At 48.1% G+C, this 567,960-nt stretch overlaps 15 protein-coding genes, 4 long non-coding RNA genes, 2 other non-coding genes and 2 pseudogenes across 50 annotated transcripts in view; 12 read left to right on the top strand and 11 right to left on the bottom strand.

Annotated features, from left to right (window-relative positions):
• Positions 1–11,263: 11,263 nt before the first annotated feature.
• CEBPA (CCAAT enhancer binding protein alpha) lies at positions 11,264–13,896 on the top strand. Its single transcript, XM_058707639.1, has one exon. The coding sequence runs from the start codon at positions 11,404–11,406 to the stop codon at positions 12,481–12,483; it is 1,080 nt and encodes a 359-aa protein (XP_058563622.1). The 5' UTR covers positions 11,264–11,403; the 3' UTR covers positions 12,484–13,896.
• Positions 13,897–38,497: 24,601 nt separating this feature from the next.
• LOC131499561 (uncharacterized) lies at positions 38,498–43,914 on the top strand. Its single transcript, XR_009255951.1, has 3 exons — positions 38,498–38,784; positions 39,767–39,872; positions 43,318–43,914. It is a non-coding gene; the product is annotated as an uncharacterized LOC131499561 (long non-coding RNA).
• A 28,239-nt stretch (positions 43,915–72,153) lies between these two features.
• On the top strand, positions 72,154–88,516 carry SLC7A10 (solute carrier family 7 member 10). Its single transcript, XM_058707637.1, has 11 exons — positions 72,154–72,436; positions 82,257–82,461; positions 84,426–84,577; positions 84,790–84,915; positions 84,986–85,139; positions 85,882–86,005; positions 86,086–86,189; positions 86,532–86,628; positions 86,845–86,994; positions 87,702–87,879; positions 88,120–88,516. The coding sequence occupies exons 1-11, from the start codon at positions 72,154–72,156 to the stop codon at positions 88,248–88,250; spliced, it is 1,704 nt and encodes a 567-aa protein (XP_058563620.1). The 3' UTR covers positions 88,251–88,516.
• Positions 88,517–89,506: 990 nt separating this feature from the next.
• LRP3 (LDL receptor related protein 3) lies at positions 89,507–101,696 on the bottom strand. Of its 2 annotated transcripts, none has more exons than XM_058707634.1 (7): positions 101,043–101,601; positions 99,094–99,141; positions 93,760–93,898; positions 92,209–92,423; positions 90,750–91,866; positions 90,404–90,536; positions 89,507–90,157 (listed from the first exon to the last, which is right to left on the bottom strand). In XM_058707634.1, exons 1-7 carry the CDS (start codon positions 101,113–101,115, stop codon positions 89,573–89,575), a joined length of 2,310 nt encoding a protein of 769 aa, XP_058563617.1. In that variant the 5' UTR covers positions 101,116–101,601; the 3' UTR covers positions 89,507–89,572. The 2 variants fall into 2 exon arrangements, with proteins under 2 accessions (XP_058563617.1, XP_058563618.1); XM_058707635.1 differs by having other exon boundaries at positions 89,620–90,176; positions 101,043–101,696.
• Positions 101,697–129,590: 27,894 nt separating this feature from the next.
• On the bottom strand, positions 129,591–129,664 carry TRNAT-AGU (transfer RNA threonine (anticodon AGU)). The gene has a single exon. It is a non-coding gene; the product is annotated as a tRNA-Thr (tRNA).
• Positions 129,665–130,464: 800 nt separating this feature from the next.
• WDR88 (WD repeat domain 88) lies at positions 130,465–178,296 on the bottom strand. Of its 2 annotated transcripts, XM_058706151.1 has the most exons (11): positions 177,048–177,606; positions 161,614–161,724; positions 156,115–156,203; positions 154,838–154,901; positions 152,163–152,301; positions 150,614–150,743; positions 144,063–144,250; positions 141,995–142,077; positions 140,388–140,456; positions 133,707–133,799; positions 130,465–131,779 (listed from the first exon to the last, which is right to left on the bottom strand). In XM_058706151.1, exons 1-11 carry the CDS (start codon positions 177,357–177,359, stop codon positions 131,642–131,644), a joined length of 1,416 nt encoding a protein of 471 aa, XP_058562134.1. In that variant the 5' UTR covers positions 177,360–177,606; the 3' UTR covers positions 130,465–131,641. The 2 variants fall into 2 exon arrangements, 1 of the variants encoding a protein (XP_058562134.1); XR_009255596.1 differs by lacking the exons at positions 130,465–131,779; positions 144,063–144,250 and having other exon boundaries at positions 133,756–133,799; positions 154,838–154,940; positions 177,048–178,296.
• Positions 131,779–132,585, top strand: LOC131498797 (uncharacterized). Its single transcript, XR_009255597.1, has 2 exons — positions 131,779–132,076; positions 132,120–132,585. It is a non-coding gene; the product is annotated as an uncharacterized LOC131498797 (long non-coding RNA).
• LOC131500531 (U2 spliceosomal RNA) lies at positions 149,218–149,357 on the bottom strand (annotated as a pseudogene).
• Positions 167,192–167,298, top strand: LOC131500545 (U6 spliceosomal RNA). The gene has a single exon (XR_009256350.1). It is a non-coding gene; the product is annotated as a U6 spliceosomal RNA (small nuclear RNA).
• A 106-nt stretch (positions 178,297–178,402) lies between the features above and the next one.
• On the bottom strand, positions 178,403–218,602 carry GPATCH1 (G-patch domain containing 1). Of its 2 annotated transcripts, none has more exons than XM_058706150.1 (20): positions 218,481–218,602; positions 212,830–212,964; positions 210,330–210,415; positions 208,198–208,358; positions 207,450–207,547; positions 205,530–205,588; positions 204,925–205,167; positions 203,863–204,010; positions 200,062–200,141; positions 196,543–196,747; positions 194,510–194,806; positions 193,120–193,298; positions 192,747–192,874; positions 191,721–191,848; positions 191,218–191,384; positions 186,537–186,753; positions 185,159–185,266; positions 182,922–183,019; positions 181,245–181,393; positions 178,403–178,679 (listed from the first exon to the last, which is right to left on the bottom strand). In XM_058706150.1, exons 1-20 carry the CDS (start codon positions 218,551–218,553, stop codon positions 178,649–178,651), a joined length of 2,790 nt encoding a protein of 929 aa, XP_058562133.1. In that variant the 5' UTR covers positions 218,554–218,602; the 3' UTR covers positions 178,403–178,648. The 2 variants fall into 2 exon arrangements, with proteins under 2 accessions (XP_058562133.1, XP_058562132.1); XM_058706149.1 differs by having other exon boundaries at positions 191,712–191,848.
• An 8,067-nt stretch (positions 218,603–226,669) lies between these two features.
• RHPN2 (rhophilin Rho GTPase binding protein 2) lies at positions 226,670–287,381 on the top strand. The gene is made up of 15 exons (XM_058708234.1): positions 226,670–226,805; positions 240,646–240,761; positions 255,214–255,342; positions 257,834–257,909; positions 266,221–266,298; positions 266,682–266,806; positions 268,528–268,694; positions 270,993–271,180; positions 271,586–271,742; positions 274,938–275,057; positions 276,717–276,911; positions 279,301–279,377; positions 280,617–280,763; positions 281,075–281,236; positions 286,016–287,381. The coding sequence occupies exons 1-15, from the start codon at positions 226,737–226,739 to the stop codon at positions 286,274–286,276; spliced, it is 2,067 nt and encodes a 688-aa protein (XP_058564217.1). The 5' UTR covers positions 226,670–226,736; the 3' UTR covers positions 286,277–287,381.
• On the bottom strand, positions 272,728–274,289 carry LOC131500067 (sorting nexin-3-like; annotated as a pseudogene).
• Positions 287,382–287,857: 476 nt separating the features above from the next.
• Positions 287,858–295,403, bottom strand: FAAP24 (FA core complex associated protein 24). 5 transcript variants are annotated; one of them, XM_058708238.1, is made up of 5 exons: positions 295,315–295,403; positions 294,882–295,000; positions 294,628–294,767; positions 294,290–294,442; positions 287,858–288,745 (listed from the first exon to the last, which is right to left on the bottom strand). In XM_058708238.1, the coding sequence occupies exons 2-5, from the start codon at positions 294,985–294,987 to the stop codon at positions 288,497–288,499; spliced, it is 648 nt and encodes a 215-aa protein (XP_058564221.1). In that variant the 5' UTR covers positions 294,988–295,000; positions 295,315–295,403; the 3' UTR covers positions 287,858–288,496. The 5 variants fall into 5 exon arrangements, with proteins under 5 accessions (XP_058564221.1, XP_058564220.1, XP_058564222.1 ...); XM_058708237.1 differs by having other exon boundaries at positions 295,202–295,372; XM_058708239.1 differs by lacking the exon at positions 295,315–295,403 and adding an exon at positions 295,219–295,312.
• A 189-nt stretch (positions 295,404–295,592) lies between these two features.
• Positions 295,593–366,161, top strand: CEP89 (centrosomal protein 89). Of its 6 annotated transcripts, XR_009256081.1 has the most exons (22): positions 295,593–295,754; positions 298,001–298,107; positions 304,798–304,956; positions 308,441–308,621; positions 311,379–311,486; positions 318,511–318,613; positions 323,959–323,987; positions 325,048–325,090; positions 326,522–326,746; positions 327,930–328,072; positions 333,918–333,968; positions 334,133–334,216; positions 336,635–336,738; positions 340,242–340,357; positions 342,399–342,579; positions 354,869–355,036; positions 355,635–355,776; positions 359,220–359,309; positions 359,756–359,925; positions 362,358–362,433; positions 363,999–364,080; positions 365,778–365,891. XR_009256081.1 is itself a non-coding variant. In XM_058708233.1 (21 exons), the coding sequence occupies exons 1-20, from the start codon at positions 295,716–295,718 to the stop codon at positions 362,395–362,397; spliced, it is 2,283 nt and encodes a 760-aa protein (XP_058564216.1). In that variant the 5' UTR covers positions 295,593–295,715; the 3' UTR covers positions 362,398–362,433; positions 365,778–365,891. The 6 variants fall into 6 exon arrangements, 5 of the variants coding, with proteins under 5 accessions (XP_058564216.1, XP_058564212.1, XP_058564213.1 ...); XM_058708233.1 differs by lacking the exon at positions 363,999–364,080; XM_058708229.1 differs by lacking the exons at positions 362,358–362,433; positions 363,999–364,080 and having other exon boundaries at positions 295,595–295,754; positions 365,778–366,161.
• On the top strand, positions 299,563–300,616 carry LOC131499830 (transcription factor BTF3 homolog 4-like). The gene has a single exon (XM_058708241.1). The coding sequence runs from the start codon at positions 299,630–299,632 to the stop codon at positions 300,209–300,211; it is 582 nt and encodes a 193-aa protein (XP_058564224.1). The 5' UTR covers positions 299,563–299,629; the 3' UTR covers positions 300,212–300,616.
• Positions 311,635–313,225, top strand: LOC131499831 (uncharacterized). Its single transcript, XR_009256082.1, has 2 exons — positions 311,635–312,843; positions 313,072–313,225. It is a non-coding gene; the product is annotated as an uncharacterized LOC131499831 (long non-coding RNA).
• Positions 366,162–376,518: 10,357 nt separating the features above from the next.
• On the top strand, positions 376,519–404,536 carry SLC7A9 (solute carrier family 7 member 9). Of its 7 annotated transcripts, none has more exons than XM_058706386.1 (14): positions 376,519–376,637; positions 377,227–377,349; positions 379,128–379,275; positions 379,557–379,799; positions 380,171–380,296; positions 380,528–380,627; positions 381,355–381,399; positions 381,873–381,996; positions 383,546–383,649; positions 389,860–389,956; positions 391,034–391,183; positions 400,863–401,037; positions 402,801–402,914; positions 403,013–404,536. In XM_058706386.1, the coding sequence occupies exons 2-13, from the start codon at positions 377,254–377,256 to the stop codon at positions 402,863–402,865; spliced, it is 1,473 nt and encodes a 490-aa protein (XP_058562369.1). In that variant the 5' UTR covers positions 376,519–376,637; positions 377,227–377,253; the 3' UTR covers positions 402,866–402,914; positions 403,013–404,536. The 7 variants fall into 7 exon arrangements, with proteins under 7 accessions (XP_058562369.1, XP_058562365.1, XP_058562367.1 ...); XM_058706382.1 differs by having other exon boundaries at positions 376,523–376,637; positions 377,192–377,349; XM_058706384.1 differs by having other exon boundaries at positions 376,523–376,637; positions 377,192–377,349; positions 403,256–404,536.
• Positions 403,532–477,073, bottom strand: TDRD12 (tudor domain containing 12). Of its 4 annotated transcripts, XM_058706378.1 has the most exons (32): positions 476,746–477,064; positions 468,374–468,532; positions 466,066–466,202; positions 464,277–464,396; positions 461,536–461,591; positions 460,192–460,277; positions 454,770–454,959; positions 453,883–453,975; positions 445,346–445,440; positions 444,441–444,517; positions 441,692–441,772; positions 439,847–439,907; positions 439,406–439,513; positions 437,337–437,522; positions 435,616–435,772; positions 435,027–435,154; positions 433,449–433,640; positions 433,073–433,201; positions 432,070–432,187; positions 431,310–431,449; positions 430,956–431,176; positions 428,410–428,509; positions 420,676–420,863; positions 419,721–419,931; positions 418,628–418,720; positions 416,579–416,751; positions 409,180–409,289; positions 407,401–407,461; positions 407,199–407,312; positions 406,962–407,115; positions 406,808–406,877; positions 403,532–405,533 (listed from the first exon to the last, which is right to left on the bottom strand). In XM_058706378.1, exons 1-32 carry the CDS (start codon positions 476,767–476,769, stop codon positions 405,442–405,444), a joined length of 3,924 nt encoding a protein of 1,307 aa, XP_058562361.1. In that variant the 5' UTR covers positions 476,770–477,064; the 3' UTR covers positions 403,532–405,441. The 4 variants fall into 4 exon arrangements, 3 of the variants coding, with proteins under 3 accessions (XP_058562361.1, XP_058562363.1, XP_058562364.1); XR_009255627.1 differs by lacking the exons at positions 403,532–405,533; positions 406,808–406,877; positions 409,180–409,289; positions 416,579–416,751 and having other exon boundaries at positions 406,987–407,115; positions 476,746–477,070; XM_058706380.1 differs by lacking the exons at positions 403,532–405,533; positions 406,808–406,877; positions 406,962–407,115; positions 409,180–409,289 and having other exon boundaries at positions 407,200–407,312; positions 476,746–477,070.
• An 11,554-nt stretch (positions 477,074–488,627) lies between these two features.
• Positions 488,628–498,162, bottom strand: NUDT19 (nudix hydrolase 19). Of its 3 annotated transcripts, none has more exons than XM_058706734.1 (3): positions 497,268–498,162; positions 496,833–496,887; positions 488,628–489,918 (listed from the first exon to the last, which is right to left on the bottom strand). In XM_058706734.1, the coding sequence occupies exons 1-3, from the start codon at positions 497,958–497,960 to the stop codon at positions 489,713–489,715; spliced, it is 954 nt and encodes a 317-aa protein (XP_058562717.1). In that variant the 5' UTR covers positions 497,961–498,162; the 3' UTR covers positions 488,628–489,712. The 3 variants fall into 3 exon arrangements, with proteins under 3 accessions (XP_058562717.1, XP_058562716.1, XP_058562718.1); XM_058706733.1 differs by lacking the exon at positions 496,833–496,887 and adding an exon at positions 491,343–491,550 and having other exon boundaries at positions 497,268–498,155; XM_058706735.1 differs by lacking the exon at positions 488,628–489,918 and adding an exon at positions 491,385–491,550.
• Positions 498,163–500,233: 2,071 nt separating this feature from the next.
• On the top strand, positions 500,234–504,705 carry LOC131499045 (uncharacterized). The gene is made up of 2 exons (XR_009255708.1): positions 500,234–501,198; positions 504,495–504,705. It is a non-coding gene; the product is annotated as an uncharacterized LOC131499045 (long non-coding RNA).
• A 3,550-nt stretch (positions 504,706–508,255) lies between these two features.
• Positions 508,256–511,182, bottom strand: RGS9BP (regulator of G protein signaling 9 binding protein). Its single transcript, XM_058708563.1, has one exon. The coding sequence runs from the start codon at positions 510,271–510,273 to the stop codon at positions 509,566–509,568; it is 708 nt and encodes a 235-aa protein (XP_058564546.1). The 5' UTR covers positions 510,274–511,182; the 3' UTR covers positions 508,256–509,565.
• A 130-nt stretch (positions 511,183–511,312) lies between these two features.
• Positions 511,313–563,711, top strand: ANKRD27 (ankyrin repeat domain 27). 7 transcript variants are annotated; one of them, XM_058708556.1, is made up of 29 exons: positions 511,313–511,465; positions 522,247–522,378; positions 528,801–528,911; positions 530,781–530,937; positions 531,907–532,061; positions 532,491–532,550; positions 532,642–532,695; positions 532,799–532,864; positions 532,953–533,029; positions 533,701–533,822; positions 535,436–535,514; positions 536,013–536,145; positions 540,698–540,790; positions 541,893–542,020; positions 542,579–542,661; positions 543,025–543,140; positions 543,541–543,633; positions 545,215–545,412; positions 547,071–547,130; positions 547,229–547,345; positions 548,660–548,704; positions 551,055–551,177; positions 555,870–556,067; positions 557,578–557,697; positions 558,033–558,194; positions 559,442–559,553; positions 560,751–560,829; positions 561,017–561,089; positions 562,355–563,711. In XM_058708556.1, the coding sequence occupies exons 2-29, from the start codon at positions 522,277–522,279 to the stop codon at positions 562,589–562,591; spliced, it is 3,153 nt and encodes a 1,050-aa protein (XP_058564539.1). In that variant the 5' UTR covers positions 511,313–511,465; positions 522,247–522,276; the 3' UTR covers positions 562,592–563,711. The 7 variants fall into 7 exon arrangements, with proteins under 7 accessions (XP_058564539.1, XP_058564540.1, XP_058564541.1 ...); XM_058708557.1 differs by having other exon boundaries at positions 555,873–556,067; XM_058708558.1 differs by having other exon boundaries at positions 561,724–562,497.
• Positions 563,712–565,854: 2,143 nt separating this feature from the next.
• PDCD5 (programmed cell death 5) overlaps positions 565,855–567,960 on the bottom strand; it is a 6,171-nt gene continuing 4,065 nt past the window's right edge. The window contains exons 4-6 of the mRNA XM_058708564.1: positions 567,368–567,459; positions 566,366–566,437; positions 565,855–566,044 (exon numbers count right to left, since the gene is read on the bottom strand). Of these exons, the coding sequence (XP_058564547.1) occupies positions 565,997–566,044; positions 566,366–566,437; positions 567,368–567,459 (212 nt within the window). The 3' untranslated portion in view covers positions 565,855–565,996. The remainder of the gene's footprint in view (positions 566,045–566,365; positions 566,438–567,367; positions 567,460–567,960) is intronic.

Raw genomic sequence — 567,960 nt, forward strand, 5'->3', positions numbered from 1 at the left:
GGGCTCGAACCCACAAACCAGGAGATCACAACCTGATCCGAAGTTGGATACTTAACCAACTGAACCACCCAGGCGCCCTGAGGCTCAATAAATGCTTTTTAAAGAAATTCACACTGTGATGGTTTTTTCTTCTAAGTGTCGACTTTCCCCCAGCATCTGCCTGCTTTTTTCATTCTCCAGTATCTTCAGGTAGTTGAGTTTTAGATTTTGTCCAGAGCTTCTAGTTGGATATATCATTTTATTTTTGTTGATTCATTCTAAAGAAGTCTTTGGCCAGAAAAAAAAAAAAAAAAAAAAAAAGCTAGGAATCCTGATCGCATTGTTAAGGGATTTTGATTTTTAAGATTTATAATAGGGAATTTTCTAACACCCTATGTTAGTCTTATTTTGTACCCTTATTGGTAAAGTTGATCCTCAACATTTAAGAGCTATTAATGGGGTATTGCATTTAATCCTCACAACTCCTCTGTGGGGCAAAGATGGCTTTATTACCCCCATTTTAGAGACAATAAAACTGAGCAAGAAAGGTGAAGCTGCTTGTCAAAGTCACTGTGCATGAGTGGCATTCAAACCAGCCCCTTACTCCACAGCATGTTTTCGTTCATCTGGCTATGAGACACCGCTTGCAAAGAGGGCAAGTTACCAGGGCCAAGCCATAGCTGGAGAGAGAAGGTGGAAGGAGTCATCTGTGACTTTGATCTTGGCCCAGGTCTCGTTAGTCATCCAAGTCAGAGACTTATCCCAGCTGGGCAAAACCAACAGAATCCACGCTAACTAGTTAAAGAGAATAAAGTTAAAGAAGAGTTCGAGAAAATGGTAGGAAGTTGGCAACGTCTCTAGGAAGACCAGAGGATCCAGAGTAGAGGCTGTGTGGCCAGCCTGCATACGTGTAGCACCCCAAACACTCTTGGTCATTCTCCCAAAGTGAAGTCCAGCAGCACCTGTTCCTACACTCCTCTCAGTCGTGCCAACGGCTCTTGTCAGTGTGTACGTTGTCAGTTCTTCCTCACATGCCTCATCCCAGCTGGAAGAGGGCGTTTCTGGCTTCTGCGTGGGGAGGTGGGACATCCCCGGATGTTGGAAGGATGTTCAAATGGTGCTGGGCAACCAAAGAATTCAATCAATGTGCACATTCCATGTTAGTGAGCCATTGGGCAGATCCTGTGTGACCTGCTTTTCTTATAATAATTTCTCCCAGTAAGAGGCCAGAACAACCCCTTTCTATGCTGCCTGACTTTGAGTTTCCCTCGTTTAGAGAAAAGCCAAACTCTGCTAGCAGACAGTTTTATAGGAGCATGACTCACGCTGGCTTTTGTTTAACTGTTATTGCACCTTGACTATGATAAAGTGACTGCATTTGGAATGTAAGCTGGATTTTTCTAATCAATTATAATAAAAATCAGATTCTAAAGATACACTCGCTGAAACTCTCAATTTGTTCAGGGTCACCTCCAAGTTATTGACCAAACAGCAAGGCTTTGTAATAGCGCTCCCCTGGTTCCCAAGACTGAGCTGGGATCTGGGCCGTGGGGGGTTATCTAGCCAAAAGGGAGTGTCTGGACAGCTTAGTGGGTTATGTGCTTTCCAAGTGACCTTTGGAATTTTGACTGAAAATGGCAGAGACGGAACCAATTGGAGGGATGGGAAGGGATAACCCTGCCCCACCCGCAGTCCCTGAACTGCTTAAATCAATATGCTCAGGAAGCTCAATCCCATATTTGGGGTAAATGAGTTCATGTCGCAGGAAAGAATTTTACTGTAACTGATCGGTTTATAGATTTTCTTGGGGACAGCAATGAAAAGTTTGGGCTTTTATGGTCATTTGGTCCTGTTCTGTTATAGAAAAACTAAATTACACTCCCTTCATATTATCCCAAGACTAGTGTTCTCAGGGAATATTCAGCAATCGTGTTTTGCAATTTTTGGAGTAACCCCAATTCCTTACGAGGTAATTATTGTTTAGTTCATTTATATATCTTAATGTACAATAAAAATGTCTAACCTGCTTGCAAGTCCTTCTCCAGTTTTCCTGCCTAGGTGCCCTTCCTGAGATGTTCTAGACAGAGATGAGCATACGTATAGGCCCTTCCCCTTCTTTTTACACAAATGGAGATATATTATACACGTTTTCTGCACTGTATATATACATATGCACACACTTATATACGTGTGTATGTGTATTTTATATTGACATATTATGTGTGTATATATGTATTTTTATATATGCATATATTATATATATGTGTGTGTGTAAATGAACATATCAGAGCTTTTTCCATATGTGTTCATACAGATTTTCATCCTGTTTCACAAAGACACAGGATAATTAATCAGCTATCCACGATTATTTATCCGGTCTTCTATTAACAGGCAGACATTCAGCCAGCCTTTTGCAATTATAAATAGTCCTTTGGTCAATACCCATGTATGTAACTCTTTTGTACACGTGAGAGTTTATGGGATTACATTTCCGTAAGGGGGAATTGTTAAGAGAAGGGCTAACGACACTTTCAACTTAGATAGGTATTTTTAAATTGTTCTCCAGAGAGACTGGATCAATATATAATCCTGCCTGTTTGCTCTATCCATTTATCTGTATAGCAAATTATCAGACGTTTTTATCTTTACCCACCTGACCGGTGTAGTTTTAATTTGTATATCTTTTATTCAGAGAATCAGCATTTTTAAACATGTTTAAAATTCATTTGCATTTGCTGGGTTTTTTTATTTATAAACTCTCTGTAAATGCCCGTTTTCTTTTGAATTGGTTTTTTTTTTTTTCACACTGACTTGTAGAAGTTCTTTATATATACAAATACTTGAGCTTTTCTCATTTAAAATAAAGCTGACTTGTTAAACATAGAACTAAATGTGATTCAGTGGCTATGACTCGGTAAGATCCTCCCTATGAGCAAATTCACAAGTCAGACAACAATTTATTCTCAGGGCACATTTTCGGATGTTTTAACATGGAAAATAAGGTCATTCAAAAGCATTTTGAAGTTATTTGCGAAACTATGCAATCCATTGTGGCATTATATATTTGTAGAGTAAATGTAGACTTTAAAACATTTTATAGTTTATAAAACTATAAAAATTATAAAACTGTAAAATTAAGGTGACTTAAAATATTTTTATAGTTTATAAAACTATAAACGTAATAGATACATACTCATCTGCTTAAAAAGTCCAATATACACAAGTGTATAAATTTAAAAGAACAAGTTCTCTCTCGTCCTACAAAGGCAACACCACTGTTAACAGTTTGGTGTGTATTTCTCCCAACTTCTCTCTGTACACTGACTATATGTATATTTTAATAATTTTTTTTTTTTTTTTTCCCAGAGGAGGGAAGCTACATGCTGTTCTCCAACCTGCTTCTTTTCAGGTAGGGGTGAATCCTGGGTGTCAAGAATGGTAACGTTTGCAAACTCTTTTTTTAACTATTTGTCTGTTTCTGTTTGAAGATACACCCGAAGACATAAATCCTTGGAATCAGCCAGAAGGAATGGGGTCAATATGGTGGGTGCACGGAAGTGCGAGGGAAACGTACCCCATCTCCTGAGTAGTGGGGTTCCGTCAGGTCCACATGCTGAAGTACCCCCTCCCTTCCATGGGAGCCTGCCGGGAGGAAGGCCCGTTTTCTCCGGTGGATCTGATGTCCAGCCATGCCCAAGGACGAAGTCTTGCTCTCCTGGGGCACCTTCCCAACAGTGCCCCACAGGCAGAGGGGCTCTCTGCAGCCAAGGCAGAGGGGCGCTTCAAGGCTGTCTGGACTGAGGGTTTGCACTCCCCGAACGAGCCCAGTTCTGGAGGCCTCCCCGCACCAAGCCTTGTGTCCTAGCTGGGCTACATCTCTCCAGAGAAAGGGGCCATTTTTCCTCCCTGCAGAGGCACTCTCTGCTCAGCCAAGCCCCTGGGGGCCACATCTGCCTGAAGGGGCTTCTTATGAGTTAGCCCAGAAGTACTATGAGGACTCTCCAGGCCCTGGCAGTCCTGCCTGGCATGGCTTCAGGAGGCTCTGGACGGGTCTGCCCTTGGGGAGCCCTAACTTAGGGGGTCGGGTCTTCCCGAGCATCTTTCGGGGCCACCCTTGAGCTGCTCTGCTAGGCTCGGGGACGAACTGAGTTCTGGGAGGGTGGCCGGGTAGCAGTTTTCTTGAATAGAATCCATTCTTTTTTTTTTTTTTTTAATTTTTTTTCAACGTTTTTAATTTATTTTTGGGACAGAGAGAGACAGAGCATGAACGGGGGGAGGGGCAGAGAGAGAGGGAGACACAGAATCGGAAACAGGCTCCAGGCTCCGAGCCGGCGGCCCAGAGCCTGACGCGGGGCTCGAACTCACGGACCGCGAGATCGTGACCTGGCTGAAGTCGGACGCTTAACCGACTGCGCCACCCAGGCGCCCCGAATAGAATCCATTCTGTGTTCATTCGACAAATATTTGAGGCTCTACCATATGCCAAGGCCTGTTGTAGCTCTGGAAATAGGCAGAACAGGACAGACAAGGTCCTGTCTTTGTGGAGCTGGCATTCTAGTTGGGGGAAGCCAGACAGGGAACAAGTAAAATAAGTAAACAAGACCATTTTCCAGAGAGTGCTAGGAGGAAAATAGAACGCACAATGGCCTCAGGAGTGATGGGGGAGGGGTGGCTACTGTGCAACTCGGGCCTCCAAGGAAGCTCTTGGAGAATGGGAGAGAATGGGAGAGACTCTGAGAGACTGTGAGACTGAGATGACAGGGAAGGAATTGCTCCAACATCAGGAAGGAGCTTCCAAGGAGCCGGCAGAGCAAAGCGCAATGCCTGGAGGCTGGGAGATGCTAAGCTTGGCACACAGCAGACTGGGGAGCGGGGAGGAGTGAGGAGTCCGAGGACCTAAGAGAGGTGAGGGCCGAATCATGCGGGGCCTCACGGCCACATTGGGACATTCACTGCACATCTTCTCCTGGAAGGCGGGGGGGGGGGGGGGGGGGGGGGGGGGGGCGGGGGGCGGGGGGGGCGGGGGGGGCGTGTCACAGGGGTTGACAGAGGTGAGGGACATGGACTGAATGCACGTCTAATGGGAAACTCGGCTGTTTTGTGAGGAGAGTTGGGGGTCAAGGAGGTAGGGAGGGTGGCAGGGAGACCGGTTAGAGGCTGCTGCGGTGGGGGAGGGTGGCCACTGGAACCAGGATGTCTGTGGTGAGAGGGAGAAAAGGGCTGAACTGGGGACACGAGGTTGGAATTATTGCTGACAGACGTGTCTTCCAACAGAAGTAGAGCCAGGGGCCTCCAGACAAGGCCGGGAGCACTGGCGTCACTGCCCTCCTGCTCATGTGGAATGAGTGTGGCCTCCTCCACGGTGCCGAGACCCTGCCGGGCAGACCCCCAGGACCATTCTTAGACTCATGAACGAGGATCCCACTCATGCCCTCCTCTTGCTGCTCCCTTCCCTCAGGGTGAGGAGCCTACTGGACAAGAAACGCCATGCCCAGACAGCCCCGAGCCAGCTGCCTTGGCCTACGTGGGCCCTTTCACCAGGCATTCAGCAGTGGGCACACTCATCAAGGGGAGACAGGAAGGCGGCAATTTTCGGGGGGGGGGGGGGGGACGGCAGTGTTGGAGCCCTGTGCTGGGAACCTACTCCCACCTGACTAAGGACCCCTCCAGTGGAGGATGGCACCAGGAAGGAAGAGAAGGAGGCGGTGGCCCTCCCGGCACCATGTTCCAGAGTCAACTTCTAAATTCAAACCTGGCCTTCCAGGACATGACAAAGATTTATTTGTCAAGGCAGAAAGGTAGAACATATTTTATCTACCAGTCTGTCCGTTTGACTGATAACTTTTGGTATTTAAACAGATGGTATGTGGACTGCCATTTGTATTCTTGTCCCAGATCCCACAAGAATGTGCAATGGGCCTGCCCACATCCACTGCTTGCTTCCTGCAGTGTTCTCCAAATACCGGATGGGGAGTTCCGGGGTCCATCAGCTACCAACGGAGTTTTCTAACAAAACAGAATATAAGACTTTCCTTGGTTTGCTGAACAAAATTAAGATAATGGATAGAATTCTCTGAATTTTCATTTTTGACTCAGTTTTCTTTTTCTAAATTTTTTTACTGCCTGCTACTGCTTATCTGTTAGTAAGTTGCAAGCAAATGAGATAAACAAACAAGGCGGAAAAATCCATACATACATGATGGTAAATGAAACTTCAGAGAAAACTGGAAACAGTTGATTCTGATGAATCTGACAGTAGGGGCCTTTTATGGATCTGAGTCCTCATGGTTATGGTTTTATATGGTACACATATAATATAGTGACATTTCCTAACAGTTAAAGAATTTCTAGTTCATGGTATTGCGATTAATTATGCCCAGTAATGTTCTGTATGACTCCTAAGTGCCTTTGCCCTAGAACCAGCTGAGAATGCACTACAGTGAATTATTGCCCCCAGTTTACAGAAAAGAAGACAGAGGCTCAGAGAAATTCAACTTGCCCGAGATCACCCAGCTAGTAAATGGTGAATTTAACTGGCCTCCTAGTGATCTAGGATGTACACTCTACTGAGGAATAAAAATGGTTTCCCCAAGTGTCCAGAGGCTGTTGGTAAGAAACACGAGACTCTTGATCGACTGTTCATTGGGTTCATCTGCTGTACCTACCAATATCTAAAACATAAAAATGAATTAGTATAAATCTCATTAGCCAGTGCATTTATCATAAAAAGTAACTTGCATTCTGTTTTGTGTGTCTAAGTTTTAGGAAGGTCTTTAAGAGCATTTTATTAAAACACTGTATTAGACATATTGTATGAGATTCTCATGCCCCCTAGTCAGAGCACAAACCGCACCTGGAAAGTGTAGCGTTCTTGTCTTTTGTCTTTTCTTAGTCCTTATTTATTATCTTAATGAGTCCTGCTTTGGAGTGACCAATCTCCTATCCATTAAGCTTTCGATAAAGCTAGAAAACTTAAAGTTGGTTCCCGTCTTGCTCTTCAGAATTTGATGAACTCTCAAACTTATATACGAATTCTTTTGTATGCATTGCATTAGGAAGGTTGAATCAAAGTAAAACAAAAAAATTTCCCAGGCCTCCGTTTGTCTCCTCAGAATGGTTAACCCTGGGAATGACCCTGGAATCAGGCTCCATCCCAGGGCACCCAACACTCAGCACCACAATGCATGGAGGTGGGCCTCCCCTCTCCCCACCGGGCCAGCCCTCCCCCAGCTCAGAAGAGCCTCCTCTTGTGAGCTGGCTGGAGCAAAATTCACACCTATGAAATGCATTTTCACTTCTGTTGCTGATTTTCTCCTTTGTAAAAAGTAGAGCCAGAGCTGCCTCTCCTCTCCCCTGGCCCCTGCAGTGGCAGAAGCCAGGCCCTGGTGAGCCTGTGGGACTTGGGGTGGGTCCCGGTCCCGAGGCCCCACCTGCTGAGCACATTGAGGCCAAGGCACTTGGAGAGTTCTCCCTCAGGGCTCTCCTCGGGAGCTGCCAAGTGTCATAAATTAAGACAAAAAAGAAGGATAGTAAAGGTGGTCAGAGAGAGGATTTATGCGCTTCTCTTATTACTGGCGCCATGTCAGTTGAGCGGGAGCCACACAGCCATCTCCCTCCCAAGTGAGTCCAGCCAAATGCTGACTGCCCACGCATCCTATCAGGCCACAACCCCCTGCCAGCCGTGGGCACCTCCCATGGAAAGTGGTTCCACAACCCTGGGGTCTCACCCAGGATCTAGAGCCAATTCTTACATCAGGGCTTGGACAGCTCCGGGACACTCCTGCACCGCAGACCCACAGACCACTACCTGCCCCCGAATCGCTTCCTTCCATCCCCTAGATGTTCTCTTAGACCTCAAAGGGAAAACTAAAATATGGCAGGTAGGTCCTGGCGGCTGTTCCTGGCCGACTGTCCTCTTCTCCAGAGCCACAAAGCAGGCAGGCGGGTGTCCTGCAGCTGACCCCAAGGGGCTTGGAGGAGATCCTCTATTTTCTCTGCGCTACGTATGTCGGCGGATGGTACCCCCAGACAAAAGCCAGGCATTCAGCCCCCACCCAGACCCCAAGTCCTGACATTCAAATCCATCCCTGTCCTCCACCCCCACCTGGGGCCTCAGGTCTCCATCGTTTTTCATCTGGTCCACCCTCCCCTGCCCAGCCTCTACCACAGTGCCCTTTCAGGAACTCAAACTGGATCACAGTGCTTGCCTGCTAAAAGCTGGACAGCCAAAGCCTTTGAGATGGCTCTCTCCTTCACTGGGAGTGGCCTTGGCCATGAACCCAGCCCTGTCTGTGGATCCAGCCTTATCTAGGCCCCTCCCCAGCAATCCCTGCACTCCAGCCCGCCACACATCTTGTCCTTTGTTATCAGAACATGCCAGGCACTCACTCGCAGCCTCTCCACCTTTGCACCTGCCGTTCCGTCTGCCCATCCTTCCAGCAAATTCCTGCTCATCCTTTGAGGTGCAGCTCAAAGGTCTACTCCTGCATGAAACCCTCTCTCACCACCTGTCTTGGCTCGTAAGACAAGTGCCATAACAAAATACCACAGACTGTGTGGCTTAAATAACAGCCATTCATTTTCTCACAGTTCTGGAGACTGGAAGCTACAGACAAGGATGCATGGTTGGACTCTGGTGAGAGCTCTCTTCCGGGCTTGCACACTCTGCCTTCTCCCTGTGTCCTCACATGGCAGAGGGAGGAAGGGAGGCAGGAAGGGAGAGAGAGAGAGAGAGAGAGAGAGAGAGAGAGAGAGAGAGATTTCCTTCTTCTTTTCTTATAAGGCCTATCAAATTAGAACCCCAACCTTACTTCATTTAATCTTATTACCTCCTAAAAACTGCATCTCAGAATACAGTCATACTGGGGATAGGGCTTTGACATATGAATTGGGGGGAGGGTCACAATTTAGCCCAGAATACCTCCCCAGACAAAGGTGGCTGCTGCTTCTCTTTGAGCCCCATATTCACCAGGGGAGGGTGTCCCTTTCCCATCCCCTGCCTTTTTGGAGTCACCTGTTCTGTGGGAAGGCCACTGTCTCCGAGCAGACCTTGTGAGCCGACCTATCTCCTGCCCGGAGCTCTGAGAGGGCAGGAGCCGCCTCTCACTCATCCGGGGGCCCTGAGCACCTTGCACAGAGCAGGCCTCCTGGGGAGAATTCTGGTTCTGCTGTGAGGACCTGTGGCACTGGATGTGGGCCCCACTTGGTGCCCCTGTTACCCCTACACGCCCTTATTGATCAGTCCTTATTCCTCTGCTGTCCAGAAAGCCTCTGTGGTCTCCTCCCATCCTAAGAGGTCACATTCTTGCTGCCTGTGCTGGAAACAGCAACCCTGCTCAGTAGACCAGGTGTCCATGCTAGGAACAGGACACTCTCAGTAGCTTGTGCTTTGCTGCTACCCTGCCACGGGCTGTTATTTTTAGCACTCACTGCAGAAAAAAACTGAAAATCTCACTGCATGTGTTCAGGTTTCTTCCAGGTCTCCTCAGGGGCCTGGTGCAGAAATGGGTCCTGCCTCTGGCCCAGAGAGCTGCTCCGGGCTCACAGAGGTTATTTATTTAATATATTTACTTTTACTCCCAGGCCAAAAGCTTAAAATATCTTGTGTATGAGCCCTGGACCAAAAAATGAAGCAGTTGGGCCATTAATCATTGGGAATATGTTGAATAGGAACTTGATTAAAGCACAGTATGTGTTCCCCAGACGAAGCTGCTTCTTTACAGTGACCACAGTGGAAGCTTGGCCTCCCGGGGCCGGCTGTGCTTTTGCGGGGCGCCTCCTTGAGGGCTCGGGGGAGGGCTCTGGCGCCTTGCCAGGCTCTGGAAGGCCGCCGTCTGCGAGGGGGTCTTGACCTGCGCAGCCCCGCTTTTCTCAAACAGGGACACCTCCGACCAACACCCAGACGGTGTCGGGCTCCAGCGCACAATCTTAAGGGGCGGTGGGGGGTAGAGGCAGGAGCGAACTGCCGGCCCAGGAGGCTCCCAGTGCAGGCCGGCTGCGCCCCTGGCCCGCCGGCGATCCCGGTATAGAACCAGCGAGGCGCCACGTGGCTGGAAGACGCGCTGCCTTAAACCCCTTCCTTCGGCTGCAGTGAATGCGGAGGAGGCGCCCAAGGGGCACCGGGGCCTGGCCGCCTTGTTCCCCAAGATCCCCGGAACACAGCGCCCTGCGTACCACTCGGCAGGGTTTTCCCGGTAGGTGATGGGACTCTGGGACGCCAAGATTCCCGAGGCCCCGGCTCCTTTGACACCCCCCGCTCCCGCCCTGGAGCCCACCCGAATGGGGAGGGGTACGCTGCAGTGGATTCTGATCCCGATTTGGGATCCCGGTCCCTGAGTCAAATTCTCCGCCTCCCTCTATGCGCCCCACCTCGCCCCGGTACCCCAGCCCAGGAATCCAGCTCGGCCCGTCCCGCAGGAAAAAAAAAAAAAAAAAAAAAATTGGCGGCCGAGAGCCGGGTAGCAGCGCCAGCCCCGCGCCTAGCAACCCTAGCGCTCCGGCTAGGAGAAGTAATTAAAAAGAAAAAGTTTTCCAAGCCCAAGCGGATGGACCGGCCGGGTCCTCCAGGCTCCGCGGCCGCAGCCGCCTCCCAGTCCCTCCGCTCCCCGCGGGGTCCTAGTGCCCGGCGTTACATAGCCCTTGGGACCCCAGAGGGCTTCGAGAGGCGGAGCGGGGAAGAGGTATTTCGGCGTGGAATCGGTGGGGTCATCAGGAGATCAGAGATAGAGACACAAAATCACCACGCTCCAGGACGCTGCCCTCCGCCTCTCCATGCCGCTGTATGCGCTGGGCCAGTACGTCCCAAACTGTTCCCTACCCCCCACCCCCGGCCCCTTCTCCACGCCGCAGCCTAGCAGAGAGACTCCGGCCCCGAAAAGGACGATTTCTAGCTTTTAAAGCGAGTCCGCGCCACAGTAACTCAGAGACCAAGAGTGGCCCTCCACCAGCCCACCCCCCTCCTCCGCGCAGCGTCTCGGTGCTCCCGGGCTCCCCGACCGTTGGCTGGAAGTGGGTGCCTCGGGGAAGCTAGAGGAGGGGGCCCCGTCACCGACCACGTGCGTGCGGGGGCGACAACTCGGCCCAGGGTGGGGCATCATGCGCGCGTCCGGGTTCGGCTGGCGGGGCAGGGGGTTAGTGGGCGTTGAGCCGCGGCCTCTCCTGGCCGGCGCTGCGCTCTGGCCCCACTCACCGCCCCCTCCGGAAGGCAGGCGCTAAGACCCAGGAGGCGCCGCTCCGCCGTCGGACACTAGAGGGCGAAGACCGCCCTGGTATAAATGCGGGTCCCGAGCGCGCCTGGCCATTAGCGACCGGGAGCTGCGCGGACGCGAGGGAGTCGGGGCTCCGGGTGGTCGGCAGCAGCATAGGCGCCCCGCGCAGGCTGGAGGCCGCCGAGGCTCGCCATGCCGGGAGGACTGTAGCTCCCCCATGGAGTCGGCCGACTTCTACGAGGCGGAGCCGCGGCCCCCGATGAGCAGCCACCTCCAGAGTCCCCCGCACGCGCCCAGCAGCGCCGCCTTCGGCTTTCCCCGGGGCGCGGGCTCCGTGCAGCCCCCCGCCCCACCTGCCGCCCCAGAGCCGCTGGGCGGCATCTGCGAACACGAGACGTCCATCGACATCAGCGCCTACATCGACCCGGCCGCCTTCAACGACGAGTTCCTGGCCGACCTGTTCCAGCACAGCCGGCAGCAGGAGAAGGCCAAGGCGGCTGCGGCCCCCGCAGGAGCCGGCGGCGGTGACTTTGACTACACGGGCGCCCCCGGGGGGCCCGGCGGCGCCGCGATGCCGGGAGGGACGCACGGCCCCCCTCCTGGCTACGGCTGCGCCGCGGCCGGCTACCTGGACGGCAGGCTGGAGCCCCTGTACGAGCGCGTCGGGGCGCCGGCGTTGCGGCCGCTGGTGATCAAGCAGGAGCCGCGCGAGGAGGACGAGGCGAAGCAGCTGGCGCTGGCCGGCCTCTTCCCCTACCAGCCGCCGCCGCCGCCGCCGCCGCCGCACCCGCACCCACCGCCCGCGCACCTGGCCGCCCCTCACCTGCAGTTCCAGATCGCGCACTGCGGCCAGACCACCATGCACCTGCAGCCCGGCCACCCCACGCCGCCGCCCACGCCCGTGCCCAGCCCTCACCCAGCACCGGCTCTCGGTGCCGCTGGCTTGCCAGGCCCCGGCGGCGCGCTCAAGGGGCTGGCCGCCGCGCACCCCGACCTCCGCGCGGGCGGCGGCGGCGGCGGCGGCGGCGGCGCGGGCAAAGTCAAGAAGTCGGTGGACAAGAACAGCAACGAGTACCGGGTGCGGCGCGAGCGCAACAACATCGCGGTGCGCAAGAGCCGGGACAAGGCCAAGCAGCGCAACGTGGAGACACAGCAGAAGGTGCTGGAGCTGACCAGTGACAATGACCGCCTGCGCAAGCGGGTGGAACAACTGAGCCGCGAACTGGACACGCTGCGGGGCATCTTCCGCCAGCTGCCCGAGAGCTCCCTGGTCAAGGCCATGGGCAACTGCGCGTGAGACTTGGGGCGGCGGGACCGCCCTGGGCCGGCCGCTGGCTGGGACCCAGGGAGTGGTTTCGGGTCTCCGGATCTCAAGACTGCCCCAGCGGCGCAGGCCGGGACTAGGAGATTCCGGTGCCGCCAGAAAGCCTGGCCTGCCGCGCGCGCCCCTTGCCTTCCTCTGCGCCAGATTCGGTGCGTCTAAGATGAGGGGTCAGGCAGTGGTTTCTCCCTGCCGGAGAGGAGAAGTGCCATGGGGCTCAGCCGGAAGCCCGGCAGCTCCAGTATTAAGGAATAACCTTGTGCCTTGGAAACGCAAACTCACCGCTCCGATTCCTACCGAGTAGGTGGAGCAAATACGTGCCTTGTCATTTTATTTGGAGGGTTCCTGCCTCATTCCTGAGGCTGCAGGCCTCCATGGGAGAAGGCAATGTGCGGCCTATGGCAGGAGAAAGGTTCAGGGAGCAGGGATCCCAACAAGCCAGCCCTAGCCGCTCCTCAATGCCTGTCCTCGGAGGGGAGGAGATACAGGGACTTGGAACGTTGTTCCACTAGTCCTACATGAAGGTGGAGGGTCCCTAGTTCCTTGCCTCTAATCTCCCAGCCTGTGACAGGCTGGGCTTCCCTGGGCAGAACCCACTGAGATGGGGGGTCACCAGGTGACCAGTGGGAGCCCCCTGCCCCCAGTCAGATCAGAAAGTTAGGTCATGGGTGAGCTGTAAGGACATGTGTTCATGGGAGTGGTGGCCTGGTGGAAGAGGGAAACCCAGAGATCTGGTCGGGGGTGGGGGTGGGGTGAAGGGACACTGGGACCATCAGCCTTGTACTGTATGTTGCCAGCATTGCATACAAACATGAAGCACAATCTGTCCATCCCAGAGGGACCGAAGTTATGAGAAGCTTTCCAAATATTTTGCTTTATCAGCCGATATCAACACTTGTATCTGGCCTCTCTGTGTCCCAGCGGTGCCTTGAGCAATGTGAATGTGCACGTCTATGCTAAACCACCATTTTATTTGGTTTTTGTTTTGTTTTGGTTTTGCTCAGATACTTGCCAAAATGAGACTCTTTGTCAGCAGCTGCAGGGAGGGTCTGCGGCTCTCTTTCCTTTTGGTTTTTGGGATTGCTTTTGCTCCCAAGGGAACCAAAGAGGTGAGGTGGGCTTCCTCTTTCCCCGGGTGGGGGGGGGGGGTGATGAAGGGGGTGTGGGGCTATGGGCCTCGCTCCCCTCTGGCCTGGGCTGCCCACAGGCTTGCCCCCACCAGAGGCCCTGGCTCCTGGTCTGGAGGGAGGCGGCCTCCAGCCAGCACGCACAGATCGGCGGGGCTGGGAGCAGGGAAGGACAGCTTGGTTCTCTTCTTTGGGGAGAACGCAGAGTTTCATGCTAGATGTTTTATGTATTATATCTATAATATAAACATATCAAAGTAAATGTTGGTGTCTTTTTAAAACCAGAAAAGCTACTTCCAAGGTTTTCTGTGGGCCAGGTCACATTTGTAAATAATCACGGCATATTCTCTGGCTGAGATCCTGACTTTCATTAGCTCTCCCATCCTGAGCCCTTCTTTACATTAAGGGGGTGACTTCTCCCAACCGAGGCAAATAAAGGGCAGAAGGAGGATAGACTCCAAGCCGAGAAAGCCCAAAGCCTGAAGAGAGAGTCCCCTGGGGGCTGGCGGGGAGAGGTTGAGGGGAAGGTCATAGGGCCTTGGTGTGGCCTCTGACCAGCCCCTGGGAGGAGCAGAGGGGCTCAGAGAAGGGTCCTTCTGCCTGAAGTTGCCACAGGCTCTATGGGACTTGAATAGGCCTGGCCCAGTAGCTCCAGGCTCCAGGGGTCCTTTGGCCACATTTGCTTCTCGATCACCTACTGCCCTAGCTCTATAGCAGCCTTGTTCATGCCTGGCCTGCCCTAGCCCACCAGCAGGACCCTGGGAAGGCAGGGAGAGGCCTTGAGGGGTAGGCCCCTCTACCCCTCCCCACTTGCTCTGGGTCACGCGGCTGCAGTCTACCCCGGCAGGGCCCTGAAGGGCAGCCTGAAGGCCGAGCACCCCTCCATCCCTTCTTCCATACCTGCCCTGCCCCAACCCACCCCAGGGAGGGGGCCCACGCCATCCCTGCAGTGGCTGTGTGGTCCTTCACCCACACCACCTGGCAAAGAGCCAGCCCCAATGTCCACCCTCCCCCCACCGTGCCCATCCTGGACCCAGTTCCCTACTCAGACGGCTGCCCTGTGAGGACAGGCACCCTGGCACCCCCTTAGCAGCAGTAACAGCCAACAGAAGGAGGGCCCACCCTCACGCCTGGTAGAACAGGGCCTGGCAGGAAGTAGCACAGGAGGCAGCCACAGCTTTCAGACTTTACTCTCGCTGAGGGTAAAAGGCAAACCCTCTTTACCTTCTGTTTTCACCCCAAGAGGGTTCACTTGAGCAGCTCACCATATGTGCCGATGCGGGCTGGGACAGTTTCAAGAAATTACACACTCTCTTTGAATTCTGAAAGCTCCAGCTTTACCTGCCTGCGTGGTTAACAGGGGTGATTTGCCCCCTTCCGGCCCCAGCCCCCGCCCTCTCTGTCCTGCATCTCGCCGCCTCCTCGCCCATGGCCGCCCTTGGCAGAGAAAAGGCCACGAGCCCGGTGTGGAGGCGGCTGCCTGCCCCACCGCCCTGGGAACCAAGGAGGCAGAGCCCGGCCGCCCGCCTAGAGGCCTAGGGCAGGCCACAGCTTGCTAGGCCCCAGCAAACCCTCTCCGAGTTCAGTGCTAATTCCAGTTTTTCTTGTTTGAGGGGGCCAAACCTCAGCCTCCCCCTTTGCCCCCAGAACAGATCCCAGGATGAGCAGGGGAGGGACACCCCTCCTGCCCTCTCTCCTCCCTCTCCCCTCTCCCTGCCCCATATCCCAGGGTTTCCTCTTTCAAAGCTGTCAGTCTGCTAAAGGGCACCCCTCCCACTGTAGATCCTGAGGTCCAGGGCAGACTTTGCTGGGACAGGACGGATCCAACCAAAGCTAACCCGAGGAAAGGAATGGGGCCAGTGGGGCCCCCAGTGGGGCCCCCCGGGAGACAGAGCAGCCAGCCAAGGGGAGGGGGTGGTGTGGGGTAAACTTGCCCAGCATGCACTCTGGGCCTGGCCAGAGAGGCGCCTGGGGAAGAGCTGCTCTTTGCCACCCACTGCTTCCTGCAGGGCCCCCACGGTTCCCCTCCTGACTGCAGCCTTCCTGAAGAGCCACTCCAAGAGCCTGGCACTGAACACACCCCAAGTATTACTGGATGCCCGCTGTGTGCCAGAGCCTGGGCCGAGGATGGGTCACCCAGCTGGGAACAGGAGGACTTGGCTCCTGCTCTCCAGAGCTCACAGTCTTGTGGCGCCAAGATGGGTTTTCAGGGTGACAGGTTCAATAAAGAGAAGCTCAGAGTGTGAACAGAGGCCACCAGGGAAGGCTTCCTGGAGGCAGCAGTTTGATCTAAGACCTGGTCATGGACCCGATCCAACACACCTAGATGCCCCTGCCTTGTACTTTTTCACGAGAGGTAGCAGGGGCTTCACCCCTCGGTGGGCCGTCTGAGCCTGGTGGCCCCTTGAGAGCACTGTTCAGGGGAACCGGCCTCCAGGGAGGAAGCAAAGGTAGAAGGGAGAGAGGGAGGCACACCTTCTTTGCTGCCAGATGCCTCCCAATGGTTTAGCTCTGGCTGTCGTGGATGTCACCCTTATCTCCTGGATCTCCTGGGAATTTGTGAACGTGGGGTTTGGCCCTGACACCTGTGATGAGCCACTGGGACTGGTGAGGAGTGTCTGCCCCTCCCAGGTCTTCCGCCCCCTCCTTCCCAGGCACAAACCTGCCAGGCCTCCTCTAGACGCTGCTGATTTCATGGGAGGAGAGGGGGGCCGGGGGGAGAGAAAGAGGGAGGCCGGTCAAGGGAGAGGAGAAACCCCGACGTTGCTCCTCAGCAGACTTTCTGCACACACGGGGTAGGGTCCCTTGCCTGGACAGTGGCGCTGGCGGTGGAGGTGGCGCTATTGCGTCCGTTTAGTTCCTATGCTGGTGGGTGGGGGAAGGGCTTTCTCTTCTTTTCCTTAAATAGAACTAAACCGCTAGCACCTTTGAAAGATCTTTCTGGTCTCTGTGAGAGATTATGCTATCTCCCTTCTCTTGACGCGCCCCCCCTTCTCCCCTCCCCCAACCCCTCTCTGTGGATGGAGCATTTGACGTAAGCAGAGACATAGGAAAGATACCAATTCACTATCAAAGCATCCTAGCCCCATCCCAGAGCAATTAAAAAGCCAGATGGAATCTCTGGGAAAACGGCATTAATAACGCGAACAATCTGTGCAGGCCGGCAGGGACCCAGGAGCTGCAGGCGGGGGTAGGAAGGAGGCCGGGGTTCAAGAGCGTGAGCTCGCAGCAATGCTTCAGCCACGTCGTGGCCAGCCCGGGATGGGGCCATCACAAGGGCATGCCTAGATCTGGCCACAGCTGGGCTATCCCCTCCAGCCCCCTGCAAGGCCCACTGTGCATCCTCAATCTTGGTCGCTGCAGACAGAGCCAGACAAATGTGGAACCCATTACTCAGGCAGCCACAGCCTCAGCCAGCCCCATTCTGGCACCCAAGAGCTTTGCTTCCCTTCACTTTTGTTGTTATTTATTATTTTTCTAGCCTTCTGGCCCCACCCACTAGGAGCAGGACTCCCTGCGTGACAGCTTCCAAAGATGCCCTTTCTCTTTATTCACCGCGCCCAAGCCTGACAACAGCAGAAGGTGGTGTCGGGAACCCCGTGGGGCCTAGGCCCCGGGAGCCCCCCTTTGATTTCAGAGCGGGTGGGCACTTGGGGCAAGAAGAGTAGCTAAACTCTCAGAAGCAGGCATGACTGATAGGGGAGCAGGGCACAGGGGTTCACACTGCCCGGCTGCCATGAGAAGCCCAGAGGGGCTGGGCAAAGACCACAGGAAAAGAATCTTCTGCCGTTCTGAAGAATTTTCTAGGCAGAACCAAGAAGTAGGACCTTTCCTTATCCCCATTTTCCAGACCATAGTTGGAGGCCCACCTGAGGTGGGTTTAAAGAGGTAGTTTTCTTATACCCATCAAGTTGGGATGGAAATTGGTTTGTTAAAAAAAAAAAAAAAAAAAGTCCTTTGTGGTTTTTATATACCCAGAGAGCCATTCTCTGACCTTCATCTTCCCTGTCCCCACCCTCTACCTTCACCATCACCCTCAGCCTCTGGGGAAACTGTTCTCTCCAAGGTCACCATGAACTCCTGAAACCAAATTACATGAACTTGCCTGGGATCCTGGCTCTCTTAGCTTCCTGCTGAATTTGGCCCGTGTTTGGCCTACAGCCCGTCTTTAACACATGCGTCTGAATGCACGGATCTCTCTGCAACTCACCCCTCTCCTTCTTTAACAAACATCCTCACCCCCTCCTTTCCATTCAAGAGTCCACCGGGTGGCTTGAGGAACCAGGATTCACCATTATGGGAGGCAACGAGAGGCCTAAAAAAGGTAAACTATCCGGTTCTAGGTAATCCTCAGCACTTCTGTGTGGTTAGTTTAGCCCCAGAAGCAGGGACTAGCCAGCCCCCAAGAGATGGTCAGCTTTCTGGAAGAGAGGAGAGGGTTAGGGAGAGGCAGGGCAATATGTCCCAGGGCTGCCAGAGCTGCTCAGATGCACGGGGAGCAAAGAGGGTTTCTCTGCATCTCCCCTTATGTCCCCACTCCAGGATGACTGGCAAAGTCAATATTGAGGGACTTTGGTCTGAGGATGGGAACACCAGTGGCCGAACATGGTGGTCTAGGGCCAGAGCATGTCACCCAGTGACCCAGACGGCCCGAAGGGAGCCATCACAGCCTGTCCCAAGCCTTCTAGATCTGAAGATATTTCTCCTCCTTGGCAAATAGCCGCCAACCTCTCACCAGAAAGAAAGGCTCTCCTCGAGCGGCCTTTGTCCCTTCCCGGCCCAGCCGTGGAGGCCCCAGGGAGCCCCCCCACCTCCCTCTGGAGCCAGCCCAAGCGCTCTCTGGGTGCCCCCCAGGAACCCATGCTGGTGAGGACATACAGCTGATTTATGGCGGCCCTTCTCTCCAGCACATTGGGCGATGGTCTCGGCTGGACCCAAGGCGCAGCCCCTGCCCAGAGAATAGGGACAAGGTGGTGTCAGAGAGATGTCTGCCTGCCCCAGAGGGAGGTGCTGTGACCTTCCACATCAGGTTAGGACCCGTCTGAAGTAGCCTCCCGGAGTGATTTACAATTTGCAAACACGTTTTATTTGATCCCTCAGTTTTGCTGCAGCAATTACAGTGACTAAGCATGACAAATCACTCCCATCACGGTGTCGACTCGCTGTTAGGAAATGTGTTTGCTTCACTCTTTTGCCTGGTGCGGCAACATTTTAAAAATAGACTCATTCACTGTACTTGAAGGCAATTTGTTCCAAATTTTCCCACTAATTTGATTTTAATCTGATATTTAAAATTCGTGTGACCACATTCCCACTGATTTATAGGGAATGAGCCCTACCTGGCAGCAGTTTAATTTGGCCTTACCCCAGAAGTCCACGGGACAAAGGATTTATCGCGGAACAATTTGAAGACACTGGTGTCTGTGATGCTTAAATATACGTCTGATTCAGTATTGCAAGTGCCACCCGCCTGGGACCAAGGACGGCGAGCGCGGGCTGAAAGCCTCTGACGCTCTCCTGCAGAGCTCGGCACGTAGTAGGCTAGCAGTTTTCGCTAAAGCAGATGTATCAGACCCAGATGTCCTGGCCTGCTACATGCCTGAGGGATGCAGAGAGCTGGATTCTGGAAGAAAGCCATTTGTTCATGGGTGATAAATGTTTCCTCTTTCTCCCATCCCCTGATCAGGCTGGGCCCTGGCAGGTGGGCCGTGCGGGGCCGGCCCCCACTGAGCCCTGGCTGTGCCTGGTACTGACTGTGTGGCGTCTGTTGCTCCGAGCTTCGGTTTCCTTTTATGCAAAATGTATGCAAAACTAGTACCACGTCAGTCATCCAGTTGTTGTGAAAGGTAAACAGGCAAAGCTTGTGAGACATTTGGCTCAAGGTAACGAGATTACTGTGTGTTAGGGCAGGAGGCAGAGGGGGTGGGGGAAGGCACACCCCGGTCCCTGAAAAGTCCCGCGGAAGGAGATAGTCGTCAGAATAATTAGGCCAGAAGCCTTGCACCCAGAGTAACCAAATTATTGAAACCATTTTAATGTTGCTTCGGTTCCCCTCCCCCACCCCCTTCCCCCCATGCCTTTTCTTTGCTTAGAAAACGCTTAATGAACTTCTCCACTGCGCACAGCCCTCCTGCCAGTGACCTTGAAGGCTGAGTCCAGTGGTCAAATTCTCCTTCACTGGGAGCTCTGGAGCCAACAAAGGTGCCCATGTGCTTGTCCTAGGAAAAGCTTCTTGATACAAGTGCAGAATCCTCAGTGAGGACTTCTGGCCAGTGAAAACATTCTCACTGGGGCATCAGCCTCCCCCACATCCTGAGAGAACCCTCCCCACAACCTCACAGGCCTCCCATTAACTCCCTTCTTTTTTTTTTTTTTTAATGTTTATTTGTTTATTTCGAGAGAGAGAGAGAGAAAGAGAGAGAGAGCACGAGCAGGGAGGGAGGGGCAGAGGGAAGGAGAAAGAGAATCCCTAACAGGCTCCGACCTCGAACTCACGAACCATGAGATCGTGACCTGAGCCAAAATCAAGAGTCGACACTCAACCAACTGAGCCACCCAGGCGCCCCCCCCCCCCCCCACCATTAACTCCCTTGTATTTGTAAATCTGGGACCTCGGCGAGTAAGGTGGCCCTGCCTCCCCCTTGCTGGTGGCAGGAGAGCAGGAGGATATGTGGTGTGAGCTGGGGAGACACCTCCTGCCCCTCTTCCGCCCTCCCTTCCCCACTCGGTCATCTCAGCACTTGGGCCAAATAGCTCCCATTTGCCCTGACTAGCTCGAGCCCAGGAAGTGAGGAGAGGGGATGCCCTCAGCCCTGTGGGGAGACCCGACTGGGATCCTGGAGGGGTGAGGAGGGGCCACAGAGGCAGGTGGGAGGGGGCCTTGGCCAAGCTTCCTCAGAGCTGGGGCCACCAACAGGAAAGCTCTCTGGAAACCGGCCTTGCGTTTCCCTTCGCTGCCAGGAACGCCAACATGAGAGTAACTCAAGTTAATGAGCAAACTCCTCAGGCAAGGAAAGCAGGCAGCTCTCGGACACCCCACCTCCCTGCTCAAGCACAGGAAACAGTTGGATGCCACTTGCAGAACCAAGGGAGGGCAGTGGGTATTGAGGGAGGCCAGGAGGCCGTAAGTCGTCAGTCCGCTGGGCTTGGTGCGGCACAGCAGAAAGGAGAGAGGGCAGTCACGGCCCGCGGGCGTCCCCTGGGGAGAGTGGTGCCGTGTGGGCGCGGGCATGGCTGCAGGGGTGTGCTGTCTGCGTCTGAACTTGGGGCTGATTCTGAGCCTTGGGCCGGAGGAGCATTCGTTGTGCCCAGAAGGGTCCTTCCAAGAGCAATTCCCAAGTTCAACCAAAGCTGGACCTCTATTTGAGGAGCGGTCTCACCTGGGAGGGGTGGAGGCTTGTGAGTCATGGGCCAGGCCCCTGAGCAGAGGGGAGGTGGGGATGATGGCTCCCAGCCCGAAATGTGTCAGAGGCACGATGAGCATCTTGAGTGATGCGCAGTTTATGTAATTATGTGGGGCAGTGCTGCCTGGGGGGGTGTGAGCCAAACTAGAAAGGGGAGCAGCACGCTCGGGTCTCCTGCCTCACCGGCTGCACCCCGGGCTTGCCGAGGAGCCCTGACTCTCAGGACCAGCGACAAGACCAGGGCAGGGCCGACATCAGCACCTGGGTTCCTACACATCCCGACCCGTGGCATAGTTTGACCCTCTCCACCCACAAATCCACCCAGGGGAGTGAAAGCCTCGTGTTTTCCTAAGACTCTCATCTTTGGCTTTATTCCACGACACCCTCCCCCCTCCCCCGCCTCCACCCAACATTCCTCAACTTAGTTTCCTTTAGTTTTTTAATTTTTAAAATCAAATCAGCTGCATATTGTTTGGAACATTTTGGAGATTTCCAGAAATTGGATTGGCGTGTCAGAGATGTCGCAGAGCCGGGTTTGGGGGCCCACATGACTCCCCTCATCTTCACTCGTCATGGGCTGAGAGATGCAGTTGATGGTCTCTTTCTACTTTCCCCATGAGACAAGGCTTTGAGGCCCGTACCCCCCCTCCCCCTCCCTGCCCAGCACAGAGGTTTGGAGGCACCTGCTGCTGGGGGTGGGGGAGTCTGGCAGATGCCGGAGGGCCAGGGCAGGACGAGGGCGGGACCAGGGCGGGACCAGGGCCTCAGTGAGCCTTCACTGTGGAGCTGCTCACAGAACTCAGGTCCCGATGCTAGTTACACAAGGGCTTGGCCTGCATTCCCACCCACCGGGGGCGTGAGACCGTGTGTGTCCCAGCCTCGCCACACACCTGCTGTGTGACCCGGCGCAGGTTTGGCAGCCTCTCTGTTTGAGCATGTCTGAGAGGTGTGCCGGGATTCCCAGAGGCAAGATGATGAATGGCTGTCCGTCCAGAACAGAGCAACCACAAGAACCTGATCCCAGGACGAGTCACACTGAGGAGGACCTGGACCAGGCCTCCTGGAAGCCAAGAGGGGAGTGTGAGTCAGAAACAAACTACCCGCCTGCCAGCCAGGTCACTCTCCTGCCCAAGAGAGCTCAGGGGTAGAAGCCAGAGGGCTGTAGGACCCAAGCGTGGGTGATTCCTTTCCTGTCTCTGGAGCCCAGCTTCTAGAAGCTTGCCATCCAGGTCATAGGTGGTGCTGGTGGGCTGGATAATCAGGAACATTAGTGTTCCTCGGCCCATGTTGGAGGACTAAGGTGGTGCTGGCATCATTGAACCTTCTTCAGCTGCTGCAAAGGGACATTCTAGCATCCCCTCCTCTTTCAGATCCTGGCACCCCAGCCAGGGCCAGACTATATCAGCCAGCTGGTCGATAAGTCTCTCCCAAGTCTCCCCGAGACCTCAGACTGGAGCCCATCCACAGAACAAGGAGACGAGGGACAGAGGAGAGAAGAATCACAGTATCTGGGAGGAGGATGACACCATCAGTACTGAATCAGCGTGGGACAGAGGCCTCCATCACCCCACCTAGCCATGCCACTGCACCCCCAATTGACCGTGAAGGGACCCTGGGGAATGGCATTCTGCTCTCTCCCAGTAACTGGGCAGTAAGGCCTGCAGGAGGAAGAAAGAACAGGAGGATGCCGCTGGGGGTGAGCTGCAGAGGCAGGGACAGGCAAGGGTTGAGTTTTCACCCTATTCTTGTGTCCTTTGCTACATTGATCTTGGTATTGTATGACATCATGGCCCTTGGCCAAGAACAGACTGGGTCTAGAATCTCCTATCAGTATCTTTTGAGCTCTGGGTTGTCTGAAACATGGAGTTCTATCACCAAACCATAGCTGATCGTTAGGTGGTTCAATGTGTCCCATTCATTGGTTCCAAAACATTCTTACCTGTTAACACTTAAACCACTGCCTCCGTTCCAATTCTTTTCTCTACTCTCTTGGGGATAACATTAAACGTATGTTAGACCTTCTCTTCCTCTTTATCTTGTGCCATCTCTTCGATATTCTCTTTTTGTCTCTATGCACTGTATTTGTGATCATTTCTTCTGACATTTCTCATTCCCCAATTCCCTTCTTAGCTGTGTTAACTCTGCTGTTAAATCCATTCATTGGGTTTTTGATGGTGGTTATTGTAGTTTTCATTTCTAGAGATTCATCTGGATTCTTTTTTCAGACCTGCAATGTCACTTTTTATAAATTCCCATTCTCTGAAGTTATTTTTGTAATGTTTATTTTATTTTTGAGAGGGAGAGGGTGAGCATGAACAGGGAAGGGGCAGAGAGAAGGAGACAGGATCTGAAGCAAGCTCTGCACCACCAGCAGAGAGCCCCAGTGCGGGGCTCGAACCCACAAACTGCAAGATCATGACCTGAGCTGAAATCAAGAGTCAGATGTTTAACCAACTGAGCCACCCAGGTGGACCCCCAGCAGTTATTTTTAAGCATGTCTTATTTCTTTAAACATTAGATGCACAGTTCTTTTATAGTCAATAATTTGAGGTCATAAGGGTCTATTTCAGTGCTCTGTTGATTCTTCTAATGTTTACCCTTAGTGTCTTATGTTTCTTGTGTGTCTGATCATCTTTAACTGTGTGCTGGTCATTGTTTTAGAAAAAAAATTATCTGAAAGAAAAATTTGAAATTTAAGACAAAAGCACCTTCGTGGAGAGCATTTTTACTTGCTCCTGCCAAATGTTAAAGAATACTGGTTTTTTGATTGAGGACCACCTCAATCAACCTTACGGCTTGAGTTTCCCTAACCCATCCAGATGAGAATTTAGATTGCAAGATCCTGTGAGAGCTGGTCTACTTCTGGTTCACCCTTACCCCGAGGGTGTAACCCTTTAGAGTCCCACATCAATGTGGGATGGTATCTTATTATATGCCCCACCTGTATGTGCCCTGGGGTTTGATTTCTATCTCTCTCGTTCCATGAGGCTGTCAAAATAGAACTCAGTTTCACTGGGATCAGAAAATACCTCCAGAAAAAAAGTGGCTTTTCCTCTTGCTTACCTGTGTGGATTCCTTTTCCCTTCAGTTTTGGCCTGGAAATTCCTTTTATACTGCAACACTTTTGTGCTTTGACCGTATTTTTAAAAAATTTATGCAGCATTTTTAGTTGATTTCAGTGCAAGATAGGTGCAAGTAATCTAGCCTGCCATCACTGGGAGCTGGAAGTTCTCCCTTCAGTCACTCAGCGAGTATTTGTGGAGCACCTACTATGTGCCAGGCATGGTGCTGAAGCAGACAAGGAAACCAGACAGACAAAGTGGACTCTTGGGGCACTCTTGGGCTCTCTGAGGAGACAGACAACAAACAGACAATTACTCAATTGATTAGTTAATTACAGCTGGGACGCATATTGTGAAGCAAGGATGTTCAGGGGTGATGAGAAAGAGCCTTCGCCCATTTTGTGGACTCACGGAAGTTGTCCTTAGGAATATGACTTCTAAGCTGAGCTCTGAAGGACCTGAAGGGATTTGTAAGTAGGGAAGCCAGGCAGAGGGAGCAGCATACACAGACCTCAGAAGTGGGAAGGATCATGACATTCTAGGTGTTGCTAAGTGTCCAGTGTGGCCACAGTGCATGAAGCAAGGTCGGGGATGGAGGACAAGAGGTGACGCTGGAAGTCAGCTGGGCCAGACTGTCAGGCTCTCTCGAGCAGGGTTTCCGACTTTGGTCAACATCCCAAGGGCAACAGTAGTCACAGAGAGCATGGCGGTTGGGTTTGCTCATTAGGATCACTATGCTGAAGTGTGGCAGGTGGGTTACAGTGGGCAGCGGGGCACTTGTCAGGCCAGTGAGGGGGCTTAGTGGCACAGAGGTGGATGGACTCAAGAGATGTTTACAGGGTAAGATTTTGCACCATAGAAGTGTTCCAGAATGCATTACCCAACCATACTGATTATTTTTTGTTTGCCCCTGGATCCACACCATACCTCTTCTCTGCCCTGGGAGTCTGGCTCGTGTGGGCCACACCAAGGGCCTCCCAGGCCTCTGGCTCCCTGTTGGTTTTGGCCAATGGTAGACACCAGCAGATCAGAGGGAAGAGAAGAGAGAGGTTGGGCGTTTCTTCCCTGCTCTCTGCTTGCTTCAGCGCCCCATCTACATGCCCCCAAGGCTCCGGGCTCTGCTGGGTCGCCTACCCTCTGCCCTCCATGGGCCCAGTTCTCACGGGGTTCTGGTGGCACTAGTTGTCACTTTGCCCTTGAGCCCCTCAGTGGTGACAGCTGCTGCTGTGGCTAGTCTCTAGGGACCCCAACATCTCTTCTCGATTCCCTCAACCCTGCTCATACCCCCGCAAACAGTTCCTTTGTTAACATCCCTTCACTGGAGCCATCAGGGGTAAGTTTGGTTTTCTGCCAGGACCCTGATCATCAAACTCAGGGCTTTTTTTTTTTTTTTTTTTTTTTTTTTTTTTTTGGCTTTAAAGAATCCGGAGAAGCAAATCTGTCTGGGAACTCTGGAGGGGGGCCAGTCCCTCGTGGCAGCCAAAGGGGTGGTGTCAGAGCCCACATGAAGGCCCGGCTGCCGTCTGTGTTCCGTAAACAAACACCCGCGTGTGTGCACAGCGAGCCAGAGCCAAATGACAAACACGGCTGTGACAATTTTATAGAACCCCAGTATCAGGGAGGACAGAGGTAATTAGGAACATTATAAACAGAGCTGGTGTCTTCTGTCTGGCCACGCAATCCGGGTGTGTGTCTGCTGGGGTCCTGCCCCAGCATCCGCATTCAAACTCCGGTTCCAAACACATCTTAAAAGAAGTGTCTGAGTGACTAAGGTCAGAGAGCATCTGATTTCTGGGATGCCCCGTGCTGTGGGTGGTTCTGGGAAGGACCCCGGCCCGGCTGGTCTGCCAAGCTCCATTCCCTCCCTCTCTTCTGCCTTTCGCTTCCCCACCTCTTGAGAGGAAGTTTGCTTCCCTTCACTTTCGCTTTGGAGACGGGAGCTGCGAGGGAGGAAAATGAACCCAGATCCCCTGGCGAGGTTGCCTGGGTGGGTGGGTGGTCAGGCAAAGCCCCTAAGGAGAGAGCGTCCAGTGGAGACCAAGGTGACGAGAAAGATCCAGGCACTCGAAGGGCTTCTCCAGGCAGAGAAACAGAGCAAAGTCCCAGGGGAAGGTCAGAGTGGCTGGATGAGGGGGAGGGGCAGAGACCAGCTCCTGGGGGCCTCGGAGTGGGGTAGCTTTGCTTCTCGTTTGCTTGAGACTGTCCTGGTTTACTGCCCCTGTTCCAGAATAATCATTTATAGCATTCCTTTGACTCACAAAAAAGCATCCCTAATGGCTTAATAAATGACACAGCTACCCTACTCATAGGACACAGGAAGAAATCTAGATTTCATACACTCCAACTACAGTGGGAAAGCATTGGAGGATTTCAAGCAGGGGAGTGTGAGAATACCAGACTTTTCCTTCGTTCACCAAATATTTCCGGAGCAGGGGTCTCCTCAGCTCTAGGGCACAGCGCTGAGCCACACTCGGCAAAACTTCTGCCCGCCTGGAGCTTCCATTCCAGCATTAGAAATGCTGACAAACATCTCACAAAATTAACCAATCGATTCTCTATGGCTCAGGGTGCCCATCATACAGATGGAAAGATGAAGGCAAAAGAATGTGCTGCTGGTTCTTTCTCCTAATGTAGTCACTGGAAAATCATCAGCTCCTTCCCGTGAAGTCTGCTCCCAAGTTCACCCTTGAGGGTGGTCTCCTCAGGGGGTTGCAGTCAGTGTGGGTCACCCCCAGACTCCCTTCTCACCCACAAATCCAGGCTTCCGTGGTCAGTGAGCCCAGCTGTGTGTTAGGCCTCAGCCCTAGGTAACTGGCTTACCCACACTTGCAGAATCCCAGCCTGAGTGGCCTAAGTAGAAAGAAGCAAATGATACTGGCACATCTCACCAAAGCTCCCGCCTCGGTGCCTGGGACTCAGGCATAGATCCGAGTGCCGTCAGCAAAACAAACCACGAGGGGATGTGGCTTCAGGCATGGCTGGATCCATCCGCCAGACACCGTCGTGGAGAATTCTCTGTCACTCCAACTCCTTGTTTAGCCATCCTTTGTGCCGGCTCAGTCTCTGAGTCTCCAGTGCCTGGAGGTTCCCAGTAACTCAAGGCCTCCAAACTGACACTCAGCAACCCAGAACAGAGCTTCTGTTTCTGAACGGTTCCGTCTAAAGTCCTGGAATTGGATTCTGTTGGACGATAGGCTAACCCCTGAACCAGCCAGTGTGCCTGGGAGAGTGGAAGATGCCAACAGGCCGATCCTGAGTCCCGGTCTCACCGCCCTCCTTCCCCAGCAGGCAATTTAGAAGAGGGTCAGCTGTGTGCACACCACATGGAATGAGAGTGGAGGGGAGGTTCTCCAAGGAAAATCTGGGTGTCGTGGCTGGAATTGGGGAAAACGAGACAGGCAAAACAACTGGTGTCTGATGTACTGACCATTGGCCTGGGAAGAAATGGAATCTATACAGAGTGAACCTTCTTTCCCATTGCTTCTGGAGGAAAAGCAAGCTCACACCATCCTGGTGGAGGAAGGTAGTAGGTTTCTGGAATCAGTCAATGTGATTCAGATCCCACATTGTTCTCCCTGACTTTTGCCCTGCCCCAGGCTGCCAGCAATCTCTCCCCACGGACAACATCTGTCTCCTGGGCCCCAGGCTGTCCATGGGATCTGTGGCTCCAGCGGTGGAGGCAGGGCTGCGAGGGACAGGTGAGAGACTTCAGAGGGGCTCCAGGGAGAGCCTCTCCTGACTAGTCCCAACCATCACCTGCCTAGGAGAAGATAAGGGGTTGAAAGCTATAACCTGAAGCCAGGGTCCTGTCCCCAGTGGGTCCCCAGAACTCTATGGTCCTAACCTTTCTGAATCCTCCAGCCCCTGGGACGGAGATTCTGCCTCCTGATCCCTGCCTGGGACCAGAGCCGGGATGGGAGGAGTGACTCTGGGTGGGGGGTGGGGCACGCTGGTGACAGGGAAGGACTCCTGTCCTTCTGGCCTTGGGAAAGTCCCCCAAAGGAACAGGTTGTCTCTGGTGCCCCTCATCACCTGTGCTCAAGGATGCTGCTTGACGGTGGGGAAGGAAAGCCTTTTACTGAGCACCTATGGTATGCAGGTGCTCTCTTAAGTCTCTCTTTGTATCCTATCAGTTGCTCCGAGGGTTGTCCCACACCATCCAGCCACCAAAGGAGGGGTGGGAGGCTCTCCGAGGACCTTTGGACTTAGCCAGACTCTCAGACTGTAAATGGTGAAGACAGGACCTACCGTGAGGCCACCACCCTTCACGGCCTCGCTCCTGCCTAAAAGAATGGGGGGCAGTTTAGGGAGGGAGAAGGGAGAGGCCTAGGAGGTGAGAAGCCAGGCCTTCGGAAGCAGCTACAGCATTCACCTCTTCTGGGAGGGTGACAGCCCCCAGCTCACGAGAGGAGGGAGCTGCGGAGGCCCAGGCTGGCAAGCAGGGAAGCCTGCCAGGGACCAGGACGAGGGCTTCCTTTCAGTGTGTTCATGCCACAAGATGTAAAATAATCCCCTTGGCTCAGAAAAACACAATTTTATGGCTGTCTGACTCATTTCCCACAAAGCTAGGTTCACCCCCCTCCCACCCCACGTGTACAGCTTTTGTTTTGAAAAATAAAAAATATGTTGAAAATTTCAAGATGACTTTTAGCCATAAATAGTTCCCTTCCTCACCCTAGTCCCAGGCCCCCCTCACCTAATTTCCCAAACACTGGCTCCCAGAGCCCTGGGGGAGGACCCAGTCCAAGTGGGTGTGAGGTGACTTTGGGCAACACAGCCCCCAGGGCCGGGCCAGCAGATGTCTGCTGGGCACTGAGATGGACCGAGGGGCCCTCTGGGGAGGGGGGCCTCCCTGGTATCTGCTGCAGTGCTCCTGGTCCTTCAGTTTTGGGGTCCCATGTGGACCCCAATAGCACCACCATCCACTTCAGGCCTTCTAGTCTTTCCAGGCCTGGGTCCCTTCCCACAGCTTCCAGAATGCAGGTAATGTCAGCTGGTTGCCCTCCATCCACCCTGACACTCGAGCCTAAGGGAACCTCCACCGGGTGACCTCGGACACCCAGCTGGGATGTACCCCCAGTCCTTGCTGCTACACTGCTCCTCCCCAGGTTGGTAAGAAGTGGCACCTAGTCTCACTACGCCTGGGACCCTCTGATCCCCCAAATACATCAGGATTGTCAACTGCCTGCCATCTACACCGGGGCTTGGCCTCCTGGCTACTGCCTACTACCATTCCTTTAATTTCCCAGAAACCCTGGGCCAGGGATATCTGTCCCCGCTTCTCAGGCAGGACACAGAGCACCAGACGGCCACCAGACGGCACATGACACATGTCAGCTGAGGGAAGGCTGAGTGCAGACAAGTGGGCAGCCTCAAGTTTCCTGCTGACTCCCTGTCGGTCCAGGAAGAGCACCCAGATGGGAAGCCCAGGGCTCAGCTAGAGGGCCATCCCAGGAGGTTTCTGGCACGAGGAGGACACATCATCCGCAGAACCAGCCTCCCCTCCCTGCTGCACAACTACCGCAGTTTGGTGCATTCAAGTCCTTTCACGCTGCGCCAAGGTGCCCCCCCCCGCCCCAACATCAACCCTCCATCTTCCCAGAGAACAGCCTCTGGAAGCTTCCTAGGAGTCTCCAAGGGAGGGGCAACAGCCTGCAGCCAGGCAGGGGCACCAACCAACACCAGCTTCCACTGAACTGGAAACCCTGACTGGGTACCTGTCAGCCCCTGGACTCAGGCTCCTCAGATCCGGGATGAGACCCCATCCCTGGCTGTAGGGAGCCCCACTGAAGCCCAAGACAGTGGGTCCGGGGGCACCCAGAGCACGGTCCCCTGGGAGCCGCCCAGGCCATGGGTCTGCCCCCTTCTCCCCCACTGTGGCCCACAGTCCTCTCTGGGGTGCCCCCCTGGTTCCTGGTTCTCCAGGGCTCCGGACGCCCACCCAGAAGCAGGAAGTAGCTGCAGGAAGCAGCAGGAGGGCTGGGGTATCTTCCTGCCAGGGGCTCTGCTGGGAGGGCCCTGGGGTTAGCTAGGCACAGACATGGTGGGGGTGTGGATTGGGGTCCTTTAGGCTGGTTGGGCCATGGGCATCAGGGGAAGGGCCAGAGGTGATCTGGACTTCCTTAACCACGAGAAAATGACTCAGCTAAATTGAGGAAGATTTCCGTTTCGGCAGACTACTTTTTCCACTATGGTAAGAGCTTTTTACCCACAGGCTCCAGAGGAGCTGGGTACCCCAGAGAAGGGTTTGGGGAGTTTCAGTTTGAATAGTCAATGCCGATTCTTAATCATTATTTTGAAAAGGCAGCTCTTGGTTTTCCAGCAGGTGGTTGGGTCCTGGGGAGGGAAGCCAGTTGTGTGTGTGCGCGCATGTGTGTGTGTATGCATGTGTGTGTGCATATTTGTGCCTTGAGGATGCTGGGGCCCAGGAAGGCAGATTTAGTCAGGAGTGTTTCCCTTTGCCTGTTGGCAGGCCTTGTCCAAAACGACCTGGATTCCGCCGTCCTCCAGAGCTGTCGGCCTGAACCGCCGATGGGCTACGTTGATCGAGGGCTAAGCGTGTGCCACGCTGGGTATTATCCACATTACCCCACAATCTGGGGAGGAGAGTCCCACTCCAGATTTTCCGCTGAGACTCAAGAGGGAAAAATACCCATCAGACACCCAGCCAGATGTGAACCCAGGCAGCCTGACCCCACCCACCCTTCCTCCAGCTCCTGGCATCTCCTGACACTGCCCAGGGCCGTCTGCTATAGCCACTGGCAGCCCTAGACCCAAGGACTTCTTTCTAGGGGACTTGCTCAAACGCCAGCCCATCAGTGATCACAAGCTGGGCCTTGCCCCAGGTTTTGACATGTGCGGTCAGGGCATCTCCACCGCAGCCCTGGCTCCCACTGGGCAGCCCAGCCCGGGGACCCAGGTAGGCTGGGTGACAGAATGGATGGCCCAGTCCTGTCCCTGCAACTTTCAACCTAAGGAGGATGAAGACCGGCTGCTTTGGGCTCTTCTCACTCCTAGTCCAGACCAGGAGAGCTTCCTGGAGGCAGGCCCCAGCAAGCTCTGGCCAGGATGGCAGCAATGAGCACAGTGACTCCCAGGGTGCAAGGTGCTTTTCCCACTGCACCTGACGGAGGCCCCTGTGTCTGCTTTCACTCTGGCAAGGCCCACAGCCATGAAACAGTCCCTTGCTCCCCCTTACAGGGCCGTCTCTTCCTTGAGGCCTCACTGAAGGGATGACAGGGTGTGGGGCACATTTTCCCACTTCACGGCTGGCTGGACCTTGCTTCTCCTGGGGGTTCCTCCACATCCTGCTTCCTCCCGACTCCTGCTCCGAGCCAGACTCAGTTTCCTAACCTGGAGGTAGGGGGAGTCCATAGCTCCAGGGATTTCAGGGGACAGAGCTGGGCCTGACCAGTGTGACTCTGTGGCCAGGGCAAGGGTTCCGCGTGGGGCCAGGACACGTGTCCTGGCTCTGCAGCCTCCCCACGGCCCAGCCCCCATGGCCAGCCTCCAGGGGGGCAGAGGGGCTGCAGCAGCTGGGGGAGGAGCCAGGCCTGCAGCCACTGCCCCCCCACCAGAGTGCTGGCAGTTCTAGGGCAAAGGACGAGAGGGCTGTGGCCAGAGTGGGGAAGCAGGGCAGGGAGCAGCTGAAGAGGAGGGCTGGGCAGATGACCGCGGGGCTCGAGCTCTGAGCCTGGCCGCTCTCTCTTGGGGGCCCCTTCCAGGAGACAAAATGAAAGCACTGGAGAGAGGAGGGGCCGGGAGGCAGAAATGGGGAAGGGGCTGAAACAGTCCACGGCCGAGGCAGGGAAAGGAAGAGGAACAGAGAAAACGCCAGAAGAGCAGCTTGGCGAGAGCCCCGATCCAGCTGGTCCCACCTCTGGTGAAGAAGGCTTTCCCCAGGCCGGAGCCCCAGGGGCCAGGCAAGGCCTTGCAGGTGGGGGTTCCCTGCTTATCGCCCCTACTCCCCATCCACCCAGAGGGTCCCTACCTCCCCACCCCAGGGCTCACAGCCGTAGTGATCCGAGAGTACATCATCTTTATGCTCTATGTGTTCATGTGTGTGTGTGTGTCCTCGGGTAAGCATGGTGTGCACGTGCGTCTGAAGCCCTCTGCCTCTGGGACTCACGACTGGCCGGTTGTAGAGACAGGCTGGTCACCAGGATGAGGTCTCTCCCTGAGGCCAGGCCCAGGAGGCCCAGGAGGCCCAGGAGGCCCAGGAGGCCAGCTCTCCTTGAGGGCCCTGAGGAGCTTCAGTGGGGCTGAGCCTCTGCTCCTCCAGAGGCCCAATGGCCCCCTACCCTATGGTGGAGCAGAGGAGGCACCCCCTTCTCCTTGGCTTCCCGGAAACCACATCGTCCCAGGTAGATGGAGAGCCCGACTGACCAGAGGCCCCTGACCCACACGTGTGCAGAACCAGATCCAGGCCCCTGCAGTAGCAGACCCTCAAAGGGCTCCCACGGTGGACCACAGAATGTTTCTTGCCTGTAAAAGTCAGTGTGTGTGTGTGCATGCATGTGTGTGTGTGTGTGTGTGCACATAAGCACAAACACATCCGTTCCCTTGTTGGTGAGCCACAACCATTTACCCACCATCCCCTCATCCAAAATTCTCAATGGCTCCCCGGGGCCCAAGTCCTCTGCCTGTCACTACCTGGCCTGGCCCGGCCCTTCTCCGTGCTCACTCATTTTCCCCTCAAGCCCCTCACAGCAGCCAGGCTGTCTTCCCCACCGGCCCTGTTCTTAACTCACACTTTCTGTGCAGACGTGAGCAGTGTGTGTACCTGTGGCTATTGTGTGTTTGTGGCATCTTCCCTGTGTGGTCTGAGCAGGGTGTGAGAATATGAGAATGAAGAAGAAAAGCCGTATAGTGCTGGTTTGAGCAGAAAAGGACTTAACAGGTCTTGTAAAGGCAAAGCCCAGGGCGGTACCAGCTTCAAGAACAGCAAGAGTCCATCTGTGGAAATCCATGCTCGTGCATCGGCTCTGCCCCCCTTTCTGTACCTTTGCCTTCCGGCAGGCTCCCAGCGACATAGCCACTGGCTCGCATTCCCCCGTTTTGCCACTTTGGACAAAGGGAACAATTTTTCCCAGTATTTCCGGCAAAAGTCTCAGGGCTTGACACCCATTGGCCATGCGCAGGGCACCTGACCCACTTCTGGAGCCCCGGGCTATGGCGGCCCTGCCTAAACAAACCATGTGACCTGACAAAGGGCGAGGGCTGGTTCCCCCAAGGAACACCAGGGCTTCCCTAGAGGCAGGAAGTGGATGCTGGGCAGCCAGGAATGCAGGAGCCCACCAGATGACTGTCCACGAGTCCCTGGGGTGGGATGGGACATGCACCGTTCCTGTCCTCAGTCACTCTAAGCCCAAATGGGGTCCAGAATCCTGGAGCTGGCAAGCCCTGGGATACCTGTCCATTTTTTTCTTATACAGATGGAGAAACCGAGGCCCAGAGAGTCAGGGCACTGGCCAAGGGTCACACAGCCAGTTCGGGCAAAACTGGAGCTAGAATGTGAGCCTTTGACAGATGATCTTGACTGTCACCAGGGCTGCTCCATGCAGCTGGAACCACTTACCTGGCCTGCCCCCCCTCCCCCCCCGCCCCAGAGTCTGACACATCACATATAGCCCAGACATCAGAGTCCATAAGAGTGACGTCAAGTCCCGCTCCAGCCACAGAGGTTCGGCATTGATGGGCTGTGCCGAGACCTTGGCTGAGACACTCTGTTGGCAAATTTCCATCCAAGAAGAGACGCTGGCCTTCAAGGCTGGGGGTGGGAGGTGGGTACAGACAGAAAAGTTGCTGGGGTGGGCACAGGTGGGAGGTTGACCTGGGGCAGGGTCAGAGAGGCCCACGCGTGCAGACTGCTCCAGTTCGGCAACTGAGGAGGGGGAAGGAGGCCTAGACCACAAGGCCCGAAAAGGTCAAGGGGCAGAGAGGCCATGAGGGGCCCAGCAGGCTCCAGCAGGCTGCGGACGCTTGGCCAGAAAGTCCTGTTTACTCAGAGGCCCACGAGGTCAAGGCCCAGGCCCAGGGTTAATTATTAACGGCCTCCCAACTCGTGGCTGCTCAGTGTGGTGTGGGCCAGAGACCGGCACCACCCCCACCCCCATCCCCACTGCTGCCCAGCGCAGGGAGAGCCCTGGAACCCTCCCCTAGCCTCAGCCTCACAAGGCACTGAGTCTCTGCAGCCCCCAGGGACTCTTGTGCCCTCCTTCCCAGCTCAGGGCAGGCCTGTGCCCGGATCCTGGGGGCACCAAGGCGGGCAAAGGTGGCGGGGGGGCAGGTTCCTGTTCACCTCCCACAGCCTGGCGTCTGGGTTATCACACACAGCTGCGGTGGGAGAGGGCAGAGGAAACCTCTTTCAGAAGGAGAGTGTGAGGGGTCAGGGGGAAGCCTGTTTTTCTGGCAGGGGAGAGATTTGGTGGCAGTGCTGTTGGGGACGGGCACGGCAGGCCTGAGCTCATGGGGGCCCGGACTGCGAGTTCTCTGGGGAGCCCCCATGGGGACCATTGCTTGTGCTGACCCTGCTCAGGGACAGCTGAACTCCAAGCCATCGGCTGGTTCCCACCACCTCCCAGAGGAGCAGGGCAGGCGGCTCCCTGTGCCCTGGGGACAGTTTCTTCCCTCTCCAGAGAGCAGGTGCTGACAGAAGAGCTGTAGCTTATTAGCAGCCTTTGGGCTGCAAATCCCCACTTTGTCCTGAAGATTAGGCCTTCTCCCAGGGCTGGCTCACTGGCAGGCTGGCTGCCCACCTTCTCCAGTTCCCTTCCGGGTCTGGAGCCCCACCCCTAATGCTTCCCGGCCCCAGGGCAGCCTTGCCCTCAACCTGACCCAAGATGGGGGGGAGGGAGACTGGGGGGGGGCGGACACTAGGAGTGTTGGGCTCCACAGCTCCTCAGGGGACCGTGTTGAAGCCCAGGTGCTGGCTCAGCAGGTCCACAGAGCCCAGGACTCTGCATTTCTCACAAGCGCCTGGTTGAGTCCTCCTGGAAGAGCCAGTGTTTCAGACGGCCTCCGCATGACGGAGCCTTCCTTGGACTTTTCGCTCACTCTTAGAGTGACACCAGCAGCCTGGAAAGATTTTCATGTTATCTGCCAAGGCTTTGGAGGATGGGGCCCGTGCAGGGCAAGAGGGTCCGAATAACCTGGCCAAGGCTGGTGGGGGAACCAGGGCAGCCAGTGCCTGGGGAGGTAGGAGGGTCCTCCTTTGCTTACGCTTTTCTGTCCGCAGGGAGCGCTGGCCTCTCCTTCACAGCTGTAACGGGGGCCTCTGGACCCAGACCCCCTCAAGCTACGAGGCCCAGGTCGGGGAGCATTAGCGAAAGGCTTGAAGCATGTCCCGTGGGCTTGCTCATGGGAAAGCCTTTCTGTAGCCGCCTCTGGAAACCCGGCCTAGGTGGGCACACGGCCCAGTGGCCTTGGGCACCGCAGAGCACTGCACGACCCAGACCCTTCAACGTCTACTCAGGACACAATTGTTCCCTTTTCAAGGCACCACTTCTACCCAACCAGGAAATCCTGAAAGAAGGCTGCCTGTCCCTCCCTGAGTCAACACTCACAGAGAAGGAGGGTGAGGGAGCTGGAAAACAGGCCCCGGAACTCTTGGAGCTCTTGGAGCGGAGGGGCCACCCCAGCCCCAGGAGAGCAGGCCACACGCACACACGCTCACAAGCACAGATGTGCACACAGGTGTGCACGCTCATCACACACCCGTTGTCACACGCGCACACACGGACGTATGCACACACGCATACTCATTGGCCCCCCACACGCATGCAGCCACAGAGGTGCAGGCACACACAAGCACCCACATCGTCACATGTACCCACGTGTACACATTCACAGTCACACGTATGCACACAGACACATGCACACACAGGCTTTCCTGCTCCCAGGAACCACTGGGAGGCCCAGAACTGCCTGAGCCGTGCCCTCACGCATGCACGCAGACACGGACCCACCTACGCGCATACTTTGCTCTGCCAGGCTGTGGCCTTCACGTTGCTTGGTGCCCTCTGTTGTAGACACCATCCACACAGCACCCCGGAGCCTACTCCTGGCACCCCCAGAAGTCTGAGACCAAGACTGGGTCCTCAAACCTCAAACCCGGTTCTGTCTTTGGGGCCAGATGCTGCCCAGGTTGTCCTGGTGCCCCTGGAAGATAGGGACTGGGAAGAGGAGAGGCAGTCGCTGACGTCCTTCAGCCTGGCCAGGACTGGGCCGGGGTTGGAGGTCCCTGTGGCCCTGCTGTGGGGGTGAGGGGTGCCCATCTCAGACTGGTCCTGGACTAGATGCGGATACCCACTTCCTGTAGGTCTGTGAGGCTAGATGGGCCCTGTGACGGGGGCGGGGGCTGGTGCATGGTGGGCCCTCGATACGGAGTGGTTGGATGGGAGAGCAAAGGCCTGGTGAGGGTGGAGGGGCTCTCCGTCCTCTGGACTGGCTTCTGGGCCCAGGGAGGCCCCCTCCACCCCGCACCCACCTCACCTCCTCGGCGCTGAGAGCCGGGCCCAGGTGAGCCAGTCTGCCTGTGGCTCCTATCTCTGAGCGGCGGGCAGGCAGCCCCGGGACGTGCCCACACACGGCTCCCCCGCGGCTGCACGCCAAGCCAACGCCAGAGTCAGGCCAAGAGCAGCAGTCTCGGGGCCTGCCCACCGCCCACGGCCTGCCCAGCCTTCTGCGCCTGCTCCAGCAGGAGACCTGGCCCTTGACTCCCCTTCAGGGACCCAGACTCCTGTCCACACACCAGCCTCCTGCTGCGTTTGGGGACAGGAGTCTTGCCCTGGCGTCCCCATCCTCAGCTCCTCATACAACAGTGGCAACATCCAGGAATCTTTGCAAACATCAATCTGATCACATTCCCAGGCTGGCCCAGCCCTTCAAAGGCTCTCCAGGCTTTTAGATCTGCTGCCCTCCCCGCAGCAACCCGGAAGGTCCTATGTTGCCTGACTACCCCTCCACCCCCACCCCCATCCCCCACCACCATGCTTATTGCTCTGCCCCTTTCTTGGGGGTTGTGGCTCAAGCAGCTTGCTCCTGTTCCAGAACTTTGCACTGTGGTTCCCTCTGGATCTTTGTTTGGCTGGCCTTTTGCCTCTTTTGGGTCCAGGCCCTATTGCTACCTCCCCAGGGAGGCTCTCCTGAAGCATCCCCTGTCACTGCCCAGGTACATTGCCCTATGCTACATTACCGGTTCCTTACGCTCTTCAAAACGGCCCTGCTCTTGGCCTTGCTTGCTTGTTCATCACCCATCTTCCCTGTTAGTTCCATGAGGTGAGAACCTTGCCTGTATCATCCCCAACCTGAAGGGGCCTGACTGACAGGTTGGTGGTGGTTTTGACCGGCGTTTGTTGAGTGAGTGAATGGAGGGCAATCCTGAACTCAAGTGCCTGAATCTGAGATAGGAATGGCCACGTGTCAGATGTGGGGGCAGGCCTGTTCCAGGCATGCTGGGGCCTCCTGGAGCCTCCTGGTTCACTCACACCAGACAGGCAGGCTCAGCTGAGTGGGTTAGGGCTAAAGTTAGAATTTGGACCCACACTCTTTGCTCCTGGTGGGATTAGGCTTGGCACTGACTGTCGTCAGCCTGTGCAGAGAGGACCCCTTGTATCTAGTCTCCTGGATTTACTGTGGTCCCATGCTCTGGCAGCTCCTATGTCTGCACTGTTGTCCAGAACATTCTGATGCCTGGAATGTGTCCCGTCTGCCCTGACAATCTTTGCACTCCCCTAAGGTACAAGGCCCACCCTCCCAGCCTCAAAGCCCCCACAGCACACACGACCCCAAGACCACACCCTTAGCCCAGCAGTAACGAGTGCCCATTCCCAGCTTCTAGGCGCTCCCTGGGCTTCTCTTGAGGTTCTCACCACCTTGGACTACTTGAGGGTTGACGAGGGCCTGACCAGAGGTCGGAAAGGTGGGGTTGGGCAAGAGGTCAATGAGATAGGTCAGAGGACAGGGGTCAGTCAGGTCTGCAGAAGCCCAGAGATGGGAAGGAGTAACTCTGAGCCCAAGAGATAAAGCCTTAGTTAACTGGTTAGTTGGTTAGATAGCAGGTTAGTTAGCTCACTCATTTGTTTGCTCGCTCCATTTGTTGTGCACACACCATGTTTGAGCTGGGGGCCCCAAGTAGGACTGACCAGGCCCGTCTCAGACAGGCTGGGAAAAGCACCCTTGGTCCTCACCCGGGAAACGTGGATTATTAGCCGACCACGGGTCCCAGACCAAATCAGGCTTGCCACCGGGTTTTGCACAGCCTGAGATAAGGTTGACTTTGACATTTTTTAATGGTTAGAAAAAGTCAGAAGAAGAATCGTATCTCATGACACGTAAAAATGATATGAAATTCATAAATAAAGTTTTATTGGAACACAGCCACACCTGGCCACTTAGGTAGTGTCTCGCTGAACCCGCCCTGCAGTGGCAGGTGAACAGCCAGAGCAGTGACTGAAAGGCCTGAAGTATTTACCATGTGACCTTTACGGAAAAGGCTCCCTGCTCACTGCCTGGACTCTCACCCACCATCCAACTGGCTGAGGGCAAAGTCGTCTCTGCTCCCAGCGCTCTGTTTCCCACTTTGTGAAGTGGGGTGAACAGCGCTGCCCTCAGAGGATTCCAAGGGTGACAGCCCATCACTGGGTGAGGTGGCTGTCCCTTCTCACCTGTCCTTCCTTTGCTCCAGTAAGTAGGAACTGAGCACTCATTCTGTGCCAGGCGTTGGGCTGCCCCAGGATCTGCCCTCAAAGGACACGAACCCAGGGGCATGAGACTGTTTGGGGGTGAGGAGCAGAGTACAGGGAGCCCAGAGGAAGGACAGGAAACTTGGCCTGGAGTGCATGGAAGCTTCCCTGGGAGGAGTGAAGCCCCAGCTAAGTTTTTTTTTAAAAATTTTTTTAATGTGTATTTATTTTTGAAGGAGAGAGAGACAGAGTGTGAGTGGGGGAGGGGCAGAGAGAGAGGGAGACAGAATCCGAAACAGGTTCCAGGCTCTGAGCTGTCAGCACAGAGCCCGAAGCGGGGCTTGAACCCACAAACCGTGAGATCATGACCTGAGCTGAAGTCAGACGCTTAACCGACTGAGACACCCAGGCACGCCCCGCCGCCCACACCCCCCCCCACCCCCCACCCCCAGCGAAGTCTTAAAATTTCCATAGAAATTTGCTAGGAAGCCAGGAGCAAGAAAAAGGATTATAGGTGGAGGAAACAGCTTTAACAAAGGTGAGAATGACAGGCCTAGACCCAGTGGGGGTAGTGGGGAGCCAGGAACTCAGGGGCTTTGGGCAATCAGAGGTCACCCCTCATCACCAGCCTGGCTGTGGCTCCAGGCTGGCAAGGGTGCCTGCCAAGGGAAGGATGTCAGGATCTGGCAGGGTGAGGTGGGGCACTGAAGGCAGAGGATGGGACAAACCCAGGACCCCACTCCTGGCGCCCTGCCCACAGCCAGCGTGGGGACCACTGCAATTGGAGGAGACCGCCGGTGGGTGAGGTCTGGGGGCTCAGCTCAGCAGGGTGGGGGCTGCTGGGGCTGGGGCCACCTGGTCCTGCCGCCAGCCCAGGGGATTCCAGGGACCAGGCAGGCTGCCACAGGAGGGGAGTTGGCAACAAAGGCCTATTCTTCAGGGTTTAAAAAAGTCTGAAAACCCATCCAACTTTCTTTTGTTAGATGCTCCGGGATGTTTCCCCTTTGGAGGCGCTCGAGATACCTGGCTGATAAAGGGCAGATTCGTGGAGACTTAATTATGGCCCCAAGCCCTCCGTGTAAACAATCGGTGAGTGTTTGTTCTACCGCTGCCCCTCAGTGCTAATGGGGAGCGCAAACCAGGTGCTGAGTAGTGGGACTCGGTGACCCCGGATTCTTGGGTTCCCCTCCCTGTGGGAGGAAGGCAGCCAGGCCCAGAGTTTGGTGTGTGGCTGCCCAGCTCTGGGTCCCCACACCGCAGACTCCTGGCAACATGCTGCTCGCCTGTGAGGGACGATGATGGCCATCCGGCATTAAAGGAGGTGTCCGGCACTTAGAGAATGCTCGGGAAATGCTGGACAGCAGTGCTGGGGAGGCAGCACTGTCCTGACCTTGACCCTGGCCCCAGCCTCTGGGAGGAAGCATACGGATCCTCAAGTTCATCCCGGACCAGCTAGGTGAGCAGGGAGGTTGGTGTGAGTGTAGGTTCTCAGCAGCTTTGTTCACATTTGCCCCCATCCGCAGACCCTGGGTGTTTACAAGTACCCAGGCCTGCCTGGGGCTGCTCCTCTGCCCCCAGGGATCAAAATAGCAGCTTGAGGACTGCCCTGTGGCCCCTCCCTGGCACATCCCTAGCACATCCCACCCATGGCTCACCTCGTGGCTACCTCCCAAGCCCTGGGCCCTGTGCAGAACTGGGCCCCACACCACCTTAGACTCAGACTAAGGAGTCCCCAGGGTCAGGAAAGCTCACTCCCTCATCCTGTCTGTCCCCACCCCCCCCCCCCCAGGGTGGGCTCTGTGACTTGGCAGGACAAAGCTCAGCTTCATTTAGGGGACAAGCTCTGCTCAGGGCACCAGTTGGGAGGAAGGAGACGGTGCCCTCTAGACGTGCACAAAGGCGAACTCACCCAGGGAGATTTGCACACTCACACACACGTGCGTATTCCACAGGACCCCCCACACACTCACCAAGGTAGTCACACACAGGGGCACTCTCAGGCCACGCTCCCACCGCAGCTCGGCTCCTGGTGGGGCCACACGTGCACGTGGGTGTGCAGGTGCACTGTGGACCAGTGTGGTGCTGCCCATGAGTGCCCAGGTCAAGTTCCGGTACGCCCGGGAAGAAGCAGGGAGAAGGGAAGGGCATGAGATCCTCTGGGTCCTCTGTCTGAGGCAAGAAGGGGATACAGCAACTGTTCAAGGTCACTCCAGTGGGATCCAGCCCACCTTGGCCTTGAGCAGCACTCACACCAGAGGCTCCATCCATCCAAGGAGCTGAAGAGGCTTGGTCAGAGACCCAGTTCACACCTCCACGGCCCTGCCTCATACAGGGGTGCAGAGCCCCTCTCTCCCTCCCTCTGCAGCTGTCTCGGGCTGGGGTGACCAGCCCCCCTACTAGGCCTCCAACTGAGACCAGCAAGCCATTTTGAACCATGATGAGAAGAGGAAGTTCCTGTGGCCCCAAAACAGAAACAGGAAGCTGGGAGGGGCTATATGGATAGGGAACGGGAAGGGGACACAGGCACCCAGCAGATGTACCCAGAACACCCCAGCCTTCCTGGGCCCGACATGCGCAGCCGTGGCTACGTATCTCTGCCTGACCCCAGCACTGTGGTCCTTGTCTGTGCATAGCCACACCCCCCGAAGGACAGACTCGCTGAGGGTTTCTCAGATGCTGGCTAATTGTCCTCCTGGGTGTGTTCAATTGTCCCAGCTTATCTGGTTCTGTTGAGAGGGCTCCATGCATCCCCTGGAAACTTCCCATTCATCCAGGCATTTGTGTCTGCCCATGCACCTCTCCCTGGCCCCTGAGGATTTTCATATAGGAAGGACTCCCTACGGGGCTGGCCTGACCCTTCTCCACCCACCATGTCCTCGTGACCACCCGACCACTCCCCTGATGGAGCACGCGACGGCCTGTCTCCCTGGCCGCAAGTCTGGTGACTCCTAGCCCTGGCTCTGTTTTCCCAGCTTCCCTATCACCAGCCCCACCCTGACTTGGTCACTACACACAGGACGGTCCCAGCCCCCTTGACAGAGCCAGGATGTCAGGGCTCTGTCGCCTACACACCACTGCCTCCCACTGTGTCCTGGAACAGAAATGTCCCCACCTGGTGCTTTAGTCTCCCCCTCTGCTGTGTGGCATGGGAAATGGAGTATCTGAGAAACATGCAGGGGCCCCGGCCACTGTGCCCCTGAACAGGGGGATGGTGAGTACAGAATCTCACCCCAACCACCAGCAGTGGGGAGCGTCCTGCCCACACAGGGCCCAGGCTGGGGCGGGGGGTGTGGAAGGCAAGAAAGCCGTGCTCACTCAGGGAGGGCCCGGCATGTTGTTCCTCCCGGGTCCAGAGGCTCCTGCAGGGAGACTCTGGGGTGAGTGGGCGGGGGCTGGAGCCAAGGGGCCAGAGAGGCAGATGTCACAAATTTCAGTTCTGCCCCAGCTGGCCTGAGGGAGCTCGGGACTTCCCAGAGTGGGGAAGGACAATCCGGGGGCCAGGCCGCTTGGAGGCAGGGCCAGGCCTTGAGGACCCCTTCTGGCCCTGGCCCAGCTGGGTGCTCTCTGCAGGGGAGGCATCGGAACCCGTGGCGGGTGGGCCTCTCTCCCTGCACCCCCGTGGTAGGTCCCTCCAGTACCACCGCTCGTCAGCTTCAGCCCAAGAGCATGGCAACAGAAGAATTTCTTGGCCTTTCTGTCCCCGCAAATGAAGGCTTTAAGGGTACAGCTGCCCCCGGGGCACCTGAGAAATATTTCCAGGATGAAAGTGGGGGGTGCCGAGTGGATACCTCATCCGATGCCAAAGCACGAGGCAGAAATCACAAGAACCCCCCCAAAATGGCTCCATCTTCTAGCTCCTTGAGCTCAACCTCCAAAGAAGGAAAGCGGGGAGTGGGTGGGCAGGCGGGCAAAGCCCCTTGCCTCTGCCCCGGCCCTCCCCTCTGGACCCAGCCAGGCGGGCGGTCAGCACCGGAGCCAGCGGGGAAATGGGCCCCCGGGCGGGGAGAGCATCTGACTGGACCATGTTCTTGGGAGATCAGTTGTGAAACTTGCTTCAAACCCCCAAACCACAAAAACGGCCGATTTTCCCAGCCCTGTTCTCACGTTTCTCAGATCAGCCGAGGACTCTTCAGTATTTCCATCCAAGAGACGCCAGGCCAGCCACCAGTCCCCCGAGGGGGACAAGAAAATGGTGCAAGGAGACTTGGGTGCCGTGGAAACCCCTCCCAGGTTCACCCAAAACACGCCGTGCTCACCAATGCGTCTGTAAATGTGGGGTCTGGGAGAAGGGCAAGGCATGGGCCTGATAAAGAAAACTGGAAATCAGGATAGAGGGACCCAGAAGCTGCTAGGGCTGCCTTGGAAGGAACATTTGAGAGCACCCTTTGCAGGGGAAGACGGTATGTGGCTGGCAGGGGGTGAGAGCCAGTAACTGGGGAAATGCCTTTCAGTTTTAAAAAAGGTCAAAGAGGGGTCCCCTTGTGCTTCCCCGACTCAGTGGACAGAGCACCTGTCTCTGGTTCGCCTCTTTCAGGGCCTGGTGACAACAGAAATGCAAGCTCTCATCAAGCGAGGACTGAAAAGGGGACCCTCAGAGATGAGCAGAACCCGGAGGAGGGACTCACCACTTTTCTCAGCTGGGTGGTGATGATGGCCAAAGCCATCTGTGAACAAGAGAAGCTGCTCATAGGTGCTTTGGATGACAAGCTGCCTCGAAGCTTCAAAGCCCCATTCCTGCTGTAGGAAATGCAGACCCCTTGGTCTGGCTTCTCCCGGCCAGAAGCCCATCCACCTCCGCCCCCAGCTGGAGACAGGTGAGGTCCCTCGGTGTGCCGCCTCTGGGCCAGGCTGCCTTCTGTCCTCACCAGCCACTCTGTCTGCGGGCCTTCCCCCTCCATAGCCCGCTGTCCCTCTCCCAGGCCCGGTTCCTCACCCTCACCTGCCACCGTAGCTGCCTGTTTCCAGCTGGAACCTCCCTGAGGCTGGGAGAGACACCCTGACTCACACTAACTTCAGCACTGAATCCAAAAGCAAAACGTTGTGGGAAGAACACCGAGCTTCAACTTCGTGTGCGCTCATCCAATCCTTTCCCTGTGCTGTAACTTTCCTTTAAAATGCCATCCAAGAGGTGCTTAATGCTGTGCTGCTGTATTAACCACAGTGCTAGCTAATGCTGGCCGGGACACCATGCACTGGGCCTGAAAGCCACTTGTCATGAGTAGTTACACTGCTAGACTTCTGCCAAGGCCCAGAGAATCCTGCCCCCAGGGAGCCTGGGACCCCGGGAAGAGTTCCCTGAAGCCAAGGCCAGGGGCAACAGAGTCCAGGAGGTCTGCGCTGACAGGGGGTCCTACCCGAGGGGCAGGGGCAGGGGCACACAGGAGCCGTGTCACAGGGATGCCCACCAGCTGGTGAGACGTGCTGAGCCCCTGGAGGAGAGCAGGTGTGTGTGTGTGCGTCTTTCCGTCTGAGTCTGCCTGAGTGTCTGTGTGGGAGTCTCTGTGCATCGTGTGTGGACGGGCTTGTATGTTTCTGTCTGTAGGCCTGGACGTCCGTGTCTCTGGGTGGGTGTGTTTACACATCCGTCCACACTACTGCCTAGTGGGGCCAAGTCCAAGCCAGATACTGGACAGGTGACAGAGGACTTGGTCTCTGCCTCGTTGTCCACAGTCAGGAGGGAGGCAGACAGGAAACAAGGAATCCCAGCTGGAGGAGCTGGTCTCAGTGAGGACAGGGAGACCCATGCCATGAGGGCAGAGCGTGAGGGGCCAGGGCCCCGGAGATGAGGGACCTGATGGAGACCTGCGATGCTCTGAGGAAGCCACATGAAAGCTGAGTGGGCTTGGCTGTGGGCGCGTCAGCTGGTGGAAGGGGGCAGAAAGTTTTCCAAGCAGAGGGAACAGCATGCACAAAAGCCAGGGCACTGAGGAGTGGTAAGGGGACTGCGGTGGCAGCACAATGGCAGCTGAAGCGCGGAGGGGTGGGGGCAGGGGGAGGACAGAGTGGGGGCAAGAGCTAGACACACACATCTGGAGGCCACAGTGACAACGACCGACTGATCCTGAGAACCACCAGAGGGCTGGCTTAGGAAACTGGCCGGTCCCGTGGCTGTTTAATAATAGGGCCATTCCACCTGCTAGGAGGAGAGTGGGCTGGGGCGCAAGAGACAAGGCCTGAGCAGCCACCCAGTGAGCAGTGACAGCGGCCGGGGCCCAGGGATGGGCTTGCAGAGGCGACGGGAGGGTCAGGTGTAAGGCTTGGTGACGGGTGAGGCATACAAAGGTCCAAGAGGCTCCCCTGTGCGTGCCTGCCTGTGAGTGTGTGTGCACACGTGCACAGGTGTGAGTGTGCACACGCCTGCAGCGAGCTAGAGCCCCAGCCCTTTCCCTCTCCCCTCTCCAACCTCATGTCCCCACAGCCTTGCAGCGGACATGACAGTGACGGTAAGAAGGGCTCGGTGTTGCAACTGCATTTCCTCTCGAACCCGGGGCCGCCAGAGATTAGCTGAGAACCCCGTGTGTACCGGGCGATAACACCCCCACTCCCCCGTTTCCTAATCTCTGATTCATTTCCAACTGATAACAGGATAAGGGCCCATGGGCAGCTAAGAAATGCCCCGGCAGGTCCTGCCAAGCCTGGAGCCGAGCTGCCTGCAGGGGGGGGGTGGGGGGGGGCGTTGGGGGCAGGGGGCCCTGGACAACAGAGACTGAGGAAGATCAGGGACAGGGTGAGTGTGGAGGGAGAGAGGGCAGGGGGAGAGGAGAGACAGGGAGACAGGGAGATAGAGACAGACACAGAAGAGCCAGGGTCAGGGTGGGGTGATGGGAAAGAGAGATAAGGAGGGAGAGAAACACAGAAAGCAACAGGCAGACAGACTGACAGATGTATAAATATATACAGAGTGGGGCTGGGGGTCCCGGGGGCAGGAGGAACTTACTAAAGAGAAAACAGAAGAGACAGTGTGAGAGACAGAGAAAGGGAGAAGAGGTGACCCGAGGTCAAGAGAGATGGGGAGGGTGAAAAGGGGGGGGCAAAGGTGGAGCAGGGACGTGGGGGCAGGGCTGACCTGGTCCTCCCAGAGCACAGCACATGAGGGACACTGAGGCGGAGCACAGCAGGGTGGGGCAGGGTGCTGGTCTTGTGGACTCGACCCTGCCAGGACCTGGGAGGCAGGAGTGGCAGCTCCATCCCCTACACCCCACCACACCCCCACTCTCGCCTCCCAGGGAGCTCCAGCTCTCAGACCCTCAGGAGGAGAGGAGGGGCAGCTGGGTCTGTGGGCTGCACGGTCGTGGGGGGGTGGGGGGGCGCTGAGGGAGCCATGCTCCCTGCCCACAGGGCTCAGTCAGGGCCAAAGGGGCCGGGTAGCTCCCACCCCCTGGGTTTATCTATATCCTGATGGGGTCTGGTGGGGCCAGAGTGAGGCTGGAAAGTCAAGGTGGGGTGGGGTGGGACTCAAGCCAGAGGAAGGTGTCAGGGACCAGTGAGCAAGGGACCGGCAGCCCTCCCTGCTGGGCCTGGAGGGGAGCCAGTCTCCCCTGTTCCCTTCCCAGGCCAGGCGCTGCTCCGGGCTCAGCACCTGGGCTCCTGCTCTGTGATGCTCAGGCGAGGGAAGATGGGCTCCGGGAACTCTGGAGGCCTGGCCACCTCCCTTGCAACTAGGCCCCTGCTCTAGCCCCCTCCCATTTGTACAAGGGACAGAAAGTACAGATAGCTGCCCATTTGCGGGGCACCGGAGGCACAGTGCAGGTTCCTGGGCTCGGGCGTCCCTTCTGGGAAGAAGGGGGTTCCCCGGAGCAGCCAGGCCAGGCGCTGAGAGCTTCCCAGGAGGGAAGGGGGTCAGGGAACCTTCCCTCGAGTGTCTAGAGATGGGCAGAAAGAGTAGGTGCGTGAACAGGACAGGTGGTGTCTAGAGATCAGGAGAGGCAGGGGGCAAATGACCAAGTCCTGGGGGAGCTCCGGGAGGCTCCCAAACAGGGGTCCCGCGGGGCCCATGGTGTTTCAGTAAGTCCCTCCCTCTCCAGGATGCCCAGTCTGGACCAGCGAAGGACAGCAGCAGACTGTGCCCAGCCCGGAGCCTCCTGGCCCAGGCCTGCTGACCAGGCAAGGCTCACCTCGCCTCCTCTTGGGGCAGGGCAGACACCCCTCTGATTTGCCATGCCCGCCCCGATGCCCTGACTGCCGGCGACCACAGGAAGCGCTGCCCCAGCTCAGCACTTCCCTTTTCTGAAATCTGCCCCCAGCAGCCTGGTGGCCAGGGAAGGCAGACTTCCCGCTGCCCCCACCCCTACGTTCTTCCCACCAGTCACAAGTGGCTTGTTCCTGAGCTTCCCTGGGCAGAGGTGACCTTCTTGCCTCAACCACAGATCAGTTATTTATCAGAACAGGAAAGATGGCACCAGAGATATGTCCTCACCCGCCCCAGGAGGGCCTGGCCTGCTCCAACGACCGCATGCCTGCTCCCCACATCACACAGGGAAGTGTGGCCAGCGCGTGCAGGCTGCACTGGGGAGGGAGCCAAGCAGGAGGCCTCGTGGGCAGGTAGGGCAGAGTGTGTGTGATGCACCCTAGCTCCTGGCCCAGAGGGGGCTCTGTGTGCCAGCCAGGAGCGGTCCGCACATCTGCTCCCATAAGACTCACCCTCCCATAGATGCACTCTCAGCCTGCGGCAGGTCCTAAGGCACCTCCGAACCCCGAGGTGGGAATACCCTGGGGCCAGGGTCTCGGGCTGCTCCCCTCCGCCTTCATCCCTTAGTGAACATAGGGCTCCTGCCCTGAGGATTCAGGACCCACTTGTAAGAAAGGGCAGAAGCAGCTTTCAAAGTTCCTCAGCAGCAGCACTGTTGACATTCTAGGCTGAGTCTATGTGTTGGGGCTGTTCTGTGCCTTCTAGCATCTTTAGCGGCAACCCCGGCCTCTCTTCGCTAGATGCCAGTAACATTTCCCTACCAGCCGCAACAATCAAGACTGTCTTCAGATATTGCCAGATATTCCCTGGGAGGACAAAATTGTCTCATGTCAAGAACCACTGAGAAAGGAACAATGGAAGGCCCTGGCTGCCATGGCTAGAAAGTTCAAGGGCTCAACTGGCCTGTTTTACAGTTTTGTGCTAGAAGGTCATGGACTGAAGTGACAGTAGCTGGTCAGAGTCTGGGGTTCTTGGAAGTGAGAGGGTGTGTCTGAGGAATCTGTGCTGTATGGCTCCTTCTGAGGTTCTGGGCATAACTGTGTCACAGAAACCGGGGCCAGAGAGAGGAGCCCCTGGTGAAGCTGGGAGGTTTCAGTGAAGAGAAAGTCAAGATGTACTACCGTGGGGTATGAACTGGTCCTTAGGACCATGGAGGCACTGAGTTAGGGTCATAGGACAGAGAGACTGGGAGAGACCTCAGAATCGGGGCAGGAGACAAGGATAGGATATGTGCCTGGGACTCCCTGCGGTGGTGAGCTGGAACTGAGCCCTTCCATGAAGGCCCAGGCCTGGAAAGACTGTCCCATACAAAGGGGACTTGCAAAGCTGACCCAAGACAGTGCAATGAAGCTTTTCATCTTCTGGAGTGGGAAAAAGTAGCCACCTTGGAGAAAGCAAAACCCTAGCCAGAGCCATGAATAAATGTAGGACTCAAATTATGCAATCCAGGGGTTCTAGAACCCCAAACCTAGAAAATAACACAAAAGCAGATACAGGACCATGAAAGAAACTTACTTCCCACTCACCTGGTATGGGCACTTCCACAGCCCAGGATAATTACCAATAATTACCACAGGGGGAAGAAATGATTGCCAATGAAGATGAGCTCACAATAAAAAGAGGTTATGAATGACCCCCAAAAGCAAGCCACTATGTCAGCAGGAGATCTTAGATTTAGAGGCATTAGAACAACTTGAAAAAGACTACACAATATATATATTTTAAGTTATCAAGGAGATAGAAGAGAGAGTAGAAAACATAATCAAAATATTATCTAAAAGTAAAAAACAGATTTCTAAAGAAATAAAATAGTCATTGCCACGTAAAATACTCAGTGGATGGATTCCTAGCAAATTAGTTGTGGTGGATGAGAGGATTAAAAAACACATCTAAGAAAAGTTCATGGAATGCAGCACAGAGATATAAAAATAAAAAAATAGGAGACTGAAAGTTTCTTGGAGGACAAAGTAAAATGGTCCAAGAAGATTTAACATACATATCATAAGAATTCCGCAGGGTGAAAACAGGAAAAAATCAAGATGTAATGATTGAGAAATTTCCAGAACCAAGGAATGAGTCCTCACATTGGGTCCTAAGAATGATAAGTAAAAATTAATTCACACCATAGTAAAACTACAAAACGCAAAAGACAAAAGGACAATCTTAAAAGTACAGCATATCTCAGAGATATGGCGGTATACTGCAATAAAGCAAATATTGCAATAAGCCAGTCAAATGAATTTTTTGGTTTCCCAGCGTATATAATAGTATGTTTTTACTGCAGCATAGCCTCTTAAGTGTGCAATAGTATTGTGTCTTTTAAAAATGTCCATACCTGGGTGCCTGGTGATTCAGTTGGTTAAATGTCTGACTTCGTGGGAATGCAAGCTGGTGCAGCCACTCTGGAAAACAGTACGGAGGTTCCTCAAAAAACTAAAAATAGAACTACCCTACGATGCAGCAATTGCACTACTAGGCATTTATCCACGGGATACAGGTGTGCTGTTTCGAAGGGACACGTGCACCCCCATGTTTATAGCAGCACTATCGACAATAGCCAAAGTATGGAAAGAGCCCAAATGTCCATCGATGGATGAATGGATAAAGAAGATGTGGTATATCTATACAAGGGAGTATTACCCGGCAATCAAAAAGAAGGAAATCTTGCCATTTGCAACTACGTGGATGGAACTAGAGGGTATTATGCCAGGTGAAATTAGAGAAAGACAAAAATCATATGACTTCACTCATATGAGGACTTTACGAGACAAAACAGAGGAACATAAGGGAAGGGAAACAAAAGTAATATAAAAACAGGGAGGCAGACAAAACAGAAGAGACTCATAAATATGGAGAACAAACTGAGGGTTACAGGAGGGGCTGTGGGAGGGGGAATGGGCTAAATGGGTGAGGGGCACTAAGGAATCTCCTCCTGAAATCATTGTTGCACTATATGCTAACTAATTTGGATGTAAATTTTAAAAAATTAAAAATAAAATTAAAGAAAAGTGTCTGACTTCGGCTCATAGTCTTGCAGTTCTGTGGGTTCGAGCCCCTCATCGGGCTCTGCACTGGCAGTGCGGAGCCTTCTTGGGATTCTCTCTCTCTCCCCTCTCTCTCTGTCCCTCCTCCACTTGCTGTCTCTCAAAATAAATAAAGAAACTTAAAGAAACTTTTAATAAAAAATAATGTACGTACCTTAATTAAGAAAAATACCTTGTTACTAAAAAAAATGTGTCCTATCGTCTGAGCTTTCAGGAAGTCATAATCATTGATCACCATAACAAATATAATAATAATGAAAAAGTTTGAAACGTTGCAAAAATTACCAAAATGGGACACAAAGGTGCAAAGTAAGCAAGGGCTGTTGGAAAAATGGCGGTTAGACCCACTCAATGAAGGGTTGTCACAAACCTTCAGTTTATAAAAACAAAAAACAAAAAACAAAAAACCAGTATCTCCAAAGGGCAATAAAGTGAGGTATAATAAAACGAGGTATGTTTGCGGATGAGGAAGAAATGAGGGATTATGACAAAGGAGTGACATTTCGACTGACAACAGACGTCTCGTCCGCGGCAATGGATACCAGAGAACTAGAGAACTATGTCTTCCAGGTGCTCAGGGAAATAACTTCCCACCAAGAGTCCTGTACTCTACTAAACTAGAGTGGCATAAAGAATTGGGCATGACTCTGGATCTGTGGCGAGAAAGTAGCTTTCATTAGATCAGGAGTCTTCAAACCAAGTCATGGGTGGTGGTGCAGGCCGGGCCAGACTGGTCTTTTGCAGGGTAGCTTCACTTTGGATCCTTTAGACAGGAAAGTGGTGAAAGCCAAGGTCAGAGACTGAGATACAGTCCAGAGAAGAACTAGGTAAAGTGGCCAAGAGAAGCCCGAGAAGCCTCTCTGTGTCGGGGATCTGATAAGATCATGCTAGTAGGGTCAAAAGCTACAAGATGACCCTTTGATCCCTGGAGACATGCTGGCTGCTGGGGACCGCCACCCTTTCCCTCAATTCCACCTGACCCATTCTTTAGGCTCCCCTCTCAGATGCTACCTCTTTGGTGTGTTTTCCCCAGCCCCTCACCAGATACAACTTCTCCCCCTGTGAACTCCCCTATAAACGATCTTAGGTCATTTCTGTCTGGACTTCGACGTTCTCTTCCCCTATGAGACACCCACCCTGGGTTAGTGGAAACTCACCTGTGCTTCCCACACCGGCTCTATGGCTCCCTTTCCCTGGTGGGCAGGCAGGAAGCGTGAACTGCTCAGTATCCGAGGCCGTCCATAGGATCAGCCACCTTCCAGCTGCGCTTGGTCAGAGAAAGGTTCCGATGGTTCCGAACGCCTACCATTGCTCCAACCACTCTGAGAAGCTCTCATCTCAGTGCCTGAGACAGGGGGCCAGAGGGTCCCGTGGGTGGGCCTGGAGCGCAGAGGATGACGGGTCAGCCATCTACTAGACAGGGGTCTAGTCCCCCTGTCGTCACTTCCTGTTGTCTCCAGCCTGTCCTCTGGGAAGACGTGGGGGGAATGTCCTCATCCTAAGACATACCAATCCTTGGATGCAGGAACTGTCCTCTCACTGTGAGGTCCAGCACACCTTTCCTGACTGCACCTGGAAGTGGCAACACAGCCTTGAGGACAGCCACCCACCTCACTTCGATCTAGGGACCCAGGTGACTCAGGTCATCTGGCAGACGTGGCCTACATCTTAGAACCACTGTTACCTGGCTCCTGTCTATGCCTCCAACACTCCAAACCTGTCCCTGCCACAGGGCCTTTGCCCCAGCTATTCCCTCTGCCTGGTACACACTGCCCCCTTCTATTGACTTGGTGGGCTCCTTCCAGTCATTCAAGTCTTGGCTCAAGAATCACCCCTCAGGGATGGGCCTCAACCTCCTTACAATTGGATCCTTGGCTGAGACGGTCTTACATTTGAGTCCTGGAACTGCCAGTTATTGGCTCTGGGACCCTGAGCCGACCTCTGGGCCTTGGCTTCCTTCCCTGTAACGTAGACCTGCCTGGCAAGGATCCTGGGGAGATGAACTAAAACAGGAGCAGGTGCCTTCGGCACAGTCTGGTTCCTAATGGGTGCCCCAAAGAGGGAAGGTTCAACAGGTGGCTGCAGACCAACTGGGACCCAAGACCAGAGCGTGTGGACCTTTGAGTCGGCCTTGGGGGCGTCTGGCTGGAGAACCCGCAATGTTTCTCAGAGGCTGGACACAGGGTTCCCAGCAGCTGTTGGTGGGTGACTCAGGCCCTGTGGGAGCAGGCACCCCCATACCCGGGGAGAATGACAGGTGGCGCCCACCTGGCACTGGAGACCACATCCTATTTTCATCCCATCCTGCCTGCGAACATGACTCCCATGCAGACAAGCTGGCCCGCCACCCTCTAGGAGGGCCAGAGTTTGGGGCAGCTGGCCAGGAGGAGGGCTGGGGGCCGATCTGACCCAGGCTTGGGGGCTTCTTAAGAGAAGGGCCCCCTCACCTTCAGCATCCCTTAGGGCTGGACCCTGGACCCGGCAGGGGTCTCCTCTCAGGAACCCTGAAGGCCTTTGCTATCTTTGTGTGTCCAGCTCCCTGCTCCAAAGACCTAGTGGCTGCCCCCATTGTCATTGCTGACCCTCTGCTGGCAGTGACTGACACGGGCAGTGGTGACCCTCAATGGGCAGTAACTGCCCTACTCTGCTGGGGGGGCAGGGAGGCCACCCCAGAAAATACCGCATTAGCTGGAGCTCAGCTCCTGCTTCACCTTCCGCAAACCTGTCACTGCCATTCTGGGCCCCAGCCAAAGAGAGGACAGCAGGCTTGAGCCTTCAGAATCCCACTGCCCACCAGGCCTGACTTCTGGGAAGACCCCCAGAGGACTGATGAAAACCAGCGCCTCCTGGGAACCAGCCCACACCAGGCCTCACTGGCCTTCAGCGCCCCCACCCTCTTCAATCCCTTCCCGAATGGCCCTTGAGGCGTTCACATTTTAACGGAGTCTTGGGTAACTAACAGCAGAAGAATCTGGCTCCAGGGATGGAATGTCAGACAGAGACAGTGGGTCAGAGGTCTCTGGGGCCCTGACTTCCAAGAGGGACCTCTATCTCCACCAATTTAGGGTCGGGACCCAAGGCTGGCCTGGCCACAGAGTCTGGGAAAGGCTTTCTTCATGCCCAGAAGCAGACGGTGGGTCTTTGCCCAGGCCCCTTGTTCCGGGCACGAGATATGGGCCCCTCCATCTGAGCCGGGTTGGTCAGCCAGGTCACCGCAGATCAGCCATGAAAGGGTACGTGTGGAATCAAAGACCGGCCTTTGTGGTGCGCACCCATCCCCCGCGGGGGAGGGAGAGGTATTTGGCCCTGGAGGGGGTGAGAGGCCCCTCAAGGCAGTCCCCAGGAGGTAGCTGTGCGCCTCCTGAAGGCTGTGGGGGGGATACAGCCCCAGGCCTCCCCCCCCAAAGGGCACTTTAAGCCCCTGACACCCCTCCTCCACACCCTGTGGGACATGGTCCCCCAGAAGCCCCCATTTTCCCTCTGAATTTCTCCCATCAGGCATTCAGCTCAGGACACCCCTCCTTTCTGACCTCCACGTTCTGCCCAGTGGGGGCTGGGAACTTCTGGGACGGGGACCTGTGTGGCCCCAGGGATCCTGCAGGGTGACTTGGCTGCTGTGAACCTGTGTGTGTGTGACAAACGTGGGCAGAGTCAGAGCTTGGTCTGTGTGTGTCTGCGGGTCATGTCAGTGTGACATGTGTATCTATGTGTGGTGTGTGTGTGTGGGGGGGTGTGGATCTGTGTGGATATGTCAGAGTGTGGGTTTGACCATCTGGGCTGGATGTCATGTGCCAACACTGGGACTCCGCAGGGAGCAGCAGGGGCCCCAGGGGTGATCATTAGAATGAGGAAGAGCCTGGGCTCCCCTGTGCGGTCACTGAGTCCCCAGTCCTTATGTCCCCACGGGGGTGCAGGGCAGGCCGGGCATGCCTCAGGGACCAGGGCTCTGGAACTACCTGCACCCCACTCTTCTTCTGTCTACACATTGTCCAAAGCCGCAAAGGCTCAGCAAGCTGGGGCACGTGTCCCCTCTCTGCAGGCCAGGCAGGTCCTGGGCCCCCAGCAGGGAGAAGAGTAGCCTGTGACCCTCGACCCTCATCGCTCAGTCTGGACTTCTGGCAGGATTTCTTATTCACAGGCCTGCAACTCCCGGCCTTGGGGTCAAGTCTAGCTCCATCTCCCAGGGGGGCTGTCACTCCTTTCTCTGAGACTTAGTTCCCTGGGCCTGGGTGGGGTCACCGGGCAGCAGGCTTAGCCCAAGGCGGGCAAAGAGGGACCGCTCGGTACAGGTGACCTCCACTGTTGTTTTTCCTGGCCACTAGTCCTGGACCCCATGGCTGTTCCCACCTGCCTGGCCCAGGTCTCAAGTAAAGAAGAAATGAGGCTCCCAGACAGCTCAGAAAACTGCCTGGATGGGGCAGCAGGGTGGCCAAGGGCCTCAGAATGCCGTGCTGGGGCCTTATGGATGCTCCCGTCCCGCCCGCTGACCTCAGGGCTTACTGACCACACACCCGCCCCTGGCGGCTCCTGAACGTGGCCCAGGGAGGCAGATAGGCAGGGCCTGAGGGGGCCCTGCGGTGGGTCAGGATTCCTCCTCCGGGGCACCTGCTGGGGGTCTCGGGGAAGGCCGGTGGAGTCAGGGGAGAAACGAGGACTCCCTGACCCTGAGCCCGCTTCCTGGCTACTCCCCTTCCGGTCTGTCTGAGCCTCGGTTTCCTCATCGGCAGCATGTCTTCACGCCTCCAAGTACTCCTCAGCTGCCTTCCCGTCTTGGTGGGGAGCCCCTGTCCATCCTGCCTCACCCACCTTCTTCCTCACCTTGGCGTATGTGGGGGGAAGGCACGGGGGAGGCGTCTCATCACTGGAGCTTCTGGGCCGTTCCCCCTCCCCCTGCTGCAGACACAGACGGACCCAGGACAGAGGGCTGCTGGGCCCCGTGGCTCTCGGAACACCTGTGTGGGGGAGAGGTCTCTTCTTAGAAGCAGGAGCCGGCATGGAGGTACCCACGGGTCCAAAGACAGGCACCCAGGTAAGGGTGACATGGTGCGCGACCTGGTGGTCCTGTTGTCCTGGCCAGACCTCCTGAGGCCAGAGTCTCAGGTACTGGTGCCCACGTAGGAGCCCAGGATTCCCCAAATTGCTTTGCAGGGTCGTTCAGGGGATTTCAACGGGGCAACAGGCTGGAGCAGCCTGGACGGGCAGGACAGGGAGGTCAGAGCAGTGACCCTCCTGGCCCAGCTGAAGGGGATGGAGCTAGGGAGCATTTTGGGGGCCTCTGATCAGCTTCTTCCTCATTCTCGGGTCAGGGCTGCTGGGACCCAGATTGGTCTGGGAGACTGACTGCAGGAAGGGGGACCCCTGTATAGGAAGACAGGGGCCCTCCAGTCCCCCAGAGGCTTGTGGCTGGTGCCCCGGCTGTGGGGGTTATGGGGACTACATGCTATCCCCAGCTGCACTCTCCCTATCCTGGGGGTTCTTCTCAGCCAGACCCATGCTATAAGGATGGGGGTTCCGAGGCTCAGGCCCCTGGCCTGATGCATTGCAATTTGGGGGAGGCAGTAGGGAGGGACACCTTTACCGGCCTCAGATAGGAGATAGGATGCCCGGAGTCCCTCCCCTGACCTCCCAGGGGCCCTGAGCCCCAGAAGTTACCCAGAAGGGACTCCAAATCCTTCATTCACAGCCCTTGGCTGTCTGGCATATTCAGCTCCGAGGCCCAGCCTATTAGCCGGCCAGGGAGGTCCTACCAGGGAGGGCCCCAGGGGCGGCCGCTGACTTGGGCCCTGAGTGTGGAGTGAAGAGAAGAGGCTGGACCTTGGAGGCTGACAGCCACACACTCCCTTCCCCTCACAGCCAGGGCCGTAGCCGTAGCCGGGAATCACCTCTCCTCAGCCACCCCAGAGACCAGAGCAAGGATTGGTGGAAAGACCGGTAGGTTCAGGGGTCACACTGTGTGGCCGGGTCAGAGGTCAAAGATTTGCTGACAGCAGGCTCGGAGGTATTGATCTGGTGGGGGAGGTGACAGAACTGCGTCCCCTGCCCAGGGCTGTGGGCATGGGCTGCTGGTCAGCGAGCTGGACTCAAGAGAGCCCACCCCAGAGGGGGCTCCTTGGGATGAGGGGCTGGGGGGCTACAGAGCGCCATCTCATGGCTCTAGGTCCCTCGACGGGCGGGGGAACCAATTGTCATGCCACAGGTGATTTCAGTTATGGCCCTTGGGCTGATGGCCCAGCATGCCTGGGCCTGTGTGGCCGGGAACAGCAAGGACTAGGAGGTCATGTGCTCCAGCCCCCAAAGCCCTCTCAGATTTGAGATGACAGTCAATAAGCCCAACCTCCCCTTGGAGAGGACGGCGGGCTGAGGGCTGGGCTGACTTCCCGAAGGAGGGGGTTGTAACCCAGTGAACCGCAAAGCCTCCCACATCTTACCTGCCCTAGGGAGTGGGTTTGGGTCGCTCCAAAATGACAGCTAGCACAGCTCCTCCAGAGTCAGGCAGCACCGCCCCCCCCCCCCCCCACTCCCGCCTCAGGCCCTATGCCCAGCTCACTTCCCCGGGATGCAGGCACAATTCCTGCTCCCTCCACCCCAGAAAAATGTCCCAGAGGCCGCCAGATACCCCAGCTGCCCCTTACTCCTCCCACACACATCCACCCACGGGTCCAGGCTGGGACAAGGCTGGCCTGGAGAGGAGGCACTGCCATGACTTGGAGGGAGAAAGGCCACCACCTCCCCCAGCTGAACTCACCCCAAACACACTGGACCCAAATGGGTTTCCTCCATCCGTGCCCCGGGGCGGCGGTGGGGGGGGGGGGCGGGAGAGAGTGAGGCGGGCACACCTGTGTCCACGTGCATGTGTATCCGCACGTGCGTACATCCACGTGCTTGTTAGTCCACGCTCGTGTGTATCCATGTTATGGGTGGGTGCATGTTTACGTGCCCAGGTACATGTGTGAACGTGCACTTGCATCCATGTGTGAACCGTGTGACTGTGGGCACATGTGGGCATATTCTGTGTGTGTGTGAGTGTACTCACATGTGTCTGGCCCGAGCCCGAGGCTGGCCTGGCCCCCTTCCAGGTGCTGACTGGAGAGACACTCCAGCTGTCCCTTGGAATGGCTTCGTCCGGCCTTAGCCAGAAACCCTTACCAGTCCCTATGGCCCCGGCCCTGGCAGCTGTCCTACAGCTGAGGGCTCCTGATCAGCCCTGGCCAAGCTGGCTGCAGGGCCAGAGGGCAGCTCTGTCCGCTGGGAAGGCATGCGGTGGCCCCTGGCTCAGAGCATACCTAGGCTAGAGGTCACTGGCACCGAGGCTGAGGCCCGTGACCCACTGGGGTCTGGAGCTGTCCTCGCTGCCACCAGGCCCGGCTGGGACCACCTCTGAGCAGTGACCCTTACTGGGAACATCAGGCACGACAGACTGGCTTTACAAGCCATTGTCGGGAGGAAGGGCCCCCTTCACCGCAGTGAGCAGTAGGTGGGTGTATCTGATTTTCAAACCACGTTCCAGGGAACCCCTGGGGTTCCCGCAGGTCCCTCCAAGGGTTCCCAAAAGTTGGTGCTGCCTCATCTTCCTCCCCAAAAGAGCATTGTTTTTCAGTATTGGGCTTGTAAAGACATTTCTCCAAAAATATATTTCAATCCCTAGGCCAGATGTTGACCCTTCAGCTCTAGGAGTCTGTTTATGAGGGTACCAGAGTCAGATCTTCTTTTAGAACAATTCATTGAGTTTCAACCCATCATCTCCTGCTAGGTGTTCAATATTACTTTGGGGGGGGGGGGCTGGTTCTGGTTTCAACACCTCTTGGAAACCAAAAGAGGCTCTACACAAGGACGGCATCCACCTCAGAGCTGAGCAGCCTTGGGGTGCCCTGAGGCCTGGCCCTTTGGTGGGGGCTGCTGCCCCCTTCTACTCACAGCCTCCAGTAAGAGGGCATGTGTATGAGGGGCTCCCAGGGGCCTTGCCCTGGAGAGACCCTGATACCAGCGCTTCTCCCCCTGAGAGTCCACCGACCCTACCCCCAGAGCACGCAGGACAGCTGCGGCCTGTCCCTCCCCACCGTGAGGTTTCCCGCCTCCTCCCACGTGCCCCCGGTGGCTCCATGCAACCTGTCGGGCACATCACGACGCCCACAGTCCACACCAGGCAGGGGGGCCTGAAGCCCTTGAATGGGGTTTGCGGTTCACAGGAGCATAAAGCAAAAACAGATGTGCCGTGGTCAGTGGCTCTGCCACTGCGGCCCCCAGTCTGGCCCACCACTTCCAGCTTAGATTGGTCCTTGGAAGCCCCTCATGGGGGCCACCTCCCTAAAATTCCCTCCAGGGCTGATGGCAGGACATGCCAGCATGACAAAGCCTGGGGACCTCGGGGCTCTGCTGGAGGTGGATGGGGGCTAAGACCCAAGGATGTCCGGTGGCGGCCAGGAGGGATGGGGGTAGGCTTGTCCCACTCATCTCATCCATTCATTCCTTCCTTCATTCACTCCCTCAATAAGTATTTATTGCCGTGTGCTGCCACTGTGCTAGGTGGGCTGGATCCAGTGAAAAAAACAGATCACCGAGCTTACGGTTTAGTGCAGGTAGTGGGGGAGGCGGCAATAAAAGGAAAGAAGCTAAACATACAGACTTTCCGATGGTGGTCAGGGAGAGAAGCAAGACATTGTGGGGACAAAGTACAGAGGGGGTTGGGGATGTGCTCTGCAAAGGCATGAACAGAGAAAACTTCCCGAGAAGGTGATGTGTGAGCACATCTGAGGGAGGTGAGGAAATGAGCCCTAAGGATATTTAGGAAGAGCATTCCAAGCGGAGAGAACAATAAGGACAGGGGCCCTGAGGCAGGAGTGTGCCTGCTTCAGGAGCAGTGGGTCTGGAGCCAAGCAGGGGACAAGAACAGTTTATGAGGTAAGCCGGATTAGGGGACCGCATATAAGGCTATTGCCATGGGAAGGTCTTTGGATTTATTCCGAAGGGTGCAGAGACGCTACAGGGTGTTGAGCAGTGGAGAGACTCAGGACAGGAACTCTGCGCCCTTCCCTCTGACTGACCTACCCCCTCCTTTTGTTCTCAGCCAAGAAGAGTGTCCAGGAGACTGGGAACTGAGACAGACCAGCCCTGCCCTGCCCTGCTCTGGGGAGCCCTCGACCAATGGGGAAAGGCCCTCTTGGGGTTTTACCTGCTTCCCAGCCCACGGGGATATGAGGGCCAGGTCCTCTCAGGTCCCCCATGAGGGCCCTCCTATTCTTCAGTGGCCATCATGAGCTCTGAATAGAACAGGCCCATCAGCCACATTCCAACAGGAAGGCTCCACCACCCTGCAGAAGGGATAGCCCCTGAGACCTCTCCCCATTGAGTGTCCTTGGGGAGAAGAAGGCAATGTGGTCTGAAGCTCTTTCTGGTCTGTTTCCTCCCACCCTCCAATCTTGATCCTTGCACCCTCCCTACACAAGGCCTCAGTGTTTCGCTGATAACAGGTTTGGCTTTTTCCTGCCTCAGGGCCTTTGCACATGCTGTTCCAGCTGCCTGTCCTGAATGTTCGCATGACTGATTCTCCTCTTTACCTGTTCATAAACCCCCCCAAAGTAGCCCTCCCAGTTACTTCATGGTTTATTTCCTACGTGACAGCATCTCCATCACACATTCTCTGGTTAATTTATTTGGCAACTTTAATATTCTACAGCTCGCAAGCTCCATAGGGCGGAGTCCAGTTGTCCTGTTTGTGGCTGGATCCCCAGTGCCGGGCACACAGTAGGTCCTTGTTGAACGTTGCATGAATGCATGGGCAAGGGCATCGGTGAGTGCATGGCAGGGGGTGGGGGCTGGGTCTGAAGGGGGCTGAATGGGGCCTTGGGAATCCAGTTGCCGAGCTGGGCCTGGGTGGGGACAGAGGTGGGCAGGTGCCAGTGGGACTCTACCCTCCTCCTTCCCCAGGCAGGCAGGCAGGCCCAGGGTGCAGGTCAAAGGGCTCCCCTGGAGGTGCCCGCAGAAAGCAGCAGGGCCAGGCGGGGGCTGGGTGGCCAGGAGCTGTTTCCCACCCCCTCAGCTGTGTCCTCAGCCAGGGTCTGTGTGGGCGGGAGGTAGGACGGGCTGCCTCCGTGGAAAATGTCTCCTTCTGGATGGGGCACCGCCTCCCCACCGGCTCAGTGCTGCTGGTGGATGCTGAGACAGACCAGGCAGTGCCCCTGCCGGTGGGAGTGGGCACACCTGGGAAGACAAGGGGCTCAGGCCACTCACCAGGAGCCTTCTTCTGTCCCATGGGCTCCTGGTGACACCTAGTGGCCAGTATTCCTGATGCACTGTGTCCCCAATCCCAAAACTCCTTCCCTGGACCTGTCCCAAATAGCAAGGGCACCGCTGGCCTTGGTCTCCACCTACTCACATTCTCATGGACCCGTCCCCCCAGCGGGCCCTCTGGGGCTCCCACCCACACAGTCACTCTCACACCCTCTCTCAAGGCTCATCCCTCCCACACATGGTGACAACGCTACGACGGGCCCAAGGGGGTGTCCTTGAGACCCTCTGGGCAGAGGGCCTTCTCCAGTGCCTGCCAAGACCAGCTCCTGCCAGCCAGCCCCACCCCATCCCCAGGTGCGTCATGACCAGCTGGTCCACCCTGGGGAGGGAGGCATGGAGGGCAGGGCTCAATGACACCTTGGATTCTCTGCCCATCTCCTCCCACTGGGCCTCACAAACCTGGACCAGAAGCACAAGACCAAGGTCGAGGACCAGCAAGGACCCAGGAGGTTGGCACCCAGGAGGTTGGCACCCTAGCTAGAAGCCTAGGAAGAGCCAGCTCATAGGCAAGGCCCACATGAATGAGGCGGGGGGGCGGGGGGAGACTCTTGAGGACAGTGGGCAGGGGAAAGGGGTGTGGGAGCCAGGCCAGGCCCAGGAATGGGTACATCCACATCAGCCAAAAGCAACCTCAGCTGAGCCAGGGCCAAGCTGCCTGCGTCACCAAGAGGAGCCTGAGGAACTGGGGGAAAGGCCTGGTAGGCAGCCCAACCAACTGAGGCATGGGGCACTCATGACCCAGAGCACAGGGCATTGCCTGGGGCCTGGGACCCCAGAGCCCCCTGGGCCTGAAAAGACCAACTTCAGGTATGGCCTCCGCCTTCTCCAATAGCAACCAGGACAGGAGGACAAGGGTCACTTTCCCCATTTCGCAGCTGGGGGCACTGAGACCTGGCAAACGCTAACAGAGACAGGAGCTCACTTCCCAGTCTTCTGGGGATCAGGGTCTCTCCCCCCCTCCTCCCAGGACCCAGACGTCCCTCACCACTGTGCACGCAACCCTGACAGCTTGGACGGGGCCTTGTTCACATGTGCACCCCTCCCTGATCCGCCCCCCCCCCCCAACCTGGCCTCCAGTCCCTGCACGGCACTGAGGAAGCGTGCCAACAGCCAGGACACCCACAGGACAGGATGGAGTCCCCACCCAGGGCTGAGGAGTGGTGTGAACCTGGGTCAGGGGCATGCAGAGTTGTGGGGGGGAGGGACAAATGAGGCAAAGTCCAGCCCAGGTCCCTGTGACCACTGCCCATGCCCACGCTCTGTGCCCCAAGAATACCTCCGGAGCTGGGAGTTCAGGCTCCACAAAGGGTAGCTGCCAGAGGCTGGACTGGAGGCCAGCCTCTTAAAGGCTCCTCCCTGGTAGGAATCAGGGTGCCCCTCTGCCTCCCTAGTGCTTTCCCTCAGCCCCAGCTCCACTTGGATTGGAGCAGGTCTTTCCCTGGCACTTTTGGCCGGAGAAATTCCAATGTCCACCTACTGCCCCTCCCCCCATTTCTCCAGGAGAAGGGGCAGAAGCTCTGGGCAGGGGGACGAGATTCCAGGTCGCTCCCGAGCTGCTCCGCTTCAATGGTGTAACCCAGGAGAGGTTACCCCTTAGCGTGACCCCCTGCAGATTTGTGGTGGGGGGGGCGGGTACAGGAGTCCTCCAGTCGTGCCACCTTCTTGGAGCCAGACTCTGATGAAGGTGGTGGAGAGGGGGCGGGGGACAGAGGAGAAACGTGGCCTGGCCGGATACTCCCATGGGCACTGGGACACCCGGAAGGAAATGCTGGCCCAGCCCGTGCAGGGGAGGGGACAGCTCAGGAAGGGCTCCCCGGGAAGGACACCTCCTTCTGGAAGAGAAAGCTCCTCCAGACTTGAATGGAGCTCCAGGGTAACCCAGAGCGAAAGAGTGAGGAAAAGACGAGAAGGGGGAGTCTGGAATTAAGGAGCAGCAGCAGGGGTGAGGCGGGCGAGGCTGGAGCCTGGAGACAATGGGGGCTGTGGTGGGGATGGGCCAGATGGCCCTGCAGGGGCCAGTGAGGGGGCGGTGACAGGGCCCCAGGGAGAATTCAGAACAGTAGGTATTAAGAGTGTGCTAGGAAGGGGCTTCTGGGCATGGCTGCCCGCCCAGCCTTGGATTCGAGAACCAGGTGGGTGAGAAGCTCTCAGCAGTGGCTTGCTGCTCCCATAGGCATTTCGGAAACGGAGGGGAAATCGCTGGGTGCTGCGGTAATGGGGTGCTGTAGGCATCGGCGGTGGGGACCTGGGATGTGAGCAGCGTTCTGCCCCGCGGCAAGATGACCCGCGTCCCACACAGCGTGCAAATATTCCACTGGACACTCAGATGGGTCAGGGGTTCCTAACGGGGGGTGATTTTGCCACTTGGGGGAACTTTGGCAACGTGTGGGGACGTTTCTGATGGTCACAACCTGGGTGGGGGTGCTACCAGCATGTAGCAGGTGGAGGCCAGGGACGCTGCCGAACATCTTACGGTGCAGCAGCCTGTCCCTAGCGTCGTGGCTGAGGAATCCTGCTGTAGGTGAAAACTCTGTTAGTATTGATCGGAGTCTGGAAGTTACTTCCACTTTCCAACACAGAAGTTCTTAGGGATGCAACACGCATGAAAACCTAGCGGAGATGGAATCTTGTTTCATTTGGAAATTTACCAAGCGTTGCTCCCCGGTTTGTAAAATCACGTCCCTGAGATGCAGTGGCCTCCGCGGGCATCCGAGCCTGGGAGGCTGTGCCAATCCCTGTCTGTGTCTGCAGCAGCTCTAGCTGCGAAGCTCCTGCATCACCAGCAGCGTCTGAGTCCTCTGGAGATCATACCCAAGCATTTTTCACAATCGAATACACATTATGAAGTTATTCATTACTTTCCTCTTATTTCTCCCTGGTTTCGAAGTTAGAACACGGTATCGATTTTTTAACGTATGAAGGGAAGTTACATCGGCTGTGAATTTTATTTTCGCAAGAAGACATTATAAGATTGGGGCCATGGGTCTGATTGGGTTGACCAGATTTAGGTGCTCACGGGAGGTGGGGCATAGGGAGGAGTTGAGGTGAGACCCCCAGGTTCTTGCCTCAGCGGAGGAGGGAGGGTGTCCTCTGGATAAGGGAAGGGAAGGAGGCCCAGGTGTGAAGGAAGATCCACTTGGAAGCTGCCCGTGGGACCCTCAGCCCTGCCCCATCTCCCCCAGACAACAGCCCGTTCCTTTCCCACAGCCTGGCCCAGGCTTAGCTACGCTAACTGTGCCCCCACCCAAGGGCAGGCTGGAGCCAACTGAAGCCCTGAGAATCCTCACTTTACACTCCTCTCTTCTGTAAGATGAGCCCCAAGAAAACACACCAGCATCATCTTGGGAAAGAGTTCCAACAGATGTAAGGGCCCTTGGCAATGGTGCTGGGTAGACTGGAGGCTCCCAGCACCCCCCGCCCCCCCCCATGCCCCCCCCCCCCCCGTGACTCACGTCAGCTGTCAGCTCGGGAGCAGCAGGACAGCAGAGACAGATCTCAGTCCAGCCCACCCAGAGTGGCTGGTGCCTTGTGCCCAGAGGCGGTCTCAGGAGGGCGCCCAGGGGCTGAGGGTGGGCGGACCCCTCTGACATTGAGATCGCTTCTCTTCAGACCCTCTGGGGGGCACCCGGGACCCTGCAGGCCCTATCAGACAGGATCCCTGGAGAAGCAGCTCACATCCACAACCCCAGGCAATCAGATCCCCCTGTTCTCCCCACCGGCCCTGGCATCAGTCAGCGCAGGGGGCACCCCCACAGGAGGGGGATCTAGGTGTGTGTGTCCGGTCGGGGGGCAGCCAAAGAGCCATCCTGTCCAGGGCGTCATGTTCAGATCTGTGTGGTCCCCCAGTGATGTTCCACACGTGGTCCTCAAGCCACCCACAGGACTAAAGATAGCCCACACCCATGGAATGACCTCCTGCCGTGTCCCAGGAGCTGATGCATTCTCAAATGCAAGCAGTACCAGGCGATGTGCAGTCACACTTTTACATCAAAAGTGTGAGTTTGTTCGAAGGGCACGCCTAGATTGCCCCAATTTTTTGCAACTGGTATTGACATTTCTTGGTGTTTTGAGACACCGGGGCCTCGAGGGGCCTTCCTGGGCACCCGCTCCACTCCAGTGGCACCCACTCCACCGCCCGCGCCTTTCCCAGGCGCACTGCCTCCCTGCCTACTGGGCAGGTGGGGCGCCTGGGCCCGCGGGGCCTGCAGAGCCCCTGCCCACCGGGCCATGGTCGGCCTGTCAGGGCGGCTCCACTGAGCTGTGAGAAAGGCTGGGGCCCATCAGATAAGGCTCTGGGCCCTCCCCACGACACCGCCACCACAGGCGGCTCTCCTGCCTTCCAGTCCCTCCCCAGGCCCGCCCCGGGCAGGTGTGCTGCGCGGAATGAATTTCACTACAAGATCTCTCTGGTTTCACTATGAGTTTCCTGACCCAGGCCAGCACCCACAGGCCCGGGGGCCTCCCCTGTCTCTCTCAGGCCAGGAGGCAAGCTTCCCCACTCAGGCAGCAGCAGGAGGGAGCCTGGGCAGCCCTTGGGAAGGACTCTCTACCTCCCAGATGACTCCAGTGGTCCCAGGAGGTTGGTCCTGGTCCGAGGAAGCCTGTCCTGCCCTCTCCAACCCCATAGGACACGGTCCAGCTGAGGCCTAGATCGCTTGACATCAGAAAGAGGCAGGCCACCGGGGTTCAAACCAGGGATAGGGAAGCTGCCCTCTGGTGGCATTTTTTGGAATAGCAGGTGTCCTTGAGTGAAGGCCAGGGCCAGAGGGGTGCCCAGCCTCCTGGCTGGCCAGCAAGATAGGTCTGGGACCGTCAGGAGGGAGAGGAGAGCCCAGTTCCAGAGCAGAGGCCCAAACCCCAACTTTTCATGTTTCCAAACATTCCTGGTTCCCACAGCGCCCCCACCACCACCAACAGGAGGTACACAAGGCCATGCTTATAAAGGGGCCAGGGAAGGACACAGGGTGACTCAGGAAGGCACAAAAGTCCCAGACTCTCCCAAAAGTCACCCCTCGCCTCCATTTCTCTCTTCTGACCAGTGGGCCCAGGAACCCCAGGGTCTGGACAAGCTGCCCCCCAAGACAGCTGTGGGCACTGAGGGCTCATGAGCCACTCCCCTCCCTCAACCTCACGGATCTTAAATGACTCATGACTCATTAGTTAAATGGTCTCCCTGCTGAGATATCACTGGGAAGGGTTGGCCCTCACCCACACCCCCCTCCTACCCCCCCACCGTGGCTGCACTGAGCCAGGACAGTTGAGGATGGGGAAGGGGATTAGATTTGCACTCTAGAGCAATCCTGGGGTAGCAAAGAAGCTGTCGTCAGCCCTAAGGAAAGGGTGGGTGGTGGAAAGCATCAGGTGCCTGGGGTGTGTGGTATGGAGTGGTGAAGACATCCCCCCCCCTTTGTGGGGACAGTCTGAGCTCTGGGAGTGGAGACAGGAGGGAGTGGGTAAGGACACTACAAGGCAACACACGCCCCACCAAGCAAATCCTGTCCCACCCAGGGACCTGCCCAGGACATGTTTAATGTCCTATTCTTGTTAAAGTGAATGGAACCTACATACAGAAAAAAAAATCACAGAAATCGTAAGTATTCCGCTTGACAAGTTTTCACTAACTGAACATACTTCTAGGATCAGCATCCAAAACCGGGAGAACATGACCAGCACCCCAGGGTCCCCCTCCTACCCCCCTCCAGTCCTTACCTCCAAGGGTAACCTCTATCTTAACTTTTAGCAGCATACGTTAATTTTGCCTGTTTTAGAACTTCAGGTAAATGGAATCACCCCAGAACATAATACCACATCCAGCTTCTTTTGCTCAGTGTTATGTTGATGAGATTTCTGTACGTTGTGGCATGGTAGCAATTCGTTTATTTATTCATTTGTTCAGTGCCCGCTTCCTTTGTTCATTGCCTCCAGGATCTGAATATACTCTGATGTATTCATTCTGCAGACAATGGTTATACGGGTTTCCAGTTTGGGGCTACCATGGAGACCACAATATTGTAGATGTCTTTTAGTGTATTTATACATCATTTCTGTTGGGTATATACCTGGGAGTGCATCTCAGCCCAGGCCCTCCAGAAACAGAATCTGAGGCCAAAGCTTAGGTGGTACTTCTTTTTTTTAAACATCTTTTTTTTTTTTAATTTTTTAATGTTTATTTATTTTTGAGAGAAAGAGAGAGACAGAGCATGAGCAGGGGTGGGGGTGGGGGGTGGGGAGGGCACAGAGATGGGGGAGACACAGAATCCGAAGCAGGCTCCAGGCTCTGAGCTGTCAGCACCGAGCCCGACGCGGGGCTCGAACTCATGAACTGTGAGATCATGACCTGAGCTGAAGTTGGACGTTCAACCGACCGAGCCACCCAGGCGCCCCAGGTGGTACTCCTTAATTAGGGGGTGCAATCGCAGGGAGTCAAGGGAGGGGGGGAAAGGAGAGAGGAAGGCAAGAGGGCCAACATGAGGATGAGTTTCCGGGTTGGCCACCACTCGGCACCAGAAGCATCTGATTGCTGGGCCCATGGGACCCTCTCACAAGAGGCTTTAGGATATGATTTGTCCATCTGGGATGAGGGATGGGAAGAATTTGTCCACTGGCTCCCATCTGTCATCATCAAAGAGGAAGCCCAACACTTTGGTTACAAGTCTGTGGGTGCCAGGCTGGTCCTTCATTACCTCACACTTCAGGGGTAGCAGAGAAGCCCCGGGGGGTAATGGGAAGAGCCAGAAGGTTGCACTTGAAGTGGGAAAAAAAAGTAAGCAAGGTGAGGCTAGAGGATCTGAGGTGGTTCCCAACAGGCATCTGATACAAAATGAAGATGCTGGGCCATGGGCACTTGGAGATACAACAGGGGTGGGGGGGACGGTCAGATGGAAGGTACCAGTGCACATTCCCTCCAGCCCTGCACAGGAGCCCCCCGACGTTGCTCCCACCCTCGCCAACACTGGCGTTCAATTTCAAACGCTCCGGTGAATGTGCCGTGGTACCTCGTTCCGGTTTTAGGTGGCATTTCCCTGATGACTAATAAGGTTGCACACCTGTTCAGGAGTTTACCAACCAATCGGATATCCTCTTGTGAAGCTCCTATTCAAAGTCTTCCTATTGATTTGTAGTAGCTTTCATATTTCTTTTAGATAAAACCTCTTTATCAGATGTGTGTATTGAAATGACTCCTCTCACATGTGGCTTACTTATCCCTTCTCTTAATCATGCCTTTTTGAGAGAGACAGTGCATTTGCACTTGTGTAAGTGGGGATAGTAGGGGGCAGGGGCAGATAGAGAGAGACAGAATCTTTTTTTTTTTTTAATGTTTATTTTTGAAAGAGAGAGAAAGAGAGAGAGACAGAGTGTGAGCAGGGGAGGGGCAGAGAGAGGGGGAGACACAGAATCCGAAGCAGGCTCCAGGCTCCGAGCTGTCAGCCCAGAGCCTGACATGGGGCTCGAACTCACGGGCCACGAGATCATGACCTGAGCTGAAGTCGGATGCTCAACCCACAGAGCCACCCAGGAGCCCCGAGAGAGATAGAATCTTAAGCAGGCTCTGTGCCCAGCACAGAGCCCGCTGGATCTCACAACCCTGAGATCATGACCTGAGCCGAAATCGAGAGTCAGATGCTTAACTGACCTAGGTACCCCTTAATCATGCCTTTTGATTAACAGAAGTTTCTAATTCTAATGGAGTCCAATTTGTCACTTTTGTTTTTTTGTTTGTTTGTTTGTTTGTTTTGTGTTTTTTTGTTTTTTTTTACCAATAGTGCTTTCTGTGTCCTGTTTAGGAAAGTGAATCTATTCTCTCCCGAGTCTTCTTCTAGGTGCTTTGTTGTTTTATCTCTCACACATACATTTCACATGCACATCCATGGACTTGGTTTTAGGATATGGTATAACGTAGCGATGAAGAGTATTTTTTTCACTATGGATACTCAACTGACCCAGCACCATTTATTGAAAAGTCTGTGCTTTCTCCACTGCTCTGTGATGTCAACTTTGTGGTGATACACCAGGGGCCCATAGATGGATGGGTTTATCTCAGCAGTTCCTGTTTTGTTCCACTGGTTGATTTGTTTATCCTTGTTTCCAGCTGTAGCAAATCCTTCCACATTGTTCTTCTTCATATATATTTTATTTTATCTTATATTTTAGTTTATCTTATTATAAATGTTTATTCAGTTTGGAGAGAGAGAGAATGAGTGGGGAGAGGCAGAAAGAGGGGAACAGAGGATCCTAAGCAGGCTCTGAGCTGACAGCAATGAGCCTGATGCGGGGCTCGAACTCACAAACTGTGAGATCATGACCCAAGCTGAAGTCGGACACTCAATTGACTGAGCCACCCAGGCGCCCCTCCTTAGTATATATTTTAGAATCAGCCTGTCAAATTTTACCTCCACCCACCCCCTCAAAAAATCCAAGCAAACAAAAACAAAACAAAAAAACAAACCATTGGGATTAATGTGTTTTGGATCTATATATCAACTCTATAGATCAACATGAAGAAAACCAACATCTTAAATTCTAATCCATGAACAGAGTATACTCCTCAATTAATTTATCTCTTTTACAATTTCTCTCAGTAATGTTTTATAGTTTTCTGTATAGAAATTGTACACATAACGCACTAGATTTCGGTACTTGGTCTTTACGCTATTATGAGTTTATTTTCTAATTGTTGTTGGTACATAGAAATACAATTAGTTTTTATATATTGGACTAGTATCCAGCAACTTTACTAAATTAACTAACTTTACATTTATATATATATATATATATATATATATATATACACATATATGTATACATATATGTGTATATATATATACACATATATGTATACATATATGTGTATATATATATACACATATATGTATACATATATGTGTATATATATATTACCCAATGTATCATATATTTTATGTATTCCTTTCCTATCTTCATACGTTTTTATTTCTTTCTGGATTAGCTTCTTTCACTTAGTTACATGCATTTATGTTTTTTTCCGTTTTTTCATAGTTTCATAGCTCATTTCTTTTTAGCTCTGAGTATTATTTTACTGGGTGGATGTACCACAATTTATTGATCCATTCACCTACTGAAGGACATCCTGGTTACTTCCAAGTTTTGCCACTTAGGAAAAAAGCTGTTATAAACATCTATGCACAGGTTTTTGTGGGGATATAAGTTTGTAATTCCTTTGGGTAAATACCAAGGCGTATGATTGCTGGATTCTATGCTAAGAATATGTTTTGTAAAAAACTGCCAAGGCACCTGGTGTTTCGGTCAGTTGAGAGTCCAACTTCAGCTCAGGTCATGATCTCGTGGTCTGTGAGTTCGATCCCCACGTTGGGCTCTGTGCTGACAGCTCAGAGCCTGGAGACTGTTTCAGATTCTGTGTCTCCCCCTCTCTCTGCCCCTCCCCTGCTCACACTCTGTCTCTCTCACACTCAAAAATGAATAAATGTTAATTTAAAAAATCTTTTTTTTTTAAAAACTGCCAGACTGTCTTCCAAAGTGGCTATATCATTTTCCATCCTCACAAGCAGTGAATAAGTAAGTGTTCCTGTTGTTCCACATCCTCACAAGCATTTGGCGTTATCATTGTTCTAAATTGTGGTTAACTAAAAGGTGAGCCTTTTTACTTCTTTTTCTTGCCTTATTGCACTGGCTAGGACCTCTAGTGCAGTGTTCTACATAACTGATGAGTGCTAACATTCTTCCACATTTCCAGTCTCAGTGGAAAAGCATTCAACATTTAACCATTTAATGTGATGTTAGCTGTCAGGTTGGGGGTTTTGTTTGTTTGTTTGTTCCTTTGAGGGCTTTGGGTTTGGGGTAGAAACATTTATCAGATGAAGTACATTCTCTTCTCTTCTGTTTATAATCTGCTAAGAGTTTTTTGTTTGTTTAAATCATGGATGATTGTTTTCCGAATCTATTGAGAGGATCTCATGATTTTCTTTCTTTTTCTCTGTTAATGTGGGAAAGTACTCACTGACCAATCTTGCCAACTTTTTATTTGCGCTGGGGCTTGCGATTCTGGTTCGATTCCACTAAAATGTCCTCTTGAACTGTGGGTCTGGACAGTAACATGCAAATTCCATCCTACCAGTACCCTAAAGTCACCCCTTCTCTTCAAACACATGCATTCCACGTTTCAGGAGCCTGCTCCAGGCTCCCGGGTGAGGCTCAGGCCAATCCCTAAGTGCACTAGCCCTGGCTGGACCCTCTCTCAGCAGACCCTAGTGTTGCAGAGGCAACTGGGTGGGGAGGGTCAGACCAGCCGGTCGACACCCTGGCTTCCCGTCCTACTCCACTACATCCAGGAGTCCTCTGAACGCCTGTCCCGCCCCCTGCGCGAGGCTCCTTTAAGAAAGCCGGCTGCTGAACGCGTCTCTGGGGCGGGAGGCAGAGGGCGCCAAGAATGCGGGACTCCGACGACGGGAGCGCGAAGGCTGAAGCTTCGCCGGTGGCCTCCCCCTCCGCGTCCCCCCAGCACTCCACCCAGGGTCCTCCCGCTCCCTACTCCCAGATCCCCGCCCCCCCTCCCCCCCACTTCGAAGGTCCCTCCTCGGCGGCCAAACTCCCTGCACCGCCACGCTCGCACCTAGTTGCTCCGCCCGCAGCCCAGACCCCGGCCCCAGCCCCCGCCCCACCGCCGGGCCGCCGGGCGGCCGTCGGACTCGGGCGGGGCCCCCGCAAGCCGCGGGCGGGGGGAAGGACGGGGCGCCCGGCGCGACCTCATCCACATGCAGGGGACGGCGCGGCGCGGCGGCCGCCAGGAAAGGACAAAAGCTGTTCCGCCGCCGGCCGCGCAGTGCCAGGCTCGCCCCGCCCGCCGCCCCGGTGGCCCCCGACGCGGCCCCCCTTCCGTCTGCCCCGCGGTCCGGGGCTGCACAGCCCTGACGGCTTCCGGGAGGAGGCAGCCTCTTTGGGACCCTGCACGCCCGACCTCCTCCACGTCCTCAGGAGCCACAGCCCCCTTCTCCGTGTCTCCTGGCCAGTTGAGGTGGCCCCATCTCCTTGAGCGGGCCTGGACTGCGGGGGCCCTTCCTTCGCCAAAGCCCTGACTTCTAGTCCCCCTAGTCTCCACTCTCACCTGTGACCAGCAATCTGCAGATGGAACTTGCCAGACACAGCCCAGAGCCCAGCCGGGCGGGGCGGGGGCGGGGAGGTGGGGAGGTTAGGGCAGAACCTCTTCCGGGATTTTCTCAAGGCTCTGGACGAGGGTTGGAGGCCAGACTTTTGATGGTGGGTGCTTAGGGTCTCCTGACCCTCCGAGGGCTTCCTGGACGCAGCCCCATCCCCCCTAGAGCTGTATCTCATACCCCACCATCACCACCCGGAGGCCAAGGAAGCATCAGAAAGGCTTTGCGTCTGGGCCCTGCCACTTGCTCTGTGATGCTTCTTACGCATCTCTGGGCCTCAACTTCCACCTGTAGAATGGACCCAACCTCCACCCTTCTCCCTGGAGGCGGGCACTCGGGGTCTGTGCCAGGATTCAAGGAGTATGGAAGCGCTGGCACACAGAGGGTCCCAGTAAACACACAGCTATTATTTTTGCCAACTTCCTCAGTCTCGTTGAGGGCAGGGACAGTCTTGCCTTTGAGCTCTGCTCCCCCACTCTCACCCCACGACTGGATGTAACTCCGGCAGTGGGAGGGCCTCTTCCTTCGTTCAACTGGAAAGTTCTTCCCAGGTCTGCTCCAAGTCCTCTCCTTCCTTCCCAGGCAGGGGGGTGGGGGCAGTTCCCTTTAAGGAAGGTGGGGGAGGGGGCTGCCGACCGGTCCTCCTTCCGCCCCTCCCTGGCCCTCGCAGCCGGGGGCCCAGGGCCCGGGCCCCGCGCCAGCGCATGCGCCCGCCTGTGGGCGCTGTCCGGGCTGCGAAGGCCGCGAGCGCACGGACAGACGGACGGACCGACGGACTGGCGGCCGGTCGGACACACTGGGCAGCGCGGGGAGCGGGGACGCGGCGGGACAGCGACATGGCCGGCCACACGCAGCAGCCGAGCGGGCGCGGGAACCCCGGCCCTGCACCCTCGCCCTCCCCCGGCCCGGGCCCGGGCCCCGGCGCCTCGGAGCGGGTGGCGCTCAAGAAGGAGATCGGGCTGGTGAGCGCCTGCACCATCATCATCGGTGAGCGGGGCCCGGGCGGGCGGGTGCCTGGCGTGGCAGGGCCAAAGGCTTGGGGCGCACTGCCGCCCGAAACAAGGAGCACCCCGCTCCCGGCGCCCCTATGATCTGCGACCGTGGGACGCGTGAGGAGATGCCCAGAGCACCTGTGGTGTCACCCCTCACACGGTGGCAGTAAGACTTCTTGTTCCCACCTCTCCTGGAGCCCCAAATGTTTGCACCTGAGAGAGGTACAGGTCCCATCCACCCCTGGGAATCCCCCTCCTGCCTTTAATTTACTGTGGTTTCGGCAAGGGGAATTGCCCTCAGTTTTCTCATCTATGAAATGGAGGTGACTGTAATCCTGCCTTGAGTGCAGGAGCCTTGTAAGTACCGGGACTGGATAGGTTGACCCAGGTTAAGGCCCCAAGTTCTGGGCTGTGGCTCAAGCTGAGCCCCTACTGTGTGTGGGACCCAGGTGCCATACAGTGTGGGTGATTTATTCAAAAGCAGGATGCCCTGTGCATAGACTGGACAGGTAGAGCCAGCCCAGTGGGGAAATAGGTTCAGAGTATGTAATTATTGCAGAGTTTGGTGGCAGGACCCTGGGGAGAGTCAGTGACTGGGAAGGCCAGTGATGGGGTGGGCATACCAAGCCTGCAGAAAAGCCACCTGCTTCCTGGGCAGGGATCCCAACAGGCACTCACATCCTCTGGGCTCATCTTTCCCACCTGAGAATGGGTCCGTGTGTCTTGCCCCCATATGGGGACTTCTGGATCAGCAGAGGGCTCAGGGGACAGGGCCCAAGTCATGAACACTGACTCCTCAGGAACTAGGTAACCTAGACCTGTGTCCGTGTCCACACCAAGTGCCTCAGAGACCCTCCTGGGAGTAGTCTGTTCCATCCCCTGTGTTCCAGGAGACAGAGTGGGGGGATGAATGACGGGGGTCTTGACTGCTCTCATCCTGCCTGCCAGATCTCCCCCTCGCCAGCCAGGGAGGCCTTGTGTACCCCCCTGCCCACCACCCATCCTCAGACCCCTGAAGATGAAGAAAGTTGGAGGCTCAGAAGGGCAGACTGGAGTCTTCACCTCCTCTTCTGCTGCCCCCACACTGGGAGCTCCTGAACTGGGGCTGGGATCTGGTTCGTGGCCATCCCCACGCTCACGCAGAAGGTTGCCCCAGAACGCAACCCCTGTCCAGGTAGCTCCCCCATCTCACCCCCTTCCCCCTGGAATGGAATCTTCCAGGAGCCGCTCCTGTGACCTCATTGCCCTAGGACGTCCCTGCCTGACTGTCTGCTGCTGGGAGGAAGTGTTGGTCCCAAGGATTTGGCCGGGATACTGGTTAGAGTCTTGCCTGGCCCACACATGATGGAGTCAAGAGGCTGGCCGTGTCTGGAGCCAGCTACAGTGCCAGGAAGGTGCAGGGCGCGACACGGCTCTTCCTGGGCTACCTCAGCTAAGCAGGCATCCGTGAGCTGTATTCCTACTCTGCCTCCTCCCGCACCCTATCTGCTTCAGGGCAGGTGGAGGCCACTGGCTCCTCTCTCCTCGAAAGAGGACCCTGGCGGTGGCGGTGGGACCAGAGGAGGCCTCCTCCACCGTCACATGTCTTCTGCAGGACGGTCCCCGTAAGAATAGCCCCGTGCATCCCAGCTCTGCCCTTGTGGTGCCCGCCCCGCCCCGCCCCGTTTCAGTCCATTCCCACTGTTCCAGGTCCACTGCCCCCTTGGTCTCCAGGCCTTGAAGACTGAGCTGGGGTAAGAGGTGACTTGGCCAAGGGTGGCCGACTCGGGAGGAGAACCCAGAAGACCTGACCCCCACCTGCGACACTTATTGGTGGTCCAACGACCCTGCTTGGGGAGCTGTGAAGGGTCCCAGAAGGCAGGAGGCGGACGAGGAGAGAATGGGTGTGAACCAGAAGGGGATGGGACATGAGGGAGGAGGCCTCTGTGGCTGAGGCAGGGTCTGCACTGCTCTTCCCACTTGATGCCCTGGGGACCCCACCCTCTCCCCCTCCCCATGCTGTTCTGTGGAGTCTATCTATCTCACACATCTGATCCCACCTTCCTGCCCTGGGCCACCTGGTCAAAGTGAAAAATGTCTCCAGAGTGTCATGTTTTATTATTTTTTTTTTTTTTAATTTTTTTTTAACGTTTATTTATTTTTGAGACAGAGGGAGACAGAGCACGAACGGGGGAGGGGCAGAGAGAGAGGGAGACACAGAATCGGAAGCAGGCTCCAGGCTCTGAGCCATCAGCCCAGAGCCCGACGCGGGCTCGAACTCACGGACCGTGAGATCGTGACCTGAGCCGAAGTCGGACGCTTAACCGACTGAGCCACCCAGGCGCCCCCAGAGTGTCATATTTTAGCTTTAAAAGTCTTGAGGCCTTTATATTCTACTCCACAGTCTTTCTTGTTACCAGATCCTGCACTTGTTATCTCGAAGACTTCAAATAGCCCCTTCCAGAAGATCCTATAATTCTCGTTCCTTGTACCCTCTGCCCTGTCCTAGGCTGAGGAGTGGGAGCTTTCGGGAATGGAATGATATGGAAGGGCTCTGGGCTGGAGTCAGACTCTGCCTGAAGTGTGTTTAGAACAGCACCTCCTGGCCCCAGCAAGCACACCTGGAGGGGAACAGGCCAGCCTGGGGGAAAGTGAGCCAGTGGAGCAGGGGCTATGTAAGACACCACCATGTCTAATGCCTAGCCTGAAAAACACCCCTTACTACATCATGAAATCGTGTTCCCCCTTTATCTCACTTGATTCTCATGCCCACCTTGCAAGATGAAAGTGTTTATACCCATTCTACAGATGTAGAAACTGGGGTTGGAAGTTAAATGACACTTCTGCAGGCAGTAGACTTGGGACTTGAAACCAGATTTGGACCCAATCTTCTAATCCAGTGCCCTTCTTCATACTGTTCTGGTGCTGGGCAAAACTGGAGCCAGATTCAGAGCCCTTGATGGAAGAAGGTTGGGATTTACCGAGGATTTACCCGAGTCCCCCACTTTATGATGGATGGATGGATGGATGGATGGATGGGTGGATGGATGAACAAATGGACAAAGGAATCTCCCGGGACTCCCCACTCCCACCCAGGACTGTATGTACAAAATCTCTTGTCCTGACTCAAGAACCTTGGCCAGCTGCCTCTCCCAATCCACACCCAAGGAATGGGCATGCCCAGGTCCAGCAGAGTGGGAATCACTTTGGGTGTGCTCACCAGGCTTTTTTGTCCTCCACTCTCTCCCTTGGACTCGGGTATCCAGCCCATGCTCGTGTTTGTGTGTCAGGCTCAGGAGTGTTCAGGGACTCAGAGGCCTGCTTCATGAACCCCATCTCCTGCTCATCCAACCATGACCAGGCCCGTTTCTGTTGTCCCCAGGGCTGGTGGTGGCTGGTATGCTCAGAGGATGGCCCTCTGCAAAAGCCCAGCACCTCCTCATAGGGACCCTGAAGAGACATAAAGCCACACAAGAGCTTGTCTGTGTCTCATACCCCTGATTTACAGATGAGGAAACAGACTGAGGCTGCAACCAGCCCAGATCAGATGCCCTTGGTGCTCGGGACACCATTGGGGGTCAAGTCAGCTCAAGCTACATGGGGGGTGGGGGGCTGCCAGCACTGGACACACTCATTCATCTAGGTACAGAACAATGCCAGACACTGTTCTGGGTGCTGGAGATACAACAGGGAATAGGACAGACAAAAGCCCTGTCCTCTTGGAGCTGACATTCGAGCATGGGAGAGAAAGAGCAAATGATAAACAAACTGAATGTTCGGCCAATGGGATAATGATAAGTGCTAAGGTGACAAAATTAAGACAGGGGGTGGGGAAGATTGTAGGTAGGAGCTGAGTCAGGAGTGGGAGGGGCCCAATTTGTGTGGGCCTTCCTGGCTACAGTGAGAACTTTGCCTTTTTCTCTTTGTGAGACAGGAGAGGGCTTTGAGCAGACGAGGGATGGGATAAGACAGGATGGGATGAGATGACATGGGGTGGGATGGGATAGGATGGATGGAGTAGGATATGGGATGGGAAAGGATGGAATGGGATGAGATGGATGGGATGGGATGGATGGGGTAAGATATGGGATGAGATGTGATTGGATATGGGATGGGATTGGATGGATGGGAGGGGATGGGGTGGATGGAATGGGATGGATTAGATGAGGTGGGATGGATGGGATGGGATGGGATGGATGGGGTAGGATATGGGAGAGGATGGGAAGAGATGGGATGGATGGGATAGGATATGGGGTGGGATAGGATGGGTGGGATGGGATGGAATGAGATGGGGCTCACTATGGAGAAGCTGTGGGCAGCAGGGATAGAAGCAGGAAACCTGGTCAGGAGGGTACTGAGTCACCCAAAGAGATAGTGGTGGCTCAGAGCAGGGTGGTGGCAATGAGGTGCTGAGTGGAGGTTCAGTTCTGGATGTGTTTGGAAGGTGGAACCAAAGGATTTGGGATGAACTAGATATGAGGTGTGGGTGAAGGAGAAGAGTCAAGGGTGATATCAGGTTCGGGCCTGAGCCTTTGGGAGCCAGGTTTGCGATGTACTGATCTGGAAAGACTGTGAGGGAAGTAGGTTCTTGAGGGAAAGGGGTTGGAAGTCCAGAATCTCATTTTGACCATGGGAAATTTGAGATGCCTATTTGTAGAGTAATTAGTTGGATATGTGGGTTTCGTTTAGGGAAGAGGTCCATGGTAGGCATATAAATGTGGGAGTTGCCAACAGAAGCTAGGGGACTGGATGAGGTCTCCAAGGGAGGGGGTGTGGAAGGAAAGGGGCCAAGGCCCCGGGGCTGAGCCACAGGCACTCAAAATCTGGAAGTCAGGAAAGAGAAGGACCATCAGAGGAGTCCAGAAGGAGCAGCCAGCAAGGTGGGAGGAGGGCCGGGAGGCTGAGGCTGGAGGAAGGGGTTAACTTGCCAGATGCCACTGATGAGGCAGGTAAGATGCGGTTTGCGGGTGCATGACTGGATCCAGCGTTGTGGAGCTCATCGGTGACCTTGACTCAGCCTGGAGATGGGGCACAGGCGAGGCTTCTTAGGTGGGGTTGGGCTGGGCTGAGCCAGGCAGAGAGAGCTCCACACTTCTGCTCATCCCTCTCTTAAAAGGAAAGTGGGTTAGGCCGGAAGTACACGCCAGTCATTTGGCAATTCCAGACATGTCCTGGAGGCATCCCCACTCACCTCCCTGGAGTTCTGCCAAGAACCTCAATGGGCACTTCTGTCTCTTCAGAGGGATGCCTGACACATGCTCATTAAGGACATTCATGTGTTTGGAGTCACGGGCTTCACCCAGGGGGACAGCAGGGTCCCTAAAGCAGAGCTCTGGCTACGGACTCCAGCATACAGAGGTCCCATGGGGATCAGGTCTCCAAAAGCCAGATTGGGTGGCCCAGGGTATCTTCAAGGTTGATGACAGTAGTGAGATCCATAAGCACTTCCTGGGGCCTCTGATGTGCGAAGCAGCGTGGGGGCATCCCTGCATTGCTGCCTTTTCTTCCCACTTTGTAGCCAAGAAGGGTTGGAGAGGTGATGTATCTTGTCCACAGCCCCCCACCAAGAGGGATCTGGGATTCGAACCCAGATCTGGGGATTCTCAATTAGTGCCTCTGCCTGTGGCCTCAGGGACCTACTGAAGGGAATTTGGAACTCTTTCCCAGAGGCCTCATGGGTCATATCCTAACGGGGAGGTGCTGAGACTCGTTGCCCAGAGCAAGGGAAGGAGGTCTGGCCTATGGCCAGCCCCTGATCAGGCCCAGGAGCCCCAGAGCTGTTCTCTGTCAGGCCAGCAGGCCAGTGTGACAGGAAGAACCCCCCATTGTCAGCCTGCTCGCTAAAAGAGGCACAGAAAGGCAAGGCGTATGTAAGATGACCTAGGCCCTGTGGGTTCTTTGTCCTTTTGAGGGGCTGAGGCTTCTCATCACAGACCCTACCCTCTGGGAACTCAGGACCCATGCAGGGTAGCCAATAATCACTTCCTGGCCATCCTCCATGTACCATGGGAGTAGAGCAGGATCCAGGTTATAGGGGCCAAAGTGGAAGGTCAGGGAGGGCTTCCTGCAGCTTCTGGGAAACTAGCGAGCTGAGGAGACACCTGACACAGTGAGGGACATGGCCCCCGAGCAGACTGTGTTTCCTTAGGCCTTTGCAAATGTGCGGGATGTGTCCACCCTGCCCAGCAACACCTCTGCCAAAGTCTGGGTTGAGCCAGCCCTCTGCTGCCCACTAGCTCAGTGGCCTGACCTGGTGAAAGGGGAAACTGAGGCCCAGAAGGGCAGCACTGGCCTGAGGTCACACAGCTGACTGCTGAAAGTGTTTCTAGGGATGAGGGGTGGTGCCAGCAGCCTGGCCTGATGGGACCTCCCTGTCCCCCTCCCCAAATCAGACTCTGCACCTTCCACCCACACGCACCGAGGGCAGTTGGCTCTTTCCACCAACATGACCTCCACCGTCCACCCTTGCGACCTCCACGGTCGGCCACTGCCTCCCAAAAATAGGTCAGCGCGCACCGCAACAGCCAGAAGAACAATGGCCCTTTCTTCGTTCCTCCACGGAGCCGAGTAAGCCCCATCAGGCCAAACATCTTAATGTGATAAAAGCCACCCGGTGTGGGCTGAGGGAAGAGGGGCGGGAGGAGACTGAAGGGGGGCTTCCTGGTGGGGGACTCACATCCTCACCCACCTGTGCTGGCGCTGTGGCCCTGCGAGGACCCACTGGGTGGGTAGGAATGTGGAGACCCTGGAACCTGCATTTCTCCAGCCCACTGTCAGCAGACATCTGACCAGGCGCATGGTAGTCTCTCCCTGCCCAGCCCATGCTCCCCGCTTCCTGCCCCTCCGCCTCTTTCTCCAGAGCAGGCTTCCCCAAGGTCTGGCCTTGTCCACTACTGTGTCCTGAGTCCAGCAAAGCTGATCCTGCTGGGCCTGAACACGAGGGCTGAGAAGGGAGGCCTGAACCCACCACCACTGGGAGGGCTGGGCAGGCACCCCTGCCATATCCCTCACAGCTCTGTGGTCCCTTCGCCACGCCTCCTGGAATCATTCAGATGCTGGAGGCCCCACCCCTGCCCCCGGCGTCCTCCTCCTTGCCCTCTACCGCCCACCCAAGCCCACAGCCCCTGTGGATCCTTGCAGAGCCCCACCCAGCCCACGTGGTGCCCAGAGCAGCCAGTGGACTTCAGTGGGTTTTCTGCCACCTTCCAGCACAAACCCGGGGGAAGGTGCTAGAGGTTGTCCAGGCCCACAGGGAGAAGCCCGCAAAGACCTCAGAGGCACCAGCTGACACACGTGTTCCGCTGAGCCATGTGGGGAGAAGTCCTGCACTGTAGGCTGAGGCCATGTGTCCAAACAAAATGATCCCCTGGCCCATCCCCCAGGGCCAGCATTGGAGTCTCCCACTCCTGAGCACAGGCTAGTGATGTGTCCCTTTTCAGACCCCAGCTTTAGAGGACAAGATGCCAGGTGTAGCTTCCCAAGGGCTATGCCCATGAGGCCCTACTGTGCTGAACTGTATAGAGCGCTGGGGTCCCCATGGGCTGGGTTGCTCGGGTCCCTGGATGTCCCCAGCCTGAATGCACCCAGCTCCTTCCAAGGCCACCCAGCCCCCGCTGGCTTCCAACCTCACTGGCTTTTGGCAAATCCCACTCCACCAGGTCCTGAGAACAGAGGCCCTGCTGCCGGATAGAGCGAACTCAAAGACCCTTTAGAAAGCTGACACAGGCCCCAGGCCCCCCGGGTAGATAAAGGAGGCGGCTCCTCTCCCCCTGGAAGCTGGCTGAGGGCACAGCTTACCTCTGGGGGCTGGGGGACAGGAATTCTTTCGTCCTTATCTGGATGTATTTAGGGCTCCTGGGATGTGACTGGAAAACCAAGTGGGGCACCGTGGCCGTCCAGACTGGAAATCTGTGTCGGCCGGGGGCGGGGTGGGGGGTAGCACCGTGGACAAGGAATGCATGCAGATTGGTGGCCACAGCTGTGTCCTTGGCCAGACCCGCCTGTGGGCCTGGCAGGTGGAACAGGCAGGCTCTGCCCTGATGGGTGTGCACTGTCCCACAGGACCTGGCAGGTGGGGGTGATCCTGTTGAGGGGCTGAGCCCCAGCTCCTAGCAGGGTTGCTTTTTTATTCTTGTGGCCTGCGCATTCTGGGATTATTTCCTCTTGGGCAGGCCCTTGTGCAAATCACCAGTGATGTGACCTAATTTATTTGCACAGATGGTGAGACCCAGGTCACCCAGATCATTGCCCTTTTTGCCCTAACTGCCAGGGAGCTCACAGCTCAGTGGGTATTCAGAGCCTTGTTCATCCTGAGAACCTGCTCTGCAGACCACAGCTTGGCCCTCTGAGCATTTTGATTGAGCGTTCCCAGACACCATGAATCAACAGAGCACCCCCTGACACCCACCACACTCCGCAAGACTCAGAGTCATCCCCAAGGGCAGGGAGGGCTTCCATGACCAAGGCAGATTCCACTGGCCTCTGAGCCTCAGAAGCTGGCCACTCCCCCCCTCTTCCAGGAGAGTCGAGTAGAGAAAGCTGCCCCACTTCACAGATGAGAAAATCAGTCTTTCGTGCCAAGGTATTGGTGCCACTTTGGACATCAGGCCTTTCACTCATCCATTAGTTTACTCAACAGCTGTGTATTGAACTCTTACTACACACCGGGAGTTGGAGGTGAACCCAAGCAGGTATGGCTGCAGAGAGTACACAGAACCACGCCAAAAATGCTAGGTACATCTGGATACAGCTGTAAGTGAGCAGAGGGCTTCCTAGATTCCTTGCCGAATCCTTACGATAACCTCTTGTATAGATGGATCTGGAAAGGTGACCTGAGCGCCAGCTGGGCTTTCCCCTGGGATTAGAGCAGCAACTCCTCTTTGCAACCAGTAGGCTGTCTCAAGGGAGAGGCGGTCTGTGTCCAGACCCCAGGCTGGCCGGGTCTCTGCCAGCCTGCCCTTGCCCACCCGATTCCTTCAGCAATGGCTGCTGACCAACCCCCGGTCCTGAAAGTGCACCAGTTCTTCCCCGTCACCCCACCGGCCCTTGCCCAGGACCTGACACATTTTAACAGTGCCGGGAAACAAGGTCTCTTCAGAGTCTTTGTCCGCAGTCTGGGTCTTAGGTCAGGGACGAGCCCAGGAAGCAGGTTCCCTTTTAAGGAAAGGGGAGAGAGAAGATAAAGAAAGAAAGTACGGGACAAGGTCTGGGGAAGGACAGGACTGTGACATGGGAGGAGGACCCCAAACTGGCATGGTCAAGGAGGGCTTCGTGGAGGTGGTGCCACTCCCTGAGCTATTCCATGAGTTTGGACTTTGGCCAATGGGAAAGTAGCAGGACAGTGCCATGGTCAAGGTCTTGCTTTAGGAGGCCAGCTCTAGCCAGCAGGTTGGAAGGAGAGCAGGTGGCTGGAGGCTGACAAGTCTGGAGGCTTCGGCCAGGGCCAAGGGGCTGAGCCTGGGCCCTGTGAGGATGCACAGGAAGGCTGCCAGTCTGCCACCACTCGGGTGATGGAACTTCCTCGCCTGTGCTTCCCCGCCTGGTGGGAGTAAATGGGGTGGGGGTGGGGGTGCAGAGGAACTCAGAACAGGACTCATCTCCTGAATTGCAAGGACAAGGCCAGGGCCTGGAGAAGGGGGGATAATGAGCCCAGAGTGGGGATTGCAAGGTCTGAGGTGCCCAGTGGCATCCATTTGCCTCCAGGCTCACCTTCCCCCTCCTCCTTCTCCAGGGAGCAGCCCAGGCTCCCTTCCTCACTGTAGCATCTGGAAGCCTGAGGAGAAGGCTGGGCTAAGGGGACCCCAGACCTGATGCCTCCCCATCTCTCCCGACCCCAGGGAACATCATCGGCTCGGGCATTTTCATCTCCCCCAAGGGGGTCCTGGAGCACTCGGGCTCTGTGGGTCTGGCCCTCTTCGTCTGGGTCCTGGGTGGAGGCGTCACTGCCCTGGGTTCCCTCTGTTACGCGGAGCTGGGAGTCGCCATCCCTAAGTCTGGCGGGGACTATGCCTATGTCACCGAGATCTTCGGGGGCCTGGCTGGGTGAGTCTGGGGCACCCGTGGGGTCAGTGGGGGAGGGCATGACAATCCGGAATGGATGGCCAGTGGGGCCCTGGACTTTGGTTTCCTCTTTTTCTCACATCTCAGGGAGATCATGGGGTGGATGGAGGGAAGGAGGTGGGGGTGTTGGGGAGCCTTCCAAGGCCAGGGTGGGCAGGACACTCCGGCTGGCCCCCTGACCTCTCTGTGCTTCCTTTCAAATATTTCCTTAAGCCTAATCTGCACCTGGGTGAGGCTAGCAATAAGGCAAGGACAGCCTAGATTTTAGTAAACCCATATGTGTGTGGTGGGGGACAGGGGGCATGATAACTCCTATCAATGCCCTCCAAGAGCTCTCCTTTGAGGAGCTCCCCAGCATTCCTTTATGCACCAGTAAGCATTAGCTGAGCACCTACTATGTGCTGAGGACCAGGGAGAAAAAGATCCATTCCTGCCTTCAACTTGTTCACAGTGCAGAAGGGAAAGAGCCCCTCTACACTTGATGAGGACCTAGATCCTTGCTTTGAGGGTGTGCTGGGGGCGCCCGGCAGCTAAGGGAATGGGTGGCACCACCTCAAAAGGTTTCCAGGGAAAACACGTTTGCACCAAGGCTTGGAGGGTGTGCTCGACTATCTGGTGTGGCCAGAGGCAGGTCAGATCCATGGTAGGTGTGGGGGCTTGGAGGCGCTGGGGGAGCCTGGGGGCAGGGTGGGGGGGTCAAAGCTATTGTAGTTGTCCAGCTGAACCATTCCGAGGGCCTGAATAAAGGCATAGGAAGATCCCAGAACCTTGTAGGAGCCTAAATGCAGAAGACGCGGTGGCCAGTGTGGCATGAGGGAGAGGTGGGTACAGCAGAGGTGACACCCGCTTTCCCACTGGTGGGCTCCATTGACAGCAGTTCCTGGGAGGGGGAGGTTGGGGGAAGGCTGCCATGCTGCTGGGGTCTGCGGCATATCCGGGGAGATGATGTAGTCAGGCCTTGCGGGGCAGTTGTCCGGATCCCAGAGGAAAAGTCTAGGCTAAAGTGTGCAAAATTTGGTCCTGAGGGATGTGGTCCAGAGCCTTTAATGGGGTAGTGGCAGACGGGGCCCTGGCAGGGCGTGCACACCCCTGTGGGTGTGCCCATGAGTTCTCTGCTCTGGGGAGAGGGTTCTTGGAGGCAACTGCGACCTGAGAAAGCAGAAGAAGGTGGGCGGGAGAGGAGGACCCAAGACCCTGCCCCAGGGGCACCTAGCTTCTAGGGTTGCAGACGCCACAGAGTAAAGGTGAGGACCAAGACGAATCTACAGAGCATGGTGGTCCAGAGGTCAGTGGTGTCCCTGGATGAGGCAGTCCCCACCCTCAAGGTCCAGGAGCATCCCCAGAGACAGGCCCTCCCCTCAGTGCAGGCAGGACCCCCCCCCCCCCGGAATAGGTTGGGCCTCATAGCCTGAGCAGAATCCCTGCTCCCATGTGGGCACCCTGCGGTGCTGAGATTCGGGCAGAAGGGACATAAATCGTTCCCAACCCCCAGCCACAGCTCCTCGGAAGGTCCGGTCCCTCAGGGATCACAGCTCAGAGCCAGCTACCTGCAGCCATAGGCTCTGCTGAGAGCTCCAGCTGGAGCCGTAACTAAAGGTTCCAGAACAGCTCCGGCTCAGGAAAACAGCCTGTGACCAGAGGCTAGATGGCCATTAGAAAGGTGGTTGGTTCCCAAGTCCTTTTGGACACCTGCCCAAGGGCAGCCCATAGCTGTTTAACTGTGCTGAATGCTGTCTCTGTTGAAGCAGTCCATTGATAGAGTGGAGACCCCAGCGGGGCCAGCCCTGCCTTCCTGGACCGAAGCCGGCATTGAGTGCCCGTGCCAGCCTTGGGTACCACGGCCCAGGGTGCAGCCCTGCTCCCACACCTGCACCTGCTCGGCCAAGGTGGCGGGGAGGGGGGGTGGTGCGGGATGCCTGTGCCAGGCAGGCCCTCACTCATTCCAGCTTCCTGCTGCTCTGGAGTGCGGTCCTCATCATGTACCCAACCAGCCTGGCTGTCATCTCCATGACCTTCTCTAACTACGTGCTGCAGCCCGTGTTCCCCAACTGCATCCCCCCAGCTGCTGCCTCCCGCGCACTCTCTATGGCCTGCCTGAGTGAGCGCCCACCTTGGGGCCGCACCATGCCCCCTGCCCCTGTGTGGGAGGACTGCGGGGGCGTGGGGGGGTGCCTCCAGCCTCCAGCCCCCTGTGAGCTCAGCCTCAAGGGGTGGGCTTCTGGCACCCCAGCTGCCACAGGGGATGCTGCCCTCCTACAGCCTGGGCTGGACTCGGCTGAGGCCCACCCACCCACTCTCCTTTCCTCTCAGTGCTCCTGACATGGGTGAACAGCTCCAGCGTGCGCTGGGCCACACGCATCCAGGACATCTTCACCGGTGGGAAGCTGCTGGCCCTGTCCCTCATCATTGGCGTGGGCTTCGTCCAGATCTTCAAAGGTAGGGCCTGGGTGGGGCCGTGCACCAGGGTGGGGAGAGGACACTGACCCTTGACCTGTGGACCCCCCAGGACACTTTGAGGAGCTGACACCCAGCAATGCCTTTGACTTCTGGATGACACCCTCCGTGGGTCACCTGGCCCTGGCCTTCCTCCAGGGCTCCTTTGCCTTCAGTGGCTGGAACTTCCTCAACTACGTCACTGAGGAGCTGGTTGACCCTCGAAAGTGAGTAGGACACCCAGCCGGGCCCTGGGAAGGGGAGGGGTGCGGCGATGGGAGAGACAGCCTCTCTGCACGGACCTGCTGCCACCTATGGCTCAGTCTGGTCACCTGCTTGACCATGCTGCTGCCCCACGGGGATGGCTCTGGAAAGACAGCTGGGACACTGTTCCAGCCTGGCCCTGCTCTGCATGGCTGTGGGTGAGTCACGCCCCTTGCCGGGCCTCAGAAACACTGAGTATCACTGTCCCACTGAAAATGGATCCAGCTATTTGCATTTGCCCAAAACTTACACATGTGCACATAACATGGTCCCTACTGATAAAGCCCATGGCTCATCCGATACTCACCCAGGGTCACAACAGAGAGGAGTTTGCGCTGGGGCGGGGGCTGGGGCTGATAGGGAGTCCCAGGAGACCCCAGGTCTAGGGACTGGGCCTCAGGGGGATTTGGGGATCTTCAAGGCTGATTTTGGCTGTATTCACTTTTCTCTTTATGTCCTGACATTAGACCTGCCCCTCAAGGTTTGATGTGGCCCTTCCCCCATCTGCCCTTCCTCCCATCAGCCCATGGCCCCTGGGGCTGGGGGGTGGCAGGGAGACAGCAGTGCTGCCCCTTATCTGTCCCAAGTCCACCAGCAGACCCAGGAGATGGAGACTCAAAGCTCCTCCCTCGCTGGGGTCCCTAGGCCCCATCTTCCAGCCCCCACCCCAGGGCCGATGCTGACACACTTCTCCACTGCCCCCAGGAACCTACCTCGTGCCATTGTCATCTCCATCCCGCTGGTGACCTTTGTGTACACCTTCACCAATGTTGCCTACTTCACCGCCATGTCCCCCCAGGAGCTGCTGGCCTCGAACGCAGTGGCCGTGGTGAGTGGGGTCCCACTGGTACCCGGCTCCTGCCCGTCCCGCCATGACTCACGCACCATCTCTTTTCTGTGTCCACTCAGACCTTCGGGGAGAAGCTGCTGGGCTACTTTTCTTGGGTCATGCCCGTCTCCGTGGCACTTTCTACTTTTGGAGGGATCAATGGCTACCTGTTCACCTCCTCCAGGTGACTGGACTGGGTGGGAGGGGTCATGGTGAGGCAAGGCAGGTCCCCCTGGTGTGTGTGATCAGTACTGGGGGCCAGGGGAAGTCAAATCCTGCCAGGTGGGTCCCACCTGAAGCTGGGACAGTGAACCCCCCAGTAACAGATGTGATCCCAACTCAGCTACAGCAAGCGAAAGGGAGGTGGGCTAGACAGGGAAGAACTGGCCAGTGGGGCTGCTGGGACCCAGAGCAGGGGTCAGAGGTGACAGCTCAAGAGGGGCCTCAGGTGTGGAGCTGAGGTCTGGGATCTGGTTGGTAGGGGGCCCAAGGCTGGGCTCATGGCCCCCACCAATCTCTGTCCCAGACTGTGCTTCTCTGGGGCCCGAGAGGGGCACCTGCCCAGCCTGCTGGCCATGATCCATGTCAGACGCTGCACACCCATCCCTGCCCTCCTTGTCTGTGTAAGTTGTGGGACCAAGGCTGGCAGGGAGGGGAGCCGGGGCCACCCAGCAGTGTGGTAATGGCAGGGATTCCCACTGGCCCTGGGGGGCAGCCCACGGAGGGAGTGGGGAGGGCCTGGGCTCACCAACCTCCTGGCCTGAGCCGGCAGGCCCAGGACAGCCCACAGGGCTGACGGAGGCAGGTGGGAGGCCACCCTCAGCCCGGTCCTCTCCCAGTGCGGGGCCACAGCGGTCATCATGCTTGTGGGAGACACGTACACGCTCATCAACTACGTGTCCTTCATCAACTACCTCTGCTACGGTGTCACCATCCTGGGCCTTCTCGTTTTGCGCTGGAGGCGGCCAGCGCTCCACAGGCCCATCAAGGTGAGGCCTGGGGGAGGATGGGCTGGCCGGCACTGTCAGAGCCACCCCTTCACTCATTGGGCATGGGGGTGTGGGGTGGGGGTCAGGGTGGGGATGGGAGTGATGACAGCATTAGGTATTCCGGCTTTGGCCACATGCTGCACCCTGCTCAGGGCTTTAAGTATGCTGATATATTCAGCCTTCATCACAGCCCCACAAGGTGGCTGCTTTGAATACTCCCAGTTTACAGACAGGAAAATGAGGCTAAGACACAGAATTCCATGAGCACACACAAAGACAGAAGAGCCTTAATCAAGCTAAATGCAAATATTCTGTTTGCATATAAATCCTGGAGCTGGAGGAGTGCTCAGTGCCTAAAAAACATGAAACACCGAGAGAGAGAGAGAGAGAGAGAGAGAGAGAGAGAGAGAGAGAGAGAGAGAGAGACCTTCAGCCAAATGCAAGCAGCCAGCAACACATAGTTACTGCATGGAACTCAGAGCCACCGAAACTTTGACAAACCCTCAACCATTTGGCAAAACGGCCATCCCATGAGTTTGTTTCTAGCATGTTTGGCTGCTGCCAGAGCAGGGGACCCTCAAGCCTCAGCTCCCAGAAAAGGGCGGCACCTCGGGATCCCCCTCCCCCCACCCCTGCCGGGGTGGTGGGGCAGGAGGGCCCAGGGAAGGTCCTGCGCCTCCGTTAGCAGTCCCGTCGCTCTCCCCCAGGTGAACCTCCTGGTCCCCATCGCGTACTTGGTTTTCTGGGCATTCCTGCTGGTCTTCAGCTTCATCTCGGAGCCCATGGTGTGTGGAGTCGGCGTCATCATCATCCTCACGGGGGTGCCTGTTTTCTTCCTGGGAGTGTTCTGGAGAAGCAAACCAAAGTGTGTGCACAGACTCACAGGTGAGCCAGGCAGCCTCCCCAAGGTGGCGGGGCCGGATATGTGACCTGTTAGGGACTCGCCCTGGAGCAGGACCTCCCGGCAGTTGCGGTGACAACAGGGGGTCCAACCGCCACCCGACATCTCCCCAAGATGTGGCCCTAGGGTCCAGGATCCACCCAAAGGGAGCGGCTCCCTGAGGACCCCTGCCCCACAGGGTCGGATCCCAAGGTCTATCTGTTTGTTTGTCTCTCTGTCCTCAGAATCCATGACACGCTGGGGCCAGGAGCTGTGCTTTGTGGTCTACCCCCAGGGAGCCCCTGAGGAAGAGGAAAATGGCCCGTGCCAGCCCTCCCCACTGCCCACCAGGGACAAGCCCTTGAAAACGCAATGAGACATTTGCGGAGCCTGAAGCAGCTGTTTCTGTTTACATGTTGTTTATTGAGGAGGTGTTTTTGCAAAATAAGTTGGGTTTTTTTTGTTTTTTGTTTTTTTGTTTTGTCCTGAAAAAAAGAGAGAGAGAGAGAGAGAGAGAGAGATCTGACTCCTTTGAGTCCTGTGCTGAGAGAGCCCTGGAGATATTGGCTGGGCTCCCTGTCAGTGCTGCCCTGCTCACTTTCCTGGAAATGTCTATGAATAAAACAGGGCTGGTGGGCGGTGTGCTTGTCTTAGGTGAGTCCCTGGTGGGCATGACCCGGTGGGGCTTGTGTGGTGCTGGCTGAGGAAGGTGCCCCAGCAGGCTCTGGAGGGGGCCTATGGCTCTGCCACTTGAACCAGGCACTTCCTTTCTCCCTTGTGGGGTCCAGAGCCAGCCCTGACCCAAAGGGACACCGGGGTTGGGAAACACCTTGTGCGCCCCTCCCCGGGACCCGCAACGCCAGCTCTAGGCTCAACCACCGTTTCTGCTGGAACTGCCTTTCCCCCGGCCCCATAAATCTCTGTGGAGTGACTGACAGGACTTCAGAGCCCATGGCCTCACCCTGATTTACAGGGGAAACAGAGCCTGCGGCAGGATGGGATGGATTTAGCCACTGTCAGTTGGTGCTTGGCCACTGTCACCTGAGAAAGCATCCAGCAGCATCTCCCAGGGGCTTCAAGGCCTGCAAGAGACCATGGGCTTCCTCTACCCTGTGCCCACATTCCCAGCCCTGCCCTCATGCCCAGGAGATTAACCCCTCAGCCAGAGGGCAAAGGGCATCTGCCTGGCTGGACCTGTACTGACACCACAGGCACGAGGCTGGGGCCAGCAGCCTCCTAGCCTGCTCCTCTAGGGATGGCTGGGAGGATGGGGAGGGCTGAGCACTGACAGAGGTCCCCGCCATGGACTAGGTCTGTGGCACCCATAACCCTGCTCAGTCCAGCACAGCTCTGGCACCCTAGAGGGTGAATGAATCAAGAAGCCACAGAGATCACTCCAGAGAGCCCTGCCCTAACTCTCCTGCTTCTTCAGAAATGGATTCCCAGAATGGAGAAAGAGATAGAGTGAGACCCCAGGGTGCCTGCAGAGGGGCTCCTCACTCCACCCTGCTCCTCACTCAGACCCCCACAGCCCTGGCCCGCCGTGTCCACCAGGGCTGGGGGTGCCGATGCAGCAGGCTAGCTGGGCCTCTGGGTGGCTTCTCTGCAACAAAGAAGGACGCGGAGGCAGGGTAGAAACGACTGTGTATTCCCTGGTTACAAAGCGGGGCTGTGGCGGTCACCAGCATGTCCAGCAGGTCAGCAGACCAGCAGGGCCTCATCGTCACTGGCCTCCAACGTTGGGGAGCAGGGTGGTGGGGGACTCCTGCAGACACCCAATGGCTCTGGTGGGTGGGGGCCCAGGGTGCTACTGGCAGTGGGAGCCAGGGGGTGAGGGTCCTGGGCCGAGCAGGGCTCCCGAGGCGCTTCAGCAGGGGCCAGGCTGTCCACCAAAGGGTCCCTGCAGGCCTTTCTGTCCTTGTCCCCCAGCCTGCACTCTGGGTCCCGCAGGCCGGAGGGGGGCGGCACAGCAGATCCCGCCTCTGATGCATGGCCTGGGACACTGGGGGGCCCATCCCCAGCCACCACAGGGCTGCCTGTGTCCGTGAGGGGTGCTGGGGGATCTGGGGTGGTCCCCGGTGCAGGCTGGAGGAGCCCGTCCCCCAGCACCGTCTGTGAGGTGCGCGCAGCGGTCAGCAGTGGGATCTGTCCCCTTGGTGCCCGCGGCCGGTGAAAGAGCCGGTTCCAGAGGCGGCCGAGGCGGCGGCGGGAGGGCCCTCGGCGGGAGGCGTGCCTGCGCATCTGTCTCCGCATGGCTGTGCGAAGGTTCTGTAGCACCGAGGCCTGGAGGGTGGGGCCGTGGCTGAGAGGGCAGAGGTCAGCACGACCCCAAGAGACCAACTCGTTCTCCCCAACGTGGCCGTCCGTGGTGGCCCCCCCACATCACCCTGCCCCGGCCTCACCTTCCGCCTCCCTCGACCCCTGGGCCATGCACTGTCCGACCTGGCCCCTAAGTCTCCAGGTCTGGGCGTTCTCTGAGGTCCAAGCAGGAGCCCCGCCCGGGGCGGGATCTCACCCTCTGGCGCTCACCTGGGACGCACTGTAGACGGGAAAGTCCTCCACGGGCGGAATGAGGCCCTGCGCGATGAGCTGCCCATAGGACGGGGGTGCCTCCCGCCGCACAAACTCAGCCTCCAGGCGCGTCATCTGGGTCTCGAAGGCCCTGAAAGTCGCGGGCAGGAGGGCAGCATGGCGGGGCTGGCCAGGACCGCACTCTCCCTCCGACATACACGGGGTCCCCAGCCCTCCACTCTGACCTCCCAGGACGCACAGAAGTCCACCAGCCGCGGCCCGAGCCGGGGGATGCAGCCCTCGCGGCGGAGCGCGGAGCAGGGAGCCCCGCCCCTCCCCACTGCGGCGGCGCGGCCCCGCCCACCTGTACTCCTGCGTGCGCAGCGAGTAGAGTTTGAAGGCGCAGCCCAGCGCGATGACCAGCAGCAGGCCGCACACCAGGCTGCCGATGAGGGCGGCGGTGATGACCTTCCGCGGCACCGCCGCCAGACAGCCGTGCTCGTCGCTGCCGTCCTGGCAGTCCTCCTGGCCGTCACAGCGCCACGTCTCGAAGATGCACAGGTTGGTGCCGCAGTGGAAGGTGCCGGGCTGGCAGGAGAAGCAGTTCTTCTCGTCGGCGCCGTCGGGGCAGCTCTTCTGGTTGTTGCAGCGGTCGGCGGGCGCGTAGCACAGGCCGCTGCCGCCCTCGCAGGGGTACTGGTCGGGCGGGCAGGCGGGGCAGCCCTGCTCGTCGCGGCCGCTGGCACAGTGCCACCAGCCGTCGCAGCGCTGCGGCTCCGAGAAGCAGCCCTGCTCGCCCGCGTCCCCCGCGGCCCCCTCGCTGCTGCTCCCACACGGCTGCTCCCACGGGAGGCAGTAGCCCTTCACCTGATAGGTGGCGTTGAAGCCGTGGCCGGCGCTGCGGGCGCGGGCGTGGTAGGCCACGGTGAGGCGGCCCTGGGCGGCCTCCAGGCTCACAGGCCTGTGGTTGCTGCGGTAGGACAGCGTCTGCAGCAGGCGGTCCCCGCGCTCGCCCAGGCCCTCGTACACCTGCACGTAGTCGTCGTAGCCCAGCCGCAGCTCCAGCTGCAGCAGCACGCGCCGCGGGTCCTGCGTGTCCACCAGCCACGTGCAGTGAAGGTCCGAGGGCCCACGGGCTGCGCCAAACAGGTCCGGGGAGGCGAAGGAGCCGTAGAAGCTGCCCAGCCGCCGGCCACACGCCAGGTCGGGGCAGCCGGCCTCGTCGGAGCCGTCCCCGCAGTCCTGCGTGCCATCGCAGCGCCGCTCGGCAGGCAGGCAGCGCGTGGAGCGCGCCCCGCTGCAGGGGAAGGTGCCCCCCGGGCACAGGCTGCCGGGTGGCTCAGAGGCAGGCGCCGAGCAGTTGCCCTCGTCAGAGCCGTCGCCACACTCGTCCACAGTGTTGCATTGCCACGGCCCGGGCAGGCACTTGCCGTTATCACAGCGGAACTCGTCTGCCTGGCAGGACGCCTGGCCCAGCTTCCCTGTGGGGTGAAGAGCATGGGGGAAGGGGGCAGTCAGGGGAGAGCAGAGCCTCGCTCTGGACCGGGGGCCAGGAGCAGGTAGGGTGGTTCCCCTGTCCTGGGGTGGCAGGGCCTCTCCATGGCCACCCGAGGTGCAGAGACCCCTCAAATGCCAGAGCGGGCTCATCCCTGACTTGACCGAAGGGTGAGGGGTGAGCCACTCACTCTAGCCAAGTCTAGGAAGTGGGGTCAGGGAACTCGAGGGGAAGACCCTGCAGGGAGTGGGCCAAGAGAGGGCACTGCCTGGGCCCTCAGAGCCCTCGGGCTCTGTGGTGCCCTGCCCCACCGTGCCACCAGCATCACCTCGGATGTACGAGAGACGGAAGCCCTGGGCCTGGCCGGAGCTGGAGGCGTCAGAGTGGAAGAAGATCCAGACGTGGTCCCGGGCAGAGATGAAGGCAGGCGGGATGGCAGAGCCACACAGCCGGAAGGCCTCCTGGCGGGGCGGGGCTGCTGGGCCCAGCATGAGCCAGTCCAGGGAGCACTGGTGGGACTCCTCCACGTCAAAGTTGCGGAAGCTGCCGGGCAGAGAGGAAGAAGGACCATGGGTGTGGGCGGGCAGGCAGGGAGCCCACAGACCTGAGCTTACGGCAAGGGTGGCCAGCCACACTGGTCCCTCTACTCCTTCACGCTGGGCCTCTTAGTGGGACCCCAGCCACCATCCAGGGGCCTGAGGGTGGCTGCATGAAGAATCAGAACAACCGTGGACATCCCCATTGAGGCTCTGGGAGGGCCTCACCTTTCTGCCCTCCATCAGCACACACAGTGCCCACCCCAAAGCCAAAGTGGAGGGGGAGTCAGTTCCTTCCCCTGACACTGTCTCTTCAAGGGCAAGACCCAAGAGTCCAGATCCCTCCCACACTGGGTCTGCTGGGACAGACCTAGCACAAACTCACAGGCTTACCCAGTGAGGGGGCACACGCACACAGGGCTGGCCTAGCCTACATCTGGGTGACAGCTTGTCTCCTGGGGAGAAATGCTGGAGCTGGCCTCCCACCCAGGCTGTAGGGCAGGCAGGCCACAGGGCCAGGGAGTACCCTAGAAGTGGCCAGTAAGGGTGGAGTCTTTGAAGAAAGAGTGCCTGAGAGCCACGGCCCTGCGGCCACAGGGAAACTGGCAGGACCACCAGGAGAGACCCCCATCGTGTGCATCACATCCCTGTGCTTTGGAGCTAGGGAGTACCCGGGCCTGCTGGGCTTTGGCATGTAGGAGAGTGACACCTCAGCCAGACACCCCATGGCCACCCCAGGCCAGGGGTTCCAGCCTCAGTTCCACTGTCTAGCCACCTCATCCCAGCACCCTCTGCACATCCCTGCAGCTACAGCACCGGGCTCCTGCCTGGCTCCCTCTCCTGCCGAGACTGCCCCCAGACCCCGGGGGAAAAACCCTGCTCTAGGCTCCATGCCAGCCTGGCCTCAAGCCACCTGCAGGACACTTCTGCCACCTCAGGGACAGCTGGACCACGCCAACCAGTCCCCAGGGCTTCTCTCCCTGGCCGGGCTGAGGTGATTGACAGCCCCCACTCCTCATGAGAGAGGCTCTCGCAGAAGTCCAGCAGGAGAGGCAACCAGCTGCAGGGACCCACAGAGCCCGGGGCACGCTCACATGCTCACACGCACCCACACACATGAACTTACACACATATCTGCTCACAGCTGCCCTCTGTACCTGTTCATACATGTGCTCACTCACATGCACGCATTCACACGTGCTCTCATACATGCCCTCTACACCCGTTCATACACGCACTCACCTGCATGTACCGTCACACACCCACACACTCTTTCACATACACGCTCACTCAGCCTGTGTAAGGCCCACGGAGTCTCCCTCTGATGCCCTAGGTCCCCTTACCTGATGGTGATCATATCCCCACGGTCACCCTGGATGTACCAGCTGCAGTTGGTGCCCGGCGGGTAGTTGAGGGGCCAGGCTGGGCTGTAGATGACACCGCGCCGTTCCGTGTGCTGTTCCAGCTTTCCGCTGCAGGCAGCTGTCGGGAGACGAGGCTGAGAAGTGCTGGCCTCCCATTTGGGTGGGAGGTGAGGTGGGAGGCCCACTTGATCCCCCCCATGGCTTGAGCACAGGCCTGCCCCAGGGTGGGATCAAGTCAGATGAGGGTAGCCATGGCCAGGGCAAGGCCAACCTCAAGACTTCATTGGAATTCCGTATGGAGGGCCAAGGACCCACAAGGACTCGGGGCAGCCTCAGCTCCCAACCCTGCCCCGTGCACCAGAGCGTAGGTCTCATTCCCCACTCCCGGCGGGGCTGTGAATGAACCCACCGGCAGTCCCCTTGGCACCTCCGGGGTGCAGCCTGCGTGGACAGTCCTGCTGTGGTTCCCTGCCTGCCCTCCCTGGTACAGGTATAAATACAGGCCTCAGCCCTGGGAAGGGAGGGGCTTTGCTCACCCAGCACATATTTACTGAGTAGCTACTAAGTGCCCAGCACAAGTACTAGGTGTGCTGAGTAAGACAGTCAAAAGCCCTGCCCCATGGAGGCTGCCGGGAGAACAGACATGCTGATCTCTGGGTGGAGTAAAGATCATAACACAGGCCTGCAGGGAGGCCAGTGTCCAGATGTGGCTGGAAACACAGGCTGAGTCTGCTCCCACCTCGTGTGGCACTGGGGTTTCATCCTGAGCGTAAGTGGGAAGCCACTGGAGGTAGATGTCATAACCGGACAAGGAGACAGGCTCAGAGAGGATAAGTGGCCTTCCTGCGGCCACACAGCAGTAGGTGGCGGAGTCAGACTCGACCCTGGTCCCCTGGTAGGATCGGCCTCTCACTGCCATCCGTGAACCCACGCACCAGGGACAAGTGCGGGTTATCATTCCAGCCAGTATGATGAAGCGGTGTCACCACGCCCAGCCCTGCCAGCCTCACTCCACCCTCTTCATTATCCATGCCTCTGCTTCCAGCTGAGCCTGCCTAGCCTGAAGACTGCAGAGCTGACCCCGGTGTCAGGCAAGGTCCCTGCACTTGGCCACACCCACCCCTCCCAGCCCCTGCAGCCCTCCACCACACCACCTCATCTGATCCTCACAAAAACCTGTGGCAAAGGCAGGGCCCATTATACAGATGGAGAAACTGAGGTCAGTAACACCACCTCCTCACTCTCCCACTGCCTGGCACCTTCCACTGTCGCCCTAGAAACCAGGGTCTCTCTGCTGGCTCTTAACAAGACTCTTTGGGACCCCAAACTGCACGGCTGCAGAAAGGAGAGTGGAAGCCTCCCGCCGCCTCCCGTGCTCATAGGACTGTGGCCTGGAGGTCCAGGTCATCTGATACTCTGACTAACAGGGAAGTGGAAACCCCCACAGACAGCTCACAAAAGCATCAAAGGACTAGAAGAGAAACACCACACTTAACCCTAAAACACGGCTGGGCACCCTTGGGCTGCCATCAGAGCCCCAATAGTCCCTGGTCACCAAGGCACCAGCCAGACCTCTCTGCTTGGCACTCACCTGTGGCCCGGAAGGCCAGCCTTCCTGACCCTCAGATTTCTTACCTATTAAGCAGGAGCATTATTGCACCTGCTTAATAGGTAGATTAATAGGTAGAGCACCCAGGAGGGGAAGGACAAGGGCCCCTTCCCTCTGACAGATGAGCGTCCCCCCCCGAGACCCTGGGTGCTGACCAGGGGGCCTGGGAGGTGTGAGGCTATGAAACCAGAAGAAGCTTCTCCTCCTGGATGGTGCTGGACAAGAGATTCACAGGCAGGGAGAGCCTAGTATGGCTGGCTCAAATCTCTAAAGGACATGATTAACGAGAAGTCAGGAGACTCCGTCAGCCAGGGTGGGAACCACCCTTTGTTGCCTTGACCCTCAGCCCCTGGGACAGGGCCTGGAGCAAAGCAGGGCCTAGTCTGTACCTACCCTGGCCTGGAGGCCTTCCTCAGGGACAAAACACTCAGGCCAGGGTCCTCACCCACAGTGGTTGAGAAAGCCAGGCCCGTGCATCTTCTACAGGTATCACCTGCCTCAGCCAGAATCTTCTTCCTGACCTACCTTCTATCCTCCTTTCCAGAGTCAGGCAGCCTGTCTCTGGAACCACCAGTCAAGTCAGGAGCAGATGACTAGGCAGCAGCCAGCCCAGCCCTACCTCTCAACAAAGCCCCTGACAGCATGTCCCCCACACAGCCTTACCCCTGAGCACTCCCCAAGGCTGCCCAGAAATTCCCACCTAGGCGGCAGCGAAAGCACTCAGTTTGCTCTTCTCCAAAGTGGGGGCACAGAGCTCATGTCCTCTGCAGCCATCAGCCTGGCCCACTCACAGTGAACGTGAAGCAAGAGAGAGGGAGCTGTGAGCTCTGGTCAGGGCCTCCTGACTGGACGCTGCTTGGCCGTGAGCCTGGAGGCTGCCACCAGCTCAGACAACCAACTCCAGGCCTCTGCATGATGGCAGCCTCACTCCCACTCCAACAAGTCACCCCGGGACCCAGGCACAGGTGGGGGAAAGGCCTCACAAATCCAGTTCCAGGGCCCACATTGCCAGGCACTCCATTCAACCCTAGGCCTCACCTTGTCCATCAGTAAAATGGAGCCCATGGGTGCTGCTTGTCTCAGAGGTAGTCGGGAAATTCTAGGAAAGTGGCAGCCTCTAGGCAGATACTCATGTGATGCGGTGAGTGGGGGTACGCCCTGGGGGGGGGTGAGGATCCCACAGAGTGTGTGATGATGGGCAGGTAGTGACAGGTGCTAGGAGGACCGTACATTTGCAGGATAGAGGGTGTGCGGTGTCAGGGGGCAGAGAGGCCTGTCTGAGCTTTAAATGGAGGTGACCCGTGTTCACTCCGGCAGAAGACCGCTCGGCCCTCAGGCCCGGGTGGCCCTGCTCAGGGGGGCAAGGGATGAATGAGCACTTTCAGACCAGCGAGCGTCCTTCTTTCCCGGTCCAAAGAGTCATGAAATGCTCTTGAGGAAGCATGAGCAAGGCCCGATAGAGCACAATTTGCGGATCTGGTTTCCAGAGGCAATCAATACTCCAGACAACCTGCCTGCTCTAACTGCACAGCAGAGAGCTGGGGGCCCCACCCCGGTGCTCGGGGAAGCTGCCAGGGGAGTGGAAGGCAGCCCGGACACGCTGTCCAGGTCAGGAAGCTGGCGCCACGGCAGCCACACGGCCTAGCCCAGAGTCCGGGGTGCGGGAGGTGACGACCTGCGGCAGGACAGGGGCTGAGAGGCCAACACCCGTGAGGTTTCCAGGCAGTCCAGCTGGGCCCTCAGGGGTGTCTGGGTGGTCACCTCAGGCAGCCAGAAGCTGCTCTCCAATGCTCTTAGCAATGCTAGCGGGACAGAGCTAGACTGCAGGAGAGCTAGGGCCCCAGACTGCCACCTGTGGCCACCTAGGCCGCCACGCAGTCAGGCTCCCAGGGCGCCACGCATAGGCGCCCTGATGCGAACCGCAGCCCCTGAAACTGGGGATTGAGGGCCTGCTGAGAACAATGTGGACCCTGGCTAAAAACAACCAAATGTGCAGACCTGGATGGCTGTCTTTGTCTCCCTGGCACTACGAGGGAACCTTGTCCCTATAGCAACACTGTTCTAAACCTGGGGCACGGGCATGTGGCAGATGTGTTTGAGGTCACATGCCCACCCACCATAGCAGCAGAAGGCCTCACCTGGGGCTCACAGTCTGTAAGACCCGGCCCCCCTCCCCCCCTCCCTCCCACTCTCTACCGTGGTCATAGACCCCTGACCCCGGCGGGGCCAGTCAGCCTCCTCTGGAAAATTGGGATGGGGAGACTGGGCAGTTAGCGGTGAGGGCCAGGACACCAGGCAGCACTGGGGCTGGCTCGGTGCTGAGTAAGGCAGGGCCCCAGGCCAGCTGTGTCAGCAGAGGAGGCCAGACAGCAGGGAGCAGGAGATGATGTGCAGGGGGAACCAGGAGGGAGCCTGAGGAGCCACATCTGAGAGATGGGCCTCTGAAAGCAGCCTCTGTGGGCCCTGGGCCTCCCCATCCCAGTGACCCTGGCCAGCAGAGATCCCTCTCCCTGAGCCAGCCTCAGTGGCTTTCTGCTACGAGGCACTGAGCAGAACGAGAAGTCCCAGGTGCCTCCAAACCACTATGCAGCCCTGCAGACAGCAAGTGAGTCACCGACCCCCCACGTTGGAGACCACACATTCTCCCCAGCTCCGTAAGGCCCTCCTCAGATGCCCCCTGGTGGCCCCAGGGCCCTGAGGGCCTGGGCTTCCCCGCAGCAGCCCCTCAGCAAAGAGCAAACACCCTGATGGCCTCAGTCTCCCCTCCTGCTCCTGACAGTCTTTGCTGGCCCTGGCATTGGGCCAGAGCACAAAGATGGCCCGTGGATGGCTGGACCCACTCAGACAGGAGGAGGCAGGGAGGAGCAGTTCTGACCATGTGTCTTGGGTTCGGTAGGTCTACTTGGCAACCACCGATCCCAGGGCCAAAACATCAGCCAAAGTGTTCATCTCTCTCCTGCACACCAGCTGGCCTGAAGCTGGTCTTGCCCAGACAGACCAGCTGAACCCAGGCTGAGCCACCTACTTTTCTAACTCACAACCAAGTCAGTATTTTCCCTGCTCTGGGTGATCCTGGCACCAGGTACCCGGCAACTGGACCCCACCCCTGTAGCCTCAAGCCTGCCAGAGTCATTCAAACTAGCCCATTCTGAGTTGTTTCCCCTTCCCTGCCTTGACTTCCCCCCTCTCAAGACACATAGGTAACAAACTTGTCTGTCAATGGCATTGGCCTCTCTGTGCCATCACCCATTCATACCTTTATAAATTCAATCCCAGGTATAATTTTAAAACAGGCAAGCATCTCATGGTGCCTTGTGGCCTCAGGGAACCCCACAGTCTACAGGAAGCACAATCTGTCGATTCTACTGGACCTGTGACAGTTTGCTAGTGGCATTAAGCCACCATGTGTCATTGCCATGCTGAGCACCTTGCCTCATTTGCCCATTGACCCTAATAAGCAGGCTCTGAGGTAGATAGATCCTGTTATCGCATCCGTTTTAAAAAGAGAAACTGAGACTCAAGGAGGTGTAAGCTTGCCCAGGGCCAAACGGCTCCTTTGTGATGCAGAAAAAAATGCACAAGGACTGAAGCTGAAAGAGGCCAGCTGACCTCAGGGGTGGACAGGCCCTGAAGGCCTGTCCTCAGAGGTCACTAAACCAGAAGGACAGGGAGGAAGGGAAGAAAGAGAGAAGCATCTTACTCACCTAAGGCAGGGACTGCGCTGCTGAGCCGCCCAGTGAGGACGATGTTCACTGTGGGAAATACAGGGAGGAGTCAGTAGGGAGCAGTGACTCTTGGGGACCCAGACACCTGCACTGAGCCAACAGCAGCCCTTGATGGGCACAGGACAACACGGCCAAACCCCTGGCTGGTTCTCTTCATCTCGCAGGGCAAGGCCCAGAGTGCTGCTGCCACAGAGACTTCTACTCCCACCCGGTCCTGCCAGATGGGCAGAGGGGAGGGCCACAGAGGGTCTCAGGACCCACCCCCCACTCCCACAGCCAAAGAGAGTGGGGTGCAAGGTTGGCTGCACTCTGGCTGCTCCCCAGGCCTGGGAATTCTAACTCCTGTAGGATGGGGTGTATTTCTGTCTCCCCTGTCCAGCTTGGGAATTCATGCCTGGACCACCCTGGTTCAGCCTGGATAAGGGCTCTGCCTGCAAGGGGGCCCCTACCACTTGGAAGGGCTTCCTCCCTCTGAGGGGCCTTGCCAGCCACGGGGTCTACCAGCAGTCAGGGCAGGAAGAAGCAGTTCTGATTACCACATTTTATAGGGATGCACAGTTAGCAGGATTCAAGGTCCACTCACTATGCCATGCTGACCTTGAGAAGAGAGGCAAAGAAATCTGCCACCTACCCCCTCAAGTATCCACCTGCATGGCCTTGGTCCTTGCTTTCACCTACTGCTTTCCTGTAAGGGGGTTATAGGACCAAGAGGGGAATATGGGCAAACTCAGCTTCCCGGGGTTCAGGATGCCCCCTTCCCCCAACATCAAGGATGCCAAGGGAGGCAGAGAGCATCTCTGCCCAGGTCAGCCCCCAACTGGTGAGGAAGCAGGGGCAGATAGATGCCCCCTCTGAAAACACCCAGGCTCTGCTAGGCAGAGCCCATGCCACATCTGGGCAGGGAGGGCCCCCTGGGGGAAGCCCAGCACCCAGCAGCTCAGAGTCCAGAGAGCACATGGTACTAACAGACTGGGGAGTGGGCGCTTTGGAGGGGTGGGGTCCCAGCCCTTAGCCATTCACACAGCTGAGGCAAGGGGCCTTCCAGAAGACTCAGAGCTCCCTGATTATTGAAGGGCAGAGGAGGGTGCAGCTGAACGCTGACAGGTTTCTTTTTTACTATGTCATTTCAGTAGCTTCAGCAAACCTACGGGGCTTACAGAATCTTCACTAGTGACACCATAGGGTGTCCCCTGATGACCCCAAGCTCAGATAATGGCCTCCCTCCTCCTCATGGTAAATAAAGGAGCCATGTGGGTTGAGGATTTAACTCCTTTCTTTCCCTCTCCCCCACACAGGGCGGTGGAAAGGTGGACAGAAAAACTCCCGGACAGGGCAGGAGTCCCTCCCCGCCCCCCTCAGGTGCCAGGCCTGGACAGGTCCCCGGGTCCTCCCCAGACACACCACTCGGGCTGAACAGGCCTGCCCCGCTGGGTCTAAGAGACACAAAGGGAAGACAGGAGTGACTCTCCCAGCTGCCTCCCGCCGGCATCCTCAACGCGGCTCCCGCTAGCACCCGCCCCCGCCTCAAGTCCCGGCAGGAAACAGTTCCTTCTTCTGGGGACTACCGGCCGCAGACCCGCCCGCCTCGCCTTTGTCCGCAGCTCCGGAGGCCCCAGCCCCGGCAGGCCGGGCGGAAAGCCGCTGCCTGCCAACCCCGGCCGCCCGCACCACCCGGGCGCCCCGCGCCCCGGGATCCGCGCGCTGTTCCGAGCCGGGCGGGAGCCGGGGTTCGGCTGCCAGAGTCGCCCCCCACCCAGGCCTGACACCCCGGCAGGCCGGGGATCCAGGGGGCCGTCTGCTCGCGCAGGGCGCGTCCGGGAAGCCCCGGCCGGAGCCCGGGGGAGCGGCGCGGGCCGGGGTCGCCCAGGGCGCGGCGCGGAGCTGCGAGGCGGGGGCGCGGACCCACCCGGCCTGCGCGGCCCACTCACCCAGGCAGACGACGGCGAGCTGTGCCCGGGCGCCCGGCGCCCCCTCCGGCCCCGCGGTCGTCCGCTTCTCCATGCCGGGGCCGGCCGCCCGCGGGCGCCGCCTCCTGCCCCCCCGGCTGCGGCTGCGGCTCCGGCTCCGGCTCGGGCTCCCGCGGCGGCTGCCGGCCGGGTGCGGGCGGCGGCTCCGGCTCCGGCAGCGTCTTTGTGAGGCGGCGGTGCAGGCCCGCAGCGCGCGCGGGGCCACATCGGCCGCGGCGTCACGGGCCCCGCGGGGGCTCAGCGGCGGCCGCCAGGGAGGACCCCCGCCCGCCGCTGCCCCCGCGCCCCCGGCGCCGCGCCGCCGCCGGCCTGTGCCCGGGGGCCCCCGGCGCGCCCATGCCCCGCGGCGCGCAGCCCACCCGGCCCCGGCGCCCCCGGCCCACGCGGCCGGGTGCCGTCGCTGGTGCGTCCGTGGGTCTGTGGGTCCTCGCGGCCGGCCCCTCGCCCGCTCCGAGCCCGGAGGCCGCGCCGCGCCAGCCACGTGACGCGCCCGCCGAGCCGCAGTGGCGCTGGCCGGGCGGGGGAGGCGGCGGGGCGGGCCGGGGGCGCGCGCCCCGCCTCGGTGCTGGACAGCTCCGCGCGGCCGCCCCGGCCCGTCGGCGCCCCCCCCCGCCCCCGCCCTCGAGCCAGGGCCCCGTCGGCTCTGGCGTGGCCCGCTCTTGGGGCCCACGAACTGGTCCCTCCCGGAGCCCGCGGGGCCGCTTGCAGGGGAGGGGAGGGCACCTGAGGGCAGGACCGCGCGAGGTGGCGCAGGGCTAAGGCCCGTCTGCCCGGTGAGGTATCCCTGTTCCTGCCCCTCTGACCTGCCACCTCGTTTGCTATAGCCCACCTGGCCCTGGCATGTCCCTACAATGAATCCTTCCGTGCAGAGCAAGGCATGGGAAGAGATACTGCGGAACATCTAGCAAGCAGGCCTCTGGAAAACCACCCCTTCCTTCTGGGGACCCCGAGACCACCTAATCAGCCGGTCAAGGCCCTGGGGAATGGAAAGGAGGCTTGCTTCTCAGGCTTGGAGCTGGGAGTGGTGTCAACCAACGGGCTGGTCCCGAAGAGGCAGAAACCCGGGAGAGACAGGGAGAAGAGTGGAGGAGGCCATTTACGGTCAGGCAGGGTCAGCCACCCTTTCTTGAGACTAATGTGAAATCAGAGGTCCTGACATGGAGGTTTGGTATGGGGCTCCATGCCTGCCCTGAGCTGAGGTTCAGGACCCCTCTTCAATTACCACCACTCCTCCTGATATTCTCCTTTTTTTGGAGAGAAGGTAAAGAGAAACTGATACTGTATTAGTGAAAGTTGTAGACCCACTGTCACTGTGCAGGTCAACTGTGTGTGTGTGTGTGTGTGTGTGTGTGTGTGTGTGTGTGTGTGTTCTCTCTTCTAATTCCTTTGGTGATTTTTCCAAAGCAGACTTCTTGAGAGACAGAGTAAACGATTTAAGAATCAAATAACAAGATAAATGACTCATTTATGGTAAAGAGCACTAGCCTACTGATAATTTGGTTTCACAGTTTCCCCAGACTGCTGACTTCTCATGTAATGGGCATTTATGCATGGCAAAAATATTCAACAGAATTGGAGAACTGACAAGAAGGGTCCAAAGTTTTGTTTCCACTTGAGGATTGCTTTCTAGATGCATGTTTTCCAAGCCGTGAAAAGAATCCAGGGTTGAGACCAAGGCCATGGGGAGTCCTATTGGAGCCCGAGGCAAAAGGAAAAATGTGAGTCCTTGTATACATTTATCAAAATGTATACATGTATCAAAATATGCTCCCATCTTTTAAACTGAGTGGAAAGGTTAATAAAAGCTCTACAATCACAAAACATGACTATATAGAAAGTCCCAAGTTGCCCAATCTGTCCACACCCCATTATCAACCCTCATAAAGCCACATAGCAGGGGACAGCACAGCTACCTGGGAACTTTGGGCTGGTTGGAAACGGCGTCCATTGCACAAGAGTGCAGGATCACAAAAAACCACCACCTCTCTGCATTTAAACTGTTGATGTTTTGTTCATCATAGATTTTTTTGCATTAAAAAAATTTTTTTATTTTAAAGAGAGGGGGCGGGGAGAGAAAGGGGCAGAGGGAGAGAGAGAATCCCAACTAGGCTCCACCCTCAGCACAGAGCCCAACCGGGCGTTTGATCCCATGACCCTGGGGTCATGACCTGAGCCCAAATCAAGAGTCAGTTGTTCAGCCGACTGAGCCACCCAGGCGCCCCTGTGTTTATTTTTTTGAAAAAAAAAACTTTTAAAGACATGGTTTATCTTGATTAACGAAATTTTTGGCACAAAGCTACTCCTTACCCATATTGAGATCTTAGCTACCTGACACGCCATTTCCAGTTTAGTGCCCTCCAGAGGCTGCACCCAGGGCAGAGGCCTCGCTAGGGTTCCCCAATGTAGCCCTGGCCCAGTCCTCTCCGGGAACCCATGTAAGCACTTCTGAAATGGCTCCTGGCAGTCCAGTCTCTGTTGCAGGACTCAACATCCTGGCTCAAAGATCCTGTAACTTGTTGACAGATATCCTGCATCAGCCCCAGCATCAGTTAGTTGTAACCAGGGGCTTTCTGTCTATCACAACCCCAAATCTTCCAACTAATCAAGAATTTAGTGTTGGAAAGATGGTGATGGCAGCAATAGACCCCCCCCCAAGAACTTGCACCCCGGCTGGGGCAGATGAGGGAGGCCCCGGATGGAGGGGCGCAGGCGGGGGCTCCGGGTCCTCCTGGTGGGAAGCTGGCCTTCCTAGTCAGGAGGAAGCAAAGCTGCTGTCACGCACATGTGTTTCATGAGATGTGGACTGTGGGCCACTGAGGCCTTCAGCCATCTATTCCCCGAGTGAGGAGGGGGAAGGGGCATGGAGTTGTCTCACATAAACCCCTGCCCAGAACAAAGGGGTCACTGCCGATGCTCATTCACCAGCCACATGCCCCAGGGCCTCTGCGGGACGAGGAGGCAGCCACCGCTGCCGGAGAGTCCCATGTCGTCCTCCATCACTTACCAGCAGATGCAAATTCAAGCCCGCTCTTTTCTAACTGGTTGCCAGGTCGGATGGTCATTGTCTTTCTTGACTTCAGACAGTTAGAATTTACTTGGGGATCAAAGGCCAAATGTGACTTTGGCGAGTAAAACTAAAACAGTCTTATGACCACCTAGTCCAGTCTTCCTGCAGGTGCCTTCCAGAAGGGAAAACGCTTCTTTGTCCAAACTGCACTCTCAACCAGACACTTCTCACTCTACAGTCAGCACCTTCCCCTTGGGCCCTGCTCAGCTCATGGTCACATCATTTACGGAGTCAATGATCCCTGCCCCAGTCCCTCCACACCAATCCATCAATGAGTCTGGATAGCTAGTCCCTACCTCGTGTCTCACGTCTGCCACTTCTCTCCATCACCACCGCTCCTTCCTGGTCCCAGCCACCATCTCCTCTCTCTAAGATCTCTGCAGAAGCCTCCTACGTGGTCCCCTGACTCCCAATCAACAGCTCACATTTTTATCATGCAAAGTGGATCATGCCCCCTGCAGAAAACGCTCCAGCACAGGCCTCAGACTTTTTAACCTGAGCTTCGTGATCCTGTGAATCAGCCTCTCCAAGCACCCCTACCTCCACCCGACTTGTCCTGGCCTCGGAGCATGTCCACTTTGCCCCAGAGCTAGTTTCTACTCTTCCTTCAACCTGCCAGGAGGACAGCCAAGACGCAGCGCCAGAGAGCATTTGGAGAGAGGTTCTCTCCCTGTGCGCAGCCCCTCCACCATGGACCTGCTGACTGGCCGCCAGGCTTCCGGTCTCCCCTGGAGAAAAGCACTCAAGCTCCCCAGGCCAGCTCCTCACTCAGGTGATAAGACGGTTGTGTCTATATTTGAGTCAGTCTCTTCTTGAACAGAAACTGTCCTTGGGCGATTTCTAAGACCCCTTCTGGGACCCCAGAGGAGCCTCACAGGACAGTGTCTCCTAAATGGGTATTTTGCTCCCATACACATTAAAATCCAAGTTGCTCAAATGACATTTCATTTTTTATTTTTTTAAGTTTATTTTGAGAGAGAGAGAATGGGGGAGGAGCAGAGAGAGAGAGAGAGAGAGAGAGAGTATCCCAAGGAGGCTCCACGCTCAGAGCAGAGCCCAACACGGGACTGGATCCCACGACCGTGAGACCATGACCTGAGCCTAAATCAAGAGTCGGATGCTCAACCAAATGAACCACCCGGGCACCTCTCAGATGACATTTTAAAATAGCCATTTACAATATACAATGTCATGTAGAAAGTAGCATGAAACCTGTGTCTGAGGGACTTCCGAATGGCAGCTAATGTACAACTTTTGGAATAGGGTGACGGGAGGACAAGAAAGGAGGTAAGAGGGAAAAAATAGCTTTAGAGAAAGAGAGTTATAGTTTATTTGATTTTAAAATACTAAAAATATCAAAAATCACAATGAGATACCACTTTGCATCCATTAGGATGGCCATTATGAGGAAGAAAGAAAGAAGGAAAGAAAGAGAGAGAGAAGGAAAGCCAGGAAGGAAGGGAGAGAGAGAGAGCGAAGGAAGGAAGGGAGGAACGAAGGAAGGAAGGAAGGAGGGAGGGAAGAAAGGAAGGAAGGAAAATAACTAGGCATTAGAACCCATGCACGCTGCTCATGGGAATGTAAGGACCCAGCAATTCCGCTCTTGAGTCTGCACCCGGAAGAACTGAAAGCAGGAGTTCCAGGAGATACTCACACGCTCATGTTTACAGCAGCGTTATGCGCAGTGACCCAAGGGTGGAGGCAACGCAAGCGTCCGTTGACAGAGCCCCGGAGATGCACAACCCGGTGTATCCTCACAACGGAATATCAGTCAGCCTTAAAAAGGAAGGACATTCGCATGCGTGCCACAGCAGGGATGAACCGTGAGGACATTGTGTTAAGCGAAGTAACCAGTCGTAAAAGGACAGACACAGCATGATCCCACTTACAGGAGGTGCCTAGAATAGTCAGATTCGTAGAGACAGGAGGTCGAATGGTGGCTGCCAGGGGCTGGGGTGGGGGCAGTGGGGGGGAAGATGGGGGGGTTACTGTTTAACGGGTACGAGAATTTCCTTTTCAGGCGATGGGTAGTCGTGAAGGCTGCACAACAGTGTGTCCTGAATGCCACTGAAACCACACGTTGCAAGTGGTTCCAATGGTGAGTTTCGTGGGGCGCCTGGGTGGCTCGGTTGGTTAAGCATCCAACTGTGGCTCAGGTTATGATCTCACGGTTCGTGATTTCGAGCACCTGATCGGGCTGTCAGCGCAGAGCCCGCTTCAGACCCTCTGTCCCCTTCCTCCCCCACTCATGCTCTTGCAAAAATAAAGAAACATTTAGGGGCGCCTGGGTGGCGCAGTCGGTTAAGCGTCCGACTTCAGCCAGGTCACGATCTCGCGGTCCGTGAGTTCGAGCCCCGCGTCAGGCTCTGGGCTGATGGCTCAGAGCCTGGAGCCTGTTTCCGATTCTGTGTCTCCCTCTCTCTCTGCCCCTCCCCCATTCATGCTCTGTCTCTCTCTGTCCCAAAAATAAATAAAAAACGTTGAAAAAAAAAAATTAAAAAAAAAAATAAAGAAACATTTAAAAAAAAAACTGTGTTTAGGGGCGCCTGGGTGGCTCAGTCGGTTAAGCGTCCGACTTCAGCTCAGGTCACGATCTCGCGGTCCGCGAGTTCAAGCCCCGCGTCGGGCTCTGGGCTGACAGCTCAGAGCCCGGAGCCTGCTTCCGATTCTGTGTCTCCCTCTCTCTCTGCCCCTCCCCCGTTCATGCTCTGTCTCTCTCTGTCTCAAAAATTAAAAAAAAAAAAAAAGTTAAAAAACCTGTGTTTAATGGTAAATTTTGTGTTATGCATATTCTACCAGAGTGAAAAAAAAATACTAAAGATAAACTGGCAAAATTCAGGGTTGTGACATTTCCACCTAAACTCGGGGGAGGGGCAGGGGTGAGGCAGCCAGTCTGGGTTGCTGCTTTGGACCTGGAGTGGCTTCCTGGTGACGCTGCCCCTCCTGGAGCCATGGTCAGCCAGGGGCTACTGGGGCAGGAGCTGAATGCCTGCTCCTGAGATGCCCAGGCACCCCCAGCCCTCGCCCGCTGACCCGGCCCCACCACATCTACAGGCACACCCGTGGTGATGGGCTTGGTGCGGCCATGCACATCCAGCCACGCTCTCCGAGTCCTTGCTGATTCTTACAACTTTAATAGACCAGCGGCAGTAAAATCATTTCGCCTTCAGTACTGAGCAGTAATTTTAAAATTAAAGGTCTGGAACAGTGATGGTAAGTATGTCGTAAAAGCACCACTCCAAAAAAAAAAAAAAAAAAAGACTTTTATTGCAATAAAAATGTTAGCACCAGGTCACCCCTTGGTTTACATGACCCTCTCCACAGTTATTTTGAATGATGAGTGCCGCTCCAATTTTCAATCAAAAAGCTCCCCTCGGCCTTGCTGAAGCACTCAGAATTGCCCTGAAACAATAATCATTTGTGTATTGATTTGGAGGAGAATCAATCCAATTCAGTCCACCTCACTAAATTATTAATGGCGCAAAGCACCGCAGAGCCCCGAGGTGGGTTAACAGATAAGGTTTGTTCTTTAACCTTGTTGCTGCCCCAGGGATAAGAGTGGCAGGCTGGAAGAGTGTGAGACCAGAAGCACACGCGCAGACCCGGGAAAGCCAAGGCTGGACGGATGAGGAAAGCCATCGGGACAAGCCCTCCCACCCGCAGGAGTGGGTCAAAGTGGGTTAGAGGGGAAGGGAGTCCAAGCTCGCTTCCAACTTCAGCTCAGATCACGATCTCGTGGTCTGCGAGTTCAAGCCCCGCGTCGGGCTCTGGGCTGGCAGCTGCGTGGGACAGCACCCCACTGAGGGGCTCCAGGTGGCTCCTAGTGAGGCCACTTGTCTCTGTTAGAGCTCCTAGGACCCCCCCACACACAGGGGACACTAGGACAGGGGACACTAGGACACCCCCCCCCCCAGGGGACACAGGACGACCAGTGCAGTGCTATGAGCAGCAAACCTTTATTATGGACTTAACGGCCACATTTAAATTGGCTCATTTTATTCTATTTCAATATTTCTACTTCAAAAAGAAATTTTGTAAATCCAGTCTCTAGCTGTAAATGGATCATCATAAATACAAGCAACATTGTATATTTTGTTGCCTCTCTCTCTTTTCTTTTTTTTTAAGTTTTATTTACTTATTTTGAGAGAGAGAGAGAGACTCGAGGAGGGGAGGGGCAGAGAGAGAGGGGGAGAATCCCAAGCAGGCTCCTCGCTCACTGAGCCCAACACGAGGCTCGATCCAACGACCGGTGAGATCATGACCTGAACTGGGATCAGGAGACAGATGCTTAACGGACTGCACACCCCAGGCACCCCTCTGTTTTTTCTGTCTGTCTTTCTGTCGGTCCATTTGTCTGTGTGTGTGTGCTAATCTCTACCAGGGAGATTTAGGAAGTAGTCCAGAGGATTCAAGGCACACTAGCATCAGAACTGAGACTTTCAGATGCCTGGGTGGCTCAGGTGGTTAATCATCCGACCTCGGCTCAGGTCACGATCTCATGCTTCGTGGGTTTGAGCCCCGCGTCAGGCTCCGTACTGACAACTCAGAGGCTGGAGCCTGCTTTCGATTCTACTGTCTCCCTCTCTCTCTGTCCCTCCCCGGCTCACGGTCTGTCTCTCTCTGAAAAACAATAAATACATGTTTTAAAAAAAACTTGAGAATTTCTTTTTTGGGGATTCTCTCTCTCTCTCTCTCTCTCTCTCTGCCCCTCCCCCGCTCTCTCTGTCTCTCTCAAAATAAATAAGTAAACTTAAAAAAAAGAAAAAAACCCTGAGGCTTTCTCTTCAATCAAATGAGAAAAACTGGAGGAGAATAATGAGAAAGAGAAAATAATGCCCTTGTATTGTGGTTTAGTGGTGTTTACTGCAAAATGGAATAGTCCTGACCCAGATCATTCTGGTCCCAGCGAAAGTCACCCAAACCATCCCACAAGCAGGAAAAGTGGCATGGTTAGGCACAGAGACTCTGGAACTGACCCGTAGAGGATTCAATCTGGCTTCCCAACTCACTCCCCGTGTAAGAAGCTTCTTCATTTTTATGAGCCTTGGCTTCCTTACCTATAAATAGGGGCACGACAGTCCCTACGTCACGAGGTCACAGTAAGAACTAAAAGTGTTCAAACCTGCAAGTCACTTACAACAGTGCCTGACACAAAGAGAAACACTAGCCATTATCTGAATGCCCCCGCTCTGGGAAAACTCCTATTCAATCCTCAGAACCCAAGCCAGCCTTAACTCTGCCCTCCCAGAGGGAGACAAGACCCCCCCACCACCACCTAACAGCTTCTTCTGTACTTTTCTTTTTAAGTTTATTTATTTATTTTGAGGGAGAGAGAGAGAGAGAGAGTGCCAGCAGGGGAGGAACAGAGAGAGAGGGAGAGAGAGAGACTCCCAAACAGGCTCTGCACTGTCAGGGTGGAGCCTGATGCGGGGCTCGAACTCACGAACCGTGAGACCATGACCTAAGCATGAGTCAGACGCTTAACTGACTGAGCCACTGAGGCGCCTCTCCTTCTGTACTTTGAACAGGCTTCTGGGGCTGCACACGTCATCCTCTTGTAATTTACAGGCTAATTTTCATGGCTGTCCATGTCCTTGAGCTGTCGCTCCTTCCTAGAGGTGCCCTCTACGTGCCCGCCATCCGAGGCAGCTCTGCTCACACCTAGTGGGAAATGGTCAGCAGGTGTTGACCTACTTGAGTTGAAGCAAACAAGAGCGTGACATCCGGAAATCTTGTTCTTTCATCCCGTCTCCCGTGGGAAAGGAGTCTCCCCAACATCCCCTAGGATCAGGTATCACCACCAGGGAACCCCGCCCCATCCCATTCTCCCTCCCTGACCCAGCCTGAGTTCTGCGCACATTCTTCCTCTTCTTCCTTTTTATACTTTTGTGACATACTATGTACCCGTGACCAATGCATCATATCGCTTTGTGTGTTTGAAACTTTTACATAAGTGGCGACATACAGCTTGTATCCTCTGATAGCTGGCTTTTTTTTTTTTTTTTTTCCACCCAGCACTATGTCATCAAGATTTATCCACACTGATATGTGTAGATCTAGTCTATTCATCCAGGGGTCATGAAAATGCATGGCTCGCAGTCTCACTTCCCACACGCTGTTCCCAGCATGCAGCAGAGCACTGCAGGGGTACTAAAGCCAGTCCACTGCTGTGAGTTGTGGGACCCCTCCCCTGGCAGGGGGTCATGTCCACATCAGGCCTGAAGGCTCTCCCACCTTTCCTGGGCTCCCTCCTCTTTATTGTCCAGGAAATCTCTTATAGATCTAACCCCATTTTAGTGTCTGCTTCTCAACGAACCCAAACACCCAATTCCTTTTAACTCTTTCATTATTATTCTACTCTACACAGATTGCCACCACCTTTGTATGCTTTATTACATCCTGAGGACATTCACACTGTTTAGTGTTTTGCTATTGCCAGTAATTCTGGCTCATGGGAGGGCTTCTGAGTCATGGGGACACATAACTGGGCTTTTCCCCTTAGCGTGACATCAGGGGATTTGTGGTCTACAGTGGCCCCCGCTGATCCCAGACTCCTGGAAGTCATGCTCTTGTGGACCCTCCTCGCCTTGAGCATGTGCTGTGCCTAGAGGTTCTCTTCTATGAATAGCAAAAGTGATGGATGTCACTTTCAAGATTAGGTTACAAAAAATCATGGCCACCATCTTGGGTTGCCCTCTCCTGTCATCTCTCACCCAGGCACTTGCTCACTCTGAGGGAGCCATGCTGTGAGCTGTTCTGTGGACAGGTCCACGTGGCAAGGACGAGGGAGGTCTCCGGCCAAAGTCATCAAGAACCGAATCCCACCGACAGCCAGTGCATGAGCTGAGAAGAAAACCCTCCCCCCGTGGAGGCTTCAGATGAAACTGCAGCCCCTTGACTGCAACCTTGTGAGAGATTTTGAGTCAGAGACACCTGGCCCAGCAGATTCTTGACCCACAGAAGCTATGAAACTTAAAAACATATCGGTTTTTAAGCCACTAAGCTTTGCAGTAATTTGTCTTGCAGATACCATATCTGAATGTATCCATAAACATCTGTCCAATCTCCCCACCCCAACTCCAGAGCTAGCGATCGGTCCTGAGCTCTTGCCGATGATGAGGCATGGACACCATCTCTTATGATTACAAGCTCATTTCATCCTCACTCAGCCTCAGAGATTTCTGGGGACAGCACCATCACCAGGCTGGACACACCCGTCAGACCTTGACTCCACAGTGCCCCTCCCTCCCCCACTTCCTCCCTCCCTCCCTCCTTCCCTCCCTCCCTCAATTCCTTCCTTCCTTCCTTCCCTCCTCTTTCCTTCTCTCCTCCCTTCCTTCTTCCCTTCTTTCCTTCCTTCCTTCCCTTTCTTTCTTGCTCTTATTCTCCTAATATATTTGAATCCTCATCATGCACCAGACAATATTTTAGGCAAGTCCTCTCTTCCACAGCAATGGAAGAAGAAGACCAGAACCCTGCTTGAGGACTGCTATGGGGTGAATTGCATCCTCCCAAAATTTGTACATTGAAACCCTAACTCCCAGTACCTCAGGATGTGACTATATTTGGAGATGGGGTCTTTAAAGAGGTAATTAGATTAGACTGAGACCATTGGGATGGGCTCTAATCCAATCTGACTTGTGTCCTTATACAAAGAGGAAATTTGGACAAAGAAGTGTGAGCACACAGAGAAAGTGAAGACACGTGAAGACACAGTGAGAAGATGGCCATCCGCAGGAGAGGCCTCAGGAGAAGCCAAGCCTGCTGACATCTTGACCTTGGACTTGCAGCCTCCAGACCTGTAAGAGAATACATTTCCATGTTTCCAAACGCGCAGGTGAGTAAGTGAGCACAACACCCTCAGGTGAAGGTAAGTGTACTAGAGAAAATAAAATTGAGGCTCAGGATGGGGGGATCTCAAGTGGCCCGGCAGAGAGATGCACCATGGGGACCACAGCCTGCAGAGGTGGCCTTCAAGCTGAGAGGTGAATAACAAGGAGCTAGTCGGGCAAAGGTTTGGAGACAGAGTGCTGCAGGCAGAGGGAAGAGCTTGTGGAGAAGTCCTGGGCTCTGGAACGTAATTGCTGCGTGGACAGGTTCACTGGCTAGGTGGTTCTCCCTTCCTGGTCCTACGCCTCAGTTTCCTTTTGAGGATGCTCTGCCCCTTGCCATTTTGAGAAGTTCAGAGGCCTACTGATCGACACAGTCTCTCCTGCCCCCTGAAAGCATTGACATACATGCGACCAAGGTCAGCTAGTAGCTGTCTGTCTCTCAGGCACTGGTTCTGGAGCAGAGAGAGCAGAGGCGTGAGGTGGGGACAGAAAGTGGGGCGGGGGACGGTGACAAAGAGTTTGGCACTGGTCCTTGGGACCGCCCCTTGGATCTGCCAGTGCCCAGCTGGCACCAGCTGCTGTGACTTATGTGAACTGACCCCCAAATGTCCTCCTCTCCCTCCCCAACAAATTCCCCTGGTGGCTACAACAGGTGCTGGTGCCCATGTGGGTAAAAGCAGGCTGCAGGGGTTGAGACCGGAGTTCCACTGGGCCATGTGTCTGGACCTATGGCCAAGTCTGTCCCCTCAGCCCCTCTTGTGTGGAAGTTTAGGGAGGGGGTGGAGGTGGTAAGGCGGGGGGGCAAGAATGAGATATTTGCTTTTCAGGGACATTGTGGCAAACAGAAAGAGGGAAGGTGTGGGAGCAGGTTCCAAGTCCACATGACCACATTTACAAAAAATATAAACAAAAATAGAGGTATTCAATGAATCCAGAGCTCACTGGTCGTCCAGGATGGGCTCACAGAATATCTGCTTATTGTAAAGAAAACAAAAACTAATCACACAGAAAATAACAATGGTATTCTGGCAGATATCCTTTCAGCTACTTAAAAAATTTGGGGGGGGCGGGCGGCACCTGGGTGGGGCCATCGGTTAAGACTCTTGATTTCGCCTTGGGTCATGATCTCACGGTTCATGAGATCCAGCCCTGCACTGGGCTCAAGCCTGATTAGGCTTCTCTCTCTCCCTCTGTCTCTACCCTTCCCTCCCCACTTGAATGCTCGAGCACACGCACGCTCTCGCACGCTCTCTCTCTCTCTCTCTCTCTCAGATAAATAAATAAACATTTTTTTAAAATGTTTTGGGGCGCCTGGGTGGCTCAGTCGGTTAAGCAGCCGACTTCGGCTCAGGTCACGATCTCACGGTTCGTGAGTTCGAACCCCGCGTCAGGCTCTGGGCTGATGGCTCAGAGCCTGGAGCCTGTTTCAGATTCTGTGTCTCCCTCTCTCCCTGCCCCTCCCCTGTTCATGCTCTGTGTCTCTCTATCTCAAAAATAAATAAACATTAAAAAATTTTAAAAAATGTTTTGTTGTGGGAAAATATATGTAATGTAAAATTTACCCCTTTAACCATTTTCACGTGTACAGTTCAGTGGCAGGAAGTCCATTCACGCTGGGGTACAGCCATCCCCACCATCCCTCTCCGGTGCTTTTTTCATCTTCCCAAACTGAAACCCTGTACCCGTCAAACAAAAACGCTCATTCCCTCCTCCCCCAGCCCCCGACAACCACCATTCTACCTTCTGTCTCTGTGAATTTGACTATAGCGATGCTAAGTGGAATTATGCAGGATTTGTCCTTCTGGGCCTGGCCAGACTACTTTCTGGTTTTGTTTTTTTTTTAATGTTTATTTATTTTTGAGAGAGAGAACACAAATGGGAGAGAGGCAGAGAGAGAGAGACACACACACACACACACACACACACACAGAATCCGAAGCAGGCTCCAGGCTCTGAGCGGTCAGCACAGAGCCCCACGCGGGGCTCGAACCCGCAAACTGTTTGATCGTGACCCGAGCCGAAGTCGGGCGCTCAACCGACTGAGCCACCCAGGCGCCCCTGCTTTTCCACGCAGATTTCATCACCCAAGTGGAATCACAAATGAGCACAGTTTTGTAATGGTTTCTGCTTGGCAATACATCAGTGACGTGTGTCCACATTCGCACACAGAGCTCAGCACCTTCGTTGGTGCCTGCTGTACACTCTGCAGAGAGCTGTGCATGTCATTTGCCTAACGCGTCCCCGCTGGTGGACATTAGGTTGTTTCTAGTCTCTTTCCTAAGCCATCTTCAGTAAATGACTTCAGTCTTCATCCCCACAAAGGGGAGGGGGGTCTTTAAAACGAACGCCCACAGGTACAGTTTCCAAGCCAAAGGGAGCAGTTTACACAATGATTGTCAGATTGTACCTAGAAGGTAGGACATAAAAATGCTCATTTTCTCAGCAACTCTGGGAGTTATCATCAGCCTTTATGTAATATTTTCTAATGTGGCTGGAGGACAAAAAAAATCTCACTGCTTCAATTTGCTTCTATTCGATTGAGCATCTTTTCATATGTTTTCTGGCCGTTTGCCTTTCTTCCTTGGTGAATTGCCTGTTTCTACTTTTTACAACTTTTTCAAGGAAAAAAAAATATTCGGAAATAAAGAGGTATGTGTGCTACCCTCAGGAACAAGACCAAATAGAATTGTGCCTCCTTAAGCCTCTCAGAAGGGCACCTTTGTCAACAGAATGAATGTGTTTGGAAATTCCTCCTTTAGCAGGCTTCCAGGGTATTTTATTTGTTCAATATGTGAATCATTAGCATCACAGCGGCTGAAATAATCGGCGCCAAGAAGCTTAAAGGTTTCCTTCCAGTTCCTAAATCTCAGATAACAAAGAAAAAAAGCAAGTTATCTGGCCCCGGAAATACAAATTTACATTCCCTCAGGTAGCTGAGGCCAAGTGCAACTTAACATCAAGCCTGGCACCTGGTGAGCTGTGTGCAGAGAGGAAGTCACTGAAATCCTTGAGGTGTGCTTTCTTCCACTGGAGTCCCTGTACCGTCAACAAAAGAAGTCGCACAAAAAACAGGGGAGTCCTTTGCTTCCACCACAGAATGAGCATCAGAAATGTCCCTCCCAAAAGTTCATGCCAATATTCATTTAGATAACATTCTGTCACTTAGAAAACCAAGAGGTGATTCTTTACATTTTTCTTTGTGTTTTTTTTTTTAATTTTTATAAAGAGGAGAAAATAAGCCCAGTTTCCCTAGTTTTGTGAGCAAGAGCCAAAGTCTCATGGGATTCAATCGAAAGTGTGGCCACAGGGAGCCAAGTGGGAAGGAGTCAGGTTTTGGAGGCAGGGAGAACACGGGCACACCCAGAACCACGGTGAACTCAGAGTGCTTCCTGCAGTCTGGTTGCGACAACAGTGACAATGACAGCCAGCAATAATGATAACTGCTCAAGAGAACTGTAACACCTTCACGGCAACACATGCATTTCCTGCTCCTAGGTAGACAAAAGTCCCAAATCATTATCCCCATTGTCACTGTCACTCTTTGATATATCTCAGCCCCAATTCAGATGAACTCAAGGCACATCTTCGTGTCCTTCCTGACAGCATCCTTTTCCTGGACATCATTTGAGCACCCTCTCCAAGCAAGACCCCTATGTAGTCGGCCAGAAAGGATTTTCTTCACTTTAGGAAAAAGAAAAGTAAGGAGCGACCTGGTGTTGCTTGGCCACAGTGCTCTACCACTTAGATCAAAGGGGGAAAGTGACAGGTGACATGTGACAGGTGAAAGTGACAGGAGAGAGAAAAACTCTCTCTCCAGAAGAAAACACGAAGGGTCGAAGGAAAGATATTTGAGCATTAGAATACTTTTAATTGCAAGTAACAGAAACCCAACTTAACTTGTCCTACGGGACTCTGGCCTGGGGTGCGCCTCAAAGCTCAACACAGCAAGGCCAGAGCCATGTGGGAGCAAACTGTGTGGTTTCGGTCTCTCATCCCAGCCCCTCTCCCCCAGCATCTTCCCCAGCATCTTCGGTTCCCTGAAACCTCGTGGCAGAAAACATGGTACTCCAGGGCCACCAACACCATCACCCACAGCACCTGGGTCTGCAGCGCATTACAGGACAGCCACTCAAGTTCTTAATTCTATGGGAGGGCTCTGACTGGCCCAGCCTGACCTGGCTAGCTGCTTTCCTATGTAGGCCATCCTGGATCAGGTGTTCATCTGTGGTCAAAGGCTAGGGTTGTCTGACCTTGAAGCCCTGGGAATTCACAACAAGCAGAAGCCATTCCTAGATATTCCAGTAGTGGGTCTGACAACTTGCCATGTACTTTTTTTTTTTTTTTGAGAGGGAAAGAGAGCACATGACAGAGAGAGGGGGCAGAGGGAGAAAGAGAGAGAATCTTAAGCGGGTTCCACACTCCGCACGGACCCCGAGGCGGGGCTCAATCCCACAACCCAGGATCGTGACCTGAGCCCAAATCAAGAATTGGATGCTTAACCAACTGAGCCACCCAGGGAATCCTTGCCATGAACTTCCGAATTGAAACTTTCTTTATTTTCTCTCCCTCTGCCCCTCTCCTCCTCTCATGCTCTCTCTAAATAATAATAATAATAATAATAAAATTAAAAAGCAAAAAAAGGGAGAGGGTGAATGGGTGGCTCAGTCTGTTGAGTGTCTGACTCTTGATTTTGGTTCAGGTCATGATCCTGGTCGTTGGGCCTGGTCATGGTCCAAGGTCGTTGAATTGAACCCTGAGTCAGGCTTCTCACTGAGTGTAGAGCCTGCTTAAGATTCTCCCTCTGTCTCTCTCTCTCTCTCTGTCTCTCTGTCTCTCTCTCTCTCCTTTTGCCTCCTCTCCCCCACTCATGTGTACCCTCTCTCCAAAAAAAAAAAAAAAAAAAAAAAAAAGAAAACTAAAATTAAAAAAAAGAACAAGAAAGTTCCTGGCATGCACACCAGATTTCAATTCACCTAGGTAAATACCAAAGAGTGGGATTGCTGGATTGCATGGTAAATATATGTCTAACCTTATAAGGAGCTACCAAAGCTCACTGAAAGAAATAGATAAAGCTATTTCAGTGCTATATATATTAAAGAAACTGAATTTTTAATGAAAACTTTCCAACAAAGAAAGCTTTACCCCCAGATGGTTTTGTTGGTGAACTCCACTAAACAATTAAAGAAGAAATCATATTAATCCTACATAACCCTTCCAGGAAAATAAAACAGGAGGCAAACTCCCCAGCTCACTATATGAGACCAGATTTACCCTGATACCGAAACCAGAGAAAGACTTTACAAGGCTATAGACCAATACGCCATACACAGATGCAAAATCCTCAACCAAACAGTAGCAAAGGGAATCCAGCAATATATGAAAAGGATAGTATATCACAACTAAATGGAGTTTATCTCAGGAATGCAAGGCAGTTTCAACACAGGAAAATCAGTGTCATTTGTCAAAAAACCATAGATCCAGGGGCGCCTGGGTGGCTCAATTGGTTAAGCATCTGACTCGGGCTCAGTTCGTGATCTCGCAGTTTGTGGGTTGGAGCCCCACATCGGGCTCTGTGCCGACAGCTCAGAGCCTGGAGCCTGCTTCAGATTCTGTGTCTCCCTCTCTCTGCCCCTCCCTGGCTCACGCTGTTTTTCTGTCTCTCAGAAATAAATAAACATTTTTAAAAAATCCATAGATTTGTATACCACAAAGAGTCAATTTTACTGTGTGAAAATTTTTAGAAGTCATGCAGAACATCAGAGGCATCCAAGATGGAATGCACACAGTGACAAATGAATCTGTCTACAGACGGATGGCTTAAGCACACTCAACCTGGTGAGGAAGGAAGGAGCTAAGACACTGTTTTGATAGATTCTGTAAGAATAAAGAAAAAAAGAACTACATAGAAACTGCGCTCTGGTTGGTAAATTTGTTTCTCCATCAGATACCGGTTATGAATTCCAAAGGTATGTTACACGTACAGTAGAGTTGAGCAAATAAGTAGATATTTGGAGACAATATTGGAGATTATGAAAGTCTTTTTATTTACTCAGAAAGAAGTTACAAAAGAAGCAAGGGGGGGTGGGGTGGTGCCAGAAGGGAACACCATGGTGCTGGATTGGAGTCAGAAATATCAGCATGGGGGCGCCTGGGTGGCTCAGTCGATTAAGCGATCAAATCTTGATTTTGGCTCAGGTCGTAATTTCATAGTCCTGAGAATGAGCCCTGCATTGGGCTCCGCACTTGGCATGCAACCTATTTGCGATTATATCTCTCTCCCTCTCCCTCTGCCCCTCCAATGATTGCTCTCATGCTCTCTCTCTCTCTCTCTCTCTCTCTAAAATAAAATTAAAAAAAAATCAGTATGAACTCATTTGTTAAAGTAGAGATATGTGTATATGCATGTTTAGAAAACGTACATAGAAATCCTCACCTCTGTCTGCTGAGACAGCCTAGAAGCAGCAACATTCCAATATCAATAAGGACACCCAGCATCCAGATCTTGATTTCTTTTTTTTTCATTTATTTATTTATTAAAATGTTTTTTAACATGCATCCAAATTAGTTAGCATATAGTGCAACAGTGATTTCAGGAGTAGATTCCTTAGTCCCCCTCACCCATTTAGCCCATCCCCCCTCCCCCAACCCCTCCAGTAACTCTCCGTTTGTTCTCCATGTTTATGAGTCTCTTCTGTTTTGTCCCCCTCCCTGTTTTTATATTATTTTTGTTTCCCTTTCCTTCTGTTCATCTGTTTTGTCTCTTAGAGTCCTCATATGAGTGAAGTCATATGATGTTTGTCTTTCTCTGACTGACTAACTTCACTTAGCATAATATCCTCCAGTTCCATCCATGTAGATGCAAATGGCAAGATTTCCTTCTTTTTGATTGCCGACTAATACTCCATTGTATATATATATACCACATCTTCTTTATCCATTCATCCATCGATGGACATTTGGGCTCTTTCCATACTTGGGCTATTGTCGATAGTGCGGCTATAAACATGGGGGTGCACGTGTTCCTTCGAAACAGCACACCTGTATCCCGTGGATAAATGCCTAGTAGTGCAATTGCTGGGTTGTAGGGTAGTTCTATTTTTAGTTTTTTAAGGAGCCTCCATACTGTTTTCCAGAGTGGCTGCACGAGCTTGCATTCCCACCAACAATGCAAATGAGATCCTCTTTCTCCGCATCCTCGCCAACATCTGGTGTTGCCTGAGTTGTTAATGTTAGCCATTCTGACAGGTGTAAGGTGGTAGCCAGATCTTGATTTCTAAATGCTGTTCTTTCATATAAGGAACCAGGAATTTTGGAAGAAGAGGTTGATTCTAGGGGGACAGAGAATACACAAATGAGCTGGCAAACCCAGAAAATAATAGTGTTTTAAAAAAACCTAAATAAATACAGAGAACAAACTGAGGGTTGATGGGGGGGTGGCTGGGGTGATGGGGACTGAAGAGGGCACTTGTTGGGATGAGCATTAGGTGTTGTATGTAAGCAATGAATCATGGGAATCTACTCCCAAAACCAAGAGCTCACTGTATACACTGTATGTTAGCCAACTTGACAATAAATTATATTGAAAAATAAATAAATAAATAAATAAACCTGTGTGACATGCTTCCCCCAATCATAATATCAGCCTAATTATGAGAAAACATCAGACAAGTATAAACTGAGGGACATTCCACAAAATACCTGACCAGTACTCTTGAAAAGTGTGAAAATCATGAAACACAAAGTCACGACGACTGGGGAACAAGGAGACGCGAAGACTACATGCAATATGGGGTCCTGGATTGGATGCCAGAACCAAAAGTGCACATTAGTGAAAAACTAGGGAAATCCGAATAAAGTCTGTAGGTTAGTTACTAGTATTGCACCAATATTAATGTCATTTTGATAAACATACTGTGAATTAGGTACTATGTTAGTAGCAGGGGCACTGAGTAAAGAGAACACGGGAGCTCTCTGCACTATTTTTGCAACTCTTCTGTAAGTCTAAGATTATTTCAAGATAAAAAGTTTCTTTGAAACCACATATAGAAACTAGTACACAGTTATTAGAATGGCTAAAATAAAAACATTGGCAATACCAAATGCTGGTAAAGTTGCAGGGCCTGTTCGAATTCTCAAAATTGCTGATGTGGGTGTTATGGAAAACAGTGTGCAGTTTCTCATAAAGGTAAACCTACGCTTACCCTGTGATTCAGCCACCCCACTTATAGGTATTTACCCTGGAGACATGAAAACTCATGTACACGCATACCTGTATTGGAATTTTTATAGCATTTCACTCATAATGGCTGACAAATAACCCAAATCTCCTTCAACAAGATAAACCGTGGGGGCTCCTGGGTGGCTCAGTCGGATCCGACTTCGGCTCAGGTCATGATCTCGTGGATTGTGGGTTCGAGCCTCGCATCAGGCTCTGTGCTGACAGCTCAGAGCCGGGAGCCTGCTTCAGATTCTGTGTCTCCCTCTCTCTCTCAGCCCCTCCCCCACTCATGCTCTGTTTCACTCTCTCTCAAAAACAAATAAACATTTAAAATGAAATTTAAAATAAAAAATTTTAAATGAATAAATGTTAAAAAAAAACAAGATTAAAAAAAAAGATAAACTGTGGTATACCCAAAAAATGGAATACTACCCAGCAGAAAACAAGAAACAAACTACTGATACATGAGACAACATGGATGAATCTGAACATGGGTGAAAGAAACCAGACTCAAAAGGGTACATACCACATGAGTCTGTTTATATGACACTCTCTGACAGACAAAACCCCTGGAATGGAGAGTGGGCCAATGGTTTCCAGAGTCTGGGATTCGTGGAGGGGTTAACCACTAAGGGGTTAACTGCAAGGGATTTTGGGGGATGATGAAACTGTTCTTTGTCATGATTGTGGAGGTGGCTGCCTGACTTCATGCATTTGTCAAAACTCATAACTATACACCCCCAAAAGTAAATGTTACTATATGTAAACTATTTCTAATTAAATTTTAAAATGTGTCCACTAAATACAAAGCCAAAGCCCTCTTGACACCTCATCCCAGGCTCCACCCTACCTTTCCAGAAGTAACTACTGAAATGAATTTAGTATCTACGCCTCTGACTCTAAAAAAAAAAAAAGGTTTTTTTACATACTTATACGTGTGCCCATAGAAAATAACACCATTTGTGGGTTTTTAAGCATAATAAACACTCACATATCACATTGCATGTATCTTTCTTCCTCTAGCAGTCAAGGGGATTTCCAAGGGTCCCTTGGGATTTTCAAAGGTCCTTTTCAAAGGTCTCTCAAGTCATTCAGGATAGATGCTGATGTGTCACCAGGACCATGAGAGGACAATGCGGGCTCCGCCTACCCTCTCCCCCTCCTAGAAAGGCATCTCTAGTTATCTTTGGGCGCTCACTGCCCCGGGCTCAGCTCAGTGGGTAAAAATGAGCTGACCAGCTCCGCCCTGCCACATCTCAGCGAACTGCCCGTGACCCAGGCCTGACCCAATTACCACACATCATATATGCTTTCTCCTGGTCTCAGAGATCACATCCAGAGAAGACCTGAGGCCCAGCTCTGCTGACAAGACTCAGTCCAAGACTTGGGAGCAGCAGGAAACTCTCCACTTTGAGCTGGTGGGGAAACAGGATGTCATTCTGGAGCCACCAGCAGCCAAGTGCCCCCTGACACGGAGGCAACCCCAAAGGAAGCAGAGCCAAGGGCTGGAGAAGGAGCTAATAGCATTGTGGGGACCCCAGAGCCACCCCAGCCAGAAGCCAGTGCGCGCCCTTGGACTCCCTCATGTCAGGAGCAAGTGACAGTCTCTTTTCCTTCAGCTGAAGGAATCCCGAGGAGCGCGCATCTCCACGCACAACCGCAGAGCCTGAGACCAGGCGTTTGCCACAGGTCACCGCCCGTCCCACAGGGCTTCGGTCCTGCAAGCTGCCACAGAGGCTGTCCCCATGCCCTCCACGTGCCTGACACTCTCCCCTTCGACTGGACCCGCCTCCAGAAGGCGCTGCTAGAAATGCCAGGCAACACAACTCAGCAACACAACTCAGCCAGTAGCACACGCTTTGTTTACACCTACCTCTTCGCCAAGCACTGGTTCCTGCATTTGCATTTGCGTTTGCATGTTCTGTTCCCTCCTGTTGGATGTTTAGCATTTTGGTGGTGGAAGTCGTTTTTGGTTTTTTAATTTTTTTTTAACATGTATTTATTTTTGAGGGACAGAGAGAGACAGAGCATGAGCAGGGGAGGGGCAGAGGGAGAGAGGGAAACCCAGAATCCGAAGCGGGCTCCAGGCTCCGAGCTGTCAGCACAGAGCCCGACGCCGCCGGGCTCGAACCCATACACCGCAAGATCATGACCTGAGCTGAAGTTGGATGCTTTTTTTTTGTTTTAATTTTTTTTTTTAACGTTTATTTATTTTTGAGACAGAGAGAGAGCATGAACGGGGGAGGGTCAGAGAGAGAGAGAGACACAGAATCTGAAACAGGCTCCAGGCTCTGAGCTGTCAGCACAGAGCCCGACGCGGGGCTCGAACTCAAGGACCGTGAGATCATGATCTGAGCCGAAGTAGGACACCCAACCAACTGAGCCACCCAGGCGCCCCTGAAGTTGGATGCTTAACTGGCTGAGCCACCCAAGCGCCCCATGGTGGTGGAAGGTAGTTTTAAAGAATTATAGTGTTGTTTTAAAATTGTTATAAAAATTATAGATTGAAAGATACAACAATAAAAGTAGATGTGCCATATTGTTGGGGTTGGTTGCAAATACAAAATCCAGCATTATCTCAAAATTACTGGGAGTCCTCGTACATGTTTATGTAGCTAATAGGTTACCACTGGCTAGCTACAAATTTGTTGGTTTTAGAATATAAGGGAAAAGGACTATAATAAGCATAATGGCCGGTCTCTTTGTTAGCTTCCAAGCTCATTTTGAAATGCTGTTGATCTAGAATCAACTCTTAGCTCAGTAATGAGGTTTTATAAACATGGTCTAGAAACATTTGTTTGATGAAATGGGTTCTTACAATTCTATTTCTATATGTTATCCCGATTCAAACAAAATCCTTTCACTATGGTACATTGAAAAGAGCTTTGGGATTCACTGAAAGAGGGAAATCGGGGGTATGTATGTACCCCACCAGCAATCTGGTCAAGCCTGGCCATCTCCAGGCATGATTCTCACGGGGGTGGATTCACAGCCATCCCACGTGCCCACTCCCACCCTCAAGGCCACCCTAGCTGTGTGTCCTTGGGGCTGACCCACGCAAGCTCTGCCGAGACTTTCTCTCCCTGGAGCAGAAACCAGCCTCCAGAAGCCTCCTTAAAGCCAGGTTCACAAGCTCCTTTATGCAACGCCATCCACGATACACGCGGGTACGCTAGGTAATAGGTCACACACAGAGTAAACTGGGCTGGTGGCCAACTTTATTGGCCGCTTTATTTTTTTAATAACTGATTACAACAGCCTTCTAAGGAGCCACCCTGCATTCAAAGGGAAGTGAGACTATCTCAGGAGCACAGACCACTGAGGGACCAAAACATGGAAGGCTGGAAACCAGTCCACGCTAATCCCCACACCTGCCCTTTGCTCCCCATCTTAGAGCCCAGCCAGCCAGAGTTTGCCCCCTCAGACCCTTCTAAGCTCATGTTTACAGCCTCAGAGCATGTGGTACATCGTCCTATCCCTAATAGACACGCTCACTCCATGTTTGCTGAATTTAAATTAAATTTTGATGCGTTTTTTATATTAAAGTATAATCTAATTGATTGTAAGAAATAAAACGTGGTGTGAAATGTATCGTTTGTACAAATACATTCAATGTTAGGGTTTGATCTATAAAAATAACTATATGACTGAGGTTTGATATATAAAAATAACTATAAAAATGATTGGGGTGGGGTAAGGAAAATTAATGACTGATTTTTGTCTCTGTCCGCCCCCCACCAACCCTTCTTCGCCAACACCTCCGCCCCACCCCACCTCCGCCAAGATCCCGCTTCCCACCCCTCCCCCGACCCTGCTCTGGAGACTCTACTGTGGACGCCTCCCTGGCCTCAGGGCGGCGCTCTTCTCCAAGGCTGAGGCCACTCTCCAGACGTTGTACGTGAAGCCCTCCCCAGAAAGCTGCTAACAGGGTGTGCACATCCGTGCCCTCCTTGCACAAATGCACCTGTGCCTGGAACCCCCTCGGCTGGAATGGCACCAAACGTAGAAATAGGAGGTAATGGGGCAGCCCTGTTGTGAAGGCACAGGCAACAGGCAAGAGGAGTTGAATCCGCATGGAGCTGGGCGGTGAGGATGGGGGGCTGGGCAGGAGAGGGGGACAGACCGGGATAAAGATCCTGATTGCTATCAGTGTGACTTTGATTGTTTTAATATTTTCATTGAGATTAATTTTCATACAGTGAACTGCATAAATCTCAAGTGTACAATTAAATGAGTTTCGATAAATACGTACCCACACCCCTACCAAGATGAAGATTGTTTCCATCACCCCAATAAAAAGGGTTAGTTTTATGTGTCAACTTGACTGGGCCACTGGGGTGCCCCAGCCGTTGATCAAATCTTATTCTGGGTGTGTCGGTGGGGGTGTTTCTGGAGGAAATTAACATTTGAATTGGCAGACCAAGGGGAGCATACTGCCCTCCCTAATGGTCAAAGACCTAAACAGAACAGTAAGCCCCCAAGTAGCACTCACTCTATGTGATGTAAGGGTGAAGATAACACACGTAGTCCTTAGGACGACCAAACTGAGACAGGGAAACCGAAACCGAAGGGACCCCATGAAAGAAAAAGCTGGGTTTTTTTCCTGTGCTTCTTTTCCTGCTTCTTTCAAGGACCCACATCCCCACCTTACACGTGCCTTTATGTGTGTCCTCCTTGTAAAAGTCAAGGAGTTAATGATTTCTTTGGAGTCCCCCAGCACAACAGATATCAAAGGAGTGACTGGGCCAGGTCATCATGAATGTTCTCCAAGACCACTGATTTCAAACCCCTTGACGCTAAGATCCCTGGCTGTCACAGATTTTGAGTCCAGAGTTCTCTCTTGTCCAGCAAGAGAGTGGACACAGAATTGAATACGAGAGGGGCTAATGTCCGGAAGGAGACAAGAGCCCTGAGTGAGGGTCCTTTCTCCATATTTATTAGGATCAGAAGGCTTACAGATGTGATGGACGTGCAGAAAGAGACAATAAACCAGTGATTTCCAAGGTATGCAGTGTTAGGGGTTTGGGTCAAGACAAATTAAAGTCCAGGCACCGAGCAGATGGCCGTTTACTGCAGGCACCAGGCACCGTGGTGCCTGGTTAAGATAAAAGTTTATCTTAACTTTTCTAGGGGCTAAGACAGATAGGGCATGCTACCTCAGGGTTAACCAGGTATTTTTCTCGCTGATTAGCTGTGGGCGCTTTCACCCTGTATCGGCTTTTTTGCTCTATGCTTTGTTTTACTTAATGATAAATTCTGGGTGCTTTCACCCTGCTGTGGTGGCTTTCCACCTCTACCTGTTCTCAGATGCTTTCATCCTATGGAAGCGGCTTTCTGCTCTATGCTTTGTTCTATGCTGGGCGCTTTCACCCTGTGGTGGCTTTCCTCCCTAAGCCTTGTTAACCCACTGGTGCGAGCTCCGAGAATTCTTTAACTTATTCCCCACACCTGGCTGTAGGGCATATGTGACTCATGGAGGACACTTGAGCACTCACCCTTGTTCGACCAGTTTCTGGATGCCTGAGAGGACACATACACCAGACCACTGTCCTCGGTAAAAACTCCTGACCCCCAAGCAAAGACGTAGCTCATGTTCCCTTTCCTTTCTGAGTCTCCCAGATGCTCGGTCTGTATCTGCTTTCTCTGTATCTTCAATAAACTCTGCTCTCACTGCTTGCTTGCCTTTGATTTTCATCCTGCACAAAGCCAAGGACCCTCTTGGCTGGTCCTGCGGGACCCCTCCTGGGCCTTAGGACCCAGCCAGCCTGCATCAAAATGAGGTATTTATGATTATTATCCCCATTTTACATGTGCAGAAACTGAGTCACAGAGGGGTTGAGAAACGTGCCCAGTGTTGATCGCTGACAAGAAATAAACACAGCCAGTATGTGGCAAAGCAGCCTTGCTCCAGATTCTGTGTTCTTACCCAGTACACTGCCTTGCTTCTCATATATTTCAGTCTATATATTTCTTATTTGAATTTTCATCCTAGGGATTTACTGGTATGATTAAACTTTTCTTAAATCATAATTATGTGATCGAGTCAAGATGATGCGCTCAACGTTATCAAAAGAGTCACCAATCAATGAAAATGGAGCTGTCACCACATTTCAGAGAAACTGTCCCATTGAGGGGAATCCATGCAATCCCCACACCCCCCAATACTCTCACTTATCCTGCCTCTGTTAAAACCCCTCAAGGCCCCCAAAGCTTTTGCATTAAAACAGTGGTTCTAAATCTTTTTGATCTTGAGATCTCTTTGCACTCTTAAAAATTATTGAGGATCCCCAAGAAGCTTTTGTTTATCTGGAATATATGTGTAAACACTTGAGATATTAGAATTAAAACTGGGACACCTGGGTGGCTTCGTCAGTTAAGCGTCTGACTCTTGATATCATCTCAGTTCATGATCTCATGGTTTGTGAAATTGAGCCCCATGTCAGGCTCTGTGCTGACAGTGTGGAGCCTGCTTGGGATTCTCTCTCTCCCTCTCTCTCTCTGCCTTTCCCCTGTGCTTGGGATTCTCTCTCTCTCTCTCTCTCTCTCTCTCTGCCTCTCCCCTGCTTGTGCTTGTGTTCTCTCTCTCTCTCTCAAAATAAATACATAAACTTAGAAAAAACCCATAAGTTTAAAAAACTAAGATAATACACAAACATTTCATTTATTTAATTGATTTTAAAACAACAATAATAAATCTATTCCGTGTTAACATAAATAACATTTTTATGAAACCATTTACAAAATAAAACTAAATTTAGCCAGAAGGATGGCCCTGTTTTACAGCTTTGCAAATCTCATTTACGTCGAGTTTAATGGAAGGCAGCCGGATTGTCATATCTAGCATTCAGTCTGTTGCGATGTTATTTTGATTGAAGTAGAACAAGGGAATCTGTCCTCAAACAGATAAGTAGTTGGAAAAGGGAAGAGCATTTGAGTGGACTTTTCCAAAACTTGGTGGATATTCTTCTTTCCTAATACACCAAAACTGAATAAATGGTGGTGTGGAATCTGAAACCACACTGATGAACATTTCCTAGTCTGTTACATTAAAATATCCTGGTATACTTTGCTCTTTATAGATCATCCATTGGTCCTTTGGAAAATATCAATTCACCAAATTATGCATATTTTCCAAAACGTTGACATGTTTTGTTACACAATGTCGAAAAAATATATTTGTTAATACAACCACCAATCTCATCAGAAAGTTTTTTTAAATATTGGAAAATTGCCAAGCTCGTGGTGGCAGATACTTTTTCCAGAATTACAGTTTTCACTCAGGAATTCACGTTTCATCCTTGGCAAGAAATACTGCCAAGTTGTTTTCCTTGAGGTGACAAGCTCATTTTGTTCGTTTTCAAGAAAATACCTGTTAGATACTCTGAATGAGCACAGTTTGCCTGTCAGTTATCTCCTCAAACAAAGAGTCTTTTGCAAAAAACACGGCCATGTCCGCTAACCCCTCAATCACAAATACTGTTCTCCGAACGACCTCAAGACTTCCTGTTCCCCCACACAAAAGATTAAAAAGCTGCATACTCAAGGGTCTAGATTTAATAAAATTCATAATGTTTACTGCTTCATAAAGACATTCTTAAGTGAAACTGGCTTTGTCTGTTTCCTGCCAAAGTGGTTGGTAAGGAATAAATACAGTGACAACGAGGGGCCTTGATTCCTGCTCAGGCGCCAGCAATTTTCACTCACCACTGCTTTCGCACATCAGTGCAAATGTCAACACAGTACGAAAACAACGTCACGTCTGAGTATCGACGTGAAAACCCATTTGACCACCCGAAAGAGTGTTAGGGATGCTGAGGGGTCCGTGAACTACATTTTGAGAGTACTGCTGCCTTACATTATTTGAAAAGATGGACTAGTTGTCCAAAAACCTCAGATTTACATAATCCAATCAGCACGATCTGATCCATTTCAAAAAGTCACTGTCCACCAATGCCTGTGTTCCAAGCCCTGTTAGGTGCTGGGGGCACAGAGGTAGGCATATGTGGCTCCCCATGCCTTGGGGCTTAATTTTATTTGAGGAGACAGACAATGGACAAATAAAACAACTTCAGACTATTTCAAGGCCCTGAAGGCTGGCCTGGGGGAGGCAAGGGTTCCTTCCTATACAGAGAATGGCTGAGGAGGGGCCTCCCAAAGAAGTGATACACTTAACGAAGGCCACAAAATAAGGAAGGGCCCAGGAAACAGCATTTCAAGCACAGGACAAAGAAATTGCAAAGATCCTGTGGCAGAAATAGCATGGCATTTTTAAGGAACAGGAGGGGTGGGCTTAACCTGGGCCTGTTTCTCCTTTCTGGCTTTGCTTATTGTCTAAGGGTGCTCACCCAATCTAGTGGCTTCAACGTCATCTGCTGTGTGCATGGCCGATGGCCACAAATGCTTTTCTCCCGTTGACCCTCCCTAAAACCCAGACTTACACCCCCAACCAACATCTCCCCTTGGCCACGAATGCTCAAAACTGACCCGCTATAGAGACGGGCAGTAAAGATGTGCAAGAGAAACAGCAACATCCCAGCAAAGACTCAAGTCCTGTTACCAATAAAGTCGTCGCTGGTTGGATTGGTGACAAGGCGCCTATGAGACCCACAAAGCTTCAACGCACCTGTATAGGTTTTCCCTTGCAGTGCCAACCGAAAGGTTGCAAAGGGCAAAAAGTGATCCCCCAAAACAAGAGAATAAACAAGACAGTAATTACCCAAATGCATGGGAGAGGTAGAGAGAGATGCTGTTTCTGGAGTAGGTGAATTTGACTCTTAGGAACACAGGCTGATGCCCTACCTGCCATCTCTGCAGCTCTTTGGGACTGTCCTGTTGCGTCGGACATCAATTTTGTTGAGTTTGACAAGAGTGTTCCTGGGTGACTGTTCCAAATCCCCATGCTTCGCGGCACCCCCAGGGACTCCAGTGCAATTGCTTTGGGTCAGGCCCTCCAGCGGCGTATTTGTGCAGCAGCCAGAGCCGCGGGCCTCAGGGGTCAGCCTCCCACCTGGCGCCCGGAAGATACAGCCTCTGACTCATCCTTCCCGCAGCCCCGGGGGCACACTGACCGGGTTCAGCGTGGACCTCGCCAGACGCGCCTGTGAGATGTGTGACACCGATCGCAAGACTGGAGGGGGTGACCCGTCAACAGCCGGGGTGGGGCGCTCGGAGGAGGAATGGGCAGAGGGGGCCCAGCTCGCCCTGCCCAGCTCAGCAAGGGGAAAGCTAGCTCGCGGGAGCCGCGGAGGTCCCAGGGAAGGACACCGCCGCAGCACCAAGCCCGCTAAACCGGCTTCTCAGGTTCACCTTCATACATCTAAAGCGAGGGGCGCTGGGTAGGAAAACAGAGCAAAAGTGCACACAGGTAAAAAGAGAGCCGGGACGCTCGGTTGAGGCACCGCTGGGATTCGAACCCAGGATCTCCTGTTTACTAGACAGGCGCTTTAACCAACTAAGCCACGGCGCCGCCCGCACGACTACCGCGAGAATCTATTCCCCATCACCATTTAGTCCCTCTGCGGTGCGCATGCGCACAAGTTTCGTCCGCAAGAGGCGCATGCGTGGTGTATAGTCCTGCCCACACCAGCGGCTGAGGCGAGGGGGTTGGACACGGAAGCCGGAAAAGTGGGAAGCGAGTGTTGCCCCAGGCCCTGGAGCGCTGGTCTTCCCGGTTGCTGTGGTGTCTGCGCCGCGGCGTGGAGCCGGATGGCCCTGGCTATAGGGGGGTGCCCGCGCAAGGTTGGGCTTTCTGCCCTCCAGACCTGGCGCAGGAAGCCCCCCGCCGCTGTCCCGAGAGGCCCAGGCCCCCGGCGTCCGGTCTGGGCGCGCAGCTCGCCGTGGCCCCGCGGTGAGCGCGCCGTGCATCCACCGCGCTGGAGCCCTGGGCCCGGGAGCCTGCGGCGCGCCCCGGACGCACTGGGGGTGGGCGGCCCTGCCCGCTCCGGGGGCGGCATCTGCCCAGATCTTCGGTGGGGCCGCCTCTCCCGCGGGGGGGGAGGGGGGGGGGCACCGCGGGCGCCTGAGCCGCCCGCCCTGAGGGATCCGGAGCTCCGAGGAACCCAGGCCGCTGGCCTCGGAGCATCGACACCGCACGTGCTGCCAGAGCTGGCAGGGTGCTCGCCTGCAGCTTCTTGGGTCTCCTCGCCCGGACAGCGCAGCCACCTCTTCCCAACACTTTTCAGAGGGCCTTCGAGCCAATCCATTCATTCACCCACCCGTGGGAGAGCCTCATCCGCAGAAATGTTAGACTCCGCAAGTGCATATGCGCAAGAAGATTTACTCCAGTATTATCTGTAATAGCAAAAATCGAGAAACAAAGCTATGTGCCCATCGGTGTGACACTGTTGGTACCTGCGGCCGAGCCGTCCTCCAACGCAGAAGGGGAAGCACTCCTCTGTGCGCGCTGTGTGCGGGAGGAGGGAGACCACTTAGCAAAAGGAATTCTCTTTGAAAGAGAGCGTGAAGTGGAGCTTTGACATGTTCATACATCATTCATGTGGATAAGTGGATACATACTGAACAGCCAGCCCCAGGGTGACCAGAGTCACCAGGGTTATGACTGAGGAGGGCAGCGCCCAAGCACGGAACCTGCCCAAATAGTGACTACCAGGTTAAGGTGCTCATGGGCAGAATCATTGGATGCCAGTCAAATACGCTAAATAAATCAGACCTACAATTAAGTTTTTTAAACAAAGCAAGGGCAGTGCTAACGACTGACAGGAATCGTGCGAGCCATAGCAAATGGGAAAGGGAGCCATTCCTGTTTGTCCATGAAACCTTCTGAAGGAATTGATTTATGTAGTGCGGTATGCTGTGGGAGCAGGAGGAGGGCTCTACATCTGCCTGGGCATTCTGGAAAAGTCTGGGGTGGAGAGGATGACCCACCCTGTGATGGAAATGCCCTCCGCCCACCTGCCTAACCAGACCTTCCTCTGCTCTGGGTGGATGGCCGTCTGGGAGTGTTAACCAGGGACGACCCAGAGTGCCTTGCTACACAACAGTCTCCTCCCCAGAGGGGTCCCCACACATCTTCCTGTCGTTTGACAGAGCCGGCCACAGGAGCTGCAGTTGCTAGCCTGACTGCCTCACAGGGCAACACCAGAGTCCAGAATGTGTTCCAAAAATGACACCAGGAACACCAGGTCATAAAGCTTAGAAGGAGCAAAAATGCCTCTAGAATTCACACACATGCTTGTTTTCTAAAGGAATCTAGATTTATTCGTCATGAAAACTAAAAAAGTGTATGATCTCCGCCACCAAGAGTGCTGTGGAGCTGAGGCCATGCCCCTGCCCCTGTCTGATACGCCTACCCGGCCAGGAAGGGGCCATAGAGAAAGGTCCCTGCAGAACCCCAAAACCCATATGACAGGTGACCTGTGCTCAAGTCAGTCAACAGGCCCAATGGCCATCAGTCATCTGTGGCCGGGCTGCACTCCCTTGGCAGTCAGTCTTCCCCTCCGGATGATGATGAGGCCTCTGCTGACAAGTCTTTTGCATCCATCCGGCAGAACACACATTTGGTGACGGTTTCGGAAAAGATGTCACTTTCGTAGATGGAGAAAGGCCTGTCACACACTTCACACTGGCATGGAGCATTTAAAAAGAGCAAAAGGAAGAAGTGCTGGTCAGAGGGGACCAAGGCATCCAGTTAGAATTCTCCCACCAGACCCAGCCACCTGTGGCTGGGCCAAGGCAAGAGCTCCCTCTCCTCTCTGCAGTCTCTGCAGACCCCACAAGGGTGGAAATTGCAGGCCACTGAGAGAGAATGAACACAGGCTTCTCCCTCTCTCCCCCCCCAAGGAAGCTGTGCAGGCACCGACCGCCAGGCTCATCCCCGGCTAGGGAAATCCTGGGGACAGGAGCCACAAGCCACTCGACGGTGGAGAGGACAGGGTTAGGGTTAGGGTTAGGGTTAGGGTTAGGGTTAGAGGACAGGGGGTGCATTTCTAACCCCGTCCTGCGCCGTTGCAGAGCACAACTGTGGGGCGGAGGAGCTATCCTAAGGCCCTGACACCCTGGGGACCTAACTTACGAAACCATGAGAAACAAGTAGGCAAGATTTCCAAACAAAGCAGCCATTTTTCTGGGTGAAGGTACTAAGCATCCTTCTCCATGTCTGAGCCAGTTTCCGGCCAAGGCACAGAGAGCAGTGGCATGGTGGCACAGCTCACCCGCCGTATCTCCTGCCCGCAAACGAGTGAGCACCACCATGGGGCGGGCTCTCGGACCACGGGCTGGGGTCTCTCAGGGGTCCCCACCACAGCACCAGCCTCCTGCAGGATGGCACCCCACCCGGGGCAGGCCCTCTGGGAAATCCGACTCCTGAGGTTTCTTATATTGATTTAGAGCAAGGGAAATGCAGAAGGCTCATCTTTGGAACAGCTTCAAGTATGTCTCTTTCTTTTCTCTGTTTTGCAAGAAAGAAATTTGATCCTTTACCTACCTTAGTCTGCAGCATACTTTCCCATGGCCCCACCCCAAACACGACAGGGCTCAGGGGAGGCAGTTCTTGGAGCCCTGTCCCTGGTGGCAGGTGAAGGACATGGAAAAGTACTGCTCTGCAGTTGGCTTCTAGGGCCTAAGGACCAACATGGCCACACGGGCCATCATGACCAGCTGGCCACAAAGACAAGGTCCATGTCGGTCCCCTCCCCCCACCTCCTTGCCCCGTAGTGCTGTTCCCATATTAGCCATTTCCAGAAGCGGTGGCTCCCAGCTGGGCCTTCTAAGAGGAGACAAGCCTAGGTGGCTCCAGGATTCTGAGGGAAGGAGGACTCCGGGCACGCAGCATAGACTCCCCAAGCCTCTCATAGTGGCAACCAAGTGTCTATACTGCAAGGCCCTCACAGGGACTGGCCTCTAGTCCCCGGGGATAGACTCTGTGGCCGGTCCTGGCTGCACCAGGTGAAGCAGGTGTGTCCCCCCCTACCATCACGATCCTGCCCCAGAGAAAAACAGGCACCTGGGCCTCTATCACAGGAGGGCACTGGGGGGGCCTGGCCAACGGGTCTGCCGCTGACATGTAGGAGGCCGACGCCATGGCCTGCTGTGTGCCCAGCCATTTCTCCTCTGACTCATTCCCCTCCTCAAACACCCGGGGCTCATTCCTGCCTTGCAGTCTCCACACTGGCTCTTCCGCTGCTGGGACGTTCTTCCCCTAAACATCTGCACGGCTCACTCCCTCACCACTTTCGGGTCTTTGAACAAATGTCACCTCCTCAGTGACGTCTCCTGACCACCCCGTGAAGCGGCCAGCACCTCTCATTCCCTTTCCTGACACTACTCCTCTCCAACTTACCGCCATGAGACCTACTGCAGTATTTTTCTTGCTTCTTTATTCATTGTCTCCTCTTTTAGAACATAACTTCCCTCAGGGCAAGAATCTCCATCTGTTTGCTCATGGTTTTATCCCCAGTTGCCCAATTAATGTTTATTCGAAGAACAAATTGATTTGTGGAGGAGACTAACGAACACCTTCATTATTGAGCTTAACATTACCCAATACCAACCTGTTTCACCTTTGAGCCCAGGGCCTTTTTGTACTTTATGACCAAAGGAATTTGGTCAATTTCTTCAATATTCCATAGTCTCATGGTCCTATCCTAAAACAAGTCAAACAGCAAAGCAGCAGTCACAAGATGGGCTCCTTCAGCTGGGAGGCCCCAGGAAGGCGCATCACATCCAGGTGAAGAATCCCACCCTGCAGAGAAGCAGAAGTAGGGTGACCAACTGTCCTGGTTTCTCTGGGACCATCCCACCTCTATGACCACAAGTCCCCAATTCCAGCAAACCCATTCCAGGGGGCAAAAAGTCTCACATTTCAGCAATGGATGTGGAAGTTTGAGGGAAAAGGACAAAACCCATACTGTGGCCCCCAAAATAAGAGCTGAAAGCAAAACTATTTTTAATGCCAAATGGATACACATCCATAGGTAATCCATCTTCCATAGTTGCTGTCAGTTTTCCATGACGTGCAGTTCACGTTAAGTTCCCAGTAATGGGTCATCCATTACCGTGATTCACTCCATGCAACGTGATTTAAGTATCCAACTTAACTACATGCAGCGTAATTGTGTTAACAGTCTGCCTTTGATTTTACCTACGCAACTGTCGTGCTCTGTTTCAAGATATTGCTAGTAAAAATTTTTCACATTGTGAGTATTACGATCAGGTTTTCTGAGAGTTCAGATCACGAGGGTGAGAATAATTACAAGGCCAGTGCCAACGTGACGCAGACCTCGCCAGAAGAGGAGGCTAAACGACTCTGTTTAATGATGGCTGGACAGACACATAAAACTAGATTGGGGGCAGAGGCGAGGTGGTAAATACCCAGAACAAAGCACACTGCAGGATGTGAGGGAAAGACTTTGCTATTGGGTATGGGGAAGCAAATGCAGAAGTACATGTGGACACAAAGTCTCACAAGCCTGGGATGAGGTGGGCAGGTTCTAAATCACCAGTTTTTTCCTATCCCAAAAAAGACACCAATGCAAAAGAAAATGAAATGTCAGGCAACCAGATTGGAAAAGAAGTAAAACTATCTCCATTTGAAGGTTACATAACCTTGTACATAGAAAACCTTCAAGAATCAACCAAAAAACTATTAGAACTAATAAGTAAGTTCAGTAGGGCTGCCGAATACAAAATCAATATGCAAAAACCTATTGTATTTTTATATACTTGCAATGAACACTCTGAAAATGCAACTAAATAAACAATTCCATTTAGAATCGGATCAAAAAGAAGGAAATGTTTACTAATAATTTTAACAAAGCGAGTACAAAACTTATAGACTAGAAACTAAAAAATACTGTTGAAAGAAACTAAAGAAGGTGTAAATAAATAGAAAAATATCTCAGGTTCAATGGGTCAGAAAAAGGTAGTGTGGCACGGGCATAAAGATAGACACACTAAGTATAAAACCTCACATTTATGATCAATGGCCTTTTGGCTAGGGTGCCAAGAGCTAAAACGATGAAACTCTTAGAAGAAAACATAGGGGTAAATATTAGTGACAGAAGATAAGACAATGGTTTCTTAGATCTGATACCAAAAGCAAAGGCAACAAAATAAAAAAAAAAAAAAACTGGACTTGATCAAAATTAAAAATTTGTGCTTTAACAAACACACATCAAAAAAGTGAAGACCGGGGCGCCTGGGTGGCGCAGTCGGTTAAGCGTCCGACTTCAGCCAGGTCACAATCTCGCGGTCCGTGAGTTCGAGCCCCGCGTCAGGCTCTGGGCTGATGGCTCGGAGCCTGGAGCCTGTTTCCGATTCTGTGTCTCCCTCTCTCTCTGCCCCTCCCCCGTTCATGCTCTGTCTCTCTCTGTCCCAAAAATAAATTAAAAAAAAAAAAACAAAAAAAAAAAACAAAAAAGTGAAGACCTATAAATGGCCAATAGGCACATGAAAAGACGCTCAACATCATTAGTTATCAGGGAAATGCAAGTTGAAACTATAAGATACCACTTCACAACCATTAGGATGACCACAATCTAAAAAAGATAACAAGAAAACCCTGCCCACTGGGGAGGCTGTGGACAAATTGGAATCCTCCTGCACTGCTGGTAGGAAAATAAGAGGATTCAGCACTTGGAAAGCGGTCTGGCAGTTCCTGAAGTGAAAGTGATCAAACATACAGAGTTACCATTGTGACCCAGCAGCTCCACTCTGGGGTATAGGCCCAAAAGAATCAAACACGAGTGTTCCAACAAAAACTTGATCACGGACACTCATAGCAGTATTATTTACAATAGCCAAAAGGCAAAAAGAACCATTCCCATCAACTGATGAAATAAAATGTGATATATCCATATAATGGAATATGATTCAATAGTAAAAAGAAATTAAGTACGCACTTCTATATGTTACAACATGGATAAATCTTGAAAACGTTATGCGAAGTGAAACAAACCAGTCACAAAAGGCCATGTATTGTACGATTATATTTAAATGAAAGGTCCATAATAGCAACATTAGAAACAATAATAGAATAAATAAACAGTAAAACAAAAGTAGATTAGTGGTCCGAGCTAACACAATGAGACCATAAAAGGAAATAAAAGGTATACAGATTGGGAAAGAAGAAATAAAACTGTGTTTGTTGGGGCGCCTGGGTGGCTCAGTTGGTTAGGCATCTGACTTCGGCTCAGGTCATGATCTCACGGTCCGTGGGTTTGAGCCCCATGTCGGGCTCTGTGCTGACAGCTCGGAGCCTGGAGCTCGCTTTGGAGTCTGTGTTTCCCTCTCTCTCTGACCCTTCCCAGCTCTGTCTCTCTCAAACAAAAAACAAAAAAACAAAAAAAAAAACACCTGTGTTTGTTCACAGATGGCATAATGGTCTATATAGAAAATCCAAAAGAATCAACAAAAGAATTCTTGGAATTAATAAGTGATCAAAACAGAGTTGCAGGATACAATGTTAATATACAAAAGTCAACCACTTTCCTATATACCAGCAATGAACAGCTGGAACCTTGAATTAAAAGCACACTACCATTATTAGCCACGCCCCCCCCACCAAATGAAATACTTATGTATATTTCTAACAAAATATGTATAAGATCTATGTGAGAAAAACTATGAAACCCTTCATGAATATGAAAATTCAATATTGCCAAGATGTCAGTTCTTCCCAATTTGATGCATATATTCAACGCAATCCCAATAAAAATCCCAGCAAGTTATTTTGTGGATATTGACACACTGATTGCCAAAGTTTTTATGAAGAGGCAAAAGATCCTCTTGGATTGTATTGTAGCCGATACAGTAACAAAGAGAGGGACAAAGTGGGAGGACAGACACTACCCAACTTCAAGTCTTACTGTAAAGCCACAGTTATCAAGACACCGCGGTATTGGTGAGAGAATAGACAGACCATTGGAACCGAATGGAGACTGCAGAAATAGACCCACGTAAATGTAATCAACTGCTTAACAAAAAAGGAGAGGCAATGCAATGGAAAAAATGATAGTCTTTTCAACAAATTTGCTAGAACAACTGAGTATCCACGTGCAAAAAAAAAAAAAAAAATCTAGGCACAGACCTAACATTCTACTCAAAATGGATCACAGGACTAAATGCAAATTGCTAAAACTCCTAGAGAATAACATAGGAAAAAAATCTAGATGACCTTGGGTTTAGCGATGACTTTTAGATATAACACCAAAGACATATCCATGAAAGAAATAATTGATAAGTTAAACTTCATTAAAATTACATTCTTCTGCTCTGCAAAAGACACTGTCAAGAGAATATAAAGAGAAGCTATAGACTGAGAGATAATATTTGCAAAAGATATATCTGATAAAGGACTATCATTAAAAATCTACAAAGAACTCTTAAAACTTAACAATAAGAAAACAAAGAACCCAATTAAAAATGGACCAGAAAGGGGAGCCTGGGGTGGCTGAGTCAGTTAAGCGTCCAACTTCGGCTCAGGTCATGAACTTGCAGTTTGTGAGTTCGATCTGTGCACCAGGCTCTGTGCTGACAGCTCAGAGCCCGGAGCCTGCTTCGGATTCTGTGTCTCCCTCCCTCTCTGCCCCTCCCCTGCTCACACTCTATCTCTCAGAAATAAATAAACATTAAAATAAATAGATAATAAAAAAAATTTTTTAAAGACACCAGTATTCCTTGGAAAATAGTTGGTGAATTAATTTGGGGACACTGTTCAAATGAACATCCATTATCATATCATTCCTTTGATTGTTTTTATGAAACTGAGTGTGGTCAGCAGACCAATGCCCTCCCCACATCCTAAGCCCCAGAACCTATGAATGTGTTAGGTTATATACCAAAGAGGAATTAAGGTTGCAGATGGAATTAAGTGTGCTAATCAGCTGATCTTACAATAAACAGGGAGATTGTTGTGGGTTTCTCCAGGCGGGGTGGACATAGTCACAAAGGTCCTTAAAAGTGTACAAAACAGTGAGAGGGATATGTGACTATGGAAGAAAGGAACAGAGAGATACAACCTTGTTGGCTTTCAAGATGGAAGAAGATGAACAAGCCAAGGAATGCTGGTGGCTTCTAGAAGCTGGAAAGGGTAAGGAAATGGATTGTTCCCTAGAGCCTCCAGAAAGGAAAACAGCCCTGTGAACACCTTGGTTTTCGCCCAGAGAGACCTTGTCATACTTCTGTCTCACAGAACTGTAAGATATTAAATTTTTGTTGGGTAAGGGGTAAAGTGTATAGTGATTTTTTTTTAATATTTTTTTAACGTTTATTTATTTTTGAGACAGAGAGAGGGAGAGCATGAACGGGGAAGGGTCAGAGAGAGAGGGAGACACAGAATCGGAAGCAGGCTCCAGGCTCCGAGCCATCAGCCCAGAGCCCGACGCGGGGCTCGAACTCACGGACCGTGAGATCGTGACCTGAGCTGAAGTCGGACGCTTAACTGACGGAGCCACCCAGGCGCCCCTATAGTGATTTATTAGAGCAGCAATAAAAAACAAACACACTGAGTGATGTTACATGTCCTGATTCAGCGGTCGCAACTAAATGTCCTGTAGGAGATCAAAAGGGGAAAGCGTGGTCACGTCTGTGTTGGCCCCTTCTGTGCAGAACTGTCACATTCCAACAACATCATACTTTCTACAGTATATCAAGCGATTTGTCAAATTCTGGAAACCTAGCTCTTAAGTACTTTGATTCAAAAGTTGGAGTTTCAAATCACCTTCTTGATTTCTGTGAAGATTTTAATGAAAATCAAAAAAACAGGGGCACCTGGGTGGCTCAGTCAGTTAAGTGTCCAACTTCAGCTCAGGTCACGATCTTGCAGTTTGTGAGTTTGAGCCCCACTTCGGGCTCTGTGCTGACAGCTCAGAGCCTGGAGCCTGCTTCAGGTTCTGTGTCTCCCTCTCTCTCTACCCTACCCCACTCACCCTCTGTCTCTCTCTCTCAACAATAAATAAACATTAAAAAAAAATTTTTTTAAGAAATAAACATTGAAAAAAGTTAAGTCTTACATTTATGTATTTTAAGCATACACCATATAGCCTACAAAATTGAGGGACACCCGGGTGGCTCAGTTCATTAAACATCCAACTTCAGCTCAGGTCATGATCTCACCACAGTTCATGAGTTCGAGCCCTGCGTCAGGCTCTGCGCTGACAGCTCAGAGCCTGGAGCCTGCTTCAGGTTCTGTGTCTCCCTCTCGTTCTGTCCCTCCCCCGCTTGTGCTCTGTCTGTCTCCCTCTCTCAAAAATAAACAAACGTTAAACAGAAATTTAAATATGCATCAAAGACTTCTTTTAAAGTCTAAATAAACTGTTGCATGATAAGACAGAAAGAAACAGCATAAAATATTTTTATATTTTTCTTCAACAGATTTGTTTAATTAGTCCCACTATGAATTACTACTAATTGCTGCTGTTAAGTAGTCCAATGATTATTGTTTCAATAATAGCATTTACGTAACAGAGAAGGAAAAACACAGAATGAGACATAATTTCAAATAAGCATTCACTTTTCATACTTTGGTTTGCACTTTTACTTTTCTCCAGCTTTACTGAGATATAGTTGCCATAATCACTTCTCATATTTTCAGGTTAAAATAGTAACACGTAGGCACAGGTCTGGCAGCATCTGGGCTGGCTGGCTCTCTAACAAGGGAGCCTACTCACGGTTCGCAGAGTCTTGCCCACGGTCCCATAGACCTAGAAACCCCCAGACTAGAGAATGACATGGCTCTAATAAAGATCGGTGGGGAGCAAGTTGGGACGCCCACTTCTCCTGTACTCACACCTGAAGGACAGCCCTTGGGACACCCTGGGCTAGCTCTTGTGTGCCATTGGCATGGGAACTCCAGGACATAGTGATGCAGAAAGGGAAGACCCACCCGGGACCTCAGGGTGGTCTCTGGGGCTCACCAACACAAGGAGCTGACGCTTTCCCCTCCTAGGCCCCCTGCTGGCTCTGTCACTCACGGGTCTGGGCAGGCCCTTCCTCCAACAAAGCTCAGAGGTGGGTGGTTGCAGACGCAAAAATACCTGGCGACTCCCCACAGGAGGACAAGAGGACCTGCTTTCCTTGTTCCCAGCAGCTCCCTGGATGAGGGTGGCCTGGCTAGGTGCGGCCCTCACAGAGAGCCGGCCCAGGAATTTTGCTGGGCAATAACACTTCTGTTAACACAAATTCTCACAAGTGTGAGAGAAATTTTAAGTTACTCAAAGGCTGCCCATTTTTACCTTTGAAGAAGACAGGACCCGTTTCTTGTCATTGCTAATGGCAACATCTGTCACCCAGTCACTATGGCCCTGAAGAAAAAAAAAATAGAATTTTAACAAGGAACTGGAGGAAAAACCTTGGGAAACACAACAAAAACAGAAAACACAAAGTTGGGACCCCAGAGATGCATACATTTAAGAGCAACTAACTGTGTTTGCCTGATGTCACCAATGCCATTTAAGGTGGAACAGAAAGTGCAAAGGTTGACGATGCATGCGTACATTACAGCACTGTGTGTGTTGTTCAAATAGTACTCTGGAGTTTAGCAGGATGGAAAGAAAACGACTATATTCCCGGCTGGTCCCAGAGCACCTCTTGCAGGTTTTTGTTGGCATTCTTTGTTCCAGGAAATACCATTCCTACTGGAGGTCCTGTTGGTGAGGGGGCTTTTGCTTCAAGTGAGGTTTGCTTCAAACCTATCCACTGTGGCTCAGGCAATTAGGGGGTTATTTTCCTCAGGTAAAATGGAGCTCAAAGGAGATAAGTTCCATTGCCAGCTCAGACCCTGAATGATGTCAGGGCTCTGCATCAACATCTTTATCATTCTTTGGCCTTCCTCGTACACAAAGAGTGGAAGGGGAGGCAATATGGTATATGATGTATATGGTATATGGTAGGAGGAGAGAAAGCAAGAGAGAAATTAAATTCCTGTGCAGAACAAAAGGACAGGAGCTTAAGGGTGGGAAAAATAGAGAGAAAAGAAGAAGAGAGCAACCGGAAAGGGGACAAAGGGACTTTTGAACACAGGGATGTTCAACATTTGGTTCTAAGGTGTTTATTTGCTGTGATGTAAACTCCCTTTGCCTCCCCCAAAACCCTTGGAGAAGAGGACTGAAGACAGACCAGCTCTGGGAGCCTGAATGTTGTGATGATCCAGGGGACACATTTGAGCCACAGGGAACAGAGGGACCAAAAATCATGGATGCAAGCATTCACAGCCAAACCACGAGACCACAAGACCAGGGAGGATGTAGATATCTTGGGGTAGGAGGCACTGGGCACAGAGGCACTGCTGTAGCCAATCCTGGAACTACCTGACTCCGGATTCTTGCCATGTGGGACAATCCATCCCCTTACTATAGAGCCACTTTGAGTTGAGTCACCTCTAACTTATAGGCAAAAGCACTCAGCCGATGCCACCATTTTGGGGTCCATTATTTTTTGTGTATGCTTCGTTATGGGACTCATCTTTCTGTAATATCTGTGGTCCTTAGACACTTTTCCACCTCTGAGTTTTTGCATTTGCTCTCACATTTGCCTGGAATGCCCTTCCCCAAGATCCTCATCCACCTAGTCTTTCTTTGTCATCAAGTTCTCAGCTCATATGCCACCTTCTCCAAGAAGCCCTCCCACTGTGGATTACTCCTTGGGGTCTATTTCTATCACATCACCCTGTTGTGGTTTCCTTCTTTCACTCATCACTGTCAATGATTTGTTTGTTGGTTTCTGGTCTGTTCTCCACAGAGGTGTCACCTCCAGTTGGGACAGCTTGGTCTGTCTCACCCACGGCTGTATTCCCAGCACCCAGCACCCGGCATGATCCTCTATCCGATGCTGACATTGGTACCTTCAAGGAGAGCTTCCGGTAGCCTTCTCCTACATCCCAGAGAGCCACAGTCCTGTCGAGCCCTCCAGACACGAGAAAAGAGGCTACAACAAAAAATGACAAAGTTTCAGGGGGTGGGTGGGGTCATCTTCCCCTGCCCTCTGCTTCTTCCTTCAGGAGGCCAAAGTGGGAGGAAGCATTTGTGAAGTGCCACCATGGTTCACTCCAAGGACGCTCAAACCCCTTATTGGTGTGGCTCAATGTCTCCCAACCAGTTACAGCCGATTCTCATTATTCATGGCAATTATATTCTGTAGTCATCACAAACACTGAATTAGTTAACAGTGAACAATTTCTCCCGGGGAATATGCAGGGTTAGGTCCCTGTGAGCCCCTGGTCACAACATTTCATTAACTGATCAATATACAACCTTGTTTTATGTCTGTTTCTGTTTAAACACACTTTATTTGATACATATTGTTTATTCATTAAGGTTAAGTTCACGGCCATCAGTGCTACAGCTCATGCCTGAACCAAGCTTCTCTGATACATGTGTTTTCCCTGTAAGGCACATTACCGCCTTCTTGCATTAGGAACACCAGACAGCAAGCACATCAGTATTGTGCTTGGGGGCTTTTTAAACAGCAAAATCACACCAAAAAAAATGCCACAAAATGCAAAATACCTGGGCACTAAATGGACTACTTTACAATAAGACAGCTGAACTAAGAAGGCAGAGGGTCACCTTGTTCAACCTCAGCTGGGAATGTGTGCATAGGCTAACTCACACTTGTCACTGCTCTGTGCATGTCCATAGTCCACGTGGCATCGCAGAAGTGCCACAAGTATTGATTTGAGAGTTACAAAGAAATTTTACCCAATATGCTAATTCACAAACACGGAATGTGTGAATAGCGATGATGTAAGTCTGAACCCCCAAAACAAGGACGGAAGCTGGTAGGACACCTCTTAATGGGGTCTGACTCACACAGACACTGCTTGTGAAGAGGAAGAGTTGTTCAAAGGCACTCTAGCATCTCTCAAGCCAGGCCCTGATTGCTTCTGTACTGGCAGGGTGCCCCTGAAACACAGAATGAGCGCCACTCCCAAGAATGGAGGGGTCAAACATGTGGCTCCTGTGTGTCAAGAGTGGTCATTTCCCTCACTGAGGCTAGTGGCCTAAGGCTGCTTCCTGTCCTCACCCCTGTTTGCATCTATGCCCCTTCGTTTGGCAACAACTCCCCAATTTCCCATGGGGAACACCCCTCACATACTCTTAGTCCCTCTGGTCAGGGGGTACTGACTTGAACCTGTAGCTCAAGGGGGTGGGGGTGGGCAAGTTACTCCCACCTAGCCAATCAGAGCTTCTCAGCCCCTGCTGAAATGATTGGTTCAGAGATGAGTGTGTGTCCCAAGCTGAGCCAATGAGAGACTTTCCTGGGACTTGTGCTGGTACCATCTAAAAGAAGGATCTCTCTCTGGGGCACCTGGATGGCTCAGTCAGGTAAGCCTCCAGCTCTTGGTTTCAGCTTAGGTCTGGATCTCATGGGTTTGTGGGATCATGCCCTGCATCAGGCTCTGTGCTGACAGTGTGGAGCTTGCTTGAGATTTCAGTCTCTTCTCTCTCTCTGCCCCTCCCCAAACTCGTTCTCTCTCTCTCTCTCTCTCTCCCTCTCTCAATAAAGAAATAAACTTTAAAGAAGAAGAGGAGGAGAGGGAGAAGGAGAAGGAGGAAGAAGAAGAGGAGGAAGAATAAGGAGGAGAAGGGTCTCTCTTTCTCCAGGGTTGGCTCCCTGACAGCCTTGTCTGAGTGTCTGGACCCAGCCATGCCTACTCTTGGACTCTTGGGGGTTAATAAATATCTTTGGCAGCTAAGCCACATTAAGCTGAGTCTCTGTTACTTGCAAACTTGTATCTATGAATGTGCCTCTTGGCTTTTTTGTTCCCAGTGAAGATAAAACCACTTTCACCATTGGCATCGTGGGAAATTGCCTCTCTATACTAAGGAAAGTCCATGTGCACGGAACAGGAGGACATCTGCCCTAGCGCTTTGACAGGTGTGAAATCCTTCTATGTGTTAATTACTCACTGTCTCTGGCAAAGTGGCAGGAGCTCACAGAACCTTCATGGCCCTGCATCAGAGTCACACAGGCTCCGCAGTTTCGAAACTCCCCTGTATGGACATTCCATATTTTTAAGGTTTTATCCCAAGAGCTTGTACACAGGAAATGGCCACTGAAGGTGAAACAGCAGTTAGAGATCGCACTGGAATGTGCCCTGAAACACAGATGGAAGCGTGCACACATCAGCACTACACGCCTGGAGGATCTGAGGACGCACCTGAGGGGAGGGGCATTGGGGCTGCTCCCCGGTGACCTAACGGACCTCATTCCTTTGATCACTGCCTACCATGGCCCAGATCTTAATTGCTCTAGGTCACGCTATTCCAGGACTTCTCAATCATGGCGATACTGACATTTTGTGCTGGGTAGTTCTCTGTGACAGGGGGTTGTCCTGCACATTGTAGGATACCTAGCACCATCCCTGGACTCTACCCACTAGATGCCCTACACCCAACCTGTGACAACTAAAAATGTCTCCGGACGTCGGCAAATTGTCCACCGGGGGAGAAAATTGCGCCTGGTTGAGAACCACTGCACCACTTAGAGCTACCTGAGACTTGAGGAGAAGAGCATCTGAAAATCTGTTAGTGGTGGTTAATAGAAGAACAGCCCTTCAGGTTTGGGTCACACTTACCAGGTGGGTTTCTCCAGCCCACCCTCCACTTCCTTTTCTCCAAGACACGGAGGCTTGGCTCCTCTCCCTGGTCCTCCTCCCCCACCCCTCTCCTACCACTTCCTCCTTCCCTTCCCAACTACTCTATCTTTTTTCTCTCCCTCTCTCCTCATTTGTCTTCAGTATCATTAGAGCATATTTTAACGTTGTGCATTTAATTAATAAAGTTTTGAGTTATCCATTCTCAATTTTTATATGTCCTTTTTAAAAGGGGGGGGGAATCTGTCAGACTTTTGTTGTTTTTGTTGTCTTTGTGATCTTTTGTGTTGTATTTTCCCCATGAATCTCACCTTCTGTTATAAACAGAGTTTTCAAGAGAACCTGTAAACATAAACAAGCATCTCTGAGTAGCCTGGATTATAAAATCCAGGAAAGCTTGGACAAAACTGTTTTCTAGAGCTCAGGTCAGAGTTTTGGACTGTATTTCAGTTCTTTGTAATGCACAGACCAAGTAAGATCAAAGGAGAAGAAATATCAACTCCTTAGAGGTGTCCAGGGTAAAACATTCCAAATCCCTGTGGCTGTCAGGCTAAGAATCATCCCAGCATATACTGGAGATGGATAAAAAGCCTTCCCCACAATCCAGACACTGTTGTTGGGATTTAAACCAAGGCTATCTCTATTTTCCAGGATGGGGCTCTCATTTCCAATAAATTCCACTTCTCATAAAAGATCGTTGCACTTTGGGGTCCCTGGATGGCTCAGTCATTGAGCTCACTCATTGAGCGTCCGACTTCAGCTCAGGTCATGAACTTAGGGTTCGTGAGCTCGAGCCCCACATCGGGCTCTGTACTGACAGTTCGGAGCCTGGAGCCTGCTTCGGATTCTGTGTCTCCCTCTCCCTCTGTTCCTCCCCTGCTCTCACTCTGTCTCTCTGTCTCTCAAAAATAAATAAAGATTAAAAAATTAAAAAAAAAGAAAAGATCATTGCACTTAGTACAAAAGTTTGGGGAAAGTGCTTGTATTGCACTTGTTTCTGGACAAGATGGAATCAATGCACTTCTTCCTATTCCTTCTGCTAAGTACACCTAACAATCTGGGCATTTGTAAAGCAAACGGAAGACTAGAAAAGATGGAGACAAGTAGGCAGGCCAGCATGACATCTTGGGACCCAAGAATGACATATATATCCTATATATGAATGACATATTCATATATCCTGGACTGAATACTGGAAAAGCTTGTAACCCAAAAAACAATGGGGACCATTAAAAGGACCTCGAGAAAAGTCTGTTCTCCATAGCCAAAGGGATAGCCTAGCTAGACAGAAAACTTTTAGACACTACCCACCTTCCTCTAGCCAAACATTCAGGATTTTATGATCCAGACTACCCAGAGATGTGCGTTTATGTTTATGCATCTCATCCCCACCCCTGTCAGCAAGGGCCCAAAAGGGACCTTGACTGCAACACTTTCCAGACTGTACTGAGGTGGCCTGCTAGAACAAGATTCTAAGACTGAGAGTTTCCTAATATAATTAATACACAACAAAATGTTGTGTACACAAAATGTACACAACACAACAGAAATCACTCATCATACTAAGAGCCAGAAAAATCTCCCTGTGAATGAGAAGATTAATCAACAGATGCTCAACACTGAGATGACACAGATATTACAATTATCTGACAGGTATTTTTAAGCAGCCACCATAACAATGCTGTGATGGACAATTATGATCATGCTCAAAACAAATGAAAAGATTGAAAGCCTCAGCAAAGAAATAGAAGATGTGACAAAGAACCAAATGAAAATTTTAGAACTGAAAAATACGATAACCAAAATTAAATCAGTGAAAAAGACAGAGAAAAGAATCAGTGAATATGAAAACAGACAATATAAATTAACCAATTCAAAAAATAATTGACAGAAAAAAAAAACAGCCTGAGGGACCTGTGGGACTATAACAAAAGAGCTAAAATTTGTGTCCTTGGAGTCCCAGAGGGAAAGGAGAAAACAGTAGCGCTGAAAAAGTAATCAAAGAGACTATGTCTGGGGGCACTTGGGTGGCTCAGTCAGTTAAGTATCCAACTCTTGATTTTGGCTCAGGTCATGATTTCAAGGTTCGTAGGTTCAAACCCTGTATTGGGCTCTGTGCTGACAGTGTGGAGCCTGCTTAGGACTGACTCTCTCTCTCTCTCTCTCTCTCTCTCTCTCTCTCTCTCTCTTCCCTTCCCTTGTGCTCTTTCTCTCAAACATACATACATACACACATAAAAATAAATTAAAAAGTAAGTAAATAAATAAAAACATTTTAAAAAAGAGATTATGTCTGAAATTTTACCAATTTGGCAAAAGACATAAATCTTCAGATTCAAAAAGCTAAGTGAAACTCAAGTGGGATGAACCCAAAAAAATCTACACCCTGACACATCATAATTAAACTTCTAGTGCAAACCTTGATCTAGGGGTCCTGAGTTTGAGCTCCACACTGGGAGTAGGGATTACTTTAAAAATATTGAATTAAAGGGGCACCTGGGTGTCTCAGTCAGTTAAGTGTCCAACTCTTGATTTCAGTTCAAGTCATGATTTCACCTTGCAGAGCCTTCTTGAGATACTCTCTCTCTCTCTCTTCCCCTTCTCCCTTTCAAAATAATAAACTTTAAAAATTAAACTAAATAAACACATCATTAAACTTTTGAAAACTTAAGACAAAGAAAAAAATCTTGAAATTAGCAAGAGAGAAATGGCATCTTACCTATAGGAGAAAAACAATTTGAATGGCAGTAGATTCTTCATCAGAAACCATGAAGATCAGAAGAAAGTGACATGACAGATTTCAAATAAATGGGGGAAAAAATGTCAACCCTGATTTTTATATCCAGCAAAAATATCCTTTAAGAATGAAAGGGGAATCAAGACATTTTCAGATTAAGGAGAACTAAGATAATTTGTTGCCCTCAGAAGTATTCTAAAAGAATAGCTGAAAGGAATTTTTTTTAAACAGAAAGGAAATGGGGAAAGAAGGAAACTTGGACCATCAGAAAAGAGGACGGAACATGGTAGGCAAAAGTATGGATAAATACAATAGACTGTTCTCTCTGGAGTTTTCTTAATTATGTTTGACATTTGAAGCCAAAAAAATATCACTTATTTATACTTACGCCCTGTAAGTTTCCAAATAGGTTGAGACTGAATTTTTAAAATCCTTTAGCAAGACCAGCTAAGATAATTTGCAGGACCCAGTGCATGATTAAAATGCAAGGTCCCAGTTTCTCCAAAAGCTATAGATAATATTACCATAGATCCAGAAAGTCCACTCCTAGGTATATAGCCAAAAGAACTGAGAGCAGGGACTTGCACAGATATCCATCTGCTAATGTCCATGACAGCACTATTCACAATAGCCAAAAGATAGAAGCAACTCAAGTGTCCCTCATAAACAAAATGTGGTACATACAAATAATGAAATATTGTTCTGTCATGAAAAAGGAATGGAGTTCTAATACATGCTACATGGGTGAATTTTACAAACAGGATGCTACGTGAAAGAAGGCAGACACAAAAGGTCAAGTAATGTATGATTGCATTTGTATGGAACATCCAGTACAGACAGATTCACAGAGCAGAAAGTAGAATACAGGTTGCCAGGGGCTGGGGTTGGAGGGAGTGGGGAATTATGGTTTAATGGACACAGGGTTCCTGTTTGGGTCATGAAAGGTAATGAAAGACAGTGGGGATGATTGCACAATATTGTAAATGTAATGAATGCCAGTGATTAACTTTAAATGGTTAAAATGAAAATTTTACTTTACGTGTAGTTTACCACAACTTAAAAGATAACAATGCGATAGCCTCCAAACCACTGTTCGCTTGAAATGGGTGAATTCTCTCCTGTGTGAATTATAGCTCAGTGAAGCTGTCAAGAGAGAAAGACAGGCAGGAAGGAAGGAAAGGGAAAAGTGATGGCTTCTGGGGAAACTGAATGGTTACAAGACAGGTAGGAGAGATTTTTCACTATATATCCTTTTGTTCCTTTTAAATTTTGTACTGTGTTGCATATTTTACGTCTTCAAAAAGTAAATTACATATTTTTGAAATAAAAACATGCAAGGTCCCTTGTTCAAAAACTAAGAATTTAAGGACGTTGACAGCAGAGCATTAAATTAAGTGTGGGGCCCTGTATAACTTCAGAGGCTGCAGCCCTGTCACTTGTCACCAAGAATCTTTGCCTTTATATTTTCTTGCTAAAAACTATTTCCAAAAAAAAAAAATCACATATTTGGGTTGATCAAAAATACCAATAGGGTGCCTGGGTGGCTCAGTCAGCTAAGCGTCCAACTTCAGCTCAGGTCATGATCTCACAGTCCATGAGTTTGAGCCCCGCGTTGGGCTCTGTGCTGACAGCTCAGAGCCTGGAGCCTGCTTCGGATTCTGTCTCTCTCTCTCTCTCTCTCTCTCTCTCTCTGCCCCTCCCCCGCTCACACTCTCTCACTCTCAAAACGAATAAATATTTTTTTTAATTAAAAAAAATTTTTAATACCAATAGAGGGGTGCCTGGGTGGTTCAGCAGGGTAAGCATCTGACTCTTGGTTTTAATTCACACTTGATACTACACTTGATCTTAGCCAAAAGGCCGAGAAGCGATATCTTGGTTTTAATTCAAATCATGATCTCACAGTTCACAGGTTCGAGCCCCGCATCAGGCTCTGGGGTAACAGCATGGAGCCTGCTTGGGACTCTCTCTCTCCCTCTCTCTCTGCTCCTTCCCTGCTCTCTCTGTCTCTCTGTCTCTCTCTTTCTCGCTCTCTCTCTCTCTCCCTTTCTCTCGAAATAAATAAATAAACCTAAAAAAATACCAATAAACATTTTGCTTGTTTCCCTTTCCACCTCCATGGGGAAAACAGAACGGCGTGGACTATGACACTTGCCCATAGCTGGAACTGCAGCCACCTCTGCTGTCTGCACCCCATCCCCCACTGGGCTAAGGAGGCGTTCCACAGCACCCCCACCCAGGTTTCCATGAGAGTCACTCTCAGTAACAGCACGTGTTGAGCACCCATCGTGTGGCCTGAGCTAAGGATCTCACTCAGATGTCACCTCTGCTCAGTTTGCAGGTGAGGAAACTAAGGTCCAAGGTCACACAGGATATGAACCTGCACACTCTTTTTTTTTTTTAATTTTTTAATGTTTTTATTCATTTTTGGGAGACCGAGAGAGACAGCACTAGCACGGGAGGGGCAGAGAGAGACAAGAATCCGAAGCAGGCTCCAGGCTCTGAGCTGTCAGCACAAAGCCCAACGTGGGGCTTGAACCCATGAACCATGAGATCATGACCTGAGCCAAAGCTGGACGCTTAACCGACTGAGCCATCCAGACATCCCTGAACCTGCACACTCTTGACCCCTGGCCAGACACCCATGGGACACAGTCTGGCCCAGTCCAGCAAGGCTCCTGATTGAGCAGAGCAGACAGGGTGACGGGGCACATACACATTCTGGGATCCTGACTCCAGGGCCTGTTGGAGAGGACTGGCCCCCCGCCTGGTGGTGGCCACCTGACAGGTAACCCTTGCAGCCCTGGATTATCAGATCTTCCCATTTCACAGGAGACACTGGAAATTCACATTTAGGAGGGAGGTGGGGAGGCTCTGCACAATGTTTTCCAGCGTTGGCTCACATGGAAACAAACGCACCTGAGGCCTGTCCCTGCCCAGAGGCCACAGCTAGTGGTGTCCCCCCGCCCACCTCCCTCCTTCACTTTCTCCATCTCCAGCCTCCTCCGAGCACCTGTGACCAAGCTGGGGATGCCAGCTCACAGCTGAAGGTGTGCGGGTCAAATCCAGGAGGGTCTGAACGGGGACTCCAGCCCACCTCTCTGCTGCAGGATGGGGCCCCCCCTCACTTGGTGATGGTGAGCAGCGTGGCTTGGGATGTGATATCCCAGATCTTGATGCTTTTGTCCAATGAGACGGAAGCCACCTTCTGACTGTTGGGGTCAAAGCAGCATGCCGTGAGAGACCGGCTGTGATGATCTGAGGCACAGGGAAAGCGACTCTCATCACTTGACATTCCACATTCCAGGCCATGAGCTCCACGTGGCCCAGAAGCTCACACTACTCCCCCAGACTGAGACAGTACTACAGAAACACGAATCCCAGTTTTACGAGGGACTCCTCACTTGCACAGACATTTCCCAGACGCCTACTGTGTGCCAGGCTGAGAAGAAGAAGCACGAACAGAGCTCCCGGTCTGATGGAGAGACGCCCTGTGCAAGCTACAACCCACAGGTGTCAGGGGCCACGAGTGGTCATGGTTCCTGGCCAACAGATGGCTGGCCCAGCCCTGACAGGTTGAGGAGGGGCGCTAAAAGTTAGCAGGGGAAACAGAATAGGAAGAGGGCTCCCAGCAGAAGGAACATGTGCACAGGCCTGGAGGTTGGACAGAGCGTGGAAAAGTGTGGGGTGCGACTAGAACCTAGAGGGGGAGGATGGGTAGAGTATGAGGGGACACAGGAGAGGGGAGGGGCAAGCCATGGGGCCGTGCACACGCCACAGATCTGTGCTGATAAACATAAACACAAGGTGCACATGGGAAGTAGGATTGGGATGTGCACACACACATGCCCACACACACTCACAGAGGTCGGGAAGGCCACCCAGTAACATGTTGTTCATAATAGACACCCCCACGGAGGAGACAGGACACACACAGCAGCCTTGTGCTTTTTACTTTACATACTTACCAAATGTTTTACAACGATTGCATATTTTTTAATGTTTTATTTTGAGATAGCTGTCAACTTGCATGCCCTTGTGAGGAATAACACTGAGAGAGCCTATGTGCCTGTCACCCAGTTTCCCCCGATAGAAACACCTTGCATAACTATCATACAGTATCACAACCAGAAAATTGACATCTGATGATTATTACCTTTATATATATATTTATTTTAAGTTTATTTTGAGAGAGAGAACACAGGGGAGAGGGGAGAGAGAGAGAGAGAGAGAGAGAGAGAGAGAGAGAACCCCAAGCAGGCTCCGTGCTGTCAGCCCCATGCCAGTCTCAGGGCTTGATCCCACAAAGCGTGAGATCACGACCTGAGCCAAAATCAATCGACTGAGCCTTCCAGGTGCCCCTTTCATCTTTATATTTTAAAAATACATATAAAAATACTATAAAGGCTGAGCCTCCACTCAGTAAAAGATTGGGCTTTAAACGTCTGCATGACATTGGAACAGAACACTTTTTCACTTATACAAACGGGGTTAATCATAAAAGCCTTAACCGATGATGGTTTTAGCTGCTGGTGTTCTATCAATGAGTGTCTATCTGTAATGATGCCGCTCATTACAGCTTCACCAAATAAGGCAATCAAAAGTCACTGTCAGTTAAGTGACAAGCAGCTGTTACCATCGCAGACAGAACAGAGCAGGGAGCCCATGCAAACTCACTTTTGATGTGTGACACAGTGGTGGCATTTTCCGCATCTGTTATACAGATTCCGCGATCCACGTCCAAGGCTGAGACCACGTATTTGCCATCAGGAGAAAGCTTACAGGAGGCTATGAAGGTTTCATGATTGATCTTCCACTGAATAGGGCAACAATCAAAAGGTTGTTCTCTCTCTAGCCCAGCTGTCCAGTAGAACTTTCTGTGATGACAGAAATGTTCCATCTAGGCACTATCCAATATACTAGCCTCTGGCCACATGTGGCCGTTGAGTACTTGTAATGGGCTAGTGCAGGTAAGGAACTGAATTTTTAAGTTCGTTTAGTTTTAACTAATTAAATTAATAAATGCAATTCATTAAGCTGTCTCCAGGACAGATGGACAAGGACAGGTAGAGCGGCTAGTGGAACTGGCAGCAAGGTTCTAGTAATGACCAACTTCACTCCTGTTCAGTTTGGTAAACAAGTGTTTATTAAGTATCTGCCGTGTGCCCAGCACTGTGGACAAGACACTGCAGCCCAGTCCCTTGGGCATCTCACAATCCCTTGGGACAGGCTGGCACCAAACCCCAAGAAGGGGACACTGAGCTGCTCTGCATTCTAGGAAAGGAGGATCTCTCTGTAGGTTATAAATTATGGTATTGCCATTGTGACAGCTTTAAAATATGCCCGCAAATCCTTTGACAGTCCTCCCTCCAAAAGGTGCAGCCTAATTCCCCACCCCTTGTGTATGGGCTGGACTTGGTGACTCACTTCTAATGAATAGAATATGGCAGAAGTGACAGCATGTGACTAGGTCATAAAAGAAACCATAGCTTCCTCCTTGCTCTCTCTTGGATCACTTACTCTGAGGGAGTAAACTCAAGCAGCCCTATGGAGACACCCAAGTGGAGAGCAACTGAGGGCTCCTGCCAAAAGCCATGTGGATGCACCATCTTGGAAGATGAGCCCCAGTTGAGCCTTCAGATGACCTTAACCCCAGATGACATCTTAACTGTGACCTCATAAGAAACTTGAACCAGGGGTCCCTGGGTGGCTCAGTCGGTTAAGCGTCCGACTTTCGGTTTTGGCTCAGGTCATGATCTCATGGTTCATGAGTTGGAGCCCCACATTGGGCTCTGTGCTGACAGCATGGAGCCTGCCTGGGATTCTCTCTCTCCGTCCCTCTCTGCCCTCCTCTGCTCTCTCTGTCTCTCAAAATAAATAAACTTAAAAGAATTTTTTTTTAAATAAGAAACTTGAACCAGAACCACCCAGCTAAGTGGCTCCTAGATTTCTGACTGTCAGAAACCACGAGATAATAAGTGTTTGTTGTTTCAAGCTGTTAAGTTTTGGCCTAATTTGTCAAGCGGTGGTGGATAACTAATTCAGCTCTGTAGTTGGCAAGTGGCATGGATCATTGTGCAACAAAAATAAATAAAAGTACTGTAAAGAAGTTTAAAGAAGAAAAAGAAAAGCATCTCAAATAGAAAAACTGGCTAGAGACAAGAGCAGGAAATTTACAAGAGAAGAAATAAACATTTGGAAAAATGCTCAAAGTCAGGAGTAATCAATGTTCGTCTCATTTTTCATCTACCCAAACTGGCTAAAAAAATTTTTTTTTAAATCATGATATCTGGCATGAAGAGGGTGAGCTCTCTTCCAGTGCCTTGGATATGAGTTGGCACAGATGTCTAGATGACAATTTTTAAAACGTCATGTTTCTATATCAAATTAGCAGTCAAATCCAGCTCTATTTCCTTAAAAATATTGGATCCTAGGTATCAAAAGTTATATGCAAAGTTTCCTCATTGTAGCTTTGTTCATGATAGGGAAACATGAAAACAGCCCCAGTGTCCCATAACGGGATGGTGAAACACAGCCTGACTTATCCATACCACGGAATCCATGCATCCATTACGAAGGATGACATTGGTATATACTTACTTACCCATTTGTTTTTAAGTGGTGAAAAAAAAAAAAGTCAAGATCCAGAAGTATGCACAGGATCATGCCATGTTGTTAACAGAACGTACTTGCCTGTGTTCATATGGAAATGTACGCAGACACAGGAAAAGAGATGCCAAGTTATTAACTATCACCTCTGGGGTTTTTACAGTGAAATAAACTGATCTTTGCACTAAGAAGAAAAAAGGAGCAAAGGGGAGCATTCAGGAGCTCCCTGGGGAGCCTCTTGGGCAGAGCCAGGGCTACCTGGGCACCAGACAGAGAGAGAGGGAGTCTCGGGCTAGTTTGGATGGATGGATGGATGGATGGATGGATGGATGGATGGATGGATGGATAGATGGTGGCCCCTCCAGGATGGGGAGAGGACCCTCCCCTGGACACTCGTGGCCTTTGTCCCATGGCCTCAGCTCTGCTTCCCGCCCCATCAAATCCCAACACCCCGCAGAGGAGGGTCTCTTTCCCCGTGCAGTTCCCTCAACCTTGAATTTGATGGTCCTTTCTCCCTGACCGCGAGTGACCCTTGCTTCTTTTGGGTATCCAAACTCTTCCCATCCCTCCAGCAAAAGCACCAAGAAGCTTTCCTTCCTGGACACCCACCTGCCATCATCTGGTGTCCCTGAGACAACCTCCTTTTCTGAAAGACTGCTTTCCCTTCCCACCCCAAGCCCAGCCCAAGGCCCCCAAAGCCCAGTCAAGACCCCGTGCTGCCGCGCTGGGCGGGGCACACTCACCAGCAGCTTGCCTGTCTCAAGGTCCCAAGCCCTCACTGCTTTGTCATAGGACGCTGCAATAATTCTGCCAAGAAAATGACCCAGACAGTTATGGCTACAGGTTCTATGGAAAAAAAAAAAAAAAACCACCTGGAAATTTCTTCATAGAAAATTTCTATAACTTAGGACCAAGGTTGCAAGTAATACCTGAATCTTTCTCGAGACGCTCCCGGCCCCCTCCATGAGCCTCACTGAAAACAGACAAACCCTAACACCGAGGCATTACCGCATGCCCTTCCTGAATCCCTCAGCCACCCAGATGTGTTCTTTCATATTTAGGGCATTAAAGGGACCGTGTCTTCTCTTCTGGGAATGACTGTCTTCTTCTGAGGGGATACCTACGGCTCACACGGACCCACTGTTTCCTTCTCTGCTCACGTCTTGTTACAGGAAAACACTTTGACAGCTCAGTTTGTTCTGAAATGTTCTCTTTTACACCTAGTAAAAATAACATAGCTGTACCTTTGTACATAATAATATACATGTATCTTTCTTCCGTTGCATGCTTCCATGGTAATCCGTGTCCCCCATATCACGTAATTTTCCAATACTAGATTTTACTAGTTTTGTAACTGCTGGATAAAAGTAAATCTAGGGGCGGCCTGGGCGGCTCAGTTGGCTCAGTGTCTGACTTCGGCTCAGGTCATGATCTCGCAGCTCGTGAGGTCGGGCCCCGCATCGGGCTCTCTGCTACCTGCATGGAGCCTGCTTTGGTTCCTGCCTCCCTCCCACTCCGCCCCTCCCGAGCTGTGATTTCTCTCTGTCTCAAAAATAAATAAAAACATCAAAAAAAATTTTAAGTAAATCTATTTTAAAGCAAACCCCTTGTTTTAAAGGCCCATTTCACCTGCTCATGAGGGGCTTAAGCAAATGTCTCCCAGAGGCTCTTGTGTGCACGCGGCTGCCTCCGAGCTGGGGCATGCCTGCCTCCGTTTCCCCTGTGAGATGCTGCCTGGGCCTCAATGGCCAGTGACCCCTCCCTCACAGCATCCACAGCCCACAGGTGTAACTACGGGAAGAGAATGCAGACTGGCTTTGTCTTAGCCACAATACTTGTTGTCTTTTTAGCGCTTTGAATTTGCAAAGAGTTGTCACATCCCCTTGACTCTTACAGCGAAACGTGGAAACCGTGGGGACATATATGGGAGAACGGGAGTGTATTTGCCCATAAAACGGAAAGTCGTCCCTGGCCTGCCTCCTCACTCCTCCTGACCCGTGCAAGACGAGGGAAAGGTCACCTTTTGCTGTCAGCCGTCACACTGCACTCTAAAACAGGAGCATTGGGCCTGTGCTCAAAATCCCGAATGACTGAGCCATCCACAGCATCCTCAAATCAACAGGAGAGAGGGAAAGAGAGGTCACTGAGCCGTTGGTGCAAGTCGTGAACTGAGTTCAAGGGCAGCCCCGAGCTCGTCTAAATGGCAAAGTATGAGAACCTGTGGTCTTATGTCCCTCACCTTGCTCAAGAGGGCAAAAGGACTTCCCAGCCTCTTCCCCAGAGCAGCAAGGACACCCTGCCACCCACAGTATCCCTGGGAAACTCCCCCTCAACTGCACAGGCACCAGACGGCAACGGGCCACTCTGGGGACAGAGCTGCAGACAATTTTCTCCAAAGCTACTGGCCGAAGAGGCTTTGCAGAATCCGCAAGACCTTTCAAGAACTTTTTAGAAGTTCACACCCTTTGACCCAGCAATTCTTCTAGTCAGAACTGTGGTCACAAGGACTTAAGCGTGAAAGGTTCGCCACGTGGGTGAGAGGGGAGGCTAAACACACGAGGTACCGGTCACCGTCACCTCCAGGGAGCGGTTAAGACCAATCCCAGCATGCCAGCAGTGGGGCGCCAGCAACTGTTAGCATGTCGACGGTTAATAACTAGAGAATAGGGGCGCCTGGGTGGCTCAGTTGGCTGAACGTCCAACTTCAGCTCAGGTCATGATCTCGTGGCTCGTGAGTTCGAGCCCTGCATCGGGGCTCTCTAATGTCAGGGTAGAGCCTGTTTCAGATCCTCTGTCCCCCTCTCTTTGCCCTCCCCCACTGTGCTCTCTCTCTCTCTCCCTCAAAAATAAATAAACATTAAAAAAAAAATAACTACAGGGGCACCTGGGTGGCTCAGTCAGTTAAGCATCCGACTTCAGCTCAGGTCATGATCTTGCTGCTCGTGGGTTTGAGCCTCGCATCCAACTCTGTGCTGACAGCTCAGAGCCTAGAGCCTGCTTTGGATTCTGTGTCTCCCTCTCTCTCTGCCCCTCCCCCGCTCATGCTCTCTCTCTCTCTCTCTCTCTCTCTCTCTCAAAAATAAATAAAAATTTAAAATTTTTTTACAAAATAACTAGATAATATGATGAGAACAAAGCCAGGTAAAAACTAGATAACATGAGGGGAATAAAACAGGGTGCCGAAGTGAAAAGTGCCTATTATGGCAGAGATGAAATATTTTCAGTAAGAAATGTGCCAACATGGGAATGCAAGCTGTTGCAGCCACTCTGGAAAACAGTATGGAGGTTCCTCAAAAAACTAAAAATAGAACTACCCTACGACCCAGCAATTGGACTACTAGGCATTTATCCAAGGGATACAGATGTGCTGTTTCGAAAGGACACATGCACCCCCATGTTTATAGCAGCACTATCGACAACAGCCAAAGTATGGAAAGAGCCCAAATGTCCATCAATGGATGAATGGACAAAGATGTGGTATATATATACGATGGAGTATTACTCGGCGATCAAAATGAATGTAATCTTGCCATTTGCAACTACGTGGATGGAACTAGAGGGTATTATGCTAAGTGCAGTTAGTCAGAGAAAGACAAAAATCATATGACTTCACTCATGTGAGGACTTTAAGAGACAAAACAGATGAACATAAGGGAAAGGAAACAAAAATAATATAAAAACAGAGAGGGGGACAAAACATAGGAGACTCTTAAATATGGAGGACAAACAGAGGGTTACTGGAGGGGTTGTGGGAGGGGGGATGGGCTAAATGGGTAAGGGGCATTAAGGAATCTACTCCTGAAATCATTGTTGCACTATATGCTAATTTGGATGTAAATTTTAAAAACTAAAAAATAAAATTAAAAAAAAAAAGAAAGATGCCAACAGCTTTTCGGGATAAGTAGGGGTGGAAAGTCCCCTTGAAAAGCAGGTTACTGGTAAGATAATGAATTCCGAGAAAGGTCTTGAGTTGCTAGGTGAAAATATGATGCACGGTTCAGGAGCTTCAGGCCAACCAGGGCAGGCCTGTGACATTACTTCCTGATATGCAGAAACCACTTTGCATGAAGAGCCCAAGTCATGCTGGGGCAAGGGAGGGGGGGGGGCAAAGGACCCTGTGTCAGGGGTCCCCAAGACCACCCCCAGGTTCAGTGATCCTCCAGGATTCACAGGGCTCCACAAATAGTCATATCCACGCTAAGATTACAGCAAAGGACACAAAGCAAAATCAGCAAAGGGACAGGGGCATGGGGTGAAGTCCAGAGAGAACCAGACACAAGCAAGAGTCTCTCCCAGTGGATCACACAGGACATGCTTAATTCCTCCAGCAACCAGTTGTAACAGCACGTGTGACATGTTGTCTATCGGGGAGGTGTGCCTGAGTCTTGGGGCCCAGGGTTTTGGGGGGATTCTCTGGCATACACCAAATCCAGACTCCAGAAGCAAAGCAAGTCCTCAGCATAAACCACATGGCTTGCACCAACAGGGGTTTATGGGTACAGTGAGCCCTCTTTGACACTTGGGGGAAGTTTCACAATTATAGGATACCATTTACCAGTCCGGCTCCCAGATGCCGGCCAAGCCAGCCTCACCAGCAGTCTCAGACCTGCTATGAGAACTCTTTTCTGCACAGACCCAGACCCTCAACCCCCATTCCAAACAGTGGGCTTGTGTTTGGGTAACCCAGCAGGCCCTAATCAGAGGCAGGAAGAGACACCAGGAATCCAAAGAGGAACACACCAGGACAGGACACACCCAGGCTGCAGCCCCCCTGGCAGGTGCATTGCTCTGGCACAAACACAGAACTAAGCAAATGATCACAGTGGGGCCTGGGACTGCATGCAGTTTGCGCAGCGCCCCCGGTCAGCTAAGGGCAGCACCGGAACGAACCAGTGTCCATGGGGTCCATGTGCAGCTTCAGCATTCAGTAGTGACACCTTATGGCCAAGAGGAGGAACGACTACAGGCCGATAACCCTCTTGGAAAATGTGCACCTCTTAGAAAATGTGAAGGGAATCCTTTGGCAAGAGATCTATAGCAAACAAGCCAGATTTTGTTAGTGAATTCCAAAGACGGTGGGAAAGTTTCTGTTTTGTACTGAATGTTTCTTGAAATGAACGGGCCATTGGTCAGGGGCATGGGAAGGAAATAATTGAAAGCTCCCTCTTCACCTAGCATTTGGAAGCAGGAAGCCCTCTGTGGACTCAGATAATTCAAGGCAGGGATACTGGTCAGACTTCAAATGAATGGGAAAGAACGGGCACCAAGAAATAGTTGTAAAAATAAGGCAAATGTGATAATATCCGTAGCCCAAGTTTATTGTGGTTATGTAAACAGCATTTCTTTATGGTCTCAATTTCATAAACATGTATATATGTGTGTGAACAAGAAAAAAAAATAGACATATACTCCTCCAACATTTTCACAGCAATTAACTCCAGAGTCGTGAAATGATGGCTCTCGCTTCTTCTTTGTACCGTGAAAAAAACCACCAAAGCTGTTATCTCTTAATGACTAGAAAGAGGTGTGCCCATACACTAGAGGGATGTCACGTGCAGGATAGAGAGTGATTTTGTCCCCACTTCTTCTTACAGGTATGGACTTTCCAAATTATTCACAATGGTCCACAGTGAGGGTGAAGGGAGCTTTCAAAAGATTAAATCGGATGTTTGGGTTCCAGGCGGAGCCGAGAGGAGGGATGGGAGATGGGAGGTGAAAGGAGTGGGAAGAGAAAGGAGAAGCAAGGGGACATTTTGGCCAAGATACTGCGATGGGAGAAGGCAGTGTGTGGGGCAATGGCTGAGTCATCTACCCCAGGGAGGGTTCGAGAATGTCAGCTGTGCAGGGGCAGGGACAGCCACAGGAGGCAGCCAAAGGGCAAAGATGGGGAAAAGAGAACCAGGAGGAGGAAAGAGGGCTTCTTGGAGGAGGTGTCAATGGCGCAGCCAAGACAGACGACTGGCGACTGAGGGGGAAGAAAGGAGGGAGGGCAGCGACCTGGAGAAAGTGGCAGAAACCGGCAAGGCCGTGAGCGAGGCTGGTATCAGGACACTCGGACAGGCCGAAGTGACCACATCCTAGATACAGCAGCATGGACTCGGCAGCCAGGCCACTGTGGGGAACCAGAGACATCTCAGTGGGTGGTCTTTAATCTTGGGGCAAGAGAAACAGGCATATTTCCTCTTTCAGAGACAAGAGATTTTTGGCCCAAATAGACAGAAACTCCTGTGACTCCCTCCACTGGTGCCGAAGGCGAGAAGAAAGTGGAGAAGATGTGCAGCTGGCCAAGCAGGAGGCACATCTGGAAAGCTGCCCTCTTGCTCCCCTGGGTGATGACAACGAGCAGAGCCCCCTCGCCATCTCACCTCAGATGGTTGAGAAGCGGTTTGAGGCTCTCAGAGGAACCAGTTTTCCCAGAAAGAGATTTGGGGCTGGGAGAGTGGATTTTCTAAGGGCCAGAGTAGAGGTGAGGAGTGGATGTCTGCTGGGGCCAGGAATTGGCCGGGCAGGCCCCAGGGTAGCCGCTGCACGCAGCTGGACCTGGAAAGTTTCAAGGAGGCCCTGGAGGTCATGTAACCACCCAGGGTCACAGAGCTGAACCACCTGGACAATCCCCAAACCCTCCTGCCTAATCTGCCTGGCCTTGGTGCCCACTGATGACACAGAAGGTGACCTCTGTGGTCATCTGGAGGGTGAGAGGCTATCTTCCACCTGATTACCCAGGCCAGAACCCAGGAACCAGCCCAGACTTACTTCTGTCCCCTCCCACCCCTGAAGCCAGAGGAGACGGCAAAACTCAGAACGGACTGTCCTCCCCCCTGGGCCAAGCTCCAGCCACAGAGTCATCTGTGGCCTGGCTCCAATGGCATTGTCATCTCCCATTCCTGCTCCCCCATCAACCCCCCGTGATGGGCCAGCAGTGCCCCCAGACAGCCCTCCCAGGGTCACTGGCTATGCGCAGAGGCTTTGGAAGAGTTCTCAGTGCCACGTCTCCGCAACCTCACATGACCGTCATGCCCCTGCTTCCTGAACCTTGGGGCACTGATCCGTGCTCCAGCCTGCCCCTTCCAACCACCGCTCATGGACAGGTCCCAGGCCTGGCCACTTTTCTGTCTTCTGCGACCACCTAAGCCTGGCCATACCATCTCTATGGATGAAAGTGAATTTTCCAAATGAGAAGGAGACCCAAAGAGATGTCACAGCTCAGAGATCTCAGGCGCGCCCTAGGCACTGCTGGGGCCATCCCACAATAGGTGGGGAGTTCCGGCGCAGTGGTCCCTGCCCCCTGCTCCTCCTGCTTCCAAATCAACAGGCTGACTACAATAAACTCATCTCTCTCCACTGGCTTGACACTAGGGCGGAACCCTCACTTTGCTTCTTTTTCTTGCATTTTGCGCAGAAGGTTCTTTCCAAATCTTTGGGATCCTTGAGTGTCTGGGAACTCAGTATTGGCGATCTCTCCACAAGATATGGGAAAGCTTATGGGATATTTTCATCCCACCTAATGCCGGCCACCTACCCACAGCTTCACAGTGCAGTCATAGGAGCCACTGAGGAGCTTTGTGTCATCCACACAGAAGTTACAGGAACTCACAGTGTGACTGTGTCCCTTCATAATTTTAAATGGGATCTGAAAAAAGGATAGATTGAATGAGTTCAGCAAGTTACAAAATACAAGATCAACATCAAAGAGTCAATTGTTTTTCTATACACTCACAGTGAACAATCTGGGAGGGAAAAACCCTAAGAAAAGAAATTCTTTTTAAAAAAATTTATGTTCAAGTTACCCCATGATTCATCTCTTACATATAATACCCAGTGTTCACCTCAAAAAGTGCCCTCCTTAATGCCCATCACCCATTTAACCCACCCCAGTCCAGGAATCCTGTTTGTTCTCTGTATTTACGAGTCTCTTATGGTTTGCCTCCATCTCTGTTTTTCATTCCTTTCCCCTATGTTAATCTGTTGAGTTTCTCAAATTCCACATGAGTGAAACCATAGCATAGTTGCCTTTCTCTGACTGACCTATTTTGCTTAGCATAACACCCTCCAGTTCCATCCGCATTGTTGCAAATGACAAGATTTCATTCTTTCTCATCACCGAGTAGTATTCCATTGTATATATGTACCACATCTTCTTTATCCATTCATCATTCAGTGGACATTTGGGCTCTTTCCATAATTTGGCTATTGTTGATAGCACTGCTATAAACATTGGGGTATATGTGCCCCTTCAAATAAGCATTTTTATATTCTTTGGATAAATTCCTAGTAGTGTAATTGCTAGGTCATAGGGTAGTTCTATTTTTAATTTTTTGAGGAACCTCCATACTGTAGAAAAAAATCCATTTATAAAGGCATCAGAATAGGAATAAATTTAACAAAAAAGTATAAAACTTATACTTTGAAAATCACAAAGCATTATTGAAGAAATCATAGCAGACCCAAATACATGGAAAAGCATCCCATATTCATGGATTAGCTATTAGCTTACTATTGTTATAAAACTTATACTTTGAAAATCACAAAGCATTGTTGAAAGAAATCAGAGCAGACCCAAATATATGAAAAACCATTCTACACTCATGGATTAGCTGTTAGCTGTCTATTGTTAAGATGAAAATACCTTCCAAAATGATCTACAGATTCAGCACTATGCCGTCAAAATTCCAGCTGAATTTTTTTTCCAAAATTCACAAGCTGATCCTCAAACTTATATGGAAACTCAAGCAAAGCAAAACAGCCTAAATAATCTTGTAAAAGAACAAAGCTTGAGTACTCACAATTCCCACTTTAAAAACTCAGTACCTACAAAAAGTGACCGTTATCAAGACACTCTAGAACTGACATAACAACAGACATATAGGTCTATAGACCTGAACTAAGAGCCCAGAAATAATCCCTCATATTTTAGGTCAATTGCTTCCTCAACAAGAGTGCTAAATAATTAAAAATGGAAAGATTAGTCTTTTCAACAGATCATGCAGACACAAATAACATCCACCTGCAAAAGAACAAAGTTGGACCATTGCCTCACGCCATATATAAAAATGAACTCAAAATAGATCAGAGTTCTAAATGTGAGAACTAAAGCCACAGGCTCTTAGAAAAAAACATAGTTGCACATCTTCTGAACTTGCATTAGACAGTGGTTCCTTAGCTACAATACCACAAGCACAGGCAGCAGCAACAATGACAAGGTAAAGTGGGCATTATCAAAATTAAAAATTCTTGCGCGTCAAAGGACACCATCAGGAAGGCGAAAAAACCAATCCACACGATGGAAATCATACAAATCATATATCAGATAAGGGACTTATCTGATACATAATACATAAAGAACCCTTAAAACTCAACAATAAAAACACAAACAACCCAATTTAAAAATAGGCAGAAGATCCGAATAGGCATTTCTCCAAAGAAGATATGTCAATGAGCTCCAGTACATGGGAATGTGCTCAAAAATCAGGTAATAACAAGTGTAGAACTCTGAACTCTCACACATGGCTGGCGGGGATGTATAATGGTGTGCTCCTTTGGAATATAGTTCAGTAACTCCTTAAAAAGTTAAAACATATGCGTTGGGGCACCCAAGAGGCTCAGTCGGCTAGGCGTCTGACTCTTGATTTCGGCTCAGGTCATGATCTCGTGGTCCATGAGTTCGAGCCCTGCCTCGGGTTCTGTGCCGACAGCTCAGAGGCTGGAGCCTGCTTCCGATCCTGTGTCTCACTCTCTCTCTGCCCCCCCCCCCTTGCGCTCAGTCTCTCGCAAAAATAAACATTTAAAAAAAAAGAAAGAAAACGTAGGCCCACACAAATAGTTGAACACAGGTATTCACAGCAGTATCATTCATAATGATAAAAAAATGGACATAATTCGAATATCCATCCACAGATGAACAGATAAAATGAGGCATATTCACATAATGAAATATTACTAGGCAATACAAAAGGAATGAAGACTTCTCATTTCTGGTCTGCCATGTAATAAGCTGGGAAGCCACCACGTCATCCTCACAACAAATTAAAACCCAAGCAAACTGAAAAATCAACAACTCTTCCTACATTCCTCAGACAAGTGAGGTCACAGAGCGGACTGCTGCTCCCAAAACTGGAGAGACAGAGGCCAATACAAAGAATCCCAAGTTACAGAGCAGAAATCCAAGGGCAGCAACCTCCATGGCAACGAGTCCCAGGACAGGGAAACATGACTTATAACTGACAAATTGCTGGAGACTCCATGTGGACAACTTAGAGAGTTGAAAACTCCAGGGGGACCCAGTGGTGAGGGACCTTCACATCTATGTTAATAAATGTCTCCCCTAGCACCTGGTCCTCACAATGACTATATGAGAAAAATCCCCTCGTGCTTCTGGCTGGGGGAGGAGGGGAGGAGGGGAAAGGAATCATATTGAAATATTCCACAGCATTTTGTTCTTCTCAACAAGCTCTGCTTGTCAGGAGAAACTACTTAACCAGAGCCTGACCTGCTGGGATTTTATCAGAGCCGCACAGACCTGGGGGAAGGGAAGTCCCCAACCCCAACCAGCTCTAGTCTTCCACATGAGAGAAGGCAAACCCCACCTCTCTAAGGGTGGAGGGTGGGGAAGGGTGCAGACTGAAAAACACGTGTGAAGTTCACGTATGAAGTTCAAAGTGGGCACAGGCCCACTACAAGACTGAGACCTAGTCATAGGACTGTAGACTTCTCCCCCTCTCCCGACACCTTAGCATCACACCACTATAGACTTCTTTTCATCTGTTCCTTTTACCCAGTACATCATGTCTGGCTATCAAGAAAAAAAAAAAGTATAATCCTACAAGGCAGCAAACAAAGCTTGAAGAGACAGCACAAGCATAACAACACAACCAGACCCAGATATGAGGAGGATGTTGGAATTATCAGACTGGGAATTTTTTTTTTTTTAATTTTTTTTTTCAACGTTTTTTATTTATTTTTGGGACAGAGAGAGACAGAGCATGAACGGGGGAGGGGCAGAGAGAGGGAGACACAGAATCGGAAACAGGCTCCAGGCTCTGAGCCATCAGCCCAGAGCCTGACGCGGGGCTCGAACTCACGGACCGCGAGATCGTGACCTGGCTGAAGTCGGACGCTTAACCGACTGCGCCACCCAGGCGCCCCAGACTGGGAATTTAAAACACCTGTGGCTAATGTGCTGAGGGCTCTAATGAACGTAGTGGATGGTACACAGTGTAAGCAGAGAGATGGAAATTCAAAGAAAGAACCAAAAAGAAATGTTACAGATCAAAAACACTGTAACAGATGAAGAATATCTTTGATGTGTTCATTATCAGACTAGACATGGCTGAGGAAAGAATCTCTGAGCTTGAGGATATATCAATAGAAACCTCCAAATCTGAAAAGCAAACAGAAAACAAACAAACAAAAAAAGACTTAAAGAAACAGAACAGAATATCAAGGAACCATGGGACAACTACAAAGCTGTAATATACGCATAACGAACATACCAGAAAGAGAAGAGAGAAAGGAAGAGAAATGTTTGAAAAAACAATGATTGAGAATTTCCCCAAAATTAATTTCAAATGCCAGACCACAGATCCAGGAAACTCCAAGAACACCAAACAGGATAAATGCAAAATAATAATAATAATAATAATAATAATAATAATAATAATAATAAATCTACACCTAGGTATATCATTTTAAAGCTATAGAAAATCAAAGATAAAAGGAAAATCCCAAAAGAAGCTAGAGGAAAACAATGCCTTGCCTGTAAAGGAGCAAAGATAAGAATTACATCCAACTTCTTAGAAACCATGTGAGCAAGAAGAGACTAAAGTGAAATATTTAAGGTATTAGGAGGGAAAAAAACCACTAACCTAGAAATTTGTATCCTGCAAAATTATCCTTCCAAAGTGAAGGACAAATACTTTCTCAGACAAACAAAAATTGAGGAAGCTTTTTACCAGTAGACCTGCCTTGAAAGATGTGTTAAAAGTTCTTTTTTTTTTTTTAATTTTTTTAATGTTTATTTATATTTGAGAGAGAGAGAAAGACAGTGTGCGAGCAGGGGAGGAGCAAAGAGAAAGACGCAGACAGAATCTGAAGCAGACTCCAGGCTCTGAGCTGTCAGCACAGAGCCCAACACTGGGCTCAGACTCATGAGCTGCGAGATCATGGCCTGAGCCGAAGTCAGACACTCAACCAGCTGAGCCACCCAGGCACCCCGAAATGTTAAAACTTCTTTAGAGAGAAGAAAATGATATAGGTCAGAAACTCTGATCTACATAAAGCAAGGAGAGCACCGAAGAAGGAATAAGTGAAGGTAAAATAAAAACCTTGTTCTTATTCTTAATTGATCTAACAGATAACAGCTTGTTCAAAATAATAATAGTAAGAACATATTATATAGAATACCTTATATATACTATATATTATAATAGCAACAATATATCATATATTACATAATTAACATACAACTATAATTATACAATATTATATATTATATATAATGAATGAAAGCAATGATACAATGGACATGAGGGAGGGATTAGAAATATTTTGTTATTTTAAATTACTGATGCCACCCATGAAGTGGTATAGTGTTATTTGAAAGTGAACTTGGATTAACTGTAAGTGTATATCGCAAATTCTTGGGTAACCACTAAAAAAAAGCAACAACAAAAAGAGATACATCTGATATGCTAAGAAAGGAGAGAAAATGGAATCACATAGAATGCTCAACTAAAACCACAAAAGGTGGGGTACCTGGCTGGCTCAGTCAGTAGAGCATGTGACTCTTGAGCTTGGGGTTGTGAGTTTGAGCTCCACATTGGGTGTAGAGATTAATTAAAAATAAAATCTTTAAACAACACACACACACACACACACACACACACACACACACACACACAAAGGTAGAAGAGTGGAAGACAAAAATAGGAACAAAAACCAGGGGCAATAGAAAACAAGAACAAATATTGTAGGTATTAATCCAAGTATATCAATAATCACTTGGATTATCACTATCAATACACCAATTAAAAGACAGAGATTATCAGCGTGGATGAAAAAACAGGACCCAACAATATGCTGTCTACAAGAAACCTACTTCAGTGCTTGCTTCGGCAACACATATACTAAAATTGGAACGATACAGAGAAGATTAGCATGGTCCCTGTGCAAGTATGACATGCAAATTCGTGAAGTGTTCCATATTTTTTTTTTTAATTTATTTTTGGGACAGAGAGAGACAGAGCATGAACAGGGGAGGGGCAGAGAGAGAGAGGGAGACACAGAATCGGAAACAGGCCCCAGGCTCCGAGCCGTCAGCCCAGAGCCTGACGCGGGGCTCGAACTCACAGACCGCGAGATCGTGACCTGGCTGAAGTCGGACGCTTAACCGACTGCGCCACCCAGGCGCCCCAAGTGTTCCATATTTTTAAACCATTCTCAAAAATAAACTCAAAATGGACAAAGGACCTGAATGTGAGCCAGGAAACCATCAAAACCCTAGAGGAGAAAGCAGGAAAAAAACCTCTCTGACCTCAGCCGCAGCAATTTCTTACTTGACACATCCCCAAAGGCAAGGGAATTAAAAGCAAAAATGAACTATTGGGACCTCATGAAGATAAAAAGCTTCTGCACTGCAAAGGAAACAATCAACAAAACTAAAAGGCAACCAATGGAATGGGAAAAGATATTTGCAAATGGCACATCAGACAAAGGGCTAGTATCCAAAATCTATAAAGAACTCACCAAACTCCACACCCGAAAAACAAATAATCCAGTGAAGAAATGGGCAGAAAACATGAATAGACACTTCTCTAAAGAAGACATCCGGATGGCCAACAGGCACATGAAAAGATGCTCAATGTCGCTCCTCATCAGGGAAATACAAATCAAAACCACACTCAGATATCACCTCACACCAGTCAGAGTGGCTAAAATGAACAAATCAGGAGACTATAGATGCTGGAGAGGATGTGGAGAAACGGGAACCCTCTTGCACTGTTGGTGGGAATGCAAATTGGTGCAGCCACTCTGGAAAACAGTGTGGAGGTTCCTCAAAAAATTAAAAATAGATCTACCCTATGACCCGGCAAGAGCACTGCTAGGAATTGACCCAAGGGATACAGGAGTGCTGATGCATAGGGGCACTTGTACCCCAATGTTTATAGCAGCACTTTCAACAACAGCCAAATAATGGAAAGAGCCTAAATGTCCATCAGCTGATGAATGGATAAAGAAGATGTGGTTTATATATACAATGGAATACTACTTGGCAATGAGAAACAATGAAATCTGGCCTTTTGTAGCAACGTGGATGGAACTGGAGAGTGTGATGCTAAGTGAAATAAGTCAGGCAGAGAAAGACAGATACCATATGTTTTCACTCCTATGTGGATCCTGAGAAACTTAACAGAAGACCATGGGGGAGGGGAAGGAAAAAAAAAATGGTTAGAGAGGGAGGGAGCCAAAACATAAGAGACTCTTAAAAACTGAGAACAAACTGAGGGTGGATGGGGGGTGGGAGGGAGGGGAGGGTGGGTGAGGGGTATTGAGGAGGGCACCTGTTGGGATAAGTACTGGGTGTTGTACGTAAACCAATTTGACAATAAATTTCATATTAAAAAAAAAGAAAGAAACCTACTTCAGATATAAAGACAAATACAGATTAAAAGTAAACGGATGGAGGAAAATAGACCATACTAACACTAATCAAAAGAAAGCAAAAGTAACTACATTACTTTCAGACGGAGCAGACTTCACAGTGAGGAAAAGTTATCAGGGATAAAAAGAGGCATTGCATAATAAAGGGGTCAATTCTCTAAGAAGATACAGTAATCCTTAACATGTATGTGCCTAACACCAGAGCATCAAACTATGTGAGGCAAAAGCTATAAAATTGCAAAGAGAAACAGATGAGTCCACTGTCATACTTGGAGACTTCAACACTGACTCAGAAAGGAACAGATCCAGCAGGCAGAAAACGAACAAGGACATAATGGAACTCAACGCAACCACCAGTCAACTGGATATAATGGAGATCTACAGATGACTTCATCCAACAACAGCAGGATAGACATTCCTCTCAGCTTCATAAGAAACATTTACCAAGGTAGACCACATTCTAGGCCATAAAACACACTTTAACAAATTAAAAAAAAAAGAAATCACACAATGTCTGCTCTCAGAACACAATGGAATTAAATTGGAAATAAATAACAGAAAGATGATTGAAAATACCAAAATAAATGGAGACTAAACAACACATTTCTAAATAACACATGGGCCAAAGAAGAAACCTCAATAGAGGTTTTTAAATATTTTAAGCCAAACAAAATGAAAACATGACTTGTCAAAATTTGTGGGATGCAGTGAAAGAAGAACTTAGAGGGATATTTATAACATTGAATGCACATATTAAAAAAGAAGAAGGATCTAAAAGCAATCATCTAAACCTGCACCTTAGGAAAATAGAAAAAGAAGAGCAAATTAAATCCAAAGTAAGAAGAAGAAAAGAAACAATAAGAATTAGAGCATAAATCAATGAAATCAAAAGCAGCAAACTGATAAAAATCAATGAACCCAAAAACTGTTCTTTAAAAAAGATAAGCCTCTAGCCAGGCTGACCAAGAAAAAAAAAAAAGAGATAACACAATACGAATATCAGAAATGAAAGCTAGATCCTATGCATGTTAAAAAGATAATCAAGGAATACTATGAAAAACTATTTCTACAAATTTAATCACCGGAAATGAAACGGACTAAATTAAAGTTTGAAATGAAATGGACTAATTCCTTAAAAGACACGATTTGCCAAAAGTCACCCAAGAAAAAAATAGACCGTTTGAATAGCTTTTTATCTAATAAAGAAATTGAAATAGTGACTACCTTCCAAAACAGAAAGTTGCAGGCCCAGATGGGTTCACTGGTGAATTCTACCAAACCTTTAAGGAAAAATTATACCAATTCTCTATAATCTCTTTCAGAGGACAGAAGCATAAGGAATACCTCCTAACTCATTCTGTGAGGCTAGTATTACCCTAATACCACAACCACGTAATGACATTATAAGAAAACTAATGACCAATATCTCTCATGGACATAGATGCAAAAATCCTCAACAAATATTAGCAAATGAAATCCAACAGTGTATAGAAAGAATTATGCATCATAACCAAGTGGGATTCATCCCAGGTATGCAAGACTACTTCAATATTCAAAAATCAATTAATGTAACTCATCACATCAGTAAGATAAAAAAGAAAAATCACATGATTATATCAATAGGTGCAGAAAAAGTATTTGCCAAAACCCAATAGCCATTTATGATTTTAAAAACTCTCGGCAAATTAGAAATAGAGGGAACTTCTCAACTTGCCAAACACTATCTACAAAACTTATAGTTGGGGCACCTGAGTGGCTCAGTCAGTTGAGCTTCTGACTTTGACTCGGGTCATGATCTCACAGTTCATGAGTTCAATCCCCACATCAGGCTCGCTGCTGTCAGCACAGAGCCCACTTCAGATCCTCTGTCTCCCCTCTCTCTCTACCCTCCCCTGCTCATGCTTTCTCTCTCAAAAAATAAATGAAACAAAACAAAAAAACATACAGCTAACATCATACTTAATGGTAAGAAACTCAGTGTATCCACTAAGATCAGGTATGAGGCAAAGACTCCTCTCAACACTTCTTTTCAACATTGTACCGGAAGTTCTAGCTCATGTGATAAGTCAAGAAAAGGAAATAAGAGGTATAAGATTGGGAAGGAAGAAACAAAACTGTCTTAATGCACAAATGACATTATCGCTTATGTAGAAAATCCAAAGGAATCAACAAAAACTCCTAGAATTAATAGCAGTTTTAGCAGATCATTCAATCACTTTTTGCTGTAACAGAAATGAACAAGTGGAATTTTAAATTAAATACATGCTATTATTTACATTAGCACCCCCCAAAATTAAATAGTTAGGTATATATCTAACAAAATATGTACAAGAGCTCTACGAGGAAAACTACAAAACTCTGATGAGCAAAATCAAAGAACTAAATAAATGGAGATATATTCCATGTTCATGGATAGGAAGAATCAATAGTGTCAAGAGGTCAGTTCGTCCCAACTTGGTCTATGGATTCAATGCAGTCCCAATCAAAATCTCAGCAAGTTATTTTGTGGATACAGACAAAATGATTATACAGTTTATATGGAGAGGCAGAAGATTTGGGAAAACAAAGGCTAGAGTACTGACACTACCCAACTTCAAGACTTACATCTAAAGATACAATAATCAAGACAGTGTAGTATTGGTGAAAGAACAGAGAAATAGATCGAAGCCTAGAGAGCCCAGAAATAGATCCACATAAATAAAACCAACTGCTCTTTGATAAAGGAGTAAATTTAATACAATGGAGAAATGACAGGATTTCCACAAACGGTGTTGGAAAAACTGGATATCCACATGCAAAAAAATAAAATAAAATAAATCTAAACATCCACCTTACATCCTTCACAAAAACTCAAAATGTATCACAGACCTAAATGTAAAATGCAAATTTATAAACCTCTTAGAGAATAACATAGGAGAAGATCTAAGTGGTCTCGAGTATGGCAATGACTCTTTAGGAACAATGCCAAAGGTACAATCCATGAAAGTAATAATTGACGAGCTGGACTTCATAAAAATTTGAAACTTCTGCTCTATGAAAGACAATGTCAAGAGAATGAGAAGACAAACCGCAGAGTGGGAGAAAACATTTGCAAAAGACACATCCAATAAAGGAATATCATCCAAAATTGTCAAAGCTTAATAAGAAAATAAAGAACCCAATTAAAAAATGAGCCAAAAACCTTAACAAGCACCTCACTAAAAAAGATATACACACAGGTGGCAAATAAGCATGTGAAAAGATCTTCCACATCATATGTGATCAGGGGGTTGCAAATTAAAACAACAATAAGTTACCACTGCACACATAACGGCCAAAATCTGTAACACTGACAATACCAAATGTTGGCAAAGATGTGGAGAAACAGAACTCTCATTCATTGCTGGTGGGAATGCAAAATGGTACAGCCACTTTTGAAGACAGTTTGACAGTGTCTTCTAAAACTAAACATACTCTTAACATACAATCCAGCAATCATACTCCTTGGTATTTATCCAAAGAAGTTTAAAAACTCATGTCCACACAAAAACCTGCACATAGATGTTTCAACAGCTTTATCCATGACTGCCAAAACTTGGAAGTAACCTTGAAAAACCTAAAGATGTCCTTTGGTAGGTGAATGGACAAATAAACTATGGTACATCCAAATAATGGAGTATTATTCAGCGCTAAAAAAGAAACAAGCTACCAAGCCATGAAAAGACATGCAAGCCGTGAAAAAAATAAAAATAAAAAAGAAAAGAAAATCAGGAAACTTAAGTTCACATTACTAAGTGAAAGAAGCCAGTCTGAAAAGACCGTCTGCATCCAAATATATGACATTCTGGAAAAGTGATTGCCAGGGGTGGGGAGGTTTGGAGGGATAACAGGCAGAGCACAGAGGATTTGTAAGGCAGTGCGACTACTCTGTACGTACATAATGTACATAATGACTACATATGTCATTATACATTTGTCCAAACCCATACAAGCGTACAACTCCCAGAGTGAACTGTAATGTAAACTGTGGACTTTGGGTATCATTGAGGATCATTAATGGTTTTAAATATTTCATTTAGTGGGGCATGTTGATAATGAGAAGGGATATACAAGAAATCTTTGTATCTTCTCAGTTTTGCTTTGAACCTAAAACTGCTCTAAAGAATAAAGTGTGTGATATATATATAACATGTATTTATTATATTCATATAGATTTACTTGTATTTATTTTTTATTTTAGAGAGAGAGAGAGTGAGTGGGGGAGAGGGGCAGAGGAAGAGAGAGAGAGAGAGAGAGAGAGAGAGAGAGAGAGAGAGAGAGAGAGAATCCCAAGCAGGCTCCACACTCAGCTCGGAGCTCGGAGTTAGATGCCTGGCTGGATCTCACAACCCTGGGATCATGACCTGAGTCTAAATCAAGAGTCAGACTCTCAATGGACTGAGCCACCCAGACTCCCCTGTGTACGCGCTTTTAAATACATGAGTGCTGACACCTGCTGCACATGGATGAACCTCAAAAACATTATACTAAGGGAAAAAAGCCAGTCACAAAAGACCACATGTTGTTTGCTTCCCTTTCTATGAAAGATCTAGAACAAGCAATTTTATAGTGACAGAGATTAAACTGGTAATTGCCTAGAGTTGAGAGGCTGGCTTCAGGTGAAATGGGGATTGACTGCTAATGAGTATGGGGCTTCAGTCAACGAGATGTTCTACAGTGATTGTGGCTCTGGTTGCAGAACTCTGCGAATACCCTAAAACCCCACACTTTGTATAGGTTACTTGTAAGATATGTGAATTACACCTCAATAAAGCAATGCTTTTAAAAAGGAGGGGGGATAGAAGGAGCAAGCCTGAAAAGGTCCACTGCCACCACCACCACCCGCCTCCATGGCGCCGTATTACCCGGGGGCCGGGGTGCATGTCCGGGATGTGGGGGTGTCGAACTGTGGTAGTGTGAAGGGACGCGAGGGAATGCGGGACACGGAAATCAGGGGTTTGGGGCTCTGCAGCCAGGCAGTGCGGAGATGCAGGGACTCTGGATGGGGAACCTCGCTAGCGAGGCGGGTTCAGCAGGAGGTGCAGGGGTGAGGGGAGGCGTGGCTACAGGGGTTGCGGAGAGCGCGGCGGTGTGAGGATGCACGGAAGGAGGCGTTCTTCGCCTCCAAGAAGCGCAGAGAGGTGGGACAGGGATTCGGCACCCAGGGGTCGAGGCGTGCGGGCGCGGACACCCGCTTGGCCACCAGGGGGCGTAGGCAAGCCGGGCGGGCGGCGGGTCCTGGCGTCCGGCAGCCTTTGGGAACCAGCCGTGTCCCGGGGACGCGACCCCTCCCGTAGTCGTTGCGCGGGTCCCTGGCCCCGGGGCGGCCACCCCCAGCTCCCCACTCTGCAGTTGCCTCCGTCTCCAAACTCCCCGTCTTCGTTCTCTCATGGCAAAAACAGAGCTTTGATTATGGGCAAACAGACCAGCAAGTGAGAGCGGCTGGCATCCCTCTAACCCCGACGTCCTTTCCGGGGACCTTGGTTCCGCGTTTCTTCTGGGCATAGTACTTTCGGGGTTCATTAGGGATAGAGACCCCGAGGCGCTGCGGAGACGTTCCAAACACACAGGTACATATCCGGAGGCACGAACAAAACTGGCACATAGAGGACGGTCCAATTTTTGTAAAAACAACAACAAAAAGTCAGTTCTTTATGTGTGTAGCTTTCCTTCACTTGATCAACAAGTATGTTGTAACCTCGTCGGGCCTTATCTAGGCGCTGTGGGGCCGGCGGGAACGGAGGGCGGAGAGCGAGCATCCGTGGGCACCGCAGGGACTGAACAGGCTCCTTCGCCCGCGCGCCACGGGAAGGGGGGCGGCCGTCCAACAGCCGGTACGCGGGGCAGCTCCCGGCCAGAGCACTGCGCTTGCACCCTGGATGGCGGGGAGAGCCTCCCGGGAAGGAGGGACCCGAGGCCGTCCCTGCCTGGAGGTTCACAGGTCACAGGCGAGCAGGAGAATAGGGTGACGAGCCAGATGCGAAAAGGCCTGGAAGGTCATGGTCACATCTCTGGACTTCATCTTAAATGCGCCAGGAAGCCACGGGTGGGGGTGTTGAGCCGATTCTTTTCTAAAATACCGAGAGCCATTCGTGTGTTGAGTGTGCATTAAATAAAAACCAAGAATGAAGCACTATCTATTGAGAATGTGCTTTAGCAAATCATCTCAAAGATTTCGATGAAATCATTTGGAAATTTATTAACTTAACACTAAGTTTTGCATTGTGCACTTTCCTTTTAAGGGGTCATTTGGTAACATTTTCATTGAGCTACACCACCACGTTAATCTCACTGTATAATCAATCACCTCCAGATTGTATTGTTTTGAGTCATTGCTCTCCACTGTTTATTCTAAGCCGATCTTTCCCTTACCGGAGTTTTTCTTTTTCTTTTTTTCCCCCTGTTTGCTGGAGTGCTCCCCCGAGTAACTTTGTCCTCAAAAAGAAGCATCATTCTGAGTCTTTGCAGGTCTAAAGAAAATATCTTTCTGTTGCCTTTATTGGGAATCAGCAGTTTGGTCAGGTAGAGAGTTCTTAGGTCGGAAACATCCTCTGGGAAAACTTGGAATTTCTCAACTTCTGTCATCTTAATGGGTCATAAAAACCTTAGGCCCGAAAAATCATAAGCCGTCTGAATGTGCATCCACAGGAGACTGGTTAAAGTCCTCAGGAAATGGCTAGCCAGTGGGATACTTCCATAAAAAAGAGCAAGGAAGATGTTTCTTTACTGATATGGAAAGATCTCTAAAATACCTTAGGTAAAAAAATTGAAATTAGGTACATAAGGGGTCTAAGGTATGCTTCCATTTATGTTAAAAAAAAAAAAAAGAAGAAGACGACGATATACGTATATATGCTGGGAAATGCATAAAATAAAATATCTCTGTAAGGTTACAGAAGAAGCTAGAAACATTTCTTGCCTCAGTACAGAGATATGGGTTAATGTGGGCAAGGCTCCTAGGGAGACTTGTTTAAAAACAAATTATATCTGGGGCGCCTGGGTGGCGCAGTCGGTTAAGCGTCCGACTTCAGCCAGGTCACGATCTCGCGGTCCGTGAGTTCGAGCCCCGCGTCAGGCTCTGGGCTGGGCTGATGGCCCAGAGCCTGGAGCTCGTTTCCGATTCTGTGTCTCCCTCTCTCTCTGACCCTTCCCCGTTCATGCTATGTCTCTCTCTGTCCCAAAAATAAATTAAAAAGTTGAAAAAAAAAAATTAAAAAAAAAAAAAAACAAATTATATCTATTGAATTGGAGTCTTGGGGATGTTCTACTGAGGAAAAATATAATGCCTGTGCTCTCCTTTAATTTCACTTAAAAAGCAGAACAAGTATCATGACTAAAAGCGTTGACACTTTTAGTGCCATCAGCAATCCCCGTTGTGGGCTCTGCTCCCAGGTGTTCTGAGGGCGGGCCAGGAAGCCTAGCACCTCAACCTGATCCCAGGCTGTTCCGTCTGTGGTCTGTGGGCGCCACAGCCTCGCTCCTACCCTCCCCAGGCAGGCGATTTTTGCCTCCCATCTCGCATTGAACTGGACCATTTCTTTCCATGGGAACAATTCAGTCTTCCTCAACCCAGGGAGAGTCTCTTCACTGTTTTCCTTCCGTATTTCTCCTCCCCCTGCTCCCTCTCCCTCTCCAACACCTCCTGTATGTATATTGGCTCTTCTGGATCTCTCCGGCATGCATGACCTTTTCTCTCACAGTTCTAGTTCCTTTATATTTGTTCTTTGAGTCTCAGAGTATCCCAGGAGCTTGTTTGCTAATTTTGTTTCAGTTCTCTGTTCCGATTTTAAAGCCTCCGTGGGGGGTTTCGGTTTGGAAATCCTTTTTTCAACCCCAAGAATTCTGTTGACAGGCCACCAGCCTTTGTTTCAATGCGGTGTCTCTCCAGCTATCGCTGAGAAGACAAAGTAGTGTTGGTAGGTTTTTATTTTTTTATTCTTCTAAGTTTTCTGTTGCTGCTGGAGCTAACTCGGTTTCATGGGCGTGGAGGGCTCCTTCACCGACCCTGGGGTATGCACTTGGGGTTGTCACCATGGGGACATTTGGGAGGCTCAGCCAGAAACCACACTCTGGGTTGGGTCAGGATCCCCTGCTTTGGAACACTGTCCTTCTCCCCCAGGGCAGCCTTGTTTTCTCAGGGACAGCAGCCCAAGGGCTTCACTCAGGGGCCCCCCGGCAATGCCAAGTTGGTCCCCACACGTCCCTTAGCCGGCTCACTGCGCCCTCCCCACGTGTGGGGGTCAAGCCTGTGCTCCTCGCCCCCGCCCCCGGGGGTCTGACCTTGGAGAGGGACTCCTGGTCGCCCCAGAACTTCTCCTCAGGCATCGGGTGCTTCTCTAATGGCAGTGAGCGCCTGCCCACCTCCAGGGGGTCCAAGCCGGACAGCAGCTGGCCCTGGCGTGCTTCCACAATCGACAGATGGAAGCGGCCATAGCCCCTGACCAGGGCCGCACGGGGCAGCTTCTGGGGCGGATGCGCAATGTCGCCGGAGGGGACCAAAAGCGGCTGTACTTCACACTGCTGTGACACTGTCTTCTTGCCCTTGTCCGGGGCTTCCGGGGAGCCGGGGGCGCAGGGTGGCTCCGAGGCCATCTCAGAGCCCCACCCGCTGGTTTGCCGACACCCAGCACCCCGGCCAGGCCACGAACGAACGGTGGCGCCACGCGCCTGCGCCCCGCGGCCGCTTCCTGGGAACGCCACGCCCTCCCCCTCGCTCTGCGATCTCGTTGCTTCCCCTCCACGCGGAGCACGCTTACTCCCAGAAAAACGGGGTTCCAGCCCTGGGCACAAAAGGAATGAGGCCAAGCATGTGAAACGAGCAGCCCCACCCCCAGGGCTTTCCTTTGGTTCTCCCTGGCTCCCTGTCCCAGGACGATTTCTGTGTGCCCTCGGCCTGCGCAGGGGTTCATGGCGGACCCACCTCACGTGAACAAGAGAGAAATGATCACTAGATCTAGAATGGGCCATGCATGAATTAAGATGCAGCTGTTGGAGGCGGGGACGCATATGAGAGTACGAAGGAGAGATGTGTCCCAATGTCAATGACAATAGGAGAGAACGAATGTCACCTCCAGTCAGGTAGCAGCCCCACAGATAGAAAAAGACTGGGTGGATATTCCACAACATTAAGGGTTGTCATCTCTGGGCGGCTGAAGTGGTCTTCTTCCTTCTTGCTATTTTTAAACTTGTTCAATTGTTCTGATCTTTCTATGAGGTCACTTTGAATGCCAGCACTTTTCTCAAAAGTCTGGTTAGTGCAGATGAGGCAGCCTGGGAGCGGGGCCCCAGGGCTGCAGAGCAAGGACCTGATGCCTGTGTGACTCGGGCTGTGGGCGCACACTCCCCAGTTCTTGGTATGGGAGACTATGTGGGACACTTGGGGGACATCCACCTGGAGAGGCTGAGGCCACCTGCCAGGACCCTGATGCTGGGCCCCCTGCTGGACTCCCAGCCACCACTCTCCACTAGGAGAGGCAAGAGCCACGTGCGGACCACCTCCCTCTCACACGAGTCCTTATGTAAGGCCAAATGTCTTTATCTGGACTCAGCTTTCCCCATTAACAAAACTAGAGAAAACCCTTCACTTTTCATTTCTTTTTTAAAGTTTCAGGAAAAAAAAAAAATCAAAAAGAAAATAGAAAAATTCCATTTTAATTAAACTGTACAGTCTGAATTATTTCCTCTGACACTAACTGAGGTTAAAAATAGAAATCAATTTCTGCAACCTTCCAAGGCAGCCTTTGAAATGTCAAGGTTTTAAAAATTATTTTACAGCATGAATTTACATATAAATACAATCTGTACAATGTATTAACTTAGCAATCAACGAGCTTCCATCATGGAGGAGATCTGGTACTGGGACAGACCAGGGCAGAATTCAATTACTGCCGCCTTAGTGGAAGACTTTTCAGCCTAGAAAAGGAAATAAAAGAGAGAGGACAATTAGATAAGAACCGAAAGCCAGACAGCTCCTTGGGGGCCGAGCACACCAGACCTCCCCAACTCGCAGTGGTACATCTGGACTCATAGAATACAGAGGACGACCACAGACCATGAAACCATCATTTGTTTATTTTTTTTTAATTAGAGAGAGAGAGAGCACAAGCAGGAGAGAGGGAGGGAGGGAGAAAGAGAGCGAGCGAGCGAGAGAGGGAGAATCTTAAGCAGGTTCCACACTCAGCTCGGAACCTGATGCAGGGCTCGATCCCATGACCTTGGGATCATAACCTGACCTGAAATCAAGAATCGGATGCTTAACCAACTGAACCACCCAGGCGCCCCTAGAAGCATCAGTTTAATCTGCATTCTTAAAAATGCTTCTCTGTCACCCCCAAACACACAGGGAGACTCAGTCTCCACATCTCATATTAGGACCTGTTTATAAAAGCAAGTTCTAATCCTACTCACCTAGCTCCTGTAGGACCTTTGGGAAGAGGCTGAAAAAAAACCATGTTTGCTCTAGGGCCAAGGGCTCCTGAGCTGGCAGTCTTAAATCTCAGCTTCATGCACACAAGGGTGTTCATTGACTACAGCTGGGTCACACTGGTTCTAGATCCTTGCTCAACAGCCCCAAAGTGAAAAACCACATGTCCGCAACAACAGAAGAGATGAACGCTCTGGTGTGGTCACATAAAGGGATACTCCCTGGCAATGAGGACGAACCAGCTGCTGCAGCTGATAACATGGGGGACTCTCACAAACCAATTCAAGAGTCATACATGGTTCCTTTAAGTAAAGTCCAAGCAGTAGAGTAACCAACGGTGACAGAAGAGGGGCTACCTCTGGGAATGCGGGTAGGCATGCCAAGTGGGAGGAGACACGAGCAGCTGTGGGGTGCTGGCGTATCCCTTGATCAGTCGGTGAGAATGCATGGAGCTGGAAGGTGATGGTCTGTGCACATATATGTATGTGTGTGCACTAAGGTGTTTGCTTAGCTGTATGATTCTACGTCTGTGAAATTCTAGAATGGGCAAGACAATCTGATAGAGACAGGAAGGAGAGGGGTGTCTCAGGGGAAAGGGGTGGAGGCGGCAGACCACGGTTCCACCCAGAACCAAGTGGCACTGTCACAGCAGAAAAGCATCAGGGCCCTTACCAAGAGTGACACTCCATGCCAGGTGCTGGGGATGCAAATGAGACCCCTGTGGTCATGAGCCTCCCACTGTCCTTTGCAGAAGACAGGGGTGAGGCACAAAGGGTAGAGGGCCCTCGGGGCTCCAAGGTTAGAACCCAGGAGGCTCGGTGGGGAGGAGCGGGGGGGACTAAACCTTTAACAACCACAAGAGTGAAGATTTAAGTGCACTCCACACCTCTGACCCTCCCTTCCTTGGAGAGAGGTGCTCTCAGGTGTGGGAAGAACCCCTCCAGCCCTCTTCCTGTGCAAGGATGTACATAAATGTACACACAGGGAAATCCAAAGGCCAGAGGACATTTTAACATTAACAGCACTGCCTGGATACACCGTTTTGCAGCTTTTGATCTCTTGATGGTAAGTTTTAGATGCCAATCAGCACACAGCTCTCTGCCCACATTTTCTGATTGCTGCACAGTGTCCCACAGCAAGCCCTGCTCCCGCCCTCCCACCACGCCCTCCAGATGGGCACTGAGGGGTGTCCCCGCTGGAATGACTCATCCGATGGCCCCAAATCCTCAAGAGTGAGGTTCTGTGGCCATGTGACCTAACCTCCCTGGGCCTGGCCGTCCCACCTGGGAGATGAGGGGACCCACGTGTCTGCCTCGCTGGAGTGCATGAGGACGAAATGAGCAATGCCCGTGGTGTGGGCACCTTACCATCACGCCGGCATGCAGGAGGAGAGGGAAATGTAAGTTGGCACAGCCACTTCAGGAGGCTCGGGATTAAACTGAAATGCTTATCTTTGTATTTTTGAATCATGAGAATCTGCTGTCTGTTCTGAAGAAGTAAATGGAAATGAACAAGGGGGTGGCACTTGTATTTCCAGACAGCAAGATATACCTACAAGGCCACAGTAGTTAATGCAGGTGGGTAGAACAACATCAAATGGCTAAGAAACCAGAGTAGAGAATGGAGGAGGAGGCCCTCAAAGGCATGGGGACTAAGAATAGGACCAAGCTACTCTTCCTTTAATGAGCTGGTTCAGCAGGTAGGGCTGACATGGCCAGGCTCACCTGTGCCTCCCCTTTCATCCTGGGCCCGCAGATGGACTTCCCCTTCCTGGCTCCGTGGGGGCCAGGCTGTGCAGCAGTGAAGACTGTGACATCCAGATAGGACGGCAACAACCCCCAGCGCCACCCTCCACCCGTCCCCTCCTAGGAGGGCCATGCACCGAAGTGGAACACACTGGGGTCCTGAGTACCTTTCTTGGTTTTCTTTCTTTCTTTTTTCTTTCTTTTTCGATATACATATCGATCATTTCTGACGTTTGCCTCTCAGCAAATACACGGAGATTCCAACAAGCCTTGGAAGGTTTCTGAAAACCAGTGCCCCCCACTGCCTACCTTCTCAGCAGTTCCTGGGGTGACAGGTCTACAGTCCCTTCTTCACCACTCGGGCTGTCGCTGCTGTCTGTACTCTCAGAACTACTGCTCTTCTCTGGTTTTTTATTCTTTTGCTTGCCTTTGTGTTTGTGCTTCCGGTGTTTCTTTTTCTGAAAAAGAAAAGGGCGGTGGGGGAGGGGGGACAACTGGGTGTTTCCCTCCCTGACTGGGCACAATGACAGGCTAAAGAGGCATTTGGTTGCCGGAGTCATTCAAAAACAAAGACAAAACATCTCATTTGGAGCGAGCTTCAGTCTACGATGGGACAGACCAGACCACACAGCTGCGCGCACACACTCTGAACTGACCCTGTGGCAACAGACACGGCAGAACCGGGCAGACGTGGTCAGGATGCCATCTTGACACTTAGCCCCCATCTATCTCCTCCAAGGTTGACGAGGGAGACAAAGGCAAGAGAAACGTAGGTTCAATGAAATCTCCTTACAGCTTGCAGCCCATTGATACACACCACCGATAGAAACGTGCAGAGTGTGACCTTCCTCGAGGAACTCGTGGCTGCCTTAGTGCCTTCATGTTGACGTTCGATTAAAGACTAAAAGTAACCTTAAGAGCAGCTAGCCCCTCAAGGTCCTGAAAGCCTTGCTTCCAAATTCCTTCGAAACTTACTTAAAAGTATATAATCAGTCACTCTCACAACCCCGGTGCAGCTCTTTGTGCCTTGGGTCCTGTGCCCGTGCTTTAATAAAATCACCTTTTGGCACCAAAAGCGTTTCAAGAATTCTTTCTCAGCCGTTTGCTCATGAACCGTGCTTCACCATGTCATCAAGGTGACCCCTGCCACCTCGCACGAACCTGACTGGGGCCACGTTGTTGGGCACATGTGATAAACTACGTATCAGGATGGCACAATGAGAAGCACAATGAAGAAAACAGTAGAAGGTCAGAGAACAGCAGATACGCTGGTAAGAAACGAATGAATTTGGTTTTCAAACCTGGCAGCACCAGTTTTTCCCTGTCACACAAGAGGATGTTCATCATCTTCCCTGCTCAGGAATCCTTTCTTTCTGGCAGCCAATCACGGAGCTGTTTGTTCTCAATTCCACCACTGTCCTGACCACTCTGGGGCCCAACACTAACGTCAACTGAATTAAAAGCCTGTGCCATCGCTGAAAACACACGGATGGTGGGACAGGGGTGTCAAAGTGAAAGCACGCGCTACTCTTCCAAAGTTCCTTGACCTCCAACAGCAAGCTTTGAACCCAACTCTCTATCCATAATGATGACAGAGCAGTTGAGGAAAAACGTTCAAAAGAATATCTTCATCTGATATTGAATGAGTAACCAATTAACACTACTTTATTAAGATTCAACCATTACTCCCAAGTATTTAAATGTCCTTTCCTCCTACCTTTTCAGGTTCACAAATAAAATGTTTTTAAAGTAGAACTGAATAATTAAAATAGTCTGCCTGAAAGAAAAACAAAATTCCTGCAAACTGAAGGCGTACATGAGTGTCCACATTCCTGCCAAGGTATGGAGAGGCCTGTGTGCCCCCACCTCGGCCCCCAGATATTCTCCCTGCCTGGCTTCCCCTGTCACCCCTGGGGGCTTGTCTGCATGACAGAAGCAGGGACATCAGAGCCTGCACGCTGTCCAAGATGCCCGGAAGTTACTTACCTTCTCTTTCCTCCGTCTGTGCTCTTTCTTGGTCTTATGTTTTTCTTTGTTTTTTTTATGTTTCTCTTTCTGAGGTGCCTCAAGTTTCTGACGAACATCTGAAACACAAACGTAACACATGAACTATTGGGGAAAATAAAGCCCAAATTGTTGAACAAGGAATGTGACGTAGGTGGAATGTTTAACATTAAGGTGGGACTCCTGCCCTGCCTCGCTGACAAACAGGTTACCTGTCACCTGGTAGCTCTATATTTAGAAACTGCCAGAAGCCTCAACGCAAGACTTGTGTGAGCCAACCCGTATCTTGCCACAGCCTTATCTGCCAGATGAGTCAGATGGACATAGAGTCGGGGGAGAAAAAGCACAAGCCTGTTTTAATTTAACATCCTCAGGCAGCTCAGGAGACAGACCAGAGTCTGAACCTCAGCTTGGCCGCCAGCTCCTCCCTGACCTTCCGCACGTTGCTCAACCTCTCCAAGCCTCAGTTTCCCCATCTATGAATAGTGACAGGAAGAATCCTTGCTCTCTCTGGGACACAGAGGATTGGACGGAACCGTGCACATGAATCCCGTAGCCTAGAATCTGGCACATAAACGTCAGCTCCCCTCACATCATCCTCCCTTTACTAAAGCACATTACATATGCGTTTTATCTTCTAAGTTGAAAAGAAACCCTAGAAAATTAGCATGAAAACAACATAATGTACATAATCATTAAAAAGGACCAAGCAAGTAGCATACACTTAAATTCTCCACCTCCAAACTCTGACCAAAATGTTTTCATAGGTCATCAACCTCCAGGTCACCAAACCAACAAAAATCAATTTTTTCCACCTAAAGAAAAGTTTCAAGGGAATTCAGAAGAATGGATATTTTCCAAATCTAGGTAACAGGTGCCTGTAACTCTCTGGTCCTATTGTTTGGTCAGATATTTTAAAATCGGACTTCTCCAAACTTTTGTTTTTTAAGTGCTTGTTTTTGAAAAACCATTCCCCCTCAAAAACCCGCAGACAAAATTAAGTAATTAACTATTACAGGGATATCAAGGACGGTCTGGGAAATGGGAATAAATAACTTTGCTCTTAAATTCCAATACACTTACTTTAAGCTGGAGATCTGAACTAGAGCAAATAAGAAATGCATTCATTTCAATTTTTCAAAACATCACACTTTTTATCACCTCTTTGAAGGCTGGCTTAATTAATCAAACCAATGTTTACACGTGGGTGCTATAGGAAACTATGAAGCAGATAACAGAATTATGTCATTTATATACCTGGGCCAGGTTATCAGATGTTTGTTAACCTGGCCTTCAAGGAGATGATAATCCAGTCTAAACATTTTAACAAAACTGTCCATTTAAGACACTGAATGGAAGTTGTTGACCGATACTGGGGACGGAGGATGGACTGTGTTTACTTCTGAAAGAATTACTTTTGCTTTATTTGCTACATCAGCCAACACACAAAAAAGTCTCAGACTACCATTCTCCCTACAATTCCTCACCCATCTCCGTGTCCTAGATTTTTACTTTTTTATTTCTGTAAGTGACAACATTTGAGATACTCGGGACTCTATTATATATAACGGAAAGTTGAAGGAAAAAAAAGTTTAAAGGTCTCAGGCTGTAAAGCAACAATTCTCATTTAGGCACTAGGTGGAAGTAATGAGATGCAAAATGTAGCTAAGAACAAAAAAACCAGAAACAAACGTATGTACAGTTGATCTCAAACAACACAAGTTTGAGCCGTGCAGCTCCACCATGGTGGGGTTTTGTTTTTTTTTTTAAGTAAATCCAGTACAGTACGGTAAACATGTTTTCTCTTATGATTTTCTTAATAACAGTTGCTTTTCTCTAGCTTACTTTACTGTAAGAACACAAGATATAATACATATATATATGTATTATATAATATAATATATTATATATATAATATAACATATATAACATATATAATATATGTTAATCAACTGTTCATGTCATCAGTAAGGCTTCTGGGCCACAGTTGGGTATTAACAGTTAAGTTTTGGGGGGAGAACAAAGCTATATGCAGATTTTCAACTGTGCATGGTGTTGGCGCCCCTAAACCCCGCCTTGCTCACAGGTCAACTGTAGGTATCTGGTCAGCCTCGTGTTGGCCTAGATGGGCGGAAGTGATAACACGGTTAGAGCTGTCACAGCTCAGGGGAGACGCTGGTGCCGATGCAAACAGGTGAACCAAGGAGCTCTCAACTCACTGGGGCAGAAGACGGGAGGCAGCCGTGGGCCGAACGCTTCTCTTTCGTCTATCTGCATCTTTTGTATCGGAAAGGAAGGTGCGGGCTCCTGGGCTACCGGCTCGCTAGCTGAAAAACACCAGGGTATTAATTTTGTCTATTTATGTTAGTATTAACTGATATTTTACTAATATTAACCTGTTCGAATCTTTAATCAATACCTGTTGCCACCAGATAACGTCAGCTTTTCTTTACCACTTTGCTGAGGACACAGCAGGCAAACCTGACCTCCAACCTCGGGGACATTCGAGCTGGGAATTCAGTCGCACGAGGCACCTGCAAGCAAGTGCGCCAGTGGCGACAACACAGGGGCATATACAGCACACGCTCCAGGTCACCTCACTGAGACCTCAAGGGTTGCAAGATGTCCTCGAGGGAAGATATCCTCAGAGAAGAAGACAAACTTACAAACAGGGATCTAAGACAGTCCCAGCTCAGAAAGCTTAATTTCACTGAAAATAAATGATCAAAGAGGGGGAAAAGCGAATATAAACACACTATCATGTTCACATTGGTAATGCCATTTTTTAAACAGATGACTATGTTTTCATACAGAGGAAAGAAAAATGCACAAAACCTGGCAGAGCATGCATCAAAGTATTGACAGCGTTTATCTCGGGGAAGCGGGATTCCAAGGATCCTGGGCTTTCTACAGTTCTATATTTGTAGACTTTTACAGTTCAAATATATATCGCTTTGTAATAACAAACAAGCTGGTTACTTTTTTCCACAGAAATAGGAAATAGGCAAGTGCAAACTGCCTAAGAATAAGCGATGTTTTAGATCTCTATGCAACTTCTTGGTTCAAGGCCCTCAAAACTTATACCCAAGTCTACCACACACTGTCGGGGCTAGAAACCCCTCTCCCCCCCCCCCCCCCGCCAAAAGGCTGAGATGGAAAATTCTGTCCACCCACCCAAGCATCTGAAAAACCTCCCACCCTTACAAGCGCCCAATGACTTCCTTTCCCGTCCAAACTCCCGGCTGGCAGAAGTGCCCTGTACACTTCAGGACCAAAAGTTGCCAATAATCCTAGCACCTCGTCATCAACCAATTAAAAAAAAAAAAAAAAAACACGCAATTTTTTAAACAAAAATTCTACTATTTTTTAAATTCTTCTCAACTAAGATAAGTGGGAAAAAGGGTATTATCAAACATAACTATCATAAAAATGCACCAGAGATTTACATCCAAATCCACAACTGAAAATATACAAGATTAAAACATCGCTGCCCGCTAATTCTCCTGGTTTGAAACTGCACACTAAACAAAAAAGCAGCTTCTCTAGACACATCCTCATTTTCTCCTTTAGATCCCCAAGTCTAAAGTAGCGACATACCACGTGCCACGGATGATGTTTCTGCCGAGTCAGTTTCTTGGGAGCTTTTGAAGTCAGCTTCCCCGGTACCTGCCTGATCATCCTCACTGTCGCCTTGCTCATCCTCAGAGGATGAGGACTTCTCATCGGAGGAGCTGGCAAAGATGGCCTTAAATAAGTCCATGGATGGGCGGCTCCCTTCTCCTTCAGTCTGTGAATCCACACCTTTGCTTACACTCTGTATTAACAATGAAACGAGTCAGGAATGAAGAAGCAGAGGTGAGGGGAGTCAGACGTTCTGGAAACACACACACACACACACACACACACACACACACACACACTCTTATGTTCATGCTCAGGTACATGGGCCTCCGTACCACACACGGTCTAACTAGACAATGGCCACTCACATGGCATTTATTCTTGTGATGTTTCTGGTTCAGCAACTGCAGAGCGAGCTGACCGGTAGAAGTAGCTGAAGGTTCTCACGGAGACAGGTCACTAATCAGAATTGCAAAGGACTCCCAGAAACGCACTTGGAACCAGCACAGTGCTTGTGTCCCGTTTTCAAGAGTCTATCAGCCTTCAGAGGTCCAAAATTAGAGGTCAATGAAGGCAGGGGCCTGAACCTAATTAGGTCGATTGTCTGCTAAAGCAAACCTTCGCCACTCCCCCTCAAATGTAAACAAGACCTAAGGTGGGAATGCAAACTGGCGCAGCCGCTCTGGAAAACAGCGTGGAGGTTCCTCAGAAAATTAAAAATAGACCTACCCTATGACCCGGCAAGAGCACTGCTAGGAATTGACCCAAGGGATACAGGAGTGCTGATGCACCGGGGCACTTGTACCCCAGTGTTTATAGCAGCACTTTCAACAACAGCCAAATAATGGAAAGAGCCTAAATGTCCATCAGCTGATGAATGGATAAAGAAATTGTGGTTTATATACACGATGGAATACTACGTGGCAATGAGAAAGAATGAAATCGGGCCTTTTGTAGCAACGTGGATGGAACTGGAGAGTGTGATGCTAAGTGAAATAAGTCAGGCACAGAAAGACAGATACCATATGTTTTCACTCCTGTGTGGATCCTGAGAAACTTAACAGAAGACCATGGGGGAGGGGAAGAAAAAAAAATGGTTAGAGAGGGAGGGAGCCAAAACATAAGAGACTCCTAAAAACTGAGAACTGAGGGTGGATGGGGGGTGGGAGGGAGGGGTGGGTGGGTGAGGGGTACTGAGGGATGCTGTGGGTACTGATGGGTGCTGTTGGGATGAGCACTGGGTGTTGTATGGAAACCAATTGGACAACAAATTTCATAAAAAAAATACTGAGAACAAACTGAGGGTTGATGGGGGGTGGGGGGAGAGAGAAAAGGGGGTGATGGGCACTGAGGAGGGCACCTCTTGGGATGAGTACTGGGTGTTGTATGGAAACCAATTTGACAATAAATTATATATATTAAAAAATAAATAAACAAACAAGACCCAAGGTCTTATAACATAATGTCCAAAATGTCAAAATGTCCAGGATGCAATCCAAAATTACTTGGTATACAACCAATCAGGAAAACCTCAACTGGCAAAAGACAATTGATGGACGCTAACCCCAAAATGATAAAAATGTTGGAATTATGTGGCAGACTTTAAAGCAGCTATTATAAGCATGCTCCAAGAACAAGGCCAAACAGACGGAAAGATGAAAAGGTCTCAGCGAATAAAGAAAAGATATAAAGGAGAACCAAATGAGGATTTTAGAAATGAAAAATACAATAACCAAAATAAGAAATTCACTAGATGGGCTCAAAATAACAGCGGAACAGACATGACAGAAGAAAGAGTCAATGAACTTGATGGCAGATCAATAGAAATGATCTGATTTAAACAGAGAGAGAAAAAGAGACCAAAAAGAGGCCTGTGGGCCAATATCAAAAAGTCTAACATTTATGTCATCAGAGTCACAGGAGGGGAGTGAGAGTGTGGAGCAGAGAAAATAATGGCTGAAAACGTCCCAGATCTGGTGAAAAACAAGATTCAGGAAGCTCAGCAAAACCGCAAACAAAAGAATCTTGAGGAAACCCACACTCATACATCATAACCAAACAGCAAAAACCAAGGACAAAGTACAAATCTTGAGCAGCCAGAGGACAAATCACATCATTCTAAGGAGGGGAACATGTTGAATAACTAAATTTCTCATCGTCAAGCAGGAAGGCCAGAGGGAAGCGGTACAACACTCGTAAAGGGTTAAAAGGAAAGTCCTATTGACCCAGAATTCTGTATCTGGCAAAAACACCCTTTAGGAATGCAGATAAAACACACATTCTCAGGGGCGCCTGGGTGGCTCGGTCCATTAAGCGTCCGACTTCAGCTCAGGTCATGATCTCGCGGTCCGTGAGTTCGAGCCCCACGTCGGGCTCTGTGCTGACCGCTCAGAGCCTGGAGCCTGTTTCAGATTCTGTGTTTCCCTCTCTCTCTGCCCCTCCCCTGTTCATGCTCTGTCTCTCTCTGTCTCAAAAATAACTAAATGTTAAAAAAAATTTAAAAAAACACACACACATTCTCAGATGAAGGAAAATTAAGAGAACTGCCCTCTCGAGTTAGAACTTCTCTAAAAGCACTGCTAAGTAAGGGGAGTCCCTCAGAGGGAATGATAGGAGGGAGAGCTGGCACTTCAGGAAGGAGGAAAGAGCAACAGTAATGGTAAATATCCAAGTAAATAAAACGGACTGTCATCTCACCAGTTCTTTAAACATGTCCAACAAGTGGAAGCAAAAATTAAAACACTGTCTCATGAGGTTTTCAGCGCATGTGCACATAATACATAAGGCAACATCATAAAGCTGGAGAGTGAAGGGACCTACAGAGTGGGAGAGATTCTATATTCCCCTTGACGTGATAAAATATCAATTCCAATTAAACTGTGGGAAAATAAGCATGTATATGATAGAGCAATCATTAACAAAATAGAGTTAATGGGGCGCCTGGGTGGCTCAGTCGGTTAAGTGTCCAACTTTGGCCAGGTCATGATCTCACAGCTTGTGAGTTCAAGTCCGGCATCGGGTTCTGGGCTGACGGTGAGGAGCCTACATGGACTTCTCTCTCTCTCTGTTCCACCCCCACTCACACTCCCTAAATAAACAAACAAACAAACAAAAAAATGGGGGGCGCCTGGGTGGCTCAGTCGGTTGAGTCTCTGACTCTTTACTTCGGCTCAGGTCATGATCCCAGGGTCGTGGGGTCCCAGGGTCGTGGGGAGCCCTTGTTGGGCTCTGTGCTGAGTGTGGAACCTGCTTAAGATTCTCTCTCTCTCTCTCTCTCTCTCTCTCTCTCTCTCTCTCTGCCCTTCTTCCTGCTTGCGCTCTCTAAAATAAAAAAATAATAAAACACTAATAATAAAATTATGAAATAAAAAGATAATATGATACTGATGAATCTCAAAGGTATGAGTCTCAAAAGGTTATATACGTATATTGTCTGATTCCATTTACATAATCTTTTGAAAAGAACAAAACTATAGAGACAGAGAAGAGATCAATGGTTGATGGGGGTTTTGCAGGGAGGGGAGGGTATGACTAGAAAGGGACAGCATGAGGGAGTTTTTGGGGGTGACGGTACCATTTTGCATCCTGATTGTGGCGTGGTTCCACAAATCTGTATCTGTATAAAAACTCACCGAACTGCACATTTTAATGCATGTTCCTTTAAAAGATAATTTTAAATGAGGCTATCAGAAATAAAACCAACTTTTTGATAATTCCAGAGAAAGAAAAAAAAAAAGGCAACACAAAACACTCAAACTCTCTAAAGATCTGCAGTGCTATTTCCTAGCTTATAGATTAATGTTCTAAGAAAGTAAGTTCCTTTACAGTCTCTGTAAAGTAAGTTTTTATTAAGCGAGATGTCCATACTTGACTGATTTCTTTTTTAAAAAAAAAGAAGTAAATTGGGGCGCCTGGGTGGCGCAGTCGGTTAAGCGTCCGACTTCAGCCAGGTCACGATCTCACAGTCTGTGAGTTCGAGCCCCGCGTCAGGCTCTGGGCTGATGGCTCGGAGCCTGGAGCCTGTTTCCGATTCTGTGTCTCCCTCTCTCTCTGCTCCTCCCCGTTCATGCTCTGTCTCTCTCTGTCCCAAAAATAAATTAAAAAACGTTGAAAAAAAAAAAAATTAAAAAAAAAAAAGAAGTAAAGCTAACTTTTTATTAAATTCAACTTTCAACTATTAGACCAGCAATTTTTTACAAAGCCAATGGATATTTTGTTTATACTCCCCATAAAAGAAAACAGAGTGAATTTTATTTCAATGGCTGATGCTAAGTGAAAGCCATCCCTGGCAAAGAAGTTCATACCTTTCCTCATATGATCAAAGACATGATTGAAACTACTGCAATGTAGAGCAGGTGCTGGCAACTGCAGCCTCTGGGCCAAATCCAACCCACTGTCTGCCTTGTAAATAAAGTTTTATTGGAACACAGATGAACCCAATTTTTTTCCATATTGCCTGTGATTTCTTTCCCATTTGACAGCAGAGTTGAGTGGCTGCAATAGAGACTATATGGCCCACAAAGACTAAAATATTTACTATCTGGCCCTTCTCAGAAAGCTGGCAGACCCCTCCTATCAAGTGATGACAAAGCACCATCACAGAGAAAGGCAAACGCCCCAGTCAGCCTGGCAAAGAGAACCTGGAAGCCCCAGATACCTTATCTGAGAGTGACTCCGTCACATGTTCTTCCTCTTTGATGACTAAAGGGCTGGACTCTTGTGTAGGTGGGCCAACTTTTGATCTAGCCAAACTTAAAAATTCACTAATGGAATCTTCTTTCTTTTCTTGTTTAGATGTATCCCATCGTGATGGTTTTCGTGATTCTGAAAGGTGGGAGGACATAGACGTGATATCAGAATGTGGCAAGTAAAAGGCAAGCTCTCCATTCCAGCTCTTTCATTCATTCAAGAATACCAGCAGACCTACTGTGGGCCAGGCATGGTGCAACCTGTCGGGAACATGGCAGGTGCTGAGGCAGAGCCCCAACCCCAAACAGTATACGTCTGGACTCTTACAACACGAGCTAATGTGTTCATATGAGCGATTCCCTTAATGGAGGGAGAGCTCACACCGTGTGTACCCAGAAGACTTTCCAACAGGATCGGGGTTGAAACCATGGTCAGCCATGGGCCCGAGGAAGCCCTACTCACTGTCAGGACCTTGGTGTTGCGGCCCTTTTTCACTCGCTGCTTGAGTTGCAGGTGAGGAAGCAGTCTCTGGGAGTGTCAGAAAGTTGAAGACTGAGTATTTGTCACGTTTCACTCTTGGTAAGCCAACCAAAGTTGAACTGCGGGGTAAAAAGAAAACACATATATGGAATTTCAAATAACAACTGTGAGGATAACATCTAGTTCGTGTGAAGTTTTCCATCTTGTGCTTTTCACCACTAGCTCTTCTCTTTGCTAAGAGGTCCCTGAAGGTGACTGTGCTTCTCCAAGCAGTTTAAGAATTTGGAATGGCTGATGTTAGGGCCCACGAGGTTTCCCTTATTATAGCAAGAGCTAGAATTTAACTTTGAAAATGTATTCCCATGAAGGAAAAGCTCCACTGCTAAAAATATACCTAAATTTTCTGACAAAACCTCAGATTCAACGAAAGTGTCGAACTTGTATAAAGAATTAGTGTAGGGGCGCCTGGGTGGCGCAGTCGGTTAAGTGTCCGACTTCAGCCAGGTCACGATCTCACGGTCCGTGAGTTCGAGCCCCACGTCAGGCTCTGGGCTGATGGCTCGGAGCCTGGAGCCTGTTTCCGATTCTGTGTCTCCCTCTCTCTCTGTCCCTCCCCCGTTCATGCTCTGTCTCTCTCTGTCCCAAAAATAAATAAAAACGTGGAAAAATTAAAAAAAAAAAAAAAAGAATTAGTGTAAGTAATATTATAAATGTAAACTATATGTGATTATTAAAAAGGTGGCAAATCAGACCAGCATTAAGTTTTTGTAACTTGACATATCTGAGTTTCACATCTTTGGTAGAGAATAAAGTCTGCTTTCTGGATGTTTGCTTATTATTATTATTTTTTTTTTTAGTAACAAATTAATAGAAGTTAAATCTGCAAAATTTACCACTCCAAGCATTTACAAGTAAATTCATCTAGAAAAAGGGAATTTATATGAGTAGGTTAGGGGGAGAGTTAACTTTAATATGGGGGAAGGAGTACCGATGTGAGGACAGGTTTATCCAACTTACTCTGGATAAGGGTCAGGGACATTAAACCTCTTACACAGCAGCTTGTCAGGATGCCACTCAAATGTGTCTCTGGTAAGCTTCCCGAACATCTTCATCCTCACAGCCGACTGCTTGTCGTTGACATCATTCTGGGAAAAGACATTTATTCTGTTTCATCAAGCGGTCACACCACCGCCCTGAGTGCTCTTTCACTGAAAAGCTTTCAAGCAACCTTCCAAAATTTCCAAACAGTGCTTATGCTGCACCACTGTGCTAAAGGCATAAATCATTCTTATTCTATAATGCCACGTATATTCTGATCATTCCACTGAGGGATCTAAAATATTTGTTTGAATTTTACACTTCATCAGGTAGGGATGTGATGGCGACAGACCTCTTGGTCTCGAGGGACTTCCACTTGATCTGAATCGTCCTCCTCCTTGGCATGTGTGAACCTGGAGGACAAGGTCGAATGGGAAGACACATACAGCAGGGCTGCCCGAGCAAACTCATCCCGCTCGCGGCCTCGCTCCCATTCTGTCATACTGGGGTCCAGACAACGTTCCAGGGCATCTATGGTACAAGGAATGAGAACCTGCTTCACTCTTAGGAAAAACGTAGGGCTTAGAGAAGAACACCCGGTGGGTCCCACTGTGTCTCTGTAGATTTTACCAGAGAGGCCACAAATCTGTACCCTGGTTTGTAAAAGCATGGCGGGGAGTACCTGTCAGGTTATATCGTCTCCCCCTCAACATGATGCTTTTATTGAATTCTGTCTACCACACAGAACAGAGAAAAACATTTGGGGACTCATGCTCAGTTAAATCTTCGAAGCCAGGGGCGCCTTGGTGGCTCAGTCGGTCAAGCATATGACTTTGACTCAGCTCACCATCTCAAGTTTCGTGAGTTTCAGTCCCGCATCAGGTGAGCTCAGGCTCCACTTCGGGTGAACATGAGCCCCGCTTTGGGTGAACCCAGCTATATCCTCTCTCTCTGCCTCCCCGCCCTCTCTGCCCCTCGCTCACTTGCGCCCTCTCTCTTTCTCTCACAAAACAAAACAAAACAAAACAAAACAAGACAAAATAAATCTTTGAAGCCAGGAACTTGCTACCACTCCGGGACAGTGATAAGTTCATCCTAACTATATTCCTAAGTCTTGCCAGAAAAACACTCCTTTTTCTAACTTTTGGGTTTTTTTAATTTCATAAATAAACACTGGGGGTGGGTTCTTAGGTCTGCTTTCGAAAACCGACCCCTCCGATTTGCTGACGACGCTCACGAGAACTGCTATGAATAACTGTAATCCCTCTCCTCAGTCTGGCTGTATTTACTCCGTAGATCACAGAGTGATTTTCCCCCCTTGTAATGGTTCAACAGCCAACTACCTTTTTAAATCAAATTTTAGGCCATGATATAGGGCTGGATGATTAGGATTTTAAGACAAAGTGGGAGATGACCTTGTTCTCTTAGTGTGAAATGCAACACTTACAGAAGGCAGGCATCTGCACACAGTAAATGGTCTGTAGTTTAGCAGTAGCCACTGCCAAGCCATGTTCTCTACGTCAACAGCTATCTTTGGGACCTGAGATATGGAGAAACACAAGCTGCTTGCTCCTACTTTCTGAGGGCAAGAGCCAGGCACTGAAATCTTTGCACTGTTTGCAGCAGGACAAAGCAAAACACCGGCGGAGTGGGGTACTTCAACTTTCAATCTGGGACAAGGGCCAGAACGGCAAGACTGCTTCCGCTGGCTGAGAGGTGGGAGACCCAGGCCCAGCACCCACCTTTCTGACCCCGTTTCATATGTACTAAAAACTCTTCGTATCGTTTTTGCTTTTCTGGATCTTTCGCGAAAGGTTTGAAGTTGCTGGCTCTCGTGGCAGCTGTCCCACCACTCAATGCCATGTGCCACGAGCAGGTCCCCATGTCCGGAGAGGAAGGCTGGGGTCTGCTGCCTGAGGCCTTCTGGGCCAGACTCCTGGCCTTGAGTTGAGCTGCTTTAAGGTCAGTTGCCTGCTTCATTTCTTTGATTCTCTCTTTATCTTTTTGGGACAGAAACTCTAACACTGAAGTAGATGAACCTAAAAAAAAAAACAGTAATATGGAAGAAATGAAAAGTACCGTAAGACAACCATAGTGACATTTCTGTGGTACATACATGTGCAATATCACAAATGTACGTAATTAGAGTGTCTTAGTTTTTCATCTGTACTCGTGTTATCCCTGGGAACTAGACAGTGAAAATAACATGACTCCTATTTTACAGTTGGCAAAAATGGAGGTCAGTACTTGGATGTTTATCAGGTGAGTGAGTGGTCCTAGAACAAGGAAGCTGACATCCCGGGCTCTGGACCTCCAGCCTGAGGCGGCCGCCACCTCCACAGTCCCACTGGGCACAAGCCCCGGTTCAGAGCCAGCTGCCCCTGCGGCATTCACTCCTGTCATAGCACCCACTGAGCACTGTCCTGGGCCGGGAGGACACCGGAGACAAAGTCCCGCTCCCCTACATGGGGGCATGGGAATTAGAGAAACCCAAAGTCAACAACACCAGAGGATGGCTACGAGAGGAAGACCATGAAGGAAACAGGCTGACATGACTGAGGGGGACCTAGAGGTGAGGGCTGGGAGGGGGAGCAGGGAATCACTAGCATATGTGAGGGGGCAGGGGAAGCCTGGAAGGTGCCTCCAAAGAGATAATATTTGTGGTGAGTTAAGTAAAAGAAGCCAAAGTAGAAGGGAAGAGCAGAGGCAGAGGAGATGGTGAACATCAAGGCCCCGATGTGGTACATCGTGGTGGGCAGGGGCAGAGGGAGGGAGGCAGGATCACAAGGCTAGACTCAGGGGGTTAAGGGAGAGTAGATATGGCTTGAAAAGAAGGCACGACTGGATCCCGTAGCCCGGTGGGGAGTCTGCATTTGTCTTCAGTGTGAGAAGTACTGGACTGTTTAAAGAAGGGCAGTGATATCATTCAGTTCGTCCGGCTGCTGTTGAGGGGAAGGACTGCAGAAGGGAAGGTGGGAAAAGGAGGCCGATAATGAGGCTCTGCAGTAGTCCGGGCGAAAGAGGGTGGGCGCTCACTCCAGGCTGGAAGCAGCCGAAAGGCAGAGACATGATGGCGTCCCCAGCGTGTTGGGGACAGTGCTGAAAGGACCTGCTGATGGACGTGGGTGGGCAGGAATCAGGATTCCTACGTTCTGGTCTAAGCAGCGGATCACTGGTGGCATCATTCATTGACAAGGGGAAGACCGGAGGAAGAGCGGGCCTGAAAAAGGAAGTGGGGAACCGAGACTTCCGCTCTGGTCTATTGTATTTGAGGTATCTATTGGGCTCCCAAATGGCAAGTCCCAGTTCACCTCTCACAGTGGGTCTTTCTGTGCCAACCTAGAGGGGATTCTCCACAGTTGTCCACACTTTCAGATGCACTCGTCCCTTTTAGGCTTTCGGGAAAGAGCTACAGTCCCCTTTCCCCTGAGGAAAAAAAATCACACATTCTCAGGCTGTGCAGGGACAGCGAGGGCACCGGCGTCCCTGATCTGCATCACATTCCTGGACAATTATTACAAGTCTGAAAACCACTGAGCTTAAGACAAGAGCTGCGATTTCAATGACACAACCCAAACTTGTGTTAGAAAACAAGTCTTAAGAAATAAAGGATACGCACACTGCTATGTGTGCTGCTCACAAGGAACGATTTTGTTCTCACAGTGTGGGAATACTCAGTCATGTACCAAGTGTCACTGAGAAAACAACTTTCCATTTTGATTGTGATAACCCCAATTACTATCAATGTAATGTTCTTAATCTCTGTGGCGCATACCTTGAATGGGTGTTTCTCCCAGCAACTCCGCCCGCTTGGAGGCATTCAGCTGGTGCCTACTGTGTGTCCCTGGGTCAGGCATTGGCTTCCCAGCTGACTCTGACAATACCTGGACTAAGTGGGTGTTCTCTGAGGTTGCAGCTACCACAGGTCTGAAATAATGTACCGGTCGATAGTCTCTCGGCAATTCAGGTGGTGGGTAAGTCTTAAAAAACAAAAACAAAAACAAAAAAAAAAACCCACAAAACTCAGAAAAGACAGGCTGTAAGATGACCGTGTTTGACTTACCCAAGAGAACCCATAACCCATGAGTGTTGTGAACCCTGCCCTTGCCAGGCCAACATCCAGCAGGAGGGTCGCACTGGGAACAGCCTCTCCAGATGTCTAGCCAACATCCATTCTGGATCTGGAGGGTCACCGGGACTCTACTGTTCCAATGGCCACACATCCTGAATGTTACCCCTGCCCACTTCTGCAGACAGATGCCAATATGCATGCGTTATGTGACAAGAAAGATGACAGTAGGTAACGCAACGTTTTGGCCCACATGCAGAACTGGCCTACTATAAATTAGAAAACTTAGAAAAGTTCGACTCAAGGCTTAGAAAAGACATAAGTACTTTAAATAAGTTAGTTTTCCGGGGCGCCTGGGTGGCGCAGTCGGTTAAGCGTCCGACTTCAGCCAGGTCACGATCTCGCGGTCCGTGAGTTCGAGCCCCGCGTCAGGCTCTGGGCTGATGGCTCGGAGCCTGGAGCCTGTTTCCAATTCTGTGTCTCCCTCTCTCTCTGCCCCTCCCCCGTTCATGCTCTGTCTCTGTCTGTCCCAAAAATAAATAAAAAACATTAAAAAAAAAAAATTTTAAATAAGTTAGTTTTCCATTCAGAATTATTTTTCTGGTTACATTTCAGTTCCAAATTAGAGTTTCAGGACTTGCTTTTTTGATCTGAGGTATTTTTAATTCAAAAGCTGACTGAATTGAAATTGAAATATATCTGAGAAATTCAGGCACTGATGATGATAGAACAGATACATTAAAAGAAAGTATAACGCACTTTTAAATTACTGCACAGAAAGGTCTCCCTTGCTCTGAGTCTAACAAGCATGTATTTATGGACAGTCTCATTTAAGCCATTTTCTAGATTTTTTCCGCTACTTGAAACCCTGAGCTCCGTAACCAGTGAAGCATCGAATGCTCTCCGGCTGTGGCTCCGGGGCTCACAGAGGGTTTGACAACAGTGAGGTCCGCATCCCACCCCACAAAGCTGGTGCCAGGCGGGGTCTCCCAAGCAGCCCAGGTGGCTGAACCACGCAGCCTAGGGAAGCACCCGGCACAGTGACAGTCTGCAGCAGAATGCTAGTGTCACTGCCAGGACATCTCACTGTTTATCGCCTCAGCCCAACCACCTCCTCTGAACATACGGACTCCCAGATCAGTCGGCAAACACTCTTATGAGGCCGCGACACCCGATCCAGAGGAGCATGGCAGAAAGGGGAGGGGGTGCGTGCCCACAACTCTTATTAATATCCTCCACTGGATTCAAAGCATCCCACTCCCTCTGCTAAATCACGTTCTGTTTGGCCTCTGGATAAAGAGGCTGGGTTTTGAGCCCATATGTAGAATACTTGCCTGTGAAAGGCTAGGTGAACATCGCCCTTCTCTGAACTGTTCCCACGCAGAGCGCTATTCTAGCAAGCTGCACCTCAGGAACCCCCGATGTCTGTCTCCCCACATACAGCCCTCTGCCTCACTGCAGTGAATCTGTGCGTCTGGCACCCCCACGGGAATAGGCTGTCCTTGGGGGCCAGGACTTAGTCCTGGAGGAAGTGAGTCCTCAAGCCCTGAGTCAAGCGAGTACTTCTCAGCCTTTTTTATGCTCTCATACATGTAAAAAACTAGCATCGTCCTTTGACGTTACTTGACATTTCTGGTAATAGTATCAGTTTACCATGTGCCCAAAGCTGTTCTGAATATATTCTGCTCGCTGTTATAACATTTTCACGACTAAACAAATCAAAGCTGCTGTAACACCGAATGTGGTGTTTCAGGCGGCACTGCCCCTGGCCTCCCCTCTTCTGAAGAACCACGGGCCAAGCCACAGAGGTACTTAACAGACGTTTGCTGAATACAAAAACAGAGAGCAAATTAAAGGATGGAACAATCCAAAAAAGGGATGCCAACAAGGCGAATGGCCAGGAGCCTCACCTGAGCTGCCAGCACCATCACCCAGTGATGCCCACCCTGTGGGCACGTGGCTCTGATGGGGGTCAGAGACAAATTACCACTTGGCCCAAGCTGCACAATGACCTCACGAAAAAACAGGACTATCTGGAAAGGCATGTGGAGTTCTCCATGGGACCTGACCCGCATGCACACAGCCTCTCTTCCTTCTGCTTGCCCAGACAAGGAGTTCGAGGAACCCTGTCCACACCAGCCAACACTCTTCCCTGCACTCAGGAGGAGGCAGCAATGGGGGCTTTTCTGACTTCTTAAAATTTTCTACTTTTCCTTAAGTTACACTGCCCTTGGAATTATACCAATTCCATTTTCCCACCAGTTTCTAATGTAATTCTTTTTTTAATGGAAATAACCATTTACTTAAAACTTGGATTTAAAAACTTAGCAATTTAGGGGCACCTGGGTGGCTCAGTCGGTTGAGCATCAGACTTCAGCTCAGGTCATGATCTTGTGGTTTATGAGTTCGAGCTCCACGTCGGGCTCTGTGCTGAAAGCTCAGAGTCTGGAGCCTGCTTTGGGTTCTGTGTCTCCCTCCCTCTCTGCCCCTCCCCCACTCACACTCTGTCTCTTTCCCTCAAAAATAAATAAACATTAAAAAATTTTGTTTAAAGATTAGCAATTTTGGGGTACCTGGATGGCTCAGACAGTTAAGCATCCGACCTTGACTCAGGTCATGATTTCACAGTTCATGGGTTCAAGCCCCACATAGGGCTCTGTGCTGACAGCTCAGAACCTGGACCCTGGTTCAGATTCCTGTCTCCCTCTCTCTCTGCCCCTCCCTTGCTTGTGCTCTGTCTCTGTCCCTGTCTCTCTCTCTCAGAAATAAACATTAAAAAAAATTAAAAAGGGGTGTCTGGGTGGCTCCGTTGGTTAAGTATCCAACGACTTCCACTCAGGTACATGATCTCACGATTCGTGGGTTTAAGCCCAGCACTGGGCTCTGTACTGACAGCTCAGAGCCTGGACCCTGCTTCAGATTCTGTGTCTCCCTCTCTTTCTGCCCCTCTCCCACTCAACACTCTGTCTCTCTCTCAAAAAATAAATGTTAAAAAATCTTTAAAAAAAAGATTAGCAGTTACATATTTTGGATACAAAGTGGTTACTGACATTTCTAATGCAAAATGTGTTTTGCTGGACAATCACTGATAATTATGCTGTTGCTTTCTGAAAACAGAATTCACTTACTTTTCAGTTGTTAACATAATAACTCAGGTTACCTAGCAGTGAATATTTTAAGTACTAAAGCATAAAATAAATAAATAAACAAAATTGTTTTCCTTACTTTTTTAGACGACAAGGGTTTAGAAGCCAAGGAAAATCCATCCAAAATTTTGCCAATGTATCGAAGGTCTTTCTCTGATTCTGCAAAATGATGTCATCGATTAATTCCGGAAGCAGAGAAGATTAGAATGGGACAAAAGACGTCAGCTGCTTTTTTTTTTTTATCTCCAAGAACGTAAATACCACAAGTCATACATGGTATCTTGCAGAGATAGCAGTAAAGGGGAGGGAAGAATGGCACGTAAAGCCATCACACCTCTGTTGACTCAGCCACCGGCAGCCGGGCCCCGCGGCACCCTCCGTTGATTAGGCTGCCCCAGATGTGAGGCCACGGCTCTCCAAGACAAGTACCTCAATATTGCTTTTAGATAAAAAGCCTAGCTTAGGAGGACCTAAGGTGAGGTGTACTAAAGAGTATACTCTATGGAGTAAAAGATCTCAAGAAAAAAACATTAAGAGCATAAGTATGGATAAAAGTAAAATCCTGACGATAAGAGAGTCATTTCTAAAACCAGGTGAAGAACCAGGGGAAGACTACTCCCCAGTTTCCTTAGCAACTATCCAAATAAGGCACAGAAGACAATGCAAACAGGCCAGCCTGTAATCTAATCTCAGTCCAAATTAAAAGGTACTTCTGTCTTTTTCTCAAACGAAATTCTAAGAAGAGATAAAGATCACCAAAGATCACTCAGAAAACAGAATGACCGATGCCCTCGGACTGGGAGCCAGGGATTGGCCACTGGTTGTGGAGACAACCTCACAGACAGGGGCTCTGTGATTCTCGGGGATTTCCTGAGCATAGCAGTTATGGCAAAAATCCGTATACACGAAATGCATTTTCTGTAGCCGAAAGCTCCTTGTGCATGACCACCATGAGCACTTACACAAGGGCCGTGTGGTCCTGAAGTAGACATAGCCGCCCTGGGGCAGGTGGGACCTAAGTCTTCAGCCACTTACAATGCAGCACAGCCCTATAACTATCCTCCTCACCAAAATCATTCTTTGCACTTCAACTCACGTTGAACTTTTGTACCAGCTTCTGAAGTTCCTAAAATTCTGTGGGGTAATTTGAGATTAACTTTGACACTCTTGGCACCCCTATGTTTATAGCAGCATCATTCACAATAGCCAAATTATGGAAGCAGCCTAAGTGTCCACGGGGAGATGAGTGGATAAAGACGTGCTACATACGTGCAATGGAATATTACTCAACCATAAAAAAGAATGAGATCTTGCCATTTGCAACAACACAGATGGAGCTAGTGAGTATTACGCTAAGTGAAATATGTCAGAGAAAGACAAATACCAGGATTTCACTCATATGTGGAATTTAAGAAACAAAACAAATGAGCAAAGGAGAAAGAGAGAGAGAAAGAGAGACAAATAAAGAAACAGATTCTTAATTACAGAGAAGAAACTGATTGTTACCAGAGGGGAGGTGGGTGAGGGAGGGGTGAAATAGGTGATGAGGATTAAGGAGAGTGCACCTGTCATGATGAGCACTGGGTGATGAATGGAAGTGTTGAGTCACTGTATTGTACACCTGAAACTAATATTACACTGTCTGTTAACTATACTGGAATTAAAATTAAATTAAAATAAACAAAAAACCTCTTTCAGACTCTTGGCATTTTGTATTCATCTAAAGCCCAGCAATTTTACTTCTGTGAATTTATTCTGAAGAAATAAAACGCAAATGTGCATCAAGACAGAGCCATAGAATATTTATTATAGCTGTATGGATCATGGAAACAAATAAGAATAATTTAAAAATCAACCACGAAGACTGGCTAAATTTAGATTCACTCAGTGAAAAACCTTAAGGCCAAAAGTATAGAAAGTTGTGTCTAGGGGTGGGAGAGATGAGGAGGCCACGGCAGAGAGGGGATAAGGGGAGTCTGGGGGGATCGGGGAAAGTCAGCAGCTCAGGCTTGATGTGGAGAAGGGTAGGATTCAATTAGCACAAAGGTGTTGTATAAAGGAAAAGCCAAAGATCTGACCCAGGAGACAGATCTAAATATGTATGATAAATTAGCTATTATTATATAATTAATATATTCTGATAATGTTAGTCATATAGTATTGTGTCAATATATTGCCATAATCAATATGATCAATAATTAACATGTTAATGTAATCTGTAATATTAATATATTATAACACATTAACATACATCTTTTTAAGTTATAAAAATAATACATAGTCTTAGTAGAAGATTCTGAAAACCTAGGTAACCAAAAGGAAGAAGTGACATCAACGAACATTTGGGCACACCCTCTTCCAGCATTTGTGTGAAACCCTAGATTCTTTTTTTGGCGATCATGACAAAGGCCACGGACACTCAGAGTGCATGCTGTGTGCCAGGCAGGTCTCAAGCCCTTCATGTACATTAAAATCTCCTTGGGTATGCCACAGTCATGCCCACTGTCCAGGCAAGGATGCCCGAGGCCACAGCTACTAAGTGGGGAGGCCCAGGGCTGGAATCCAGGCAGCCTGTCTCAGAATTTGTGTTCACAGTCGCTAAGCTCACCACCTCTAAAAACTGGTTTGCGCCTGCTTCTTTTCCTTCCAGAAATGCAAAATAGGCATCCTTTAGGGAAGTTATGCTTGGATTATTTAGATTTCAACATGTATGTTTCAGCTGTGTTGTACAGGAATTAGATCAAATTTCATCTAAAAATGTCTCTGTAGACTGTTTTATCTCAGCAATCACCTCCTTACTTCATTTAGGTGCTTGTTATCATTATAACCAGAGAAGAGTAGGTACTATTTATTCAGTCTTTGGGCAGGTACCATGCCAAACACCGAGTTATGCCACTTAATCCTCACAAGGACCCTCAGGGCGGATCTGATCCTCACTTTACAAATGATGCCCAGAGAGGTTACTAGTCTTGCCCCAGATCCAAATCCAGTCAGATGACTCCAAATCACATGCTACTAACATCTGCTCCAAACTGTCTCCTCCCTACACTACACCTTTTCTGGAAAGAAAAACTGAAGTATTACTTAGAACCACAGGATCTAAAGGCACCTGGGTGGCTCAGTTGTTAAGCATCTGACTTCAGCTCAGGTCATGATCTCACAGATCTCACAGTTCATGAGTTCGAGTCCCACGTCAGGTGAGCTCAAGCCCCACTTCAGGTAAAACATGAGCCCTGGGTGAGCCCCACTTCTCTCTCTCTCTCTCTTTCTCTCTCTCTCTCTGTGCCTCACTCACTTGCACCCTCTCTCTCTCAAAAAATAAAACAAAAAAGAACCACAGGATCTGAGTCACTACAGACCCTGACTTGAAATTTAAGTTGTGTTAAGACATGTCCATCTCCTAGCCCAACAAGAGCCCCCCAGGAACCAGGGACTCAAGTGAGGAGACAGGCTGGGTGCCAGGACCAAGCTCCCTCTTGCTGAAGGTCCCACACCAAAGGTCCCGCACCTGGCCTTCTGACCTGCTGGGCCTATGTTGGCCAGTTGCCCAGTTTCTTGGGCTTCCCTCTGACCCAGTGCCACCTCTGACCTGCAGCACAAGCACCTGTCCACATACTCGCTCCTTCCCTGATTCCAGACCTCTTCCTCCTCCCCATCTTGGCCTTGTCTTGACAGCTGGCTTTGGCTCCGACCCGGTCTACCTTCTGTCTTACCCCCCCACACGGGGCCTCTCTTCTCTCCACTTTGTTTCTCACCCTCCATCTCTGGCCACCACCCCCAACTCCACCGAGGCTGACACTGCAGTTATCAATTCTGCAATCCCTTCTTCCTGATACCCTGACATTTGGTCCTACCATTGGTTGAGGGTCTATGGAATTACCTTTCTGACTTTTATACTGCCTGGGTGCTGTCCAGCCGTAGAGTCCATCTCCAGGCTCCTCATCCTTCAAAATGGTGTCATATTTGGATAAAGTTTCTGTGGCATAGATGTCATCATCTTCCTCTTCCAGGGCACCAACACCAAAAGCCTTCAAAAACAAGGTTTCAAACAGCAATGACAGGTTTTAGAGCATGTCTCCACCGAAGAATAAAGCTCCTTTAAGGATGTGGTTGAACAGACCACATTAGCATTGCAAGAGCACCAAGAGAGAAGGGAAGCAGGAGACCAGATTAACACACACACTCAAGTCCTCTTGGAAACAGTGACCAGAAGTGAATGCCATCCTCCAGTGCTGGGGCTGTCCTCCAGGCCTAGCAGCAGCTACAGGTCTGGGGCCTAGCGAAGGGAGGCTTGGAGAACACACCCAGCATCAGTGCGGGAGGAGAACAGGGCCTCCAAAAGCAGAAAGGCAGAATATTCATCTTCCGGTCATTGTGGCCTGGGGCCAGTGCTGGTGACCAGGATCTCAAGGCACCACTACTGAAATAGCTATTGTAAGAATCTATAACCTTCGTGAACACGGCCTCCAACAAGGATTACTTTTTGCTTGAAAAAAATTTGGAGGGATGCCTGGGTGGCTATTGGTTGAGCGTCAGACTCTTAATTTCAGTTCAGGTCATGATCTTGGGGTTTGTGGGATCGAGCCCAGCGTTGGGCTCTGTGCTGACAGCTTGGAGCCTGGAGCCTGCTTCAGGTTCTGTGTGTGTGTCTCTCTCTCTGCCCCTCCCCTGCTCACGCTCTGTCTCTCTCTCTCTCTCTCTCAAAAATAAATAAACATGAAAAAAATGTTTTTTTAAAGAACATTAGGTCACAGGATCTCAGCAGTGCCTATTAAAATCAGGAAGGTGTGCTTGAACCGTGTTCAGAAAAGGCTGTAAGGAAAACATAGCCACCTCAAAGTCTTCACATAGTCAATGAATAATGACTGCTATAGATATAGTATAATATGGAAAGCGTTCTCATTTGTCAATGGTTCCATGTTCATGAAACAGAAACCTTTACCTGGCCTGAAATTCCCAATTTCCTTCCTTTATTCACCCCAATCTCTCCAAGGAGATTGCTGGCTCCCTCAGGTCCCCCACTGAAAAGATTAAAATGTTCTCCTGCAGTTCCAAACAATGCTTGGTGGGGATCCAGGCCCTTGTAAGCCAGTCCATGCACGTTATCTTTAGGTGTGAAATCCACAGGTGTGATGTCTTTGGGTGCAAAGGTCACATTTTCAGGCACATAGTCATCATCTTCATCCTATTTAACCACGAGGAAAAAGGAGAATGGAGGTGAGTCACCGACTGGTGCAAAGGAAGCCTATAAAATACTATTTTCAAATGACTACTTCCAAACAGAACAATGACCAAACTTTCGTTTCCACTATTACAAATTGCTAAATTGAGTCCCTGATACTCAAGAATCTGAACAGACCTTGGACATGTATGGTGAGGGCACGTTGCTGAATACGTTCTCTGACATGAAGACAGTTTCAGGGTAGGGGTATTTCACCGTAATGGGATCTGACTGATTTCCAAAATTCTTCTGACCCTAAAATTGCATGTTCATAAACTAACAGGTATCACTATACCAAATTCAAGGTCAGCCTCTGCATATAGTACCTCAGATCCTTCAGAGCCTCCAGGGGGTAACGCACAGCCATAGATTTTTACTCCAGGATCTATAAAAGAGATGTCAAATACGTTAGTCATGAGCAGCTAAAAATATGGAAATCTAACTTGCTGACATTCTTTAGAAGTCCATGACAGCACTTATGAAAGGCACTACGGCTTTAGGGTCAGAGACTGATCACTCAGGAATTGTTTTCCACCAGTCCCTGCCCCACCCACACTCTGTCAATAATGTGCTCTGTGACTAACCACTACTGTCCCAGGGCCACAGAGAACCCAAAGGAAATTATTACTGCCTCCAAGAGTTCGTACTCTGGCTGGGGAGACCAAGGGTAAGACGTAAATAGAAAAGAATCCTATTAAACTGTGACACAGTTTTGATAAGAGGAGGAAACAGTTTCACATGGTGCTAGCAGAAATATAAACTAGTACAATTCTAGTACAATGCTATTACGCATGACACACAAAAAGCCTTAAAATACAGGTGACCTTTTGGGAATGGAAATTGGTAGAGCCACTGTGGAAAACAATACAGAGGTTTCTCAAAAAATTAAAAATAGGGGTGCCTGGATGGCTCAGTCGGTTAAACGTCCAACCTCCGCTCAGGTCATGATCTCTCGATTTCGTGAATTCAAGTCCCGCATTGGACTCCGCGCTGGCGATGCGGAGCCTGCTTGGGATCCTCGCTCTCCCTCTCTCTCTCTGCCCCTCCTTCACCAGCACTTTCTCTCTCTCTCAAAATAAATGAACTTAAAAAAATTTAAAAATAAAAATACCATATGATCTAAAAATTCTACTAGTCGGTATTTATCCAAAGGAAAAAACAAAAACACTAATTTGAAAAGATACACACACCCCTATGTTTATTACAGCATTATTTACAATAGCCAAGATATAGAAGCAACCTCAGCATCCATCAATAGGCGAGTGGATAAGAAAGATGGGGTATAGTTAAATATCCCACGGAATATTACACAGCCATAAGAAGGATGGGATCATGTCATTTGTGACGTGGATGAACCTAGAGGATGTTGTGCTAAGTATTGGCTGAGAAAGACAAATTTCACTCATATGTGGAATCTAGAAAAAAAAAAATAAATGAATAAACAAATAGCAGAATCAGACCTATAAATGCAGAGAACAAACTGATGGCTGCCAGATGGAAGGGGACTTAGAGATGGGCAAAATGGGTGAAGGGAAGTGGGTGATATAGGCTTCCAGTTCTGGAATGCATAAGTCACAGGGATAAAAGGCACAGCACAAGGAATACAGTCAATGGTACTGTAACAGCGCTGTATGGTGACAGATGGCCACTACTCTTGTGGTGAGCACAGCAGAACCTATGGACTTGTCCAATCACTGCGCTGCTCACCTGAAACTAATGTAACATTGTGTGTCAACTGTACTCAAATTAAAAAAAAATACAGTTGACTCTTAAACAGCACAGGTTTGAACTGCAAAGGTCCATTTACACACAGACTTTTTATAGTAGAGCTAATGCGAATATATTTACCTTAGGATTTTCTCAATAATAATTTCTCTTCTCTAGCTTACTTTATTGTAAGAATACAGTATTTAACACCTATAACATATAAAATATGTGTTAATTGACTGTTTATGTTATCAGTGAGGCTCTTGGTCAACAGTAGGCTATTAAGCAGATAAGTTTTTAGGAAGTCAATAGTAACATGTGGAAATATAACACCGTATGTTATATAAGTATATATATATATAATTTGTACTTGAAAATAAACAAGTAAATGTTATACATGGATTTTCAACTGCATGCAGGGTTAGCATTGTTTAAGAGTCAACTGTATCTGCATATTACTTTGCCCGGCAGCTTCATTTCCCTAAACGTGTAGCCACTAAAAAGTGTGCTAAAGAATTGATGACAATCAATATACATACCAGGTTTTTGTCGGCGAGGTCTTCTCTTTACTCGAGGGCCAATTCCTTGTCCTTCCTTCCAGCCCATTTTTCTTAGCAATTCAAAACCAATAGATAATCTAGGATATCAAGGCATTGAACGTGAACTTCCTTTTATAATACTGGAGGATAGTAAGAAATCAGCAGTCTTTGAGTCCCTGTCCAGCTCACACACTTGTGCCTGAGCCCTGAAACACGGCCCACTCCCATGCACATCAGAACCACATGGCCCTGCCGTTCTGGCCACAGCTCACTGGACGTGGGTGCACACCGAACCTGGGGAAGTCCATCCGTGTCCTCTCCTGGGCCTTTGGGATGGACACCTGGGGGCTCTAAATGGTCCTTGTCAAGCCTGGGGCCTAAGAAACCGTGAGTCTGAGGCTGCCACATCAGGCCACACAACCCAGGAACAGAACAAGGAGATATGCAGAAAGAGAGGGAAGAATGAGGCAGACCGGAGAGAGCCCTTGAGGCTTCTGAGGGAGGGTGGGAGGGAAGGCACCCGAGTTCCTAACAGCTCACCAGCCTCCACCAGCCCCAGCAGCAGAGCTGGTCACTGGAGCTCTAGAATACGCCATGCAATAAAAGCACAAGATCCTTTTGGCAAAACCCCCTTTTGCACTCAAGCTAGGCTTCTCCTACTTGCAACCAAACTACCTGTAATTAAGATCATTATGTATATGCAAAGCAGATGCCAAGATCACAAAAGTTAGAACAAAATTCTTCTCACTTTGCTGGTGTTATGAGGTCATCAAGCAGAGTAGCTCCAGGAATGGGGGCAGTAGCAGCTGCTAACTGCCTGGCCTTTTCTCGTATTCTATCTTTGGTTTTGGAAGCAAAATCATCCGTGGTGACAATTGCTTTAGGTGCTATCCCAAATTCACTAAGATCCTTTAAAAGAAAATTCAAACAGAATTACTTACATTGTTTGGTAAGTGATTAACCATAATACATCACGTAGCTTTATTTCTTAAAAAAAAAAGTTAAAACCACACAACTGATGGGATGCCTGCCTTGCTCAGTCAGAAAAGCATGCAACTCTGATTTTGGGGTTGTGAGTTTGAGCCCCATGTTGGGTACAGAGATTACTTAAATAAATGAATACGTAAAAACTTTAAAAAACAAACAAAAAAACTACACAGCCAAATTAGGCATCAGTGGAGCAGCTGACTTGTGTGTGTGTGTGTGTGTGTGTGTGTGTGTGTGTGTGTGTGTGTGTGTGTTTGCATGTGTGTGTGGAGCAGCTGACTTTATATCTGCCTTTAGGATCCTCACAAAAGCTAAGGCCGGTAGCCGAGGACAGGGCATGACGACGGCCACTCAGTGAGGCCACAACGGGCACAGCCAAGCTAGGAAGATAAGAAGTAATTAAAATCCAATAATTACTTCTATGGAAAGTAACTGTTGCCTCAGACAATATTTCAAAGGTCAAAGTGCAGGGGGCAAATCTCAGAGTCACAGTCAGCAAGCATTCCTGAGCATGTACGTGCTACCTTAAGTGTTTCTGCATTTCCTGTAGGCTGCCTTTCCGATAGCCTATGCCCTCCCTCTTTCCTCACAGAGCCCTGAAGCTGTGCAGACACCGGCCCCCTCGGTGCCACCATGCACTCCCGCAGTGATGTCCTGGTGTGTATGCTGGGGCCCAGGGAGAGTTAGGCAATAGGGGTTCGTATCTTATCTAAGCCAGTCCTTTGATCCCACTTCCACTGCCAAGGATGGCTTTAAGAATGAGCACGTAAAACAATCTGCCCCAGCAGACGTGAGGTAAGATCCCCGGTAGGACTTATGGGAATGGTTTCCTTGCTCTCAAGAAAAGATACCAAAGAAAAGCCCTCCTTCCACTAGGTGATGTGATCCTGGATGTGCCATCTGGAGCTACTGTAGCCACCTTGGGACCACAAGGAGGGTTGATGTAAGGACAAACTGACATGCAGAAGATGGCTGAGAAGAGTGGACACGGGGCCTCGCTGACATCTAGGCTTCTTGTTCCATGAGTCATGTTTCCATATAGATTATGCTAGTCAAATAGGAAGGGGACCTCCCCTTGCCTCTTACCTGCAACCTAAAGGATGTTAATATAGTGTTCTATTTTTTCTTTATCACAAATGAATCCATGACTAGGTTTTAAGGAAACAGAGGTTTAATTTTAAAGCAAAATGGAGCATGGGGTTCCTGGGTGACTCAGTTGGTTAAGCTTCCGACTCTTGCTGTTGGCTCAGGTCATGATCTTGCGGCCGGGGAGTTCGAGCCCCGCATCAGGTTCTGCGCTGGCAATGCAGGGCCTGTTTGGGATTCTCTGCCTCCCCCTCTCTCTGTCTGTCCCTCCCTTGCTCATGCTGTATCTCTCTCTCAAAATAAATAAATAAACATTTTTTTAAAAATATGAAGCACACCCTGTAGGCCCTAGGACAACCCCCCCCCCCCCCCGCTCCCATTTACCCCTAAGAAGTGCACAGTCATCGTTGTGTTAATGAGGTACCCAGGTGCCTGCACAGGGCTCCCTTTGACTCCTAACTGGTCTAGTCGCTCACCGTTCCTTAAACGGTGGTGTGCACAAAGTTACTGTCGGAGGCTGTGGACTCAGCTCCGTGGATACTGCACTTTTGGGGCAACTGGGGCTTCTTCAAGGAAATTTGCCTATGAACGACTTTCCTCTCCACCCTTAACTTTAGAAACTGGCCCCAGCATAAGATGCTACTCCAGTGAACAAGAATCCATTGAGGTACAGAGCACTGTAGTCCAAACTCCTAAAAGATAAAGCCTCGCAAACAAAGAAGCCTTCGTACACTGAACCCTCTGGGGAGACTAAGGCGCTACACGCATCCCACTGGCTAACAGGCAATTCCGGTTCTGCACACCCACCTCTTCATCCATGAAGTCTTCGGGACCAAGAACAGATTTGTCTGCTCTGTTCTGTCGTGAAGACACGAAGGAAGAGGGTGTCCATCCTTGAAAGAAAAGCGTTTAGAATATTATGATAATAGATGGTATGTTGGTTTATTACTAAATAATTAAATAATGCAATTATGTACTTGAAACCCCCAGTACCTACAAACCCTTAGCTACTTTCTATCTCACTGCTCATGTAGAGATAATTATACAACATAACTTTATTAATGCTCACAACTCTTGGCAGAAGTCAGTGGATAGGTTTCCTCCTAAGAATCTAGGACCAAGAGAAATCAAATTATACAGTAAAAGTGGAGATGGGGTGCGTAGGTGGCTCAGTTGGCTAAGCATCTGACTCTTGATTTCAGCTCAAATTATGATCTCACGATCGTGAAATCAAGCCCAGAGTTGGGCTCTGCGCTGGGCATGCAGCCTGCTTAAGATTCTCTCTCCCTCTCTCTCTGCCCCTCCCCCACTCCCTCATTCTCTCTCTAAAAAAAAAAAAAAAACAGAGAGAGAGAGGGGCGCCTGGGTGGCTCAGTCGGTTAGGCATCCGACTTCGGCTCCAGTCATGTTCTCACGGTTCGTGGTTCGAGCCCTGCGTCGGGCTCTGTGCTGACAGCTCAGAGCCTGGAGCTCGCTTCTGAGGGAGAGCTCGTCTCCCTCTCTCTCTCTGCTCCTCCCCTGCTCACTCTCTGTCTCACTCTCTCTCTCTCAAAAATAAATAAACATTAAAAATATTTTTTTTGAAATAAAAAAGAGAGAGAGAGAAGAAAGTGACATTCTTTTTCCAAGTAGATGTGAACCAAAAGATGCAAGGTCACCTTAAAAGGCAGGACCACTCTGAGACCAAGAGGACAGCAACAGACACCAACTTGTTAACATATGAAGACATAACATCAAGGGGCACGAGTCAGCTGTGAAAGGGTGGCTGGCACCGAGTCACAGAAGCAGCGCAGGCAAATTCAGGGTGCCCTGGCCCAAGGACTCAACCTGGCCAGTCTAAGGACAGGTAATGCCCATACCACCCCCAATTCCATCAAACCCCTGGGTCCTATAACTACCACGCCGGTTCCCTGCCCATAGTCACCAAGCATGTGCCATGCCTATACGGTGAGAATGGCCTGGAGATCAAATGCATCTGTAACCCTCTACGATACACTTTTGTAGTTTTCTCTGAGAGGGACACACCTCCTTTCTGATTTCCTACAAGAGTCCTGTGGACCTAAGGAGTATGGGGCAGATCTACTCTTGGTCAGTGGGTGGAGCAGGTTTCTGAGCAGGCCTGGGAGATACCCCCAGGTATCCGGGAGTGAGGATCAGCTCTCCTAGGCCACTGCCTTCCTCCACTTTGGATTTCTATAGTCTTTGCCCGATTTCTGTATAGTCCTTCTAATGGTAAAGAGATACTCCAGGGTATGAACGTATCACAGTCTTCCTGACAATCGTTTGAGCTGGCCTTATTACAATATATGGCACAGCTATAATCGCAACAATCAGCAACGTATTAGTGTACTTCTTTCGTCACCAACCCTCCTGCCACTTTTAACATTTTAATAAAGTGTGCTAATTTCATAGTGCCTTGGTTACCTTACTTTGCCTTTCTTAGTAATAAGGCTGAATATTAAATACAGCGTTTCTATCTCCTCTGGAGTAAACTGTTCAGATACTGTGGTCATTTGCTCATTGAACTGCTCTTTACACATTCTGGATATTGAACTTTAAACCATCTTATTTACCCCAACTATTTTTCTCACATGGCTTTTCTCATCTTTATTTTACTATTGTTCTATACAAGTTGTTCTGTATATATAAAAACGTGTCCCATTTTGTTCTCAACAATTGCTACATGAGTTACTCAGTTCCTCTTCCCTTCCTATCTGGCACATAAAAGTCATTCCGGTTTCTGTGTGAAAACATTTAAAAAGCATACGTGACTTTAAACAATGCAGAATCCATTATACTGCATAACATGAAACTTTTAACTGATTTTTCTTCAGGTTGAGAGCATAGACTGACAAGCATGCTGTGGTCCCCAGTGCCAGGAGAGAGCGGCTCTGACCCTCAGTGGCCTCACCTACAAAGCAACTATGACACCTGCCTTCCTCAGTCACTGAGACGCGGGAGACAATGGTTACCTGAGGGAATGTGTATGACAGCATTTTGTGTGTGGCAAGATGCGATGGTATAAAACGGAAGTCATTATCATCACTTAACCATCTGGTGAGAATATATCTTTTTTTTTTTTTCTTTAAGTGAAAGAAAACTTTCACTCTCAGGTTGTAACCAATGACCAACATACCAGTGGACTCTGAAAACATGCCAAATCTTGAAAGAGCACAAAAGTCTACAGTGTGTGTATTAAAGTGTTTAAAGAAGTTTTTTTAAAAAGGGAGAGGTGGAAGAGGAGGAGAATCTTATGATAGTTCAGCGATATGATATGATATGATAGCTACACGTAGGAAAATCATACCTTCTTTCGAGCCAACAGTGTTGAAGTACCCAGCAGAGAAACCTCCGCTAAAGGCCCCATGAAACCGTTTATACCTTCCTTTTTCGTCTCTGACAGTCTGATCCTGAAGAGGAATTGGTTTTTTTGGTCTTTCACCTGAAAAAAGTATTTTGATGAGAGAGAAATGGGTGGCGGATTAGAAAAAAATTTAGGGAAAGTGTCATTTCTTAAACATGCTGAATTGTTTACTTCTTGTAATTTCAAGTGTAACAAGTTTAATTAAGTTTTTTTTTTTATTCCTAGGCTTTACTAGCTTATGTAGTTTGTAAAGTAACACACTGTATCAAGCTTCTTTATAGTTCTAAGGCTATTATAGATGTTTCTTATTTCTGTTAGACACACGTTTTGACACCAATGGCCTGATTCCCACTAAAGTCCATCACATAAACTGAATTATATGGGGCGGGGGCGGTTCCAATCGTTGGAGATAAACTCTACTGGCAATGCCAGAGGCAGGTCGCAGGGCTGGCACAGGGCATGAGAAGGTTCGCGACACAAGGAACAGTTCTGTATCTCTTCTAGAACTTCACAGCATCCCAAGCCCAGAGTTTGTCCTTTGGTGTTGCCCATTCTCCCCAAATCCCAAATGTGTCCTTATTTCTGGCAATCTCCTGATTCCATAGTTACTGTTCTTTCAAATTAATCATTTTCCTGCTCTGCTGAAAAGGGCTGGCTTGCTACATCACATAGTGGAAAGGAGCTTAATAAAGTCTAAAAATTCCTTAGGTTTACACTTTCAGGTACTGTGTCACAAATTACTGGTTAATTTTATCCACTGTGATTCAGAATTCTGAATCTATTTAAAATAAAAAGTAACCATCAAGTTACTTTCAAACATTCAACACAGAAAGCAAGTTAGATGATAGTTAAAGGCACAGAGTTGAGGGTCACAACGCTTTCACCCCATCTTTACCAGGACCAGGACCTCAGTCATCTTGACTTCTCTATGCCTTGATTTCCTCATCCGTAAAATGGGGGTGACACGAATAGTAATATCTATTTCATAGAGTTGTTATGCAAAGTGAATAAGATAATGCCTATAAAGTGCTTAGCAAGAAGAGAGGTACACAGTAAGCACTTAAAATACTGGCTGCCATTATTATTATTATTATTATTATTATTATTATTATGTACAGTAGATAAGCCCACGTGTCCCTGTTATTTCAATAATTAAGCCAGTGACTACTTCTGGAAAATGGAACAAAAAGCAGAGGAACTTCTAGCCTCATAGTCCTACATTCTTACTAGTAGCTTGTGATGCCTTTACATCATTTCTGGAGTACAACCCATGGCAAGGCAGTCAAGAGTTGAGGTTTGGAAGATCAAGACATCCAGGTTCAAATCCCCCTACCCTTGCTACTTTGTGAACTTGGGCAAGTTACTTGATCTCTCCACACCTCAGCCTCCACCACTGTAAAGGTAGGGCAATAAACAGAACCTATCTGGTAGGCTGGTGCTGAGGAGGACCCACCACAGGCAGAGAGGTGAGCACAGTGTTTGGTCACAGCGAAGCTTGGTTAGTTAATATCAGCTACAATTTCATTTCACTCTAAGGAACTGAATTACAACTCGGGTCCCATGATCCAAGATTTCCAGTGTTTGGAAATGCGTCACACACAATCCACTACTACATGAGCACCTGGCACGATTCTTGGCTAAGGTGGGGTTTCTCAACTTTGGCACTATGGGCAGTTTGTACAGGATAGATCTGTGCCGTGTGAACTGTAGGATTTAGCAGCATCCCTGGCCCGTAAGAGCAGATGCCAGTAAGCATTGGTCTCCCACCCAGCACGGCCAACATCCGCTGAGGGGCAACATCATCCCCGATCGAGAACTACTGGGTTAAGGTGAGAGAGGGCACACCCTGCCAACTGGAGGTGCCATTCTTGCTCTGTTCCCAAGGTGCTCTTAACCTGGAAGGGGAGATAAGATCAGCAGACAGCTAAGTGGAACCTATGGCGGCAGATAATGAGGGCCGACCAGCATGGCCAGCTGAGTCCCACAGGGCTCCTGAGGGGGAGGCGCCACCTCTAATCACATCAGGAGAAAACTCCGGGGAGGAGGTGGCGTTGTGGCCAGGCCCTCTTGTAATTAGTGCCGCTAATAACAACACAGCCCTTCTTTTCACACATATTATCTCATTCTTCATAACTGATAAGCATGCTCTGATTAAGTAACAACCCTAAAGTCCACGGCTCATAAACACAAAGCTGAAATCAGATTTCAACTCTGCCTCCAAGCCAGGGATATCAGCCATACTATCCCTCACCATGGAAGCAACCCTGTACTAGACCCTGGGTGTGGAAAACTAGACACAACTCTGTCCCTGTTTCCAGGGCACTCAGAGCCACGCAGAGGAGAGCTGAATATATAAGAACTCTTCTGACAATGTACAAGGACCACAACATCACAGTCACCCTCAGCATGAGCAGAATCTGATAGCTGCTGATAGAGACATAATTCCCAACAGAGGCATTACCTCAATCAATAAATCGTAAGTCTGAAAAAGTAGTCTAGACTGACTAGAGGTAAGGGAAGGGGCAGAAGATGGAACCAAAAGGGCAGATAGTGCAAAGGGCCTTGCACTCAGTGCTTCAGGGTCTGTGGTATGCCTATGGGTGATGGGAGCCACAGACAGTCTTAAGTGGGAAAGCCATAGCATCAAGGAGGAAAATCGCCCTAAACTTAATCTGGGTACAGGATGAGCCAGAGATGATCCAGAACCAAGTAGAAGTATCTAATGAGGGTAAGTTCTGGTGCCCCCTTCCTTCCAGGCCAGAGGGCCTCTGTGCCTGTGGGTCTGTGTGTGACAGTTTGGCCACTATCTCTTTTTTTTTTTTTTTTTTTTTTTTTTTTTTTTTTTTTTTTTTCAACGTTTTTTATTTATTTTTGGGACAGAGAGAGACAGAGCATGAACGGGGGAGGGGCAGAGAGAGAGGGAGACACAGAATCGGAAACAGGCTCCAGGCTCCGAGCCATCAGCCCAGAGCCCGACGCGGGGCTCGAACTCACGGACCGCGAGATCGTGACCTGGCTGAAGTCGGACGCTTAACCGACTGCGCCACCCAGGCGCCCCTTGGCCACTATCTCTTAACCAGAAAACTTTTCCATCAGGGCCAGCAACTTTAATTAGGTACTGGAGTCCTTCCTCTACCAATGTTTGTCTAACCTGTCACAAAAACTTCAAAGCAGGAAGTAAAAGTGATTATTGGTCTAGTATGCTATACTGTAAAATGTACTGAGTGCATTTAAACTTCAAAGTGCTTGGGAAACATGACTCAATCTTCAAAAACTTCTAATAGTGAGAAGTTAAAGAGTGACTTTTAGACCCGGGTGGGGGCGGGGGGAGATCTACAAATCAAATGTCCCTTCCTTTCATTTCAAAAGCATGGTTAGGCCATTGGGCTTCATTTCAGATTCTGTGCATCATCAAAGAGGAGGAACTGGAAAAACGTAGGTCAAATAGTTGATGCTTACAATATGTCACTCACAAGGAAACAAGTGTGAGATGAGAAATACAGAAATGCATAAACAGCTGCCCAACACGGCTGTAATAACCTCCACCCATGCAGGTCGAACCCCTGCCCTCTTTCTGCATAGCTAACCTGAACCAGTTTTAAAAGGAATCCCATCTGGCCCTCTCAGGTTCCCTGCTAGCTTGTGGAGGTTGTTTCCTGTCTATATCATATAATTTAGCACTTGCAAACCTTGTACTTTTGTGCTCAACTAGATCTGAACTCCTCCAATACAGGATCTCTGTCAACAAATTCTTTGAGATCATGGGGTGATACGCCTGCCAATAAAGCTACCGTGACCTTAGGTTGTATTAAAAAACTACAGTCTAGAATGAAGAACACACTAATGGTAGCCCTGTTCTACCCACACTCTGGTCCCATACTTCGAGAAAGGCTCTGACAAATTGGGGTTTCAGGGACTTTAAACTGAACATATCAGAGAACTGAGGATGTTGAGTGAAGTACGGAGATGACTTAGAGGAAATGCAAGGGCTGTCTTAAGCACATAAGAAGCTTTCAGGAGACTAGTGTCCCTCTGTCTTTTGTAAGCAGAGGGTAAAGTAGGGCCAGTGTCTGGCAAAAGTTTCTGATGATTAGAACTGCTGGTAGGGAGGGGCACCTGGGTGGCTCAGTCAATTGGGCGTCCAACTTCACTTCAGGTCATGATCTCGAGGTCCTTGAGTTCGAGCCCTGTGCCAGGCTCTGTGCTGACAGCTCAGAGCCTGGAGCCTGCTTTGGATTCTGTGTCCCCCCCCCCCTCTTGGCCCCTCCCCCACTCGTGCTCTGTCTCGCTCTGTCTCTCAAAAATAAATGTTAAAAAAAAATTTTTTAAATAACTGCTGGTAGGGAAGGGTCTTCAGTAGAAATGCCCCAGAAGTACAACCAACCTGGCAGGATGCGATCAGGGTGGCAAATAAGATCCCACCAACAGGGGCGCCTGGGTGGCTCAGGTCATGATCTCTGGATTGCTGAGTTTGAGCCCCACATTGGGCTTGCTGCTGTCAGCCTGTCAGTGCAGAGCCTGCTTCAGATCCCCTGTCTCCCCTCTCTCTACCCCTCCCCCGCTTGAACTCTCTCAAAAATACATATATTAAGAAAAAAAAAAAAAAGGTCCCACCAACAGGAGGTCTGCAAGTAACTCCTACCCACCATGCTCCCCATGCTCCCTTTGTCCTACCCACAGGGCTAGCACTGCCATCAGTCCTTCCTGGGTACTCAATACATTGCTGAACAAATCAAGTCATTAAGGAATCAGACCAGAAACAGGGGTAAGAACCTTGCCTCATCTTGCCCTCACCCCCACATCTCAGCAGCAAGTCCAGTCTGCTCTGCTTTCAATGTGTACCTCTACCCAGACCATTTCTTACCACCACCACTGCTAACACCCCAGTCCATCATCATCATCTCCAGACCGCTTTTTGCTAATATTTCTCCTTCGCTCTTGCCCACACCTCCCCCGCCAACCCGTCTATTCTCAAAATCGAGAACAGAATAATCTTAAAAATATACATCTCTCCCTTGTGTAAAACCCCACAATGACTGTCCTACACTCAGTATAAAATCCAAACACCCTTACATACCAAGTAAGATGCAGCCCCTGCCTCCCCCTCTGACATCCTCTTCTGCCAGTCTCCCATTGCTGCCGTCGTCGGCTCCACCCACAGCAGTCCTGCCTGACCCTCAATTTGTCCAACTGGCTCTGACTTCAGAGCTTTTGAGCTTGCTGTTCTCTCTGCCTGAAATGCTCTCCTACCCAGATCTTCGTATGGTTGGTTCCTCCCTCTGTTTCAAGTCTGAGCTCAAACGTCCTCTCCTAGGGAAGACATTGCCTGACCATCACCACCACCACCCCCCAGTTCCCCAACGAGCCTGTTTCGTCATCTTTCTGTTTCCCACCCCTCAGGGTCTCTCATCCGTCGCTCCAGAGCGTGGGCACTCCAAAAGCACCGAGCACGCTTCTTTCACCGCTGTTCCCGACACCAGTAGCGAGCGAGCCTTAACCCCGGGGCCACAGGAGGCCCGGCACGGGGTTGGGCGTTTTTGCCCCGGATCCTGGACCTGTTTGCCACAGACCCCGGCGACCAATCTGGCCCGCACCTTCTTCCAGCGGCTCCAGGCCCGTCCCATAGCTGACCAAGTCCTCTTCGCTGTCACTGTCCAGCGCCGCCATCCTGCTCCCTTCCGGGCCCCGCCCCCTCGCTACGGAAGCGTCAGAGGGCCAAAAGGCTTCCGCCCTTTCTCCTCCGCGAACCAAGGCGATGCTGCAGGTGCAGGTGCCCGAAGGTGTTGGCCTGGCTAGCCTCTCGCCACTGGTCTGTGCTTGGGAGATCTCAAATCTGTCTAGTGAGAGCCAGACCCGGTAGGAGTTACCTCGGAGGCTCTGGCAGCCACGACATCCTAGCTCCGCGACTAGCGGGTCAGGCGGAGGCGCCTGGGAGAAGCTGAGAGGCATCCATCTGTCCCGCCGCGGGGCTGGTGCTCCGTGACTGTCTGCCCACCCCCACCTGTTGGTCCCTGTCCCCCTCTCCCTTTCAGCTCCCTCCCATCCCACCCTCACTCCCACCCCCACCCCGCCACCTGTCGGGAAAGTGCCTGTGCTTCCAGCTACACACACTCACAAGCGTTTTGTATATATCACCCTTAGGTTTGCATAGGTGGAGTCCCCTTCCAAACCTCTGGAAGGAGTCACAGACACAGGAACCCCGATGTCCATGGTTAAGGCAGCTCGGGACAAGAAAGAAAAGAAGAGAAGAGAAATAAGAAAAAAAGAAAAGGAGGGCAGGGGAGAGGAGAGGAGAGGAAAGAAGGGAAAGGAAAGGAAGGGAAAGGGAGGAGGGGAAGGGGGGGAGGGAAGGGGAAGAAAACTGAAAAGAGAAAGAACAGGAGAAAGGGGAAACAAAAAGCCAGCAGACCAGCAAAAGGCTCCTGTGAGGTAGGGTGGGGACTCTCAGGACATTCTCACTGAATCTAAAGAAAGAGCCATCTCTCAAGTGGAGTGCTGTTATCTCACCCCCAAACTCCTTTTTTTGCGGAAGGAAAAGATGAAGCTCAGCTAGGAAGGGGTGAGGTTGAGATGAAAACCAGATCTGGAAGTCCAGGCTTTCCAAATGAGGATCAGAAGTTGGCATGAGTCAGAATCACTAGGATGTTGCTAAAATTCCCTTTACCCATCCCCCAGGGCTTCCAAATCAGAATCTCTGGGAGTGGGGCCGTGGCTTAAGCATTCTAAGCATCCTCTGATCTCAAGGCCTTGCATTCACTATTCCCTTGGCTTGGAATGTCCTTCTCCCAGATACCACATGACTCGTTCCCTCACCTTCTTCAGTTACCTGCTCAAAGGTTACTTTCTCCATGAAGCCTTCTCTGCTTAAAAACACGTTCCAGTTTGCTATCCTCTCTATCCCCCCTTACCCTACTTTACATTTTTCCACAATAATTATCACCTTTAACATATCACATAATTTTATATGCTTACTTATTTTATCTATTATGTTTTTCTACACATTGAAACTATAAGCTCCACAAGGACATAGATCTGAGCCAGATTTTCTTATTCTCGTTACTGTATCCTCAGAGCTTACAACAGTACTTGGCATATAGTAAACACTGAATGAATCATTTGGGGGAATAAAAGGGATGAATAACTAGTTAAGTAAATCATGGTACGTGACTTTAAAAACAAGATTTTTTAAGCAAGTTTTAAAAATAGCCACAGAATTGTTTGACACTTCCCATTGACAATAAGAGTCTATGTCCCCCTCCCCTTGAATCTAGACTCTCTGACTGCCGGACCGAAAGATTACAAAGTGATAATATTATATTCCCCACACCCAAGCTTTAAAAAACCTGCAGATTCCGGGGATACTGACCCCGTAAATCCAACCTCCCTGCTGTGAGGAAGCCCAGGCCACAGGGAGAGGCTTTTCTGTAGATATATGACCTCGCCTGGCCCCAGTTAACAATCAGCATCAGTGGCCAGATATTTGAGTGGGGAAGCTCCAAAATGACACCAGTTCCAGCAATCATCTGAGCAGCTACATGTGAGACCCAGAGCAAGACCTCTTGGCTGAGGTTAGTCACCTCCAGGAACCATGAGAGATAGCAATAAAATGATTGTTCTTATTTTAAACCATTATATTGGTGGTAGTTTGTTAGCAGCAATAGGTGACTGGAACCATCTATATAACGGAATAGTATAAAGCATTAAAAAATGTTGGTGAGGAATGATCTCCAACATGTGTTGTTAAATGAGCAAAACAAGGGGTGAGACAGAGCACATAGAGTGCTGCCAGTAATATTAAAAGAAAACATAAATAGCTGGATTTATTGTGGCTCTTATATGCACAGCCTGGACACATTCACATATAACATGTTTCTAGTAAACTCCCCTAAGACACGAGTAACAATGGTGGCCACTGATCAAAAGAAATCAGGTTAGAAAGGGTAGAGGTAAGCAATATTGTGCCATTTGAATTTTTGTTTTTAGCAGCATCCCGGGGTTTTTTTTTCAAAACATTTTTATGTCAGTGGCTTGGTTTTGGTTTTAAAGGTTTTTGTATGTATTAGTATGTACTAATGTACTAAAGGAAAGGCATCTTTTTGTATCTTGAAGCCCTGAAGGGCCCCAGGGTCATCATTTGCCCATCAACTGTCCTTGTGCATATAAATGTAGACATCGACAGCAAAGAAGATTGGGGGCTAATCCACACACCCAGACAAATCACGAAGGTCTATGATTTCATTTCTAAACTACCAGCTTATTTTCTTACTGTTTATAATTTCCAACAAGACAAGGAAAACCCAATAAACTTATTATTGAGAGTTGTACTTAATTGGATTCCTGACAATCATTAGCATTTGGTAACAACCACTTTCTGATTCCTGATCACTGAGGTTCAGGGGAACAAGGGCCCTTCAAACTTCCTGCAGCTTCCCCAAAGAGTGGTTCTCAGCTGTCTCCTGGGTATTTTCAGGATGACTGGGTACTCCATCTGTGACCCTGGTCACTTACAACCTCATACTCCTGATTCTTTGCAGCAGGAACCTGGAGACCGCATGTGTTTTACGTAAGCTGTAGCAGCCTAATCACCACAGACTCTTCCTTTCTTACGTAGACATGCAAAAGGGCACAAATCTCAGCATCTTATCGGAAAACTGCAGATAGGAAGATGAGCTGAATCACCTGGGTATGGAGTAATTTCTTCTTCGTGGTGGTCACTCATGGCAGTAGGATGGTCACTCATGATGTACAAAGAAACCTGCTCTATGTGCTTTGGAATCAATGTCATTCATCTTCTCTCATTGTGTTTTCTTTTTGAAATATCACATTGGGGTGCTAAGTTGGTTAAGCCTCTGATTCTTGATGTCAGCTCAGGTCATGATCTTGAGGTTTGTGAGTTCAAGCCCAGCATTGGGCTCTGCACTGACAGCATGGAGCCTGCTTGGGATTCTGTATCCCCCTGTCTCTGCTCCTCCTCTGCTCAGTTTCTCTCTGCCTCTCTCCCTCTCGAAATAAATAAATAAACTTAAAAAAAAAAAGAAATATCATATATATATGAAAAGTGCACAAATCGTAAGCACACAGTTCTATTTATTTTCACAAAGTAAACACATCCATATAACAATAAGCCGATCAAGAAATAGAAATTTTCCAGAATCCCAGAAGCAATAGTCCCAGAATGGACTGATTTTGTTTTATACTTTGCATAAAATGGAATTACAGTATTTTATGGCTTCTTTTGCTCAATGATATTTTGGGGGGCAAAATATGTTGCTCACAATGTATTTGTTGCTTGTAATAGTACTATGTTCATTTTCATTGTGTAAAGTTTTTCATTGTGTGAGTATGCCACAATTGTTCATTCTACTGTTGATGGGCATGTGGATAGTTTCTGGTTAAGGACTATTTTGAAAAGTGCAGCTGTGAACATTCCTGTACATGATTTATGGTGAACACAACATATGCATGCATTTCTTTGAGTTATCTACCTAGTGTTGGAATTGCTGGACCATAAGCTAGACCTATATCTGCTTTAGATAGATATATTTAGAAAATGCCAGTTTTCCAAAGCTATACTCCCACATTGTTGAGATGCTGGTCGCTCCCCGTTATCATGAATATTTGCTTGTTTGTTTTGCCATTCTGTCACTTATTTGTTTTTATCTATAATCATATCTTCTCAGTATGCCAAAATATCTTTCCTTTTAAATCACAGGAACAGGATAGTGTAGCATTGTATGTGATATAACACCAGACAGTCTAATTTACCGGGCTGGGGACCTCTGAACCTCAGTCTCTTCCTCTGTAAAACGGGAATGGTAAAGTACTCACTTGATAGGGTCGTCGGAGGACCAACTGAGATCATGCACATGGAGTGCATTGCACAGTGCCTGGCCTAGAGTAAGTGTGCAATACACAACTTTATGTGTAAGATCCTAATATATAGCTGGGGAAACTGAAGTCATGAGGGGTTAAAGGATCTGGCCGAGGTGACTCAATAGGAGAGCCTGCCAAGACTGATGTGGCCTTTATAGTTGGTGCACCTCTACGGCACCGTATGGCTTCTAAGAATTTTTCTTTATTTTTATTTTTTTAATGTTAATTTATGTTTGAGAGTGAGAGACGGGGAGGGGAAAGGAGGGGCAGAGAGAGGAGGTTCAGAGGATCCAAGCCGGGCTCCATGCTGACAGCAGAGAGCCCAATGTAGGGCTCGAACCCACAGACCATGAGATCATGACCTGAGCCGAAGTCAGATGCTTAATGGCCTGAGTCACCCAGATGCACCTCTAAGATTTTTTAAATAAAAATTGCAAAATCTTGGGGCGCCTGGGTGGCGCAGTCGGTTAAGCGTCCGACTTCAGCCAGGTCACGATCTCGCGGTCCGTGAGTTCGAGCCCCGCGTCGGGCTCTGGGCTGATGGCTCGGAGCCTGGAGCCTGTTTCAGATTCTGTGTCTCCCTCTCTCTCTGCCCCTCTCCCGCCCGTTCATGCTCTGTCTCTCTCTGTCCCAAAAATAAAAAATAAAAAACATTAAAAAAAATTTTTTTTTAAATTGCAAAATCTGGTCTATAAGTTACAATGAATTTTCATCATTTAAGGATGACCTTGTATTTTCTGCTTTTAATTGGGCAAATATCCTAGGATTCTCCTGGGGAAGATGCATGTCAGAGAGGCCAATGCACCTTTTGTCAACAAGCAGGTAGGTGTTAGGAAGTAGGATTTGCATTTTACTTTCAGGAACTGGGTCCCTGGACAGTCAACCACTGGCCTCAGCCAGATGGTAAGACGAGGACTTGACAAAATGGCTGTCTGCAGTTCAGATCTTAATCTTTTGCCTACCTGGGAAATTCCCACCCCAGCTTTTTTGTTAGGAGCCCAGGGGCTCCTCCGTGGCTCATGTGACACACACCACCAGTAGGGTTGACAAATAGAAGGTTAGATGTTACTCTCCTGCTGGGTCAGCAACGGCAGTTCTCCTTTCCTGATCAGAGTGGGATCAAAGATATGGCATCAGGCTGGTGGGCCTTCTGCAATAAGCCACAAGAGTGTAGAGATGTCTGGTCGTGCACAGCCCCAAGCAGTGACACTCAGATGGCTCATGTGTTCTGCTGGGACTCACAGGAAAGTGCTCCTTTTCCTCTGAGGATCCCCAGGAGACAGCCTGAGGGTGGGCTGGTGTGTTTAACATGTTTCTTACTCTTGTTCTCCCTTTTTAATGAAAGAAGCAGTAGGGGCATCTGGGTGGCTCAGTCGGTTAAGCATCTGACTTCAGCTCAGGTCACGATCTCACGGTTCGCGGGTTCAAGGTCCGTGTCAGCCCCTGTGCCGACAGCTCGGAGCCTGCTCTGATTCTGTCTCTTTCTCCCTCTGCCCCTGCCCTGCGCATGCTCTGTCTCTCTCTCTCTCAAAAGTAAATAAACATTATAAATTAAAAAAAAAAAAAAGCAATTCAAGAAGGCAATGGTGACGGGCTATGTTAAATAACAGATTTGGTTTTCACTGTGTTCGCTTTTATTTGTATCTCTCCATAGGGTGAGGTACTGTTGGTTTCCCACTTATGGTTATGACATAATTCTCTTTTAACATAAAGTTTGTTTCAACAAAGTGAGGAATTTTAAGGAAGACTATTAGGTCAGTAATAGTGCAAGTGACCCATACATGCGACGAATTGTAAAGTCAATTGGAGCTTCAAGGTGGTGGAAAATGACAAAAATCTGAAGGTGTTAGGGAAGGACGGAAGTCAATAGGCCTGAACTAAAACCGATCTCAGCCACTAACAGGGGTGTGCCCTTGCCCACTTCACTCCTCTGAACCTTGGTCTTCTCCTGGGGCAAATGGAGATTATTTAATCCCTTTATTTGCAGAAGGGTCATGAGAATGAAACACAGTATCTATAAACTTTCTGGCTGGAGCAGAGGTTCTCTTATTGATAACTTCATTACTGGTAGTAGTAACCTGCCACCCTAGGATCCTTGAAACAGGAGGGACTGTTTTCAACTCCCAAAGTGGGCGTGGCAGGTTTCCAGGGCGATGGATTTATTGCAGGATGACCGACATATGCTGATGTTAGCTTCATAACTCGTTTCTGACCTTAAGAGAGCCAGGAAGTTTTTGCATCACCCACAGATTTTCCCAAACACCTGTCCCAGCACTGAGCTGGTTAGGACTCTTCGGGTTCTTTCTTAGAATTAAAACAATCCTCTGGAAACGCTTTTTCTTGTGCCTCGTCTCAGAATCTGCAGGCAGCATTGATGAGGAAGTTTTTTTTGGTATTTTTGTTGGTGGGTCTTTTGGGGGGGTTGTTTTCTGTTTGTTTGTTTTTACATTTACTTGGTTGTTAGTCCTTCATTGTTGTCACTACTTATTTTAAATTTTTTTTCAACGTTTTTTATTTATTTTTGGGACAGAGAGAGACAGAGCATGAACGGGGGAGGGGCAGAGAGAGAGGGAGACACAGAATCGGAAACAGGCTCCAGGCTCCGAGCCATCAGCCCAGAGCCTGACGCGGGGCTCGAACTACGGACCGCGAGATCGTGACCTGGCTGAAGTCGGACGCTTAACCGACTACGCCACCCAGGCGCCCCGTCACTATTTATTTTAAAACTCTTGAACAACCCCTGATATGCACACATTTTTCCCGCCCCCGCCCACCCCCCCCCCCCCACGTTTTTTTGAAGAGAAGGAAATGTGTAGCTTGTTTTGAATGCAGACGGTGTTCGGTTCTACCGGAGGCATTTACGGCGACAGCCAAACGCAGCAGCGACAGCGCAAAATTGTCCCTCGGTTGGGGGAGGGGGTTAGGGACAGCAGGACAGCAGCCGGGAGGGGCGTGGCCCCGCGGGCCGGGGGAGGGGGGCTTCCGGCTCGGGCCTCAGGATCCGCCCCCGCTGTCTATTGGTCAAAGGGGGTTTGTGGTGAGAGGGTGGTGTGAACCCCGTCCCAATAGTCCCCCCTTTTGCTCCTAAGCTAGGCGCGTCCCTACACCCCGGCTAATGGCTTTAACATGCATTTTCGTCGTAGTTCTGGCAGCTTGAGAGAGCATGATGTGGCCCCATTTTGCAGCTGAGAAAACTGAGGTTTTAACTGGTAGAGGTGCTCAAGGACATCCACCTCTATGGCACAAACCTCTTTCTGGGGATCCCCCAGCACCATCCGCGACCCTCAGCGGATCCGCCTAGTCTCTGCAGCGAGGGTGGGGGGAATAATTAGGTTGACCGCCACGCCACCAGGTCTGAGTCACCCACCTAAGGCCCGCAGGGGCGCAGCCAGCTCTCTCTCAGGGTCCCCGACTCGGGCCTGGGTCTCCCCGGGCCGGAAGCTGTTCCCGACCGCTCGGCTTAGGGTCCAGGACTCTCGCCGAGCCCTCTACGTGGCGTCGGGTTTGGTCACTGTCCCGCGGCACCCGTGGTCCTTCTGGGAGGGGCCACGACTTCCCCCGCGCTCGCTGCGTTTACCCCCAGGGCTCCAGCAAAGGGGCCGGGTCCCCAGCCCCGGCCTTGCTGCGGCCTCGGAGACCCCCGGCCCGCCTCTGCGCCACAGGACTGAGACAGCAAACAGCGAAGCCCAGATTAGGACCGAGAGGCTCGGAGAAAGCGAGCGACGCGCCCCGGGGCCCCGGAGGCTAGCCTCGGGTGCTTGGGGCGCGGCTCCCCAGGCCACTCTTGAGCCGGGGCGGGGCCTGGGGGCGTGGTGTCGGCGGGCGGGGCCTGGTCTCCAGGGCTCCCGGCCTGGCCTGGGGCGGGGCTGGAGGGGCCGCAGCGCAGGCGGGCGGGGCGGGGGCGTGTCCGGGCGCTCTCCCAGACCGACGCGCTGCGGTGCCTCACTCAGTCTTCGCTCCGCGCCCGCGCCGCCAGCATGACCGACGCGCTGCTGCCCGCGGCCCCCCAACCGCTGGAAAAGGAGGGCGACTGCTACTTTCGGAAGGTGGGCGGCTTCGGGTGGGCGGGGAGCCTACGGACTCCAGACCTTCTGCCCCCAGGCTGCGGAAGGGGCTTCGGGAGCTCGGGGCCGGGGTCGACCAGGCCAGGAGGGGGAGGGGGCGCACCGGCCTGGGGTGGGCGGGGCAGAGGCTCTGGGCGAGGGCTCCGGGCGGTGGTGTACCGGGCGGCCAAGTGCAGGTGGCTTCCGGGGCTGGGGGCGGGGAGGGGCTCCTGGGGCTGCCCCGCACAGGTGGCGGAGGAGGCTGGGGGCCCGGAGGGGTGCCCCGGGTCACCTCGGCCGACTATCCCGCGCCCCTGGGGAAGGGATCAATTCCTAGTTGTGGAGGTGTCCGCGGCCTTGCTGCACGTTGGGACCCGAGCCCACCTTAGACCCGAGCGCTTGGCGGGGTGGAGATAGATCACCCCAGGTGGCTTGGCGTTCTCCTTCTGCCTCTAGAACGCTTCCAGTGTCCGCTTCTTCGACTTTTAGAAGGAAAGGGAGAGCTGCCGGTGGGAGGTGACCTCTGCGTTGCCCCCTTTCTGCCCGAAGTCTCCTGGGAGGGAGTGCGCGCGGCAGACGTGAGGGCGCGGCCTCGCCCCTGCTCACTTTATGCTAAAGAGTATTTATCTGATTGTTGGAAAGACCCGCTACGAGTGCTGGCTTGGCGGGAGATTGTTATTTCCGTGCGACCCTCCGTACGCGCCGCTGGCCCTGGGATAACAGCCCTGCAGCCCAGTCCGTCAAAAGCGACCCCAGCTCGCAGAGCTAGGGCGCTGAGATGCCCGCAGGTTGGCATGAAAATGCTTTCGAACCCGGAGACACGGTGAGACTTTCCACCCTGCCTCCTTGTAGGTTCCAAAGAATCTAAAAATAGCCTTCGGAGGTTGGCCAGGTTTGACCCGGTGGGTTGAGAGATTGTTTCTTTATAACCCATAAGACCGAAGGCAAAGTGTGTAATTATAAATAGGGAAGTGAAACTTTCTCAGTCAATGCTTAATTGTTCAAAGCCTAACGATCCAGTCGGTAAATGATCTTGGCATCTTCTTCCACATGACACAAACTTTGGGCTTTTCTCTTCGGTGAGGAGCAGTGGCCCCAGGGGGTGGGCGGGGGGGGGGGACTGGAAACAGGTGACAATAGAGTGGGAAAAATTCTTTTTGGTTAAATTGCTTTTCACATTAAAAAAAGAAAAAGAGTAGTTTTAAGGTATATTTAAGTTCAAAGATGTCATCATGGAATTACAGGATTATAACTTCTAATTATGTGTGGCATTTGGGGCAGAGGATCACAGGCCATGGAATTGCAGAAGGAGGTGGAGCCTGGGAATCCCTAGATCTTGGTCCTCAGGCCCCAGAACCTGGCTGCCACCCTGGCAAAATTCCTGTGTGGCCTTCAGCAAGTTGCTGCCTCTTCCTGGGACTTCATTTCTTTCCTGAATTGTTTGTTCTCTGAACAGGTGGGAGTCTGGACCCACGGCAGCATTTGGGGGAGATGACAGAGGGAGGGGTAGAAGAGATGTGGAACGCCTGTGAGGGTTCCATTCCCAAGTCTTCCAGAACAGGTGTTCCAGGGAAGGATGTGCACAAGAAAGAGAGGGGATGGCTGGTGGGGGAACTAGGAAAGGATGCAAGGTTGGGTGTATTTTATTTTATTTTTTAAAGATTCTATTTTTAAGTAATCTCTACACCCAATACGGGGCTCGAACTTACAACCCCTGAGATCAAGCGTGGCATGCTCTACTGACTGAACCAGCCAGGTGTCCTGGTTGGGTGTTTTTTTAGATGCAGTGTCTCTGGTGGTAAATGGGAGAATCATGGGTATAAAATAAGGTGAATCACTGGTTTACAATTAGAACCATCTCTATAAGAAAAGGAGATCTTGTAATGATCGTAGTGCTACATCATACCAGCCCAAAGAATGTTCTTTGTACCAGAATGATAAAAGGTGTTGATGGTGAACCTTTCTCAATTTGTGATCGGAGCCAGTTTGACCTAAAACGAATGCTCCCTGAATGAAAGAGGTAGATGTTCCACAGGTGAGAAAGGGAGGAAGAGCACTTTAGGTAGCCAGAAGAGCAAGGGCAAAGGCATGGAATTGTGAGCACTTGTGAGGGAGCCCTCTAGGGTGTGGAGGTGTAAGTGGGAACCAGGCTGTTCAGGGTCACGCATCCTGCTAAGGAACCTGGGAACCTCAGGGACCCATCAGAGTGTTTCAAGAAGGACCAGACATGAGAGATTCGTGCCCCAGAAAGCTGAGCGATCTCCGAGTGGGGGATGGGGGAGAGGCAATGGTGGGGAGGTAGGGAGGAGTTGGGGATTTAGTCTCCTGAAGTTTTCAACATCTCTGCCCTTTCTGCTCTGATACCATTGATGGACCACTGCTGGCTTTTCAGTTATAAAGTGCTGTGTAAACACAGCCTCACCACCCATCCTAATGACCAGCTTGCACCACTAACTTAAACCAGGGGTCCAGGCTGGAGGCAGGGATCCCAGTGAGGAGGTGAGAATGATGGGCAGCAGCAGTGTCCGTGGGATGGGGAGAGCTAATGGATAGGACATGGCGAGGAAGGTGCTGCTGACGAGTGCAGGCTGTCTGCCCTAGGTGTCTGGGTGGATGGCCAGGCACCTCACTGAGGTGGGGGGAACTTGGAGGCTGGTGTATAGGGGCAGGTGGATTTGAGGCCCCCATGACATATCCAAGTGGTGGTCCCAGTGAGGAGGGACCCGGAAGCCATGAAAACACCCTGTCTGGAGATGGGGCTCTGGGGACACCAGTATAGGAGGCAGTTGGGGTGTTGTGAGAAAGGCCCAAGACAGAAAGGAGTAATACTTCCACTTAGGGGCAGGCAGAGGGATGGGAGGCAAGCCAGAAGGGCTGCAGTATTAAGGAAGCCGAGAGAAGTGATTCTTTTTCATGGAGAGGTGGGGTTGACAAATCAGAAGAGCACTAGAAAATACTGGATTTAGATATTCAGGGGCTTGTTAGTCAATGGGTGGGTAGAGAGTCAGGGGCAAAAGCCAGTGAGGTGGGGTGCAGAGGGGAGAAGGGCAGAGAAGGTGATGGGTGCAGTGAGATGGGGGGTGGAGGAGAGACAAGAAGGCAGGTTCATTTCAGAATGAGGAAGTCTTTCAACTTTTTAAAGCTGAAGGTAAGGAAGTTCGGGGTGGAAGGCAGGTTGAAGATTCAGGGGAGAAAGAGAACAAGCTATGGAGGGGTCCCAGGAGGTGAGGGGCAGGGCAGGGCTGGGACACAGCTGCCGGACAAACTGGGTGGATGAGCCAACCAGGGGCAGTAAGCGAGGACCCCTGAGACTGGAGATGCCACCAGAGTGGGCTCCCCCATCCCGTTCTTGGACTTTGGAGATTTTGTGCACACTTAGAGGATCAAATTAATTTCTGCTAAAATCAGGCTTCTCTTTCATCCTGTTCCTTATCCTATCGTCTTTCCCCTCCCTTTTTTCTCGAAAATGCCATTCTGCTCCATTCATTCAAAAAGCATTTATTGAGTGACAGCTCTAAGCCTGACCCCTGTCAGATTCTGGGGCAGACTCAACTCCGTGGCCCTTCACAGGGGGCCTCATGTCCTGGGGTGCGGGCAGTGCTGGGAGTCGGTGCTTTGTCCGGATAGCTCAGGCCATGCTTGAATAGGAATCTGCTTCTTTAGAACAGAGCGCAAAAAGTTGGGGGGGAGTCTGCGTCCATATTCAGAGCTTCAACTCTGTTTTGTGTGACTCGCACACAAAATGGAAATGAATTGTCCAAAAAGCTCACTCTGCCGGCAAGACCTGGACCCTGCACAAGACCATCATTGGCAGAGAGGGAGGTTCCCCAGTAAATCAGCATCTTCTTGGGGTCATGTAGGACTTGGCTCTACAGAAAGCCTGAGGACGCGGACACAGCTTGGCCTCAGGTCAGGCCTCCTGGGCTGGCAGCTCGGGGGGGGGGGGGGGGGGGGGGGGCTCCCAGTTAAAAACAAACAAACACAGAATCCTTTCTGGCCCGTTGCATTTTGTTTCTCTCATCTCTGGCTTCTCACTGATTTTTTTTTTTTTAATTTCTTTAATGTTTGTTTATTTTTGAGAGAGAGCGTGAGTGGGGGGAGGGGCAGAGAGAGAGGGAGACCCAGAATCCGAAGCAGGCTCCAGGCTCTGAGCTGTCAGCACAAGGCCTGACACGGGGCTCGAACTCACAAACTGTGAGATCGTGACCTGAGCCGAAGTCAGATGCCCAGCCGACTGAGCCACCCACGTGCCCCATCACTGGTTTTTCCTTTTGTTTTTCCTTTACGTTAATATGTTTAAATAGAGGCACAAGCTCGGTGGCTATAAATTGCTTTCTTAAAAGAATGACCAGTGGAAATGGAGCTTCTTTTTCCCAGATTTTCATGCTCATCTTAATGAACGTGTGCGGGAGAATGGAACAGTGTGTGTTCCGACCTATAGTTAATGCAGAGGAGTGTACGTTTCCGGGACACTTGTCCCTGGAGCTCTCTGGGTGCCTTCGTCCTAAAACCCACAGGAAATCCTCTTCGTGGCCAGGAGAGAAAACCACTTGGAGACCAACTAGAGAAAGCTGTTCTCTAGGGCTGTTGAAAGGGCCCCGCATAAAAGGTCTTAGCACCTTGTGGCAGGAGAAAATCAGGACAAAATGCTGTATTGTCTGTCCTTATCTCTGCCTCTTCATCCTTCGGGAACACCAATGACCCGAAATGAATTTAGCTCCATTGTTTCTACCCCAGAGCTGGAGGAGAAGTTGTTTCTTGTCCACAGAGGCCTCCAGGCTGGACAGGCTCCCAAGGTTCACTGTGTCCTGATTTATGGTCCCTGTTTACTCTGGGCTTCCCTTGAGGCTCCAGCAGAGAAGGAAGAATTCTTTTCTTTTCTTTTCTTTTCTTTTCTTTTCTTTTCTTTTCTTTTCTTTTCTTTTCTTTTCTTTTCTTTTCTTTTCTTTTCTTTTCTTTTTAACCTAGACACTCCTCCTGGTTCCTCCTCTGCACCATTCATCTTCGTGAAGTGTAATTCTGCGTTAGACACATGTGTGCGGGGGAGCTTTCTGTGAGGCCCGGTCCGCCGTGCTCAGTGTCGGTCATGGAGGCTCATCAGCGCCAGCTTTCCGGGGTGTCTGGACCCCCTCCCGTTGGATGGGAAGAAGGGTGTGAAGGCTGCTGATGCTGCCCTCTGCCCCACCCCATGCACCACCATGGTCTGAGCCAGGTCCTAAAGGCCAGACTGGCTCCAAGTTGATCATGGCCTTGGTGAGCGTCTGCCTGGCTACACTGATACACGCTAGCAGCCCAGAGGCTGTATATGACAAGCACCTCTTCACGTTGCTGGATCCTGGCCAGGAGGGGTCCCCTGGCAGAAACAGAATTTTCAGGGTGACTCAGAGGAGAGTCAGCATGATGAGCTAGCTGTAACAATATAAACGTCTCCTGCTTCCTGGGGCTATTTGGATGGTTCCCAAGACACCACCTGTTCATACTGAGCATTGGTTTTAGCCCGGTCACCACTTCCTTCTTTGGCTCAGGTACTAGAGTCTCGTGACAGGCTGCATTGGAGGTGGCCACAGAGGACGGTGGGATTGCAGGTGCAGCCCAGCCCCAGGACGGGGTGTCTGGCCGAGTGGGCAGTGAGGGGTGCCGGCTGGGAGCGAGGTCTCCCACCTGCAGCACCAGGGACGGGGGGAGAGATGTGAGTCTTTCTGGACTTTCCGGTCAGACCCGCGCAGTTCGGTGTCGCCATATGCCATTAGAAAGTCCCAGGTTTTGGGGCGCCTGGGTGGCGCAGTCGGTTAAGCGTCCGACTTCAGCCAGGTCACGATCTCGCGGTCCGTGAGTTCGAGCCCCGCGTCGGGCTCTGGGCTGATGGCTCGGAGCCCGGAGCCTGTTTCCGATTCTGTGTCTCCCTCTCTCTCTGCCCCTCCCCCGTTCATGCTCTGTCTCTCTCTGTCCCAAAAATAAATAAAAAATGTTAAAAAAAAAAAAAAGAAAGTCCCAGGTTTTGATTGGGTTGTAAGAAGAGAAAAGGGCAGGTGATGGAGAACTTGAGGAGTAGTTCCTTTTTGGGGCACCTGGGTGGCTCCGTCAGTTAAGCGTCTGACTCTTGATCTCAGCTCAGGTCTCGATCTCAGGATCATGAGTTCAAGCCCTGAGTTGGGCTCCATGCCGGTCATGGAGCCTACTTTAAAAAAAAAAAAAAAAAAAGTTCTTTTTCTCCCTTGTTATATGTCTTGTAAAAGTAATGTGAATTATTGTAATTGCAGAAAAAAGTCATTACAAAAATGTACAAATTCACACACACACACACACACACACACACACACACACACACACATACCAGCCCCCCTCCCACGCAGACACGCTTTGCAGACAGGAACTGTTAGCTGTGGGTGAGTGCATCCGACCGGGTGAAATAAGCAGGTCCTCAGGTGGGACTGGAAATATATTTGATCCATGGAGATTTGGGTGATGGTAAAAGCTTTGTTACTCATTTAACAGGTTGCACAGTAACTGTGAGTGGTGTGCAGGAGGTGTTGATAAAGACTAGTAGAAGTGACTGCAGGGAGCCTTTAGTGAAGGATCATGGCTAAGTGCTGATTTCATATTGTGGCCTCCCCACCCCCCATGTGAATGGTTGGGGATGCTGGAGAAAAGCAGGTGCTCTGTGATTTGCCGCCCCGGCTCCTGGCAGGGATCCTGGAAGGGCAGGAGGGCTCTTGAAAAACGCTAGACTTTCGTTTTAATTTTAATGGATGTGGAAAAGCTAGATTCTGTTTCATCCAACGTGCTCTGAATCTCCAGCATGGCGAGAAGTTAAATTAGATGTATGTGTGTATTGCAGGGTACTGCGTGCTATTTTGGTGCTTTCTGGTTGACAGCTTCTGGCTAACTTATAAACAAACAATTCTGTTTTCCAAAGTTTGGTGGTTGAGTGGGGGATTGCGTCATCAGGAAGGAGTGAGAAAGGCTGAGAAAATAGAAAACATCTTTGTGCTATAGGAGCAACAAAAAGTACCCTCTTTCCCACGCCCTTTTGTACAGAGCATCCAAAGTTGGCTCTGTACTGACAGCAGCAAGATACGGGTCTTGAACTCACGAACTGTGTGAGGGGCTCTAGCTAGGAGACCCTGCCCTGTCACCCTCTACTCAGTCTTATACCTGACCTGGAGACCCCAGGTTCACACTGTGCCTTCATTTTGCTGGAAAATCATCTACATGCATAAGCTTAACCTTTGACTGTGGAAGAAGAGCCCATACCGGTTTTCTGGGTAGAGGGGAGTCAGGTGCCAGGCACTGACCTGAGTGGGACCCCAGCCGGGGGAGGAAAGACTGCTCCAGTCCCTCTCTCTGCATCTGCCTTCCCGGTGACCTGGTGACCTGGCCTTTCTCCCTTTCCTAGTGTCTGTCTCTGTAGGTAAAGGTTGAGTACTCTTGTCCTTTCTTCCAAATGAAGTGCCTCCAAATTGTGCCTGGGTATCACTTTTAAACACGTATTTCCCAGCTGAGCGATGTGACTGTTCACAAAGGGCATGCCAGGGGGATGTTGGCAAATGGAGTTCTCACTCTACGTGAACTGATTCTAATTAGGACTAATTGAAAAATGAGTTGCAGGTGCCAGAAAAATCCAATCCAAAATGGCACCTAAACACACTGTGGCACATCCCTACAATGGAATTCTCAGCAATAAAAAGGAGCAAACCACCCAGAAGTGCAACAGCGTGCATGGATCTCAAAGCATAATATTGAACACAATGTGCCAGACACGGAAGAGTGTGTACTGTACGATTCCATTTCTATGAAGTTCTAGAACAAGCAAAAGTCTGTGGTGATGGAAAGCAGAGTATTGGTGGCCTGGGGATGATGAAGATATTCTAATTTTTTTTTTTTTAACGTTTATTTATTTTTGAGACAGAGAGAGACACAGCATGAACGGGGGAGGGGCAGAGAGAGAAGGAGACACAGAATCGGAAGCAAGCTCCAGGCTCTGAGCCATTAGCCCAGAGCCCGATGCGGGGCTCGAACTCGTGGACCGCGAGATCGTGACCTGAGCTGAAGTTGGACGCTTAACCGACTGAGCCACCCAGGCGCCCCTATTCTAATTTTTTTTAATGTTTATTTATTTTTGAGAGAGTGAGTGTGAGAGGAGGAGGGGCAGAGAGAGAGGGGGACAGAGGATCCAAAGTGGGGTCTGTGCTGACATCAGCGAGCCCAATGTGGGGCTTGAACTCACGAACTGCAGGATCATGACCTGAGCCGAAGTCGGGCGCTCAACCGACTGAGCCGCTCAGGTGCCCTGAAAAAGTTTGATTGAGGTAATGATTCCAGAGGTTTATACATTCGTCCAAACTCATTGAACTGTGTATTTAGAATCTATGTATTTTATTATACATAAATTATACCTCAATTTAAAAAATGGTTTAGGCAAGAAAGGGAATGCATTGGCTTCTCTAACTGAGCAGTCCAGAAGAATGGCTTCAGGCCTGGCTTGATCTAGGGCTCAGATGCTGCTACGAGCAGTTTCTCAAGTCTCTTCCCCGTGGACTGGTATTCATTTTGGGGGAGACATTCCCCTGCTGGTGGCAAAGGCCAGTGGGGGAAAAATGAAGGTGTCTTCCTCATGAGTTCTGATTATCCTCTGTCAGGTGCTCACTCTGTGTCCCTCTGAGGGCCAGAGGCCTTCAGTTTCCAACTGAGCAGGCATGAGGTCAGTGTTCTTCTCCTTGGAAAGGAGGTAGGGGAGCACTGAGTGTCAAGGACTATGAGGTGGGAGAGGGGGACCCGGTCACTGCGCCCAAAGTATGCACAGTGATGTTGGGCAGCCCTCAGCCGGGAAGCACGCGAGAGGTGTCTGGGGGTTTGCAGGCAAGCTGTCCCAGCCAACATCGCCCCGCATTCCTGCTGCTGACTGCCTCACAGCTCATCTTGGAGTGGCAGCAGGGACGTGGGCTCGAGTCGGGCTCCCACCCTCCCTGCCTTGAGTAGCTCACTTAACCTGCAAACCTGAGGACTATGGGATCTCAAATGCTGTAGCACGGTCCACAACTGGCCATCTGACTCATGACACATGCCCTGTGATGAAGTTGAGGCCTCCCTCAGTATTTGCTTTTCTGGGTGTTGGCTGTTGGACCGTCTTCCGGCGTTTTAACATTGATGCAAATGTCCACACACAGACTCTGTGTGGCAGAAAGACTCACTTCACTGTAGGACTTGTGGACCATGACCTTCCAGGCCAGGACAGTTCAGCTCTCTGCCCCCACCGCCTCCCTATTCCCAGTTTCCAGGTTAAGCAGGTGTGACAGGTGCTGCCTTGGGCCCTGGCACAAACCTTCGTTCCATTTGGCAAAAGCTCTCCATCCCGTTAGGAACCCACCAAGAACTGAGGCATGGTCGAGGACTGTGGGTCCCCAGAGAACCGCTGAAGGGGCCAGTGGACAGCTAGCAGCTTCTGGAGATGCCGGGGGGTCTTTATGGCAGTCTTGCCCAGATTTGCTTCTTGGGGCTCTGAGAAGCTTCCACAGTCCTGTGGGTGTTCCTAGTGTTTCCAGCTGGCCCAGCATTCCTACCTGTCAGTAAGAAGTAATGTCATTTTGGTTCTAATTACTCAGTCATATCTAATCCTAAGCATTCCTCTCTCTTATCTAGGAACTTGACTCCGCATCTGTGGGCTAGCCAGAAGTTGGGTAGAGTATAGGAGTAGGAAAAAGTTCTTATCCGTGAACTGGAATGGCAGCTTATCTTAGCTCTGGGAGTGTCCATAAAGGAATTCGTTACTAAAGCTTCTCTGTAAAATGGAACACAGCTTGGGGTGAACCATGTGATTTTTGAGTCAGATGAAGCCATCCAGATAAAGCTACCCCTTCATAGTAATTTTAGAAAGTATAAAGGAAAGAGGAGGGCCATTAGTTTAGGCCTTGAATATTCCATTAGCTTAACAGTAAAGACCTTTTAATCTTATATCTGGAAAAAGATAGTTTTCTGACTTTTATTTTGAATCAGAGATCATTGGGTGGTTTTAAAGATGTTAACTTTTAAGACCAGTCCAAATCAGATTCTGAATGTCTGTGTAATTCGAATCCTAGTGAGTAAGAATGAGAAATCTTGTGGAAGGAGAAGCATTGTAAATTAACCCGGGTCTGACCCACTAGTCCAAAGGCCACTGATATGGGGAATCCTTGAGATTAGGGCTCTGAATAACTCCTTCTTCCTTGGGGTGGAGGCCACAGACCTGGCTTGGGCAGAGGTGGGGCCAAGCGGAAAGGCAGTGACACAACTGGAGAGAAAGGGCATCTTTTCACGGAGTGCTGCCCACCAGCCATTCCTGGGCCGTAACCACGGCACCCTCTGTGGGCAGGACCTAAAGATAAGCCTCTAAAAGGAAAAGAGCCCTCAGATTGCAGGGATTTTACCAGCTGGGGTGGGAAGAACACTGTTAGGTTAAAATTCTTAAACTTTTCAGAGTGAATCCTTGGGGCACCAGGGTGGCTCAGTCGGTTTGAGCTTCCGACTCTTGATTTTGGCTCAGGTCATGATCTTAAGGTCATGGAATCAAGCCCCGCATCAGGCTCCATGCTCAGCATGGAGCCTGCTTGGAATTCTCCCTCTGTCCCTCTCTTTGCCCCTCCCGCTCACTCTCTCTCTCTCTCTCTCTCAAAATAAATTTTAAAAAATTTCAGGTGATAAATAATATATAAAAAAATGAGTTTGCCTTTACCAATAATAAATGCAAATTGTTAGAATAGGATACCTGTTCCAAGTTGCATAGCAATTTGGCAAAGATTAATGCTTTTCAGGGCACCTGGGTGACTTAGTCGGTTAAGCGTCCAACTTCAGCTCAGGTCATGATCTTGCGGTTTGTGGGTTCGAGCCCCACGTCGGACTCTGTGCTGACAGCTCAGAGCCTGGAGCCTGCTTCGGATTCCGTATCTCTCTCTCTCTCTCCCTCTCTCTCTCTCTCTCTCTCTCTCTCTCTCTCTCCCCCTCCCCTGCTCATGCTCTGTTTCTCTCTGGCTCTCAAAAATAAATAAATGTTAAAATAAATTTTTTTTAAATAATACTTTTCAGTTCAACAACAGAAAGACAGCTCCATTTAAAATGGGCCAGTATCAGGGCGCCTGGGTGGCGCAGTCGGTTAAGCGTCCAACTTCAGCCAGGTCATGATCTCGCGGTCCGTGAGCTCGAGCCCCGCGTCAGGCTCTGGGCTGATGGCTCGGAGCCTGGAGCCTGTTTCCGATTCTGTGTCTCCCTCTCTCTCTGCCCCTCCCCCGTTCATGCTCAGTCTCTCTCTGTCCCAAAAATAAATAAAAAACGTTGAAAAAAAAAATTTATAAAATGGGCCAGTATCTGAATTGATATTTCTCCAAGGAAGATTCACAAATGGTCAATAAGCACATGAAAAGACATTAGACATTTTTAATGATCAGGGAAATGCAAATCCAAACCATAAGGAGATATCACACAGATTGTTAGAAGAAAAATAGTATTATTGATGGTATGGAGAAATTGGAACCCTCCTCCACTGTTGGTGGGAATGTACAATGGTGTAGCCACTTTGGAAAATAGTTTGTTCCTCAAATGGGTAGGCCCCAAATTAACCACTGACACAACAGTTCCCCTCCTAGGTCTATAGCCAAGAGAAAGAAAAACATAAAAACAGCCACATAAAAATGTATACACAAATAAGCAGCCCTATTCATAACAGCCAAAAAGCGAAAACATCCCCAAATGTCCGTCAAGTGATGAATGGATAAATTAATGTGGTATATTCATATAATGGGGGATTAGTTAGGGGCAAAAAGGAATACGGTACTGGTACAAGCTCCAACATGGATGAACCTTGAAAAATCATGCTAAGTGAAGGACGCCCATTCCAAAAGACCTTATTTTTGTAAAATTGCATTTGTAGGAAATGTCCAGAATAAGCAAATGTGTACAGACAGAAAATAGATTTGTGGTTGCCTAAGGCTGGTGGGGAGAAGGGGCAGGGAACAGAGAGTGGCTTTCTTTCTTGGAGGATAATTGGGCTGGGGTGCACTGGAGGTCTTTAAGAGGTTTCTAGGGCCATACCTGCCCTAGAAATATACCTTAAAGAAAAAAGTAGAGGTTCATCGAGATTCATGTTTACAAATATGCACCAAATAATAGCAGATACTTGGATGCAATGTAAATGTCTAAGTATAAGGAAATGGTAAATTCTTAAAAAAAGATGGTATTATGCAATTGTTAAATCATGGTTTCAAGAAACATTCCATAGCAGGGAAGTTTCATAATAGAGTGTTAAGTGAGGAATTAGGATAAGCTGTTATGTGCCAGTCTGCAGAAGAGAGTTAATGTAGCAGGTCTGAGGCTGCTATCAGGGAGGTTTGCTTGCAAGGCTGTCCCCTGCCTGGTATCTGGGAACCTGGCTCTTGGGAGCGTTCCCTCCATCCCCTAACTGACAAGGTCGGCTCACTTCCCCTAGACTGATGGCACCATCCGTGTGGTTTATGATGAACACCTGCTGGGAGTGTTCCTGCCCCGAATCTGGAATTTTGGCACATGCCAGGCACGGGGTGCCTTTGTGATCAGTTCCCGGTGAAATCCCTGGGCATCGATTTTCTAACCTGGACAGTGACATCTCATTCATGTTGCTGAATTTTTGTTGCTGGGGGAAGAAGGTGCTCTGCATGACCCCCCACCCCCCCCACCCAGGGGAGGGAGAAGCATAAGGAAGCCTGCACATGGATTGTTCCACACTCTACCTCTGTCTTTTCCTCTGTGATCCAGCTCTGGGTCCTTACTAAGCTGCTGTCGTATAGCTGTGAGTGCAACTATGTGCTGAGTCCTGTGAGCCTTAGTGAATCTCTGAACGTGGGGCTGGTCTTGGGAACTCCCAACATTGCACTAATGTGAAAAATAATGACATGCACATAAAATACATGAGCAGGAAAGAAACCAGTTCACAGTGGCTGTTTTGGAGTTGGATCGTTATTAGTGACTTTTATTTTCTTTTATATTTTTCAATATTTTATGTATTTTCCATTTTGATGTTACTTTTATTTTCAGAAAAGGCTCGTTTTTAAAACATTTGTTACTTAAATGTTGTCATTTTTATTTTTAAAGTTTATTTATTTTGAGAGAGAACATGTGCATGCAAGAGAGAGTGCATGAGAGCAGGGGAGGGGCAGAGAGAGAGGGAGAGAGAGAATCCCAAGTAGGCTCCGAGCTGTCAGTGCAGAACCCAGTGTAGGGCTCCATCCCACGAACCACTAGATCATGACCTGAGCTGAAATCAAGAGTTGGACACTCAATCGACTGAGACACCCAGGTGCCTCTAAATGTTGCCATTTTTATTTTTATTTTTTATTATTTATTTATTTTTTTAATTTTTTTTTCAACGTTTTTAATTTATTTTTGGGACAGAGAGAGACAGAGCATGAACGGGGGAGGGTCAGAGAGAGAGGGAGACACAGAATCGGAAACAGGCTCCAGGCTCCGAGCCATCAGCCCAGAGCCTGACGCGGGGCTCAAACTCACGGACCGCGAGATCGTGACCTGGCTGAAGTCGGACGCTTAACCGACTGCGCCACCCAGGCGCCCCCTTTTTTTTTTTTTTTTTTTTAATGTTCTATTTATTTTTGAGAGAGGAAGAGACAGAGTGTGAGTGGGGGAGGGGCAGAGAGAGAGAGGGAAACACAGAATCCGAAGCTGTCAGCACAGAGCCCGATGCAGGGCTCAAACTCACGAACCACGAAATCGTGACCCGAGCCGAAGTCGGACGCTTAACCAACTGAGCCACCCAGGCGCCCCATAAACACTGTCATTTTTAGAGTGGCTGACCTCTGAAGGGTCATCTCTCATTTTCCTTTAGGGTTGCAATCCCCTTGCACAAACTGGCCGAAGCAAACTGCAGAATCAAAGGGCTGCCTTGAACCAGCAGATCCTGAAAGCCGTGAGGATGAGAACAGGAGCAGAAAACCTTCTGAAGTAAGTGTCTGCTGCCTCAGCGGGGAGCCGGCCTCTCCCGGAGCCTATCCATCCCTAAACTCCTCGGCCTGCTTGGCTTCCTCTCTAGCTCTTGGTTTTAACTTTGGGTTCCCTCCTTGTTTCTGGCACCTGGAGCAGGCCCTTCCTTGCCTGGAGCTTGATTATGTTACAGACAAGTATTTTACCCCGCCTGTTTGTGTGTTTGGAGATGGGGGAAGCCAATGATCACATTCCTGTTTGTTTTCTCTGCTTTCTCTGGGACTTGTCCGTCCGTTTTCTCTGTTGTCTAGTGGAGAAACCATGCCTGGTCTAGAATCACTGCTTGGTAAGTGTTGGATGTAGAAAGGAAGGCAGGAGGGAGGGAAAGGGACATTTCTGTTGCCAGTGTCCAGCCCTCCAATGAGAGGCCCCAGTACAATCCCATGGCCTTGGGGCCCTCATTATTATGCTCTGGTGGTGAAATAGTTACTTACGAAGCGTAGAACTCAGTGAAGCTTTACCTGTGTCATAGGCAGCTGGAAGCCCTCCCTACACCCCTCAGTGCAACACAAGGCAGTGTGTCAGCCTCCCCTTGTGTATAAAGGGTGCAGACTTTTCTTCTTCCTTCAGAGTTTCTGGGGGTCACTCTTGTCAGCCCCATGCTACCTTCTGCACGGGGAGCCAGGGTAGGCACCGTGCCTGCTGCCTGGCCAAGTGAGACAGGTGCCCCCTGGAGACTCAGAGAGAGATGCAGGGCGCTTGTAGGGACCTGGAGCTTGGAAACCTGGCAGGGAACCCGGAAACCTGGCAGGATGTGGATAATGGGTGTTCCCAATGGGTCACCTGCACTGTTGGAGGCCTTTGGGAGCCCAGAGGCTATTGGGAAAGACAAATACACCAAACCAGGTGTTCACAACAGAGCTGCAGTAGTCTGATGGTCACAGATATGTACAAGCAGCATGATCATCTCCTCCACACGGGCTGCTCACCTGAGCACCCAGGAAAGACAGGAGGAGGGTTTCTGATCATGAACTTAGGGTAAACTTTCAGAATCCATCTGTATTTGAGCTACTAGGTGAGGGAAAAGGAAGGTGCCCTATATGTGTATTTTAAAGGGTTCGTATGTTCGCTTTTGTGCACGCATAGGCTTTTTCCAGAAAGTATGAAGAAAGAAGCCGTTAGGGTTGCCTCTTGGGATCAAGCCCAGGGATGGGGTGGAGGTGACTCTTACCCGTAATGTTACCGCCTCCAGTGTTTGGGTGTTCTTTTATGAAGGACATGAATTACTTTTATTCATTTTTCGTGTGAAATCCTGCAAAGGCCCAGAAGATAGTATCACCAACCACCTGAACCTGCCGCTGACTCGGGAGCAATAGCGTTGTGCCTCATGTAGGCATTGATACTCGTGGACTAGCAGAGAGCGCAAGTCCTGGGGTGGCCAGGCTTCTGGGAACCTCTCCTCCAGCTACTTCTGTAGCAGGGTGGAAGCTACATTGTTACCGGAGGAGACTAGGAAACTTACAACATCTCACCTTTTTTTCTTTTTTTAAGTTTATTTACTTATTTTTTTCTCTCTCTTTTTTTTTAATTTTTATTTATTTTTGAGAGAGAGAGAGAGAGACAGAGAGACAGAGCATAAGCAGGGAAGGGGCACAGAGCAAGAGAGAGAGAGAGAGACACAGAATCCGAAGCAGGCTCCAGCCTCTGAGCTGTCAGCACAGAGCCCAACGCGGGGCTCGAACTCACCAACTGTGAGATCATGACCTGAGCCAAGGTCAGACGCCCAACCGACTGAGCCACCGAAGTGCCCCAGTTTATTTACTTATTTTTAAGTACTCTCTACACCCAGCGTGGGACTCGAATTCATGACCCTGAGATCAAGAGTCGCATGCTCCACTGACTGAGCCAGCCAGGTGCCCCACAACATTTCACCTTGTATTTTATTTTATTATTTTTAAACTTTTTAAAATGTATTACCTATTTTTGAGAAAGAGTGCTAGTGGGGGAGGGGCAGAGAGAGAGAGAGAGACAGAGAGAGAAAATCTCAAGCAGACTCTGTGCTCAAACTCATGAAACTATGAGATCGTGACCTGAGCCAAAATCAAGAGCCAGACATTTAACCAACTGAGCCACCCAGGTGCCCCAACATTTCATCTTTTAAAATGTCTGGCAATGTCCCTGTCCCCAGAGAAATCTGGACCTGGGGACCATCAGGTCTGCAGTGTAGTGGCCGGCACAGCTTAGGAGGGGCTCTGATTCAGGAGTGTAGGCCATGGGCTGGGCTTGCTGTGCCGGGAAGGGTGTAGGCACCTTCCCCCTGGTGTGATTTGTGGCTACGGGTTTTGGTTGACATTTCTGAGAGGCCAGCCCTGTGGCTCTGGGGGGCAGGCAGGCAGCCTTGAGTCTGTGGCTCCCTAGGAGCAGACTACAGTTGATTGGCCTGTCATTCACCCAGGAAGTGAGTTTCTTGAGTGCTTAGGAAGTAGCAGGCACTGTTTGAGGTGCAAGAGGAGAAGGCTGCTGGCAGTGCAAACGAATCCCTGCTTTCATGATGCTTAATCTCTTGTGGGGGGGACCTTCCTAACAGCAAACAAGTCCAGTCATGTCAGAGGTGATGCTTTCTAGGGTGTCGATGAAAAGGAAATGGGCTAGAGGTTGACAGTGTGGCCAGTCAGGGAGGCCCTCTCTGAACAGGGGCCTTGGCGTTTCTAAGGCACAAACCAGGGTAGTTTGTTTTTTTTTGGGGTTTTTTTTTTTTGTTTTTTTTTTTGGTCTGTCTTGCTCTTTTAATGACACCAGCAAACAGCCTCTGAGACCCAGTGGTTCAAGCTCATTGTCAAGTTAGCATTTGTTGAGCTGGCAGGGTGGGGGTAGGGTGGGGTTGTTAATGATTTTCGAAGTGACCTGACCTAAAAGTTCAGAGTGGCCCTTTCTGGAGACTGTTGGGAGAGGGAACCCTAAAGGTATTTATTAATCTGACTTCATTGGCACCAACGGTTTCCCAAAAACAAATAAGGCATTCAGCCAAGTCCAGCTCTGGCCCCGTGGCTGTTCCTGGGTGTCTGATTAGGTGGCCTGGGTGTCTGATTAGGTGGCTGTCCCTGCCAACAAGGGGTAGTTTAAGTCATAAATTGAGCCCCACTATCCTGTGCACCTGTTTTCAGGTTCCCGGATGTCCCTCCATAGACCTCAGATAAAGATCGAGCAGTTGGAACTGGGTGGGGTGGCCTTTGGGAAAGCGTCCCCCAAAACGCAGGAAGGCAAGGGTCCCAGTGCTTTACCCGCATTGGTAGGGGGCTGCGACGCTGGGCAGGCCCTGGCAGGAGCCAGGCTTTCTACCCCTTCAAGGTCTCCCTCCTCCTCCTCTGAGCCGTATCGGCCTAGAGTCCATGAGCTTCCTGAGGTTTGATTAGGAAGATAGCAGATATTTTAAATGTACTTTTCCAGGCTAAGCAAGGACAATATTCTCTCTCTTTTCTTAGAACCCTGCCCTCCCTGGAGAAAAGCTGGGGTAGAAATGTGATGTTGTTTCTCTGAAACAGAGATGGTCTTTGTAACATTAAAAGCAACTTGCCACATGGTTTAGCTTTAACTAACTGGGCCTTTGAACGAGGGCGGGTCATTTAACATCTTTGGGGTTCAGATTCCCCTCTTGTACTGGGAGCTTTGGACTGGAGCAGGACTGGCCCACTGTGAGGCTTACAGAGGCCAGGCCGGCTCAGGAAAGAGTGGAGGGGGCCAGACCTGATGCTGGGGGGCAGTAGGGAGTGGTGGGGACAGTGGGGAAGTACAGAGTGCATACTCTCTCCAGAGGGACCACGTGCAGTTTGCCTCATCGTGGGGGCGCAGCCAGGATTGCCGGACCTTCGGTTTTTTGGTTTTTTTCCAGAAGATAGAGATCTGATCTTTTTCTCTCCTTTTTATTTTTCTTTTTTTTTAATCTTCTGATATTTGAGTTTTTAAATATTGGCACATAGTTCAAAAGGGGAAAAAAATCACACCCTGAGAACCAAATGAACTAGTCCCTGGACCTCCAGTTTGCAACCCCTGGACCGGAGGGTCATGACGTGCTGGGCAGAGGTGGCCAGGGGCAGCCTCAGCGGTAATGAGCATAACTTGAGGTTAGTGACCGCTCACACGGTCGGTTCTGATAGAGGCTGGTGTACGTGCAGTGGGGTGTGTGAACCCGCCACGACCTTTGGGGCTCGCAGCAATCCTGAGGCCTGCCTTCCTATGCTGGGAGCAGATGTCCTGCCAGACCGGCTGATCTGCCGCCTTAGCTGGGTGGCCACATGGGGCCGCCAGGTGGTACTTGCAGGATTTGGGGACAGATGGATTAAGGTCAGACCGTTTCAGTAAGGTCTCCGAAGCTGGTGCAAGTCTTGGTGCTTGTCAACATGCCTGTTCCTGAGGGGACCATTTTACTGAAAGATAGGACAGAAAAAAGTTCCACTAAAGTAAATGGAGTTCCGTGGGGTCAACATTCAAAATTCACACGCAGCTTTACGACAAAACACGGGACGTTGAAGAAATTTTGGATTTGGAACGGAGACACAAGCCATCATCATGTGGGGGCTTCTTAGGGTGGAAAAGGTCTCGACAGCTCCAAATTCAGACAGAGGAGAATGCGTGGATGTAGTCAGTAGCCTCAGGAAATAATTTGAATATGGCCTTCCTTTCCTGTTCACACTTGTCGGGTTCATCACTCAGAGAGAGGCAGTGAGACACCTTCTCGTTCTTGACTTTTGGAACATGTGCATGCTCTTGATGAAACATCCAAGGGAAGGGGCCTTTCCCTGGTGGTCTGGGCCTGAGGGAGGCCATGGGGGACCTGGGCCGAAGCACACTTTTGCTTCATCCTGGTTGGCCTCAAGTGCTCTTTTGGTTTGTTTGTTTGTTTGTGTGTTTATGAGAGAGAGAGAGAGTGGGTGAAAGGGGCAGGGAGAGAGAGAGAGAGAGACAGAATCTTAAGCAGGCTCCACACTCAGTGCAGAGCCTGACGCAAGGCTTGATCCCATGACCCTGGAATCATGACCTGAGCCAAAATCAAGAGTCGCTCAACTGATTGAGCCACCAAGGCCCCCCCGAGGCCTCTTTCAGTTGTAACATCAGTTACCAGACCACAGGGTTCTCGGAAGAAGTTTGCACCCAAGGGAAAGGTGGGAAAAAAGCCATGTTCTTCCATAGAAGTGGAAGGTAGCCCAGGTGCAGAGCATCAATATTGAGGAGACGGGCCCTGGTTTTAATTCCTAATTTGAGCCAGCTGGTTCCATTTTTGTATGTTAACCCAGACTATTCCCCCAGCCTGGGCACAGGGGACCTGGGCACATACACCATGTTCAGTTGATTTACCTTATTTGAGAAACCCCCTTCCACCAGTGAAAAATCATTATCTGTACTAGAAGCACCTCACACTCTAGGGTTGGTTTCCTATTCATCGTTGTACCCAAAGGTAGCATTGTGAAACTGACTCTGAGGCCCTACTTGGCCAACAACTTTTTCCAGACTGACCCATACAGAGGTCCACGTCCAAAGAGCAGCTTGCCGATTTGTTGCATCCTAAATCTCAAATTGCCAAATCAAGAGGGAAGAGAAGGGGCAAATCAATATATAGAGGAGGAAAAATCCAGAGTTGGCCTGTTTGGGGGTCCTGCAGGTATTTGGGCAAGGACCTTGGGGTGAAAATTGTTATATTTAAGTTGGATCCACTCTGTTGGAGAGGACCAGCCCCACCCCCCATTTCTTCTAGAGAGTGGTCTTTATTCTGCCACTTTTTTCAGAAAAGACAATGCCAGTTTCCAGGTGAAACGGAAAGAACTAGAAGGCCGGGGTCTTGTTTTCCGTTATAACTCCTATATCCTTTGGTAGACGTGGGCCACAGTTTGTCTGTGAGCTTCCTGCAGGCAGCATGGAGAGGGGAATGTGACTTGGAAGGCTTCTCATACCCGTTGGTTCAGCCAGAGGCAAACCAGTTGCTACAAAGAAGCCGTTCCCAATACCAGGGGTTGGGAGGATTTCTTTCCTTGTGTCCTTGTGGGCATTATCAGCTCGTGAATCAGTCACGTTCTCAGAAACATCTTTGTAGTACAGGTTTTACAAGCGGCAGATTGTGACCCATGGTGTGTAATGAAATCCAGTCATTGGGTTGCTGTAGTGTTATAAAAAATAGGTATTTGTTGGGGGAGGTGTCTAGCTGGCTCAGTTTGTAGAGCATGACTGATTCTTGATCTCAGGGTTATGAGTTCAAGCCCCATATTGGGCATACAGCCTACTTAAAAAAAAATACGTATACATATACGTACGTATATATATATATATGTGTATATATATATACACATATATATATACACATATATATATATATATGTGTATATATATACACATAAGTATATATATTTGGTCTCTGTGCCTCGTCCCTGGCACAGAGCTCCTAAAACTCTTGGAATCTCCTGTCTTCTGTATGTTAATGAGGTGACTCCTTATTATGGGGGAAGGGAGCCTTCAAGATACAGTCTGTTTACCAGAAAGACCAAATCCGATTAGAGCGTTAGTCCCTACCCCTGAACTTCTGGGGAAGGGAAAGGGGTTGAAACTTGGGTTCAGTTACCGATGGCCAATGATTTAATCAACTGTGCCCACATAATGAAGTGATGAAACCCCCCCACAGTGAGGTTTGTGAGCCTCCAGATTGGCGAACACATCAAGGTGCCAGGAGGGTGGCGTGCCTGGAGAGGGCGTGGAAGCTACTCATGCCTCCTTGGCCTATGGGTCTGTTCCATCTGACTGCTCTTACGCTGTGTCCTTTAAAATAAACCACAGTAAATGTAAGTAAAGTGTTTTCCTGAGTTTTCTGAGTCATTCTGGTGAATTATCATAGAAGGGTGTTGTGGGAACCCTTGATTTGTAGCTGGTTGGTCATAAGTACGGGTGCCCCTCCCCCTGCAAACCTTGTGGCTGGCACCTGACATAGTGGCAGTCTTGTGGCATTGAGCCTTTAACCTGGAGGAACTGAATTGAAGTGTTGGGCACCCAGTTGCAGTCAGAGATTCAGAATTGGAGAGTTGCAAATATTACTGTTTTTTTAAAAAAGTAAGCTATTAGAATAGAATAATTGGTGTGCATCACATGAATGGTTTGGTTTGTGCGACTTTTGTTTTAGAGAGTATGTTTGTGTATGGATCTACTGTGTTGTGTACAAAATGTGTTTCTTACTGGTAATCATGCTTCACCCCCTCCAACCCCTCAGAATTCCCACACCAATGCTCTTCACCGAACTGAGCTTCCAATATCTCATTGCCCAGCTGGGGAGCTCAGACGTGTACGTGTGAAGGCTTACCAAGCAGGAGCAGTAAAAGCACCAGTGTCATCATATCTACTGCCAGGGTCAAGCATGGACTTTTCCGAGGAGGTGTGACATAAGCGTGTGGGTTCAAGAAGCAGGAGTTTGGTGGGGTGCCTGGGTGGCTCAGTCGGTTAAGCATCTGACTTTGGCTCAGGTCATGATCTCACAGTTCGTGAGTTCGAGCCCACATCGGGCTCTGTGCTGACAGCTTAGAGCCTGGAGCCTGCTTCAAATTCTATGTCTCCCCCTCTCTCTGCTTCTCCCCCGCTCGTGCTCTGTCTCTCTCTCCTGCAAAAATAAATAAAAACATTAAAAAAAAAAAAAGCGGGAGTTTGGTGAAGGAAGGGAGAGAAAACATATAAATACATCATGGAGAGAAACTGATGGGCTCAAATATGTGACAAGGCAGGAAGAACCCCAGTGGAGAGGGCACACTGTAGGGGAAATGGTTTAGCATTTTATTTTCTGGAGGAAAGACAGCAGGTGAGCAAAGCAAGCACAAGACAGGTGGCTGGATTTTCATCAGCTGGGGAGGGGAAGGTGACCCGGTACTGTCTCGCTGGCTGGCTGGAGCTCTTGGCTGATGGACCTCGGGTGTCCCCATGTGTGAAATGAGGAAGTTCTAGTAGCTGGTCTGAGGAATGACCAAGGACTTGCCAGGATGGCTCGTGGGAACGTACTCAGCAATGCCTGGCTCAGTACTTGGTTGTTAACTGTTAGTTTTGCAGTGATTCCTAATCTGTAAAATGCACTTGTAAAGTCTTCCACGAAGTGTCCAAACTTCTGCTTTGAAGACTTGGGTAAAGTTCATTCCTTCATATCACTTAAACCATTCCATTCTATGGATGTGTCACATTTTGCTTATCCGCTTGCCAGTTAATGGATGGATGCCTGGATTTTTCTCTCTTTTTGGCTATCTGGCTTTTTGTTGGGACATAAATTCTCATTTCTCTCATAGACTCCTAGCAGTGGAATATGCAGTTGTACGGTAAGTTTATGTTTGTCATTGTTAGAAACTACCCAGCTGTTTGTTCCAAGGTGGCTGTGTCATTTGCCTTCAGCAGTGTATGAGGGTTCCTGTTACTCTGCATCCTCACCAATGCTTGTTATTGTTTCTTTTTCATCAGAGCCAGTCAGGTCGTGTATTGGTATCTCATCCTGGTTTTAATGTGTATTTCCCTATATTGTCTGATGACATTCAGCGTCTTTTTGTGTGTTGATTAGCCATTCGTATATATTCTTTAATAAAATGTGTATTCAGATCTTCTGTACATTTTATGAATTCAGAAAGTTGCAGGCTACGAAATCAATATACAGAAATCTGTTGTATTTCTATACATTAATAACAAATTACCAGAAAGAGAAAATAAAACAATTCCACTCACAATTGCATCCAAAATAACACAATACCTAGGAATAAGTTTAACAAAAGAAGTGAACCTGTTCACTAGAAACTATGGCCCCGATGACAGAAATTGAAGGTACAAATAAATGGAAAGACATTCCAGGCTCATGGATTGGAAGAATTAGTATTGTTAAAATGTCCATACAGCCAAAGCAATCTACAGATTTGCTGCAGTCCCTATGAAAATTCCAATGGCACTCTTCAGAAATAGATAAAACAATTCTAAAACTTTGGAACCACAAAAGAGCCAGAATAGTTAAAGCAGTCTTGAGAAAGAAGAACAAAGCTCGAGGCATCACGCTTCCTGATTTCAAACTATATCACAAATCTGTAGTAATCAAAACAGTATGGTACCGGTGTAAAAACAGACACATAGATGAATGAAACAGACTAGAGTGCAGAAATAAGCCCACGCATATATGGCCAATTAACTTATGACAAAGGAGGCAAGAATATACAATAGGGAAAGGATAGTCTCTTAGCGGTGGGGAAACTGGACAGCCACATGCAAAAGATAAAACTGGACTGCTGTCTTACACCGTGCACAAGAACTAACTCAGAATGGATGAAACACTTGCATATAAGACCTGAAACCATAACATTCCTAGGAGAAAACATAGGGAGTAAGCCTCGACATTGATCATGGCCGTGATTTTTTGCATTTGACACCAGGAGCAGAGGCGGCAAAAGCAAAAAACAAGTGGGGCTACATCAAACCACAGAGCTTTTGCACAGCAAGGAAACCATCAACAGAATGGAAAGGCAACCTACTAAATAGGAGAAAGTTTTTGTAATTCGTACATCTGATAAGGGGTTAATGTCCAAAATACAGAAAGAACTCGTAAATTCAACAGCACAAAAACAAACAGTCCGGTTATAAAATGGGCAGAGGACCTGAATAGACATTTTTGTAAAGAAGATATGCAACGGGCCAACAGACGCATGAAAAGATGCTCCACATCACTAATTATCAGGGAAAGGCAAATCAACACCACGATGAGGTCTCACACCTGTTAGAACGGCTATTATCAAAACAAGAAGATATAACAAGTGTTGGTGAGGACATGGAGAAAAGGGAACCCTCATTCACTGTTGGTGGGAATATAAATTGGTGCGGCCATTATGGAAAAGAGTATGGAGTTCCCTTAAAGAAATTAAAAATAGAACTACCATGTGATCCAGCGATTCTGCTTCTGAGTATTTATGTGAGGAGAGCAAAATCACTAACTCAAAAAGATATCTGCACCCCCATGTTCATTGCAGTCTTATTTGTAATAGCCAAGATACGGAAACAACCTCAGTGCCCACCAATGGATGAATGGATGAAGAAGACGTGGTATATATACACACACCGTGTAATACTGTTTGACCATCAAGAAGCACAAAATCTTAACCTTTGTGACAATATGGACAGACCTCGAGGGCATTGTGCTAAGTGAAATAAGTCATACAGGGAAATACCATATGAGCTCACGTACATGTGGAATCTCTACTGAAAAAAAAGAAGGCTCATGGAGACAGAGGACAGATGGAATGTTGCTAGAGTTGGGGATTGGGAGATAGGTGAAATCGGTAGAGGGTGTCAAGAGGCACAAACTTTCAGTGATAAAATAAATAAGTCATGGGGATGTAATGTACAGCATAGTGACTATAGTTAATAATACTGTATTGCAGGGGCACCTGGATGGCTCAGTTGGTTGAGCACCTGACTCTTGATTTCGGTTTGGGTCACGATCTCATGGTTTATGGGTTCGAGCTCCCTGTTGGGCTCTGCACTGATGGTGCAGAGCCTGCTTGGGATCCTCTCTCTCCACACCCCCCCCCCCCCGCTTTCTGCCTCTCCCCTACTCATGCTCTGTCTCTCAAAAAAGAACAACATATTGCATATTTTAAAGTTGCTAAGAGAGTAAATATTAAAAGGTCTTATCACACAGAAAAAAAACCTGTAACTATGCTGACAAATATTGTTTGTGGTGATCATTTTGCAATATATATAAATATTGAATTATTATGTTTTATACCTGAAATTAAGATAATGTTTGTCAATTATTCCTTCATTAAAAAAATCGTTGCCCTGGGGCGCCTGGGTGGCGCAGTCTGTTAAGCGTCCGACTTCAGCCAGGTCACGATCTCGCGGTCTGTGAGTTCGAGCCCCGCGTCAGGCTCTGGGCTGATGGCTCGGAGCCTGGAGCCTGTTTCCGATTCTGTGTCTCCCTCTCTCTCTGCCCCTCCCCCGTTCATGCTCTGTCTCTCTCTGTCCCAAAAGTAAAAAAAAAAAAAAAAAAAAAAAAAGTTGAAAAAAAAAAATTAAAAAAAAAAAATCGTTGCCCATTAAAAAAAATTGTATTGTCTTTTTATTACTTGAGAAACTCTTAATGTATCTGATACGAATTTTTATTAGATATATAATTTGCAAATATTTTCTCCTAGGCTATGGCTTGCGTTTGTTTTTTTTTTTTTTAATGGTATCTTCTGAAGCACAGAAGTTTTTAAATTTGAGAGAGTCCAATTCGATTTCTTCTTTTATGGATTATGTTTTTGGTGTATAGCTAAGTACACATTGCCCGGCCCAAGGTCATAAAGATTTCCTTCTATATGTATATATATTTTTAAAATTTTTTAATGTGTATTTATTTTTGAAACAGAGAGACAGAGCGCGAGCGGGGAAGGGGCAGAGAGAGAGGGAGACACAGAATCTGAAGCAGGCTCCAGCCTCTGAGCTGTCAGCATAGAACCTGGTGGCTGGCTCAAACTCAGGAACTATAAGATCATGACCTGAGCCAAGGTCGAACGCCCAACCGACTGAGCCACCCAGGTGCCCCTATATTTTCTTCTAGAGGTAGTAGAGTTTTGGCTCTTATATTGAAGTCTCTGATCCATTTGGACTTAATATTTATGTATGGTATAAGATTTAGATTGAGGTTTATTTTTTGCTGATTGTGCAGAAAAGAGTTATCAGAGCAGACCTGAGACAGCTATCCTTAGAAAGCCTGTTTGCAAGGTTGTCCCTTGGCCGGTGTCTGCAAACTTAATTTCAGGATAGTTCCCACCGTTTCCAGAACTGATAAGAATGGTTCACTGTGCCTGAACTGTTTGCACAGTGTTGTTTCTGCTGGATACCTGCTTTCCTTCTGGGAGTCTGGAATTTTGGAACATGCTAGACAGAAGTGCCTACCTACCAATCCCTAGTAAAAACCTGGGGCACTATGTCTCAAATGAGCTTCCTTAGTAGACAGCATTTCACACGTGTTGTCAACACTCTGCCGGAGGAATTAAGTGTGTCCTTTGTGAGAATCCTGGGAGAGAGGACTCTTAGCAGCCTGTGCCTCCAGACCTTACCCCATGCACCTTTCCCTTTTGCTGTAATAAATCACAGCCTTGAGTACAACTCTATTGAGTCCTGTGAGTCATTCTAGTGAATCCCTGAATGTGGGGGGTGGTCTCAGGGACACGGACATACCTAAGGATGTCCAGTTGCTTCAGCACTATTTTGTTGAAAAGACTGTCTTTTCTCCTTTGAAATGTCTTGTCATCTTTGTCAAAATCAATTGACCATAAATGTAAGGATTTATTTCTGGATTCTATTCTGTTCCATTGCCTAGCTTTATGCCACTGCTACATTATCTTGATTGCTGTGGATTTATAGTAAGTTTTAAAATCCTATAGCATAAATCCTCCAACTTTGTTCTTCTTTGGCTCTTAGGTCCTTTGCATTTCCATATACATTTTAGGATCAGCTTGTCAATGTCTACTAAAAAGTTTATGGGTTTTGTTTTTGTTTTTGTTTTTTGAGAGAAAGAGAGAGAGAGAGAGCACTTGCAGGGGAGGGGCAGAGGGAGAGGGAGAGAGAATTCTACACGCACTCCAGGTTCAGCACAGAGCCTGATACGGAATTGAGTCTCATGAACTGTGAGATCATGATGTGAGCTGAAATCAAGAGTCGGATGCCAGCCAGGCGCCTCAGCTCTTGGGGTTTTGATTGGAACTGCATTGAATTGATAGATCAGTTAGGGAGAATTGACATCTTGACAATAGTGAATCTTCCAATCCATAAACATGGCGTCTCTCCAATTAATATGCACTGCTTTGTGGTTTTCAGGGCACAGATCTTATGCTTCTTTTGTGAAATTTATTCCAAAGTGTTTTTACTTTTTGATGCTCATGTGAATGAAATTGTTTTCTGAACTTCGTTGTAAGAGTGCTCACTGCTGGTATGTAGCGATAGAATTGATTTTTGCATATTGAATTGTATGCTGTGACCTTGCTGAATGTATTAGTTCTAGTATTTTGTGAATGCCTTGGGATTTTCTATATACAAGATTATGTCATCTGTGAGTAAAGACAGTTTTCCTTCTTCCCTTCCAATCCAGAGGCCTTTAATTTCTTTATTTACCTATTGCCGCTGGCTTGAGCCTCCAGTAGAGTAGTGATTAGAAGTGGCAAAAGTGGGGGCGCCTGGGTGGCTCAGTCGGCTGAGCGGCCAACTTCAGCTCAGGTCACAATCTCGCCGTCCGTGAGTTCGAGCCCCGCATTGGGCTCTGGGCTGATGGCTCAGAGCCTGGAGCCTGCTTCCGATTCTGTGTCTCCCTCTCTCTCTGCCCCTCCCCCGTTCATGCTCTGTCTCTCTCTGTCTCGAAAATAAATAAACGTTAAAAAAAAAAAAAGTGGCAAAAGCGAACACTGTTGCCTTGTTCCTGATCTAATTGAGAAAGCATATCTTTCACCACTAAGTATGATATTAGCTTTGTTTTTTTCATAGATGCCCTTTATCAAGTTTTGTAAATTTTCTTTTATTCCTAGTTTGGTGAGAATTTTTATCATGAATCTGTGTTAGACTTTATCACATGCTTTTTTTTTCTGCATCTGTTGAGATGACCGTGTGTTTTTTATCCTATAGCCTATTATTATAGTATGTTACATTAATTGATTTTCAGATAGTAAACCAACTTTGCAGGGGCGCCTGGGTGGCTCAGTCGGTTAAGCGTCCGACTTCGGCTCAGGTCATGATCTCAACGGTTTGTGAGTTTGAGCCCCGCGTCAGGCTCTGTGCTGACAGCTCTGAGCCTGGAGCCTGCTTTGGATTCTGTGTCTCCTTTTCTCTCTGCCCCTCCCCAACTTGTGCTGTCTCTATGTCTCTCAAAAAATAAATAAATGTAAAAAAAAAATTTTTTTTAAACCAACCTTGCAATCCTGGGATAAATCCCACTTGGTTATGGTATATAATTGTTGTTATATGTTGCTAGGTTCAGTTTGCTAATATTTTGTTGAGGATTTTTGCATATATATTCATGTAGGATATCAGTCTGTTGTTTTGTTTTCTTGTGGTGTCTTTCTCTGGTTTTGGGTCAGGGTAAAACAAGACCTCATAGAATGAGCTGGGAAATGTTATCTTAGCCATTTCCTTTCAAGGGGGTAGTTTATGGTCTTTTATGAGTGGCTGGGAGCAGTTCTCTTTTCTCTTCTCAAAGCTGATTCTTTGCAGGGATGTCTTAAGATTCATGTCTGGCAGCTCAGTTTATCATCGATGTCCCAGATCCATTTACTGGCAGGTGTGGCTCAGGATGGGCCAGGTGCTGAGCATCTCTGAGACCTCTTATCTGATCACATCTGGTGCTCACATCTGCAAGTGAACCCTCAGGACGTCCCTATGGGGTTTGGGAGGTCTGCTCACTCGGCAGCGGGGCACTTGGGCTGAAGGCAGTTTCCTCCCTCTTCTCTTCTAACAGAGCAGCTACGAACCACAAGGTGCGGGAGCAGGTGCGCCTGGAACTGAGCTTCGTGAACTCAGATCTACAGATGCTCAAGGAAGAGCTGGAGGGGCTCAACATCTCAGTGGGAGTCTATCAGAGCACAGAGTAAGTGGGGGCACTGATTCTTCCAGATACTTTCTGAGCCTTAGAACGTCCTGCAACAGGGATGGTGCCCAGATAGACCCAAGGGTGTGGCAGACCCCACTTTGGGAAGAGAGGGATTGATCAGTTTGAGGTTTGAGCGTGATGCAGGAGTCAAAGGGACGAGCCTATGGAGTTTGTTGGAAATACCTGGAGAGTGGGACAGAAAGGCATTCAATTGTCCTAGGACCCTTGGGACATAGTTTTATGGGAGAGCTGTGACTGGGTCCAGATGAAGAGACAGCATCTGTCACGTGGCTCTCCCATAAAGATGGCCTGGAGGCACTTCTGTGGCTGGCCTGGAGAGCCAGCCCACCGGGTGGGGCCACCCTGCCCTCTTCCGTCTCAGCCTCTTCACCCCACACAGGGCCTGCCTGGGTCGTTCCATTGGTAGGATGCAAAAACAGACAAACTCCCCTGACAGGGATCACTTACATCAAAGATTAGGGGACCCAGGTGAGTTGGCATGGCAACTGAGAGACTTCAGAAATGTACCCCGTTAAATACTTGAGAGATGAACAGCCTAATTCAGGAGCCTCCCCCTAGGGAGTGTTTGTGGGAGGTGCAGTATTGAGGGGCAGACCTCAGAAAAAGCTCAGAACGTCTCCCCAAGGTGAGCTACCTTTGATAGACATGTCCATCTTGGAGGAAAAATAACCTTGAGGAGCTGTGCGGGGACATGAGGCTTCTCAAAAGGCAGGCGAGTGCCAGGGGAATCTCAGTCAGAAAATAGTATGTGGATTAACAAAAGGATGGCATTTGGGAACCTTGAGTCACCTTTGGAATGTGCTTTTCCCGACTGTCCCCAGTCCTCTGTGTGGTATGTGGGTGTTTTTCAGAGCCAGAGGGAAGGCATTAGTGTGTGAACCCTCTATTCTTCCTTCTGTGACGTCCGGAGCCCTGGCTCGGTCACCTGTGGGCCCCCGTGTGGGTTTGAGCACCTAACCACAGCGGCAGATGAGAGGCTTCTCCCAGCCTATGCTGTGGTATTAAATTCCAGTGTTTTGCCCAAAGGTCGACATTCCCTGAGTAAGGAGGGCAGGGCCAAACTGGGCTGATAAACATAGGGATATTTCATATTCCTGCCTGCGGTACCAGACCGCAGGGATGTATCCCACAGAGACAGGCACTTAAGGCCCCTGTGTGATTACAGTGTGGCTCTACAGCGGCCAGTTGTTTCCCTGTGCCATCAGGGAGTGGGAAGAGAGATGTGCAGGTGTCACAACGACGCCTTGCATTTGCACCCGCCCCCTTCCTGTTTTCAAAGCAGATTGTTTCTTTCTTAGCGCCATTGATCTTTAAACATTTCTGCGAGGCAGAACAGGAAGAAACAGTCTCGCTGGGCAGAGGAGAAAACACGAGGAGGCTGGAGGTCATGGAGAAAGTTACGTTAGCACAAGGTTGGGACTGGGGTGCCCTGGCTGCTCCGGGGAGGTCATGGGGAGCACAGCCCTCGCCTCCAGGCCTAGTGGGGTGAGGGTAGGAGGGCATTGGGCCCAGAGGACAGAGGCATGGCCCATCCACAACCCCCGTCCAGCAGGGTCTGGCTTTCCCAGTGGGCTTTGAGGAAGCCAGGCACCCCCACGGTGGGATCCCACCTGCTTTTAGCATAGCCGGTGGTTTTCCCTCAGCCACAGAGGCAGTTTCAGCTTACAGCTGCATTGTCCACTCACCCTACCATGCATTCCTGGCCTTTTCCCCAGCTGGGCTGAGCGGCCCCAGGAGGTCTCTGGTTACAGGTCAGGGAGCTAAATCTCTGTTTGCAAAACACAGCCTGAGCCCCCTACACTCCCTTTTGGCTCTGTCCCTGTCCCTCAGAATGTAGGTTCAGGGCACACTCCCAGGGCGACCTATGGGGAAACTGAGTGGCCAGTTGTGGGGGAGTACTGTGGGGGGCAGGCAGCCGACCAGGGCGTGACCCTGGGCCTGGAGCTGGGTGTACTTTGGTGTCAGAAAGGGCCCTTGCCCTCAAGGCTTTCCCCGTGCAGGTGACGGGACCCTAGAGGGATTCTCCCCATCAGAGGAGGCTCCTAAGAGTCCAGGTGGGACCTGCCCTGGTGAGGAAAGGAGGAGGAGAAGGGAGGGGTTGGGAGCTGATGGAGGAGGTGCGTTGATTGGCAGCGTGGTGCGCCCAGGTCAGGAGCAGTGCCCGCATCAGGCACAGACCTGCCACACAGGAGGTCCCCAGCATAGTCACTGAAGGAACAGGTCAAAATGGTAGGCCCCCGTGTGTTAGGCTGGGTAGTGCAGAAGTCACAGGCCGCTGGGATTGGGTTTAGACCAGAGACAGGTATGTGATCAGAGTCATCTTTATGGAGTATGAACCGGCATGGGGACGTGGTGGGGCCCTGAGCTGGACCAGCATGGGGACCCACGTGGTGGGCCCTGAGCTGGGCTGCTGGGTGCATAGCACCCGGGACCGGGATGTTTATATACCTTGCTGTGTTCCTTCTAGGGAGGCATTTACCATCCCCCTGATTCCGCTTGGTCTGAAGGAAACCAAGGATGTTGACTTCTCAGTCGTTCTCAAGGTAAATCTCAAAGCCATGGGCACTTGACTCAATGTTTACAAAGAAAAACTAGAAGTTGTGTATCCCTTGCAAGTGGCCTTAGGCTCAGTGGGCCAAGTGTCGGTTGATTTCTGCAGGATGCCTCCAGACCCCTTCAGCAAGCCAGAGAATGCTGTGCTGTTCTCCTGTGTCCTCCAGCTGTCTCTGGTTCCCTCCGAGGCTCGGGGCCCCTGGAAGGCAAGTTAGAAACCTGGGCCTACCCTCCCCAGGAGGCCAAGCCACAGAGGGTCCATGGAGGATGTGCTTTGGAATTTAAAAATTGTATCCTGTATTTTTTCTTAAACATGGCCTAAATTGGTTATGAAATTTATGGAGAATAGCTAAATTTCCCCCCAACGTTTTATTCCAAAAATTTCTAAACTTCTAGAAAAACTGAAAGAATTTGGCAGTGAATCCGTGTATACTCACTACCTAGATGAACATTTTGCTTTTATGACATATTTGTCCATCTGTGCATCCCTGTACCTACATACCAATCCACCTTGAATAGCTAGAATTTATGGGGGGTTTTCCCTCTATCGAATTACTGGGGATCCAGCTGCATCTTCTCTTTCTTTCTTCCTTCCAGTCTCTCTCCCTTTAAAAAAATTTCTTCCCCTTCTTTTTAAAAAGTAACAGCTTAAACCCATCCACCATCCCCCCCCCCCCCCCCCCCCCACACACGCACACAGTATCTGGCCTCCTCTTAATTGTAGGGGTCCCTGGTAAGCAGCTGTTACCTGTAGGCCCATCTGTGCCTATCGCTGTGCTGGATGCTGGTGATGTCACAGGTCTTGAGTTCCAGGTCTGTGGCTCAGTGGAGATTTCAGGTGGGAAGCGGAACAGGTGCTTTGACAGAGGCCCCCAGAACTGCCTTACCCCTGTCCAGGGCCAAGAGAGGCCTCCCCATGTCTGGAACTCCCTCCTCTTCCTCCCCTCCCTGGCTCCATCACTCTGAGTTTTAATGAATCACCCGCAACGTCCATTTAGGAGGAGAAAGGGGAAATGGGGTGGAAGGTAGTGCCTGTTTCTGAGCTCTCCAACACAGGCATGGTGGAGGGCAGTTAACCCCAGCATTGTGAAAAATACTGCTGAGTGTTGCATTTCTTTTCATAATAACTCTGTTAGTTGACTCGTCTTGGACTACTTTCAATTTAGGAAAGAAAAAATGATCATATGCATTTTGGGCACTATGAAATGTGTCCTTTTAAAAGCAATTGGTTAACGCTTCAAGAGCTTCTGCATTTGACCTCCATTCTGGAGCAGAGACTGTAAGTCTCTTGACATAAGCGCTTTCACTTAGGGCCTTGTTGACTGCTCCCTTGTTTATACCCAGGTCCTGGTCCCTGTCAATTTGGGGTTTATTTTGGCATTTGAGAAGGGACATTGGTAGCCGTACAAGACTCAGGATCACCCAAGGTTTGATTTTCTGGCTAGAAAACAACCCAGGAGATGCAGCTTTATGTCAGCTATGTAGAGGCCACCTGAACTTCTAGATGGGACACTTGTCACACGTCTGTAAGACTCAAGACAATCTTTACGTCTGTGGAAATGTGTTTGGGTGCCTTTGTGGAATAGTTTCTTTAAGATTTAGTTTGTTGCTTGGATCCAGGGTGGCAAGGGCACAGGCATTTTAGAAGGAGACTCTTGGAGACACTTGGGGATTTTATGGAATCTGTAAGGATCCAACCATGTCACGTGCTGAATCCCACATTAAACTCAGTGGGGGGAAAAAAAAATCACATGTGGCCATGGCCAACTGCTATTCAGCTGAGGCTTCCAACCATGTCATTTTAGCCTCAAAGGGACTCTTCAAATGTCAGGCATACAAGAATGAGAACATCTGGGGACGTTCTGTTTTCTCCTTTCCACATTTGTCCCTGAGACTCACATAGACAGGTGCTGCAGAAGCACTTGGGCCGACTTAATGAGGGCAGTTCAAAGTGCGGGCCGCCTTGCACCTCCCTGTGTATCCGTGGGGCGTTTAATGGCCAGTAAAATTTCACGGTGTGATTTCGTTCTATTTTTAAATACATGGGCTTTCAAACGGCCTCATTTGAAGACACCATCAAAATAAATTCCCTTTCCAGAGAATTCAAGTTGTTCGTTTTGGGTGGTTTTTTTTTTTTTTTTTTTTTTTTTTTGGCCTCTAAATACAGCTTTATTTATTTATGTTTATTAAAAACAGTACTGCAGAACATTCAGAAAAATACCAAGGCATGGAAAGATCCCTCCCAGCCCTACCCCGCCGTGTCCCCACTGAGCTTGGTAACCTGCTCAGCACTTAATCTTTGGACACTGGGGCTGTTCATGAGTCAGGGGCCTGACTCATCAAGGTGTGTGACTCCCCCCACTCCCCTCCGTCATGGCTTCACGTGGTGTCTGCTTATAGAAGGCAAGGTGGCTGTTAATCTCATTCTTCAGGCAGCTTCCAAATGCTCGCTGTTGTCAGCAGCTCTCCACTGAGCATTTGCACACTTCACCGGATGTTCTCTTTGGACAGATTTTTAGATACGGATTTGGTCGGTGGGAGATCCGTATTACCCACTTACCCACCAGAAGTGGTCCTGCCTTACACTCCTACCGACTGTGCGTGACTGCTTATCTTCCTGCACTTTAGGTCACCCTGGGCAGCGTTCACCATTTTGATTTTTTTATGCTGTCTTTGTGATCTTTGTGAAATCGGGCAAAATAAGAACTTATTACAGTTTACATTTCTCAGGTCGGTACTTGAGTTGAATGCGTGTATGGTTTGGGGTTGGGTTTTTTGTTTTTTGGTTTGTTTTGTTTTGTCTTGAGTTTATTTATTTTGAGAGAGAGAGAGCACGCACAGGCGGGGGAGGGGCAGAGAGAAGAAGAGACAGAGTCCCAAGCAGTTCTGTACTTATTAGCACAGAGCCCAATGCCGGGCTTAAACTCATGAACCGCGAGATCATGACTGGAGCTGACATCAAGGGTTGGACGTTTAACCGTTTGAGCCACCCAGGCGCCTCTCCTGTAGGTTTATTTTCCCTTTACACTTTCCCTTTCAAATCGACTGTTGCTGCCCTTTGTCTGCTTTTCCAGTGTGCTTTTATTTCTTACAAGAGATCTTTTACATATGAAGGATATTAACCCTTGGTTTTATATATATTGCAAATGTTTCTCTCAGTACATTCTCTCCTTAATTTAACTTTTGTTACCCAAGCAATAACCAGCTTAAAAAATATAACATATATATTTCTGCCTGTAGGATTTTATGTCGATGAACTTACCAGCCCCTCCCTTTACAGTTCCGCCTTGATAGCGTGTTCGGAAAGCACCCTCCACGCCAAGATGGCCTAAAAATTTTGCCATTGTTTCCTCCAGTGTCTTGTTTAAATGTTTTCACATCACATCTTTAATCTATTTGGAATTACTTTGGGAGTAAAAAATGAGGTATAGGGCTGTAGCTTTTTATTTAAACCAAATGGGTAGTCAGTTTCCCCTGAACTCTGTGAAGAAGCCATCTGTGGTGCTGGATGGGGTCTGTTTCTCCCCATGTCCCCACCCCCCACCCCCACCCACCCTTCTCAGTCCTGCTCTGTGCCTGGGAGGCCACAACAGGCTCCTGCTCTGTGGCTTCCTGTTGCCTGTGGCTGAGGGGGAGGAGCACCGGAGAGGATAGGAGGAGCACCGAGAAGTTCGGGCATTTATTCTCCAGGCTCCTTCAGCCAGCCTCCTTTTTTTCATTCCCAGAGGGAAGGTCCTGGTGGCTTTGGGTGCCTACCTCAGGTAGCCACCTCTCTGGGTTTCCAGAGCTCCTGCCCTATCCTGACCCTTTAGCTCTGCGGTTCCAATGGCCCTGGAGGTTCCACACCATCCCTGCGGTTTCCCTTAACCCTGCCCACACCCCTGTATTAGCCCTTTGCTTCAATTCACATCGGCCTGCAGTCTGTGTGTGCCATGCCACCTCCTTCCCGTCTGGACCTGCTGGCTGCTCCAGCCTTTCCCACTCCTGTGGAACGCTGGCTTCTGTTATACACCTGATTCTCGAATCTCCTTCCCTCTGTTTCTGATCCATGCCTGGTTTCATTGTCTATCCATTGCTCACAGTTTAATCCCTGTGTGTTTTAACAGCACTTAGAGCAAGCCTCTTTTATTAACTATGCTCTTCCAAATGTTCTTGGCTTTTCTTCCACATTTTTACTCCCATGTTTTGTCAAGTTTCCCCAAAATAGCACTTTTGGGTTTTGATTGAAACTTCATTTAGATTCATAGCTTAATTAGGACAAAATTGTATCTTTACAATATTGCACATTTTCATCTATGAACCAAATATTTCTAATTGTTGATGTCAACAAATAGCGAGTTTTACAGGGGCAGAGACCATGTCTGTCTGATTTTAAAAAATGATTTAATGCTTGCCATTTGCAACAACATGGGTGCATTTGGAGAATATAATGCTACGTGAAATAAGTCAGAGAAACACAAATACCATATGATTTCATTCATATGTGGAATTTAAGAAACAAACAAAAAAAGACAAAAAACCCAGACTCTTAATAGAGAACAAACACGTGGTTCCCAGAGGGGAGGTGGGTAAGGGGGCGGGCAAAATTTCATCCCTGGGAATATTGTACTTTTCTTGATCTGGTGCAGTTGGGAAGGTATGGTTTCCCTGTTACATTTTTTCTAACAGGTTATGGCTTGTATTAGAAAGGATTTATATATAGTAACTTTTTGTCCCTTTCACTGGATGCCTGCTAGTTTAGTAGTTTTTCAGTTGAAGCTCTAGGTTTTGTAAATAAGGCATTATTTTGGAAAAAAAATTTTGTTTTTTCCTTTCTAATATTTGTCTTTATTTGTTAACTTTCAGAATTATGTTATATAAATAGAATGATGTTATATAATCCTGTCTTATCCCTGATGTTTACAGTGGGTTCCAGCCAGATTTTTAAAAAGTTTTTTGTTAAAATGTTTATTTATTTTTAAGAGAGAGACAGAATGCGAGTGGAGAAGGGGCAGAGGGAGAGGGAGACAGAATGTGAAGCAGGCTCCAGGCTCTGAGCTGTCAGCACAGAGCCTGATGCAGGGCTCGAACCCACCAGGCGTGAGATCATGACCTGAGCCAAAGTCGGAGGCTTAACCGACTGAGCCACCCAGGTGCCCCCCACCCTTTTTTTTTAGAGAGCGCGTGGGGGAGAGGGACAGAAGGGGGAAGAGGAAGAGACAGAGAGAGGGAGAGAGAATCTTAAGCAGGCTCCACACTTAGTGCAGAGCCTGACACGGGGCTCCATCCCATGACTCTGGGATCATGACCTGAGCCGAAATCAACTGAATGAGCCCCACAGGTGGCCCTAGATATTTTTTCTCCTACTTAGTAAATTTAATCTCACCTAGGAATGCATTTAGAATTTACCAAAATTCTCTTTGACTTCTGTGAGGTTAACATAAAGTTTGTAATTTCTCTCCTAATTTTAAGAACATTTTTGCCATGGGACACCTGGGTGGCTCTGTCAGTTGAACATCTGGCTCTTAGTTTCAGCTCAGGTCGTGATCTCACAGTTTGTGGGATCGAGCCCTGCTTGGGATTCTCTCTCTCTCCCTCTCTCTCTGTCCCTCCTCCCATTCGCGTATGTGCGCGTGCGCAGTCTCTCTCTCTCTCTCTCTCTCTCTCTCTCTCTCTCTCTCAAAAATAAATAAACATTTAAAAATCAAAAAAGAAAATTTTTGCCAGCATCCGTAGCAGAAGTTGGGGCACCCGGGTGGCTCAGTTGGTTAAGCGTCGGATTCTTGGTTTCGGCTCAGGTCATGATCTCACGGTTTGTGAATTTGAGCCCCACATTGGGCTCTGTGCTAACAGCACAGAGCCTGTCTGGGATTCTCTCTCTCCCTGTCTCTCTGCCCCTCCCCTGCTTGCTCGTTCTCTCTTTCTTTCAAAATAAATAAATTAATTAATTAAAAAAGAAGAAGAAGTTGACAGAACAGTGTGCTGTCCTGAAAAGAATGCAGTTTTTCTCAGCCCTGAGCATCTCGAGTGGTGACCCGAACAGTGTTTTCAGAGATGTCATCAGAGACATCCAGATCATTTTCGCCATACTGAACATCACTAATAACGTAATTATGGTGGAGGATCCTTTCAAATTTTACAAACGGTCATTACATTAGGAGAGGAGCTGATTCCAACTTTAAGTTGTAAAAATAAAATCTGTGACAGCATCATACATTGAAAGGAAAACTTAGGTAAGAAAGACCAAATTGAAAAACAGAAGGAGCAGGTGCCTGGGTGGCTCAGTCGGTTGTGCATCCAACTTCGGCTCAGGTCATGATCTTACAGTCATGAGTTTGAGCCCCACGTCAGGCTCTGTGCTGACAGCTCAGAGCCTGGAGCCTGCTTCAGATTCTGTGTCTCCCTAATCTCTCTGCCCCTCCCCTGCTCATGCTGTGTGTCTCTCTCTCTTTCAAAAATAAATAAACATTAAAAAAAATTGAAAAGAAAAACAGGGAGCTTCTGCATATCCCTGGACCCAGCAAGACATTTCAAAGTGTATGCTGAGGAGCTAACAAGCGGTGTGGAGGGAGGGAGACTGTCATAGTGCTGTCTTTAATTGCAGAGCTTTACAAATGACTTCAGTGTCTAACGAGAGGAAGTTAAGAATATGATACTTATTGGCTATTACATAGTAGGTGCTCAGTTTATTTGTTCAGTAAATGAGTTGTACAGTGATTACATTGGAGGACTGTATAACTATTAGAAGTCATGTTGCAGGGCGCCTGGGTGGCTCAGTCGGTTAAGCGTCCGACTTCGGCTCAGGTCATGATCTCACGGTCCGTGAGTTCGAGCCCCGCGTCGGGCTCTGTGCTGACGGCTCAGAGCCTGGAGCCCGTTTCAGATTCTGTGTCTCCCTCTCTCTCTGCCCCTCCCCTGTTCATGCTCTGTCTCTCTCTGTCTCAAAAATAAATAAACGTTAAAAAAAAAAAAAGTCATATTGCAGAGTATCTTGTGGTATATGAAGATGTTTGGCATGTTGCCAATTCAAAGAGAAAAGCACAGCAAATTTGTATATTCACTCAACAGAATCCCACGTTTGTAAGACGGTGTGTGGGTGTGTGTGCGTGTGGATATGCACTGAACGTACAAAAAGGAGGTGTTTTAATGTAGAGATTGTGTAAATTGTACTCACAGACACTTGAGAAAACATAACTGACCAGTGTCTCTCAACTTTTTTTTTATAGCCAGGGAGAGCCAACGCTTATGGCAGATGTTATGCAAGAAGCCACTCTCCTTGCCCCTTACCCCGTTTTTATCTTTTCCCTGTAATGCTTGCCATCTTCTAATATATGATGTCATTTACTTGTTTGTGGTGCCTGTTACTTATTGCCTGTGCCCCCTTGTGAGAACATAAGCTCCACGGGGAAAGGTCTTTGTTTTGTTTGCTGATGTAGCCCAGACACTATGAACGGTGCCTGGCACGTAGCGGGTACGCGTCAGTGTGAGTTGTATGACTGAATGAACCCACAGGGCAGTCATCAAACACTGGACTGTGGACTGGGTTAGGAGGTCTCCTTCAGGTGCTTCATTTGTGGAAGTGCCCAAATCTGCTCTCCCAAAGGCTCCTATCGTAGACCCCGAGGGTAGCATCCTCATAACAGTGCCTCGCCAGGAGTTTCCTTCGCCAGGAAGCCCCTGTGCTCCGAACACTGAGCCCTGCAGTATCTGTGACGTTTGCTAGAATTGTTCAACATGTAGTACTTATGTGGTCACTTAACTGTCCTGTGAAGACATTTTAGTTGTTTGTTTGTGTTCAGTAGGCACCACGCCCAATGTGGGGCTCGAACTCATGACCCCAGGATCAAGAGTCGGATGCCCTGCCGACTGAGTCAACCAGGCACGCCTGCAAAGACATTTTAAAATAAAAATAATTACAACTTTCTTTTTTACTGAAGCGACAAAAGGAACTTTATTTTTTTTAAAATTTTTTTTTTTTTTTTATATTTATTTATTTCTGAGACAGAGACAGAGCATGAGAAGGGGAGGGACAGAGAGAGAGGGAGACACAGAATCAGAAGCAGGCTCCAGGCTCTGAGCTGTCAGCACAGAGCCCGACGCGAGGCTCGAACTCACAAACCGTGAGATCATGACCTGAGCCGAAGTCGGTCGCTCAACCGACTGAGCCACCCAGGCGCCCCAACAAAAGGAACTTTAAATATACATGCTGTTATGAATTCTACATGGATTTTTAAAGGGGGGGAGAGCGCATCAGACATTCCTGTATACCTATTTATGGTTTCGAATGTCACCTTACAGTGGTTCATCTCTTTTCTCTTGCAGGATTTTATCCTGGAGCATTACAGTGAGGACAGCTACCTCTATGAAGACGAAATAGCAGATCTGATGGACCTGAGACAGGTACAGTTTTGCGTGCAGCAGGGAGGGGAGGATGGCCGCTGGAGTCTTCAGAATGTCTTTAAAGTCTTAGAGAATCGCTCCTGGTTGGAGGTGATAGGGAGGTGCTCCGGGAGCCATCTGTTCAACCTGGCACACGAGAAGACCACAGGAGGGGGCAGACACGCCCACTGGCACGTCTGGGTCTGGATTCCGGGACTCCTGAGTTCATGCCAGCCCTTTGCCACCACTCCTACCGCTCATGATAGCAGCACTGGGTCCTGGGCTCCATAGACGTGGTTATGTGCGACATCTTCCAGAAAGTGGGGGGGCGAGGGGAGGCAGGCATCAGCTGTGTCCTCACCTGCCCCCCCCGCCATCCCCATCCATGGCTCCTCTCCTTTCAGGCCTGCCGGACGCCCAGCCGGGATGAGGCCGGTGTCGAACTGCTGATGAGTTACTTCATCCAGCTGGGATTTGTGGAGAGCCGATTCTTCCCGCCCACCCGACAGATGGGGCTCTTGTTTACGTGGTAGGTGCCCGGGGTCCCTGCTGCTGTCTTCCCCGTCAGCACCCTAGGGGCTCCTCTGCAACCACAGCCCCCTCTTTCAAGCGGTCCCATTTATACAGGAGAGCCTGGAGACGTGTAGATAAACCGGTGTTTATGAAGGGGACCCAAGGGGAGGAGGCTCCAACAGACCGTGGCTTCTTGCTTCTCAGAACAAGTGAGCCGAGCAGAAGAGGCATTTTTTCGTGCTCATTTTATTGTTGGGGGAACACCGGGGCTCTGAGGTGGAACTAACAAGAAGCAAGATTCTTGTTCCAGATGGGGCAGGGGGTGGGGATCAGGTTTTGTCCCAACGACAAAGGCAGCAAACGGAAATAGATCGGCTCTTAAAACCCTGAGCAGAACATTTGATTCTTCTCGAGAGTTGGTATTTTCGAAGGGTAGTGTCGTTTAACTACTTTGGAGATGCTGTACCTCTTCTCTGAGCGTACTTAGCATGGGCGAAACGGGAGGAAATGCCAAGAGCTACGGGGCATGTTCAGAGCCGCATTTCACCACAGCTGGCGATTAGTGATGCTGTCCTTTTGAATGATCAGGCGGATGACTTTTGCTAAAGATGCCTTAGCTGCCTATTCACAGCGAAAAGGCTGAAAGTGTTTCTCCTCCGTGTTGAATTAGGAGGAAGCTCCACATCTATCTCCTGGTTGACATGTGAACTTTAAAACAAATCCCCAGTCTTTTAGACTTGAGGAAGAATTATGAGGAGTTAGTAACGGCTGTGTTACATTTAGGAGAAGACCTGTATTTTTTTTAATACACCTTATTTTTTAGAACAGTTTTAGGTTCACAGCAAAAGTGAGAGATTTCGGGGCGCCTGGGTGGCTCAGTCCGTTAAGCGTCCGACTTCGGCTCAGGTCATGATCTTGCAGTTTGTGAGTTCGAGCCCCGTGCCAGGCTCTGTGTTGACAGCTCAGAGCCTGGAGCCTGTTTCAGATTCTGTGTCTCCTTCTCTCTCTGCCCCTCCCCTGCTCATGCTCTGTCTCCGTCTCTCAAAAATAAATAAATGTTAAAAAAAAATTTTTTTTTAAAGAGAATTTCCCCTATACCCTCTGCCCCCCACACATGCCCGGGCTCTCCCATTACCACCCAAAGTCCATAGTTAACACTGGGGCTCACTCTTGGTGGGAGGCATTTCATGGGTTTTGGTACATGTATAAGGACACGTATCCATGTTGTACTATGATGCAGAGTAGTTTCACCCCCTTACAATTCTCTGTTCCATCTTTTATCCCTCCCCTTCCCCCACAACCCTGGTGATTCTTCCTGTCTCCATTGTTTGCCTTTTCCAGATTGTCAGATAGATGGACTCGTACAGTATGTAGCCCTTTTTCAGATTGGCTTCCTTTCACTTAGAACTACGCATTCAAGCTTCCTGCATGCCTTCTCACGGCTCGATAACTCATTTCTTTTTATTGCTAAGTGATATCCCACTGTATTGTTGTGCCACAGTTTATTTATCCATTCACTTATGGAAGGACATCTTGGTGGAGAAGCCTTTTTCTTGTGTGAGATTGTGGGCACCTGGTCTTGTGTGAGATCAGACCCATTGTCTTGCTTGGAAACGAATGCTTCATTGCATGTGTGTTTTTGAGTTTCATTCAAGAAATACACTTTGTCCGTTTTCATCCAGAACGGCATTCACTAGCCAAATGATCCGTATTCTCAAAACCGTTTCTTTTAAACAGGTATGACTCCCTCACCGGGGTGCCAGTTAGCCAGCAGAACCTGCTACTGGAGAAAGCCAGCATTCTGTTTAACATCGGAGCCCTCTACACACAGATTGGGACCCGGTGCGATCGACAGACGCAGGCTGGGCTGGAGAGTGCGGTGGACGCCTTTCAGAGAGCAGCAGGTGTGTCTCCGCAAGGGCTGCTGGGATACAGTCCTGGCCCCACCAGCTGGCACTGGGCACTGCAGTGGAAGAGGGTCAGTGGGTCTAACCCGGGCCCACGAGGAGCCTCACAGACCTGCAAGGGCCAGGCAGGTTTCTCTCGCTGGTGTTATCTTCCCACCGAGAGAACTGCTTAATGGCTCAAACCCTGTCGCCTCAGTCTGGGTTTGGCTCATGCACACTGCGAACGAGTCCCGTGGTTAACAATTAATCTTTTCCAAACAGCTGGCCCCGAGGATGGCAGTGAATGAGTTGCTCTTTTGAACACTGTATTTATTGAAGAAGGGAATACGTTCTCTCAAAATAGTGCAAGTGTAGGCTCTTTTCGGTTTTCTTTTATCAGGCGTGGTTCATCACGGCATTTTACTGTCCGTGCCTTTATCGTGTGCCCATTCTGCAAAGCTTGCCTCCCTGAGATTGCTCCTCTCAGCCCTCTGTGAAGCGACACTTAACGCCAGCCTGTAGCGGGGTGGGGGTCACCAGGCTGGGCGCAGCGGGTGGGCCTGGCTCCTGGGTGTCTGAGGGCCCTGCATTGCTCCCCTCCAGCACGGCCTGTGTCTGGCAGACTTGCCCTGAGAAATGGTGGGTGGGACGGCGACACAGCACCGACCACAGCACGACCCCCTCCACTGGCTTCATGTCAGGGTTCATTCCAAGCTGGCCCTTATCACTGCTTTGGGGCATTACTCCCAGCGGAGAACTTTCCGGGTATCTCACTCTGCAAGCCTTTGCCATTTTGGCTGATCGTGAAATTGCTTCTGTTAAAATGACAGATCCCTTGGGATAAAACGACGCGCTAAGGTTCCATGTGGGAGCGGATTTCTTTCACTGTCAGTCCTTTTCTGGGCTCATTTTCTTTCTGAGGAACCTAAAGCAGGTGTGCTTGGTGACCCATCTCTAAGATTACAGCAGTATAGACGACATTAAGCACAAGAACAGAGTGGGAGCAGACCCAGAAAGGAGCAAATAGCCTGCAGCCATTGCCATCGTCCACAGGGCAGCTTATGCTTTGCAACAAAACCAGAGGAACCAGTCAGATGGGATTCATGTCAGGGATTTTATTTCAGCCTGGGGTTGATTGTCAGTGAAGGCTGGGACAGTTAATTTTCCAACCTATAAAAAAGTCAGCTAAGGGCTACAGCGGGAACATTCCCATTGGAGTGGGGGAGTCGATCTTTCCTGAGGTCCTGGGGAAAAGCCCTGAGTTTTGTAATGACCCAGGTGTTCCGTGTGAGCGTGTCCGTCCGAGAGCCCTCCCGTCATCCTGCCTGCTTTCTGCTTTCACCTCCATTAAATGCCTGGTCATGTATGGAATTTCTCACAATTGTCCCAGGTGAGACAGGAACAAACAGGGAGTAGGCTGGTTTCCTTGCTTGATGCAGAGGTAAATGTTTTGGAAAAGGATCCGATGTTTTAAATCGTGGTAAAACATACAAGAGAAAAATGACCGTTGGCAGCCAATTTTAAGTGTTCAGTTCATTGGCATTAAGTACATTCACACTGTTGTGCAACGGTCTGTCGCCAGGACCTTGTCATCTGCCCAAACTGAAACTCTGTCCCCATTGAATACTAACTGTCTATTCCCTTCTGCCCCCAGCCCCTGGCGACCAGCATGCTACTCTCTGTCTCTCTGAATTTGACTCTTCCAGATACCTCATCTCACGGAATCATACAGTGTTTGTCCTTGTGACGGGTTTATTTCACGTAGCGTAACGTCTTCGTCCATGTTTTAGCATGTGTCAGAATTTCCTTCCTTTTTAAGGCTGAAAACTATTCCATCGTATGTACACACCACATTTTGTTTGACCATATGTCGATGGACAATTCTACCTTTTGGCTGTTATGACTAATGCTTCCATGAATGTGGGTGTCTAAGTATCGGTTTCCATTCCTGCTTTCACTTCTTCAGGGTATGTACCTAGGAGTAGAATTGCTGGATCTTACCATGATTGAGACTCAGATTTTTTTTTTAATGTTTTATTTTCATTTTTGAGAGAGACAGAGACAGAGTGTGAACAGGGGAGGGGCAGAGAGAGGGAGACACAGAATCCGACACAGGCTCCAGGCTCTGAGCTGTCAGCCCAGAGCCCAACGCGGGGCTCGAACTCACAAGCCATGAGATCATGACCTGAGCCGAAGTCGGACACTTAACTGACTGAGCCACCCAGGCGCCCTGAGAATCAGATTTTTTAAGATGCTCCCAGATACCAGTGAGAGTAGTATCCCCAACTAATGTGAAAAAAAATTTCCAATTCGTAGGGGTTTTAAATCATCTGAAAGAGACGTTCACTCATACTCCGAGTTATGACATGAGTCCTGCCATGCTCAGTGTGCTGGTCAAAATGATGCTTGCACAAGCCCAGGAAAATGTGTTTGAGAAAATCTGCCTTCCTGGGATCCGGAACGAGTTCTTCATGCTGGTGAAAGTGGCTCAGGAGGCTGCCAAGGTAAGGCGTCCTGGTTCCCGTGACTTCTGGGGGTGGGCAGGATGTGCTGGTGTGGGCCCCCTGGAAGCAGCGGGGGAACAAGCCCGCGGCAGCTTGCCCGTGACCTGGGCAGCGTGCCCGCCCTGGCCAGAGCGCTAGCTTGCATTTTCTTGGCAAGTGTGGCGTTTTAGATACGGATCACTGATTTCATCTGCAGCTTAGCCTAAAAACCAGCATAATGACAGTTGCCTGATCTCCCTGTTAACTATGACACCGAAAGAACGAGGCACCCTTGGAGCTGCTCCCAGATTCTGGAGCGGCCTCCAGCAGGGCCGCTCTGTAGAAGAAAGGGCTCTTTTTCTGCGCCCTGGGTGCGTGAGCACCCCTGTGCCAGGCTTCCCGTTCCCAGCGTTCCTTCTGTTTCAGGTCGGGGAAGTCTATCGGCAGCTGCATGCGGCCATGAGCCAGGCACCGGTGAAGGAGAACATCCCCTACTCCTGGGCCAGCCTGGCCTGTGTGAAGGCCCACCACTACGGAGCCCTGGCCCACTACTTTGTAGCCACGCTTCTCATTGATCACCAGTGTAAGGCTTGTGGGCTTGGAGGCTCTGGGCTTTGGTCTGGGTTGTGCTTCTGGGACATTGTGAGCTGAGCGAGAGCTGCCTGCCTCTCTGGAGATGCTCACAGCCTGGGGGCCCGTGTGGGATTAGGGGCTGTACGTTCCCGTTGTGGAGGAAGAGGGGTCGTGCGGTTCTGCCTGAGATGGAGCAGACAGCTCCTAGGAGAGGACTTTTCCCCTGGAGGTGAGCCCAGGGTTAACATCAGTGAAACACTCCCCTGGGCACCGCATCCAAGGGGATGCCCCCAAGCTCAGTATTCAGGATGATCTTTGGATGTGGTATTTTATTTTATTTTATTTTATTTTATTTTATTTTATTTTATTTTATTTTTCAGTGCATATCAGAAATGCATTTTTATTTTTACTTGAAAACAAATTTTTAGACAAATGATTTTAGTCTATAAATTGGATTTTGTTTTTGTACAGAATATAAAGATTTCCCTCACTGATCTTCCATGTGAAGGGTATTACAAGCCTGAAGGGAGATACTTTTCGCACACAAGTGTATATCTCACACGTAGGGGACTGGAAACCAATGGGGTAGTGCTTCTAACCATAAATTAGGACAAGTGACATCACATATTAAAAAGGGGTAAGAGAAATATTCTAGTTAATCAGATTCAAGAAGCAAACAGGACACAAAAACTGCGCAGATAAGACGAAGTCAGTAACTTTAGTTAGGATTCTGCAGATTATGCTGGAGTAACAGGTTTGTGGGGTTATAGTGTGTACCACATGACAACAGCAAGAAAGAGCCAGAAAGGCTGGAACAAGGGATTTTCACTAAAGCAAATTAACTTCTTGTCAACTGCCAAAACCAAACAAAACAAGACTGAGCATATGCATGTTAGTATACTGAAGGCATGTTATACCCGTTTCCGTGCAGCGTGCTAAAAGTGAGATAGGACCTCTTCACTGGTGCACACGAATCATTAATAGTCAACGGAAAGTTGTTTTGTTTGTGTTTTTTGCCCCTTCTCACCAAATTTCAGGCATGTCTTGTTTTAGATGGAGTATAGCCTTTATCTATAATTTCGTCCTGTAAAAACATGTGAAGACAACGTTCATTCTGTGCCAGAGGATGACCAGCGAGCTTGTTTATAAACTGCCCCAGCCCTCGCTTCCTTTCTTCAATAAAATTATCATCAAATATTCCATCATCTCCTCTGAAAGGAAGCTGACGCAAAAATGCTTTTCCAGGCAGCGGGGGGACTACAACCTTGCTCTCTCTTTCTAATTCACTTTGCACCCACTCAACGTCACTGTATCTTCTAATAGTAGATTCCTTCAGCTTGAAAATAGGCAGCTTTGTCTTGACCCTGATTTCGTCGGTGGTGAAGCGGCCCTGGCCGACCCCCACCGTCTGCGGGTTGCTCACATCGTTCTCGAGAAGTTGCTGGGCGGCCCGTAGGCATCATTCGGGTTCTGGGGCTTGGTGATCAGCCGCCCAGTGTCCGCCATGGTCTCCGCGATTTCGCTGCTGCAGCTGCCGCCCTGGATGTGATATTTTGAATGAATCAAAACCAGAGCACCTGAGTGGCTCAGTTGGTTAAGTGTCCGACTCTTGATTTTGGCTCAGATCATGATCTCACGGTTTGTGAGATCGAGCCCCATGTCGGGCTCTGCATTGACAGCAGGGAGCCTGCTTGGGATCCTCTCCCTCTCTCTCTGCCCCTCCCCTGCTCACAAGGGGGATTCTCTCTCTCGTGCATGCAAAATAAATAAACATTTAAATGAATCAAAACTAATGCAAAAAACATATAATCCATGGCAATCCAAATTTTCTTTATTTTTTTAATGTTTATTTTTGAGAGAGAGAGAGAGACACACACATAGAGTTTGAGCGGGGGAAGGACAGAGAGAGAGAGGGAGACACAGAATCTGAAGCAGGGCTCCAGGCTCTGAGCCGTCAGCACTGAGCCCAATGTGGGGCTCGAACTCACAGGCTGTGAGATCATGACCTGAGCTGAAGTCAGACACTTAACTGACTGAGCCACCCAGGTGCCCCAATGGTGATCCATATTTTAAATAGAGACTACAGATCAATAACAATGCTGTGCTGAGCTACACTGGAAACTGAGGCAAAGAGGAATTTTGATGTTTCTTCATTATGCATTTTTTAGCATTAATTTTGATATTTAAAAAATTGCATTAAACTATCATGTCTTCTGATTGATGAGTTTTGGATGCCCTCTTACATTTTTAGCCCAAGCAAGGTGTCTTGCTCTCCTCACCCTAGTCTTGGCTCTGATCTGAGGTCAGATGGGACTTCTGTTGTCATTACTTCCAATCAAAGTAGCCCTCCAAAGTAATGAAAAGGACCACCTCTGGAGCCACACTGCCTGGGTTCCTATCACAACCTGCCATTTACTAGCTGTGTGGTCTTAGTTAATTTCCTTAATTTTCTGTGCCTTAGTTTTCTCACCTATAAAATGGGGATATGAAGAAAACCTATCTCATAGGGCACTTGGGAAAACCAGGTGCCTGTGTGCAAAGCTAAATAGTCCCTCATATCTAGTGGACGCTCGGGAAATGGTAGCTGCTACTGCCAGTGTTAATGTAGAGTCTATTAGACCGGATAAGTCACGTAAACCAATAGAAAGAACGACACTTTGGTAATTGCGGTAGAAACACAAATGAGGCAGCAGTTGGACTCCTTGGTGAGGTCACGGAAGGCTTCTCAGAGGTGGTGACGTTTGAGTTGGCCTTTGAACTCTGAGGAAGACTTTTGCGGCTGAGCAAGGAGGAAAAGGACAGCCAGAGCAAGAACGCTAGCTGAGCTGGGGAAGGGAGGCCGGAAGTGTTGAGGTGGTGAGGTTAGAGAGGGGACACGTGCCAGGGAGGGTGCAGGCGGGGAGGCCACCAGAGGTCTGAGGCGGGGCTACGCTAGAAGTTTCCGTGAGGTGGGGGAGTTGGAGGAGTTGGGGGCCCAGAGCCAAACCATGAGCCCCCAGAGTGTGCCTGGCCCCGGGTACGCAAAGTAGCCAAGGGTGTGTCCAGGGGCAGAAAGACCTATCGTCCCAAGTGCCTTGTAAAACTGGAGAAGGAAGACTGGAGACGTGGTTGAGAGAGATCTCCCTAAGGGGTCTTCGGCACCGTCTCCAGAGTCTGTGGCCGCGTCTGTGTCAGGAAGGGATTTACCCTGTGGCTTCCATTGCAGTGAAGCCTGGCGCAGACGAGGACCATCAGGAGAAGTGCCTGTCCCAGCTCTATGACCACATGCCGGAGGGACTGACGCCCTTGGCCACGCTGAAGAACGGTCACCAGCGCCGACTGCTGGGTACGTGTCGCCTGTCCTGCTCACAGGGCCCCGGACAGGTCCCCGGGGCAGGGCTCAGAGAGCAGGGCATCCTGAGTCGTCACGGCCACTGTGGATCAGTTATCATGAGGCACATTCTGAAGACTCAACAGGCTTCTGGAACCGTGTTCTCGCAGGTTCTGTGAGGGCCCAGGCCAGAGCTTTGACCATCTTCCAGAGCCCTAGAGGTCCAGGGCTGGCCCTGGGTCATCCAAATGTAGAAGGACGTGTCTGTTAACTTTCTTCTGTCACACCTAAGAACTGGTGATGAATCGTCCTAGTTTGGCCCCTGCCAAGTCTCAGAGTGAAGATCTCTTTTCACGTGTGAAGCTGAATTCCTCTCCTACCCAGACCTGCCCTCGTCTCATCTCCTCGGTGGCAACTCCAGCCTTCTAAGTGCACAGGCCAGAAACCTGGGGCTCACCTTCTGCCTCCAGTTTTCTTTCTCATCCCACATTTGATTGGCAGATCCTGTTGACTCTCCCTAGAAAACACGTCCCAGATCTGACCACTTCTTAGCTACCACCCTGGTCCAAGCCACACGTATGATGTGCTTACTTAACAAACATCGACTCCCTTCAGCCTCACACAACCCTGTGACGTAGGTATGGTCCACTTTATAGTTGAGGAAATAGAGACCCAAAGGGCTCATAACTGGTCCCCCTGCTTTCCCTTTGCTCCTTCATAGTCAGTTCACATGAGGCCTCTGTTCATACCCTAATGGGCTCCCATCTCACCCAGAGTAGGGGCAGAAGCCTTCACCCTGCACTGGTAAGGCTGGACATGGTCTGACCCCTGCTGTCTCTGGCCTCATAGTTCCTGTCTTTTGCTCTGGCCCTCTCCCTCCAGCCATACCCTCAAGCTCCTTGTTACCCTTGAACACATAATAGGCTTAGTCTTGCCCCAGGGCCTTTGCACCTGCTGTTCCTGCTTTCAGGAGTGCTTTCCCGTGATATCCTATGGCTGCTCCCTTGCCTCCTTCGGGGCTCTACTCAGAAGTCACCTTCGGGGCACCTGAGTGGCTCAGTCCGTTAAGCGACTGACTTCAGCTCAGGTCATGATCTCACGGTTCGTGGGTTCGAGCCCCACGTCGGGCTCTGTGCTGACAGCTCAGAGCCTGGAGCCTGCTTCAGATTCTGTGTCTCCCTCTCTGCTCCTCCCCCACTCTCACTCTGTTTCTGGCTCTCAAAAATAAATAAACATTCAAAAGTAAAACTGAAAAAGGTACCTTCCAAAAGGCCTTCCCAGATCACCCATCAGAGAAGAGCAACTCTTTGTTCCCGGTCTTCTTTTGCTGTATCTGCTACCTGCCCTGCTTTATTTTTCTCCATAACCTCATTGCCACACGGTCCCCTGCCTGTTTCTTTGCTCCTTCGTGATCTCTCTTCAACCACTAGCACATAAACTCTGTGACGACAGAGGCTAGTTTTTGTCTGCTGCTTTATCTCTACCGCCTAGAACACGTGGTAACTATTTGCTCAATGGATGTTTTATAGACCTGAGTGAGCCGTCCGGGCAGATCCTTCAGCAAAGAGAAGGTCCACCTTTCTGGGCTGGTGCTGGGGCACTTTGGCTCTCCCTGACACATTCACACTGCACTTTGGGACGCTGATGTCACGGGGGGTGCTTTTCTGTCGGCAGGCAAGTCCCACCTGCGCAGAGCCATTGCCCACCACGAAGAGTCTGTGAGGGAGGCCAGCTTGTGCAAGAAACTTCGCCACATTGACGTGCTCCAGGAGGTGCTGTCCGCAGCACACCAGCGCTCCCGGCTCAAGTACACTCAGCACCAAGAGGACGATGAGCTGCTGAACTTGATGGATGCCCCTGACATTATCTGTGAGTGGCCTGGGAGCCCGTTTCTCCGGGGGCATGGCCTGTGTGTGCTCATCTTGGAAGGCTGGGGCAGACCCTGCTGTGTGCTGGGTACTGCTCTCACCCTGGAGTTATCTGCTGCTCACGCAGCGCGGGGCCTTCTTTATGGTCGTTGTAGCATGTGACTCCTTTCTGCCCCTCAGCGTGCCCCCTTGGTGTCCGGGCGCCCTGCTGCCTGGCTTGTCTTCATCTCCTTCACGACCCCCTTGGCTGACTGTTCTTGCCCAATCCCACCCACCCCTCAGGCATTCTTGAGAGTCTGCTCTCGCTGCTTTGCCTCATCCAGATGCCTTTCCTTAAAGTCGCACAAGCTCCCCGGGGCTCCAGCCGTCCCCTGTGGTCAGGAGACCTCGGAAACTACCTCCGCCTTGGTGTCTTTGCTACACCCCACGCCCCACAGTCCCTCTGCCTTCTGGGAGTGCCCTTTGCTGTGTCTTCTACCTCCGGCTCCATGGTTTTAAAGCCAAAGGCTTCCATATTCCCTTTCCTATGCTTGCTCTTTCCTGGTCTCTACATCCTTTAGCCATGCCAACATTTTCTCTCATTCTTTTTGTAGGACAACAAATCATTCTTATTATGAAATGAGAAGTAAATATAGTGGAATCAGGGGATGTGGGGAAAATTTTTACCTTGACAGTGAAAATGCTTCAAAACCTAGTTTATCGTGTGCGTGGGTGTGTGTGGTAAGAACACTGAAGATCTGTCCTCCCAGCAAATTTCAAGTATACAGTATAGTGTTAGCTCTAGTCCCCCCGCTGTGTGTTAGATCTCTAAAACCTCCTCATCTCGCGGGACGGGACATTTGTACACTCGGACCAACGTTACCTCGCCCCCACCGTCACCCACCGTTCTCTCTCTGCTTCTGTGAGTTCAAGTGAGATCACACACCGCCAACACTTTCTGAGCATTTCCAAGGGATTCATTACCGTCCTGGGCTCAGGAGGATGGAGGCATTTTGGACAGTCGTTGCTGCCCTTGGTGGGGGAGGGGGGGGGGGAGAGGGGGTGGTTGTCGGTTCTGCCCCAGGAGGTGGGGGTTGGGAGGCCCCTCTGAGAGGTGACTTGACGGTGAAGGGATGACAGGATCTTTCGAGGAGTTGGGGGGAGGTGGCCCAATCGAGAGAACCTCCTTTGTCCATACTTCCTTCCACCCCACTTCCTACACCTCGGTCCCTAGTCTGTTAAAGTTCCACCCCAATTTCCGGGGACCAGTTCCTGAGAGATGGAGCCCTGCGCAAGCTGGAGCCCGGGCTTGTCTGTGGTAACGCTGGCTGGTACCTACTGAGCACTTGAGGTCTGCCAGGCACAACAGTGAGCACCCTATATATACGGAATCTCCTTCAACTCTTCCTCCAACTCTTTAGGGAGGCACTGGTATTGCCCTCATCTTAAAGATGAGGCAGTAAAGGCTTAGGGAAATCAGAGTCTTTGCCCCGGGTGACCAGGCTGGCAGGTGGAAGCAGGCATGGTGCCCTGTGATTCTCCTTCATGGACACTGGCTCCCTCCTTGGCCCCCGTGTCCACACAGTGTACTGCGTGGCCAGGAAGTAGAGACATCACCTCCACGGAGGGAGTGGGGGAGCGCGGCTCCTGGGGAGGCCGCCCAAGGCTGGTGGTGCCACTCTGGGAGTGGATGAGCACCCCGTCCGAGCCCGACACTGAGTCAGGCACTTTGTGAGAAGCCACAGGGCCATCTTGTGAATAGAGGGGTGTGTTCTGTCTCGGCAGGGCCAGGCTTCTTCCCCAGGTTTCCTTTGTATACTGCTCTTCATGTATTCTTGGCCTGCTCTGGGATCCTTTGTCAGGAACTGCCTAGCCTCATGGTAAGAGTTGGCGTGAGTGTCCCATGAATGTGATGGTGGAGATTTAAGCTATCAGTGGACGCAACCGGGCAAACCGACGTCCCCCTGAAATCCTCATATCCCACATTAATGATGAAAGGAGGAAGCTCATCTCACCCGGGACTCTGTGCTGGGTCCTTCCTTCTGTAACAGCCACCCCTGAAATGTAGACTACTTCTCGGTCGGGTTTCCCGAGTGCCAAAGGAAGTCCGCTAGAATATAAACACACTCCTCGAAGGCAGGGGATGTGTCTTGATTGTCACTGGTCTGTCCCAGCCCCAGAGTGAGGTATGGCTCACAGTAGGTGCCCGGATGGAAGGTGCAGCTGACACTGGGCCAGGGGGTTGACAGTCCCTCTTCTGTACCACTTGTCTAGACCAAGAGGAAGGCCAGGTGACTAGGAGAAAGGTTTGCTCCCTCTTCCCTTCAGAGAGAAGACTTAGACCTGAGTTTTCAAGGGTAACTTTCAATTATAGAAACATTTACGCTTTCACTTCTAATGTTCTTTTCCAGCTAAGACTGAGCAAGAGGTTGAAATTATATTGCCACAGTTCTCCAAGGTGACAGCAACAGACTTCTTCCAAAAGCTGGTATGTTGAATGCTTATTCCGTGATGACTCAAGGGGACAGCTCATATAGGCTGCAAGTATATAAAAGGCTATTTTTAGGTAACTATATTTTTTTTAATTGGAGACTTGATATAGTTTTTGTTAAGATGACTTTAAAAAAAATTTTTTTTAATGTTTGAGAGAGAGAGAGAGAGAGAGAGACAGAGTGCCAGCAGGGGAGAGACAGAGAGAGAGGGAGACACAGAATCCGCAGCAGGCACAGAGCCCAACGCAGGGCTCAAACTCATAAGCCTCAAGACCATGACCTGAGCCGAAGTCAAACAGTTAACCAACCGAACCACCCAGGTGCCCATAAGATGACTTTTTATTTATTTATTTATTTATTTTTTTTTTTTAATTTTATTTTTGGGACAGAGAGAGACAGAGCATGAACGGGGGAGGGGCAGAGAGAGAGGGAGACACAGAATCGGAAACAGGCTCCAGGCTCCGAGCCATCAGCCCAGAGCCTGACGCGGGGCTCGAACTCACGGACCGCGAGATCGTGACCTGGCTGAAGTCGGACGCTTAACCGACTGCGCCACCCAGGCGCCCCAAGATGACTTTTTAAAGAACATTTTCTTTAGGGGTGCCTGGGTGGCTCAGTCGGTTAAGCATCCGACTTCGGCTCGGGTCATGATCTCGTGGTCCATGAGTTCAAGCCCTGCGTCAGGCTCTGTGCTGACAGCTCAGAGTCTGGAACCTGTTTCAGATTCTGTGTCTCCCTCTCTCTCTGACCCTCCCCCGTTCATGCTCTGTCTCTCTCTGTCTCAAAAATAAATAAATGTTAAAAAAAAATTTTAAAGAACATTTTCTTTAAAATATATTGGATATTTTAGAGAAAATGGCAGTTGGATGTTCCTGTGTGACTGCTGTAGCATGTATTATCCCAGACGCTGTCATTAGTCTCTGAGCAAGGCCAGGTGACATCTGCAAGGACAACAAGGTGACATTTCCCGTAGCTTTCATTTTTTTAAATGAAAGAGAGAGAGAGTGTGTGAGCAAACGGGGAGGGACAGAGAGAGGGAGAGAGAGAATCCCAAGCAGGCTCCGTGCGCTCAGCCCAGAGCCTGACATGGGGCTCGAACTCACAAACCGCGAGATCATGACCTGAGCGGAAATCGAGAGTCGGACGCTTAACCAACTGAGCCAGCCAGGAGCCCCTCAGCTTTCAAGTGCTTGATTCAGCCTTCGGATCCTGCACCTAACGATGCTGTTCCGCAGGGCCCCCTGTCGGTGTTTTCGGCGAACAAGAAATGGACACCTCCTCGCAGCATTCACTTCACTGCAGAAGAAGGGGATTTGGGGTTCACCTTGAGAGGAAACTCCCCAGTTCAAGTCCACTTCCTGGACCCTTACTGCTCTGCTGCGGTAAGTGTGTGCCACCGTAGATGGGGAGCAAAACTTACTGGTATCTTTGCAAGCAGTCAAACAGGCCAAACAGAAAGAAAGCTGCCCAAACAAATATATCTGGGTGTATGAATGAATTTAGGGTTCCTCTCTGTAAAAAGACAGACCGTGTGAAAGTCCTCTCATGGGTCTTACCCAGAGAGCAACGGATTCATGCATGCTGTCTTGAAGCAGACTTATGCAAATACCTGTGTTGTTAATGCACTTGGGAACCGATCCAGGGGTTGGAATGAACAGAACACTGACCTTCATTTAAATCCTGCTGTGTGTAGCTGGCAGGAGCCAAGGAAGGGGATTATATTGTGTCCATTCGAGACGTGGATTGCAAGTGGCTGACGGTGAGCGAGGTCATGAAACTGTTGAAGGGCAAGGGCAAGGGCAAGGACGACGTGGAGATGAAGGTCGTGAGCTTCCTGGACTTCACCTCGTCCATGGTGAGTGCTCACACCCCGACAGGAAACAGCAGCGCAGAGTGGGGTTGGTGTGAGTCCAGCCCCAGCTGTGTCAGCAGACCCTCCACCGCCTGCCTGCATCGGTGACCTGCCCCAGACACCCTGGGCCAGAGATCGCTGGAAAACTAAAAAATGGTGTACATAAAAGAACCACTTATTTTTCTGATTAAGTTATTTGTTACAAAAGTCATATGTACTTATGGTAAAAAAAAATACTCAAATGCTACAGAAGGGCACAAGACGATGTGTGGAAGTCCCTCCCCACACGTCAGAGGCAGTGCTGGCTGTTCCCCGTGAGATCTTGGGAAGTGTTTGATGCCTGTGCACATTCACGTGTGCAGTTATAGCCTTCGTGCTCCCTCAGCAGGAGAAACCATGTACATTCTCTTCCACACTTGGTCACATTTAATTATGGGCCTTTGACTCTTCCCTCTATGACAGGGTTCGTTCTTCAGGTGTTGGCAGGGCATCCTGTGTGTAGGCCCTTCCTAGGTGGTGGAGCTCCAGCTAAACCAGGCTGATGAGGTCCCTGCCCCCAGAATGCTGGCCCTAAATAAGCAAATAAGTGGTTGTGATTTTTGATAAGTGTGGTACAGAAAATAAACTGTGTATCGCAACAGAACGATTGGAGGCGGGGAGAGGCTCCTCTAGGCAGGGCTTGCACAGAGACGTGAGTGACAGGGATGAGCCAGCCATTTGAGGAGGCGCGAGAGGAGCATTCTGGGCAGGGGGATCGACAGGTGCAGAGTCCCTGTAGCAGGAAGAGGCTTCTGCTAGAGGAACAGAAAGAAGGCCTCTCAGTTGGAACGTGGTAACAAGGGAGGGAGTGGCAGGAAATGAGATGGGAGGGAGGCAGGGCCCCACTGGCAGTGGTGGGAGTTTGGAAGCCAGTGAGCCTCTCAAGAAAGGGAGTGATGTGTATTTGAGAAGGACATCTGGTTGCCTGGAGGGTGGCCGCAGCGGAAGCTGGCTGTAGCACGTGTGCGGGCCAGCGACGTGAGCACCTTACACTAGGGTGGGTGACGACAGAGGTGGAGGGAGGTGCGTGCCCCTGAGATGTATCTTTGTAGGTAGAGCTGACAGGGGTTTGTAGATGATCTGTGTAGAAGGCGTCATGGAAAGGAAAATGACCGCTCAGTTTGGGGCTTGAACAAAGGCACCATTTTTTCGTAGTGATGGGGAACGGGGGCCAGGGGCGAGGGAGGTAGAGAAGAGAGAAAACAAAGAGATGTACCTTGAATGTTTCACACGTCAAATGTAGATGTGAAGTAGGCGGCTGGATGTTCAAATCTTCAGTGCAAGGGAGAAAAGTCAGACCTAGAAATATCTGAGAATCACCAACATAGAGATGATATTTAAACCCGTTCAGAGACTAAATGGAATTGCCCACGAGGGTCTGAGGGTCAAGGACTAATCCACGAGACACCGCAGGCATCTGGAGGTCAGTTAGAAGAGAAGTGGTAGCAAAGGAAGTTGCGAGGGGAGCATTTGGAGAGATAGGATAAAGAAGTTTCTGGAATCAAGGAGAGAACGGTTGGTTGTGTAGGATACAGTTAAGAGGTGGAGAGGGAGGGAGGCGGAGCCGTGTCTATTATTATTTGGCAGCCGGACAAAAGGACACTTTTCATGGAGAGATGGCAACAGAACTCTGATTAGCGAGGGCTGGAGAGTGAATGGATCCGGTGATTCCTTTGATAAGAAATGTCCAGAACAGGCTAATCCACAGAAACACAATGTAGACTAGTGGTTGCCAGGGGTTGGGTGTCAGGGAATGGGGAATAACTACTGATGGGTACAGGGTTCCTTTCTGGAGGGCAAGGACACGTTCTGAAATCCCACGGTGGTTCCACAACCCTGAATATGCTCAAAACCACAGAATGGTGTTAAAGTGGTGAATTTTATGGTACGTGAATTATGTCTCCATTTAAAAATGAAAGAAGATGAAGTCGAGGGACTCAGTGAGCATCTTGGAGAAGGGATCATGAGAAATGGAGTTTTTAGGGGCAGAGCCATAGAATTGCAGGACAAGGGATCAGGGTCCCAACCAGAAACAAAAGAAGTTTGTCCAAAAGAAGGATAAATAAAAGAGCTGGGCTCAGGACCAGAGATGTCGTGATGGTGGTGGGGAGTTGCACAGCACAAGACGTAGCTGTACAAGGAGAAGGGCTTATCTTTCCATCCTATAACTTTGAACCAGGCCCATGAAAGTGCTGAGGTCGGAGTAGAAAAGCAAGGATTCGAGACTCAGACGTGCTGGAATGGACTTCTGGCTTTACTGCCAGTGGAATGACTGACCTTAGGCCTCAGGGAATGGTTCTGAGCTGCAGGAAAGTGGGGCGGGGGTGGGGGGCAGTGCCAGCATGGGATGCATTTCCATTCACAATAGGTGTTTAATAACCGTGATAGTTATTCTTTTCACCCGCAAGGCCTTAGACAATAGCAACTGAGCTCTGTTTTTAATTGCTTTTGCTTCAAACACAACCAGATAATGAGAACAATAAAGCCCATGCCCTGGTTGGACTGGTGACCTGCTCCCCCACTCTCTGAGTTGTGGGGACCCCCGGCACTCCTCCGTGGAGCGTTATTTGGAACACTACTGATGTAGCAGAGACCCCAGCCCTGGAATCAGGCTCTGTCTGCTACTAACCAGCTGTGTGGCCTTCGGCAGGTTACTACCCTCCTTAGGACTGTTTCCTCATTGGTATAAAGTGGGACGGATGCAGTGGTTTCAGACTGGGCTCCGTTAATGCTGTGAGTCAGGGGGGTGCCCCAGGAATATTTGGGATGGGCAGTGGGGAGCATGCTGCTGGAGGCCAAGACAAAAAGGGAATGGCAGAAAGGGGGCAGACATTGGGGTGCAATCTGGGAGGGGGACAGGAAAAAGGGAAGCTTTTCAAAGGCGGTGGTGGTGTAGGTGTATACAGATAACACAGCAACTGTGTGCCGGGAGGCAGGAGTGCAGGAAGGAAGCACACCCAGAGGGCGGGGGAGATCCAGGCGCACAGAACTGGTCTTCAGGGGCAGATGCTATTAAGGAACGCAGTATCAGGAGGACGTGTGTGGGGCGTCAGGAGACCTCCAGAAGGAATGAAATTGGTAGGATAATGTGCCAGGGATTGAGGTGCCCAGTAGGGGTTTGGGGTCAGGGTTAGAACGCCAAGGGAAGCCAGCTGGCTCGGTGGCTGTTCCCCAGTAACGTGCAGCCATTTGAGTGCAGGCCTGGGGGGAGGCAGAGGGTAGAGTTTCACTAGACTTGGCATTTGTTGGTTGAACTATGGCAGAGGAGAGGGAGTCTGTAAGGCAGTGGTTGTAAAGATGGATAATGGACTCTAAGCAGGTTAAAGTTGAGAAATGTTTGCGGGCATCACATCTACATCCAGGACAGTTTGTTATTGGTTTTCATTAAAAACAGTGTGTAGTGTGTATGTCTTGTAGAGTATGGAGGGATTAAATGGCAGTTTTATAGAAAAGAGGCATCTTCATCCAAAGGAGCCAGACTCCAGAGTGAATACCCTTCTTTATCGTCCCATCTCTCAAATCCCGATTTCTATTATGAACAGTGTACCCCACCACTTTAGATGTGTTGTATGTATATTTAAAGGCCTGATCCCAGCGCCTGGAACATAGTAGATGTTCAGTAAACACTTGAACTTAGCAACCTCAATGTCAGGCGGACCTTCGAAGCAGGTGATAACCCGCATGGAAGGTTACAGAAAGCAAGCGTCTTCAGATGTCTTAAGTGAGCCCTGCGCAATCTTTTAAAAGTTGATAGTAGTGCTTCTGGGTACAGAGTTTCAACTGGGGAAGATGAAAGGGTTCTGGAGACGGTTGGTGGGGATGGCTGAACAACCGTGTGAATGTGCTCCGTGCCACCAAACTGTACCCTTTAGTGTGGTTAAAATGGTCAGTTTTCTGTTATGTATATTTATTTCATCCGTTTAAAAGATAGGGGGAAAAGCTAATTAGCATCTTCACCATGGATTCTAGATGGTCAAGAGGACGGAGTTGATTTACACTGGCTAGCCTGGACTGAAGTCCAGTGTTCATTAGGTGAAGAAAGCAAGAGGCAGACCGGTGGGTCACGTATTCCTTTTAAGGAAGGACAATGGTCACTAGTATGTGCACACAATACCTGTATATGAACATTATCTCTAAAAGAGTAACAGAAATAGTGGTTACTTCAGGGGAGAGGCCTGGAAGCCAAGGTAGGAGGGATACCTTCTGTTCGGTATATACATTTCCATATTTTTGGCCATGAGCATGTATTACTTTTACAAATAGAGTAAGAACCTTAAAAAGTGAGTAGTGGTCCCTCGCCTAAATTACTACTAGTGAGTCTGTTCCTTAAAAATTGTCCTTGTTTTGGGGTACCTGGGTGGCTCAGTCGGTTGAGCGTCTGACTTCAGCTCAGCTCATGATCGCACAGTTTGTGTATTCAAGCCCCGCGTCGGGCTCGGTGCTGACAGCTCAGAACCTGGAGCCTGCTTCGGATTCTGTGCCTCCTCTCTCTTTGCCCCTGCCTCACTCACGCTCTGTCTCTCTCCACCTCTCAAAAATGAATAAATGTTAAAAAAATAAAAATAAAAATAAATTGTTCTTGTTTTTAAGAACCTAATCCTATGTAAGTGTTAGTCACCTGGGTTTCAGAATTACATCAGGTTAATTGCCGAGAAGATGCCGTAAGAGCAGAATTTTGCCATCAATTGTTTAGCAGCTGTCTGGAGGATTTCTAACACCATTTTTCTTCTTTCCTATGCGCAGCATAATAAGTGTGCGACGTACTCTGTGGGCATGCAGAAAACCTACTCTATGATCTGCTTAGCCATAGACGATGATGACAAAACTGATAAAACCAAGAAAATCTCGAAGAAGCTTTCTTTTTTGAGTTGGGGCACCAACAAGAACAGACAGAAGTCAGCCAGCACCTTGTGCCTCCCGTCGGTTGGGGTTGCGAGGCCTCAGGTCAAGAAGAAGCTCCCCTCGCCCTTCAGCCTTCTCAACTCGGATAGTTCTCTGTACTAACGTGAGCAAACAGAAACGTTCAGGCTCCTAACGCCAACGTCTCTGGTGCTGACCATGCCTTCCTATTTGTGCCACAATAGAAAGTGTCTCAATATTCGCAAATCTCCTTTTCTCACTGGGTAAACTTACAACTGGTAGGTCTTCGTGAATGCAAGTCACAAGAAACCTCTAGAAATTTCGGGGGGGGGGGGGTCACCGTATTGCTGCAAGTTATTTATTATATAAAGTATTGTAAATAGAACAGCGTTGAAAGTACGGCTATTTTTAATGGCTACAGTTACAGCTTATTGTTACTATCTGAATTAAAGGGGGTTACCTCTGTTGCTGTCCTACTTGTCATCGTGTCCAGGCTTAGGTAACAGATCATTCCTTAACTCAGAATTCAGATGACCCCCCCCCCAATTAAGGCAGGTCAAGGGATTATAACGATTGACTAAGGTAATATAACTCAGAAGTATTCCAAACAACTGCTTCCTAAGGGGAATTTGTGAATCTGAAACGACAAGATTTTATGATTATTTCTACGTAATATGAATGCTGTTTCCAGATAAAGTCTAGTGCCAAATTTGTCACAACTTACTAGACAAAAACAAACCACACAATCTGGGAGCATTGTTGCTTCTGGTTTGATGTCATTAACCAGCTGCTAACACAGTAGCAGTGTTAGACGGGGATGCTATCTACAAGGTAGACGATATACTGTTTGATACTCAAAACATTTTTCTGTTTGTTTAAAGTAGGAAGTACATAATTGTATATTTTAAGAGTCTAAGATGGGTTGGAAACATTTTATCAGGTAAAGGTGTAAATGATTCTAGTTTAAATCTCTGTTTGACTTGTTTTTACCCGTCTATCTCTCTTGCTCACAAGTTGGATGACACCGTGATTCTAGTAAGATTCACGGTTGACATAGTTTAAGTTCTATAGCTTAAAAAAAAAAAAAAAAAAGCATTGAAATCTATTTTTGAGAATTAATAAGAACTTAAATATTTTCTAGTGTGCAATATCAAAAGGGAAGCAACCACATTTGGGAAAGTGTATCTGTCCACTGCTGTTAGGGCCATTTTTGTATAAATATTTAAATAAACACATTCATTTGCCTGAATTAATGTTTTTTACATTTTTTCCCACTTATATTTCACTCCTCTTTCAAACGGTTTCTACCCTAACGCACAAAACTTTCCTGTTGTTCGTCTTTTTTTTTTTTTTTTTTAATAATGACTGACACCACAAAACAGGATTTAGGGAGCTTTCAGGTTATCTCAGCATCTTTGAAAACATATGTGCATCTTTAATTGCATTTATTTTTTGAGTGGCTGATTGTACCTTTTGATCCCCACCACTAGCTCTCCTCTCTGGATGCACCTGCCCCTGCCATTTTCCTTTATATCTTCCCACTGTTGGGCTATACATTTGCAAACACATTCTTTACCCGTCTCATACACACTGGCTTTTTATCTTTAAAAGGGACTTCCAAACTCCAGGCTGTGTTCAGAAGGCATGCTCCGTGGCTATAAACAAACCGTGGCTACCAGGAAGGGGGAAGGAGGGTGGGAGGGAGGGGAAAGGAAGGAAAAAAAAGGCAGTACAACTGTTTGTTTACACTGGCAGCACCCTCAAAACATAGTGATATTAAGACTAGACTGGAAGAACACTGGGCCTGTCACCAGGAACAAGAGGCTTATGGTACACAGCATAGTGCTTCATTGTAGCTTTGTTTCCTTTAGAAGGTCACTTCTACCTTCTGAAACTTGATTAGACTTTTCCATGCTAGACAAGGTCAAGGTCATATGTTAAAATCTGCCCAGGCTGGCTTTTTGCTGAATTTGAGAGTCCCAATTTAAACTCTTTTAGGAAGATCCCCATGGGCTCTCTCTCTCTCTCTTTTAAAGACTTTATTTTCAAGTACTCTCTACATCCAACATGGGACTCGAACTCACAACCCTGAGATCAGGATTGGCATGCTCTACCCGTGAGCCAGCCAGGTGCCCCCCAATGGGCCGTCTTTCACTAGCAGGATGAGAGCCGGGCTACCTAGAGCCCACTAACTCCACTCTCTTAAACGCCTGAACCCAGAGAACAGGGCAGGGCAACTGGCAGCTTCCATTCAGGCCTCACCTCATCTTTCATTAGTTGCAGTGAAAGGAGATTTCTTTGTTCTCAATTTTTAAATATGCAAAGAAAACAAGATGCTGTAGCTCCTGGCTGCGGGAAGAGCCGTCACCTGGGCTGTGTGAAGAAGGCATGAATGTGCTGTGCCACTGCCTGTCCAACCACTGGCTCCAGTTCTCTGATGGAAGCATTACTGAGTTGCTGGATACTTGGGAACTTCTGAAGCAGAAGAGGGGCTTTAACTTTTCCAACTCCTGGGATCTGCTGCACAGTTCGAAGGAGGGATAGCTCAGGCATCAGAGTCCGTTTCTTACTGAGGAAAGGGTTCTTACTGGGCTCTTTGGTTTGTTCTTGAACCTAATCAGAAAGTAAAGGAAAAGCATGTGAGCACCCTCTAGAGGACTGGCAGTTCTCTTAAAGGTTGACAGAAATTTAGTTTTACTTTTTTTCCATTTGGTTCAGTTTGACTTACCACTACAAATGTTTTCATATACCACAAATCTAATTTTTCAGACATAAAAAATTATTATTTTTGCAAATTTTTTTTTTTGAGAGAGAGAAAGAACACAAGCCGGGGAGGGGACAACAAGAGAAGGGGGGAGAGAGAATCCCAAGCAGGGTCCACACTGCCAGCACAAAGCTTGACACGGGGCTTGAACTCATGAACCATGAGATCATGACCTGAGCTGAAATCGAGTCTGATACTTAACCGACTGAGCGACCCAGGCACCCCAGAAAAATTACTGAAAAATAAACCATATTGAGTACACAAAGGAGTAAGAGATAAAAATTTATTAAAATTTAGACTTTCAGGGGGAGGAGCCAAGATGGCAGAACAGCATGGGAAGTTTTTTGTGTGTCTTGCGTCCATGAAATACAGCCAGACCAACACTAAACCATCCTGCACACCTAGAAAACTGATCTGAGGATTAACAGAACAATCTGCACAACCTGAACCACAGAATTCAGCAGCACTCACTCTAAACATCAATGGACTCAATGCTCCAATCAAAAGACATAGGGTAACAGAATGCATAAGAAAACAAGATCCATCCCTGCTGTTTACAAGAGACCCACTTTAGACCTAAAGACACCTTCAGATTAAAAGTAAGGGGATGGAGAACTATCTATCATGCTAATGGTCAACAAAAGAAAGCCGGAGTAGCCATACTTCTATCAAGACAATCTAGAGTTTCAAATAAAGACTGTATCAAGTGATGAAGAAGGGCATTATATCATAATTAAGGGGGTCTATCCACCAAGAAAACCTAGCAATTGTAAACATTTATGCACCAAATGTGGAAGCACCCAAACATATAAATCAATTAATCACAAACATAATGAAACTCATCGATAGTAATACCATAATGGTAGGAGACTTCAACACCCAACTCACAGCAATGGACAGATCATCTAAACAAAAAATCAACAAGGAACCAATGGCTTTGAGTGACACACTGGACCAGATGGACTTAACAGATATATTCAGAACATTTCATCCTAAAGCAGCAGAATATATATTCTTCTCCAGTGCACATGGAACGTTCTCCAGAATAGACCACATATACTGGGACACAAATCAGCCCTCAGCAAGTACAAAAAGATCGAGATCATACCGTGCATATTTTCAGACCACAACGCTATGAAACTTGAAATCAACCACAAGAAAAAATTTGGAAAGGTAACAAATACTGGAGACTAAAGAACATCCTACTAAAGAATGAATGGGCCAACCAAGAAGTTAAAGAGGAAATTAAAAAGTTCATGGAAGCCAGTGAAAATGATAACACCACAACCCAAAACCTCTGGGACGCAGGAAAGGCGGTCATACGAGAAATAGCAATCCAGGCCTTTCTAAAGAAGGAAGAAAGATCTCTAAACCACTAGCCAGTTTGATCAAAAAGAAAAAGGAAAGGACCCAAATAAAATCAAGAATGAAAGAGGAGAGATCACAACCAACACAGCAGAAATAAAAACAATAAGAGAATATTATGAGCAATTATATGCCAATAAAATGGGCAATCTGGAAGAAATGGACAAATTCCTAGAGACATATACACTACGAAAACTGAAACAGGAAGAAATAGAAAATTTGAACAGACCCATAACCAGGAAAGAAATTGAATTAGTAATCAAAAATCTCCCAAAAAACAAGAGTCTAGGGCCAGATGGCTTCCCAGGGGAATTCTACCAAACATTTAAGAAAGAGTTAACACTTATTCTCTTGAAGCTGTTCCAAAAAATAGAAATGGAAGGAAAACTTCCAAACTCTTTCTATGAGGCCAGCATTACCTTGATTCCAAAACCAGACTGAGACCCCACTAAAAAGAACTACAGACCAATTTCCCTGATGAACATGGATGCAAAAATCCTCAACAAGATATTAGCCAACTGGATCCAACAATACATTAAAACAATTATTCACCACAACCAACTGGGATTTATACCTGGGATGCAGGGCTGGTTCAGTATCTGCAAAACAATTCACATGATTCATCACATCAGTAAAAGAAAGGACAAGAACCATATGATCCTCTCAATAGATGCAAAGAAAGCATTTGACAAAATACAGCATCCTTTGTTGATAAAAACCCTCAAGAAAGCAGGGATAGAAAGATCATACCTTGAGTTCATATATGAATGACCCAATGCTAATATCATCCTCAATGGGGAAAAACTGAGAACTTTCCCCCTGAGGTCAGGAACAAGACAGGGATGTCCACTCTTGCCACTGTTATTCAACATAGTATTGGAAGTCTTAGCCTCTGCAATCAGACAACACAAAGAAATAAAAGGCATCCAAATCAGCCAGGACGAGGTCAAACTTTCACTCTTCGCAGATGACATGATACTCTATATGGAAAACCCAAAATTTTCCACCAAAAAACTGCTAGAACTGATTCATGAATTCAGCAAAGTTGCAGGATATATAAAATCAATGCACAGAAATCAGTTGCATTCCTATTCACCAACAATGAAGCAACAGAAAGAGAAATCAAGGAAATCGATCCCATTTACAATTGCACCAAAAACATAAAACACCTAGGAATAAATGTAACCAAAGAGGTGAAAAATCTATACACTGAAAACTATAGAAAGCTTATGAAAGAAACTGAACAAGACACAAAAAAATGGAAAAAGATTCCATGCTCCTGGATAGGAAGAATAAATATTGTTAAAATGTCGATACTACCCAAAGCAATCTACATATTCAATGCAATCCCTATCAAAATAACACCAGCATTCTTCACAGAGCTAGAACAAACAATCCTAAAATTTGTATAGAACCAGAAAAGACCCCGAATAGCCAAAGCAATCTTGAAAAAGAAAACCGAAGTAGGAGGCATCACAATCCTGGACTTCAAGCTATACTACAAAGCTGTAATCATCAAGACAGTATGGTACTGGCCCAAGAACAGACACTTGGATCAATGGAACAGAATAGTGAACCCTGATATGGACCCACAACCATATGGCCACCTAATCTTTGACAAAGCAGAATACCTAATGGAATATCCAATGGAATAAAGCTGTCTTTATTCCATTTTGTCTCTTCAGCAAGTGGTGCTGGGAAAACTGGACAGCGACATGCAGAAGAATGAACCTGGACCACTTTCTTACACCATACACAAAAATAAACTCAAATGGATGAAAGACCTCAATGTAAGACAGGAAGCCATCAAAATCCTTGAGGAGAAAGCAGGCAAAAACCTCTTTGATCTTGGCCGCAGCAACTTCTTACTCAACACGTCTCCAGAGGCAAGGGAAACAAAAGCAAAAATGAACTACTGGGACCTCATCAAAATAAAAAGTTTCCGCACAGCAAAGGAAACAATCAGCAAAACTAAAAGGCAACCGAAAGAATGGGAGAAGATACTTGCAAATGACATATCAGATAAAGGGTTAGTATCCAAAATCTATAAAGAACTTATCAAACTCAACACCCAAAAAAACAAATAACCCAGTGAAGAAATGGGCAAAAGACATGAATAGACACTTCTCCAAAGAAGACATCCAGATGGCCAACCGTCACATGAAAAAATGCTCCACATCACACATCATCAGGGAAATACAAATCAGAACCACAATGAGATACCACCTCACAGCAGTCAGAATGGCTAACATTAACAACTCGGCAACAAGAGATGTTGTTGGTGCAGCCACTCTGGAAAACAGTATGGACGTTCCTCAAAAAACTAAAAACAGAACTACCCTATCTACTAGGTATTTATCCATGGGATACAGTTGTGCTGTTTCGAAGGGACACATGCACCCCCATGTTTATAGCAGCACTATCAACAATAGCCAAAGTATGGAAAGAGCCCAAATGTCCATCAATGGATGAATGGATAAAGAAGGTGTGGTGTGTGTGTGTGTGTGTGTATGGATAAAGAAGGTGTGGTGTGTGTGGTGTTTACACACACACACACACACACACACACACACACACACACACAGGAGTATTACTTGGCAATCAAAAAGAATGAAATCTTGCCATTTGCAACTACGTGGATGGAACTGGAGGGTATTATGCTAAGCGAAATTAGTCAGAGAAAGACAAATATATGACTTCACTCATAGGAGGACTTTAAGAGACCAAACAGATGAACATAAGGGAAGGGAAACAAAAGTAATATAAAAACAGGGAGGGGGACAAAACATAAGAGACTTAAATACGGAGAACAGAGGGTTCCTGGAGGGGTTGTGGGAGGGGGGATGAACTAAATGGGTAAGGCGCATTAAGGAATCTACTCCTGAAATCATTGTTGCACTATATGCTAATTTGGATGTAAATTTTTAAAAAAATTAAAAAACTTAAACTTTCAGAATGCTTAGGATAAAGCAATGAAAACATACTCTTGAGGAGCTCAAACATCTTCCTATCGTTCACTAATAAACGATTCAGGTGTATGGGATTAAATTAAACCTAAACTGGACCTGCTTGATACAGGACCGGGAGAAATCTTGTCTGTCAAAGAAGAAACCCAGTCTTCAGTTAGCAATGGATACAGGAAGGCAGACAATAGCATCCCATCAAGGGAAGAACAATGAAGGAGGGCATGTGGCACAGATGGAAGAGGGCTCTGTGAACTACACGGGGCTGCCTACATTATTTCAATTCGGTTCTCAACCCTGGCTACACATGAAAAGGGAAATTTAAAATCAACGACACAACAAAAATTGATGCTCAGGACCCACCCTGACATTCTGATTTTTAATTGGTCTGAAGTAAGGCTCGTGTATCACTGTTTTTAAAAACTTTCCCAGGAGGAGTGCCTGGGTGGCTCAGTTGGTTAAATGTCTGACTTTGGCTTAGGTCATGATCTCACGTTCATGGGTTGAGCACACCCATCATGCTGTCTGCCAAAAGCTGGGAGCCTGCAGTGTCTCCCTCTCTCTCTCTGCCCTTCCCCTGCTTGTGCACTATCAAAAATAAATAAATGTTAAAAAAAAATTTTTTTTTGAAGTTTCCCAGGAAATTCTTGGGCGCCTGGGTGGCTCGGTTACGCGTGGACTTCGGCTCAGGTCATGATCTCACAGTTTGTGAGTTCAACCCCTGCATAGGGCTCTCTGCAGTCAGCACAGAGTCCGCTTTGGATTCTGTCTCTCAAAAAATAAATAAACATTAAAAGCTTCCCAGGAAATTCTAAAGTACAGCCAAGTCGAAATAGTACAGCCAAGCTGAATAATCATGAGGACAATGGAGAACCAGGCTTAAAAGAAAAAAAAAAGAAAAAAAAAAAAAAAGGATCATGTGCTTCTGGCTGCAGTTGACCAAGGGTGAATAAGGATTCCTTTAGACTGGATTGATGGATGGCAACCATAACAAGTGCGGCACCTAGAGTAAAATGATAGTCTGTAAGGCAGTGTTCCTGCAGAGGAGTGGGAATCAGTACTTACTAACTGGATAATAAGGCAGGACGCTTCCATCTGGCTGGTCACTGGAAGCAACACCATCCCAAGGTCCAGCACAGTAAACTTCTGTATGGCCAAGAAGTACTGTTCACTCATCTGCGTTTTTTCAACTATCACGATCCCTTGAAGATTACTGGACTTCAGAGGAAGAAAAAAACAGTAAACCACTGTGTAACAAAACTACCTTCGGGGTTTAAGAAAACTACCAGTCCAAGAGTGCTTGGAATGGCCAATGGTTTTATAGAAGTTATTCCAAAGGAGGGGGGTGGGGGAGGCAGGTGGAAGTCAATTTTCAATTTCAGCTTCTTCCATTCAGTACTTACGTTTCTAACCTGAACAAGCCTCTTTCTGTAGCCATTTCCTGCCACCAAATCAGCTTCGGTGACATAAAGAATGCAAGATCTGCTTGACACGTAAAAATCTACCGGTGTCAGGCCATCCTCAAAAACGATTTTAATTTTCCCTTAGAACATAGACAAGAAAAATGACTTCCGTGAGCGCTGGGCGAAAGGCGACAGTAGGTAGGACGTTTTTAAAAAGTTTAGAAGAGGGCTTTTGCACAGGGCAGCCCACCGACCTTGCATCCCCTGCAGGAGCTTCGATCCGCGCCATTTCGTGTTGGCCACAATATGCCCAAAAGGCACGTGCATGGGACCTGTGCCCTCAGGCGCGTTCCTAGCCATCTGCTGTCTCGATCTGATTAAAAAAAAAAAAAAAACCAAAAAACAGAAAACGGAATTTGAGCTGGCTTTCCTGCACACGGCCCCACGTTCCACTGAAAGCCGGGACCTCTTTGGCAGGAGCCCATCTGCACTGTTCTTTAAAAGACTGGATTATTTCCCAAAATCTAAAACCCAGGAGATTCCTGTTGGTAGCCGCCTCCCTCAGTCCCGTCACCTGCTGGGTCCTGATACCCCCGCTCCGTCTGGGTGGTGGCTCCTCAGTCCGGTCCTGGGCGGGGGCCGAGCCCAGCTAGACCCCACCTCAACCACAGCCAGAGGATCCGGCACCTTTACTTGCCGCGCCCCACTTCCGGGTTCCCTTCGGCGAGCGGACCAGTTTTTCATCCTGCCCGCCCTCCGCCTCCCACGGCGTCGGATAAGCTATGGCATCAAAGATCGACATCTGATCCGACCAATAAGAGAACGGACTATGCACGGTTTCCACCCCGAGAGCATTTGAACGGGGACGACTGGTTGCCAAGAGCGACGGGTGCGGAGTAACCTTGGCTATGATTGGTCGAAGAGAAAGCAAAGCCAATGGAGGATGACGTTGTTGCAAAGTGCATTGCGTAGAAATAGCGTCTGAGGCTAGGCCCGCGGGAGGGGCGCAAGCTCTAGGGAGCGGCCCTCGCTTGTGAAGGTATCCGCACGTCCATCCAGCCCTGGTCCGGCCCCTCCCCGCAGCAAGGATGCTCCTGGGGTTTCGCAGAGGCCGCAAGAGCCAGTTTGTAAGTAGACCCCGGGAGCTTGGAGTTAAGAGGGAACGGCTTGGGATTGGCCTGAGGTTGAAGCCAGGTAGCAGCACTAAAGGAAATGGTTTTCCTTTCGAGAAGCCCTGATTTTTTGTATTCGAAAGCATCCTCTATCCCAGGGTCGGCCTCAGTCAGACCGGAGTCGCCTTGTCTCCCTTGCAACTTTTGCTCCGGTGTCTGGGAGCACTCCTGCCGGCACAGACCTACTCTACTACTGAAAATCCCCCAATGGGAAGTCGTTCTTAAGATTCCTCCCTCCACTCCCCACCGCGCACACCCATCAGCCAAGTTGCATAGATTCCACCCACCAAACATATCTTCTGGCTGCTGTTTCCGCCTCCACCCCGGTTTCCAGCATTTATCTGGACCGCTGCAGCAGCTCCTCGCTATTTCTGTTTCCAGTCTTGCTCTTCATCTAGGTCTGTTCTCCACCAGGCAGCCAGAGGCGTTCTTTTAAAACGGACATCTGATCGTGCTAACTGCCCTCCTTAAAACCCATTGCTCCTCATCCTCCCCGCCGCTCCCCCCCCCCCGCCCCCCCGCACGCTCCAGCCATTTCTTCTGTTCCTTCAGGCCTTTGCCTTTGCTGTTCCTTCTGCCTGGAATGCTTCCCTCCAAAACTTATCACTCTGTCAGTGTAGGCTCATACTCCCAATTTCATGCCTGATTAGTCTTTCAAGGGACCAATTTCAGTGGGTGCTCCTCGCTAGGGCACAGGTTCTCCCTAGTCACATATAAAAACTCTTAAGTGGGAACAATCCCCACTCTTACTACCAGCCCATTCTTCTAGCCTCCCCTTCTCACAGCCTTCTGCATTTGCTGTATTCCAGCAAACTGGATTATTTGTTATTTCTAGAACACAGCCACTAATGTCTTGCTTCTTTCCATTGTTCGTGCTGTTCCCTATTCCTAGAATACTTTTCCATCTCATTTCCCACATGTGAGAGCAATGGCCATCTTTGATGACCCAATCTAAATGCCTCTGTGATTTTCTCCAATGGGAAGAGGTCCCCTTGCTGACCTCCAGACCTGAAGGAGCCCTTCCTTCCCTGTGCCACCGCAGCACCAAATTTGTCTTTACCTTTCCCTTGGCACTTCCCATAATTCTCTGTTACATAATAAGTACTTGGGTGCCTTCCCTCTATACTCTATTACCTTGAGGATGAAGACAAGTTTTCTTCATTGCAGTCCTGGTGTTTCACCTCTAGTAGGTGTGAATGAATGACTAGTGCCTAGAAAGTGAAGACTGGGTTATACTCAGAAACTTCTGGGGGTGCCTTGGTGGCTCACTTGGTTAAGTGTCCAACTCTGATTTCGGCTCAGGTCATGATCTCATGGTTCCTGAGTTCAAGCCCCACATCGGGCTCTGCACTGCCAGTGCTTGGGATTCTCTCTCTCTCCTGTCTCTCTGCCCCTACCCCACTGGCACTGTCTCTCTCTCTCAAAATAAATAAATAAACCTAAAAAAAAAAAAAACCTGAATAATTGCCAGTTGTCTAAAGCCAGATTCTCTGATTTTCATTGTGCATAGGAACTAGTTTTCATTATTCTGCATCTTTTTAAAATTTTTTTTTTATTTTATGTTTATTTTTGAGAGAGAGAGAGAGACAGAGCATGAGCAGGGGAGGGGCAGAGAGAGAGGGAGATACAGAATCTGAAGCAGGCTCCAGGCTTTGAGCTGTCAGCACGGAGCCTGACGTGGGGCTCGAACCCATGAATGGTGAGATTGTGACCTGAGTCAAAGTCGGATGCTTAACCGACTGAGCCACCCAGGTGCCCCCAATTATTCTGCATCTTTGAGATAAACTAAAATCTTTCTTAAGCTTCTACCCGATGTTGAGTAAGGAGGGAAATGCTTGAGTTCCAGGGTTGATAAAGACAAGAAGATTGGCTGCTCTCAAGAAGCTTCCATTCTGCGGGGGGCAGTAAGTGAGGGACTAGAGTCATCGGGGGTCATGCTGTGAGACAAGTGGAGTTCTAGAGAGTGATTCTGAGGGATTGTCAGGGAGGCCCCTCTGAGAAGGAAAGACAAGAGGACCCCCACAATGGGCAGCTGCAGTATATTCTCTGGGTGGGCATGCTTACCTGGCCAGGTGGGTTCCTGGTGGGATTTGATCCCTGGGTGGCCAGTGCAGGTGTCTTCTCTTAGGCCCAAGGAGGGGTGGTGACGGGACCCGGGCGATCCCATACACCAGTGACCCAGCCAGGTTTCATTTGTGCAGAAACACATCATCCATGGCCTCCTACCTGCAGCCAGCATCGCACCGAAGCCAGCTGTGCCCCGCACACCTCCTCCCCGCAGTCCCAACCCTTCTCCAGAGAGACCAAGGTGAGTCTCAGGTGAGCAGGCATTGAGGTCACTCTTGTGCTCAGCTGCCAAGTGGTAGGTCCTGGAACTGTTGAAACTGGTAAGAAAATCACAAGTAGGGCCATTAGATTCATGTCCTTCAAAGTGTTTATCGTGGTTCCATAATGAAGCACTTAATATGGTTTCTGTGGGATGATGGTCTATCCTTTTCAAATGCGTGGAGTTCGGACATCTCATAATTGAATGCAATTAGTAGTTTTCCAAATATAAAGCTTTAAAGCCCAAGTTCATAGGATGCTGAAAGGAATTTGAATTATGCATGTAATTATTCTTTTGAAGCACAAGTTTGCCTTTTAAAAGAACTGATTTTGGAGGCACCTGGGTGGCTCAGTCTGTTAAGCATCCGGCTCTTGGTTTTGGCTCAGGTCGTGATCTCACAGTTCATGAGTTCGAGCCCTCATTGGGCTCTGCACGGATAACATGGAGCCTGCTTGGGATAGTCTCTTTCTCTCTCTGTCCCTCCCCCGCTCGTGTACTCTCTCTGTCTCAAAATAAATAAATGAACATTAAAAAAATAAATAAAAGAGCTGATTTTGGGGAAAGAAGGAGAAATGTGTTCACTCTCCAGAGCCTAGGATTCCCCCATTTCCAGTGCTTCTAACACCAGAGAACTGATTTTCTTTTATACCTAAGACCCCTGCCTGTGCCTTCTAAGGGTTTAGACACAGGAGAATTTTAGACTATTTTTTGTCCCTAAAAAACGTGAATACGTGGCTTGGCTTTCCAGTGCATCGGCAGTGAGAACCTTTGTTTGAGTGTTCCTTGAAACTAGAATATTGTATGCCTGGTGAGAAAAAACACTTCGAAATATTGTTAGTGTTTGTTTCTTCCTTAAGTACCATGTTGTTAACACGAGCAGCCATTTATTAGTGTTTACTCTTGCCGAGGACCGTTGCAAGTGCTTCAAAAGCATTATTTCATTCCATCCTCAACGAGGCTTTGGCACATTTGGCATGTGTCTACATTTTTTAAAAATTAAAGAATGGCGTTCAGATTAAACTTAGGTGTTACTGTGCTTCACGCGTAGTGTTACAGTGAAGTAAGCAGTTGTTACTGTTGTCATACATTTTAATTTTTTTTTAAGTTTTTCTTAAGTTTTTTTAATTTTTTTAAGTTTATTTATGTCATACATTTTAATTTTTTGTAAGTTTTTGTAAGTTTTTTAAATTTTTTTAAGTTTATTTATTTTGGGGGGGGGCAGGAGAGGGACAGAGAGAGAGGGAGAGAGAATCCCAAGCGCCGTCAGCACGGAGCCCAGTGCGGGGCTCAGACTCACCGAACTGCAAGATCATGACCTGAGCCGAAATCAAGAGTTGGACACTTAACCTACTGAGCCACCACCCAGGCACCCCAGTGATACATTTTAAATCTATGTGTTATAAGCCCTGCAATATATTATTACTATTTTTGCCTTAAACAGTCTTTGATCGTTATTAAATCGGTTTTATTGAGGTGTAATGAACATTTAATAAACGGTACACATATGACATGTTTACACGCACAAAACCATCATTGCAGGAGGCAGCCATCTTGCTCTCGCCGCGTGCTGTTGTTGGAGGACCCTCCCGGCTTCAGATTTACCAACAGCATGAATCAAGAAAAGTTAGCCAAACTTCAGGCTCAGGTCCGGATAGGGGGCAAGGGTACAGCTCGCAGAAAGAAGAAGGTGGTACATAGAACAGCTACAGCTGATGACAAAAAACTTCAGAGTTCTCTAAAAAAACTGGCTGTGAATAATGTAGCTGGTATTGAAGAGGTGAACATGATTAAAGACGATGGGACAGTTATTCATTTCAACAATCCCAAAGTCCACGCTTCCCTTTCTGCTAACACCTTTGCAATTACTGGTCATGCAGAAGCCAAACCAATCACAGAAATGCTTCCTGGAATATTAAGTCGGCTTGGTGCTGACAGCTTAACAAGTCTTAGGAAGTTAGCTGAACAGGTCCCTCGGCAAGTGTTGGATAGCAAAGCACCAAAACCAGAAGACATTGATGAGGAGGAGGATGATGTTCCAGATCTCGTAGAAAATTTTGATGAGGCATCAAAGAATGAAGCTAACTAAAAAATTTTTTCTGGTGTTTGGAAGCTGGCATGGACTAGAGTTAACAAATCAGCTATGTGGTTCCAAAGTTTTACAGACGTGGAGAACATCAATTGTTACTAGTTCGGTAATATAAATATTTTGTATATTAATAATGCTGTTCAGCATTTTTCGGTCATTTGATTTTGCATTTTGCACTTCCTCCCAGGATCTATTCTTTTGGTCAAAATATGAAGTATTGGTGCAGTTTGAGGGTGTTTTGGTGTTTGATTCTCAGTTTTTTGTTTTGTTTTTTGTTGGAGTATTTTTGGTGTGGGTATGTGTATGTATGCGTGTGGGTATGTGTGTATACAGTGGAGAGCAAATTGGAAAACAGTTCTATTTATCCTCCTTCTTCCCCCAGTAGAAATAAAACAAATCTTTACATTTGAAAAAAAAAAAAAACATCATTGCAATCAAGATAATAAATATATCCATGGTCCCCTAAGGTTCCCTCATGCCCCTTTGTGATTCCTCCCTCCTTGTCCTCCTCTCTCACATCCCCTGCCTCTGCCCAATCTACCCTCACCCCCGAGCCCAGGCAGCCACTGCTCTGCTTTCTGTCACATGAGGTTAGTCTGCATTTTCTAGAATTCTATGTACATGGAATTACACAAGATAATCATGCCAGCTTCTTTGATTCAGCATGATTATTTTGAGATTCACCCATATTGTCGTGAAAATCAGCGATCCACGCTTTTCATTGCTGAGTAGTGTTCCATGACATGAATGATAAATGTGTCACAGTTTGTTTCTCCATTCGCCTGTGGAGGGATATTTGAGTTGTTTTAGGGTTTTATTATTGTAGAAATAAAGGTGCTGTGAACATTGGTGCACAAATCTTTGGTTTCCCACATATGCTTTCATTTTTCTCGGATAAATACCCAGGAGTAGAAGAGGTGGGTCATGTACTAGGTATATATTTATTAAGTAACTGTCACTGTATCTTCCAAAGTTTTTATACTTGTGTTCTGACCAGTATTATATGAGTTCCAGTTGTTTCACATCCTCACTAGCACTTACTTTGGTCAGTTGTGTGTGTGTGTGTGTGTGTGTGTGTGTGGTTTTATACATTTACTTGACATTGGTTCTAACTCGTATTGCCTGTTTACAGGATTTTGAAAGTGGCGAAAAGTACACAGATAACAATGTATAGAGCTTGTTTGTTTGGTGAATCTGCGTCCTCCTTATGCTTTCCGGATGGCCGTATACTGATCTGGAATGGGCCATTTCTTCTTATTCCTTGGCCCGGGCAGCTCTGTTGTGCCTGGAGTCCATGCGCACATCTGAAGTTCCCAACGCCCTCTTTGCAATTGTCTGGATCTTTCTGTCCAAGGGGGCATATCTCTTGAAGCTCACTCCACAGATGCACTGGTGAATGTTGGTGGGGTGATCTCCAGTTGCTGCCTCCTGGATGCAGAGTGGCCCTTCTCACCAGCCCCCTTTGTGGGACCCATTCTGCCAGGCCTGGGTTGGAAAGGAAGAACATGAGGGATTGTCTTGGCCAATCTTTTAAATTTTGGACATTCTAATGGGTGTGTAGTAGTATCCAATTGTGGTGGGGTTTTTTGTTTTTTTGTTTTTTTGGGGTTTTTTTTTTGTTGTTGTTGTTTTTTATATTTCTTTGATAATCAAGGTTGTTGAGCATCTTTTCATGTGCATTTGTCATTTGTATATCTTCTCTGGTGGAGCTTCTGTTCACCTCTTGTGCCCACTATTAAAAACTGGGTTGTTTGTGTTCCTCTTACTGTGCTTCAAGAGTTCTTTAAATTTTTTTTTTATTAGTTTCCTTTATTTTTGAGAGGCAGAGAGAGACAGAGCATGTGTAGGGGAGGGGCAGAGAGAGAGGGAGACACAGAATCGGAAGTAGGCTCCAGGCTCTGAGCTGTCAGCACAGAGCCTGATGCGGGGCTCAAACTCACAAGCTGTGAGATCATGACCTGAGCCGAAGTCAGACGCTCAACCAACTGAGCCACCCAGGCGCCCCTCAAGAGTTCTTTATATATTCTCGATGCAAGTCCTTTACCAAATAAGAGGTTTGCAGATATTTTCTTCCCATACATTGCTTGTCTTTTCGTTCTCTTAACAGTGTCTTTCAAAGAGCACAAGGCTGGGGTGCCAGTTGGTTAAGTGTCTGACTCTTGATTTCGGCTCAGGTCAGGATCCCATGGTTTGTGAGATTGAGTCCCATGTCAGGCTCTGCACCAACATCGGGGAGCCTGCTTGGGATTCTCTCTCTCCCTCTGCCTCTTCCCTGCTCTCTCACACTCCCTCTCCCTCTCTCTTTCTCTCTCTCAAAATAAATAAATAAACATTAAAAAAATAAAGAGTAGAAGTTTCTAAGTTTTTATGAAGTTTGTCATATCAATTTTTTTCTGTTACAAATCATAATTTCAGTGTCATATCTAAGAAATCTTTGCCTACCTGAAGGCCACAAAGATTTTCTGCTATATTTTGTTCTAGAAGTTTTATAGTTTGGGCCTTTACCTTTAAGCCTATAATTCAATTTGAGTTTAGTTTTGAATATGGTGTAGAAGATACAGATTCAAGTTCATTTTTTTGCATGTGGATATCCAGTCGTTCCAGCATCATTTGATGAAAAGGCATTATTGTATTCGTTATCTACTATTGTGTAACAAATTACACCAAAACTCAGTGGCTTAAAGCATAAAACAATAGCATTTTTAATTCCACATCTCATGATGTTCTTTTCTTTTTTAAATTAATTTCTCTTTTCTGTGTTTCATTTTGGATATTTTCTCTTGTTTTGCTTTCAACTTTACTAATCTTCTCTTCTGCAGTGGGTAATCTGCTGTCCATCTCACCCAGTGTAATTTTCAGCTTATGAAATTCAAGTCTTTTTTAATAATCTCCCATATTTCAGGGCACCTGGGTGGCTCAGTCGGTTAAGCGTCCCAACTTCAGCTGAGGTCGTGATCTCACAGTTTGTGAGTTTGAGCCCTGCATCTGGCTCTCTGCTGTCAGCACAGAGCCCACTTCAGGTTCCTCTGTTCCCCTCTCTCTGCCTCTCCCCTACTGGTTCTCTCTCTCTCAACAAAAGTAAACTTAATAAAAGTAATCTCCCATGTTTCTACTTAGGTTTTTGAACACATGGAATCTAGTTCTAACAACTGTCTTTGTGTCCTTCTCTGCTAATTCTAACATATGTGTTCAGTTCTGAATGGGTTTCTATTCTTCTCATCATTTAGGGTCATGTTTTTCTGTCTCTTTGCATGCCTTGTTATCCTGGATTAGACACTGTTCTGAGTTTCGCCTTGTTGTGTGCTGGACATTTTTGTATTCCGACAAATCTTCTGGAATTTTGTTCTGGGATACAGTTAAGTTACTTGGAGACTGATTTGATCTTCTAGATCTTGTTTTGTTTTTTTTTAATTTTTTTTTTTTTTCAACATTTTTTATTTATTTTTGGGACAGAGAGAGACAGAGCATGAACGGTGGAGGGGCAGAGAGAGAGGGAGACACAGAATCGGAAACAGGCTCCAGGCTCCGAGCCATCAGCCCAGAGCCTGACGCGGGGCTCGAACTCACGGACCGCGAGATCGTGACCTGGCTGAAGTCGGACGCTTAACCGACTGCGCCACCCAGGCGCCCCTAGATCTTGTTTTTATGATTCATTAGGTACAGCCTGAAGCAGTGCTCAATCTAGGGCTAATTATTCCCTGAGGCAAGACCTTTCCAGGTACTGTACCCAGCGTCCTGTAGATTAATAATTCTTTCCCATCTGTCTGGTGGGAACAGGCACTGTCCCCAGCCTTGCGTAAGCAACTGGCACTGATCGTCTAATCGTTGTGGATGGTTCTTCCCCCAGGCTTGGATAGTTTCCTCATACTCCCACACTGAGGAATATTTTGTGAACACTCAGGGGGCTGTCTGCAGATTTCCGGAGCTCTCTGTGTAGCTCTCTCCTTTCCAATACTCTGTCCTGCGAATTCTGTCTGCTGTGCTGTTCCCGGATCCTCACCTCCGTCTCCACAACTCAAGAGGTCCGCCTGGCTCCGATTCAGTTCTACCTCCCTGTGCCGTGACCTGGAAATTCTCTCAGGAATTAAGCTGACATAACTGTAAATCTGTTGTTTTGTTTTGCTTTCTCAAGTGGGAGGGTAAATCCATTACTCTGTCTTTTCAGCATTGCAGTTTTGAATAATTTGCGAGTATTTTTAAAATGCCTTTTGAAATCTTTTTTATCTTATTCTATCTCCCTGTTTTGTTTTGGTTTTTTTTCTTCCATTCTGATCTTCCATTTTAATAGGAAACTGCCTGAGTATAGATTCTCTGAATTAGAGACCTGGACCCATCTCCTGTGAGCTAGGAAATCTTGGACAAGTCATTTATATTTTATGAGAAAATGGAGATGACAGTAATATCTGTTGGCGTGTTAATGGAATGAGGTTGTCTGATGGCACATAACAGACGACAGGCGCATGGTCTGTAAACACGCACTAAACGTAGAATAGAAGGTCAACCTTCATTCATTCTTACGTCCCGTCGTCAGCCTTCAGCTTGCAGGTTTGGGTGTCACCTTCTCACTGGGATGTTTTTGTCCCTAGGTCTGCCCTGGCTGCAGTCATCCTCACAACAAGCCTGACAGGCCGGACCGTTGCCATTCCTCAGCCTCGTCAGAGATCCCTGTCTGAGAGTGACGCGACCTCTGTGGACAAGGACAGTTTCATCGAGCCCTATGCCACCACCTCAGAGCTGAGGCTTCAGTAAGGACCATATTGCTGGCTCTCACTTTTCTCCGGGTGGAGGAGAAACAGCTCGCGTGTGCGTGTGGTTATGACTGGAGCTTAGTACTCAGGTTTTCTTTTTTTTTTTATTTTTTTTTTGTTAACGTTTTATTTATTTTTGAGACAAGAGAGAGACAGAGCATGAACGGGGGAGGGGCAGAGAGAGAGGGAGACACAGAATCTGAAACTGGCTCCAGGCTCTGAGCCATCAGCACAGAGCCCGACGCGGGGCTCAAACTCACGGACCGCGAGATCGTGACCTGAGCTGAAGTCGGACGCTTAACCAACTGAGCCACCCAGGCGCCCCAGTACTCAGGTTTTCGTCACCAGTGTCAGAGGGACACTGTCCTGGGGCATTGATTGCTTTCGAATCATATCAGAATTTTCTCTAGGGTGGCTCTTGTTCAGTTATGGCTTGTGAAAGCCCTGGTTGTTTTCATGGACGCACAGAGCCAGTGAATTCAGTGCTGCCTTTCGCCCTTCACGGGACTCTCTCTGTGCCACAACCTAGATGGCGAGAGTTGTCACCCACCGCTTCTCATGTGTCTTCTCTCTGAGCGTTCACACTGATTTTACCTTCATTGGCACCTATGGACCTTCAAGCATCATTTTCTCTGGTGCTTGTACTGGATGAGAGCCAGCATAGGGCTGGGGGGTTTCCTCCTGAGGCAGAGAGCGTTGAGGACAGAGCTGAGGAAGGTACAAGGAGCCCCTGGGGCTGGCTCAAGGGTTTGCGGGGGATGGTCAGTGTGGGGCTGGAATGAGCTTGCAAGACAGAGAAGAGGGAGCATAACACCTGTGAACAGCTGAAGGAAGAAGTTTGTGGCTGAGAGCACTTGGGTAAAGTGGGGAGTCATTCAAGATGGCCTGGAGGGGTGGGCAGGGGCCAAGCTGGTGATACATTAGGGGTCCTGTTCTGAGGTTTGGTGTCCCCCTCCCGCCACCGACCCAGGAGCCGCAGGAAGAAAGACACTGAGGGCTTTAAGGGCTTATGAGGTGGGGTTGGGGATACATGACCAGATTTGCCTTTTATCTGTCGTGTTTCTTCAATTTTGTTTTTGGAAGTTTTTCTGCGTACCAAATATCGTATATTTTTGATGTGGTAAGATCTATCAGTCTTTGTAGTTTCTGGCGGTATTGTGAAATCTAGAAAGATCTTTCCTATTATATAAATGCTCACTTCCTTCCTTCCTTCCTTCTAGGACATGTTTATGTTTTTGGTTTGTACATTTTAATCTTGACTTCATTTTGAGATGTTTGAATGTAGCCTGTATTTCTCCTGGTAAGAATTAGCCAAATAAGAACTAAAGATGAGGAAATGATCCTAAGCTTCACTAGAAAGAATAAGCAGATAAGACCATCAGAGGAAATCCAGAAAGGAAGAATATGACTGTGGGGAAGGGCTAGATTAGCCACGTCATACTTGATTTTTTTCTAAGTTTATTTTTATTTATTTTGAGAGGGAGATAGAGAGTGAATGGGGGAGGGGCAGAGAGCGAGGGAGATCGAATCCCAAGCAGGCTCTGCCCTGTCAGCACAGAGGCCTCCTTGGGGCTCAAATTCACAAACCATGAGATCATGACCTGAGCCGAAGTCCAGAGTCGGATGCTTAACCGACCGAGCCACCCAGGTGCCCGACCACATCACATGCGTACTTGAATTAGTGAAAACAGGACCGGTTCCATGATGGAGAAGTGCACGTGGATGCCCTAGGGGGCCCTGGTGTTTGCCTGTGACTGTGTCATAAAGGCAGCCCCACAGAGCAAGGGAAAGGAAAGGATTCGACGGTATAGTGATTAGCAATGGTAGAAAAAAAAAAATCAGCCTCGAGCCTTGCCTAGTTCACAGCCCAAACAAATTCCTGTTAAGTGAAAGGATTAATCTGCGCACACACATAAATAAGACCACGAAATCCTATGCCAATCTTGCCAATCCTTTCAGAAGGAGATGCCTGCCTACTATGCACTTCTAAACTAATAATTTCGAAGGTAAAAAAAGTGTTGTTTAATCATCTGCATGTTAAAAAAAATTCACATAGCCACAATGGAGTTAATAGAATAGGAAAAATATTTGCAGTAAATAAAAAGTCAGGATTTTAAATTTATAGATAAAAAAGCAATTTCAAATTGTAATGGACATACTAGAAGCAAAGTATATGAATATATACATAATATATATGTATAGTTAAATAATTAATATAATTAATTATATATATATATAATTATGTATATATAATGTATATATAATTATATATAATTAAATGTATATTGATTTAAATATACATTTAATCATATATAATATAATTAAATATATTAATTAATATACATTTAATTATGTATAATATAATTAATATAATTTATATATAATATAATTTAATTATATTAATTATATATATATTTAAATTAGAAGCAAAGTATATAAAACCAATATATGGAAATGTATTACTTCAGTTAGAAATGCAGATTTATACAGTGAGGTTTAACTTCTTTTGGCCAGTTTTGGAAAATTGTTACTAATGTAGTCCCAGGTTGGGGAGTTGATTGGTGAAATGATTTTGCGCAGTAAGCTTGTAGACCCACCAAATAATCCTACCATTTGACTCAACAGTCTACCATACGGTTATTTGATTCATAAGACTAATACTAAATACGGAAGAGATTATCTGCACATAGATGATCATTCCAGAATTATTTATAACAGTGAAAATTGGTGGGTGGAGGGGTGGTGGTGGTGGTGCCTGACTGGATCAGTCAGTAGAGCATGCTGACTCTAGATCTTGGGGTCGTGAGTTCGAGCCCCGCATTGGGTGTAGAGCTCACTAAAAAAACCAACCAACCAACCAACCAACCAACCAACCAACAGTGAAAGTTGGGGGAAAAAAACCCTAAGTACGGGGAGTGGCTGACTAAACTGGTGTACCTACGTGAGTCTTACCTTTTAACATCTTGACTTTAAAAACATGTTGCCAGTGAGGCAAATCATATATGTATGCAGTGATAGGAACTATAAAAACCTAGGTAGGAAACTAGAAATGCTGAGTGTCCAAAGAGATGGACTAGTGGATGACTTCCTCCTTTAGCTTCTGTATATTTTGTAATGTAGTTGTAATAATTTTTTTTTAATTTTTTTTTTTTAACGTTTATTTATTTTTGAGACAGAGAGAGACAGAGCATGACGGGGTAGGGTCAGAGAGAGAGGGAGATACAGAATTGAAACAGGCTCCACCCGGGCTCTGAGCTGTCAGCTCAGAGCCCGACGCGGGGCTCGAACTCGCGGACCGCGAGATCGTGACCTGAGCTCAAGTCGGACGCTTAATCGACTGAGCCACCCAGGCGCCCCTGTAGTTGTAATAATTTTATGGCAGGGACTTGGAGGTAGGGCATCTAACACGTGTCTATATACCAATGTGAAACGTTAAGTGGCTTGCTTGCTTGTTTATTTCGCTCTCAACATTGTAATACAGACCAAATTGGCAGAATGAGACAAGAAGAACTTCTTTGCCGTCCTTTGAAATGCTGGGCTACGGGGAGGAGGATTCCGACACACACCTGTCGTCCAGCTGCATGGACTCGGCTGATGTCGGCACCCGCAGGGAAGAGGGAGGTCTCGGGGAGGCTGTGTATGCCGTGCCCCACAGAAATCAGGTATTTGTCACATTCCAGAATTTCTTCTGCACCTTGACGTTAACTTACCGTAAATTGTGTAGATTAGGAAGGATTTGCTTTTCTGTCTTTTGTATTGGCTTTTGTTTGGGGGCTGTTTCTCTTAACGTGGGCAGTCTCATTTTTGATCTGGTTAGGCTACAATCTCCAACTCTTTCCTTTATCGTCCAAAGACAGGTCCTCCAGAGGCAAAAATAATCATCTTCACATTCTTAATGTAGATTTCCATCCAGTGCTAGAAAGCAAAGCCTGCTCTTTTCCTTGCCCACCCCCCTGCCCAAGCTACTTTTCCGATCACTTCTCCAGTGTTGCCACGCACGTCGCAGCCTTTCTTTAAATTCATGCGTGACAAGAGGAACATCGCCATTTGTCTCTGTAGTAGCTGGCATTCTCTGAGCGCTTACCATGTCTGAGTCTCTGTTCCAAGCTCTTGTGTGCACATATCCCCACTGCCTCAGTGAAGTAGATTGCATTTATGGCACCATCACACAGTGGGAACTGAGGCACAGAGGTTGAAGGGCCCCGTTCCTCCACCACTGCCCGAGCTGCTCTGGTTTCAACTCCAGAGTTTGGGGAACTGGATGGTGCCATTTCCTTCGTGGCAAAAGATAGCACTGTAATTTCTTTTTCTTTTCTCTTTTTCACTGTCACTATGACATGTGTTCAGAGTGACTGTATATACAGATTTGCAGCATCAGATTATATTCATATTGATTATATTTCTATGGATTGTGCCCCACTGTAACTGAATCACATGTTCAGTGGCCCTAGGGAGCTCATTTGGAGGAATCCTTATGTGGGCATTTCATGAACTAACTATCACTTGCTAACATAGGCAGACTGTAACATGCGGAGGGAGGTACCTCTACAGCAAGGAGTCCCGGAGCAGGCAGCTGGCTGCTGAGCCCAGAGGAGATTCTGCTGCGGGGTCCACAAGGCCCAGGGGAGGTCCCACTGCCCCTCAGTCTGCATGCTCTCAGGCCAGCATTTTGCACTGAGGTTACAGCTAGAGTTGTATCAGTCAACTATTTGGGGAAGTGAAGCTTGCTACCCCGTTTCCCATAGAAAAGAGACTATAGCGACCCAGGCAACCTTCTGTGTCCTTAGCAAGACAGATGTTTTATTTTGTAGGCACATCTGTCATGGCTGCTTCAGGACCCATGGGCAATAGGGAAATAATTGTTTTCATTTAAAATTTGAAGACTAGAGCAAGTCAGCTAGCAATAATCAAGAGTTGGTGAGGATATAGAGGAACCATCTAGTTCTGGCAGGGCAGGTGTGTGAATTGGTATCATGACTTCAGAAAGCTGTTTGACATTTCAGTTTATATTAAAGCTGAACAATGTGCATTTTCTATAGCTACCAGCAAGGAAAAAAATTGAAAAGTAGAAAGTAATATAACACATTAGTGTTCTCATTCTCCAGAACGATCAAGTAATGCCATCTTATCTTTCCTTGTTTCAAATTTTTTAAAAAGAAATGAAATTACAGTTAGGGTTGAAATCTTCTTTGTCTCCCTCCCTGGAAGGCCATCTGCTCTTGGATTTGGAATACATTCTCAAAGTCTGTGCTTTTATTCTTTATTTTATTCTCCAAATAAGCGTCAGCACACAAATACAGTACAATTCTTTTCTTATAGCAAATAGGTCACCATACTAAACCAGTCATTCCGTCTCCAAGCTTTTTTCACTCAGCGTTACAGTTTTGAGATAAATCCACCTTAATTTTTTTATCTACCTACCTACCGATGAACACTTGGGTTGTTTCCTCGCACATTTGGTACATGCACCTATGTGTGCTGGGTCACACTAGATACTGTCAGATTGTTCTCCAAAGCAGTTGTTTTCTTTTGCTTTTGCCTTCCCACCAGCAGCATATGCATGCCAGTCGCCATGTTTCTGTACGTCCCAGCCAACAGGAAAGCCTTCCCTATACAGCCCAGGAACCAGAGATGGAGTGTTAGGAACTGATCGCAATTGGAAAGGGTCATCATAGTCTGTACATTGTCCTGGCCGGTTGCAGATGGCAGCAATGAAAGGGCCCTTTAAGCTGGAAAGGGATCTCAATTTCCCACAGACTTACAATTAGGTAGGTGGGGGAGGGTTGCAGGGGCTAGACAATAGGTGGAGAAAGACACATTGACATTTTCTGAGCATTTAATGTATGGTAGGCAGCTTATATGTACCATCTCATTTACTTCACACCCTTGGTGTTAATTAAGTATGTGAAGAAACAGGGTAAGTGACTTGCCCAGAGTTACCCAACCAACCATCCAGTAACAGAGGCAGGATTCAGACCAGGGCGGCCAATTTTCTCTTTTAGAATTAAACTTTGTGTTTATTGTCCTGTGCCTGTTGAGAATATTTCTTAGACATAAAGCTTTCTTTGAAACTGGCCAACTATTCTTAATTTTATATGATTGAAGTATGTATCTTTGGGGGAAAAAAAATGGGTGTGTGGAGCATGTAAGACTGCTATGTAACCACTAGATGGCAGCAGCTATGAAGGAGATACTGCCTGTGGGGTACATTTAATATTAAAAAAAAAAAAAGTAAAATTGCCTTCTCTGTATTTACATTCTGTAATCTGATGTAAAAATTTGATTTTATCCTTTTTTATGAATCATTCTTACTTCCTTTAAAGTAAACAGTTTTCAAAACTAGAAAGATAAGGAAACAGCAACCCAAATCAGGCAATTTGGATTTAAATCTGTACCTCACGCCTCTCTCTGTGTTCCAGGGTAGTTTGGGCAAACATCTTCATGGGAAGTGTGCACCCGCCCAGAAATGGCCTAACATGGAAAGCAAGTCTTGTTTTCAGCAGTTTTCTTACTGGTGCCACCCAAAAGTAAGGCTGCAGGGGAAGTGGGGTGCGTGAATTTGTGGTCAGTTCATGCGATGCTAGCATCCAGTGGACAGAACAGTGCCATGGGCATTCGGAGACCTGAGTTCAAGTCCCCGCTTCTCTACTTCCCAGTTGTATGGCTTGGGTAAGTCAGATAACCTCTCTGCACCTCCGTTTCTTCATCCTATAAAGGACTGTGTTAGGGAGGACGCTGTCTTTGGGCAGGCCAGTAATTTAACATACAGTTACCAGGTGTGCAGTGAGTACCAGGCATTGTGCTAGGTGCTGGAGAAGCAGTGTAAGGCAGAGTCCACGGTCACACCATCACTAGTTAATCAATCACAGTTACGATAAGTGTTACAAAGGAAGGGTACAGGGGTATAAGACCATTTTGGGGGACCGCCAAGGGAAACAGCCAAGGGACGGGAAGGAGCTCCCCCCTGCTTGCTTCTCCCTTTGAGGTCACTTGATTCTTCTGCCTGACGCCTTGGTAGGGTCGTTCTTTGTCTCCGCAGTTCAGCAACTTCACCAGAATTAATTGTGGTGTGTATTATTTTCTGTCCTTCTCTCCTAAACTTTAGTTTGTTATTTAATTCTTCAGACAGAGATTTTCCTCCCCCTTTTTTGTTTTCAGGGAACATTTCCATCCCTATGTTAATGTTATCATCTATTTGTTTCATTCTCCTTTGGGAACACCAGTTATACATTTGTTGGCCATCTTTTGTTTGTCTTCCACGTCTGTTATGTTTTCTGTGGTCACTTGTCACTTTCTGTGATTTCCTCTGCATACTCTCCTCATCTCTCTGTCAGCTCTTTGTTGTTGTGTGTTATTGCTTCTAGAAGTACAGCTTTTACTTCCTCTGTTTTGAATTTATTTTTCCTTTTGGTTTTTAGTTCTCCAAATTTACTTTTCACATCTTTTGTTACCTTATCACTTCTCTTGATCTCATGTATCTCTTCTTTGGGTTCTTGATATCAGTGTGTGCTGTCCTTCATCTCTTGGAGAGAATAGAGGCTGGATTCTGGACAGTAAAGGCAGGCTCTCCACTGGTGTGTCCCTTTAGATTCTTCTCCCCTCACCTCTGCCCTATGGGAATGACTACTTCTCATGGTCCCATCTGCACCCTTGCTCTCATTGCAGCCATCAGAGCATCACTGTGGACCTTTGTGACTGTGATGCTTTGTGGTTTCACAGGGGTCTTCATGCCTGAAGCCTGAGGAGGTTCAGCAGCTTTTGGCATTTTCCTTCTCTTCCAGATTTCCTAGATTTGGTAGCTGTTTTCTGCCATTGACTAAGCTTTTTTTTTCTTTTCTTTTTTGTCCCCTCCCCCTCCACCATTCTTCTGATTGCTTTCAGTAGGTTTTATTTTATTTTATTTTTTTTTTATTTTTGGGACAGAGAGAGACATAGCATGAACGGGGGAGAGGCAGAGAGAGAGGGAGACACAGAATCGGAAACAGGCTCCAGGCTCCGAGCCATCAGCCCAGAGCCTGACGCGGGGCTCGAACTCACGGACCGCGAGATCGTGACCTGGCTGAAGTCGGATGCTTAACCGACTGCGCCACCCAGGCGCCCCACTTTCAGTAGGTTTTAAGGGAGGAGAGTGTAGTCTAAATGCCTTGTTACCATTTCTGAGTAGAAATCATGGATAGGATGTTATTGAAGCTCTCCTGTCATCATTCTTGCTATAGTTGTGTTTGTGGATTTGCAGAGCATCTTGTCATAAAGTGCCATATATTCACTCACTTGTTCATTTGTTCATCCAACCACCCACCAACAAACTGATATTTGACTGTCTGCCATGTGCTTGGATGGAAGCCCAGAGAGGAACCATTCATGCAGGGGTAAACCAGTTCTCTCTAGAAACTTGTGGAGGCCAGGGACTAGTGGACATTCTACTGCTGCTGCTGCTGTCAATGATGAGGAATGTCCCCCTTCTCTCTCCATAGTTTTCAATTTCTTTACATTTTTCTTTTTGTTACATAGGTAATGCATGAATACATGTTTCTTACAAAAGCTGTGGATAGTGCACTAAAGTGGCAGCCTGCCCTAAGACCCTGCTCTTATTCCAACCCTCCTCTCCTCTCCAGCAGTAGCCCCTGTGGCCACTTTGAAATCTGTGTCATTCTTTCAGCTGCAAAAATGGAAGAGACAAACATAAGGTTTAAATAATAGACATTTAACTCTCTGACCTAACAAAGGCAAAGGGCAGGAGATTCTAATATTGCTTTACACACCTATAGAAAGCTGGTGCCTGAGATACCCTTGGCCTCCTTTTTGTGGTCACCAGTGGGTGTAGTGGGTCCTGGTCCCAAACCAGAAAGGAAGAAGTGGGGTAAGGGCCTTCTCATTATGTTGCTCTGTATTTATCAGGGAAGACATTTTTTTCCAGAAATTTCCCAGCAGGAGTCTCATTGGTCACATGCCCATCCCTTGACCAGTTACTGGCTCAGGGGAAGAGGAACCCATGCATCGTACCCTAGAGCTGAGTCCATTTTTGCCAAACCAAATCAGGAATCTCTTAGCAAGGGAGAAAGGAGGGCGCTGATTACTGAGAGGCCAGTGCAGCAGTGCCTGCCTGCTGTGGCGAGACTACTGCGGCCTCTGCATTTACCCACACATGCCCACGTGCAGACGGAGATACACCCATTAGTTTATGTGCATGTGGATTAATGACTCTGCTCTACCAGTACAAGCTCCTCTGCACGAGCATCATCCCCATCGGTAGCAGGAGAAGGCCGGGATAGCAAGTAAGGCACAAGTCTTCACTCCAGCCAACGTGCAGAAGCCACCAAGAGAGTGAGCCCTGCTTTCTTCCATTGTAGGGTCTCCTCCATGCAGCAGGTGAGGAGGCATGGATTCCCAAGCCCTTCGTCCAGCATGGTGTTGGATCTCCAGAGGTCCTTCCACCTTGCAAAGCAGAATTGCCCCTTCCAGAGTTAGTTCTTGGTTCCCCGCATGTTCTTAGCACACCCTTGCCTTGACTTTGCTCCGAGGCGGGGCTTGCTGGACCCTCATGTTGCTCTACTTCTGATGAGCATATAATGCGTCTCAGGTGGGCTTCTTCCCTTAGCATCACTGATGTGAGGAGAGGCATCTGGGATGGTGGCCATGCCCCATGGGCTGGGCCCTGTGTCATCCAGGTTATCTCTGCTGGAGGCCAAGGAATAGTGGGCTCCCCAACCCACTAGTAAGGTGTCAACAGCCATCTCACTCTCGAAGCCACGGGAATCCACACTGCAGTTTCCTTGCTGTGTTGGCAGGTTTCCTCCTCTGAGTAACAGAAGGCTTCTGACATCACAATCGGTTGTGCATGTTTTTGAACCTCATCTGCATGAAATTCTAGAACATGTATTCTTTTGCATCCAACCACGTTGTTACTTATGTATAAGCTTAAAGCTGTATCGTCCTGATAAATTGAAAATTTGGTCACTATAAAGGGAACGTTTTTATCTCTAAAAATGTGTTTTGCTTTAACATCTATTCTGACATTCTCCATGGGTTTTTTTGATGTTTGCACGGTCCATTTTTTTCCATCCTTTCATTTCAACCTTTCCCTATCCTGAGATTTATCTGTGTCTTGTAAACAGCATATAGTTTTGTCTTTTTAATGTTTATTTATTTTTGAGAGAGAGAGGGAGAGAGACAGAGAGTAAGTGGGGGAGGGGCAAGAGAGAGAGGGAGACACAGAATCTGAAGCAGGCTCCAGGCTCTTAGCTGTCAGCACAGAGCCCGATGTGGGGCTCAAACTCATGAACCATGAGATTATGACCTGAGCCAAAGTCGGACACTTAACCAACCAAACCACCCAGGCACCCCTTAAACAGCATATAGTTTTTTTTTTTTTTTAATTGTTTTTTTCAACGTTTTTTATTTATTTTGGGGACAGAGAGAGACAGAGCATGAACGGGGGAGGGGCAGAGAGAGAGGGAGACACAGAATCGGAAACAGGCTCCAGGCTCCGAGCCATCAGCCCACAGCCTGACGCGGGGCTCGAACTCACGGACCGCGAGATCGTGACCTGGCTGAAGTCGGACGCTTAACCGACTGCACCACCCAGGCGCCCCAGCATATAGTTTTTTAAAACAAGTTTACTGAGATATAATTCACATACCACCCTATTCCTCCATTTATACACTGCAGCATATACAGTTTTTGGTAAGCAGGTTTGCCCGATTTTTTCTTTGCCTTTTTACCAAAGCATTTAGTCCTTTTATATTTAAGGTATATATGGATATATTTGAATTTAACTTTGCCATCTTTATTTTTTCCATTTGTCCCTTTCTTCTTTTTTTTTTTTTGTCTTCTCTTCTTTGAATTGATGATTTTTTTCAGTTCAGTTTCTTTCCCTCTACTGGCTTGCAAATTATACTTTTCCCCCCTAATGATTACCCCAGTAATTATAGCTTGTACACTTTCCTCTCTAAAATCTGGGGTGCCGGGCCGCCCAGGAAGAGAACGAAGGAGGCTGGTATGTGTGCTGCAGGCAAATGAGGAAAGGCTGTTCCCGGCATCACTGAGGTCTGTGCTCCCACTGGGCTGGCCTGCCTCTTCCTTCCCTTTCTTCAATACCCAAACAAGTTTTGTTTTAATTACCAAGGAATTTAAGAAATTATTCAGGGGCACCTGAGTGGCTCAGTCGGTTAAGCGTCCGGCTTCGGCTCGGGTCACGATCTCACGGTTCGTGGGTTCGAGCCCCGCATCGGGCTCTGTGCTGACAGCTCAGAGCCTGGAGCCTGTGTCAGATTCTGGGTCTCCCTCTCTCTCTGCCCCTCCCCCACTCGCACTCTGTCTCCCTCTGTCTCAAAAATAAATAAACATTAAAAAAAAATTAAAAAGAAATTATTTAAATTCATACTTTTAAATTAGAGTGGCTTTTAGGATATTGTCACAAATTCTTTAGGCCTATTTATCAATGTATGAAATACTCACAGAGGTACATAGGCCATAAATGTGCAGCCCGGTGAATTTTTACACAGCAGCTACCACCCAGATTAAAAAGAAAAGAACGACATTACTAGGACCCCAGGAGTTGCCCTTCATGACCGAGAAGAGGCCACTGCTTCACCACTGCCTTGACTCCAAGAGCTGATTAGCTCCTAGAAAATCACCTTCGATTATTTTTGCCTACTCTGAAAATGATGGATTTCGTCATTGCCCTATGTATTGTTTAGAACATTTGAGAGTCTTCTGTTGTGCGTGGCGGTAGCTGGCTCACTCTCATTGCTTTGTGATGCCCCGTCGTGCACCGCTAACATTCAGTGACTCGCTTGTTTTGCTGTGGCTCTTAGGAGCAGCGCTGCGGTAAACAGTCATACGTATACGTACGTATTTCCAGTGGGCCTGTGCTGCTAACAGATGCTCATGTTCTGCATGGGTATAATCTAGGGCACACATGGGGCAGCCTTAGCACTCGGAGACTAGTAGAGAGGCCGGCATATGAGGCCCCTTAGCACTTTCCCATCTCCCTGATAATAGTCAGCTAATAAATCTTTTTTTTTAATTTTTTTTTTAATTTTTTTTTTTTTAACGTTTATTTATTTTTGAGACAGAGAGAGACAGAGCATGAATGCGGGAGGGTCAGAGAGAGAGGGAGACACAGAATCGGAAACAGGCTCCAGGCTCCGAGCCGTCAGCACAGAGCCCGACGCGGGGCTTGAACTCACGGACGTGAGATCATGACCTGGGCCGAAGTCGGACGCTCAACCGACTGAGCCACCCAGGCACCCCTTTTTTTTTTTAATTTTTTAAAAATGTTTTATTTATTTTTGAAAGAGGGAGAGACAGAACATGAATGGGCGAGGGACAGAGAGAGAGGGAGACACAGAATCCAAAGTAAGCTCCAGGCTCTGAGCTGTCAGCACAGAGCCCGACGTGGGGCCCGAACTCACGGACCGTGAGATCATGACCTGAGCCAAAGCCGGACGCTCAACCGACTGAGCCACCCAGGCACCCCACCTAACAAATCTTTGACAGGGTAAACAACGCCGTCGGTTCCCAAGAGATAAAACCCAAGAAGTCATTTCTTTTTTCTTTCTTCGAAAGCTAAGTAGAGTGGGATACCTGTCTGCATCCTGAGCTGGGTCACCTTAGAGCCCTGCTCCCAGAGCCTGGTGGGCCGAACGGCCTTAGCTCCTGGCTCTGAAATGCCCCTTCTCGTGGACATCTCGCCCGTCAATGCTGCCACTTCTCTGTCAGCCTTGGGGACGGCCCTCCTGTGGTCTGCAGCACAGCAAAGCCCAGCTGACCACATGAGCACGATTCCACCGAAGAATCAGGATAGCAGAAGGGACCCCAGCCCAGAGGGCGCCCATCGTAGTTTGCTGTAGAAGACCTGGTCACCGCCCTTCCCCCTGAGCAGCCTCTGCTGCCAGTGGACTGTCTCATGCTCATCACGAGGTGATCCCGGTGGGACTGTCTCACGCTCATCACAAGGTGGTCCCCCTCCTGTCCCACGCGTCTGTGAGGGTCAGCTCCGCAGCCCTGCCACCACTTATGATACCTACATAGGACGCCCTCACGGACAGTGGGGGGGAGGCTTCCATTCTCTCAGGAAGCAGCATTTACAGTGGACTCAGAGCCAGCAGGTGTAGCGGACCTCTATCCCAAACGGTGGCCTGGATGAGGATTCTCCTCATCAGGGTTGGCAGCGCTCGGCCCACGTAGAGCTGAATAACACACCGTCAGCACCCGGGTAGGGTGGTACTGGGTGCTGTGCCGGGCAAGCCGGGTGCAACCCCCCTTCCTGGGTTGGCCCCTGGCAGGAGTGAGGAAGATGGGCACCCGGGCAGCGTGAGTGGGATGCGAAGCTCTCCGTGCCCGGAGCATCATTTGGGTGGCATTGCCTTCTCTACCAGGCTTTTCCCGGGGGACCTGACGTTCCATCCAGTCCTGCCCGGTGTCGTCCTTTTGTCTCAGAGTGGGAAGTAGCAGCGGAGGAGGCGTGGAATAAGACGCGTTTGTTCGGAGGAAGTTTGGTACAGATGGCACTCACCACACGTTCTTTTTGTCTTTTGTACCAAAAAGGTTCCATTGTCACATACGGTGGACAGTGAAGATGAGGAAAATATTTCTGAGCAAGATGAGTTTCCAGGCTCACCTCTTACACCACGGCGTACACAAGAAATAGGTAAAAAAAAAAAAAAAAAAAATGTGTGGCAATAAATATTGGTTAATGTGTCGAACCTAGAGCCATTGCACCCCTATACCATGTTTCTTTGATTCTAAGTAGGAATGTTCAGAGTTTTGTTTTCACTGGAGATGCGTTATTCCGTGGCCGGTGGCCTGGGTGTTAGGTTGTCGTGAATGTACAAGGTGCTCACTTTGGAGTCCGTTCTGTCCTGTCCGTTCTGTTCGCCGTGAGCAGACAGACGCGGGGGAAGATTAAGGCTCAGGCTGTAAGCTCTATGCCCTCCTTCCTCCCGTGCCCCCCGGTGCCTGCTGTTGCACGGGGTGGGCACCCGGTGGTCTCCAGGGGATGAACGAGCGAGGGTGTCTTGTTCACCCAGCCGTCTCGGGTCCCGGAGCAGGGCGTGGCCCACAGCGGTCACAGCGTCACTAAGGGTTTGTTGGATGAATAAGTGTGCAGGCACGTTTGTGATACAACTCTGTGTGTCACCAGCCGTCTGTGTCTGGCTCATTTCGCACACTGCAGGAACGCAGTGCACGGTGGCCACAGCAGGGAGCGGCCGTCAGCTTCCTAAGAGGTGGTTTACATGCAAGTGAGAATTGTGCCTGGTGCACAGCGGGCTCCAGTAGGTGCTTTGTCAAGACGTCCAGAGTCGATTGGGCTCAAGGTGACTGATTGGAAAACAGAATGCCAGCCTCGTCATACCTGGACCAGGAAACACCAGTTGGTCAGGTGGCATGTTTTATCCCTGTGGGAAAATCTACATGAATATTAAATTTACATAGAAATTGTGTCTTTTTTAATTATATAAATAGTACTTTCTCACTGTAAAAAAAAAAAGACTTGAAATGCAGACATACATAAAGTTAAACACACGTGATTGTACTGCCATAGATAATTTTAACCACTTAGAATGTATATGTACGTTAACATACACGTTATTTTGTTACCTGCCTCTTATCGTACACACCTCCTGAACAGCTCGCTGTGTTTATACGTGTCCATCCGTTTTCTAAGGTCTGTGTTGCCTGTGGGCTGACATGTTATTGTGGTTCAGAATCCAACCAGGAGACAGAAAGCACGTGGTGATTTGAACAGGGAAAGTTAAATATGAAGAATTATTAAGTATAACAGGATTGCTTACAAAGCCATAGAGAGAAGTCTAGAGAATACAGCAGGAGCAGAGGGAAGAGCCGCTCCCACTACAGTTAACGTAGAGCACGCACGGGAAGAAGCACATTTGGAGAGTCTCCCAAGGCCCAGATGCCACACTCGGGGTGGGGCAGCTGCTGCCCACCGGCTGGTGGAGAAGTTAGCTGTGTTGTGGTAACAGAACTCACTGGAAGGAAAGCTGCCCTCTCCAGGGGAGTGCCAGATGCCACCCGTGGGGAAGTTGCTGGCTGGCCACTCAGAAAAAAGGGAAGGAGGGAGGAGAAGAGGAAGAGCAGAAAGGACACAGAGAAGGAGGGAGACAGCCCTGCAATGAGGCACCCAAGCCCCTTCCTCCCCTGTGACTCTCCAGCGCCCTCTGCTGATGAGGCTTATCATTGCGCCACCTGGCAAGGTCTAGGTACTGCAGTTACAGAAGGCGGGCAGTGGGGGTGGATTTGGAGCAGAAGGGGCAGTGATAAGGGGCACACTTGGTAACGTGAACTTGGAGCACAGGTGATGGCCGGGAAGGAGTGCACGTCCTGCAGTAGGTTTTGGTTTGTGGCGGACGCTTACGAAAAAGGCTCCACATTTGCCCCAAATTCTAATTCGGTGGCTCTAGTCTGGGGCCCAACATCTGTTGTTGTTTTTTTAATGTTTGTAAATTTTTTGACAGAGAGAGGGTGCGAGCAGCGGAGGGGCAGAGAAAGAGGGAGAGAGAGAGAACGTGTCAGAGCCTGCTGTGGGGCTCGAGCTCATGAAGCGTGAGATCACGACCTGAGCCGAAACCAAGAGTCGGATGCTTAACCGACTGAACCACCCAGGTGGCCCAGTGTCTGTATTTTTAAAAGCACTTTGGAGGGGCGCCTGGGTGGCTCAGTCGGTTAAGCAGCCGACTTCGGCTCAGGTCATGATCTCGCGGTCCGTGAGTTCGAGCCCCGCGTCGGGCTCTGTGCTGACAGCTCAGAGCCTGGAGCCTGTTTTCGGATTCTGTGTCTCCCTCTCTCTGACCCTCCCCTGTTCATGCTCTGTCTCTCCCTGTTTCAAAAATAAATAAAACGTTAAAAAAAAAAATTTAAAAATAAATAAAAAAATAAAAAAATAAAAGCACTTTGGAAAGTGTGATGTGGGCGATGCTTGGCAACACGGGAGAATCTCTGGCTTTTAGTGGTTTGGGTGTTGATTCTGTCATTTCCTGGTAACGAGAGGCTTGACTAAGTTACTTAACCCCGCTTCTGCACAGTCTGAGTGCACCTCTAATCAGATGCTTGCAAGGATTAAATTCAGTCACAGCGGGAAGCACAGCCCCCTCCAGAAACACCAGCTGATAATTATTGTCTACAGGCTGAAGCCATCAAGCTCACCGAGCCTTGCGTGCCGTTCCGCACCCTAGACCTGCCAAGACCGGGCACTGAGGTCATGTGGTTGAGACACCAGTCCCTTGGCCAGAGCTGCCGGGTTCATGGGCATCATCCCCTGCCCTTCTCTGATCCCCGTTGTGCCCTCCACCCCACTGTGCTTTCTCTCTCTGCTCCAGAGTCAGATGTGGCAAAAGACAGCTCTCTCCTTTCCCTCACTTGACTGTGTCTCTTCGGTGCTGGTTGTGTCTCCATTATTCCCCCAGACCACTGACCTTCATCCTGACAGACACAGTGGATGGTGTTGTGGCTTCATCTTACGTGACTTCTCGGGAGCGTTCCACACAGGCGATCGCTCTCGCCGCCTTAAACTACGTCTCTCCCCTGGCTTCCTGACCTCTCCCTCTCCTTGTCTCCTCTTGCCTCTTCTGGGTGCCCCTTCCTCATCTCCCGTGTAGGCTCATCTTCCTCTGCCTGCCCAGGAAAGTTGGGGTCTCCAAGGCCAGTCCGGACCCTTTGCTCTGCTAAGCAACCACCCTGCCCCCTGCTCCCAGTACATACCATTTGTTGTGTTACACCCGGCAGATCCATGTGTACATGCGGAGTGCCTGCTATGTTTTGGGACCATGGTAATAGCAGCCAGGGCAGTCTTTTCAAACACGACTCTAATAGTGTCCCTGTTGCCCCCCGTGAGCCCCCACACCCTTTTTATTCAGATCTCTTCATTGGTTTCCCTGCCCCTGCTGGCCATTCTCCAGCCACTCCAGGGTTCTTTTATTTCTTCTGATGTCCCCCTTCCTACCACCTAATGTCTGTTATATATAAAGGAAGTGGAAGGAGGGGTTGTGTGTTTGACTTTTTATGTTTTACGTGTTCAAATATATCTGAAAGGAAGAATACCCGGCTGATGGCCACTGGGAGGGGAAAGGTTCAGGGGATTACGATCATGGGGGAGTTTTGGGTTTTCTGCATTATTAGAATTGTTGACAGCAAGGCCAGGTTCATGTGGCATGACTAGGAAGATGGGATAGTACCTAGCATGGCATCTTGTATACAGCAGGACGCCCGGTATTGGAGGCTTTTGCTATGATTTGAATAGTTGATACCAGTTGCCTGGCAGATTGTAGAAATGAGAAGGGCAAGGAGTCTGGTCGTGGTTTTGAGAAACGATCAATGAGGAAACAGGAAACAAACTATATCCACAGGGCCCAGTGTACTGTATATACATTACCACAGTGAACTCGGGTGATGCCAATTCTGGTTCTTTTTCTGAAAAATTGGTGACTGAGATACAACAGAGATGATTAGTTTCCTTAGGAAAATAGATGAGTTGTCCTTTAAAACTTTTTATCATGAGAACTTTCTTTTTTTTTTTTTATTTTTTTTTAACGTTTATTTATTATTGAGGGGCAGGGGAGGGGTAGAGAGAGAGGGGGAGACACAGAATCCGAAGCAGGCTCCAGCCTCTGAGCTGTCAGCACAGAGCCCGACGTGGGACTCGAATCCACAGAGCTCGAGATTGTGACCTGAGCCAAAGTCGGTCGTTCAACCAACTGAGCCACCCAGGCGCCCCTATCATGAGAATTTTCAAACGTACAAAAGTAGAGAAAATAGTAAGCTGAATTCTCATGTACCCACCATCCACCCTCTACAGCTGGTAGCATCCTGCCATTCTTCATGAATCCCCTGCCCTTCCCCAACTTTGCTTCCTGAAGAATTTAAGGGGGGCGGGGAGCATCCAAGATTCCATTAAATATGAGGGCAGTAGGTCTGAGGCAGTATCGTGTGATACCAAATGAAAACCATCACAAAGGTTATTTAGAATGCAAACTTTTTTTGTATCAGTTTACATATTTGCTCATCAGATGCTCACTTACTATGTGCCAGAGATGACAGAGCCACAGGCCCCTCCCCTCATATTGCAGCTTTGGGGGAAGGACGCGCAGATGGGGAGCCGCAGTCTGGGGCACTGAGGGGGGCTGCAGGGGCAGCACAGTGCTGGAGAGCAGTTACCGCTGCAGCTCCAGAAGGTGGCAGGCACAATAGGCTTCGTGAGGCCGGACTCCAAAGGACAAGGCGGGATTTTGTCCCATGCCCCAGTCTAGGCTGCCCTGGGACATCTGATGGGAAGTTTAGTTACAAATAGTGGGTCAATATTGTTCAGGTGCTGGTAATTGTAATGAACCAGGAAATAGATTTACAGTCCTTCGTGTATCTTTAAGCACTTGTGTCTGTCTTTCTGAATTCTATTAGTTCTAATTTATTTTCATCCAGCTATTTCTGCTCTGTAAGTTGACTGTAGAAAGCTAAGAACAACCGACTTTTCACTACATCAAAGGGTGCGGGCACCCTAGGGCATAAGATTACCTTCCTCAGGAAGTACCTTAATCACAAATGTGTATCTGTAAATTAAAAGCGATTACTGGGCAAGATTTGCGGTCCTCTGTATCATCGAGGCAGTTTGCTTCAAAGAACAACTATTTGACCAGGTCAGATGCTACTTGCAGGCAGAGGGGAGTCAAGCCTCAGCACCTTTGGGTGGCACATGTAGAGAGAAGAGGGGATGGGGGCGGTGTTGGAAAGGTAGGGGCGGCTCAGAGTCACTCCGAGGAGTTTGGCCTCGGTTCTGCCACCATGTGAGCCAACGGGGTGCTCCAGAATTAACAGGATAAGGAGAGAAGCAGGTGGGTCAGGCCCCCTGCCTTGCCGGGGGAGGGGGGGGCGCTTGTTCGTCTCATCGGTAGAAGCCAGGCTCCTGCGATCATGCTCTGGTGAGTTGTCAGATGTCTTTGTCTGCTTTTAAAACGTTTTCCTCTTCCTCTCTCTTCTTTTAATCAGATGGCAAACCTCCGGTTCTGAATTTAACGGTAAGATTCATTTCTTTTTTTTTTTTTTTTTTAATTCTTAATGTTTATTTGTTATTGAGAGACAGAGAGAGAGAGACAGAGCATGAGCCTGGGAGGGGCAGAGAGACAGAAGACACAGAAGGATTCAATTTTTAAAAACCAATTTTCTCAATAAATTGAATTTCCACCATAATTTTAAACAACTTTTGTGATTTGTAGGGGGGATAACTTCCCTTACGAGTCTTTTCCCATTAAATGTTTTTTTAAATACTTGTGAAACCTGAAGAAACTCATATTTTCCATAGTTTAAAAATGAATGTAACATTTTGAGAGGTTAGGAATGAATAGATGATAACAAATTTGCAAGCATGGAAATAGGGTTTTGTTTTTTTCTTTTTTACAAACATGGAAATAGTTTTAACTTAGGTTTAAATCCTCCGATGCCATAGGAATGTAAAAACTAAAGATTTCTCAGTAGAGTTCATTTCATAACCTTATCTACTTTTTCGGCAGAAATTAGAAACTTCATATCAGATTGATGTGTATTGGAAAAATGAGCAAAAGGTCAAAGCCTTCCCTTTCCTCTAAATTTTGGTCAAAAAGGAAGATCCTACGCTTTTCTCAGCACTTTGGAAATGCGCTTCTCTGCAGCCAGTGGGGTCTTTTTGCTTTTCCCAAGGAAAAAGAACCCAGTTAGAGTTCCCTCTAACTGGTCGGCACCCGCAGCCCCATCTCGTGTTTCCAAACTTGAACTGACGGCCTGTCCCTCGTGAGACCTACATGTGAAAACATGGTGGCTGAACTCACGGGGGAGAGTCGGGAAGAAAGGCCGAACAGGACCTCCTTTACTGCCTCCTAGGAGGCACCAGGAGGGGAAGACCCTTAAGGTTTAAGATTCGGCTAAAAGAAACAATGGATATTAGAGTTTCTAAAGCTGCAGCAGGCTACAAACTCCAGGAGCCAAAGTGCAGGGAAAGAAGCGCATTTAATTATGTGATAGACAAAAACCCAGCTGCTCGTGCCAGTCTGTTTTTAGGAGATGCTAAGTACTCTTAATTCAGTACTGTGTTTCCTTCCCTAGGATGAAAAACCACCATTATGTGAAAAGCCTCCACCGTCCCCAGGTATTTGCCTTTTAAATTTAATTATGGTGAGCACCTTATTATTGTAGAGGTTACCCAGAATTATCTTGTCTAAAATAAAAGTCACTTCTTTCCCCCATACAAGCTGTTGCTTCTGTCCCATTACTGTGTTTGGGAAGAGGAGGCACCTGTTGATCTTCCACCTGTGCCCTAAAAGAGAGGGTCCAAGTGTTCAGACATTGAATGGTAGGTGGATGTCGCCTGGGGATGTGCTCAGGCACTGGGAGGCCAGTGTTTGCAAATCGGGGCCACTTTGTGTCCCCGCCGCCTGCCAGGGCAAGGCACAGGCCGGGAAGCCGCCACCTTTTCTAGCTGACCTCTCCTGGCATGTTTTCAGCTGTAGTCTCCATCTGCCATCCAGTCTCCAATGTTTTATTTCTGAGATGCCTCCGAGTTGCCCTCTTGTTTTCAGTGCACCTGCAGAGTTATTCATTTCTTAGACTTCCCTTCCATGTTCTAGCGACTGGATATGCGTGTATCAGGGGTCAGGGAGGCTATCTGGAGCCACCAGTCCTTCCGCTAGCCCTTGCCTGCCCCCTGGGGTGGCTTCTGCCTCTAGCCTCTGTCCATTCAGAGGCATGCCCTGGGCCAGGGAGCACATTGCAGTCCTTAACCTCCTGTGACCTCCGTGAGCATCTCTCTGCACGGAACGTCGCTCTGTGTTCTCCCCCAATCTCTCTTGCTACTCCTTCTTAAAATCCTCCATGACCTCTGGCTCCTCCTCTCCCTGGTGCCCACAGGCTGGTGGCTCCTCCGTCTCTCCAGCTGAGTCCGCCTTCAGAGTGGGGCTGTGTCCTAAACTGAGCTTGACTTACCCGATGCATCTGTGTCCCTTGTCAGGCCGAGTGTCTTTCAAGCCGCAGGTCTTGGTAGCCCTCCTTGATTTGCCCTCACTGCCCACACCTGGTCAGCTCTGGGCCTGTCCCTCTCTCGTATGTCCCTTCCTCTCTGCCCTCACTCTGGGGCCCTCTGGCCTCCCTGCCTCTGGACTGGACCTCATTCCTGTTCACTTTCTTCACTGCTGGCCCCAGAGGCTCATGTGAGAATAGAGCCTCTACCTTTTCACACCTCTGCCTAAAAACCTTTTCTGGCTCCTGGCAGCCTGCAGGACAGAACCCCTACTTTACACATTATGATATGCATAATGGTATGCATATGATATGCATATCATATGCATATGATATGATAAGCCCCCCTCGGCTCCTGCCTCTCTCCCTGTGGCCTACTGTGGCCTCAACAGACCACCCACTCTTTCTTGTATAGGCCGTTCTCTTTGCAGGGACTGAAGAACACAGCATGAAGCTGGACATGAAGAAGTGACTCACATGGTTTTGGAGATAAAGTCTCTTATAATTTTGATGTAAAATTGTAAAAATCAATATTTAAAAAAACTTTTTCCTTGTACCTTTCCAGATATAACCGGTAGAGCACGGCAGAGATGTTTAGAAATAACCAAAGAGAAGTTCCAGGAAATAAAAGAAGAAAACTTGCATCTAAGCAATGCAAATCAAACCCTTACTCTTGAACTTAACATAGTAAAACAAGCATTGAAAGAACTACAGCTAAAACTGAAAAGAACAGAAAAAGAAAATCGAAAGTTGAAAGAGGCTAAGAAAGCATCCTCTCAGGAAGGTGGGGGTAATAACTACACTGTTCTTTTATTAAAGGAACAGACAAGAATTCACTTATTTTCTCATTTATTTGAAAGTTACTATTTTCTGTTGTAATATTTGCTGATGTTAATGTTTTTATTGTATTATAATATTTAAGGTTCTGTTTTTTTAAGTTTATTTATTTTGAAAGAGAGAAGAGAGAAACAGCATGTGAGCTGGGGAGGGGCAGACAGAGAGAGAATCCCAAGCAGGCTCTGCAACTGTCATCACAGAGCCCAGTGCAGGGCTCGAACTCACAACTGTGAGATCATGATCTGAGCCAAGATCAAGAGTTGGACTGAGCCAGGGGCACCTGGGTGGCTCAGTTGGTTAAGCGTCCAATTTTGGCTCGAGTCACGATCTCACAGTTCAAGAGTTCGAGCCCCGCATCAGGCTCTGTGCTGACAGCTCAGATTCTGTCACAGATCCTGTGTCTCCCTCTCTCTTTGCCCCTCCCCTGCTTGTGCTCTGTCTCTCTCTCTTTCTCTCAAAAATAAATAAACGTTAAAAAAAACAGATTTGGACTGAACCACCCAGGCATTCCCTGAGGCATATATTTATTTCTACAGCTTTATATTATTTGTGCTGTTACTTTGTGGAATCTATTTTCTTTTCTTTTCTTTTTTTTTTTTCTTTTTGTTTTGTTTCTTGAGAGAGAGAGAGAGAGAGAGAGAGAGAGCAAGAGAGCGTGAGCAGGAGAGAGGGGCAAAGAGGGAGGGAGAGAATCTTCAGGGCTTGATCTCATGACGGTCATATCATGTCCCAAGTGAAAATTAAAAGTTGAATGCTCAACCAGCTAAGCCACCCAAGCACCCCTGGAATCTCTTTTCTGTTATGCTTTCTAAAAGGATATTGCTATTCTATGGGAAGGTTATTAGTTCTAATAAATTTTACATTTATTTTATGTATATCATTTGAAACAATGACTTTTGCTTTCTACAGTTTTCATTTTACTTTAATTACACATGCATAAACTTCCAAAACACCGTTGACTCTTCAGTGTTAAAAAAAAATTTGTGACTTTTATTCATTAATACCTATATATCTGTCCTCCACTGCCTCTTGTGAGCCTAAAGAGAAAAAAGAGCAGATGATTGTAATTTATGTAAAATCTTGATCAATTTGATGTAAGTTCTTCTAATATTAAATTCTTTTTTTTTCCCCCATAGTCGCTGCACCTGAGCTACTTTGTCTAAGGAAACAGGCTCAAGAACTAGTGGATGAAAATGATGGGTTGAAAATGACTGTCCATCGTTTGAATGTAGAACTGAGTAGATATCAGACAAAATTCAGGCATTTATCCAAGGAGGAGGTAATGTTTTCAATTTTAAAATATCAGTTTTCTGATTTTTTATTTTTCAGCCTTTGCTGTTGAATTGCTTTCCATTCTTGAAGGGTTCATTTTTTTTTTTTTTAATGTTTATTTATTCTTGAGACAGAGACAGAGCGTGAACAGGGGAGGGGCAGAGAGAGAGAGACACACACACACACAGAATCTGAAACAGGCTCCAGGCTCTGAGCTGTCAGCACAGAGCCTGATGCGGGGCTCGAACCCATGAACTGTAAGATCACGACCTGAGCCGAAGTCGGACGCTTAACCGACTAAGCCACCCAGGTGCCCCGAAGGGTTCAGATTTATTATTATTTGGTATAAAATGGCACATCCAAAGCACAGTCTTTCGGGGGACCTTTCTATGTCCTCCCTTCTGCCCTTCCTTCCCCTCCCCCTTTCTCAAAACAAAAAGCCATAAAGGTTCTTTGTAAAGAAAATTTGGGGACAATACAAAAGCAAATAAAGGAGTAAAAGTCCTTGTCTTCGGCTCCATTCTCAGTCCTGTTCCTCCAGGTATAGCTGTTGTCTCTTGGGGTACAAACTTTGGAAAGAAAGCAGACTAGTTTTCACAGGTCCCCCAAATCACCTGGCTCTCATAGCCAATGGGACTTGGGCTCATGATTCCCACAGGACTAGCAAGCAAAGCAGCAGTTCTGAAATAGGGATGGTGCACACAGGTGCAGCTACTCACTGGGCTCAGCACAGGGGGAGCAGGCAAAACACCCACCTCCCACTTTTCCCTGGAAGGGGTTTGACCTCCTACTTTCCCAGCTGCTGCCTGGGGTCTGGCTTCCAATCAGCCTGCATCTGGGTGCTAAATACAGCCTTCCCTTTTGGGAAATTAATGAGTCTTGGTATGCCCTCAACTACTGGGAGCCACTAAGAACAAAGACAGTGGCTTGGATAATCACAGAGTTTTGAGAGGCAACCAGGAGCTCAGGCCAGGCTGATTGATGAGGCTCATCTCTTATACTGGACCGGTCTGTCAAAACTGGGAGAGGTAGGCTGTTTTTCCTAATGTACAGAAACCAACACAGAGAGTCCAGGAAGATGCAGGAAAAAGGGAGTATGTTCCAAACAAAAAGATCAGAGATTGATTTTAATGAAGTCCAGGTAAGTGATTTACTCAATAGAGAGTTCAAAATAACAGTGATAAAGATGCTCACTGAGGTCCAGAGAGCATGAACAAAGTGAGCATTTCAACGAAGAAATAGAAAAAAAATTTAAAAGTACCAGACAGAAAGCATAGAGCTGAAGACTACAATAACTGAACCAAAAAAATTCAATAGGGGGGTTCAACAACAAACTAGAGCAAGTGGAAGAAAGAATCAGTGAAGCTGAAGACATGGCAGTATAATTCATCCTATCAGAGAAGCAAAAAGAAAATGAAAAAGAATGATGGGACGCTATCACGTGGATTACAGGGGTCCCAGAAGGAGGAGAGAGAAGAAAGGGACAGAAAGCCTTATTTAAATAATGGCTGAAAACTTCCCTAACCTGGGGAGAGAAACAGACCTCCAGATCTAGGAAGTTCAGAGAGTTCCAAATAAGAAGAACCCAAAGACACCCACTCAAAACACATTATAATGAATCTGTCAAAAGTTAAAGACAAGGAAAGAATCTTAAAAACAGCAGAGAGAAAAATAACTTACGACACACAAGGGAACTCCCATAAGAATATCAGCAGATTTTTCAGCAGAAACTTTGCAGGCCAGGAGGGTGTGGCACAGTGTATTCAAAAACAAAACAAAACAAAAACTGCCAACCAAGAATACTCTACCTGACAAAGCTGGACAAAGAGTTTTCCAGACAAGCATAAGCTTAAGGAGTTCGTCACCACTAAACTGGCCTTAAACATACTTTTCTAAGCTAAAATAAAGAGGCAACTTAGTAATAAGAAAACACATAAAAGAACTAATAATTGAATTCAGTAAATTTGAAAAATCAATACAAAAATATACAAAAAGCAGTTGTGTTTCTAGACACTAACAACAAAGTATTGGGAAGAGGAATTAAGGGGGGAAAATCCCATTTATCATAGCATCAAAGATAATAAAATGCTTTGGAATAAATTTACAAAGGAGGTGAAAGATAAAACCCAAAACCATAAAACATACAGATGAAAGAAATTAAAGTCACAAATAAATGGAAAGATTTTCTGTGCTTATAGATTGGAAGAATTAATAGTTAAAATGTCCATACTAGCCAAAGTGATCTACAGATTCAATGCAGTACCTTTCAAAATTCTGATGGCATTTTTCACAGAAATAGATGGCATTATTTCACAGAAATAAAATTTGTGTGGAATCACGAAAGACCCTCAGTAGCCAAAGCAGTCTTGAGAAAGAAGAACAAAATCTGGAGACATCCCACCTCCTGATTTTAAGCTACTACAAAGCCATAGTAATCAAAACAGTATGGTATTGGCATAAAAACAAACACACAGACTAATGGAACAGAACTGAGGGCCTAGAAATAAACCCATGTATATGTGCTCAGTTTATTTTTGACAAAGGAGCCAAGAATATACTATGAGGAAAGGACATTCTCTTCGATAAATGATTGGAAAAACCAGATGTCCACATCCAAAAGAATGAAACTGGGCCCCTAGCTTACACCACACCCCAAAATCAACTCAAAATAAATTAAGGACTTGAGCATAAGACCTGAAATCATAAAACTCCTTGACATCAGTCTTGGTGATGGTTTTTTGGATTTGACGCCCAAAACAAAAATAAACCAGTGAGGCTACATCAAACTTCTCAGCAAAGGAAACCATCAACAAAATGAAAAGGCAGCCTATGGAACGAGAAGATATTTGCAAACCACATATCCAATAAAGGATTAATGCCCCCCAAATACAAGGAATTCCTACAGCTCAACAGCACAAAAATAAATAATTTAAAAACGAGCAAAGGATCTAAATAGCCATTTTCCAAAGAACTACAAGTGACCCACAGTGCTCAGCACCACTCACCAGCAGCGAAATGCAAAGTAAAGTCCTAATGAGCTGTCATCTCACCTGTTAGCAGGTCTATTATTAAAAAGACAAGAGACAGCAAGTGTGAGGTGTGGAGAAAAGGGAACCCTCCTGCACTGTCAGAAGTTAATTTGTGCAGCCACTATGGAGGGCAGTATGGAAGTTCCTCAAGAAACTAAAAATAGAGCCCCTATATGATTCAGCGATTCTACTTCTGGGTATATGTCCAAAGGCAACAAGGTCACTGTCTTGAAGAGATGTCTGTGCTTTGATGTTCGTTGAAGCATTGTTCACAACAGCCAAGATATGGACACAGCCTACGTGTCTCCACGGATGAATGGATAAAGAAAATGTAATGTATATGCAAAAATGTGTGTGTACGTGAGAGAGAGAGAGAGAGAGAGAAAGAGAGAGATCTATATGTCTCACTCTTGATTTGGGCTCAGGTCATGATTCCTGGCTCATGGGATGGAACCCTGTGCCAGCTCCACCCTGTGCATGAGGCCTGCTTGGGATTCTCTCTCTCCCCCTCTCTCTCCCTCTGCCCCCTCCCTCACTCATGCTCGCTCGCTCGCACTCTCTCTCTCTCAAAATACAATACAATATCATATGGTGGAATGTAGTGCTGCTCTTTGTAACAACATAGATGAACATGGAGAGCATTCTGCTAAGTGAATTAAGACAGACAAATACTGCATAGTATGACTTCTGTGTGGAATCTTAAAAAAAAAAAAAAAAGGCAGGTCAAATTTACAGAAACAGTAGAGTGGTGGTTGCCATGGGCTGGGGGCTGGAGGAAATGGGAGAGGCTGGGGTATCATCTTTCAGTCACAAGACGAGTAAGATCTAAGGATTAATGGATAACATGATTATAGTTGATAACACTGTGTTGTATAACTGAAATTTGTTAAGAGAATAGAACTAGTGTTTTCCTTTTTAAAAAAAAGGTAAATACATGAGGTGATGGGTGTGTAATTAGCTTGGTGATGGGAATGCTTTCACAGTGGAGGCATACAGAAAGAAGAAAGCAGACTCGTTTTTTCTTTAAAACAGGGACTACAGAATTCGATAAACTCACTGAGCAGAGCACTGTATTAGATGCCGTGAGGAGCGAAAAGGAGCCAGAAGGTCAGGTCCTTGCCCTTAGAGGATAGTGCACGTGAGGGGTGTGTGGGGGCAGGTTGGGGGTTCTGACACGTCAGGATGTGCAGCTGACTGTCCCCTGCTGGGATCAGGATAGGAAGCCAGAGAGGACACCTGTTCTCATGTGGTTCCTGAGAATTCAGGGCAGCTCCACAAGCTTCTGATTTTGTTTGTTAATTTTTTTTTAATGTTTATGTATTTTTGAGAGAGAGAGAGCACAGGGGAAGGGCAGGGAGAGAAGAGATGGAGAATCCCAAGCAGGCTCTGCACTGACAGCCCAGAGCCCGATGCAGGGCTTGAACCCACAAACTGTGAGATCATGACCTGAGCCGAGGTCGGACACTTAACCCAGGTGCCCTGGTTTTCTTTCTAAAGTAAGACTTAAGTTTACATTTTGCAATAACAGCTTTGAGATTCACATGCTCACCAGTTCACCCAGATAAAGTGTACAATTCAGGGGTACCTGGCTGGCTCAGTCTTGAGCGTGCAGCTCTTGATCTTAGGATTGTAAGTTCAAGCCCCATGTGGGGTATAGAGATTACTTAAAAATGAAATCTTTTTAAAAAATGAAGTGTACAAGTCAGTGATTATTGTAGTGTCTTTGCAGGATCATGCAACAATCGCTACAGTCAATTTTAGGGCACGTTCGTCACAACAAGAAATTTCATACCTGTTAGCAGTCACTCCCCATTTCCCCCACCACCTGCACTGGCCCCTGCAACTGCTAATGTGCTTTCTGTGTCTGTGGATTTGCCTGTTGTGAGCATTTCATATAAACGAAATCATACAACATGTGATCTTTCTTGACTGACTTCTTTCACATAGCATAATGTTAACTCACGCATGCACTTGAACGTGAGTGGGGGAGGGGCAGAGAGAAAGGGAGAGAGAGAGAGAATCCCAAGCAGGCTCCACCCTGTCAGCTCAGAGCCCAAGACAGGGCTCGAACTCACGAACTGTGAGACCATGACCTGAGCCGAAATCAAGAGTTGGATGCTTAATTGACTGAGCCACCCAGGCACTCCCCCCGCTGATTTCCTGACTTTTATGATGTTACTGCGGTTGAGTGAATGAATGTTTGCTGGCAGGAAATATACACTGAAGTATTTAGAGGAAAAGGGGCATGGTATCTGCAAATGTCTCTCAAACATTTCAGAAAAAAAGTGGTCATATATACATACATGCACAAATGTATGCATGTGCATGCATAGATGCTGATGCCCGGTCTAGAATGAGAATATCTAAGGCTTATTCGCAATAACATGGATGGAGCTAAGGAGTATAATGCTAAGCGAAATAAGTCAGTCAGAGAAAGACAAATACTATATGATCTCACTCATGTGGAATTTAAGAGACAAAACAAATGAGCAGAGGAAAAAAGAGAGAGAGAGAGAGAGAGAGGCAAACCGAGAAACAGATACTTAACTACAGAGAAGAAACTGATGGTTACCAGAGGGAAGGGGGTGGGGTGGGGGCAGGGGGAGATAGGTGATGGGGACTAAGGAGGGCACTTGTGATGAGCACCGGGTGTTGGTATGGAAGTGCTGAATCACTATGTTGTACACCTGAAACTAAAACTGTATGTGATCTATACTAGAATTGAAATTTAAAACTTAATTTAAAAAAAAAAAGCATATCTAAGGCTTGAAATATCAGAGGAAGTGTAGTTTAATTTGCCTTCACCATGTGCTTTGCTCTTAGACTTTAAATATCAACGGCCTCCCATCAAAGGGTCCAACACCACCCTGGTTGGTAAGTGAAAGTTATTTCATTTCAGGCCCATGCCTCCTGGGCTATAATTGAATAGATGTTAAAAACCATTCCAAATTAAGTAGATTTTCTTACCTTTTTAAAAACGTGCTGATTGTGTTCAGATGTAAGACCTATGATAACCTTCTTTTTTCCATTGTGTTCAGTTGGATACAAAGTACCTGTCACCCTTGTTACTGGCATATGAAGACAGGATGAAAGAGAAGGATGAGCTCAATGCCACCCTTCAGGTAGGCTGGCAAATGCCTCAGGACAAGGTTTATAAAAAATAAGACCACTTCAAACTTTGAAGAAACATTTTGAAGATAGGTATGCCCAACATCTCCTGGGTACTCAGATGTTGGAAGGAGGGAGAAAAGGGAGGAAGGAGTGTAGTGGTGCAGGTGGGGGGGGAGGGGAGGAAGGAAGACAAAGAAAGAGGGAGGGAGGGATCAGTGGGGCCGGAGGGGTGCGCGGGGATAGGTGAGCGGGGTGTGGAGGGATGGGACGGTGCCGCATCCATCAGAAGCCCGGATTCCCAGGCCGGCAGCCCCGGGTGGGCCGGGCTCTGGGTGTGCAGAGAAGACAGCAGCAGGGGCTGCTCCTTTCCTGGCGCTCTGCGGCTGCACGCTCCACTGCGGAGGGACATTGGGCAGACATGGGAAGAGTAGGCCAGAGATATTTTAGGCCGACTCAGATGCTTCTTAGCTCTCTGAAGAGCTGACCCCAGAGAAATCCAGTGGCAGTGGTGGTGGTGGTGAGAAAGCCAGGTGTTTGCTCATTTCTGCCTTGTTCAACTCTGTGTGGTGGGAAGGGCCTCCGACAGCAGACCCCGTTCTCATTACACAGGCGGCCAAGGCTACATGGCTGTTATAGGTATAGGTCCCATCCTCTCTGTGTGCTCATTTAAGTGACCAAAGACATCTCTGGAATTGGAAGGATCCAGAGAGAAAAGTTTGGGTTTTCTGGACTCTCTGGCTGAGAGGGTCTGTTAAGTCACCCAGCCTTCCTTGTTATACTGTCCCATGTACAGTGGTCCACGTAGTACGGTTTTGAACCTTTTCTTCTAGACTTCCTGTTGGACACTTAATTTTGTAAGAGGATGAATTAATCTTTTTTTTTTTTTTGAGAGAGAGAGAGAGAGAGAGAGAGAGAGCATGCGCACACACTCATGAGCGAGGTGGGCAGAGAAAGAGGGAGAAAGAGAATCCCCAGCAGGCTCTGCCCTCCCAGAGCAGAGCCCTGCGTGGGGGCTCAATCTCACAAACCCTGAGATCTTGACCTGAGCTGAAATGAAGAGAAGCTTAACCAACTGAGCCACTCAGTGCCCCAGGGGTGAATTAATCTTATACTAATTAACTATCAAGCCAAACAATTAACAAAATTAATTTGGTGCTCCTTCTAAAACAGGGGTATGGAAATAGTCTTTGTAAATAGACATTTAGTAAATACTCTAGGCTTTGCAGGCCCTGTGGCCTCTGTCAGCAATTCTTCAGCTCTGCTGTGGAAGGATGAAGACAGCTATAGACGAAGTGCAAATGAATGAGTGCGGCTGTGTTCCAGTAAAACTTTATTTACAAAACAAGCACCTGGCTTGGGGGCTTTAGTTTGCCTGAGCCCTGTTCTATAAAAGAGCTGTCAGCCACTGGGGAGTGTGTTTGGGCAGAAAGGTAAGAAAGAAGCTACATGGCATGGTTAAGTTAACTGGGTATAAGCATAAATGTCTAATAGCTGAGAGAAGAATGCAGACTGGCATCTGAGGTTGTCTCGTGCTGAAGGACGCCACAAGACACTGAAGCTGACTGAGGGCTGGCTGAGAAAAGCAGCGACGGAGGAGGCCCAGCAAGAGTGCCAAGAACACAGGAGGCAAAAGCGGGCCCCACAGCAGTCCTTAGTTGGGCAAATGACGGATGGAGCTGTCCTCACTGATGGCTTCCTGTAGGAGAGGCTTTCTTGTGATCATAAAGGGCCAAAATTAGGAGAATCCAGGGGCACCTGGGTGGCTCAGTCGGTTGAGCATCCAACTTCGGCTCAGGTCATGATCTCACGGCTTGTGGGTTCGAGCCCCGCATCGGACTCTGTGCTGACAGCTCAGAACCTGCTTCGGATCCTCTGTCTCCCTCTCCCTCTACCCCTTCTCTACTTGCACGTGCGCTCTCTCTCTCTCTGAAAAAAATAAATAAACATTAAAAAAAAAATAGACTCCAACCCCTACCCTTTAATTCAGATGAAAATTTCTTACTTTTATCTAAAAATTTCCAGTTTATCCTCCAAAGTCTTTAAACAAAAGAAAAATTACAGTGTTCTTAGGTCTCTGCTTTTTTTCTTTCTTTTTTCTTTTTTCTTTTTTATTTTTTTGACCTGCCTTTATCTTTTCAACTTGTGGCACTCCTAGGAAAATGTTATCAAATCAGGAACTGAGTGTTTAAAACCTGATGTTCTCTGTCCCTTGTACTCAGCATCGCGGTTGTGTCCTGCTTCCCACCAGACTGGGGAGCTCCCTGAGGGCAGGTGCCTGGTGCTGCTACGCAGCTTAAGGCAGCTGTTGCTGTGAGACTTTGCTAGAAAGCCGCTGACCTTTGACTTGAGCCACAGCGACAGCGCTAAGGCTGAGAAATAACGCCACGTGTCTGTGTGTGTGTTACAGTGTATATACATTTGTATTTCAGGAGGAAATGAGGATGTTTAGGATGAGGGTCCAGGAAGTGGTGAAAGAAAACGAAGAATTGCATCAGGAGCTAAATAGAAGCAGTCCTGTTACCAGCAAGGAATGGCAAGTGTGTTTCTGGTATATTCTGCTAGCTCAAAAGAAAACAAGATGATAGCAATAAACTTTATTAAACCATCAGATACCTTTTCCTCTTTTTCACTAAAACATTTTCAGGGAGAGTTTCTAAGAAATTAATAAGGCACAGTGAAAATGTGATCTATTCTAAACTTGAATTTTAAAGATTACGTTTAAAATTCTAAATAGGCTTTTACGGGGCGCCCGGGTGGTTTGATCGGTTGAGGCCGGGCTCTTGATTTCAGTTCGGGTCATGATCTCACGGTTCCGTGAGATCGAGCCCTGAGTCGGGTTCTGTGCAGAGACCACAGAGACTGCCTGGGGTTCTCTCCCACTCCCCTCTTCACGTGCGTGCATGTGCGTGCACACGCTCTCTCGCTCTCTCAAAATAAATAAACTTAAAAACTAAAATAAAATTGAAATAGCTTTTTAAACCTGAAATCCATCTACTCTCTCTCCCTTTTTATGTTCCGATGTTGTATTTCTCTAGGACGGTTTTCCCATTCCAAACCTGTTGAGCCACATCCTTTTTGCCCTCGTGACTGTTCCAGAGCTTCAGCACAGAAAGCTCAGGATGGGGCTCCGTACCACTAGCTCCCGTCTGGCCTGCCCTTTCCGTGGCCTTCCATTCCCTGACAACTGAGTGTTGCCTCACTCCGTCCTGCTACAGATGCTGCTGCCTCTCCCCAGAATGCCCCTCCTGCCTCTTACTCATCCGTTAGGGCCCTGCTCAAATGGCCCTGATCAAATGATGCTGGTCAGCGCCTCTCCCTGGAGGCAGAATTCCTCAGTTGCTCCCTTGTCTCAGTTTCTGACACGGCCCTAAACATACACCCTGTCCTGGTACCTGCCATGCTGTGCCTACCTGTGTGTCTCCGTGTCGGGCTTACTGTGCTCGGTGAGCTCTTCGAGGGCAAGGCGATGTCCTGTTCATCAGCACAGTGGCAACAGAGGCCTAGTCAATGAACACGTGAAAGTAGAGGTCTTAAAAAGTCTAAGGGCAATACCCAGGCAAGACTAAGAAAGCAAAAGCTATTCACGTTGATCTTTCTCTGTTATACTTAGTAATTTTTAAATGTTTTAACATCACTGAAAAAAAATTAAAGTACTTTCCGTATGTGATGTCCCGGAATTCGGAATAAGAGACAACAGCATTGCTACCATCAGGTGGATTCTCCCTGATGTGATGGTCACTGATGTGTCAGTCGGGTTTGGCCTGGGCAGCTACTGGATCTTGGTGCACTGTGGTTTCCACTGTTGAACTAGGATTTTCTTCTGTCAGGGCTCCTAAGGTGCCTCCCCTCAACCCTCCTTGAATAGCACCCTAGAAAGCAGGTCACTTAGACTGCTTGCAAGAGCCCTCGAGAGAACTGAGATGTCAGGTTCTTCCTCTGACCTCGTACATAAATGCAAGTCAAACCTGGTTACTTCTCCTTAAAATCAAATAAATAAGCAGAAGAAAGACCCCACTTTCAAATCCACACGTGCACTTGGCCCTTGGCACCCTGCTCTGGTGTGGTGGTCTATGCCATGGTTGGGGAGATGTTAGGGCTGTGTGGTGCCTGTTGAGGCACCCCCCCCCCCCATCTGGCCTCTCCCTTATTCTGAACTCATTGCCCTCCACCCCGGGGAGGGGTCCTGTGAGCAGATCTCCTGGCACTCCTGGGCACCCCTGGCACTCGTGCCCCCCCCCCCCCCACCTCCCTGGCCGCTGATCCCTGTCCCTGCACAGGTGCCAGGTACAGGACGTCCCCACCAGAGACTCGGGCACACCAACTTCACACGTCAGTAGAAACTGTCTCCTTATTTTCATGTGATTTCTCCATGAACTTCTGGGCCATAACTAAATTCTGCATTTCTTTTCCTGATGTCCTCTGACCAACTGGGATAGCTCATGTTTCACGGGCCTCAGTTTGCCTCTAAAATAGGAGGGGGTACTAAACTAAATCTGAGGTCTTAAATTTTTTTTTTTTTTAAGAAATAGGAGAATCCCTAATATTTAAAAAAGAAAGAAAAGAAGGAATGGTGGAAGGGAAAGAAAGGAAGGAGGGAAGCAGGTAGGGAAAAAAGAGCGAAGGGAGGGAGGGAGGGAGGAAGAAAGAAGTCCCGAGAAAGTCCACAGTGGGGCTGGTCTGTCAGAGGCAGGACAGTTGTGGGGCCACAGCTGGGAGCTGGCGGGGAGGGGGGCTGGGACTCTGTCCCTCCCAGACAGCAGGGCGGCTCCCTCCCATCATGGGTGCCGAGGAGCCAATGTGCAGCCACTACTGCAGTGAGATCATTGCTGTAGCTTGACTCTTTTCATCTTTTTTCTCTCCTTCCTCCACTTCCCTTTTTGAGCTTAAAGTGAAAACTTGAGATGATTTACTGGTTTACCATTTGCTTTGAATGGTAAGCATTTAACCAGATTTCCGAGGCCCCCTCAGCTCATTCCGATTGGAATTTTCGATCATGAAGGTTGAGCTGGGCTGGGATTTACTTGGCACCCTCTGTAAGGGAAGGGTTTGCTCATGTGAGATTAAGGTTGGGGACTTTTAGTGCTTAGTATGGTTTAAGAAACCAGCCAGAGGATTTTAACAAAGTCATCGTTTTGGGACAAATATGCTATTGATTACAAGGGAGTACTTCTCAATTAAAATGAGAACTTCTAGGGAGCCTGAGTGGCTCAGTCAGTTAAACGTCCTACTCTTGATTTCTGCTCAGGTCATGATCCCAGCATTGTGAGATCGAGCCCCATGTTGGGCTCTATGCTGAGAGTGGATTCTGCTTGGGATTCTTTCTCTCTCTCCCTCTGCCCCTCTCCCCTGCTTGTGGGCTCTCTCTCTCTCTCTCTGTCTCAAATTAAAAAAAAAAAAAAAAAAAGGAAACTTCCTGAATTCTTCCTCAGTTCTAATTACCTACTGGTTTCAAAATAATCCAGTGGGTTTTGGGATTGGAGGTTTATATAGATGAAACAAGATTGGCCATTTGATAATTGTTCATAGTGGGTGTTGTGTACATGAGGGTTTATTAGCTGTTTCTTTTCTACTTCTGTATATGTTTGAAATGTTACATTTTAAAAAGTTACTGAAGTAGTTCATAATGGAGACTTTATTACTGTCCTTTCCCAGTTTAATGTGAGTGGGAGGATTAACTGTGTTTGAAAGATGTTTAGTATTGAAACTTGTCCAGATAGTCATTACCTACAACACATTAGTGGCTTTCTTTTATTTTTTTTTATGTTTTTATTTATTTTTGAGAGAGAGTGTGAGCCGGGGAGGGGCCAAGAAGGAGACAAAAAATCTGAAGCAGTCTCCAGGCTCTGAACTGTCAGCACAGAGCCCAACGTGGGGCTCAAACTCATGAACCACGAGATCATGACCTGAGCCAAAGTCGAATGCTTAACTGACTGAGCCACCCAGATACCCCTTACTTGCTTTCTTTTAGACTCTGGAGTGTCTCTGTAATCATTCAGTACCTGAATAGCAGTATTTAATTTTGTAAATCAATTGTAGGCGTCAGCTTCAGACTCACGCAGAACTGGTTTTAGAGGAAAACAAGTTGTTGATAGAGCAGTTGGAGATTCAGCAAAGAAAAGTCAAGGACACCCACCAGGAGCGTCTCCAGGAAGGTGAGCCATCTTTCCATCAAGTAATGATGATGCTGTGATATCACTGTTGTCTCATACTTGCACCGCCCCCCCTTCTGGTAGAGATCCCCTTCAAATTAAAAATGGGGGAAATCACGTTTTCTAGAATGTGTTGTTCTTTACTGAAATGCAGCTGTTTATGTTACAACATATCCAGCCATTACCGCAGTGATTGCTTTCTCTTAGGCTCCGCAGTGTCCTTCCAGTCATTCTGTAAATCTTGTAAAGCAAATGTACGTGACCCATTTCGAATCTGCAGAACTGGGTTTGGGGGTGCTAATGCCATTCGTAAGAGGGGAAAATCATGGGAGGTGAATATTTGAAACAATGCAAGGGTCTGTTCCTGAACATTTGTGGCATGAGTAATAAGAACTCACTCACTCTGAACAGTTTCTGTGTGACCTTGCCCTTCGTCAGAGCTGTGTGTGCTGTGATAGACTGTATTTCCCTTCGATACCTTCTGTGAGCACCCCCTCTCTCCATGTGTCCCTCCCTGCCTCTAGGAGCCCCAGAGCATATGGCCTTGGACTTTGAAGTGGACCAGATTGAGTCATTTCTTCTACTTTGGTTAAACCCCAAATTTATGAGCACAGAAGGTAGTGGCATTTTTCCCCCTGTGCTTTACTGATTTTTCTTTTCCAGGGAAGAATAACACAGGACAGGAGGGCAAAATACAAGCTGTCTTGCGTGAGCCAATGTAACCCCTCCCTTCTGTTTTCCCTAATGTTCCTGATTATTTTTAAAAAATTTTAAGTTTATTTAGAGAGAGAGAGAGAGAGAGAGAGAGATGGAGGGGGGGAGGGGCAGAGAGAGAGAGGGAGAGAGAATCCCAAGCAGGCTCCACACTGCCAGCGTAGAGCCCAATGTGGGGCTCGAACTCACAAACTGAGATCATACCCAAACTGAAATCAAGAGCCGGATGCCTTACCGACTGAAAATGCTCCTGATTATTTAATGACTGCCCTTTCCACCCTGGGCACTAAGGCCCCCACTGCTTCGGCAGCCGCTGGGTTGGCACACCATTTGTTTCCACGAGCCGGGTCGTGTTTAAAAGCGACAGTGTCTGTCAGCACATCCGATAGGCATTTCTTCCACAGGACTTCCCCTTCAACTCCACGTGGCACGGACATATGTGCCTTTCCTCTGGCATTATCTGGGGCGGAGGAAAGAGAAAGTCGTTGAGCCTCCTGTCTTTGTTTTCAAGACCAGAGATGGCAGGGAAAATTAATGTTGTATTCCCTGAGCTTAATTTCTTTAAATGTAGTGGATCTGAGCAGGTGTGGTGACTATTCTGGTCACGGAGAATAGGACCAACCTTTAGGCCTGTCTGGTTTAGTCAGCTGCTTATCTTATCTTCCCATTTCCCAGAGGGAGCTATTCATTTTGACCAACTAACTTTTCACAGAGTACAAGGATTTAAAGTTTTATGCTCTAAGACTTCTAAGTGCCGGTTCCAACAGCTGTCTGGGAAGTATCTTATTATGTACTACGGTGTTGCTTGGGCTGAAAATATTTACGATTTCCTTTAGATACAGGACAGAAAACGTAACTTAATGAGGAAAGGGAAGAAAAGCAATAAATTCAGTCTGTACTTGGGCCATATTTGATGTCTCTAAATACTTGAAAATCTTGCACTTTCAGGGACAATATCGATGTTGTGTGTCTGTGCTTGCGTATCTATGTGTGACTTAAGGCTTCAGTCTTTGGAAAGTCAGTTCCTTGGAGGCTAAAATCATGTTTTGATTAACATCATATGTTATCAACTATGATATCAACAAATTGAACCTGCTAAAAAATAATAATAAATAAATTGAGCCCCAGTAGGAAAATGTATATTTAGGGAACATTTAATATAGGGACAGTAATTTCTAAGTACAAGGCCTTTGGTATTAATTCCTAAATCCCCAAAAGATTTTTTCAAGATCATTTTTTATGAGCTGGCTCTCCTTGGTATTACCTAGTAATCAAGAATCCTGTTTTCCTAAGTCTTCTGTACCAAGTCTTTATCCATCTCATTTTTCAGTTTCTAAGCTGACAAAACAACTCATGCTTCTGGAGACTAAAACCCAGAGCCAAGAAAAGGAGCTCACTCAAAACAAGGAGCAAATGGAAATTTTACGTACTGAATGCCAGGAACTAAAAACACGCTTGGATGGCAAAATTGCAATGAACGTCCATGCTTCGATTGTAAACGAATTAAAAAGGTAAGGACACGGGGTCTTTTCATTTTCACAAGTGTGAGCGTGTCACCGTGCGTGTGGTTTTAGGCGGAGAGGAGAGGGGTCACACTGTCTTCTTCGGAGTCTATTAGCTGCACCGACACAGGTGTCCGGGACTGAGAATGGTAAATCTTTTATTGTTAAAGTACGCTATGCCTGTCCTTGAGGGCTGCCATCTGCAGAGTGTGTGTGTGTGTGTGTGTGTGTGTGTGCGCGCGCGCGTGTGCGCACGTCCGTGGTTTCTTTTCCCCCTGCTGTTCCAGCCTTTATTGGTTCTGGACCCAAAGATAATTTAAACTAGTAGAACAGAAAACCTGGATATCCAGTAATAGGGAACTGGTTCAATTAAAGGATACAAGCATAAAATGCTCTTTATTTGTTTGTTTGTTTGTTTGTTTGTTTGTTTGTTTGTTTGTTTTGAGAGGGAGAGAAAGAGCACGAGCAAGGGAGGGGCAGAGAGGGAGAGAGAGAATCCCAAGCAGGCTCTGCACTGCCAGTGCAGAGCCCGACGTGGGGCTCAAACTCATGAATCACGAGATCAGGACCTGAGCCAAAACCAAGAGACGCTCAACCGACTGAGCCACCCAAGCACTTCAAGGGAAAAAATATATTTTTAGATGAAGAGATTAGATTATAAAACAGTAAGTATAGAATGATCACAATTTTATTTAAAAGGAAAATTTTATTTAAAGAGAAAGAAAGCATATGTATGTATGTGTATTAAGGTGACCAACCATCCCGGTTTACCTGGGACTGAGAGGTTTTCCCAGAATGTGGGAATTAACAGTGCTAAAACTGGAAGAGTCTGAGGCAAACTGGAATGAGTTGACTGTTCTAATATGTGGGTCTTTATATGTATTTCTTATGTGTATAAATACATGCACACACATATTTGTATATGGTCACACTCACATATGCCATAAGTACATAGAAAAAAAGACTGGAAGAATGGAAAAATATTAACAGACATTCTCTTTGACAGGTGAAATGGGTGTATTAGTAGCTGAGGTTTTCCAGAAAAACGATGGATATATGTAGGATGTGTATAGAGATATTTCTAGAGAGAGGTTTATTTTAAGGAACTGGCTCACACGATTATAGAGGCTGGCAAATCCAGAATCCACAGGGCAGCCAGCTGGCTAGAAACTCAGGCAGGATTTCTGTGGTACACTCTTGAGGCAGAATTCCTTCTGTAGGAACTCTCAGTTTGGGCTCATAAAGCCTTCAACTGATTGGATGGGACCCACCCACTTATCAAGGGTAATCTGTTTTATCGTCAAGTCAGTTGCCGATAGATGTTTATCACATCTGCAGAATTCCTCCACAGCAGCATCCGTCTAACGTGTGACCGAACAACCGGGCACCATAGCCTAGCCAAGTTGACACATAAAATTAACCATCAAAACGGGTAATTTAAATTTTCTTTGTGTTTTGTTTTAAAATATTTTACCTGTGTTCTATTATGAATATACATTATTTTCATAATGGAGGAAATAATTTTTTAAATGGTTAGGCATTCAGCTAAGACGGTTGACGTGGGGGAATAAATGAGTTAGGGCATGTAACGTGCTTAGTTTGGTGCGTCAGTAAATGCTGGAACCCAGTGTTTTCTCTGTACTATTTCATGTTGTCTGGGCCATACCTGTACTTTACTTTTCTATTCCAGTAGAGGAAGGAAAGTTTTTTGAGATTATGTTCCTCTTTGTGATTTTATTTCCCTCAAACACCCACTCCTGTGGCTGATGTTTTTTTGTGGATGTGTCATAGGCACATATTCTAGATGTGAGTGTAGAAGATATGAAAACCTTCAGAAGGAAGCCACTAATGGCAAAGGCAATGGAAGACAAGGCAAACATGTTGAAAAGGCAAACATGTCACCACATCTCTTGTAAGTGGAAAATAGGAGAGGAGCATTGTGGTAGAGAGTAAACTCGTCCCTACTAGAAGGTGACAGAAGGCCTTTGTGCCAGCCTTTTTCCAGGAGGCTTTGTGCTCAGAGTTGACTGGTGGGGTAGAGGGTGGAGCAGTGAGGGTGAACACGGAGAGTATTGACTCCGATGGTTCCCTATTGGAGGGCACAGTGTTTGACTGGAGAGAGCATTTGTAACATGGGAAGAGGGGCATGGCTTCATCAGGGATGGAATGTGTGAATTCGGGGAAGTCTGTAGAGGCTGTACCAAGATTGGGTAGAAAAACAGACAAAGTAAGGTGAATACTACAGACATGAGGTAAGCCAAGGACACCTTGGAGTTGGGCTGAAGGGAGCCAAAGTGCGCCCACCCTCTGGTTGCCTCAGGTAGGGGGCTCCCTTCCCACACTGATCCGGTAGTAAGAGATCCACCACATGTACCAGAGCAGTTAGTTACTAGTCATCAGCAAAGCAGCTGTTGACCCAGCTCCTACAATGAGGGGAGTCTCAGGAGGAATTTGGGAAAGGGCTGTGTCTCGGGCAAAGATGAGGTCCTGAGAGAAAGGTGTTTATAGAATAAAAGGGTTAAACTGAATGCTCGGTGAGTGTCCAGGGACGATGCCTATGTGTCATTTGTCCTCTCCTGGTTCAGGGAAGTGCGGATCATAAATATGGAGTGGCTTCTCCATTTTGTCTTGTTTGTTCTGTCTGTTGGCAGCTTGCCTGGGAGGAACTGTGGCCCAAGAGAGGGCAGGAGGTTATTTTCATGGGGAGCTGTCCAGCTGACTTAGAGCTGTGCGGTGGCCACGCCTGGAGGCTTACATTGTTCTTGGCTTTTATCATCACTTACAACTGTTGAGTCTACCCACGATGTGAACCAGGGTGTCACCCCACCTCTAAAGAAAGTTAGCAAACTTGTTTAGAGAGAGCTAAAGGTTTGGGGTGACTAGTGGTGTCTACACAAGGAAAGCCTTCCTTATTCTGGCTTTTGGGGCAGGGGGGTTCTAGCCTAAAGGGTAGCTGACTAGTCACAGAATTCATCTGTGTAGGCAGAGTCCTGCTCAGCAGTCAGTGATATGCCTGCTCAGGGAGATGCCAGGGCAGAAAAGCCATCTCCTTATATAATACCTACCAAATACCCAGTTCTTCATCCTAAAATAAGAGCAGACTCCTAGATGTGAACAAATGACAAGCATCATTGGATATAAAGGAGGTAAAAATACAGTGAAAGAGGGAGACCTACGTAAGCAGAGAAACTCACTTCAAAGGAAAGTCAGATGGGGTGCCTGGGTGGCTCAGGCAGGTGAGCATCTGACTCGTGATCTCAGCTCAGGTCTTAATCTCAGGGTTGTGAGTTTAAGTCCCACATTTGGCTCCGTGCTAAGCGTGAGGCCTACTTAAAAAAACAAATAAAAGGAAACAGATAATATAGAGAATGCAGGGGATCTAAAACAATAAAATGCCATAAAAGAAGTGCAATTATTAAGAGCAAGATTAGAAATGATTACCAGAGGGACGCCTGGGTGGTTCAGTTGGTTAAGCGTCCAACTTCAGCTCAGGTCATGATCTCACAGTTTGTGAGTTCGAGTCCCGTGTCGGACTGTGTGCTGACAGCTCAGAGCCTGGGGCCTACTTCAGATTCTGTGTCTCCCTCTCTCTGCCCCTCCTCTGCTCATGCTCTGACTCTCTCTGTCTTTCAGTAATAAATAAACGTTAAAAAAAGTTTTTTTTTAAATAAATGATTACCAGAATCTAAAGAAAATTAGAAAGGCCAAAAGACAAATTGGTCAATTCTGCCAGAGCGTAAGGAGACAGACAATTGGGAATGGAGAGGAAGGTAATAGATGGAGGACCCATCCAGGAAGTCCAACCTTAGATCGTCAGGAACCTCAGAAAGAAAGATTGAAGAAAATGGGCAGACCGGCATTAATAGTTGAAGGGCATAGTTGAAGTCTCTGAAGACTAACGCTAGGACCCACAGAGTACCTGGTATGGTGAATGAAAAAGACCCACATCCAGATATACCTGAATGAAATATCAGTGGATCCAGAAGGACAAGACAGTCCCAGCACCCACAAATGAATAGCGAGCTGGGACTCCAAAGGGTTTCATCCTCAGGGTAGGGCGAACCGGAAACGAACCAGCCCTCAGTCCTCTCTGGAGGAAGGTTCCTTACTCCTAAAAATTTTCCAAGGATAGTGTCCAGGACACAAAGACAGACAGACAGACAGACAGTGACTGGGAACCAATAGAAGTAGCACATAATAATAAAGAGTCCAGATATAGAATTATCAGACAAAGACTATAAAACAACTGGTGGCTGTTAGGCTTAAAGAAATAAAAGCCTCCAAAATATCTTCTGAGAACTAAAAAGCACCACAATACTGGGTTTGGAAAAGAAACAGAATTTTTAGAACTGGAAGATACAATAACCTAAATTGAGAATTCACTGGATGGGCTTAACTCTAGATGAGACATGTCAGGATGGGGAATTAGTGAACTGAAAAATAGATCAGAAGCAGGTAACCATAGGATGGCTTGGAGTCCTCCAAGGTCGTGGTATCAGTAGATCACAGACAGGAAGCGACATAGGGATATATTTGATCCGGAGAGTTAGAGTTATGACGGCTGGGTGTCTTCCGCAACTGAGGACAATATGACAACACGTGGATTATACTTGCCCAAGGAGCGCAAGCACAGTCGGGTAAATGAAGAGCTGTCTTGGCGAAAGAGCAGAGGACAGGTTTCCTTCAGAGCAGTTCAGCCACAGCAGGGTGTTTAACAGGTAACAGGGGACATGTCAATTGGGAAACAAACAGAACCCCTAAGGAGCTAGAATTTTATCACTGGAGAAAATGCCTTTCAGGAATGAAGCCAAAATAAGGATATTTTCAAATCCAAACTGAGTGTTGCCACCAGGCAGCCTACATTAAAGGCAATTCTAAAAGGGAGTATGCATCAGGAGGAGGAAAATAATTCGGACGTGGATGTATCAGAAACAAGGTAGAAATAAGAGTAAAAAAAAGACATAGTGAATGTGTTAGTAAATGTAAGTGAACATCAATTCCATAGAACAATATCTTTTGGGATTTAAAAATACATAGAATTCTGGGGCGCCTGGGTGGCTCATTCAGCTAAGTGTCTGACTTTGGTTCAGGTCGTATCTCGCAGTTCATGGGTTTGAGCCCCGCGTCAGGCTCTGTGCTGACGGCTCAGAACCTGGAGCCTGCTTTGGATTCTGTGTCTCCCTCTTTCTCTGTCTCTCCCCCATTTGTGTTCTGTCTCTCTCTCTCTCTCTCTCTCTCTCTCCCAAAAATAAACCTAAAAAAATTTTTTTTTTTAATTTTAAATACATAGAATTCATATGCACAACAATAACAGCATATAATCAGGAAGGGAGTCAATGGAGTTTGTCTTCTAAAGTCTTTATGTCATTCTGGAGAGGAGAAAGGTGTTGATTCATTCTATAGTGTGAAAATATACATGATGAAATTTGTGCAAACAGAATGTGTATAACTTCTAAACTAGTATGGGGAAAGAATGATTTTTCCTTTTAATCAGTCCAAATGAAGGCAAGAAAAAATAGGACAAGTGATAAAATAGAAAACACAAAATAAAAAGTTAGATTTAAAGGCAAATGCATCAGGAGTGAGTAGGTACACACTAAATAGACTAAATATTAAATTAACATTTGTTAAGTAGAGCCCTGGGAGGTTGGATGGTGAGCCATAGTGAGACCACAAAGAAAAGTGAAATAGGGAAGTTTATAACTCACAGGTACCTAGAGGGGCCCCACGGGAGGTCAAGGCAAGGTGCCTGGGTACATGAGCGTCTGTGAGTGACATGCTAGGGTTCTTGGATGGAGACCAGATTGGTCAATTCAAACTAAAAAGAGCAGGGTTTTGGTAAGCTTCGGGCCTTCTTACCTATGAGGCAGTGAGGGGAAGGCCCTAGGAGGTGGAGAGAATGCTTATCACGTGGAGGAATACCACCAGGAATTTACATTTACCCATGACTCTGCAGGATGTGACCAAAGTCCTGTGCATGGGGGAGGCTAGCATCCACTCAAGGCCTCACGCAGGCCGTACACAATGGGTTGCGAAGCAGAAATACTATGGAGTGGTGTAGCTAAGTTCTCAGTGGCAACCCTGTGTTGCCATTAAGCTATACATCTCAGTCAGAAAGGTGCAGAAAGGTCAAAAATGAAAGGGCAGAAAAACCCATACTACTCAAATATAAACCAAAAGAGAAATCATTAGAAATAATAAGAGATTTTAGCAAAGTTGATAGAAACAACATCAGTTTATAACAATGAATTGTATTTCATCGGAGGAACAAATATCTAAAAAGTAGAGTACTTCTGTTGGGAAAATGATAAAACTATACTGATAATTTCGGTGGGTAAAAAACTTACAAGTTGATAGGTTTTTGATTTGGAGAATTTTGTTCCCCATTCAGTGTGAAGATGCTCTCCATAGCCTTCTGGCTTGTATTGTGCCCGATGAAAATCTGCTGTTGTTATCATCTTTGTTCCTCTGAACATGATATGTCTTTTTTCTCAGGCTTCTTTTAATAATTTTTCTTTGTTACTGGTTTTTAGCAATTTAATTAGGATGTCCCTTAGTGTAGTTTCTTTATGTTTATTCTGCTTGAGGTTGACTGAGCTTGGAAATAATTTAGCTGTTGTTTCTTCAATATTCTTTTCTATTCTTCTTTCTGTCACCTCTCCTGGGACCACTTGATATTGTCCCATGGGTCTCTGATGGCTCTGTTCATTTATTCCCTCAGTCTTCTTTCTCTCTGCTTCAGTTGGATAGTTTCTATTGCTGTCTTCCAGTTCTCTAATCTTTTTTTCTGCAGTGTCTAATCTGTATTTTTATAACCATACAGTGTATGGTTTCCCTCATATATTGCATTTTTCCATCTCTAGAAGGTCCATTTGAGTCATTTATATTTTCCATTTCTCTTCTCATCTCTCCTCATCCATTTCTCTACTGTCTTGAACATACAGAGCATATTTATAATAGCTGTTTAAGAATCTCTGTTGGTCAATGCCATCATCTCTCTCACTTCTGGAATTGTTCTATTGATTTTTTTTCCCTCTGATCACAGACCATATTTTATTACTTATTATTCCCATGCTTGATTGGATGCTGGATATTGTAGATTTTGTGTTGTTGGATGCTAGATGTAGTGCATTGCTTTTAAATAGCATTAGATTTTGTTCTGGTGCACACTTTCGCTACTTGACCGTAGTTGGGTTCTTTCAAAGTTTGCTTTTCTTGGGGTAGGCCCAAGGCACCTTTTGGTCTAGGGCTACCTTAGCTTCATTACAAAGGCAGTGATACCCTTCTGAGGGTTATCTCCAGTGCCCCTTCTATTATAAGGTCTTTCCACTCTGGTTACTGGGCGTGTGTACTACTCCTAGTTCTTGGTGAATGTCAAGAATGGTTCTGCCTCCTCATTTCTAATGGTTCTTTCTCAGCCTCAGGTAGTTTCCTCTCACGCGTGTGCAGATCAGTAGTCCTCAGCCAGAGATTTGTAGTGACTACCCACCCCCCTAAAGATCTCCGGAGCCCTTTCTCTGCCTGCCCCACTAGCTACTTTGGCCTCTTTGATCTCTGACTCCTCAACCCGGCAGGTCCACTAGGTTCTATTTGGAGTTTTCCTGTCCTGTCCTGCAGCCTGCCAGTAAGCAATTGTAGTACTCACTTTGTTATTTCCTTCCTCAGGGATCACAGCCCTGCATTGTGTATCGTCTAAAGGCAGAGAACTTGTTTCTTACGTTTTGCCTCGTTTTCCAGCCGAAGGGGTAAATCTATCCCTACAACTCTGTCTTGGCTGGAAGCAGAAGTCTTTGCATTTTCAACATTCTTCTTTAACCATTTATCATTAACCCAGTTGAATGTGTCCAATAAAATAATAGTTAAGTTAGTTTTCAGTGAAAGAAATGAGTTCTGGATCTTGTATGTTTTTGAGTTACAGTTGACAAGCTAACCTTAAAATGTCTACATGTCTACAATGTCGTCTACATTGTCACGTATTCCTGCTGCACATAACAAGCACGCAGCTACTGCCACATGCCACTCTCTCCGCACATTTGACGACACCCAAACTGCTGTTCAACAAATCAGGTTCACTCACATCACACTACACAGATATCACAGCAGCGTTAGATTGCTGTAAAAGTTTCGAAGCCATCCTCATAGGTTCTGTATTGATCTTGTGGACAAGTAACAAATAGCTGGAGACCGACACCCATCTGAGGGTCACACTTTGAGTAGCATTCCTGCAGAGAATCCCGCAAGTCTGTATACAGAATACAGGCCGAATGACTATCAGCAAGAAAATGGGTACATAGAATTTGGTATAATGATACAGTTAAGTATTCTACAGCCACACAAAACAAATGGGTGAGTCTTGGAGACATAAGACACTAAAATACATACAGCCCTTTGTGCACCTGTTGTGCATCTCGATTCTCTTCATGTGTGGTTCCAACACTGGCACACCAGACTGAGTCGTAGCAACGCGTGGATAGGTGGTAACACTATAAAGGTACTCAAGGAAGCTCTGTGATTGGGGCAGGACACGTGGGAATATCTGGGGTACTTGAAACGTTCTGTGTTTTTTATCTTACTTTTGAATTATAGTTGACGTACAATGTTAATATCAGTTTCAGGTGTACAGCATAGTGATTGTACAACTCTATACATTAGGCAGTGTTCACCACCATAACACAGTTACCACCTGTCACCATACGCTAATACAGTATTATCGACTATATTCCCTACGCTATACTTTTCATGTCCATGATTTTTATTTTATTTCATTTATTTTATACCTGGAAGTGTTAACCTCTTAACACTTTAAATAGTGTAAAATAGTTAAACCTATTTTGCCCATTCCCCATGCCCCTTCTGGCAACCACCATTTTGTTCTGTTTGTTCGTTTTGTCCCTTAGATCACACATATAAGTGAAATCATATGGTATTTGTCTTTCTCTGTCTGACTTATTTCATTTAACTTAATATGCTCTAGGTCCATCCATGTCATAAAATGGCAAGATCTCATTCGTTTTTATGGCTGAGGAATATTCCATTGTATATCTATCTGTACCACATCTTCTATATCCATTCACCTACTGATGGACATTTCGATTGCTTCCATATCTTGACTATTGTATATGCTGCAGTAAACATAGCAGTATGTATATCTTTTTTATTTTTAAGTTTGTTTATTTATTTTGAGAGAGAGCACGCATGAGGCAGAGAGGGAGAGAATCTCAAGCAGACTCTACACTGTCAGCCCCAGAGCCCAACACAGGGCTTGAACTCACAAACCATGAGATCATGACCTGAGCTGAAATCAAAGGTAGGATGCTTAACTGACTGAGCCACCCAGGCACCTCAGAGGTATGTATATCTTTTTCAATTGGTGTTTTGTTTTCTTTGAGTAAATACCCAGAGGTGAAATTACTGGATCATTATGGTATTTCTATTTTTAATTTTTTGAGGACTCTCCATGCTGTTTTTCACAGGGGTTGTACCAGTTTACCTTCCCACCAACAGTACACAAGGGTTCCCTTTTCTCCCCCAAAACTTATTAATTTCTTGTCTTTTCAATACTAGCTATTCTGACTGGTGTGAGGTGATATCTCATCATGGTTTTGATTTGCATTTCCCTAATGATTAGTCATGTTAAGCATCTTTTCTTGTGCCTGTTGGCCATCTGTAGGCCTTTGGAAAAAATGTCTATTCAGGCCCTCTACGCATTTTCTAATCAGATGGTTTTTTGGTGTGGAGTTGTAGAAGTTCTTTATATATCTTGGATGTTAATCCCTTATCAGATATATTATTTGCAGGTATCTTCTCCCATTCAGTTTCCTTTGCTGTGCAGAAGCTTTTCATTTTGGTGTAGTCCCAATAGTTTATTTTTGCTTTTGTTTCCCTCTCCTGAAACAGATCCATAAATGTGTTGCCAAGGCCAGTATCGAAGAGATTACTGTCTATGCTCTCTTTTAGGAGTTCTGTGGTTTCAGGTCTCACATTTAGGTCTTTAATTCATTTTGAGTTTATTTTTGTGGATGGTGTGATAAAGTGATCCGGTTTCATTCTCTTGCATATTGCTGTCCAGTTCTCCCAGCACCATTTATTGAAGAGACTGTCTTTTCCCCTTTGTGTATTCTCGCCTCCTTTGTAATAGGTTAATTGACCATATAAGCATGTACAGTTTGTAGTATATCTTGAAATCTGGGATTATGATACCTCCAGCTTTGTCCTTTCTCAAGATTGCTTTGCCTATTCAGGGTCTTTTGTGTTTCCATACAGATTTTAGGATTATTTGTTCTAGTTCTGTGAAAAATGCTAGTGGTATTTTGCTAGGGATTGCATTAAGTCTGTGGATTGCTTTGGGCAGTATGGACATCTTAGGAGTATTCTTCCAATCCATGAGCATGGAATGTTTTCCCATTTTTTTGTGTCGTCTTCAGTTTCTTTCATCAGTGTCTTACAGTTTTCAGAGTATAGAGTTGCATTCCTTGATTAAATTTATTCTTAGGTATTTTATTCTTGTGGTGCAATTATAAATGGGATTTCTTTTTAATGTCCTGTTTCTTCACCTATATGGTAATTATATGATGGTTCATTATAATCATTTGTTAAAATATGCATTTATCTTTTTTTTTTTAACTTTAAAAAAAAATTTTTTTTTTAACGTTTATTTTTGAGACAGACAGAGACAGAGCACGAGCAGGGGATGGGCAGAGAGAGAGGGAGACACAGAATCTGAAACAGGCTCCAGGCTCTGAGCTGTCAGCACAGAGCCCAACGCAGGGCTCGAACTCACGGACCGTGAGATCATGACCTGAGCTGAAGTCGGACACTTAACCGACCAAGCCACCCAGGCACCCCTGCATTTATCTTTTATATGTTTTCTATATGTATATTTTACAATTTAAAAAACTTTAAATCATAGCATTTCACCAGAAGTAAAATCAGAAATGATCAGTACAAGTTTCCTCTGGGATGCCCAGGGGGTGGAAAAGGAAACATTTGTTTTATTAAAAAACATTTTTTTTAGGGGCACCTGGGTGGCTCAGTCGGTTAAGCGTCCGACCTCGGCTCAGGTCATGATCTCACGGTTTGTGGGTTCAAGCCCCACATCAGGCTCTGTGCTGTCAGCTCAGAGCCTGGAGCCTGCTTCAGATTCTATGTCTCCCTCTCTCTCTGCCCCTCCTCTGCTTGCTGTCTGTCTCTCAAAAATAAATAGTAAGCATTAAAAAAATAATTTTAATTTTTTTTTTTAAATCAACTATTTCAGGGCACTTGGCTGGCTCAGTCAGTGGAGCTTGTGACTCTTGATCTCAGGGTTGTGAGCTCAAGCCCCATGTTGGGTGTAGAGATTACTTAAAAATCAGTAAAAAAAATAAAGTATTTCTCCCACTATTAACTGGTTTTTTTTGTTTTTTGTTTTTTTTTACAAATTATTTCTACCTTTTTTATTTGTTTGTTTTGTTTTAAATTTAAATTTGCCAGCCTGCAAGGCTGGGAGTAAGGCCCAATGGTACCGAGAGAGACCTACCCCATCCCAGAATTGGGCAGCCTCTGTGTGTGGCTCTACCTGTTCAGGGCTGGTCATGGCATGAAAACTGACCAAGAGAACCATTGAAGAAATAACTCTTTTCTCAAGCGTCATTTTGCCAGAATTTTATATTGAAATTGTATGCCCTCTTTAGTCTTTTATTTCTCTTATCATAAAACCATTGAATTTAGCATGACAGAAAATTTGTTTTAGCATTAGGATTTGGGAAGGCAATTATAACTATGTAAAAAATGAAACTATCTTAATTTTTCTTCTGGAAGGAATATAGGTTATAAATAAGTATATCTATACAGGGGCCCCTGAGTGGCTCAGTTGGTTAAACATCCGACTCTAGATTTTGCTTCAGGTCATGCTGACACAGTTCGTGAGTTCGAGTCCCACGTGGGGCTGTCAGTGCAGAGCCTGTTTAGGATTCTCACTCTCTGCTCTCTGCCCCCCACCCTCTGTCTCCAAATAAATAAATAAACTTTAAAAGAAAAGTATATCCATGTAGAGGCATATGCAACATTTACGGGCAGGGGTTAGACCATTACCATCAAAGAAGTGTGTGCCCAGCCATGCCCAGCCTCTAGAAGCTCCATCCCAGGCCCTCCGGGAGGAGACAAACAGTATTTCCGGGGTGGGGGGGGGCGGGTAGGGGGGTTGCCTCCCAAGGAGCCCCATGGGCCCTGGGGGCTGGACTGCCCATCACTTGCCTGGCAGTGGCCGCCTCAAGTTAACTTCAGAGTGCAGATACAAGCCTGTGATGTTTTTGTCTGCCAGCCAGTTGCAGAAGGAAGAGGAGAAAGGAGGTGCTGAGCTAGAAGAACTGATGGAAAAGCTGGCCGTCCTGCAAATGCAGAAAAAGAGCCTGCTGTTAGAGAAGAACCGCCTGACAGCTGAAAACAAAGCCCTGGGAGCTGAACTCGAAAGGGCACAGAAAATAAATAGGTTTTTATCTATCTTTTCTTCAGCCGGGTTTTTTATTTTTATTTTTATTTTTTGTATTAAAAAGAGACAAATATTCCGTTTTATTTTCTTTGTCTAATACTGGCTAGAAAATGGAAAAAGATCATTGAGATTACTGGATATCAAAACAAAAGCCCAGTAAAGGCTTTGCTGTTGACCAGCATTAGCCAACATTTCTCAAGTCTATGGTTCAATTATAGTTGATAGTCATAATGATGACCCTAAGACTGAAAGTCCTGGAACTTATTTCCTATGCATTTTGGGGTAACTGGATTCCTTTTTCAAAAGCATCTTTTAGAACATGGGCCAAAAAATTAAGAGAATAATACATAAGTAACCTATTAATTGTGTGAAGCATTTTTTGATTCTTGCTGACTTGGCCGGGAATCAGTAATTATGCTTCATTCAAAATTAAACTCGGTTACCTATTCTCACCCTGAAACTCAATGGAAGATTTGGGTTGCCGAAGAATACATTTAAATGCTAACATATTTGCTGTTTTTACAATTCAGATAGTCTCTATGCCCTAGCCATTCAGGCTAATGAGTTTTTTATTCCACCATTTGGGGGGACTCTCTAGGAGGTCTCAAAAGAAAATTGACGTCCTCAAAAAGCAGGTGGAAAAAGCCATGGAGAACGAAATGTCTGCTCACCAGTACCTGGCAAATCTTGTTGGCCTGGCAGAGAATATGACCCAGGAACGCGACAGTCTTATGTATTTGGTAAGCTCCCCCAGTTAACTTCGAGTCCACTGCAAGTTAATATGCAAACATAGTTTTAAGTGTGTTGTCTTTATAACATTACCTGGAAAAACCTTCATCTTTTTACATTTTAACTGCACATTTTCAGATTCTCCAAAATTTTTGCTTTCAACCATGGGGGAAACACATTTTTGAAAGGCGGATAACCCACACTTTTAAATAATGGTAAATGATACTCTAGAAGATAAACTCATATAATTAGTTGATCCAGCCAAATAGAACAGGGTCGCCAGGCATTTATCACACATGCAGACGCGTCTTCATATTCTCCCTGTAAAGCTGACTTAATGTGTTCCCTGTTTGAAGATGAAATATGAGCACCATGGACAGGGTAAACAGAGTCCATCCCTCGCTGCTCCTGGCGACCCTAGTCCCAAGGAAAGGACCGCGTGGGTTATCGGTGGTCCTAGATGGTGGAGCACTGCCCCGCCAGCCCACGTGATCATGGTTCTTGGCATTTCCACATTAATGTTAAAAGGTGTCAGCGGCAGACTGTGCAGTGAAAGGAGGCACGCTCTTTGCCAAGCTTCACGCAGTGAAAAAAGCCCGATAGAATTTACCACAAAATGGGACTTACGTAGCAGTGTCTCCAAGTGGTGAAATTACAGGCAATTAAGAAAAAAATCTAGGCCTGTTTGCACTTTATGATTTTTCAACTTTGAACACATGTTGCTTACATTCATTTAAATATGTTTGTTTAAGCAGCGTTGCAAATCTCTGGTAGCATATGATTAGAAATAATAATTTAGTGCATGTCATGACAGAGGAAACTAGCAGATTTTCTGAGACATTTGGAAATTGGCAAACTTGGAATCACTCAACCCCTCTCCCAAGTGAATGGGGTGTGGAGAGTCTGTCAGGATGTGCCACAGGCTTATTCCCGTTTGTTAGGAAGGTATCAAGTTCCTCCTTTGAGGGGGCGCCTGGGTGGCTCAGTCAGTTGAGTGTCCCTGGGATTGAGCCCCGCATCAGGCTCTGGACAGAGCGTGGAGCCTGCTTAAGATTCTCACTCTCTCCCTCTGCCCCTTTCCCCTCGCTCAGGATCTCTCTCTCTCTTTTTCTCTCTCTCTCTCTCTCTCTCTCTCTCTGTGTGTGTGTCTCTCTCTGTCTCTCAACAACAACAACAACAACAAAAACAACAACCAAAGTTCTGGGTGCCTGGGTGGCTCAATCAATTAAGCTTCCAACTTCAGCTTAGGTCATGATCTCCCAGTTTGTGAGTTCAAGCCCTATGTCAGGCTCTGTGTTGACAGCTCAGAGCCTGGAGCCTGCTTCGGATTCTGTGTCTTCTCTCTCCGCCCCTCCCCCACTCACTCTGTCTGTCTGTCTGTCTCTCTCTCTCTCTGTCTCAAAAATAAATAAACATTAAAAAATTTAAAAGAAAAAATTCTCCATAGGATAATGAACATTAGGCTTTTAGCCATTGTTTATATAAGAGGAAATAGAAATATAAGTAGCACACACCTCTTGGGGGAAATGTGATCCTTATTTGTAATAACAGAGATGCTCATTAAGCCAGTCTTGAGATCTCATTCTGCAGTTATATTAAGGTTACCAAAAAAGTTGCTTTCTTAATTACAATAGTTGCTGCTACGAGTGGTAAGATTGATTACACATTAATGGTGATTTCTAAGCCCTTCCCAGGTCTTTTGGAAGCAATGTGACTCAAACACAACATGATAGGCCCCTAAGCCTGTATGCCCCAGTCCCATCCGCCTCCTGAGAGGTCACCATCCTAACCCAAGTGCTGGGCTCGGGCATTTTCTGTAGTGGTGCTGAGCGCCCATTTCCCCCTTTGCCTTGCCTCCTGTGCTTCCCCACTGGAATAGCCAGAGCGCAAAGCAGAAGCTTGCTGAAAAACGGGGACCCCGCTGCCACGTGTCAGTACCACCGTAAAGGCGAAGTCATCTTGTTTGCAGCGCAGGGCACGCAGGCTTCCCCGGGAGGCAGGCCCTGCACCTCCCGTGTGGGCCAACGATCACCCCAGGTTTCTGTGATGAAGTTTAGATCCTCCCCGATCCTCACACGGTCCCTCTTAGGTCCTCCCTTCATATTTCTGGGCCCAGGATGGGAATCGAAACGGAAGCCATACGCTATTTGTCCAAATACTTGGAAGTTACAAGTTAAGCCAACAATCTGTAATGAAACGTGTTCTCTCCCCCTGCCTTGAACTTTGTTATTATGGCCTGAATGCCAGGCTCAGGTTTAGAATCCTTAGACCCCTCGAACGTGGGGGAGCTGCTTTCAGCCCTCCCCAGCTGTGCCCACCGCAAGAGACATCTGTGTACCTACAGACACTGTTGTCCCCTGGCCCTGCGAGCGCCTTGCGCCTGGGAGCCCCGAGACCAGCCGGGGTTCGGGGTGCTGCTTGCTGCCTCTGCCCTGTCCTGGGACTGTGGGCCGAGTATCCCAACCTTACTCTGTCCTGGTCTCCTAGGCCTTAATTTATTGAGAATGGCACCTTAATTTCTTCTTTTAGTTTTTATTTTTATTTTTTATTTTTGAGAGAGACACAGAGTATGTGCGTGCAGGTCCGCTCATGCAGGGGGCAGGGGGGTGGGGGCAGAGGGAGAGGGAGAGAGGGAATCTTAAGCAGGTTCTATGCCCAGCTTGGGGCTCAACTCCACGACTGTGAGATCGCGACCTGAGCCGAAATCTAGAGTCAGACGCTTAACCGACTGAACCACCAAGGGGCCCCAAAAGGGGCACCTTAATTTGCAATCCCACATTTAGGATGAGTTTTCCACGTAACTTATGGCAAAGTTATTTAATGTTCTGTGTCTTATTTTTCATTTCTGAAGGAAATCAAATGAAATCAAACTGTGCTCATCTTTGCTTTTTTATTTTAGCATTTGAAATAATTTATAGTGTGTAGTAATTCATGTCCCATATGGATATTAATCTAAAGCACTCTGCTGCAAATGACATCCCTCTAAGATATAAAGCTGTCACATTTGGTTTGGTGAGTGGCATTGTGCATTCATGTTTATCCTTAATTTTGTGATTATTCAAATAGTCAAGGTAAAAGTATATTTGCATCTCGGCACTTATTCCTTGGGTCTGATTGAAGGAATGATATATATCCCGCAAGAATAGAGATGTGTGCTGAAAACCCTTCCAACCTCTCACATTCCCCTGGTTTGAGGGGCTCGATCTTCCATTGGTGTCCAGGAGGGGCACCCAGCCTGCTGTTCTGGGTTCTTGCCCCTCCTCAGCTGTTGCCCCAAGTTCTGCCCACAGCCTTCAAACGGGGTGGAGGTTGGGGGCCAGACAGGTGCTGGGCCAGGACAAGTGGCAGAACGGAGATTACTTGTAAGTAGCAAGATTCTTCGCAGAAGAATTATTAATTTAATTTTCCTGTTCAACTTAGAGCCCATTATTTTTCTTTTTACTTCGCTCTTTAGGCTAAATGTTTAGAAAGTGAAAAGGATGGAGTTCTCAACAAAATCATAGAAGGCAACATTCGCTTGGGAAAGTTAGAGGAAAAAATCAAGGTAAGTGGCCATTTAACCTCAGAAGTTCCATTTCAAATGGAAACAGCGGCTTACTGGGGTCATATTTCTGACCTTAATACCTTAACCTTAAATACTATACAATAAAAAGGTAAAAGGAAAACAAATGAGTCAGGCTTTTATCTCTGTCATCTGTTTACCGATAGAGTGAACAGACCTTGCCAGGTTGGTCTGTTTTTATTTGTAGCATATAAAAACTAGGCATGATGCAGACTAGAAATTTGGTATTATTATACTTGACATTCCTTTTTTTTACCCCCCTATATGACTTTTATGATCCTTGCCCTCCCAGATCGGGCTTACCGAAGGTTTACTCATTATCTCAGTGGGCTCTCATGGCCCAAATGGGTAGGGTATACATCTGGGAAGGCACCCCGTGGGCCACAGGCAGCGTCCCTTCACTCACAGAGTGCTTCCTCCTCCCCCAGGGGTACAAGAAGCAGGCAGCACTGAAAGTGGGCGACATCAGTCACCGTCTGACAGAGCAACAGGAAGACTTTGCTAGCAAAACCGCTCAGTACCAGCAAGAGATGAGACACCTCCATCAAATGCTGCGGGACAAGCAGGGTATCCTGGACCAGGCACTGCAGCAGAAAAGGTAGGGCCGCTCCAGCCCCGTCTACTATGGTTAGTTTTGAATGTTTGCTAGGATTTTCTAGTAAAACCCTCTGGACGTGTTCTGTTTATTTTTTACAGTTTAGTTTTATCCGAATGTAATATTGGTCTTGATTTTTGTTTGCTGGTTAGCTAACACATCCCTCGCCTCACCTAGTTCCCATTTTGCTGTGGTGCTTGTGGCGGTGGTGGTTATGGTGGGAACACTGAAGATCCAGTCCCGCGGCAACCTCTCAAGTCTGCGACACGGTGTCGTTAACTACAGTCGCCGTGCTGTGCGCCACATCCCAGCTCTTCATTTTCTCTAATCCCCCCCGCTTCAGAACTCCCCATTGTTTGAATATTGGACTTCTTAAATCAACCCAGGCCTCTAATTGTCCTCCCCTCTTGTCCCTCTCTTTGATACTTTTGTTATATTTCATTTTCTTGGGAGATTTTACTTTTGATTAAACGTCTTATTTCTGCTTTTTCTTTCTTTCATCTCTGAGGATTTTTTTTAAGTTATTTTTTTAAGTAATCTCAACGTAGGACTTGAACGCAGGACCCGGCGATGAAGAGTCTCATGCTCCTCCAACTGAGCCCGCCAGGTGCCTGCCCCTCATTTCTGAGAATTTTAAAATCTCTAATCATTCCCTTTTTGTAAGAGCATAATCATAAGATTATGGGTATATTATGTTCTCTGCGTTCTCTGTTAAACTTCCTCCTTTAAACATATGATAGAGGAAGTGTTGCCAGTATATTAAAAACACTGGGGAACATTGCATACTCTGTGAAGTTCATGTGCTTAGAATTGCATTAATAGAGGCACCTGGGTGGCTCAGTTGGTTGAACACCCACTTCGGCTTAGGTCATGATCTCACGGTTCGTGAGTTCAAACCCCGCATCGGGCTTTGTGCTGACAGCTCAGAGCCTGGAGCCTGCTTCTGATCCTGTGTCTTCCTCTTTCTCTGCCCCTCCCCCATTCATGCTCTGTCTCTCTCAAAAATAAAATAATTTAAAAAAAAAAAGAATCACATTAATAAAATGGAATTTTGTTTTTTGCCCTCTCCCTCATTCCATTATCTGTCCTTAAATGGTTTGAAAGTTATGCATTCTGTACTTTCAGTGGTTACCCTTAAAATTTGACCATGGTTATTTAACATTAAAAAAATCTAAATTTAACTGGGGCACCTGGGTGGCTCAGTCAGCTGAGCGTCCAGCTCTCGGTTTCGGCTCAGGTCTTGATCTCACAGTTCATGAGTTTCAGCCCTGCATCAGGCTCCACACTGACAGGGCAGAGAATCCCTGCTTGGGATTCTCTCTCTCTCTTCACCTCCCTGTGCTTTCTCTCTCTCTCTGCCTCTCTCTCAAAATAAATAAACTTTAAGAAAAGAAATCTAAATTTAATCAATATCCCTGTATTTCCTCCCCCAGAGCAAGACCTAATGCTCTTATCTAATTATTTTCCCCCCTCAGTTGATATGCTGATGTTGTCCAGTGTCCAGATGAAAGTGAAGAACAAAGATCTATCTTCTATGGTTATCTTTAGGTCCCCAGTTAAATGTTGCTAGTTTCTTTATAGTTCTTTATTTTGATTTACCCAGAAGTACCATTTCTTTACTTACCGATTATTATAAATAAGGCAACAGGCCCAAAATGGGCCTCACTGATGCTAGTCCCACATCACCAGACCAAGACTTGACCTAATCAGTTTTGGCTCTACCAGAAAGGGAATCTTAAATGAATCAATACGGAATTGCCTGGTCAGCCCTAGTTAGGTCATGCCTGGGAGACCCTGCCATCCCCTAAAGAAAAGTTAGTTTGCAATAACCAGCTCACTTTTGCCTAGTAGAACTTCCTTGTTCCTGCTCCCTTCTGCCTGTAAAAGTCTTTCATTTTGTACAGCTCTTCAGAGCTCCTTTCTCTCTGCCAGGTGAGATGCTGCCCAATTTAATTTTTGCTCAAATAAACTCAAAATTTTCATACTTTCTCAGTTTATCTTTTAACATATTGTCTCTTGCATCACCGACCTTATTTCTCAGATTAGTTTCCTTCTTTGTAAAATGCATCGTTTGGAAGTTTCTTTAGGGGCGCCTGGGTGGCTCAGTCGGTTGAGCGTCTGACTTCGGCTCAGGTCATGATCTCACAGTTTGTGAGTTCGAGCCCCGCGTCGGGCTCTGTGCTGACAGCTTGGAGCCTGGAACCTGCTTCGGATTCTGTGTCTCCCTCTCTCTCTGCTCCTCCCCCGCTCATGCTCTCTCTCTCTCTCTCTCTCTCTCTCTCTCTCTCTCCTTCAAAAATGAAATTAAATAAATAAATAAGAAGTTTCTTTAGTAAGAGTCTGTTGGGAGTAAGTTTTCTTAGTTTCTGTTTCCCTGCAAATGTCTGCATTTTTGTAAGGTAATTTTTGCTAACTACCGGATTTTACTTTGACAGTCTTTTTATCTCAGCATATTCCATTATCTTCTCTGTTTGAGAAGTCTGTTTTGACAAGTCAAAAGACAAGTCTCTGGTAAGCCTCTGTCATTTTTAAAAATAATTGATCACCGGGGCGCCTGGGTGGCGCAGTCGGTTAAGCGTCCGACTTCAGCCAGGTCACGATCTCGCGGTCCGTGAGTTCGAGCCCCGCGTCAGGCTCTGGGCTGATGGCTCGGAGCCTGGAGCCTGTTTCCAATTCTGTGTCTCCCTCTCTCTCTACCCCTCCCCCGTTCATGCTCTGTCTCTCTCTGTCCCAAAAATAAAATAAAAAATGTTGAAAAAAAAAATTAAAAAAAAAAAAAAAAAAATAATTGATCACCTTTTCTCTTAATTCTTAAGATCTCCTCTGTCTCTTGTATTCTGCAGTTTCATTGTTATGTGTTTAACTGTAAGGTTCTTTTTTACTTATCTATTTGATAAAAATTATTCTCCATATCTGTGATTTTAGATCTGTGATCTTAGATTTCCATATCTAGAAAATTATCATCTCTTAAAATAAGCCATTATCTTAAAATAAATCGTTTCCTCTTATTCTTTCTAAGTGTCCTTCTGGAACTTAGATTAAATAAATGTATGTTAGATCTTCTTATTCAATCCTCCACTTGCCTTATGTTTTAAATTTTCCATCTCCTTGTTTTCCTGGTCTACATTCTGGGTAATTTCTTCTGCTCAATATTTCTGGTTACTAATTCTCTCTACAGCTGTGTACTGTCTCACACGACCAATGAGGTTTTTTGTTTGTTTGTTTGTTTTTTATCTCAACAACAGCATATTTTGTCTTCAATTCTATTTGGTTTTTTTTGAAAATCTGCCTAGTCATTTTTAAAATAAATTCTTGGTCTTTGCTTATTTCAAGTACATCTCTTATTTCTTTTTTAACATTTCATTCATAGTTATTTTTTCCACATCTGAAATTTGGCAGAATTTAAATTTGTTTTTGGGGTACTTGGGTGGCTCAGTTGAGCAGTCGACTTCAGCTCAGGTCATGATCTCACGGTTTGTGGGTTCGAGCCCCACATTGGGCTTGCTGCTGTCAGCACGGAGTCCACTTCGGATCCTCTCTCTTGCTCTCTCTTCCCTTCCCCCACTCACACACATTCTCTCTCTCAATAAATAAAAACATTAAAAAAATTTTTTTTAATCTTGCCCTATGTGGCTTCTTTCTTTTTAGAATAACTTTTTAACTGTGAACTCATATATAGTTGAATTTAATCTGTAGAATCCTGAGGTTCAGGATCAAGGATGTTTCTCACCAGAGAAGACTTGTATTTGCTTCTCTTTGGTGCTAGAAAATATTTCCAAACTTGGAGCCACTTTAATTTTCTTACTAATTTTTAAAATAGGCTATAGTATAGTAATGCTTTTAAAAACATACAAAAAGACTTTTAAAGTATCCACAATGCTATTATTACATTTATAAGGTATAACTTCTTAATATCATATTTTTCTGAACTGCATTTGTGGTGATTTCCTCTGCTTAATATTACAGTTTACTAATTCTCTCTTTGGCTATGTCCAGTGTACTGTTTAACCCATCCACTGAGCTTTTTTTCTAATTGTCCCAAAAATGGCTTTTCATTCTTGGTTCCCTCCACATAGGTCCTGGGGTTGCCCAGTCATGGGGAACAATGTAGATTCAAACTCCCGATCCACCTGAGAACAAGCCAGCGGCTCCAGCCCTGTAGGAGACACTTAGTCTTTCAGAGCAGGTTTCTCTGGAAGATGGGCAGATTTTCTGCCCAGCCATGCTTGCTTTGAGGGTCCTTCATGTGCCTCCACTTACCTGCCCAATTGTGGAACACTTAGTTCAGAGTTTTTCTGGGAAGAAGAAGAGAACTGTGGATGTGAGCAAGCCCTGGGGTTTTCTGTCATACCTGGTTTGCATGGGCCCAGCACCTAGTCTCTATTCTACAAAAATATGGGTTTCTGTCATGGGCTTTTGTCCTCAGAGCAATACCAACATTCTATTGCCTGCCCCTGTGCCTTCAGTTTAGTCTTTATTTTTTCCTGCCCTTAGAGAGTTCCTATTTATTCATTCATTCATTCATTCATTCATTCATTTATCTATTCATTTATCCATTTATTCATTTATCTATTCGTTCATTTATTCATTTATTCATTTACTTATTCATTTATTTATTCATGTATTCATTTATTATTCATTCACTCAATCATTCATTCATTCATTCTCTCTCTCTTTTTTTTTTTTTTTTTAAGCGAGCCAGGCAGAGCGAGCCTGACCCAGGCCTTAATCCCAAGCCCTCACCATCCCGTGAGATCATGACCTGAACTGAAGTTGGTTGCTCAACTGACTGAGCCACCCAGGAGCCCCCAGAAAACAGAAATAATTAAATAGTGTTCAACATTCAGTGAGCATTAGGGGCCTTGGAAGGAAGCAACAGTTAACAAGAGAAGTGACACTGGACAAGTGGGCATGTCACTGGCCTCCCTCAATCTCACTGGCCTCCTTCTTAAACAGCAGTGTTCAGCCCACTTGGTAGTCCAGTTTCTAGCATCTTCCATAACCACCTGGCTATGTCTGTGAAGGAGCTGGCTTCCGCACCCTGCCCTCCTGCATGAGGCCTGCTCCTTCTTCCAGGCTGAGGCCAGTCTTTCTATCTCCCTGAATCCCCCATGGCGTCCACCATCCTGTGAGGTGGTAACTGATACCCTGTCCTCCAGTGGACGTTGGCCCTGTGAGGACATATATACCTTGCAGGCCCTGTTTCCTCAGCACTCCACATGGTTCCTGTCACAGAGTCCCTGGTACCCTTTCCTTTCCTCACACGTCTTGGTTCCCTCTGGGTGCTCACTCCCAGCACATGGGCTATTGAGGCCAGTCTTCTCTGTGTCCTCAGTTATAAGCCCCACTCCCTGCGGTCCCCTCCTCACCCCCAGACTAACTCTTTATGTCCGGGCCCATCGTTGGCTCTACGGACGGTGCTATGAGAGGTTCCTGAGTGTTGGCCAGGTCACAGTGGGGGCAGGTAGAGGGTGCACAGGAGAGGCGTGCAGGGTTCATGCTGTGTGGTCACCCACAGCCAGGCCACTGTGCCATAGGTCAGCCACTGCAGTCACTGTATTTTATTCTTATACCTGTTAATTCTATAGAGAACAAAGGTCCAAAATAAAGGAAAAGGCAAAACGTAGAGAGGAAAGGTAAGAAGTCACGTTTAGCCTGTGGCTTGTATTTTTTCTATTTCCAGGGGGTCTCAGTGCTTCATTCAACTCCGGGAGTCTTTGCCTGAGAACCCAAGCACAATGGGACCTGTTCTCTGACATTAAGCATTCTTCCCTTTGAGTTCTTACTACTTTAGGAGTCATAAGGGCTCTGTAGATAATTTTCTCCTTGTGCTATTTTGTGTGTATTTCTCACAGAGAAATGGAAGGCAAGCTTGAGGTTGTCTGGGAGTCTACCTCTAAGGAGAACCGAAGAATCCGAGAGCTTCTGCAGGCCACGCTGGAGAGGACCGGCACGTGGGATGGCACTGGAGAGGCATGCTGGACGGCTGAGGCTCCAGCTACCGTGACATGAAGCCACCTCCCACCACCTGCCACATCCTGGGCTGTGACCAGGACCGCTTGGCCCTGGAGCGCTGCCTTTCCCCGGACCAGAGACACAGGACAAGAGCAGGCACCCGCCTTGCCCCACAGCGTTTCTCTTCCTCGGGGCGAGGTAGAAACAAACTGTCTCAGACATTTACTCCATTTTTTACACGTTGCTTTATGTAAACAATACAATGCTAAACTTGATTTTTGCCAGTGCGTGTCCCCTGGTTGCGTCTGTGAGACCCGCCGCTCAGGGTGACAGCTGACCTGATGCTCTGGCCTGGCTCTGGGCTCCTAGGCCTGCAGCTGGGGGAGTACTCGGGCTGTGTGCTCCACGGGAGGTAAGTGGCATGAGCCCAGTGATGGTCCCGTGCCCTGTGTTAGCGTTTTGTAAATGAGCGCTCGCACTCCAGCCGCAGGAAGTTCCACAGAGTCTGTTCTGCCCCTTCCCCTACCTTTCCTTATCCTCTTGGGAAGGCAGTTTGCTGGGGCCGCCTGGCACCAGGGTAGGGCCCCTGCCCCACGCCACCACTGAGAAGGGTGCCGGGGACCCAGGTTCACTTCTCTGTGCCACCCCCAGTCATCCCAGCCCCTCAGGACCGTCCCCTGGCACTTCCTGGTGGCAGTGCCAGCCACCTCAGGCTGCTTGTCCCTGGCACGCCAAGAAAATGAGGGACAGTGGGCTGCACAGGACCCTGAAGAGCAGTATGGAGGGTAGAATCCTAGAACCCTCGCGGCTTGGGCATGCACACTGGCCAGCGCCGGCCCTCGGTCAGATGGAGAAGTTGATTGCTGCTTGGGAAGCTGAGACAGAAGGTCACAGTTGCCTTACATTTTGTTCAGTTTGTTCAACAGTTAAACAATGCCAGTTTATTTTCATTTTACCAGGGGTAGGGAGACTCCCCAGGGTTTAAAACTACGTATCATTGCCCTCCTCGATGTTATTTCAAAAGAATCCACCAGCTCTCTGGAGATCCATAGACAGGCTGAGAGGTGGCAGTCTCTCGCCTTTCGGACCTGGGCTTGTAGGGTGGCTCGTCCTGGGAACACTGCAGTTTGTCACACACATAGAGAACCGCTTTTGTCATTCCTGTCCTTTTCCCGCCTTCTGTGAGAGCATTTTGTTCCCTGGGGAAGTAAACGTTTGTACATCTCTGCTTTAAGTTTGTTACACTTACATACTTTGTTTGTTACAGAACATTGCAACTTTGGTGGCCCCTGGACCTCGTCGTGGCCAGGCAGGGGTGGGGTCATGCAGCTCTTGGGCCTCCCGCCGGGGGCTATCCAGGGTGCAAAGGAGGGCAGGACAGGCGAAGCGGCGACAGAGAAGCCCAGAGACTGAACCCAGGCCTGTGTGGAGGAGCTGGAATGCCCTGGGCCTTGCCGGATGGGCAGGGCTCCAGAAGCTGGAGAAGTCCCGGGAGGGGTGTTTGGGCAGAGGCGAAGACCCGGGGACAGCAGGAGGTCAGGGTGGGCAGGGAGGCCAGACTGCTGGGAGGGATGACTGCTTCATCCTGCGGTTTCCTGTCAGAGCAGTAGCCGGTGCTGTTCTTCCTGGTCCTGGGGAGTCTGCATATGGCTCTAGAATGATCCTGAGCAGGCAAACAGTTATAAAACATGCCCCAGGAGCTCAGTGAGCCCTGCTGCCTTTGGTTTTGGCAAAAAGCAGGGGAATTCAGTGTCGGATGGAGCGGGCCCGGGGCACAGCCGGGACATGGGTGTGAGTTTGGGGTGAGAACAGGTGGCGAGCTGCCCTCAGCTTTCCGGTCGATCTGTGCAGAGGGCACGGGGGTCGGAAGTGGCTCCAAGAAGGGTGGGAGAGCCCATCCTTTCCCGGCAGCTTCTCTGTGGAGATCAGTGTGTCCTCCAACTCTGGGGAGGGCAGAAAATCCTGAATTGTCTTTCTTTCAATGCACTTTATTTATTCAGCAAATACACATGGAGTGCTTATCTCTGTGCCCCGTGTCGAGAACAAAGGCAAACAATTCCAGACCATGCTAGGTGCTTGGGCGAAAACAGGACAGAAACAACGAGCCCATAACCTTAATGGCTGCTGTGGGAGCTGCTGGCTGAACGCTGCGCAGGACATTCCGAAACCTCATCGTACAGAGGCATGGTCATGATCTTACCCTCCAAAACAAAAAATAATACTTTCAAGAAACAGCCCAGAAGGTTCTCTTCTCCTCCCATCTCCCAACGCCCTGCCCCCTATCTCGCAGGAAAGCTCACCTGGTTCGTCTCTATGTGCTGTGATAGCTCCTTTGTCTCTGAATTCCCAAGTGACGGTTTGTGCTGGCCTGTGAAACCCTAAGCCACCACACGAGGGGGTGGCCCTGGACTCGGTGCGGGGTACACGGAGCAGCTGGCCAACCTTGGCTGGCAGGAAGGCCAGCCAGGGAGAATGAGCTACATGAGAAATGTAATTTCTTGGGGGAGCATGAGGGGGGGGGGGCAGGCAGGAAATTCCTGAAAGGCTTTGGGCAGGACGGGACGTAGCATTTCAGTGGGTGTCAGATGCTGAGTTGGATTTCCCCAGAAGAAAATTCTGTAAAGAAAGACAAAGACTCAGTAAGTATAGGAGTGGAATTGTGTCCCCTTTAAAAAAGATGCGTTAGGGATGCCTGGGTGGCTACGTTGGTTAAGCATCCGACTTCAACTCAGGGCTTGTGGGTTCGAGCCCCACGTCGGACTCTGTGCTGACCTCTCAGAGCCTGGAGCTCCTTCAGATTCTGTATCTCCCTCTCTCTCTGCCCCTCCCCTGCTCATCCTCTCTCTCTCTCTCTCTCTCAAAAAAAATAAACACTTAAAAACATTTTTTAAATAAATAAGATATGTTGAAGCCCTAACCCCTGGAACCTTAGAATGGGACTGTATTTGGAAATAGGGTTGTTGCAGAAGCAATTAGATGAGGCCAGACTGGAGCAGGGATGGTCCTTATGCCAGATGACTGGTATCCTTAAAAGAAGATTATGTGAGGACAGAGACACCCAGGGAGGACACCAGGTGACAGCCGTCAGGGTTGGAGAGATGTAGCTCCAGGCCACGGAACACCAGCGACAGCCCCCGAAGCTAGGAAGAGGCCGCGAAGGACACCCCGCCTTGGGTGTCAGAGGGAGCATGGCCTGCCCACACGTTGACTTTGGACTTCTAGACTCCAGACCAGAGACAGTAAAACTGCTTGTTTCAGAGCCAAAAGAGAAGGAAACAGAACAGGACCCCAGAGCCGTGAGTTTCCAGAGTGAGCAGGGTCTCCGAGCAGTTACAGGAAAACTTGCGTGTGTGTTGGAGCACATGGCCATTCCAACCATAAATTTCCTGAAGTATTCTAAACGTGACTCAAGTATTTCTAATGAAAATCTAGCCCCCAGAGTGAGCTGTGCTGTGAACGTCAAACATACACCAGACTCCAAAGACTTACTGTGAAAAGAATATAAACTATCTCACCAATAATTTCTCTACCGGTTACATGTTGAGGTGACATTTTGTATGTAATTGAGTGAAACAAAACCTATCGTGAAAGTCGATGCTCTCACCTATTTTTGTTGTCATTTCTACTTTTTAAGAAATGCGGCCACTTAGAAAAACTTCCAAGCGCGTATGTGGCTCACGGTGTGTTTCTCTTGGGCAGTTCTGTAGGGAGCTAAATGTGAAAGGCAAAACTAAGCTTCTAGAAGACAATTCACGACTGCAGGTCAGGCAAGGATCTCTTGAACAAAACCCAGAAGGCACTAACCACAGAGGATGACATGACAATTTGACGACAATACAATTAATGAAGAGCTCTTCGCCCGCGTGGCGGGACAAGCCACGTAGTGGGGAGCGTGTGCCACGGCTGACAGACGCCCTTCGTCCAGAGAGAGTGAAGGAGGCCGGGAAGCAGAAGACAGCCCAAGAGAAAACAGCGGGAGAGGCAGGGACAGGCGTTTCGAGGGAGTAACCTAAATGAGTACGTGCGGAGGAGACCGGGAAGTCAAGTGACACACGTCTAGCCCATCAAAAACGCCAAGTGTGTGACAAAGCCAACCTAACACGTTTGAGAGGCAGTAGGAACGGGGCCAGAGTCTCCCGTCCATTCAGCCCCCGGATGGAAACCCCTGCTCTGTCCCCAAGGCCGGGGGCCGGCGAGCACGTGGAGGAATGAAACCCGCACATCCACGGGCGTCTTCCCCATGTTGTCGTACCAACACCGCGAGTCCGCGCAGAACGCGGTGTGGATCCAGCCGTGCGGTGTTCCGAACCGTGCAAAACGGAGCGGAGTGTTCTCCGGGGACGCGGGTGTGTGGCAAAGCTCCAGAGAAAAGCTCGCCTGTCACAAACTGAACATGCGGTTCCCGCGGACTCTGGATTCATGGGAACGGCCGCTCCTCAGCTCAGGGGTCCGTGCACGGGCCGTTGATTGTTTTGAAGACATACGGGAGGCATCAGGTGACCATTTTTGTATGGGCACTCAGAGAATGAGTCGAAGTTTGCTTAATCACAGAATTCCAGTAAAGTTTTGAGAAAGTCAATGGGACATAAGACTGTAGACGGAAGGTACGTTTTGGACCAGTGTGGCCATGCGGCACTGGGAGAAGCGGGTGGCACTGAGGACTCTCAGGACTCGGGGGCGGGGAGCCTTGGAGGCTGGGGGCTGTCTTTGGGGACACGGAAGACCAAAGTGGACGCTGGGACGGCTGTGGTCCCAGGAGGGAGGCTGGAGGGGTCCAGACTCTGGAAGTAAAAGCAGAACACGTGCAGAAGAGGGAGGCTTCGAGAGGCTTGGGGACCGTGAAAGCGTGTTCACTGGGAACCCACAGGGCCGCCCGCCCCACTCAGCCTGCTGTGGGCTTCTCTCCCGTGACAGTGCCCAGAAGGCAGCTGACCACTCAGGTGGGGCAAGGAGGGTGGCGGGCGGGGGCGTAACAGAGGCCACGGAGGGAAGCAGACAGCCAGTGCGATGCCTGCCCCCAGGACTCCCCTGCTCAGAGGCACCCGCCGCTTCCTAACTATTCTGTCATTCTTAACAAAAAGCTTGTCCATTTGGTCCCCTCATCAAGCCCTGGACTGCACCATAGCCCCAGCTACCCAAATTCTGGGGGCAAGGCCAGGAAGGGGGCTCCGCGTCGAGTCCGGCCTCCAGGGTTTGCATGGAGCCTTGCAGCCCCGGGAAGAAGGAGGCCAGGCTGGGTGCCTGCCCCGTGCTGTGGGGCAGACTGTGACCCAGCCCTGTTTCCACCTGCCCCTCTCTGGTCTAGGGGTGGAGCGCCCACAGAGCAGGGCCCTCCGGAGGTTCTGCAGGGGCCCTGCCTGCTCCTGGAGGGGGATGTTTCTCACTGCGCGCGGGACCATTACCTGGTGCAGCTCCCAGGGGCACAAGTCTCTTGTGGAAGTTGAGGACAGGGTACACTTAGGTCAAGCACTGAGTGGGGGGAGGGGGAGATGAGCTGTATTGAGGAGTGAGCGAATTCCTGTGAGGGAAGGGCAAAAAACCACAGAAAATGGTTCTGTGAAGAAGGGCCATCTTATTGGAGCAAGAATGTTCCAGGTGAAGGCACTTGTGCCCCAGTGGAAGGGGAGGAGGAGTCAGAGGAAATAGGAGGGAAGGGAGGTCAGGGCCTGCCTTGCAGGACCTGCCTTGGAGCCACGCTCTGGCTTGTCCCTCGCCTTGGTCGACCACCTGTGACTGCTCGGTACTGGTGTCCGGGGTGGGGGTGCATGCAGGGTTTGCAAAGTGGAACCAGCAGAATCGGCAGAAGAGGGCAGAAGCTGGAGCAGGAAGAGAAATGCGTGGATTCCAGAGACGTAAGACTGGACCTTGATGAGCCAGAGCTGGGGCCCAGCGGCCAAGCCTATAAGCCTCCACCCAGTGCACGTGAGTGAATTGTGGGGGGCAGGAGGAGGGGGAGCAGAGGAGAGCCTTGGGTAGCTCTCCGGGCCTCACAGACCCCCAACACTGTTCCCAGAAGCCAGAGCTTGTGAACTGTCTGGCTTGGACCCACTTCCTCTCAGAACTGAGCTGACTGGGTAACGGTCACCCCTCAGTTCCTCAAGCAGCTGGGCTCAACGGGTGGGGTTACTTCCCTCCAGGAGGACACACACACACGCCTAGATATTCCTAGAGCTGAAGTGTGGGTCACTCTGGGCAACCTCTCTGTCTCTACACAGGCTTCCCATCAGCAGTAAAGACCCTCAGGTGTCTCTCCTCTAAATGAGAACCTTCTCCTAGACCCCACATTCTCCCCACCTCCGTGGGGAGCCTGACCCCTGGCCCTCTGCTCACTACACAGCCTGGCTGCTGTGAATATTTGTATACAAATTTTTGTGTAGATGCGATTTTATTCTTTTTTTTTTTTTTTAGAATTTAAATTTTGATTTTGATTTTAATTTTTTATTTCTTTTAAATGTGAAATTTATTATCAAATTGGTTTCCATACAAGACCCAGTGCTCATCCCAACAGGTGCCCTCCTCAATGCCCATCACCCACTTTCCCCCTCTCTCCCACCCCCCCCCGTCAATCCTCAGTTTATTCTCAGGGTTTTTTTTTAATTTTATTTTTTATTTTTTAAAATTTACATCCAAATTTGTTAGCATATAGTGCAACAGTGATTTCAGGAGGAGATTCCTTAGTGCCCCTTCCCCACTTAGCCTATCCCCCCCTCCCACAACCCCTCCAGCAACCCTCAGTTTGTTCTCCATATTTATGAGTCTCTTCTGTTTTGTCCCCCTCCCTGTTTTTATATTATTTTTGTTTCCCTTCCCTTATGTTCATCTGTTTTGTCTCTTAAAGTCCTGATATGAGTGAAGTCATATGATTTTTGTCTTTCTCTGACTAATTTCACTTAGCATAATACCCTACAGTTCCATCCACGTAGTTGCAAATGGCAAGATTTCATTCTTTTTGATTGCTGGGTAATACTCCATTGTATAGATATACCACATCTTCTTTATCCATTCATCCATCGATGGACATTTGGGCTCCTTTCATACTTTGGCTGTTGTTGATAGTGCTGCTATAAACATAGGGGTGCATGTGTCCCTTCGAAATAGCACGCCTGTATCCCGTGGATAAATGCCTAGTAGTCCAATTGCTGCATCGTAGGGTAGTTCTATTTTTAGTTTTTTGAGGAACCTCCATACTGTTTTCCAGAGTGGCTGCACCAGCTTGCATCCCCATGGACGCGGCTTTATTCTTTTTGGGTAAACAGCCAGGGCTGGATTTGCTGCATTGTGGGAATGCATATATGTTTAACTGTTTAAGACCTCTCCAGCACATAAGGACAGCTATGGCATGGCTCCACTTGATCTACTGTACTTGGTCAAAGTCAGAGGGACAGAAAGTAGGATAGTAGCTACCAGGATCTGAGGCAAAGGAGCGAATGGGGAGTTAGTGTTTAAAGGGTACACAGTTTAGGGGCACCTGGGTGGCTCAGTTGGTTAAGCATCCGACTCTTGATTTCAGCTCAGGTCATGATCTCACAGTTTGTGAGTCCGAGCCCCACATTGGGCTCTGTGCTAACAGCACAGAGTCTGCTTGGGATTCTCTCTCTCTCTCTCTCTCTCTCTCTCTCTCTCTGCCCCTCCCCCACTCATGCTCCTTCTCTCTCAAAATGAATAAAATTTTAAAAACTTTAAAGGGTACACAGTTTCAGTTTGGGAAGATGACCGCAAAGTTCAGGAGATGGATGGTTGCACAACACTGTGAACACACTTAATGAGCACTTAAAAATGGTGACAAGGAGAAATTTATTGCTCTATATATTTTGCCTCGATTACAAAAGAAATCTCCAGATTTGCTTCTTTGAGAGCTGCTAAGAGAGTAGGCCTTAGAAGTTCTCATCACAAGAGGTGCACCTGGGTGGCTCAGTCAGTTTAAGTGTCTGAATTCTGCTCAGATCATGATCTTGTGGTTTGTGGGTTCAAGCCCCACATCAGGCTCAATGCTGTCAGCCTGTCAGGGCAGAGCCTGGAGCCTGCTTCGGATTCTGTGTCTCCCTCTCTCTCTCTCTCTGCCCCTCCCCAACTTGCACTCTGTCTCTCAAAAATAAATAAAAATTATTAAAAATTTAAATGTTAGAAAAATGTTTAATTAAAAAATAAAATATTAAAAAATTTTTAATAAAAAATGGACAAAGTCCTAAGGTAGAATTATACTATCCCAATGGCTCTTGGATATACATCGTTTCCCAGATAAGAATTTATAAATTGTGCTTCCCTTGCTAATTGTTTTATGGTTAGACTGTAAGTCCTTGGCATTTAAAGACATTGCACATTCCACTGACTCTTTACAAGTTCCTCTGCTTAGAATCCAGGTAGTAGGTGAACACCTGCCATGAGGTCTTGGTGGTTGCCCAGAGGCTCTGAACCATCAGCAGCAGCGGCGAGAAGGGACAGAAGACCGTGTGAACTCAGGAACAGAAGAAAGTTTAAAAACTCGAAGGCACGCCTGGAACCAGCTGAGGCCAGTAAAGGCAGATCCAGCGTCTGTGTGAGGGTTTGACCCTCTGAGGAGGAAGGTGAATCAGAACACAAGACATTAGGAGGCTGTGGAGAAAGGTAGTCCCACGGCCAGGCCAAGCATGTCCGTAAAAACCGTTACAGGACAAGGGAACCCAAATACGAGACCATATGTACCAAATATGAGACCGTAACATAACATAAAATGCAGACGGTGATAATATCATCATCTTTGCAATGGAAAAAGCACCGTTTGAAAGTGAGGGTCAAGAGCCTCAGCAGAAACTTAAGAAATAACAGAGTTGTATGAAGGAAACCTGAAACTTCCCAGGACGCGCGCCGTAAGAGGGAACCGCTGCAGGGAGCAAAGCCCCAGCGGTGGGGTGGGAGGGCTGGACACACAAGAAGCCAAAGGTCACGACGAATGGCAGGAGTGGGGGTGGGGAAGTGGGTGAAAACAAATCCAGATGATTTTCCCTGAGGGGGAAAAGAACTTCTGCTAATTGGTTGAACACGGACTCTGCCAAGAAAACAGCGAAAAAGAAGAAACAACAGCTTTATGCAAGGAAATGCTCACCACGGACCCCAATTTAACCCAGGTAGATTTCTGACCCTTGAAGGAGCCGCGTGCCCAGATGTTCCAAACTCAGCACTTGGCAGAGGCCCCAGAAGACCAGGGGATCCACCCCAGTTGAATGCTAACTTTCTGCAGTCCTTATGGTTCCAAGAGAGGGCGGGGTGCCTGGGGAGAGGCTGAGTTACCTGTGGTCACGTGGCCGGCTCCGGGCGGGGCCCTCCCACCCCCCACCCCACCCTGCCCTCCTCAGGTGATTTCTGTTAGAACATCAGCCCTTTGGAGGCAACCTTGACCCAGGGAGGATTCTGCAGTGTTTTGCAGATCTAGACGCCCCAGCAACTACACTCTGAGCGCTGCTGTGTTAGCAGAGACTTCAGGAATGACACAAAGAAACCTGTGGGAAGGTCCTGTGTGGGGCAGCACGTCCTGCCCCGGCCTGTGGCGTCCATGCTCAAGGTGGGTGGGCCCACAGGTGAGCCCTGTGCTCAGAGGTCAGGGGAGCGGTTGCTCTGATGAGTTGCGTGGGACCCTGACTCTGAGACAGCGAGGGTCCCCACATTCTCCAGATGCCTTCAAGTGACAAGTCTGAGAAATCTGCCTGCCCGGAAGTGTGGCCACCCGTGGCTTGCCCTGCTGTTTCTTGTTGACCCTTGGTCTCTTCTGGATATCGGGGATGCTGTCGTGTTTACTCCAAAGCAAAACAACCGGAAGGATGTGGTCATGATAACAGCACAATGCTCCAGGCTGGACTCCTCCATCCAAAGAAAAAACTTATCTGAGACAAGGGATTAGAGCTGCCACCTGAGTCAGCCTTCGTGGGGAGGGTGGGTCTGTCCCCAGCCCCCTGAGCACATCTGAGGCACCTCTGTTCCTTCTCTGAGTGAGCCGGACCTCTGTGGCCTTCACGCACTCCATTATCTCTGGGGCCTCAGTTTCCCCATCGGGTAAGGGCCACACAGTGGATCCCCTTACTGCTCCACGGGCAGGGTCACACAGACTGGGCCACCTGAGCAGCAGTACCACCTAGTGGAACAGTCCCGGTGTTGGAGCTGCACATGCAGACAGCAGGTGCCTGCGGGAGGCCTCAGGGCTGGGTCCACATTCTGGCAAACTCTTCTGCAGCTCCAGGGGTGCCGGAACCCGGTCACTGCCAAACGTGAGTGGGAAAGACCTGCCCCCTCCTCCTCCGGGCTTGGCCAGAAGCAGATGGGAGGAAAGCACCCGCCCTGCCCAGCCCAGCAAGTGACACGCACGGCGGTTCCTCTTTGTGCCGCCTGACCTGGGTTGTAAATACAGCCCATTAAGGCAATAAAAGACTTGGTTCCAAAGTTTATCCCCTCGGATGCCAGTCTTCGGAGGGAGTTGTCCTTACAGGATGTTGCTGATTTGGGGGAATCTGGTTAAGGACAAAAACAATGTTCTAGACATAAATGAACAACACAAAAACATTTGTGCACAGAAACTGGCTTGCCTGACCCTCCCCTTTTTGTGTGCTGTGTCCAAGCTTCATTGCTTAAAAAAAAAAAAAAAATGTGTTTAATAATTACCTTCGTTGACCTCTGTACCTTCTGGCTTCCTCCACTCCTGGGCACAAGACATGGCCATTCCTAGGGCGCGACAGTGCAGACGCAGCCGCCAGCCTCGCTGGGCGGCTCCTGGACTCCGCGAGGTCAGGAAGGTAAGGCTGAAGGGCGATGGGAAGGTTCGCTACTCTCCTGGCCAGAGGCTGAGAGGGACTTTATTTAGAGAAAGGGGACAGGAAATGACCGCCAGCTAGTGAGCCTCGAGCCGAATCTCCTCAGCATTCCATGCCCGGTCTCACTCAATGAAAAGCATCCCCTTGGCCTGCCCCAGGCGCCTCTACTCTTGGGCAACAACTACGAGGAAAGCGGTCATTCCTCGCCATTGATGCCACTGAGTGTATTCCAGTGTGTTCTAAAATACTTCTTTTTGCTTTTGGGAAAAAAGAAGGTGGAGGTAGAATGACTTTCGAGTGCATCGTTGCTGACGAGCAGGAGCTGATCGGTGGGGGCGGGGGGCCTTGGAAAAGAGCCCGGGACCCCCCTTCCCCGCAGCATCAACGGCGGTCGGGATGGGTTGTTAACCCTGGGACTGAGCAAGTCTACCCTAAAACAGTAGCTACTCATCTGCTTTTGGAGTCAGGCCCCACGGGCCCGGAGGCTGAGAAGGAGAGCCCTCGCCGAGCCCGTGTCTGCATCCTGTCCACTGCAGCATCTGCTGAGTCGAGGCCCATGCCCTCCTTGCAGCTGTCCTAGAACTGGCAGGAGGGGAACATGGAGGAGACAAGCCTGAGGAATCGGAGAGAAGATGAGAAGTCCATCCGGAGTATCCAGAGTAAGGAACCCAAGACCACGAGTCTCCAGAAGGAGGTAAGGTTGGTCCCTGGGCACCGGCCCTTCCCAGGTCAAGGGCAGCAAGGAGGGGCCCCGGTGAAGTCCCCGCTGATCTGCGTTGTAAAGCACATCTCTAAGTGAGCAGTTCTTTGGATGCACCTCTTTCCCTCTGGCCAGTGAACTTAGCATTTTTTTGCGAGGTTACCGCATGTGCTTCTGTGTGCCTGGCGAGTACCTGGAGGGGCTGGTGTTTGCCCAGACCGATGGCCTCGGGGCGGGGGGGTGGTCAGACAGGACCTTCTGATGTTGGGATCCCCTCTATAGTGTCTTTACCAAGAATCTGCCCCTTGTGTGTCCCTCGTATTCCTTCAGTAATGGGAAACTCATTCTGCTTCAGTGAGTCTAGCAGGGGTGGTGAGTGTGACGTGGGTCTGACATGGATGAGCCCTCTGAGACGGAATGTATGTAGTAATGGCTGGAATTGGAGGTGCCTGCGTGCTAGAGGGGGTCAGTGTCACATGGGGCTGGCAATTGAGCTGCAGGGAAGGGGAGCTTTGTGGGGAGGGGGGAGTGGAGACAGAACGGAGCTCGATGCAGGTGGATGGGTGTGGAAGGACAGCTTCAAACTCACAGGATGAGGAAGGAGAGTTCCAGAACAAGATCAGAATGGCTTCGAGGGCCCAACTAGTGGCCTGAGCTCTGGGCGGAGCCTCCGAGAGCTCCCATGCCTGATGGCAGAGGGGATGGAGGAGGGATTTGGGGGACAGCACCACTTGACTGTGGGTTGGCCTGGGAGCTGGGGTCCCTAGGAGTGGCTAATGCATGTTCCTGCCCACCGAACAGCACAGAACTAACTCCAGGTGGTCCTCAAGTCATTCCTAAACTCAGGCGGCTTCGAAGTGAATGCTGAGGGCCTCTGGGCTGGTCAGCCACATGGGCCATTAGAGGAGAAAAGCCGAGACTAACCCGCTAGTGCACCCCGGCCCCGAGGCCAACACAGGAGCTGACCCTGCTCCCTGGCCCCTCCCCGATTGCGTGTGACCCTTGCTGGCAAACCGCGGCCGGGGGCTTCCGTGTTCACTGGACTCAACCCAGTAATTCCGTACATGACGTGCAGATCTTCAGTGTTCAGTCTGATGGGTATTGACAAACTCCTCACCCTAGAAAGCTCCCTCTTGCCCCTTTCCAGGTGGACTCCCCACCCCAGCCCTGAGTTTCTATTCCCATAGGTTAGTTTTGCCTGTTCTTAAATTTCATAGGAATGGGATTCCACGGGACGTGTCCGAGGCGGGGCTTGTCGCTAGGAAGCGCATACCCTGCAAAACGGCATCAGAGAAAGTTCACAGCCCCCAGATGTTTCTGCGCCTAGAGGCCTGGGTTTCTCCCGCCTGTCCCCACCTCTGCTCCCGAGAGGCCAGGGCCCCTGGTCAGGACCCCCAGCCCTGATTTCACTGTTTGCTAAATCAGCCTTCACCGTCTGGGCCCCTTTGTCAATAAGAGTAGAGGTTGGGAGACTGGAACCTGAGCCGGGTCTACCCACTCTGGCTGTAGATCCCTGGACAGTCACGTGACCTTCCTGGGCCTCTATTTTCTCCCCTGTCCAATGGGGTCATGAGGCCGTGGTGAGGATGCATGGACCTGATGTAAGTGAAGCCTGGTGTTTTGCTGCAACAGCACAGGCCGGAAGCGCCTTCACCTGGGCTGCGCCGGCTGCGCTGAGGGAGGGGAGGGGGGAGAGGGCTGAGGGCTGCTGTCTGCGGGCCGCGCGGCGTCCTGGGTGGTGGCACTAATGCCCCCCCTCCCCCACATCCAAGGTGGGCCTGCTCAGCGGCATCTGCATCATCGTGGGCACCATCATCGGCTCTGGGATCTTCATCTCCCCCAAGTCTGTGCTCAGCAACACGGAAACCGTGGGGCCCTGTCTCATCATATGGGCGGCCTGTGGGGTCCTCGCAACACTGGGTAACAAAGACGCCCCTCCCTGGCGAGCTCTCCCTGTGGAAGGTGGGGGCGGGCTGTGTGAGCACAATCTGTGTCCTGGCCTTGCTGTTGCCGGGGGTTCCTTTAGACGCCCGCGGGCAGCCAGGTGCAAATTGGGCTTGCTCTGGAATGAGCAATGGCCAGAACTCAGGGTGGTCTGCGGAGAGGGCCATGGTGGCCCGCGTGGGCGTGGCCCAGAGGGAGGGGGTGACCAGGGCCACTCCTCACCAGGGGCCTGAGGGGACCCCCTCTCTGTGTTCCAGGTGCCCTGTGCTTTGCAGAGCTTGGCACGATGATCACCAAGTCGGGGGGCGAGTACCCTTACCTGATGGAGGCCTTCGGGCCCATCCCTGCCTACCTCTTCTCCTGGACCAGCCTGTTCGTCATAAAGCCCACATCCTTTGCCATCATCTGCCTCAGCTTTTCGGAGTATGTCTGTGCGCCCTTCTATTCGGGCTGCAATCCCCCTCCGGTTGTCGTGAAATGCCTGGCTGCCGCTGCCATCCGTGAGTACCCGAGTGTGACGCTCCGGGCTGGGGTCAGGAAAGACCTGGCACAGGGGACGTGGGGAGACAGGCCTCGGCTCCACAATGCCCAGAAGAAGGCCGGTGGGCCTGGAGGCACTGGCAAGAAGCAGGGCAGGGTCTGGTGGGGGCCCAAAGCCCTGGCAGTAGTCTGTCCCTCAAGGCAGCACTCACCTGGGGACTGGCTGCTTCTCCATGTCGTGGGACTCAGGGGTCCTCGCCGGGCACACCTGATGAATGAGGCAGTGGAGAGGACAGGATCGGGGGCAGGAGACCCTCTCAGGCCCCCAGGAAAGGAGGGAGGTGCTGAGCCCAGGGCTGCACGGCATCGCCCCCACTCTGGCCCCTTCTAGTGCTCATCACCACGGTGAACTCGCTGAGCGTGCGGCTGGGGAGCTACGTCCAGAACGTGTTCACGGGGGCCAAGCTGGTGATCGTGGCCATCATCATCATCAGCGGGCTGGTCCTCCTGGCCCAAGGTGACCGGCGGCTGGAGGGGAGGGTGGGTGCCACTCGGAGGTTGTGCTCTGAGGCCTGTGTCTCAGAAAGCCTGGCAGGAGTTCAGCAGGAAGCATCTGTGGTTTCTCTGCTTTTCAGAGTCTGTCTGATAACCTGAGGCCACAATTCCTGTCCTTCTGTCATACGGAGATGATGCAGGATCCCAGTGTGGTCCTCTGACACCCACAATCCACTGTCTGACTTAATTACAGGGAACACAAGGAATTTTGAGAATTCTTTTGAGGGCACAAAACTGTCTGTGGGAGCCATCAGTCTGGCATTTTATAATGGACTCTGGGCGTACGATGGATGGTAAGGTGCCCCCCATCTGGTTGGGATTTCTCAGGTACGATGCTGAAACCAAGGAAGGCAAGGACCTCCCCTTCCTCGGGCTTGCGGGGGGGACCCTAAAGTTCACCTCCACGTCTCCATTTGGTTCAGCACCCACCCCCCCCCCGCTTCTGTTCTCCTCAGACCCCACAGACGCTGAAACCCCGAACCTTTTCCCAGCCCCGCAGCAGGCCTGAGCTAGAAGCCTCAGTGGACACAGACAGGCTCAGCCGAATTGGAGGCCGTCAGAGCTGCCCAGGCACTCGATGAGGCACCAGTTCTCAGAGGCACTTCCATTGCACCCTGGGAAATACTAGGTGTAGTCGACGAGATTCCGTTTATGTTCTGTGAGGAAGAAGCGTGGCCCCCCAGGACGCTGCTCCTTCCCTCATGCAAAGTAGATTTCATTCTCCTTCCAGACAGTGACACTAAAGGTTTTTCAAAGCAGCGTGGGGACTCGTGCCTCCCCAATAATTCTTGAAAACTCCCATGATTCCCACAGAGGGCAAAGACTTATCACTGACAGACGTGCAGACGTTGGGAGCCCCACCATCGTGGGGCTTTCTCCAAATGACATTATCCTGGATTCCTGCAGGAGAATTTTCTCTGTGGTGGAGGGTCTTCAATGAGGCCAACCTTTACTTTGTGTTTCACAACCTTAGCAAAGAAAGTTGAAGTTATGTTACTTGTGTGCCTTTTCTTTCTCTAGGAATCAACTCAATTACATCACAGAAGAACTTAGGAACCCTTTCAGGTAGGAGAACTGAGTCAGGCGGGAGACGGTGGGCCAGCAAGCACGTTTCCCTTCCCCAAGCACCGAGTGGACCCCCTTCCATACTGCGAATTGTTCCTTATAAGCTCATGTATATCCGCTCGTCAGAGCTCGGTTTTGCTGTGGGAAAGTGGAATCGTAGCAGAGAGGATGAATGAACCCCAGCTTTATCCTGGGCTTATTTTGCTCTATGAACAGTTCGACCTCCCCACGCTGGAGTCTGAGAGCGGGAGGGTTCTTTCTCATTTGAAAATGTCACGTCCCACAGCCCCTGCTTGTGGGTGGGCCTCTGGAGGCAGCAGTGACCCCAGCCCACCGCAGGGAGAAGTGGACGGCCAGCTGGGTGGGTGGGAAGAAAGGACTGGACAGAGACAACAGTCTTGTGAGGCTGTCACGGGATGCTCCGTCTGACCCTGGGTCCCTGCCCCTCGCCCCACCCCCCCTCCCCCCCCCAGAAACCTGCCCTTGGCCATCATCATCGGGATCCCACTGGTGACAGGCTGCTACATCCTCATGAACGTTTCCTACTTCACCGTGATGACTCCTACCGAGCTCCTGCAGTCCCAGGCGGTGGCCGTGGTGAGGACCCGGAATCTGTGGGGAGGGTGCTAGGGTCTGTGGGAAGCTGAGATACCCGCTCGAGATGAGGGAAATAATCGTCTAGGACATGGGCAGAGGGAGGGATAGCTGTTAGGGACAGCAGCAAAGACCCAATGCCATGGAAGGCCGCCGGCAGGTGGAAGCTTCTGTCTGTGACCTGGGCACATGCACTGAGGGCGGGTGGAGCAGGGCCGGATTTCCCTGGGGTTGGGGTTTTGACAGACACACATGTGCGTGAGAAAGCACAAGGGAGGGACGGAAGGAGGGAATCAGAACAACAGACTGCAAGTTAAGCTGGTCAAGGAGGGTCTCGATGACAAGGGGGATGGGTGTGAGGGTCCGCAGAAAAGGTGGGGAGGGCCCCACATGCTTGAGACCTTGTGGAGCTGGGGTGGGACAGGAAATGAACTGGAAACAGGAGACAGGGAGCAGGGAGAGACGCCATCTTGGTTATGATGAGGTCACTGACCACCAGGACAGGTGGCTGAGGAGACAGGGTCTTGCTGAACAAGGCGGTCAATTCCTTGACCCCTTGACGTCGGTGAGGGGCCACGGTGTTGGAAAGAAACTGGGACGAAGAATTAGGACAGGGAGGAGTGGAGAGGAGACTTCCATTACTCAGTGTCAGACGGTGGGGGACAGTAAAGCATCCCAAAACAAAGAGCTGACTCCATACAGTTTACACAGTGTTCTATTCAGGATAACTTCCTGACAGGGGAATCCGGCAGAGGTTGACCAAGGCTCTGCGCAGTTATTCTCTGCAAAGTCTGGGCCTTGGTCCACAGATTTGATAGAGTGAGGGGATGTGCAGAAGGGCACTGGAGTGAGATCAAAGGGCTAGCATGCACCCAGTTGCCAGCCAACCTTTCATGACAACCTTGTGGCACCACCTGTGCACCAGGAAGGGGAAAGACTGTGTTCTAACAGAGTCCTGGGAGGGCAAAACAAGTCTCCTCCCATCCCAACCTTGGCAGGCATTTCTTTTTTTTTTTTTTTTTTTTTTTTAATTTTTTTTAACGTTTATTTATTTTTGAGACAGAGAGAGACAGAGCATGAACGGGGGAGGGGCAGAGAGAGAGGGAGACACAGAATCGGAAGCAGGCTCCAGGCTCCAAGCCATCAGCCCAGAGCCCGACGCGGGGCTCGAACTCACGGACCGCAAGATGGTGACCTGAGCTGAAGTCGGACGCTTAGCCGACTGAGCCACCCAGGCGCCCCCTTGGCAGGCATTTCTAAGGGATGTAGGTTACCGGGAACACGTAGCCCCGGAGATCACCCAGAAAACTTGCACACGACGGACGGAGGGCCAAGGATGGAGTCCGTTCAGGAGGTGGGGGTGGGGAAGAATAAGTCGTTTTCTTCCGGAGAGGTTTCTCCTCTCCCGGAGGGATTCAGAGCCAGTGCCCACCCAGGGGTGGGGGCCTGCACCCCCCCCCCCCGCCCCCGGGGAGAGCCCAGCAGCTTCCTTGGGACCCGTGGCTCCTGGGGGCTGTGCGAGACCTCAGGACTCCTCTGCTTCTCTCTGCAGACGTTCGGCGACCGCGTTCTCTACCCAGCCTCTTGGGTGGTTCCGCTGTTCGTGGCCTTTTCCACCATCGGTGCCGCCAACGGGACTTGCTTTACGGCAGGCAGGTAGGGGACCCCAGCACTCACCCTGGGGTGGTGGGGGGGGGGGTTGGCGGTGGCAGCAGGGCCCATTCCACACTTGAGGAAAACAAGACCCAGGGTGAAAGTCCTTAGGGCTCTGCCAGGCTAACACATCATGGCATAACAGAAAACACAAAGTCTAACTGGAATTTGAGTAGAAGCTTTAAAAAAAAAGAAAAAAAGAGAAAAGAAAACCCAAAGTCCTAGAAAGGGAGCAAAAAGCTTGGCCGAGTTTGCACACTGGCACTGGACCCGGTGGCCCCACTGAAGCGAGGCCCTGGCTTCCTTGTCGGCGGGGAGCAATGTTGCCAACTTCACAAGGCAGTTTGGGGACACAGGGTGACAGGCACGCTGGGGCTACTTTTCACCTCGCCCTGTCTTTCACCTAAAAATATTTCTTGAACATCTTCCCATGTGAACATACACATAACCTAGATCAGGTAGTCCCAGCTTAGGCTTTCAGGCCACCTTTGTCACTACTCAACTCTGCCAGTGTAGCTCGAAGGCTAAGAGCTGGGGTTCCGTTCTGCCCAAACTGTATCCACACAAGCAGGCATAGCTCACCAGCCCCTGCCAATCCCCTGGACCCTCCTGGACCCTCCTGGCCTAGAGACAGTTAACAGCGGTGTTGTATTCCATTTTGCGACGTGGCACGACTTAACCTCGGCTCACGGGCTGAGCGGGGGTGGTGGTCACAAACACTGACCCAGGGAACATTCTGGAACACGTCTCTGCCCCAGTGTCCAGTGTTCTGAATGGATAGATTTCCTGAGAGTGGAATCGCCAAAGTTTCTGTGCTTACACACTCTATGCCACAAAATCTTTCTTCTGAAGCCGCCGCCAAAGCACGGGTTGTGCTGGTCCAGCAACATTCGTTCTTCAAAAGCGTTCGGCTCTTCTGGATTCTTTGCATTTCTATAGGAATTTTAGAATCTACTTGTCAATTTCTACAAAAAGGCCCTCAAGGACTTTGATCAGGGCTGCGTGGAACCTGCAGATCAGTTTGGAGAGGGCTGCCATTTTAATGGTATTGATTTTTCTTAATCTAGGGGCAAGGACCCACTCCCTTTATTTAGGTCTTGATTTTTTTCTTTTTTTTTTAATTTTTTTTTATTTGACGTTTATTTATTTTTGAGACATAGACAGAGCATGAACGGGGGAGGGTCAGAGAGAGAGGGAGACACAGAATCTGAAACAAGCTCCAAGCTGTCAGCACAGAGCCCGATGCGGGGCTCAAACTCACAGACTGTGAGATCATGACCTGAGCTGAAGTCGGTCGCCCAACTGACTGAGCCACCCAGGCGCCCCAGGTCTTAATTTTTTTCAAATACAGTTGTTTGAATAGTTTTTGAGTAGTTTTGAGAGTATGTGGCTTTTGCACATATTCTTTCCGATTCACCTCAAAATATTTCATTTTTTGTGCTCTTGTAAATAGTATTTAAAATTTTTTTTTCAGTTTCTGAGAGTTTGCTGCTAATATTTAGAAACATAATTTCAGTAGCTCCACTGAGGTTTAAATCCCATAAACTCACTTTGTAATTACACAATTCAATGATTTTAGTACATTTATTAAGCTGTGCAAATGTCCTCACAGTTCAATTCTAGAACATTTCCATCACACCAAAAGTTCACTCCAGCCTAATTACCGTTAATCCCTGCTCCCACCTCCAGCCCTAGACTACCACTGACCGGCTCCTGTGTCTATAACCTTGCATTTTCTAGACAGTTCACTTAAATGGCATGATACAATATGCCGTTTGCATCTGGCTTTCTTTCACTCAGCATATTAGTTTTGAGGTTCATCCATGGCATAGCATATACCTGCTCGTTCCTTTCACCTGCTGAATCCTCTGCCACTGTCTGGATATACCACATTTTGTTTACCCATTCACAGGTAGATGGAGGTTTGTGTTGCTTCGAGTCTGGGCTATCATGAACAGTGCTGCTATGAATTCACACGTGGGTTTGTGCGGACATATGTTTTCATTTCTCTTAGATTCCCAGGACTAGAACTGAGGGCTCGTATAATAGATCTGCGATCAACTTGTACAGAAATGGCTTAACTGTTTTCCAAGTTGGTTGTTTCATTTTGATTTCTATTAGCAATACATGAGCATTCCAGTTTCTCTACATCCTCACTAACACTTGGTGTTGTCTTTTTAATTACAGTCTTTTTAGTGGATATTAGTTATGTCATTGTGGTTCTAACTGCATTTCTTTAATTACTAATGGTACTGAGCATCTTTTTATGTGATTAGCCATTCATGTATCTTCTGATGAAAAATCTATTCAAATCTTTTTGTCCAATTTTTATTTTTTATAATGTTTTCAGTGTTTGTTTATTTTTGAGAGAGACAGTGACAGATTGTGAGTGGGGAAGGGGCAGAGAGAGAGGGAGACACAGAATCCAAAGCAGGCTCCAGGCTCTGAGCTGTCAGCACAGAGCCCGACATGGGGCTCAAACCCACAAACTGTGAGATCATGACCTGAGCTGATGTCGGACGCTTAACTAACCAAACCACTCAGGTGCCCCTTTTGTACACTTTTTAAATTGGGCCATTTGTCATCTTATTGAGTTGTAAGAATTCTTTATATATTATGGATACAAGTCCTTTATCAGGTATCTGACTTACACATATTTTCTCCCAGTCTGTGGCTTGTCATTTTTTTTTAATGTTTCTTTTGAGAGAGAGAGAGAGAGAGAGCACACCCATGCACATGAGCTGGGGAGAGGCAGGGGCAGAGGGAGAGAGAGGGAGAACCCCAAGCAGGCTCCACACTGTCAGCACAGAGCCCTATGGAAGGTTTGATCTCACAAACTGTGGGATCATAACCTGAGCTGAAATCAAAAGTCCAACGCTTAACCCACTGAGCCACCCAGGCTCCCCAACTTCTCTTTCTTAATGGTGTTTTTGAAATGCACGTTTTTAACTTTGACAAAGCCCAGTTTGTACCGTTCATGTGTCACGCTTTTGTTGCCACATCTAAGAGCCTTTGCGCAACCCAAAGTCACAAAGATTTTTTCTTTTGTTTTACCCTAGAAGTTCTATATTCTATAGGCGTAACCCTCACATTTAGGTTTATGATCCATTTTGAGTTAATTCTGTATCATTCATGTGCCTGTGCAGCTTGGGGGTGGCCTGGGACTCGTGTTGTATTGAATTCTGTTGGAGAGAATTTATTGTGGGGTCAAATCTAAGATTTTTGCTTCCTGGTTTCTGAGTTTCCTATCTCACATAGACAAACTTTTCGCCTTTCAACAACACCTACCCGTGTTTTCTTCCAGCATTTTACTTTAGCTCTTTGATCAATCTGGAATGCATTTTGATATGAGGCATAAATCTCACTCCTCCCCCCGCCCCCAACCTCTACCTGTTGTCCCAGATCCTGTTGATAGTCCGTCCTTTCCCCTACTGATTTGAATGATACCGCTATGCCCAGCATGCCGGGTTCACTCCATATCGCCCATGGGCCCTGTCCTGGGCTATCACCGCGTGCAGACGCTTCCCAGCTCCGGCCACACAACACTGGGGAGAATCAGTGCTCCCATGTCAGTGCTCCACTCCTCCTTGCCTGCTCAGCCTTCCAGCCACACTAGCAATGATGGTCTCCAGTTCCAAAAGTCCTGCTTGCTTTCTGAGCAGTTGGAATTTACGGAGGGCTGTAAACACTGAGGGGTTTACAGCGTGAGGTCACAGAGCCACCTGTCTGTCTCCTTCCATCTGGCGACTCCTTTATTCCCAGTTTCACTGGCTTGTTCTGGGAACTAATCCGACGCCCTGTTTATGTCGTTTTCAAAGTTCAAATACGTACTTTTAATAGACAGGGCCCTTTGGCCTTTGTATTCCTGACTTGCGATTTTATCGTATTGTAGTCAGAGTGTGGGATCTTTATGACCTCACTTCTTCGGAAGCTTTAAGCCTCTCCTTGTGGCTTACTGCAGTTTTTATAAATGCTTCCTAGGGTCTGCAAAATAAGGTGTATTGTGTTCCCGCCGTCTCGATTTTTATATCATCATCAAGCTTGTGCCTTGACTGTTTGAATCTTCTGCTCTCGGGGGATTTGTCAAGTTTGGCCCTCTCTCTCACGGGCTCCTGTTTTTTGTAGTTTCTGCGTAGACGGCTTCCGTTTTCAGAGAAAACTCTTTTTGCCTTACGTTCTGTATTGTCTGATACTGATACTGCGGTCACTGCAAGCTTTAGGATGCTGCTTTTGGTAACACATCCCCCAACCCTTGTATCTTCCACACTCACGGCGGCGACGGCGGGCTCTGGCTTGTCTCTTTCAACAAGCCCCCCCGGGGCATCTCGGGCCAGGCCAGCGGCCTCTGGTCACAGTTGATGTGATTACTATTGCAGTGGGACTAATCTCCAAATATCATGGGGGTTTCTGGCTTAAAAAAAAAAATCATATTCTGATTATCCATCAAATGTCATTTTTTTTCTTCTGCTGACGTGTAAGTTGTATTTCTATTCTTTTAGCAATTACCCAGCAAACTGAACTCGAACACCTAAGAGTCTACTAGCCTCTCTGTTCTCTCCCCTCTCCCGCAAGGGCTCTCCCTTTCACATCGTCTGTCAACCTGCCACATGCAGGACAAAAATTAAAAATCCAATACTTATGATGGGGTTCGTGAGCAAATGGCTGAGAAAGAATTCTTGAAACGCGTTTGGTGCAGAAAGGTGATTTTATTAAAGCACGGGGACAGGACCCAAGGGCAGAAAGAGCTGCACCGGGGTTGGGAGGAGTGACTGATTATGTACTTTTAAGCAAGTTTCGAAGGAATTTGGAAGCAAGGCTTTCAGGACCTTGAGGGGCTAGCTGCTCTTAAGGTTACTTTTAGTCTTTAATCGAACATCAACGTGAGGGCACTAAGGCAGCCACGAGTTCCTCGAGGAAGGTCACACTCTGCACGTTTCTATCGGTGGTGTGTATCAATGGGTTGCAAGCTGTAAGGAGATTTCACTGAAGCTACGTTTCTCTTGCCTTTGTCTCCCTCGTCACTCACATACATACCAACGTGTTTTACTGCTGTTTCCTTAACGTTGCTTCTTCAATCAACTCCTTCTGAGTTCGGTCCCTGTTTGTTTGTTGGAGTAGACTTCTTAATAGTTTCCGATGAGGAACGGAGAGCAGAAAATGTGCCGTAGTCATTGTTTACCTACACATGTACTAAGTCAGTCGTCTTGAATGGTAGTTTAGCTGCACAGCACAGGAATCTGAAAACCAATTTCCCTCATCGCCAAAAAGATTCTCATTCCACGTCTGTTATGATTTTGTGTGTCCTAATTTTGTAGCTAATCTTTTAAATTTGGAAGCTTAAAAAAAATTGTTTTTTCCTTCCACTCTAATATTTGTATCTGGGTATGTTTGGTTTTTTTTTGTTTTTTTTTTTTTGTTTTTTTTTTGTCTAGAGCTGGATTTAATTGGAAAGTTGTTTTTCAATTCCATGAAAGCTCTCTGCCCTTCTTTGAGATTGCCTTACCCCATTTAATATATTTGGGCTTCTTCCTGTTCTTAATTTCCTGTCTGCATTTTCCATTTCTCTACACTTCGTAACTCAGATCTAGTTTCTAATTTATTTTTTCACTGGCACCTCGTATATCAGTTGTTGATTCTTAAATTATGGTAATTTTGTATTTTTTAGAAATTTTTGGCATTTCCCCTTTTTTCAACATTTTAAACCTCGTCTTTCAGATTACTGAATCACCAGGAGTTCTTGGGGGCGGGGAGTCTAAGCTACTTGTTTGCAGTCTGCTGACCCACCCTTAACGTGTTTTGGTTCAGGTTTTGAAATATGGAAATTCTGTACAGCTTGGATTTAGGGAGTGCCAGGCTCCCCTGTGTTTGCTTCTGTCGGGTGCTCTGAGCACCGGGGTCCACGGCCCCTAGACTGGTTTTTCCATTTGCTTCTTGCCTAACTTTTGAGGACACAGAGCAGGTCGAGTCTCCCCCCCAGGGCAGCCCCCTGCTCTTCCCCATTCATGTGACCCATGGTACCAGGATGCATTGCTCTCAGGAGCATTTAACCGCTTCACCTACTTCCCCCAAACTCACTCACCCCCAGAGACCGACTCCCACTGACAGCACCAGGTTCCGATTCAGTCCCTTCCTCCGTGGCCTTGGTAGTGAAGCCCAGTGATGGCACGACAGTCTGCACGCCCATCCACGGGTGCCGTATTATCACTTTTCCAGACTTGTGTACGTGGCGGGCCGGGAAGGCCACATGCTTAAAGTGCTCTCCTACATTAGCGTCAGGCGCCTGACTCCAGCCCCTGCCATCATCTTTTATGTAAGTATGAATTCCACCATGAAAACACCCCCTTAAAGACAGAGGGGCCCTGAAGTAAATCAGTATTGCTAAGCCCAGTGGTTTTCCAGAGGCCCAGGTTCCGTTAGTCCTCAGCATGAAACAGGTATATGAAACAAGTTCCCAACGCCTGCTCCTCCTTCTGAGTTGATCCAGGAGACACTGTTGGACTCTTCCAACCTTGTACCCTCCATGCGTCTTACAGGTACATTTGTATGTCTGGATCCCTGCTAGCAAACTATACCAAAGCCCACTAGCTTACAGGGAAGGAGAATAAGGCATTTAATGAGGTGCCTGGTAACTGCTTCTTGTTATGACCCAGGAATTTCGACGGCATGGCATCGTTGAGCAGTAGAGGAAGCCCTCTGACATCTTCTGATTGGAGTTTCTCAGTAGGGGACAGTCCCTGGTCCTGGGCAACTGTCTCTAGTACCTATGGTCTCTATGGACCATCCAAGCCCAGCCTCAGGGCCAGACTCCTTCCACCTCTTATGGAGAACATTGCTCTCCATAAGCCTACACGCTTTGAAGATGAGGAGAGGCCCCAAATCACAAAGCCTAGGCCACACAGCCGAAGGCAGGGCGGGGTCAGACTAAGGCTGTGTTGCAGCCCCCGGCCCTTTCCCCTGGCAAAGACTTTCCAGTGGGAAAACGTATCAGAAAACTGGAGAGGTGCCTGGCTGGCTCAGCTGGTACAGCCTGTGGCTCTTGATCTGGGAGTTGTGAGTTCAAGCTCCACAGTGGGAATAGAGATCACTCAGAAAAGTAAAATCTTATCAAAAAAAAATTTTTTTAAAGAAATCTGGTGTGATAAACATGTGTGTTTTGTTCTCCCCCTGCTTGAAACTGCAACTTCACCGAGTTCTTTCCATCAGGCCTCGGGGAGAACACCCATCACAGCCAAAGACTAGTTTAACCCCACCTATATGGGATATGTAGGTTTCTGTCATGCAGACCTTTCCATCCACAGGAAGCACGGCTTCCTTAGCCTCCTGTGAAGTGACAGGGACCACGTTTTCATGTACAAGTGACCGAAGAATTCACTCTTTTTTCCACTAGGGCATCATAGCAACTATTTATATCATCCCTGGTGACATAAACTCATTGGTCAATTACTTCAGTTTTGCTGCATGGCTGTTTTATGGCCTGACGATTCTGGGATTGGTTGTCATGAGGTTTACAAAGAAAGACCTGGAAAGGCCTATCAAGGTAAGTTCCGTTGCCTCAAATGTCACAAGTGGCTTTGGTTTCTTGAAACGGATTAGAGGTAACTACACTTTAAAATCTAGGGGCATGCTTTCTATTTCCAACCGGAGTGGAGTTTGCTCCTGATTTCTGGCCCCAGACCCGTTCCTGTGCAGGCAGCCTCTAATAGTCCACATCTGTGAACTGTCTGGGGCTCCCTCCCTGCACAGCTCCCCGAGGTGGGTCTAAGAAGAATTTATTTTGTTTTGCTTATGTTGGGGGTTTTTTGTTTTGCTTTGGAAACAATACGATTGAATGCTTATAAGAGCAAATGCAGATATAAGAAAAAGGTGGGGGGGGGGGGGCGCGGCGCCTGGGTGGCTCGGTCGGTGAAGTGTCCAACTTCGGCTCAGGTCACGATCTCACAGTTCGTGGGTTCGAGCCGCACATCGGGCCCTGTGCTGACAGCTCAGAGCCTGGAGCCTGCTTCAGATTCTCTGTCTGCCCCCCCTCCCCCACTTGTGCTCTCTTTCAAAAAAAAAAAAAGTTAAAAAAAAAAAGTAAACTTCTTAAAAAAAAAAAAAAACAAGGTAGGAAAGCTGAGGACTTAAGTAACTAGGACAAGAACGGGATCATGTGTTTAGCTTTAGGATGTTGTTTCAGAAGTGTGCCTGGTGGTCTTTCTGGCACTGCAGCTTGCCTGTGGCCAAGTCTCTGAAGTCAGCGGAGACATGGAATTTGGCATTTCCACTTCTATCAGGTCATCTGGCAAGCAAAATCATGATGGTAGAACAGATTTTTTTTGTTGTTTTTAAAGGAGATTGAAGTTTATTGACTATAGCACAAGAGAGCAACGGGCAGGTCAGCAAAGCAGAGGCTGTTTGCTGGTGGAACAGATTTTTCATCTGTACAAAATCCCTCAAACAAAAGGTATTTGACAGAAAATAACAAAGGAGGTAGGGGAAAAAGGATCTAACACACGTACAGTTGGAGTCCCTGATGAATGAAATAAAAGCAACAGAATTCTTTTTTAAAATTTGTTTTAGATTTATTTTTGAGAGAGGGCACACAATAGAGTGGGAGAGGGGCAGAGAGAGGGGGAGACAGAGAATCTGAAGCGGACTCTGTGCTGACAGCAGGGAGCCTGATGGGGGCTCAGACTCACAAACTGTGGGATCACGACCTGAGCCAAAGGCGGATGCTTAACCGACTGAGCCACCCAGGTGCCCCAAGCAACAGGATTCTTAAGAACTGTAATTCCAGGAACATGTATTAGGGTCGGAAAAATAGAAGGGGGACCGAGAGAGGAAGGGATTGGAATCAGCATACCAGAAGTCGTATGACCTCACTTACCGACTCAGAACTAGAAGGGGCAACTGGGAAATGTATTCTGATTGAACTCTGCAGCTTTAGAAGATCATGCTGTGGGTGTCCACTCCCCCTCCTCTTTCCTCCCCCCACCCCAGTCCACTTACAAAGGAAAGAAATTAATACGGGCACCAAAATTCTCATCAGCCACACTTCATATCCCGAGACAGTGGAGCAACCAATTTATGGCGTTCAAAGAGAGAAAATATTAGCCAAAGATTTTATACCCAAACTGACCTCGAAGAATAAGGTTACCAATATGAAACACCTCAAGGCATGGACTGTTGCATGAGACCTTTGGGAGGAACCACCTAGAGAACGAGCTTCAGAGACCAAAAAGTTTGTGGCCCAGAACTGTACTCAGTGATGGCAGACAGGGAGACAAAAGAGGGATGCTAATATCAAGCCCTGACAATTTGATGCAAGATGGAAAAGAAAGCTTATGAAAGTGTGCCGGGTAAGGAAATCACGCCAACAAGACTGCCCCAGGGTGCCATCTGGAATTAGACGCGGGGAGGAAAGAGAGGAATCTCTAGCTAATTCCATTACTGCTTATTATAGACAATATGGAACAAAGAGATTGTAAGGAGGGTACGGTGTGATATCTTCTATTTATAATGGTAACTCTCGGAACAAAAACTTATAGATCCCAAAAGTTATATCCAAAATAAACACACACACACACACACACACACACACCATATTGTAAAAGACCCTCTCTAGAAAGACTTGAAACAAATCAGAATATCTTCCTGGTTAACATTTTCTTGGTAGGAGGCATATTAGGGTTGTTTGCTGTTACTCTTGTTTTTTTGCTTATTACAAGTTTTTAACACCCCAAACTTTCTAGAATCTATAAATCTCTTAATAGTCCCATTTCCAGCTGCTAGCTATGTGGGAAAATTAATATTTAAGTCCCAAAATGTAATACGATATTTTAAGACGTGTGAGCAAAGTTTCAAATTGCGCTCCAAATCCAACACAAGTCAGAATCGTGTGTGCACACAGTGAAAAGTGAGAGTCACGTGCCCTCAGGTGTTGGGAGACCGTGTTACTGTGTGAACGGTAACCACTTGTTAACAACCAGATTCACTGGTTGGTCACCAGGAAATCACTTTTAAAGCAGTTTACTTCCTGGTGTAATGCATGTGTTTATATGCATTTGCTGTGTTTTAGTTACATTTGAGGACACTGGTTGGGAATCTGGCATTTCCTGTGATATGTGGTATTTTTCCCCCATTTAAAATAAGAGAAACAGGCCTCAGGTGAGAGTTTTCCCACAGAATGTCACTCTTCAAGGGCGGAAAACTGACAGTAAGTAGCAGTCTGCATAAAGGAATATAAAACAATGTGGAGCCCAAACCTGTCAGTTATATGAATAAGCTAATCTATTCAGTTTAAATGAATTTAAATCAACCATTAAAAGAAAAAGACTTTTCAGAGAGTGCCTGTGTGGCTTAGGCAGGGGCCGGCTCTTGATTCTGGCTCAGGTCCTGATCTCACGGTTCCTGAGATCAAGATCCGAGTCGGGCTCTGTGCTGACAGTGCGGAGCCTGCTTGGGATGTTCTCTTCCCCTCTCTCTCCCCCTCCCCTGCTTGCCTTTTCTCTCTAAAAATACATAAACATTGGGGCGCCTGGGTGGCTCAGTCGGTTAAGCGGCCGACTTCGGCTCAGGTCATGATCCCGCAGTCAGTGAGTTCAAGCCCCGCATCAGGCTCTGTGCTGACAGCTCAGAGCCTGGAGCCTGTTTCAGATTCTGTGTCTCCCTCTCTCTGACCCTCCCCTGTTCGTGCTCTGTCTCTCTCTGTCTCAAAAATAAAAAAAATAATAAACGTTAAAAAAAAATAAAATAAAATAAAAATACATAAACATTAAAAAAAAGATCTCTCAGGCAGGTTTACAAAGCTGTGAAAAAATTAAAAGGATATCAGCAAAGGCATACCAAGCAAATGAAAACACACAGACAACAGGATTTGTGATCTCAGCAAACAGGCACCAAGGCCCAAAGCACACTTCAGTGTCCTCAGTAATGCTAAGTGCTTCAGTGATGCTGAAGGCTAAAATCCACAATAAAGAGATCACAGCTATGAAAACCTAGTCACCAGATCACACGGTAGTCATTTTCATGAAGCAGAAACCTCAGAAAGTACAGCTAGACACAGACACACACCCTAACAGGAGACTTTAAAGTGGCTCCCTTCAGGGACGCCTGGGTGGCTCAGTCAGTTAAGCGTCTGACTTCAGCCAAGTATGATCTCACAGCTTGGGGGTTTGAGCTCTGGGCTGACAGCTCGGAGCCTGGAGCCTGCTTCAGAGTCTCTGTCTCCCTCTCTCTCCGCCCCTCCCCTGCTCATGCTCTCTCCTAAAAATAAACATTAAAACACATTTTTCACGTGTCTCCCTTAAGTCCCGGACAGACCCAGACATCGCACTGGTACAAGTGACAAGCCCTAAACAGCAGAACAAGGCAGATGTCAGAGACCATATCAGACTGTGAGGCCCCAAAATAGCAAACACACCTTTTCAAGTGCATATGGGACAGGGCTGAAAACTGACAGTCTTTGATGCCACAAAGAAAACCTTGAAAAAATTAGAAGTAAGGGCAAACCACATTCTCTACCTATAATGCAATGACACAGGAAAGTAATCTTTAAAAATTAAACTTTTCAACCCAACAGGAAATAGGAAATGAAGGTACACAATTTCCTAAAAATGACAATAAAAATAAGACCTAATCTTAGGATCGGTGCTCTGAGAAAGTTTCGTTGCATTTAATACAACAATAAACATGAAAACAGGCAACTCAAAAAGCAAGAGAAGGAACAACAAAGAAAACCGAGAATGTAGAAGGAATGAATAAACATGAAAGACTTTAAGATTTTTAACTGGATTATCTGGTTTTTGGAATTTCCCCGAGAATTCTGATTCTGATGGGGGTAGTTTTAGTAACTTTACATTTTCCTAGAAAATTGTCCATTTCGTTGAATTTATTTACACTGAGTTGTACAAATTAGTTTCATGATTAAAAAAAATTCCCATGATCTGGAGATTATTTCCCCATTTTTGTTTCTTATTTGTGTGTTTGTGCCCTCATTTTTTAAAAGGTTACCCACAGGGGCACCTGGCTGGCTCTGTCAGTACAGCCTGCACTCTTGATCTTGGGATTGTAAGTTCAAGCCCCATGTTGGGTATAGAGATTACTTAAAATCTTAAAAATTTTTTTTAACGTCAATTCATTTTTGAGAGACAGAGACAGAGTGTGAGCGGGGGAAGGGCAGAGAGAGAGGGAGACACAGAATCCAAAGCAGGCTCCGGGCTCTGAGCTGTCAGCACAGAGCCCGATGCGGGGCTCGAACCCACGAACCACGAGGGTCAGATCGTGACCTGAGCTGAAGGCGGGCACTTAACCAACTGAGCCACCCAGGTGCCCTGAGATTACTTAAAATCTTTAAAAATAAAAATAAAAGGTTAGCTACAGATCGTTTTATTGATTTTTCAAATTATTTCTATCAACTATAATACTGATACCGAAGCTAGCACAAAAAAAGGGAAAAAGAAAATCATAGACTAATCTCGCTTTTCAATACTGCTATAAAATTTTTTTTTAATTTTTTTTAACGTTTATTTATTATTGAGAGACAGAGTGTGAGCAGGGGAGGGGCAGAGAGAGAGAGGGAGACACAGAATCTGAAGCAGGTTCCAGGCTCCGAGCCGGCAGCACAGAGCCAATGCAGGGCTCGAACTTACAAACTGCCAGATCATGACCTGAGCCAAAGTCAGACACTTAACTGACTGAGCCACACAGGTGCCCCTAAAATTCTTAAATAAAACTGTTTAACAAATAGAACATAATTACGTTAAAAAGATAATATATCATGAGGCGCCTGGGTGGCTTAGTCGGCTAAGCATCTGACTTCGGCTCAGGTCATCATCTCACGGTTTGTGAGTTTGAGCCCCACGTCGGGCACTGTGCTGACAGCTCAGAACCTGGAGCACACTTCAGATTCTGTGTCTCCTCCTCTCTGCCCCTCCCCTGCTCATGCTCTGTCTCTCAATAATAAACGTTAAAAAAAAATTTTTTTTAAAGATAACATGTCATGACTAAGTCATGTCTGTGCAAGAACAGCTAAGGATCAGAAAATCTACTCTCTCTCAAAATACATAAACATTAAAAGGGGGGAGGGTGGCTCAGTCTATTGAGTGTCCAACTCTTGATTTCATCTCAGGTCATGGTCTCACGGCCCATGAGACTGAGCCCCGTGTCTGGCTTTGCACTGGCAGCACAGAGCCTGCTTGGGAGTCTCTCTCTCTCTTCCTCTGCCCCTACACTGCTGGTGCTCATGCTCTCTCGCTCTCTCTCTCTCAAAATAAACAAATCTTACATTTTAAAAAAATCAAATATGGATCTAGTTCATGGGTAGATAGAATTCATCATATTAATATACCTATGGAGGAAAACCCTACAATCACCTCTCACAGATTTCACCAGATATGATTCAATATGCATTACTGATAAAAAAAAACAGGAATTTATTACTATTTCCTTAGCATGAACACACACACACACACACACACACACCTTCGCCAAAATGCTAACAGCTGTTTTAATTGAGAAGGTGACAGACACTACAGAGGTCCCGCTGAAGTGAGGCACAGGCGCCTTCCATGTCTGCTGTCACTTAGCTCGGTTTGAAGACAGTAACAAGGCAATGAGACGAGAAGGCAACTTGGAGTGGCAGAGCTAGGAAAGCCTTTCTAAAGTCTCGGACTTCCTCCTTCCCAAGACACCACATCGTGCCTCTGGAAAATCCAAAAGGATTAAAGAAAAAACTACACGGAAATATGGTCAAGTAATGAGACATAAAATAAACACACTGAAATCAATAGCCTTTTTATAAAAATGGCATCCACTTAAAAGGTCATGAGTGCACTTCATTCCCCCAAACACATTAATTTGCGAGTGCCTAGTCGTAACCTCAGAGGGGAGGCCTCTTCTGAAAGACGGAAAAGGTCACTTCAACAAAGGAAAATTCACACGTGTTCTGAGTTAGGAAAAATCAGTATCCTAAAGATGTCACTGTTTTTTAATGTAGACATTAAAAAAAAATTTTTTTTTTAACATTTTGAGAGAGAGAGAGAGAGACAGAGTGCTAGCAGGGGAGGGGCAGAGAGAGAGGGAGACACAGAATCTGAAGCAGGCTCCAGGCTCTGAGCTGTCAGCACAAGAGCCCCATGTGGGGCTCGAGCCCGTGGACGCAAGCAAGATCATGACCTGAGCCAAAGTCAGACACTCAACTGAATGAGCCATCCAGGCGCCCCTTAGACATTTAATGAGGCCATGATATATCAGATCTTTTTTCTAGAGTTAGAGGAGTTGATTACAAAGGTCACACTGAAGAAGCAAGATGAACAGCCAGCAAAACAGAGAAGAGGATATTGAAATATAAAGGTTCTAAAATTTAAACATGATGGTGCCTATGCATGAAGAAAATCTAAATTATGTAAATTGCTTTGTCATGCAAGAATGGGCGAAATCTTTCCTAGGACTCAAAATCCAGAAATGAAAAGGGAAAAATGGACAAACAAAACCCGAACAAAATCAAAATGTATGCATTGAAAAAGGAATTTTAAAACACGTATACGTAGCAGATGGGGAAAATAACTGCCTTGATATCACAAAAAGAAAGAGGGCTAATACCCTTAATTTAAAGAGTTCCTACGATTGGGACGGGAATCACCCACATCTGAAATGGACAAAACATATCAACAAACAACAGATACGAAAAGACAGTTCAGAGAGCACCTACAATGATACTTAAAGATGAAGCAAATGAACCCCAACCAGCTCCACCTCCCGCCATTAAGAGAACGCAGACCACAGCTCTGGTTGCCCATCAGTCGGGCAGACACCCCACACTCTGGCCACACTCCTCGGGGAGCAGCCCGCTCGCACACGGCTGCCGGCATACAAGTGGTGTAGCACATTTGCACTTACCTTTTCACCCGGACACCCCATTTTGAAGTAATCTACCCCAAGGTGAAATGGGCAAAAATATGAAATATACACAAGATTACTTACTGTGGCAAAAGGTTCAGCACAACCCAGGAGTCAATCAATGGGAGACCGGTTGAATAGATTGTGACACCTCCACGAACCAGAGTGGTATGCAGCAGTAAAAAATGGATATTTTTTACTAGGTATTACTATGGTATTACTATGGCCCTATCTCTGCAACATATTAATAGAAAAAAAGCCAAGCGCTGGGGCGCCTGGGTGGCTCGGTCGTTTATTTTTATTTTTGAGAGAGACACACACCGAGCACAAGCAGGGGAGGGGCAGAGAGAAAGGGAGATACACAACCTGAAGCAGGCTCCAGGCTCTGAGCTGTCAGTGCAGGGCCCCACGCGGGGCCCGTACTCAACGAACCTCGAGATCGCGACTTGAGCTGAAGTTGGATGCTCAACCGACTGAGCCACCCAGGCGCCCCCTGGGTGAGTCTCAGGTCACGATCTCACAGTTCGTGATTTCGAGCTACGTGTCAGGTTCTGTGTTGGCATCGCGGAGACTGCTTGGGATTCTCGCTCTCCCCCTCTTTGCTCCTCCTCCACTCTCACTCTCTCAAATAAGTAAACTTCAAAAAAAAAAGAAAAAAGCGAAGTACAAAACTATCGTTTATATATTTGGTATCTTTCATCTGGGGGCAGTGGAAGATGAACATGTGCCTGTATGGTTGCACTTCTGTGTGTGTGTATTTATTTTCAAAAAGAAATAGGTCAGGGGCACCCGGCTGACTCAGTCAGTGGAGCACGCGACTCCCGATCTTGGGGTCATGAGTTCAAGCCTCACATTGGGCATAGAGCTTCCTTAAAATCTTAAAAAAAAAAAAAAAAAAAAGAAAAGAAAGAATAAAGCAAAACTGATAAGAAATTTTATTTTTTAATGAAATTTATTGTCAAATTGGTTTCCATACAACACCCAGTGCTCATCCCAAAAAATGCCCTCTTTAATACCCATCACCCACCCTCCCCTCCCTCCCAACCCCCATCAACCCTCAGTTTGTTCTCAGTTTTTTTTTTTTAATTTTTTTTTCAACGTTTATTTATTTTTGAGACAGAGACAGAGCGTGAACAGGGGAGGGGCAGAGAGAGAGGGAGACACAGAATCCAAAACAGGCTCCAGGCTCTGAGCTGTCAGCACAGAGCCTGATGCGGGGCTCGAACTCACAGACTGTGAGATCATGACCTGAGCCGAAGTCAGACGCTTAACCGACTGAGCCACCCAGGCGCCCCTGTTCTCAGTTTTTAAGAGTCTCTTACGCTTTGGCTCTCTCCCACTCTAACCTCTTTTTTTTTTTTTTTTCCTTCCCCTGCCCCATGGGTTTCTGTTAAGTTTCTCAGGATCCCCATAAAAGTGAAAACATATGGTGTCTTTCTCTGTATGGCTTATTTCATTAAGTTATAATATTTTAAAATTTAGAAGGGGAAAAAAAATCCCTCAAAACTGAAAACAAATAAAGAAACCTTACTCTGTGACAAGTAAATGACAAAAGCACCCGGAGGAAAACTAAGTGCGGTATTTTGAGTGAATCTCCCTGTGGGTTATACTCTGAGGTTAAAAAGAACTACAGGACATCTTACACTTCATAGCACTACTTACAGTAGTGGTCTGAATATAGGACTGGTACAGTTACTTCGCGTATTTAGTAAATTACAGGCACGTCGTAGGACAAAGCAAGTAACTATGCTAAAGCCATTTAAGAAACAAGATTTTCGGAAGCGTTAAGAAAAAGTCTAAAGTAAGGAAAAAATGAAATCTTACCTTTGAATTGGAAATAGCAGTGTGAACTTGTGAATTTTTCCCTTTCTTGAAAAAAGAAGTATGTTCTGTCTCTGTAAAAGAACAAGGAGTACTCCAGCCCCCCAGATTATTGTTTCTAAACACCATTTCCTACCAAAAGAAAACCGTTCCCTGGAGAAATGGAGGAATCCAGACCCAGTGGCACTGGCTTCCTCTCCTGCCCCTGAAGCCACTGACTGACCCTGGCGATTCAGAAGTGGGACAATGAGACATTAAGGGCCTCATGATGGGTTTAGGAAAGGAAGCGCTACCGTTCCAACGACCAAGTATTCTTGCCTCCAGACCCAACTACCAGCGTGCAGAGAACTTTCAGGGAGAGCCGGGGGAAGGGAGAATTAAAATTACTGAAATTGGAGGAGGGGCACACAGAGTTCATTACATTCTTTCCCACTCAGTGTTTTGTTTTGAATGAAAACTTTCGGGAAGGACATGAATGCACGTGGTCAAATCATGACTCCATGTTGTCTCGCCTGCAGGTGCCCATTTTCATCCCCATCTTGGTGACTCTCGTCTCCGTGTTTTTGGTTTTGGCCCCAATCATCAGCGAACCCGCGTGGGAATATCTCTACTGTGTGTTATTTATACTGAGCGGCCTTATATTTTACTTCCTTTTTGTCCACTATAAGTTTGGATGGGCTCAGAAAATCTTAAGTAAGTACCAACACGGGGACTGTCGTGCTGTTGGCGAGGCGCAGACAGGCACAGCGTCCCGCACCTCACCTGTCCTGGTCCTACCGACTTTCTTATCGCAGGATCTCAGGCAGCTAGCAAATTTCATCCTCTCAGTGTGACACCTCTGGGGTCCACCCGTGGCCTCGTCCCTTGTCCCCGTCAATTACTGTAACAAGCAGGAAGGGACATCACCATCTGCTTTTCTTATTTTCCACCGTAAAGTACACATAACACTGACCATCCTAACGGTTTTTAAGTGTAGGCTTCAGTACGGATAAGTGTATTCACATCGTTGTGCATCCAACCTCCAGAGCCCCACTTTCTTTCTCCTGAAACACAGACACCATCTGAGGCTCAGCAGCACCCCCCGAGACACCCAGAACGTGACAGAGTCGGGACGAGGGCCTGAGCCTTCCAATGCCGGAGCCACAGCTCTCACTCACCACTCAGCCATCCTGGCCCCTCAGCTGCTTTAGGGCAATTGTTAGGAAGCGTAGCTACATTAACCACTTTCACTTTGGAAAAACAAAGTCGTGGTACCAAGTACATCAAGGGGCCTCTGCGTACAGCGCACCTGGGGGGGGGGGGGGACACTCACAGCATCACATCCTGTGCTGCAGACTCAACCACAGGGAGCCAGCCCCCAGCACCCTCGCCCGTCAAGGGTCCTCTACCTCTGACAGCCCTTTCTCGGTCCCCCACTCCCTGTACTGTTTCTAGAAGGCAGGAATTGGGCTGTGCAGTTTCACTCCGGGTCTATGCAACAGCCACCTAGTATCCATAGAGTAGATGTGACGAAAACAGGCCCCTTCTCCCTCAGCTTGTCCGAGCAGGAAAGCAGGGAAGCACAGCCGTCCCTGCAGGCACTCCTATCTGGTTTTACTTCCATACTTGCGACTCGGGGAGACGTACGAGGTACGAAAGCAAAACCCAACTGCGAGGCGGTGAGGTTGACCCTGGACTTTCCAGGGGCCGCTCCCCAGCCCAGGCACTGCCTCACCTGGGAAACCGGACATAGGTGTTACAGCAAGAGCGAATCTGTTTCATGTTGATTAACACAGTGAAACCAAACCCAAAATTCGGCTTTATTGTTTCTACTGGGGACATTTTCCTTTCCGGAAGCAGCCCTCCCCACCGCACAACCTTTCCTCTGATCGAAGCCCGAAGCTGAGAGAGGGCTGTAGGCACACGACTAGAGACAGGCAAGTCCGGTGGTTACTGTGAGGACAGCCAGTTTTCCCCAGGCCTCGGAGCATGAATTCTGATCTGATCGTCCCGACAGAGAATCTAGCCAGGACGACTTACAACCTACAGGGACAAAGCAGGGCTTCCCTCTCAGCTTTAGAAAACTTACTCCACCCGCTCCCTGCAAAAACTGGTAGGAAGCTGGGCTTGAGGAGGTGGAAAGAAGAAACTATCTGGATTTTAGGCAAGATGCAGGCCCGGTGCCTTCCAGCCACATATTCAACTCTTGGTCAGTGGTAGTTAAATGTGTACACATAAGTGAGTCCTGCACATCTTCCCTGTAGAGGACGGTGTTTGGTGGCAATAAGATAGCAGGTTCCCAATGCTTTTCCGGGAAGTAACTTACCTCCAAAGAGCCACTGTAGCTCCCAGGATGGTTCTGACCCCCTCGGGCCCAGACCCCTGAGCGTGGCTCGAACAGAGGACACGGCCCCAGGGGGCGGGAGCCAGATTTCTGCGCCCCTCTGACCGCACTTGTTGACTGGCTTTTGCTCCAGAGCCCGTCACCATGCACCTTCAGATGCTGATGGAGGTCGTGCCACCAGAGGAAGCTCCAGAGTAGCAAGCCCGGCCTCCCAGAGCCAAGTCCAAGCTGCGACGGATTTATTTGTGTAAGCGGTATTTGTGGTTATTTCTACCTGGTGTCTTCCTCAAGGAAAAAAAAAAAAACACGTATTCAGGTGTTCATAACGCTGTTATGTTTCCATAGCCTCAGTTCTCTGGGTGGGGGTTCTAGAGAGAACGGACAGGCGTTTGCCAAAGTTAGCAGTGAAGATGCGACCTAACTGAAGGCTGGCGGCCAGCCAAGGGCTCAGTGAAAACTACCACCTGACGACCGTGACGCTTCAGCGGGGCGAGGCACGTCACATCTACTTAAATAAAGGGCACTTTTTAAACCAGGGACCACTAAGGTGTGTAAAAATACACACACGTTTTGCTCTGATTGAAACAGGTTTTTAACACACTGAAGTACAGATGTTTTACTGCCCACCCTGGCCGCTCCCAGAAGTCCCGCACCCCCGTGTCCGAGGCAGGTCTATCCCAGGCTGAGTGTCGAGGCCCCCACTGCAAGACGGACCATCCAGAACCATCCGCAGCCTGGTGCCCAGGACAGGCCCCACCTCAGCCCTCACAGACACTCTGGTCAAACCAGAAAGGGTGATGAATAAAATTCTAGTTTGCATTCGGCACTCAGGGAAAACACTGTCTAAAAAAATGTAAAATGGCATTTCTGTGAAAACGCTGAAAGTTTATTGATATACTACAAAAAATATGCACGCCACGACTAAGTATGAGAGCAATTTTAGAAGCGTAGAGACAAAAGCACTTTCACTTTGCATTTCGGAAATCTTCCCCAAACATGAAATCGATATGTATTAATGGAACAAAAACAACTGGTCATTGTTTACATTTCACAAGTCGGTGCCTACATCCTACAAAATGTTATCCAGGACGTCAGGTAGTACATTTCAATGTCTGAAAAAAGAAGGCAAGATTGAAACCTACAGCCCTGCTCCCCCACCATTTCCCTTTGGCTGTTTGTGAACGACACGCGAGAACCAGAACCCACCCCCCTCCATTTATGCAGCTCTATTACTTGCTGTTATGGGCTACGTTTTACAAAAGAGAGTGATTATAAGCGAGCATCAACGGCGGGTGGCCAACAATCACAAGAAAAGCCAGTGCAGCTCAGGAGGCCCGGCCACCAGTCCAAAGGCTCCCCCAGTGGGAGCAAAAGTTCTATTTACAGAAGCCGACACCTGCTGAGGACATTACAAAACCTTTGCCAGCAAAGACCAGGACTTCCTACTTCCTGAAGAGCCTGCACAATTTAGTGAAGAAAAAGGACAATCACCACTGTACCCCATGTGTCCACGTGACACCTGCCGGTCAACCCACAGGAGTCACGGCAGCAGCAAGGGTGTGCTCCCCACAGCGGGCAGGGGTCTGACCTCCATCACCGAGGCGCTGCGCGGAACAGAGGCCCCTGCCCGGCAGTGTGCTGGGGCGATGCCCGAAGCAAGGGCAGGCCACACCATGAGCAGAATGTCTTATTTTACAGATGAGGAAACAGAGAGCCAGAGCGTGATCCAAACCTACTCACGGGACAGCCTGATGACAGAGTTTACCTATCGTTCCAGAGGTGGCTTATGTACCTGGGACAAACACAAACGCGGACACCTGTGCTTTCTGACGTACACTAAGAATAAAAATCTTGGGGACAATCACGACAGTCATGTTCTGTCCCTTTTCTTTCCTGCTTCGAGGCACAGCAAAGCCGTGCGTGGGGCTCACATTCTGTTCCTTTCTAACTCTCCCAGTTGGCGCGGGCATCAGGCTCGGGGCGCCCCCACAGGTGGTGACAGGACACCTTTCTCCGGGAACCTCGCGACCCTGCAGGCCGCAGCCCCACCCCAGGATGGCATCGTGAATGTCCTGGCTCCTCACACCCAGCTGTCCTGAGGGTCACCTCCAAGGCCCCACAGGTCCTTTCCAGATTCCACTAAAGACAAACCACTGTCCCATTCGCCCAGGATTCTGCAGCCCAGGTGGTTCTTCAGAAGCAGTAGCTTTTCCTCTAGAAAGCCCTAGGTCCGGCTGGGAGTTGCCGAGGCCACCCCGCTTTTACCCTTGGTCTATCCTAGACCTTCACTCCGAGTTTTGCTGAATCCCAACTAGCTCATGGCTGAAAGAGCTGTTAGGCAGTGCTGAGCATGACTTTATAAGCTGGAAACCTCAATTTCTATGCAGCACACCAGGTTTTTAAGCAATGTACCAAACAGGTCTACACAAAAAAGCAAACAGACTAGCTCCAGAAAGTACAATTCATCCCCCAAATGCACACCGTGCTCCCCGTCATTCAAGGCGAGTGTTAGGACGGGCTGCGTGTGACCAGTGTGGGATGGATGGCTCAGGAGGAGGCTGGGCCCGAGTGACAGCAGTGCCCGCCCCGCTCCCCCAGAGCCCCTGCAGCCCATCTCTCGCCAATACCAATCCCAGTGCACAGGATAACACTAGGTCCTAATTTATCCTTGAGTCAAGGACAGGTTGGCCGTGACGGCTTGTTTCCTGAAATCCCAGCCACACGGTGTGTCCATCTCTGTGTGGTTCCGGCCACCCTTCTGGGTCTGACTCTGCTCATTCACTCTCGCTTCCGTCATCCTCCGATGTCCCGTCACTGCTCTCAGCCACCTCTGCCACCTTCAAGGGCAGGTTTTTACAATTCACAACTATAAGAGATATTATTGAAAACCTTTTAACTACAGGCTGATTAGCAAATCTCCCTTCCCCAGCCCCACCATTATTTTGGCCAATGTAGAAAAAAAAAAAAAAAAGTCCCTTAGGTTCTAGAGCGCTATTTTGCAACTTATTTTAATTTTTAAATTTTATTGAAATCCAAGCGTAATAATGGTTTAGAAGTAGAATCTAGTGGGGCTCCTGGGTGGCTCAGTGGGTTCAGAGTCCGACTGTGGCTCAGGTCACGATCTCGCAGCTTGTGAGTTCAAGCCCCGCATCGGGCTCTGTGCTGACAGCTCAGAGCATGGAGCCTGTTTCAGATTCTGTGTCTCCCTCTCTCTCTGCCCCTCCCCTGCTCACACTCCCTCTCTCCCCCTCTCAAAAATAAACATAAAAAAAAAATAGAATCTAGTGATTCATCACATACGTATAACACCCAGTGCTCATCCCAACAAGTGCCCTCCTTAATACCCATCACCCATTTAACCCATCCCCCCCGCCTACCTCCTTCCATCAACCCTCAGTTTGTTCTCTGTATTTAAGAGTTTTATGGTTTGCCTCCCTCTCTCTTTTTATCTTATTTTCCCTTCCCTTCCCCTATGTTCATCTGTTTTGTTTCTTAAATTCCACGAGTGAAATCATGTATTTGTCTTTCTCTATTTTGCTTAGCATAATACACTCTAGTTCCATCTACGTTATTGCAAACGGCAACGTTTCATTCTTCTTGATTGCCAAGTAATACTCCACTGTATACATATACCACATCTTTTTACCCATTCGTCGGTCAGTGGGCATTTGGGCTCTTTCCATAATTTGGCTGTTGTTAATAATGCAGCCATAAATGCTGGGGTGCCTGTGAGCCTTTGAATCGCTATTTTTGTATCCTTTGGGTAAATACCTAGTAGTGCAATTGCTGGGTTGTAGGGAAGTTCTATTTTTAATAACTTATTTCAGATTTTCACTAAACAGTGAAGAAATAGGCAAGAAATGAACAGGTAAAACTGGCCTGCTTATAAATAAATTACTCTCCTGGGAAGATGTGCACAAGTGTTATAAGAAGGTATCCTTATAATTAAGAGCTGATGCCTCCTCAAACCAGAACATTTAGCACCAAGATCGACCACAAGGAGAAAATGAATTCCTAAGGGCTTCCTGTTAACGACCGATTCCCACCAAGGCCTCAGTCGTCAAGCCAGCAGCATGATCAGGTGCGCCCTGTGGGGTTCAGCACCTGCCCCTCCCCAGGAAGGGGTGCACCCCATCTTACCCTTGGGGAAGGGGCTCTCCTCTTCTTCACGTTCTTCCCAGTGATCGAAATCGAAAGCCACATTAGGATTCTGTTCAACAGAAGAGGTGACGTTAAGTGAGAGAACAGGTGACGCTCGGGGTGCTGAGAGCAGCCGGGGCCAATGTGCACTCACCCTCTGTTTGAGTAAGCTGCACCAAGGCTCCTTTCTCTCCTTCGTGAGAGTGATGACAGGTTCCTCGTCTGTAATCGTGCATTTGCAGCCATCTCTTACTATGTTGGCCTGCAGCTCCATATCGGCCACGTAAAATTTCTCTCCCGCCCAGGCGCTAGGTTTGCAGAAGGAGAGGTCGGTCTTCTCACGTGTTAGAAGTGATTTCTATTGTCCTTTATAAGACACACACGAACGTACCTGAAGACGACTCTATCTCTGAAATATTTACAGTTGTAATCCTTTACGTTCCTTATTCTTATCTTCAGTATGACCACGTCGTCTTTTTGGAACCATCTGATTTGTGGGTGGAAGCTAAGAGAGAAGAAAAAGACTTACACAAGCATCACTATTTACTCACAAGGCAGGAAGGGAAGAAAACTCCAACAGTGGATGGACATACCTTTGCAGAGGTTCTGTGGTTTTGTTAAAGGAAGAGTCTCTCGTGTTTTCAGGTAGAGTTTCTGGGCAGAAGGTCAAATGTTCCAATAAGTTATTTATACGCAACTGTATAATCTACATACCCATATGTACTTTTCCCACTTCCTGCAACTTTTAGCTGAGAACTGAAGAGCACAAATTCCACAGTAACTCAAGTATCCGCTTGCAAAGAATAATTAGAAAAAATTAAAACGCACAACACTTAGTAGAACTAATAAAAATGGGCTCTGACAAATACTATAAAAAAAACAATCAGGGGGCACCTGGATGGCTCAGTCGGTTAAGGGTCCGACTTCAGCTCAGATCATGATCTCACAGTTTGTGGGTTCGAGCCCCACATTGGGCTCTGCGGTGACAGAGCTCCAGAGCCTGCAGCCTGCTTCAGATTCTGTGTCACCCTATCTCTCTGCCCCTCCCCACTTGTGCTGTCTCTCAAAAATAAGTAAATGTTAAAAAAAAAAAATTAAAAAAAAAACAACCAGGAAAGGAAAGTTACTCTGAAAAGGAATGGCATTATTGCAGCCACAGGATTCTCTGGGGCTACCGTGCCCTGCTGGGACCAAAGATGCCTGCCACATGGGAAGTCATCTGTAGCCAGTATACACGAGGAACCAGTGCTAAACACAACACTTTCTGAAACAATGCCATTTGAACTTCTAAGTCTAAAACACTTGAATCTTCCATCCGAAGACTTGAGCGAGAATGTTCACAGCAGCTTTATTTTTTTTTTATTTTTTTATTTTTTTTTTTCAACATTTTTTATTTATTTTTGGGACAGAGAGAGACAGAGCATGAACGGGGGAGGGGCAGAGAGAGAGGGAGACACAGAATCGGAAACAGGCTCCAGGCTCCGAGCCATCGGCCCAGAGCCTGACGCGGGGCTCGAACTCACGGACCGCGAGATCGTGACCTGGCTGAAGTCGGACGCTCAACCGACTGCGCCACCCAGGCGCCCCCACAGCAGCTTTAATAACAGCCTCAGTGTCTATCAATAGGTAAACAGACAAATAAGTTGTGGTATATTCGTATCATAGAATACAACTCAGCAGCAAGAAAGTATCACCACTCCTCGTGATAATCTAGATGAATCCCACAGATAGGATGCTGAGTGAGAAAGCCACAGGAGTATACACTCTGTGCTTCTAACTCAGCAAAACTGGTGGTGACAGAAGTCAGGACAATGGTTCCTGGGAAGGGTTTCAGGTGGGAAAGAGGCATGAGGGAGATTCCTGGGCTTCTGGAAATGTTCGACAGCTTCATCTGGGTGCGGTCAATGGACGTATACACACGTTAAGTAATTCTGATGAGCTGTGTACTTTATTGGATGAACGTTATTATACCTCAATTAACAAAAAGGAAAAAGTTATTTAAAAAACGTTGGGGGGGCTCCTGGGTGGCTCTTTTGGTTGCGTGTCAGACTGTTGGTTTCAGCTCAGGTCATGACGCCAGGCTCATGGGATGGAGCCCGGCACTGGGCTCTGCGCCGAGCGTGAAGCCTGCTTAAGATTCTCTCTCTCCCCCTGCCCCTGTCCCCAGCTCACACTCTCTCTTTAAAAAAAAAAAAAAAAAGTCTTCCTTTTGAAAAATAAAACCATTGGAGGTTGAACTGTCAAAAAGAGGAATTTAGATAACAGCAGTTTATGTCACCTTCTATATAATTCATCTAAAAGTGGATAGCCTCAACGTTGTGAAATTTCCAAGCTTTCATGATTTTAAGTCAGCCATGTTTTAAATCACCAACCATGCTTTTGGCTTTCTGGCTTTGTCTCGGAGTCAGCACCTCTTCCCGAGCCCCTGTCCTCTTGCCGCGCGCTCTGCAGACAAGCAGCATCTTCTGCTGAAGAAGGCGCCCTGGATGGAGGAGGTGAAGGTCAGCTCCGGGATGGAAAGAGAGCAGACTCTAGCCCTCTCCAGGATCCCCCCAGCAAGAGGAGGAAGGCAGGCGGCAAAGGACTGTGAGGTGCCTACTGCCACAAGTCAGACCTGCACACAGCTTAGGGCCCCTTTCCGGATGGAGGGCGGGGCCGCCAGGTCTGCTCCCTGCCGCCCACCTTGCAGCGAGCACAGAGCAGGCGATCCACAGAGACTGTTAGATAAATGCAGTAACTCATTCACCAGAGGAGTTAAAAGGGCAGGAAGTAAAAGCCATCTCTGCTCCCTGCCCTAGTCCCTCAGCCCCTTCTCCTCCCTGAGACATCCCCTTACCAGTGTGGGTCTCTGTCTAGAAACATTCTTTGGATAAATAAGCAAATATTGCCATCTGTATCTAAAACACACACACACACACACACACACACACACACACACACACACCATTTAATGACATGGGATCCTATTAAATTCACTCTTCTGTCCATTATCCAATTAACTAGAGACAGATTACTCCATATCGGTACAATTTAAAATTAAAACATTTTTAAGTTGTTTACATTTTTTGAGCAGGTAACCACATCCATGCAGTTCAATACTTTGAAATAAATAAAAAGGTCTACAGTGAAAAATCTCTTTCATCCCTGTTCCCCAGCCATCCCGCTGCCTTCCTCATGGGTGACAACGTAATTCATTTTTTATGCATTGTTTTAGAGAGAATCCAAGCCTAAAGGAGCAAACCCATACTAAACTATACAAACACATGTGCACACACACACATCCATGGTGTGGGGAGTGTGCATTTGTCTCTCCAAGGGGACTTCTGGTTGACGCACGTGAAGCCTGTGAACGGCACCCCCCAAATGGTGAAGGCACATCCGTGTTCCAACCAGCCAGGCAGGGACCCCCTCCTCGGGCCTCGTCCCCCACACCATGCAGCACCAGGCCTTCCATCACCCACCCTAATGCCACCGGGGCTCTCCTCTCCTTCACCAGACCCTCACCTGCTGGGGCTCCATCCCTCCTCATCACACACTTTCCCAGTTGTGACTCTCCTTTAATACCAGCAGACTAGTCTTCCCAGCTGCTTTCCTGAGCTCTAGGCTTCTGCTTTTGATAACCCTAAACTTAACATGTCCCAAACCAACTTAGTATCTCCCCCTCCAGAGCTAGATGCTCTCTGGGAAGCACCCTGGAACGGTCCGCCATGCCAATACCCTCCCACCCCCAGGGCTCAGAACTACAGAACCACACTCCCTATGTCTGTCAAGCCCTATGGCTTCCAGATCTTTTACGTCCCCAAGATCTGTCCTCTTTCCCAACCTGCTGTAAGAATGGCGCCATTCGGCTCCTGAAATGGAGTCTCTCCTGGGCAGGTCCATCTGTAGAACCTAGTTCACGGTCCTCTGCACTTCTGCCTTACGTGTGTGGTCACAGGTGGGCAAGACTCCTGCACAACCACACAATCAGAGTACAGAGGGCCAAGCGGAGAACAGAGCTGGGGCTCAGGAGTTGCTGTGTTTCACAGAAGTGATCAAGCCTCGTTTTCATTAAATCTGCTAAACTCTAATGCGGTGTCTGTTTTTAGAAGAATATCTTATAAGCAAGCATGGGGCATTTTTTGCTTCCTGAAAGTGTATAGAAACTGACATGTATCCTGATCTCAGGGCACCCAATTCGTTAAGATAAAAACTACCAACCTCAGGCGGTGAAGTATTTCAACCTTTGCCATGTTCTTTCAAATTCTCCTGCATTCATCAGTCAGCAGGAGTCCTCCCAGGTCACCGGCAGCCCCATGGCCGCCCCCATGGCCAGCCTCCTGTGCTCACTCCTCGGGCCTCCTGGCAGCATCTGGCAGGCTCACGGCTCCTGCTCTGAGACACCTCCTCACCTGCCGTCTGGGTGTTCGCCCTCTCAGGCCTCCTCCTACCCTGCTGCTGCTCCTTCTCAGGCTCCATTCTGGTGTCCCCATAGGCCCCTGCCTCTCAACACTGGGCCCCAGGGCTCAGCGCTCGCTCCTTCGGGCTCTCAGTACCCAGGACCTGTCAACAAGGCTCCGTGAGGCCACACACTCACTACAAATATATCCAGAAAGCAGCCACTTCTCACCACCTCCACACAGCCACCCTCGCCCAAGCCAGTGTCACCCTGTCCTGAACTCCCAGCACAGCCTTCGTCCCTCACCCCAGCCTATCCTCAACACCGGTGCCAAGGATCTTTTGACTAAATCATCCCTCTGCTCAAAACCTTCTCATGGCTCTGCCTCCTTAGAGCAGGAGCCCAGTCCTTGAAACTGGCCACAAGATCATGTCCCAGGACTGCTCAGCACCTACGGTCCCCCACCCTGCCGCATTTCTGCTCTAGTCGCTGCACCTTCCTCCCTGTTCCCAGAATCACGGGATGATGGAGCCCTCTGTATGCCCTGAGGAGGACTGTCCTGGCTAGTGCCTGGGCCACTGCTCACCCTCCTCAGCCACAGCCACCCTAACTTCCTTTCAGTGCTCATTTGCTGCCTCTCACCTGTTACCATCGATGTATCTCTGGGATCTGCTTATGGTCTATCTTGCTCTATTAAAACACAAGACGGCCCTTCATCTGTTTGCTGTATCCCCAGTAGACAATAAAAACTTACGGAATGAATTTTAAAGCTTCAAGTGGCCCAATGGTAATTCAGTTAAGAGTAATTATCTGTTAATTAGATGAACTGGAAACAAAACCAGACTGAAAAATATTCCCGCGCCTTGCCACCAGAAGACATGCAGAACAAAATGGTGGGCAAGGAAGCACCAGCTTCCCATCTCCCCACAGAAGCCCTGAAAGCACCACCAGGTGCTGCTGAAACCAACTTTCCAGGAGCTAACACCCAAAGGTTGACAGCAACAAAGCAAACGCCCGATGAAGAAAAAGCCAGCTTCAAAACCGGAGGAAGGGCCTTTGGCGTTTCAACCAGCCCTTGGCCCACCCGCCACGGTGTGGTGGTCTTGCTTTGGGCAAGCAGCAGCCCGATTCCCATCCCCACCTTAAACCAGAGGTAACAGAGCAGACTTTACTCACAGATTACTGTGTGGTCCACTCTGACCTGTCCGGTGGGGGACCTGAGGGACCAAACTTGGAACACAGACGGAAAATGGCGGGCACTGCTCAGAAAAGGAGACCACAAGCCCACAGACGCTGAGGGGAAGGGATCAGGGACCCAGCAGACCACACACCACCTAAGGCCCAGAGGAGAAGCTGGGTGACACTAGGAAATCAGGACATTCACAACCAGCGCACTCAGGGGCAGAAAGCCACACGCATACCGAGGCAAGATGCGTGTTCAGAAACGTCCTGAGGAGACCTCAAGCCTTCACCTTGGGCTAATTTCTAGGCAAGGATTTGGAGAAAATGGGAACCTTCGTGCATCGCTGCTGGGAATGTCAAGTGGAGCAGCTGTGTGGGAAACAGTTCGGCAGTTGAAGAAAATGAACCACGGAATTACCATATGATCCAGCAATGCCACTTCTGGGTGTATCCCAGAAAGAAGTGAAAGCAGGGACTTCAACAGAGGTTTGTATGACCATGTTCACAGCAGCACTACTCACGACAGCCAAACGTCCACTGACAGATGAAAGGACAAACGAAATGGGGTCTATCCACACAGTGGAATATTCATCAGCCTTAAAAAGGACGGAAATCCGGATACGTGCTGCAATGTGGGTGAGCCCTGGAAACTTCACACGGAGTGAGCTGAACCAGACACGAAAGGCCCCACGTTGCATCGTCCCATTGATACGGGGTGCCCAGAATAGGCTGAGTGACAGAAAGCAGAATGAAGGTCTCCAGGGGCCGTGGGGGCAGGGATGGGAGTTAGAGTTTCGTGGGGACAGGGTTTCCGTTTGGGGAGATGAAAACGTTCTGGAGGTGGACGGTGGTGGTGGTTATGAGCAGGGAACATTAACATCAGGCAGGGGTCGATCAGTGACCCTCGACCCTCAGGGAGGCAGGCTGCAGCTGCAAGCGAGAGGTTGAAGAGGCGGTGGGATTTGGGGGGGGGCGGGGGGGGGGGGAAGGGAAAAAGGTATTCCAGACCTGCCTGGACTAGGTGCCAGGAGAGGAGTCTCACAGACTTTCTGATAAGGTCCCAATAAAAAGTCAGGGACAAAAATCCTCGGTGGCTCCCCAGTCAGGACCCCTCACTTTTGACAGCTCTGTACTTTCCCTCAATAAACTCTATCCCTTTGCCGTCTGTTGTTTGCGAGATCCTTTCTTCCACTGGGAAGCCAGGACTGGAGTCTCTCCAGCCCTCCTGTAACATTCCTGTGAATGTACTTCTGGACGCTTAGAAGAGCACAACAGGTTTTATGTGTATTTCACAACTTAAAAAAAAAACCCGAGAAATTCTGTTATGCATATTTTTTTTAAATTTTTTTTTCAATGTTTTTTATTTATTTTTGGGACAGAGAGAGACAGAGCATGAACGGGGGAGGGGCAGAGAGAGAGGGAGACACAGAATCGGAAACAGGCTCCAGGCTCCGAGCCATCAGCCCAGAGCCTGACGCGGGGCTCGAACTCACGGACCGCGAGATCGTGACCTGGCTGAAGTCGGACGCTTAACCGACTGCGCCACCCAGGCGCCCCTGTTACGCATATTTTAACACAATAAGAAACACATGCAATTTTGGAAATGACTGTTAATTTTTTAGACGTAATAACAACATTCTAGTCAAGTTTCTAAAAGCCTTTTGTTACTTCACAGCCTAACCAACACCTGGTATTTTCTTTCCCTCACTTGGGGGGGGGGGGGGTATGAAGTGCTATTATCACACCGTGGTTTTAATCTGCATTTCTGTGAAGACTAGGGAGTTTGGGCACCCTTTCACATATTCATTACTGAGCACTTCATTCGTTAGACGTTGTGAAGTGTCTGCTCAGGTGCTCAGTCTTCTGCCCACTTTTCCACCAGGTGGCTGCAACGTTCTTCCTGATGAGTCCATCCTTCCCCATGGGGGTGCCAGGTACTTTCGCAGTGACTTCCACAGTCCCTCATCCTCTGCCTGTGGAAGTGTAAACTGGGCCTCCCAGTCTGGAACACTACTGGGCAGCAGCTTTAACGCTGCCTCAGCAATTCCAGTTTTTCCTTTCTGTGTGTGTGTGTGTGTGTGTGTGTGTGTGTGAGAGTGAGAGTGAGAGTGAGAGTGAGAGAGAGAGAGATTGAGCCCTACGATAGGCCCTGTGCTGACAATGCGGCAGAGCCTGCTTGGGATTCTTTTTCCCTCGCTCCCTGTCCCTCCCCCACTCATGCACCTGCTCTCCCTCTCAAACATTAAAAAAAAAAAAAAAAAAAGCCCTGGGGCAACCTGGGTGGCTCAGTCAGTTAAGCATCCGACTTCAGCTCAGGTCACGATCTCCTGGTTTGTGGGTTTGAGCCCCACGTTGAGCTCTGTGCTGATAATGCAGAGCCTGGATCCTGCTTCAGATTCTGTGCCTCCCTCTCTCTCTCTCTCTGCCCCTCCCCCAATCACACTCTGTTTCTCTCTCTCAAAAATAAACATTAAAAACAATTTTTTTAAAGCCCATCTGAAAAAAAAATCAGATTATGTCTCTAATCTTGGTTATAATAAAGACTACACCCTCCAATGTCAAGCTTATCTATTTCTTCTGAAAAAAACAGGGAAAGAAAGCCCTACACTAGGAAAAGATGGAAAGCAATTACTGGTCCTTTTATTCATGAAGGAGAGGACAAATAGAAATGAAGGTGGCAACTGCCCTTAAAAAAATGGATTTTTAAAAGGCGCACAGGCACAAAAATTAAACTGAAAGAGTACAAAGTAACTCTCTCCTGAGGTTAAGAAAGCCAAACAAATGTGGGGATGAAGTTGTGGGACGTTGATGTTTACCAGACACACAGACTGTCCCGTTTACGTGGCGGGGTGTGTGGGCTGTGATGGAGTCTCAGAGGCAGGAAGTCAAGGAATTTTGGGTAGAGGAAAGCAACAGTCCCACAAAGTGTCGAAGAATCCAAGTTTGTTTTTTTTCTCAGGTATATTTGCATAAAAGGAAGAGAAGTGAAAACGATGCAACCCGGGCTCATTCACACAACACACACAGATTGCAAAATACCAGCCTCAAGGAGTAACACCTATACATGCACCAAAACACAGGCAGGAGAATGTGTTTTAACCACCACCAGAAGCGGCTGAGAGCAGGGAGATTCCTTCCACCAACAGCAGGCGGGGTGAATAAACTACAGTACATTCACACAATGGAATGTCATGTGGCAGTAAGATTTTACGACCTACAGCCACATGCACAACACGGATGGATTTCACAAGCTGTGCCCTGCCGAAGAAGCCAGACCAGAGACATACTGCTTGACTCCCTTCGAACAAAGTACAAATCAGGGTAGAGCGATCCATGCTCTTCCAGGTCAGGATGGCAGCTGCCCTCGGGGAGGGGGCAGGGGGTGGCACGGACTCACGCCCTCTTTCTTTTTTTTTTTTTTTTCACGCCCTCTTTCTGATTCAGGCTTGGTTTCTGTGTTCAAAAAGCCCACCAAACTACACTTACGGTGTATATACTGTTCTGTGTGTGTGCAGTCAGGAGAAAAGATAACAAAAGCTGATTTGGCAAGAGATACAGGTAAAACAATACGTCTGGCATCTGTTTTATAATATTCCACCAAAGCAAAAATGGGCTTTGGGGTGTGGATAAAATAAGATTGCCAAGTCTGAGAAATTATCGAAGCTGAGCGATGGAAACATGGAGACTCAGTAACCTAGTCAACTTGAAAGAAAGAAAGAAAGAAAGAAAGAAAGAAAGAAAGAAAGAAAGAAAGAAAGAAAGAGGAAAGAGAGAAAGAGAGAAAGAGAGAAAGAGAGAAAGAGAGAAAGGAGAAAGAGAGAAAGAGAGAAAGAAAGAAAGAAAGAAAGAAAGAAAGAAAGAAAGAAAGAAAGAAAGAAAGAAAGAAAGAATGAATCTCGAACACTTGTGAGTTATAGTCCCCAAAAGCAGCTCTTCCAAAAGGGAGACAAAAATCCACTTACAAGGGTGCCTGGTGCCTCAATCAGCTGAGCATCCGACTCTTGATTTTGGCTCATTGTGATCCCAGGGTTGTGGGATTTGAGCCCTGCGTCGGGCTCCACGCTGAGCTTGGAGCCTGCTTGGGATTCATTCTCTCTCTCTCTCTCTCTCTCTCTCTCTCTCTCTCTCTCCCCCTCTCCCTCCCTCCCTCTCCCCTGCTCACAGACACTCTGTCTCTCAAGTTTAAAAAAAAAAAAAAAAAGTCCACTTACGGGGCTTGGCTTAAGCTTTCTTCACCGGGTGGTGTTTTAGCTCCTTCCTGTAACGTCTTCAGGCATTCCATATGCTCTGAGTTGTCAATGCCCATTCCCATTGACAGAATTTCAGCACGAACGTTATAATCAATGACAGAAGTTTTCAGATTTGACAGTTTTGTAACGTGCACCTTGAATCAAAGAAAAAGCACATTTGCAGGAATCACACCGTGAACTTTTAAATCAAACATGCTCTCGGTGACCCCGCGATTCACCGTGCAAGGTTTGGTGCACATGGGCCTCCCTCTGCCGCATCAGAAGTCACACGTGAGATGCTTCCAGAACCTGCCCCCACACTGCAGAAGTATGGTGAGGTCTGGGGTTGGGAGGCCCAAAACTGAATCCTGGAGTAAAACCCCCAGATGAGACCAATCTATAATGCAAGGACCACACACACAACTCTTACTTTCTAACTTTCTAACTTAATTACTTGAGTATTTTCACCTCTCCTAACAAGGAGGACCCCAAGGCTCGGAGACTTTGGCGCCCAGAGAGGGGCTACGCCAAGGCCCTAAGTCCCATGTTCTGGACAGTTCCCTCCACTGGGTTTTTTCCTGCGACCAAAATACTCTCATCAATTTTAATGTGGATAGAATATGAAGTTCTGCAACATCCTGAGTCCTGCTGACGGGAGGTGCAGACCCAGGACCGCGCGGTCCTTTCATGGCAGGGGAAGCAGCGGGAGCACTTTCCGAAGTGAACACCAAGAACACATTCCCACCTGGGAATGGCGCAGGCGCCTCTTTCCACTCGACTGGGGGCCGAGCTGGGCTGGGTGGAGAAAGACCCTGGGTGGGAGGGTCTGTCTCCCCTCCACCGAGCCACGGACAGCGCTATACTTCGGAGCTGCGGGAGCAGACGCCAGGCGGGTTTTCTGTTTTAGCTTCTTCATTTTCTCAGCTATAGTTTTCACAATCAGTTAATCAAGTTTCCATATTTTTTCTTCTCCATTAAACAACCAGAATATTGACTATTACGGAAACTGAAGACCCCAAATCTTCATTTACCTAAATTGGCAACCTCTACCTTCTCTAGTGAAAATCATTTTCTCTTCTGAACCCCTAAATCTTACACCCAAGCTTCTTGTTGTAAGTGTTAAGGCTTTTCCAGTCTCATAAAAATAACTTCCAGTGGAACAGTTCTTAAGAACTAGATTCCTTTAAATCTTATCATCATACTAATTTAAGTCCAATGGAGCAAAACTTCAAATTGAAAAGCAGGGTTCTCAGGGTAGGAGTTCTTGTTCGTGGACAGAAGCCAAGCGCTCCCACACAGGACCTAACGCGTAAATATTAGTGCTCAATAAATATTTGCTGAAGGAATGAGGCAGAAACTGTAACCATAATTCAACCGACCTTACAAAAAAAACATTTTTTTTACATGTTTGTTTATTTTTGAGAGAGACAGTGAATGGGGGATGGGGAGGAGGGGGGGTACACAGAATCTGAAGCAGGCTCCAGGCTCTGAACGGTCAGCACAGAGCCCGACGCGGGGCTCAAACTCACGAACTGTGAGATCATGACCTGAGCCCAAGTCGGACGCTCAACTGAATGAGCCACCCGGGCACCCCAAAACCTATTTTTGAAAGCCCAAGAATCCTCGACATGACCGATCCCACATGGGGGCCACTGTCCTGATGTAGGGCCTCCCCACCAGTGGAGACAGAGGACTTTGAAACTGACTTAATAGTGTACAACCAAACCTTGAAAAAGTGGAACAGAATTATAAATATCAGAGACTGTCACATGGAGCAAGGAGAGTTTCAAAACGCCTGTCTCCATCGTGAGTGCTGGGTTATAATGTAAAGGATTCTCTTATACAAGAAATCTACAACCAAATTCATGACCCAAATAATATGTAAAAAACCAACTCTCCCTAACACAGAGATCCCCCAAAACCTCCATTTATTCGAGGCAAACAATTATTCAAGCCACAAATTAGAATAATATGAATAATTTCAGGGGCCCATTCAAACACAGATTTCTTTAAAGAAAAACACACACTCACCATTGGGTCGACCCACACTGTGTTTCCTAAAGCCAGTATCACTTTCGCATCATGCAATTTCCCAATGATTTTATGATGAATGTACCTAGTGATCTGAAAAAGTAAAAGACGTAACTTATCTGAAGCTTTAAGAAAATCTCTTATCCGGTTTATGCTGTGTACTTTTGCAAAAACCTGTTCCGTGTATTTCCTTGTGCCTTCCCACCTCCCCGTGAAGGGGGGTCACAGAGGCCACGGTGCCCCTCTGTGGACAAGGGTACTGAGCCGTGGGGCTCGGTAAGGACAGTGCACACGGCACTTCTGGACTCCCAAGCTGCATGTTTCCCACTGTGGCCAAGTATCCTCTCTCCTCTGTGAGCAAGTCTTCAAAGTATGGATGCCCATTTCTTTGGAAGCTCAATGAGAACGAAGCGCCCTGGAATTGAGGGGCCCCGGGCTTCGGTGTACCCTTTCCCAGGCACGTGGCTGTTTTTCCCTCACGTGATCCCACGGCAGACCAGACGTGCCTGAGTACTCTCTCAGGCACATTTTACCTCCGAGAAAGCCCACCTGCCTTGGACAGCCAGGTGAGCCCACGTGGGATCAGTCTTCCGTGCACCTTCACCTTCAGTGCCTCATCCGGTCTGCGAGGTGACATGCTAGCTATTCCTCCTGAGGGGCCCAGAGGAAATGTCCCTTCCAGACTCTCTCTCCTTGACCATCGTCTCAACCGCAGGGGAGCCACCCCGCCTGGTCAGAGAGTATCCATCACCCGGGCCCCCGGGGGCCCCACCCCCATCTGCCAGGGGGACTCGCCTGGTGCTTACACTGTTTCTTCTCGAGCTGACAGCCAATTTATTGCATAGCAATGCATATTTTATACCAATTCCAAGACCGTGAGCGCTAATGATGACGACGGTGCCAGGCAGTTCTCTGGGGCTTGGGAGCTGGCTCTGGGACGGCGGCTGTCAGCGCATTGCCGCACCAGCAGGGACCCAAGCAACTGCTGCGTTAACTGGCCAGGACCAGGACGCATTCTGCCTACACTCAAATAAACCTCCATTCTGTGTATATTCTCAAAGTCAACAGGACATAAAGAGCCAAAATAACTTACCTTTGGGTTCCATTCAACTTCGTTGTCAGCGGGTTTCACTCTGCAAACAATGAACTCCACCGCCTGCGGGGGCAGAGCGTGGAAATTTTCTGGGAGAGGCAGCAATTGGTGTCTCGTGACGAGTCCAGTCCGGCCTTCGTCTATAAACTTGACGAGGACGCTGTCCGGGCCCCAGCTATCTGCTTTTTGGCTCATCTCCAACACCTCAACCCTGGAGAACAACAGTGGCTTCAGTTTGACACAGAGATCCCAAAGGAACACAATCTTTGCCTCAACCTAGTCATTACATCCAAAACGAATAACTGCACAGTTTTATTCCAAACTAGAAATAAAAATTAACTGGAGCTGTCACGAGTACTCAGAATGGTTTAATTCAAGTACGTAGAAGAATAAAAACTGGGTAGTACCGTTGAATAGAGTAAACCCCTTATCTGACAACACAGCGAAAATCAACACAGTAAGGTGAACTTTCGAAGGTTCTCATTCTAGGCTCCACCGAGCGGAGTCTGGACTGCCAACCACGGGTGTGAGCAGGTCCCTGAGGCAGACTGCTGGTGTCGGAACACCGACTGTGCCATTTACTGAGCTGAGGTCACATAATCTAGGTGACCCCGCAGGGGCTCAACTTGCTCATCTGTAAGATGGGACCCACTTTACAGCTTTACAGGAATGATGTAAGTGTGCCTGTAGGGGGCACAGAGCGACGGCTCAGGAACCAGTGTGTGAGTGATACGCTGTCCTCCACGCTCTGTGCTCAGGAGCCCAGGGCTGGGTAAGTCACAGGCACGGCACCATGCCAGGCAGCTGCGGGGGGACGCGATGCTGCCACCACCCTCCCAGCCAGCAGCCAGGCTGCATACGTGCACACTGGGTCACATGGACACAGGTCAAAACAGGGATTCGAAACCACTGGGACAAATGCTTCCCAACTTTTAGAGACGAAATAGACCTTTACCTGTGAAAAAGTGTTTTTTCTGCTAATCCATATAATCCAAATTTTTCCACCTTTTCAGCAGCTGTGTTATTGCTGTTACCCTTAAAATACTCGTTCATTTCAGCATTAAGGGTTGCATAAAGATCCACGTGCTTATCAACTATACGGCCAAAGTAATGCGTTGCATTCAAAATATAAAAGGGTATTATCTGGGGGAACAAAAAGAAACAGCAAACATATCTAGAAAACAAACTCAATCTAAGCCAAAAAGGTACCTGCCGAAATCAGCACATGACCGAAGGGCCCAAAGCAGGCCAGCAGGGACGGAAATGCAAACGAGGAAACAGGCCAACAAACAACAGGAAACCTTAGCGGACTCACTAAAGTGTGGTTTCACTTTAAGCCCTACGGGAAGACTTTCTGTTAGCCTCATTACTTTAAAGCTTCATTATAAATTGTAAGTGTTCCTTTGTTTACTTAATTGAACTTTGCAAAAGTTGTTCTTAAATAGCATCCCTGGGTCTGGAGCTCTTTCTGATCTGTGTTCCGGTAACAGGCAGTACCGTATCGAGGGCCTACGGTGTATGAGGCGCTAGGGATACGAGACGAGCCATGTCCTAGAAGGACCCCCAGCAACCCACGGGCGGACAGATGTGCCGCAGCCGGCACATGAGCAGAAAGACAGCTCTGCACAGGCAAGTGTATGCGGGGTGGGCAGTGCACGAGGAGCAATGCCGGAGAGCACGGAGCAAAAGCACGGAGCACGGAGCACGGAGCAAAAGCACGGTGTTAGCAAAAGCACGGAGAAGGCGGTCTAGACACAGAGCAAAACGTCCACGTGAAGGTGGGGAGTCACGAGCTACCGGCAGCAGGCACCAGGACAGAACAGTTACTGGCGGAGAAGGTGCTGCTCACTGGGAGGCAGGGGCAGGCAAGGAGGGGCAGGGTCGCCCCTCACGATCAATGTCATGGGGCTGGCAGCCCACGGCCCTCCTCTGTGGTGCCCCCGGGCTCCACTGCTGGCCATTCTCCCCCTCTCGTTGCCAACGAGCCCTGTCCTGTGCCACAAACACTTCCATGTTAACTCTGCTGCGGGGAGATTCGCTGGTTCCTCACCCCGGAACAATCCTCCCCAGGTCTTCTCGTGGCCGGATCCTTCTTCTCATTCGGCTCTCAGTGTAGCTGACCCCTCGGAGTCCCTCCCTGCCCACAGTTTCCACAGGCCCCTTGTCCTCCAGCATGTGTACCCAGCATACCCCCTGGGACTCTGCTGCATTTCACCTTCTCCACAGCACGTGTCACCATCTTTCTGACTCACCTGTCCACTGCAGACCCTCCCAACAGGAGGACAGGTAGCATGTCTGTCACGGGTCCCGAGCCAGCCATTCTGCAGCACCGTGGAGGAAGCTGCCTGAATAAATGCTCAGTGCTTACTCAGGCCCGCCGCCATCCCAGGCAGGGAGCCCGGCATCCCTTCCTGCATGACAGATGGCCTCTGCCAGGGAAGCCTTCTCCCCCACCATTCAGAGGCCCACTGCCTGATGGCAGACAGTGACCACACAGTGGTACGGACAATATGCCCGCTATGACGTTCCGAGAGCTAAGCAGGACATAATATATACACCAACGACAAATCTTTTAAAATATGCACAAAGAGGGGCACAAAGAGCGGCTCATTTGGTTAAGCGTCCAACTTCGGCTCAGGCCATGATCTCACAGTTCACGAGTTTGAGCCCCGTATTCAGGCTCTGTGCTGACAGCTCGGAGCCTGGAGCCTGCTTCAGATTCTGTGTCTCCCTCTCTCTCTGCTCTTCCCCTGCTCGTACTCTGTCTCTCTCCAAAATAAATATTTTAACAAATTAAGAAGAAATAAAGGATGCACAAAGAAAAATGACAAACTAAATGTACTAAGATGCTAATGATGATTGTTTTAAGGTGACAGGAGTAAAGGGGAGAGTTTCTTTTCCCCCATATTTCCCAATTTAGGAGCCTCTGTGTTAAGCCTCACAGACCTCAGCACACACAGTGAACAAAATCCAGGCCCCAGATGTGGCAGTCTGTGGTTATCACTTTTGCATGGCATTAGCACATCTGAAGACACATTAAGTTGGCAGAATAGAGGGCGCAAAAAGAAGCTTGTGGACCAAAGGAGGCCTCCAGAAAGGGTGACCAGCTCATCCTGGTTTGTCTGGGGCTTTCCTGCTTTCAGCACTAAACATCCCATGTGCCCAGAAAATCCCTGGTCCTGGGCACACCAGAAGGGTCCCTTCTAGTGACACCCCTGCCTGTTTTGACTCCATTCTCACCAACAGTCCTGCACATAACTAATTCACTTTGCTACAGTTGCAGGATACAAGGTAAGGACACACAAATCAACTGCATTTCTAAATAATCAGAAAATGAAGTTTAAAGAAAAATAACATTAATGTCCAAAAACATGACCTATGAGGGATAAAGTTAACAAAGTACAAGATCAGCCTACCGAAAATTATAACACGTTGCTTAGAGAAATTAAAGATGACCTAGATAAATTAAAGATGACCTAGATAAATGGAGTGATAGCTATGCCATGTAAATGGACAAGATGACTCAGTATTGTTAAGATACTTATTGTCAATTCTTCCCATATTAATCTATAGACTCAATGCAATGCCCTTTGAAATCCCATCAGGCTTCTAAGTAGAAACTAGCAACTAGCAAGCTGCTTTAAAATTTTTCAATGTCAGAAGGATATTAAAGACGACAGGCAAGTTGGGAAGACCTCCCTACCAGTCTCCAGGATTATTTATAAAGTGACAGTAGTCAAACCAATGTGGCACCTTACAAGGATATACAAACAGACCAAAGGATAGAAGAAAAAATTCATAATTCACAAATATGGTCTCCTAATTTATGTCAAAGGTACTAGTGTAATTTAAGGGGAAACGAAGGTCTTTATGATAAATGATGCTAGTGCAACCATTTATCTATAAGGGAAAAACCTGTCCCTTATCCATACCACACACACACACACACACACACACATTAATTTGAGATGGATCACAGACCTAAATGTAATACCATAAAACTTCTAGAATAAAAAAATAGGGAAAGGGGCGCCTGGGTGGCGCAGTCGGTTAGGCGTCCGACTTCAGCCAGGTCACGATCTCGCGGTCCGTGAGTTCGAGCCCCGCGTCGGGCTCTGGGCTGATGGCTCGGAGCCTGGAGCCTGTTTCCGATTCTGTGTCTCCCTCTCTCTCTGCCCCTCCCCCGTTCATGCTCTGTCTCTCTCTGTCCCAAAAATAAATAAAAAAACGTTGAAAAAAAAATTTTTTTAAAAAAATGGGGAAAAATCTTTGCAATCGTAGGATAGGCAAAGATTTCTTATGGCATGAAAAGCACAAAATGTAAAATAAAAAAGTGAGAAAGAAGACTTCATCAAAATTAAAAACTTCTGCTTTTCAACCGAGGGAAAATATTAGCAATTTATCTGACAAAGGATACCCATAATACATGAAGAACTCTTAAACTCAACAACTCAAATTTAAAAATAGGCAAAAACATGGGCAAAAAGTGTGAAAAGAGAGTTCATAAAAGAGATACAAAGGGCCAAATGATCAGTGAAAAGAGGTCCAAGATTATCACCAGAGAAATGCAAATAAGATTATCTGTGCAAATGCAATGGTGTGGCAAAAATTAAAGACTGAGAACACCATGTATTGAGAATATGCACCTACTGGAACTCTTGTATGCAATGCTGGTGAGAATGTAAAATGGTACCACCACTATAGAAAACTGTTTGGCGAGTTCTTACACACACACACACACACACACACACACACACACATCGTATGACCCAGCAATTCCACTGTCTCACTCAAAAAACATGAAGATACAGATCTAAAAAGATTTGCAACACAGAAATTCACAGCAGCCAGAAACTGCAAACAACTCAAATGGCATGAACTTGTGAACAGACAGGCAATCCACGGGAATCCTACTCGATAAGGAAAAAGGTGAATCTCAAAAGCATTACGCTGAATAACAGAGATAAGACTCAAAGGACTACGTATTGTATGATTCCATTACAAGAAATTCTAGTAAACACAAAGGTCTAGTGACAGAAAGCAGGTCCAGTGGCTGCCAGGAGTTGGGGTTGGGGATGAGGGGCCAGGAGAGACCTTTCTGAGGCAATAATAATGTTCATATCTTGACTGTGGCAGTGGTTACATGATTGTACATATTTCTCAAAACTCAACAAACTATACATTTAAAATAATGATTTTTACTGTATGCACACTGAACCTCAATAGAGCAGATTAAAAGGGAGGATCTGGTTAGAGGGGTTCTGGGAAGGTGACAGTGGTGAAGTGTCATGTGTTTTGACTCTGAATCCCCATGTAAAGATAGAGCAATGAGATGGCAAAACCAAATACCGGGGGCATACTTTACAACAAAGCTAATCGACAAAATATCCCCACAGACCCCAAAATAAAAGCAGATGAGGAAGATAACAAAGGAGAAAATCTAAGTGACCTTGGGTTTCATGATGACTCTGTGGATATGCCAAAAGCATGATTCCATGAGAAAAACAAGTGGAAAGTTGGGACTTCATTACAATTAAAAACCTCTGCTCTGCAAAAGGCACTCTAAGGAGAACGAAAAGACAAGCCACAAGACTAGGAGAAAATGTTTGAAAACCACGTATCTGATAAAGGACTGGTATCCAAAATCTACAAAGAACTCTTAAAACTCAACAATTAGAAAACAGACAACCCAATTAAAAAATGGGCAAAACACCCTGAACAGAGAGCTCACCAAAGAAGACATACGGGTGACAAGTAAGCACACGAAAAGATGCCCAACATCAAACATCATCAGGGAACTGCAAATTGAAACAATCAGGTACCACTACACACCTACTGGCATGGCCAGAATCCGAAACGCTGACAACATCAGCTACTGGAGAGGAGCGAAGCAACAGGACCTCTCATTCTTTGCTGGTAGGAATACAAATGGTGCAGTCACTTCAGATAACAGTGGGGCAGTTTCTTACGGAGAAAAACAGCCTTACTATACAAGCCAACAATCGCATTCCTTGTCATTATCCAAATGAGTTGAAGACTTACGTCTGCACAAAAACCTGCACACAAATATTTACCATAGTTTTATTCATAATTGCCAAAACATGGAAGCAAGTGAGATGTCCTTCAAAAGGTGAATGGATACACTATGGTATACTGAGCAATAAAAAGAAATGACCTATTAAGGGATTAAAAAGAAGCCAGTTTGAAAAATGAAAAAAGCCAGAAAAGCCTACATAAGGTACAGTTCCAACTGCATGACATTCTAGAAAAGGCAAAAATATGAGACAGTAGAATATCAGCGACTGCTGAGAGTTTCAGGGAAGAGAGGAAGGGTGGAGCAGGGGGGTCCTGAGCCGTTGAAGAGTTCTGTGGCACCAACGTAGAGTCGTGTGTCACTCGGCATTTGGTAAAATCCACCGAATGTTCGCTACAGGGAACGAATCCTAATGTAAACTACAGACTTCAGTTAACAACTAAACGTATCAACGCTGACTCATCTACTGTCACACATGTGCCACACTAATGCAAGATGTTACTAATAGGGGAAGCTGTTGGGTGGTATCGGGAACTCTGTATTTCCTGTTCAGTGTTTCTGTAAACTTAAACTGCTCTAAAAAATAGATATCTAGAGGTGCCTGGATGGCTCAGTCAGCTAAGCGTCCAACTTTGGCTCAGGTCACGACGTCATTGTTTGTGGGTTCAAGCCCCGCATCGGCCTCTCTGCTGTCAGCACAGAGCCTGCTTCGGATCGTCTGTCTCCCTCTCTATTTCTCCCTGATTCGTGAGCATGCACATACACGTGCTTTCTCTCTTAAAAATAATAATCATGTAAAAATACATAAGTAAAGTATCTATTAATTTAAAGAGCAACAACAAAATAAGCAGATGAGCCAAACCCAGCTGCATCACGAAGCCTGCGCGTATCACTGTCTGTGCAGGAAGAAGCACGTGCAGGAGGCCAAACACAGATGGGCCTAAACACAGGAGTCCACAAGCGGCTACAGGCACTCAGTGGAAACACCGTGGGTGGGGGCGGGGGCGGGGTGGGGGGAGGGCCAGGGAGACGGGAGCAACTGAGCCCGGCAGCTTTTCTTCCATTCCGACAGTGGGTGAAGGCTGGAGCCCCAGGAAGTCTGCAAGCTCTCCATCCAAAGACAACAGAGATGAAGGGCCAGATGCATGTGGGAGATGGAAATGGAGCCAGGAAATCTGCACAATCTCAGAAACTATGTCCCTACCTATTTTAGTTACAAGAAAGAAGCAGCAGAAAAGGAAACTTGGAAATTATCAATGTTACCCCGACTCAGACATTCTAAAATTCAAGGGAGATATATTTTATCTGAAAAGGAGCTGTAGCAAAGTATTCAGACCGAATTCCATATTAAGTTATAACAAAAAAGAGAATAAGGAGAGTAACAGTCCCTGCAGATAATGGGAGTCACTGGGAAAGATGTATCCACAACCTAGATCAAAACTGTACCCTTCAACTTGAAAACAAGCTACCTTTCCTCTTGTTAATTAAGAAAATAATGGGGAGCCGGGCTGGCTCAGTCAGTGGAGCATGCGACTCTTGATCTTGAGATTGTGAGTTCAAGCCCCACACGTGTGTGTGTGTGTGTGTGTGTGTGTGTGTGTGTGTGTATATATATATATATATATATATATATATATATATATGTATGTATATATATATGTGTGTGTGTGTGTGTGTATGTATATATACATACATAATATATATATATATACATATAATCCTCTCGAGAGGAAGAGAGAATATATACATATATACGTATATACACATACATACACACACATATACACACACACACACACACACATATATACATATATATACACACACACACACACACACACACACACACACACACACATAGAGAGAGAGACATACATGATAAACAACATGTATAAAGGAACATAGACCAGAAAAACTCAGAAATGAGGTAACAGAACTAGGGAGACAGAACGGCACAAATGAGCAGAACATAGTTGCTTTAGGGAAAAGGGAAGGTAAAAAGAAGTCCTGAACTCAAGAAGAAAGGAAGAGGGGCGCCTGGGTGGCTTAGTCGGTTAAGCGTCCGACTTCGGCTCAGGTCATGATCTCGCAGTTTGTGGGTTCGAGCCCCACATTGGACTCTGTGCTGACAGCTGGGAGCCTGGAGCCTGCTTTGGATTCTGTGTCTCCCTCTCTCTCTGCCCCTCCCCTGCTTGTGCTCTCTCTCAAAAATGAATAAACATCAAAAAAAATTTAAAAACAAAAAGAAGAAAAGAAGAAGTATTAAAAAGGATTCAAAAGAAAGTGACAAACTCTTAAGTCAGCAACTTTATCTACATTTCAGAATTTCCTCAAAGGACCATGGATATTGTGAAGAGACATGTGTTATCACTGCACTATTTTTAATAGTCCCCAATGGAAACAACTTTCTTTCTGAAAGTACAACTAAAAAAACCCCTTTGATTGTTGAGGTTGGTTTATCTATTTTCTCCATTTGATGTTGGTTTTCTAAATAAACTGGGGTCTTGAAATAAGGCATCTCATAAGGACACATGACTACTGTCACATTAATGGTGGTACATTAATAGCGTCATAATTATTCTGCTCCTATGAATGGAATATGTTCATTAAAATGGTCATTAATTACTGGACAAAAGGATCTTCAGCAAAACTTACTTTGATGTATCCAAATGTTGGTAGAGTTTGGTTGGATAATTTCCTTGGCATGTCTATTTCTGGATTAATATGGTGTCGATCAGGACAGATCCTTTTATCTCTGAAAAAAAAAAAAGTAACTGGGTTTTAAAAACAAACAAGAAAACAGTAATTTTAATGTATTTTAAAGTATTCTTCAGGAAAATTAATCTGTAATTGAAATCAGAGAACTTTTATCCCAAATACTTTAAAGTTAAGTAACCATTTTAAATACTTTAGACACTAACAACATGCACATTACCGAAAAGGGGTCCTAAAATTTAATTAACACTAAATAAACTTCAAGAGTTACTTCATTACTTCTCTAGACAGTCTGTAAATGAACAAAACGTACTTCTGAAACAAAGACCCTGAAATCAGAAATTCATCCCCACAACCCACAACAAAGGCTACTAATAACCTCTAAACCAGAAGTCACTCTGTAACCCAAACTGAGAAAACAGAGCTTCTGTTTCAAAAGTCAATATTCTGTTTAAAGGCATAATAGAAGAAACTGCCACTAATAACCTGTTTAACGTACCATAATTCAAAAAAGTTAATGTCAATAGTTATCTGATAGATACTAGACTCCTCCTACCCAGTCCCAGTGATCACAGATCAAGCACTGGCATCATGTCCGGATCAGGGAGAAGGCTCCCGTGACTGTTAAGATAACCATCCTCTCCAAATTGATTTATAGTGTCAACACACATGCTATCAAAATTCAGACAATGTTTCCGAAGAAACTGACAAGCCTATTCCAAAATGTATGTGGAGATGGAGCGGACTTAAAAGTCAAAACAACCTTGACGAAGAGCAAAGTTGGAGAATTTGCATACCAGGTTCCAAGGCTTGCTAAAGTATAAGCTACAGTACTTAAGAAAGCGTGGTACCGGTGTAAGAACAAAGAGACCAATGTAACACAGTCCACAAACGGACCACGTATGCTATCATCTGGTTTATGTCAAAAGCACCAACTGAGCGACAACACATTGATGTTTTAAATAAAGGCCACTGGAGCAAATGATTACCCACGTGGAAAAAAGTAACCCTTGCCCCGTACCTCACACTTTAAACAAAAATTCTCACTCTAGATTATATACCTAAGTGTGAAACCATCCATAAAGCTTCTAGAAGAAAATACAGAAGAATGTCTTCATGACCTAGAGACAGGCAAATATTTCTTACATAAGGACACTAAACAATAGTAACCATGAAATAGTTCATCAAAATTAAAAAGGTCTGCTCACCAAAAGACTTACAATGAAAAGGCGGGCACCTGAGTGGCTCAGTCGGTTAAATATCTGACTCTTGATTTTGGCTGAGGTCATCATCTCATGGTTAGGGAGTTCAAGCCCCACCTCTGGCTCTTGGGATTCTCTCTGTCCCTTGTTCTCTCTGCCCCTCCCTTGCTCTCATAATTAATTAATTAGTTAATTAATTAAAAGTAGTAAATAAAAATTTAAAAGCACAGTGAAAAGGCAAGCCATGAACTGGGAGAAGATCTCAAGGCATATATCTGACAAAGTAGTTATATGTCGAATAAATAAACTACTCCTACAAAGCAATAAGAAAAAGAACAACACCCAATTTAAAAAATTGGCAAAAGAGGGGCGCTTGGGTGGCTCTAGCTGGCTAAGCCTCGGACTCTTGATTTTGGCTCAGGTCATGCTCTCGTGATTTGAGGGATCAAGCCATGGGCTGGGCTCTGCACTGAGTGTGCAGCCTGCTTGGGATTCTCTCTTTCTCCCTCTCTCTCTCTGCCCATCTCCCCCACCAAATAAATAAACATTTTTTTTAATGGGCAAAAGAACTGAACAGACGCTTCACAAGAAAAGGACGGTCAAATGTCCCACAAGCATATGAAAAGACACTCCACATCATAAATTACTAGGGAAATACAAATGGAAACCACCACCCCCGCCAACACCATGTTGTCGGTGAGGATATGGAGAAACTCTGCTCTCCCACACACTGCTGACGGGGTCATGAACCCGTCACACGCCTTGGGAAGGTTAGACAGGCGCTCACCCCATGACCCAGCAATCCCAAAGTCTACACCCAAGAGAAATGGGTGCGTGTTTCCACAAAGGGACATGTGCAAGAGTGTTCAGGGGAGTTTCATACATAATAGCCAAAAGCTGGAAACAACTGCTCTCCCATCAACAGGAAAATGGATGTATACATTGTGATATATTCATACAATAGAGTATCGAGCCATTAAATCAACAGATAAATAAATCCACCCAATACACACAGGAACAGAGATGAATGTTGCAGATAGTAAGCTGAACGTACAATTCCATTTACATAAAGTTGGGAAACGAGCAAAATTAATCAATGTTGACAGATATTTAGGGGCAGTTACCTCCAGGGGAGGGCAGATTGGGAAGGAACACGGGGAGAACCTCTGGGACTGGGTGGCGGTGTATACTGTGCGTACATATGTAAAGGTCTTCCAGCAGTAAAAGTATATCACTGTGCACTTTACTGTACATTTCAAGGTTTTAAACAAATGACTGGCTTACTTGCAAAAACCAAAAGACTTAAGACACGGACAAAGAGGCCTTCGGGCTTTCTTATCTTCTTTGGCTTCCAGAACCCCCGCAGTAAACTCATACAGCTCCACGGGAATCTTGGCATCGGCTCGCTCCAGGTAGCGCAGGACCCCGACCGCATGGCACGCATTTCTCTCCGTCAGCAGCAAGACAGATTTGGTTTTCTTATCTCCCTGTTCTGCAGGAGAACCCTTAAAATCGGGGGCGAATAAAGGAAGCAGGTCGTCCATCCCAGTCTAACTGATAAAACCCCGCGGACTCTGCATTTCTCATTGCACAGAAAATGCCAGGGGAATATTTAGAGATAACGAAAATTAATCAAACCTGCTCGGTTGGACTCTGAAAATGGTCAGACATGCAATACAGACGCCCACCAAAAATCTTTGGTGAGGAAGGGAAGCTGAAGTGAATCACGCACGTGGCATCGGTGATGGTCAAGAGCGGTATGCAGTCGTCAGTTAAGGCTGGAGACAAGGATCAGACAACCACAGATGAGGCATAGCTCCCTGCACTGATGCTACACAGCAACTCTGTAATCGTACCTCAACACGTGTCTCTACCGCACTTCACTGTGTAGGTGCCAACAAACTCCCCCCCACCCCCACCAAAATGTCACAGCCCCGCGATCACATTCTAGAGAAAAGTCATCTCCCTAACTTTAGCTTGGAAAATGCCCCTTTCTATTACAAATCTAGGCTGCCCATCTATTTTTCACTTATCTTACAGTTTGACTTTCAGATCTCTAACGTCATTGTTCACAACCATCTGTGATAGATTGCGTCAGAGGCGTGCATACACACACACAAAGGAGATGGTGGCCCTCAACCTGCAGCCCCAGGGACAAGGTCTGCGCTAAGGGCTGCTGCCTTCTGCCACGAGTGCTCCGGGGGCCCCCGCATTTGCCTCAACACCAAAATCTTAGTGGAGTTTAACTTTCATTTTGGGACTGACGTTACTAATAAATTCTCAGGAGATCTGCGAAGTGATGAGAAATTTGGAGACAAGATATTCAAATAAGCTGAAGACATGATTCCCATTGGCTCAGCAGCCTTCTCTAAACAGAAGTAGAAATTAAAACACTTACCTAATACAACGTGAGAGCCAGAACTTAACTTCTTCTTCCACTGTTCTAAAACACTTTTTAAATTAAAAACCGTTTCTTTATGCATTTTCAAGCAAAATATTGAACTGCTTTCTACTACCTAAAGATGAAACCAAATAAGCCAGTTCACAGTCAGGAACATAAGCTTAAAGTTAACTGTTCCATCAATAATTACCAGTATAAAACATTTAAAATTATCTGTGAGGGGATTATCTCATCGATCCACTAATTGTAAGAACAAGATGATCGTAAGTTTAAACAAATGTATTTCCAAAATTCTACAGTTTGTATCTAAAAGCTTGCTCAAGTGAAACAAACATTATCTTGCTAAAACCATTTTCCTTCCTTTTAAGTAATGCGCGCATATATAGATGTGTGTATTTATACACGTGGATATACATGTATACACACACACCAAAATTTATGTGCCAACACATGTCACATCTTTTCACAAGACCTCCAGTTCATCATTGCTGAAAGGCGGATATACTGATTCTTGTATTTTAATTTGTATTTGGCTTCATTTACACATTTTAGTATTAATTTATGTAGAATTAGATTAATTAAATAAATCTGTAGACAATTTATTTGGCTTTTCTAGCCATATGATGCGATCTCTTGGTGTTATTGTCTCCGGTTTTTTAAACAGAGGCTACAGAAGACGCTGGCGTTTCTTCGTGAATGAGATCCTTTTAACGACAAAGCACAAAGCACCCTCCTTGGGGAATGTCTGCTTCCACGGCAAGGATGGTCCCACCTACTTAGCTCCTCCCTCCAGGCCACCCCCAGCACCACCACCCCCCCCACCACTGTCCTTTCTCACTGCTGTCTATTCTCTGCAGCACCAGCCACCTCCTCCTCTGATAAACTTGTACAGTTTTATTCCCCTGGCAAATATTTAACTACCTGGTAATTCTCTGATGATTTTGAGATTCAATCATGGTTCAAACAAAAAATACAGACATTTTATGTGTGGAAGGCTCACCTTACACACGATTTCTGTTTCAGCTACAGAACTGGTGAAGATCAAGGTCTTTTGTGCTTGACTTGGAATGAAATCTAGAGTCTGGAGTAAAGTAGAGGTTTTTTCACATTCCAGGCAAAGGTGCACTACCTGGTAACGAAAGGCAGAAACTGTGGTTTTAAACACATTCCAGGTGCCCCAGCTTCACTTTTCATCGCTAAGTTAGGATTTTAACAGAAAAGAACGTATAGAACGACAATATAAATCTAAATACACGATTATAGACTCGTGTAGATGAAAGCTGCAAAATTTTACTTTATTAAGCCATGAAATGGAGGCTACCTGCTTGTGTTCCTCAGCCCTTGACCGCCCTCACCCCACGCCCACGAGCCCGCACCTGCTGGACGCTGCCATAGAGAGCAGCCTCTTCCATGGCCGTGACCACAACGTAGGGGTCATTCATGAACTCTTTCATCAACTGTTCTATATGTCTGCTCCAATGAACTCCAACAGCAACAATCTGATGTGGTGCAGATTCCCTTTCTTCAACGTCAATGTTTTTTTTAAAGTTATCTAATATAGCGAACATCTAAAAAAGTGAGTATAATTAATTTCATTTTTATTTCAAAAGGGAATAATAGTTAGTTGACAGGAACATAAGTGGTAAAGAATTGCACACTTTCTGTTCTCAGAGTGGAGAAGGCCTTTCCAAAGAAAAGAAGAAAACTACAAAGGAGAGAATGTTAAGTATAAACAAAATCAAAACACAAACGGTATCTGGGTAAAACACGTGTGACATATGCAACCAAGAATTAATATCCTTACATAAAAAGTTCTACGAATGGACTAGAAAAAGGTGATCCTGCCGACAGAAAATAAGCAGAGAAAATGAACAAGCAGTTCACAGAAGAACAGTAGGAGTGGCCGGTATACAAGTCAGCCAGGAAGTACAGATTATGCTCACGAGACACCATATGTAACGAGGAGACTGGAAATGAAAGCCGGACCAAGCCGGACCACTGCCGGGGGCCGCAGGGCATGTGGTGTGGTGGTGCATTGTCCATGGGAGCGTAAATCCGTCTCTGCTTTCAGAAAGGCAACTATATGATGCAGTATTCTGGATATTAGTTTTGCAAATAAGAACTGAGGCTTTAGAGGCATTCAGAAACCCTGCACAGGCCATACAGTCAGCAAGTAACAAAGCCCAGACTTGAACCTGGGGGTGTCCTTGCTCCCAAATGAAATGCCTGTGGTCATCGTGTTATGCTGTGCCCCAGAAATGCCTTCTTATAAGAATTCAGAGTCTTTGATCCATTAATCCCCTTCCTAGGAATTTATCCTAAGGGAAACACGCAAGAAAGATGTATGTTCTTTAGACACACACACACACACACACACACACACTGCCAAATGTCCAAAAATAAGACCATTTAAAAAATTATGTTACACCCACAGGACTCCCTATGTCCAGTGAACAATCGTGCGGTAGAATAATTACTAATAATACTCATGATGCTGCTTACTGGAAAATGCAAGTTATAAACTAGCCATAAAATAAGGCCTGATGTTGTTAGTTGTACGTACTGACACAGGAATTACTCCCAAACAATAAGAGTCATTGCTCTGAGTGTCCCGACTACGGACGCTGGGGTTTTTCAAGTACTCTTCTCTGCATCCCAAGTTTTCTAAAATAAAACGTATTGCTTCCATAATCGCAAAAATATCAGTATTTTAGAAAACCCTCTCTGGAAAAGAATTTTTGCTCTTCAAAGAGAATTTTAAAATTTGGGAAGACAATTTCAGACAAATTTTCTTTCTTCACAGTGATCAAAGTTCTAAAGGGAAAACTTTTTTAGATGAACTGGCTTCCTCCCCAACTAGATGCTTTTCCAGATTCCTAAAAGCAGGTGAGGCTTTCATCATATATATATCTATTTCCAAGTGATAACGACGTCTCGATGGACACCGTACTTACTTCTTCGTTAGCTTCAAAGAATAATACTTCCACCTCATCCAAAATGAGGTGACAGAGTCTGAGAAATAACAAGCTCTGATACTGGAGAAGTCTCAGGAGGCTGTGCGGTGTCGTCACAATTATATCACCTACGTTTAAGAAAAATTAACACTTCAGATTTTTCACAGGTTTTTCCCACATTTCCTTCGCTAAGATGCCACACGCTTCGTAGAACTGCCGTCTAAGGACACAAAACCTTGGGTTTTCTTGCTCACGTGGGTGCGGCCCGCCCGTCCAGGCTAACACCTGTCTGTATCTAGTTAAATACCTGGGCACCCACCAGGTTTCGTGCTCCTCGAGGGCAGGGGGTGGGAGTTTAGTCAACATCTAACAGGAGATAGTCGATAAACAGTTGATAAGTGAATGAAATCATGTCATTTTTCAGTGAAACGGCTGTAAGCCAAGAGCGCCTTCGCCCTCCAGGCCCACCCGTAACCCACAGTGCGGTCTGGACCGGTGATGACTGTGGCTGCATCATCACACACGCCTGCCTGGCAGGGCTCCGCTGTGCTCTGCAGGGAAAACCAAACAGCTTGAAGAGGATGCTTACAGGCCCTTGGAAGCTTCATGTTTTTGGCTTCATCTTTGTGGAGTCCGATTGTTAACAGCACTGGGTGAAGAGGCCTGGGGGACATGCCATAGTCCCCCAGTAATTCAAAAATAAACTGGGCCTTTTTCCACCCAGGGCACACGATGACTGCCAGAGGCTGCGAAGACAAACAAATTCACATAATCTTGGACAAAAGTTAGGAATTGAACAGAGTATATGCACAGCATGCAGAACATCTCTTTCTACAGAGTAAGCAATACGTAAATTTTTTTGCTCTCTCCATTGTCATGTAGGTCAGAAAAGATATGATTAAAACAGACTTAGACACATTGACTCTGATTTTCCTAGGGCTTACACTAAGCATGTCACAAGTATTTCGTTTTTTCTTTAAAACACTTACAGGGTACGACCTACTATTACCTCATTTCTCAGATGAGGAGTCTGAGGCACAGAGAGGTAAAGTTAGTTGTCCAAGGCTGCACAGCTAATACGTGGTAGCAATAGGATCTGAACCCAGGCGGTCTGGCCCCAGAGCTCCTGCTCCTAAGTACCAGGGAACTAACTGCCCCCTGAAGGGGGCCTTGAAAAGGTTAACATCTCTTCCTTAGGGTATTAAGTTTGCTATAGCAGCGTGTGACCCCTGACCTCCACCATCCCATAGTTCTCTCCTGAAGGTGCACCGCCTGCCCAACACCCTCCTGGACATACGGCGTCAATTTGCCGAAGACAAGAACAATTCTCCCCTTTCCTTTATGTAGCTCCAGTGGGGGCCAGCTTCCGGGCGGCAGGTGTGAAAGCAGGCTGGCCATGGAGACGTGGAAAAAGCAGAAGGAATGAGAGGCAAGACCCGGACATAATTTCTGACCAGCCAGGGTTCTATTCGAGAACAATCAACATCTCATCCATAGGGGTCAACCACTAACTGAGGGATGTAGATGTTTAAACCAACACATAATAACTTAGTACAGAAAAGGAAACCATTAAAATGACATGACGTGGCAGAATCAGAAAAATGAGCATCTCTTCTAAGCACGACTGGTCCTTTCTTACTGCCAGTTTTCACCATTCTGCTGAGTAACGGAACCATCCATAGCACAGCCTCTGAGACGGGTCTGAGACAGAGGTGCTCCGTGCCAGAGTCCCCCTGACCACCCAGACCCCGAGAGCAGGTATCACTACCCCACCATCCCCTATGCCCACACCCCATTTCTCTCCTTTCCACCACCTGCGGATTCCTGCATACAGGAAAACAAAAGATTACACAACAGTGGGGGGTGTTCAGAAATAATTAAAAGAATATGGGACGAGATGACAGGAAAACCTAAACTCTAATCCCATTTCTTGTCAACTTCTCAGCTGTTCAGCATCTGTACCAGTAACTTTTCATGAGGCTAATTTTCTCATCCATGAAGCGGTGAAAAGCATACATGGCCCATCTCACACAGTTACCATGACAGTTAGAGGAATTTAATCAGTGAAGTAAGTTTATAAGCTATACATCCATCCCTAAAAGCCAGAAATCTCTTGGCAGCCAATGGCCATCATGGGACTTCAAGGTGAGACTCACTGTCAGAGTCAATGACTCTGATAAGTCCCTGTCCTCTCATGGAAATCAAATGAGTAATGTAATGCAAACTTCGCCAAAGGTTAGGTTAAACTTAAAACTTTAAAAATAAATTTTTAAGCCATTTTACCGTGAAACAAAATTGTCTCCAACTTACTCCATTTCGGCTTGGTAAAGACTTGTAGCAGCCCCCCGTTTGCAGAATCGTAAGGAGTGGCGGAAGGTACAGCAGAGGGTCATTTCCGCAGTGAGAAATGACCACCACGTCACAGCCCCTCGCTATGGGAGGCCAAGAGTAGGATTCAGTGTGGCTAGGTCCCGGAAACTTGTTTCTTTGGAGAGCCTACAAAACACCAACAACCGAAACCCCACAAATAAAGCACAGACCACAAAAACTCCCATCTCTTTGCTCACTTCACCCCCAACAGCCACTATACGTTTGCTCAATCTGGTATTTTCTAATGCCTAACTTGACAAGTCCCCCTGAATCTTTTCTCAGCACCAAACTCCTGCCATGAGGCACTTGCTTTCCTGGGCTCCAAATCAAAAGGTTCGAACAGGCATTCCATGGACTGACCAGGTGCTTGGAGCTTGTCAGAGCAACGACATGGCTTCTCCTCCTCCTCCTAATAATCTTGAGTACACCACCTTCACTTACAAAGTTTGTTTTAAAATTTTTAATGTTTCTGTATTTTTTTAGAGAGAGACAGAGCGCGAGCGAGGGAGGGGCAGAGAGAGAGAGGGAGACACAGAATCGGAAACAGGCTCCAAGCTCTGAGCTGTCAGCACAGAGCCCGACGCGGGGCTCCAACTCTAGAATGGCAAGATCATGACCTGAGGCGAAGTCGGACACTTAACAGACTGGGTGCTACCCAGGCACCCCGTAACATTTTCTTGACTGCCTACAGTTTGTTTCCTTCAGAGTTCCTTTTGGTCTTTTCAAAAAAAGCATTTTGTTTTTAGGCGGGAGCTTTCTTCAAATGCCCACGGATCCTGGATGTGTGTTTGCACGGAGTAGGAGCACTAAAAGCTGACTGAAGACACATGGGCCGGGCAGAGCTCGCTCCCAGGAGCATCACAGCCCTGCAGGAAGCCAGGGCAGTAAGAAGGCAGTTTTACTGGAAGAATTCCAAACAGCATCATCTGAAGGGCACTTCTAGATCATCCAAGCTCCCTGCTGAGAGGCTGGCTGGGGATTCTCAGGAAGCGGAAGAGGGAAGTTCAGTACCCCCCACTTCGCTCCTTCCTCTGCTAGTCAGCCACACTCCGCTGCCTGTTCTCCATCTTCTGGAAGCCTGTGGAAATCCCTAGGCCACTAAAGGCTTCACTCCTATTTTAATTCCTCCTCCTGGTTTTAGCTTTTTTTCCTTTTTTTTTTTTTGAATCCAGAAGAAAATAGATAAACACATACAATTGATGGCAGGTCTCTACAACAGTTCTGAAAAGAACACTTGGAAGTAATCTTGTAACTGCCCTGGCAACTTGCCCTTCTAAGCACCTTTGCAGAGGCACATTTGAAAACTTATTTCAGAAAAGCAGTAAGAGTTATACAGTGGTTTCTCCACAAAAGAATTCTTCACTTATAAGAAGATAACCTGAACTTCAGAATAACTGAGGGGTGCCTGGGTGGCTCAGTCGGCTGAGCGTCCGACTTCGGCTCAGGTCATGATCTCACAGTTCATGAGTTTGAGCCCCGTGTCGGGCTCTGTGCTGACAGCTCAGAGCCTGGAGGCTGCTTCAGATTCTGTGTCTCCTTCTCTCTCTGCCCCGCCCCTGCTCTCACTCTGGCTCTGTCTCTCAAAAATAAATAAATGTAAAAAAAAAAAAAAAAATAGAATAAATGAGACATCAGTAATAAAAAAGAAAAGCTGAAGAGAGAATTTCAAAAGCAAAGAAATTATACAAGTGCAGCCTTGGAACTGTTTATTAAAAATCCTCCTGTGTTGGGGCGCCTGGGTGGCTCAGTCGGTTAAGCATCCAACTTCGGCTCAGGTCACGATCTCACGGTCCGTGAGTTCGAGCCCCGCGTCGGGCTCTGGGCTGATGGCTCGGAGCCTGGAGCCTGCTTCCGATTCTGTGTCTCCCTCTCTCTCTGTCCCTCCCCCATTCATGCTCTCTCTCTGTCTCAAAAATAAATAAACGTTAAAAAAATTTTTTTTTTTAAATCCTCCTGTGTTAGAACAGGTCAGTATTCCTTTGTGAGTGCGGCTTCAGGAGCATTTTTACCTTTTTCAGGTCAGCCGAAAGTGGCGACGTGTCAACCGACAAGCAAGGCTCGATCTTGTTCCGGAGCACAGCAAACGGCTGCGGGGACCCCGACCGAAGCTTCTGCAGCTAAGACAGCAGCCCATTAGATGCCCCACCCCCGGCACACGAGGTCAACCACTTTAAGGGAAGGAGGGAGATGCCAGGGTCTGACTGCAATGTCAAAGCCTAGGTACATGTGCTTATCAAAACCCAAAATTAAAATTAAATTAAAATGAAAAAAGGAACAATTCGTCTAAAACAGTAGTAACTCACTAGAGAATTTCTAAAGGGATGTTCTCAGGTAGAGTCCCCCACCTAAAGGGGTTTCTCTTCTAGTCTCAAATCCAGACGAGGAAGGAGAGGGATTTAAAGAGTAAACAGTTGGTTTTGATTTTTAATTTTTTTTTAGGGTTGTAATACCTTCTGAAGATCAGAGATTCCATCAGTTCTCAAAGGATCAGGATTTAAAAACTGCAGTAGTCTATAAAATAGTTAAAAGGACAATTTGAAGAAAAGAAGTTTTATTTATATTTCCTCAACTGACTTACTTATATTTATATTTATTTATATTTATTATTTCCTCGACTGACTTACAATTTTAAATCTTCCTTGACGGAAGTAAAATGAAATATATAGTTGGCCCCCAAGCAACCTGGGTTTGAACTGTGCACATCCTCTTCTACGTGGACTACTTACAGTACATTAATGAGAATGCATTTTCTCTGATGATTTTAACATTTTCTTTTCTCTAGCTTTACATTACTGTAAGAATACAGTATATAACACAGATAACCTACAAATAAATACGTGTTAACTGGCTGTGTTATCAGTAAGGCTTCTGGTCAACAGTAGGCTATGTGCAGTTGAGTTCGGGGGAGTCAAAAGTTATACACAGACTTTGAACCGTGTGGGTGGTTGACACTCCTAACCCCGTGTCTGTTCAAGGGTCACTTGTATATCCCAAGGCATAGCTGTGAAATTACTGCTTATCCTGTTTTTCCCTGTTTATTGTGATACGAAGGCCACAGAGGCCATGCCGGTACCGTGCTTGCCCCCGAATTCCGACCCCCAGACTACGGACAGTGTCGCCAATCCCAGGGGCACTTGTTCTGAACAAGGAGAAAGACTGCATGATCACTAGGTCACCTCCTGTTGCTGCTGCCTCCTCCCTTCTTTGCTGTGATCTTAAACCACTTTAAGGTTCCCTGGAACGCGGAGGAACTGTCAGAATAACTGACAGGTCTAATCAATGAGTTCTAAGTAAAGGGCATTTAGCCCAAGAGAAGATACAACCTTCCAATACAAAAATAAAAGGCAACAGAGTATCTCAGGGTTAATTTATTAACTACAATTTAATGTAATCAAAGGAATGAGCAGCACGGATAATTCAAGGTCTCCTGTCCCAGGGAAAAACACCACGTGCGACCCATGGCTTGCAGGTATCAGGGTGGAGGGATGCCCATGGCTTTCAGGACACCAACACAGGGGCACTAACAGCCACCCCCACATCTGTGGGCCCCGGGGCAGCCTTTGGAGGCCCCGGACCCAGAGCTGTGTGGGGCGTCCTGCTGGGTGAGAGGGTGTTACGGGGCCCAAGGGTGGGCTCTGGGAGGCGGGCACAGTCAACACCCTCTCCCCAGGCATCCCAGGCCAATCAGTGGATACAGTGCGCCTGACCCACTTCTGAACGGTCGTAAATTCCTTGTCACTCTGGTGGCTTCAGAGCAGCCAGTTACTTGGAATATAAGGGTGTTTTCAGGCTGGGGTGGTGAGAAATTGTAAAAACGGGTAGGAAAACGTTTTGTGGAGTAAATAAGTATAAAATGAAGTCACAACTCTATTATTAACTTGGTGAATACTCTGGGAATCTGGCAAGACAAAAAACCCCACAAAAACTCAGTTCCATGCTGCAAAAGAGTAGCTTCTCCAGCAGGTGGAAGGCCTGTTTACCGCAGAGAAGTGGGAAGAAAGCAAACATTAATCCATATAAAATCGACGGCCCCAAAGATCAACCGTATCTGATTTGTTTCTTAAAACAGTTTACTTCATCAAGAGGACAAGGAAGGGGAGGCAAAAAAAAAAAAAAAGAAAAAAAGAAAAAAAGAAAAAAACCCTTCAAAGTTAGTTACACATGCAGCCAGTGCATGTATATTTTCTAAGTGGGATCACAGGTTTGAATAATAAAATTATATGTAAATTCCTCCTGCTTATAATTGCATTACAATTGCTTCGATAAAAAGTGCAGACCAAGGAAAAAACTCATACTTCACACAGCCATTCTTCTCATTGTGTTCTTTCTTCTCGGCCAACCTGAGTGGCTTCTTACTTGGCTGCTGACATAAAGTGCTAGAAACCAAAAAACATTCATTAGAATCTCTGAGCCCATTAACCGCAATCCTGAAAATGCCTTTCTTTTCGGGGAGAAAACTCACCAAGGAGCACTGAGGAGTGAGTTGTTCCACATACATAGATTTATTTCTGTGCGAACTGCTGCTTAGCCCTAAGCATCGTCTAAGGATGAAGCCCCACTGGCGCACAGCCTGTGTCTCCACAGGCCAGGAACTCCACAGGAAGTACAGAATCACAGGGGAGAGAAGTCAAAACGTGCAAACCACCAAAATCATGGAGAGCTCCCTGGGCTTTTACCTTCCCATCTCCTGGCACTGGCCCAAGGCTGGCCTGAGATGCGGAATTGCACAGTGGATGTCAACACCAAACACTGAGAGAAACCTTCTATTTCAAGCCAGAGAAGGAGCCATTCGCCAGACAGGGTAATCACGACTGATTTTCTCTTGTCCCTTTTTCTCTCCCAACCCTGTCCCAAGGCCGGTTCCAATCAGGCAGCTACAGTGGCAGAGGCAGCACCAGTACCCAAAACCCCGGGGGGAAACCCCCTCCCACTTCCTCTAGAGGACCTGGGAAACGGGACCTGTAGTCCAAAGATGCAGGAGAAACCTTCATCTTTTTCCTCTCCTGTTTCTGCTGCTGTTTTGCCCCATAAGTGGCCTTAAACACACAGAACTGCATGGCCATTTCTCCATGAAAAGCAATCCACCTGGACAGAGGCCCAGGGACAGGGCCTCGAGAGCATCTAGAAAATGGTGAATGTGAGGAAAATCCCAGAAAAAAAGAGAGAGTGTACCAGAGGGAGGGCATTCCCCATTTCTATTTATGACCCAACATGAGCTGGGCTTGCCCCAAGTTGAGCATATTCAGAACAGATGGAAAACAGAGTAGCAGTCACCACCCACAGAAACTGAGACAGAATCTGTGGCCTGAACAAAGGGAGTTGCTGACTTCCTGCTAAAATAAACAACAAAAACAACAAGGTCAACATTCTCCAGAGAATTTAAAAAGAAATCAGTCTCACACTGTAATATCCAAAATATCCAGAACACAGTACACAATACACAAAGAATCAGGAAAACCAGATCAATTGTCAAGGGAAAAGATTATCAGTAGGTATGACCCCCAAGATGGCTCAGAAATGGGAATTGTCATATATTATAACCATGGTCCATAAGAGAAGGAGGGGTGAGCACTCCTACGTGGAACGATAAAAGTTATCAGCAAAGACTTTAAAAAAAATATATTTAAAAAAGGCAGGGGGGGTGCCTGGGTGGCTCAGTCAGTTAAGCATCTGACTTTGGCTCAGGTCATGATCTCACTGTCTATGAGTTCAAGCCCCACGTCGGGCTCTGTGCTGACAGCTCCGAGCCTGGAGCCTGCTTCGGATTCTGTGTGTCCCTCTCTCTCTGCCCCTCGCCTGCTCCCATTCTGTTTCTGTCTCTGTCTCTCTCTCTCTCAAAAATAAATAAGCATTATTAAAATATTTTTAAGTTCTCAGCAAAGAAATATAAACTATAAAAAATTTCAAATGAAAATTTTAGAACTGAAAAATACATCAAATTTAAAAGTTCACCAGATGGTGAAATTCAGCAGGATGGAGATAAAAGAAGACTGAATTAAGTTAAAGATAGATCAGAAGAATTATTAACCTGAAGAACAGCAAGAAAAAAAGGTTGAAAAAAAATGAGCAGAGTCTCAGGAACCTCTTAGACAGTATCAAAAAGTGTGACATTTGTCTCATCAGGGTCTCAAAAGGAGAGGAGAAAGAGACGGGTGGGTGCAGAAAAACTATCTGTGGAATAGCAGCCGCACACGCTCCGAATCTGATGAAAGACAGAAACTTACAAATGAAAAACCGTAATGAGCCCCGAACATGAGAAACAGGAGAAACTACACTCATGCACATCATAATTAAATTGCTTAAACCAGAAACAGAGAAAATCTCAAAAGCAGTCAAAGGAAAAAGACGTGTTGCAAACAGAGGAACGACGAAAAAGGTGACAGGAGGATTTGCAACGGGAATGATGCGGCAAGCAGAGAGTACAGCAGTATCTTTAAAATACAGGGGTGGGGGTGGGGGGGGGCGCCTGGGTGGCTCAGTCGGTTAAGCGGCTGACTTCGGCTCAGGTCACGATCTCGCAGTCTGTGAGTTCGAGCCCCGCGTCGGGCTCTGTGCTGACAGCTCAGAGCCTGGAGCCTGTTTCAGATTCTGTGTCTCCCTCTCTCTGACCCGCCCCCGTTCATGCTCTGTCTCTCTCTGTCTCAAAAATAAACGTTAAAAAAAAAAAAAAAAGATTTAAAATACAGGGGGGGAAATTTGTCAACCTAGAATCTATACCTAGCAAAAATACTTTTTTTCAAAACCAAAGCTGAAATAATTTTTCCAGACATACAAAGGCTGAGAAGAATTCATTATCAGCAGACTCACAATACAAGATAATAGTGAAGGAGGCCCTTCAGGGAAAAGGCAAATGATGCCAGATGGAAATCTGGATCCACACAAAGAGTGAAAAGCACTGATAGTAACTACAAAGGTAAATCAAAACTTCCAGGGCCAGTCTTTATTGAAATTGGCTCCTTTCCTATCATCAATCTTACAGAACACTGTGTAAGACAGTATTACACTTATGTATCTATCCAATTACACTGAATTTTCAAATCATACCTTGCTGCCGGTGTATCTGGCTCAGCGTATATGGTTATTCCCCTCTTCGTTGGCCAGTACGCTGAAGATTCAGCACACTGTAAAAAAAAGAATATGTATGCAAGCAAGATATATATTCTTTTCTTTTTAAACAATTTTTTAGTTTTTTTTTTAACGTTTATTTATTTTTGAGACAGAGAGAGACAGAGCATGAACGGGGGAGGGTCAGAGAGAGAGGGAGACACAGCATCCAAAACAGGCTCCAGGCTCCGAGCTGTCAGCACGGAACCCGATGCAGGGCTCGAAATCACAGACTGTGAGATCATGACCTGAGCCGAAGTCGGACGCTCAACCGACTGAGCCACCCAGGCGCCCCAAGATATATATTCTTAAGGAAGGAACCAAAATTCCATGGGAACTACTCTCATAACAACCATCCCAGGTAATTTTCAGGCAACACAGACACAGAAAGACAAAGAACTGGAAAACTGGGGGGATTATGCCATTGCTATAACCACTAGATTAAAGTGTCCAAGTAGCAAGCAGCTGGCACTTCAGATACTCAGTATTTCAAATGTCCTGTAATTATTTCACTTGTCTTCTCAAAGGAACTGGAAGGACAGGTTAGACTTACTTAACTATTAGAATGTCCCGTAATCTCAGGTTTTCACACCCTTGCTAAATGAGCATAAACACCCAATTCTGTACAGAAGCCACGAGGCCAGGAACAAGAAGGAAGCTGCAGTTACCTTGTTCTTTAGAAACAGAGCAAATTCACAAACCGTATTTTTTCCTGAAAAAAATCACTATCATAGCCAAGGATTTCTTACTAGAAAATATATTTTTGGTTCCTAGATTTCAAAGGAGACTATTCTAAAATTAACATTATATGAACTTTGTATCTAATGAATATTTAAAAACACAACCTTATTTATATCTTTCAAAGAGATGCGCTGTTGTTTCATTTCAGATTTTTTAGGTGAACCTCTCAATGAATCCATATTACATTTTACACTTTTATCTGCAAAATAAAAAGTGATAAAAGAGCTTAGAAAGTACTATTAATAGAAAATAGGACACAAAGGAGAATTTTTACCATACTATTATAAAACCTTAATACATGAAATTATTATAGAATAGGGTTTTACACTGAACCTTGAGGGTATTACATTTTTAAAATCTTGTTTCAACCCTTATCACATAAAAAAAAGTTTAAATAATTCTTCTACTGGCTTATTAACAACTGAACATAATTTACTTTCCCCACTTGGTGGACTATATTTTTCGAAGAGGGCCACAACATGTCCCCCAACACATGTGCTCTTCTTAGAGTGTGACACTAACACCTGTCCCATTGACAGATGGGCTCTGTATTCCCTTCTCATGAGCCTGGGGGGTGGGTAGCTGTAAACGACACAGAAGTGGTGTTTTGAGACTTCTAAAGCTAGACGGCGAAAACGACACATACTAATGACCAGTTCTCCTAGATGCTCACTTTTTTTTTTTAATATGAAATTTATTGTCAAATTGGTTTCCATACAACACCCAGTGCTCATCCCAACAGGTGCCCTCCTCAATTCAATACCCATCACTCACCCACCCCTCCCTCCCACCCCCATCAACCCTCAGTTTGTTCTCAGTTTTTAAGAGTCTCTTATATTTCGGCTCCCTCCCTCTCTAGCCTTTTTTTTTTCTTCCCCTCCCCCACGGTCTTCTGTTAAGTTTCTCAGGATCCACATAATAATGAAAACATATGCTATCTTTCTCTGTATGACTTATTTCACTTAGTGTAACACTGTCCAGTTCTATCCACGTTGCTACAAAAGGGCATATTTCATTCTTTCTCATTGCCACGTGGTACTCCATTGTGTATATAAACCGCAATTTATTTATCCATTCATCAGTTGATGGACCTTTAGGCTCTTTCCATAATTTGGCTACTGTTGAACGTGCTGCTATAAACATTGGGGTACAAGTGCCCCTGTGCATCAGCACTCCTGTATCCCTTGGGTCAATTCCTAGCAGTGCTATTGCTGGGTCATAGCGTAGGTCTATTTTTAATTTTTTGAGGAAGCTCCACACTGTTTTCCAGAGCGGCTGCACCAGTTTGCATTCCCACCAACAGTGCAAGAGGGTTCCCGTTTCTCCACATCCTCACCAGCATCTATAGTCTCCTGATTTGTTCATTTTAGCCACTCTGACTGGCGTGAGGTGGTATCTGAGTGTGGTTTTGATTTGTATTTCCCTGATGAGGAGCAACATTGAGCATCTTTTCACGTGCCTGTTGGCCATCTGGATGTCTTCTTTAGAGAAGCATCTATTCACGTTTCCTGCCCATTTCTTCACTGGATTGTTTTTTGGGTGTGGAGTTTGGTGAGCTCTTTATAGATTTTGGATACTAGCCCTTTGTCCAATATGTCATTTGCAAATATCTTTTCCCATTCCACCAGTTGCCTTTTAGTTTTGTTGATTGTTTCCTTTGCAGTGCAGAAGCTTTTTATCTTCATGAGGTCCCAATAGTTCATTTTTGCTTTTAATTCCCTCGCCTTTGGGGATGTGTCAAGTAAAAAATTGCTGCGGCTGAGGTCAGAGGTTTTTCCTGCTTTCTCCTCTAGGGCTTTGATGGTTTCCTGTCTCACATTCAGGTCCTTTATCCATTTTGAGTTTGTTTTTGTGAATGGTGTAAGAAAGTGGTCTAGTTTCATCCTTCTACATGTTGCTGTCCAGTTCTCCCAGCACCATTTGTTAAAGAGACTGTCTTTTTTCCGTTGGATATTCTTTCCTGCTTTGTCAAAGATTAGTTGGCCATACTTTTGTGGTCTAGTTCTGGGGTTTCTATCCTATTCCATTGGTCTGTGTGTCTGTTTTTGTGCCAATACCATGCTGTCTTGATGATTACAGCTTTGTAGTAGAGGCTAAAGTCTGGGATTGTGATGCCTCCCACTTTGGTCTTCTTCAAAAATTACTTTGGCTATTCAGGGTCTTTTGTGGTTCCATACAAATTTTAGGATTGCTTGTTCTAGCTTCAAGAAGAATGCTGGTTCAATTTTTATTGGGATTGCACTGAATGTGTAGATAGCTTTGGGTAGTATTGACATTTTAACATTTATTCTCCCAATCCATGAGCACGGCATGTTTTTCCATTTCTTTATATCTTCTTCAATTTCCTTCATAAGCTTTCTATAGTTTTCAGCATACAGATCTTTTACATCTTTGGTGAGGTTTATTCCTAGGTATTTTATGCTTCTTGGTGCAACTGTGAATGGGATCAGTTTCTTGATTTGTCTTTCTCTCGCTTCATTATTAGTGTACAAGAATGCAACTGATTTCTGTACATTGATTTTGTATGCTGAGATTTTGCTGAATTCATGTATGAGTTCTAGCAGACTTTTGGTGGAGTCTATCAGATTTTCCATGTATATCATGTCATCTGCAAAAAGTGAAAGCTTAACTTATCTTTGCCAATTTTGATGCCTTTGATTTCCTTTTGTTGTCTGATTGCTGATGCTAGAACTTCCAACACTATGTTAAACAAGCAGTGAGAGTGGACATCCCTGTTGTGTTCCTGATCTCAGGGAGAAAGCTCTCAGTTTTTCCCCATTGAGGATGATATTAGCTGTGGGCTTTTCATAAATGGCTTTTATGATGTTTAAGTACGTTCCTTCTATCCCGACTTTCTCGAGGGTTTTTATTAAGAAAGTATGCTGAATTTTGTCAAATGCTTTTTCTACACCGATTGACAGGATCATATGGTTCTTATCTTTTATTAATGTGATGTATCACGTTGATTGATTTGCAAATGTTGAGCCAGCCCTGCAGCCCAGGAATGAATCCCACTTGATCATGGTGAATAATTCTTTTTATATGCTGTTGAATTCGATTTGCTAGTATCTTACTGAGAATTTTTGCATCCATATTCATCAGGGATATATATTGGCCTGTAGTTCTTTTTTGCTGGGTCTCTGTCTGGTTTAGGAATCAAAGTAATGCTGGCTTCACAGAATGAGTCTGGAAATTTTCCTTCCCTTTCTATTTTTTGGAACAGCTTGAGAAGGATAGGTATTATCTCTGCTTTAAATGTCTGGTAGAATTCCCCTTGGAAGCCATCTGGTCCTGGACTCTTATTTGTGGGAGATTTTTGGTAACTGATTCAATTTCTTCGCTGGTTATGGGTCTGTTCAAGTTTTCTATTTCTTCCTGTTTGAGTTTTGGAAGTGTGTGGGTGCTCAGGAATTTGTCCATTTCTTCCAGGTTGTCCAATTTGTTGGCATATAGTTTTTCTTAGTATTCTCTGATAAGTGCTTGTTATTTCTGAGGGATTGATTGTAATAATTCCATTTTCATTCATGATTTTATCTATTTGGGTCATCTCCCTTTTCTTTTTGAGAAGCCTGGCTAGAGGTTTAACCATTTTGTTTATTTTTTCAAAAAACCAACTCTTGGTTTCGTTGATCTGCTCTACAGTTTTTTTTTAGATTCTATATTGTTTATTTCTGCTCTGATCTTTATTATTTCTCTTCTTCTGCTGGGTTTGGGGTGTCTTTGGTATTCTGCTTCTATTTCTTTTAGGTGTGCTGTTAGATTTTTTATTTGGGATTTTTCTTGTTTCTTGAGATAGGCCTGGATTGCAATGTAATTTCCTCTCAGGACTGCCTTCGCTGCATCCCAAAGCATTTGGATTCTTGTATTTTCATTTGTTGCCATATATTTTTTCATTTCTTCTCTAATTGCCTGGTTGACCTGTTCATTCTTTAGTAGGGCGTTCTTTAACCTCCATGCTTTTGGAGGTTTTCCAGACTTTCCTGTGGTTCATTTCAAGCTTCATAGCATTGTGGTTTGAAAGTGTGCATGGTATGATCTCAATTCTTTTATACTTACGAAGGGCTGTTTTGTGACCCAGTATGTGATCTATCTGGGAGAATGTTCCATGTGCACTCGAGAAAAAAGTATATTCTGTTGCTTAAATATATCTGTCAAGTCCATCTGATCCAATGTATCATTCAGGGCCCTTGTTTCTTTATTGATCCTATGTCTAGATGATCTATCCATTACTCTAAGTGGAGTATTAAAATTCCCTGCAATTACCACATTCTTATCAGTAAGATTGCTTATGTTTGTGATTGTTTTATATATTTGGGGGCTCCTGTATTCGGCACATAGACATTTTTAATTGTTAGCTCTTCCTGATGGATAGACCCTGTGATTATTATATAATGCCTTTCTTCCTCTCTTGTTACAGCCTTTAATTTAAAGTCTAGTTTGTCTAAGTATGGCTACTCCAGCTTTCTTCTGACTTCCAGTAGCATGATAGATAGTTCTCCATCCCCTCACTTTCAATCTGAAGGTGTCCTCAGGTCTAAAATGAGTCTCTTGTAGACAGCAAATAAATAGGTCTTGTTTTTTTATCCATTCTGATACCCTATGTCTTTTGGTTGGAGCATTTAGTCCATTTACATTCAGTGTTATTACAGAAAGATACGGGTTTAGAGTCATTGTGATGTCTGTAGGTTTCATGCTTGTAGTGATGTCTCTGGTACTTTGTGGTCTTTGCAACATTTCACTCACAGAATCCCCCTTAGGATCTCTTGTAGGGCTGGTTTAGTGGTGATGTATTCCTTCAGTTTTTGTCTGGGAAGACCTTTATCTCTCCTTCTATTCTGAATGACAGACTTGCTGGATAAAGGATTCTCGGTTGCATATTTTTTCTGCTCATCACATTGAAGATTTCCTGCCATTCCTTTCTGGCCAGCCAAGTTTCAGTAGATAGGTCTGTCACTAGTCTTATCGGTCTCCCTTTATATGTTTATCCTTAGCTGCTTTCAGAATTTTCTCTTTATCCTTGTATTTTGCCAGTTTCACTATGGTATGTTGTGCAGAAGATCGATTCAAGTTACGTCTGAAGGGAGTTCTCTGTGCCTCTTGGATTTCAATGCCTTTTTCCTTCCCCCGATCAGGGAAGTTCTCAGCTATGATTTGTTCAAGTACACCTTCAGCTCCATTCTCTCTCTCTTCCTCTTCTGGAATTCCTATTATACGGATATTGTTGTGTTTGATTGCATCACTTAGTTCTCTAATTTTCCCCTCATACTCCTGGATTTTTTTATCTCTTTTTCTCAGTTTCCTCTTTTTCCATAATTTTATCTTCTAATTCACCTATTCTCTCCTCTGCCTCTTCAATCCGAGCTGTAGTCACCTCCATTTTACCTTGCACCTCATTTATAGCATTTTTAAGCTCCTCATGACTATTTCTTAGTCCCTTGATCTCTATAGCAATAGATTCCCTGCTGTCCTGTATACTTTTTTCAAGCCCAGCGATTAATTTTATGACTGTTATTCTAAATTCTGGTTCTGTTATATTGCTTAAATCGTTTTTGATCAATTCGTTAGCTGTTGCTACTTCCTGGAGTTCCTTTTGAGGAGAATTCTTCCGTTTCATCACTTTCGATAGTCCCTGGGGTGGCACGGAACTGCAGGGCACATATATAAAATACACATATAAAATACACATATAAAATACAGATGTAAACATACGTAGGCACATGTACACATACTCCTCAACTCCGTCCATGGAAGGGCCTGGGTGCAGTAACACCCCAACAGAAACAAACACCCCTAGCTCCCAGATCTTGGTTTCAAAATGCCACTCTCCATGAAAAAAAGCCAGGGCAACTTGGAGAAATGGTGGATTCCAGGGTTTCAAATAGGAATCGATACTAATATGAATTAATGAATAAAAAGGAATGATATATTTATGCTTCATGATAGCTGCCTACAAAGTATTTACAAGGTGAAGAGGAGCTTTCAGTGGAGAAGCCTGGCAGATGCTACCTTAATTAAGCAATCAAAGGATACAATTCATCAGTCATGGGACAAATCAAAGTTTTGTGTCACCTGGTAAGATGGGATAAGCTGAACACAGCATCCTCTTTTGAGGTATCCCTGCCACAGGTGCATCAGCTGAATCTTATGCCAAAAACACCCACTACAATTGAGAGACAGTCTACAAAACGACTGGTCTATAGTCTTCAAAGGTGTCAAGGTCATGAAAGTCAAGGGAAGACTTGAGAAACTATTCCAGGCTGAAGGAGAAGGAGACGTAATCGCCCAAGCACAATAAGGAATGGCGAGCCACACCCTCTGCCATAAAGAAATGGTGGGATGAGTGGCCAAACCTGAATGGTGACTGAGGCTTACGTGATCACAATGTGTCAATGTTAATTTTCTGATTTTTCTGGCTGTATTGTCAATATCTTTGAGAATACCTTTGTTTCTAGGAAAAACACGCTCAAGTACTGGGGAGCGACCCAGTCAGCAACTTAATTCTCACGTGTTTTTGAAAGAGACTTCTCTGTCAAGCTAACTTTTCCGTAAGTCTGTGATTATCCTAAAATAAAAATCTCACTGAGAAAATGGATGTAAGCCCCATGAAAACAGAGACCTGTTTCCTTCCCTGAGTCCCTAGAATAGTCCTGACACCTAAGTGGTAATGACCATCTGATGAATAAATACACATGGATCAGGGGTGTGAGCTAGTCTGTCACCAAAGTCAAGACAGTCTGTCTAGAACTGATAAGCCTAGAAATAGTAAATTAATCATAACTGTTTCAAAATTTGGAGATAACTGCCAAAATAAATAGCTAAGGGGTAAGATAAAGGCTTGCCTCTAATGAATGGCCTAGGGTGAGGAGAGGTTGGAAAGAGAAAATTACTTTCCATTACTCCTGTACTATTTGACTGTTTAAGCAAGTATTAACAAAGTATTGTGCTTTCATTTAAAAAATGTAAGGCAACTTCAAGGAGAAGTACCAAAAATTAATTAAAATACAATTGAGGGACGTCTGGGTGGTTCAGTTGGTTAAACTTCTGACTTTGGCTCAGGTCATGATCTCATGGTTCATGAGTTCGAGCCCTGTGTTATGCTCTGCGCTGACAGCTCAGAGCCTCAAGCCTGCTTCAGATTCTGTCTCCCTCTCTCTCGCCTCTCCCCTGCTCATACTCTCTCTCAAATAAACAAACAAACTTAAAAAAAAAAAATACAGTTGAAATACCACCTCACTATGATCACAGGGAAAAGGAAATCTTTGCTTGGACAAGTAATATCTAATAATTTTGTTTTTCACATGACAACCAGTGACATCTCACATTAGCATTTCTTTAGTTTACCATCAATCTTTTCCTTTTCAAAGACATGCATAGTCCATTACAACACTGACTACAATAAGGAAAAAATGGGAAACTGTTTTGTCCGGCAATCCGGGGCTACTTAAAACAACAATGATCTATCCATATGACGGAAAGCTGTGCAGTGATTAAGCATAACGTCAAACGCCTGGTATTTTCCTACTCTGGTAGAAATGGGCACATATTTTTACTTCCATTTGTATTTCTTCCATCAGTAAAAGGGGCTCCTTTCAGCAGGAATTCTCATCTGGGACCCCAGCAGGAAGCACATCACAACACGGGGTTGGGGCCACGTGTGCCCGAGTCTGCCACAGGCCAGGCGCTGGGCCACATACACTCTGTATGGGAGTAATGGATGGGAACCGTGCCTCTCCATGACACATAGGAGGGAGGGACACTGATAACCCTCTCACGTCACAGCTCATACCTTTAACCCACATGATCCTGGACACATCTGACCTAGAAAGAAGTTCACCCATATGTTAACCAAAACAGTACACAGAAGTTATGTGTAGTAGAATCCCATTTCTGTAAGATAAAAGTGGTATACCCAATCTCAAAACTGGACACTCTGGAAAGAAAGACTCTGGAAACTCCTTAGTAAGTGGCTCTCAAAGATGGCAGGTTTTTAAAACTCTGCATAGCTGTATTTCTGTATGATAAACAACATTACTGAAGTCATTAAAAATAACGCTAAATGTAGGGAATCACTTCATTGGCCACAGCTTTAACTTAGTTGAGGTTTACAATGTACGTGCATGAAACAACACTCCCATAGGTACACATATGCCTGACATAAGAGGGAGTAAGTGGTGGAGGGTTGCCACAGGGGGTGAGCCAAGAATCAAAGAAGCTGGCAGATTCCGCTCTTGTCCAACATTTCCAACCCATTATGCACCTTGGAGACAGGGAATTAAAGACCGGGTATTTTCACCCTCACAAATGCCACTCATTTTTAGGTGAGCTGCTGCTTAAAAATTGCTCATAAACCCATATGTATACTCAGAGAACAAATAATAATCACTGGTGTGGGGCTGGGCTTGAAAAAATCAGTTTTACGCATAATGCCTCTTACACATGCTCTTTACATTACAATAAAATCCTCTAGGTAGGGACTGCACGGCAAATGATCTCTGCCAGCTTCTCCATCATACACGGGTTCCATGAAATTAAGAGAAAGAGAGAAAATTACCATAGCCCTTCTACACAACCCTTAATACTCTTTAGATAGTTGAGTGTTCTTTTACGCCGCCTATGAAATGCCACAAGCAAGAAAACTTACCCAGGATCACAGCAGTTGGCCCAAGGTCACCAACAACACCCTTGGGCCATGGATGCTGAAGAGACTGAGCCAGAAAAGTTAAACCATGTGAATCTGATGGAAAGAACACAATTCAGGATTAAAGCATGAAATAAACCCAAACTACAAATGCAAATTCACTGGCCTACTTTTTCAGCTCTCGCTTTTGCTGGAAGGTCGGGGGGGGACCTAACTTGGGGCAGGAAAGCAGAGTGAAGGAGCTAAGGAAAACGGAATTGAGAGAGAAACATTTAAAATTGTTTCCACTGTCCATCACAGACTCTTCTCAGATTTCCCTGCTAATAAATAGCTCTTTTAAAAACGTGTCTAAAATGGGGCGCCTGGGTGGCTCAGTACGTTAAGCGTCCGACTTCAGCTCAGGTCATGATCTCACAGCTCGTGGGTTTGAGCCCTGCATCAGGCCCTGTGCTGACAGCTCAGAGCCTGGAACCTGTTTCAGATTCTGTGTCTCCTTCTCTCTCTGCCCCTCCCCTGCTCGCACTTTGTCTAAGATAAACATAAAAAAAAAAAAAAAAAAATTAAAAGTGTCTAAAATGGTAGGCATATAACCTTGTTTTAATAATATCTTTAAATTATGAATTTATGGACTTCTGAAAATGTACTTCCATGTAATAAGAAATGGAGAACAGTTTTTTCCTGGTCTCATAAAAACAAACATCCTGTTGACAGGACCTCAAAACGTGCCACAAAATCACTAGGATTAAAGTTAAAATATTAAATTCAGAGTCCCAGTCTCTGCCTCCGTATAGGGAAAGTATGCACAGCTTACATCAGTTCAGTAAGATTCATACAAATAAGACAATTAAAAAAAAAAAAACAACAACCTGTATCGATGAGGATGCACTCACTTTCCATTCCCTGAGAATCTTTTCCTTGCAAAAACATTGGCCAAAGAGTAAGTGCTGGATTGAGTTTACTGGAAAAGGATGCAGACTTTCTATTCAATCGTGGTTTCTCTACAGAATGAAGGTTTTTATTCTCCTTGGGTGATATGTAACGAGCAAAGTTCTTCGCAACCAGATCATCATTAACACAGACCTGCACAATTTTGGACGTTTCATAAATAAGACAAATAGAGTCAAGTCAGTGACTGCTCAGAAAATATCCCCAACTTGACCCCAAATTTCAACCTTCAGAAAAAATTATTTTATAGGACATAATTTGATAGAAATCAATTTCTTAACTTTTGCCCTGGTGATGATGAACTAGGTATTTCTGACCAGCCCACCTGATAAGGAAAACAGTAAGAATCTGCACAAAATATAAGAAGTATCTTCTTGAAAGCACTGGAGAGCTAACATCACTTTGCCAAGCAGAGATCTGGGGGGTTGGCAAGACAAAGCACAAATCATCAAATCATCAAAGGAAAAACTGACAGGGGCGCCTGGGTGGCTCAGTTAGTCATGATCTCATGGTCCGTGAGAGTCCAGCTCTGTTGACAGTGTGGAGCCTGCTCAGGATTCTGTCTCTGCCCATCCCCTGCTTGCACGCACAGACACGCACACGTTCTCTCCCTCTAAAAATAAAGAAACTTTAAAATAAACTTTAAGAAGGAGAAACTGGTAAGTAAGACTTTATCAAAATTTAAATTTTCCGCTTCTCAAAAGATACTGTTAACAGATAAAGAGCAGGGGGGCCTGGGCAGCTCAGTTGGTTAAGTGTCCGACTCTTAACTGCGACACAGGTCATGACCTCATGGTTCCTGGGATCAGGCCCCCTGCATCGGGCTCTGTGCTGACAGCCTGGAGCCTGCTTGAGATTCTCTCTCTTCCTCTTTCTCTGCCCCTTCCCCACTCGTGCTCTCATAAATAAATAAATAAATAAATAAATAAATAAATAAATAAACAAACAAAATTTTTAAAAAAGAGAGATGAGCAATCTACAGATAGGGAGAAAAAATTTTTTTTTTAATGTTTACTTATTATTGAGAGAAAAAGAGCACAAGCAGGGGAGGGACAGAGAGAGGGAGACACCGAGTCTGAAGCAGGTTCCAGGCTCTGAGCTTTCAGCCCAGAGCCCAACGTGGGGCTTGAACTCATGAACTGTGAGATCATGACCTGAGCTGAAATTGGAAGCTCAACTGACTGAGCCACCCAGGCACCCCAAGGAAATATTTTTAAAATTTTCTATCCGGATGGACATGTATCCAGAATATATAAAGAACTCTCAAAACTTAGTAAAAAGATGACAAATAACCCATTTTAAAAATGGGTAAAACACAATGGAATATTACTCAGCCATAAAGAAGGATGAGATTTTTTGCTATTCGCAACACCCCAGATGGACCTAGAGGGTATTATGCTAAGTGAAATAAGCCAGAAGACAAACACCTTATGATTTCACTTATGTGTCGAATGTAAAAAGCAACAATAAACAAACAGCAGAAACAGAACCATAAATACAGAGACCTGACGGTTGCCAGAGGAGATGGGGGAAGGGGAAGGTACAACATGGGTGAAGGGGAGTAGGAGATACAGGCTTCCAGTTATGGAATGAAACAGTCACAAGGAAAAAAGGTTCACAGGGAATATAGTCAGTGGTATTGTAATAGTGTTGCATGTGACAAATGGGAGCCACACTTGTGGTGAGCATAGCACGGTACAGGCTCATTAAATCACTATGTTGTACATCTCAAACTGACGTAATGTTATGTATCAAATATATTTCCATTTAAAAAGTCATCAAAAATGGGCAAAATACCCAAATACTTCATCAAAGAAGGTACATGGATTGCAACAGCATATGAAAAGATACGTAACATCATGAGTCGTTAGGGAAAATGCACAGTTAAACCACAATGAGATACCACCACACGCCCGTCAAAGTGGCCAGACAAGTGTTGGAGAAGAAGTGGAGGAACCAGCGTCACACGTTGTTCACGGAATTGTAAAATAGTTGATCCCTTTGGAAAACAACAGGCCATCTCTTAATACCTACACTACCACCCAGAAATTTGACTCCCACGTATTTATTTTCCCAAGAGAAATGAATGCATGGGTTCACAGGAAGAACTGTACGTGGATAGTCATAGCAGTTTTTTTTAGCAGTCCCCAACGGTTCCCAAATTCAAATGTCCACCAAGAAGTGAACAGATAAACACACTGTAATATATCCAGACAACGGCAGAGTATTTTGACGATAAAAGGGATAAGGTGGACATATGCTAAAATCATTCTGCTGAGTAAAAGAAGCCAGGTAAAAAAGAAAACACCCTGTGCTTCCTTAGAGAGCCAGAAAAGGGATGGTGGGTCCTATTTTTCTTTTCCTGACAATTACGACCTCATGCACCCACTGTGAGTTCTCTCTGCTAGTAAGCATGCCTTCTGCACTCCCCGCCCTTGAAGTAAGAACAACTTATCGTCTGCACACCACCACACAGAAGAAAAGAGACCCACTGGAAAAGCAAAAAGAAAGAAGTTGGTAAAGAACTTGTTCAAAGATGTTTTACAAGACTCGCCCAAGAGCCAACATTTTGTTACTTTTACCAAAGTGAAAAATAAGCAGTGAAGTGTAAAAATAAGCAATGTGAAATTGACAAGGATGTGGGAGAAACCCAAAACGCACCACCAAGAGTAACAAGGGAACCTTACTGCAAATGAGTAACATCATCACCAGGAAGAGGGCTGGGCAAGAAAACAGCCCACCTAAGTAACTTTGGAATAGCTGAAACAGTGTTTCGGCTGCACCTGTAAGGCTAAAAACAAACTTCTTTTTCATACGAATGTGGGTGAGCAATTCCAGAATTACTCCATGAGAATACTAGCATTAATCAGACAAGTATGTGGTAGCTAACAAGAGGTTTCCCCGCCGTTGGGAACAGGTGTCACGATAAGGAATGGGGAGGGCCAGAAAGAAACCTGCGATGCCAGACTAGAATGAGAGATGTGGAGTTGTGTGTGCATGGACGAGCGAGTGCACATGCACATACTTCCTAACTGCAGAGACGGCCTACAATCACCGGCCCCCGGGAGCCACAGAGCACACCCTGTGCCCTGGTCTTGCTATCTGAATACCATTCTTGTGCAAGAAGCAGCTGATTCCAGAGCTGGGCTGGAAGATGACAAAATTGGCCTAGAGCACCTCATGGTACCAAAATGTAGAAAGTTTTCAACAATGATGGGGTACACTGAAAGGACACGTAGGCCACTTTGAAGAAGCTGCTAATGGCCAAATCGGTGACAATTTGAGCAAGAAAATAAGGACAGCAATGGATTATATCCCTTAGAGTAAAACAAACAGCCCAGAGTCCATACTAAGATAAATTACTGAATCAATTAATAAGTGGGGGGAGAAGGGCCAGTTCTTCTTTACACAATTCCAATTAAAGAATGTAGAAGGCCTGGGGTGCCCGTGTGGCTCAGTCAGTTAAGTGTCCAGCTGCAGCTCAGGCCACGATCCTGTGGTCCGTGAGTTTGAGCCCCGCATCGGGCTCCGTGCTGAAAGCTCAGAGCCTGGAGCCTGCTTCGGATTCTGTGCTGCCCTCTCTCTCTCTGCTCCTGCCCCAATCGTGCTCTGTCTCGGTCTCTCAAAAATGAACAAATGTTAAAACAAATTTTTTTCAAAATGTAGAAGGCCTGACACAAAAGGGGCAAGCACCACGGAAATAAGCCCTGCAGGCAAGAATCACTGAGGCGTATCTGCACAGCCCCAGAATATCTCCCCGTAAGATACGTCACAATTTGAAAAGGAAAAAGCAGTAACTGCACAGGGCACACCCGGCGGACACCACCTTAACCAGGTGATGGAGGTGAGCCCGACGCCAACATCAGAAACCCCCTGCGAGGATGCAGACAAGGGCACGAAGGTCACTTCTGTAACATTCTTGCCCCAAATGTACCACCTCAGTCCAATCACATCAGGCAAACCCAAGTTGAGCAACATTCTACAAAATAACTGGACAGCACTCCAGAAGTGTCAAGGTCTTAGAAGATGAGGAAAGACCGAGGAACTACCACCGACAGGAGGAGACTAAGGAGACAGCATGAGATCCTGGATGAGGTCCTAGAGCAGAGAAAGCAATTTAGTGGGAAAATGGGAAAAACTCAAACTAGGTCCATGGATTTGCCGAAACAGCATTTTAGGGGCATCTGGGTGGCTCTAGTCAGTTAAGCATTTGACCCTCGATTTGAGCTTAGGTCACGATCTCACGGTTCGTGGGTTTCAAGCCCTGTGTCAGGCTCTGGGCTTCTAGCGCCAAGCATCCTTACAATTCTCTCTCCCTCTCTCTCTGCCCCTCGCCCCCACTCGGCATGCGCATTTGCACTCTGCCTCAAAATAAAAATGTTTTAAATGTTTATTTATTTTTGAGAAAGACCGAACACGAGCAGGAGAGGGGCAGAAGGAAAGGAAGACACAGAATCGGAAGCAGGCTCCAGCCTCTGAGCTGTCAGCACAGAGCCCGACACGGGGCTTGAACTCACCAACTGTGAGATCATGACCTGAGCTGAAGGGGGACACCTAACCGACTGAGACACCCAGGCACCCCAAAAATAAAATAAATCCACAGTTAAGATGCCTCCTGTTGCTCCATCTTTTTGCCCTGTGCCACCCTCCATAAGGGGGGCAGCCACCCTAATGGTAATGGCTCATAACGGGGGTAGGGAGTTCACGTTATGCCCACCTCCTCTCTACTTAGGTTATCTCAATTTTCTACGATGAGCACATATTACACATAGTGAGAAAATTATGGATGGAAAAAAAGCAACGAACTCAAAGCCATACAAATATGTGTATTTATAAAAATTACGTCCTGGGGGGCACGTGGGTGGCTCAGTCAGTTAAGCATCCGATTCTTGATTTTGGCTCAGATCTCACGGTTCATGAAATGGAGCCCCAAGCTGGTCTCTGTGCTGACAGCAGGGAGCCTGATGCGGGGCTTGCGCTCATGAACCACGTGATCATAACCTGAGCCGAAGTCAGACGCTCAACAGACTGAGCCACCCAGGCACCCCAACTTTTTTATTTTCTTGAAGTTTATTTATTTTGAGAGAGAGCAAGAGTGTGCATGCGTGGGGGGGGGGGAGGGGCAGAGGCAGAAGAAGAGAGAGAATTCCAAGCAGGCTCCACGCGGGGCACGGTGCCTGATGTGGGGCTCCATCCCATGATCTGAGATCATGACCTGAGCCGAGATCAAGTTGGACACTTAACCGACTGGACCACCTCGGGGCCTCTAGGTGTGAATGACGTCCTTTTCTTTAGTATTTACTCTTTATTAAAATAAAACACTTAAGCAACGACAAAACATTCTCCAAATGCAATTCGTTCACTTACTTTCTCATTTTTTATGGTTACGTAAAGGTAGACCTCAAAAGTATCTTCTTCCACGGCGCACAATTTGGCCTCCACCTGGGTAGTCGCTAAACAGCACGAATGAACAGACGTAAAAGAGCTGATATTAAAAGTGTACTTGGAACAATCGTATTCCACCCATCAATCTGTACTCACCACTTAGCATCACCCAGAGCCACCAGGGCTGCCGGCTCCCCCCCCAGGGGCAGTGGGTGGGCGGAGACCAAGGCTCTCCCCTCGTGGAATCAGCCACGCTGCCCCTGCCTGCGAACACCCTGAGCAGCTCTTGGCCCTCTTCCCTTCCGGTGCCTTCCAAATCCACTTCCCGCTCAGTCTCCCGCCTGAGTCACTCCACACTGCCGACGCCCTGGCAAACAGAGCTCCCGGCGCCTCTCTGAGACCCAAGAAGCCACGCTGCAGTTCCAGGCTTGGGCACCTTCAGGCCCCACGCGAAGTCCGTCACAAACGCGTTTCATTTCACAACTGTCACCATCATTTCCGGGTGAGGAGACCAGGCTCAGAGAAGGCTGCAGGGCAGGATGCAATCCCAGGAGCTCTGCTCCCTCCACACCTGTATCTCCTAGTGTCCCCCCCCCCCACCCCCACCCCGTGGGCTCACAAGGGCCCAAACTCCACAGCCGGAGACCTTCCCAACCTCTCCTGTCTCCCAGGCCCCAGCACCTGGCTCTCCCTTTGCCCAGACAGTGGGGCGCCCAGACAGTGGGGCGGACATATCTGTCTCCCCAGCCCTGTAAGCGGCACAGGGGAGGGGCCGGGACCCCAGCAGGCACCAGGCAGCAGCCCAGGCATTTCACCCCCACTCTTCCTCAGAACAGCTCTGGGAGGCAGGCATAGGCATTTGGCTCTTGACTGCCAGGGGTCAGGACAGACGTCACATGAGACTGTACTTTACGGTCAACAATACAAAGAGAGCACACTGTATAGCTTCTCTGAGACTGCCTATGCATCTTAAATAGGCAACAATGATCATTACACATCACTGAAAAAAGAGAGGCTTTCCATCAACTGCAGGTTTAGTGAAATGCACGGACATTTATTTTGTAGTGCACAGCTTCCATGCAAACCAAGGGGCAGGACTATTGTTGGGGAAGGGTCCCTCACCCGAACAGCCCCTTTCTCACTCTCCATGACTGACATCCACACCCACTCCCAAAATTTCAGGGGTGCAGAGTCACTGTGACACAGGGTGGACAGAGTTCCAGGTAACAGATGAACACGCACATCTCAAACCCTCTCACCAACGGAAGGATAAACCCCCTGAGTGTCAGTTCAAAGCAGGCTGCGGTGATGATGCACCTGCCTTACCTTTCAGGATGTTCTGAAAGTACTGAATAGCTGCACTGTCCCACTTCTTGGCAGGTCTGGAACAGGAAACAGATGCCACCTTATCAAACACAAATCTGAGGCTAGGACACCAACATCATTTTGTAAGCCACAAGCTGGACGTTTCTGACACTGCGTGGTGAACATATGACACGGATGCTGGGGAGCTCGGCCCCGGCTCTGGCTTTGGGGGTGACCATCCCAGCCACGCCCTGCAGGGGGCCCTCTTGCCACTGCCGCCTGCACCCAGTGCAGAACCTCACAGAGAACAGGCCCATCTTGGGGCTTCCAGAGTGGCCGGTGCATCGCCTTCCCAACACCAGTGTCCCCAGTGACCTGGGACATATCTGTCTCCCCAGCCAGAACACAAGCTCCCTGGGGCAGGGACGCTGCGTGTGCAGCACTCCACACGTGACTGGTTAGACCAATATGGTAAGAGCGGCTGGGGGAAAGCTGGCCATCGGTGCCTCACAGCCTCTGTCTCCCGCTTTCTACCTATCACCTTGCCCTTTCCTGTGCTTGCTTTGGAAAGAAAATCTAAGAAGAGCTGTAGGCGGTGGAAGACAAGGAGAAACCAGTATTTGGAAGCAAGGAACAAAAATAATGGAAGTAAAGGTAGAGTGACCAGTTTTCTGTCTCCGCTGGTTTGATTCCCCAGAGATGCCACCACCATGCTCCAGGGGCTGTTTTAAGGATCAAACGAGGTAACATACACAAAGCACCCAGCCCCATGCCTGGGCTAAGATGTTGTTTTTACTAAAATAGATATTAAGCACATTACTTCAAGAAAATCACAAAGGGTTTCTAAAAGGAGGCAAAAAAAAAAAAAAAATTTAAGACAGTGGTTCTAAAACCTTGCTACACACAAAAAAATTACCTAGTAAGTTTTTAAGAATGAAAGAAAATGGCCCAAAAGAAAAATCGATCTAGGCCTTCACAGGTAAACCAATCATACAGTCTGTCTCTTTCTCTCACACAAAAAATAACCACATGAAGAGATACCCAACTTTATAAGTTGGAGAAATACAAATTAAAAACAAAATACCATTTTCACCCAGGAAACAAGCAAAAACTTAAAAAGCCTGGTGATAATTAACGTTGTACAGGAAAAGAGCACTCTATACCCCAGTGATGCGAGTATAAATTGCTAGGCCTCCTGGAGGACCATGTGACAAAATCTACAGAAACCGTAAAACACATATTGTCACAGAAGTTCTAGGTGAAGTGTAAACACAAAGGTACCATGTGTGCCTGCACGGAGGGTGCGTCCAAGGCTGAGAAAGCTCCCTGAGGAGCACCGCAGCGCTGGGAAGGTGGTGACCAGACGGGGAAGAAGGAGATACAGTCTGCCTCTGAGGGACAGCTGGGAGTGGACAGACCTGCACCAAAGGCAGCCCTGGAGGGGAAGGAGCTCGCTGCTCTGGAAGTGGGACCGGGAGGAGGCAGGGGCTGCTGCTGCCTGTGGGACCCACTCTCCCACAGTCTCTGAGGCCAGAGCGGTGTGGGCTGGCCGCAGGGAGCCTGGCGGGGCATCGGCAGGGACAAGATGGCTCAGCATCTATAGCGCAGCTTCTGAGGCCAGCCACAGGGCGATGCACTCACCCTCTCAAGGAAACTGTAGGTGCTGGGGGTGCAGGGAGTGGGAATGGAGGGTCTCCACAGATCCCATGAAAGCATCCACAAGAAGAGTGGCTTCCAAGTTCAGAGAACACGATGCAACATCACCAGGACGTGTAAGTTAAGCCGGAACTGTGCTGGGCCTTACACTTTTTCTTCCCACAATGCCACAGTCCAGGGTGGGAGGGTACCAGGTGGAAGGGCAGGGCTGCCTCAGGACCTCAGGTAGCACTTGGTCAAGACAGCAGAGATCGCAGCCATACCCCTGCCACAGTACTGCCCAGTGCAGGGACCCATCCTGCACAAATATTGGCAATGCAGCCCAACACTAGGAAAACGAGGCAGAGGCGGGGGTGGGGTGGGTGATATGTGCACACGTACTGCCTACGTGTACACATCTCCATACCCCTATGTTGCATACGCACGTATCCGCATTCTCACAGCAATGTTCAGCGCACAGTGCTCTGGGAACACTCTAGCTGGCTCTCAAGACAGGAGTGGTTACGTACAGCAAACAGCCAGTTATGTTCACCACAGAAAGGCCAACAGCAGAAGGTACTACGTTGTATTAGCAAAGAGCTTCAGCACACATTCTTAGGTTAAATTTGCAAATAAGGCAGTATGTTCTATTTTCATGAAAGGCTCCGAGCAAATGAACACATAGGAAGTCCTGAATGAGCTCTGCAAATTCAGAGCCTAGACAGGTCGCAGAGGCCTGGGTGGAGAGAGGGGCTGGAGAAAAATACAATGGGCAAATTTTTTTTTTTTTTTAATACTCCATGAGCCTATACTTGGCAATGTTTCCCTTCACACTTAATTTCCTACTTTTTGTAACTTAAAAAAAAAAAAAATCGCAGAGCACGGAGCTCAGGCTCGCCTATAAGCCCCTCAACTGCAGCCTCTGGAGAGGGGTCTGCCCAGGGAATTCAGCCACACGGCCAGGTGCCAGGTTCCACACATACCAACTCAGAAGATGCCTCCTGAGGAACAAAGAGGCCTCTAGAATCACTGAGCACTACTCAAGGGGAAGAGACGCACTGTAACATCATCCACTTGATTTCGTGACTTTTACCCACGATTCAGCATCTGTTACAGGCGGTACTTACACAATTTCAGCGCTATCTTCGCAGAAGTCAATGTGTAACGTAACAGGTTTCGTGCAGTACAGTCTGAATTTTTTCGCTCGGTAGGGAAGCTGCATAAAAGTTTCTACTGCAACTCGGATGCTTAAGAGCAAAACAGAAACAGTTCCATTACAAAGAAAACTTACATATAAAGTATTTCTTTAAAGTACACCAATGCAATTAACATACCTAAAATACACAAAAACCAATTCTTTGTTTCTAAGAGAGCCCCCAACAGCAGGAAGTAACTGGCAGACATCTGCTCAAGTCAGGGGGAGGGAACTGGTTCTCAAGGTGGGGGTAAAGCACAGATACGTGACTAGCATGTAGGTGGATATTCAGTGTATCTGTCATTAAAACTTCATGGTGTGGGGGCGGGAGGTACCAGAAAAATTATGTCTAACATGGCTCCTCAGACTGAGAAACACTAGGAAATAATGCACAATCCTGTGAAATCAATTCAACTTAAGATTTTTAAACATTAATTTCAACAGACAACCAGGATTATCTTAAAATTTCTGTAAATGAGCAGAAACTCATTGGGTTTTTTGAGGTGTTTTTATAATTAATGTTCAGCAACGCTGCACAAAAGAGGGACTCAGATTTGATGAACACGTTGTTCAGCAGTTTCATTTCCATTCTTCAGGCAAACGACAGGCCACGTGCATCACCATTTCGACAGAAGCAGGTTCTCGATGCCCTGTATGGGCAGCCTCACCACGTCTTGTCTCAACCATTCACAAAAAGGTGGCCGTCCTAACTGCCCCTCCAGGTCTCCCTGTGCTCTGTTTAATCACAGGGCTCTCTTGCCCAAAAAAAGCAAAACTGAAAACTCCAAACACTAAAAATCTTTCCAAAGAATTCAACACAACACTTAATTTTATAACAATTCTGATTACTTATAAAGGTGCGGAATCACAAACTAGAAAGGCATCTTTTTCTTAAATGTCTGCCAATTCCCAATGTCCGATAAGTCCTTTAGCCATGAAACTCTTCCGCTCAAGATAAACCTCTCACTGCAACTAAAGTCTTTTGGAAGAAGGGTCCTCAAGTTAATTATCAAACCAATATCCTCTTACTCGGAGGCAGGAAACTATAAAAACAAAATTGCCACAAAGCCTCGCTTGTTGATAGTGTTTTCTAACGAACTCTTAGTGGGTGGTCCTAGAGTCAATGAGGGCTCCTTCTCAACTGTTTCCCCACCTAATGTGACCGATGGTCACGCCCCCGCTCTCCTAAGTAAAATGACCAGGAATACTCAGACAGGTGCTCTCATCCCCAACCGGAGGCCGCACCACCACAGGCCCCCTCTGTGGGGACAAGATGACTCTCCGCCTCCCTGAGGACCCACCCCATCACCTGACCACACCGAGAGGGGAGGCCAGGAAGGAAGGTGGAAGAAGGGCTCAGCTCCCTGATGAATCCTCACTCTGCCCAGTTGCTCTTACAATGACTGCATGTAGAACTGGAACCTGCAAGCCTTCCCTAGGTGAAACTAAAAAAAAAAATCCCAGTTTTATGACCAGTATCCCCTTACTTTATTGACGCTCTCCTTTAAAACTAATAGTTGTCTCCTTAGAAAGCGTAAGGCAAAATAAATACGTAGGTACTTTTTTGAGAGAGAGAGGGCGCAAGTGAGCAAGGAGCAGAGAGAGACAGAGAGAGGGGGAGAGAGAGAGAGAAGCGGGACTCGAACTCACGAACCACGAGATCATGACCCGAGCTGAAGCCAGATGCTTAAAGACTGAACCACCCAGGGGCCCATACGTACTTTTTAGATTTCACTGGGATGTACTTGGCAAAGTCCACCAGGAAGCACTCCGCCAGGTGATGGTCCGCCAAAGACACCAGTGACTTAATGACAGCCCTGCACCAGCACTTCAGTTCCTGGCAGTAAACCACACACACCTGCGAAGTAACCACTGCAGTGTGAAGACCTCGAGCGACGGAAGGGCACTCCCACACCATCGCCACCTACACCTCCCCTCACAGGAGGAAGGCATGTGCGGAGGCGGGGCTGCCCACGCTAACGGCTGCTGGGCGGGGAACAAGAACACAGGACACCCGAGTCCCTTTTCCTTGCTTCTCTTAACTACGTTTTGACGCCTTATCCGAGGACAATTTTTTGAAAGGAAAGTGCATCGCTTTGCCTTCTCAAATCGGAAACAAAGCTTACAAATAATTGTCAATGACATGGCTACGCCCCTGTGACACCGCGCCCCAGGCTCATCTTCCCCATCCTGCTTCCTGGGGCTTTTCCTGCTCTCCAACTTTGGTTCACTCTGTCACAACTGAACGTTGGCTCCAGGACGATGCGGACGTCTGTTTTCTGTACTGTCAGGTTTCCAGCACCTAGAACGGTGCCTGCCATGCGTTAAGTCTTCAAAAACCACCTAAACGCCTGCAGCCTGTTTTTAGGGAAACCGCCCTGCAGGAGTGATAGCCCCCTGGCACCCCGAACGTCCCACAGGACTGCCGGGCCAGAGCAGACTTGACTGCAACCCAGACAGGCAAACCAGATGCCGAGCACAGGCTCACAAAGGGCCCAACAGGGAAGACGTGATCGCTGCCCTCGGGACCTGAAGCTGGACACTAGGTGCAGCCATGTTGCAAGGGCTGGGTTCCCGGGAGCCTCACAGAATTCCAAAGTCAAAAGACTCCAGAGAAATCTTGCAAAAGGACGGAGAATATTTCTGTTTAACGCTGAGTTCAAAGCAACTTGTAGGAATGGTGGGAACACTTAACGGTTCACACAGCCGGTTGGCTTTGAACTGGTGACTTACAGGGCTTCCGCTAGCCCAAAGTGGGGTAACTTAAGCATCAAGAACAGGGATTACTACTGATGAATACGTTAAAAGCCAAGAGTTCAATACAGTACTTAAAAAATGAAAAGAAGGAGGGGAAAAACAACATAAACCTCCGGACACCGCTGTAGACAACTGGGCACATCACGAGGTGGAACACTGGTAAGGGAAAGAATCAAGCAACTTTTCTACCTATCCAGTGCGATCGGTAGTATTTCCGGGTAGCCAAACCATCTTAATAGGGGAGGGAAAGTTCTCTGCAGATGAATTCGGACTCATGAAGACAGAAGGAATGTGAAAACGACCTTTTGGCAAGCTTAACCGGAACGACGGATTCGGGCCGTGCTGGTCACTGCACGGTGCTGCCACAGCAGGAAGAGCTGAGGGCAGCCCCCCACCCCGAGGTGGGGCTCAGGCTTCACCATCTGAATCTGCTGGTCTTCACCCAAAGTGATATTCGTTCCAAATTTAACACAGGATGAAGCTCTCAGCCCCAATCATTCTGAGGGGGGTCGTAGAGAGTGGCCCTAAATCCAATCAAAGCTTTATCTTTAACTAATAGTCCACATAAAACTGAGGGGATAGAGGGAAAGTTCACCACCACCACAAACAAGGAGGCACTTGGGCAATCCAAAATGTGGAATATTTTAAAAGGGCAATTGACTGGGTTTTGTTCCTCCAACAAGTCGATGGCATGGAGAAAAATAATAAATGTTATTACTGATGATTTCTTTGGAAGTGGGAAGGAATTCAAATTATTTCTAATAATCTTCTCTTGTCATACTATTAGAAAAATTCAAACTCTCCTGAAACATGACTGACGTGTAGAGAGAATCAGACAATGGGCCTGGGAGCCAAAGTGGCAAGAAAGGAAGGAGGGGCCATGACATCAAGTAAGGAAAATAAACAAGCGTGAGCTGGTCAAAGTCATGAGCAACAAAAGGGAGTCATAGGCCCTAGACTGAAAACCCCATGCCCTCTTGCCTGTGGCCCCCACACCTGTGATGGAACTGGAATAACCCTCCGGTTCCCTGCCCCAGGAGGACCACCCAAAGCCTCAATTTTTGATGACATTTCATCTCCTGATGCCTCACATGAACCTTCTACAACGTCTGCTTTCCAGGACCAGCCTGAATCCTGTGCAGCCAGAAGAACCTAACACAAGGCAACGATAATAAGCAATTAAAATACTCTAAAAGCTTTTTATCACAAAAACAGCAGACATTTCAAGTAGTATTTCAAGACTCAGTGCTTAAAGCAAATTGAGATACATACCTGCCCCTCTTCCAACATTAATGGCTTTGTTTCTATATCTTGACACATGCTATTATAGAAGTCATTCATGGCACTATTTAGTTTTTGATAATCAACTTCATGATCTAAAAAGGGACTACATCCTTTTATAATAACCCAGAAGCATCCCGGATCTTCAATCTGTAAAAATTTTAAAAGACAAACAAAACAATGCATGATTTAAAAGTAGAACCATAAAATGATAAACCTTAGAGGCATGATAACTGTTATGAACTTAAGTGATCTACCAAATTCTTGATGAGTACCTCTGTCTTAAATAGTCACAGCAAAGGTAAAAGATAAAAGACAAAAAAGATATAGATCAACTCATCACACTGTATACCTCAAACTTACACAATGTTATACGTCAATTATATTTCAATAAAGCTGGGGAAAAAAAGGTAGAAGATGCAAAGATATAATTCTAAAACACATAAAGAAAAATAAAAAAACACATAACCAATAATATGTAATTTTTAATTATGTGCGTCAAAAAGTAAACTGAGATCAAAGCCCTCGAACTCCTATATTTAAGTATTTGTAATAAAATACAAAAGCAAGGTCCCAAATAATGTTCTCAATATTGTCTTTTGTAAGAAAGAGAAGGAAATATGAATACACATATATTCTGCTCATATTAAAAGGAAGACAACAGGGGCGCCTGGGTGGCGCAGTCGGTTAAGCGTCCGACTTCAGCCAGGTCACGATCTCGCGGTCCGTGAGTTCGAGCCCCGCGTCAGGCTCTGGGCTGATGGCTCGGAGCCTGGAGCCTGTTTCCGATTCTGTGTCTCCCTCTCTCTCTGCCCCTCCCCCGTTCATGCTCTGTCTCTCTCTGTCCCAAAAATAAATAAAAAACGTTGAAAAAAAAAAATTTAAAAGGAAGACAACAGATAAACCAGAACGAACACAAGTTATTACCTACAGGAAGCCAGCTTGTTATGTATCAGTGTTCTTGAAAACTAAGATTTTCATTGTTAGAGAGAAGACACAAATGTAAAATGAAAAGTTAACTTTGAATTGAAAGTATCAAAGCCGATTCTGTTTCCGATTCTGTGTCTCCCTCTCTCTCTGCCCCTCCCCCATTCATGCTCTGTCTCTCTCTGTCCCAAAAATAAATAAAAAACGTTGAAAAAAAAAATTTAAAAGGAAGACAACAGATAAACCAGAACGAACACAAGTTATTACCTACAGGAAGCCAGCTTGTTATGTATCAGTGTTCTTGAAAACTAAGATTTTCATTGTTAGAGAGAAGACACAAATGTAAAATGAAAAGTTAACTTTGAATTGAAAGTATCAATAGGAACCCATGACTTTTTCAATGCACTTATTTCCTAACTCTGCCTACTGAAAGGGCCTAAAAGCAATGCCATCCCAAGACTTTGGATCCTAGGTAGCAGGTGGCAGATGTACCAGTGTTCACTTCAAGTATTCTCTTTTTCTAAATGTTTGACTATTTTAATAGGAAATAGTTGGGAAAAAGAACAGCGGGCCATTCTGGCTCCCGTTCATGGCAGACTAATTTCCATGGACTAACCCCCCTGTAAGCAACAATGATAGGCCCTGGGAAAAAAAAACACAAAGTAACAATTTAAAGGCCCTGAACAGACTAGAAACAGAGGGACCAGATGCTTGCAAGGCGGGGAGCCTTGGGTGGGTCTGGGGTACAGCTTTCCAGCCCAGGCTGAGGGGCTGCAACACGGACAGAAAGACAGTGTGGCTTGAGGACCCAGAGAAGGGAGTTTGTGGCTACGGGAGTAGCTGTTAAGTTTAGGGAGAAATTCTGAAAGAGCCACGCTGGGCAGAGCCAAGTCCTTGGCAAGCCTGCATCGCCCAGCTAAGACCCCTGCAGTCCAGAGAAAAGCAATCACTACAAGGTGGACAGAAGCACTACACAGTTTTAGCTGCCGCCCATGAGAACTGCAAACTCATGCGCATGCGACAGCCCCGGACCTCTGCACCTGGAGGCCGTGTCCCGAGGATGACCCCAGCCCCTCTACGACGCCTGGCCTGGGGAAGGAAGCTCAAGGCTGCCAGGAGAACTCACTGTCTGTTCCGGCCAGCTTCTCAGAGCCCCTCGGCCTCCCTTCCTGTGAGCATTCCCTAAAGAGGGCTTTCAGGTGCCAGCGCTTCCTGTCCCCTTGAGATGTGCGTGCGTCTCCCACTACTCAGGAGTCTCCCTCGAGGACCCGAAAGCCATTCCTGCGACATGGTATCACCCGGGAGGCAGGGACAGAAGCCTCCTTTCTCGGCTAGCAGCCACGCTGACCTACTCACAGGACGCTGACCAGCCCTGTTGGTTTTCACCAGAGCCCCTCCCCTCCTCTTCCTCTGCCTTCCTTTACCTTGCTCGGCCACCTCTGCCCTTCCAAGTTCCTTCGCGGCCAGCAGCCAAGGCTTTAACTACTGTCGACCTTTGTTTGTCCCTGGCACCCATCACAGGAAAACAGTCTGCGGCACCAGTCCTGCCAAATTAAAGAGGCTTAGGATGCACCGCAGGCCCTCCACAGAAACCCCCAGGTGCCAGGCCTGAGAATACAAGACCACACTACCGGGCAAAGGAAATGTGCCCTACCAGCTTGCCCCAGGCCAACAGGTGCTTGAAAAGCGTAAACCAAGCCTCCCAGAGCCCAGATGTAGCAAGTGACTAAGGCACAGGTCAGCACTCTTTGCCATAACGACAATATCCAGGGTAGCAATTACTAGACATGTAAAGACATGAACAGGTGGTTATGTGGCCAAGGAAGATAACAGTAAGAAGAAAGTGAACCCAAGATTGCCCAGGTGTTGACATGAACTGGCAAGGACTTAAAAGCGGCTGTTATAAATATGCAGAACAACTTAAGGATAAGCGGTTATACTGAGTTTGTTTTCCCAAGAGGAGAATCTCGTGTAAAAAAATGGAAACTTTAAAGAAAAACCCTTTGGAAAAGGTGAATTCCAGAACTAAAAAGTAAAACCTACAAAAAAAAAAAAAAAAAAAAAAGTACTAGTGGTATATGGTCTCAACAATTATTCAACATCGTATAATAAGATAAGAAAAAGGTTTTCAGGAAGATTGGAAATGAAGAAAGAAAACGGTCTCTATTCACAAACAAGAACATCTACATAGAAAATCCTAAGGAATCTACCAACAATAACGTCAGAACTAGTTAAGTGGTTATACCAAGGTTCCAGGGTACAAGGTCAAATATTGAATTCAACTGTATGTACATCATACTCCAGCAATGAAAACTGGAAATTTAACTTAAAGAAAAATAGTGCTATTTTCAACAGCACCAAAAGACAGGAATTACTTAGAAATGAATCTAACAAAATAACTACAAAACGTGTGTGGTGAAAGGTATACAAACTAATGAACTAGATCAAGGAAGACCTCTAATGCAGATATGCGGTGTTCATGGATTGTTAAAATGTCGATTTTCCCCTCGATGATCTATAAATACAACTCCATTCCATCAGGAATTGAGAAATTGATGAACTTACTATGAAATTCTTATTGGAAAGGCAAAGGAACTAGAATGGCCCAAATAATTCTGGAAAATACCAACAGTGTTGGAAAACTCATAACATCCGATTTCCAGACTTACCATAAAGCTACGGTCATCAGAAAAGTGTGACACCGGAGAAAGCACAGACACAGCAACAGAAGAGAAATACACTCACACATATATGATCAAATAATTTTCAATAATGGCACAAAAGCAATTTGCTGGAGAAAGGGTAGTTTTCTAACAAATGACACTAGAACAATTAGTTATCCATATGCACAAAAACGAACTTTGATCCATTCTTCATATCAGATACAAAAATGAGCTCAGATGGATCATATATCTACATGTAAAATATAAAACTATAAAGTTTCTCAAAGAACACATGGGGGAGGGGCACCTGGGTGGTTCAATCGGTTAAGTGTCCAACTCTTGGTTTCAGCTCAGGTCATGATCTCGAGTTTCGTAGGCTTGGGCCCTGCATCGGGCTCTGCGCTGACAATATGGAGCCTGCTTGGGATTCTCTGTCTCCCTCTCTCTCTGCCCCTCCCGTGCCCTCTGTCTCTCTCAAAACGAATAAACTTAAAAAAAAACTTGGGGGGGTGGGTGCATGGGTGGCTCAGTCGGTTAAGCGTCCAACTTCAGCTCAGGTCATGATCTCGCGGCCCCGTGCGTTCGAGCCCCACGTCGGGCTCTGCGCTGACAGCTCAGAGCCTGGAGCCTGCTTCCGATTCTGTGTCTCCCTCTCTTTCTCTGCCCCTCCCCCATTCACACTTTGTCTCCCTCTCTCAAAAAAAACATTTAAAAATATATAGTATTCAAGGGCGCCTGGGTGGCTCAGTCGGTTAAGTATCCAACTTCGGCTCAGGTCATGATTTCACGGTCTGTGAGTTCAAGCCCCACAACGGACTCTGTGCTGACAGCTCAGAGCCTAGAGCCCTGCTTCAGATTCTGTGTCTCCCTCTCTCTGCTCCTCCCCGGCTCACGTTCTGCCTCTCTCTCTTCCAAAAATAAACATTAAAAAAAATTTTTTTTTATTTAAAAGAATACATGGGGGAAATTTTGTGAAATACATGGGGGCTGCCTAAAATCTTAGGCAAAGATTTCTTAGATATAACACCAAAAGTATAATTTGTATGAACCAAAATTGATAAACTGGACTTAATCCAAATTAAAAACTAATGCTTTTTAAAAAAAAATGTTTTTTAACGTTTATTCATTTTTTGAGAGACAGAGAGAGACTGAGCATGAGCAGGGAAGGGCAGAGAGAGACACACAGAATCTGAAGCAGGCTCCAAGCTCTGAGCTGTCAGCACAGAGCCCGACGTGGGGCTCAAACTCATGAGCGGTGAGATCACAATCTGAGCTGAAGTTGGACACTCAACCGACTAAGCCACCCAGGCGCCCCACTAATGCTTTTTTTAACTTTTTATTTATTTATTTTGAGAGAAAGAGAGTGTACACAAGCAAGGAAGGGGCAGAGACAGACAGACAGAGACCCAAGCCAGCTCCTCCTTGTCACCACAGAGCCCAACACAAGGCTCAATCTCACGAACTGTGAGATCGCGTCCTGAGTCAAAATCAAGAGTTGGAAACTGAACCAAGCCCCCCAGGGGCCCCCATAACTTCTATTCTTTGAAAGATATTGTTTAAGACAAAGGAAAGCCATACAATGGGAGAAAATATTTGCAAATCACATCCAAAAAAGAACTGCATCCACCATATATAAACTCTAAAACTCAATAAGAAAACAACCAGTTAGAAAAATGGACAGATATGAACAGACATTTGACCCAAATAGATGGGAGGATGGCAAACAAGCACCTGAAAAGACGATTAACATACCATTTGTCATTAGAAAATGCACGTTAAAACCACAAAAAGATATCACTACACACTAAACATTACCAGAATGGCTGAAATTTATAAATAAAACTGACCATCTCACGTGCTGGTGAGGATGCAGAGCAACTAGAACTTTTTTTTTTTTTCCCAAGATTTTATTTTTAAGTAATTTCTACATCCAATGTGGGGCTCGAACTCACAAACCCAAGATCAAGAGTCCCACGATCCACCAACTGAGCCAGCCAGACGCCACACAACTAGAAATCTTGTACGTTGCTCATGGGAATGTAAGATGGTCCAGTTACTGTAGAAAATTTTCTCATGAAGTTAAACAGACAAGTAATCCCAGCCTATTTGCCCATGAAATGAAACCTGTGTTCACACAAAAAGGTACATGTAAAGGTTACACCAGCTTTATTTATAATCTCCCCAAACTGGAAACAACTCAAGCAGCGCCTTCAACTGGTGATGATACAAACTGCTGCATATCCATACAATGGACAACTACTCAGCAGTAAAAAGGTTAGACATTATGATTCATGCAACAACCCAGGGCAGGGCTCAAAGGCATTAGACTAAGTCAGAGAAGCCAGACTCAGAGGGTACATCCTACTGCATGATTCCATGTGCACGTTTCCATTTTTACAACATTCTGGAAAAGGTGAAACAGGGAAGAAAAAGAACGGTGGCTGCAAAGGATTAGGAGTTCGGCAAAGAAATGACTACAAAGGAACATAAGGTAATGAGGGGTCGGCGGACTGCTGTCCATTGTGATTGTAGCAATTACAGGACTGTCTGCATTTTTCAAAATGTCACCGAATTCTAACTAGACTTCAAAATAAAACTTGAAAAAAAATGTCACGGCTTCTACAGGAAAAATAATGTATTTTACTACATCTAAAATCATACCTCAATTTAAAATAGTTTATGGGTGCCTCAGTCGGTTGAGTGTCTGACTTCAGCTCAGGACATGATCTCGCGGTCTGTGGGTTCAAGCCCTGCGTCGGGCTCGTGTCGGGCTCTTTGCTGACAGCTCAAAGCTTCGAGCCTGCTTCCCATTCTGTCTCCCTCTCTCTCTCTGCCCCTCCCCCGCTCATGCTCTGTTTCTGTGTCAAAAATGAATAAACGTTTTAAAAAATTTTTTAAAAATAGTTTATGGGTTAAAAAAAAAAAAGATGTGAATCAAGTATGGCAAAATGTTAAAAGATTTGAGAAAGCTCAGTGGTGGATGTCCAGGTGTTTGTGACTTTTTTTTAATACTTCCTTGTATGTCCAGAATATTCCCTAATAAAAAGTTAGACTTTTAAACTACTTTTCACCACAAGTAATGATTTTAAGTTTCTTGTCCTCTGATGTAAGATCAGCTCTACAGTATTTTTACTAAAAATGCCCAAACAGAATCATGAGGAAACAGACAAATCCAAATTGAAAGATATTTTACAATATACAAGAAACTTGTATCTTACAATACAAGATATCTTACAATACAAGAAACTGCCCTTATTCTTCCTAAGTTTCAAGGACATCAAAGACACGAAAAAGCCAGGGAACTGACCTCAATGAGGCTAGGTTAAGACCATGACAATTAAATGCAATGAACAATTTTTGGATCCTAAAGCAGAGAAAACAAATTCTAGAAGACATTATTGGGACAACTGGAGAAATCTGAACATTGACTGTATTTTATAGTATTATATCAATATTACACTTCTCCAGTGAAATAATAAAATCATGATTACGTAAGAGAAACTCTTTGTTCGTAGAAAACATACGTGTAAGTATTCAGAGTTCTCAACTAATTCTCAAATGGTTCAGCAAAAAAGAAAAGTTTTATATATACATATTTATTTTTTTAGTATTTATTTTTGAGAAAGAGAGAGAGTGGGAGAGGGGCAGAGTGAGGAGGAGACACAGAATCCAAAGCAGGCTCTAGGCTCTGAACTGTCAGCACAGAGCCCAACTCGGGGCTTGAACCCACAAACTGCGAGATCATGACCTGAGCCAAAGCCAGACACTTAACCGACTGAGACACCTAGGCGCCCCTATACATACATATTTATAAAGAAATATACAAGTGCAATAAAATGTTATTAGTTATTGAGTCCAGGTGTAGGGCATATGGTTATTCTCAACATAGTTTTTGTAACTTATTTTTATATTTGAAAATCTTCAAAAGATCACCTTCAGGAAATGTGCTTGGAAAAAAATTAAGGCAGGGCACCTAGATGGCTCAATCTGTTAAGCGTCCAACTTCGGCTCAGGTCATCATCTCACGGTTCATGGGTTCGAGCCCATGTCAGGCTCTGGGCTGACAGCTCAGAGCCTGGAGCCCGTTTCAGATTCTGTGTCTCCCTCTGTCTGCCCCTCCGCTGCTTGCACTCGCTCTCTCACATTGTCTCAAAAATAAATAAACATTAAAAAAAAAAATTATAAATCCCTCCCTCCAAGTAACCTTGTGAACACGCCATGACTTCACAGTCTCCTGCATCCCCAGCCAGCACTCACCTGAAATAGGAAATTGCAGCTGTCTGCAGGCCCGACCTCCCTTCAGCCCCCGCTCGGAGAACTGAGGATCGGAGCCCCGGGACGCACGCGTGGGGAGGGGGCCGCCAGAGTCCCGCGGCGCGAGCGGAACGGGTTTCTGCGTGGAGGGGTGGTTGCCACGAGGGGGCCCCAAGGTGGGGATCCGGTGGAAAGGACCCGTGTAGGAGGAGGGAACCGGCTGAGGGTCCACGTGGGAGAAGGGGTTACGGTCCGTCCCTCCCCCTAAGGTTCCAGATTTGGCAAATACAGGACGCCCAGTAAAATCCGAATTCCGGACAAACAACTTTTTGCTCTGTGTCCCTAACAATGCAAGGGCACACTTGAACCGAAATCCCGTGCTGTGTATCTGCAATCAGGGGTCCGGGATGCCATCCGGCAAGCCCACCCGAGGGTCCGAAGCCCCTGGCGGCCAGCCGGGCGGCCCCTCCGCGTGGAGAGAAAGGAAGGCCGGCCGGCAGGGGCTGGGCGCTCGCTCACCTTCAGCACCAGCACCTCGAGCATCTTCCCCGCGCCGCTGGCCGCCGGGGGACCGGCCCTGGGGAGACAAGCACCGTCGCGGCCGCGCCCTTTCCCGGATCTTCCCGTCACCACTCACAAGGAGGGCACGTTGGGGGCAAAACCCGAGGTAGGGCCAGCCTCCGCCCTCCGTGGGGAACACGGCCCGGCAGGCCCGTGCGCAGCGCACCACCTGAGACGCTCCGCGCCCTCCCAGCCCACGCCGCCACGGGCGCGCTCCGTCCTCCGACACCGCGCCCGGATCCCCGGCCGCGCAAGCCTCGAGGCTTCCAGAAAGCCGCGCTGCGCCAACGGCCGGGACAACGGACGGCCGCCAGGCGCACGGCGCCCAGAGCGACGGGGCGGGGCGAGGCTGGGCCGCAGGGAAGAGTCGCGCAGGGGGCGCTCCGCGGGCCGGGCCCCTGGTCACGTGGTTCACCCCTCCCCACCCCGGCGTCCCACCCATCCCGAATCAGTTCGTGACTGTCTACCTGGAGGTGCCCCTGGACCCGCCTCCACCTCTAGGCCTTGAGGGTGAGGAAGAGGCTCAGCCCGTCACTGATTGGGGGGGAGGGCGCTCCTGGCAACATCCCCTCCCCAGATCCCCTTCCCCCACTTCACCTCCTGCTTCGGGTTCCAGCTTTTCTCCCACCGGGCCCTTAGCTGGCAGGGCTCCCCCAGACAGTCTCGCTGGCCATTCTAGTCACCACCAAAGGCTGCAAACCGCAGCCTCCTCTGGCCGGGTTCTCTTCCCCGCCCCCCACGTGTATTTGTTGTCAAGGCACCAAAGGGTTCTGTAAATTTTGAACACCTGGAGGCCTTGGTTTTCTCACCTGAAAATTGAGACTCAAAAGTAGATGAGGTCACACTATGTGAAATAAAGGGACACCCAAGAAGCACTCAGGGAGGATTGGGTTTTATTACTATCTCAGGAATCCCTCTGTAACACTTGAATAAGCCAATAAACAAGAAGCAAAAAGAAGACCATGAAAATCAAAGGAGCCACAGCTAAAATACATAAACAAAAATTTAAAATGCCAGGCCTATGTGGTTTTACAGGTAAATTCTTTAATATCTTGATTGTGAAGAAACAAATTTTAAGCGGTATCAAAAAGCATTAATTTGCTAGTAAGGGGAACCAACAAGATGGCAAAAAAATTGCACCAGTTTAGAGAGAGCGTGGCAATTGTGGGGCTGTTTTCTGGGGAAACAGAATGCTCACAAAAGCGTCCGGTTTTAAAAGTTTGTTAAATTTCACAAGGTCAAACAAGTTCATCTGCTGAAAGTGGCAGGCAGGACAGGTGGAGAGTCAGGAGAAAGACACAGCTGCAAAGTGCATGAAGTTCAGCTGTTGCTGAACTGGGCTAACCAGGCCTCACCCGGAGTGGAGGTAACGGGCAGGATCAGTTCCCCTGAAAGCTCCAGACTCTGTCAAAAAGAGGTGTGAAGGGACAGTTCCCAACCCCCAAAGATACAGAGTACAGCTTTTTCCCAGTTCTTAGTGGGGACTCAACATTTTTTTTTTTTTTTTGGACTAGAAGCCATGCTACCATACAGTATTTCCCAAACTTTTTCACAACACAGCTTACAGAAAATGGAAGTATTTGTCCATCACACTGGGACCAAGAGTCAAGATTGGTCTCACTGCCAATGAGAGCTCACTGCCCTGGGGCTGAGCCACCTGGTTTCCTTGAGGCTGAAGGGAATCAGTATCTGTACCTGTAACCTATCTCCCCCTCATCCCCACCAGCTAGTGAGAAGTACTGTTTTAGAAATTACTCCAAAATAGGGGCGCCTGGGTGGCTCAGTCAGTTGAGCGGCCGACTTCGGCTCAGGTCATGATCTCGAGGTCCATGAGTTCCAGCCCCGCATCGGGCTCTGTGCTGACAGCTCAGAGCCTGGAACCTGTTTCGGATTCTGTGTCTCCCTCTCTCTGACCCTCCTCTGTTCATGCTCTGTCTCTCCCTGTCTCAAAAATAAATAAAACGTTAAAAAAAAAATTGAAAAAAAAAGAAATTACTCCAAAATAAATAAGTCATGGGTATGTAATGTACTGTATGGTGATTAGAGTTAATAATACTGTATTTCATATTTGAAAGTTGAGAGGCGCCTGGGTGGCTCAGTCGATAAAGCATCTGTTAAGCTCAGGTCATGTTCTCACGGTTTGAGTTCAAGCCTCATCACGTTGGGCTCTCTGCTATTAGCACAGAGCCTGCTTCAGATCTTTTGTACTCCTCTCTCTCTGACCCTCTCTCTCTGTCTCTCAAAAATAAATATTAAAAAAAAATTTTTTTTAACCTGACAAAGATAACACAAAGAACTACAGACTAGTTTCACTTATCAACATAGATACTGAAATCCCAAATAAAATGCTGCCAAGTCTGCACTTCCTTAGTTTTAAAATATTCTTGGGGCACCTGGGTGGCTCAGTCGGTTAAGCATCTGACTCTTGATCTTGGCACTGGTCATGATTTCATGGTTTGTGTGTTCAAGTCCCACGTTGGGGTCTGCCCTGACAGAGCAGAGCCTGCTTGGGATTCTCTCTCTTTCCCTCTCTGTCCCTCTCCACCCTCGAAATAAATAAATAAACTCTAAAAATAAAATATTCCCATCTTTTTTACAAAAAGCGATGAAAAACAAGTTCAGCCCAAAAGCTGCCTTAATCATTTGTCAGTTGATTTTTTTTTTTTTTTAGAAAAGTACTTTTTTGGTTTTATTTCTTACACATCTTGAATCAACTGAGAGAGAGTGGACATTATGATTATGGCATTCACCCCAAAGGTAGAAGCCTGATGCTTGCCCAGCATTTTCCCCAGACGCCTGTTACCTTTCATGGACTTGGTCAGAGAATGTCTTGTTTGTGGTTCCCACTAGTATTATGTATCTATAAGATTATCTTTATTTCTTATGTATTTTTTTAATTTTTAAAAAAATTTTTTAATGTTTATTTTTGACAGAGAGAGAGAGACAGAGACAGAGCATGAGCAGGGGAGGGGCAGAGAGAGAGGGAGACACAGAATCTGAAGCAGGCTCCAGGATCCGAGCCATCAGCACAGAGCCTGACGTGGGGCTCGAACCCATGAACTGCGAGATCATGAGCTGAGCCGAAGTCGAACACTTAACCAACTGAGCCACCCAGGCGCCCCCTTTTATGTATTTTTTAATAGCTCAGTGTTGTTATTCACTGCAAGAACATTCTCATATCTCCACTTTGAACTGTACACTATCAAACTAAATTAACCTTTGTCCCACTTAGCTTTGTATGTTGAATTCTACTTCACCTGATTAATACGCTGTAAGCTTTTCTCGTTTTCTCTTTTCACTTTTAGCCCTCCTGCAGAATTGGTTTAAACAACTCATAATCAGGTTTCGTTTTTTTAGTTTTGTTGAGATCCAGTTGACATATAATATTGTATAAGTCTAAAGTGTGTAACATAATGATTTGACATATGTGTATATTACAAAATAATCACCACAGTAAGTTTAGTTAACATACATCATCTCACATAGTTACAATTTTTTTTCCTGGTGATGAGAACTTGTAAGATCTACTCTTTTAGCAACTTTCAAATACACAATATAGTTCACTGTACTCATCACATTGTATATTACATCCCTAGAACTTACTTATCTTCTAACTGGAAGTTTGTACCACCTCCACTAATTCCTCCATCACCCACCACTCACCTTTGGCAACCAAAAACGGGATCTCTGTTTCTATGAGGGTTTTGTTGTTGTTGTTGTTGTTGTTGCTTACATTCTACATAAAAGTGAGATCATACAATATTCGTCTTTCTCTGTCTGATTTATTTCATTTAGCATAATGCCCTCAAGGTCCATCCATGTTTCGCAAATGGTAGGATTTCCTTCTTTTTTATGGCTGAATAATATTCCACTACATATTTAACACTTAATGTAATTAAATATTTAACATGACATAATATATAATGTATATTAGAACATAGACATTTACATATGAATATATGTGACTATGATCGTGCTCCGCGTTTTCTTTGTTCTTTTTTTTTTTTTTCACGTTTTCTTTGTTCTATGGACACTTAGGTTGTTTCCATCTTAGCTGTTGTAAGTAATACTGCAATAAACATGCTGGTACAAATATCTCTTCGGGATAGTGATTTCATTTCCTTTTTTTAAATTAATTCCTTAATGACCTGAGCTGACATCGAGAGTCAGACGCTTAACCAACTGAGCCACCCTGGCAACCCTCATTTCCCTTGGATATATACCCCGAAGTGGGATTTCTGTACCATACAGTTCTATTTTTAAGTTTTCAGGGATCTCCATACCGTTTTCCTTAATGACTGTGCCAATTTACATTCCCACCAGTAGTGCACACGGATTCCCTTTTCCCCACATCTTCACCGACACTTGTTATCTCTTGGGTTTTTTTATTTTTGTTTTTGCTTTTATAATAACCATTTCAACAGGTGTGAGGTGGTATCTCATTGTGGTTTTGATTTGTGCTTTCCTAATAATTACTGACGTTGAGCATTTTTTCATATGTGTGTTGGCCATCTGAATACAGTGTATCTTATTTGGAAAAATGTCTATCCAGATCCTCTGTCTGTGTTTCAACTGTATTTTTTATTGGCTGAGTTAAAAGAGTTCCTTATGTATTTGGGATATTAACATTATCAGATATGTGGTTTGCCTTTTCATTCTGTTTCTTTTGCTGTGCAGAAGATTTTTAGTTTGATATAGTCCCTCTTGTCATTTATGTTGTTGCTTGTGCTCTGGGTGTCATACCTAAACAAATCATTGCCAGGACCCACGTCCGTAAGCTTTTTCTTTATGTTTTCTTCTAGGAATTTTATGGTTTCAGGTCTCACGCTAAAGTTTTTAATCCATTTTTAGTTAATTTTTGTGAGTGATGTAAGACAGAGGTCCAGTTTCATGCATTTCATGCATTTGAATATCCAATTTTCCCAACACCATTTATTGAAGCAATTATGTTTTCTCCATTGACCATTCTTGACTCTCTTGTCAAATATTAGTTGACTATATATTCATGGGTTTGTTTCTGAGCTCTTGATTTTATTCCATTGGTCTGATACATCTGCTTACATGCCAGTAAAATACCGTTTTGATAGCTTTGCAACATAGTTTGAAGTCGGGAAGTGTAATGCCTCCCTTTTTGTCTTTCTCAGGACTGCTTTTGCTATTCTGAGGTCTTTTGTATTTCCACATGAATTTTAAGATTGTTTTTTCTATCTCTCTAAAAAATGCTATTGAAATTTTTATAGGGAGTGATTGAAGCCACAGATGGTTTGAAGTTATATGGACATTTTAACAATATTAATCCTTCCAATCCATGGACACAGGCTCTCTTTCCATTTGCATCTTCTTCAGTTTTCTTCATCAATGTTTTATAGTTTCCAGCGTAGAGATCTTTCTCCTCAGTGGTTAAATTTTTTCCTAAGTACTTCATTGTTTTTGATGCTATTGTAAATGAAACTGTTGTATTTCTTTTTCAGTAATTTGTTTTAGTGTACAGAAATGCTACTGATTTATATTCACTTTTAAATACTACAACTTTAGTGAATTCATTTATTATATCCAAGTTTTTCAGTGGAATATTTAGGATTTTTTACATATACCTATATTTTCTATGTATATAAAATTATGTCACCTGCAAGATAATTTTACTTTGTCCTTTCCAATTCTAATGCCTCTTACTTCTTTTTCTTGCCTGATTGCTCTGGTTAGGACTTCAAGTACTATGTCGAATGGAAGTGGTGAAAGTGGGCACCCTTGTTTTGTCCTGATCTTAGAGGAAGATGTTTCAGCCTTTCACCACTGAGTATGATGTTGGCTGTGGGCTTGTCATCTGTGGTTTTATTATGTTGAGGTACATTCATTCTGTACCTAATTTATTGAGTTTTTATCTTGAATGGATATTGAATTTTGTCAAATGCTTTTCTCCATCTATTGCAATAATCATGTGGTTTTTTACTTTTTATTCTATTAGTATGATGCATTATATTTATTGATTTGCATATATGTTGAACCATTCTTGCCTCCCAAGGATGAATCCCACTTGATCATGGTGTATGATCCTTTTAATGTGCTGCTGAAGTCCATTTGCTAGAATTTTGTTTAGAAATTTTGTATCTACTGTATATCTATCAGGGATATTATCCTGTAGTCTTTTCTTGCAGTGTCCTTATATGGCTTTGATATCAGGGCAATGCTAGCCTTGTGAGCTTGGGAGTATCCCCCCTTCTTCAATTTTTGTAAGTATTTGAGAATTAGTGTTAATTCTTTAAATGTTTTGTAAAACTCACTAGTGAGGCCATCTGGTCCTGGGCTTTTCTTTTTGGGGAGGTTTTTGATTACTGATTCAACTCATCCCTTATTGGTCTGTTCAGATTGTCTATTTCTTCCTGATTCAGTTTTTGTAGAGTGTATGTTTCTAGAAATGTTATCCAGTTCGTTATTTCCCTTGTTCTGCTAACTTTGGGCTTAGTTGGTTCTTTTCCTAATTAGGTTTTAATACACTTAATCTCAGTTTTTCCCTCTGAATATAATTAACCCATTTTTGTGTATTGCCATGGTTGCCCTTCATTCCTATTTGAATTGTTTTACTCTAAGCCTTTGGGTTTTGTTTCATTGCCACTCACACTGATTTCTGTCTTCTGCATTAGGGGTTATGCTTTGTTTTTGACTGATCTGAAAAGTGACTATTCTATTTTTAACTCTACTAGCTACTTTTGCATTTAAAAACACGCAAGTATTTTTTTCAGTTATTATTATTATTATTATTATTATTTTTCGAGAGAGAGCATGAGTGCACAAGCAGGGAAGGGGGCAGAGGGAGAGAGAGAAAGAGAAAGAATCCCAAGCAAGCTCCACGCTCAGTGCAGAGCCCCACGCGGGGCTTGATCCCACGACACTGGAATCACCACCTGAGCCAAAATCAAGAGTCGGACACTCAACTGAGAGCAACCCAGCCACCCCTGTAAGTTTTTATTGTAATCACCTGGTGCTCATCACAAGCGCACTCCTTAATCCACAAAAATATGGAACCCTTCATGAATTTCTGTGTCATCTTGCACGGAGGCCACTTGTCTGCATCGTTCCAAGTTGAGTACCCATGCTGCTGAAGCGAGCACCTACACAGGTATTTGTCACAAAGCTGCGGCTGTTGATTTCATCCTGTCCTGTTTTTTCTCATTCCTCCCATAGCCACTTCCTGTTTCAGATAACATAATCTGGGATTATTTAACCAAATTATTTTTATGGAAAAGACGTGTTTTTTTGTTTCTAAAACAGGTTAAAATATGCATTATTTTTAACGCAGTATTTTACGGACATATTATTCACACTTATCTCCTATATTTAATTGATTTTCACACTCACCATTTAGACTTCTACCACATCCTTCTACTTTAAAAGTTTTTATTTTGATTAATCTCTCACTCAGCCATAGTGTTTCTATCAAGTGAGTTTTTTCAGAACAGATGGAATTTTCAGAGCCCAGATGTAAATGAAAATTTATCGGTGGCTTTCATGCAATAGAATTATTGAGTACATACATCCTTGTCCCCCACTCAGTATATCCTGCTTATTCTGTGACACACACTCAGAAGCCTGATTCTCTGCCTTTGTGAGCAACCTTCTGTTTTTCTTCCTGAAAATCTGTGCATTATCTTTGAAATTCAATACTCATCCAGGTACTGGACAATTTCTGTTAATTTTCCTTTGGCTGCAGCAGGACCTTTTTATCTGAAGATCAACATTTTTCTTCGGCTCGAGGAAACTTTATTCTCTTCTCTAAATAAGGCTCTCCTAGGGGCACCTGGGTGGCTCAGTCGGTTGAGTGTCTGACTTCGGCTCAGGTCATGATCTCATGGTTTGAGTTCCGGCCCCGCATTGGGCTCTGTGCTGACAGCTCAGAGCCTGGACCCTGCTTCGGTCCTGTGTCTCTCTCTCTCTCTCTCTCTCTGCTCCTCCCCCACTCATGCTCTCTCTCTCTCTCTCTCTCTCTCTCAAATATAAATAAAAACATTAAATAAACAAATAAGGCTTTGCTTCCCTTTGTCCTGGAATTTTCTTTTTTTTTTTCAACGTTTTTCATTTATTTTTGGGACAGAGAGAGACAGAGCACGAACGGGGGAGGGTCAGAGAGACAGGGAGACACAGAATCGGAAACAGGCTCCAGGATCCGAGCCATCAGCCCAGAGCCCGACGCGGGGCTCGAACTCACGGACCGCGAGATCGTGACCTGGCTGAAGTCGGACGCTTAACCGACTGCGCCACCCAGGCGCCCCGGAATTTTCTTTTATTCATGCCAGTAATCCACATGTTGGGCGTCCATCTTCATCTGTTTTCCTGAGGTGGTAGTAACAGAGACCCAAGAACAAACGTAGTTCAGAGATCCAGGTTTGCTTCAAGGCAGCAACATGTGCAAAGATCCTGAGGTGGGAAAGAACTTTGAGTAAGTAAAGAAGACCTTCTGACGGGAGTGTAGAAGGAGACGGGTGTATGAGATCAGAGAGAAAGGTGGGATCTTGCAGGCCACAGTGAATTTAGGTTTTAAGTGCGAAGAAAAGCCACTGAAGGGTTTTGATGAAGGCGGTGACAGGACATGACTTACATTTCTATGCAAGAGCACTTTTCCAGTTCAATAGGAGAGAATGCATCATGAGGTTAAGAATGAAAATGGAGGGGGGGCATCCGAGTGGCTCAGTCGGTTAAGTGTCTGACTCTCGATTTTGGCTCAGGTCATGGTCTCACAGTTTATAAATTCGAGCCCCGCATCAGACTCCATGCTGAGTGTGGAGCCTGCTTAGGATTCTCTGTCTTCCTCTCTCTCTCTGCCTTTCCCTGCTTGCATACACTCTCTCTGAAAATAAATAAACTTAAAAAAGAACACAATAAATCTCTAAAAAAAAAAAAATGAAATGGAGAGACTGGCCCTTACATTCGTTACAGGGCTACCGTGGCTCAACTAAGGTGATGACAGTGCAGAGCACAGACGATGGGAATTCCGAGACAATTGGGGGCAATCGAATCAACAGGACTTGCTACTCACCTGGGTATAGGAATAAAGGAAAAGGAGGACTTTTAGGAATATAGGATATAAGAGTAAAGGAAAAGAACGACTAATATTTTTGGCCTAAATAACTGGTAGGTTTCTGGTATAGGGAAGACCGCTGAGGAAACCTTAAAAGGGAAAATTATAGGGGCGCCTGGGTGGCTCAGTCGGTTAAGCGTCCGACTTCGGCTCAGGTCACGATCTCGCGGTCCGTGAGTTCAAGCCCCGCGTCGGGCTCTGTGCTGACCGCTCAGAGCCTGGAGCCTGTTTCGGATTCTGTGTCTCCCTCTCTCTCTGACTCTCCCCCGTTCATGTTCTGTCTCTGTCTGAAAAATAAATAAACGTTAAAAAAAATTTTTAATTAAAAAAAAAGGGAAAATTATATAGGTTAGGAAACAAGCTTAATGGTTTTCACAGAGGGACCCCCAAATTAATGACTTATATTTTCTTTCATGTAACAAGCAAGAGGTGAGCAGTCCAAGCCTGGCAGGCAGTTATGCCCTACCGTCTGGCTTCTGTTTCTGGGTCCCAGGGAACTGCTTCAGTGGCCACAATGTCCAGCCAGTGAGAAGGAAAGAGAGAAAGCACAGGGCAAGCAATTTCCTTTTCAAAGGACAGCACCTGGAGGTTGTGACCTTGGGTGCTTACCTCACCCAAGGACAGTAGAGAGTTTGAGAACAAGTCCTGAGAGGCTCTAACAGCTAAAGGTCAGTTAGAGGAGAAGAAGTTAAAGAGAAAAGACGAGTGGCTAAAGAGCGAGGAGGAAGTGGAAAATGCCAAAGTTGCAGACAAGTTAAAAACAAAATAGGGGTTCGAGAAGAAACAATAAAATAGCTACGTGTGCCCAAATATGAGGGCCCTTCCCCCACAATTATCCCTCAGAAGCCCCCTCATATCTGAGCCCTTTGTGTCTCCCACAGTACAGCGCACTCTTACAAACAAAGAACCATGAGGACAAGCCATGTTAACCTGAAATACTGATGCCAGTTTGGGATTCCCATGGAAGTTGTTCAAAGGAATCAGAAAAAAGATGTAGGTAGTGAAAATAAATACTGACTTAGTATTAATTCCTGAGTTTGTCCCTTCAGTTTCAAGAAACTGTATAGCATCGTAGAAAATGGGTTTTCCTGGCTGTGTCCCAAACAAGATGGCAGGCAGTAGGGATACGAGCATGGGCAGGAAGGGGACTTGAAGGAGGAGCCGTGGGGACAAGTGGTCAGCTTTCTGTTTCTGCATCTGACGCCCAGGTAGCTTGAATACAGGAAGTAAGAGAGAGCATGTGGTAAATGCCACAGGCACTCACAAGCTAGGCTCCAAAACAACACTCTTTTTCAGTTCAGGAGGGTGGCCCTATTTTGTGCCGGGGCACTAGGGTATTGTGACAGCTGGAAGTCATGTGACAGTCTCCCAAAAGGCATCCTTGGAAAGGAGACAAAGGTTTCATTCAGATGAAAACGACAACAAAAATACATCTTCATGCAGAAACGTTAAGTCACGTTACTTGTCGCATCTCCCCAAATCACCCACTGAACCATGTAACTCCAGCAAAAAGGGTGCAGGACTAGAAAGGTTGGGAAAGGCGGTGTCATGCGGTCTTTTGACCCTCCCCCCCCCGCTGCCTAAGTATGGGCCTTGAGCCTGGAAGGCTTCCCTACTGAGGAAAGAGTCCTCACAGCCCGTGCTGGCCTCATCACCCTCGTGTGGGAATGTCTTTCCCTGTTTCAGACTCAACGTGTACTCCTTTGCTCTGCACAAGCGTGTGCATCAGATGACACCTGGCCAACCCCGTATTGTACGTGTCCACTGCAGCGAGATGGGGTCCTTCTGCAGCACAAGAGGCGTGCGTGCAGGTCACTTGCCCTGTGTTGGCTACAGGGAGAACACCTGTGGGCCACGGGGGACTGACGCACAGTACTGGAGCTGATTTTACTCTGCTTCTGCTCTCTGTGAATAGGGCGTTATTCCATCCAATGCTTGGCTGTGTTGTGGTTTCCTCGGCGACTGGAATCCCCAGACGCAGTGGGCAGAACTGTTAGCTCTCCTGCTTTTGGCGATAGGTAATAGATGTCACTTGCTTAACAGAGAATCAGGCGCCATTCAGCTGTGGCGCTCATCAGCTGTGTGGATCTGTCCCCAGTTTTCTAACTGGCAAAATAATGGTGTTCACGGAGTTCTCTTCCAGCTACATTCTGGTTCCTGTGAGAGTGAAAGAATACGATGCCCAAAGCCCAAGTGAGTAAGGAGGACTTTTGTAGGTGCAGGAGCCGGGGGAATGCTAACGGTATATGGTTCTCACAGTTTACATGTTGGAAACATTCACTGAAGAAAGATTTTCCTTTAGATCAGAGATTCTCAACCTTGGCCAGATGATTGCTGTGGACAGCTGTCCTATTTATGGTAAGATATTTAGCCGCATCCCCGGCCTCTTCCCACTAGACGGTAGTAGCATCTCACTCTCAGTTGTGACCACCAAAAATGTTTCCAGATATGGCCAAATGTCTCCTGAAGGGCAAAAGTGGCCTCCCTGGATGGGGAACCACTTATCTAGATGGTTTCCTCCAGTCAAGGTTAAGTAATACAGGGGCACCTGGGTGGCTCAGTTGGTTAAGTGTCTGAGTTTGACTCAGGTCATGATCTCACCGTCTGTGAGTTCGAGCCCCGCATCGGGCTCTGTGCTGACAGCTCAGAGCCTGGAGCCTGCTTCCGATTCTGTGTCTCCCTCTTTCTCTCTCTCTGCCCCTCTGCGGCATCATGCTCTGTTTCTCTCTCTCTCAAAAATAAATAAAATGTTAAAAAAAAAAAAAGATTAAGTAATACACATATACCTTATTGATCAATACCACTATTTTATAGGTAGGAAAAATAAGACATTTCATGAAAAATAAAGTCCATCATATGATACATAATATAGTCAAAGATCTGAAACAGAATTAGTGTCTTCACCATTTCACATTTTTAATCAACAAACATTATTCCTCTTAAGAGGAGGTGAAAAAATGACCCATATTAAAAACCATTGAAAATAAGCATCATTAATAAAACACCATTAAATGATGAAGTTCTACATCTCTTTAATCTCTGTATTTATTAGCTACTGCTCCCCAGAGTAAAAATAAATAGGGTTTTTGTTATGGCTTCATCCTTCTTTAAAATGGGAACTAAAAGGTTTCCAATTTGGTAGGCCTAATCACTAATGCCTTTTGTATCAAACAGATTTGTGTGTTAATCATCAAGCTAAAGACATAACAAGAAAATAACGTCACCTGAGTGTCATCTCAGTGTGCTATTCACATGTAATCGGACTCCCTTCAACTAATCTCACCGGCAAGTCTAAGGAATTCATGGCTGCACCTCCTCAGCACGTCAAGGAAAGCGCTAATGCAGTGGACAGTTAAAAGACAATGGCAGTAGAACATCTTATTTAAACTTTTGATAATAAAATAATACAGAAGTGGATGGGTGCCTGGGTGGTTCAGTTGGTTAAGTATCTTGATTTCGGTTTGTGAGTTCAAGCCCCATGTCAGGCTCTGCAATGACAGCACGGAGCCTGCTTGGGATTCTCTCTCTCCACTCTTCCCCTGTTGGCTCTCTCTCAAAAGTAAGTAAATAAAATAATAATTCGAAGTGGAAACCCTTGTGAGGTTTTCTTCCCCCCCTCATTCCGGGAACAGGATTATTAATAATTAATTACATCTGTGTGATACCATGAGGTTTAAAGGATGAAATAAGCAAGAGAGCACTATATTACGCTTGAAATGTGTATTATACTATATCAGATTAGACTATCGGTACTAGATTGTACAAAGGTCCTTATGCTCCAAGCAAGTCCAGTCGACCTCCGGTATTCAGCAGGACAACTTCAAGCAAGCCAGCTTACAAACGAGCAGTCCTCTATAGATGGCTCTGACTTACTACGTAGGTCTTGGGATAAACATGTTTATGCTTTGACTGGACGGTCACGTGGACACTGTACACATGGCGGCTGTGTAACACCATTCGGTGAAATGTCTTGCCTTCCTTCATGATTTCTCCAGTCTTTTTTTCCGTGGACATGACATTCTCTACAAAGTCTGAATCTTCTAAGTACAGTTCATCTCCTGAAAAATAACATTTTGAGTCCACAAAGTGTTATTTTATAAAACATTCCAAAATATTAGTGACATGCACATCGGTATCGATCTATGTCATGTGTTTGGAACGGAGATAGGTGTTAAGTAAGTCCGATTTTATGAGCCTACCTCAATGTCTTTCTTGTGTTTTTAATACCCACACCCCCCAACTCCCCATTCCCCAGCCAAAAAGTTTCTTTGGGCACATAAGTATTTATGACTTGGTATTTTTCATCACGAATTATAACTTTTAGGCTAACCTGACTCTTTATCCTAGTTGGTATTAATATTGGCCTTGACATCCATACATTTTTGGGTTTCAATGTGAGCTGTTCTAATAATTTTAAGGTTAAATTACACAAATTATCATTTACACATCAAAACTGCTAAACCGTACGACTGTAGGATGAGTAACAACTGTTGTCGCTATTGTGAGAACCGAGCCAAGCAGCCATGAGCAGGTCACAAAGTCCCACCCACAAAACCATGGCGCCTGGGTGGCTCAGTCGGTTAAGTGTACGACTTCGGCTCGGGTCATGATCTCACCGTTCATGGGTTCAAGTCCTGTGTTGGGCTCTGTGCTGACAGCACGGGGCCTGGAGCCTGCTTCGGATTCTGTGTCTTCCTTTCTCTCTACCCTCCCCTGCTCATGCTCTGCCTCTCTCTCTCTCTCTCTCTCTCTCTCTCTCTCTGTCTCTCTCAAAAATAAATAAACATTAAAAAAAAATTTAAAAGGTAAACTGCCACAAAACCCCCACCTAGCACTTACCCAACAACAATCAACTGCCAACAAACTCCCTAATTCAAATAAGTTGACAATTTCTCCTAATCCAAGTTCTTAACAGAGCGTATTTGAAAACAAAAGTTTTCAACTTCATAACTCATTCTCAAAATTCAAAATTAAAGTGTAAAAAAGTGAAATAACATGAGAAAGAGTTTTGTAAACATCTAGGAAACATATTTAAATAAACGTATGTGTGTATACAAAATGACTTACTTAGAACTTTTGGTTATAATAAACACCATGGATATTTTATAGACTTGGACATTACTTAATAAACTGCTGTATTGTGTAAAACAGATGGTAATTCATGTCTCTGTGTTGCACAATACTGCCATACAGCCCAGTGCATTAAATGTGAATACTACGGTGCTGGGCGCCTGGGTGGCTTTGGTTAACTATCCAACTCTTGATTTCGGCTCAGGTTATGATCTCACAGTTCATGGGTTTGAGCCCCGCATCGGGCTCTGCACGGACAGTGTGGAGCCTACTTGGAATTCTGTCTCCTCTCTCTCTGCTCCTCCCCAGTTTGTATGCTCGCTCTCTCTCTCTCTCTCTCTCTCTCTCTCAAAAATAAATAAACTTAAAAAAAAAAAAAGAAGAAGAAGAACACTGTGCTTCACTGACTTACCTGGTAAAAGCTGGAGCATTGCATCAGCAGTTAAAAATGTGATCGGCAGCCATCTTTCCATCTCTTCCAATGCACCATCCAAACAAAATTTGTGCAAGTCAGAGAGAGAGGCAAAGTTTCCAAGCCTTCTTATTTCGTAGAACTGTGGGGGTGCTAACCAAATTTTTTTCGATATGAAACTCTCAGTTGCCTCTGATGGAGATGACCACTGTGGAAGACAATGGCCAGGGTTTTAAGGTTTATTCCAGAGGCAATGGAAGATTTGAAATCATTAGATCAGTACCCAAATCTAACTGACGTCGTACAATTAATGTATTAATGTGCCTTGCTAGAATCCTCTAAGACAACATGAAAAGATTTGGTTAATGAAATGTGGGCTGACCCTCCACCCTCACAAGAGGTTGGTTAATGGGACGCTGATCCTAAGGACCAATAAATCAACTAGGATAGATCACCAAGCATTGACCTGGGCGGGGGGGGGAAGGGGGGGGGTTCAGCAGAGAAGGCAGAAGATGCAAGAAGGCAAGCTGGTTCTGGTCACTCCCAGGGGAAAAAGAAGCCTGTCCGGTGTTAATTCATGAAAGTAGATTGAGAATTCAGTGCCCATTCATTCCACCCACAAACAGGTGCCTTGGGTAGGCCCTGGGGAGGTGGTGAACAAGACAAAGCTCTCTCAGGCCCTATGGGGCCTTCAGCAATCAGAAAGTAGCATGACAAGTTCACATGTTATGATGGGGTAAAGAGGAGCAAAAGGAGCTTTCGGGAAGGTCAGGAGGCATGACTCAGCCTATCGTTCCAGGAATGTAATAACAGCAGAGTATCAGGGCGCCTGGGTGGCTCAGTCAGTTGAGCATCGGACTCTTGATTTCTGCTCAGGTCTTGATCTCATAGTCAGTGGGACTGAGCCCCATGTTGGGCTCTATGCTGAGAGCGCAGAGCCTGCTTGAGATTCTCGCTCTCTCTCAAAATAAATAAACTTAAAAACTAATAATAACAGCACAGTACCAACCAGACAGCATTTGCCCATTTAACTTAAATGACCTGACTGCTGTGACCTTTCCTCCTTCCCAAGCCTTACTTCCATACACATTTTGATAAAAGGAGTTGATTCAGCAAATATGAAATAACCCCAAAGGGGTCTTTCTTTAACTGACTGACTAAATATCCATTTACACTAATGGAAACTGATTCTCATGCCTAATCTAGGAAATTGAAATCGATTTCTGCCACGGATAACTATAGGCCAAAGGTGTAAAAGCTTGTACATGCCTAAACTTCCCCCTGAGGAATGCTTATGGTTAATCTATGGGACCAAACAATCTATTTATAAGAAGCACCTCGGGTTATTCTCAACTTGCCAAGGCTGCATTTTGGAAAACAATGCTCGGGCCTCAAAGGACCACCCACTCTGTAAGTTATTTACATAGAACTCTCTTTGATCAATTCCACATGAGTTCAGTGATTAACAATCAAGATGAAGAGCTAAACAATAGGTACAACTCACTTAATTCAACCTATTCAGGTTAGTCCAGACCATAGGTTAAGAGAGCTTATCATTTATTGGTTACTTGTTACTTGTAATGCACTGCTCACAAAACCTTTGACACCTTAGGCCAGATAATTATTTGTTGTTGGTGACTGTCTTGTACCCTAAAGGATGTCAGAAGCATCCTTGAGCTCTACCCAGTAGAAGCCAGTAGAACTACCCAAATTAGGAAAATCAAACACATCTCCAGACATTGCCAAATGTATCTAGGGGTGGGTGGGTGAATCATCCCCTGTTGAGAATCACCAGCCTTGACTAGGTTAAGAACTGCTGCTTATTGAAATCTTTCCAGGGGCGCCTGGGTGGTTCAGTCGATTGAGCATCTGACTCTTGACTTTAGTTCAGGTCATGATCGCAGCAGGGTCAGGCGATCGAGCTCTGCATCAGGTTCTGCACTGAGCATAGAGCCAGCTTAAGATTCTCTCTTTCCCCTCTGCCCTTCTCCCCAACTCATGTGCTCACTCTTTCTTTCTGTCCCTCTAAAATTAAAAAAAAATAAAAAATCTCCTCTTCCAGCCATGAGTGCTAGAATTACCTTTCTCCAACATGATATAAACAATAGAGAAGTGGACAAAATCTATGAATCGATCATTTTCAGACATTGAAAAATGCAGAATTGTAATTTGTGAGAAAAGAAAAACAAATGAGGTGAACTCTACCATTGCCAAGGTTCTCTGCCTAAAGGTAATTGTCAGACCACAGCAAAAGGAAAGAGAACCTAACCTATACCATTCTCACTGACTTACTGAGGAGACAGAGAACAGAGTTTGGAAAGGCCCATACAGGCTAGAATATGGAAGACATGGTACCTGAGAGGAGGGATCTATATAGAGTAGAGCTCCTAAGATCCGTATAGGATGCCCTTAGTCTTTGCGAAACACTAATCTATGCCAGCATAAGATGAAACCACATGACGTTGGAAAACATGCTTTCTAAGAAAAGAAAAGTTACTTGGGGGCTTTAAGACTAATAATTTCTAGGACTCACCTAGGGCCAGGAAAAACTTCCTCCAACCACAGTGGAGAGAACTTGTTGAATATAAGGGGCATTCAGCAGAAGGGTCTCAGTAGAAGTGCAGCTGATAGAATAAAGGCTATCATGGAACTACTCTAAAACCACTTTTAAAAAAGAGGTGCTTGGGTGGCTTAGTTGGTTAACCGTCCAACTCTTGATTTCGGCTCAGGTCACGATCTCATGGTTCATGAGTTCGAGCCCCACATCGAGCTCTGCCCACTGACAGCCCAGAGCCTGTCTGGGATTCTCTCTCTCTCCTCCTCTCTCTCCAAACAGAAACTTCAAAAAAAAAAAAAAAAAATCTCAGGAAGATCAAGTTAATTTGCAATAACTTAACTTCCTGCCAGGAAAAGTTCAACAATCTTTAAAGGAACACAACAAAATCCAGTACTCATAAAAATCACAATATCCAACATCCAATAAAAAATTGCAAGACCCATGACAGGATAGCAGGAAAATGTGACCCCTAACTAGAAGACAAATTGGTCCATGGACACTACAGAGATGATGGAATTAGTAGAAAGGGGCATTAAAACCACTGTTGTAAGTATGTTCCATTGACTCAAAGACATAAAGGAAAATATGAACAGGATAAGAGAAATAGAAAATATTTTTAAACTAAATGGAACTTCTAAAAATGAAAAGTATCTGAAATGAAAAACACACAGGATGCTATTTACAGCAAGTTAGATGCTACATAAGAAAAGAGAAAAAGAACTTGAAAATGTAGCAGTAGAATCTATTCAAGATAAAGCACAGAGATAAAATACTTGAAACAAAATGAACAAGTTACCAGTTACATTCTCAAGTAGTCCAACATAAATGTAATTGGAGTCCCAGAAAAGAGGGGGAGGTGAAAAATATCTGAAGAAACAAATAACAAAAAGAAAACCAGGCACATTGTAATCAAATTGATGAACACCAATGACTAAGAGGAAATATTTAAAGTAGCCACAAACACAAAACAAAACACATTAGGCACAGAGGACCAAAGAGTTAAAAGCAGATTTCTCATCATAAATTATACAAACCAGAAAATACCAAAGCAACATCTTTAAGCACTGAGAGAAACAAACAAACAAATATGTTAACTTGGAATTCTATACCCAGCCAAAATATCTTTCAAACAAATGGAGGCAAAATAAAGTATTTTTCAGGTAAACAAAATTTACAAGATTCATTGTCAGAAGACCTGAAATACAACACATATTAGAGGATGTTTTTTGGGCCAAAAGAAACCAGGTGTAGATTTTAATCTGCACAAAGGTATGAAGAGCAGTAATAATGGTAAATATGCAGGTAAACATAAAAGACATTTTCTACTCATTGTTGCAGTCTTTCAAAGATTGACTGTTTAGGGCAAATTAATCAATGCACTATAGAGTTCATAATAATAATAAAAGTCAAATGTATGACAACAATAGCTATTGGACATGAGGGGAGAAATGTAGGTATACTGTTGTCAGGTTCCAACATGATACATGATGAAAGCTATGTACTGCAAACCCTAGAGTAACCACAAAGAAGTATAATTAATAAGTCAATAATGGAGGTAAAATAGAGTCCTTAAAATACTCAAATAATACAAAAGGAGTCAGGAAAAGAAAAACACGCAAAGAATAGATAGGACAGATAACAAACTAAAAGATGGTAGGTTTGAATTAAATATAAATATTTAAATATATAAACATATATAAATATAAATGATCTAAACACTCCAGCTAAAAGGCAGAAATTATACTACTGATAAGAAAAGGAAGACTATGTGCTGCCTACAAGAAACATACTTTATTTTTATTCAAAAAAATTTTTTAATGTTTATTTATTTTTGAGAGAAAGAGAGAGAGAGAGAGTGTGTGAGCAGGGGAGGGGCAGACACACACACACACACACACACACACAGAATCTGAAGCAGGCTCCAGGCTCTGAGCTGTCAGCACAGAGCCCAATGCAGGGCTCGAACTCACGAACCATGAGGTCAAGACCTGAGCCTAAGTCAGATGCCTAACTGCCAGATGCCCCAAAGGGTATTTCATAATAACCAAACGGTCAATCCATCAAGCTTTAACAGTCCTATATGTTTCGGCAGCACCTTACAAGGAAGCTTCAAAATACCTGAAGCAAAACCTGATAGAGAAAAAGACAAATTCACAATTTCTCGTTAAAAATGTCAGCATTCCCGGGATGCACCTGGTTGGCTCAGTCTGTAGGGCATGCGACTCTTAGTCTCAAGGTTGTGAGTACAAGCACCCTGTTGGGTATGAAGATTACTTAAAAGAAAACAAATCTGAAAAAAAATGTCAGCATTCCTGTCAGTATCTGATGGAACAAGAAAACACTATGGAAGAGCTGAAAGACACTACCAACAAATTTAACCTAATTGCCATTTTTCCAAACTCTCCAGCAAGCACAGAACATATTATTCTTTTTAGGTGCAAAAGGAACAATCACCAAGATAGACCATATTTGTGGCCATAGAAAAAGCCTCAATAAATTTAAGACTGAAATCATATAAAGTATGTTCTCTGAGGACATAATTATACTGCATGAAATGGAGTGGGCATGAAATGAGTTAATGCAGGGAACGTGCTCAGGAAGGAGCCTGGGACCTGAACAGCACTGCACAACTCCTGGGATCTCCCCAAGGGCTCTCTTGGAGGGAAGCACCTGAGAAGCAGAGTCAAGGCCTCTTGAAGAAGCAGAGGAGCACTTCACCAAGGTCCTGGCTTTGGCCTGCAGGGTTGAGAGTGGGGCTACCTGGTTGCCTTGCTCGCTCACTTATCGGCTGTATGGCTCTGAGGAAGCTACGGACAGTCCCGACTTTGGTTCTACTTACAATTTTGCAATTCTAGGATGCTGCAAAAACCATACACATTCAAGCAGCAAAGTTACTTTTGAATTTTGACGTCTTCCCACAGTTAGGTATTCACCACGGGTAGTGCCGGGCAGCAGCAATGAGCAAGCTCCCAAGTGAGTCGTGTGATCCTGAAGGTAAACAACTGATGATACCCTTGCGCTCATTCTGTACCATTACCACCTTTGTTGCCCACTTTCAGCATTCAATAAATTACATGAGATATTCAACACTTTGTTATAAAATAGGCTTTATGTTAGTTGATTCTGCCCAATTGTAGGCTAATGTTAGTGTTCTGAGCACGTTTAAGGTAGGTCAGGCTAAGAGGTTAGGTAGGTTAGGTCCCGGGGCTGTAACCCCATCACAGATGGGGGGGGGGGGGGGGAAGACCTGTAATTAGCCCCCGTGCTGGGCTTATAGGGAAGTTCCAGATAGGCCTGGGCTGCTGGCGGAGGGGGCCCTGATTCTCAAGTTCCTGTGAGTCCCTACGCCGGCGCCGCGCAGGCCCTACCTGGCAGCTCACCACCTCGGTCAAGTCCGGGTAGACGGGCGGCGGCTCCCGCAGGCAGCACAAGAAGAAGGCGGTGCTGAAGCGGCGGCCACCCGAGCGCGTGAACGGCGTGAGCCAGCCGCCCCAGTCGTGCAGCGCCCAGATGTCGGGCGTGCAGTCGAGGTGCGCACACAGGCTCAGGAAGTGGCGCGGGTCGCGGCGGACGCGGTCGCGCCAGGCGTCCAGGCCCGGCGGCGGCGCGAGGGCGCGTGCGGGCTCGGCCGCGGTGGGCAGGGCGGCCCGCGGCCGCAGCAGCAGCACGCCCGCCTCCTCGAAGGCCTCGCGGATGGCACAGATGCGGGAGGCTACGTCATCCGGCAGCGCCGCGCCGTCCTCGTCGGCGGCGTTGGGCAGCCCCGGGAAGGAGGCTGGCCGCGACAGTGGCGGGCCCAGGCCGAAACGCGGCGGCCCGTGGTGCGGCGCGAAGAGGCGCAGCCAGTCGGCCGAGTGGTCTGCCTTGTCCAGCACGCCCCCCGGGAAGACGTGCGCCCCGGGCAAGAAGCCTTGGCTCTCGGAGCGCTGCAGCAGCAGCAGCCGAAAACCCTCGGCGGGCGGCGACGGGGCGGCGGGGCCCGGGCGCGCCCAGCCCGCGGCCAGCACCATGGTGGCTGCCCGTCGCCAGCTGCTGGCGCCCGGCCGCAGGGAGCCGTTCATGGCGGGCGGCGGCGTGAGGCTTCCGGGCTCTGGGTTCTGGCGCGGCGGGAGCTCCTGGGCGCCGTTCCTACCGCCCCCAGCGGTCTTCTGGGCTTGGGGACCCAGGCCCGTGTCATATATGACGAGCTCGAGGCGGGGCGCGCGCGCTGGGCGCCGGGTGAATTCTGGCCGTTAGGCCTACACCCGCGTCGGCCTGTGGGAGGAGCGTGGCGCCGGGGAGGGCTTGCACACGCCTGGAGTGCCTTAGTTCCCAGCCGGGTCACTGGCAGGACTAGGACTGTCACTGTCCCCGGCGAGGGTTTGTTCACAGCCGCCTGACAGGAGGGCCTGCCTGCCTCATCGTTCCCACCCAGGACACTCGGACCGAGAGCAGAAATGTCTAGGGGCATACATGACCTGCCACGTTAAAATGTGATGCAGTATTTTCACCAGGCCAGGTGACACCTAGCCCACCAAACCCCGAGAACTAGGACTTATCCTTAAACCACCGGTCGACACGGAAGTATGTTGTCTTTGACAGCGAAGGAGACCTGAAGGGTAGATCTCTGAGCTTTGCAGGCTCACATGACTCCACCAATGAGAAACTGATGGATGAACCAGATGCCAAATTATGGGTTCCCCACCGCACGTCCTGGACGTGAAAGGCACTCTTGCCCCCGGGTAATTTGTCTTGTGTTCTGGAAGCCTTTTCTTGTCAGGGCACCTGGGACCACCTTAAGCCCTTTAGGTCATTGGATGATTTCCACTTTCATGAGAGATGCTTAATCCAGGCCTAGGGATAGGAATTTCTCTCCACTTCATTTTCTTAGTGGCTGTAATACTCCCATGTCCAAGAGAAACATTCCTGTTTCTTAGAGCCTGTTTAAATCTGAATCTTCTCTTTTCGATTCCTTGTCATGTGCCAACAGCTTCTCCCACGATTGCTATTACACCTGATCACACATTTGTTACATTTGGGGATGAAACAGACTGTTCTTTTGGTGGGCCTCATTTAAGAACTGTCGTTTTAATGTGGGTTATTCTGTGGGGGAGGATCTGGACATGGCACTGTCGGTTTTTAGGGGGTTTTTTAAATTAAAAAATAGAGGGTTTTTTGTTTTTTTGTGTGTTTTTGTGTTTTTGGTTTTTATTGGAAGTATGCTCCACGCCCAACATGGGGCTTGAACTCACAACCCTAAGATCAAGAGTAGCATGCTCTACTGATAGAGCCAGCCAGACACTCCTAGAATGGTTTTTCTTAGCATCGTTTTCTAAAGGTACGACTCCCTGTGTACTGACTGTATCCTAGAAACAAACAAACAAAAAAATGGGACCACACGGAGAAAAGTACAGGTGGAAGCCAAAGAAGGACACACGTCCCACTTGGAGGGCCAAGCAACTTTCATCTACCTTGAGTCTGCAGAATCCACAGTTGGGGAACCCTTTCCTGAACTGCTTTGCAAATGCATGTGGCTCTCTGCACTGGGACAATCATTTCAGAACCTGTTGTAGCGTCTGGAGCGGTACCCGGGAGCCTGTATTTTAACAGTCCCTGACGCTGCAGGTGGTTCTAGTGCTGTGAGCCATAGGAAGCTCTGGAAGGTGGTGACATGATCAAGTTCATATCTTCAAGTTTGTGACACCAGCATGGTGACTCAATTGGATGGAGCTGGACTGGAGACCCATGGGGTGTGCTAGGCAAGAAATTATGAAGGCCTAAACTAGGAGAGTGGCTGTGGAGAGAGGGTAAGGAGGGAGAAGGGGATGATTTACAGAGTGTTGAAGGGGTAGACTTGATGTAATATGGTAATTGGTTGAATGCAGAGCAGGGGACAGGAAGGAGTTAAGGTCTAGCTTGGGAGATTGAAGTAATAGTTATTCAACCCTAGAGGCAGTAATTAATAGTGATATTATTAAGCACCTACTGTGTGTGAGGCTCTGGGAATTTTGTAAGTATTCGCTGCGTAATCCTCACAAAACCTTCTAAGGTGGAAATAGCCGTTGCCATTTCACAGAAGAGAAACTATTCACGGAGGGGTTAAGTCTCTTAAGAAAGGACATTGGGGCGCCTGGGTGGCGCAGTCGGTTAAGCGTCCGACTTCAGCCAGGTCACGATCTCGCGGTCCGTGAGTTCGAGCCCCGCGTCAGGCTCTGGGCCGATGGCTCGGAGCCTGGAGCCTGTTTCCGATTCTGTGTCTCCCTCTCTCTCTGCCCCTCCCCCGTTCATGCTCTGTCTCTCTCTGTCCCAAAAATAAAAAAAATAAATAAAAAAAAAAAAAAAAAAAAAAGAAAGAACATGCTATTCTCTTCGCGGTAAAATAACACCATCGTTTTGTAGATAAAAATGTTAATTTGGGGGGCACCTGGGTGACTCAATCGGTTGAGCGTCTGACTCTCGATTTTGGCTCAGGTCATGGTCTCACGGTTTGTGGGATCGAGCCCCACATCAGGCTCTGCGCTGACAGTGCAGAGCCTGCTTGGGATTCTCTCTCTCTCTCTCTCTCTCTCTCTCTCTCTCTCTCTCTCTGCCCCTCCCCAGCTTGCTCACGCTTGCTTGAGCTCTTTCTCTTTCTCTCTCAAAATAAATAAGTAAACTTTTAAAAAATGTTTATTTTGAGATCAGCTTGTTTTCCCAAAGGCTGCTTACTCCTAAGTGAGATGATCAAGTTCTACAGTACATAGCAAAGTGGCATCCTTGGGTCGGATCTTAACCAATGCAGAACAGGCTCCAGAACTGCATGCTGCCATTTTGGTCTTATTCAGGAGGCTCTGTGACAATGCAGTACCAGTTTATGTGTGTATCCACAGATCACATCCTATAACCTATTATCTGCACTGTTCTAATGTTCTCTGCTCAGAGGAAAAATTACAGATCTATTAATCTACTGCTATCAATAAACTCCTCTGAAACTTTATGGCTTAAAATGATAAACATTACCTCACAGTTTCTGTGGATCAGGAGTTTGAGAACATTTTAGCTGGGTGGTTCTGATTCAGTATCTCCCATGAGATTGTGGTCAGCCTATCAGCCGGGGCTTGACTGGCCCTGAGCGATCCACAGGGCCACAATGGCCCACTCATATCGCTATTGGCAGGAAGCTTCAGTTCCTCACCACACTGGCTTCTCCATTGAGCCACGTGAATGTCTTCGAAACTGGGCAGTTAACTTTCCCCAGAGAGAGTGACCCAAGAGAGAAGAAGGAGGAAGCCATGAATGCCTTTTATGATTTAGCCTCAGAAGTCACACTCCATTTCCAAGGTATCCTATTTTTACACTGGTCTGCTCTATTCAATGTGGGAGGGGACTACTCAAAATTACCAGGAGGCTGGAGATCATTGTGGGTCATCCTGGAGGCTGTAGTAACAGTGGACAAAAAATGAAACCATCTAAGCATTGGAAGAAAACAGGTAAATTCCTCTATAATCTTTGGGTCAAAATCTAGAAGCAGTAAGGGAAAAGATTGGTAACTTGACATATGCTTCTCTCCATGTTTATAAACTTTATTATGACCAAAAACACTGTAAGAAAGTCTAAGATGGGGTGCCTGGGTAGCACAGTTGGTTAAGCATCTGAGTTCGGCTCAGGTCATGATCTCACAGTTAGTAAGTTCGAGCCCCACGTTGGACTCTGTGCTGACAGCTCAGAGCCTGGTGCCTGCTTCGGATTCTGTGTCTCCCTCTCTCTCTGCCCCTCCCCTGCTCACACTCTATTTCTCTCTCTCTCTCTCTCTCTCTCTCTCTCTCTCTCTCTCTCTCTGTCAAAAATAAACATTAGGGGGGCGCCTGGGTGGCGCAGTCGGTTAAGCGTCCGACTTCAGCCAGGTCACGATCTCGCGGTCCGTGAGTTCGAGCCCCGCGTCAGGCTCTGGGCTGATGGCTCGGAGCCTGGAGCCTGTTTCCGATTCTGTGTCTCCCTCTCTCTCTGCCCCTCCCCCGTTCAGCTCTGTCTCTCTCTGTCCCAAAAATAAAAATAAAAAACGTTGAAAAAAAAAAAATTTAAAAAAAAAAATAAATAAAAAAAATAAATAAATAAACATTAGGGGCGCCTGGGTGGCGCAGTCGGTTGGGCGTCCGACTTCAGCCAGGTCACGATCTCGCGGTCTGTGAGTTCGAGCCCCGCGTCAGGCTCTGGGCTGATGGCTCAGAGCCTGGAGCCTGTTTCCAATTCTGTGTCTCCCTCTCTCTCTGCCCCTCCCCCGTTCATGCTCTGTCTCTCTCTGTCCCAAAAATAAATAAATGTTGAAAAAAAATTAAAAAAAAAATAAATAAACATTAAAAAAATTTAAAATGTCATTAAAAAAAAAGTCTAAGACATAATAAAATGGAAAAATCTGTAATGCCTGTCACAAAGGATTAAGAGTTAGGAAAAAATGGAGAAGAAAAAACCTCTAATTATATAGAAAAACGGGCAAGAAAAAACAGTTTGGAGTAATTTAAGGTCACACATCCAGCAAGTGTTGGAAACCGTCTCCAAACCTATTGGCATGTTCTCAGAGTGTCCTGCCCAGCCCTGTCCTGCCAGGGGCATAATGCCAGCTGCTCCAGGCCTAACAGTAAGTGCCCACGGTCATTCCCTAGTAGCACCAGCAGTTACAATGGGCCACTTGGTCACGAGAGAGCGAGTCACTTTGTTTATGAGTCAGTTGCTTACTTCACAGTTCAGGACAGTTGACTCTTCATTCTGATGTTCTTCCGGTCCTCCCCAGATTTATTTACAATGAAAAAATCCCTCATTGGATTTATTAGAACATGTGAAACCTTGAAAATAAATAAAAACTTTCCAAACATGTCCTGCCTCTTACCTATAGCTCCGTGTAGTCTTTTAGTTCACTATCAAGTTCAGCAAGCCCCAATTCGCTTGAGTCATCCACTATTTATCAGGTTTTTCCGTTAAAGAGGGAAGCAAGGAAGAGAACTTTGGGGATAGCCACGGAGAGAGAATTTCAACTTGGACGGTCAACGGTAGCAGGAAAGCACATTCAGCCTTCCTAGAAGTCAAGGCACGTCACCAGGGTTAAACAAAACCCACCTGTGATTGACCAGTAACATCCTGTGCGCCACGAATCTCCAGATAAAAATTATTTCTCAAACTTTTTTTGTTTTTTTTTTTTTGAGAAGGATTTTAAAAAGGTTCACAGCATTGTTTTCTCAAACATGAATGGATTCCGGGGCACCTGGGTGACTCAGTTGGTTACGCGTCTGACTTCATCTCAGGTCATGATCTCATGGTCTGTGAGTTTGAGCCCCGCGTCGGGCTCTATGCTGTCAGTTCAGAGCCTGGAGCCTGCTTCGGATTCCATCTCTCTCTCTCTCTCTCTCTCTCTGCCCCTCCCCCACTCACACTCTGTCTCTCAAAATATGAACAAACGTTAAAAAAATGAATGGATTCCATTTATGTGACATTCTGGAAAAGGCAAAACTGAAGGGACAGAAGTGAGATCAGTGGTTGCCAGAGCCTGGGGCTGAAGGAAAGGACTGACTAGTAAGGCACTGGGGGGGGGGGGCGGGGCAGTCAGGGGCCATGAAGACTGCCATCTTGCTGCTTGCGGTGGTGGTTACATGATTGCACAGCTTTGTCAAAACCCAAAACTCATCTGAGAAGGGTGAATGTGACCATATTTAACTTGTACCTCAAAAAGTTTGGCTTTAGAAATTCATAGATTCCAACTTCCAGAGAAACCATCTGTATTTGACCTTTTTGTTACATACCTTTTCTCATTTTGACAAGTATATCTAAATTTGACCTTCAGATGGGTTTTTAGATTTTACCTGAGTTACAGAAAGTTAAATGTTTTCATATAGTTTGTTTTCATATAGCTTCTTTCCCCCAATTATCCAATTTCAGGACTTCTAAAGTAGTTTGATAAATAATAACAGCAGTGGCAGCCAACATTTATTGAGTCTTGTGCCCGGAGAAAGTCTTATCTTGATATCCTTATGAAGTATATATGCCTTATTATTACTCCTATTGCAAAGATTAAGTAAATTGAGGTAAGAGAGATTTAAGAACTTCAATGAGATCTGATCTGGACTCAGGTGTACTTTTTTCCATTGTTGGTACTTTTTTTTTTTTAACATTTATTTATTTTTGAGAGACAGAGACAGGGCATGAGTTGGGGAGAGGTAGAGAGAGGGGGAGACACAGAATCGGAAGCAGGCTCCACGCTCTGAGCTGTCTGCACAGAGCCCAACTCGGGACTCGAACTCACGAACCGTGACGAACTGAGCCACCCAGGCGCCCCCCACTGTTGGTACTCTTAACCTCAACGCTATAGTGTCTTGACACTGCAATTCAAAACATACTTGATTCCCTGGGGTAGGATTCCAAAAGAGTTTTGCTCTGTTTTTAGGGGGGGAGGTTCTGAAATTGTTTCTCATTGTAGTTTGAGACCCTAACTGTTAAGATTTATATTTTAATAACAACAATATGTTCCAGAAGATAAGAGCATTCAAAATTTTATTGTAAAAACAATATAACATTAAATTATTGGAAAAAAAACCACCATTCCTAATCCCAACACCTTCACGAATAGTTTCATTTTTATTTCCTTGCAGATTTTCTCTATATGCCTCACACATATGCCTGACACATCCATACGGACAGGGGACACTCACTTTGCTTTCTGGCAACAGCAAATGGACTCTTCAAAATCATTTCGACCAATGGGGGCTTTCATTTGGCTTCTTTACCTTTGTCACATCAGCCTAGGTTATAAACCTAAACGCCAACCAACAAGGATGGCCAAGAGCTCAGAGGAGTGCCGTGGAGTGCCAACTGTACAGAAGCAGTTGGAAATTTATAATTCTGGAGTATTTCTGCACATCTCTTTATATGTAATGAAATCTGTGAAGGGTAAGAATGTTGATCAGGGCATTCACTTCAAATGTGCATAAAAAAGATTAAGTATATATATTTTTAAAATCATAAAAGTTGATAGCTGAATCATTTGAGGGTGCCTATTTTTTTAAATACTCTTCTTAACGTTTATTCACCTTTTGAGAGGTGGAGACAGTGTGAGCAGGGCAGGGGTAGAGAGAGAGAGAGACACAGGATCGGAAGCAGGCTCCAGGCTCTGAGCTGTCAGCACTGAGCCCGATGTGGGGCTTGAACTCACGAACCGTGAGATTGTGACCTGAGCCGAAGTCAGACGCTTAACTGACTGAGCCACCCAAGCACCCCTTGAAGGTTCCTTTAATGACTAAGTTATAAATGCTTCACATTACCTATTTTACTTAATTAACAATTTTCATTAGATCATCATTCAAACAGTTGACATGAAGCCTTTAATTCCACGTGGATCTGATGCCTCATACAAAGCAACCCGTGCTGTGCTCACATTTCACATCAGGTGGCCAATGCAGTTACAGTGCTGAGGGCACCAGGTTACTTACAGAACAGGATTTTCCCAGCCTCCCTGATAAGTGACAGGGTTTCACATCTGTCACGTCGCAGAATCAGGTTAGGTGGCCTGACTGCTGGGTAAAACAAAGTGTTTAATATATAAATAACTAGGCTTTCTTGGACTCAGGCTTATAGTCGGAATTTAAATTCCAAATCTTTATTTTTATTTATTTATTTATTATTTATTTTCGGGACAGAGAGAGACAGAGCATGAACGGGGGAGGGGCAGAGAGAGAGGGAGACACAGAATCGGAAACAGGCTCCAGGCTCCGAGCCATCAGCCCAGAGCCTGACGCGGGGCTCGAACTCACGGACCGCGAGATCGTGACCTGGCTGAAGTCGGACGCTCAACTGACTGCGCCACCCAGGCGCCCCTAAATTCCGAATCTAATTATACATAAGTAGCATTTACACGAATTTATTTTAAGTCCATCCACTAATCCTGATATGTACGAAAACAACAGTAAGCTCAGTTCATTCTGATTTTTAAAATGTCTAGGGAATTTTACCAACAGACTAATTTTAGAAAATAACCACCACACTGTGATATTTTGTTTCAATGTGTACCAAACCAACAACAACCCCAAATCCCCAAACAAAGTAACGCTTTCTTGTTGAACGTCATTCTGTTAAATGTTTTAAACTCTGGAAGAGACCTTTGCCACAATCAGCCAGGACTCCCCCAATTTCTCCATTGAGGGAACTGAGGCACAGGGAGGTCAGCGACTTATCTGAGGTACTTGGAGAGAGAGGCAGAGCCCCTGCCCACCACAGCTGGTCTAGCCTTGAGGGAGGAGGCAGTCCCCAAAGGAAGACAGAGGCCAGTCCGAGGCAGTCCCCAAAGGAAGACAGAGGCCAGTCCTTCAGTTCTTTACTTAGGCTGACATACGGGCTCACACTTTGGGGCTCGCACCTTGAACAAGCATTCATTACAGAAAGGACAGGTGCATCTGAAAAGCTAACGGCACAGCTAAAAATGTATCCATGTGCAGGTTGCAAAGGAAAATGCAGCATTACCAGGATCCTCACGCAAACCCAAACTCTCTAACCAAAACTACTTGTCATTTGACATCATACATGTCTTACGTAGCTTACTGTAAACCTTGTAGGTAAACCTACTGTAAATCGTGCAGGTTATACTCTGAATTTTACTTGCCAAAAATATTTCCCTTGCAGCATTGAAAAGCCTAAGTTCTTAGAATACATAAGAATTTTCCAGGCATATTTTTTTCTTTCCTACAAACATTCCTGTTTTTTTAAACTAACAATAGTTCAAAGTTTCTGTAAGTGCCATGACATTCCATTTGTCTTTCTTCTCAGTCAGATAAAACTGTACTGTTTTCCCAAAAGAGAAGTCAGTGATATTTTCTCTTTACAGATATTTATCATAAACATTTAACTCTGTAAATAAAGATCTGTCCTTTAACTTGTACCTGTAATTTGGGAAACTAGCTGTTTTTTGCCATAGTTTCTAGCACTGACCTCATCATGCATACCCTATATTAAACATCTTGAATTTGGGGTTTTTTTTCCCCTACGCTTGTATCATGGTATGAAATACCAAATGTTTTTAGAAAATTAATGACTTTGATATCATACATCTAAATTGAATCAGGCTTCTATCAGAAAGCGATGCCTTGCATTATATACATAGAAACGAGAGCAGAGAGCTATAGTGAGAGCAGCCTATAGCTCAAACAGAAAGTGATTTTGCTTGCCTCACATAGCAAAAGTTCTAGTAGGCAATGTTTTAACTCCAAATAATACCAAATATTCCTAATGCTTAAAACTTCCAAACTCAGAATTGTTTAGGCTAACAGGTCCATTCAGCTTTTTTGTGTGTGCAGATGCAACATTTAATCACTGATTTCAGTGAGCAGAGGACTCTCGGAATTAGGTACATATCTGATTGCACATATAATTAAATACCCAAGGATCTGCCAAGTGAAAGGCCCACAGACCATGGCAAGAACAAAGAAATGTGTCCTAGTTGCTTTCTATGGATTACACAACGTCTGATGGATTTTGTTCTCCAATAGGTTCTGTCGAACAATTTTTTTGTTGTTGTCATGAAGCAAAACAGTTTGGTAAGACCAGACAAGTTACTGTATTAGAAACAGAAGAATATACTTAGGGCATGGTTTTAAAGGATATTTTCCAACATTGGGTCACAGAATGCCCCAGCCTCCTCTTGTCTGGGAGAACTGAGAGTTTGGGGAAGGTAATAGAGATTCCATGTTGCCTATGTGTATGGGAGGAGCGGGAGGGTACTTAGGGAACTTTTTGTGTTGTCTCTGAAGGTACCCTGAACCTTCAGATGCAAAAGAATTTGAGCTGGCCCCTATTCAGATGAGGCAGAAGGTGTTCCTTTTATTAGCTAAGGTCATAAAACTTTTAATCGGCTTAAGACCTTGTGGGTGTTTTAAAACCATTATCACAGACACGCACACAAACAGATCCCATACTTTCACTGTGAGGTACTGGAATCTGTGTGCTCAGGAAGGGTGGGAGGAAGTTGGGCTGGGAGGGTGGCCCTTAGGACCACCAAGGCTGTAATACTTGTATCTGCCCCTACTCCTTGGCCCTCCAAGCTGTCCTTGTGAAACTGTCAATTCCCTTCTCTGGTCCCCTTTCCCACCTTTAGGGTACAAAAGAAAAAAAAATCCTTGTCAGTTTTCAGCCAAACCAAAGTCTTGGGTTTTATTCCAAATTACCCTTGGAGAGTTAAATGCGTGCGTTTTCTCAGCCTTATTTCCCCAACGATGTTCTCTCTGCACCACAGGCAGAGGTGGTGGCACTGCTCAGGTAAATTCCAGCCTGGGTCCCAGGGTTTTCCACATTCTTTATTGAGCGAAAGAAGCAGGGGCCACTCAGCTTCGTTCTGGTAGTTTATGCTATAACCTGCCTTTGAGAAGGTCTATTTTAATAATAGATGTAGATTTACTAACTTAAACATGTAAGTAAAGACCACTATGTTTGACTCATTGGCACGTATGGATTCGTGGCCAAATGTCCTTTACCAAAAAACCCAGCTTTGATAAGACAGAACAATGTTATATGGTTTTTCTTTCAAATGGTTATTGTTTTTAAAAAGCTGCTGAAATTCTGAGCCGAAGCTTTTGCATTCTAACCCAGTCTCAGGGCTAACTGGCTCAAACTGACATGAGACAGTGAGGTTTTCCCTCTCAGGGTCAGTGTGAGGGTCAGGGAGCTATGCAGCTTCCTCCAGAGCCAGCTCTCCTACTGGCTAGCAGGCAAATTCCAAGGGATAGATAGGATTAAGGGCTCCAAAGAGGATTCTGCAGCCCTCCCCCAAAGGAGGATCAAACACTGGTCTAGTTTTGGAACAAAAAATAAACCCCAGCAAAGGAGAAAGTGCGTCTTTAAACACCATGTGTCCCTTCCCAAAGCTCGTGCCCCTTCCAGGCTGGCTGGGGAGAGCCCTTTTTAATAGGCAAGTGTGTGCAATGGATCCAACCATGTGAGGGCAGGCTCGACATGCCTTCTCTGGTTTCCTAAGTAGGGTCATAACTTGCGGGGGAGGTCAGCATCCCAAACCTCTTCCCGCTGCTTTTGGTAACTAATGGATAAACTCTGCCAAGAAGCTCAATCGTGCACCATAGAGATAGCACTTTGCATGAATGTCTCTGCACACCCTCCTAAGCTTAGGCCCCAAAGGATTAAGGTAATAAAACCTGCTTACATCTTCTTACAGTTTTGTCCAGGAAACAAAGTCACCACCCACACAGAGCAAAACAACCCCGCCCCCACTCATTTCACCTCACCCCCCTTTCAAACTGCCCCCCGCTCGGACAGTGGGAATCGCTGGTAGAGGTGGGATAATCCGACTCAGACTCCGTTGTAAACGCGCCCCAGCTGCACAAGCGGTAACCCATTAACTTGGAATCTAGGGTCACTGTGGACGGTTTTCTATTAATAGGGGATAAAGCTGCTGCATACATTAGCGGTAATGCCCTGGCCGCCCGCGCAAAATTAACTCCTCACAGGCCAGCACCAGGCAACCATGTTCTGCCCAGGCAGATGTGTTCACACACACACACACACACACACACACACACACACACACACACACACACACACGGCTTTAGAACCCCTTCCCTTAAACATGCCAGATCCCACTCCCATCCAGAGTGCAGGCAGTGGCGGTCGTTCCTGAAGGATGTCTTCCGGGAGGGAGCGGCGGCGGGTAGAGTCTTCTGTCGGTCAGCTCAGCTTCGCCACGCAGATGGCCAGGGCCACGGCCGCCAGCAGCACGGCGCTGAAAACGGTGGCGGCCAGGGCCTTGCTCACGTCGCAAGGCCCGGTGCGCTCCTGTACAGACACGACGCCCACCGAAGAGGCGCCGACGCTGGACAGGAGCTCGGCGCCCGCCGTTTGGCGGGCCTGCACGGTCCAGCGGGGCACGTTGACCTTCATCTCCATGTCGTTGACCATCTCGCTCACCTGAAGGATCTCCCGCTCTAGCTCGCGCAGGTCGTTCACGTCGAAGTCGCGCTCCGCCTCGTGCCGCAGGCTGCGGGCGCTCAGGGCGCGCGCCGCTACGCCCGCGGAGCCGCCCGCTACGCCGGTGCGCACCAGCGGCCGCCGCGGCGCGTGCAGCGGGAACGCGGTGCCCAGGGCCAGCGCACGCCGCATGTCGGCTTCCAGCAGGTCCAGGCAGCCGGAGAAAGCCACCCAGAGGCGCTCGAACTCCGCGCGCTCCTCGGCGCCCAGGCCCCGGTCGCGTAGCGCGGCCGTCAGCCGGGCGCGGATGGCCACCGCCAGCTCCTGCGCCTTCTGGCGCGTCTTCTGCAACTCCTCACGCAGGTTCTGCGAGTCTGCTGAGCCGCCGACGGTCAGCACCAGGTGGTGGTAGCATGCGGTCGTCTTGTTGAGAGCGTCCAGCAGCGCCTTGCACTCCTCCCTTGCCATGGCGGTGCGCTCGGGCGCAGCCCGGCCGCCCACACCCCTCTTCGCCCCCAAGCTCTCAGCGCGGCAGGACGCGGCCGGCCACGAGGGCACCCTGGGGCCGGGCGGTCCGCGCGCTTCTCATGGCCCGAGACAAGCTCGGCGCTGCCGCTATAGACAGAACCTCTCCAGCCCCACGACGTGCGCCTCCGCGGACCGGACGCAGAGACAGAGCCCCGTTAGCTATCTCTCATCCCCTCGTCCATCATTTCCTGATGCACTCCACACTCCAAGTCACACGCCGAGTCTCTGCACCGCCCTCGCCTCCACGATGGTCCTCTGCGAAGCCCGGGTTGCGGTCCCCATCCTTCTCCTGTGCCGTCGCCAGCGCTAGCGGCCGCCGAGCCGCGCGCGGCGCCTTAGCCACAGCCAAGGGCTGCGGGGTCGGGTTTCTTAGGATCCGCCCACCCCCGCCCATCCTCGCGGAGCGCTTGCAACCCTTGGATCTGGGATAGGCGGGGCCCCGCGCGGGGAGGTCACGTGTAGGTACCCCCTCTCCCCCTCCTCTGCACCCCGTTACAGATTTGGAGACTAGCCCTCGGGAGTTCCAACCCTCCAGTATCGTAAAGATGGGGAAACCGAGGCACAGGTAAAAGGGAGCCTAAATCACGCGACGTCCGTACAAGTGGGGGAATCAGAACCCAGGGACCCTAATTCCGAGACCCCTTCATTGACATAGTGGTGTCCCTTGTAGGACAGGAGGACTTCGTCCTCCGAAGCTAGCAGTAAAGGGTGATCCACAGGGCGGGACGACTCCCTGATGCTCCTTATCCAGATCCCGCCGGCTTTCTAGGGACCAAGCTTGGACCCCACCTCTAGTGTCTGATCAGCTTTCGGCCCCGCCCCCTCCCGTTCCGGGCACGCGCAGTCCGCGGCTCCAGGCTGGTCCCGCCTGAGTAGGAAGCGCTGTGCACCGCCTGAGCCCCACCCCGGCTAGGCGGGCTCAGTGATTGCTCTGTGCACACGTCACTCTGGGTAAGGGCTGTCGCTCATTGGCCTGACCAGGTGCGGCTCCGCCCAACGGCGGAGTAAAGGGGTGGGCGGTGGAGCTGAACTGCTGCGCTGGGGTGGTGGGCACCCAGGTCCGAGTCGAGGGCCCGGGAGGTGTCGCCGCCGCTCCTGGAAGGGCAGGGAGTGAAACTATGTAGCCTTTTAAGTAAGTGTCCTCCCTCTTGTCTCCTTCCGCGCCTCCCTTCCTCCGGGACGGCTGCGCCTCGGGGCCTAGTGGCCGGGCGGGGCCCCAGAGCTGGAAGGGGGAGGGGCTCTTTTCTCACCGCTGCGGGAGCCCCGCGGCGCCCCAGGCTGGGCTGGCTGCCCCTGGACGGCCACCCCAAGACCCCAGTCCCTCGCTAGCTGGGCCGCCCGCCCGCGCTCTCCGGGTCCGATCGGCAGCCGGGCTCTCTCTGCCCTTCGTGTGCGGAGTGGGGGATGGCGAAGAATGCGCCCTCTGATCCCCATGACTACGGGACGGGTCAGCGGGTGCGGGGGCTGTGAGCTCGGACTTGGGGGCAGTGGGCGGGGCCGTCGCCCCAGCGCTGAGTGGCCTCGGTGGTTTGCTGACTGCCTGACTCGGCGGCTGGAGGGGGAGGATGTGGGTGGGGGTCCGGAGCCTCTGGCCTTGTGGTCCCGGGGGAGTTGCGGGGGGGGGGTGGTGGTGGTGGTGAAGGCGCAGGGAAGGAGGAGGGAATCCCTGTCAGTCAGTCGTCTTTCGTCCTGCTGGGTAAAATTTACTCCAGGAAAACTTAAGCACCAAGAGATGTTCCAGATTCTGGGTCTGTTCAGTTCTTTTTCGTTGAACGTAGACTACTGTGGGCTCTTGAGCCAGGCATGGCCCCTGGAGATGTTGGGGACTTGGGCACTGGAAACCGAAGCCTGTGCTGGGCCATCACGGAGCAAGTGACCCGTCTTCCTTGAGAATTTAGGACATACAGGGAGGGAGGGGCTGGCGAGACTGGAGGGACTACTAGTTTGCATGCGAACTGGCGTTTTCCAAGTTTATGGGTTTCGTGGGGGAAGAGTACCCTATTTTGATTAGCGCAAGCCTCCCGCCAGCCCCAGAGAAGAGCAGGGAATCTTGGTGAGATATTAGCGTTTTGAGTCTGCCTCCCCCAGCATGGTATTGAGGCAGTCCAGAGGATCCTGAGCGCTTCACCCCAGGGTTCCCTCTCACTGAGCTCTCTGTCCTTTTATCTATTGATTTGGGGCCATTTGGGGCCAGGGCTTGGATGATCCAGGCCGTGGCCATTCTCTGCTGTGTGGCTCTTAGCCGCCCACTGGCCACATGGGGCCATGGCAAGGGAAGAGTAGTTTTCAAGACAAAATGGACAGGAGGGAGAACCCATCACTTTGGGGAGCTTTGGGGACAGTGGAGGGAGGTGAGGCTACTGAGATCGGTGGAAGGCCAGAATGAGAGGTCCTTAATGCCAGGTGGAGAAATTGAGAGTTCGTCTAGTAGGGAGTTCAAGTACGTAAGTCCTTGAAGAATATAGTAGCCCTCTTTAATCTGTGGGGGATGTTTTCCAAGACCCTTAATGGATGCCAGAAACTTTGGATAGTACCCAATCCTATACCTACATACCTATGATGAGTTTAATATATAAATTAGGCACAGTACGAGATTAACAAAAATAATAAAATAGAACACTTATTCATGAGGCACTGTGATAAAAGTTATGTAAATGTGGTCTCTCTCAAAATATCTTATACTCACTCTTCCTGTGATGATGTGAGATGATACAATGCCCATGTGATGAAATGAAGTGAGGGGACCCGATACAGGTTATTATGATACCGTGTTAGCTACTGTTGACTTTCTGGCCGTATGTCAGAAGGAGGATCTTCTGTTTCCGGACTCCAGTTGACCATGGGGAACCAAAACTGGAAGATGAAACTGAGGGTAAGGGGGACTACTGTACCATACAGACCTCAGTGTTGCAGAGACCACTTTGTTATCTTTTCATGTGGACCAGTATGAGTAAGGTCAGGAGGCAGAAGCCCCTGAGGGAGAAGTGCAGGATGGGAGCAGGGACAGACACTTGTGACTAGCCCCAGCGACAGGAAAGCAGTCGGGGCTCTGAAGTGGAGAAGCTACCGGGGTGAGCTCTCTTGACTTTGGCTTGCCATCTGAAATCATCCTGCCTGGCATCATTGCCGGGAGAGCAAGCAGTAGTGTCTGCAGTCAAGGTCTTCTTGATTGTGTCTCCTTGTGGCTCTTGGACAGCATTGCCCTCGTGAGGGCAGCCGCTGGGTCTGTGCACCGTTAGTGTTTCTGTGGGGGCTCTCCCTCCATTTGTGAATTGTCAGAATTAGATTGGTGGCCAGTAACTTAATCCTCTCCTAGAGGAGCAGAGGAATGTGGCCATGTGATGATAGATACCAGACCTCGGAAGGATTCAGACCCAAATCCAGACCTTCTACGTCTGCGAGACACCGAGACGCGGCCCTCGGAACTCCCGCCTTTCTGCTCAGGATTCTGGCAGGAGTTGGGTGCTGGTGCCTCCTCCGGTAACTTCTGGAGCGGGGTGATGGAGTGGTGTTCTGAGGGGCGGTTGTGCTCCTCCGAACTCTCCTGCTTAGTGGTCACACCCCTCTTCCAGCTCTGAGGCCTTCTCTCCCTGTGTGGCCCTCCACATTCCAGCTGTCACTGCGTATGGCCAGCTCTGAGCACAGTTTGTTTGTGGCTTTTTGCCAGTGCCTGCATAGCTGCCTGGGGCCAGCTCCTCACCCTCCCCTGGATATGGGCAGTAGATTTTCAGCTCCTATGAGAGATGATGCCTCCTGGGGAGCTTGAGCTTCCTCTAACACCCCGCTATCATTTTGTTCAAGTGGACGACACAGATACAGCATGCCTACGGAGAGCCAGCTGGCCACAAACAGGCTGGAAGCTTTGAAGGAGAGCTTTGAGAAAAGTATAGATAGGATCCACAGATGTTACAGGCCGGAAGGACATAAGTGACTATAATGCCATACGTTACACCATCCAGCTGCTTCCATTTGCTGTTAAATATAGATGAATTAGAAAGTTTTGCCCTTTTGCCTTTCCCTTCTGAATCACAGATAAAACTAGTTGGAGAATGTTGCTCATCATTTGGAAAATATGCCTGATCAAGACCTTTGGTGAGGGCCCTGTAAGGGTGGGAGCAGCCAGAGCAGTGACATTTCAGCCGGGAGTTTATCTCTGGGAGGCACAGACATTCCCGTGTTGGATTCTGCTGAGCGAAGCTGCGCGCTGTCATCAGATGGTCCCTGACCACCCAGCCTCATCTAGGCTGATGGGACGGTTGAAGACCACAAAACCACAAGTGTGCACACCACATCTTGAAATGTCCGGTGGTAGTTTGAGACCTTGCCTGGCTCTCCTGTTCATAGGGTCACCTCAGATAACTCATGTTCAGGGGTATTTGTTATCTGTGACTAATTTCACATTGGAATTGCTGTAAATCATCCCATCATTTGAGCTTTGTCAGGGACGGAATTTTTTTTTCTTAAAGGGGTTTTATAAGAGGATTTACTCCTCTTTCCAGTTTTATGAGGAAGAATCCATTTACTTTGCATGTTATTTTAAAATTTTTTTTTTTCAGCGTTTTTTATTTATTTTTGGGACAGAGAGAGACAGAGCATGAATGGGGGAGGGGCAGAGAGAGAGGGAGACACAGAATCGGAAACAGGCTCCAGGCTCCGAGCCATCAGCCCAGAGCCTGACGCGGGGCTCGAACTCACGGACCGCGAGATCGTGACCTGGCTGAAGTCGGACGCTTAACCGACTGCGCCACCCAGGCGCCCCTGCATGTTATTTTAAAATCTAAAGCTAATTCTTGCAAGTAAACTTGTTCAGGATGTTAACCTACTTTAAGTATTTACCTCTGTATGAGAATTCCATTCTGGCATTAAGCACCAGACTGCATCAGATTATTATATGTTTTTAACACTGGGACGAAAAGGTGGACAACAGTTCTGGACAGAGCTCTTGGAATCCTTACTCCTGGACAGAGGGTTCAGTCCTTGGCAACCAGGAGGAATGATGTCCAAGAGAAAACAGATGACTTGGGACTGAAACACAGCAAGCTCTGTCCCATTCACCAGCAATGTTTGCTCAGTCTTGTGTGTTTCGTGCATTTGAATGGAATGTTTTTCTTTTTATAAATGTTTTTTTCATTTTATTTCTTTTTAGAGAGAGAGAACACACAAGTGGGAGAGGGGCAGAGGGGAGAGAGAGAGAGAGAGAGAGAGAGAGAGAGAATCTCAGGTAGGCCCCACGCTCAGCACAGAGCCCAACATGGGGCTCGATCCTACGATGTTGGGATCATGACCTAAGCCGAAATCAAAGTTGGACGCTTAACCGACTGAGCCACCCAGGTGCCCCTGAATGGAATGTTTTGATGTGGCCTTCAGGTGCCTTCCTTTACCTTGCTGCCCCTCTCTGACTGGCATTATTTGGATTCTTGTATTTTCCTGGACTCACTCATCTGTCAAGAGAAGTTTACTCTTGGGTTTCTGTTCCTGCTTCCCAAACCCTTGTCTTACTCTGGTCCTTGCCAGGGAGGCCTTCTCTGCTCCCCACCCCACCCCCTTTCTTTGCTTCTCCCTTCTCTTGTCTAGTCCTTACCTCCCGCAGCGCTGCTCTGGGTTGGTTTTACTCTGCTGATACACATTCCTTGCCTCCCAGCCAGGTAGTCACTTCCTCCATCAGAGTTTGCCCTTGTCGCCTCCATCTTGGGCGTGGAGGTGTGGATGCTGAGACGGCACCTTGTCTGAGAAGCAGAAGGAGTGTCCCTTCCCAGCTTCATTCTGCCCGTATCTCATCCTGTCTCTCATGCGGTTTCTGTCCAAGGGGTGTTTACTTTTGCACTCTGCTGTGTAGAACCAATTGTGTCAGAAACCAGGAAGAATTTTTGTTTTCTTGTGACTCTGTCCCAGCAAAGTCACATTATCCAGTCGTTCCGGTAGGGACTCATAAAAGGATTATTTGGACTCCGGTAATAATTGAATTCAACAATTCCGATACCTGAATTGTTCAGGTATCTGAATTGTTGCAGAGCCGTCTCTGGGGTCCAGGAAGGGATTATATGTAGCCTTTTTCATGCTAGGCTCTTCCCCTAAGGGGATTTGCAGGGAACTCAGGCAGTCCCCAGGGTGGGGCTGTCCCCTGAGGCAGTCCCCAGGAGGGCCTGTAGCAGAGACTGTTCTGGCTGGACCAGACCGGGGGAGTTCAGCGTAGGGCCTGTGTGGCTGTCTGTCATGGTGACTTTTCCTTTGGGGGAATCTGTGCATCTGTGACTCATGAAATAACCCTTAATCCAGGCTTATTTATTTTACACGATGAGTGTAGTTGTTGAAGGGGTGCATGTTAGCATAAATTCTGACATGTGTGTAACCTCGAATGGGCCAAACGTGCCTCAGTTTCTTCATCTGCAGCATATGGGGGCTAATGATACCAACAGTTGTTTTGAGCATTAATTATAGTTAGTTACCTATAGTTATTATGAACATTAAAATGGGATGAAGATACGTAGACGTTATCACAGTGCCTGAACGAAAGAGGCTTTCAAATAGTTGTTGTTTTTGTTTTTTAATGTTTGTTTATTTTTGAGAACGTGCAGGCAGGGGAGGGACAGAGAGGGGACAGAGGATCTGAAGCGGGCTCTGTGCTGACAGCAGAGAGCCCGATGTGGGGCTCACACTCATGAACTGCGAGATCATGCCCTGAGCCAAAGTCACTCAACCTACAGAGCCCCGCAGGTGCCCCCTCAAATAGTTGCTATTTTTATCATTAGCTGAAACTGATAGAATTCATAATGTATGTACTTATGTCGACTGTCCTGGTATTTTCCCAAGAAGGCATTTTGGAATATTGTTATATAGTAAGAAAGTAATTCAGTTTTTCACTCCTATTTCATTCATCTTATTGTATCAGGGGTAAGTTACTTGATGTTCTTTGATAGTTGCTAATTTTCCCTTTTCAGTGAAGGGGTCTCAGGCTCGGGTTCAGAGTGTTTGGCAGGTAGTGGTATTTAGCAAGGTTTTAACGCCAATTGTTTTTATAATTTTTAAGATTACATATTTTATAGGAGTGATACTGTTTTTATATTTAAAGTTGTAATAAGGGTTCTTTTTAAAATAAATTTTAGAGGCGCATAGGTGGCTCATTTAAGCGTCCAAGTCTTGATTTTGCTCGGGTCATGATCTCACTGTTAGTGGGATCGAGCCCCACATCGGGCTCTATGCCAACAGCAAGGAGCCTGCTTTGGATTCTCTCGCCTCTCTCTGCTCCTCCCCTGCTTGTGCTTTTCTCTTTCTCTCTCAAAATAAATAAATAAACTTAATAAAAATAAATAAAATAAAAAAAATTTTTAAACGTTTATTTATTATTAAGAGACAGAGAGAGACAGAACATGAGCATCGGAGGGGCAGAGAGAGGAGGAGACACAGAATCCAAAGCAGGCTCCAGGCTCTGAGCTGTCAGCACAGAGCCCGACGCGGGGCTCAAACTCACAAACCGCGAGATCATGACCTGAGCTGAAGTCAGACGCTCAACCGACTGAGCCACCCAGGCGCCCCTAAATAAAATAAAATTTGAAAGACTGTAGGTGTTTAAAGGAATATGTCAAACATTAGCAGTAGAGTCATTGTGTATAATTATGCAGATTATTTACTACACAGGTGCCCTGCCTAGGGGAGGGAGTTATTGGCAAACTGGGGCTGATAAATAGCCTGTGAGCTACTTACCAAGCCATGTGCCGTGGCATAGGACTGTACCCACTGGGAGGATGGGGTCCCTTTTTCTGATTCTCACAAAGACACCATATGGGCCAGCAGTAAGTGGTGGTATACTGGTATGCAGTAGGGCAAAAATACTGAAAGCAGCATGTAAATGGGAATCCTGCAAGACAGGTGTTTATATTCATTGCACTGCCTGAGATGGAGGCTCAGATTCTTTTTCTGTGCCCATTTTTCATATTCCTCTCTGATAGCTCAGGGACACCACATGGATGTATGGTAAATGGAGCAGACAGGGGCAATGGAAGCTCTATTCACAACAGGAGAAAATCTATACAGAATGTGCAAATAATGTTTAATAAAAGTTGTATACAATCTATGATTTTTATGGAGAAAATTTAATTGGAGGACATAGAAGAAGAGATACAGGGAAAGACATACCATGTCCATGGATGATGAGATTCATTATCATAAAGATGTTGACTTTCCAGTCCATAAATTTAGTGCATTTCTAATAAAAATCCCAAGAGGATTTTTCATGGAATTGATGAACTGATTTTAATTTATGTGATATTGCAAAAAGTTAAGAAGAACCAGACAATTTTGGAGAACAAGGAGGGAGGCCTTTATGAGACAGCAAGGCTTATTATGAAGCTATAGTCATGTAAAACAATGTGGTGTAGCCCTACTCTGTCCAGTATAATAGCCACTAGCCATATGTGGCTATGGAGCACTTGAATGTGGCTAATATGAATTGAAAAGTGAATGTAAAGTACACACCAAATTTTGAAGATTTAGTAAGAGTAAAAAAGAATGTAAAATGTGTCATTAATAGTTTTAAAAATTGACCACATGTTGAAAATATAATATTTTGGATATATTAGGATAAATATATTATTAAAATTAATTTCACCTTATATTAAAAAAATTTTTAATATTTATTTTTGAGAGAGGGAGAGAGAGTGAAAGCAGGGGAGGAGCAGAGAGAGTGACACAGAATCCAAAACAGACAACAGGCTCTGGGCTGTCAGCACAGAGCCCGATGTGGGGCTTGAACCCACGAACCGCGAGATCATGACCTGAGCCAAAGTTGGATGCTTAACTGACTAAGCCACCCAGGTGCCCCTCACCTGTTTCTTTAAAAAAAAAAATTAAAAAAAATTTTTTTAATGTTTATTTTTGAGAGAGAGAGAGCAAGCAGGGGAGGGGCAGAGAGAGAGGGAGACACAGAATCCAAAGCAGGCTCCAGGCTCTGAGCTGTGAACGTGGAGCCCAGTGTGGGGCCCGAATTCATGAACTGTGAGATCATGACAAGAACAAAAGTCAGATACTTCACCCACTGAGCCACCTAGGCGCCCTGAAAAAGTAAATTTTTTTTAACGTTTATTCATTTTTGAGAGAGAGAGAGAGAGAGAAAGAGAGAGAGACAGAACGCGAGAGGGGGAGGGCAGAGAGGGAGACACAGAATTGGAAGCAGGCTTCAGGCTTTGAGCTGTCAGCACAGCTGGAATATAGCAAAGGTAGCATTATTGGCCAGTGTGAAAGTGATCGACTATTCAAAAAAGCATGATGGGACAGTTGGCTTATGCTATGGACTGAATTTTTGTGCCCCCACCCCGCCATTCATATGTTGAAATCCTAATCCTTAATGTGATGGTATTTGGGGGTCAGGCGTTGAGATTCATAGGGGTTAGATTAGGTCATGGGGCCCTTGTGATGGAGTGAACAGTCTTGTAAAAAGAGGAAAAGACAGGAGAACTCTTGCCATGTGAGGACCCAGCGAGGTGGTGGCAGTCTACAAACTAGGAAGTGGGTCATCAAGAACCAAATCTGCCAGGACCTTGTTCTTGGGCTTCCAGCCTCCAGAACTATGAGAAGTAAATTTAAGCCGCCCAGTCTGTACTTTTTGTGTTAGTAGCCCAAACAGCCCAACATAGCTCATCATATAGGAAATAAATTAAATTAGATGCCTAATTTATAGTATATATAAAAACGAAGATTCTTAGGAATTATAGTGATTATATTTATGGTTTTGGAGTTGAAAGGATATGATTTCAAGTAGTCTGTGTTGCATAGTAAACCAGCCCAAAACTTAGTGGCTTAAAACTGCCATGATTTATCATTTCCTACTATTCATGGGCTGGCAGGCTGGTTCTTCTGCTAGTCTCACCTGGACTCACATGGCTGGTGGGTGGGCTGGCTGGCTGTACTCACTGGACCACATGGGCCTCTCTTCCCCTCATGGTCCTTCATCCCACGGGCTTCTTCTTCTTCTTCTTTTTTTAATTTTTAAAATGTTTTTATTTATTTTTGAGAGAGGCAGAGCATGAATGGGAGAGGGGCAGAGAGAGAGAAGGAGACACAGAATCTGAAGCAGACTCCAGGCTCCGAGCTGTCTGCACAGACCCTGACACAGGGCTCGAACCCACAAACCGTGAGATCATGACCTTAGCCAAAGTCAGATGTTTAACCGACTGAGCCACCCAGGCGCCCCTCACAGGCTTCTTCATAGCGTGGTGGTCTTAGGGTGCCAAGAGAAAGGGTGTGGAATCTGCAGCCTCTTGAGGCTGACACTCTAAAATCCCAGAGCATCACTTCTGTCTGTTGGTTGGCTAACGCAGTCACAGGGCTGGCTCAGATTCACAGGGGTGGGGAGGTAGACTCCACCTTCTGAAAGGGAGAATGATGAAGTCACTTTGCAGAAAGGTACTCCAGATGATAGGATTTCCTAAGATCCACAAGGCACTGACCATTAAGGCAAGGGTTGACAGGTTCAGCCACATTAACATCAAACACTTCTATTTCTGAAAACATCCATTTGAAAAAATGAGGAGACAGGTCACAGATCGGGAGAAGATATTTGCAAGACCTTTTAGTATCCAGATGCATAAAGAACTATAAATGGTAAGAAAAAGGCCAACAACCCATGTAAAAAGTGGGCGAAAGACGTGATAAGGCAATTTATAGAACATAAGGAAATGACGTTCAATTTGTTTTTCTTTTTCTTTTTTTGTTTAAGTGTATTTAGAGAGACAGCGTGGGCAGGGAAGGGGCAGAGAGAGAGGGAGAGAGAGAATCCCAAGCAGGCGCTGCACTGTCAGCGCAGAGCCCGATGTGGGGCTTGAGCCCATGAACGGCGAGGTCATGACCTGAGCCAAAACCAAGAGTCAGACGCTCAACCAACTGAGCCGTTCAGGAGTCCCGATGTTCAATTTCATTAGAGAAATGAAAATTAAAAACAGCAAAATACTATTTTATACTCCCAGACTGGCAGAAATGAGATAATTGGATAATACTAAAAAGGGTTGGCTAGGATGTGGTGTGAGGGAGGGGTGCACCCATGCTCTTTTCATGGAAGTAGAAAGCAGGTGGGTGTACCCTAGACTGCCTCTCCTGGGGACGTTCCCACATATGTGCTCAGGCTATACACATAAGGGCATAAGCGAGTTATTCCAGCATGGTTTGTAATCCCGAAAATGTGGATGCAATATATAGGATATCAGATAAATAAATTGTGTCATGTTCCCTTAAAAGAGTACTAGACATCAGAAGTTAGTGAAGGAACGTCTGATCTGTATGGATCAGCATAGCTAGGATTTGAAAACTTGTTGATTGGAAGAGGCGTGTTCCAGGATACTTGCAGCGTGAAGCCAAGTATGGAAATTCTGAAGCTCCTAAAAGAATATTTTATATTACTTATGAATGCACGCGTTTTAAAGGAATAGAAACGTGAACAAGAATAGTGGTTGGTTCTGAAAGAGGAGGAGGGAATGGGATCAGAGGGGCATAGGGGGATTCCAGTCTATTCTGATAGACTTCTTAAAAGAAACTCTGAGGCAAATACGCAAAGTGTTAAATTTGGTAATCCGGGGTGGCAGGTTTCCATTGTTCCTGTAGGCTTAAAGTATTTCATTCAAAATACACACATATATTTGAAATGTCATAATTTTGGTCACAGAGGATGTTCTAAAAATAGCCATTTTTATTTTTTGCAATGATTTGGAGCTTAAGATTTTCAGGATGTAATGTATACAGTTAGCCAGTAAAACAACTCATCTTGGAATTGGTGGGTTATCTTTGATATTTCCTGATGGGGTGTTAAGTCTGTAGAGTAGAATAATACATGTCAGAGATGCTTTTTAGAAGTTGCCAGAACAGGACTTTTCTGTGTTATATAAATCTGAAAGTGGTCATTTACTGCTTTTTCTTTCCTTGTCCCAGGAGACGGTCTCTGCCCCATCTGAAGTCCATATGGCTCTATATGACGAAGATCTCCTGAAAAATCCTTTCTATCTGGCTCTTCAGAAGTGGCGTCCTGACTTATGCAACAAGGTGGCCCAAATCCATGGCATTGTAAGTGCCTCAAGCCTGAGGGTCATCCTTCACCGTTAGGCGTGGACCAGGCAGCGCCGACGAGGCCAGACATACTGTCGAATTTGGTTAAGCATAGAGGGAGTCAGTTACAAACTTGCTCAGTATAACAAGCCCCTGGCCACGCTCAGTATGTGAACAAACAGAGAGGGACCACCACGAGCTGCCTCCTCCAGGAAGCCTCCTGGTGTTGCACCAGCCTCGGGTGTAATCCTTTCTCTGATGACATTATTGACTGCCCCTGATGACGTTGATCTCATGGTATTCACCTCTGTTTTTCTTGTCTCCATGTTGACCATGAGGGCCTCTGGGGGCAGATGTCATATTTCCCTCAGGGCCTCAGGCTCCTTGTCTGTGAGGTGTGTGCTCACTTGCATGGAATAAGGGAGCTATAAACGGATTCGTACGTTGCTGTGGAAGGCATTTCCTAAAGGGGAGGACCTGGTGGAATAATCGAGGCATCCAGATTGCAGGAGGAGGGAAGCACATAAGAGAAACCACGGTTTGTCGCTGGGGCGCCTGCTGCCTGCAGGGAGGCAGGCCCCGCAGCGCAGACCTTTCCGGTGCTCGGGGGGTGACGGCGGCGGCCTCTTGTGTACACGGCCTTGTGCCACACAGAATGCTCGGTGCCTTCGGGCTGCTGCCTGCTCGTTTTCTTGCCTTTGTGCTTCTTCACGTGTGTTGCCCTCTTCTCAGACCGGGTTCCTGCTTTGCGGCCAAGGATTTGAGCTGGAGGAGAAGGCAGTTTACTCAGGTTCACTGCACGTTCATTGTTGGCTGCCTTGTCTGGGAAACGGGAGCTGACTTTCACCTTCCCCTTTCTGTCCCGCGGCCACCGCACCCTGCTTTCCCCAAGTTCCTCCCCGGTTTCAGGGTCCACTTTGTGATTCATAGATTTGTCCCAGAGTTACTTTACTTTGGTTTGAAGAAGTCACAAAGTTCATTATGTATAATGTATACACGTGTGTGTGTCTATATATGTATGTTCGCATGCACACACACACACACACACACACACACACACACACAAAAGCAGCTGAAGACTATAGCTGTTTCCAAGAAGAAAATAAGAAGCTTCTAAAGTTCACCAGAGACACTATCATCTGTTCATTTCACGGCAGTTATTAAATGCTACTCTGAGCAAGGTACCATGTTTAATGCTGAGGGTTCAGCAATAAATAGGAATATGTAGGAATATGTTTCACCGTCTTTACCCTTATGGAGCTTAAATTCTAGTGGGGGAGTTGGCAAATACGTACTAATTACAGCTGTGGTTCATGTCACAGGGAAGAAGTACAGGACACAAAGCAGATACGTTAACTGACCGAATATGGGATGTATGTCCTCCCCATCTCTGTCCTATATTTGAAAAAATACTGTGTAGATAAGAGCATACCACGTGTAACTTTCTCTTGCTCTTTAAGAATGCCATGCTGTGAATACCCTGTGGGACCCGTCTGTCTTGCCAGATTGTGTTGCCAGCACGTAGCACGGTTCCTGTCCCCAGGTAGATGCTTTTCCGGCTGCAAGCAGTGGACTCCCACTCGAGCTCACTTCAGCGAAAGGGAAATCCTGAATGTGAACTCCGGCATCTTGGTCACCTTCCTTCTGGCTACCCCAAGGAACGGGAGATTCTTCATAAACTGTGTCATCCCGAGCTCCCGGTGGCCCCCAGGTCCTTACTCCAGCCGCTCCTGAGATCTGCAGGGTCCGGCAGCAGCTGTCTGGGGCCCACATTTCGCAGCACTGACTTTCTGGCCTTCAGTAGATGGGAGAGAATCAGTGAGGCCAGCTTGCCAGCAGAAGTCACAGTGGGAAGGAGCTAACCGCCGCTGTCTGCCTCAGCCCGGTCCCATCTTGATGGCTTGCTCCTGCCCCTCTCAGCTGTGTGATGGGCTAACCCATAGTAGTATTCCGTCCACTTCTGTTGGTGGAATGAGAAAAGAATATTCCAGTAGCCTCTGGAAGAGTACTTAATTGTTTCTGCCACCGCTCAGGGATCCCTGCCGCCCCAGCGGGTGAAAGCTGAATTTCTTCCCATGGGGTTTGGCCATCGGGCCAAGTTTGGCTGCCCCTGAATCAGCCCTGGGCATCAGAGTTGTTTATTGGGCTCTAAAAAACTGTGATCATCACTTTTGAACATGTGTTCCCCCCAGTCAGGTTTACCTGCCCCTCACACTCCTTTCTAAAGCATAGCTGGTTGGCCACCTCATCCTCCTGTGACAGTGTGTGGCAGCTGAGGGTGCACCTGACTGCCCCCCTCCCCTGCCTCCTCCCTCCTTGAGTTTGACTCCTTTCAAAACCTTCCCATGATTCAGATGCCTGCATCCAGGCAGGCGCCTCCTGTCATCACCTGCTCTTTGACTGGACAGGAAGCTCTTACTCCCCGTGTTTCCCAGATTCCAACCCCAGAGGCCTGTGACACCCCCACACTGCTTCTATTTAATTAGCACCCAGCTAATTATATACTGTGGATTCTTGGAGTGGGCTGGGCAGGCCCGCTGCTTCCCTGGAGCTCTTGTCCGTGGGGTATCAAGGATTCCCAGGTGGATTAGGGGTGGGGCCATTTGCCTACAGGAAAAACACAAATTTCAAAGGGAGATTAAATTTGTTCCTCTCCTTGTGATCTTTTAATTATGGGGTACGTAGGCTTTTGAGGGCCCACCTGGGAGCCTGTCAGCATGTCTTCCGAGTTCCAAAGAACTGACTTCCAAGTAAAATACCTAGACAGGCCAGCTGAGGGCACTGAGGTCTGTATTCCAGTTCTCAGCTCTTGTTTAGCGTAGATCCAGCCAACAAACGTTTATTGAGCACCCACTACGTGCCAGCCCAGCACTGTGCTGGGTTTCCACGATCACACAGGTGGGTGGGGAGCACGGCACGCCTTCAGGGAATTCCAGAAGCAGGCCGTTGGTAGCTCAGAGGAATGAGTGTCAGGACAGAGGTCATCCTGGGCTCCGTGGAGTGCCTAACGTGGCCTGGAGAGGAGTCCAGAGCGTACCCTGGAGTAGCAGCATGCTAATGCTGATCCTTGCTTTTATTCTATTGTCCTTTATTTAATTACTGTTGTATAAAAATTCTTTATAAAGGGGCTAGAGTAAAAAGTTTTATTGTTAATCTTTGAAATAAGCAGGTCCCCAACCTAGGATCTACTCAGAGACACTAAACTTTGTGGCCTCCACGTAGACTGTAATCTCCATGAGGTCTGCTCAAGAAGTCTCAAGCTCTGTCTTGGGAGGGCCCCCGAGGCACTTGCACTTGACCCCGCGTCCTGTGGGCAGCTTCACTACTGCTCCTCGTCTCTGCCCTCCAGGGGCTGGCTTCCTTACCCCCCTCTCGGCCAGGGAGCCTGGCTCCTGCCTTCTGCCTGTAATGAAATGCTCCAGGCAGCATCATCTACCTGAAACTGGGGGGCCCTTGATGTTAGAGGACCCCTGCTCACTCAACAAACATTCATCGGGTGCCTACTGTATTGTCGAACAGTGAGCAGGAATGGGGATCCAGTACAGCAGGAGCCGGTCGTGCTTTATTCAAATCAGGGAGGCAGAGAAGGCGCACGTAAACAGGTAAATAGAATGGAATCACAGTTGGGGTGAGGTTCTCCGAGGCACCTCAGAAGTTCCTGGTCTCTCACATGGGACTGTGGGACTCCTTCATCCATGGAGCGGGCATGGGACCATCTCTGGGCCTCCCTGAGTTCGGGTGGTAAACAGTCCCCCTCCTGGTTCATGGTGTTCTCTTGCCTGTGCCAGCTCTCAGGTCCCCAGGCTCTTCTTTCTGTGCTCCCTGCGACCATGAGGTTGTTTCTCAATTCATGCTTCTATCTGATGGCCTCCTTTTTCTTTCTTTAAGTTTTACTTGTATTCAAATTTAAAATTATATGTGTTTTAAAAATATCTTTTGTTAAGTAATCTCAGTGCCCAACGTGGGGCTCAAACTCATGACCCTGAGATCAAGAGTCACATGCTCTATGGGGTGCCTGGGTGGCTCAGTCGTTTGAGCGTCTGACTGTGGCTCAGGTCATGATCTTGTGGTTTGTGAGATCGAGCCCCGCGTTGGGTTCTTGCTGACAGCTAAGAGCCTGGAGCCTGCTTCAGATTCTGACGCTCCCTCTCTCTGCCCCTTCCCCACCCACACTCCGTCTCTCTCTCTTCCTGTCAAAAATAACAAACGTTAAAAAAAAGTCACATGCTTTACCAACTAAGCTTAATATCAAACATTTGATAAGAGAAGAAAGAGTAATATAAAGAGCCCCATGCATCTGTCACCCAGCTTCAGGAGTGATCAGTTCAGTGGCTGGTCACATGTCATTTCTGCTCCCTCCTGCCCTCCGCTCTCAGCTACTGGATTCTTTTGAAGCAAATCCCAGAAACATTGTGTCAGGTTGTCATGTGGTTTTGTCTGCAGATATTTAGGGATGTGTTTTTAAATGATAAGGACTCTTAAAAAATGTAACCACAATGCCATTATCACAGCTAAAAAATTTCCTTTAACGATTCTTCAGTGTTGTCAACTATCTAGTCAAATTTCCCAAACCATCTCGTAACTGTTTGTCTGTTTGTCTGTTTTGCAGTGGGTTTGTTCAGATCAGGATCCAGAGGAGGTCCACAAGTTATGTTGGATTGAGGAGTCTTTAAGTCTGTCTTTTCTCCTCACTGCTGAGCTAAACTGGAGCACGCAGAGCCACACATACTGCGTGTGTGAGATGCGGTCAGTTTTGACATTTGTGTAGCCTTCTGAAACCATCACCACAGCTTTGTGTGTCTTTTTAGTTTTATCTTCCTCTTTCTTGTTTTCTTTTCCTTCCTTCCTTCCTTCCTTCCTTCCTTCCTTCCTTCCTTCCTTCCTTCTTTCCTTCCTTCCCCTTTCCTTTCCTTTCCTTTCCTTTCCTTTCCTTTCCTTTCCTTTCCTGTCCTGTCCTGTCCTGTCCTGTCCTGTCCTTCCTTTCCTTCCTTTCTTTCCTTTCTTTCTTTGAGATTCATTCCCCTGGGTCATTCACTCTGTAGTTTCCTGCATTTTGACTTTTGCCAGTTGCAGTCCCATGGTGGTGTTGACGGTGGTCCTCTGTTTCCTGTGTTTCCTGAAATTGGTAGTTAAATCTAGACGTTGATCTGATTCAGTCTTTTTTTTTTTTTTTTTTAATTTTTTTTCAATGTTTTTTATTTATTTTTGGGACAGAGAGACACAGAGCATGAACAGGGGAGGGGCAGAGAGAGAGGGAGACACAGAATTGGAAACAGGCTCCAGGCTCCGAGCTGTCAGCACAGAGCCCGACGCGGGGCTCGAACTCACAGACGCGAGATCGTGACCTGGCTGAAGTCGGCCACTTAACCGACTGCGCCACCCAGGCGCCCCAGATCTGATTCAGTCTTGATTTGTTTAGGAGGGGTGAGCCACTTCATCGACAGGGCTGCGTTCTTTTGTCAACAAGTGCCTCCTTTTTCTGCTGCGAGGAGTTGGCGTGTCCCCCATGGGGGGCGAGGCCATGCTGCTCTTTCTACCCTGCCTGAGGAAGCCCCTGATGACAGCCGCTCTCGATGGCTGCAGAGTTTTACAGGGGGGTGTCTTTGCAGGGGGATGTCCAGCCAGCCCTGGGCTGAGCTCCCAGCACTGGCTCCAGGAAGTGACAGGACTTTGAGTCATGGCGCCGCCACTCACTGGCTGTGTGACATTGGACAGGTTCCTCAGCTCCCTTGAGCCTCAGTTTCCTTGGGGATGTATGTATGATGGGGATATGTGCAGAAGCCGTTTGCTTTGTGCTGGGTTGCTTTAGGAAAGGGGGCTCTGAGGGACTAGGCCGTCATCTTCCTTCTGGGTACACTTGAGTTTGAGAGAGTCCCTGAGCCATGCAGACTCGCTTGTTGGTGCCCAGTCGGCGTGGTGGCCACGGTCGGGCCAAAGTTCACGTCTCATGTTGAGCCTGCCCCAAAGACAGAGTCTGGCACGCCAAGACACCTTGGTGACGGTGAGAGTCTACACAGGAAGTTGTGTTTCTGTGGCTCACATTACAAACTATGATCATGACTAGGCTTTAAAAAAAAAAGGCAGAGAAAAAAGACAGGAAGGAAGCTGTCTTTGAGGTGCAGGGTTTCTCGTTCAGGTGGTGGGACTACATGTGCCTTTTTAGTTTCACTTTCCCAAACTACCCCATCTGCATCTGGAACCATCCCTGAGCCTGCTGAGAATACAGTGGGGCACCTGGCACTGGCCGTGGGGCAGGACCCAGGGCGCCTGTGACCGCCTGCCCCTCTTCCCAGGTGGGGAGTGCAGCTTTGTCACCAGGACTTCATCACCCCCGTCACTCGGCTCCGTCAGCCAGTAGGTCCCCACAGCTGGATGGAGCCCGTCCTGCCAAAGCTGTATGTGGCCCATCTCTTAGCATTCACCCTCGTTGTTTTTTCCAGGTCCTGGTGCCCTGCAAGGGAAGCTTGTCAAGCAGTGTTCAGTCTACATGTCAGTTTGAGTCCTATATTTTGGTACCAGTGGAAGAACACTTTCAGACCTTGAATGGAAAGGTATTCATCTCTTTTTGGGTCGCCCTGAATCACTCTCTCAGTGCTTGGGAGGGGGGAGGGGGGGAGGAGGGCAGGGAGACCTGCTTCTCACCCTGTCCCATCTGTGTTAAGTGATGGCTCTGACACACACAGCAGCAGCCCCGTGGGGTGGGAGGAGATACTAGTCACGAGCAGGGCCTGGCTAGACCTCTGCCTGGGACAGGGAGGGGGGGGTTGGGGAGGGTGGGATGGGGAGGGCGGGCATCTCTCCCTCAGCCTGTGGGCCTCCTGCTGATAAGTGCTCCTGAGAGCTTGTTGGTTTCCGGGCCACAAACTGGACATCAGGGATGAATTTTAAATCTTTAAAAAACACGGTTTTGAAATCATCTCAAACCTACAGGAAGTTTCAGTGAAGTACAAGGAACTCTCATATACTCTTCCCCCAGCCAGCTCAACTGTTAGCATTTTGGCCCCATTTGTTTCGTCTGTCCCTCTCTCCCATCCCCCACACACTATCATTACTTTTTCTGAACGTTTTTCAGAAAAAGTAAGTGTGAGTTACAGACACCACGTCCCTTTATTCTAAAACGTGGATTTCCTGCATCATTACAGCAGAGTGATCACACTCCAGAAATTTAATAATAGGATACTGTTCAATATTTACCATCAATAGGATACTGTCCTCATACAAACTGTGCTAATGATACAAATAGTTATTCCCTTTTATAGAAAAAAAATTTTTTTTTCTTTTTAGATCCAGGATCATGCAATGCATTCAGTTGTTGGTCTTTTTAGTTTTCTTCGATTTGGAACAGTCCTCAGGCTGTCTTTGTCTTTCGTGACATTGACAGTTATGTTTTGCTTTGTAGACTGTTCCTCAGCATGGGGTTCTCAGAAGTTTCCTCATGGTGAGAAGGGTGTTTCATCTTTCTCAGTGTATCGTGACAGGAGACACGTTGTCTGTCTCATTGTTGATGTTTAACTTTGGGGTCTATGTTTTCGTTCATTATTTATTTTGAGAGAGAGAGAGATTGAAAGGCAGAGGGGGAGAGGGGATCCTAAGCAGGTTCCATCCTGTCAGTGCAGAGCCCGACGCGGGGTTCGACCCCACCAACCGTGAGACACGACCTGGGCCAAAATCAAGAGTCAGATGCTAAACCAACTGAGCCACCCAAATGTCCTGCATTTTCTTATTTTTTAGGTTGAGATAGAAAGATTCTGAGACAGGGAGGTCCGTTCCTCGCCAGGCCTGGCGTGGGTCCAGGTGCACTGGTGTTGGTGCTGTGGCTTGGTCCCTCGGACCTGGCAGCCAGGGCTCGTCAGCCCTGTGGTAGGAGGGGAGGGACGGGACACAGGGTCACCGGTGCACCAGCCCGGGGTCAGCAGCCCTGTTAGCCCTGCTGGTCACTGTGAGTTTGTTCTCTTTGAGGAACCCAAATCCACACAGAGAACATAGGAGTCAGGCTTATGGCTTGTCTGCCCGGGCACCCCGGCCACGGCCAGAATGGTGAATGTGGGCAGGACTGCCGCATGCATGCTGGATCATTCTAGAAGAGCCTTCTTCCTTCCTCCTTTCCCAGAGGCACAGGTTTTCTTCTGCTCTGAGAGCAGCATGTTTCTCTGCCACAATATTTAAAAAGGATCAGAGTACTAAAGGAGCCGCAGCTGCAGGGTGAGCAAAGGGGAAAGAAAACAGTTTTGTATCAAAAAGCAAAACAGAAGAGTATTCATGCGTGCCACCCCCCACCCCCCACCCCCCCCACCGGGCCCCACTGCAAACCCACACTGGAGTGGAGGCGGGAAGGTTAGAAGTGCGCTGTAGGGGCCAGGCTGAGAGCGGATGGATGGGCACCACCGGCTGTGGGTGCAGGGACGCCTTTCTTGTTCCAGGATGTCTTTATACAAGGAAACAGGATCAAATTAGGAGCCGGCTTCGCCTGTCTTCTCTCAGTGCCCATTCTCTTTGAAGAAACTTTCTACAATGAGAAAGAAGAAAGTTTCAGCATACTGTGTATAGCCCACCCTTTGGAAAAGAGAGAGAGTTCAGGTATTCTGGGGGAAAACCCCTTTCTCCTGATCTGGAGAATTGTGTTTCTTGAACTTCCTCCTGACAAAGCTGTTATTAACATCCTATAAACTATTCAAGAGCCCACTGGAAACCTGCATAACGTTATAGTAACTCCCCCAGGACTTAATCAAAAAGTCATCCAGAGCCAAGACAATATGGCTTGGGTCTGCCATGTATGGTTGCACAGGTTGGACGTTACACAACTCCAGGAGGCAATATTGATGTAGATCTCTGTGTGAATGTTGCCCCCTGGAGTTGTGCAGAACGGGAGTCCTGGCTTTGACTGGGCCTCAGCTTTAGAGCTGCTCTTTACCGTTATTGCCCTCCAGCTTCACTATTGTGCCTCTCTGAGAGTCATTCAAGAAAAAAAATTTTTTAATGTTTATTTATTTATTTCCGAGACAGAAAAAGAGCATGAGTGGGGGAGGGGCAGAGAGAGAGGGAGACGCAGAATCTGAAGCAGGCTCCAGGCTCTGAGCTGTCAGCACAGAGCCTGACGTGGGGCTTGAACTCACGGACCGTGAGATCATGACCTGAGCCGAAGTCGGTCGCTCAACCGACTGAGCCACCCAGGCACCCCAAGAGAGCTAATTATTTTTAATAAATAATAATTCTTCAGTTGTTCCAGGAAATCGAGATAACAGTGTGCCAGATGTGCTCTGAGGCCTTTATTGTTAGGAGTCAGGGCTTCCTCACCAGAGCCTCATGGGTCATGCCCATGGTCCCAAATTGTTTTGTCCAAGGAAAGGGCTTTAAGAGGACCGGGCTCTCTGGACCCTGAGCTGTCCTGTAACTGGGCTGCTCTTGGGTAGAATCTTGAAATAATTCCTATCCTCCTCTGGGAGATGGGGCTCCAGATCCTGGGGAAGCAGGGCAAAGGATGTGGTACTTGCCCCATTAGGAAACTGTGAAGGCTTCAGCCATTCTGACCCTCTGTTTCTTTTTCAGAAGAGCCTTCAACATCTTCAGATCCCTTTTCCCTGAAAACCATCGAAGATGTGAGAGAGTTTTTGGGAAGACACGCGGAGAGATTTGATAGGAGCATTGCCTCTTTCCAGCGAACATTCCGGGAATGTGAAAGAAAGAGCCTGCGTCATCACATAGTCAGTAGCTGTGTCTTGCTTTGCCAGACATGCTCTGTTTCAGGCCAGTTCAAGAGCACGGGGATCCCTCTCAGTTCACTCTGAAACTTTGCTGCCTCCGCTGTTGGGAGTTTTGTTTAAATGTTTCTCTCTAACTGTAAAAGTAGTACAAGCCACCGGAGAACGCTTGAACATGACGAATATAAAGATGAATATTATTATCACCTATGTTAGCCCCAAAGGAAATTTTCTCCTGCCCTTCATGCATATACAGCTAAAAAAAAAAAAATTGAAAAAAAATCACATAATTTATTTGATAAGCTTGTATTAGGACCTCAATGCAGGAAATACATCTTGCGAGATGTTCTCACTCCGGGACACATTACACGTTCTGGGTTTTGTGTCGTGGCCTCGGACTGTGAGAGTGACTGGTTTCTCTGTGTTGCACAGGACTCGGTGAATGCTCTCTACACCAAATGCCTCCAGCAGCTTCTGAGGGACTCTCACCTGGTAAGCAGCAGGACCTCCGAGAGAGAGAGAACTACGGTTTGCCCACATGCCGATCTAAGCCCTTTAACGGTGGTACCTTCTTGTTCCGCAGAAAATGCTTGCCAAGCAGGAGGCCCAGATGAACCTGCTGAAGCAGGCAGTGGAGGTAAGAGGTCAGGGCGGCGAGGGGCGAGAAGGCAGCGGTGCCAGGGGGCGCTCCTTGTCACCTCTGCACACCCCAAACGGGGGTCTGTTCATTGATTCCACAGATGTACGTCCAGCACGATATTTATGACCTGATCTTTAAATATGTGGGGACCATGGAGGCAAGCGAGGTAGGTTCTAAATCGCTGTCATCCCGGTTGGAAGCCGCCTTTGAAACTTTTTAAGAAATCTGAAGCCTCGTTAAAAATCTGTTGTTAGGATGCTGCCTTTAACAAAATCACAAGAAGCCTTCAGGATCTTCAGCAGAAGGATATTGGTGTGAAACCTGAGTGCAGGTAAGGGTATGTGCTGCAGGAGCTCGGCGTCCTCAGCGGCGGGGGCCGCTTCTTCTGGAAGCAGGGCTCTCAGTGGCAGGGACCGCACGCTGGTTTGACTTAATTCATACTGAGGAGCAGTGCGGGGTATTTGTGACCAGAGATAAAGGGCCGAGGTTGGCAGATGAGTGTTTTGTGGCTGTCACCGTCCTGCACCTGTCATGCCAGCTGGTTGGGAGCTCCAGGGTGGGATTTGGCACAGCTGGTCTCTTGGCAGGCCCACCGCTCGCCCAGGTGGGTCCTGTGTGCGGGCGTCTCTCCTCACCTGCCTGTCTGAGGGAGGCCTGCCAGAGAGGCACTGGCTTTTGAGTTAATTTCCGTTCCATTAGGATACAAAACTATCTAAAGTGGTTATGTTTAAACTGTTTTAACCCCTTGGAGCTATTTCACTCTGGGGCTAAGGACTTTTTTTTCCCCCCCCTAATTTTCTGGTGCAGCTATAATATCATTTTGCATACTGAGTGGTGGGACATTCAGAGGTGTTGAGTTTTGCCACTGACCTGAGTCAGATTGCTTCTGAGTTTCTGTGCGTGTTTTTCGTTACTTACAGTTTGGGAAGCAGTGTAATAGGCCAGGGAAGAAGGGCCCTTACACTGTGGTCTTAAGTTGTCACTTTCCAAATTTTTTCACAGCTTCAACATACCTCGTGCAAAGAGAGAGCTGGCTCAGCTGAACAAATGCACCTCTCCGCAGCAGAAGCTGGTTTGTTTGCGGAAGGTGGTACAGCTAATTACACAGTCTCCCAGCCAGAGAGGTTTGTGCTTGGGGCAGGGGGCCGGCCGGGGCGTAGATACATCCACGTGCAGATCTGTCAAGGAGCAGTGTTCTTTTATTTGTTTTTAAATTTATTTTAGTGTTTATTCATTTTTTGAGAGGGGGGTGGAGAGAGAATGCGCTGGGGAGGGGCAGAGAGAGAGGGAGACACAGAATCCAAAGCAGGCTCCAGGCTCTGAGCTGTCAGCACAGGGCCCGATGCAGGGCTTGAACCCACGAACCGTGAGATCATGACTTGAGCCGAAGTCAGCCACTTAACCGACTGAGCCACCCAGGCACCCCGGAGCAGTGTTATCTTAAAGGATCATACAGATGGGCTCACGTGCAGCAGAGTGTTCCAGCATGAGCCCCCTGGAGTCTGCTCTTATGCGTGGGTGCCTAGTAATGGGGGTGAAGAGGTAGGTATGATTCGGGTAAGAAAATGGTGGCAGAGAAGCAGCGACCTCAAAAATGAGCCAGGCTGCCCCACACCTGCATGGACATCATGCAGCTGATATATAAATCAGAATCCAAGCTGCGCAGGTCCTTTGAGAACCTGACTTTGCGAAGTGAATGACACTGTCTGCTCGAGTCTGAACTTGCCTGGGTGCAGGAGCGTGTATGATTGACTTTAAACTTCCTATTGTGTGTTCTCTTGAACCTGTCACAGCACTGGGGTGGGGGTGGTATTCGTTTGTTCCAGTGCCGAATTGTCCACTGGCCCCTTCTGCAGTTGTGTTCCAGTCTGACAATGTTTGGTTGATAACATTCCTTGGCTAAAATTAAACACCTTTAATCTTAAAGAAAAATGAGCCAAGGTGGTGATGGGTACATGGGGGTTCGACTGTTCAGTAGACTGCTCTTCCTAATTTTGTGTATGCTTAAAATTTTCTATTATAAAAAGTAAAGCAAAATGAGCTAAGACAAAAAAAGCAAAGGGGAGTCATATCTGTGTGCCCAGATAGGGGATGATTTTCAAAGCACGTCGAGTGAAATAAATGGGAGTGTATATGGTGCACTTCTAACAGCATTCCAGAAAAAGGAGGCGGCTGTATGTGCACGGCGGAGAGTTCCTAGACTGTCTCTGGAGAGGCAGGTGGGAAGCCACAGCAGTAGCGTCTGGGGGAAGAAGACTCCTGGCAGGGATGGGAGAGACGGTCACAGGTTGCTCTTTTGTGCTATTCGAGTTTTTAGAATGATTAGTGAATGGAGTCCTTAAAATTTCGAAGGGGAAAAAATGGAAACAGGCTAAGTGTGAGCATTAGGATCTGCAGTACGTAAAACGGAAATAATCTCAGGAGGGAAGAGGCTTTTCGAGGTGGCTCTGGGCACACCTCTGCCCACCTTCACTGACTCTAACCATCCTGGAAGGTGGCGAGGGGTAGTCTGCTGGGAACCCCCTTCTTTTGCGCATGTTCTGAGAATGCTAGGCATTCCCCTCAAATGTGACGTCTATTTAGGACACTGTAAAGAAAATCATAGAGTTGAACCGCTCCCTGAGGCGTAGCCTTACTGGATTGTGGTTTTGTGGGCTGGATGATGGTGGGGAGTTGATATGCTTGTTGGTCTGTTTGAATCTCATGCTGGCTTCGAACATGTGTTTCCTTCCTGCAGTTAACTTGGAGACCATGTGTGCTGATGATCTGTTATCAGTCCTGTTATATTTGCTTGTGAAAACGGAGATCCCTAATTGGTAATATTTTCTGTTGAAATACTTTTTGAAAATGGCAAAATGGTTTTAGTCTAACTGCAGGAGATTGAGCGCCCCTTGTGAGTCCGTTGCTGTGCCTGCCCTACACCCGTTCCGGGGGGGGTGGCTATCATTCCACTTCCAGATGGGGAAACTGAGGCCCACAGAGCTTATGTTTCTTGTTCTGGAAGACACAGCTAGTCAGTGATGGAACAGGAAGCTGGCTTCAGTTCCGACTCCAAAGCCCATCCTCTTCCGATGGGAACCCCTGGTTCGCTTTACAGTAATCAGCTTTTTAAAAACTAGCATATTCCAGGAAAGGACCAGGTGGTTTTACTTATTTTCCTAATTGCACATGCGCTAGAGGTTAAGGGGGTAGCAGTCATAGGTCCCCGGAGCTAACGGACTTCAGTCACTCATGCCAGCTTGAGTGACTGCATTGTTTGTGGAGAGGTGTGAATGGGATATACAACAATGAAACTTTTTTCTTCCTTTTGATAGGATGGCAAACCTGAGTTATATCAAAAACTTCAGATTTAGCAGCTCAGCAAAAGATGAATTGGGATACTGCCTGACCTCCATTGAGGCTGCAATCGAATACATTCGGCAAGGAAGCCTCTCCGTTAAGCCGCCTGTAAGATCCCTCCTGCCTGGCCTTTCTTTGTGGGTGTCAGGGCATGTTTGATAGGGTTCTGAGGTTGGGGGGTGAGGAAGGGGATTCTTAAATGTCCCCCAAGAACGAGGCCTCTGTTGTCTAAGGGCTGTGAGACTTGACAGTCACCTAGCAGACTGAAGTGATAAACTTGGTTGTGGAAGTGGCAGATTACGACCGGGATTCACGTGGTTAAAATCGTGCTTCGTTAATCGTCACCATCCTCAAAAGCGTAGGCAGGAGGGGGAAGCTAGAAACCATGAGTTTGGGTATGTAGGCAAGAGATGAGGTTATTAATAAATGCAATTTTAGGACTCAGTGGTCTTATTATTTTCTTGGCGAGCTTTGCTTAGGGGAAGCGATTATATTTCTACGTGAAATATGAGAATCTTAAACCAGGGTTGCGTTGCTGGCCTGTTTTCACCAGCCAGCAAAATGTGACCGTACCCCCAGAAATCACAAAGTTGAAATTAGTAAAGTGAAGAGATTCCTGTATTACACACGAGGAGTCCTGAGGATTAAACACTCCCTTGATCTTAATTTTCTGCTGATGTCAGAATCTCCCAAAGTAATGATAAGTTAATATATCTGGAAAATACCCATAGGCCTGCCCAGACAGGTGCACTTGGGTAAAAACGGTTCCCCTGACTTCATTCATTGTTAACATGTGTATGTGCTTTCTTGTCCTCCCATCCGTGTATACTTCACATAATTTATATCATATATGGCATTTTACACTGTTTTTCCCCAAAACAGTGGTCGTATTTTTTTCTGATGAGAAAATCAATACTTGCTTACAAACAGTATTTGCAATATACAGTTGACCCTTGAACAACGCAGGGATTAGAGTTGCTGACCCCCCGCGTGGTTGGAAATTGGTGTATAACTTACGACTCCTCAAAAACTTAACTACGAGTAGTCTACTGTTGACCACAAGCCTTACCAATAATATAAAGGGTCAATTAAGACATATTTGGGGGACACCTGGGTGGCTCAGTCAGTTAAGAGTCCGACTTCGGCTCAGGTCATGATCTCAGGGTTCACGAGTTCAAGCCCCGCGTCCAGCTCTGTGCTGACAGCTCGGAGCCTGGAGCCTGCTTCGGATTCTGTGTCTCCCATTCTCTCTGCCCCTCCCCTGCTCGTGCGCTCTCTCTCTCTCTCTCTCTCAAAAATAAATAAATAATTAACTAAAAACCTAAAAAAAAAAAAAAGAAAGAAAGAAAAAAACACCCTAAAAAAAAAAAAGATATTTTGTATGTTGTACATATTCTATACCGTATCCTTGAAGTAAGCTGGAGAAGAGAAAGCATTATTAAGAAAAACACAAGGCCGAGAAAATACATTTAGAGTACTGTGCTGTGTCTGTCGCCACATAAGTGGACCCATACACTTCGAACCTGTGTTGTTCAAGGGCCAGGCCAGCTGTATAAAGTTGCAGTGAAGAGAATAAATACCTCTCATAAACTCACTAGCTGGAGATGACTTACTAACCTTTTGGTACGTATCTTTTTTCTGTGCCTATGCAATTATATTTTATTTTATTTTTATTTTATTTTTTTTTTTTAATTTTTTTTTTGTCAACATTTTTTATTTATTTTTGGGACAGAGAGAGACAGAGCATGAACGGGGGAGGGGCAGAGAGAGAGGGAGACACAGAATCAGAAACAGGCTCCAGGCTCCGAGCCATCAGCCCAGAGCCTGACGCGGGGCTCGAACTCACGGACCGCGAGATCGTGACCTGGCTGAAGTCGGACGCCTAACCGACTGCGCCACCCAGGCGCCCCTATGCAATTATATTTTTAAGGAAAATTTGAGATTATGCTCCTCTTGTTGGCACCTAGGCTGATGGTAGGAATTGCCTGACGTCCCTCGTGGGGTCAGGGGTGCTCCTGGTCACCTGGAGGGAGGTGCCCGCCTCCTGAGGGTGCAGCTTTCCCCTTGCCGTCCCCGTCCTGCACCATGGCCACCCTGACTGCTTACTTTCTGTGGTGTGTAGGCAGGAAGCACAATGCTTGAAGCCTTTGACCAGAGCATAAGGAGGTGGCTGACCACAGAGCAGCAGTCAGCTTCCCACATCCACTTTGACTTCATACAATGTCCCAAGTGGGATCGGGAGAGGTTTTTGTTTGTTTGTTTTTTTGATTTTTATTTATTTAAGATTTTATTTTTAAGTAATCTCTACACCCAACACAGGGCTTGAACTCACAACCCCGAGATCCAGAGTCGCATGCTCCACCGACAGAGCCAGCCAGGCGCCCCTGGACTGGGGGGCATGTTGAGGGGTGGCCCTTCTTGTGCTGGTGTTGGCTTGAGCCTGATAACTTGTGTTTGCCCTGGGCAAGGCTGTCTCTCTAAGTTTATGTCCATTTCTTGTCTACACTGAAGACGATGCTGTATGTTTGACCTCTTGCTGGGAGTTTACAAGAAACAAATAGGGTATTTGAAAGTGCCTTTGTGAAGCAGAAGATGATCCTGGTGCCCTTAACTTGCTCTTCCAACACCCCTGCATCCGGGCATCTCTGTTTCCTGGTCCTCTGGTGGATCCTGCATGGATGGCCCCAAGGAAGGCCATTAGTTTGGGTGGGCAAGGTAGGGACACAGCCCAGTGTGCCCCTCTTGTCCGGGGTGTCTGACTCTGGTCCTGGTCCTGCCTTCCTGGGTGGGGGGTGGTTGGTCCTGTCAGATGTCGGGACAAGGTGTGCATCATCCTTACAGCTGGCCGTGAAGCCAGTCCCTTGGGTCTTGAGTGGGTCAGGCCTGAGATCCTTACCTTTATTGACAGAGCAGGTAGTGTGGCTTCCTTGTCTTTTGTGACGCCGGCACTGAGATTCTCCCGGTGGCGTTGCCTCGGCCTTAGCTGCTGACTGGATTCTTGTCAGCAGTGCAGTTCCATCTTGGAACGTGGGAGGCCACTGCCCTGTGTTGGTGTCCTTTCCTGGGGAAGGAGCTTAAGTGTCTCCGCACACGGCGGGTGAGGTTTCTGAAAAGCATTAAGGACTAAGTATTAGTAAATCAAATTATGTTTTACTATTCCTTCTTTATATAACACGATGTTGTTTCACAGAAAGTTTACCCCCCAAGATATCATTGTACTTGAGGTGACCTTATATATATTCTTTAAGCATAAAGACTTAAAAGTCTCGTAAATAAAGACTAGCTTCTTGCAAATGAGCATTACTGAGATGACTCTAGTTTAACCTTTGTAGACCAGAAAACGGGGAGCACTCTGTTCCAGCTCTGTGGCCTTCTGGTCTTTGTCTCTTTATTGAGCTTCTAATAAATAGTATTTACCCCTTTCCCAAATAGATCTGAGCTGATATGTGGTCTCTTCTGGTAGCTCATTTCTCCTTGAAGATTCAGGACCTCAGGGCTTGCCCCTCTTCATCACTGTCATTCATGTAGTTACCCAGAGTCGAGGAAGGGACCCCAGATTTACCTGAGCAACGATGTCTTTGACATTTCTCTGACATTAAGCTGCGTGGCCTATAAATCACTGAATAAAAACAGGTTGTTAGAGCCTTATATCCCCGATGGTAGGTGGGAGCAAAATGGCTCTCACCCTGAGGGGTTGGTATGTGTTTGCCGGGTTAACCCTTTCAGGGCAGCTGGTGTGAGGGACTCTGTCTGACAGAGGACCCCAGATATGGGCCATCCCTTGAGGTGCTGTTGGCTCTGTCTTTAGCTGGATCTCTAAAGTCAGAACTTATAGGGCCATCAAGGGCCTTCTCCCATAATTTTGTCAGGGTTTGGGGAGTTCTTCTAGCAGCAACTGGCTGGGGAAGACATCTCCCTTTCCTTCCCACTGAAACTTCTGAGGAAGTTAATTTGTCATTAGTCAATTTGCAGGTGCTCCGGTGAGCATTGAAGTGTCTTGCTAGGGATTATTTCATAAAGTAGGGATGCAATTTTAGGTTTTTGTAGCTAGGTAGATATTACCTGCAATACAAAGACCTGAGTTTATTATTTGGGGTGGACCCCGGTATGTTATAGGATTTGGGAACAGTGGCCATATTGTCTGCTATTTTCCGAAGTATGTTAGAAAGGCAAGACCCCTCTCTCTCCTGCTGGTTGACACTGGGAAGCGCAGAACAGCCTGTCAAATGGGTTTCTCGTCTGTATGCCCAGATAAAGTAGCAGGGGATAGGGCTAGGCAGGCGTTAGGACAGCAGTTTGAGAGGAGGAGGAGGAGGACAGGACAATCCACGCTTCGATCTGGAGGGTGATGGTGTATGCACGCTACATTCCACACTTAGCGATGACACATTCCACACACGGGTGCGCATCGGCAGCGTGCCGCCCCTCGCCCACGTCCCCACCGGGAAGGGACCATCACAGCTGCCGCTTCCTGTGGGGACAGACGGGAAGCGCTTCTCCCAGCCGGATGCGGATCTGCTGTCTGGCTCAGGGAGAGAGGCACTGCCGATCCTGTTCTGTGCAAAGTAGCAAGGACTGCTCCCGGGCTCTCCATTTTGAAGGATCTGCACTGACATCTTGTGACAAGTTGATAAAACAGATTGTTGGGTTTTTCCTGCAGGAGTCTGAAGGATTCGGTGACAGGCTGTTCCTGAAGCAGAGAATGAGCTTACTGTCTCAGATGACTTCAACTCCCATTGATTGTCTGTTTAAGGTAAGACACCGAAGACGTCCTTGTGGGCGCAGGTGTGTGAGGAACGTTTCATCTTTCTGCATCTCTGGGGTCTCTGCAGAATCCGTCAGGGCGGTCTGCTTGGTGAAACACCACGGTTCCTTTTGTGCTCCGGGCGGGTGGGTGGCCGGAATACTGAGCTTTTATGTCTGTCTACCTCCCCCGAGGTGTGCTGTGCCACAGCCGGGAGGGGCCAGCACACCAAGGGCACTGGGCCTCGCCGACAGCCCTCTGCCCGGCTGTCCTCTCTCCCCTCGGCAAAATACGACTTGTTCTCCGTGGTCTGCTCTGTGGAGCCTCACTGGTGGCCTCTGCAGAGCTGACACCTCTCCTGGGCTCCAGGAGCCCCGTGTCGCCAGTGTTTGTGGGAGCTCGCCCCAGGCTGGGAGCTCAGCGCCCGGTGGTGGTTTCATCACTCATGCATTGAGCCCTGGGAGGCTGACAAGGTGCCCTGCTGGGTAGTTGGCGAGGGCTGAGTGAAGGCACACCTCCGGGAGCCTGTGGGTGCTTCTGGCTACCCAGAACCACACTGTGTTGGTGGAGCACCCCTGCGCCTCCCCGGGGGCAACGTGCTCCCAAGAACATCTCATCTCCTGAGAGGGGCACATCCAGGAATCGCAGGGGTGAGCCCTGTAGGCCTGTTGGTTGATGGATCTCTTGCTAACTGCAGCCATTCCCTTTCCCTCCAGACCAAGGCTCTGTTAGAATACAAGGGGACAGCACCGAGGGGTGTGCTAGTGAGGAGTCAGCGTCCACACTGAGGTTCAGGAGGTGTGGTCCTCCCCCACCGTTGGTTTGGGAATTTTGTCAGGTCGTGGTTGTTTTCAATTACAGAAGATTTGTAACATTTCCAAAAGTGAACATTGTAGAAATGCACACCCACGGGGCTATCTTCGTCTTGTTTTATCTCCACCCCCACCCGCTTGCCCTGTCCGCCAGGTTATTTTGAAACACATCCCAAAGAGCAAGTCGTGTCATTTATCTGTACAGAGATCCTGGCTTCTGCAAGGAAGCTCCAAAAATTCACGCCTTAAAAAGCAAGTAATTCCTTAAGATTGACATTATTTTTGATGTCACTTTTTAGCACATTGCCTCAGGTAACCAGAAAGAAGTGGAAAGACTTCTGAGCCAAGGTGACCAAGATAAAGATGCCGTCCAAAGGATGTGTCATCCTCTGTGCTTCTGCGATGACTGTGAGAAACTGGTCTCCGGGTAAGAAGGTCCCCGGGGAGGCCAGCAAGTGGCAGGGCAGGGCTTTCACACTAGTTGTGCAGTTTTGAATAAAGACCTTCCCCTCGCTGCCCTCCGCTTCTGCTGCCGTAAAGTGGAGACAAAAACACCCGCCTCTTTGGAGAATCAGATGGGATAAAGTTCGTAAAAATACTTGGCACTCTGCTGGGCGGGATGCCAGAGTAGGCAGGCACAGAGCCTGCCAAGCCTCAGAAAGTAGATCTTAGGATGGGAGGGATGTCAGTTTCTCCCAGTAACCCTTTGGGTTTCTCTTCCCTTCGTCAGGCTGTTTCCAGGCTGTGTCGCTGGATGTCATGGCCTAGAGGGGGTGGGTGGGGGGAGGGAGTCTACCAGCCACCTCACCGTGCCTGAGGTCAAGCAGGGACTGGATGATCTCTGGGAAGCTCTTAAAGAGACCCAGCTTGGCTCACACCCTGAGATCTGTCTGCTAGCCCCAGGACCCTGGCATGTCCAGCATGGTAGGGAGAGGCTTTGCCCTTCCGTTCCAAGGATATATTTTTCTGTATCTTCCTCTTTTAGGAGGCTGAACGATCCCTCCGTTGTCACTCCATTTTCCAGAGACGACAGGGGTCATACACCACTCCATGTGGCCGCCCTCTGTGGTATGTGGTTTTGGGTTGGCCTTTGGTTGGGCTTTTAAGGCAGAGGGATGGAGTGGGGGGTGGTTCAGCAGAGGCCTGACGGACAGGGCGGGGGAGTTGGCGGTGGAAGGGGCCGTGCCATGGGCCACTTCACCACCTTCTGTTTCTGAGGGGTGGACCAGAGCCGAGCCCCCTCCAGACACCCTACAGTGTCCTGAATCTGTAGAGTCTGACTTGATGTTAGCTCTGGTTCCTCTCGAGCAGAAAAACACTTCCTGGCATGTCTCCTGCCAGAGAAGAGAGTAAAATAACGGGGCTTCACATTTAGGGTTTGGAGAGCCTCTGCTCTTTCCTTCTCTGTGGTGCAATCCTTCTGTTCCCCAGGGCAGGCATCCCTCATTGACCTCCTGGTTTCCAAAGGCGCGGTGGTAAACGCCACGGACTATCACGGGTCTGCCCCGCTTCATCTCGCGTGCCAGAAGGGCTATCAGAGCGTGACGGTGAGCAGGGGCGCCACCCCCGGCTCAGCGTGCTGACCTCGTGGTCATGCGCCTGTGTCGCACCCTGGGTCTGCTGCAGCCTCAGGGAAGGGCTGTGCGTCTGAGCCTCCGGGGTCTCCCTGTGGGTGCATGGGACAAGACCCTTCGGTGTAGACCTGACACAACAGGATGGCTTCGGGGAAGGAGGGTGGGGCTCTAGGCCTTTTCCTTGAATGTCTCAGCGCTTCGCAGGGAAGGCTGGGAGTGATGGATCATTTTAACTGTAGTGTAGGGAGATGTGGTTGCTGTTGGAAACAGGCGACCTCCCCGTGGGGCTCCAGGCTTCGCCTCCTGCGGGAAGCGTGCACCTGAAGCGGCCAGGGGGGCTGGGGCTCACCTGATCTCTCCTCTCCTTTGGAAGCTGCTGCTGTTGCACTACAAAGCCAGCCCCGAGGTGCAAGACAACAACGGCAACACGCCTCTCCACCTGGCCTGCACCTACGGCCACGAAGACGTAAGTGGCGCTTCCCGCTCCCAGAGTAGCTGTTCTTTCCCTTTCTCGCTCCTGGAGAGAGGTGCACTTCCGATGGGTTTAACATCGTTAGTGTATGTCGATCGTTATTGGAACATTTGGCGTGCAATTTCTTTTTAATTAAAAACATCTTAAATTTATTGCAGATGTTCTACTGAAATAACAGAAATCTCAACTTTAATTGCCCGTTAGCTTATCATGAAATTAAATCATTGTCACTCATCCCCACGGCCATCTGGTTCTTACCTTTGTTCGTATTCAGTTTTTATGTTTTGGGGTTTGGAACAATAGCAAAAATTCTATCATTTCTGTCTCCACTTGACATTTAACTGTGTGTGTGTTATTTTGCCATAGCCACTCTGTCTCCGTCTTCTCTGTGTGGTAACACGGGGGTGGGTTTATACAGGTTGAGGCCGGATTAGGTGGTTGATGTGCAAAAACAAGATCATACCCTACACGTCTTTATGCAACTTTTTCTTTTTTAAGTTTGTTTATTTTGAGAGAGGGCAGGGGGAGGGGGGAAAAAAAGAGAGGGAGAGAGAGAATTCAAGCGGGCTCTGCACTGACAGTGCGGAGCCCGACGCAGGACTCGAACTCACGAACCATGAGATCGCGACCTGAGCCGAAATCAAGAGTCAGATGCTTAACCAACTGAGCCACCCAGGTGCCCCTATGCAACTTACTTCATTACCAGTGCATCATGGAAATCCTGTAGGTCAGTAAATATAGATCCAGCCCGTTCTTTAATCACTACCCAGTGATCTGTTACATGTGTGGTGTCTGTGTCCCCAAGACCACCCTTGGTTCAGTACTTTGCTAGGACGACTGAGAGGACTCAGCCTATGGTCATATTGCTTTGACTGATTATAGCAAAAGGACACAAAGCACAGTCACCACAGGGAAATGTGAGTGGGTGAAGTCTGGAGGACCCCAGGTGCAAGCTTCAAAGCGTCCTGTCTCCAGGGAGACACGCAGGACATACTTGGTTCATCCAGCCGTGAGTTACAACAGCAAATATGAAGTGCTGTCTACCAGGAAAGCTCATTAGGGACTCTAGGCCCAAGGTTTTATTGGAAGCCAGTCAGGTGAATACCCTCTGCCTGGCACATACCTGAATTCCAGACTCCTGGAAGGAAAGCAGGTGTTCAGCATAAACCACATTGTTGCACGATTTAGACGCAGTGAGCCACTCTTACGCATTAGGGGACTGGGAATACTCCCCAAATCCAAGCCCTCCAGGAACGTTGCAAGTCAAGGGCCAACGTTGCAAGCATTCAAGGGATAGCGGTCTCATGCCTGCTATGGTCACTCCTCTCTGCACATGGACACATCACAATTTATTCAGCCTTTTCTTACTGATTGGCAGTTGGGTTCTTTAGAAAAAATGATGGGTCCTGATGAGGTAACCTGGAAGGAACCTTTGAGGTCTGTCTGTTCCCGCACACTTGCTTGGTGAGCGGAGCCCAGATTCCCCTGGGACGTGGACTGAGGCTGTGGAATCCACAGACGTCGCCCGAGGCTCAGCGTGTAACTTAATGGTGGCATTTCCCGCTTTCTTTGCAGTGTGTGAAGGCTCTGGTCTACTATGACGTGCAGTCATGCAGGCTGGATATTGGTAACGAGAAAGGAGACACCCCACTCCACATAGCTGCACGTTGGGGCTACCAAGGCATTATAGAGACATTGCTACAAAATGGAGCATCCACAGAGATCCAGAACAGACTGAAAGAAACACCCCTCAAGTGTGCCCTAAACTCAAAGGTAGCTTTTTTCATCTCCGAGCATCAATATGACTTTAAAACAAAAAAAAAAATCAATGCCCAGAGATTACCTCTTGGCCGCGCTGGACAAACTGCACGCTAGTGCCTGAGAACAGAGCTTGGCCTGCACCCTCTCTGCTGCATTTGGGGCCTGGTGGCTAATGGGTCTTACTTATTGATATTGTTTTGAGCGTCACTCGCGTATTTTGTCCATATTGTTCCAAGAGCTGCTCGCTGCAGAGTCTGCCCCGACCCCTGAGTGCTGTGGGTTTATGAGCAGACAGAGCAGGGGGAATAGGACAATGGCTCTGGCCGAGAGAAGCAGGGACGGGGGGCCCGGGGCATGGAGGCAGTGAGCGTCGGAGCTCTGTCTTCCTGTTACTTCATCCTAACAGCTTTATTCTCTTTTGGCCAATTTTGAACATCGTTGGGTATAGTTCCTTTCCTCAATGGCTCACGAATGAGCGAATCCTTTCCTGTTAGTAATTTCTGGGAACACGGAGTGTCGTCAGTGCTCAGCTCGTGGGCAGGTGGGGAGCGAGGGATGTACAGAGGCCGGCTCTCTGTGCCTCTCCTCTCGCAGCCGCTCTGGCTGAAGAGACACCTTCAGAGAAGCATGGTTGGCCCGCTGGCCAGGGCAGCTGAAGGCTGAGGCCGTCACACTGCACCCAGAACATCACCACGGATTTGCAGTCACGTCAGCGATTCTGTGTTAATACGGGTCTCCAGCCACTTCCCTTTGCCCAGGCTCTGCTCTCTGCCCCTTAACGTTTCCCTAGCTTCTTACACAATTGCCATCTGTCTTCCAGGGTGTTCTCTCAGTGTTCCGGTCTTTTTCTAGGGGAGCGGTTTTTGTTTTTCGGCCACTTTATTGAGGTACAATTGACATACAAAAAGCTGAACTTCTTTAATATATACAATTCAGTGGGGTACACACCTGTGTGGAGACCGGCTCTGTAACCCATGCCATGGACGTACTCATCACCTCCAGATCTTTCCTCCCGCCCTCTTTATTTGTTGTTACTATTGTCATTATTTTGTGTGTGTCATAAAAACACAACGTAAGATCAGGAGCAGTTTTTGAAGGTTTAAATCCCCGCTTCTCACCCCAGGGGGCCTCAGCCATGCTTCCCGTGCACTCGCGGGGTCTCGGGCTCTGTGGCGACCAGAGCTGATGGGATGGGCGATGCCACCCTTGGCCTGAGGTGTCCGTGAGCAGCAGAGAGCTCTCCCACCGCTGTACTCCCTTCTAGAAGGATATGTGTAGAGAGAAGGGCAGACCGCCTTCTTGGCTCAGCTGTGATCGGTTCCTGCCCGAGACCCGGGGGTTGCCAGTGGGAAGGTCACACTTTGTGTCTGTGGACAAACAGCCCGGGGGCCCCTTCTGTTCCTGGGCTTCTCTTGTCCTCTGAGCCCATTCACGGAAAGCCCCAGCTGGTAGACAGCAGGAGCAGAGGGGTGGCAGCAGGAAGCCCACGCTTAGTCAGTGTGATGCTGAGTGAGCTCCTGCCCGTTCAGGCTGTGGCTTCTCTGTCCCTCCAAGGGTGTGGTTGGGCCGCGTGACCTTCTGAGGGGATGGGCAGGCAGCAGGGCATATGGGTGACGATGCTCTGGCAGCCTTCCTCGTTCAGTATCTTCCGTATCCCCTTCTCCTCCTAGATTCTGTCAATAATGGAAGCCCGTCATTTGTCCTTCGAGAAGAGGAGGAAGTCTTCCGAGGTGAGTGGACAGGGCTGGGCTTGGTGGCCCTCTCTGAGCCCAGGGCCTGCTCTCTGGCCCTCACGAGGCCCTTCTCCTGTCGGGCCCCCTGGCTGCAGGTCCCAGTGCAGCCCGCTCAGCGCCCTGTGGATTCCGTCAGCCAGGCCTCCTCCACCTCCAGCTTCTCCTCTGTGTTGGCACGCTCCGTACAGGAGCCCAAGAAGGACTACAGAGAGGTGAGGCTCCCAGACGGGAGGGCGGACGGGATGGTGGCCCTGTGTCACGGCTGCTACTTAAAGAGCCACGGCGTGATGAGAGCTGCCTAGCGGGCCACCACCGGCACTACTGGGCCAACTTGTCTGCCGTGGCCTGGAGGGAGCCCAGCTAATTCTTGCCTTGCTTCTTGCATGGTCAGCTCCTGAAACAGCTCTTCGCCTTAGGGATTGTGTGTGTGTGTGTGTGTGTGTGTGTGTGTGTGCGCGCACGCACGCGCGTGGCAAAGGGAGAGAAGTAGAGGAAAAGTCCCAAGTCAAGTCCCCCGTCGGTCCACAGATTTAAGACCATTTTACAAGCTAAATTCTCTCCCCTTACGACCCACTCCATAAGCATCCTCGTCAACCTGATGTGTCATTTCTGACTTCTTGCGAACACATTGTGTTCTGTAAAAGGTGGTTTATAGCCTGTTTTTTTTTTCTCCACTTAATCTACCCGAGAGCTTGTCCAGCGTCAGCCCCCAGAGCAGACCATCCCATGCATGTGCCACGACTCCTTCCCCTCTTCCCCTGTGGATGGGAACCTCACTGTGTCCACCCAGGGCATCTGTCCCCTGCCGCCCCCATGCCGTGATCTGCTCTTGGAGGGCCCGATAAGCTTAGCTCGAGTCGATAGCACAGCAGCACAAGCCAAGAGACACATTCCAAAGTCTAACGGAGACCTGAAGTTGTTCCTGGGAGGGGTGTGCCCCCTGGTGTCCCCTCAGCTGTCAGATGCTGAGGGCTGAACACGTGTGGTTCTAGAAGGTGGCTGGGCTCCTAGGAAGCACCACCATGTCACTTGGCCATGTCACTAGCAGAGACCTTTCAGAGAGCTCGGGTGGTAGTGGCTTCGGTGCATGCTGGCGCCCTCCCGGACATCCTACTGGGGCAGTCTCAGGGACGTTTGAAAGAAACTGAATGAGATGTTAAAACTCCAATAGACCAACAGACCAACCAGAACTACTAGGTTTTCAGACTTGGTTACTATTTCTTTTTTTTTTTTTTAATTATTATTTTTTTTTAACATTTATTTATTGTTGAGAGACAGAGACAGACAGAGCATGAGCAGGGAAGGAGCAGAGAAAGACACAGACACAGAATCAGAAGCAGCCTCCAGGCTCTGAGCCGTCAGCCACAGCGCCCGATGCAGGGCTCAAACTCAAACCACGAGACCACGACCTGAGCCGAAGTCAGACGTTTAGCCGACTGAGCCACCCAGGCGCCCACCCAGGGGTTATTTCTTTTATTGCTTTATTATTGAAATCATTTTCTAACACTCTTTTTCCTTTAATTAAGGTAGACAAACTTTTAAGAGCGGTTGCTGATGGAGATCTAGAAATGGTGAGTTTTGAGAAGCGCATCTGAAAAAGCTTGAAAAGAGCTGTATGGGTGTTTCTTGTCTGTGGTTCCTCCAGGAGCCGAGTTCTGTTCACTTTCACTCAGAAGGGCTGCGTTGAATGACTATGTGGTAATGGAGATGTTGGCAGTTTCCCTTCACGTGACAAGCAGGTGGATGTAAAGTCGCATAGCGAGCCTTTTAGATATTCACGTTCCCGGAGGCTGATGAGGTGTTGGCCAGCCCTCCCGTGTGCAGGAGCTCAGAGTGTGGACTCAGAGCCTGGCCCGCTATCGGGGAACAGGATGTGTGGGCAGGGCTGGCAGAGAGGAGGGGTGGAGGATGGAGGGGTGGAGGATGGAGGGCCGGAGCCCAGAGGTGCCGGTGTGGCCCTGTGGAAGTTGTGGGTGGCTCTGGCGCCTGGGCAGGAGGCTGAGGTCTGAGGCTTGGGGCTCCAAGGAGTCACAGGCAGGTGTCCCGAATAGGTGGTGCTGGCTGCTCTGGGCTGGCATGGGGAGGGGACGGCCCTGCTGGGAGAAGGTGTCTGCCCCGAGCCTCACTGTCAGGTGACAGAGAACATCTGACGAGGTCACTGGAGGGTGGACACAGCCTTCCTCAGATTCCCACAGGCAGTTTTCCCTAGCTTGCCTCTGGCTTCCTGAAAGGAACTTGTTATGTCTTCCACTTTAAAAGGAGGAGTAAATAGGGTGCTTACCAAATTAGGAGCTCTGAGGAGATCATATTCTGAGAGAGTTTTGCAGTGATGTGTTTCAGGAGTGCCTTTTGCTGATGGTCGAGTTTGAGGTGGCGCACAGAGGTTACGGGGATCTGATTATAACCAGCTCGGGATGTTAAGAATCTGAATGTAGGGGCGCCTGGGTGGCTCAGTCGGTTAAGCGTCCGACTTCAGCTCACGTCATGATCTCGCGGTCCGTGAGTTCGAGCCCCGCGTCGGTCTCTGGGCTGATGGCTCAGAGCCTGGAGCCTGCTTCTGATTCTGTGTCTCCCTCTCTCTCTGCCCCTCCCCCATTCATGCTCTGTCTCTCTGTCTCAAAAATAAATAAACGTTAAAAAAAAAAATTGAAGAATCTGAATGTAGTTACTGGTATATTAGCTTCTATCCAGAGACCACTGCTAATCCATCAGACTGGCACACGGTTCCTCTGGGGGGCAGGACATGGTGTCCGTATCTCTGTCTGTCCTCTTGTGAGACTGGCCCCGGGAGAACCCAGCATTCTTTGGAGGAAGCAAAGTAGGACTTCTTCAGGCACCCTGGGAGCCATGGTGTGGGCCGGTGACATAGTCTGTGCGGAGAAGAGATGACGGCCGTCCCTGCATCATGATACACCCACTCCTCTTCCTCCTGTGGGTAGGTGACGGGGCTGAGGCCGTTCGTGAAGGAGGTGAGCAGAGGCAGACTGGCCAGTGTCTTGGGGTCAGCACCCAAACTAATCTACACGTGTGACAGCCTCTGACCCCCTGCCCAAGGCACCTGCCCCTCCACTCCCCCCGTTCTTGTCACCGGCCCTCATCTGTCTCTGTTAGGTGGCCTGTTAGGTGAGGCCCCTGAGTCGACACCTTTGGTGTTTCCACCCTGTGGAGTATCTGCTCTCAGGACATGGAAGGGACCTGAAGGAAAGACGTTTGGGCTGGAAGGGGGTCTTCTTGGAACCCTTGTCACTCCCTGCATGCACGTGCTTAGAGTGCTCAGAACTAGGCCTAGAAATGTACTTCCGTTGTTTCCGTTTTTCAGATTTAATATCCTAGACACCAGTTTTTACTGGAGCATAAATTTGACCTCTTGATGGTCTGCAGTACTTTCACCTACGGGCTAGCGCGTGGTCGTGGAAGGGACGCTGGCGTGGAGTCAGGGAGCCTGTGTGGAGGTTCCGACCACCACTTCCTAGTTGTGTGGCCTTGGACAGGTTGTTCCCTCTCTGAGTTTTCTCCCAGCTTAGAAGGGACGGCTGGGTGTTGAGAGTGTGCAATTAGGTGACACCAGGCAAGGTGCTCAGTAAATGCTCCGGGACCAGGGTGTGACAGCGGCACCATTCTTCCCTTTCTAAGATGAACGAATGCCTGACGCAAGCTGGAGAAATGGTAGCGTGAGTTCTCTGGTTCGCTGGGAAAAGGACTGAGAAAGGTTTGCGTGCTGTGAACCCAGTCGTGTGTCGGTCACGGTGGTGGTTGAGGACGTGTTGGCCCTGATTTGGGAGCAGCTGTGTGTGTGTGTGTGTGTGTGTGTGTGTGTGTGTGTGTGTACGTGGGACAGAAGGAGGGAGGGGGAGATACCGTAGCTTGTAAAGGAACCAAGGGTGAGTCTTAAGTCCTGTTCTCCTTCCTGCCCAACACCAGGTGCGTTACCTTTTGGAGTGGACAGAGGAGGACCTGGACGAGGTGGAGGACACCGTCAGTGCAGAAGATGTTGACTTTTGTCACCCCTTGTGCCAGTGCCCGAAGTGTGCTCCGGCTCAAAAGGTTTGGCCTTGTTTCTCTTGGTGGCGGTGAGGGTGGGGAGGCAGATTCTTCTCTTTCCCCTTAGGAAAGTTGTCTGCTTCTCAGCCAGCTAGTTACTGAGTGGCTGGAAGTTGGTATCCCTGAGATGTGGTGGGGATTCGTTATTTAGTTCCGGGAGGAGAAAAGCCAACACCAGGGTGGATCTGGCTTGGGCGGCCTGCCTTCTGAACGAGCAGGGCAGTGAGCAGGGACATGCACACGTGCTCAAATGTTTCAACTGCTCTCTGGGCCCCCGAGTCACAAGGCAAGAGTTCATGAACAGTCGCACCTGAGGGTGTCTGTCCACCTGGCTGCCAGTCCCCTGAGGAAGCTGCATTCGAGATCCATGGCCCGCTGTCTTTGCTCAAGTTGGTACCCCCTGTGGGAGGATCCTCCCTCCAAGTACAGAGGATTCCCTGTGCCCTTTACCCAGTCTCCCCCAGTGCTAACAGCTTGCAGAGCCATAGAACAGTATCCCAACCAGGATATAGATATAGAAACCATCCACACATCTTATCCACATTTCTCCGATTTTGCTTGTACCCACGTGTGCACGCGTGTTCACTTTGATCACACGCATAGCTTTGTGCATCCACAGTGAAGGTACTAACCAGCTCCCTTGCCATAGGAAGAGCCACCCGTGCTGCCCTTTCCCACACCCTCCTGTTTCCCTGCCATCCCATAACCCCTGAGCTAATTTTTTACAAGGTGTGAGATTTAGGTTGAGGTTCCCTTTTTTCTCTATGGATGTCCACCCGTTCCACACCCCTTGTTGAAAAGACCATCCTTTCTCCAAAGACTTGCTGTTCTACCTCAGATAATATATGCTGTGGGTCTATCTCTGGACTCTGTGTTCTGTTCCGTGGATCTGTGTGTCTGTCCCTTCATCAGTTCCACACTGTCTTGATTACTGTAGCTATAGGAAGTCTCAGTATTGGGTAGAGTGATTCCCCCTAACTTACTCTTCTTTGCCAGGATCATTTTAGCTATTCTGTGGCCTATGCCTTTCTGTATATATTTTAGAATAAGTTTGTTTATGACTACCAAAAATCTATTAAGATTTTGGTAGGAAATGCATTAAAACTGTAGATCAAGTTGGGAAGAAATGACATCTTTACTGTGTTGTGTTTTCATGAACACGGTATATCTCTCCAAATATTTAGGCCTTCTTCGATTTCTTCATCATTTTGTGATTTTTAGCATAGAGATCCTGTCCATATTTTCTTAAGTGTACACTTAAATATTTCATCTTCTTTTGAGCAATTGTAGATGGTATTGTGCATCTAGTATGCGCTTGTGTGCTAGTTATTTAACTTGATTGTGTATGTGCTATACTGAGAAAATTAATTTGACTCTACAAAACACGTATAGTGGTGTTGTCCTTTGTATTATAAGATAATGTTGCCTTATTTAAAAAAGCTTCACTGTGGGTTATTTTTGTTTAATTTTTCTTTTTTAATGTTTGTTTATTTTCGAGAGAGAGAAAGAGAGACAGAGTGTGAGTGGGGGAGGGGCAGAGAGAGAAGGAGACACAGAATCTGAAGCAGGCTCCAGGCTCTGAGCTGTCAGCACAGAGCCCGATGCGGGGCTTGAACTCACGAACCGTGAGATCATGACCTGAGCCACAGTCAGATACCTAAGCGACTGAGCCCCCCAGGTGCCCCTTCAGTGTGGGTTATTTTAACCCAATGATATTGAAAAGATTAAACTTTCATTCACATGTAGCTTTTCATCTAGCTGCAGGGTCATGTGCACATTGGGAATGTGCAACTTCTGTCCTGTCCCCATGCTGCTGGATATATACAGCCCAGAGAATGATTCCCCCTCTACAGACTGCTATGAAAATAAAAAAGGCGGACGGTGTTTCAGAGAATACGATGTGAGGTGACAATACTTCAGGCCCCGTCAGTGACTGTGTGTGCCTAGAGGCAGTTACTGCATCCGTCCCTGTTCCTGCCATTTTCCTACACTCTCTTCTTCCCCGCCTCATGGTTCGCTAGTTGTAACAAGAAACTGAATTATACATTAAAATAACTGCTGGATTTATCGAATAAAATCTTACGTTCTCTGCTTTTTGAAAACCTCTTACCTTTTTCTCATTTTGAAATGTCTCAAAAAGACGCAGAAGACATAAGAAATACATTTATATGGAAGTTGCTCCCCGTCTGTGCTTTAGTTAACCACCCCTGGACCCGACCATCTTCTAGCCCACTGGTGTGTTTAGGGTGTTTGTTGAAAAAACCTTTATTGAGGGGCACCTGGGTGGCTTAGTCGGTTAAGCATCTGACTTCGGCTCAGGTCATGATCTCACGGGTCATGAGTTTGAGCCCCACATCAGCCTCTCTGCTGTCAGTGCACAGCCTGCTTCAGATCCTCTGAACCCATCTCTTTCTCTCTCTCTCTCTCTCCCTCTCTCTCTCTCTCTCTCTCTCTCTCTCTCTCTCAAAAATAAATAAACATTAAAAAAAAACCCCTGAAAACCTTTACTACAGCAAGATACAGAACATGACCATCACTTCTGAGGGTTTTCTTGGGCTGCTTTGAAACTCTTGCTTTCCCCCTTCCTCCCCTGTCCCAGGCACCACCGGTCTGCTGTCCATCATGACAGGCTCATTGGCATTTTCTAGAATTTAGTGTGAATGGAGCCAGACAGTACACACTCTTTTGAGTCTGGCTTCCTTCACTCAGCAGAATGTTTTGAGATCCATGTTGGATCAGCGGTTCATTTCATTTTGTTGCTGGGTAGTGTTGACTATACGACAATTTATCTAATCACCCCTTGATGAACATTTGAGTAGTTCCCTGCTCTGGGCTTTGTGAAGAAAGCTAGTGTAAACATTTGTGAACAAGTCTTTGTATAAATATGCATATACTTGGGTATAGACCTCAGGTTATAATTGCTGGATTTTGTAGTAAGTGCATGTGTAACTTCATAAGAAACTGCCATTTTTCCAGAGTGATTATGGCATTTTCCATTTCTGCCACCGGTGTGTGAGAGTTCTGGTTACTCCATATCCTTGTGACTTTTTAACTGTAGTCGCTCCCGTAGGTGTGCAGTGGTATTTCATTGCGTTTTTTCTCCCTGTTCCTTCATTTGTTTGTTTTTTAGTTTTGAGGTACAATTTACATGCAGCAAAATTCACCCCTCTAACTTTGCATGCAGTTTTTCTGAGAGAGAACCTTCTTAATCAGCAAAAAGTGAACTAGATAACCAGTTTTAATTCTTGGCCAGTCATGTAAAACGCTGACATAATGATTTTATTATCGAAATGTATGATTTGATATCTTAATTTAATGTTTGTTTTCAGTTATATGGTTTATAAATGTCCTTTTTTTTAAATGTTTATTTATTTTGAGAGAGAGAGAGAGAGACAAAGAGGGACGGAGCATGAGCAGGGGGAGGGGCCGAGAGAGAGAGGGAGACACAGAATCAGAAGCAGACTCCAGGCTCTGAGCTGTCAGCACAGAGCCCGACATGGGGCTCAAACTCACGAACCCTGAGATCATGACCTGAGCTGAAGTCGGACGCTCAACCAACTGAGCCACTCGGGCGCCCCTTGTTTGTCCTGCTAATTATTGATTGAGGGGCTCCTGGGTGGCTGAATCAATTAAGTGTCCAACTCTTGATTTTGGCTCAGGTCATGGTCTCACGGTTCACGGGACGGAGCCCTACATCAGTCTCTACACTGACAACACGGAGCCTGCTTGGGATCCTCTCTCTCCCTCCTTATCTGTCCCTCCCCTGCTTGTGTGCATGCACGCTCTCTCTCTCTCTCAAGAAGAAATTACTAGTTGATTGTTCTTACATTGGCATGATTGATTTTAAAACCGTTGCGGCTCATAAGGTAGTTTCGTGATAAAAATGACGAACGATGGAGCTAAGCAGCAAACAGCTCTATGAGGCTTGACAAACACGTGGTCATGTAACCACCAGCACAGTGCACAGTATCTCCATGATGCAAATACAGATTTTTCCCCCCAGATCTTTTGCCTTTTTTTTTTCTTAACGTCGGATTGTCCAATTGCGTTGTAAGAACCTGTTGTTTTAAAATTCTGGTGGGGTGCACCTCTTTCATCAGACCTACATAACGCAGATATTTTCTCCCACTCTGTGACTTGCCTCTTCATTTTCTTAATTGTGTCTTTCCAAGAAGAACCATCGAAAACCAGCTTGTCGAACTCTTCCTTTATGGTTTTTGCTTTTTGTGTCTTCCCTAAGAGATCTTTGCTCATCCCGGTGTTGCAAGGATTTCCTCGTGCGTTCACTCCAGGAAAGTGAAGTATGACACAGTCGTGGCTCTCCCACCTAGGTCTATGAGGCGTTTGTAGTTCTTGTGTGGTGGAGTAAGGGCTGATGTGCACTTTCTCCGTATGTGGGGATCCAGTGGTTCGGCGCCGTTTGTTGAACAGACTTGTTTCCCGTTGAACTGCCTTGGCATAAATAAGGGATCATTTCAGGGGGGTTGGTCTCTTGAAAATAGAAGTTACTCCTTTGGGATATCTTACCTTTCTCCAGTTGTAGGAATTCACCTGTCGGCCACCTGATTCTGGATCCCACCGTGACCCCAAATTTTGCACAGGGACAGTGGGGGGGGGGGCGCCTGGCTTCAATTCCTTCAGCCCAGTTTCTTAAATACTGATGACATCTCTGACTCCATCCTCCGCTTTTACTAGAAGCTGGCAAAGATCCCTGCCAGTGGGCTCGGTGTGAATGTGACCAACCAGGACGGCTTCTCCCCACTGCACGTGGCTGCCCTGCACGGTCGGGCGGACCTCGTCCCCCTCCTGTTGAAGCATGGTGCCAACGCAGGTGCCAGAAATGTGAACCAAGCCGTCCCGCTCCACCTGGCCTGCCAGAAGGGCCACTTTCAGGTACGGGTTCTGGCTCCTGGGCACAGGCTGCTTGGCGGGAGTGCTGCAGGGGGCGGGTTTGGGGGCCGGCCCGGAGGACAGACACACTTCCTTCCTCCCTGCTCTGGGATCCTGAGAGGCACGTGGCAGGATGGCTCAGCAACAGAACACAGAGCTCTGGTGCTTCTGGGTGAGGACCCTCTCCCTTCCCCCATCCCTCCTCCCCGCCACACCTCTGGCATTCACATCCCAGTGGCACGGAGGCCCATGTTCTGATTCCCACCCCACCAGGAGCTGGCTCTGGTGTGTGGGTATGGGTCGTTGAGGGCTCTGCCTGCGATTAGCACCTTTCACCCCCGCAGCCCGTGGTCTGTGTCAACAGCTTAGTACTTTATAGAGAATGGCCCTATGGAGGAGGTGCAGGAGACCATTGTGAAATGCTTGACTTTTTCAAAGTCCTGTATTTCTTTTTGAGAATTATCTATTTAAAATAAAAAAAAAAAGTCTCCCTGTTAGCTCTACTCTAAGATTTTAATTTTTTAATTTTTTAAAAAAAGTTCATTTATTTATTTTGAGAGAGAGAGAGAGTACGCAAGCGGGGAAGGGGCAGAGAGAGGGAGAGAATCCCAAGCAGGCTCCACACTGTCAGCACAGGGCCTGTTGTGGGGCTCAGTCTCATGGACTGTGAGATCACTCACCCAACTGAGCCACCCCAGGACCCTAGCTCCACTTAAATAAAATAAGCTTTTATTTTTATTATTATTATTTTTTTAATCATTATTTTTGAGAGAGACAGAGACGGAGACAGAGCACGAGCAGGGGAAAGGCAGAGAGAGAGGGACACACAGAACCCAAAGCAGGCTCCAGGCTCCGCGCTGTCAGCACAGAGCCTGACGCGGGGCTTGAACCCATGAACCGTGAGATCATGACCTGATCCTGCGTCAGGCGCTTAACTGACTGAGCCACCCAGGCGCCCCTATAAGCTTTTAAAGGCCAGGAATCAGGGGCACCTGGCTGGCTCATTCAGGGCTGTGAGTTCAAGCCCCATATTGGGTATAGAGCTTACTTAAAAAGATAACAAAAAATAAATAGGGGTGCCCGCCTGGCTCAGTCAGTGGCACTTCTGACTCTTGATCCCGGGGTTGTGAGTTCAAGCTCCATGTTGGGCGTGGAGCCTACTTAAAAAAAACATAAAAATAAAGAATAAAAGACAGGAACCACCTCAGGCCTTCCATGTCTCTCGTAGCACCTAGCATAGCACTCCAAACATCAGTTTCCTAATCTCTTAAGACTGGGGTAATAATTCGGCCCTCCATAGGGTGGGTCTAACCATGAAATGAGAAAAATCGCGCCTAGCACATTGCCGGGCAGAGGAGACCCCACTTCCGTTGGTCTGTCCCCTCCCAAGAGTCAGACACGTGTGGGAAGAGCCTTCTAAATACACTTAGAGAAAAGTCCAAAGAATATCAAGTTACAGGATCTCTCTCCACAAATTTAATTACGGTTGAAAAATTTGCCTTCTCTGGGCTAGGTGGTGAAGTATCTCCTGGATTCTAACGCAAAACCCAATAAAAAGGACATAAGCGGAAACACACCGCTCATTTACGCCTGTTCCAACGGACACCATGAAGTCGCGGCACTGCTGTTACAGGTGAGCTGCCGATCCCGGTCCGGGGCGGGCTTCGCGTCGCCTGGAGTCTGCGTGGTCCGCCCTTCCTTTCTTTTTTTTTTTTTTTTTTTTTTTTTAAATATATATTTATTTTTGAGACAGAGAGAGACAGAGCATGAACAGGGGAGGGTCGGAGAGAGAGGGAGACACAGAATCTGAAACAGGCTCCAGGCTCTGAGCTGTCAGCCCAGAGCCTGACGTGGGGCTCGAACTCGTGGAGCGCGAGATCATGACCTGAGCCAAAGTCGGACACTTAACCGACTGAGCCACCCAGGCGCCCCCGCCCTTCCTTTCGACTGCACCGTCTCTCCTTCCAGCACGGGGCCTCCATTAACGTCTGTAACAACAAGGGCAACACGGCGCTGCACGAGGCTGTGATCGAAAAGCACGTCTTTGTGGTGGAGTTGCTTCTCCTTCACGGGGCATCGGTTCAGGTCTTGAACAAGAGGCAGTGCACAGCTCTAGACTGTGCTGAACAGGTGAGTGGGGGGCCCCCTCGCAGCTCCCTCTGGATCCCCTGTGGTTACACCGCACCTGAAATAGCTATAGCTGACCTTGGATTCGCCGTGCTGGGCTGGGTGGCTGTGCCAGAAGATGGCCAGTGTGGTCAGATGTCCGGTCCTTGGTCCCCTGGTCAGGTGTCCGGTCCTGCTTGGGGAGCTGGGAGTCAGTCCTTCAGGGCTCGCTTTCCATGGGCTGAGTAGAGGTGCTCCCCCAGCAACTGCGGGTGTCGGTGCCCTGGGGTGGCCCGGGGACAAGCCATCACGTGCTCACAGGGAAGTTCGGGGCTCACCCTGCCTGCAGTGGTGTTCACGGCACCATGGAGAAAGTTTGGTCAATTGGCAGTTCTAAGACTCTTTGAGTGGTACGAGGGGAACTGTGGGGGGACCAGTTCACCCCTCCTTCCAGTGCCGTGGGTGTTGGCACGGGGCAGTGGCGAGGAAAAGGCTTCTTCTCCTCTCTTAGGAGAAGCAAGCTGTCTATTCCTGTTTTCCTGTTGAATCTTTTCATTTTTGACTCTGGGTAGACAGCCAGTAGGCTGTTAAACGACACTGGTGTCGCATAAAAGTCACTATAAACCCAACGTACTCATGGGCTTATCGTATTAATTTTCAGTGGCATTTCTTAACAGAATTGAAACATTTTGTTTTATTTATTATTTATTATTTATTTTTATTTTAGAGAGAGAGAGAGAGAGCGAGAGTGAGCAAGTGGGAGAGGGAGGCAGAGGGAGAGAGAGCCTCCCCGATAGGCTCCACACTCAGTGCGGAGTCTGATGTGGGGGTTCAGTCCCACAACCCTGGGATCATGACCTGAGCCAAAATCAAAATTTGGCCACTCAGCCAACTGAGCCACCCAGGCACCCCTGGAATTGAAATATTTTAAACCTTCAGTTAGCACTTTCTCCGATGATCATAAGGATGAGTGTTTTTGATCTCGTAGTCACTGTGTGCTGGGCCGTCCATGACCTCATGATAACTGTGCAATAACAGAGCCCATTATGGGCAACCCAGCGCACGGAGCAGCAGTACCCGGGAGAGGAGGAGCCGGGCTCCGAGCGCTGGGCTGCCCGGAAGCACGAGGCTCCGTGGCGTCACCGTCCCGTCTGTGGCTGCTCCTTGCTTCTCTGTCCGGCTGCACCAATGTGGACAGTTACATCAAAAGCAAGCAAGAACCTGCTAAGAATGAAAACTGTTCCTGTAACCTTTTCCCTCTCAAATTGTAGAATTCAAAAATAATGGAATTACTTCAGGTGGTACCGAGCTGTGTGGCCACGTCAGGCGACGCTGACGAGACGGACCACAAGGAGTACGTTACTGTTAAGATCCGGAAAAAATGTAAGAACTTAACATTCTGTCTGTAATTCTCAGCATGGGCCTCTTTGGGAATCCATGAGTAGTTGCTGGTGTTCGTTTAATTTTAAATGTCGAATGTCATCATAACTGGTGACCGGGGCAGGGATATGGGCACCAAAGAAATGGACGATACAGCCTAACTCGTCGGCTTGTTTTGCTACTGATTTTCTGGCTGATCGGGATGATGCTTCTTCCGGAAGTGAGGTGGCCTCTCTCAGCCTCACCTTGAAGGCTCGGGCCTCCCCTCCGCCAGCTGGAGAGGAGGAGCAGCCGCCGGGAGATTCTTTCCTGCCGCCTGTCCCCAATCCAGGCCTTTTTAAAAGCGTTTCCTGGACCTCTGGGGCTGTGTTTGCTGCTAACTTTAAAGGTTTTTTGTTTGTTTGTTTTTAATTTGCACGTATACAGAATTTATTGGTAATTAGAACAGTAGTTGCCAATCATGGGTGGGGCTGAAGTATTTTTTTTTTTCCAGTTCTTATGGTCTAGGTAGGTCCCATGTTCTACTCTTTACTTTTATTTTTTTAAAGATTTTATTTTGTAATTTTTTTTTTAATGTTTATTTTTGAGACAGACAGAGAGACAGAGACAGAGCATGAGTGGGGGAGGGGTAGGGGGAGAGAGAGACACAGAATCCGAAGCAGGCTCCAGGCTCTGAGCTGTCAGCACAGAGCCTGATGTGGGACTTAAACCCACAAACTGTGAAATCATGACCTGAGATGAAGTCGGATGCTCAACTAACTGAGCCACCCACGTGCCTCAGATTTTATTGTTTTTAAAGTAATTTCTGTACCCAACATGGGGCTCAAAGTCACAGCCCTGAGATCAAGATTCACTCGCTGTACTAACTGAGCCAGCTAGGCGCCCCTCTATTCTTGTTGAAAATTACAGTATAGTTTGTAGTGTAATAATGTGAGTAAACCCATTTCCATGTCTGGATAATCCTGAGTCCGTCTCACAAAGTGTCCTGTGTGTTAATAAGGATGCTCTTTCTTCTTTTCCATGGGGGCTTACCGGTAATAAATAGATAGCTACTAAAATGTCTCTTTAAGCAAATGCAGTGTGTAATTTTCTCAATTTTGTTAAGCTAAGAAAATTGAAAGGTTGCATCTGTGCTACAACTTTAAAAATCCTTAAAACTACTTCAGAAGTTCTCAAATGTTTATCCTTTTTTATCTACAGGGAACTCAAAAATGTATGATCTACCAGATGAACCTTTTACAAGACAGTTTTACTTTGTCCACTCAGGTGGTCAGTTTAAGTGAGTATAAAATTTGCGTTGATTTCTGGGCTGTGACCCGACTTTTACTTACAACTAAAGCCAGGTATGTGGCCCTTTGATGGGTTACAGAAAAATCTGCGCTCATCAAATGCTGCCACCTTGTGGCCAACCAGAGTGTTCGACACCACTGTCCCAAACACTGATGTCACTTTGGTTTGGGTTTCAGGGGAAGGACTTCAAGGGAGATTATGGCGAGGGAGAGAAGTGTCCCTAATTTTACTGAAGACTGTTTGCATGAGGTGAGTCATGAAACGCTGGCTTATCATCATATTTCTTTTTTTGTTTTTAATTTATTTTTGAGAGAGAGCTAGCAGGGGAGGCGCAGAGAGAGGGGGAGAGGGAGAATCTAAAGCAGGCTTCACACCCATCAGTGCAGAGCCCGACAGGGGGCTCGATCCCACAAACTGTGAGATCATGACCTGAGCCGAGACTGAGAGTCGGACACTTAACCGACTGAGCCACCAGGCGCCCCTCATTGTATTCTTAAAGCCTGGCTTTTCCAAAACGAACCCGTGGTGAACACGTTTCTCACGTCACGATCCCCTTCTTTTCAAGAGTCAGTAGCAACTAAGATGAGTTCGTTAGCGGCACAGCCAAGGGCACAGACTTCGTTTACTGAGAAAGGAGAGCGAGGGGACAGTGGGAACAGGGGTGGGCGCGGAGAGCCCCTGCAGCTTGTGGCGTGTGTGCTCAGTGAGATGGCTCGGGTTACGCCATCTAGGATTCACTAGCGTGTGAATCACCGATGTCAGGAAGAAACCAAGTTTGTGTCCGGATGGGTTCAACAAAACCCTTCTCCGAATACGGTCGGAAGCTGCTCACGTGGACAGATCCGCGTGTGGCCGCCTTCCCACAGCCTGTTCCCTCACTCAGTTACAAAAGGGAGGCTGCTTTGGGTGCGGTGGTGCAGTGGTGCCTCTTCCCAGAAACCTGACTTTCCTGCCTGCTCCTGGCAGTATGACTGCGGATGGGTACACTTGCCAGCACGTGCGGTGGCACAGGCTTGTCGAAGCACGTCTGCGCAGGCGCTAAGTCTTTGCTTTAGAGAACTGAAGTGATTTTTGTCAACCTGGCCGATTTCGGCCTCCGACGCAATCTTCCGTGACTTGCTGACGGACCGTCCCGCCGCTGCGTGGGAAACCCACAAACTGAAATCTGCTTGGGTTCAGTCGGGTGCCAGCTCTTCCCCTGTGAGCGACGGGGACTTAGGCAGGTTGCTTCCACTTGCTGACCCTGTGCCTCAGCCGTGCACGGTGTAGCCATCAGGGCGTACTTGTTATAAAGATTAGATGTGAGATCAGGTAGAGCCCTGACGTTGCGTCTGACACACAGAGAGTATCAGTGGCACCCATGCTGTCCCACAGGGATGTCAGAGCTGAAGTTATGCCCAGAAAGTAGCGAGCACATTGGGTGACACACACAAGCACCCAAGGACGCCGTTCTTGTGTGGTTCTTGTTTTACACGCAGTGTGAACGAACTGCTTGAATTGTACCGTTTCTTCAGCCAGGGAGGCAAAAGGTTACACGGGAGCAGAACAGCCCGCCAGACCAGAGGGGACCTGAGACTGCGGGCAGAGGAAGCAGCAGTCAGCCCGAGAGGCCCGGGCTGAAACAAAGCGTTCCTGCGAGCCGGCGGATGCTGCGCAGACACACCGTCGAGGACACGGTCGCAGCCAAGAGCCCCGGGACCGCCGGAGACCCAGCTGCTCCCCGAGAGGCTGCTATTACTTCCCAGTCTTAACAGCGGTAAGCGGTTGTTAAGTCGGCTGCCAGGAGGTGAGTCCTCAACAAGAAGGTGCCGAGCAGGAACGCAGCTGAGAACTGACCTGTACTTTGCGTTTGGTTTGAGAGTAAAGCAGAAAGTTCCTGAAAGCTTTTCTGTGGCCGAGGGAAAGAATGCAACAAAGAAAACCACCACCATCTCTCTCCTCTTCGGAGCTCATGAATGCACTGGAAAAGGAATACACACGGTTTCCAGTGGTGTCCCGATCCCCGAGACCGGGTGTGGGCTTCTTCTGAAGCAGCCCGCCACCTGGCTGCAGCGATGGCTTTCATCACCGGGTTCTGTCCTCCCACCGCAAGGTGCTAACCTCTGCCGTGTGTACAGATTAGCAAACCACCGGCTAAAGAACCCCGCCCTCTGGGATAGGCTGTGGAGAAGCAGCGTGGGCTCCAGGGCACCGTGGAGACCGGGCGGACGGGACGCGCTGGCCTGGAGAAAAGAGGGCCCGGAAGATATTCCTTTGCAAAGCAGCACTCGAGCCCAAAGATGTCCCCGTGCCAGTGTGGCGTTCATTTTAGTGAAAAGGACATTTATGACCTGTTCTGCACTATGTATGTGGGGAAGGTTGGGTGTAATTTTTCTTCCAACAAAGTAAGTACAGGTGTTTGGTCACCGCACATACGCACCCGTATCAGTGTCTCTCGAAACCTCCCTTCCCGTTAAAAACCTCCCTTGGATGTCACACCTGCCGGATGGTTCCTGAGCTAGAGAGATTTGGCACATCTTTCCTTAGTCTTTTGATTCAGATTCAAAACTTAACAGCACAAACCAGGTCAGAGTTACTTTCGGTTAGAATTTATTGCCACTTATTCCTTTTTATAAATTTCTATAGATTATACTTATTTTTTTATGTTACTAATTGGCCTACAGCTGCAAACATGGGTTTGTCCTGAGTACATTTTCAAATAACTTTGTAATAGGGACATGGTTTTGTGCATGTTCTTGGAAATACTTGTGTATGTATAGAAGGGAGGGACTGATTATTTTTCTACAAAGTAATTTATGATTTCTAATTTTCTAATGTGCCTTGGATCTGTGCCAAATGATGGGAAAGAAAACAGTAAACTCTATGATTCTTGAGCGTGTCATGGTACACTTCTTTAGTTGGTCTTTTGCTCTGGAGAGATGTGTGCTTCTCATCCTCTCCGCTATAAACATGTGCTTTGTGTATGGAAAGATCTTCCCCCATTGGATGGATACACCCTTCTCACTGAAATACGTAAACCGGATCATTCAGAGCAGACCCTCACCCATTCGCCTCCCTAGGACTGACTGAGGCTAGCAGGTGCAATGCCCAGAAAAAGGTTTTAATTTTTTAAAAAACCAGAACAGAAGTGAATGCAATAGAGCTTTTTAGCCCAAACAGGAAATAAGCACTGTTGCTTTGCGAATTTCTTTATTCAGGTTTATTTTTCCTCCTTTTCCACAGTATTAAACAAAACGACCTCACTGACGTCAGTCGCGGTGTGCTGCCCTCCTAATTAAGAAATCGTGTCCTGTGCAGTTTGTCAGCCAAGCCGCAAATACACGCATTTGATATCCCCTCATTTTCTGGGTGGTACGATAGAATTTTGAAAACTATTTAATTCTAACGTTCGCCCCGACTGGCAGAATTGTCAAATGTTGAAATAGGTTCAGAGAAAGAAGGGTGATTTGCTGGCACTATCAGATCTGGGGTCACGGCCTGCTTGGTGCTGTCATCTGAACTGGCAGTTTCCAGTGCAGTGTGTCTTCTGGAGATGTAAGTACCTTGAATGAGATGGTCGATTTTAGGGGAGAAGCTTCTTCCTGAGCTACTCTGCGATTAGCAGGGTGAGCTGTCTGAAGTGACTACCTCAATTATTTTTTAAAACTTGTTTTTCTCCAATTCTTTCCCACTTAAAACTTCATTTGACCACTCAGAAATTGGTAATGCCCCAATTTCTATACTGTGTGAGAATGCTTTGAATTCAAAGTATTGTCAATTAAATTAGAAAGCTTAGAATAACCACGCCCCATTTCCTAGGCTGCCTTGCAGAACTTTTATCCTTGTGTACAGAACCACTTTCCATCCTCAAGTGTCCTTCGAGGACAGGACAGATGCCATCAGGACAGTGGTTATTCTGTAGGAGGAAGCATGTAACAAAACTTGCAGAGAATCATCTAGTCACCTTCCAGCATTTTTATGTAAATAAGACCTAAAGCAAAGTTTACCTATAACTGGGATGTGCTTTTTCTCCCCCCCGCCAAAATCCCTGAGCAAGACTTATATTTGACTCTAATTCTGTTCCTTTTAAAAAATTTTGATGTCAAAAGTTCTACTCATTAGTTTGTTTATTCAGGAATGCTAGATGCTCCAACACGGACTTTATTGGCCACAGTTCCAAATTTCAAGTCCCCAAATGAGTAACATCTCAAATACACAGTTTAGATATAGATCAGCAGTATGCTCATTAGAGAGATTGGGATTCTAAACCATTTTTCCTGTTACTTTCCTGTCACCAATCCTATTCCCTTCATATTAAATGTTACGAACTTACTCCTGGGCTGAGGCCTCTAAAAGGTTACACCAAACAGCTCACTTGAGAAGTAAATTTATGAGTAAAGGTTTCAAAATCTAGTGGGAGGAAAGCACAACAGATGACATGTGCTTTAAATTACCTGCAATTTTATGGGTGAAGAACTCCCAACAATTCTACCAAAATGTTTAACTGCTAAAGTTAGAAGGCACTTACTTTGTTTCAAACATGTTGGTTATCGTTCCAGTATTACTATCAGTGTCTTCCTAGTTATTTTGGTAATTTTCTTCAATGCAAGTACCACTGTCTTGGATTGGGGTAATATTTGTTAAGATAATATAGTCTCAGTGCCTTTGAAAAGTAGGTTATAAATGAAACCAAAGCGAGGAATTTCCTTACCTTAAACATACAGATTATCTTCAGGAAGAAAAATAGTGTACCTGGTTTCAGAGCCTAGATTTTGGAAATATTAGATGTTAAACATTAAAAGTTGATTCCTCTCAATCCATGGGTTTTAACTACCATGTTACTGGATGCTATTTCCTTCTTACTGAAGAGTAAGCCAGCGTCTATTTCTGCAAAGGCCATTTTCCTAACACTAATGTCACAGTTACAAAGAATATATTCATGCTGCTACACGTTTATAAACTTTTGGTATGAAAGAAAAAATTCCAAACGCAGATCTGTTCATTCGGCTATGGTATAAAAAAAACTTTGCCCAAATTGTTTTATTTTGCATAACAAGTTTATTTTTTTAAAAGGCATATAGACAATAAACAAAGTAAACAATCAGATCTTTACTTCCACCAAGTGTTATCTGTCCTAGAACTGTTCCATCAAGTTCCAGTCTCTAAACATCTTAAACTCAATAATCATCCTCTTCATCAGAGTCCATGACTTTTCTTCTGTTGAACTGGGGGGAAAGTAAAGGAGTGTCATAACAGGGTTAATAAAGCAGAACTCAGACTTTCTGACAAGAACAAGGTCTACTACTACAAGACATTAGACCTTTCAAACAACTTAGGGTTTTGTATCGATTGGGGTGGGGGGAACAGAAGAGCCTTAATAATTAGACCCCTCAACAAGTGCAGCCCTTCTCCCCAAATTTTCACCTGTTACAAATGGAAAATGTTTATGGGCTGAAACATGTTTTGATACAGTAGATAAATACAGGATATTTAACACTTATCATTAAAATCTTTTTCTTTTGCCATGCTCATTTGGGGAAACTTACTTTAACTGTGGTTTTCTTTTCTGTTTGTTGGCTTACTTTTTCAAGGATTTCTATTAAACCTTGTTCTGATACCTAGGATAACCAGAAAGAAAAACAGTACTTTTTTTAAACAAAGAGTTTATACCTCAGCAGATTGAATGGTTTTAATCTTTCTGGGGGCACGGGGGCAGAGGTCAAGAGGCAAGGAAGGAGAGGCAAGACAGGAGGTTCTAACTACTGGTTTAAGTTCCAAATCAAGTTTGCTCTGCTAGCCTCATTTGAGGAGAGGGGAAGGTGTCCATTGATTAGCTCTCTCAGGAAAATTCCACGTTAAGAGTACTTAAGAACACCTTTAGCACCACTAACAGACAATGACAACCCCCTACACCTGTGCTGGAGACGCACAGCCTCTGCTCTTGAAGAGCTTAAATGAAGGAGAGAAGTCACTCAAAATAGATGAACAGTCATTGTCTCTTCCACACACGCTCTTAGTGTAAGGGGTTCAAGCGCAGGCCTGAGCCCCGCAGGCTATGGAGGCAACAGCCAGCTTCCAGTGCAGGCAGGGCTCATCTTGAAGGAAGGATCTTGAAGGAAGGTCAGGCTCACCAGAGCTCATCAGGGCATCACAGCCACGCACATAATAACCAGGAATTTCAGCACCTCCTCCTTTGCAAAACACGCTTAACTTCTACGTACATGGGTAGTATTTTATTTGGTATCATTGACAAACCTGTTTCCAGTGTAGAAGCAATTAGATGCTGACCCTAACAGTCCCTGGGTCACACACACACATCAAGGTTCCATAGCAGCGTCATAAAGGAAAGCAGCAGAGGATTTTAGGAAAGGCAATTAGTTATCTTTTAGGATTTATGGTAGACACAAGTATTCTCTCCTTTATAAATTGCTTCACTGAAATAGTCAATAAGAACTTCTGAACCAGAAGATGAAACTGACCTTTTGAAGGTATGTTTTGATAAAGTCAATAACAACAGGTAAAATGGCCTCAAGACAGTCCAAGCTTACCTTCCCACTTAGTTGCCCGTATCTTGCCATCTGTATGAGGTAATTCTCTACTGCTTTAGTTTTTTCAGGCTTTACAAGTGCTAAGTTACTTACTAAAAAGAAAAAGAAGGAGTCAAAACTAAAGGCACACTTAGAGAACTTAAAACTATTCACCAACATTTCCAAAGCACTTCACAGACCTGTGTTTTGAGACTAGCAAAGTAGGCAGGTAGGGCAGATTGTACAACAGCCCGTCTTAAAAATGAGGAAACTCAAGTGCAGCCATGTCAATCTCTGTCAACACCACACAGAGGTAGTGGGAGAGCCAAGATTCAACTTGGGTCCTCAGATTCTAAGCCTGAGGTCTTTTGTTTTTATTACTATTATTTTTTAATGATTTCCACTTAAATGGAAAGCAATTTCTGTATGATCACACATACATAATTGTTGATCCATCTAAGAAACCTGCCTCTTCTAAGCCGGGCTTCAAGTTACAATACAAAAGATACTAGCTCATTTGGATTGGCTTATTAGTTTTTTCTATATGTTTCGGAATTTACTGTGAAAAATTATGAACATACACTAAAACAGAGACAATAAACCTCCCAAATCCC

The sequence above is a fragment of the Neofelis nebulosa genome, chromosome 17 (genome assembly GCF_028018385.1).
Source record: "Neofelis nebulosa isolate mNeoNeb1 chromosome 17, mNeoNeb1.pri, whole genome shotgun sequence".
Lineage (NCBI taxonomy): Eukaryota > Metazoa > Chordata > Mammalia > Carnivora > Felidae > Neofelis > Neofelis nebulosa.

Bases quoted from the DNA above. Each gene is read 5' to 3' on its own strand.
- CEBPA (XM_058707639.1), top strand. From the start codon at position 11,404: ATGGAGTCGGCCGACTTCTACGAGGCGGAGCCGCGGCCCCCGATGAGC.
- SLC7A10 (XM_058707637.1), top strand. From the start codon at position 72,154: ATGCGCCCGCCTGTGGGCGCTGTCCGGGCTGCGAAGGCCGCGAGCGCA. The intron at 84,578-84,789 runs GTGAGCGCCCAC...CTTTCCTCTCAG, and splicing joins ACTCTCTATGGCCTGCCTGA to TGCTCCTGACATGGGTGAAC. The intron at 86,629-86,844 runs GTAAGTTGTGGG...GTCCTCTCCCAG, and splicing joins TCCCTGCCCTCCTTGTCTGT to TGCGGGGCCACAGCGGTCAT.
- LRP3 (XM_058707634.1), bottom strand. From the start codon at position 101,115: ATGGAGAAGCGGACGACCGCGGGGCCGGAGGGGGCGCCGGGCGCCCGG. The intron at 90,537-90,749 runs GTGGGCGGGGCC...CGCGACTTTCAG, and splicing joins CTGCGCACGCAGGAGTACAG to GGCCTTCGAGACCCAGATGA. The intron at 90,158-90,403 runs GTGAGCGCCAGA...CCCACCCTCCAG, and splicing joins CCGTCTACAGTGCGTCCCAG to GCCTCGGTGCTACAGAACCT.
- WDR88 (XM_058706151.1), bottom strand. From the start codon at position 177,359: ATGGCCTCGGAGCCACCCTGCGCCCCCGGCTCCCCGGAAGCCCCGGAC. The intron at 154,902-156,114 runs GTGACCTTTCCC...TTTTCTTGGCAG, and splicing joins GTGACGGCTGACAGCAAAAG to AATTATTGCAGCGTCCTATG. The intron at 133,800-140,387 runs GTAAAAATGGGC...GACTTGTTTTAG, and splicing joins GGGTCCTGTCTTCTTCAAAG to GATAGGACCATGAGACTATG.
- GPATCH1 (XM_058706149.1), bottom strand. From the start codon at position 218,553: ATGGCGGCGCTGGACAGTGACAGCGAAGAGGACTTGGTCAGCTATGGG. The intron at 210,416-212,829 runs GTATGATTTTCC...TTTTCTTTCAAG, and splicing joins CACTGTTGGCTCGAAAGAAG to GATGGACACCCTCTTCCTTC. The intron at 205,589-207,449 runs GTATGTATATTG...TCTCTTTTATAG, and splicing joins ACCTCGCCGACAAAAACCTG to ATCCTGGAGTAAAAATCTAT.
- RHPN2 (XM_058708234.1), top strand. From the start codon at position 226,737: ATGACCGACGCGCTGCTGCCCGCGGCCCCCCAACCGCTGGAAAAGGAG. The intron at 257,910-266,220 runs GTAAATCTCAAA...TTTCTCTTGCAG, and splicing joins ACTTCTCAGTCGTTCTCAAG to GATTTTATCCTGGAGCATTA. The intron at 281,237-286,015 runs GTGAGTGCTCAC...TCCTATGCGCAG, and splicing joins TGGACTTCACCTCGTCCATG to CATAATAAGTGTGCGACGTA.
- FAAP24 (XM_058708237.1), bottom strand. From the start codon at position 295,371: ATGAAAAACTGGTCCGCTCGCCGAAGGGAACCCGGAAGTGGGGCGCGG. The intron at 294,443-294,627 runs GTAAGTACTGAA...CTTCCTCTGAAG, and splicing joins GGCTTGTTCAGGTTAGAAAC to TCCAGTAATCTTCAAGGGAT. The intron at 288,746-294,289 runs GTAAGTACTGAT...CTTTCTGATTAG, and splicing joins CCTGCCTTATTATCCAGTTA to GTTCAAGAACAAACCAAAGA.
- CEP89 (XM_058708229.1), top strand. From the start codon at position 295,716: ATGCTCCTGGGGTTTCGCAGAGGCCGCAAGAGCCAGTTT. The intron at 323,988-325,047 runs GTAAGATTCATT...TTCCTTCCCTAG, and splicing joins CTCCGGTTCTGAATTTAACG to GATGAAAAACCACCATTATG. The intron at 326,747-327,929 runs GTAATAACTACA...TTTCCCCCATAG, and splicing joins ATCCTCTCAGGAAGGTGGGG to TCGCTGCACCTGAGCTACTT.
- LOC131499830 (XM_058708241.1), top strand. From the start codon at position 299,630: ATGACATGTTTACACGCACAAAACCATCATTGCAGGAGGCAGCCATCT.
- SLC7A9 (XM_058706386.1), top strand. From the start codon at position 377,254: ATGGAGGAGACAAGCCTGAGGAATCGGAGAGAAGATGAGAAGTCCATC. The intron at 379,800-380,170 runs GTGAGTACCCGA...GGCCCCTTCTAG, and splicing joins CCTGGCTGCCGCTGCCATCC to TGCTCATCACCACGGTGAAC. The intron at 391,184-400,862 runs GTAAGTTCCGTT...TCTCGCCTGCAG, and splicing joins ACCTGGAAAGGCCTATCAAG to GTGCCCATTTTCATCCCCAT.
- TDRD12 (XM_058706378.1), bottom strand. From the start codon at position 476,769: ATGCTCGAGGTGCTGGTGCTGAAG. The intron at 433,641-435,026 runs GTAAGTACGGTG...TCACTTTTTTAG, and splicing joins TCTTTGAAGCTAACGAAGAA to ATGTTCGCTATATTAGATAA. The intron at 433,202-433,448 runs GTGCGGGCTCGT...TTTCGTTACCAG, and splicing joins TCTATGGCAGCGTCCAGCAG to GTAGTGCACCTTTGCCTGGA.
- NUDT19 (XM_058706733.1), bottom strand. From the start codon at position 497,960: ATGAACGGCTCCCTGCGGCCGGGCGCCAGCAGCTGGCGACGGGCAGCC. The intron at 491,551-497,267 runs GTAGGGCCTGCG...TGTCTTCCACAG, and splicing joins CCGAGGTGGTGAGCTGCCAG to TGGTCATCTCCATCAGAGGC. The intron at 489,919-491,342 runs GTAAGTCAGTGA...GTTATTTTTCAG, and splicing joins AATGCTCCAGCTTTTACCAG to GAGATGAACTGTACTTAGAA.
- RGS9BP (XM_058708563.1), bottom strand. From the start codon at position 510,273: ATGGCAAGGGAGGAGTGCAAGGCGCTGCTGGACGCTCTCAACAAGACG.
- ANKRD27 (XM_058708556.1), top strand. From the start codon at position 522,277: ATGGCTCTATATGACGAAGATCTCCTGAAAAATCCTTTCTATCTGGCT. The intron at 522,379-528,800 runs GTAAGTGCCTCA...TGTTTTTTCCAG, and splicing joins TGGCCCAAATCCATGGCATT to GTCCTGGTGCCCTGCAAGGG. The intron at 560,830-561,016 runs GTGAGTATAAAA...TTTGGGTTTCAG, and splicing joins CACTCAGGTGGTCAGTTTAA to GGGAAGGACTTCAAGGGAGA.